The sequence below is a fragment of the Panthera tigris genome, chromosome D4 (genome assembly GCF_018350195.1).
Source record: "Panthera tigris isolate Pti1 chromosome D4, P.tigris_Pti1_mat1.1, whole genome shotgun sequence".
Taxonomy (NCBI): domain Eukaryota; kingdom Metazoa; phylum Chordata; class Mammalia; order Carnivora; family Felidae; genus Panthera; species Panthera tigris.
This window is the reverse complement of record NC_056672.1, coordinates 470659-968550: the sequence shown is the minus strand read 5'-3', so window position 1 is coordinate 968550 and position 497892 is coordinate 470659. Positions and strand designations below refer to the sequence as shown.

The window sequence follows — 497892 nt, the reverse complement described above, 5'->3', positions numbered from 1 at the left end:
TCTGTTCCTTTCTCTACTGAAATGTATGGTTCACCCATGGCTCTTTTAATTTTTTTCTAGGATCAATTATTTTTTCTATATAGATTTTAATATTTGTTTATTTATTTATTTATTTTAAATTTTTTTAACGTTTATTTATTTTTGAGACAGAGAGAGACAGAGCATGAACGGGGGAGGGGCAGAGAGAGAGGGAGACAGAATCGAAAGCAGGCTCCAGGCTCTGAGCCATCAACCCAGAGCCCGATGCGGGGCTCGAACCCACGGACCGTGAGATTGTGACCTGAGCCGAAGTCGGACGCTTAACCGACTGAGCCACCCAGGCGCCCCTATTTATTTATTTTTGAGAAAAGAAAGGAGGCAGCAGAGGGAGAGAGAGAGAGAGAGAAAGAATCCTGAGCAGGTTCCACACTGCCAGCGCAGAGCCCCACATGGGGCTCAAACTCACAAACCATGAGATCATGACCTGAGCCGAAACCAAGAGTTGGATGCTTAACCGACTGAACCACCATATTTTTTTCTATATATTTGGAGGAGAGTTTCCTTACTTGATGTCTCACCGACTAGAGTATCACAGTATCATCACACGTACCCATAGCACACACACACGCGCGCACACACACACACACGCACAACTCATACAGTGCCCAAATACATACACACAGTATGTGAAGCAGTCTGCATATATGTAGCGATGCAGGTAAATGGGGGAAAAATTCAAGAATGCCAAGTGCCGCAAAGAGAATTCCATTTTTATTAGTAGCATTTGGCTTGCTTGAAATGGTCTTTTGATTTTGTTTATAGGATGTTTACCGAGTACTTTTTCACTTTAATGTAGCCAAAGGTATCAAGCCTTTCTGTTCAGAGTTGCTAGGCTTTGTGCCATCCTAGAAAAGTTGTGTCCACTCCAAGTCCCAGCAAGTAAGTCCCAATAAGCTTTATGAATTTTTTTCATTTAAATCTCAGATTCATTTGAATGTATCCTCTATGTATGGCATGATACATGGATTCACTTTTTTTCTTGAAAACGGATAATTTTCCAAGCAGCATATGTATTTGAATTGCAACCTTTATCATATTCTAAATTCTGTGCATATCTGGGACTGTTTTCCGACTTTCCATTCTGTGCCATTTGGCTGTCTATTCATAGATCAGTTCCACACTGTTTTCAGGGCTCAGGATTATGCTCTGTTTTAATATCTCAAGTCCCCATTTGTTTTTCTATTTATTTATCTATCTATTTATTTATATGTTTATTTATTTTTGAGAGACAGAGAAAGACAGAGTGCGAGTGGAGGAGGGGCAGAGAGAGAGAGGGAGACACAGAATCTGAAGCTGGCTCCAGGCCTGAACTGTCAGCACAGAGCCCGACACGGGGCTCAAACCCACAAACCACGAGATCATGACCTGAGCCACCCAGGCACCCCTATTTTTCTTTTTAAAAAATATCCTGGTTATCCTTGCTTTCCCTCTCCCACCCCTGATTTGGATTTTGAAATCATCTTTGCTGGTTTAAAATAACAACAACGACAACAAAATTCCTAATGGCATTTTTACTAGAGTTGAGTTAACTAGGAAAGAGCTCAGTGGGGCTTGGCAGTTTTATTATTTTGAGTCTTCCTACCCAAGAACTTGGTAGTTTTTCCACTTGTTCATTTTTTTCATGTCTACTTAAAAAATTTTTATTGGACTTTGTGTTACGGGTCCCTGTGACCACATTCAGGTTCAGTGATTCATGAGGACAACTCACAGGGCCCAGAAACACAAGTTATGCACTGGTTAATGTTTCTTATAGCTGAAGCACACAGATTAGCATCAGCAAAGGGGCACAAAATAAGTCTTAGTAAATTTTTCTTAATGTTTATTTATTTTTGAGAGAGAGAGAGACAGACAGAACATGAAGGGGGGAGGGGCTGAGAGAGAAGGAGACACAGAAACCAAAGCAGGCTCCAGGCTGCAAGCTGTCAGCACAAAGCTGGATGCAGGGCTTGACCTCACAAACCGCTGAGTTCATGACCTGAGCCGAAGTCAGATACTTAACCAATTGAGCCACCCAGGCGCCCGCCCCGGGTCCTGGTAAATTTTTAAAGATTAAAATCATACAGGGGCGCCTGGGTGGCGCAGTCGGTTAAGCGTACGACTTCAGCTCAGGTCACGATCTCGCGGTCCGTGAGTTCGAGCCCCGCGTCGGGCTCTGGGCTGATGGCTCGGAGCCTGGAGCCTGTTTCCGATTCTGTGTCTCCCTCTCTCTCTGCCCCTCCCCCGTTCATGCTCTGTCTCTCTCTGTCCCAAAAATAAATTAAAAAACGTTGAAAAAAAAATTAAAAAAAAAAGATTAAAATCATACAAAGTATCTTTTTCATTCAAATTGGAATGAAATTTAAAATCGGTAACATAAGCTATGACCCTCAAAACCATCTGGAAATTCAATGCCTTCCTTTTAAACAACCAGTGGCTCAAAGAATAAATCACAAGGGAAATCGGAAAATATCGTGAGGCAAATGAAAACAAAAACACAGCACACAAATACTTATGGATGCAGCACAAGCACAGCTACAGGGAAATGTACAGCTGTAAACGCACACGTTAAAAAACAAGAATCTAAAAAATCAGTAAATAAACTGTATGTCTTAAGGAACTAGCAAAAGAAGAATTAACTGAGCCCAAAGCAGAAGGAAGGAAATAATAAAGACTATAGTGGAGATCAACAAAATAGAGAGTGGAAAAATAGGAAAGAAAATCAAAAGTTGGTTCTTTTTTTTTAAGTTTATTTATTAATTCTGAGAGAGAGAGACCAAGAGAGAGAATCCCAAGCAGGCTCCACGCTGTCAGCACAGAGCCCGACATGGGACTTGATCCCATGAACCTTGAGATCATGACCTGAGCCGAGATCAAGAGTTGGACACTCATCCAACCGAGTCACCCAGGTATCCCATTAAATATTTTATTTTTAAGTCATCTCAACACGCAGCGCGGAGCTCAAACTCACCAGCTGACATCAAGCATCATATGCTCCACTGTCTGAGCCAGCCACGTGCCCCCGAAAGTTGGTTCTGTAAAAGGTCAACAAAATTGACAAGCTTTCAGCTAGAAGGACTAAGAAAAAAATAAGGAAGACCTCAAACTACTAAAACCTGAAATGAAAGTGGGGATATGTTTGTACAGAAATCGAAATGACGAAGTCTGCACAGAAACTGGGAGGGCTAATTAGTAAGTACAGCGTGACTGCGGGATACAAAGGTGAGGGCCCGCCAGGGCCGTTGCTGTGGGGTGAGCAGGGCATCCGAAGCCCCCTGAATTAACCCTTTACTGCACAGGCCACCCCCCGACACTCAGCCTAGACTCTCGTACAGCAGAACGATCCTATTTGTCCAAACATCTCCATTTAGTGTAGCATTTATGAGACAGCAGAAATCTCAGTGGAAATATGCCCAACACTTGGTGGAGACCTGTGGGGTAGTCATAGATCGAAAGAAGCAACATTTTCAAATTTCTGTATTAATCTAATGACTTGCCCCCCCCCCATCCACTGCTATTTGTACCTTATGATAATCTAACAAGGCAGCATGACACCGTGTCGCAGGACGGCCATGGTTCTTCGTTAAAGAACAAATCCAAGCCATCGACCGTGCCTTCTCAACAGAACAGACCCATGCCCATGTGCCAGATACTATCACGGGCAAGTGTCAGTACAACTAGCCATGACTCGGTTATTTCTGGATTCCAAGTCAGCGGGCGATGAAGCTACTCACCCTTGCCCAGTTTATGGGCTTGTGCTGAGACTGGTTTCCACCGTGTGCCGTTCTCCAGCAGGGGCCCGGCTGGTGTTCAGACTGGTCCCTTTCCTTGATAACGGTACAGCAGGATGTGTCTCACTCTGATCTTTCTGGGGTCAAGGGCAGTCACAGGGCACAGGTGTAAGTTACAAGGGCCCCGGGGGCTCTACAGGTTTGAGGGTCCAGATGATTCTGACACTGTCTGGAATAAAATAGTCAAGAGGCCCTGCTGGGTCAGGGTGCAAGCACTTCCCCAAAGCCGGGTGCTAGCCTTGCCCAGCACTATTTGTCGACCCTGCCCGGCCCACACCACAGACACCTTATCGCCTTTCTGGGCTGAATCCCAGCCCTTACCTTTCTCCCTGTTCTGTCTGTGGGCCAGTGGTAGTTAATCCACCGGAAACACTGCTGCCGTTGCACACAAACAGCCTGAGTGCAACTGGTACACGTTCTGTACCAAAAATGTTACTCGAAAATGATACCCGGGAATGTCGGGTCCCTGTCATAGTGTCAGATGAGCAGTGACCACGTTGAGATGTTATTTATTTATTTATTTATTTATTTAAAGTTTATTGAGAGAGAGAGAGAGAGCACGTGCACAAGAGTGGGAGAAGGGCAGAGAGAGAGGAGAGAGAGAATCCCAAGCAGGCTCTGTGCTGTCAGAGCAGAGCCCGACTCAGGGCTCCGTCCCACGAACCATGAGATCGTGACCTACTCAGTCCGAGTAGGCCACAAGGCCTCCTGCTGCTTTCCTTGTTCAGGGTGGACTACGCCCCTCCAGGGGATCGGAGGAGCCCCCACGTGATCCCCATTGTTTCAATGCCATCAGGAACCCACTGGTTTTCCTATTCTGTCTAGCAGCCACCCGTCCCCAGGAAACGGGTGACACAGGCCTATACGCATGTGTCACAACAGGTGTGCCACTGATGTTCCCTGTCCATGACTGCTAGGAACCTCTGTAAGTAGCTGGTCCCCAAGGTTTGTGGTCACACACAATCATCTGCCAGGAGCTGGAGGTCACACGGCGGTGGTGGGGAGAGGCTCCCACACACGCCTTTGCCAACGCCTCCGCCGTAAATGTAACCTAAAAAGAGGAGTCAAGAAGCCGGCGTATCCCTGGGGTTCCGCTGGGACAGGAGTCGGTCCTGCTCACATCACGTCATGTGACCAGAGAGAGGTCACCAGGCTGCAGGCTGCGGTCTGAGCTGGTCAGGTGTCTAGAACCCACGTGTGAGTTCACCCTCCCGGGCGTCTGGTACTTCCTCACACCCCGACGTCGCTTGGATTCCCCTCTTGGTGTAAGTCATTTGTTCACTCCTTTGCCCTCAGTCACGTTTTCTCCTTCTCTCCGTCTGTCGCGGATTTTAAGCCAAGTGTTCCCAACATTGAGAGGCGTCCTTGGTGCAGCCACTGCGCTGGCCCGGGGCTCAGTGCAACACGTCCCTCCCCCTCGGTGCACCCGCCTTCCCAGAGGGGCTGTGGGCCACACTGTGGCACTCTCTGTCACCCTCAGCACGGCCACCTCAGGCCCTCAGAGATTCCAGCTTGCGGGTTGGAAGACACAGCGACAGCTCCTTCCTGCTCCCTGCACGTGCCGTGGCACTTCTGGTCCCAGGACCCCCGCGTCCAGCAGAAGAGAAAGTTGAAGTGATGGGGAACAATTACCCGGCATCCCCCGCGGCTCTGCACCGGCCCCTCCCTCAGGCCCCTCGTGCTGAGCGTGAGCACACACTCGGGAGGCGTGTAAGCCAGCCCTCCATGCCTTGTGTCTCCCCCGCGAGACAGGAAACATTTGCGCTGCCCACTTGAATCCTCTGTCAGACTGCGGCTCTGAGGCCGGTATGCGGCGCGCCACGGCCATGGGATGAGCCGCGCTCTGCCATACATGCACTAGAGAGTGTGCGCCTTGACCTGGAGAAATGTGACTGTGCAGTCACCGTGCCAGGTGCACTACCGTGTGAGCATTTGTGTCTACACCATCAGGTGGGCAAACTCCAGTCCAGACCCAGTGTTTGTTACCGGCGGGACCCATTACGGCCCCCAGGGTTACCGGTCGTGGTCCCAGGACTCGCCAGCTGCCGGTAGGTCTCCCCCCGTCGGGGGAATCTGCAGCCTGTCTCTCGCACTGGCAGTGGGGACAGTTCTTACTTGCATTTTGTGGCTCTGAAGGTGCAAGAGGAATATGTAGATGGTCCGCACGTCTCTGCATCCACGTTCATTCATTTCAACAGACCCAAGTGGTCGTCTCGTGTGAGCTCACCAGCACACCTGCTTGCCGGTTCTAATCACCTGCCAGTCCTGAGATAGGGTTCTTCAGATGGGGTTCTTCAACATGTCCTATTTAATGTGATTTCATAGGCCACGCCCGACACGGACATCTCTTTAGTCGTCCCGTTCTCCATGGCCCATTGGCCTGACCATATGGCTGAACCACTGGCCGTTGCCCACGAGCCAGTAAAAACTCACACGGAGGGACTCATTGCTCATTGTTCCGTTCTTCCATCACAACGAAGGAAACCGCAGGCATTTCAGCACACAGAGATGATTTGCCCTTCCACTGGAGTGTTTCCAACAGTCGATTGAGGTGCACTGACCTTCCAACTAGGGTGATGCTGGGAAGCTTGACCTTGGAGTTGCCATCTATAAAACAAACTGCTGTTTGTTGGTAACGGAGAGCTGCAGACCCACAGCTCCTGGAGGCGGTTCCAAAGTTGGCCCTAGCCAGAAAAAGGCCACCTGCAGATGAACAGGAGCACCTCCCTGCACCCCCAGCAGCATGCTCCTGTGTAAGCAACTTCTGTATTATTATGGAACTCCTCAGGTCACTGCCTTCATTATTGAAGTGTGCCTCTGACATCCATCCTACATATTATGCATATTTCAGTGTCCAAGGTTATTTACATCTGCAGTCATTGGGGCAGTTTCAATTGATGTCGGATGGCAAGCTGGTAACCGTCTCAGCTTGTATTTGGAAATGTTCTGGTCCGGAATCCCAGTGGCCACCACTGGGTGGCACTCACGTACTTTTGTCATAAGCTCCAGCCTGGGCTCAGCTCTGAGAGCCATCCTCCTTCTCCAAGGGCCACACAGTGCTATCGTGCAGAGAACTTGTGGTGCCCTCAATCCAGCTTCTAACGTGTCATTAATTAAAGTGACCATCTCTTTTGTCCCCAGGTGTGCAATATGGTTTTAAATTAACAAACTGCATGGGCTCAAGCAATTCTATAGTTTCCATTAGCATGTACAGTTACTAGTCTGGTTTTCAATACTAGGTGGAAAAAGTGGCTCCTAGTCAGACATAATATCCATCAATTCACACGTCCAGGTAGAGGAAATATTTCACATAAAGTCCATTCAGACATTCCAGTTTTCCTCTAAACTGTCACCTTAACCCCATCAACCTGTCAACCATGGCATCCTCATATCCTTCCAATGTAACCGTAGGCCCATCAGGACCTCACCACCAGGTTTGGGAATCAGGGTGCACTGGGGTCCCACGTCAAGGTGTCTCCAGTACCTGATTATCCTACCCACACATATGCAGGTGGCTCGGCGCCGTAGCTGGAGATTGGGTCAAAAGACCCTGACTCTTTCAATAATCCTGATCACAATTGATTTGCTGGACCATCACCCCCAGTGATTCAAGCTTAGATTTCTCATCATCATCTGCCTTCTGGCGTTTCCAATTCCTTCAAACTAAGGTAAATGGAGCAGATTTTTTTAAAAAGAGATTTTCACTGTGGGGGGACTGGCAGCAACCTCCACCAGTGCTGCGTTAAGACATTTGTTTCAGCTTTATTCGTCCCATTCCTTAATAACTGTTTAAATACATCTATGCTGCTGGGGAAAGTCCCTTGACTCTCCTTTGTTATCCCCCATCCTCTTGTGGGTTATTCTAATTGTCTTAGCACCTGTGAAACCCAAGAGGGGAAGCTGAGGACATAATGGAACAACTCCATCACATCATATGCTGCAGTTTCAATAATTTCTTAATTTTGTCCCCCTGCCACCTGGACTGCCCTCTTGGTGGCCAGAATTCCTTAGAAGTGTTTGTTATCTGTTGTTCCAACATAATTTTCCCCCTTCGGTAGCATTCTAGAAGCTAGCAGCTGTGGCTCAGATCAGCGGAAATACAAGCTTGGCACAGGGTGAGGTTCCCCACTGAACACTCTCTTTCACTTTATCTCCACCCTTCTTCTTCTTCTTCTTCTTCTTCTTCTTCTTCTTCGAAAAGTCTGTGCCTTTATTGGCCAAACAGGCTACTTGAGAAGGATGTAGCTTGAGGAGTGAGTGGCCTCTGTGCCAGGGCTGCCATGCTTCATAGGCTTGTAGGTGATGGAGAACTCACCCAGGTAGTGGCCAATCATCTCGGGCTTGATTTCAACCTGGTTGAAGATCTTGCCATTGTAGACACCCACCGTCTCAGGCAGGATGACTATGTCCCGCAGGTGTGTCCTTAACCACCTTGGGCTTCTCATGAAGGGAGCCTCCTTCTTGGCCTTGGACAGCAGCAGTGAGTGATGCTTCCCCCACAGACTCCAGTTCAGCCTCTGCCACCGTAGGTGCTGTACAGCTGCATCAACGGCTCAGGGACACACCTAGCAGCTGGCCAAGGTCATGCCATGGTAGGTGAACTTACGCAAAGCACACTGCTCCTTCTGCTCCACTTCAGCCATCTTGTCAGAGCTTGCGGAAGGACAGCCCCCTCTCTTTGCAGACAACGACCACCAAAGAATTGTGTATTTAGTTTGTTTCTCACTGTTTTGCATTTCCTTATGTATCCAGTGAGGCAAATTCTCAGGAGTTGGGTCTGTCAATACTAAATTCCATCAATAATTTTTATGGCTAGTAAATGATCACAGCACCGCTATTGTTTCATATCACAGGTGACTCAGGAGCCACTCAAATACCAAAGATTAATCAACCGCACCCAGTCACCTTTCCTTTTCCCAAAGAGCACTTTCACCATGGTTCAGTAAGTCAGGATCAGTACAGCCAATCCCATTTAGGACACCAACTGTGTCAGGGATCCCCAAGGTCGCCCTCAGGTTTGATGATTTGCTAAAAGGACTTATGGGACACAGAAAAACTGTTAAATCACAGTTACAAATTATGACAGCTAGTGAATACAGATTAAAATCGGCAAAGGAAAAAATCACATAGGTGGAGTCCAGGAAAAACCAGATGCAGGCTTCCAGTTGTTTTCTCTCAGAGGAGTCACACAGACAGCGTTTAATTCTCCCAGTGACGATAGGTGACAACATGTGCCAGTCAGGGAAGCCCACGTGAGCCTTAGTGCCCGGGAAGTTTGCTGGAGGTCTATCATGTAGGCGTGGAGCACCTTAGCCACTCTATCTTCAGCCTCCCCAGAGATCAGATTGACACAGCATGGCCCAGAGCCCAAGCAAACAAAAACAGGCAGTCACCACAGATCACACAGTGAGCATACACAAGACCCCAGGTAAAGGCATCCTTATCAGACAGGATGTTCCTAAGGCTTAGAGTTTTTCTGCCAGGAGCCAGTCAAGGGCCGTTGTTTTCTCTGGAGTGTGTCAGGTTTGAACACCCCAAGCCCACAGAGTTAACTCTTCACTACACAGTCTTGCACATTTTTGTTAGGTTTCCTATTAGGTATTATCTTTTTAGTCATGCTTGTAAATTGAATGTTTTCTTTATTACGTCTGTTATTTATATTATGAAAGCTCTCGGTGCCTCTATGTTCATGTTGTGCCACATTACCTTCCTAAACTCCTCTGCTGACTATTAAACTTGGTTCTCATGGATTTTCCAGACCCACATTCCTGTCACTTACAAATAATCCCGGTTCCGGTTTTCTGATTGCTGCTGTGATGTCTAAACTAAACAACCCAGCAGGTATAGTTCCTGATTTTTATCAGAATATTATCTTGTAATCGTTGTTATCGGATCAGTTTTGAGGAGACCAGGTAGTGCCCGCATCCATTGGAAACACAGGCTTTGAGATCAACACAGTTCGTGAGCATTCACTACCTTTAGCTCATGTTTGAACAGCCCTTTGGTTGCTTTTGAGGTCAGCCAGAGTCTGTATACTTAATGTTAAAGTGGATGAAAATAGACCTTTAGGAAGGTTACCGTGAAAGTAATAAGATCTAAACTCATGGAAGAATATTCTAAATTCGCGGACATTTGAACATTCCGTCCACACCCTGTCCCCTTGCCCCTTTCCAGGGAGCCAAACTATAACCTTAGCTGACTTCTACTTCTCTGGGCCTTTACATCTGAATCAAACTCCCGTACACTGTATCCTATATGCACTGCCAGAGTTTCATTCTAAAACACATCTGACCCTACTTCAAGGTCTTCTATTTCCTGTGTGAAGTTTAAATCTCACGGCGCAGAATCTTTACAAACTGACACTCGTTTTGTTGCAGCTCTATCTACTTAGTGCCCCTTCTTGCCACACAGGCCTTCTCACTGTTCCCCAAACGTTTCATGCATGTTGCTACGGACTGACTTGTGCCCCTATATTCACATTTTGGTGCCCTAACCCCCACTGCGATAGTATTTGGAGATGAGGCCGTTTGTGGGATAATTAGGTTTAGATGAGGTCATGAGTGTGACCCTCGTGATGGGATCGGTGCCTTTGGAAGAAGAGACATCAGAGCTCTCTCTGTCTCTCTCTCTTCCTGCCCATGTGACAACGCAGTGAAAAGATGGCCATCTACAAGTCCGGAAGAGAGTTCTTACAAGATACCAACAATGCTGGCACCTTGACCCAGGAACCTCCAACCCTTGGAACTCTGAGGAAATACAGTTCTCTTGTTTAAGCCACCTAGTCTGTGGGATTTTGTTATGGCAGCCCGGCGGCCTTGGGTCAGTTCCCCTGCTGTGTTGGGGGAGGTTTGCCATGCAACACCAGCCGGGTGTCCTACAATTCAACTCAGTTCTGACACCATCCATGCAGAGATAGCATCGGACCCCACAGGTTAGGGGCTCAGTCGCACAAAACGGTCCCCCCTTCTGAGTCAGTCACTCATGCAGGCTGTCACCCGGGCTTCAGACCACTGGCTGTTAATCAGAGGTTCCCATGCTCCCCTCCTTGGGGTTGATTACTTTGCTAGAGCAGGGTCACAGAACTCAAGAAACCATTGACTCACTAGATTGCCAGTTTATTACAAAGGATCTTAAAAGATATTAATCAACAGCCAGATGAAGAGATAGGAGTGGGGTGAGGTCCCAAGCAAAGGAGCTGCCGTCCGTGTGGAGAGTGTGGGGCCGGCCACAGGGGCACATAGACGCATTCTGGTTCACCAACCTGGAAGTTCTCAAATCCCCTCCTTTGGGGATTTTTTTTTTTTTAATTTTTTTTAACGTTTATTTATTTTTGAGACAGAGAGAGACAAAGCATGAACGGGGGAGGGGCAGAGAGAGAGGGAGACACAGAATCGGAAGCAGGCTCCAGGCTCTGAGCCATCAGCCCAGAGCCTGACTCGGGGCTCGAACTCACGGACCGCGAGATCGTGACCTGAGCCGAAGTCGGACGCTCAACCGACTGAGCCACCCAGGTGCCCCTTCTTTGGGGATTTTAATGGAGGCTTCACCACCTAGGCACAATTGATAAACTCACTGGCCATTGGTGACCCGTTCAACCTCCACCCTCTCCCCTCCCCAGAAAGTAAGGGGCGGGACTGAAAGCTCCAACTCCCTGATCACCCCGGTTGGTTTCCTTGGCAACCAGCCCCCTCCTTACATACTCTCCAACAGCCATCTCGTGAACAGAAACCCAGTTGGGGTGGAAAGGGGCTCGTTATGGAGAAAAAGACAACCATTGCACCTTTACGGCTGGGAAGCGACTTTAGGAACTGAGGACAAGAGACCACACATTATAACAAAGATTGCTCTTATTGCCCAGGAAATCCCAAGATTTGGGAGCTGTGGGTCAGGAACCGTGGATAAGGAGCAAATATGTGTATCTTCTGAATCATCACACCGTGCAGCCCGAGCAGACAACCACGCGTGTTTATAAGCCCAGGTGGGGACTTTTGCTTTTCCTTCTGCTCATTTAGGACAGGCTGCTCTGCCTGGAGACCCCTACTGATTTTCAAGACCCAGGTCAAACGTTCCTTCCTTTAGGCAGCCCTGCACTCTTCATTCCTCCTGCCCCGCACACGGGGCCTGCTGCCTCATCGCAGGCCCACGCAGTGCAAAAGGCGTGCCTCTCGCCAGCAAGCAGCGAAATGTATACGGAGGCACTGATGCCGAACGTTTCCTTTCTTCCTTTTTCTCCTTTGTTTTTATTTGCTATTTAGTGTCAGTCCAGGCACCGAAAATTAAAAAAAAATAATAACGTTTACTTATTTTCGGGGGGGGGAGGGGCAGACAGAGAGGGAGTTAGAGGATCTGAGGTGGGGCTGACAGCACAGAGCCTGACGCGAGGCTCAAACTCACAAACCGTGAGATCATGACCTGAGCCAAAGTCAGCCCCTTAGCTGAGTCACCCAGGCGCCCCAGAAAATTTTAAATTACAGCACGAATCCCACCCTTCATCTTCATGATGCCGGTTTGAGATACGAATATGAGAAATCTCCTTCCCACGGAACCACACTCAGCGTGTCAGCGTCCAGCCACCAGAGCTGTAAACTGGATTTCCATTTATATTTGGGCGTCTGTTGGCAAGATGTGTCCTAATGTGTCAGAAAAAGGCGTAGGAGGGTTGCTCTTTGGGTCTGGGACATTTTCAGAAGTTCCGTAGGGACCCTCTGCTTCCAGACAGCAGGAGACCTGTGCTCCTATTCTCTGTCTTCACTTACCTCCTTCCTCCAGAACAGGGGCTGGCGCAGCCCAGCCCCGGGGCCAGAGCCGGCCTGCCACCTCTTCTGTGACTGCCCGCAGGCCTGCAGGCTAAAGTGGTTCTTCCGTTTAAAAGTGGTTCAGGGGCACCTGGGTGGCAAGTCAGTTGAGTGTCCGACTCTTGATTTTGGCTCAGGTCACGATTCCAGGATTGCGGGGTCGAGCCCCACGTCTGGCTCTGCGCTGACAAGCACAGAGCCTGCTTGGGATTCTGTCCCTCTCCCCGGCTTGCACTCTCTCTCAAATTTAAAAAAAAAAAAAAAAAAAAGGTTGAAAAAAAATTAAAAGAAGACTATCCCATGGCACATCCATGTGAAATTGTATGAAATTCAGATTTCAGTGTCTATGAATACTTTTATTGGAACGTGGCCACAGCCATCCATGAGTGGGTTGTCTACACCGCTTTGCACTGAAAGGACGACTTGACTAGTTGTGACAGAGACCATATGGTCCTCGAAGCCTAAATATCTACTTGGTCCTTCACAAAGAGTTTGTCAATGCTCAGAAGGCAAATAAATCTTTGCTCCTCACTTAGTGACGGCCCCAGACGAACACGGGGTAAGGACAGATTGGTGCAGAGGACGGTGTGAGTGAAGGTATTGTTGAAGGGAAAACCACAAGCCCCAGATGGAGTCCCCTGTGCTTGGCCACATCACCAAATCAGGGCTTAATATCTACCCTAATTGTAGTTTCAACCTCCCCGTGGAATGCAGGCTTAACCAGTCAGTCTGGAATTTCCCGATCAGCACGGTGAGGTAATCTACCTAATAAGACCCTTTCGTCCTGTAAAGGGAGGTGACCTTGCCTGAAATAATCTCTCTTACTTGTTTGTTTATGACTTCCTTGTGCTGCCTTTAAAAACCTTTCCTTTTCTGAGGACTCTGAATCTCCTTTCTGTTTGCTAGATGGGATGCACCCCGATTCATGAATTTTTGGGTGAAGTCGATCGTATCCTCAAATTTACTCTGTTGAATTTTGTGTTTTAACAGTATGCAGACAGGGACAAGGTCAGGCCTACCCTGTGCAAGAGGACCCTGTGGAAGAGGGGCCCGTCTTGTCGGGAAGGGCAGAGAAGAGCACCTACAATCTGAGCCACGGGCTCCCAGGCGAGAGCGGAGGCTTCGGGATGCGGTTGCCACACTCCGGTGAGATGTGAGGTCCTAAAGGGACGGATGAGAGCTGTGTCCCAAAGTGGAAGCAATAAGGCTTGGCAACTGACTGGACCAGGGGAAACACAAAGAATGGAGTCAGACCTGACAGCTTCCGGCTGGGTTTCAGCTGGGAAGGGATGGGCAGAGAGAAAGTTAATCTGGCTCAGACACGACTCGGCGAGAAGACAGTGGGGCGTACAGTCACGGTCCGTGGGAGGCAGACACAAGCTGGAGTCGGGACAAGAACCTGGGTAGAATGCGAGGCTCATCCACTCAGAAAGGATCGCGGGGCCCAGAACAAGCCCTGGTTTCTGTTAGGAGGTCGGAGAGGAGAAGCCACAGAAGGGAGGAGAGGAGACCAGAGGACCTGGATATTGTCACATCACAGAGACCCTTGCGAGAGAAGAGCACCCCAGAGGAGACGTGGGTTGACCCCCGTGGTGCGTGTGGGCCGGAGGCTGCAGGAGTCCAGGGAGGGGAGGCCACTGTGACACACGGAGGAATGTGAGGGGCCGATCACCAACATGAGTGCGCATTCGAGAAGACTAAGGTTCATTTACTGACATAGAAGTTAAAATTTTAGTCTGACGGCTCGTAGCAGAGGAGAAAAACAAAACACGGGTTAGGGTTTTTGGGTTCTAGCAACAAAAACAAAGTCACACTACAACAATCTTAGACTCGCGTAAGAAAATATTGGATGGAGATGAAGCTTGGGTTGAATATTACATAATTGAGTCCAATTCACTAGACCTGAAATGAATGAACAAAACATATGCCAAATTTGGTATCCTTGTCCTCTTGACTCTTCAAACTGAACAGGGTGATCTTACATTCCACTGAGCTGAAGGATTTAGGCTCAAAAGTTGGAGGAGAAAGTAGGAGGTGATGGGGTCAGAGCGGGGTCAAAGAGCGAGTGGGGATGCCTGCGGAGGGAAGAGAAGGATCGCTCTCACAGAGGGGAGGAGGGTTTGCATGAAGCCTGGGCGGCCCTCCACACACACCTCCTGCGTTTGGACCGCTCACGATGTATGAAGTGACGAGCTCTTGTTCTTCCTTCCCTGGATGTGCTGCCTCAAAGGCCGTATTTACAATACAGGACCTGCTTTCTTAGTGACTCTGAGAAATAACTGTAATAAACAGATTTAATTTATAACCATTCAACCTGGCTTTTTGGTGATTCCATAAGACCAGCTTCTACTGGCTGGAGCTAAGGTGAAGAAAAAGCCAGGTCCAGTATAAAACTTAAACTCCAAAATGGCTCTCAACTCTCAGCAGAGTATGAGAGACAACCCTCGCTGCTGCTTAGAGCAGCTGAACTCCTCACGTTCTCACGTCTGAATCTGCGGAGGCGGAGGCCTGACGGGGAGAGCCCTCCAGTCTCACTTATGACACCTGGTTGCTCAGAAGGTACCGACATGACTAGTCAAGCTACCAACCTAGAGACTGTTTTTCTTTTTTTCTTTTTAATTCTTTTTTTTTTTAATGTTTATTTATTTTTGACAGAGAGAGAGAGAGAGAGACAGAGCATGAGCGAGGAGGGGCAGAGAGAGGGAGACACAGAATCCGAAACTGGCTCCAGGCTCTGAGCTGTCAGCACAGAGCCCGACGTGGGGCTCGAACTCACAGACCGCGACATCATGACCTGAGCCGAAGTCGGACGCTCAACCGACTGAGCCACCCAGGCGCCCCGTAGAGACTGTTTTTCTAGACCGTTCTGGCAATGGCTCTTTGGAACAAAATATCCAACCAGCATCTGAATTAATTTTCTTTGAGCCCATGGGGTTCATTATCATTGCTATCAATATTCTGGAGAGTTCCTTCCCAATGAAGAGTTTCACACTTCTCTCTGCTTCCCAAAATCTAGACAGAAAAGGTAACTGGGAAAACGTAGAAGCTAAGTAATTGGGGCACAGAGCTCACTCGCTCGCATACTACCTGCCACCCTAAAATAGTCTGGCAAAGACCGTTCCTTTGATTTATTTTTGTTTCCCTATTATGTCTGTGGTCTTCAAAAATGAATCATACTTCAGCTGCACATATTAACCCCCACACAAAAACTCTACATTTTATTTTAGCTTAAAAGTAAACGTGTGGCTTGGAGTTTTAAAGTGATACAGAACCCAGTCTTACTTTGAGATGCACTTCAGAGCCGTGTGTGACTCGCCTGCACTATGTGAGGCCAGCCAATTAGCGCATCATGTGGAACAAGTTCAGTCACGGGCTCGTGGGGGAAGGAAGGCAGCTAACCGCGTGCATCTCAGCAGGAAGGTGTGCATTGCTGCAGAATTCACTTAGAGTTCTTTTACGGAGATTGGACGTTGAGAATGGGATATATTCATCTGTTCAACCTGCAAATAGTCACAATTGATTCCCTATACGAAGGTCTGCCAAAACCTCATCAGACGTACTCTCGCTGTTTTTAGGCAGTTAAACAAAAATATGAAAGCTGTCAGATTTTAAAAACTGTATACAATTTTCAAATTGTGCTTAGAAGCTAGATTTCTCGGGGCGCCTGGGTGGCTCAGTCGGTTGGGCGGCCGACTTCAGCTCAGGTCGTGATCTCGAGGTCTGTGCGTTCGAGCCCCGCGTTGGGCTCTGTGCTGACAGCTCAGAGCCTGGAGCCTGTTTCGGATGCTGTGTCTCCCTCTCTCTGACCCTCCCCCATTCATGCTCTGTCTCTCTCTGTCTCAAAAATAAATAAACGTTAAAAAAATTAAAAAAAAAAAAGAAGCTAGATTTCTCTACATAAACACTTTTAAAAGTGGAAATAGAAAACAGTTTTTAAGAGTCATGTACAAATTAAAGTTAAATGTTTAAAGAATGATTCCTGCTTTCAAGATGGAGTAGCACGAAAACAGCTGAAGTACATGAAATGGTCGCTTTGTGCCTCTCAAGTGAAGGACAGTGACCACGGCTCACAGGGGAGACATTCGGGGTGCTGCCAGGGAGGCAGAGGGTCCTCCTGAGTCAAGGGCGGCCATGGCCCTGGGGTTCAAGGGTAGAGGGCAGGAAGGGTCACCTTGAGTGCTGAGCTCTGAGCAGTGTGGGAGCAGAGGAGTCACCGAACAGGAGCAGGGGACCGTTGCGGAGGTCTGCGGGGCCGGGAGCAGTCCCTGCCCCACCGGACGAGAAGAAGACGTGCTTTCGGTCGTGGGGCACGGTGCTGGGAGGGCGTTCCTCGGCGGTGTGGTGGAATCAGCCCTAGCAGAAAAGCGCACTGGTCCCACAAAACATCGCTTAAGAACAAGCCTCGAAAGTTCAGACTGCTTGCATGTGACTTAGCTGTGTCCCTGAAGAAGGCTCACTAATGTTCACAGGAGTTCAAAAATAGCCCACGCCCCACGAGGTGAGCCTTACAGCGTTTGGCATGGAAAGAGGGAAATACGACCCACTGCGAGAAGAAAAGGGTCAACTAATTACAAATGTAAAAATTAAAAATAGAAATGACACAGGTATAAGAATTTGCAGATAAGGACATTGAAAGAATGATCATAATTGTATTCTTTATGTTCAAGAAGGAGCAAACATGTTAGGAGGGAGAGGAAAAATATAAAAAAGATCCAAACTGAGCTATTCGAGATGTTAATACCCTGCCTGGGATAAAAAATACACCGGATGAGATTCATGCAAGATGGGGCGATACAGAAGAAAAGATAGGTGAACTTGAAGTAAGAGAAGTAGAAACCATCCAAAATGAAACACGAAGTAAAAAGCCTGAAAACCATCAACTCAGCATCAGTGAGCTGTGGGGCCGACTCAGTCAGACTCAAGGCGTGTGGTTGGAGTCCCTGCAGGAGAGCGGAGAGGAGGGAGCATCATGACAAAAATAACGCCCCACATTTTCCAAATCTGATAAAAACTCTCCGCCAGTGGTTTCAACAGAGGGTGATTTTACCCTTGGGGACATCCTGCAATGTCTGGAGTCGTTTTGGTCATCACAACTAGAGAGTAGTCCCCAGTGGGCAGAGACCGCTGCAGCCCCGCAAGGTGCAGACGCCCTCAGGCCCCACGGTGAAGGCACTAGACCCAGAGGAGGTCTGAGAAGCTCAATCAGCCCTGAGTAAGAAAAGAAAGAGAAGAGCATAAGGCATGCCGTAATCAGATTGCTCAAATCTACTGACAAAGAGAAGTCATAAAAGCATTCAGAAGGAAAAACGTGTTAAGTACACAACCACACTGGTGAAAATGACAGGGTACTTCTCCCAGAAACAACGCAAGCCAGAGGCCGTGCGGCAAGTCCTTCAAGTACTGCGGGCTAAGCCTGGGGCTGTCAGCACACATTTCTACAACCAGCAAAAGTACTTGGAGAACTAAGTCAAAGCAAACACTCTTTTGGACGCAGTGAAACTGAAAGAATTCATCCCCAGCAGACCTGTAGCATAGGACATACTGTTGAACGTTGGTCAGGTAAAAGGAAGTCAAACCACATCAAAATCTGCAAGAATCGAGAAATCATGCTAGCAATCAGAAGTTTCAGGATCCCTGTCCCAACAACCGAGACAACGGGAAGACAGAAAATCAGGAAGGGCCCAGAAGGCTTCAACAGTGTTACCTACCAGTGTGCCTCGTGGACATGTATGAGCTTCTCCCCCAGCAACAGCACAACTGTGCTCTTCTCCAGTGCATAGGGAACAGTTACCAAGAGAGACCATATTCTGGGCTATAAAGCAAGTCTCAACGAATTCAAAATAACCCAAATCATGCAAAGTACGTTCTCTGATCACAATAGAATTGCACTACAGATAAATAGTAGAAAGATATCTAGAAAATCACCAAAAGACTTGCAAACTAAGTAACGCGTTTCTGAAAACAATCTGTGGTTCAAGGAAGAAATAAAAAAAGGAAAGTATACAATTTTCTGAACTAAGTGGGGAAAAACACAGGATACTCAAATGTTAGGAATACACTTTTCAAAAATCCTCATAGAAGAATTTATAGTATTAAACTCCTGTAAGAGAAAAATAGAAGGGACTCAAGCTTTTGCCTTAAAAAATATAAATAGAGGAAGAGCAAATTCAGCGCAAATTAAGCAGAAGAGAGGGCATAATGAAAAGCAGAAATTGATAAAACATAAAACAATAGAAAATAATAAATGAAACCAAAATTGGTTTTCAGAGAATAAAATTGAAAACACTCTGGCCACGCTGGTTGCGGGGGAAAGGAGGAAAAGATAAATTATCAATCAAGAACGAGAGAGGTGGTATCTTTACAGATTCAACAACTATTTAAAAACAAGAGAATGGTATAAAACAGTCATGTCAATACGTCTGACATGAACACATCTGACATACAACTCACATGAAATAAAGCTACCAAAGATGACTCAGGAAGAAAGAGGTAATTGGAATAACCCAGTAGGTATTAAATAAATCGAATTTTAGTTAAAAGCATTCTCATAACAAGAGCTGCGAGTCCGAATGGCTTCACTGGGGAATACAACCAAATATTTAAGGCAGAAACAACACCAATTCTGCATGAGGTCTTTCAGACATGTAAACAAACATATTCCACGAGGCCAGCATTACTCTGACCTCAAAAGCATATTAAAACATTAGACAAAAGCTACAGACCAACGTGCAAAGATTTGTAACAAAATTTTAGAGAATCAAATAATATGTAAAAAAGATAATACTTCGTGACCAAGTAGGATTTCTTCCAAGAATGCACAGTTAGTTAAGTGTTCAAAAATCAATTTAATTTACCCCATTAACATACTAGGAAAGAAAAACTATGTGATCATCTCAACAGGTGCAGAAAAAGCATTTGGAAAACTCCAACTGTGAAAATTAAAAATTCTCAGCAAACTAGGAATGAAAGGAAACTTCCTCAACCTTGGAAAGGACGTTGGCAAAAAAGTATAGCTAACATATTTAATGGTGAAACGCTGAATACTTTCTGCCCGCGATCAGAAACAATATGAGAATGTCTACTCTCGCCACTTGTGTTCCCATATACGACATACATAGTGGAAAGGAAGAAGTGAAACTATCTTTATTTGCAGTCACCATGATTGACTGTATAGAAAATCCTACATAATCTACAAAAAAAAAAAAAAAATACTGGAACTAAGTGAATTTAGCATGGTAGTAAGATACAAGACCAATATACACAGACCAATTGTTTATTTATATAACAGCAACCAAAGAATGGAAAATTCAAAAATTTAAAACACTATTTACAATAACATAAAAATATGAAACATGTGGGGATAAATTTGACAAAAGATGAGCATGACTTGTATACTGAAAACTACAAAACACTGCTCAGAAAAATTAAAGACCTAAATAATGAATAGATACACTCTGTTCACGGGTCTTAAGACTTAATTCTTCCCCAAACTGACGTCTATTTCAACCCAATCCTATAAAAATCCCAACAGAGGTTTTTGTAGAAATTCACAAGATGATTCTAAAACTCAAGAGAGTACAAAGGACCTAGAATAACCAAAACAACTTTGAAAAATAACACACAGGGAAGACATACACCTGATTCTGAGACTTACTTTGAAGTTGTAAATAATCAAGATACTCTGGTATTGGGGTCTTGGGACAGAATCAAGAACCCAGACATAGATCCATCCATACATCATCAATTGGTTTTCCACAAAGATGCCAAGGCAATTTACTAGGGGAAAGGTAGTCTTTTCAGCCAATGGTTCTCTGAGATAAATGCCCAGAAATGTGATTGCGGAGTACTCTCGTAAGTATATATTTAAAGTTGGAGGGTTTTGGGTTTTTTTAAGAAACTGTTTAACTGGGGCACCTGAGTGACTCAGTTGGTTCAGCGTCTGACTCTTGATTTTGGCTCAAGGCGTGATTTCATAGTTCATAAGTTTGAGCCCCATGTGGGGCTCTGTGCTGGCAGAGCAGAGTGCTTGGGATTCTCTCTCTCTCTCTCTCTCTCTCTCTCTCTGTCCCTACCTGACACGTGCTCTCTCTCAAAATAAACAAACATTAAAAAAAACAACAAACTGCTTAACTATTTTTCAGAGTGGTTGTATAACTTCAAATTCGTTCCAAAAATGGATGAGGGGGTGCCTGGGTGGTTCAGTCAGTTGAGCATGAAGCTTTGGCTCAGGTCATGATCTCACGGTTTGTGAGTTCGAGCCCCGCTTTGGGCTCGCGGCTGTCAGTGCAGAGGCCGCTTCAGATCCCCTGTCCCCACCTCTCTCTGCCCCTCCCCCACTTGTGCTCTCTCAAGAATAAAACATTTTTGAAAAATGGATGAGGGATTCAGTTTCTCTGAAACTTGTCAGTATTTGGTACTCTCGCTGGTTTTTATCTTAGCTGTCACTTGGTGCATGCTGGTATCTCACCGTACATAGTCTCAGTTTGTGTTTTCCTAATGACGAATGAGGTTGAGCATCTTTTCATGTGCTTGTCTGCCGCCTGTCTGTTCACACCAGTGAGGTGTCTCCTCAGGTCTTTGGTCCACCTTCTAAATGTTTTTTTGTTTTTGTTTTTGTTTTTTTAATTTTTGAGTTTGGGGACCTTTTTTTATACATTCTAAGTATGAGTCCTTGATGAGAGATGTGTTCTGTGAATATTTTCTTTCAGTTTTTAGTCTGTTTTTTCTTCCTCCTTCATGTTAACAGTCTCTCACAGAACATACTTTTATTTATTTTTTTAAATATTTCTTTATTGGATACAAATTTTAAAAAATAAAATTAAAAAAGTTTATTTATTTTGAGATAGAGAGATAGAGCACGAGCAGGGGAGGGGCAGAGAGAGCAAGAGAAAGAGAGAGAGGAGAGAATTTCTTTCTTTTTAAAAAAAATTTTTTTTAATGTTTATTTATTTTTGAGACAGAGGGAAACAGAGCATGAACGGGTGAGGGTCAAAGAGAGGGAGACACAGAATCTGAAACTGGCTCCAGGCTCTGAGCTGTCAGCACAGAGCCCGACGCGGGGCTCGAACTCACGGACGCGAGATCATGACCTGAGCTGAAGTCAGACGCTCAACCGACTGAGCCACCCAGGCGCCCCAAGAGAGAGGAGAGAATTTCAAGCAGGCTCCATGCCATCAAGAGCAGAGCCCGACGAGGGGCTCCAACTCATGACCCGTGAGATCACGACCTGAGCCAAAATCAGGAGTCGGATGCTTAACTGACTGAGTCACCCAGGTGCATCTCACAGAACATATTTTTAAATTTTGCAGAAGACCAGTTTATCAATTTTTTTCTTTTATGGATCATGCTTGTGATGTCATGTCTAAGAACTCTTAACCAATTCCTAGGTCCCAAAGACTTTCTCTTTTGTTTTACTCTAAAATTTGTATAGTTTTACATTTAAATCTGTGATTTTTTGTGCTAGTTTCTGTCTAATGTGTCGGTTCAAGTCGAAGTTCCCTCTCCCATACGATGCCTGGTTGTTCCAGCACCATTTGCTGGAAAGACTACCTTCCTTCACTGAATCGCCTTTGCACTTCTGTCGAGAGTCAGCTGTCCACCCTTGGGGGCTATATTCCGAGGATCTCCTCTGTCCCACCAATCCATGTGTCTATTCCTGCACCACTTTTCATTACCCCAGCTTTGTCAAAGGCTTTAATATTGCTTCCCGGTTTATTCTTCTGTTTTAAAATTTTATTAGCTATTCCAGTTCGTTTGCTTTTCCATATAAATTTAGAATGCTCTTGTCTATATCTACAAAAAAAAAATCTTTCTGGGATTCTAATAGAAATTGCACTAAATCTGTATATCACTTTCGAGACAATTTACATGTTTATTACACTGAGCCTTTCAAACATGAACACAGTATGTTTTCATCCATCCATTCATTCATTCATTCATTCATTTATATTGAATAGGCTCCACACCCAACGCGGGGCTTGAACTCACGACCCTGAGATCAAGAGTCACATGCCCTACCAAGTTGGCCAGCCCGGTGCCCCTGTTTCTGTTTATCAAGATCATTTGATTTCTTTCTCCAGAATTGGTAGTTTTGAGCATTGACATTCTCTGTATGTTTTCTTAGATTTATATGTAAATATTTCATCTCATTTTGAGCTATTGTATTATTTTTTAATTTTTGATTTACATATGTTAATTGATTATATACAGATATAAAATTGATTTTCGTGTGTCAATTTCGTCCTGAAATCTTGCTGAACTCATGTATCTGTTCTAAGATTTTCTTTTTTTGTAGATTTCTGTGTCGACCGTCATGTCATATGCAAATAAGGATAGTTTTGTTTTTTCTCTCTGATATGAATGCCTTCACTTTCTTGTCTAATTTTGTTGCATGGAACCTCCAGTCTTATGTTGATCTGCAGTGGTGAAATAAACTTTCCTGCTTTGTTCCCTCATCAGGAGGAGGGCATTTAGTCTTGTAGGGCCCTTCTGCTCCTGTCCTGCGTCACTGACACTTTTTCTCATGCATGTGTGCTGGATTTCCCAGGTTTCCTTTTTTGCATGAATTGAGATGAACATATGATCGTATCTTACTGTATTACCTTAATTGATTTTCAGATATTAAAATCACTTTAGAATAAACCTCACGTGGGTATGGTGTATGATCTTTTTACCATATTGCTGAATTTGGACTGAGAATATTTTGTTAAGAAATTTTGTGACTGGGGCACCTGGGTGCGTTAAGCGTTCAACTTTGGCTCAGGTCATGATCTCGCCGTTTGTAGGTTCAAGCCCCGCGTGAGGCTCTGTGTTGACAACTCGGAGCGTGGAGCCTGCTTTGGATTCTGTGTCTCCCTCTCTCTCTGCCCATCCCCTGCTCACTCTCTGCCTCTCCCTCTCTCTTTCTCAAAAATAAATAAACGTTAAAAAACATTGTGACTATAATCAGACTGGATATTATTCTAAAAAATTATTTTCTTGTGATGTCTTTGTCTGGCTTTGGTATCAGGGTAATAATGTCCTCTTTGAAGAAGTGAGGAGTCTCCCTTCTCCTCAATTTTCTAAAATATTTTTGATGCATTAATATTTCTTCTTTAAATATTTGACACAATTGACTTGTGATGTCATCTGGGCCATGATTTTTTTGTGTGTGGAATATTTGTAAATTTAATTTAATTTAATTTAATTAATTAAACTACTTTTCTCATTATAAGTTTATTCAGATATTCTACTTCTTCTTGAGTCAATCTTGGTAAGTTCTGTTTTTCAAGGAATTTGTCTGCTTTAACCAAGTTGTCTAATTTATTGCTATAAGTAGTTCAGGATACTCTCTCATAGTCGTGTTGATTTCTGTAAGGTCAGCTTTGAAATCCACTTTTCCATTTCTGGTTTTGGTAATTTGTGCCTTAGCTTTTATTTTCTCAGTTAATATAGCTAAGGGTTTGTCAGTTTTGTTAGTTTTTCCCTATAATCAACTTGAGGTTACATTGATTATACTGATTTGCTTTTTCGTTGATTTCTGCTTGTAATCTTTATTATTTCTTTCCTTCTGTTTGCTTTATAATTAATTTGTTCTCTTTTTCTAGCTTCTTAAGGGGAATGCTTGAGTTGTTGGGTTCAGATCCCTTTTTCTTTTTTGAAATAGGTATTTAAGACAGTAAATTCTCCTCTGTACAATGCTTTCCCTGAATTTTAGTTTAGTTTAGTTTAGTTTATTGTTATTTTCTTTTAGAGAGACAGAGTGTGCAAGTGAGGGAGATCGGCAGAGGGAGGGAGAGAGAGAGAGAGAGAGAGAGAGAGAGAGAGAGAGAGAGAGAGAGAGAATCTCAAGCAGTGTGGAGAATCTCCACTCATTGTGGAGCCCAGCACAGGGCTCGATCTCAGGACCCTGGGACCCTGACCTGAGCTGAAATCAGGAGTCGGACACTCAACCAACTGAGCCACCCACATGCTCAATTAAAACAAAAACACAACAAATTAAAATATGAATCCCTTATATTTTAATTTGTTGTGTTTTTGTTTTAATTGAATTAAATCTTTAAATTTTTAATCTTTTTATATCTTGTTTGGTCCATTCAGAAGTTTGTAGTTTAATTTCCCAATACTTGAGGTTTTCCCAGTTTCTTTCAGTTATTGGTTTCTATTTTAATGCCATTGTAATCAGAGAACATACTTTGCATAATTTCTATCTCTTTAAACTTAGAGAGACTTGTTTTGTGTCTAACATATGATCTATACTGGAGAATGTTCCAGGAGTTCTTGAAAAGAATGTGTAGTCTGCAGTCACTTGTGTGTGTTCCGTGAACGTTACTTCCGTCAAATTGGTTGATAATGTTGTTCAAATCTTCTTTGTTCTTTCTGATTTGCTGCCTGCATGTTCTTTCAATTACTGAGAGTAGTGTACTAATATTTCCAACTATTATTTTTGAATGGTGTATTTCTCCTTTCAATTCTGTCAGGTTTTGCTTCGTGTGATTGGGGATTCTGTTCCTAGGTGCGTATTTTTTTTTTAAACAATTTGATTTAATGTTTTATTTGTTTTTGAGACAGAGAGAGACAAAGCATGAGCAGGGGAGGGTCAGAGAGAGAGGGAGACACAGAATCAGGAGCAGGCTCCAGGCTCTGAGCTGTCAGCACAGAGCCCGATGAGGGGCTCGAATCCACGAACTGCGAGATCATGACCTGAGCCGAAGTCGGACGCTTAACCGACTGAGCCACCCCGGTGCCCCTTAGGTGCGTATTTTTAAATTTTTATATTTTCCTTGTGTATTGATTCTTATATGATAACGAAACGCCTTTCTTTAGCTTTAGTAACATTTGTTTCCTTAAAGCCTATTTTGTCTGATTTCAGGACAAAGTTGAATACGGCCCTCCTAGCTTTTTGATGGTTATCGTTTGCCTGGTATGTTTTTCCGCACCTATTTTTTTGAATCTGAGATGTGTCTCTTGTAGAGAGCAAAATTAGGTCTTGACTTTTCATCTAGTCTTACAATCTGTGCCTTTGTTTAGTACATCCACATTGATTTGCATCTATTGTATCTATTGGATTTGCATCTATTTCTGTTCTTTGTGGTCTTTTGTTCTAAATATTTTTAGAGAGCACTGTTAATTCCTCTATTGATTTTTGTACTATATTTTTCAAGTTATTTTATTAACGATTGCTTTAGAGATTTCAATATGTATCTTACCTTATCACAACTTACTTTAGAATAATACTAACTGAAGTATGACAAAATAGAGAATATTTGCTCATATTTATTATCATTTTCTTCCCTGGCCTTTACACTATTATTGTTATATATGTTACATCCATCTTTCTCTCTCTCTCATAAATCCAATAATACGGTGTTATAATTAATGCTTCATAAATGTTGTGTATTTTAATTAAAAGAAGAAATGGAATAAAATCATACCTATAGAGTCTTTGGTATTTATTTTTGTATTCCTTCATTTCTTCCTGTGTATTCAAATTACTATCTGGTGTCATTGTTTTTCAGCCTGAAGGATTTCTTCTAATGTTTCTTGATAGGCAAATATGATAGCATCTCTTGATCTCTATTTCTCTGGGAAAAGCTTTACTTTATCTTCACTTTTAAAGGATAGTTTTGCTGGATATAGAATTCTTGTTTGGTAATCTTTTCCTTCATCACTTTATGTATTTTTAAAAATTTTTTCAATGTTTATTTTTGGGAGAGAAAGAGAGACAGAGCATGAGCGGGGGAAGGGCAGAGAGAGAGAGGGAGGCACAGAATCCGAAGCAGGCTCCAGGCTCCGAGCTGTCAGCACAGAGCCCAATGTGGGGTTTGAATCCATGAACCATGAGATCATGACCTGAGCCGAAGTCAGACGCTTAACCGACTGAGCCACCCAGATGCCCCCAAAATGCTTTCAAATATTGTTAAAGATCCCTGTCTGAGATTCTGAATGAGCAGAGTTTTTTTAGAATGCTGCCTTGACATTTTTATCTTTTAATTTTTTTTTTCTGCTTTCACACTTTTTAATGTTTATTTCTGCTTGAGAGAGAGAGAGACAGAGCATGAGCAGGGCAGGGGCAGAGAGAGAGGGAGACCCAGAATCCGAAGCAGGCTCCAGGCTCGGAGCTGTCAGCACAGAGCCCAACGCGGGGCTTGAACTCACCATCTGTGAGATCATGACTTGAGCAGAAGTCAGTTCTTTCAGTTCTTTCCACGATTTTACAAGCAAGTAATTCTCTATATTAAACCCCTTTCTGTTTGGTACATCTAGAGTGATTTCTGTTCCCTGCACTACAACTACATCTATACAATTATATGTAGGGGATTTTTGGAGTAATTAAACTCTTTTTTTTTTTTTAAGCCAATGGCCGCTGTCCATTGAGGAGCTATCTCCAGGTATTACTGTCAAGATCACAAACCACCCAGTCTAGTTCTTGGACTGGAATGTGGCAAATGGATGAGAGTCGGGGTGTAAGGCAGGGTTGATATGTACTGTGTGTAAGTGCAGGTGTTACTTAAAAGTGTGTATATTAGGAAGCGGTGGTGGGAACAGCTGTTTGTTACTGAATCTCAGACATTTCAGCTCAGAAGCTCAGACCCCAGCTGTGTGGATCCTGGAGATGAGGACCCGACCCATCTTTAGGCTTTGGTACTAGGAGATCAGCTTATCTTCCATAAACTCACACTTTGGTAATTCTTCCAACATGGGAAAGAGTTCCAATCCTGGTGGCCTGGGAATACCACAGATCTTCACAGCATCAGTTTGGGTGAGAGCCTGGAAAAATAGGGATCCCATACAGGGTGAGCCGTGTTTAACAGGGCCTTGGAAATCCAGTCAGAAACGTCATGTTGGCTGGGGATCCAGGAGGACCTGGGGGTGGGATAAGACATGAAGGCCAACTTAGGTGGCAGCAGGGTGATGGTAAGTGGGACAGCACACTCCCCCTCCCCCTTCTCTCATTCAGGGGTCCAAGCCCATGGCCATCACATTCTAACTGTGTCCTTCAGTTTCCTCATCTGAAAACTGGGGTTAATAGCTACTCCATGGGCTTTTGTAAGGATTAAATAAAATAAATACTAGTAGTTGAAGATAACTTAGAATAAAGTAGGAGCTCAACCAATGATATCTAATTATTACGAAAACAGTAATAGTAATAAGGGGTCGGTGCGCATGGAGTCACTGCACGCTGACCACACTGGCTGCGGGAGGCCGCTATTCAGAGTGAAGGAAGTCTGGGGTCTGTTGTTAAAATCAGCCTCCATTAAATGTTCAATTATATCCACTTACAACCTAACAGGTTATAGTAAAAGCACACTAAATTCACAAGACTCATCAGTTTCTAATTACTTTGCTGCATTTTACTATTACTGTGCTCTTGAGGTTATTTATGTGTATTTATCTGTGGGGAAACACTGTGTATCTGTGTATCTTGTGTGTATCTGTGTGGGGAAACATTGTTGCCACCACTCATCACTTTCCAAGGCTGCTTCTATAGTTGCCATCATAGCGAGACATTGGCCATAGGGGCAGTATTTAGAGTGCAGAAATAACAAAATACTACAACTCAGAGCTTTATTTTTTAACAGGTTGTTAAAGCTGGTTGTTAAAAATCTACCAGCATAACATACCTGATAACATAATGATATCTATTATTCTTGCTGTCACGGACCTTATTGTTTACCCCTAAAACTCACGTGTTGAAATCCTAGTCCCCTGTGTGGCAGTAGAGATAGGGCCTAGAAGAAGTGGTAAAGGTTAAATCAGCTTACTAGGGTGGAGCCCTAATCCAATAGGATTAGTGCCTTTATAAAAAGGAGAAGGGACACCCGAGCTCACTCTCTCTGCAGCATGAGGACACAGGGAGAAGCTGGCCACCTATAAGCCAGGAAGAGGCCTCACCAGAACCCAAGCATGGTGGCATCCTGATCTGGCACAGCCTCTCAGATGGTCGGAAATACAAGTCTGTTGTGTAAGCCACCCAGTTCGTGTCATTTTGGTGGCCAAAGCTGGCTTGAACATGGGTGGTGTTGGTGGCTTATTAAAGTGCAGTGCTCCCGCAGGAAGATTTCTCCTCCTTCCCCGCCCCTCTCCCTCCCGAACCCACCTCCTCTGTCCTTCTGCCCCTTCTATTCCTGCTCCCTGAAAACCCTACCCCAGTCTTGTCCAGGGAGGGCGCTAGGCCCAGAGCCGCATGCGGCCAGGAGGGGGCGCCTGCCGCCAGCATCCAAGAGCTGGATTTCCAAGTCCACCTGCCCTCAGTTTTGCATGTCAGACCTTGTAATTTGAAACACTTTCTCCCCTCCGTTCTTAATATTGTCTTCTGGACCACAGATTTCAAATTTGGTGGAGTCCACTTTATTTTTCTTTTCTTTTTCCTGTGTGCTTGAGCTTGTGGTGTTACATCCAAGAAACCAAAGTCACAAAGATTTATACTTACGTTGTCTTCTAAGAGTATCGTAGCTTTGATCTTCCATTTGGGTATTTGCCTCATTTAATTTCACATCTGGTGTGAGGCGGGGTTCCAACTTCATTCTTTCGTGTGTGGACTATCTTGTTGACTCAAAAGGATTTGTTGAAAATCAACGCACCATAAAAGTGTGGGTCATTTTATGTACTCTCAATTTTATTCCATTAATCAATTTCTGGGGGGGGGGGAAAGGAAAGAAAGAAAGGAAGAAAGAAAGAAAGAAAGAAAGAAAGAAAGAAAGAAAGAAAGAAAAAAGCCAGCTGGATGTTTGCTAGGGATTTTGTGAAATCTATAGATCAACTTGGGGAGTATGTCAGAACTTCACAGGGCAAGGGGCTGCGGAGAGGCAGAAGTCCTTGCAGACAAGCTCGACTGGGGGATGACAATCTCAAATGGATGGCTCCGCCAGAGCTCTCCCCTCAAGCAGGAGGATGCCCCGCACTGTGCACTTGGGCACAGAGGTGAGGTCCTGGGAGAAAGCCCAGGTGTCCACTCATCAGTCAGAAGCCGGACTGGGAAAGCCTCCCAAAGCAGCCCCCATTCCAGCAGCCGTATCACTGAACAGCCGTGGCAGTCCCAACTCAGCCACTTTTACCTGCTGTACCACTCTCCTTCTAGGAACGAGAGAGTCGTGCAGGCCCAAAAGGTGATGAGTGAGGACATTTATTGCTACACTGGTGTTTTTGTAAAAGACCAGAAACAACCTAAGCGTCCATCGGTGGAGTGGAAGTATGGAACACCCGTATCACGGAGTAAGTAGTCGGCCGTAAAAGTCTATGCTGATAGGTAACAGTGAGTTTCACACACTGTCATTTTTTTTTTTTTGTTTAATGAGAAGAAATATATGCTTGTGTATCTCCTTGAGGGGGGTTTACTTTCCTCTGTGTATTTTTTCATTTATACAAATATGTATAATTTTATTATTAGTTTCTTTTATCTCTGACAGAAATGAACACTTTCGGTTAAGACCTTTCTCATCAAATAGAAGCCATACCATATTTTCTCAGTTTATATTTCTCAGTTATGTTTCTTGTAACTGTAGTACAGGTGCAACAACACAAACAGGAGGCTGGGCTTGGTACAAGCCACCCATCTAATTCAGATCTCACTAGGTTTACATGTACTGACTTGTGCGTTCTGTGCAATTTTACCACGTGTGTACATTTCTGTTATGCATCGCGGCAAGATACAGAACATTTACATGATCACAAGGGTCCCTCAAACTGCCCTTTTATTCCCTCACACACCCTCCCAACCCCACCCCCTGGCAACCACTAATGTGTTCCTTAATTTTGTCATTTCAAGAGTGTCATATAAATGGAATCGTACATTGTGCATCCTTTGGGGATTGGCTTTTTTCACTCAGTGTATTTCTCTGGATATTCACCCATGTTGTTGTGTATAACCATAGCTCATTCCTTTTATTACTGAGTAGTATTTCACGGTATGGATGTATCACAGTTTTGTTTTTTTTTAACCACTAACCCAAAGAAAGATATTTTGGGTTGTTTCCAGTTTGGGATTTTTACAAAGAAAGCTGCTGTGAACATTTGTGTACACATTTTTGTGTGAACGCAAGTTCTTATCTCTTTGAGATAAATTCCCAGGAATGCAATTATTGAATCCTAGGGCAACAGCATAGGCATTTCGTTTTATAAGAAAAGGCCAAACCACTTTCCCAAAAGCAATGTATGAGTGATTATTTCTCTACATCTTTGCCAGCATTTGTTGCTGCCACTTTTTTTCTTCTATTTTAGCCATTCTGATAGGTGTGTATTTGTATACTCTTTTAAACTGAACTTCTAAACACGTGCATATTACCTAAAAACCGTAACAACATTAAAAAAATAAATTTTGTAGGCAGGCACATGAAAGCAGCTGATAAATTATGGTTACCAATAGATCGATTTAAAATAAGAAGTAGGTTGAAGCATGAGGTCAGAATTCACATCCACTGGTCATGCATCTATCCCTAGCATCGGTAGCCACTAGAAGTCAAGTGACAGATGGCAGGCTGACACATCGGAGCAGAGACAGGAAATGATTTTTAATTTTTTTAATGTTTATTTCTGAGAGAGAGAGAGAGAGAGAGTGGGGGAGAGGCAGAGAGAGAGGGGGAGACACAGAATCCGAAACAGGCTCCAGGCTCTGGGCTGTCAGCACAGAGCCTGATGCGGGACTTGAACTCACGAGCAGTGAGATCATGACCTGAGCCAAAGTCGGATGCTTAACCGACCGAGCCACCAGGGAAATGACTTTTTTAATGAAGATAATGTCATTTTAACATTAAAACATTTGAAAATTTAGGGGCGCCTGGGTGGCGCAGTCGGTTAAGCGTCCGACTTCAGCCAGGTCACGATCTCGCGGTCTGTGAGTTCGAGCCCCGCGTCAGGCTCTGGGCTGATGGCTCAGAGCCTGGAGCCTGTTTCCGATTCTGTGTCTCCCTCTCTCTCTGCCCCTCCCCCGTTCATGCTCTGTCTCTCTCTGTCCCAAAAAAAAAAAAAAAAAAACGTTGAAAAAAAAAACATTTGAAAATTTTTATTAAAAGATTTCAAAATAGATGCAGAAGTCTAGAGCATAATGAGCAGCGTGTGCACGCACTGCACCCCAGCTGCCACCAACAACCGCTTCGTTCATCGACCCATTGTCCCTTCTTCTGGGTTAAAACAAACTCAAAGCATCCTGTGCTCTGCCTGTAAATACTTTGGATGCATTTATAGCCCAAAGGGCATCTTCCTATGTAGTAATCACACCTAAAATTAACAATAATTCCTTTTTAAAAATGTTCAAAGAAAAGTAATTCCCCACACCATTCAAACCACAGTGATTCCACCTCTCTTCCAGTTCTGTGGGCAGTGTGCAAGGCCCAGTTCCAGCATTGGGAGCACAGGGACCCTCTCTTCTGTTTCTTCCCCCCACTTTACACCGGATCACGTTTAGTTCTACTTAGCCCCATCTTCCTAACCAGGGTTAGGTAATTTTCATATACCTTTTAAAATACCTTCCTTACAACCATTTGTTTCTTATGAATTTTAATGCAAAAATCCTTAACAAATTTTCATATACCTTTTAAAATACCTTCCTTACAACCATTTGTTTCTTATGAATATTAATGCAAAAATCCTTAACAAAATACTTGTCAACCAAATTCTCCTACATATTAAAAGATTATACACCATGACCAATAGGGATTTATTCACACGATGCAAGGATGGTTCAACATATGAAAATCAACCAGTGCAAAACACATTAACAGAATGAAGGGAAAAAAACCCACATGATCATCTCAATTGATGCAGAAAACCGTGTGACAAAGTCTGACACCCTTTTATGATAAAAACACTCAACAGACAAGGAATAGAAGGGAGCGAGCTCAGTATGTTAAAAGCCATATATGAAAAACCCACATGAACATCATACTTAACAGTGAAAGACTGAAAGCTTTCTTCCTAGGGTCAGGAAGAAGACAAAGATGCCTGCTGTCTGCACTTGTATTCAATATAGTACTGGGAGTCCCAGCCACAACAATTAGACAAGAAAAAGAAATAAAAGGCATCTAAATTGGACAGGAAAAAGTAAAATTGTCTTTGTCCACAGATGACATGATCTTCTATGGAGAAAACCCTAGGTTCCACACCAACACCTAAAGAAACTATTTGACCTAATAAATTCAGGATAGGATACCAAATCAACACACCAAAACTCAGGTGCATTTCTATACAGTAACGATGAACAAGCAGATAAGGAAATTAACAAAACGATGCCATTTACAACATCAGAAAATAGTACTTAGAGACTAAACCAAGGAGGCAAAGGTTTGTAGGCTGAAAATTAGGAAACACTGCTGAAAGAAATGAAAGAGGGCATAAACGTGGGAAGACATTCAATATCTCCCTACCACCGAGGGCGGGGAGCCAATCTCCACCGGCAAGTAGGCGGGACAGCGGCGCCGTGCACCGGCTCGGGCGCGGACGAGGGCGGAACTACAACTCCCACAATACCCCTGGCGGCCGCGGCGGAAGTGACGGCGCTGGGAGGCCTGACGAGCTAGGCCAGGGCCAATCACGGCGGTGTGGCGGTGCGGGGCACGACGGGTCTTGTAGTGGGCGCGGGGGCGAGACGACGGCCCCCTCCCCCAACAATACCCAGGGAGTTGGAGACGGAGGCAGCGGCGCTGGAAGGAGCCCGGTCCAGCGCAGGCCGCAAGCCAATCACGCCCCAGCCCGTCAACGCGGGGCACGAGGGGCCTTGTAGTGGGCGCGGGCGGGACTACGGCCCCCACAGTGCCCCGCGCGGCGAGGGGCGCACTGCGGCTGCGCGGCGGCGGGCCGGGCGCCGTCGGGCTGGGCGGCGGCAGCGACGGCAGCGGCGGACAGGAGCCCGGCCTGACCCTCGCTGGGAGCAGCGTGAGCCGGCCGCGGGCCACCATGTCGGCGCCGTCGGAGGAGGAGGAGTACGCGCGGCTGGTGATGGAGGCGCAGCCCGAGTGGCTGCGCGCTGAGGTGAAGCGGCTGTCGCACGAGCTGGCCGAGACCACGCGCGAGAAGATCCAGGCGGCCGAGTACGGGCTGGCGGTGCTGGAGGAGAAGCACCAGCTCAAGCTGCAGTTCGAGGAGCTCGAGGTGGATTACGAGGCCATCCGCGGCGAGATGGAGCAGCTCAAGGAGGTGAGGAGAGAGGGCGGCCACCCCGACCCCCCCAGTCAGGCCGGCTGGACCCCCTTCCTCCGAACGGATCTCTGACCCCCGCCGGGCCGGCCCCCCAGCAGAGTCCAGACCCCGGGAAGGGCAGGGCCCCGGCAGGTACCCGGGCGCCCAGGGTCGTCGTGCGCGGCCCGCCAGGAGGGGCTGCGGAGACCCCTGGAGTGGTGGACCGTGCGCGTGCGGGGGTCCTGGCCTCCGCGGGCAGGGGCTGCGGGTCGGGCCGTGTCGCCAGCCTGTTTGCTTCTGATTGCGGGCCTCGGGCACGGTGGGGTGGTGTCCTCTGCGCTGTTTGGTTTTCCGGGTGGGGGGATGGGGACGTGGGATGGATGCAGGTAACCCGGCTGGGAAAGGCCGGGCCTGGGCCTCCATCATCTCCAGGCAGAGCGCGGGTCTCTGGGTGTTTCCGCGTCTTGGGTGAGCGCCCTGAGGCCGGGAGGGGGCCCTGACCGGGGCTCCCCTTGAATGTGGTTATCTGCGATAACTGGAGTCCTCCTTGTCCCTCCTAGACTCAGCTCCGTGACGTCCCCCCGCCCCATTAGTTCTCTGGGATGCAGTGCATTTCCCGCCTACTTCCTGTCTTGGCTGCCTTGGCTACCGTCCCAGGGTCGGGTGACAGGTCTATGGGTGTCTGTCACCGAAGGAGCCGTGTGTCTCCTCTGATTTTCGCTCTGGGATGAGATGGGACCCGCACCCCCACCCCCGCCAGGCTACCTGCGAGCTTCACGGGAGAGTTGGGCAGGCCTTGGGTGAAGTAGTTCTGGGTGACTTAAACCAGCTTCTCTCCCACTTCTCCCTGACTTCTCAGCCCTGTTTGGGGGGGGGGGGGAAGGGGCAGGGAGAAGTTGCTTTCTGAGTGGAACAGCCGGGTTTGGATCCAGGCCCTGCTCGTTGCTGGTGTTGTGATTGCGGGCAGGAGCCTTAGCTCCTTTTTCTGCAGCCTTGCTCACCCAGAAAAGACTGGTTGTGAATTGTATGTTCGCAAAGGCCAGACATGGTCAGGTGTGTGGCCTGTTGGTTTCTCCCACAGCGTGTTCCTTCCCCACCTGACTCTTCCCCTTGGCCCTTGGTCTTGGGATCCACCATGCTGGTTGCCTTCCTGACTGCCCATCTCCTGGCATCTCTGCCTCCTGTGGCCGTGGATGGGTGCCTGTATGGTTCAGAGCCTCCCTGCCTGGCTGGCGAGAACAGTAGGGTCCCCTTCTGATGGTGAGGAGGAGGGAATGAATTAGTTCACGCATGTACTTAGATCCGTGCTAGGCAGAGCAGGTGTTTGGTTAGTAAACTGACTGATGCGGGGGGCGGGGGGGGGGGCAGGGGGCAGCACATGGGACCTGTGGCCCTGTCATCTGTTAGCAGGTACTGGTGCCTTCTCCCAGCCAGGTTGGGCTGCACTGCATCTGCAGGAGGGGTGGCCCCTGGCCCCTGCTGCAAGGACCCCTTCTTGGTGTGTGGGGCGAGGGGGTGCACCTGCGTTGATGGAGGGAGGCGGGGTGGAGGGGCTGAGAGAGTATGGGGCAGGAGCACCATTGGCCCCATTCTGGTCTCTGGGCCCTCCCCTCCCCCAGCTTGGTGAGCACCTCCCCCCCTCGCAGCAAGTGCAGTCCCTTTCTGTGTTCAGGAGCTCACAGTCATGCCCACTTTAAGAACAGACCAGAACAGACTGTAGCAGAAAGAACTAGTCCCCACTTAGGGGCCTTTCAGTTGTCAGCTCCTTACTGTCACAGGCACAAATGTTTTGATCAGCACAGGAATTTTGGCTGTGTTTTGTGGGGTGTGTCCGGAGGGTGGATCCCGGGGGAATCAGGAGGGTGGTGTGCCCGTCTCCACACGTGTTCTTCAAGTGCTTGCTTGCTTAGTTTGATGTCACCCCCCAGCTCCTGCACGGACTGGCCCCTTGGCCTTGGACACATGGCTTCACTGTCCTGAACTTGAGTTTCCCCCATTGTAGGTGAGGGAAGAACAGTTCAGCTGGAAGTCCTGGCAGAGGCCAGAAAAAGGAGCGTCAGAGTGTCAGGGGTGCTGTCAGGAAGCTTGCACCAGGCACTCACACCCATGCCAGCCCACACTCTCATCAGCTTATTTAATTTTAGCCAGGGTCTTATTTGGATACGTTAACTCTTATTTAAAAAAAAAAATCAAGATTTGAGAAGACAATATTTGTTGGGCCTTTTTTTTGTCCTGTAGGGAGGTGAACATTTTCTTTCTCTTTTTTTTTTTTTTTTTTAATCTTTATTCACTTTTTGAGAGAGAGAGCATGAGCAGGGGAGGAGCAGAGAGAGAGGGAGACACAGAATCCGAAGCAGGCTCCAGGCCCTGAGCTGGCAGCACAGAGCCCGATGCGGGGCTCGAACTCACGAATCGTGAGGTTATGACCTGAGCCGAAGTCTGATGCTCAACTGACTGAGCCACCCAGGCGCCCCCCATTTTTGTTCTTTTGAAACTTAATTTCTAGGGGTGCCTGGGTGGCTCGGTCGGTTAAGCGTCTGACTTCGGCTCAGGTCATGATCTCACGGTCCGTGAGTTCGAGCCCCACGTCGGGCTCTGTGCTGACTGTTCAGAGCCTGGAGCTTGTTTCAGATTCTGTGTCTCCCTCTCTCTCTGCTCCTCCCCTGCTCACGCTCTGTCTCTCTCTGTCTCAAAAATAAACGTTAAAAAAAAAAAATTAAAAAAAAAAAAAAAAGAAACTTAATTTCTAGGGGCACCTGGGTGGCTCAGTTGGTTGAGCGTCAGACTTCAGCTCAGGTCATAATCTCATGGTTTGTGAGTTCGAGCCCCGCGTCGGGCTCTGTGCTGCTAGAACCTGGAGCCTGCTTCGGATTCTGTCTCTCCCTCTCTCTCTACTCCTCCCCTGCTCAGGCTCTCAAAAGTGAATAAATGTTAAAAAAAAAAAAAAAAATTAAAATTTCTTGAGCTAAAGTTGTTTCAGTTACTGACAGATTCTATTTCAAGCAGAGGCGTTTGCACTCCTGCCCAGCCTTTGTAGGTGGTCCTGTCTTTGAGGAAGGGAATCTGGCTGGCTGGTCACAGGTGAGTGTCCTGAAGCCAGTCACTGGGTTAGTGTGAGTGTGTATCTCACCGTGGTGAGTGTGCATGTGTGTGGGGGGTACTTGCTGGCCCTTTTTGACTAGGCATTTGGTAGTCATTGAACCTGGCTTCACAAGGTCCCACTCCATCCCAAGAGCCACTGTATCCCCTCCCCACTCTGGTGGGGCAGACACTCCGATGGCCATGGCCTCACCTCACTTCGTGTCCCCTGCTGCAGTTTCAGGGGGGCAGGTGTGCTAGGGCAGCAGCTCCTGCCTGTGGGGCTCAGGGATGTGAGGGCTGGGGGGCAGGGGTCCCTGTGTAGTCTCAGGAAGGAAGGTGTAGCAGGAAGGTGGGTCTGGGTCCCCTCTCTGCTGTGTGTGCCATGTCAGGATCTAGTACGTGCAGTCAGTGTGCTTAGGTCCCAGGAAGCAGCAGGTGGAATTTGGTGAGTTGTAGGGTGTCAGGGGATGGGCACGGTGCCCGGCACACAGTAGGTGTTTGCTTAGTGTTTGCCAGTTCATGTTGTCAGCTCCTTCCGTCTGCCTCACTCAGGCCTGGCTCCCTCCCTGCCATCCCTTGGTCCTGGGCGTCAGAGCCTGCTGCCTGGGGCCATGGCCCCAGCTCACCCAGCACATGCTGCTTCCCTCCTTTGTCCTGGCTGCCTTCACTGCTCTCACCACCCCTGCCTCTCCCAGCTCCTGGAAGGCCGGCCCGCCTGCCCTTCGAGGCCTGGGCGCTTCTTGGAGCCGCCTCCACCTCACCTCTGGACTTGCCCCAGCCCGGCTCCCAAAACCAGCTTCCAGCACCTGAGTCCCTCCCGTCCTGCAGACTCAGCGGCTGAGCTGAGTGGCAGCATCTGCTCTGTGTTCTAGACTGACTCCCTCCTTCCCTTCCTCCTTCCCTCTCATAATCTCCCCTCCCAGTGATCGGGGAAACTGAGGATGCTCAGGATGGGGTTCTCAGGCACTAGGTCCCATGAAGGTCTTTGCACAGAAGGTACAGCTGTGAGTCAGTTTAGCCATGAAGGAGGTGCTGTGAGAGCCTCCTATGCCCCACTGACTGCTGCAGACCCCACACCAGCCTTGGGGTCGCCCCCTTGTTGTGTCCACTATACAGCTGGGAGAACCGAGGCACAGGGAGGCTGAGTTTTGCTCAAGGCTGTGAGCCTGGGTGGCCTGTCCCTGAGAGGGCAGGTTCTCGAGGAGGAGGGAAGGGCAATCGGAGGCCTCCTCAGGTGTTTGCTTGGGGCAGGAAGAGCCCTGACTTGGCTAAGGCCTGTGGGGATTCTCCTGGAGGATGGAGTGGCATCCTTGGGGCTAGAGGGCTCTGGGGGACCCGTTTGTGCGGCCGCCCGCCGTGGGCATGCGGGGGCCAGACTTGGGCCTGAAGGTGGGGTCTGGAGGGTCCTGGAGGCGCTGAGGTGGCCCTGCCCACGAGGTCTGGCCGTGGGGAGAGGTAGGTGTGGGCGTCCAAAGACGAGGAGCACGCAGCCCTCCAGGGCTGCGCTCCTGGGCGCTCCCTGCTCTGCTGCCTGTGAAATGTGTTGGGCAGGGGTCGTGAAGCAAACGTGAGGGCTCTCCCACTCTGTAAAGTGCCAGAGTCTCCTGCACTGCCTCTGGCGGGTAAGGAGGTGCTGCGTGTGCTGTGCAGGGCCGTGGCCTCCACTCTGGCTCCAGGGGACAGAGTGGACCCTGCCTGGCCCTCAGGAGCTGTGTGGCCCCGGACTGACAGCTCAGGTCACCAAGGGCCGGAGCACCTGCAGCGCACGGGCAGCCGGTGGCCAGAGAGCTGCGGCCAGGTGGACGTGCCTCCTGCTGGGCTTCCCCCGTCAGCTGTGGGAGCCTGGCCCCTTGCTGGGAAGGAGGAGATGAGTCTCCCCTGTCAGTGAGGACAGCCGCCCCTCGGTCACACTTGCTTCGCTGTGTCGGTGCGCCAGGGGTGAAGAAAGACTGCGAGGCGAAGGTCGGCAGCAGGCAGGGGCTGGCCAGGACCCTGCTGGCGCTGATGGGCACCGCCCTCCCGGCCCCGGGCCCAGCATTGTCCAGCGTGGCGGGCAGGAGCGGGCCCAGTGTGGCTGCCCGGCAGCGTCCGGGCCCCGCGCTGCCCGGGGAGGGGGACCCAGAGGTGGGGTTGCGGGTGTGCAGGGTGCAGAGGCCGTCGGGGCCCGGGCAGGCGATGGTGTCTGGGAGGACTGGGGTCTGGCTTCCTTTTTAGAGCTTGATCTTTTAAAAATTGTACCTTTGTTTCAGGAGCGCGAGAGACTAGAAGTGAGCAGTGTCTTTGTGGGAATTCTGGAGATCGTTGATGGCGAGCATGGGCAAGGGCGGGCCGTTTCTCCTCCCAGGTCTTTTCCTCCGTGCGTGTCGGGGAGTGCCGCCGGACGCCACAGAATGGGGGGAGAACGTCCGGAGTGGTTTGTGAAGAGCCCCGGTTTAGCGTTACTCTCTGAGGTGCAGGAGCGCCCGTCTCCTTCAAGCGGATGGGCTCAGTGTCCGCGGGTCCGAAGTTGTTTCCGGTCTGTTGCCATGTCACGTGAGAGAACCGTGCGGTTTGTGTTGTTCGGGTTTGCTTTCTCAAAGGCAAGTTGCGTGCATCGCGCCCCTGCCGGACGGCTTCCCCCTTGTGTGGGGAAGTTTTGAGCGGAACCCAAGTGGGGGGAATGTGTGGCTGGCACGTCAGTGGCTGCAGCTCCGGCCGCGTCTCCGTGAGCTCGGCTGTGTGCGGTGCTGGGAAACCGCACGGAAACACAAGTTGAATGTTCCGTTGCACTCAGGGGTGAATTGTCACCTCTGACAGAGGCAACGGTTCCACGACGTTGTCACAACCGGTGAGCGCTGGGGTTTCCCGTGTGGCTCAGAGATGTTGCTCAGGAGCCAAAGGGGCGCTTGGAGGGCCTGGCCGCACAGACAGGGCTGCGGGTGCCCGTCCCTGAGGCTGCCGTCCGCCTCCCGCTGGGAGCCTGGAGCTGCTCTCCCTCCTGCCTCCTGCAGGCCCCCGGCACCCCACTCTTAGATCTGTTTGTGTTTTCCCTTTTTAAAAAGCTGGTGGGAGTGCTTTCTTCACCTGATTTGTATACTGTCTCCTCATGGCTGGGTGGTTGTCGCCCATCCGGCGCGTTTGTTAGACCAGCCCTCCTGTACCTCCTCTGCCCGCCGGGGCTCACGGTCCCCTGTCGGGTGTATCCTGACTGATGCAGACAGATGCCAGCTCCCCGTGACCCAGGAGGGAGGGGCCGTCCTTGTCCCTGTTCCACCGGTGGGGACCTGGGTCCATGGGGGCTCGCGGCTCACGCTGTATGCTAGCAAGGCTTGACGTGACCCCTAGAGGTCCCCTCCCTGTGCCTTGGTTTCCTTGTTTTAGGCCAGTGCATCCCTGAAGCCCCAGCAGTGATGGAGTGAGTGTGGGCCAGGGACCCGTTCTCTGTCAATTGCTGCCCGGGGCCCCCCTGGGCTGTCTTCTCCCTCCTTCCCCTTTGTGGCCCGTCTCGGCCAGAGGAATTCCCTGGGTGGTCAGAGGGAATGTTGGCCCTGGGATGGGGGCAGGGGAGAGCCAGGCGGGGTGTCTGGTGTCGTGAGCCTGCAGCTACACCTGCTGTCACAGATGCCACACCCGGTCGGTGAGGGCAGGCTCCCACAGCAGCCTGTGGGCCAGTCACCGCCGGCACCTGATGTCCCCCAATGTTGTCAGCGTGGCCAGTGTGATGAGGCAGTCCCTTCTGCTATAACACCTGTTTCGAAAATGTGAATTTGTTCCAGAAATGGGTGATGTTTGAGGAATAGTGGGAGCTGGTGGGAGCTCAGCCTTTGCTCACGTGTGGCCTTGCCCCTAGAAAACAGCAGCTGTCCTTTTTCTGCCCCTGGACGCCATGTGGGATCCCACAAGGCAGACTTCACGTGTCTTGTGGACCTTGGGCTCTTCCCGGTAATGACCGTTTCTCCAGCTTTTCCTGTTTGTGGTGACCTTGACGGTTTTGAGGAGTGCTGGGCAGGTGTTTTGCTGACTGTCCCTCAGTTGGGATTTGTTTCCTGTGTTTCTCATGGATGGGGTGGGGTGAGATGTTTCGGGGAGGAGGGTCACAGAGGTGAAGCACCCTTCTCACCACGTCCCATGGAGAGTCTGTGGCTGATCCCCATGATGTTGGCCTCCATCCCTGTCTGGGTGTTTGTCAGGGTCTCCACTTTCAAGGCGCCCCTTCCCCCTTTCCAAACCTCTCCTGGACAGGAGCGTCTGTGTACGTGGTTTGGAATTTTTCTGCATGGGAGACCTGACTCTGTGCCCTTTATTTAATTATCCACCCACTGGCTTGTATTGCTGTTGACTTGCAGGTACTTTTTAGGTTTGGGTTGTGAGCCAGCACTGCTGTATTTTGTTGTTCCGCCTGTTCCAGCTTTGCCCTGGCGGCTCTCCCGTTTGGCTCCTGTGCCCCTTCAACACTCATTGTCTTGATTATTCCACCCCTCCTCCCTCCCGTGTTCTCCCCCCTTCCTCCCCCTCCCCCTTCTTCCTCCTCTCCCCTCCCTCCTCTTTCCTTCTTTCCTCCCTCCCCTCCTCCATTCTTCCTCTCCTTCCCCCCTCCTTCCTCCTTCCCCCTCCCTCCTTCCTCTCCTTCTTCCTCTTCCCTCCCTCCCTCCTTCCTTCCCCCTCCCCTATCCTTCCTCCTCCTTCTTCCTTCCCTTCCTCCTCCTTTCTTCCTTTCCTCCCTCCTTCCATCATCCTTCCTCCCCTCTTCCTCCTTCCTCCTTTCCTCCTTTCCTCCTTTCCTCCTTTCCTCCTTTCCTCCTTTCCTCCTTTCCTCCTCCCCTCTGTCCCTCCCTCCTCCCCTCTACCTCCTTCCTCCCTCCTCCTTTCCTCCTCCGTCCCCCTTCCCTCATTCTTTCTCCTTCCTCCTCTCCCTCTTTCCTCTTTCCTTCTTCCTTTCCTCTTCCTCTTTTCCTCCTTCCTTCTCTCCTTCCTTCTTCCCTCCCTCCCTCTTTCCTTCCTTCTCTCCTTCCTTCCTTCCCTTCTTCCTTCCTTCCTCTTCCCTCTCTCCTTCCCTTCTCCCTTTTTCCCCTCCCTCCTGATGGCTTGCCTGCCTGCCTTCCTTCCTTCCTTCCTGCCTTCCTTCCTTCCTTCCTTCCTTCCTTCCTGCCTTCCTTCCTTCCTTTCTTAGCAACTCCTTCCTGGTGCTATAGGTGCTCCCAGCTCATCGTGAATGCTCCGTGTCCCAGTCCTGCAATCAGTCATTTCTTCAAGGAGCCTGGTTTCTTTTACCGGAGAATGGTGTTTGAGGCCAAGATCTGGCTGTTTGCTGCTGTTGGACACTCACTGCTTCTCCGCGCTCCCGGCCGACAGAGCCAGGAGACAGGTGTTGCACCCCGGCCCGCGTGCACACACACGTCTAGAAACATGTCTGCCCGGCGCCAGCTGTGTGTGAGCAGCCCGAACGTGAGCTCATGCTGAGGTCTCCGCCCTGGCCCCTCGCTGCGTGTGTCGTTCCCACTGCCTCCCCTTGCTTGTCTGTAACTTCCGTCCAGCAGCGGGACATCTGGCTCCCCCATCAGCCACACAGGAGTGCACGGGAGCGTCAGAACTGCTGGCCTGTGCCTGTGTCAGTGGAACCTGATGCTTATATGCCAGTGGTCTTCTGTGCTCCACTTATTTCCAAATAAGTTAATTGAGCGAGCACTGTGTTCCCCATCCCTTCAGTGAGGTGGCTTCATCCATTTGAAATATGGTCAGATTGTTCTGCCACGTTATGCGTTCCTTCCTAGAATTCGCCGAACTTCCTTGATTTTACGTTTGTGTGCATTTTCCTGCTTGTTTATCCACTCAAGCTGGGCATCTTGCTTGCTTCCAGTTTTGCACGATTATGAATAAAGCTGCGGTAAACGTCTGTGCAAGTGTCTGTGTAGACATCGGTTTTCAACTCATTTGGGTCAGTCAGTTCCTGGGAGTGCTGTTGCTGGATTGAACAGGAAGAGTACGGTTAGTTTCGTAAGAAACCGCTAACCTGTTCCGCGCTCCCTGCAGCTTGACCGGCCTCCTGCTGCTGTGTGACCTCGCGGCATGCCGTGCTGTGCTGCCTGCGCACTGGAATTTGGCCACTCTGCTCAGCTCAGCGCGAGTGACGAGTGACGTCTTGGTGCTGTTTTGATTTGCGTTTCTCCTATGACGATGACGGATGCAGAGCGGCTGGTCACGTGCTTGTTTGCTGTCTGTGTGTCTTTGGTGAAGTGTCTGCTCTCCTCTGCCCATTTTAAATTCGAGTGCTTTCTTATTATTGGGTTGCAGGAGTCTCTTCATCGAGAACTGTTCTTTCTCTGTTTCGGTGCAAGTCCTAGTTGGCAGGTAACGTCTCTCAGTCTGCAGCTGCTCTTCTCACACCCGTAGCAGGGTCTCTCACAGAGCGTTTTTCATTTTAGGCCACTTGTGCGGGTTGTGCTTTAGGTGCTGAGATCTCGGTCACCAAACCCAAGATCACAGCGATTTTCTGCCGTGTTTTCTTCTGGAAGTTCTGCAAGTCTGTGTCGTATTTTGGGTCCAGCCTTGGTTTTGAGTCACTTTGGGAAGGACGGAGGCATGCCCACACTCACTTGTTTGCGGGGTGAGGGGGTGCAGTGGGGTGCCGTCATTACCATGCTGTTTGTTCGAGAGACTGGACGACCTCTGCTCCGCTGCTGGTCCGTTAGTTGTCCTTGGGCCTCTGCAGGCACCGTTCTGTCCCACTGGTCTGCGTGGATGCCCCACTGTCCTGATGGTGCAGTACTGCTTTTATGAGGTTTCCATCTTTTCACGTGTTCCCTAAGCCCTGTGGTTTTTGTTGTGTGACTCTGCATCCCTGACTGGGGTCTGTCTCTCCAGGTCTTCAGCCCCCGGGCTGGCAAAGTGGGTCGTGGTCACTGACAATCCGCGGTAGTCATTTTATCTCGTCTCGTCTCGTCTCGTCTCGTCTCATCTCATCATCTCATGTCATGTCATGTCATGTCATCTCATCTATCTTGAGAAAAAGTAACGGGATGCACGTGGTTAAAAAGAAAAATAACCAGTGGTTGGTTACCTTCATGTATGTTTCCTTCCCTTTGGGCTCAGCTCAGTCAGGGTTGACTTTATTCCTGATAAACCAGCCCAGTGAGCTGCTTAGCTTACTGGCCTTTGCATTTGACCAGCTGGCAGTTAGGGAAGGGGTGTGGAGTCAGCCAGTGGTCAGACCTGGGATCCGGTCCCCCTTGGGTGTTCCCCATGGGTGGGGCCTGGCTGCTCTGTCACTCCAGAAGTGTGACGGACACACCCCGTTTGGTGCCTCCGCTGTCCTTTGAGGTGCCCACCACCTTCTGGGAAGCTCTTTCCAGCCTGCAGGGGGCCCCCAGGTCTGGCCCCTCATTGGGTGCTGGTGCTGGGCTCCACCCCAAAGATGCCTGCCTGGCCTCTCCCTGCTCCTGTCCCTCCTCTTGGCCTGCGTTGGGACAGGTCTGCAGAACCCACTGGATTTATGGGGCAGCCCAGGTGTGACTCCCACACGCTCTTGCTGCCGGGCACACCTCTTCCTCTGGCCTCTCAGTGCTCACCTCCCCTGGGGGTGCCCTCCTGTGCCTGCACCAGCTGCCATCTGGAATGCCGCCCTGTTGTTAGGGCCTAGATGTGGCCGTGAAGCTTGGGACGGAGAGCGGCTAGGCCGGAGGCTTGCGGGGGCAGCGTCTGCAGCATACAGGGTGGCTGCTGCACATGAAGCAGGGCTGGCACTGTCGTGATGGGCCGGGAGTGGGCCCTGGGTGTCTCTCTGGGGTGGCATCCTGGAGCGGTGACAGTGGGCCATGCGCACATCACAGACAGCATGGGAGGGTCCTGCCGGCCTCACCCCTCTGGCGAACCTCAAGGTGTGCGTGGTGGAGGGGCGAGGCTGGGGGACCAGACACCTGGCTGTGGCACAGGGAGGGTCTCACCTCTTTTGACAGACGGAGCCATGTCTTCTCTGCTCTGGAAGCCCCTCATGGCAGGTGATCCTGCATCAGTTCCTTGGGGCACTGGGGGCCATCCCTGCCTGGGTGACCATGACAGAATGCCGGATGTGGGGCATACTTGCCCCTGAGACCCCATTCTCTTGCCCTGGCCACAGCTGTAGACATGGGGTCCCAAAGTTGCAGAATTCTGGGTTCTGAGGTAGTTTCCAGCCACTCACTGACTGTGTGGCTTGCTGGGTGTCCCTTCCTACCTGAGGCTGCTAATGGAGAAAATGTACGGAGATTAGAGATGGAGCGAGCCTGGTGTTTCCAGCCCAGGCCATCCTGGACAGCTGCCCCTCCTGCTGCCGAATGAGGTTTGTGCGGGCAGCCAGCTGCTGTGGGGACACCGGGGCCTTGTCTCCTGGCCCTGGGACTGCCCTCTGGGTCCCTGGGTGGCAGAGCCAGGGTCCCAGGGGACCGCTGCCAGCATTGGGGCTCAGCTGGCCGGAAGCCTGCCTGCTGACACTGAGGCAATTAGGGTGTAATCTTCTCTAAATGCACCCGATTCTGGCTAAATCCCTACCGTCCAAGAGTGGATTCCCAGTTTTCTAAAAGCAGCTTAATGTTTGGACGCTGCCCAGAGCAGCTGGGGTGCATGGTTGGCGATGGGACAAACGTGGGCGGACAGGACAGACTTGGGCGGGGGGCGCAGGGCGGGGGGGTGCAGGGGAGTGACAGCCGTCCATAGGCAGCCACATTCTGTTTCCATACAGGTGTCAGTCCTCAGCTCTGGTTCTTCTGATCCCCACAGCCAATGTGCTGGTGCCTGAGGGGAAACAGACCAGAAGCCACATAGTGGGAAGGGTGGGTTGAGGGAGGACAGATGTCGCTCGTGGATCTCCTGAGCCTAGCACAGGGCTGGTCTGATGGATGAGGGTCGTCAGCCAGGCAGAGTTTGTGTGAGTGTGCCTGTAGCTTCCATCTGCCCCGTTCCCAGGGGGAGGCCTACTCTCCAGCTCCCCCAGAATCCACAGTACCCCCAGCCTTCCCTGCAGACCACCTAGCACCTATCTATTCCCTGGACCTGTCGTGTGCCCAACCACCTACTTCTGGTGTGGAGCCCTGCCCCCTCCCCCACAGTGTCCCCCATGTCCTCCCTGTCCTCCTGACTACCTGTCACTTGCCAGATATGGGCTCACCCAACCCCACTGAGGAGGTGCACACTTGGTGCCAGACCTGGGGTGCCCTGGGCCCAGGTGCTTGTGTGCCCATGGGCCAGGCCTGCTCCCCTCACTGCCTTGGCCCACACTGTGTATCTGGGGGTTCAGGTCCTTCTTCCCCCAGCTCTACTCCCTCTGTGAACCAGCCTTAGGGTGGTGTGGGACCGAGGGGTTCACAGAAAGATGGAAGGTCCAGGGTGGGTCCTGCCCTCACCCCGCCAGGCCATTTGGATCCCTGGTGACACCCTGGCTCTGAGAGGTGGCCCAGGGCTGCATCCAACCCTCCAGGTTCTGTGCTTGTGTGGGAGCTTGTCCCTTCCTTCTGTGGCTTCTCTCCCTGGAGGCTTCTGGGAATCTGCTCCTGCTGGCTGTCTGGTCTTGCCCCCTTGTTTTGGGATTCAGTGAGGTGGGGCTCAGCCCCTCTTCCGGTGGTGGGCTATATTAATTAGGGTGGCCTCTGATCTCAAGGGACAGAAGATTCCAGAGTGACTCTGGCTGCTGCCCAGATGATCCTGTCTTGTAAGCTGCCCTCAGTTTTGAAATTGGTGCACAATCACCTGTAAGGAGACCGAGAACTAACTGTTGTGGTCTCCTGTGCTGCCCCAGCGGGCGCCTTCCCCCCTGCCCAGTCCTCGAAGCCTGCTGGTCTGCTGCAGTGATTAGGTTCTCTTCTAGACTTTTCTCTCAGGAGTGTGCCAGGTTAGTACCCGAGTCATCAACACCTCCCCTTGGGAATGTTGGGGTCGCCAGTGTGCGAGGCTCTGTGTGCACCTGCACTCTCGCCTTTCCTGGTGATTCCCACGGGTGGCACCCGTGTGCCCTTGTCCAGGACAGCCATGCTGGTCCCCTGGCAGAAGGGCCAGACCCTCCTTGGGCTCTGCTTCAGTTCCCCAGCTCCTGTGAGTGTAGGGCCTTATGCCCTGAGGGAGATAATCTCCACAAGTCGTGTGAAGTGGGGCTGATCTGGGGATTAACAGGCGCGGCCCCAGTAAACAGCAGCCTTCCGGATTCCAGGGCCGAGACTCCGAGACTGGGAAGGGCCGGCTGGCAGGTGTGCCCGCACCTGTGAACAGATGTTTCTGGCTCCCCAGGTGATTCTGAGGCAAGGGCAGCTAAACAGAGCCAAGTATTGGTTCTGCCTTCTCTGGCAGTCCCTCCTGGAAAGTGATGGGGAGGCCTTGCTCTCAGGGTACAGTTTCTCACCTGTGCAAGATCTTTCCCCTGAGAGAGAAGCTGATGGGCTCCTGTTGGCACAGGCTGTGAAGTGTGCAGGGCCCCGGTTACTGCCTGCCCTCCGGGGCCTCTCCCATGTGTGACATCCCCTGACCCTGTCAGAGCTGTAGGGGGGCAGAGGCCTGGCGAGGGGCCCTGGGGGTGTGGGAGCAGAGCCAGCCCACTGAGCAGGACTGCATGCTGGCCCTTGGAGCCGCTCTGCTCCGGGTGCCTTCCTCAGGGATGTCTGTCCCGGACACCTCCCTTAGTTGCTGGCTCCAGCCTTTCCTGGACCCTCCTGTTCCCAGTCCTGTGTTGACCGGCCATTTGCAGACACTCCTTTGTGAAAGTCTGTTCCGGACCATCACCAGATTGTCTGTGGGGCATCTGCCTTTTTCTCACTGACATGTTGGGAGTTGTGTGTATAGTCTGGGTGCGGGTCCTCCCGCCATCAGGCAGCGGGAGGACCAGCTGAGGGGTTGGGGTGGCCTGGAACCCTGATCTTCCGGGCCGGCTGAGGAACGTGAATCATCCTGAGAACTTAGAGACCGGTGTTAAGTGGAACGGTACGACACGGCGCTAGCGAGAGCGGAAGCTGGTACTGTTAGTCGTTCCTGAACAGAGGGGACCGCATGCCCCGCCCCGGGATGGACCATCAGAGACGGGTGGTAGCGAGTGCTGATGAGGACGTGGAGAAATCCAAGCCCACACCTGGCTGCGGAAAGTGGGGTGGTGGGACTGCTGTGGCGGCTCCAAGGCCTTGGATGTTACCATGTGCCCTAGCGGTTCGCGCCTGTGTGTGACCTCATGTGTAACCCAAGGACGCTGAAAACAGCATGCATACAGAAAGTAAAGTGTTGGCGGCTGCATTGTTCTCAGCGGCCCCGGAGTGAAGCACCAGGCTCGCTGCGCGTGGACAATCTTGGAAAGCGACGCTCGGTGACAGTAGCCAGTCACGGGGATCACCGAGTGTGTGGTTCCCTTTATAGGAAATGTCCTGGTTGGACAGATCCGCAGAGACTGGGGGAGCGGAGCTGGTGAGCGACCACTAAAGAGGTGAGGTCTTCTTTTCGGGATCCAGATGAGAATGTGGAAGTAGTGGCGATGGTCGCACAGCCCTGTGAATACACTAAGATCCCCCAAATTGTGCACGTTAAAAGGGTGAATGTTATGGTATGTGAATTGTACCTTTAACGTTTTTCAGGGGTTGGGGGTTTCAGTCTTTCTGCTTGCTGGTGGTCGGAACGAATGTCACCGTTCCTCTGGAGTGACCCCAGAGGATCTGCGGCCGCTTCCTCCCGCTCTGTGCGGCACTGCGCATGCTCCTCACGATGGTGGCGGTGCCTCTGCGGCACCGCGCATGCTCCTCGTGGTGGTGGCGCCTCTGCGGCACCGCGCATGCTCTTCGTGAACTCCTGGTGCTCACCCTCCTGCCCGGGACGGGTTCTTTTCTTCGGCCGAGTCTTGTGTTTCTAGTTAAGATAGTGTTCAAGAGTTATGTTTTTTTGGTGTTGGGATTATAAATAGTTTTTATTATGTATTCTTAAGCTTAACAACTTCATTTGGGGGAATTGTAGGTCTCTAAGTGACCTTTATGGAGGTGTTACTTAGTGCATTTTATAGGTGACATCATCGCCTTTCCTCCTGTTTCTTCTAGCCTCTGGAAAGTGTGGTGAGAGCGTCCTTTGTCCTTTTAAGCGGCAAGACCACTGGGCTTGTCCATTTTTAGTAATTTGCTCTGCGTTTGGTTAACGTTAGCTCTCATTTTAGATCTGTCTGGGTGCGTTTACTGTGGCTGCAGTTGCTCTTTTGGTGACGTTAAGAAGGAAAGCTAGCATGTCCGTTTTTGTAGAGCTTTGGTTGAGAGGCAAGGCCAGGTCCTAGTGGAAGCATCTTTGTGCAGGCGGCTTCCTTCCTTCCCACACAGTCGTCTGTGGCAGGAACGTCTGTAGATCACCTTTCGACACGCTGTTTGGCCAGCTCACTGGATGTGCTTGCTTATGCTGATCCCTGGCAGATGCCCAGTCAGTAGTTTTAAACCTGAATGGAGTTGGTGCCCCTGGTTTTGTGCTCCTGGGGCGAGTGGATGCTCCTCATGGTGAAGTGCAGCTCTTTCCAAAGGTCTTCTGAGTTTGTGCATGCATGTCAGCCCCCATGAAGGAGTTTTGGTAGGGACAGAGGGGCTCTGGGGTCCAGCCCTGACCCCTACCCACAGGGAGCATACCGTCCCCGGGGTGTGCAGGGGCACCGGCCTGTGCCCTCCTGGCATGGAGACCGGTGCCCCACGCAAACCGCTGGCCTGGATGAAACCATCACCAGGTGGAGAAAATACACGAGCTTGGTTGCTTTTGCTTTCTTATTTTGCTGTTGGGATTTTGCTGTACCACTTTCCCATTCTGAGACTTTTGCCTGTTTCCTTTGTTGAGTCTCTGAGTTTCTTATTATCACTAAAGTGTATTTTTAGTGCATCCCTACCCCAGCATAGTGCAGCTTTGGCAGCGATCCCCATGCCCTGATCGGAGGTATTTCTGACTATTGTTGACTTGGTTTCCTGGTGTTTGTTCTGTGTGCTCTCTTTGGTGTAGATATTATTGAGGAGATCAATTTTCATGTGTTTGGGTGTATGCTAACATACCTTTAAATAGATTTTTTGGGAACAGTTTTAGATTTACAGAGAACTTGAGAAATGTGTGTTTTTATTTTGCTCTGCCATGGTGTACAACATGTGTGTGGAACTCCTTCCCTGTTCAGGTCACTGTGAGGTCAGCCCATCCTGCCGTGACGCCATCTCCTTAGGGAAAAGCTCTGCTTGGAAAGGACATCGTGCCCTTCGTCCTGCTGGTGCGTCTTCTCTTCGTTGCCGCGATTCTGATTCCCTTGCGTACCGCTGAGTGCCCCCAGTCTCTACACGTTGGTCTGGTTGACACGCTCTTGCAGTGTTCAGTATTTAGTGCCAGGCAGTTTGGGGCAGTGATTTCAGTGTTGATAGGTTTGGTCAGTCTGAGATGGAGACTTTCCTTCCTCCCTTAATGCTGTAAAACCTTTATCCCATGATAAAGTCATTGAGCTTGAATCTGTATCCAGTTCCCAGGCCTGAGCCCTGTCTTGAACTTAATGAGGCTCTCATGGGAGCTGGGTTTTGTGGGGCTGACAGGCTTCTGCAGGGGAGCCGGCCACGCCGAATGGCTGTGTCACAGTCTCACCCCCGTGTCGGCAGACCCCCTGAGACTTGCCCGAGTGCTGGAGCCTGCCTGTACCAGTTTGGACTGGGAATCTATCGGTCCGTCAACATCTGTTGAGCACATACTGCAGCAGGCTGGCTTGCACTTGAGGTGCTGTTTCTTCCGTGTGGCTCCCAAGGGCGCGGACCCTCCACACGCAGGGTGCCACTGGGAGGGCTGGTGGCGCACACTTGCTCTGAGAAGCCACTCTGCAGGACACCATTTTGAACCAGAAAAGAGGTGAGAGACGCCTTAGGGGCTCCCCATTCTGCTGGAGACCACTGGTGAACCGAGGAAGTGATTCTGGCCTTTCTGAGTCCCCAAGCTGGAGCACAGCTGGCTGTGGGGGCCCCGAAAGCTATGCCGGAAGGGGGTCTTGGGGGTGAGACAGGCAGGACCTGGGAACTCCTGGGATGTTCCTGTCCTGGTGCACGCTGGCAGCCCTTCGGGGGAAGGTGGGTAAGGCTGGGTCAGTCCGGGAATCCAACACCGCATCCCAGCTTCGCTGAGGAAACTGCTTCCTGGGCCAGGGCCTTAGCTCATCTGGTTTCCTTGGGCTTGGTGTGTGTTGTGCCTGCTGCCTTGACGGCGGAACTGGTCTGGGAAGGAAGCTCCTCCAGAGCAGCCCCACCCGGCGGCCTGCTTCCCGCTACCGCCCCTGCCCTGCTGCTGCGGGCCTTCCCCAGGGGTCCGGGCCCTGCCAGTCTCCGCACTTGGATCTGCTTCGGGGCCCCGTGCACATGTGTCAGGAACTAAGGGTCAGCATCTGCGAGCCAGGGTGGACGACCAGCTGACGATGCTTCTATCTCTGGGGCAGACAGGGAGGCCATCACAGAACAGACGTACTGCCCTCTGGGGGCCACAGGGACTGGCCAACCGCATGGGCAGGGGCAGTCACCTGAGGGTTGCTCTGCTAGTCCTGGCCCCGTTTCTCCTGGGCCTGGTCCTGCCAGCTGCCCAGCCCCAGGCGAGGCATGTCACGCACAGCCCAGTGTGCGGTGGGCTCAGTGAGGTGGGGCACTCGCCCAGACTCAGGACGGGGCCTTGGCGGTGGGCGCCGCCATGCTCATCCCTGCTGTCCTACTGGTTGGGTGCCAGGGTCTGCCATGGCCAGGGAGGAGGGGTCTTCTTGTCCAGGGCTCCTCCTCCCCCACCTGGAGCACCCTCATCCTTCCAGGCCTGACCCGATGCATGTCCCTGCTCTGCATGCAGTCCTTTGACTCCAGGACGAGCCCGTCCGGCGCACGCTTGCAGTTTTTCCGTAACGAGCCACAGAAAGTGGATGCTGGATGGCGAGGAGGTGTTGACCTCAGACCAGCGGTCAGCAGACTGCTGCTCAAGGGCCACCTCGGGCAGTCAGTCTGGCCTTGTAAATAGCGTTTTGCTCCTTTGTTGTTTATGGCCTCCTTCGCCCCACGGGACAGAGCTGAGAGCCACTGGCACAGACCCCACGCCTGTGTGATGGTTCATTTCATGTGTCACTTTGGCTGGACTACAGACGGGTGTGTCTCTGGGAAGGACTAGCACTCATTCCGTGTGGGCGGGCCAGTCCCTCTGGTGCATTGGGACAGAAGTGGGAAGGGTGAATTCTCTCCCTCTTCCCGAGCGGGGACGTCTGTCTGTCTTCTGTCCTTGTGTGTGGGTGCCCCGGTGTTCGGGCCTTCAGACACCAGTGGCTTTCCTGCTTCTCCCGCTCACAGACAGCAGATGGTGGGATGTCTTGGCTTCTGGAATAAATCTCTTACATACGTGTCTACACGTTCTGTGGGGAAGGAGCCCTGACTGATACCGATTTGGTCCCAAGAACACCAGTGGAGCTGCCTGGGGTCTCTTCCTTTTGCCCCCCTGTCCCACCCTCCCGTTTTTGTCCCTGCAGTGGACGGCTTACCCAGAGGGGTGGAACCAGGTCTAGGGCCGGGGCCTCTGCAGGGCCCTGGTCTCCTCTAGGGGCCTGTGTCCTGAGCTGGATGGGTTAGGGAGAGGCTGACAGGGAGCGGCTGATGGAGCCTTTTGCCTGGAAAGGCACACTCCGTGTGGGCACCAGGCTCTCCGTCCCTGCCGGGTTGCTGACCCATGTGTGGACCTGGGACCCAGGGAGCCTCTCTGAGCTCTAGTTACTATGCCTGTGGACTCAAGGCAGTGGCCCCAGCCTCGTCCTACTGGACTGCGTCAGCTTTCCAGTTGAGGTGGGTGTGTCCCAGGACAACTTTACCTGCAACAGGCTTGGGCAGGTGTGGCTGGCCAGGCTGCAGTGCACTACCCCCGGGGAGGGGCGGGGGGGAGGAGGGGGAAGGGACCTCTCAGGTGGTCAGCAGAACTTCTTGTCCCTCATTGTCTTAGCTTCTCTGTCTGGCTTAGCCTCATGGGGGTGGTGGGGACCCGGTGGGGGCTGGGTATCTGGGACCTCGCGCATGCGAGTGGGCACTGTTGGGGGGTCCCAGCGTGTTAACACTGGTCAGAAATGTTGGTTCCTGTTGAGGAGGGAGGGGTGCCGCCTGCCCAGTGCCGGGTCCCAGCCCCTGGGGAAGCACACCCTGCCAAGACCCCACCCCTGCATGTGGTCTGTGGTCGGCTCTCCCGTCTCCAGCCCAGCACACCCCTGCCGCTGGTTCCGGCCCTCACTCCATCCTCTCTGTGTCCTGCTCAGCAGGCGCCCACGTCCTGGCCATGCCACTCCTAGCACCTTGTCCAGGCTGCGGCCACCCTCCTGGGCCCTCAGGGGTGCTCGCCTCCCTCTCCTGCTCCCCACTGTGTCTCTGCTCTGCTGACACGGTGGGGCAGCGTCTCCTGCCGTGGCTCATTGTGCCCTCGCCTGGATTGGGGCTTGCTTGGCCTGGGCCTCTTGCCCAGACCTCCCAGACCCCACCCCCGCCTGGGGCACTGGATTCTCAGATCTAGTCAAACCTGCCTTCTCCAGGGATAGGCTGGCACCCCAACAAACACTAGTCACCCCTAGTGCTTGGGGGAGGGGTGGGTAAGGCTCCTGGGAGAGACCAAGGCCAGGTCGGAGGGGCTGGAGTAGGAAGGCTGCCACACCCAGGGTATGACAGAGACCAAGGGTGTGTGTGTGTGTGTGTGTGTGTGTGTGTGTGTGTGTGTGTTTGTGTGCGCGCGCGCGCGTGCAAGAGTGTGTGGATCGTGTGATTGAGAGTGTGTGTGATCGAGGGTGTATATGTGAGGGTGTGTGGCCATGTGTAATTTAGGGTTTGTGTGTATGTGTGTGTGAGGTGTGTGTGTGTGACTGTGTAATTTGGGTGTGAGGGTAAGGGTGTATGAGGTGTGTGTGTGTGTGTGTTACCGTGTGCAATTTAGGGTGTGAGTGTGTGAGCATGTGTAACAGAGGTGTGTGTGTGAGGTGTGTGTGTATGTGACCGTGTGTAATTGAGGGTGTGTGTGACGGTGTGTGTGTGTGATGGCGTGTAACTTAGGGTGTGTGTGACGGGGTGTGTGTGTGTGTGTGTGTGGCCGTGTGTAATTTAGAGTGTTGTGAGTGTGAGTGTGCACCGAATTACACACGCCACACCGTCTGTTCACATCCAGGTTGGGGGAGGCTGCGGGGCCCTGGGGGTGGTGTGATCACGGGCCTGGCGAGGGAGGAAGGTCTGAGCAGAACCGGAGCCTCGTGACAGGGATCTGCCCTGTCCCCCACCCTGTCCCCTTGGTCCCTTCAGGGAGACACGAGAGTGGGGGAGACCCCGCAGGCACGCTGGTCCCAGGTCTTCCCCATTACCCTGGACTGTCACCACCCAGCAGCCCCCCAGGGGAAGCCCTGGGCCTGACCCCCACCCCCCCCTTCCCGGCAGCGCTCTCCTCCCAGGGGTCCCCCCTGCCGCGAGCCCTTGCACCAGGCCTGGGACCCAGTCCCGCCCAGCCTGTGCTCACGCCCGCTGCTCCTCAGCTGCGGCCCCTCTGCCCCAGCCCTGTGACTCCCTTTCCTGGCCTGGAGCTTGCCCTGGGGGCTCCCTTCCCATTCGGCAGACCCAATCTTCCCCTCCCCCCCCCCCCCAAGTCTGGCCCGGACTGCAGGTATTTGTGCGGTGTCCACGTGGGCGGGGTGAACCTAGAGTAAGGCTGGCCTTGCCTGGACTTGCCGGGCCATGTTGGGGCTCACCAGGCCTGGGCGGCTGTAGAGGAGTGGGCGGGCCAGCCCCTGGGGGGACATCACAACAGCACTGTGGCCACTACCTTGAAGCCCTGACGAGCGTCCCAGGGTCCGGGAGGGCGTCCTCTTCCTTCCTCCAAGCAGCCAGAGAAGCTTGGGGGCCCCCGGTGGACACTGGCCTGGCAGGTGCGTGGTAGAGCAGCCAAGGTCTCGGGGACAAGCGTGCCCACAGCTGGGCACCACCGTCAGGTGGCGGACGCTGCTGCTCTGCATGCTTCTAGGGACGGGGAGGCAGGCTTAGAGGGGGCGCCGGGTGGGGGTGGGGTGCTTTGGTCAGAAGAAATTCCAGTGGGTGGGCTCAGTGGCGTCTCAGACCCTCAGCCTCTCAGCCTGTGAGCTGGACAGTGAGCACCGCGACGGGGTCTCCTGGGTTCCGGTGCTCCAGGCTGGGGTAGATGCTTGTAGACAGCTTTCTGGTCTTTGAGGGAACGGTTCGGATTCAAAGCGTGGTGGGGCCCGGGAGCTCCCCCTGCCGGCCTTCCCACGCCATTTCCCCGAGGTTTCCCGAGGTGTCCCCTTAGGATTTTCGCGGCTGTTACAGATACTCCTGCAGGAGTGAGTCTGGGAGGAATACCTAGGAGTGCATGGCCCTGCCTCATTTCGAGTGAATGTGTGACTCCAGGAATCTGCCAGATTACTTCCAGAGCCGCTGCGCCGTTTTCCGTTCCCTGCCAGCAGGCAGGAGTTTCCACGCTGAGCATTTTTTCGTGTGATTCTTTCCCACACACGTGTCTTCTCGGGGGAAGTATCTGCTCAGTTCTTTTGCCCATGTTTTATGAGGTTGTGTCTCTTTCTGAGTTTAGAGAGCTCTTCTATTTTATTTTGGCTGTAAGTCCTTTGTCAGATTGTGATTTGTGTAGATTTTCTTTCAGTCTATGCCTTGTCTTTTTATTGTCTTTTTTTTTTTTTTAATGAAGAGAGTTCTGGAGATTTGTTACACAACAGTGTGAATGTAGCTAACACTACTGAACTATACACTTAAAAACAGTGAAGATGGTAAATTTTGTGTTGTGTGTATTTCACTACAATTTTAAAAAGTTTCCTGGTTTAAAAACTTTTTTCGGTGAATTACTCATTTTATCATTATTTTTTGACTCTATTCCTGGCATTGCTTTTTGTCTGGGAGTCTCATTTTATCTGCCATTAATGTGGGTATGCCAGCTTTTTTATTAGTATTTTTTGTGTGTCTTATATATGTGTCATCGGTAGAACGTAGCTGGATTTTGTCTGGGTATCGTTTCTCGTATCCAGTTTGAGAATGTGTTTTTTTGTTTGTTTTTAATCTGATCACTATAACGTGGATTCCTAGTGTCTTCAAAAATCACGTGTACTTTATGTTTCTCACCAAAGTATGTGAAAATAGAGTTTAGATTGCCATGCTATTATTCACTTTCTAAATAAAGAACTTAAGAAAAATTCAATAGCATTACCTTTCTTTTAATTTCCTTTTTTTTTTTTTTTAACCCCCTTTGACATATTTCCAATCTTTTGCGTCGGGCAACCACTAATCTGTTCTCTATATCTGTGAGCATGGCTTTTGGTTTTTCTTAGATTCCACATATAAGAGAGATCGTGCAGTATTTCTGTCTGATTGACCTCACTTTGCCTGCTGCCCTCGAGGTCCACCCTGCTCTTGTCTTTCAAACAGCAGAAGTTCTTAGTTTTGAAGTCCAAATTACCAGTTTGTTTTTATAGATCATGTCCAAGGTCACAAACACTTTCTCTTATTTTCCCCTGGAAAGTTTATACCTTCTTTCTTTAAAAAAAAATTCAAAAAAACTTATTTTTAGTTTCGAGAGACAGCATGCCACATGAGAGGGGGACAGAGAGAGACCATCTCTTTTTTTTTTTAATGTTTATTCATTTTTTTTTTTCTGGGGCGCCTGGGTGGCTCAGTCGGTTAAGCGGCCGACTTCGGCTCAGGTCATGATCTCGTGGTCCGTGAGTTCGAGCCCCGCGTCGGGCTCTGTGCTGACAGCTTAGAGCCTGGAGCCTGTTTCAGATTCTGTATCTCCCTCTCTCTGACCCTCCCCCGTTCATGCTTTGTCTCTCTCTGTCTCAAAAATAAAATAAACGTTAAAAAAAAATTAAAAAAAAAATAAATGTTTGTTCATTTTTGAGGGAGAGACAGAGCACAAGCTAGGCAGGGGCAGAGAGAGAGGGACAGGACCCTAAGCAGGCTCCGGTTGGACAGCAGAGAGTCCAACGTGGGGCTCAAACTCACTGTGGCCTGAGCTGAAGTCAGATGCTTAACCGAATGAGCCACCCAGGCACCCCAAAGCTTATTATCCATATTAAATTAATTTTCATAATGCCGCAAGGCATATAGATATTCATTAATTCCAGCACCGTTTGTTACAAGATTGCCCCTTTGCCACTGAGTTGCCTTTCTAAGTACTGAGATCAGGTCTTTCTACTTTGTTTTTCTTTTTCAAAGTCATTCTGGTTATTCTAGGTCCTTTGAATTTCTATAGGAATTTTAGAATCCACTGGTCACTTTCTACCAGAAATGTTGGGATTTAGATTGGCATTGTGATGAATTGAAAGAATTTGTGGAGGAATGACATCTTAACAATGGTAAGAGTGTTGTTAACATTAACAATATTGAGTCTTCTGGCTGATGAATGTTTGTTTATTTAATTCTCTCAGCAGTATCTTGTGGCTGTTAGTGTATGTCTTGTGCATCTTCTGTCAGATTTAAGCATTTCATATTTTTGTTGCTATTGTAAGTAACATTTTTAAAATGTTTGCTTTCTGATTGTTCATTCCTCCTATGTAGAAGTGTTTGATTTCGGTACATTGATCTTGTGTCTTGCAACCTGGCTAAACTCACTTACTCTCACTAGAGAACTCTTTGTAGATTCTTTTGGACTTTCAGTGTAGACTGTCATGTGATATGCGAATAAAGATAGTTTTACTTCCTCCTTTCCAGTCTGAGTGCTTTTGATCTTTCTTGCTTTATTGCATCGTAGGATGGCAACCCCAGTACAATGTTGAACAGAAGTGGGGAGACCCATTTCTCACCATTAAATGTCAGCTGTAAGGTGTTTGAACGATGCCCTTTATCAGGCTGAGAAAGGTCCCTTCTGTTTGATAAGTGTTTTATCAGGGATGGATGTTGAATTTTGTCACATCATTTTCCTACATCTTTTCAGTACTGTCTTTGGTTTTGGTTACAGGGTGATGCTGGTCTCATAAAATAAGTTAGAAAGTATTCCCTCCTTTTCAGTTTTCTGGAATAGTTTGTGTACAGTAGGATCTATTTCTCCCTTAAATGTGCAGTAAGAGTTTATCAGGGAAACCATCTGGGCAGTGAATATTCTCTGTTGGGTTTTTAAATGTACATTCAGTGGCTTCGATACAGGTCTATCCAGATTATCTATTTCTTCTTGAGTGGGCTTTGGTGGTTTGTCTTTCAAGGAATTTGTCAATTTCAACTAAGTTGTCAGATTTATTGGTGTAAAGCTGTTAATGATATCCCCTGTTATTATTTTTAGTATTTGTAGTGCTGTCACTGTCCACTCGTGATACTGGTAATTCTTGTCTGTTGTCCTTCCCCCCCCCCCCACCCCCATTAGTCTGGCTAGAGGTTTATCAGTTTGACCTTTTCAAAGAACTTGCTTTTGATTTAATCGATTTTTCTTTATATTTTCTTATTTCATTAATTTCTACTCTGATCATTATTATTTTCTTTGGGTTTCATTTGCTCTTATTCTAGTTTTTGTTTTTTCTACTGAGGGGAAATGACACCCACATAAAAAACATCCAGATCAAGAATCGGAACACGGCCAGCACCACAGGCCTTCCTGGAGGACCCATCCCAACCAGAGGCCCCCTCAGCCCTGACTGCTCCCAGCATAGGTTCATGTTCCTTATTCTTGGAGCTGTGTGTGTCGATGGAATCACACAGCATATAGTCTCTCGTGTTTGACTGCTTCCAGCGTTCTGTGAGATTCATCTCTCTGGTCTGTGTAACGGTGGGGTACTCGTCATTGCTGTGTGGTATTCCATCAGGTGCCGGACTGGATCACAGCTTTTCCTTCTGTTGATAGACCTCTGGGAACTGTCTGGTTTGGGGCTTTTGTAAATTATGCTCCTATAAACGTATCTTTTCATACACACAAGTATTTCTCTCCAGTACGAGTGGGAATTGAGGGTCCAGGAATGGGCATGTACTTAGTGTTAGCACCTACTGTTTTCCTGAGTAGTTGGTTGTTCGAATCACACCCACCCCCTACAAAGATTTTAGGCAGGGTGTGACTCAGTCCCCTACCCATGCTGTGTCCAGTGTTTGTTGAAGGTCTGAATAAATACACAAGCCCTGTCTGAGAAGGGAGACCACGTGACTGGCTGAACTCTCATCAGAGGCACAGGGCCCAAACACCCACCATACACGAGAACGAGAACAGCCCTCTCCTAAGGCGCGCACAGCCTGTATGGAGGGTGCAAAGCCACGCTCCACGGGGTTTATGGGGCCTGTCTTCAGTCCAAGGGAACCAGAACTACTAGGGCATGGAGGTAGGACCGGGGCAGCCATCAGGCAGGACTCAAAAGCCTTCATCCCTCGGCCTGGAGGAGGCCCTGGGACCATTTGGGCAAGCCTTGGAGGGAAGCCAGCGTGGTAAGCTGGTTTGAGCACCGGGCTCCTACCAGCTTAACACTACAGGGCTGTGAGCTACGCCTTCAGCTTCACATGCAGCACCTGGTCTCATTTTTGAGACGGAAGCTAAGGTTGCTGATCGGATTGTTCTTTTTTTTCTAAGTGGTCATTTAGTGCTATAAATATCCTCGTAAGTACTTGCTTTCGTGGCATCCCACAAATTCTCATGTTGGTGTCACTTTTATTCAGCTAGAAAAATACTTAGAAAGTATTTCCTTTCTGATTTCATCTTTGACCCACGCATTATTTAGAAGTGTGTTATTTCGTTGCCAAATATTTAGAGATTTTCTAAACCTATCTTTCTGTTACTGACTTCTCATGTAAGTCCCTGTGGGCAGAGCCTTTTCTTTGTGTGGCCCAGAATATGGTCTGTCTGGCTACGTGTCCCTTCCACGTGTCCCTGAAAAGAACGTGTGCGCTGCCGCTTTGGGGGGGGGCCCCACACACGTCCGTTGGGTCAGGTTAGTCCGTAGTGTTGTCTGTGTCTTCTGTGTCCATGCCGATGCTCCGTCTTCTGAGTGTGTGAATCGCTGAGAGACAGCCTTGGAGTCTTCCAGCTACAAAGTAGGATTTGTTTTTTCTTGTAGTTCTATCAGTTTTTGCTTCATATATTTTGAGGCTCTGTTATTAGGTGTATATATTTGGAATTATGGTTTCTTTGAAAAGTAACCTCATTATTGTGAAACGACCCTCTGTTCCTGGTAATATTCTTTGCAGTGAAATCTAGTTTATCTAATATTAATGGAGCATTCCAGCTTTCTTTTGATGACTATTAGCATAGTTTATCTTTTTCTAGCCTCTAACTTTTGTAAACAAGTTTATTTTAACAGCTTTATTTATTTGTATAATTCACATACCATGAAATTAACTCATTTAAATTGTACAGTTCAGGGACTCTGGGCTGGTTCAGTCAGTGGACCTTGTCACTCTTGATCTCAGGGTTGTGGATTTGAGCCCCATGCTGGGTGTAGAGGTTACTTAAAAATGTACAGTTCAGTGGCTTCTAGTGTTTTCATAGACTTGTGCATCTACATAAAACCAATTTTAGAACATATTCACTAGCCCAAAAAGGTACCAGGAACCTTAGCCATCACCCCTCTGGCCTCCCAGCCCCACCCCCAGCCCTGGGTGACCGCCCGTCCGCTTGCAGTCTTCTATAGATTTGCCCGTTGAGACATCTCATGTAAAGGGAATCCTACAATATGTGGTCCTTTGTGACTGGCTTTTTTCATGAAGCAGAATTTTTCAAGGTCCATGTGTATTATACCACATGTCAGTAATTCATTTTTTTTATTACCAAGTAACACTTCATTGTGTAGGTAGACCACATTTTATTTATCCATTTATCAATTGGTGGACATTTGGGTTGTTTCCACTTTCTGGCTATTACAAAAATTAGTGTTCAAGTTGTGGTATGGATGTATTTTTCATTTTTCTTGGGTCTGTACCCAGGAGTGGAATTGCAGGACCATATGGTACTCCATGTTTAACTTTTCAAGGATCTGCCAGGCTGTTTTCCACAGCCGCACCATTTTATATTCCCTCCAGCAATGCATGAGGGGTCCGATGTTTTCATATTTTTGCTAACACTTGTTCCCCCCATCCCCTTGTTTTTATTATTACAGATATCCTAGTGGGTGTGAGGTGCTATCTCCTTGTGGTTTTGACTCCATTTCCCTCATGTCTACTGACGTGGAGCATCTTCTCGTGAACTTGCTGGTTGCTTGTTTATTTTCTTTGGAGAAATGTCTGTTCAGATCCTTTGTCCATTTTTAAATTGGGTTGTTTGTCTTCTTATTGTTGAGTTACAGGAGTTCTTTATACATTCTAGACATTACAGCCTATCAGATAAAAGATTTGAAAGTATTTTCTCCTGTCATGTAGGTCGTCTTTTCACTTGATGGCGTTCTTTGATACACAAATGTTTTAATTTTTACGAAGTCCAATTTATCTGGTTTTTGTTGTTTTTGCTCATGCTTATGGTGTCACAGGTTAAGAACCTGTTGCCAACAAGGTCATGAAGATTTATCCCTGTTTTTTCTTCTGAGAGTTGTAGTTTGAGTTCTTACATTTAGGTCTCTGATCCATGTTGAGTTAATTGTGTATATGATGTGAGGTGGGCGTTCAGCTTCATTCTTTGCATGTGGATGTCCATTTGTCCCAGCGCCATTTTGTTGGAAAACGATTCTTTCATCACTGAATTATCTCTGTACATTTGTCAAAAATCAATTGACCACATATGCGAGGGTTTATTTCTGGACTCTTCTGTTCCATTGGTCTGTGTTGTCTATCTTATGCCAGTACCACGCTCTCTTGATCACTGTAGCATTATATTAAGTTTTGAAATAGGGAATTTGAGTCTTCCTGCTTTGTTTTCAGTATTGTTTTAGCTATTCTGGGCCCCTTGCAATCTCATATGAATTTCCATTTCTGCAAAAAAGGCCATTGGAATCTTGATAGGGGTTGCATTGAGTCTCCAGTTAATTGTCTCTTAAAGGGACTTAAATAATAAGACAAACCTTTTGTATTTATTCCATACTTATCATTTCTGGCACTTGCACTTCCTTCTCCTAAATCTAGATTTCCATCTGGTATTGTTTTTCTTCTGCCTGAAGGGTTTAATTTAACGTCTTTGTAATGCAAGTCTGCTGGTGATAAATTCAGCACTTGTCTGTCTGAAGTCTCATTTCACCTCTGTTTGTGAAGTTTCCACTGGGTGTAGCTCTTTGTTAATAGGTTTGTTTTGTTTTGTTGTGTCGAGACGTTCCTCCATCTCCCAGCTTGTCAGAGAAATCTGTTGTCATCTTGTGTGCTTCTTTATGAGCTGAAGCGTGTCTTCTCCCTCCAGGTGATTTTAGTGTTTTCTCTGCACCACTAGCTTTGAAGAGTTTTGTGATGTGCTTCGGTGTAGCTTTTTTCATTTCACTTGTGCTCAGGGGCAGTGGGCTGCTACTGTCTGTAGATTTGTAGTTTCTATCAGATTTGGGAATTTTTCAGCCATTATTTTGTTTCAGGTACTTTTATCCTCACCCCTTTCGGTCCCCTGGGGACTCTAGTTGCCCGTGTGTGAAGCTCCTTGAAGTTGTCCCCCCGCTCACTCATGTGCTCTTTATTGTTTTAGTTTTTCTTTTTCTGTGTGTGTCACTGCTGTTTCTTCAAGTTTCCTAATCTTATCTTCTGCTGGTGATCCCATCCAGTGCCCCCTTAATGTCACGCTTTGTAATTCCATCCTCTGCGTCTTCTGAGTCCCTGCTCCACAGCGTTTGGTCTGCTTCCTGAGCCTGTAGAAATCAGTCTGCCAGGCGACAGCCTGACTCTCATCGCCACGGACCAGTTTCCCTTCCCTCTCGCTGCCAGTTTCTCAGAGCTGGGAGATGGTGCTGTTGTTCCTGCGTGTCCCATGCCTCGTTGTTCAGGCCCAGAAAGCACTCCCCAGCTCCACTGGTCCCTGTAGGTGCTCCCCCTGCTTGCCCCGGTGGCTTAGGGCTCCCCTGTGGTTGCTGGAAGCGTGCTGCTTTCAGCCTGGGGGAGCAGTGGGATTGTTCCATCTGTCCCTCTGCATGGCCCACCTGGTGGCTGTTTCACAGCTGTGCACTGATTGTCCCCTCTGTCCGCAGGTCTGCCACCTTGCTGCCTTGTCCGTTGTCCTGTAGCACCACCTGACTCCAGGTTGTCTGGCCCATCTGCCACTGTCTCTCTGCACCATGGTCAGGGTTCCCCTGGTGGGGGGGGGGGGGAAGGGGGGCTGTCATGGAGACCACCTGTGTCTCACTGCCTGATGTCCAGTGACTTGAAAATTATTGCTTAGTCACATAAAGGTCTCAGTTATTGTAGCTTTTGCACATGGGAGCCAGACCCAGTCCTGTTACTGTCTTACTAGCTCAGCAGGAGGTGTAAGCCTCCAGCCCTGTTGTCTCTGAAAAGCCACCTCTGTGCTTGTGGGCAGGGTGAGGGCTAGACAGAGGCGAACATCTGGGCCAAGGCCGGCAGGCCTGGACGTGAGTGTGCTCACGCCTGCATGTGTCATAGCATGTAGCCGTCTTGCCTCGGGACGGCCTCTGAGGTCGCTTCAACGCCTGGTGAGATGTCCACGCTCCAGCTTGAGGGTCACGAGTGTTCTGCCCAGGTCACCCCCTTAGGCTTGTTTGGAAGTTGGAGAGACCCCTCAGCTCTTTCCAGGGCTTTCCAGGTGCTTTCCAGGGCACCTGCCCTGTGAGAAGCCTGGCAGGTTCTGGCACACCCAGGACGGCTGTGCGGCTGGGGGTTGGGACTGCCACCCAGGATGGGCCATGTCCTGTCCACCCGGGATGGACAAGAATCTGTGATTTGTCTCCTCTTTCCCTGGGACTGGACTGCAGGAGGACAGCATCAGAAAGGACAGAGCAGAGCTGATTTGGTTTGAAAAGACACGCCTCTTGCCAGAGCAGGCTGTGTTGGCGGCTGGGGACAGATGAGCAAGACCCCGTCCTCTGGAAGGAGAGCAGTTCTCCCAACCAGTCCCCACCTCGTCTAGCCCATCCCCTGCCAGCTCTTACATTTTCAGTTTTTAGATCAGAACCGGTCTTGCTCACTAACACCCTTTTCCTTATACATATTTCCCCAATTGTTTTCTTGGACAGAATTCCTACACCTCATATAGAATAGCAAATAAGTGAAAATGCCCCCGTTTCTCTCAAGAAACAGAGACATCAACTTCCTTCTTCCTCAGCAGCCCTCCATGGATTTTGTTTTTCTTCCTCGAGCCAGGAGCCCTGCAAAGATTCTGCATGGGGTGGCCAGTGGGAAAGGGGCCACCAGAGAGGACACGCAGGGATCGCGTCCTGGCAGCTGTGGCCACGGCAGGTTGCGCTCACCCATGGGGGCTCCTCCCTGAGCCTGGGCGCAGAGCCTCCTTGCCTAGGTCTGGGGGTCGAGATGGCAGTGTTCTCTCCCCTCTGGTACTTCGAGCTAGCTTTCCACCCAGGCTCTGGGCGGGCAGGTGGGGTCTCCCAACTGGGGCACACGTACTGGTCTGTCCACCGGTTCTGAATATCCTGGTTCACGCTCCTGTCCCACCACTCGGCCTGGGCTCCACCCTCCCAGGATGGGTGAACAGAGGGGTCAGAGTGGGGCAGAGCAGCGCTGCGGGGACCTCAGACCTGCCTAGAGCAGGATCTCTCTGCTTGGCCCCTGGGTCAGCAGCCTGACTTCTGAGGGAGACTGCTGCACAGAGTGGGGCTGGGTTCCCGCCCCCACCTCGTCTCACTGAGCCCCCAGCCAGTCCCCCGACTGGGCCCGGGTCCTTCCCTAGTCTGGCCCCACTTGGCCATCAGCCCCCACCTAGCTCCTCCCTGGCCCCGTCTCCACCTGACCAGTAGCCCCGCAGCCCCGTGTAGCCCTTAGGTGTCCAGCAGCCGCTGTCCAGCTTCCACTGTGTCTGATCGTGTCCTTCCCCGATGTCCGGCGTGTGCACACCGGGGTGTCTGGCTGCAGGGCTAGCTGGCATTGGCCTCCCTTTTATGAGCACCTGGTCTCTGTGCAGGCGTTTGGACAGGCGCACACGAACCACAAGAAGGTAGCCGCGGACGGCGAGAGCCGGGAGGAGAGTCTGATCCAGGAGTCGGCCTCCAAGGAGCAGTACTATGTGCGCAAGGTGCTGGAGCTGCAGACGGAGCTGAAGCAGCTGCGGAACGTGCTCACCAACACTCAGTCGGAGAGCGAGCGCCTGGCGTCCGTGGCGCAGGAGCTGAAGGAGGTAACCAGCAAGCCCGGCAGAGGCGGGAGGGCAGGGAGGTAGAGGGCTGTGCTGCTGTCCTCCAGACTGGGACCTCTGGGTTCTCATCGGGAGGGGAAGGGGCCTTGCTCGCTCTGGGCCACAGGGAGACCTACTCTCTGCCCTCTGTTTACCGGAGCGGGGAGGCGGCGGGCGAGGGGGGGGCGGGTGGCAGTGACAGGTGACTAGATGGACAGACGGTTCTGAGTGGTGGCCGGTGCAGAGTTCCACAGTCGAGGGTACGGGGCAGTCGGGATCCCACAGGACTTGGAGGGGACTCTGCCGAGATTTGGGACAGAGCTCAGGGCCTGGCAGCAGTGGGGAGCAGTCACCCGCCCTGGTTTGGGGTCAGAGGTCATAGAGGCCTGTGGGCCTGGGGAGGGGGGGTGCTGGCTTGGATCAGGGAGGCGGGCCATCCTCGGCTGTGTGGAGCCAGAGTGCATGATTTCATTTCCTCCCACCGGATTATCCTGCTTGGGATGGGAGGAGGGGCCGCTGGGGGTGTGGATTTGACCTCCGAGGTGTCTCGGCCTCACTGCTGGCCAGGCCCCCTGGCCCAGAACAGCCAGTGCAGGCACTTACCCAGCCAGCCTGGTGCTGCTCTTTTCCTCTTCCAGAAGGGCCTGCGTGGGCTGTCAGGAGAGCCCTGGTGACCTGCTGACTCCTGGCTTTGGGCGTCAGGAAATGAGCTCAGCCAGGCCCACACAAGAGCAGGTTTGGTGGGGCCTCGGGAGGAAGCCTGCCCGTCCCCACCCCCACACACTCGCAGCTGCCTCTTTCTCTCCGGGCCCTGCCTGTTGCCCCACAGGTCCCCACTGCCCCCAGGCAGCATCCCTGCCACCGCCAGCCCCTTCTGTACCCTGCTTCCATCACTCTTCTGCTGGTCCTGGCCTTGTGGCCTTTGCCAGGCTGCTGTGCCAAGCTCCTTCCTGGACTAGGAGAACACGGCGCCAGGCGTCCCTGATAAGTGCCGCCCTGCACCTGCCTGGGTGTGATGTGGCTGTGTGGGTCGTGCAGGGTCCCCCGGCAGACACCCCGCCACGAGAATAGCTGGGCCTTCCTGTGCCCAGTCCTGCTGCCATCCCGGTGCAGTGATGTGCCAGCTGCACGGTGCCCTCTGACCAAACCCCCCCTGTGACAGTCAGCCTAGGTGTCCACCTAGGCTTGCCAGCTTCCCAGGCGGGTCCAGGGGCCACTATCGTGTGACCTGTATAACAGACATACTCTGCACATGGGATGGTTCCAGCTGCCCCAGAACTCATTCTCTCAGTGACTCTGTGGGCATCCAGATACTTCCCTCATCTCACAGGTGGGGAAAGCAAGGAGCAGGGTCACCAGGCTGGCAGCTTTAGGGTGCTGACCTCTGACCTCTGCACAGTGTGTGGACAGGCCCAACCAGCTTCTGTCCTGGGACATGATCTTGAGCCCCATCTTACAGATGGAGAGGCAGAGTCCCAGGGAGCCGGGCGTGGCCACAGTTGGTTGGAGGCAGAGTCAGGTTGTGTGCCCACTGAGGCCTTCCAGAGATTTGCCCTGGGGAGGGGGTGGGGGCTGCCCTTGAGAAGCAGGACTGGGTCGGAGAGGAGTCAGCATCATCTACTCAGGTGGTCTTTTTGTCCTGGTGGGCCCTGTCCTTGCTGCCTTGGTGGACCCTGTGTGTCTGGGCCCAGGAGTAAATGACAGAGATGTCCCAGCAGAATTCTGTGCCCGCCCCCCCTGCCACCCAGGGTGGGAGCCAAAAGGGCTTGATTGCTGTGGTGGCGTCCAGGCTGCCAGGAGCCTGCTGGAAGGAGGCCAGGCATTGGTCATGAGCTGAGATGGGCGGTGGGTCAAGAGCAGCCTCACCAGGTGCCGGGTGGACTCTTCAGCATGGGGTGGAGGTGGGGGGTGCTGGGGTGGGAGGACACCTGGTCCAAACCAGGGGATGGAAGACAGCCTGGAGGCGGAGGAGGGGACGTGGGCATGTGGAGGAGGCAGCAGGGGTGGAGCCTCACACGGGATGAGGGACTGGACTCCAGGGGAAGTGCACATTCCTCCTGGGCAGCAGGGCTGGACCCGACTGGCCCCTGGGGTGGCGCCCTTCCCCCCCCCCCCCCCCGCCACACACACACACACACACACACACACACACACACACACACACACGGTGAACACTCCTCCCCTGGCCTCTGCAGTCTCACAGGAAAACCCTTACCTGCCCAGGCACTTTGGGGATCCCTGCACAGCCAGGAGAAGGTGCCTCCTGGGCCCAGGCAGGCGCACCTGCCGTGCCCCGTCCTGCCTCCCCAGGGCCAGCTCTTCTGGTGGCTGCAGCTGTGGGCACGGCTTACTAGGAACCCAGTTCTAGTGTATTATATACAGTTAGTTCCACTAAAGTATCTAGTCCCGTGGGTCTCTCAACTGCCACGTGTACAACAGAGCTTTGGAACCAGCCCCATCCCTGCAGAAGCCACATTGCTTGGCCCATCCCAGGACTCTGGTCAGACCAGCTTCAGTGCCTGCCTTGAGACGGTGGGTCCAGCTGGGTCATCTCTCAGCACCTCCCTAGGAACCCCTGGGAGAAGGGCAGTGGGAGGTACAGTGGAGGGCCAGGAGGAGAGAGCCTCCACCCGTGGGACTACTTTGTGTCCCTCTGTCTGGCTGTCATAAGCACCCAAGTGAGGCTGGTCCCTGGGGTCCCTCTCCTGATGCTCCTTCCTGTCTCTGTCTCCTTGCTCCTCCCCCTCCCCCATCACCCAGACCTAGAGTGTCACCCCTGGTCTAGAACCTTCCAGGCACGTCTGTCCCCCCACCCCCGCCCCACACACATCCACCTGGGGAGCCTCCCTCCCTCCCTCTTGGGGTGGACAGGGAGGGTGGGCAGAGGCCTGGCTGGAAGGACGAAGGTGCTTCTCTGTCCGCATGAGGACTGCCATCTCGCTGGAGTGAGTCCCACGTGCCTGCCCTCCATGGGCCCTTGCGCACTTTCCTCACTGAAGGGCAGTGTCTGCTCCCACACTCTCCTCAGGGCAGCTGGGGGCTGAGGTGTGAGCATGTTGGGTAGATGGGCTGGGGGCTCAGAGGCCAGCCCCGTTGTCACACCTGTTTTGCCGACGAGGATGCTGAGGTCTGGGGGGGTCCTCGTGTGCCCCACCTTGTCCACTTGGGCTGCACCCTGTTGGGGCCATGTGTCTACACCTTGTGCCCGTCATCAGGGCTGCTGTTGACAGGCTCCTTGGGAGAAGATGCTGACTTTGGGGAAAACCACACTGTGTGGTGGCCAGTTGGAGCTTGTTTGAGCCTTGGAGTCGGGTGTGGGCCAGGCGGAGGTGCCCTGTCTGTGTGGGAACCAGAGTGAGGTGTTGGGTTCCTGCAGCATCAGCACGCGGCGCCCTCACCTGCCACCTGGCGTCTGGGCCAGCTTGTGGGCTGCGTGCGCCTTACCTGGCTGCCCACGGGGCCCGTGTGCTCTTCGTCGGCCCCGGTGCTTATGAGTGGAGGCTGTATCATAGTTCCTGGCGACAGAGCAGGGTGGGACGTGACTCCTGGGCACCCAGGTGGGGCGCACCACAGACGCGTCACTCTGGGTTGGGAAGGCCGAGTTGGCCCTGGCCGTGGGGGGCCATGCCCCTTGCTTCTGTTTCTGCAATCTGGTCGGCCTTCTAGCCTGTTGGTCTTGCCGTACAAACCTGCGGGTAGCTGGCCGGTTTCAGGCCGGGGCTTCCACCCCAGGTGGCTGTGCCAGGCCGTGCCACACATATTAGAGCAACACCTGCACCCAAACAAAGTGACTTAGGACAGAGAGCGAGGCGCTTCCGGTGGACGGATGAGCAAGCACTTCTTGTCCTTCACGGAAAGTGAGGAAGTGCTCTGGGTCTGGGTAACCGTGAGCAGGGAGCAAACTAAAGCCGCTGAGGTGTGCACTTTCCAAGGGTGGTCTTACAGGATGAGAGTTAACTTTCAATCAAGGACAAAGGCCGTGTGCAGCTTCACCTCGGTAGTGCCGCCTGGTGCTCAGGTTCTGGGGCGCGGAGGGCCTGGGGGGCCCTGGCAGGCAGCACCTCCTCTTTCTGTCCCTCTCGGGGCCAACCCCCCATTTCCCCTCCTGTGTCCTCTGTGCAGAGTGGACCGGTGCTCCCTGCAGGTGCATCGGGCCAGGGTGGGCCGAGTCGCGGTTGGGAGGCACCAGCCTGCTGTGGCCGCGCGGCAGTGGTGAGCACACAGTCCCAGTTCTTACAGATCCGTCATCGTGTTGGTGGTGAGGACTGTCCAGAGCAATAGACCCAGAGACACTCTGTGTGTGAGTGAGAGAGTTAGTGTCGGGAATCGGCTCTTGTGATTGTGGGGGCGCGTGGGTCCAGAATCTGCAGGGCGGGCCAAAGGCTGGAGACCTGGGGAACAGCTGGAGTCTGAAGGGATCTGGAGGCAGAATTCCTCCTTCCTGAGAATTCTTATGCTCTGTTCTGGCTAATTGGATGAGGCCCACTGCATGATGGAGGGTGCTCTGCTAAGTCACATGTCAGTCTCACCCGTGCAGTCAGCATGGTGGCAGCTAGACTAGCACTGGGCCCGATGCTGCACCAAGTTGGCTCTGACACTGACCGTGGCAGGAAGCGGCCCGCACTGAGGACCGAGCGCAGTGTCGTTAGGCGTTTCCAGCTGCCCCTCCGGATAAATGGGAGTAACTGTGTTTCGTCTTGTCACCACTCCTCCTGTGTTATTTTACTTATTTTTTCCTGTTTAACAGGAGTTTTGCTTTCTGGGTGGGCCTTGATTTTACTCCAGTCTGTAACTCGGTGTCTGTTTCTTCTGGTGTCAGCGTTTGGCCACCTTCTTGGGTCACTTTGCTGGAGACTCTGGTAGTGACATCGTCAGGAGTGCTTGTGTAGAACAACTCCCTCCTCCTGTTGCTCTCATGTTTTTCTTCCTGGTCCTATTTCATTTTCCCAGTGCAGCATTATTGTACTGGTTTTCCCTGCACGGAATCTTGGAATCTTGTCTGCAAAGCATGGATGTGATCACGAGAAGGCCTAGCACCAGTGGAGAGGCCGTGTGTCAGGGGAGAGGGCAGAAGAAGGGGGTCTGGGAGGCGACGGCGTTTCCACCTGAGGACCCTGGTGGGCTGGCCTGGCCTGGGGGCACCAGATGCCACCTGGGGTGTGGAAACAGGGCGGGTGGGAGACAGTTTGTTGTAGGGTCAGCCCTACCCCGAGGGGGGTGCTGGCTGTGTCTGCAACAGTCTCAGTTGCCTCAGGGCGGGATGGAGCTGTCTCCAGCGGGCAGGGGGCTGCTGAACTTCCTGTAACACCCAGGGCGGCCGGAATGTCGGAAGGACTGAGGTCGAGGGGCCCAGCGCCTGGTGGTGGCAGGTTGGGAAATCCTGAGTCTCGGTCGCGCAGTGCGCACAGGTCTGTGTCAGCCACTTTCTCCGCGCGATACCTGCACCCTCAAGGATGTGTGACATAATCCACATCCCTGACGGCTCACCCGCTCAGTGTGCACACAGATTCATGCACCGTCCCATATCCATCCCTGAATTTTCCATCACTCCAGAGGGAAGCCCCTCCAGGTACTCCCTACCCCTCCCACCCCACTTCCCGCCTTCTCTCTCTCTGTGGATTAGCCTGCTCTGCCCATGTCCCGTGTGTGGGATCACACAGTGGGAACACCACCTCGTGGTGGTTCAGGGTTCACTGCAGCCCGTGTTATAGCTGAATGACATCCCCTTGTGTGATTGGACCACATATTGTTTATTTGCTCATCGGTTGGTGAGCTTTTGGGATGTTTCCATGTTTGGTTGCTGTGAATAATGCCGCCTGAACACTTGGGCACAAGTTTTTGTGTGGACCTGTTTTTGTTTCTCTGGGATCAGGGTGCTGAGGAGGCATCGCTGGGCCAGGTGTGCTGAGCTGTTTAAGTAGCTGCAGCCTGTGAGGGAAGGAACTGCTTTTAGCCATTTTACAGATGAGGACACCAGGGGTCAGATCAGGCTGAGACCCATTACTGTGCACCCCAGAGCACACTGCCCGTGGTCGGCTGCCCACACCCCACTTCTTCTCGGCAGATCAACCAGAACGTGGAGACCCAGCGTGGCCGCCTGCGGGATGATATCAAGGAGTACAAGTTCCGAGAGGCCCGTCTGCTGCAGGACTACTCGGAGCTGGAGGAGGAGAACATCAGCCTGCAGAAGCAGGTGTCCGTGCTCAGGCAGAACCAGGCAAGTGTCCGTGCTCCCAGGGTGCTGCCCTGCCTCCTTCCCCACAGCCGAGCCCAGGGCTGCACAGCACACTGCCGGGGATGGAGGTGCGGCCAGGGCCCGGCCTCTCCTAGACCAGAGAACTCAGCTCTGCCTGTAGGGCTGGTTGCCCCCGAGACGCAGGGCGCCTGTACCTGTGACCTGAGATACGATTAGGAGTGATGGTCATGGCACACATGTAGGTATGTGTTTTATATTTCTTAAAATATTTAATGTTAATTAAGTAGCTGTGTAGAATTTATTTACCTTTGATTTTTTATTTTGAGAGAGAACCTTACGCAGGCTCTGGACTTGGCACAGAGCCAGTGTGGGGCTTGATCCCCACAACCTGGGGATCATGACCTGAGCTGAAGTCAAGAGTCAGAAGCCCAACCTACTGAGCTGCCCAGGCACCCCCAGTTTCATAAGATTTAAAGCCAGTGTATACCTGGTAGCATTTTAAGTAAGCGGACACATTTGCAGCAGGGATGTGTGTCTTCTGATTTCCGTAGTGTCTCCGGCCGAGTGAGCAGCGCACTTTGCACGTGCACAAGTGTCCTGGGTATGGCCTGATGTTCCTGTGCACCTCGTGCCCAGACCACCTCCCTCCCCAGCACCCCGTCCCCTGCCGCGGAGCCCCCGTCGCTCAGGCACAGGAGAGTGCTGCTCTTTTCCAGGTGGAGTTTGAGGGCCTCAAGCACGAGATCAAGCGTCTGGAGGAGGAGACCGAGGACCTCAACAGCCAGCTGGAGGACGCCATCAGGCTCAAGGAGATCTCGGAGCGGCAGCTGGAGGAGGCGCTGGAGACGCTGAAGACAGAGCGCGAGCAGAAGCTCAGTCTGCGCAAGGAGCTGTCCCACTACATGAGCATCAACGACTCCCTCTACACCAGCCACCTGCACGTCTCCCTGGACGGCCTCAAGCTTGGCGACGACGCCGAGGCTCTGGCCAACGGCTTCGAGCACGGCAGCCTGGCCAAGCTGCCGCTCGACAACAGAACCTCCACGCCCTCCAAGGACGGTCTCGCCCCGCCCTCCCCCAGCCTGGTGTCCGACCTCCTCAGCGAGCTCAACATCTCCGAGATCCAGAAGCTGAAGCAGCAGCTGGTGCAGGTGCGGGTGCGGCCCTCAGGGTCTCACTGCTCGGGGCCCTGGGGCCACGCGTGCCGTCCCCACCTCCAGTCCTGCCCACCTCCAGTCCTGCCCCCGTCCTCTCATTTGCGTTTCCTGTAAAGTCTGTGTTGTTGCCGCAAGTGGGTCTGCGGTGCTGCGGGGGAGGTGCTGGAGCAGTAGGCCCCTGGTCACCAGTTTTCCTCGCGCCCCCTCGTGGTGCCCCGCGTGGGCTCCCGCACCGTGTCCTGTGGATGAGTCACGTCAGGGTTTCCTGCTCTTCACGGAACAGAATCCCCCCCCCCCCCCCCCGCACCCCACCTGTCCCCTTGTCCTCGCATCTCCATGGAGGGGCCCCCCAGCCTCTGGGCAGCCTCTGTGGACGTGACACGCCCAATGCACGTGTTAACAGACCTGCAGGGTGACAACGGTGGCGCGGGCGGGGTCCTGCGAGCGTGTGGCCCCTGCGGGCTGGTGACGGGCCTCCTGTGCTTTTGCAGCTGGAGCGGGAGAAGATGGGCCTGCTGACGACGCTGCAGGACACACAGAAGCAGCTGGAGCAGGCGCGGGGCGCCCTGTCGGAGCAACACGAGGAGGTGAGCCGCCTCACGGAGAACCTCAGTGCCCTGCGGCGCCTGCAGGCCGGCAAGGAGCGGCGGACGGCCCTGGACAGCGAGAAGGAGCGGGACAGCCATGAGGATGGTGACTACTACGAGGTGGACATCAACGGCCCCGAGATCCTGGCTTGCAAGTACCGCGCGGCCCTGGCAGAGGCCAGTGAGCTCCGAGAGCAGCTGAAAGCCCTGCGCAGCGCACACGAGGCCGGCGAGGCCCGGCACGCGGAGGAGAAGGGCCAGCATGAGGCCGAGAGCCAGGCGCTCGCCGAGAAGGTCTCCCTGCTGGAGAAGGCCGGCCGCCAGGACCGCGAGCTGCTGGCCCGGCTGCAGGCGGAGCTGAAGAAGGTGAGTGACGTTGCGGGTGAGACGCAGGGCAGCCTGAGCGTGGCCCAGGACGAGCTGGTGACCTTCAGCGAGGAGCTGGCCAACCTCTACCACCACGTGTGCATGTGCAACAACGAGACACCCACCCGCGTCGTGCTGGACTACTACCGAGAGGGCGCAGCTGGCGCCGGCCACGGCAGCCCTGAGGCCCGCGAGCGCCGCTCGCCCGTCCTGCCCAAAGGACCGCCGGCCGCGGAGGCTGGGGCCGGGGACAGCAGCCCTTCGCCCAGCCCTTCCCTGCCCTCGCCTCTGAGTGACCCGCGCCGGGAGCCCATGAACATCTACAACCTGATCGCCATCATCCGCGACCAGATCAGGCACCTGCAGGCAGCCGTGGACCGCACCACGGAGCTGTCGCGGCAGCGCCTGGCCTCCCAGGAGCTGGGCCCTGCCTCGGATAAGGACCGGGAGGCACTCATGGAGGAGATCCTCAAGTTGAAGTCTCTGCTGAGCACCAAGCGGGAGCAGATCACCACGCTGCGCACGGTCCTCAAGGCCAACAAGCAGGTGCGGGGCCAGTGGGCAGGGCGGGCGGGGCTCCTCCCTCCTGGGACCCCCAGCGTGACTCCCCGAGGCAGGCGGACCCCTGCCCGCGTTCCTCAACTGTGTGCCCTTTGTGTGTGATCCGCAGACGGCCGAGGTGGCCCTGGCCAACCTGAAGAGCAAGTACGAGAATGAGAAGGCCATGGTGACCGAGACCATGATGAAGCTGCGTAACGAGCTGAAGGCCCTCAAGGAGGACGCGGCCACCTTCTCCTCGCTGCGAGCCATGTTTGCCACCAGGTAACGCCCGCTGCTCCCGTGGCTGCAGGGCCAGTGTTGTCCTTGGTTTACATGCAAGACGAGGAGGCCAAGAGGCCAGGTCCCCAGTGGGCAGGCTGGAGGCGCGAGGTGTGAAGGGGGCACGGGCTCACAGACAAGGAGTTAGCCCCCCGACTCCCTGAAAAGTGTGTGGATTCACAGGGACGGCTCCCTGCAAGGCGGGGGGGCAGGGTCCCGGGGTGCCCCATCTGACCTGCCGGTCGGGGATTGGGCTGGGAAGGGCAGCCAGCTGTGGACGCCTGTGCCCAGATGCCTCCGCCTGGAAGTCGTTGCTGGGGGCTTCTTGGGGGCCTGGGTTTGGGGGTTTCTACCACCCAGGGGGCACGATGCCATCTGCTGGCTGGTGTTGGGCAGACACCCAGGGCAGGGCCTTCTTGAGGCTGGGGAGGCTGAGGCTGTGGGTTAGATGGGGTTAGAAACTGAATCAGGGCTCCTGCTCCTCCGTGTAGGAGGAGAGGGGCAAAGACCAGGAGAGAAGTCTCTAGGCTTCGCTAGGGGCTCCCTTTCCTCCTGGGTAGAGCTTGGGAAAGACCTCACCACCAGTTTCTCTGCACGTGGGTGTCTGGAAACCCCACTTCTGCAGCCTGTTTTGTTTAAGAACTTGGCTGGATTCTCCAATGCAGCCGAGGTCACAAACTCACTCCCTGGAGCGGGAGGACCATGGCGGATGGGAGCGAGGGGCAGGTGTGCCCAGCGCTGCCTCCCTCAGGGACAGACCTGGAGTGGGTGTTTCTCTCTCCCAGCTCCATGAGGAGAGGGGCACATGTCCCAGTGAAGCAGAGGACGCGCGGGGGTGCGTCCATACGTGCCTCTCGCAGACTCTGGTTGCCATCAGGTGATTTACTGAGCACCTGCTGTGTGCATGCCCTGATCTGGGAACATGCCAAGTCCTGCCCGTGAGGGCTGGATGCCCTGGCCACCTCCCTTAGAGAAAACCAGCTTGGGAGCCCTTCCCAGAGAAAGCGGAATCGCTGAGGGCACAGTCTGTTCCTGCCCGCCCCGCCAGGCCCTCCGTGCAGGTCCGCAGCCACGCTCTTGCCTCTGGCGCCCCCACAGGTGTGACGAGTACATCACGCAGCTGGATGAGATGCAGCGGCAGCTGGCAGCCGCCGAGGACGAGAAGAAGACGCTCAACTCTCTGCTGCGCATGGCCATCCAGCAGAAGCTGGCGCTGACCCAGCGGCTGGAGCTGCTCGAGCTGGACCACGAGCAGACCCGGCGGGGCCGCGCCAAGGCCGCCTCCAAGGCCAAGCCGGGCACCCCGAGCGTAAGTCACACCTGCGCCTGCGCCAGCGACAGGGCCGAGGGTGCCGGGCTCGCCACTCAGGTGCTCTGCGGCGAGAAGTATAACATTTACTGCGATTAGGGCCACGGGGCCGCAGCTGCCGCTACCCTGCCGCACGCCACCCGTCCGCTTCTCCTCCACTAACCCAGCAGCAGCGGGACTGCGGTGCTAGGCTGGTCTTAACCGTGACTAATGCGCAGAGGGAAGGATTTGGCCGAGGCGGCGTGCTCTTCCACCCGGACCCTGTGAGCTTGGTGTCTGTTCTCGCCCCTCGGGACCGCCCTTCACAGCAGCTACTCTCTCGGTGGGGGGAGGGGGGTGTCCTTGCAAAAACGTGGCTTCCCAGGGCCTGTGCGCCGTCGGCTCCTGCAGGGGGAGGGGGACAGAGCCGGAGTTGAAACTTGCATGTTCCCCGCACGTGTCTAATGCGCGGCGACGCCGGGACCGGCAGCAGTGCGAGGTTCTGGCCCGAGTGCGAGGCACGGCCTCAGCCGATGCGCGTGGCTTGGCACAGTTTACAGAGACAACTCCTTCGTAGTTTGTGCGGCATCTCACTGCACGTCGGATTTGGGTCACGAGAACAGAATTCCCTCCCGCAGCCCCGCGTCCTGCAGCCCCTCGTCCTCCAGCCCAGGCGCCTGTGGGCGGGGGCCCCGCTCGTGCTCACGTGGCTCAGACACGCCCGCCACACCTGACACCAGGGCTCAGCAGGCTCAGCCTCTCTGAGATCTGCACGCCTGTCTGGTGGCCTGTGAGGTGACACATCGGCAGGTCCCAGGCCTGGGGTTTGTCTTTTTTTTCCAAGAGAAAAACTTCTTAAGTGCCTGGCCAGACTCTGTCCTCACAGGGAGCCCGTCCTTTTATACTTAGGGGTTCCCCAGCCTCCGGGGTGGGTTTTCCACTCTCTGCGATCCACGCGATCAGATCCCCATCACAGGGCTCTAAAATGAGGGGCTCCCACATCTGTACCCAGAGCCCAGCCCCGTGTGGGAAGGGCACCCCGCCTGGGCCCAGGCCCGTTTGGGACCCCGCAGCGGGTGCGTGGCCTGCCCCAGCCGTGCGGCCGCGCAGGTAGTGACAGGTGAGCAGCTGCAGGGCTCTCTGCTCCCGGCGTTTGGCATCATGCCACGCGAGTTCCCACATTTGGGAGCAGGACTTCTCAGTATTTACCCCTGTCGCCCGGTGGGGGCTGCGTGACGCGAGGCTGCAGCAGTCTTCTCCCCGAAGGGCTTCTTGCCTCTCTCTCCATGGCCCCGGGGAGCATCTGCGCTGCCCTCACACAGCTCCCGCCCCTCCCCCCATCCCCAGCAGACTCCAGGTGCTGCGTGGACCACCTTGGGTTTGGCCAACGGCCGGAGCAGGAAGACAGGGGTCGGGCTGCTCTGCTGACGGGATGTTGGGTCTCGAGGCCCCCTCCCGCCCGAGGAGGGGTCTTCCAGGGGCCTGGCTGCCCGCTGGCCCCGCACGTCGCTTCTTCCCTCTGCCGAGCCTGGCACGCGGCTTCTTGTCCATACAAGGCACGGCCCCCCTAACCCACGCAGGTTTTCTCCGCGTCTGCTGCCGACTAACGCACCACGTCCTCGCCCGGCCAGAGCTTCGGTGGTCGGGCCGGTGCCGGTTCTAACGCTGTCTTGTTTTCTCCCGTTTTCAGCTGTAGAGTAGCTGCCGGGAGGACTCGGCCGCGGCCCTGTCACACTGCAGCCCCTCCCCCTCCCGCGGGCCCACGCAGAGGAAGGAAGGGCAGCCTAAAAGTCCACTTAGAAACCTGTTTGGATATGCCACTGCAGTTCTTTCCAAGTTAGCATTCCCTGAGTGTTTAATGGCAGAGGACATAAAGCTTTAATGTTGAGAATGCCGCCAGCTGCTTGCCTGTACGGTGCTGAAGAACCTGCTCGGACAGCGGCCATCAGGCTCGCTTAGAACCCGCTAGAAACGCTCAACACCGGGGTCTCCCTGTTACAGATGCCCTTTTATATCCCATCAACCTGTGCACTTTTGATATTTTGATATTATTATATTTGCTTCCTTGATCCCTCCCATAGAGACGGTCTCAGATGCCGTGGTCTGTCTCGTGGTCCTGTAGCGCTCCGTCTTAGCTCCCGCCGTGTTGATCTGGTGTCAGCACGTGGCACGGACGTGTTTCCCCAGCGTGTAGCTCTAGACTGTTTAGGTGAAGGCCTCGACCCGGCAAGGAGCTCGGCCAGTCGTAGCCACGCTGTGGTTCAGCAGCCTTTTAGGTTATGCGGCATTATGGTTCATGTTTGAAATTACAGATTTTAAATGCCATGTTCATTAAGAAATCCAGGGTATTCCAATTCTGGGGTTTTTCATATTGTATTATTATTATTCTTAGGAATAGTTCAATGTAACAAGAAGAAAACTTGACCTTTGCTCTGGTTAAACAGTAATAGGCACTTGAAAACAAAAAGATAAATTATTGAATGAGTAGTATTACCTACAAATTCCAGAATCTTCTGGGTTTTAGGACATTGTGAAGCATGACTGATTAACAGAATTTTATACAACTGTACCAGTGAAATTCCAAATTGGAATTGTTTTGTTACTCTGGTTGTTGTGCCAGATTGTGGCACACTTAGAAAATCCTACAGCCGTCGGTTTCTAGGGTGTTCTGTCTCAACGCCTTTTTGTTAGTAATCATTGCCAGTAGTGCCTTCATCAGTTAAGGGAGGTGTCCCAGCGCAGTTCGTGCTCTAAAATGGACAGTGAGGAGCTAGTTGGGAATGTTGAAGGCCAGTGTGGACCAGTAGGTGTGAACGGGTGCACACCTTCATACCTGAACCTGGGCATCTTCATCGAGGGAAAGAAAACAGCGATTGTGCAAAATTCTGTTAGTCAGTGATTCTTTACTGTGCAGATCCTTGCAGATTCAGGGGCTGAGAAAAGGAAAGTGAACACACACCTCGAGTGTGCTTTGGGAACCAAATGGACTTGAGGGACAAGCTAAGCCAGCGGTGTGGACGACACGCCATGTTTGTGAAGAGCGGGCGGCAGGGGCGCCGGCTGTCGGCCTCGTGCAGGGGTGAGGGCTAGCCGTAGTATTCTTTGCAAATGTGAGGAAGAGACGTTCTGTATTCTCTTGCTTGGTGTAACTAATCGCTGTTAATTTCAGGAAACAGAACTCGGTGAAGCCCCTCAGCAGTCCAGGGCTGTGTCCCGTCGGGTTTGCTGAGTGAGGCTGTGCATACGGTAAAATTGGTACTCACAGAAGAAGAAAGTGTCTTCTCTTCTCCAAAATAAAGGACAAATTATAATAATATATAAGTAGCAAGGGTCAAAGAATTCTGTTTCCTGGAATAAGCATTTCTTCTTCCTAGTTGTAGGGACCCCTATTTTTACCTTCTATTACAGTGTCGGTCCATAAGAAATAATGTTACATTTACAATAACTTCACCTGTATGGGGTATTTATTTGCAATGATGTCTGAGTACTGTATTTTTTCTGTGCATTACCTTAGTGTCAGAATGTTGTCTTTATTTTAAGATCATATGCATGTTCTCCTGCCAAGGAACCTTTACACAGACCCAAACAAACAAACAAACAAACAAACAAAAATGCATTCTAATTCTGAGAAAGTGAGGCAGAGCCTGGAAAAGGAGTAGGAAGGAACGGTCAATCTCGACTTGGGACACGGGCGTCTGGTGCAAATGTCTGCAAAGCCAGTGCACATAGGAACATGGGCCTGGTAAGGGTCACGTGGTAGGACCAATAAATAAAGAATAATAAAAAGCACAAGACTTGTTCCGTGTGGCTGCTCTGCCCCCTCCTTCAGATGAATGCGGGTCCAGCAATGCATCGTAATTCCAGGGCCTGAAATGAGACCAGCCGGTCAGTAACCCTAGCGGTAGGAACTGGAGGCAGCCTGGGACCTGTTTCAGGAGGCGTGGGGAGGTGGGGAGGCACGGGGTGCCTCTGGCAGTGAGCAACTGTCATGAGTACCCAGCGGCATGGCAGGGAGAGCACATGGCCGTCGTGCCGTCCTCCCCAAGAGGCAGAGGTTTGGATCGTGTGGGGTCCTTCTGCCCTGACTCTTGCTCCGTGAACTTAGGGATGAGTAGATGCAACGAGAGTGACCTGTTTGTCAGTGCAAAGCCACGTGCACCTGCAGGAATGTCTGAGGCGTGCTGGGCCCGTCCTGGTGTGAGCAGAGGGGCAAATCCTGGCTGAGGGAGCGGGAAGCCCTGGGCACACTCTGGCGCTGTCCTTCTGACAGCCTCAGTCGGACCCAAGGAGCTGCCCAGACCTCAGGGCAGCTGTCTGAGGCCAGGGTCTCCCTCCCCCTGGGGTCTCCCCTGGCCCTGTGGCTGCTGCAAGGCCGCTTCCTCTCATGATCCGTGGCTGGCATGAGTAGCGGCTGCCTGAACCCGTGTCCAATTTGAAACCTCTTTCAAAAGAGCCCTGTTTTTCTGAGTCGGTAGCTAGAAGAAATCCACCTCCCCTGCTGGCTCATGCTGCCCCACCAGGCTCCGGGAGCAGGGGGGAAAGACAGCCCCCGACAGACCTGGAGGAGGGCGTGTGCTGGCGGTGGGCTGGGCAGGGCAGGCGTCACCCAGCCCTAGGCTGCTACCATGTGCGAGGCGTGCTGTGGCCCTGGCCCAGTCCTGTCCACTGGGGTATTTGACTCACAGGCACAGATGCTGAGGCTTTCTCCCCCCACCCCCCACCGCTCCCCCTATGTGCTCTGGATTCTTTCAGGGGTGGAGTGGCAGCCTCCTGAGGGCGAGTGGGGGGTCAGTTGGCCCTGAAAGGCCTCCCGCTCAGCCTTCCCTTCCAAGGGGGAATGTCCCTTATTCCCACCACCTTGTCTGTTTCCCTGCAGTGGTTTTTACCCCAACATCTGGCAGGTTACCAGAGCTGGAAACGACAGTGCCAGCTTAAAGACAGACCTTTGGCTGAATTGCCCCCCCTCAGTGGCTCACTTACCCTGACTGACTTCTCTCTGAGCCTCAGTTTCCCCACTGTAGGATAAGGATGATAGTTCTTGGCTCAGAGGTTGTTGTGAAATTTCATCAAGCCCTAGGTAACTGGCATACAGAAGGTGCCCGGCAGATGACGTGGTAAACAGTTCTTGCTGACTGTCATTATCACCAAGGTCTGGGATGCCGGGCCATGGGGCTCGTCCTTTGTCCGGTAGGAGTGTGAGTTTAAGTCAGCTTTTAACTAAAGTGTAATTTGCATTTAGGAAAGCGTATTCATCCTAACTTTCACTCCGGATGTGCACACAGTGAACACAGATGTGTAACCAGCAACTACAAAGTTCCCTGGCTACCCTCCCCGCCAGGGCTGCCTTTTGAAGCAGATCATAATGGGGGGACTGCTGTCTGCCAGCATGGGAGCCTGCTGGGACAACAGAGGTACCTGCACTCTGATGTCACCTGGCATGGGATCTCGGCAGGGATGGGCTGCCATCAGATTTTCCTGAGAACGTGCTCACTTTTCAGCCGTGTCCAAACAGCGGAGCTGGAAGGGCTCTGTGTTACCATTTTGGCAAACTTCTTGTGGCCAAGCACGCTGGCTCTTGTGAGTTCACCTCATTCATCCCTGAGCCTGCTTTTGTAAACCCAGGTCCCTAAGGTGGGGACCATGCACATGGAGCTTCTCCTAAGCAGGACAAGGCAGTGCTGCAGTACCTCACCCACAGAAAAGGTCTGCGTGGATACCATGACCACACCTTGTCCTGGGCCTCCTGGGAGGAGAGAGCAATAATAGAATCTCTGTCTCTCTGTCTCTCTGTCTCTCTCTCTCTCTCTCTCTCTGTCTCTCTCTGTGTCTCGCGTGCACACACACACACACACACACACACACACACACACATTCCTTTTGTTCATCTCCCTCTCAAGTAGGGAATTAAGATTTGTTTTATTTACCCAAAAGTGTTAAGGATAGCACACCATATAGGAGACCGCACACAAGTGTCCGCTGACTGGAGTTCTGCACACTGCACGCCTACACCCACCACCCTCACGAGAAGTGGATGAGGGCAGTCCTGCAGGGCGTTCGTGCACTCTGCTCCCGCTCTTCCTCCCAGGGTAACCCCGACTCTGTACAGGCTGCTTGTATTTCTGTACTTTACAAAATGGAAGCATACACTAGACAGCCAGAGCTGGGATAAATTTACTTACCAAACCGCGTTGATTTCCCACACCGTGATTGAGCTGTGCATTCATAAGTGACTTGCTTTAGATTCAAAGGCATATATATCAGTTGAATGTAAAAGAATGGAAAAAAATATTCCATAAAAACAGCCACAAGAGAACAGGAATGGCTGTTCTAGTATCAGACAGAATAGACTTTAAGACAAAAATTGTTATGAGGGACAGTGAAGGAAGGACATATAATGATAAAAGAGTTAATTCACCAAGAAGATAGAACAATTAAGTGTGCACCGAACGAAGGAGCCCCAAAATAGACCGAGTAAAAGCTGCCAGAATTGAAGGGAGAAAGAGTTCAATAAGAACTGGAGACTTTAACACCTCGCTTTCAAGAGTAGAACCAGACAGTATCCAAAAGGAAGTAGAATAATACCAGGTCCATAAGCCAGCTAGACCTAACACATCCAAGGCAGACGCCAAACAGCAACAGGATACACGTTCGTAGGAAGCATATATGACACGGAACATTCTCCAGGCAGGATAAGCCGTCTGTTAAGCCACAAAACAATAAATTAGAGATTGAAATCGTGCAAACCATATTGTCCCATGATAATAGAATAAAATTAGGAATAATAATGAAATGTGGGAAATTCACAAATATGTGTAAGTGAAACTACTCTTCATCACTGTGTCAAGGAGGATATCAAGAAATAAGGAAGATCTCGAATCAATAACCTCTCACCTTAAGAAAGCAGAAGAAAAGAACAAACAGCCCAAAGCAACCAGAGGGAAGGAGATGGCAAATACTAGAGTGGAGATAATAAACCAGGCAATAGGGGGAAATGGAGAAAATCACCAAAAATCAAAAGTTGTTTCTTTGAAAAGATCAGCAAAATGACAGGCCTCTAGACCATGAATAAAGACTCTACTAAAAATTAGAAATGAAAATGGAGAAATTACTTCTGATTTTACAGAAATATAAAAGATTACAAGAAAGTACTATGAACAGTTGTGCACCAAGGAATGAGATCACCTAAACCCCCAAATGTGGCAGAGAAAAGGAAATAGTAAATAGAGCAGGGACGAATGAACTAGAAGAATCAGTACAAAAAAATCAACAAAACCAAAAGTTATTTCCTAGAAAAGGTTGACAAATTGTCAAACCTTTGGCCAGACTGAAAAACAGAGATGACTCAAGTTAGATCAGTGACGAGAGTCGGGATATTAATAGCAACTTGACATGAATAAAAAGGATTGTAAGATGATACAACAATGCTAACAAATTAGATAACCTTGATAAATTGGCAGGTCACTAGAATCACACCAACTATGAAAACTGGCTCCAGAAGAGATAATCTTAAAGACATCGAATGAGAAATTGAATCACTACTCAAACCTCTTCCAGCAGAACCTCCAGTTTCTGGTCCAACATGTAAAGATCTTACAAGTCATCACTTTGCCCTAACAAGTGAAAAACTGAACAAACTGAAAAACCAACAGCCCTTCGTGCATCTGTCAGAGAAGTGAGGTCACTGGGCACAGCCCTGTCCCCCAAATTATAGAAACAGCTAGGTACAGAGAATTACAACTTACCAAAGCAGTTATCACCTGGACAGGAAAGCAAACTGTAATTGGCAGGTTGCTTGAAGCTTATGAGGGAAGCCCAGTCCTAAGGGACCCTTACACTTCTGTGAGTTTTACCTCCATCAGCTCTGCTGTGTTCTCACTGAGATCAGAGAAAAGTCCTCTTGGGTTTCCCTCCAGCAGCAGAAGGAGGCAGGGAGCCATTTTGAAATATCCTAGGGCATTCTGCTCTTAACCATGCCTCCTCTCAGGACAAACTATTTTACCATAGCCTGAGCAACCTAGGGGAAGGGAAGTACCCAACTCCACTCCCTTCGGGCCATACTTTACTACCTGAAGGTGTGAAAGGAAGAAAAAATCTGTGAAGCACCTGTGGAGTTGAGAGCCCGCGGCACAGGTGCTGGAATCACAGGCCTTGCCGTAGGCTTCTGGAATGCTTCCTCTTCCCTGCACCTTACCAGTCTTTTACTAATGCCTATTTACCATGGTTCTCTTTCCCCAGTACATCACGATCTGGCTTTCAACAAAAACTTAAGCATAATGAAGTGAAAGAGAAAAAAAAAAAAAAAAGGCAAAACAAAACACCAAACAGAGCCAGTATCAGAACCAGACTCAGATATAGCAGAAATGTTGGAAGTATCAGACCAGAAATTTAAAATAACTCTAATATTGAGGACAGTAATGGAAGAAGTGGACACCATGTAGGAACAGATGGGTAATATAAGCAGAGAGATGGAATGATCTAAGAATTTTAAAAACACTGGAAGTAAGAAAACACTGTGATAGTAATAAAGCCTTTGATGAACTCATTGGTAGAATGGACACAGCTGAGGGACCTCTGAGCTTGAGGCTATATCAGTAGAAACTTCCAAAACGGAAAAGCAAAGAGAAAAAAGATTGAAAAAAAAAAAAAAGGAAAAGAATATCGCTGTGGGACAGCTACAAAAGCTGTATCACATGCACAAGGAGAATGCTGGCAGGGAGAGAGAGAAAGGAAGAGAGCCGTGCTTGAACTGACAATTTCTCCCAAGTTGTCCAACACCAAAACACAGATCCAAGCTCAGAGAGCATTAAGGAGGACAAATAGCAAAATAAAATTACACCCAGGCATATGATATTTAAACTGCAGAAAGTCAAATGTAAAGAACCTTAAAAGAAGCCAGAGAGGTTGAGGCGTGGGAGAGTTTTATCTGTAGTGAGGGAAAGATAAGAATTACATCTGGCTTCTCAGAAACCATGCAAGCAAGAAGAGAGTGGAGTGAAATATTTAAACTGGTGAAGAGAGGGAAAAAAAGAAAAAGACCAACCTATAATGCCGTATCCTGTGAAATTATTTTTGAAAAGTAAAGAAGAAATAAAGACTTGCTCAAACATTGAGGAACTTTGTTGCCTGTACACTTTCCTAGAAATGAATGTTAAAGTTTTTCAGAGAGAAGGAACATTCTGTAGGTCAGAAACTCAGATCTATATAAAGGAAAATTGTTAAAGGGATAAATAAAGGTAAAGTAAAAGCCTCCTTAGACTTCTTATTGTTAATCGATCTAATAGATAACGGTTTGTTCAAAACAATAATAGCAACAATGTTTTTGATGATTACAGCTTATGTGTAAATGAGATGAAAGGCATCAATGATACAGGAACAGGAGGTAAGAATTAGGAATATTTTGTTATTATAAAGTACTTGCACCAACTGAGAAGTGGTATGGTGCTATTTGAACATGAACTTGCATTAATTGTAAGTGTATTTTGCAAACTCTTGGGCAACCACTTAAAAAGGTTAAAAAAGGATAATTGATATGCTAAGAAAGGTAGAAGACAAAAATTGGAATAAAGAACAAGGGCAATGATCATTTTAAGAGTCAGTGGTCTAAATACACCATTTAAAAGACAGACTGTCAGAGTGGGTCAATAAACAAGACCCTACTCTATGTTGTCTGCAAGAACCCCATTTTAAATACGAAGACACATATAAATTAAAAGTAAAGGGATGGAGGAAGATACACCATCCTAACACTAATCCAAAGAAAGCGGGTGTTGCTGTATTAATTTCAGATGGCAAATTTCAGAGCATGGAAAGTTATCAGGGTAAAGATGGGTCTTTTATAATGACAAAGGCATCAATTCACCAAGAATATAACAATCCTTAACATGTAGTCCCCTAACAACAGGGGGCCCGCCTGTGTAGGCAGAAGCTGGTAGAACTGCAGGGAGAACTTGAGGAATCCACTATTACAGTTGGAGATTGGAACACCCCTTTCTCAGACATGGGCAGACACAGCAGGCAGAAAATCAGTAAGGACATCGTTGAACTCAACAGCACCTTCAGTCTACTGCATATACTTGGCAACTGTAGACGACTTCATCCACCAACATCAGAATATACATCTCTCTGAAGCTCACACAGAACATTTACCAAGATAGACCATATTCTGGTCCCCAGAACACATTAACACATTTAAAAAAATAGAAATCATACAATGTATGCTCTCAGAACGCAATGAAATTTAACTAGATTCAATAATAAAAGATGGAAAATTCCCAAATACATGGGGGATTTGCAATACACTGAATGCTTTTGTGCTCCGAAATTCATATGTTGGAACTTAATCCTGAACACGACAGTATTGGGAGTCGGGGCCTTTGAGAAGTGAGAAGTCATGAGGGTAGGATCCTGATGAATTGGATTAGTGCTTTATAAAAGAAGGCCTAGAGTGCTCCCTTTTTGCTGACAACACAGCAAAAAGTGGGCTCTCACCAGAGACACTGGATCTCCTGGCACTTCCCAGACTTGAATTTCCCAGCCTCCAGAACTATGAGAAATAAATTTCTCCATAAATTTATGCCATAAATTTCTATTGTTATAAGGCACACAATTCTATGCCATTTTTTTTAAATAAGGAAATCTCTCCAAGAGTACTATACTCTCAAAAAAATAACCAACCAAATGAAATTCCTTCATACTTGCATATTTATGCATACTTGCATTCCTTAAAACTTGCATATTTTTATTATAGCAGCATAAATTGAATAAGACAAGATTTATAAGCAAACTTCTAGATAATACAGAAGCCAAAGAAAAATCTCAAATTTTAAAAATATTTTGAATGAAATGAAAATAAAACATTGAAATTTATGAGGTGCAGTGAAATCAGTGCTTAGATGGACATTAATAGCATTGAATGCATAGATTAGAAAAAAGATCTAAGTAATCTAAATAATCTAAAACCTAAGTGTAATATCTCAAGTTGTAAAATTTGTAGGAGAAACCACAGGGAGAAACTCCTTGACATTGATCTTGGAAACAAATTTTTTGATATGACATTTTACAAACAATAAAGAACACAAACAAGCAGTACTACATAAACTAAGAAGCTCCACTACATAAGAAACAATTAACAAAATGAAAAGGTAACCTGTGAAATGGGAGAAAATATTTACAAACTATATATCTAATAGGAGATTAGTATCCAAAATACATAAGGAATTCCTACAACTCAATAGAAAAAACAAATAATCCAATTTAGAAGATGGTCAAAGAACCTGACAACATTTTTTCCAAAGAATATTTTAAAATAGGTACATGAAAAGGTTCTCAACGTCACTAATCATCAGAGAAATGCAAATTAAAACCATGATGAAATTTCAGCTCACATGTGTTAAAGTGGCTGTTATCAAAAAGACAAAAGATAACAAGTGTTGGTGAGGATGTAGAGAAAAAGGAACCTTTGTCACTTTGTAGGAATGTGGACTGGTGCAGCCACTGTGGAAAACAATATGAAAGTTCCTTTAAAAAATAAAAACAGAGGGGCGTCTGGGTGGCTCAGCCGGGTTGAGCATCTGACTTCAGCTCAGATCCTGATCACAAAGTGTGTGAGACTGAGCCCAAGTGGGGCTCTGCTTGAGATTCTCTCTCCCTCTCTACCTGCCCTTCTCCCACTCACACACTCTCTCTCTCAAAGTAAATTAAAAAAAAAAAAAATTATGTCCTGACAAATTGGATAAACCTAAAAGAAATGAATAAATTCTTAGAAGCATATAATCTTCCAAAAAGCTGAATCAGGAAGAAATACAAAATATGAACAGATCAGTTGCTAGTAATGAAGTAGAATCGGTAATCAAAAAACTCCCAATGAACGAAAGTCCAAGACCAGCTGGATTCACAGGTGAATTCTACCAAACATTTAAAAGAAGAGTTAGTTCTCCTCAAACTATTTCAAAAACCACAAGAGGAAGGAATGCCTCCAAATACATTCTACAAGGCCAACATTACCCGGATACCAACACCAGTCAAAGACACTACAGACCAATGTCCCTGATAAACACAGACACAAAAATTTCCAACAAAATATTCACAAATTGCATTCAGCACTACATTAAAAGAATCATACACCATGATCAAGTGGGATTTATTTTGAGGATGCAAGGATGGCTCAATATTCACAAATCAATATGATATGTCAAGTTAACAAAACAATAAAAGTCCTGATCATCCCGGGGTGCCTGGGTGGCTCATTCGGTTAAGCAGTCCGAAGTTAAGCAGTCTGACTTCGGCTCAGGTCGTGATCTCACTGTTTGTGGGTTCAAGCCCTGTGTTGGTCTCTGTGCTGACAGCACGGAGCCTGGAGCCTGCTTCAGATTCTGTGTTTATGTCTCTCTCTATCCACCCACCCCGCTCATGGTCTGTGTGTCTCTCAAAAATAAATAAACATAAAAAAATTTTCTTAATAAAAAACATCATGATCATCTCAATCGTTGCAGAAAAAGCATTTGACAAAATCCAACCTCCGTTCATGATAAAAAATCTCAACAAATGGGTTTAGAATATACCTCAAGATAACAAAGGCCATATATGAGAAACCTACAACAAAATCATGGTGAACAGATAAAAGCTTCTCTAAGATCAGGAACAAGACAAGGATGTCCACCCTCCCCACTTTTATTTCACCTAATATTGGAAGTCCTAGCCACAGCAATCAGACAAAAAAAAAAAAAAAAAAAGAAATACAAGGCATCCAAATTGGTAAGAAGTAAAAATTTTTCTATTTGCAGATGACATGATAGTATATATAGATTTACTGTCATATCATATATAGATCTATATACTATATACAATATACTATATATACATGATAGTATATATGTATCATATCATACTATATATAGAGTATATACATGATATATATCATACTATATATATAATATAGTATATACTATATATAGCATATATAATATATAATATATAATATATAATATATAATATATAATATATGATATATAATATATAATATATATACACACACGCGCACACACACACACACACACACACACATATATATCCTGCCTAGCTCAGTCAGTAAAGCATGTGACTCTTGATCCCAGGGTCATGAGTTCAAGCCCAACGTTGGGCATGGAGCCTAGTTAAAGGAAAATCAAACAAAAACCCCTACAGACTCCGCTAAAAAACTATTAGAAGTAATGAATTATAGGAATGATCCCTGAAAAACTATTAAAAGTAATAAAGGAATTCATAAGGTTGCAAGATACAAAATTAATATAGAGAAATTGGTTGTATTTTTATACACTAATAACAGTAGCAGAAAGAGAAATTAAGACAACAATTCATTTGCAGGTGTGCTAAAAAGAATCAAATACCCAGGAGTAAACTTAACCAAGGAGGTGAAAGACCTGTACTCTGAATATTATAAAACACTTATGAAAAAAAGAAGATGACACAAATATATGGAGAGATATTCCCTGCTGATGGATTGAAAGAATGAATATTATCAAAATGTCCATGCTACCCAAAACAATCTATAGATTCAGTGCAGTCTGTACCAAACACCAACAGCATTTTTCAGAGAACTAGATCAAATAATCCTAAAATTTATATGAATCCACAGAAGACACTAAATACCCAAAGCAATCTTGTGAAAGACGAACAAAGCTGGAGGTATCACAATCCCAGACTTTGAGACATAATACAAATCCATAGTAATGAAAGCAGGATTGTACTGGCACAAAAATGGCTGATAGATCAATGGAACAGGATAGAGACCCCAAAAATAAACCCATGATTATATGGTCAATTAATCTGCAACAGAGGATACAAGAATATACAATGGGGAAAGACATTCTCTTCAACAAATGGTGTTGGGAAAACTGGTCAGCTACTTGCAAAAGAATGAAACTGGACCATTTTTTTTTTTTTAATAAAAATTTTTTTTCAATGTTTAGTTTTGAGAGAGAGAGAGAGTGCAAGTGGGGAGGGGCAGAGAGAGAGAGGGAGACACAGAATGTGAAGCAGGCTCCAGGCTTCGAGCTGTCAGCACAGATCCTGACGGGGGGGCTCGAACTCATGAACTGTGAGATCGTGACCTGAGCTGAAGTCGGGCGCTTAACCGACTGAGCCACTAGGTGCCCCCCACCTTTTTAAATTTTTTTTTTTAACGTTTATTTATTTTTGAGACAGAGAGAGACAGAGCATGAACGGGGGAGGGTCAGAGAGAGAGAGGGAGACACAGAATCCGAAACAGGCTCCAGGCTCTGAGCTGTCAGCACAGAGCCTGACGTGGGGCTTGAACTCACAAACTGCGAGATCATGATCTGAGCTGAAGTCGACGCCTAACCAACTGAGCCACCCAGGCGCCCCGGTGCCCCCCTTTTTAAAAAAATTTTTAATGTTTATTTTTGAGAGAGAGAGAGATGAGAGTGTGTGAGCAGGGGAGGGGCAGAGAGAGAGGGAGACACAGAATCCAAAGTAGTCTCCAGGCTCTGAGCTGTCAGCACAGAGCCTCATGTGGGGCTCGAACCCATGAACCATGAGATCATGGCCTAAGCTAAAGTCAGAAGCTTAATTGATTGAGCCACAGAGGCGCCCCAAAACTGGACCACTTTCTTACACCGTATACAAAAATAATCTCAAAATGGATTAAAGACCTACATGTCAGATCTGAAACCATAAAACTCCTACATGAAAACACAGGCAGTAATTTCTCTTACATTGGCCTTAACAACATTCCTCTAGCTATGTCTCTTCAGGCAAGGGAAACAAAAGCAAAAGTAAATGATTGGGACTACACAAAAATAAAAAGCTTTTGCACAGCAAAGAAAACCATCAACCAAACAAAAAGGCAACCTACTTGGTAAGAGAAGGAATTTACAAATGATATAACCAATAAGAGGTTCATATCTAATATATATGAAGAACTTATACAACCCTATCCCCCCCAAAAGCCCCAAGAAATCCTATTAAAAATCGGCAGAGGACCAGAAGAGACTTGTTTCCAAAGAATACGTGCAAATGGCCAACAGACACATGAAAAGATGCTCAACATCACTAATCATCAGGGAAATGCAAATCAAAACCACAATGAGATGTCACCTCACACCTGCCAGAATGGCTAGAATAAAAAAATACAAGAAATAATATGTGTTGGTGATGAAAAACAAGATCTTGCCATTTGTTTTTTTTTTTTTTTAATTTTTTTTTTCAACGTTTTTTATTTATTTTTGGGACAGAGAGAGACAGAGCATGAACGGGGGAGGGTCAGAGAGAGAGGGAGGCACAGAATCAGAAGCAGGCTCCAGGCTCTGAGCCATCAGCCCAGAGCCCGACGCGGGGCTCGAACTCACGGACCGCGAGATCGCGACCTGGCTGAAGTCGGACGCTTAACTGACTGCGCCACCCAGGCGCCCCAAGATCTTGCCATTTGTGACAACATGGATGGACCTAGAGGGCATTATGTTAGTAAGTGAGATAAATCAGGCTGAGAAAGACAAATATGATTTCACATATGATTTCACTTATGTGTAGAATTTAAAAAACATTAACAAAAACAAACAAAAAGAAACAGACCCATAAATACACAGAACAAACAGTTGCCAGAGGGCATAGGGGGTGGGAGGTTGGGTGAAATGGGTGGAGGAAGGTGGGAAATACAGGTTTTTAGTTATGAAATGAATAAGTCATGGGGATGAAAGGCATAGCATAGGGGAAGTAGTCAATGCTGTTGTAATAATGATATGTAGTGACAGATTGTGGTGAACACAGCATAACATATAGAGTTGTTGAATCCCGATGTTGTACACCTGAAACTAATGTGACATTGGTCAGCTGGGTCAACTATACTCCAAAAAGAAAAAAAGAAAAAAGGAAAACAAATGACCCAATTAAAAAATGGGTATAGTATATGAACAGACACTTCACCAAAAAAGATATATACAGATGGCTAATAAGCTATGAAAAGATGCTCAACATCATATGTCCTTAGGAAATTGCAAACTTAAAACAACAATAAGATACACTGTACACACCAGTAGATTTTGGATGGCCAAAATCTGGAACACTGACAACACCAAATGCTGGTGAGGGTATGGAGTAGCAAGAACCCTCAGTCTGGTGGGAATGCAAAATGGTGCAGCCACTTTGGAAGAATTTGGCGATTTCTTACAAAGTTAAACATACTCTTACCATAAGATCCAGCAATCATGTTCCATGGTCTGTACCCAAGTGAGTTGAAAACATGTCCACACAAAAACCTGAACATGGATGTTTATAGCAGCTTTATTCCATAATGCCCAAACTTGGAGACAACCAAGATACCCTTCAGCAGATGAAGGGATAAATAAACTGTGGTTTGTCAAGACAATGGAATATTATTCAATGCTAAAGTGAAATGAGCTATCAAGCCATGAGGAGACATGGAGGAACCTTAAATGCACATTACTAGTGAAAGAAACCAATCTGAAAAGTCTACTACTGTATGAGTCCAACTATATAACATTCTGAAAAAGACAAAACTGTGAAGACAGTAAAAAACCAGGGGTTGCCAGGGGTTAGGGTGGAGGGAGGGATGAATAGAGCACGGAGGACTGTGGAGGCAGGGAAACCACCCTGTATGGTCATAATAGTGGATACATGTCATACATTTGTCCAGACCCATAGAATGTACACCACCAAGAGTGAACCCCACTGTAGCCTATGGGCTTGGGTGATTGTCACATGTCCGTGCAGGTTTGTTAATTGCAACAAGTGAACCACTTTGGTGGGGATGTTGGTAATGGGGGAGGCCGTTGATGTGCAGAATAATCTGCCGCATTGATAAACCCAGAACTGGGTATACAGAGACTATGGGTGGGGTGGGATTAGCCGGTACGTAGGGGGCTCGGCAGCATTTGCGATGCTTCACTTCTCAAATATGAAGAGGGTCTGGAACAAAAATGGCCAAAGATAAGATCTGGTAGCACTAGACACAGGATGGAAAACAGACAAAGACTACAGGCAGTTTCCAGGAAGGACAGAAATGTTCTGCTCTCCACCCTCCTGTGTGCTTCAGTTGCAATGAAAACTGCTGTTGGGAGTTTTCCCTCCCTGCCCAGGGGTGAGTGCCCTTACCCAGAGCGTCCTTTGAGCAGGGCCTGGGTTGGGAAGAAGTGTTCCCCGCAGCAGGCACCACGTGGTTGAGGCAGGACTGGCTCCAGACAGACAGGAGCTGGCTGTCTGGTGTGGACGGTGGTGGGTGCTGTCCAAAGGGTAAGTAAGACCTCCTTAGGTCAGGGTGGGCCACCTCAGCAGCCTGCTTAGTCTTACCTCAGTGCCAAAGGTGCATGTGGGTGTGGCCTCATCACGCTAAGGTCTGGGGTAGGAGGCAAGGGTTTAGTTGATACTGACCCACGTTTCTCATGGATAGTCCCCCAAACCAGGATGTGTTCACACCGCCTGCTGAGCGAACTCAGGTCCCAACTGCTTCCATGAAAGAGGGCCTGTGCCCCTGACCCAGTGCTCCCCCCTTGCTCAGGTGACACCAGGCTGCACAGGGTCACAGATACGTACTTCAGCATGAAATATCATCACCCAGATGCCACAAGACAGGAAGGAAAGCTGTACCTGAATGTCTCCTCTCCAGACGGTCTGGCTGAAGAATTCTGAAGGCTTGGGGCCTTGACCTCCCTGCCCCAGGTGGGCACCCCCCTCCACCCTGTTCTCACCACTGCAATAGCAAGACTTTCTTCTCTGCCATGACCCTGTCCTTTCCTCATTGTACACCCACTGGAGGGTAACTTCCAATGACCGCACGGCCTCTGGTGCCTGCCATGCACAGCTCCCAGTAAGCGCTCAGTATGTGCCTGTCCAGTGAATGGAGCAATGAGTGAATGAAACCAAACTCTGGGTTTGGCCGTGGGCGTGCATGCATACGCCCAACTTTGCCACACCAAGTGTGCACAGTGTTTCCAGGGTTAACTCCACCACAGGCTGTAAGTGATGAGGAGTGATGGGCAGGAAGAGTGAACATAGCCAACCATCGCAAGAGAATGGAATAATCAGGCCTGGTCTGTTCTGGGGGACTTTGAGAGGCAGAGACAGAGGCCATGCTTGGGAGGATGGGTAGCCTGCAGGCTGGGGTGGGGGTGTTGTGCACTTACCTGCCTCAGTGGGAGCGGAGGAGGAGAGGGCTGTGTGCATCCAGCTAGGTACCTGGGCCTTCATGTTCTCACCAGTGCATGCAGCAGGTGGGTGAGTCTGAAGCCCAGAGAAGGGTCAGCAAACATTGCAGCCTGTCTGGGGTTCAGGCAATTGGAACTGGCCTTCATCTGGGCCACAGGGAGACTTAGACCAAGCCAGAAAGATATTCCATGCAGATAGTAACCAGAAGAAAGGAGTGACTATATACTAATCTCAGACAAAATAGTCTTTAAATGCAAAAAGCTTAGAAGAGACAAGGAAGGACATGATATATTAACAAAAGGTTCGGTACAGCATGAAGATACAACCATTATAAGCATTTATGCACTGAATGACAGATCATCAAAATCTACAAAGCAAGAGCAGACTTAAATACAGAGAACAAACTCTTTGGTGGTTGCCAAAGAGGAGGTGGGTGGGGGGAATGGGTAAAATAGATAAAGGAGATTAAGAGTACACTTATGATAATGAACACTAAAAAATGTATAGAATTGTCGAACTATTATATCGTATACCTGAAACCAGTATAACACTGTGTGTTAATTACACTTCAATAAGAAATAAGGTTCAAATATACATATATATGTATATGTGTGTGTGTATATATGTATATATATGTATATATATATATATATATATATATATACATATATGTACACATTAAAAACAGAAAAGAAAAAAAACAAGTGTTGTGAGAATGTAAAATGGTACAGCCACTGTGAAAAACAGTGATAGTTTTTCAAAAAATTAGAAGTAGCATTACAATATGACCCAGCAATTTCATTTCTAGATACAGACCCAAAAGATGTGAAAGCAGATTCTCAGGATACTTGAACACGCCTGTCCATATCATTATGCACAACAGGTAAAACATGGAAGCAACCCAAGTGTCCACCGGTGGGTATCTTCTGGCCTCCAAAGCTTTGGATAAGAAAATCCTTACATGTGACAAATAACGTCTCCCTTGCTGTTTTAAGATTTTCTGTCTTTTGAAAATTTGATTATAATATGTTTTGGTGTGGGTCTCTTTGAGTTCATCTTAGTTGGAGTTACCTGAGCTTTCTGGGTGTTTATATTCATATCTTTCATCAAATTTGGGAAATTTTCAGCCATTATTTCTTCAAATATTCTCTCTGCCCCATTCTCTCTCCTCTCCTTCTGGGACTCCCACAATGCATATGTAGGTTCAATTGATGCTGTTCCACAGGTCCCTTAGGCTCTGTTCACCTTTCTTGACTCTTTTTTCCTTCTGTTCCTCAGCCTCAGTGATTTCCACTTTCCTACCTTCAAGTCCTCAGATTGTTTTTTATTTTGCTGCTTTCAAAAGTATCTTTGTCTTAAAAATTATTCAGCCATTATATCTTTAAATAAGCTTTCTACACATTTCTCTCTTTCACTTTCTGAGGTTCTCATAATGCATACAGTTGACCCTTGAACATGGGGGTTAGTGGTGCTGACCTGCTACACAGTTAAAAATCCACATATAACTTCTGACCCCTCAAAAACTTAACTAAGAGTTGACCAGAAGCCTTACCAATAACATAGTCAGTTAACACATATTTCATACATTATATGTATTATATACTATATATTACAGTATATATATATATTACAGTAAAGTATGCTAGAGGAAAAAATGTTCACAAAATCGTAAGGAGGAGAAAATACTTTTACAGTACTCTACTGTATTGAGAAAAAAAAATCCACACGTAAGTGGACCCAAGCAGTTCAGACCCTCGTTATTCAAGGGTCAGCGATACAGGGTTTCACTTGATTGTGTTCTATAATTCATGTAGGATGTCTTCATTCTTTTTAATTCTTTTTTCCACCTCCTCTGACTGGATAATTTCAAATGACTTTTCTTCCAAGTTTTCTTTCTTCTGCTCAATCAAGTCTCATATTGATGTTCTCTATTGAACTTTTCATTTATTTTCTTTAGCTCTAGAAGTTTTGTTTGGTTCTTTTTAATGACTTTTGTCTCTCTTTTGAACCTCTTTTCATTTTGTTCGTGTCTTGTCTTCCTGATGTTGTTGCATTGTCTCTTTGTGCTCTCTTGTAGCTCTCTGAGATTCCTTACAACAATTATTCTGAATTCACAGTCAGTTCACAGATCTCCATTTATTTTGAGGCTGGTTACTAGAACATTATATATTCCTTTGGTGGTATCATGTTTCCTTGACTTTTCATGTCCTGTGAAGCCTTGCTGTGTGGTCTTTGCATTCGGAGAAGCAGTCACATGCTCCCACTGTTCTGACAAGTTTCAGTAGGGAGGTACCTTTCCCAGGCAGCCTGTAGGGATTCTGAGGCTTTCCAGACCTTTTCTATGAAAGGGTCCACTCAGTGCTTCTTGTTTTCTCTTGGAGGGAATGGCTTAAGATCACATGCCTTCTCTCCATCCTGCAAAGTAGGGCTGGCTTTATGAATGTGTGTACTGGCCAACAGCAAGGGAGCACCCAGGGCACTGTCCACAGGGGGTGGGATAGGTGAGGACCATGGAGAGTTGTGGGTGCTTGCAGGCCAGTTGGGGGATCCACAGGTGAGGTGTCTCCCGTGGCTCATTGGCATCCTTCCTGATGGAGTCTCCAAAGCAGTTTTTAGGATCTGTGACACTTTAATGAGTTCTAAACCCTGGTTGCTATGCTCCCAGCCTCTCCCAGTCCCTCAGCTGTGCATATCACAGTTTTGTGGGTGGGATGAGAAAAAAGTGGGTCTCTTGGGCAGGGACCTGCACGTGGGGAAACCAGGTGCCAACCCATTTGCTCTCACTTTCCTCTGTGGGGAGAAATTGTAGGTCAAGGGATTCCCTCTTGGCCTCGAGCTGTGCACCTTAAGAGAGGGAATGAAGCAGGTAGAGTGAAAAGTTCTTTTTGCCCTCTTCGGTGCATCTATTTTCAGAGGTTGTTTTTGTTTTTCTCCAATAATTGTTCTGGAACTTTCCCACTTGACTTCTGGACCCCCACAAAACTAAACTGATCTGTTAATGATTATCAAAATCACTGTTCTGTGGGGTGGGTGATGATAGAAATGCCTGTTCTGCCATATTGCTGGCGTCACTCCCCTTTTCAGTTGATGTCATATTTCATCTTTGTACATCATGTATCCAAAAACATAAACCAACAATTAAAAAGAATTTTTAGTGTTTATTTATTTTTGAGAGAGAGGGAGACAGAGCATGAGTGTGGTAGGGCAGAGAGAGAGGGAGACACGGAATTTGAAGCAGGCTCCAGGTTCTGAGCTGTCAGCACAGAGCCCGATGCGGGGCCCAAACCCATGAACCGTGAGATCATGACCTGAGCCTAAGTCAGATGCTCAACCGACTGAGCCACCCAGGCGCCCCCCACCTTTAAAAAAATTTTTTTAATGTTTATTTTTGAGAGAGAAACCAGTTTTTAAAGGTGTTAGTCTCTTAAATTATGTAGAAAATAATGAGTGGTTACAAACAAAGTTACGATAACAACAGATCTTAAACTGCCCGGGTATCTCTACCTTTACTGAGACCTCTATTTCCCATTATGGCTTCAAGTTACTGTGTAATTACCATGTCGTGTGCTTTCATTTCATCCTGCAGGACTCCGTTCTGTTTCTTGCAGGGCAGGTAGTGGTCACAAGGTCCCACAGCTTTTGTTAGTCTGAAAATGTCATGATTTCTCCTTCACTTTGGACCAGATACAGGATCTTACTGGTCAGCCACTGCTTTCTGGCTTCCAAAAGTTCTGATGGGAAATCTGCTGATGATCTCATTGAGGACCCCTTGTGTGTGATGAGTCACTTCTCCCTGGATGCTTTCAAACTACTCTTGTCTTTCTACAGTTTGGCTGTAATGTGTCTTAGTGTGGATCCCTAAGTCCATCATACTTGGAGTTTATATTCATGTTTTTCATTAAATTTGGGAAGTTTTTGGCCACTATTTCCTCAAACATTTTCTCTGCTCCTTTCTCTCTCTCCTTCTGGGACCTCCACCCCCAGTGTACATGTTGGTCTGTTTGATGGTGTGCCCCAGGCCCCTTGGGCTCTGTTCACTTTTCTTCCGTCTTTTCTTTTTCTTTCTCAGTTTCAATCATTTCAATTTCCTGTATTCTTTTTTTTAATATTAATTTTTAAGGCTTTAAATTTTTTATTTTAGAGAGAGAGAGAGCATGAGCAGGGGAGAAGGGCAGAGAAAGAGAATCTTAAGAAGGCTCCACACTCAGCATGGCTCCTCACTCAATCCCATGACCCTGGGATCATGACCTGAGCTGAAATCAAGAGTCAGATGCTCTATTGATTAAGCCACTCAGGCACCCCTTAATTGTACCGTTTTCAAGTTCACCAGTATTTGCTTCTGCATACCCACAGTTGCCTTTGAATCTATCTCTACTTGAATTTCCCATTTCATTTTTTGCTCCAAAATTTCTTTTGGGTTTCTTCTTAATTTTATTCTTAGACTCTTGAAATTTGCATCTTTCTCACATCCAGAGTACATCCAGTCTCTTCCTAACACCTCCAAAGTCTTAATTCACCCCTGTATCAGTTCTGAGTCCCAAACCTCATGTAAACATCATTAAATGTAGTGATTCCGCCTGAGGGAATATTCACCCCCCACTGTGATCCTGTGAAACCCAACAAGTTATCTGCTTCCAAAATACAATGGTGGGACAGACATAGGCAAGCATTCTCCCAAAAGGATAAATCAGAAAGAAAGGGGTTATGGGTCCCAAGTAAGTCCAATAAGGCCCAAGTAAGGAAAAAAAATCCTATTAGATTTTAGGCTTGAGAATAATTCCTTTTGGCTTGATTCTCCGTCCTTCAGGCCCACCGTGGTGGTAACTGCATTCTGAGCTCACTAGGGTGGCAGGACCACTCCCTGGTTTGTTGAAACCAACCAGGGGGACTTGCTCTTTGAATTGAGTTGCTGAATTGTAATAGTTCTTCATATATTCTGGGTATTAAATTTTCCCAGATACATGGTTTTCAAATATATCCCCCTATTTTGTGGGTTGCCTGTTTGCATTAGTGATAGTGGCCTTTTGTGCACAAAGGTTGTTATTTTGATGGAGTCAAATTTGTTTTTTTCTTTTTCTTGTATTTTTTTCTTGTATTTTTTTCTTTTATTGCTTGTCTTCTGGTATCATACCTAAGAAACCATGGCTTGATCCAAAGTCATGAAGATTTAAATCTATCTTTCTTTCTAAGAGTTTTATGTTTTAGCTTTTACACTTAGGTGTCTCATCCACTTTTGACTTTTGTCTGTGGTGTGAGGTAGGGATCCAATCTCATTCTAGCATGTTGATGTCCAGTTATTCCAGCATCATTGTTGAAGATACTGCTCTTTGCCCACTGAACAGTCTTGGCACTCTTGTTGAAAATCAGTTGGATGGGGCACCTGGGTGGCTCAGTTGGTTAAGCATCTGACTTTGGCTCAGGTCATAATCTCTCAGTTTGTGAGTTTGAGCCCTGTGTCGGGCTGTGTGCTGACAGCTCTGGATCCTCTGTCTCCCTCTCTCTCTGCTCCTCTCCTGCTTTCTCTCTCTCAAAAATAAATGAACATTTTAAAAATATTACCATTTTAGTCATTTTTAAGTGAGTACTTCACTGGCATTAAGTACATTTTAAACTGTTGTGGAACAACCATGACTATTTATCTCCAACTTGTTCATCATCCCAAACAGAAGACTCTGTGCTTATCAAACAATAACTCCCCAATCTCTTTTCCCCTCGTGCCTGGCAACTACTTTCTGTCTCTATGAACTTGACTATTCTATATATTTCACATAAATGAAATCATAAAATAAGTGGCCTTTTTTGCCGAGATTATTTGTTAACATAATGTATTCAAGGTTTATCTATGTTTTAGCCGGTGTCATAATTCCATTCCTTCTAAAAGCTAAATAATATTTCATTTATGTGTATATTACATTTTGTTCATCCATTCATCTGTTGGTAGACAACTGATTGTTTCTGCCATTGTATTACTGCTATTAACATTAATATACAAATGTCTGTTCTAGTCTCTATTTCAATTCTTTTAGGTAGATACCCCAAGTGGTATTGCAGGTCATATGGTAATTTTTAACTTTCTAAAAAAATTTTTTTAAAGTTTATTTATTTTGAGAGAGACAGAGCACAGAGAAGGGGCAGAGAGAGAGGAGAGAGAGAATTCCAAGCAGGCTCCGCACTGTCAGTGCAATGCAGAGCCCGAACCCATGAACCACGAGATCATGACCTGAGCTGAAACCAAGAGTTGGGCGTTTAACCAACTGAGCCACCGAGGTGCCCTGCTAATTTTTAATTTTTTGAGGAAGGAACCACTATACAATTTTCAAAAGCAGCTACACCATTTTACATTCCTACTATCCTAGGAGCAATGCACAGTTATTCCAATTTGTCCACATACTTGCCAACACTTGCTTTTTGATGTTTTAAAAAAAAATAATAGCCATTCTAATAGGTGTGAAGTGTTATCTCATTATGGTTTTGGCTTGCATTTCCCTAATATTAGTGATGCTGATCATCTTTTCAGGTGCTTATTGACCATTTATATCTTTTGTGAAGAAATCTCTTTGCCCATTTTTAAATTGGGTTATTTGTTGTTGTATTTTTTTGTATATTTTAAATGTTAATCTCTCATCAGATATATGATTTGCAAATATTTTCTCCTATTCTTTGGGCTGTATTTTCACTCTTATGATTGATTAAAGTTTTAAGTTTTGATGAAGTCTAATTTATCTCTTTTCTTTTGTTGCCTGTGCTTTTATGTCATGTTTAAGAATCATTGCTAAATCCACTATTATGAAGCGTTTTCCCTTTATTTCTGAGTTTTATAGTGTTAGCTTTTACTTTTATTTTTTTAAGTTTTCATTTAAATTCCAGTTAGTTAGCATACAGTATAATATTAGTTTCAGGTGTACAATTTAGTGATTCAACACTTCTATACATCACCCTGTGCTCATTAAGACAAATGCCCTTCGGGGAGCCTGGGTGGCTCAGTCGGTTAAGCGTCCGACTTCGGCTCAGGTCATGATCTCACGGTCTGTGAGTTCAAGCCCCGCGTCAGGCTCTGTGCTGACTGCTCAGAGCCTGGAGCCTGTTTCAGATTCTGTGTCTTGTCTTCCTCTCTCTCTGACCCTCCCCCATTCATGCTCTGTCTCTCTCTGTCTCAAAAATAAATAAACGTTAAAAAAAAAATCTTAAAAAAAAAAAGACAAATGCCCTCCTTAATCTCCATCATCATTTTCTACCATTCCCATTTCCCACCCACCTCCCCTCTGGTAACCATCAATGTGTTCTCTGTAGTTAAGTCCGTTTCTTGGTTTTCCTCTTTCTTTTTTTCCCCTATGATATTACTTAACCATAAAAAAGAATGAAATATTGCCATTTGCAATGACTTGGATGGAGCTAGCATGTATTATGCTAAGTGGAATAAGTCAGAGAAAGACAAATACTATATGATTTCACTCACATGTGGGATTTAAGAAAGAAAAACTTTTACTTTTAGTTATTTGACCCACTTTGAGTTAACTTTTGTATACGGGGTAAGATGAGGGCCTGACTTCACTCTTTTGCATGTAGATATACACTTTTCCAGCATCATTTGTTGAAAAGACTGTTCTTTTCTCATTTAATGCCACCATTGTCAAAAATCATTTGACCATATATGCAAGGGTTTATTTCTGGGATATTACATTCTGTTATTCCATATGTGTTTTTATGCTATTACTACACTGTTTATTATAAATTTGTAGTGGGTTTTAAAATGTTCCTAAGTATTAATACTCTTGATATAATTATATATGAAATTGTTTCCATTTCATTTTCATATTTGTTACTGATCTAGTTTATGGAAATGAAACTGATTTTTGTATTCTTTCCCTACTACTTTGTTGAAGTCACTTACTAATATTGTGTGTGTGTGTGTGTGTGTGTGTGTGTGTACCTTAGGATTTCTATATATAAGCTCATGTTCTCTGTGAATATAGTTTTACTTCTTTCTTTCCAACAGAATGCCTTTTATTTCATTTTCTTGCCTAAATGTCCTGGATATAATTTCCAGAACCATGTTGAATAGAAGTGGCGAGAGGGAACATCGTTAGCTTTCGATCTTGAACTATTTTGCAATATTTTAGCTGAGTTTGTATAGATGACCTTTATCAGCCTGAGAAAATTCCCTTCTATTTCTAAGTTGTTGAGTATTTTCGTTCATTGAACGTTGGAATTTTTCAAATGAATTCTGCATGCATTGAGATGGTCATGAGGCTTTTTTCCCTTTTGTTCTATTAATGACATATTACATTATTTTCATATGCTAAACCACTTTTGCATTCCTGGAATCAATCCCCACTGGTTGTGGTGTATAATCGCTTTAATATGCTGCTGGATGTGGTGTGGTAGTCTATTGCTGACACTGCACTTATATTCGCAAGGGATACTGGTCTTTAGTTTTCCTTTCTTGTTAGGTCTTTGTTGGGCTTTTGTATGAGCATGATACTGGCCTCCTAAGATGAGTTGGGAAGTGTTCCTCTTCCTGTTTCTTGGAAGTCTTTGAGAAGGATTGAGGTTAATTTCTCTTAATGTTTTTGCAGAATTCCTCATGAAGCCATCTGGTTCTCAGCTTTCGTTTATTAGAATACTGTTAAAAAATAGACTATTTCATTATCACGTTAAGTCCATGGTTTACATAAGGGTTCACTCTTGGTGTATATTCTGTTGATTGTGAAACATATCCACCCTTAATTGTAGAAAAAAGAATAGTTTCATGACTCTAAAAATCCTCTGTGTTCTGCCTATTTGTCACTGTCTGCCCCTAACCCTGGGCAACCACTGATCTTTTTACTGTTTCCAAAGTTTTGTTTTTACAGAATGTAATATAGGTGGAATCGTACAGTATTGAGCCTTCTCATATTGGCTTCTTTCACTTAGTAAAATGCATTTAAGTTTCCTACAAATATTTCATGGCTTGATAGCTAATTTCTTGTTTAGTGCTAAGTAATATTCAACTGTTTGGATATACCAGAGTTTATTTACTCGCCTACTGAAGGACATCCTGGTTACTTCCAAGTTTTGTAATTTTGAATAAAGTTGCGTGCTTTTTGTGTATATATAGATTTTCAACTCACCTGGATAAATAACAAGGAGCATGATTGCTGGATTATATGGTAAAGTTTAGTTTTGTTTGAAACTGCCCAACTGTTTTCAAAAGTGGCTGCACCATTTTGCATTCCCACACGCTATGATGGAGAGTTCTTCTTGCTTCACATCCTTACTGGCATTTGTTGTTGTCAGTCTTGTCTTATGTTGTCTTTTCTTTTCCTTTTTTTTCTTTTTTCTTTTCCTTTTTCCTCTTCCCTTCTCTTTTAGTTGTTTATTTATATTGAGAGAGCGAGAGAGAGAGAGAGAGTGAGAATGAGTGGGGGAAGGGCAGAGAGAGAGGGAGAGAGAGAACCCAAAGCAGACTCTATGCTGTCAGCTCAGAGCCCAACATGGGGCCGATCTTATAAACTGTGAGATCATAAACTGTGAGCAGAAATCAAGAGTGTGTGCATAACTGACTGAGCCTCCCGGGAGCCCCTGTTTTCAATTTTTGCCCTTCTAGCAGGTATGTAGTGGTCTCTTGTTTTGATTTCCATTTCTATGATGACATATGTGGAGCATCTTTTCATATGTTTGCCATCTGTATCTCTGCTCTGGTGAGGTAACTGTTCAGATCTTTTGCTTATTTTGTAAATAGGCTTTAGCTTTCTCATTGAGTTTTCAGAGTTCTTGGTATATTTTGGATAAGTCTTTTTAGCAGACATATTTTTACAAGTGTTTTCTCCCAGTTTTTCTGTCTTCTCATTCTCTTGGTAGTGTCTTCTGCAGAGCAGAAGTTTTTAATTGTAATGAAGTCCAGCTTATCAGTTATTTCTCTCATGGACCCTGCCTTTGGTGTTGTGTCTAAAAAGTCATTGCAAACCCAAACTTGTCTAGGGTTTCTATATTATCTTCCAGTAGTTTTATAGTTTTGGGTCTTAAATGTAGACCTATAATCCAATTTGAGTTAATTTTTGTGAAGGGTGTGAGGTCAGCGTGCAGATTCATCTCTTTGCATGTGGGTGAGTTGTTCCAGCACCACTGTCTTCTCTGTCCCACTGATCTTTTGCCAGCACCACACTGTCTTAACTACTGTAGCTTTACAGTAAATCCTGAATTCTGTATTTCCTCTGCTTCTATCTTCTGAAAGGGACTGTAGAGATTTGGTGTAATTTCTTCCTTAAATGTTTGGCAGAATTCAGCAAACCCATCAGCAACCCCCTGGACAGAATCCAGTGCTTTCTATTTTGGAAGATCACTAATTATTCATTTGAATTCTTTATTAGACACAGGCCTATTCAGATGGTCTATTTCTCCTTGTGTGAATTTTGGTAGATTGTGTCTTTCTAAGAATTGGTCTGATTCATCTAGGTTATCAAATTTGTTGGCATATAATTATTCACAATATTACTCTATTGTCCCTTGATGTCCACAGGATCTGTAGTGATGTCCCTTCTCTCATTTCCTATTTTAGTAATTCTTTTTATCCTAGCCTGATTAGAGGCTTATAAATTTTATTGATATTTTCAAAGAACCTTCTTGGTTCTTTGAAACCAAGCTTTATGGTTTTGTTGATTTTCTCTATTGATTGGTTTCCAATTAATTTCATTGGTTCTGATCTAATTTTTATTACTTCATTTCTCCTTATTTTGGATTTAATTTGCTCTTTAAAAAAACAGTTTTGTAAAGTGGAACCTTAGGTTATTGGTTTTAGATCTTTCTTTTTTTGTTAATATGCATTCAGTACTGTAAATTTCCCTCTAATTACTGCTTTAATGCATCCCACTAATTTTGATAAATTGTATTTAAATTTTTATTTAGTTCAAATTATTTTTAAATATCTGTTGAAGTTTCTTTTTTTTTTTTAACGTTTTATTTATTTTTGAGACAGGGAGAGATAGAGCATGAACAGGGGAGGGTCAGAGAGAGGGAGACACAGAATCTGAAACAGGCTCCAGGCTCTGAGCTGTCAGCACAGAGCCCGATGTGGGGCTCGAACTCACGGACCGTGAGATCATGACCTGAGCCGAAGTCGGCCGCTTAACCGACTGAGCCACCCAGGCGCCCCTGAAGTTTCTTCTTTGACTCATGTGCTATTTAGAAATGTGTTGTTTAATCTCTATTTTGGGATTTTCTATATTTTTTTCTTATTATTGAATCTAGTTAAATTTCATTGTGTTCTGAGAGCATACATTGTATGATTTCTATTCTTTTAAATGTGTTAATGTGGGGGCGCCTGGGTGGCTCAGTCAGTTAAGTGTACAACTTCAGCTTAGGTCATGATCTCACCATTCATAAGTTCGAGCCCCCATCCAGCTCTGAGCCTGGAGCCTGCTTCAGATTCTGTGTCTCCCTCTCTCTCCTCCCCTCCTCTGCTCACGCTCTCTCAAAAATAAATAAACATTAAATGAATGAATGAATGAATGAATGAACGAACGTGTTCTGGGGACCAGAATGTAGTCTATCTTGGTAAATTTCTGTGTGAGCTTCAGAAGGATGTATATTCTGATGTTGGTGGATGAAGTCATCTACAGTTGCCAGGTGTATGTAGTTGACTGATGGTGCTGTTGAGTTCAACTGTGTCCTTACTGATTGTCTGCCTGCTGGGTCTGTCCATGTCTGAGAAAGGGGTGTTCCAATCTCCAACTGTAATAGTGGATTCCTCAAGTTCTCCCTGCAGTTCTATCAGCTTTTGCCTCACATAGTTGGACCCCCTGTTGTTAGGGGACAACATGTTAAGGATTGTCATATTTTGGGGGAGTTGATCAGTTAAGCATCTAATTCTTGATTTCAGCTCAGGTCATGATCTCACAGTTGTGGAATAGCGTCCCACCTTGAGCTCCATGTTGAATGTGGAGCCTGCTTAAGATTCTCTCTCTCTCCCTCAGCCCCACCCTCACTCGTGCATGTGTTCTCTTTTTCTCTTAAAAATAAATAAATAAAGAAAGAAAGAATAAGGGCGCCCGGGTGGCTCAGTCAGTTAAGCGTCATGATCTCATGGTTCAGGTCTTAATCTCACGGTTCATGAGTTCAAGCCTCTGTATTGGGCTCACTGCTGTCAGCACAGAACCCACTTCAGATCCTCTGTTCCTTTCTCTTTCTGCCCCTCCACTGCTTGTGCTCTTTCTCAAAAATAAACATTAAAAAAATAATAAGAACAATACAATTTTTTAACCTGTACTTATTCTTTTTGTAATGCTCTTCTTTCTTTATATAGATTTGCAGTTCTCATTTATATCATTTCTCTTTGAAAAACTTTTAACATTTCAAACTGGGCGGGTCTACTGGCAACAAATTCCTTCAATTTTGTTTGTGTGAGAGAGTCTTCATTTATCCTTTACTTTTTTGCTTTTAAATTTTTTATTGTGACAAAATACATATTATACAAAATTTACCATTTGAACCATTGTTAAGTGTATAGATTGGTGGTATGAAGTATGTTCATATTGTTGTTTGTCCTCAGCACTTGTCTCCAGAATTTTTTTTTTTTTTTAATGTTTATTTTTTGAGAGAGAGAGAGAGAGAGACAGTACGAGTGGAGGAGGGGCAGTGAGGTGGGGGACAGAATCCCAAGCAGGCTCCAGGCTCTGAGCTGTCAGCACAGAGCCTGATGCGGGGCTCGAACCCATGAACTGCAAGATCATGACTTGAGCTGAAGTCGGATGCTCAAGCAGCTGAGCCACCCAGGCGCCCATCCAGAACTGTTTTTGTCTTGCAGAACTGGTCTCTGTCCCCAGTCAGCAGGAACCCCTGCCCCCTACCTGCTAATCCTAGACACCCTCTTTCTACTTTCTGTCTTTATCATTTTGTCCACACTGGCTGTCTTATATAAGGGATTTTTGTATTCTTTTCTTCCTTCCTTCCTTTTAAAGATTTTTTTTTAAGTTTATTTACTTATTATTGAGAGAGAGAGAGAGAGCGAGCGAGCGCACAAGCTGGAGAGGGGCAGAGAGAGAGAGAGTGAGCTGTCAGTGCAGAGCACAATGCAGGGCTTGAATTCACCAACTGTGAGATCATGACCTGAGCTGAAGTCAGATGCTTAACCGACTGAGCCACCCAGGTGCCCCGTTGTTTTAAAAGCGAAAAGTTTTAATTCCCTTTTTAAAAATGTTCATTCGATTACTATTTCCTTTGCAGTTACCATGGAGATTACACTTTAACATCCTGAAGTTATAACATTATAATTTGAGTTTATAACTAGATAACTTCAAACGTATAAAAATTCTGCTCATTTACAGATCCGTCCCCACCTCTTTCAGTCATTGATGTTATAAAATTACATCTTTGTATATTGTGTGTATAAAAAAATAAACTATTTTCATGCATCATTTTCCTAAATCTAGAAAACAAAAAATACAGTTACAAGCAATTGTTATAGTAATACTAGATTTTATAGTTGTCCATGCACTTACCTTTATTGAGACCTTTATTTCTTCATGTGGCTTTTTGTTGTGTTTCAGCCTATAGGACACGCGTCAGCATTCCTTGTGGGACAGGTCTTATGGTCCCAAACTCCCTTTTCATATATCTTGGAATGTCCTGATTTCTCCCTCACTTTTGAAGGACAATTTTGACAGACACAGGACTCTTGGTTGACAATTTTTTCTTTTTATCACTTTAATATGTTGGCCCACTGTTTTCTGGCCTCCAGTTTCTTAGGGGAAACCTCTGATGTTTTACTGAGGATGCTTGTATGAGATGAGTCTTCTTTCTTGCTGCTTTCAAGATTTGCTCTGTTTGTCTTTTGACAGTTTGATTATGTGTCCTGATGTGGGTTTCTGAGTTCATCATGCTTGGAATTTGTTGAACATCTTAGATACTTCTACTCATGTCGTTCACCAAATTTGGAACAGTTTTAGCCATGATTTCTTCAAGTATTCTTTCCTCCCCTTTCTCTCTTGTCCTTTTGGGATACCCTCAGTGTGGACATTGGTCTCACTGATGGCACCCTACAGGTTCCTCAGGCTCTGTTCACTTTTCAACCTGTTTTCTCTCTGATCCTAAAATTTCAAATTTCAGCATTTCTATTCTTGAGCACTGAGAATAGAGAGTCATATCTGCCTTTGAATCCCTTGAGTGACTTTTTCATTGAATTTATTGTAATTTCTAGTTCTGGAATTTCTTTTGGTTTTAGTGTTTAAAGTCTCTTAATTTTTCTTCCCAATTTGTTCATACACCACATTCTTGACCTTCTCCACATCCTCCTTTAGTTCTTTGAGCATCTTTAAGACAGTTGTTTTAAATTCTTTGTCTAAATGTCATCTGGTTTTTCTCCAGGACAGTTTCTGTTGGCTTATTTTTTTCATTTGAATAGGCCATATTTCCTTCTGTCTCTTTACATGTCTTGTGACTTTTTCTCAAACACTGGACATTTGAATCTAAGATGTGGCAACTCTGGAAGTCAGTTCTCCTCTCTACCGAGTGCTTGGTTACTGTTTTCTAGGCTGTTGTAGGTGGGCTTTTGCTGAGGGTCAGCCGGAGGTGTAAACTTAAGGTTGTCTCAGGTTATGTCTTTCCCTGGGTTTACTGGTCTAATTTCCCTCCATATGTGCAATTGCTTTTGCATGTCCTAGTCTCTGATGTCTAGTTCCCAGAAGGGGGAAAGGGGAAAAGCAGTGGCAGGGGAGAGGGCACCAGCCTTTTAACCCTCTAGTGGTCCCTTCAGCAGAAGGGGGAGGTGTGTTCAGCATCACCATATCTTTGTGTGGGAAGGGGCTATGTGCTCTTGAAGGCCCCCTGACTCATTCCAGTTAACGCATTTTGGAGTTGGTGGGACCAGCTCAGGATAGCAAGATCTTGCCCATGGTGTGTTCAAGTGACCTAAATATCTTAAGGTCCATTCTCCGTAACAGCTGCCCAGTTCCCTGTAGCTGAGTATTCCAAGGCCACCACATGCAGGACTTCCCAGTGACTTCCCCTGCATGCGGTGTAAAGACTCACGTCTTTCATGCAGAATTCAAATGTTACAGAAAAACGTAATGTATTTCATCATGGCCTGATCCCCAGAGAAAACAGTGCACGATAAGACACATTTTTTTTCTACTCAAACATTTATCCCTGTATTTAACAACATATGTGGCCATCCTTCACGTGCATGCACAGTGACAGGCCTACCTCAGTTAAAAAAAAATAAGTATCAACAGTTTATTCATTTAAATTTTTATCATGGAAGTGTTTTGTGAATACATCCTCTGAACCAACAATATGAGGAAAGTGACATGGCTCCCCTGGCTTCTCCCTCTCCCCCCGCCCCCCCCCCCCAGATAGAATAATTTCTGTCCCCTTTTCTTTGCATTTACACGCTCACACACAGGTTTGTTTCACAACCGCATATGCACAGAGCTCATGTCGGTACAAGTGTAACTGGTTTTCTTATTTGGTGGAGTGACTTCTGAGTATGCCATAATTTGGTGGTGGAGAGTCACCTGGGAAACTTGTTGGAACACAGGTGGCAGAGCCTCCCCCCAGGTCTTGTGCTTGGGTGGGTGGGTGCAGCCCAAGGCTGTCCGAGGTGCCCATGCTGGGAACCAAGACTCGTCCAGCACTGCTGCCTGTTTGAGGGTTTTGTAGGGCAATCTGTAGGCATGGAAAAGTTGGGTCCAAGAGGATTCGCTGCAGCTATTTTTACTGATGTGACCAAATTTAGCTCTGTCAGTGCATGTGTCCTGTCTGTCCCTTCCCCATCACCCAAGGCAACTGCTGTGAAGACTGCTTTTACTTTGCCAACTTGATTTACATTTTAAAATACATAATTATATAATCCTGAAAGAAGCTGAAAAATGAATTCTTTTGGATTTACACAAACATTGTGAGATTTTACTGACTTCCCACATGCACCCCCCGCTTAACACACTTAACTATGGTTTGTTTCCCAGGAGGAAGGAATTAATATTCGTTCATTACTACTAACTGAATTCCAAATATTTTCCCACCAGCATCCTTTTTGGATCTCACATCGCATTTAGGGGTGTCATCTCCTTAGGCTCCTCTGGTGTGTCTGTCTCCCATGTCTCAGATGGCTTGAGGAATCCTGGTCTGATACTCTGTGGGATGTCCCTCAGTTAGAGTCTGGTGTTTTTCTTTCTCCTTAAATTTATCATTTTAAAATGTTTTTTATTTCTTTAAAAAATTTTTTTTAATGTTTATTTTTTAAGAGAGACATGGCACGAGTGGGGGAGGGGCAGAGAGAGAGAGAGGGAAACACAGAATCCGGAGCAGGCTCCAGGCTCTGAGCTGTCAGCACAGAACCCGATGCGGGGCTCCACCTCCCAAACCACGATATGATCTGAGCTAAAACCAAGAGTCAGACGCTTAACCGACCGAGCCACCCAGGTGCCCCATCTCTTTTCCTTTTTAAACACAAAAGGAGAAGGCACGGACTGACATGGTGGGAGTACAGCTGGGACCAAATGGAGTAGGAAGCTCCTAGTCACGCTGTCCTCATGCAGGAATCCCTGCTAACAATGGCCCTTTGGGCTCTGCTTCACTTCGACACTGCCTGAGGTGACTGGTCCATCCCAGTGCTCCCTCTTATTAGCTTGAGCTCTTCAGGTTATGAGTGAAAGGAGCACAACTCAAATTATTTTAGCAAAAGATGGAGTTCACTACTCAGAAACTTCAGAGCAACCAAGAAGCACACGACCCTTCGGCTCACCAGGTGTTTCCATCCTCGCTACTGCCCAGCCGTTTCCTTTTGCTGTCATCAGAGGTGCCTGGATCGCTGCTGACAGCACATGCTGACCTCCTGGCCTCTTTGCCACCCAGCTGAGGGTGACTCTCCCCACGATCACTTCCACACAAGCCACATGAGTGAGCTTCATTGCATGAACCTGGATCGTCTCTGCATCCCCTGAACCAATCCCTGGGTTGATGTGATTCCTTGAGAAGATAGTTCTTGATTGTGCACAGGCTGAGGTCACTAGAAGGCCTCGAGATTAGGGATTGTGTTAATTTAAGTCAGACCGAATGAGGAGCGTCTGGGTGGCTCAGTAGGTTAAGCGACCGACTTCACCTCAGGCCATGATCTCACAGTCTGTAAACTGGAGCCCCGTGTCGGGCTCTGTGCTGACAGCTCAGAGCCTAGAGCCTGCTTCAGATTCTGTGTTTCCTCCAGCCACCTCCTCTCCCCGCCCCTCCCCCACTTGTGTGCGCTGACGCTTGGCCTCTCAACGGTAAAAAAAAAAAAGTCAGACCACATGGGCTGAATAGAGGAAGAGGTACTTCTCCCAATGCTAGTGTCTTTTCTAGCCTTTTCTTCTTTTCCTCCAACCACTGCAGATGGGTCCACTCTTCTCCACGTTGTTACTCCACCGTCATTCTTTCAAAGCACCTCTCTCTTTCCCTGTAGCCAGTGGTGTACCAAGTTGGGGTTGGGGTGGGCATGGTCCACCAGTGCATCTGTGGAGAATTTAAAAACAATCATGAGGGGCGCCTGGGTGGCGCAGTCGGTTAAGCGTCCGACTTCGGCCAGGTCACGATCTCGCGGTCCGTGAGTTCGAGCCCCGCGTCGGGCTCTGGGCTGACGGCTCGGAGCCTGGAGCCTGTTTCCGATTCTGTGTCTCCCTCTCTCTCTGCCCCTCCCCCGTTCATGCTCTGTCTCTCTCTGTCCCAAAAATAAATAAAAAAACGTTGGGAAAAAAAAAATTAAAAAAAAAAAAATCATGAAACCAAAGTTTAATCTTTTCATCATCACCATATGCTAGTAACTCTAAACACTGTGAGAAAATGCTCCCTGAAAAAAAAATACCACCAAGATACAGAACATTTTCAGCACCACAGAGGTTTCCTTAAAGCAATGTTTTAATACTTAATATGATCCTAATACTTTGGTCACAGATGTTGAGAAAATCTCAAACATGTTTAGGGTCCCCTGACCTTATGAGGGTGTGGGAAGGCCTTCTGTGAGTGGGCATCCCCTCCCCGCTGGGGACTACTTACCCCTGATGAGTGGACTATTTCTACCCCCTTTTTCAGCCATCCCTGGGGAGGGTTCGGAGCTGCTTTCCACCTGGGCCAGTCCTCAAAGCCATCAGCTTGTTTTCCTGACTCACCGGCTTCATTTCATCAGTTTCCAAGGCCTTGCCAGGTGTCTGGTGGTGCTCTAAGCTGTTCGGAGGTTGGTTTGTAGCTCTTTCCTTGTTGGACCATGTATCTGAGGCTGGATTTTCCTCATATACTTCAAAGCGGTATATTGCAACAGTGCATGCAGAAGCAGATGTGAGAATCCAGCTATGTTCTATGAGTCTTTAAAACTTTAAGGAGATTTAAAAAAATGTAAAACAATTCCCACTCTTCTCTGTACTTTTGGGAGATACAGGTTTTTAAGAATATAATGTTTATTTTTAAGACGAAAAGTATTCTTCTAAATTTCACATTTATAATACGGTGAACATTGATAGATATAACCCACACTAGCAAACTTTTTGAGGCTCTCTTTTTTTTAATTTTTTTCAACTTTTTTTTTTTTTTTTTTTTTTAAATTTATTTTTGGGACAGAGAGAGACAGAGCATGAACGCGGGAGGGGCAGAGAGAGAGGGAGACACAGAATCGGAAGCAGGCTCCAGGCTCTGAGCCATCAGCCCAGAGCTCGACGCGGGGCTCGAACTCACGGACCGCGAGATCGTGACCCGAGCTGAAGTCGGACGCTTAACCGACTGAGCCACTCAGGCGCCCCGAGGCTCTCATTTTTTTTTTTTTCAACGTTTTTTATTTATTTTTGGGACAGAGAGAGAGACAGAGCACGAACGGGGGAGGGGCAGAGAGAGAGGGAGACACAGAATCGGAAACAGGCTCCAGGCTCCGAGCCCTCAGCCCAGAGCCTGACGCGGGGCTCGAACTCACGGACCGCGAGATCGTGACCTGGCTGAAGTCGGACGCTCAACCGACTGCGCCACCCAGGCGCCCCAAGGCTCTCATTTTTAAAGAGAATAAGGTGGTCTTGAGACTAAGAGTTTGGGAACCGCTGATCAAATTTAACCGTGACTGCAGCTCTAGAAGATGGTATCGTTAGTGTCACTTCCCTAATGGAAACACCAAGGCCGGGAGCGACCTGCCCTTCGCCTCGCCATCGTTACGTGGCAGGGGCAGATTTCAAACCCCAACCTCGAGCTCAAGGTCCACGAAACCCACTCCTCTGGCAAAAGCACCACTTGGGAGTCCACTCGCCTCTCGGAGCCACGCTTCCTCGTTTGTACAGTGTACAGAGCGCTACCTCGTGGGACTGCGGGTGATTCTGCGTCGGGTAACGAGCAAACGGTGATATTAATAACTCGTGTGAGATGAGTCACATCCCACTTTACAGAAAAGGAAGCGGGGGCTCGGAGCCGCCGAGTGCCTTACTGGGGCTTCCACATCTCGGTGGTCCAAGGCCCACGGACCACGCACTCCCCCGACCGCCATAGCCCCCGGCCTGTGTGGACGCCCCCGTCCCACTTGCCAGCTCGCCCGCACACCCCGCTGCCCGCCGGCTGGGCCGCGTCATCCCTGTCTCCCAGGCCGCCGAACCTCTACTCTCGGCCAGGCCGGTCCCGGGCGCCGAGGAGCCGCCGGCTCCTCCCGCTTGCCTCACTTCCGGCGCCCGGGGCGGAAACCTCCTTTCCTGTTCTAAAATCCGCGCTCCGGAAGTGAGTCATGTGCCAGCATCCAAGATGGCCTCCTGCCTATCCACCGTAGTGGTCAATGGAGGGGAAGCGGGCGTAAACCCGGAAGTTGCCCGGCTTGGCCATGGCAGCCACCGTGGGCGTGGCTTCCGGCGACTATGAGCCTGGAAGTCGGGGCCGCGGGGTCGAGGGGAGGCCGTGGCTGACAGGCGCTCCTCCCCCCGACGGCGGCGGCTGCTGCCCAGGCGGACCGGCGGTTTCCAGCTCGCGGCCGCGTGAGGCGCCAGGGCCGCACCGGGGGATGGACGAGGGGAAGATGGACGAGAATGAATGGGGGTACCACGGGGAAGGCAACAAGAGCCTGGTGGTGGCCCACGCGCAGGTGAGCGGCGGAAGGTCGGCGCGGTCCCGGGCCATCGCGCCGCCCTGGGGTAGTTCCGCATCTCCCCAGCAGCAATCCCCTACCCAGGGTCGGGTCCACGACCCTCTGGCACCCCCTCCCCCGCCCCGGGTAATTCCGCGTCCCCCTAGCAACACTCCCCCTCCCCCCGTCGGATCCGGATCCTTGACACCCCCCCACCCCCACCCCAGGGTCGGGCCCAAGATCCCCTAGTACCCCCTACCCCTCCCTGGGTAGTTCTGCATCTCTTCAGCAACACTCCCCACCCCCAGGGTCGGGTCCACGACCCCCCTGGCGCCCCCTTCGTTGCCCCGGGTAGTTCCGCGTACCCCCAGCAACACTCCCCACTCCCCCAGGGTTCGGGTCCACGACCCCCTGGGGCCCCCTCCTCCGCCCTGGGTAGTTCCGCGTCCCCCCAGCAACACTGCAACCCCCGTCCTGCTCGGTGCGTTTCTCGCCCCCAGCGCTCCCCTCCCCCTTCCCCCCCCCCCCCCAGGTCAGTGCCACGTCCTCGTAGCACCTCTCGCCCCAGCCCCAGGCGGTGCCACCTCCGACTGCCCAGCCGCGGGGGTAGCGGGAGCCGGGATGGGAGTCCCCGCAGCTCTAGAGGTTGAAGAAGGCAAGTGCCCGGGATGGTGCTCTCCCCCAGCACGGAGGGAGTTTATCCTTCAAGACGCAGGGAATTGCCCCGCCGCTGCTGCCGCCAATAATAATGGAGTATTGCCCACAGGTTCTTCTCCAAAATCTTCTAGGATTTAAAGGGGTTGTTTTTCTTAATTCGGTGAGGGCTTTCAGAAAGTCCAATAAGGACTCCCAAGAAGGTGAATCCAGGAAGAGAAGCTTGTGGATTTGTGTGAAGCCCCAGATCTCCCTGACGTTCTGCTGATACAACCAGGCTGGAATGTGGTGGGCAGGGGAGGGGCCCTAGGTGTTGCGCCGGGCGCCAGGCGCCAGGCGGGGGCGGGGGCCGGGCCCGGGCTGGTGGGTGGGGGAGGTGTTAAGAGCTTGGGAATTGGAGTCACGCAGAGCTGGGCACAGTCCCAGTTCTACCGCTGCCTGGCCCAGACTGCCTTTCTGCATTTGGAGAGCGGAACTAGTAACAAAACCCCTGTCGTGGGGTTGGTACAGGATGAGGTGAGCAGGAGCTGGGCGAGTCATGCCTGGCAAGTGAAAACTGTCATTCCCTTTGGACTGGGGGTAGAGCCCTGACCCAGTCCAGCAGCTCCTACAGGCTGGTGCGGGCTTTGGGGGTTGCCTGCTCAGTTGTTTCTGCGCTGGGTGTGCTGGGTCAGCTGTAGGGCAAGCTGTGGCCACGCAGGTGGCCCCTGTTCTGCCTTTGCATTTTGTCACCCCTGGCACAGCGAGGGGAGCAGAAGAACCGAGACTGCAGGCTTTGCTCAAGATCTTCGATGAATGGGGGTGAGGCCTAACCCAAAGCTGTTCTTTGTGGGGTCCGCTGGGCCCCTGGTGGTTCCTGGGTGGGTGAAGCCTGGATATTCCCACACAAGTCTCTTTTGTTGTCAGGTTATTGTAGTGACCCCTGAATCATTTCACAGAACAAACACCCGTCTTCCAATTCCTTAGTGGGACGAGTCGTGTATCTTCATGTTATGTAAGGCTAAGGCTTCGTTTAGAGTGGGGCTAAGGGACCGAGTTTCAGAAGGTGTGTCAGGTGAAGGAGCAAGTTCTGGATCTGGAGTAAAAGTACATCAGGCCGGGAGATCGCTGGCCTCCGAGGACTACCCTGCAGGGTAGCTGGGCCCCTCCCTCACCGCATAGCTCTGGCTCTTAGGGCTTGTGTTTCTGTTTCCTTTCCCTTTTCAACTCAGTCACCAGGCTACCCTGGACCTGTGCTTTTCACGCTTTATCTATTTTTTTATTTTAAAGTTTATTTATTTTGAGAGTGAGTGCGCCTGGGGAGGGGTGGGGGGAGGTGGCCGGCAGGATAAGGGAGAGAGTCCCAAGCCGGCTCGCTGTCAGTGCAGAGCCAGTCTTGGGGCTCGAACTCATAAACTTCATGGTCATGACCTAAGCTGAAACCAAGAGTTGGATGCTTAACTGACAGAGCTGCCCAGGAGCCCCCCCCCCCCCCCCCCCCCGCCTGCTTTATTTTAAATCTAAATTTGTTCTGTGCTCATTTCTGCTCGCTTGGTGTTCCTCAGTTATCACCACAAGTGGTCTTGTGGGAGAACGTCGTTTCGGCCAAGTGAGGGTTCTGACTGCCTCTTGGATGTGGGGAGGCCTTTGTGCTTGGCCTGGGAAGGAGGACAGAGCCCTGCTGTGCCCTAGGAGAGGGTGCATGTGCTGTGAGGGTGAACATGTGTTCCTGCTCCCCAGACTCCACCTTGTTCATCCCAAGGGAGAGGGCGGCCTTGCTGGGGCTCTCCCAGGTGGGGAGAGCCTTCTCTCCCTCCTTCTCTGGAGAGCGTCGTCGACGTGCAGAGCTGTAAGTCCTCAGCAAGTGGCAAGGCCGTCTTCCCTCTGCAGCATCAGGACACATGGCGCCTTCAGGTGGCCAGTTCCAAGGCCCGTGGGGTGACAGCCTACCAGGCTGGGAGGGCTGGGGGAGTGTGGCACTCGTAGACTGTGGCCTGGGCGTGGAGGAGGAGTGTGGGCCGCCGGGGGGCGGTGGCACCGGGACACGCTTGGGCTGGGCCGCAGGAGACCTGAGGGTAGGCCAGCTCCAGACAGGGCGCCCTCAGCTTCCCCATCACTCCTCCCACGCCACAGCGGGCCAGGTGCCCGCTGTCTGCCCCCTCCGCCTGGTGCTCAGCGCCCCCGGGTCCAGCTGTGCGGTGGCCACCCGGGCGTGGAAACCCCCCCACCGCCAGCCGCTCCAAGGGTGCGGACTGCCCGGTGGGACTCCAGGCACCCACCCTACGGGCGGGGTGCTGGGCAAGGGCGGCTCCCCGGTGGGCGTGCACTTTACTGCTGTAGCCCAGGGACGCCGTCATTGTCCCAGTGGCTGCGCTTCTGCTCGCGGGGAGCTGTGGTGAAGCCTGTAGCTGCTTTCCTGCGTGCTGCCGGGATTTCTGTCCGCACTCACTGTCCTGACCTCGTCAGGGGCTTTGGCTCTGCGCTGTCCCGGGTGGGTCGCTGAGAGTCTGGTTCGTCACTCCTCTCTGGAGTGTCTCCGGTGGTGGGAGTGAGCTGCCCTCCAGGTCCCTCGCCTTGGGGTCATCACACTCAGCTGTGGGAATGTGTTCCTCCGTGGACAGAGGTGATGCCAGAGACCTGCCAGCGAGGGTCTCCTACGGAAGTACGAGGGAAGCGCTCGTTTCTGCCTCCTGAGGTGTCCCGGCCTTTCTGAGACCAGACGGTGGTGGATCCTCTGTCTCTGTGATAGTTTTGAGGTCCTGGGCGTCTGTCCGGGTCCATCCGGGTCCTGAGGATGTGAGGTCCCAGCAGTCAGGGCATCTGATTGTCTTCTCGCCTCATGTTCAGGGTTTCTGGTTTGTGTGTCACCCTTCCTAATGGGGAGTGTGCAGGCAGGTGAGAGTTGTTCTGGTTTTCTGTCTTTCTCTCTTCCTCTTTCTCTCTCTCTCTCTCTCTTTTGAATGGGACACATTCCCAAGTCCCGGGCCACTCCCCTGTCATTTTCTGCTGAATCCAGTTCAAAGAGTCTGAAGTTTTTGCCTCTAGTATTTTTTTTTTTTAACAAGTAACATTATTTGGAATTTTAATGGTATCTGTTCAGGTTGACGTTCGGCCAGGTGAGGCCTCGTCAGAGAGCCCTGCGTGGGGCCTTGTCTGTGGTTATTCCCAAGGTCACCTGCAGTCAGATGGTTAGGATTTGTCATTTCCAAATGGTATTCCCTTTGGTGGTTGCCAGCCCCGACCTTGGTGAGCTGCGCTCTGCCTGGGGGGCACGGGTGTGTGTGGTCTAGGCCTGGTCTCCCCCCGGGGGCCTGGTGGCTTCCCGCCCATGCCTGTGCCCGCTTCCTCCTCCTAGTCAGGACAGCAGCTGCCCTGCTGAGCAGGAAGGTTTCTGTGTCACCTGCAGAAGGGTCAGTCTGTAGTACGGGGTCATGCTGGCTGTGTGTGTTTGCACACCTGCTCCGTGCTCATGTGGCCTTGGAGGGTCCGGGGCCTTGAAGGCCACCCACGGACTTGCTAGCGCTTCTGTGTGACACCCTCACTGTGTGTCCCGTGCAGCTGGGGTTTGCCTTACCAGTCCTCCGCTTCTCTTCGGGCTGTCGGCCTTTGCATCTTCACAGAGGTCACCTGAGCACCCCTTCCATCGCAGCCCCCCAGGTGTGCCCCCAGGTGTCAGCTGGGCTCACACCTCCGCCACCACATCAGTGCTGTGGCATCTGTGGGTCCAGAAGAGGCAGCCCAAGCCTGGCAGGGAAAGCGTCCTGCCCGGTGCAGGCCCCTTCTGTCCCCGTGTGTCCTTCCCGTCTGGCCTCCCCGTGGCATCCTGGTTCCCCTCGGTGACGTGTCTCGGTGCCATCCACTCTGCGAGGCTGTCAGCCCAGCACCTGTCCTGGCTCTCATCCCCTCGGCACCCTGGGGGCTGGGGATGTCACCAGCAGCGGCAGCTGGGGCGGCCCCCCGAAGGGCAAGTCTTCCCGTTGTGGTGTTTCTTGCTCCTTCCCTTAGAAGTTGTCTGCTCTTCTTGGCCTGTCCTGGGCCACCTCCTCTCCCCGGTGGAAGACCCGGCCTGGGCCCGTCCTTGGTGTCACCTGCCTTGATCCCACCTGCAGCCTCCCTCCCTCGGGCCTCACGAGGGCAGCTGTCCCTCGTGGTGCGTTGTTTTTTGTGGTCTTTGATTCTTATCCGATACCAGTTACTGCCCCATAAAATACAGAATACCGGAGGGAAGAAGGTGAAAAACATCCAGAATTTTCCCACTCAGAAAATAATTTTTGTTAACCACTTTGGTGTACTTCCTTCCATGATGTGCTTTTACCGGTTGAAGAGTCCTTTGTGTCTGTCTCGTTTCCTGCTTTCTCACTCAACTTTACGGCACAAATACGTGGAAAACCTTCACCCTGCGCTCGAGGCTGTAGGCCCCTTGGGCAGCCAGAGTCCCCGCACCTGTGCTGGGCTGGCCGTCCAGCGTTGGGATGGCCGAGATGGGTTCTCAGGGCCCCAGGCGTGTCTCCCAGGCCGTTTGCTCCGCCCCACCTGGGGCCTTCGAAGCAGCCAGTATTTGTCCTCCGTTTGTGACAAGTGGTGGCCTTCACTTTGGGCTTTGAGGTGGTTGAGTGTGCGTGTGTCACTCCTCTGTTTGTTGGCTTGATTTTCAGCTTGCGAAGATCCTGGACTCTCAACGTGGTGTCCTCAAGGATGTGAATGGTGTGGCCCTCGGCTCCGCAGCCCGTCCCTTTCTCTCCTTTTTCCCGGTGCTTGGTCCTTGACGTTAAGACATTGTCCACTTGTTGCTCCCTGGAGACACTGTCACCAGTGTTGAGTCCTTCTGGACTTTTTCATACAAGCTGAGTGTGCATATACTTTGTTTAAAAACTTTTATTTTGTGGGGCTCCTGGGTGGCTCAGTTGGTTAAGTGTCCGACTCCTGATCTCGGCCCAGGTCATGATCCCAGGGTTGTGGGATTGAGTCCCGTGTCGGACTCCTTCCAGAGCTTGGAACCCGCTTGGGATTCTTTCTCTCCCTCCCTCTGGCCTTCCCCCGCAGGTGCATGTGCGTGCCTTGTCTCTTTCTCTCTCAAAGAATAAGTAAATCATAATAAAATATTTTATAAACTTTCAAAAATGAAGGGTAGCAATCCTCTAGAAAAGTGCTTCAGTCGTCGGTGTGTATGTAGCTACATATCACAAAGCACATGGACCCGTAATCCCATGACCAGCCCCTACTGGAATGTTTTTCAGGAACAGTCCCACCCGCCTGAGGCACGTTCACCAGATCTTGGTCTTACTCGCTTCTGAACTTGACACGGGTGGAACGGTACCCATACATCCCCTCTTACCCGTGTTTGTTTACACAGACGTGTACGAACATGTTTATAAAACTGGGTTCCTTTATAAGGCCTGTCCTGTAACCTTTCCCGTTTCCGAGTGGGTGGTGGCCGCACGTGTGTCTGTGAGCAGGGACCTCCGTCTCCCATAGACTGCAGCACCTCGTCCCACCGTCTGGAAGGCCTCCTGCTGTGTTTAGCCTCGTCACTGTTGTTGGCCGGGTGGGTCGTTTCCCTTTTATTTGGAACTATACGTCATCCTTTCGCACGCAGTAGCTAGAATCTTCTCTGCACCCTAGTTACTTTTATAAGATTAATTCCTGGGGGTGAGCTGGCTGGCCCGGGGGAGCCAGGTTTTCTTGCCTGCCCTGTGACCCAGTGCCGGCTCCCTTCCTGCCTCCCCGGGGGCACGGGGCCTCCAGCCCCTTCCCCACAGCCATCCCCCGACCCCAGGCTTCGGGTGGGCACTGACCAAACTTTGTTTTATTTCCGATAGCGTTGTGTGGTGCTGCGTTTCCTGAAGTTTCCTCCAAACAGGAAGAAGGTAAGATTGGTGGGTTTGCCACCCAGTCGTTAAAACAGTTCATTAAGAAAACACTGAATTTTTTTTCTGACGTGGAAGTATTAGTGCTAACTGTAGAAATCTAAATGTGACACAGGCTCTCGGTGCAGAAAGTGGGGGTGTCCCCAGTTCCCTCACGGCCAGCGTCTTGACCTGCCCGGGTCACCATGGGTGCCCTGGGAGGGCCCTGGGTGCTGAGCTGGGACACCCAGGGCCAGGGCTCGGCTTTGCCACTCCGCTGGCTGCATCTCCCCATCTTTGGGAGTGTAGCCACGAAAGCGGAGTTGGTGATGCCCGCAGGCAGCGTGACAAGTCACGACAGGCCATTCAGGTGGAGCGCCAGGTTTCCGTTCGCCGAGTCATCTGGGCCGAGGGAAGCTGGTGCTGCTCTGTCGCCTGCCCGCCGCCCCCAGTAGCAGCGAGTGTCCCCCTCCAGCGGGGGAGCAGCTGTGCCTGTCGGGGGATCCCGTCCACGCGGGTGGCGGGGGGAGCGGGAGCGCAGAGTCCGTGCTCGTCTGGGGCAGGAAGAGTCCGGGGAGGTGGGGTGGACGGCTGTGGAAGTGAGGTTGGCCTCGCAGAAGAGAAGGGGACCGAGGGGGAGAGCCGGGGCTGCCCGGGGCCTAGGGACGGCGTGGTCTGTGTGGAGGAAGGCGGCCCCAGGCAGGAGGGCGTTTTCCTGCCTCCGCTGCTGCAAGCAGAACACATGGTGGTCTGTTCCTGTGGGATCCAAGCAGATCTGAGTGGAAGCTAGAACGTTCTCCAGGCAGCCTCCTCCCCCGCCCGCCACCCCTGAGGCGCCCGAAGCTTGTGGAAAGGCCAGCATTCTCTGGATGCCTCCCTCCGCTTTCCCCGCTCAGACTCACCGAGGCAGCGTCTCTGAAGGCAACAGTTTGCCTTTATTTTCTGAGCGGTACGACGTGGCACCAGTCACGTTAGGGTGGAGAGCTGTGCGTGACAGTCCTGACAAGAAGAGCTTTCTGTCGGGAGCTCTGTGGCTGCAGCTGTAGGGTGCCACCCCGAGGGCCCGCGGCTCTTTGTCGCGTGTGGTCCGCTGCAGGCCGTGGCAGCTCCGTCCAGAAGCTTCCCAGAGCCCCGGCCGCCTCCCGGCCCCCTGCCAGGACCCTGCCGTCCACCTCGGACTTGCTGCCTTGGGTCGGAAACCTGTTCTCCCCCAAACCTCACAGCCTGCGGGCGCGTCACGAGCCTCTGGCTGGGGAGGACGTACTTACTCTATCTACATTTAGATGCCGAGGACCGAAATGTAAACACCCGGTGATTTTTGGCCGTGACAGATTTTCAAAGTTGTGTTCCTCAGAGGGCGCACCTGGGCCGCTGGTGGGATCCACAGGGGTCCCGGGTGGGAGGAGGGCGAGGGACAGACGTGGTTCTTGGGTGGATGGTGTGGAGTCTGTGGGGCTGTGGGACGGGAGCTCTGGGGGGTCCGGTGGTCACCGGCGAGGCTCGCCTTCCTCCTGAGCCAGGGCGCCTGGCGTGTGCGTGGTGCTGTTTGCTCCCTCGGAGGCCCCGGTCATTGAGGCTCCCCTGTGCTTGTCCATTACAGGCCTCAGAAGAGATATTTCAGCACCTACAGAACATAGTGGACTTCAGCAAAAATGTCATGAAAGAGTTTTTGGGGGAGAACTACGTCCACTGTGGGGTAAGTGACTTTCACGTACACGGTCACGAAGTCTGCGTTCACACGCTCTGTGTCCGTAACACCAGCTTCTCAAGTGTAGTCTGGACCTTTGTGCTTCCGGACAGCCCTGTGGTCTGCTTTCCCAGTGCTTTTCTTCTGTGCTGTGTGTGAGCACAGAGCAGGTAGTGTTCCCATCTTCTAGACGACCAGCCTGAGGTTCAGAGAGACCGCGTGAGGTCCCCATTTGCTGGGACCCCTGGTCCCTGCCACCCTGCTGTCACGGGGGGCTCCAGCTTGGTGAGGGTCTCGAGAGAGATCCAGAAGCATCGCTGAGCCCTCTGCTGCTGGTGGTCCCTCAAGTGAGTTGGGGAGGAGTGGGGCCCCCACGCTGGGGATGTGTGTGACCTGCCTCTTGGGAAAGCCTGGCTGAGGCCCGTGTGGCATGATGGCCTCCCACTGCCCTTGGGTGGTCTGTGTTGCTGGCTCTTGCTGCTGCTTCTTGCCAAGGGGTGCCTGTTACAGACGAAGTCATGTTGGGACACGCAGGAGGGGGCACTGAGGCAGCCACGGCGGCCCTGCGTCCTGGCGGCCCTCAGCAGGTGGCGTCCGTCCCCTGCCTGGGGGCGGCCATCCTCACGTATCACGGGCTTCTCGGAGAGCAGGGCCCTGAACCGACAGGAGCCCTGTGGTTCGGAGCTGAGAGTGCGGCCTCTGTTTGCAAATACTGTGGCTTGAGCTCATCCTGAGAAGCCGGCACCGAGGAGGTAGAGGGGAAGCTGAAGTGTAAGGGTTGCCTGACCGAGTAGACTTAAGGCACAACGTCCTCTAAGTGGGTCCCCTGACAGCTTGGGACGTGTTGTCGGTGCTGCTGGGGGTCCGTCAGGGCTGTGGACCCCCTTCCAGGCTGACGCCACCGCGGAGCCGGCTGCTGGCTGGGGGCCTCAGCACCTCCTGATGTGGGCTCACTGAAGGGCTCTGAGTGTTGCTCTGACCTGGCCCTGGCTTCCCAGGCTCATGATCTGAGAGATGACCTGTCCTTTTCACAGCTTCCTGCTGGCCTCCAGGGGCGTCCCCGGGCAGCGTGGGGCCACAAAGGGGCAAGAGGTCCCGGGGCTGGGACCGCCCCTGCTGAGGTCCCCGGCTGTCCAGTTGAATTGTGAAAGCCTGAAGCCCGTGGCTGTGAGAGCCCTGCGTCTGTGAGCGGCCTGGACGGTCTCTGAGTGAACGTGGGTGTGCTGACTGCCAGCTTTCTTCTTGAGGACGGGGCATTTCTCTGTCCTGCAGCTCTTGGGGGAGCTCTGGACGTTTTCTCCCAGGCAGGGTCAGCAGTGAGGGCGGTGGCAGCTCAGGGTCCCAGCCGACAGCGGCCTGGTAGGTAGGAACAGCATCGGGGCTCACGCGGTGCTCTGTCTCCCCGTTTGCTTCTGTCTGCACACAGTGGACGGGCCTTTGGGAGAGTGTGAGCCCACAGGGTCACATCCTGGGAGCATCCATCCCGCTTGCATACCTCCTCTGCCTGGAGACCCTGCCAGAGTGAGACACAGCCTGCTTTTTCTCCCTTGGAGCTGGGGTCCGCACAGGACGGGCTGCATGAGGCCACCGTCAGGCGACACCAGCGTGTGTGTAGATAGGCCCACTGACACCGGTCTCCGGTGTGTGTGTGTGTGTGTGGGCGGGACCACTGACACCAGTCACTGGCGTGGGTACGTGGGACTGCTGACTCCGGTCATCAGCCTGCGTGTGGACAGGGGCTGGTCTGGGGACTGGTCTGGGCCTGTCTCCACAGGAGCTGGAGGTTGGGAAACAGGGACGAGGCTGTTCCCCTTGTGCCTTCAGGGGTTTGCGTCCTCGGTACCATGGATGGTTGAGATGCTGATGGAATTTAAAGTGTTGTCTTGCTTTTGTGGGCCTGGTCTTCCCAAAGTGAGTGCCACTAGGGCGGCCTCAACTTGCATTTGAACGTGATGTGATGGAAGCATTGGCCACATGGTTAGTGAGGGGATGCTGTTCTCCTGGGGAAGCTTCTGGAAGACTGGACAAGTTGCTTCTCTGCCAGCCGCCTTCCCCACCCTGCCTCTTCCTCTTTGTCCATCCCTGCAGCCGTCCCTGCATTCCTTCGAGGGCAGAAGCCCATCAACGGGGAACCTGGCGTGGCCACGTCTTCCAACTTAGACTTCCGGGAGAGGAATTGTGTGGTCTTAACCGCAGTTCTTCTTAAGTTAGTGCTTTGTGCAGGTGCTGGCCACCTGCCATCCATCTGTCCGTCCGTCAGGCAGGATGACGTGGTTCACGCTGATCCAGGAGTTTGAATCAAGGGTTGGTAAAATGTAGCCAAGAGTTCAGGGTGCCCAAGATAGAGTTCGTTATAAAATTGGGGCTTCAAAGTTGTGTAAAGAAATGTAGTTCCACGTGGGGGCCTGGACTGCTACATCTGCTGTTCCCCGCGCTCCCCTGGCTGTTCCCCGAGCTCCCGGGGGCTCCGATGGCTTCTCCCAGCGGGTGAGCACACCCCCCTCGGTTCCCGGTCACGGTGGCCGGGGTGGCTCGCCCACTGTGGAAGCTAGTGCTCTGAGGCTGGCCTGTCGCGTCTCTTTCATCTGGTCGTGTCCTTTAAATAATAGAGCAGCTTTTATTCCTGAATCTGCATACTGAATGGTTTTTCAATGTGATAAAGTGTTCGTAGCATGAGATGTGCCATTTTAACTGTTTTTGAGCGTGTGCGGTTCTGCGGCACTAGGTCCATTCCCACTGTCGTGCGGTGCACTGAGTATGTTGTATTTGTTCTCACAGGAGGTGGTTCAGCTGCCTTTAGATTTCGTGAAACAGCTTTGTTTAAAGATACAGTCTGAAAGACCAGGTAAGCGTTCCGGCTTCTACATTTTGTTGGTAACTTAAATATTCCATTTGAGAAGAGTTTGACCTGTGACTTGTGTCGGGTAGATGTTGTTTTCAGCAGCTCTGTTGCCAGAAACGCCACCCTCGGGTAGGAGTCCTACGAGCTCATGAAGACGATTCTGGGCACCAGACGCTCGGTGGTCGCAGACAGTGTGCGACCCGGGAAGCGCACCTGGGAGAAGAGGAGCGGGAGGAAGAGGAGGGACTCCAGGCAGGGAGGGTGGCTGCAGGGCCCGTGGGAGGGCCTGCTCCCGGCCGCTAGAATCCACGTGCCCGCTTATTCCCTGCGGGAAGCGCACAGACGTGCGTCTCCGTGGGCGACGGCCTCTCCCCGCGGCCTCCCGCGCCTTCCCGCGCCTTCCCGCTCTTGCTCGCGGTGGTGGCGACAGTAGCCCCGTCAGAGCTCTTCCTTCCAGGCAGAGACCAGGGGTGACGTCCCCGGTGTTGAGGCCGGTCCTGCCCCCTCCTGGAACAAGCGGTTCAGGTGTGCCGGAGGCCCGCCTCCCATCCTGGGGTTAGGAAAGAGAAAGCAGACGCGGAGGTTGTGCGCGGGAGCCCCTGCTTTGGGGCGCTGTGAAGAGCAGGACCCCAGTGTGGAAAGGGCTGCCGAGGGGAAGCCGCCCCAGAGCCAGGACTGGGTTTTGGCTGCTCTCCTTTATTTTTTTATTCTCTTACTTTTTTTGAGAGAGAGAGAGAGAGAGAGACGGCGCAAGTGAGTGGGGGGGGGGGGGGGGGGGGGAGAGAAGTGGGGCTCCACCAGGGCTCGTGTTCACCTGATGCAGGGCTCGAACTCATGAACCGTGAGTTCATGCCTGAGCCGAAGTCAGGTGCTTAACGACTGAGTCGCGCAGGCGCCCTCGGCTGCTCTCCTTTAGGCAAGGGTGGTCTGACGCTTGCCCTAAGGCTCTACGTCATCATTTTAATTACCAATTAAACTGGTCCTACCAGACAGTCCTAAGTACTGGTCCTCGTCGTAAGGGCGACTTGAAACTGGCCTCCTGATGTGAACAGAGGAAAGCTGACGCCCCCTGGGGTCCGGAGGCGTGTGGTGCGGTTGGCGCTGAGGAAGTGGGGGTGTTGGAGGGCCCCGAAGGACTGGTCGTGCAAGGAAGGGGGAGTCGCAGAGATGGGGTGGTCCCCAAGACCACCCCTACCTCTGAGGATGCTTGCACCTTCGGGGTCCCCAGGACAACCCCGGGTCCGATGATTCGCCAGAAGGACCTGGAGCTCCCTGTTGTCCTCATGGCTACGGCTTCACGCACTGAGGGACTCGTCACACCCAGACGGCCATCTGAGAGACCCAGAGCGAACTCCCAGGCGTCCTGCTTGTGCGACTTGGGTGCACAGTGCCCGTTTCTCCTGGCAACAAGGTGTGACCACGCACCGGAGGAGTGGCACCAGCCTAGAGGTGGAGTCCCAGATAAGCACGGGCACTCCTCAGGCAGGATGGCATGAAGCTTCGAGGGCCTCCCAGGAGTCCGAGGCCAAGGCCTCTCTCGGGCAGGGCCGGCCCCTCCTCCCAGGAGTCCACCGAGTCGCTATGGGCTGTCTCCTCTATTCTGTGCCGATCCTCCGGTCTTTTCCCGGCTCTGTCTTTCAGAATCCCGCTGTGACAAGGACCTGGACACCCTCAGTGGCTACGCGTTGTGCCTTCCCAATTTAGCCCGACTTCAGACTTACCGTTTTGTTGAGCACCGGCCGATTCTGTGTGTAGAGATCAAGGTGAACTTTTATCCAGGGGAGCTGGTCGGGGAGGGGAGGGAACAGGGGTCCAGGTTGTAAATGTGCGGGCCGCCTGCCTGGGGCGTGCTTTGCGACAGAAGCTCCTGAGGTCACCCCCCCCGGGCCTCGTGGCCTCTTCCCAACCCCCAACTCCGTGCATTCGGCTTGCGTCCCGCTCCTGACGTCTGTCACCTGTGCCTTGCTGCTCCGGTTCTCCCCGCTGGCCAGGCCTTCAGATGTGGGCCCGTGCCTGCTGCTGGGACATGGAGGCAGCCGGGGGCAGGCCCTGGCCGGTGGCCACCAGAAGGAAGAGGCGCAGAAGCCTGCGTGACTTTCAGAGCCCTGGTCTGTGCGCCCAGCAGAGGGCCGTGACCCCTGGAGAAGGGCCAGGCCCTGGCTTCATCTCTGCTGCCCAGTGTGCCCACGTGTCCCTAGGGAAGCCTCCCGGGTGTCCCAGGCCATCGTTTTATCTCCTTCCTCTGAACCTCTGTGGCGGGGCCTTTGGGCTCACCCTGGCTGCTCTGCTTGTCCCTTCAGAGGGTGAGCATCCCGGGGTCTCAGATGACAGCCAGCCTTCTGAGCCCCGACACTGAGTCCTGACAGTCCTGCCCTGGAACTGTGGTTTTGAAAGGCAGCCAGTGTTGCAGCAGATGTCCTGGGAGCTTCCCAGTTGTCCGAGGGGCTTCCCGTTCGCTCCGTCTTGTCCGAGGGAGCAAGGGTTCCGCTGTTAGGAGCTGGGTGGGAGCTGGGGCGGAGGGAGCGAGGGTTCTGCTGGGTGGGAGCCGGGGCAGACCCGTTCCTCCAGGCATTGCTGTCACCTCGTGTCACGGTGTGTTATACTTTGTCCGTCTGGTCAGCGATTGAGGCACCTCTGGCCTCCCCAGTGAGGGTTCTGGCCTCGGATTCTGTGGCGGCAGAGCTGTTGATGTGATGAGGGAGGTGTCTGCTCCCCACGGGGCCGTGGACAATAGCGACTCTGGGGGATGTGATACCTGATTCTCCCGGGCATCACCCTCCATTATCTTGTCCCCTGAAAGGTATGTGATTTGTCCCTAAACAGTTTTTTCTTCCTTACTTGTTTATTTTGCAGCCAAAATGTGGGTTTATTCCTTTCTCCGGTGACGTTACGCACGAGGTGAAGCACAAAGTGTGCCGTTACTGCATGCACCAGCACCTCAAGGTGAGAAGCGCGGCCGGCCCACGGCCTCTGTGCACAGAGCCTCGGGTGGGGGCGCTGGCCCCATGGTGGGACCCCCCCGGAGTCACCCGATGAGTGAAAAAACAGATACTTCTGATCTGATTTACTTTTTCTTTTGCAAGTAGTTCATGTTCGCTTTGTTTCAAATCGAGGTATAGCTCACATATCTTCAGTTCACCCACGTGAAGTGTATAGTTCGGTGGGTTTTAGTAAGTTCGCATGATGGTGCTGCCGTCATTATTCGAATTCCAGAATAATTTCATGAGCTCACAGAGAATCGTGTCCCCGTTAGCAGTGACTCCCTAAGGCCCCTGTCCCGCCATCCCCCGGCCAACACCTGCCCTTGTGGACGTGCCCTGGACATTTCCTGTAGATGGAATCCCATACCCGGTGGCCTCCCGTGACTGGCTTCTTCCCCTGAGTGTCACGGTTTTGAGGTTCGTCCACATTGTGGCGCGGTTGAACGCTGTTCCGCTGTCTGGGGATGCCTCGTTTATCATTCGTCTCCTGATGGTCATGTGGGTTGTTTCTGCCCTTCGGCTGCTGTGAACGTGCGTGTGCATGTCCGTGTTTGAGTCACGGCTTTCAGTTCTTCTGGGTTGAATTGCTGGGTCTGAGAGAAATTTCTGGAGCAAACGTTTCGAGCATACGTCGAGCTATTTCCCATGGCTCTCACACTATTTTGTATTCCCACCAGCAACATCTGAAGGTTCCAGTTTCTCCACATCCTCAGCACATCTTCAGTGCTTGCTTGTGATTGTAGGAAGTCCTCGGGGTACGAAGCGGTGCCTCACTGTGGTTTCCCCTGCGTCTCCCTAATGGCTAGTGATGTTGCACATCTTTTACGTGCTTGTTGGCCATTTGTATGTCTTCTTTTGAGATCCGTTGGTTCAAGTCCTTTGCCCATTTTTGAATCAGGTTAATTTTTGTTGTTGAGTTTTAGGGGTTCTGCATATATTTTGGATATTAATTTTTTTATCAGATATGTGATCAGCAAGTATCTTTTCCCATTCTGTCGGTTGTCTTTACACTCTGTTGATAACATCCTCTGATGTACAAAAATTTTTGATTTCACTAAAGTATATGTTGTTTTCTCTTTGTTGCCTGTGCTTTTGGTGTCATAGTCAAATCATTGTCTAATTCCAGGTCGCGAAGCTTTTGCTCTAAGGTTTTGATCGATTTTATGTTAATTTTTATACATGGAGTGAGGTAAGCGTCCAGTTTTCTTTTGCATTTAATTCCAGTTTTCCCAGCACCATTTGTTGAAAGGACTGCCCTTTTTCCACTGAATGGTCTTGGCTTCCTTATTGAAGATCTTTTGGCTGTAAATGTGGTGGTTTAGTTCTGGGCTCTCTGTTTTGTTCCAGTGGCTTATATGTCTGTCCTTCTGCCACTATCACACTTTTTTTTTTCTCTAGCTTTGTAGTCAGTTTTCTTAAGTTCTTTTTCTTTTAAGTGCCGCTAAAGATTTTATTTTTGTTTTTAGTTTTTATTTTTTATATATAATTTATTGTCAAATTGGTTTCCATACAACAACCAGTGCTCATCCCAAGAGGTGCCCTCCTCAATGCCCATCACCCACTTTCCTCTCTCCCCCACCCCTCATCAACCCTCAGTTTGTTCTCAGTATTTAAGAGTCTGTTACGGTTTGCCTCCTTCCCTCTCTGTAACTTTTTCTCCCCTTCCCCTCCCCCCCGGTCTTCTGTTAAGTTTCTCAGGATCCACATATGAGTGAAAACATATGGTATCTGTCTTTCTCTGCCTGACTTATTTCACGTAGCATAACACTCTCCAGTTCCATCCACATTGCTACAAAAGGCCAGATTTCATTCTTTCTCATTGCCAAGTAGTATTCCGTTGTGTATATAAACCACGATTTCTTTATCCGTTCATCCGTTGATGGACATTTCGGCTCTTTCCATAATTTGGCTATTGTTGAAAGTGCTGCTATAAACATTGGGGTACAAGTGCCCCTGTGCATCAGCACTTCTGTATCCTTTGGGTAAATTCCTAGCAGTGCTATTGCTGGGTCATAGGGTAGATCTATTTTTAATTTTTTGAGGAAACTCCAACTGTTTTCCAGAGTGGCTGCACCAGTTTGCATTCCCACCAACAGTGCAAGAGGGTTCCCGTTTCTCCACTGTAGTCAGTTTTAAAATCAGGAAGTCCAAGGCCTCCAGCTTTGTTCTTCTCTTTCAAGATTTTTGGCTTTTTGGGACTCCTTAGAGTCGCATCTGAATTTGAGGATTGGATTTTTCATTTCTGCAAAAAAAGACTATTGGAATTTTGACAGAAATTGCAGGAACCTGTAGATCACTTGGGGCAGTGCAACATTCAGACTTACAGTCCGCAAACACAGGTTGTCTTTCCACTTACTTAGGTCTTTCAGAATTTCTTCCAGCAATGTTTTGTAGCTTTCAGCGTGCAAGTCTTTTACCACTTTGGTTAAATTTACTTCTAGATATTCTTTTAGGATGTTGTTAAGTACGGTCGTAAATGGAATTGCTTCTTTAATTTCATTTTCAGATTGTCTATTGCTGGTGTATAGAAGCACAACTAATCTTTGTATGTTGATCTTGTACCCAGCAACTTTGCTGAGTGTCTTTCTTACAGATTCTTTAGAATTTTCTATGTATAGGATCTTGCCATCTGTGAAGAGAGGGTTTTTTTTCTCCAATTTAGATGCCTTTAGCTTCTTACTTTCCTCAAATAAACCAGCTGGGAGTTTCTGTAGGGATTCTATTGAATTGCAGATCAATTTGGGAGGTATCGCCACCTTGATTTAACAGTATTAATGTTCTATGAACACGGGATGTTTTTCCATTTGGTTAGGTCTTTAATTTCGTGCAGTGATACTTCATAGTTTTCAGCGTGTAAGCCTTATACTTGTTTTGTTAAATTTATTCCTAAGTGTTTTATTATTTTGGATGCTGTTGTAAATGTTTTTTTTTTTTTAAATTTCATTTTCAGGTTGTTTATTGCATAGAAATATAATTGGTTTTTTAAATATATATATATTTTGAATTGTAGTAGGATACACATAAAATTTACCATCTTAATCATTAAGGTACGTTGTTGTGCGACCGTCACCACCGTCGTCTCCAGAACTTTTTCATCTTCCCAAACTGAAACTCTGTCCTCATTAAATCACTCACACTTCTTCCTTTCCTCAGCTCCCAGTAGCTGTCGTCCTAGTTTCTGTCTCTGAATTTCACTGCTGTGGCTACTTCGTGAAAGTGGAATCATATACAGTATTTGTTCTTTCGTGACTGACTCATTTCACTTAGGTCCTCAAGGTTCATCCATGTTGTGAAATATGTCGGAATTTCCTTCCCTTTTAAGGCTGAATAATAGTCCCTTGAATGTATATGGCACATCTTTAATCTATTCCTCTAGTGACACACACTGGGTTGCTTCTGCCTTTTGGCTCTTGTGAACAGTGCTCCTGTGAACGTGGGTGTGCAAATCTCTCTTGGAGATTCTGCTTTCAATTCTTTTGAGGGTGTATCCAGAAGTAGAATTTTTGGTCATGTGGTGGTTCCGGTTGTAATTACACGGAACCACCACGCTGCTGTCTACAGCGGCTGTGCAATTTTCCATTCCTACCACGGTACCTAAGAGTTCCACTTTCCCCGCACACTCACTAACACTTTTTGTCTGTGTTTCATAGTAGCCATTCTAATGGGCGTGAGGGGAGAAATGCAGTTGTTTTTTTGTATATTGATACCTTATCCTGTCACCCTTGATGAACTTGTTTATTTGCTCTGGTTTTTTGTTTTTTGTTTTTTTTTTGGTGGTAGTGGTGGTGGTTTCTCAGGGTTTTCTGTATGTGTGATTAGATCATCTGCAAATAAGGATAGTTTTACTTCATTCTTTGCAATCTGGGTGCTCTTTGATTTTCTTCCCTAATTGCTCAGGTTAGAATTTGCAGTACAATTTTATGTAGAAACAAGAGTGGACATCCTTATCTTGTTCCTGATCTTAGGCAGAAGCTTTCAGTTTTTCACTACTGAGTGTGATGTTCTCTGTGCGTTGGCCATAGGTGATCTTTTTGAGTTTTTTTGCCCCCCCTTTTTTTTGTGAATCATGAAAGAATGTTAGATTTTGCCCTGTGTCAACTGAGAAGACCAGAAAGTGTGCTATTCTTTCTGTTAATGTGGTCTCTTATGGTTGCGTATGCTGAACCGTCCTTGTATTTCTGGGATAAATCTCACTTCATTATAGGTGTATGATTCCTTTAATATGCTGCTAAATTAGGTTAGTTTTTGTTGAGGATTTTTTCTTAAGAGATAATTGGCCTGAAGTATTCTTTTCTGGTGATGTTTTGTCTGGTTTTGGTAGGGTGATAACTGGCTTCATAGAATGAGTTAGGAAGTGTTTCCTTCTCTTTACTCTTTAGTTTTTGGTAAGAGTTTCAGTATTGGTGTTGATTCTTTAATCATTTGGTTAGAATTCACTAGTGAAGCCATCTGGTTCTGGGTTTTCCTTTGTCAGAAGATTTTTGGTTGCTGATTTAGTGCCACTCTTACTATTCTGTTTAGATTCTCTTTCTTCCTGACTCAATTTTGGTGTGGTGTGTTTCTAAGAATTTGTGCATTTCATCTGATTTGTTCATAGTATTCTTCTAAAATTCTTTTTTTATTTCTGCAAGGTTAAGTAACATCCTTTCTTTTATTTCTGTTTGTAGTCATTTTTCTTGATCCGGCGAAAGGATTATAGTAATTGTTGATCTTTTCAGAGAAACAACTTTTGGTTTTGTTCACTTTCTTCATTTTTCTCCCTGTTCTCCATTTCATCTGTCTCTGCTCTCATCTTTACTATTTCCTTCCTTCTGTCTGCATTGGATTTAGGTTGGCCTTATTTTTCTAGTTTGCGTAGAAAATTAGGTTATTGATTTGGGATTTTTCTTCTTTTTCATATAGGTGTTTACAAGTATAAATTTCCACGTAAGCACTGCTCTCTGCCTCCCATAAATTTTGGTATGTTGCATTTTCATTCTATCTCAATTTTCTGGTTTTCCTGTTGATTTCTTCTTTGACTGATTGATGATTAGGAATGTGTTTAGATTTCTTGTATTTGTGAATTTCTCAATTTTTTTTTTTTTTTTTTGCTATTGATTTCTAATTTTATTCCACCAAGTCTGGAGAACATTTGCATGACTTCATGTCTCCCTGGGAATGTTCCATGTTTGCTTGATGAGAATGTGTATTCTGCTGTCGTTGGGTAGAGTGTCCTATAGATGTTTGTGAGGTCTAGTTGGTTTATAGTGTGGTTCAAGTCTTCTGTTTTGTTGTTAATTTTCTGTCTTGTCACTCGTTACTTGAACACCTTAAGCTGAACAGTCTAGCTCAGTTAATACCAGTTAATCTCACTGGTGTACGAAGGCTCTGCTCCTCCTGGCTTTGTTGGCTTCCCCCTTACAAGTTAGTCTTTGTACATAGCGTGCTTGTTACTGCAGATTCCTGACGATTGCCTCCTACCGATTGCCTCCTACCGTGTGGCGGACATTCTTTCAAGGAGATGGGATAAAAAAGTTACAAACAAATTCATGGTCTTCTCTGTTTACCTGCCTGTGTAGTTCCTTTACTGGTGCTCTTTATTTCTTCATGTGGATTCAAGTTACTGTTTAGTGCCCTTTCATTTCAGCCTGAAGGGTTCCCTTTAGTATTTCTCGTAGGGCAGGTTAGCTAACAACAATTTTTTTTTTTCAGTTCTTGTTTGCCTGGCAGTGTCGGAATTGCTCCTTCATTCCAAAGGATAGTTTAATAGATGAAGAGCTCTTGGTTGACGGTCTTTCGGCACTAAGATTTTCTTGAATGCCTGCAACCAAGCAGTCTTTGCCGAGGGGCTCCGCACGCACGCAGGGACCGCCATCACCACTCAGCATGGCAGTTGCAGCTGTACTCAGCCTTCAGTTCCTCAGAGCCTTAGATCAACAGAAAGCGAGGGCCTTTGAAGGTCTTTCTAGAGCCTGCGCATGGCCTTCTAGAGCCCTGTGTACATCTCACTATTCAGCTTTTCCATTTTAGCATTAGGCTAAGCCTGATTGTTTGCCATGACTGTTACCACTCTCTCAGGTAGCTGTGCAGTGAAACCGTGCTTCACAAATGCCCCTGGGAGGACGCCCCTTCTGCACCTGCTCGGCTCTGAGGTAATGAAGATGGGAGTCCCAGAGATGGGTCATATAACGACCATTCTTTGGGCATGAGGCTTTGGAGAAACTCCTGCCCCGTTCAGCTCCCCTGGTGGCTGCCAGACTTCCTTTTCACCAGGATTGGGGTTGTTGGTTTTTAGGGTTTCCTTGGAGCTGGAGAGAGGGTTGGGAATAGAGCACTAAAAATGCCACAAAGCTGGGGCGCCTAGGTGGCTCAGTCGGTTAGGTGCCGACTTCGGCTCAGGTCATGATCTCACAGTCTGTGAGTTCGAGCCCCGCGTCAGGCTCTGTGCTGACAGCTCAGAGCCTGGAGCCTGCTTTGGATTCTGTGTCTCCCTCTCTGTCTGCTCCTCCCCCACTCGCACTCTGTCTCTGTCTGTCAAAAATAAACATTGAAAAAAAAGTTAAAAAAAATGCCACAAAGCTCAGTGTTCTTAGATTTGGCCATTTTTTCTTGAATAAACGCTCCCTAGATTGTTGCAAGCCTTTGGTTAATTTTCATAGTTCTGAAAGTTTTGATTCTGACAGTTTTTGCCAGTTTTCTCATTGCCCTTATGGAGGAGAGAATTTCCAGAGGTCTTCACCACCACCATTTTTGCTGACTCACCCCATCTTTTCTTTGTGTTGTTACAACTTTCTAGTCTCTTAGGGAAAAGAAGGTATGTGAGCCACTCCCTTTGGGAGATGGTGTTCATTGTCACCGTTCATTTTTAAGAGCTATTTTTTTCTTTGTTCATTTAACTGATACGGTAGGAACTGTAGTAATTAGGTCACCCGATTTCCCGGAGGTAACCCACGTTGTTAGTTTGCACATCCTTCCACACTTGTGCCAACACCAATGTACGTACTATCCTGGGGGCCTGAGATGATGCCTTCCCCACCCGTGTTCTAGCATGTGCTCACTCACATGTGTACGTGTGTACTTCATAAAGCAAATATGGGGTCTCAGCACATGCAGTCGCTCTGCCTTTTTCTCTTCATCCTGGAGATTTATTTGTTGTGTATCCTTCAAGGCTTTTCCAGTGCGTGTCTGGATATTACCTGTGGATGCACTTCTTTTTCTTTTCTTTTTTTCTTTTTAAGTAAAGTAACATCACTTCCACTCACCTGAATTGCTTTTTTCCTTGAATAAATGTTGGTGATTTTTACCTTTACCTCTTCTGTTAGCTGGATGTCATTTACTCATTCCTTCACGTATCAAGTGGCTTTCTGTGTGCTGGCCCGTGAGAGCGGATGCACTGCAAAGTTGTTTCCAGACCTCGCTGTTACAGTTAGGCTGCACTGAACGTCCCCGACCTGGTGACATTCATAGGTTTGCCAAAGTCCGGGGATACCCACATTTAAAATTTGACGGAAACCAGCGACTTGACTTTCAAAAGGTTGTGCCGATTTGTCCTTTCCCCAACAACGTGAAGTTGCTTGTTAGCCATACCCTCCTCTTCCTGAATATTACAAGTTTAAAGATTTGTTCATCCGATGGCCAGAATTGAGCCCGACCGTTTTGTGAGACTGGTTTGTCGTTTTGGAAAGGTGCTTGCTGCCAGCTGCCCTGCTCCCACGGAGGGCTGGGGTTTCCTGGGGTTGGAGCCAGGCCCCGCCCCCACTAGTGCCGGCGGGCACCTGGAGGTGGTGACCTTCAGCACCCTTGTGCTCACCTCAGCTCTCCCGTCAGTCGCTGACACCGCTTGGCGCTTTCTTAACAGGTGGCAACCGGGAAGTGGAAGCAGATAAGTAAATACTGCCCCCTCGATCTCTACTCAGGGTAAGAGAACACTTCTCCTTTGTCCCTATGTCACCTTCCATGGGGGTGGTGGTGGGGTGTGTTCTGTGAGGGGTGGGGTGGGGTGGGCAGGGGGGGGGCGTTCTCTGCGGCGGTGGGGGCGGGGGGCTGGGCAGGGCTCCCGGTTCTTGTCCGGGGTCAGAGTTGCCTCCTCGAGGGGGTGACCTTTGGGAGGAGATGGCTGGGGAGATGTTGCCACCAGGAAGGGCTAGAGAGTGGGGTGGGCACGGGGGGCAGTGATGGGGAGCCTCCCTGAGGAAGGCTGGGGGAATGTGGCTCCTGGACCCACAGAGCCTGAGGCTTCTGGCAGCCGCTCCCAGGCCCATGCCCCAAGTCAGGGCCCCTGAGCCACAGGCGGCTTGCAGTCCTGTCAGTAGTGTCTTCTCGTCGTAGGAATAAACAGAGAATGCACTTTGCTTTGAAGAGCTTGTTACAGGAAGCTCAGAACAACTTAAAGATATTTAAGGTAAGAGTAGCTTCTGTTTCCAGGCACTTGAGCACTGGGGCCAGTGGGAGTCCAAACTGGGTTGAGTGAACCCGTGGCGCATCGCCTCTGTGACCTTGCAGGTGAGGGTGTCTGGGCTGGGGCTGCCGTGGCAAAGTCCTGCGGTCCTTTTTCCGAGCCTCGTTCCACAGGTGTGGCATCCTGTGACCCCTGGAGTGTGAGACATTAGCTCCTCGAGCACTGGGCGGCCTTGGGCCCAATTCTGGTTCCTGGATGAGGATGGCCCTGACTCCGTTGGGCTGTGTCCCTGGGGTACCTCTGTGCATCTCTGATGGGGTGGCCACACCTGTGCTTTTGCTCGTGGATCATTCAGGGAACTTCTAATTCCCAGATCTTGTCAGTCGGTGAGTTCTCAAAGTCCTGTGGCTCATCACCCCGCATCCTGGCTGGGTGGGGGAAGGTTTCTGCACACGGAGCCCTCGCCATCAGCACGGGCACGGCCATTTGCAGGCTCCCTGAGGCCCCAGGGTCGCCTGCTGGCGGGAGTCGGGGCCTCCGTGGAGGGGGTGGGAGCAGGACTGGCCCAGATCTGGAGGAGAGCTCAGTGTGGCCTGTGTTGGAAATGTGCCCCCTCGGGTCCTCCTTGTCATCTCCCTTCCTCCTCATCCTGCCCCCAGCCCTGGGGATGTCCTCATTGGTGGTATGCGTGTGCGAGAGTCCAGGGGGGTCCAGGCTCGCGAGCACTGGATGTGTGTGGAGAAGCAGGGCTGTCGTATGTGGGCGGCCTTGTGCCCTCTGTGTCCCGCTCCACGTGGATGGTGCTGCTCTGTGCACTGGATGCCCCTCAGCGGGCTTGGGCGGGCGGGGAGCCTGTGTGACGAGCTTTCTCCCATCTGGCTCAGAAATGTGGTCCCAGTGAACTGCGTTCACCCCGTCTGCCTCCACCTTCCTGAATCCAGAAAAAGAGGACAGATTTCACAATCAGTTCTTTTTTGTTTGTTTAAAATTTATTTATTTAAATTTGAGTTAGCTAACATACAGTGTAGCATTGGTTTCAGTAGATCCCAGTGATTCATCACTCACATATGACACCCAGTGCTCATCACAAGTGCCCTCCTCAATGCCGGTCACCCACCCGGCCCATCCTCCACCCACCTCCCCTCCAGCAACCCTGTTTGCTCTCTGTATTTAAGAGTTTCTCTCTTTTTGTAATGTTTATTTATTTTTGAGAGACAGAGGGAGACAGAAGACCCAAAGCAGGCTCTGAGCTGACAGCAGAGAGCCTGATGTGGGGCTTCAGTTCATGAACTGTGAGATCATGACCTGAGCCGAAGTCTGACGCTTAACCACCTGAGCCACTCAGGCGCCCCTTAAGAGTCTTATGGTGTGTTTCCCTCTGTTTTTATTTTTTCTTCCCTTCCCCTATGTTCATCTGCTATGTTCCTTAAATTCCACGAGTGAAATCATAAGATATTTGTCATTTTCTGCCTGACTTACTTTGCTTAACATAACACTTTCGAGCTCCATCTGCCTCATTGGAAATGGCAAGATTTCATTGTTTTTGATCACCAAATAGTATTCCACTGTGTGTATGTATGTATATATCCATTCATCAGTTGATGGACATTTGGGCCCTGCATAATACGAATTTAGTGCCATCGTGTTATCTGTAGATTTGGTGTTTCTGGTGATAGTCTCTGGTCGTTTGTAGCCTTTGCTGCTTTGGTCTTTTTTTTTTTTTCTTTCTTTTTCTCCACTGAGAGAGTTCCCCTTAAAATTTCCTGCAGGGCTGGTGGAGTGGTCATGAACTCCTTCAGTTTTTGTTTGTCTGGGAAAGCCTTGATCTCTCCTTCTGTTCCTAATGACAGCCTTGCTGGATAAAGGGTTCTTGGCTGCATATTTTTCCTATTCAGCACATTGACTATTTCCTGCCAGTCCCTTCTGGCCTGCCAAGTTTCAGTGGACAGGTCTGCTGCTACCCTTATGTGTCTACCCTTGTAGGTTAAGGCCCATTTGCCCCAGCTGCTTTCAGAATTCTTTATCTTTGTATTTTGCCAGTTTCACTATGATATATCTTGGTGTTGAACCGTTTCTGTTGATTTTGAAGGGAGTTCTCTGTGCCTCTTGGACTTGGATGCCTGTTTCCACCCCCAGATTAGGGAAGTTCTCGGGTATAATTTATTCAGATAAACTTTCTGCCCCTTTTTCTTGTCTCTTCTTGTGGGACTCCTGTGATATGGATATTGTTTCACTTCATTGAATCACTTAGTTCTTTCATTCTCCCCTTGTGATTTAGTAATTTCCTTTTGTCACCTGCATCATTTTCCATGATTTTATTTTTATTTTCTATTTCACCTGGTCTCTCCCCTGCTTCTTCTAGCCTCACTGTCAATGTATCTAGTTTGTTTTACATCTCAGTTATGGCATTTTTTTATTTCATCCGGAATAGGTCTTAGGCCTTTGATTTCTGCAGCAAGAGTTTCTCTGGTGTCTTCTTTGCTTCTTTCAAGCCCAGCTTGTAGTCTTATGACTGTTGTTCTGAATTCTTGTTCAGATATGTTGCTTATATCCGTTTTGAGTAAGTCCCTGGTTGTGATTTCTTCTTGACCTTTCTTTAGGGGAGAATTCCTCCGTCTTCTCATTTGGCTAAGTTTCTGTTTTTGCGTGTTTTAAAAGCTTGCTGTGTTTCCTGCACCTGAGAGTACCGCTATATTAAAGGGGTCATACACTGTCCAGGGCTTTGCAGTTCAGGAGTGTGTGCTGTATACATTGTGCTCTTGTGCTTTGGCTGCTCTTTCCCACTGGTCAGTGCTCTGCAGAGCTCCCCCTTGCTTGCAGTGGAGGAGTGTTTGGACCTTTAAATAGGTGTGCTTTGATTCGTTTGTTGAAGTAAGCTAGGAAAAAAGGAGAAAAAAATAAAACCCTGATCCCAAAAAAAGAAAAGGAAAGGGAGTAAAAAACCAGAAAACTATAAAGCTGATTCCAAAGAAAAAGAAAGGAGGGACGTCCGGGTGGCTCAGTCGGTTAAGCTCCAACTTCAGCTCAGGTCATGATCTTGCAGTTTGTGAGTTCAAGTCCCACATCAGGTTCTGTGCTGACATCTCACAGGCCTGGTGCCTACTTAAGGATTCTGTCTCCTTCTCTCTGCTCCTCCCTGCTTGTGTTCTGTCTGTCTGTCTGTCTCTCTCTCTCAAAAATAAACAAACATTAAAAAAGAAAAAAGAAAGAAAAAGAATTAAAAAGACTGATCCACAAAATAAATAGAAGGAAATGATAAAAAAAACAAAAACAAACCCCAGAAACTATGAGGCTGATTCCAATAGGAAAAACAAAAAACAAAAACTGCAGGTATCATTTAAATTAAAAAAATTTTTTTTTAATGTTTTTATTTATTTTTGAAGGAGAGAGAGAGCATGAACGGGGGAGGGGCAGAGAAAGAGGGAGACACAGAATTTGAAGCAGGCTCCAGGCTCTAAGCTGTCAGCACAGAGCCCGACGCGGGGCTCGAACTCACAAACTGTGAGATCATGACCTGAGCCCAAGTCGGACGCTTAACCGACTGAGCCACCCAGGCGCCCCTGCAGGTGTCATTTTAAAGCACTCGATTTTCAGTACACTTGGTGCATCAGGGGGCTGGCTGTGCTGATCTGGAGGAGAGGCCCACTGTGCTGGCTCGGAGTCTTGCCCCAGTAGGTAAGCAGTTGACCAGTTGACGGGGACAGCGGACCGTGTCTGGTGTGAGCAGGTCCCGCCTCCACTGGGGGCCTCTCCGTGGCTCTCTGAAGTCCTGCCGTGTTGTTGAAGGGAAAGTGGCACCATCCCAATCTCTCATCCCCAGACGGATTCTCATATTCCCCACCGTTCAGGCAGCCGTCACAGAGTAGGGAAGGCAGTCAGCTCACTGTGCGCCACAGCTCTCCCGTGTTGCTTCTTTGATGTGCTTTGGGGATTCAAAGCCCGAAATGTTAGAGGACTTGGCACCACGTGGATCCTCGCCCCTCCTCCAGAGTAGAGCCTCTGTGTTGTGTCTGAAGCCCTTTGTCCCCGAAGAAAGACCCACGCCTGCACAACGTGCTGAATTTGTGGTGTGGCACTGCAAAAGCATCAAGGCTCACATTGCCTCTGGGTGTGCCTCTGTCTCCTGCTGGTAAAAGGTCTTTGGCCGGTGCCTGCAGGGTCTTTTGCCCTTAGGGAGGCAATATACCCTGTTCCAAAAGGACTCTAGGAAGGGGACTGTCCCCGCACCTCACACCTGCTAAGCTGTCTCCTCCAACTGTGGGGATCGTTCTGCCATTCTGCAGATGGATTTTCCTGGGTTTTCCAAGTGACCTGGCCTCAATATGGTTGTGTTTGAGGGACGAGGAAAGCCCAGGGTCCCCCTACTTCTCCTCTGCCATCTTAACTCGTCCTCAGTTCTTATTTTTAATTCTTACAAAGACTGAAGGAATTTCATATTTAAAGCCTAAAGATAAATTCTCCTTCATCTGCGGATTGATTTGGAACAATCTGGAACCTTCAGTGAGGCTAGTATTTTTCCCGGTGGACCCTTTTCTGACTGTGCTTGCCTGCTGGGCCCGCAGCGAGGGGAGTGGCTTGGCCCCTGCTGTGGGGCGGGGCCTGGAGGGCTTGCTTTTGCTAAAATCAGACTGGAAACAACACAGAGGTTGCGATAATAGTTCCAAAAGAGTGAGATTAAGAGAAGGGACACAGAATGGCTTTTTTTTTTTTTTTTAAACGTTTACTTATTTATTTTGAGACAAAGAGCACAAGCAGGGGATGGATAGAGAGAGACAGAGACAGAATCCCAAGCAGGCTCCAGGCTGTCAGCACAGAGCCCGATGTGGGGCTTGATCCCACGAACCAGGAGATCATGACTCGAGCTAAAACCAAGAGTTGGATGCTGAACCAACTGAGCCCCCGAGGTGCCCCCAGAATGGCTTTTTAAGATAATACCAGGAGCAGTGAAGCCCATCACTGCAAGTGCCATCGCTGCTTGTGAGTCAGGCTTTGGTTCTCAAGTTCAGGTGTGCCCCATTGCCTGCTGTGGGAGCCGCCTCCCCGTTGGCCCGACTCCACAGCTGTGGCTGTATCCACCCCCACACTGGACGCTTGGGAGACGTGGGGGACATGCAGCTTTGTCGTGGAGCCCAGGGCAGCGGCGCTCCAGGGAAGGTCACATGATGTCCCTGAGTGGCTGTACTTGTATAGATTTTAGACACTGGGGAGAAGAGGCTTCCCACTGTCCAGCAGTCACTCAGCTGCTCACAGGCCTGGAGAAGGGCAGCTGTGCGGGGGCTGAGGTGGCTCTTGTCCTAGACGGTGGGCCGAGCCCTGGGCCCACCTCTTGGCTGCAGTCCCCAGGGCCTGGTTTTGCTTAGCACTTCATTGTGGTCCCCTCCCCCCAGGGACTCCTGCGTACCCTCTGCCTTCTTCCCGCAGCGGGGCCCATGTCCAGGGTCAGTTGTCTCATGAGGGTTCCCCTGGCCCCATGGCCAGCAGGGGCCTCAGCTGTGTGCCTCTTTCTCAGATGTCCATACCTCTGAGCTTGAATGTGTGACAGGGCACCCAGTGGAGGCACTGTGCGCCACTGAACCCCCGAGCTTGATGAGGGAGGAATGCCGTGTCCACACCTCCTGGGCTGAAGTGATCCTCCTCTGCCACCTGAGGACAGAGCTGTGACTACCCTGCTTTGTATTCTCCACTGCCTAACAGTCACATACCGTCTCTCATGGTTTCTGGGGCCTGGAATCGAGCAGCACAGCCGGCTCTGGCTCGGCCCTCTGGGGGCTGTGTCCCGTCTGATGGCTTGGCCCTTCGATATCTCGGCCTTCTGGGGGCTGTGTCCCCTCTGATGGCTCGGCCCTCTGGAGGCTGTGTCCTCTGATGGCTTGGCCAGGGCCCAAGACTGTGCTTCTAGGATGACACCTTGGTTTCTGGCCGCGGGGGCGCGAGGGGCTGCTCAGCGTGGCTGTGTGGTTTGAGGGGAGGCATGGGAGGGAAGCCACAGCGTCTTTCACACCTTAGTCTTGTAGGGGATGTGCGGCTACTTTGCCTTTGCAGTGGGGAGAGGGCTGCAGGGTGTATCAAGGGGCCACTGGGGACCGTGTGGAGGCTGCTGACCGCCCCGTCTCTCCTATGTGGGAACCAGGGGCAAGGAGTCGGTCACTCCCCTGGGTTAGCTGTGGCTCACGGGTCCCAGGGTCAGCCTGCTGGGCATCCCTGCTCACAGCCCTGGGAGTGTGGTGCCATGGGGGATTCTTTGCTAGACTTGGTTTTAAAAGGCTGGATGGCCTTGAAGATGAAACTCTCCACACTAATGACACTGGCAGCCTCACCTGCCCTGCAGAGGACAGGACTGACATCCACACTGGCTGAGAAGTCTGTGTGTCCCCCAGTAGCATGGGCATCACGTGGCTTCTCGAGCGACAGGCTGGGGTCTTTGGGAGTTTGGGCCTAGGGCTGAGGTTGCCTGAGGCCCCGTGTAGTGCTCGTTCTCCTGAGGCTTTGTGTCTCAGGCCAGGCCGGTCCTCACTTTTTGAGAATGTTTTCTTTTTCATGTTCTAATGGGGTTTGACTCTTGGTCAGTGACATGGTGTGTGAAGGTGGATCTGGGAAACCCAGACAGAGACAGGTAGGAGGTCAAGTCCCTTTACCTGCTCAGTGGGCAGGGACAGAGGTATTTCGCCCCAGCCTCTGGAGTTGACACCGTCCTGTCTCTCTCTCCGCCTAAAGAATGGTGAGCTGATTTATGGCTGCAAAGATGCCCGCAGCCCCGTGGCCGACTGGAGCGAGCTTGCACACCACCTGAAGCCGTTCTTCTTCCCGTCCAACGGCCTGGCTGGCGGGCCCCACTGCACGGGTGCCGTGATCCGGGAGCTGGTGCGTGTTATCACACGGGTGCTGCTGAGCGACTCTGAAAAGGGCCGGGCCGGCGCCCTGAGGCTGGGGCCAGGCCCGCAGGGCCCTCGTGTCTGCGAAGCCAGCCCTTTCGGCAGGAGCCTGCGCCACCAAGGTAGGCCACGCTGGGTGTAGGGGCGGGCAGAGCGTGTGGTGCATCCTGCCAGGGTCCTGCCTGGCCTCACGGAGCACTTGTGGGAGCAGCCTGGGCCCCGTCGGGGCCCCCCAAAGTCCCCCAGCCCCCGTGGGGAGACCTCCCCGTCGTCTCATCTTTTATCTGGGTTTTTAAGTTGCGGTACACGTTTGGGCTGTAGGGTTTTCCCTGAAAACATCGCCCCCTGTGTCTGTGCGTCCTCTGGTTTGTCAAGGGCTTTCCTACAGTCTCCCGTCTCGTGGTTGCCACCCTGGAAGGGTAGGTTTTCTGTGGCCGGTGGAGAACTGGGGCTCAGAGGGTCAGGGTCCCACAGCTCAAGGCCCTTGCGGGTGGGGCGGGGGGCCCAACTGTGACTCAGTGGGTGTCCCAGCTTTGAGGCCGCCCCGTGGGTGGTTTGGGCTTTTGCTGTGAATGTTCATGGGATCCTCGTTTGTCCCTTTGCCGCCTGCTGGTGGGCTCCATACGTCAGGCCTGCGGCGTGTGGGAGAGCCACAGCCAGGAGCCGGGAGGTCAGGGTGTCAGTACTGCACACGGCTGCAGCTCCCCCTGCAAGGACTCAGACCCATCCTGGTGTTTGTTCCTGGGACACGGCTGCTCCTTAGAAGGCCGAGAGATGGGCCGGGACCCCGACTTCCCGGGCCTCACGGCACCTGCTGCACGGCAGGGACCCAAGAACGCTCGCTTGTGGGATGGACCTCGCGTCCACACCGACCACGATGACCGCTCCCTGCTGCGGGTGTCAGTGGCAGCTTTGACCGCCATCCTCTGTGGCCACCCGCCCATCAGCCTGGGTTGTGGTCCGGGGCCCCGCAGACACGGTTGTGCAGATGTGATGACGGGGTGGTCACTTTAAATTTTGTGCTTGGCTCATCTAGCTTGAGGGCCGTCTCTGCACGGAGACCTGGGCTGGGGTGTGGACTTGGAGGCCCTGGACAGGGAGAAGCAGGAGACACGGGGCCCCTGCCGGTCTGTGGTGCCCGGCCCCGCGCCCCGGCCGTTCTGTGAGGCAGGGTGTGGCCCGTCCCCAGGCTGTGTTCCATCCTTGACGGTAAACCTCTTGTTCTCCCCGATGTTCTTGGTAGGAAAAAGCGCCCCGGAGTGCTCGGGGTTACCGAAGGGCTGTCTTCTGTACAAAACCCTCCAGGTGCAGATGTTGGACCTGCTGGACATCGAAGGCCTCTACCCTCTGTACCGGCGGGTTGAGCGGTACCTGGAGGAGTTTCCCGAGGAGAGGTGAGGCCCAGGCCCCCGGCACCCCTGTGCTGCCTAGGCCGAGTGGGCCCGAGCTTTCCTGAGGGGAAGACGGGGCTGGGGGAAGGGGGTCGTCCTAATGGGAGGACCGCCCGCCCAGCCTGGGGTTCGGTTCCCGTGGCAGGAGCAGGGCTGGCCGGCAGTCCTGTGCTGAGTCGGCGGAGCCTGCAGGGGGCAGTGCTGCTCCACCGCCGCCCGGCCGCTCCTGCCACCTGGCCGCCCTCCCTCCCGGGGGGGGGGGGGGGGGGGGGGGGGAGGGTCTCCCGGGTCGGCGCCACAGGCTTGTGGCTGGGCTGCGGTATTCCCGCATCTGGACCCCCTGTCTCCCCAGCCGCCACCCCTCACTAGCGTCTCTGACCGGATGCCATTTGTCACAGCAGGACACAGCCTGGGCTTCCTGGTTCTGGTCTTGCACGTTCTGTTTAAAACTAACGCTTCAGAATGATGTTTAGTGTCAGGAAGAGGTGGGTCTTTAAAGGCAGACGTGTGACTGTTAGATCGTTAGCAGTTTCAGAAACCGTTTCCGGGCAGCTTTGCCATCCTGTTTTTTGCGCTTTCTCCTTCAGAAAAACATTGCAAATAGATGGGCCTTATGACGAAGCGTTTTACCAGAAGTTGCTTGATCTTTCCACCGAGGACGACGGGACAGTGGCCTTTGCACTGACGAAGGTGGGCGGACCCTTCTGGAAACGCCGTGTGCTCCTTAGGTTCTTCACACTGGCTTGGGGCTTTCCTAAGTAAGACGTGTGGTTTTCCATGACCTGTCCCTGGCGGTTAAAGCAGAAAAACTGGGAGTAAAAAAAAAGGGGGCCGAGTTTCCCCCAGGTGGCCTGGGGAAGGTGATACCTCAGCTTTCAGGGAGGATTTCCGTTCTTCCTGTTGGCTCCAGGCCACCCAGCCCCAGCCCCGTGGCCGTGTGTGGGTGGCATCCCTCCCCAGGACCCGGGCCAAGGGCAGCCTGGGAGGACGTCCCCAGGAGGAGGCCTGGTCCTGCCCGAGGGACTTTGAGGCTCACTGAACCTGCATAGGAGAAAGCGTCTTTACTTTCAGTGCCCTCTGACTGGAATGCTGCATTTCCTCCATTATGAATGTGGCAACAACCACTGTCGGGTCATCAGGACCCCCGACTTTGCCACCGAGAGAAACCAGACCTTCTTGTTTCACACGATAGTTGCCGTAGGTACCCTGCGGTACCTGAGCTTTTGTGGCGCAGGACTATGTCGTACGTTGTTTTAAACAGTATTCTGGCATTTGATAGAGTCATCCTGCTGTTTATGTTCCGCATTTAAAGATGTTATTCTGAGAGGGACCCATAGGCCTCACTGTGCTGTCACGGGTTTTGCTAAACGCTACTGCGGCTGGTTGCGAGTGAGGGACACGAGGGAGGTGTAGGGCACATGACCCCCTCCAGGTACACGCGGGCAGCTGCCCGGGAGCCTTGGCTCACCTGCGTGGGGCCCCACGCGGCTCCGGCTGCCCCTCTCCTGCAGCGCTCGTGGTGTCGAGGAAGACGACGGAGGCGGCCCCTCCCGAGTGCAGGGCCATGGTGGGGAGTTCTCGGAGGTGCTCGGGGCAGAGCTGTGCTCGGGGCGGGGAGACAGCCAAATGTGGAGCCTCTGCACCAGACTAAAGCGACAGTCTGCCCTAGGTTGTCTGCAACTTGGGGGCGCATTGCTTCTCTCTCCAAAGAAGCTGTACGAAAGACTTCTTTTTTGTACGTTTCTATATTTTTCAGAGTCGTTACCAGACAAATATGTAAACGTGTGTGTGTAACCATAATTTTGTGGTGAGAGACCCAGGCAGTCGTTACTCCGCTGCCAGAATGGCTGAAACCAGTGCCACCCCGGGCTGGTGCAGGGCGTTGCCGCGGAGAAACCGGTCACTTGACCGTGCCAGGGGTGGGTAGGAAACCGTGTGGGGAAACATGAAAGCTTCTCACAAACTAAACCTGCACGAACCCTGCCACCTGGCCTCTCTCTCCGGGGCATGCGTCACAGAGAAGGGAATGCTTCTTCTCACAGGCCCTGAGCACTGGACACAACCCAGGGGTCCACCAGCAGGTGACCTACGGCAGGTGACACGCTGGCAGTGCTAAGCAACCAGTGACCTGGCCACATCACCAGGGTGCCATGCGGGGTGACGGAACTGGTCCCAGAAGGTTACACACTAGGATTGTTTCTATGACATTCTTTTTTAGAGGTTTTATTTTCAAGTAATCGCTATGCTCAACATGGGACTTGAACTCACAACCCTGAGATCAAGGGTTGTGGGCTCTACCGACCGAGCCAGCCAGACGCCCCTCCCTGACATTCTTGGAATGACAAAGACGAGTGGCGGCCGTGGTGTGGGGAGGTGGAAGGAAGGTGGGTGTGGCTATAAAGGTCAACTCAAGGCATCCTTGTGACGGGTCTGCCGTGTATCTTACCGTGGTGGTGGCTGAGCACGTGTGGCCACACTACACGCGCGCACCCTGGCACGAAACCGCAGAGTGTACCAGTGTCCCTGTCTTTGCCGGATGCCATCCTGTGTGAGGTTTGCGAGACGTCATCATTGAGGGAGGCTCGGTGAAAGGTGCTCAGGTCTCTGCGTTATTTCTTACACCAGCACGTCAAGCTAGAATTACCTCCAGAACAACCTAACGAAAACGATTCAAGCAGTGAGGAGACTGTGTACTTGTGACCGTGCTCCTGCCCTTCTGTCTCTCAGTTTGGGAGACCGCCCACGTTACGTGCATCGGTTGCCAGCACGCATTTAGCAGACCGTCGCTTGACGTCTCTTTGTGGGGATGTAAGGGTCTGCCTGCTTTTGTTTCGGGGAGTTAGGTTCTGGTAGGCGCGAACCTGAAGAGGGCTGGCTGTGGAGGCAAGTGGTGGAGCACGTGGAGGTCATCCTGACGCTACAGACGAAATTCCTTCAAGAACTCACTGAGCCTCCGACCTCTGATGAGCTGAGGGACTATTCCCTTTATTTTGAGGGTCCGGAAACTGTAGCCCGAAGAGACCCTTGGTGTACCGTGCAGAATTCCACAGGGGGGTCAGCACGCTTGTGGAAAGAGCCGACAGGTGCTTGAGACGGCTCAGAGCCTCTGGCCTCCTACACGTGCTCAACGTGCCGTGTAGTTCAGAGGTAGCCACAGATCAGCCCGAACCAGTGCCGCTGCGTTCCAGTCAGACTTCATGTACAAAACAGGCGGTGAGCTGGGTCTGGCCCCTGGCCCGTGGCTCGCTGACCTCGGTTTACTTTGCATGTCGGTTTTTATGCTCCGTTTTTCATTCCATCGGTTTGGAAGTTGCACATTCTGTTCCTATCCTTGAAGTGGTTACTTGTCCGGTCTAATGTTAGTGACTTCGCCCACCCACCCTGCCCCACCACGCACGCTCAGAACACGAGGAACTGGGTCCACTCCCCTTCTCACTCCCACCTTTCAGGCAGCTGCTTGTCTGGGGTTCTTTTTGTTCTTTTCTAAAGTCGCAGTTTACAGTACTGTTTACCCCTGTCTTTGCCCATCGTTCTTACATCTTACTTAGAACTTCCCTTTGTTACCTTTTTTTTTCGATAATGGGTTTACTGAGATATAACTTACATGTCATACAACTTACCTGTTTAAAGTGACTCCGTGGTTTCCACTACATGTGCACCTGTCCCCAGTCAATTTTAGAACATTTTCATCACCTCAGAAAGAAATCTTCTCCACCGCCCGCCCCTCCCCCCCAGCTCTAAGCACCCACCAAGACTTTCTGTCTCTGCGGATGTGCCTGGTGCAGTCACTGCGTATACACGGAGTCCTTCGATCCTTGGTCCGTTATGACTGGCTTCCTTCACTTGGCATGTTTCCCAGGTTCATCTGCATTGTAGCGTCCATCAATACTGTCTGCCTTTTATAGCTGAAAAGTACTCCATTCTACGGGCACGTCCCATTTTATGCATTTATTACTGGTGGACATTGAGTTGTTTCCACTTTTTGGCTATTACGAATAATGCTGCTATAAATGTTTTGTGTACAAATTGTTGTGCGGACATGTTTTTATTTTTCTCAGCTATACACATAGGAGTGGAATTGGTGGGTCAAATGATAACATACGTTTAATTCTGTTGGGATCTGCCAGACTGTTTTCTAGAGTGGCTGTCCCATTTGACATTCCCACTTAACTTAAAAAAATTTTTTTAATGTTTATTTTTGAGAGAGAGAGAGAGCGAGGGAAGGAAGGAGAGAGAGAGAAAATGAACGGGGGAGGGTCAGAGAGAGAGAGGGAGACACAGAATCTGAAGCAGGTTCCAGGCTCTCAGCGCTCAGCACAGAGCCTGACATGGGGCTTGAACTCACGAATGGGGGGAGATCACGACCCGAGCGGAAGTCACATGCTTAATGACTGAGCCACCCAGGCGCCTTTCCGATTTGGATGCCTTTTATGTCTTTTCCTTGCATAGCTGCCCTAGATAGAATTTTTAGTACATTGTGAAACAGATGTTGCAAGAAGAGACATCCCTGATTTGTTCCTGGTTTTGTTGGGATAGCATTCAGTCTTTCATCATTATGTACATGTTAGCTGTGGGCTTTTCATAGATAATCCTTTATCAGGTTGAAGAACGTCCCTTCTTTTCCTAATTTGTTGAGTGTTTTTGTCAAGAAAGGATGTTGGAGTTTATCAAAGATCTTTTCTGTAGCAATTGAGATTATCATTGTTTTTCTTTTTTAAAAAAATTCTGTAGATAAGGCATATTACACTAATTTGTTTTTGGATGTTAAAACCAACCTCACATTCCTGGGATAAATCACACGAGGTCATGGCATATGATCGTTCGTATATGTTGCTAGATTCAATTTGCTATTATATTGTTGAGGATAATAGTATCCACATTTATAAGACATACTGGTCTGCAATTTGCATTTCTTATGATGTCTGTTTTGGTTTTGGTTATCAGGTAATACTGGTCTTGTCAAGTCAGTTGGGAAGAATTCCAGCTTCTTACTTTTTGGAGGGGTTTGAGAAGGATTGATGTTAAGTATTCTTTAAGTATTTGATAGAATTCAAATACTTGAATACTTGAATACTTGAAGCCACTTGAAGCCACCTGGGCCTGAACTTTTCTTTGTAGTTAGTGTTTTGATGCCCAGTTCAGTCTTTTTTGTAGGACTGATGATACTGTTTCTTTGAGTCAGTTTTGAGTTTGTGGCTTTTTAGGAGTGTGTCCATTTCATGAAAGTTGTTATTGGCCTACAATTGCTTATAGTTTTTTTCTTCAAGTAAACCCTTTATTTTATTATTAATATTTTTGTAGTGTGTTTATTTTGAGGGGGGGGGGAGGGGTAGAGCAAGGGAGACTGAGTGTCCCAAGCAGGCTCCATGCTGTCAGCTCCTAGCCTGACATGGGGCTCAGTCCCGTGAACTGTGAGATGATGACCTGAGTTGAAATCAAGGGTCAGACATCCACCACCAGGTTCCACTCAAGTAAACCCTTTAGAAATTACATCAGTGATAGCACAGAGCCTGCTTGAGATTCTCCTCTCTTTGTGCCTCCCCTGTTCACTCTCTCCCAAAATAAATAAATAGTAAAAGTCTTTTGGAAACTTCTGCATCCTCTTTGTTGGGATATGTTTATATTTCTCCACAGTATTGAAGGGTAACTTTTTCTAAGCATGAAGAAAGGGCTGACTTTTTCTCTTGGCATTAAACCATTCTGTGTAACATCATCTGTGTATATGGCTGCTGAGAGGTCTTCTGTCAGTCTGCCTTTTTTCAGGAGCGGAGTTTTCTTCTTTGCCTGCTTTTAAGAGCTTGTCTTTCTCTCTTTTTTTTTCCCCTTCCCCTCCTCCATGGGTTTCTGTTAAGTTTCTCAGGATCTGCATAAGAGTGAAAACATATGGTATCTGTCTTTCTCTTGTATGGCTTATTTCACTTAGCATCACACTCTCCAATTTGACAATAAATTTCATATATTTAAAAAAAAAAAAGAGCCCGTCTTTCTCATTACTTGATATTTTAGTGCACTGTGATTAGGTGTGGCATTCTTTGTGTGTATTTATCTATCTTTATCTATGTATGTTGTGCTTCTATTTGTGGATTTATATCTTCTATTCTAGAAAATTCACAGCCATTTTCTTGTCACATATTTTCTGTTCTCCATTATCCTATTCTCTTTTTCTGGGACTCTATTTAGAGACAGGTGAAACCTCATTTTGTATCTTCCACATGTCATAACTGCTTTCCTATTTTTCATCTCTTTGTCTCTGTACTCCATTCTAGGTATTTCTTCAGTTTTGCCTTCCCATTCATGGATTCTTTCTTCACCTGTGTCTAATCTGCTAGTTTATTCTATGAGTTTTCTGTTTCAGTAGTTATATTTTTAATTTCTTAAAGTTCTGTTTGGTCCATTTATACATCTGCTTGGTAATTTTGGTAGTTCCTTATTGCTTGTCCATTTTTAAGTCCCCATCTTTTAGTTCTTCAAACGATTTATGAATAGTTGTTATTCTGTATGTGATATCAGATACATAATAAAACCTTAGAGGTAAAAGTTCTGTTATTTTGGCTGCTTCATCCATGCTTTGTTGTCTGCTTGGGTTTTTAATGGTCCATGATTGGGGGTTCGTGTGTTTGATCTTAATCTGTGGGAATCCTGGACCTAAACAGAGAGTGCTTTCCTTCAGAGAAGATACAGATTCTTGGCTTGAGGGAGAAATCTCAGTTTGGACCCTGTACTCTGCGGCTTATTCCTAGAAACACTGCTTCCATTGACATCTGCCTCCAGGGTGGCTCAGCCTTCCTATTTGCTCCTTGCTCAAAACTGTAGTTTTGGCTCTTCTGGGGATGAGTGGTGAGAAGAAGGGATTGAGCAGGGATTTCCCTTACCTTCTGCAAGCCCAGCAGTGCACTGACAGGTATGTTAACAAGGACTTAGTTGTTTTGTAAGAGGGCCCTTGGAAGTCCTCTATATCCCCTGAAAGTATCAGTTGCTTTAGTATGGCCAAATCATTGTCATTTACTTGGTTTTAATTTGTTACTGTTAAAAATAATGTTGACATTCCTGCTTTTGACAAACTGTAAGACAGATTATTGGGAGTAAAACTGCTAGACTGATTTTTGATAGATCCTGTCAATATTGTCTTGCCAAAAAGATTTTGCCAGTTTATGTTCTTCCCTGCAACAATCGAGGGCCCTTTTCCTCCATGCCCCCCGCCCCCCAAACACTATATGTTACCAGTATTGAGAATTTTATTTATTTTTTATTTTTTATTTTTTTTTAATTTTTTTTTTAACGTTTATTTTTGAGACAGAGAGAGACAGAGCATGAACGGGGGAGGGGCAGAGAGAGAGGGAGACACAGAATCGGAAGCAGGCTCCAGGCTCTGAGCCATCAGCCCAGAGCCCGACGCGGGGCTCGAACTCACAGACCGTGAGATTGTGACCTGAGCCGAAGTCAGCCACTCAACCGACTGAGCCACCCAGGCGCCCCGAGAATTTTATTTTTAAAGTTTATTTATTTTGAGAGAGAGAGAGCAAATGAGTGAGCACAAGTGGGGGAGGGGCAGAGAAAGGGGGAGAGAGAGAGAGAGAGAGAGAGAGAGAAATCTGAGAATCTGAGAATCTGAACCAGGCTCTGGACTGTCAGCACAGAGCCCAGTGCAGGGCTCAAACTCAATGAACCGTGAGATCGTGACCTGAGCCAAAATCAAGAGTCAGATGCTTAACTGACTGAGCCACCCAGGCGCCCCTAGAATTTTATTTTTTAATTTTATAAGATTTTATTCTCAACCATTTGTATTGTGAAATATAGCACACACAGAAAAGTACAGAGAAAAAACATAGAGTCTAATGATTTATCACAAAGCAAACTCGTGGGATTGCCAGTTAGGTCTGGATGTCGAACACTGGCAACCAAGCAGAATCCCTGTTGGTGTCCTGTCAGTTATGCCTCTTTCTCTTCTCCTCAGAATTAACTATTATATTGACTGATACCCCTCTAGTTTAGTTTGTTTCACTTTTGAACCTTATACATGGAGTCCCATCTTTTTTGAAAAACCCTTTATACCATTTGTAAGATTCACTCATGTTACTGCATGCGTTTCCATAACTGAATTGCCTCATAGCAGTGCACGGAACAGGTGCACCAGTGTATCTGCTCTGTTGATGGACATTTGGCTCGTTCTCTGTTTTTGGCTGTTGCGAATAAAGCCACTGTAAACGTCCTCATTCAGATCCCTCAGGGTACGTGTCACACATTTCCTTGGATATATTCCCAGGAGTGGAATTTCTGGGCCGGAGAGATGAGCATATCAGCTGGAGGGGATTGTGCAAAACAGGTGGTTCATTTACAGTCTCTACAACTGGCCAGAGTAGTTCCCATTATCCTCTCTACCGCTTGGCTGTGTGTCTTTCTAACCTTAGCCATTCTGGTGACTGTAGTGGTGGCTTGTTGTGGTAATGAGATCAGGCACTTTGTAATATGTTTATTGGCCATCTGTGGGGTTTTCTTTTTGTGAAGCCTCTTGCCCAGTTTTTGTAACATTGTCCGTCTTTTTCTTACCGACCTGAGGAGTTCTTTGTGTATTATGGATAGAAGCCCTGTGAGATAGATGTGCTACTGATACCTTCTTTCAAATTCCATATCTTGCTACTTTACTCCCTTAATGGAGGACTTTTAAGAAAAGAAGTTCATAATTTTAAGGTAGTTTAATTTTTGTCTTTTTCCTTTTTAAGAAGTTTTTATCTTTCCTCTACTTTAGGGCCCTACCGGTATTTAAAAAACCATATTGTTTTGCTTATCACATTTGGGGGGTATGGCATGAGGTAGGATTTGATTTTATTTTCACATGGAAGGGTCCCAGAACCACAGGGATTATCCTGATCATTAGAGAGTCAGAACCAGCCCTCAAGAATATCTTTTCCTTCAATAAATGCCTGGCTCTTCTCGACCTCTGCTTGTGCACATGAATCTTAGAATCCACTTGTTCAGTTCTACAAGGAAAAGCAACAACAAAAATGTTGGGATTTTGATTGGTTTGGCATTAAAATGATAATTGACATCTATATAAAACAGTCTTCCAACATGCGCATGTTCTGTTTTTTTTAGGTGTTACTTAAAATCTAATAAAAACATTTTAGGATTTTTTTTTTTAGAGAGGTCTTATATTTTATTAGATTTATTCCCAGATATTTGATGGTTTTATTATTTATTAAAAATTTTTTAAATGTTTGCGTATTGTTGAGAGAAACAGAGCATGAGTGGGGGAGGGGCAGAGAGCGAGGGAGTCACAGAGTCTGAAGCAGGCTCCAGGCTCCGAGCTGTCAGAGCCCGATGTGGGGCTCAAACTCATGGACTGCAAGATGACGACCTGAGCCAAAGTCAGACGCTTAACCGACTGAGCCACCCAGGTGCCTCAATTCCCAGGTATTTGATGGTTTTAGATATAAATGGTATCTTACAAGACATTTCATTTTAAGTTGTTTATTGTGGATAGACAGGAATGCAGTTGGTTTTTGTATTTGACCTCTCATCTGTCAACCTTGCTAAAGTCACTGATTCTGTTTATTTACAGCTTTTGGATTTTCGTTTATTATGTAATCATATTGTCTATGAATTTGATTTTGTTTTGCTTCCCAATCCTTATACCTTTTACTTATTTCATTTTGCTTAATTGAATATAGTTAATTTGTGACCGTGGGAATTCTAGTCTCATTCCCATTCTCAAAGAGAAACCATTTTACCACTAAGTTAAGTTGTTTGTTGTAGGTTGTTGGGGGGCTTTGTTTTATTTATTTTTTAAATAAAATAACTTAGCAAATTAAGGAAGTTCCATTTTATTCCTAATTTGTATTTATTATCAGGAGGGGCACCTGGGTGTCTCAGTCAGTTAAGTGTCTGACTTCAATTCAGGTCATGATCTCACGGTTGGTGGCTTCAAGCCCCGCAATGGGCTCTGTGCTGTCAGCACAGAGCCTGCTTTGGATTCTGTCTCCCTCCCTCTCTACCCCTCTACCACTCAGGCTCTTTCACTCTCTCTCAAAAATAATAAGCATTAAAAAAAAAAAAAGTTTTTAATCAGGAGTGGATGTTGACTTTATCATTGTTTTTTCTGTTTCTATTGAGATGATCATAGGACTTTTCTATTGTCTGTTAATGTGGTTAACTGTATAATTTATGGTGATTTATTATTTTTATATGATATTTGGTTGGCCAGTATTTTATTTAGGGTTTTTTAGTGAATTTTGCAATGTCTTTGTTAGGCCTTGGTATCAAGGGTATGCCTGCTTCAAAAAACATTTGAGGACTGCTCATTTTCGGGTTCTCTGGAAGAGGTGAACTAAGACTTGCATTATTTTTTCCTTAAATATTTTTTAGAACCACAGATGAAACCATCTGGGCCCACAATTGTCTTTGCAGACAAACTTTAAATTATGATCTCGATTTCATATTATCTTCTTCTTTGGTCAGGTTTGGTAACTTGTATTTTTCTAGAAATTTGTTTCATCTAAAATTTTCAAATTTTGGGGCACCTGGGTGGCTCAATCGCTTAAGCATCTGACTCTTGGTTTTGGCTCAGGTCATGATCCGACGGTTTGTGAGTTTGGGCCCTGCATCCAGCTTCACGTTGACAGTGTAGAGTCTGCTTGGGATTCTCTCTCTCCCTCTCTCTGTCCCTCCTGTGCTTGTGTGCACATACACTCTCTCTCTCAAAATAAAGCAGCTTTTTAAAAAAAAATTTTAAATTTCAGGTTTTTAAAATAATATTCTTTTATCTTTTAAAGAATGCTCTTTTATTCCTGATGTGTGGTGTCTGTTTTCTCAGTCCATCCCATGAAGAGTGTCATTTTTGTTTTATACAAATTAACTCATCCGTTAGTGTCCTGTGTGATTGTTTCTTATTTCAATCATTTCTGCTTTAACTTCCTTTCTTCTTTCTTTGGATAATTTGTTCTTTTTATAACTTCTGATATGAATGCTTACCTAATTAAGTCTTAGATTTTTTTCCTAAAATATGTATTCAACACTGTATATTTTCTTGTAAACATGGCTTTAGCTACATTCCACAAGCTGTATTTTCAATACCATTCAACTAAAATATATGCTTATTACTATTAAGATTTCTCCTTTCACCCATGGAAGTATTTAGAAGGGAATTAATTACCAAACACACAGATTCTCATTATCTTTTTTGTGTTGATTACTAGCAACATTGCATTATGGTCAGAGAACATAGTCTATATGGTCCTTTGAAACTTGTTGAGATTGGCTTTTGATCCTTTTCAGTGTATTGTGATATGCTTTATAGATCAATTTATTTGAAAAATGGTTCTGTGCATATGTGAAAAAAGTGTCTTTTCAAATTGCCGGGTTCAGTGTTTTATATCTTCTTATTAGGTCAGATTAATTGCGTCATTCAGATCTTTCATAACCTTACTTTACTATCTGCTTCTTCCATAAGAAGGATGTTTCGAAATTTTACAAAATAACTATGGGTTTTTCTGTTATTTATGTCTTTGTATTTAATGTATGGTCTGGTTTTTTATCCTTACGTTTTGTGGACTTACACTTGGATTTAAAACTGTTAATTTTTACCACCTGTCTTAGGTTTCTTTTTCTTTCCTCTCTTACAATCTTTTGGGTTATTTATTTTATTTTATTTTTTTGTCATTCCATTTCCTCACTCTGTTAAAAGTTACAGAGTCTTTTGCTTTTGTCTTGTGGCTATCTTAACCTTTGCAGCAAGCAATTGACTTAGGAAAGACTAGCGTCTAGTACCTTCAACTCTCTTTCTGGACAGCACAAAATTCTTAGAGTACATTTTCCTCTCTTCCTGACTTACTTCTTACTGCTGTGTATTCTGCTGTTTTAAACTCCAGGAGACATTATTACCGTTTTATACAGTCAGCGTCCTTTTACCCACAGGTGTCTCTCTTATTCTCCATTCTGCCCTGCATCCCAGAGCTTGTGTTGGGGGTGATTTTGTTGTTGTCTGAAGAACACCATGTAACGTTTCCTTTATGTTGGTCTGCCTGGTGATTCATTCTTAGTGTTTGGTGATGTGTGTATCTGATTTTGTTCTTTTGGGAGTCATTCTTGAGTTTGTGGCTTGATGTCTTTCCCCAGTTTTGGAAAATATTTGGCCTCAATGTCTACAAATTTGATTTGTACCCATTTCTTTGTTATTTTCCAGTTGTTCTACTTTTTCCATGCGTCATTCTGGATATTTTTGGGGACATCTTCTAGTTTAGCAAGTCTCTTGAGTTTCTTCTCATCTGTTAAAATTATCTGTTGAACTTTTAGTATTGATTTTTCTATTTTTTCAGTTCTAGAATTTACATACGGTTTACGTTTGTAGTCTCCAGCTCTCAAATTCTTGACTTTGTCTTTTATTTTTTGAGCAGAGTAGCACGTCTATCTGATTCCTGCAGTAGCCGGGAGTCCGCGTGCATCTCTGCTGGCCTGGGGTTTTTTTGCAGGTTTTCACTTACGTTATCGTGAGTTGTGCCTAGATATTTTAACTTGTGTGTCGGTAACTGTATTTGACAATCATTTAGAAATAATGCAAGGCCTAAGATGGTGTTTTCTTCCAGGAAGGATCTTGGGTTTGCTTCTGCTGGGAGCCAGGGAAGCCCTAGCAAGTTGGGGTCGCCTGGCCCTAGTTTTGGTGACAGAGGTCTTTGAAGCAGGGCTGCGGGTCCCGGAGGGCTGCCAACCCGTGGCTTCCTTGGCCTGAAGGTGTGGCATTGGGTGCTAACAGAAGACGGGGTTTGTCATGGTCCCTGTCCTCAGAGCCCTGCGGGTTGATGAAAGTACCTCTTGGCCGACCCTCCGGAATTGTCAACCCTGTGTCAGGGCGAAAAGGACCCAGATGTCTATCTTTTGCTGGTGCAGCTACTCTCCCTGATTCCATTCACGCTGCCTTTCAGCGGATGCTTTCAGTGTTTTTTCCAGCTTCCTCTGGCTGACCTCCGTGGTCGGGCTGGCCCTGTATTCCACAGTCTGGCGTTGTTCGAAGTGAGAGTCTGGCCCTTCCATTTTGTGTCTGATTATATGTGTTTTGTGCATCTGATGTATAAAGAATGTTTACTATAATTTGCATTTCCTTGATTAGTAGTGAGGTTGGGCATCTTTTCATGTATTTATTGACTATTTTCTTTCTTTTCTCGGTTTATTGGATCCACATCTTTGGGAAGTTTCCTTTTCTATATGAATCTAGCACTTTATACTTTGGTGTTGATCATCCGTGACCATGGCTGGTCTCTTTCACATTGGTGTTAGGACGGTGTCCTATGGACGCTTTTCATCTTTGGGTATTCAAATCTACCAATCTTTTGTGGCTTGTCTTATGATGAAGACGCAGATATTTTATACATTAAAAAAAATGTTTATCCCTTTAATTCTTTTGGATTGAATCTTTTGTGTATTTTGTGAGATGCCTGATTTCTTAGCCAAATGAGCCGAGTGTAGAAGAGGTTTTGCAAGCCCAGAAGGAGCTGCCAGCAGGCCTGAGGTGTGCCGCTAGGTCGCGCACAGGGAAGGTGGGAACCCGATGTCTTCCAGGGCGGTCCTCCTAGTGTGGGATGCAGAGGGAAGGGCTACAGGGGAGGCGAGCCTGTCCTCTGTCAGCGCGTGATGTTGAGGCCTGTGACAACCTGGAAGGACCACTTCCTTTTCTGTAACTAGTTTACTTTTGTAAAAGTGAGAGAAATTCACATGGTAACATGAAACTTCAAAGAAAGTGGGAAAACGCCCAGAGTCTACACGGACCCAGTTCAGAGCCTCCCCGTGTGTCTGACATGCACTTGGGCTGACACAGGGGCTCACGCGTCAGGTCCCGCACGGCACGCCGTGTGGAGCTGGCAGGTCCGGTGGACGAGATCGCGGGCTGCTGGGGGCACGTGTTCAAGCCTGATGTTTAGAGCCACGATGCCATCGTGGGGGAGTTTCCTCATCCGCAGGCTGGGACAGTGGCATGCCCGCTGTGGGTCACTCGCAGCCCGGCGGCCCTCCGTCCCCAGTGTCATTCGCGGGGGACGTCTCCTCAGCGTCATCAGTGTGGTCCACGCTTGTGCTTCCGTGGCGGGTCCGCGTGCCACCTGCAGAGCGGTGCCGGTGGGCAGGGCTGGCCGAGGATCCTCCCGGGCCTGGAGCTCACCTCTCCGTCCCCACAGGTGCAGCAGTACCGGGTGGCCATGACCGCAAAGGACTGCTCCGTCATGATCGCGCTTTCCCCCTGTCTGCAGGATGCCAGGTGAGCCGCCTGCTGCGCGTCCTGTGTGCGCGGGGTCCTGGCAGGGCCACGTTGGCCGACACAGTCCTGTCCCCTAGTTGACACCTTAGTGACTCACCACGGCTTGCTGGCTCCTGCCTGTGCTCTAAGAGCTTGGGGCACAGCTGGAAAGACACTTAGAAAAACTTAAAAAGACCGTCTTATTAAAGATTGTCATGAGTTTCTAAGGATACACTCCAAGGATTTAGAAGCAGCTTGGACCGTGGTACACATTCCTTTCTCTCAAAGCCCCAAGTGCCCACTGAGGTCCCCCTAGGTCTCGTTCCTCGCCCTGGCCAGCTCTTGATGTGCTGGCCTTCTCGGCCCTTCCCGAGCCTGTAAGAACAGCGTGTCCCTGGACGTGACTGTCCGGCACCCTCCCTTGCCGTTTTATTTTTTTTTTTTGAATTCAGGATGAACCTGATAATCTTCTCTTGCTAATTAGATGGCATCTTCAGCATTGATCCTCCGATGCCAAACCCCACGTGGACACGGCGTTTGTGGAATGGCCCCACGTCCTTCTGACACGTGTTCCTGGGTCAAGATGACCTTATCGTTGGCCGCCAGCCACTCATTTTTCTGGCGCTGTTGAACTAAACATTCCCAGGGCTGCTGCTCCCTGGCAGGCACAGAACTGATAGGAAACACCGCGGGATGTCTGTCAGGCATAACTGAAAAACAACAAGGCTGTTCTGTTTAGTCGAGCACCCCTGTGACCCCTGGAGGAACTGCAGTGCCCATTCACTGGATGGAGCTGGTGGTGGTAGAGGACAGAACCATGTGGCTGTCACCCACTGCCCTTCCTGACCGTGCAGGAGTGTGCAGGGTGGGCCGGCCGGCCTGGGCCCTGGCGCACTTCACCAGCTGCCTGACGGACACAGATGGGGCACAGTGCACGTCCTGGGAGCCCTGTGGAGCCGCGCAGAAGCGTTTCGGCTTTGGGGCTGTGCCCGGTGCTCCTGGGAGTGTGCGGTGGGCACACAGTCAGACTTTGTGCAGGAGCTGCCTCTGGCTGTGCGCCCACCACCCCGTGCACGGAGAGATGCCCGTCTTCGCGTGCATCACCTTGTCTGTCGGGTGCCGTGAGTGACCTGCCGGAGGCTGGAGATGCGCTGTCCCAGCCCTGCTGCCTAGAACTCAGGCCTCGGAAGCAAGACTTTGACTGCCCTTTGGGAGGGGGTAGCTGAGACCCCGGTAGCTGAGCCAGGGGGTCGATTTCCCTGGAAGAGTGTTTCGGTACAGGAGTTAAGTGGGAGTCTTGCCTTGATTAGTTTCATCCGATCGGGAGTGTGTCCATCGGTCTTCCCCTCTTGGGCAGGACCTTCTGAAATTTGTGTTATGTTTGGGATGATTTCAAATCTAGAAGAGTGGTTAAGCATCAGAGAAACTAGGACTCGTGAGTAGTTTTATAGGGCTAAACTGAGCTCATAGAATACATTTAACCAGTCATTTGGAGGCAAGACAATACCAAGCACTCAGAGCTGAGTGGGATGGGCACACAGCAATCTTAGTACAAAGTTCAGAATTAGCCTCAAAGTGTTTTTTGTTTGTTTTTTTTTTTAAGTTTATTTTGAGACAAAGTGTGTGCGAGCAGGGCAGGGGCAGAGAGAGAGGGAGACAGAATCTGAAGCAGGGTCCGCGCCGTTAGCGCAGAGCATGACATGGGGCTCTAACCCGTGAACCGCGAGTTCGGGACCTGAGACGAATGAAGGGAAGTCTGCTGTCAGCGTCTTCTCTGTCTGGTTGAGGAAAGGTCCGGTCTCCTTGGCGCTTTCCTTCAGGTTGGGAACGCGTGGCTCCTTGTTAACCTTCCCTTTCCGGCATCGGCTCCAGCACCGGGGCTTGGGAACACCCATCCGCGGGCACACACGGAGGGCGTGGGGACGCCCAGAGCGGGGTGCGCGCTGCGAACAGCGTGAGGATTCGGGGTTCGTGGGCCCTCAAGCTCCTCTTTCACTTCCAGCTCTGAGCAGAGGCCCGTCGTCGCTTCATCGAGATCCAGGTTTGCCTTCTCTGTGTCTGTGCTGGACCTCGACCTCAAGCCCTATGAGAGCATTCCACACCAGTATAAACTGGACGGGAAGATCGTCAACTACTACTCAAAGACTGTACACGCCAAAGACGCGGCCGTGAGGTCAGCCAGGTTCAAGGAAAGTGAGGACTGCACGTTAGTTCTGCACCAGGTCTAACCACCTCCTGTGGTGTCCCTGAAACTTGAACACAGAATGTGAAGGTCAAATGGTAGAGCTACTTTTTGTCGTGTTGGGTGACTTTTGGCTGTGAATGTTTTCGCTTTTTAACCCCCGTCCAGGTGGGGACTGCGTCTGGGTGACCCGGAATGCACGATCACCACCCACGCCGTCCAGGACGAGATGTGTCGGACGTGTGCCCCATTGCGTGCTGTGGCCCCACACCTTCCACCCGGGGTCCGCGTCTAACCTCCGGCACGAGAGCCTCAAGACCCGAGGTTTGGATCTCCTACCACCAGACTCTAACGTAGAAAACTTGAATTGTCGCGTACGTCTTACAGTTTGGACTTGAAAGAAAACATGGATACTACTGGAACTTTCCCAGCTGAGTTACGTGGTCCCTTCTTCCGTGCGAGCCACCAGGTAGCGCAGGCTTAGCGGGCTCCCTGCTGCAGAGTGGGGGTGGCTGGCATGGATGTGGGCCCTGGGCTGTGTGGACTCGGGGTCTCTGTGGAGGGGCCACGCACCCTGCTCTGCACAGGGTCAGCGGGGAGCACAGGACTCAGGTCAGGGGGTGGATACCACTCAAACGAGCGCTGGCCGTTTTTAGCCAAACGATCTGATCTGAACCGTAGGGGACACCGGGCACTCCTTCCTGCGGGCAGGTGCTGCTGTGGTGCTGGGAGAGAGCTGCTGCCCGGGGCGGGTGTCCAGGCGGCCGTGCGCCGCGCATGCCGGGTGTTCGGGGCCCTTGCTCCCGTGAGACGAGCCCCTCCTGGCTGGCACCAAGAGGTTCTCATCAGGGTCGCCCCCTGCAGGTGTGCCCGGCTGCTATGAAAACTGTCAGGAATCTTGGCTTCAGTTTTTTATTCTCTGGTAGGTTGTACAGATTATTTATATCGCTGTTTTGAGGGACTAATGAAGGCTTATTGTAACATAAGATTATAATAGCAAAACCATGGAATTGTATGAAAATGCTACGTGGAAAATAAGAATATTTTGCTGATTGTAAACTTTCGTGGGGAATTTTGTGATAACTTGAGAATTACAGTTGTTTGAATCAAGCAAGCTCTTCTAGAATTTACTCAGCTTTGTCCGAACACTGACTTCCTCCACCCTCGGAGGTTGAAAAAAGATGCTCAAGGAGCATGTGTCTCACCCTCATGAGCATGTTGGGGGGCGAGGGTTGTGTGGAGGGAAGCATCTGTGGTGGTGGTCTGGCCCGAGGTCTCATCACGGTGTGCAGAGGACCCTGGCTCTGCGAGGAGTGGGCCGGGCAGCCTCTGGGGCCAGTCCTGGCCCAAAGGGCCGGCATCCGCCCAGGGAAAGAGACCGATGAGGCCCTGCCAGGCGGTGTCCACCTCACCGTCCGGTGCGGCCCCTCCCCTGACTTGGCTTCAAGCAGGGTCTCCACCGATTCGAACATCGTCAATGGCCCCCAAGGCCAGTGCCGCCCTGAGGCGACGGGGGTGGGGGTGGGGGTGGGGGTCCTGTGTGGAGCCTCGTGTGAAAACACAGGATGAGATGAAAAGACACTTTGGAGGCTGACCACTTTGTACGTGTGAGTGCTGCTCTCCAGGCGGGAAGGGGAGGAGGGCGGTGCGTCACCCTGGGTGTCAGGTGGGGCCCTCGGGACTGCAGGGGCTGGGCTGACCTCCAGGACGCCTCCACCCTCAGCCTTGGCGAGAGCAGGACCAGATGCTCTCTGAATCCAAAGAGGGACACGCACTCCTGCACGGTCTCAAAGGTTAAGCTTATTTTTTCAAGTACACTCTACGTGCTGGATCTTCTATTCAAATAGCCGTGTTTATTTTTCCCCGTCCCGACAGCGTGTTTACGATGGGCGTAACTGCACAGACCATGTGTCCTAAAGGCGTGGCTTCTGTGTGGGAAACGGCAACTGTTTACGTCGAATAAAATCACACACCTGCATGTTTGCCAGGAACTAGTGGTTTTCCCCCACGCAGAGCGACTTAATCAGGCTCTCTAGAGTGGCTTCAATGCCCAGCGCGCCCAGCAGGGCCCGGAAGCCGAGGGGAGCAGTTTCCAGGACTCGGTTCTTGTCCAGCTCCAGGGCTGCGAAGAGAATGGGCCGGCTGAGCAGCTTCATCCAGACGCACCCGCCTTCCCGACCGGGGGCACCGAACGGGGCGATGAGGGTCGTGACTGTGCACGAGGCACCGACCTGCGTGGCACAGGTGGGGACAGAACAGAGGGCCTTGGGGGAACAGTGCCCCCTCACGTGTGCTTTTCGAGTGATTACCGCTGAAAACATTTTTTTAACTGATACAAAAAACTTGATTCTGGCCATGTAAAGCCAGAGGACGTAAGCAGGAGACTGTTGGGCACAGTAAGTCACCAGAACACCACCTGGGCCCTACCTTGCTGTGGCACTTTGGTGAGAAGATCCAGCTTTGGCAAAACCTTCCCTTCGTCATCTATTTGGATCCTCCAAATGATTACGAGCTCAAACCTGAAAGAGGTTAAGATCTGTCGCCAAGCGGTTCCCGAAACCTGGTGGGAAGCGTGAACTGCACGCGGCACCTGCCACCCTCCCCGAGGATGTGACCCCGGACACGTCTGCCCGTGGCACACATCAGGTCTGGCCGGGGAGACGTGTCCGACATGCTTAGCGAAGAGGAACGTGTGCCCCAGACCCAGCAAGGTGCTGTTGTGTACCCACGACGTGCTGGTGGTGTGGCCACGTGAGGGACCCACAGGCATCCCACAGGAACTAAAAACCCACCTGCGCAGAACACAAACAGATAAAGTACTTTGAAACGTGTCAGCAGGGACGGAAAGCTGACTCTACCCTAAGACCCGGGCATTTCGCTTCCAGGTACAGAAGCCTGTGTAGTCGGGTGTCTGGGGACACGAAAGGAGCGTCAGACATAGTAGAAAAGGACGGGTCACCCAAATGCGCACAACCCAAAGAAGGCAGAAAGACAGCGTTCGCCTAATGGAACAGAACCACCGAAAAGGAATGAACTGCCTGCAGCTACACGCATCACCAGAAGCCAATTTTGGAAAGGTCGAGAGGCAAGTCTGAGAAACCTACGTAATTAGGACATCGTTTTAAGCTTGAAAACAAAACCCCTCGGGGCGCTCCTACACAGGCCGTGAAGGCACGTGGCGTGCAGGGGGCTCCCCGCATGCACACACAGGGCCCAGAGGAGTCCTCCCTCACCCAGCACCCGTGGCCTCCCGGCCTCCCCTCCTGGTCCGCCGCCCCTGGCTGCACACCCAACATGACCCCACAGACATAGTGAGAGGTCTGTTACGCAGTTCACACTTGTTTCCTCTTACTTGTAATCCTCGCGTTTCACAGGAAGCAAGTGGCTGGGTACTGGGGAGGCTGGGCCTGGAGGGCGTCTGCACTTACCCGGGCTGGCGGGGGCTCTGGACCACCATGCAGCTGGAGGCGGCCCCCTCCGGGAGGCGCACAGCTTCTGAGTACTTCTCCTGCAGGACGGCAAGTGGTTAGAGAAGTCAGGTGACTGAACAGGAGCGAGGAGCCCGAGTAAAAGTCTTTAGAGTTGCAGGTGCACCATGACCAATCCAGCACGTGGCCTCGCGATGCTATGGCCTAGAGACCAGGGGGCCGAAGGAGTCCACAAAAACCTGCAGCCCTGCTTTACACGTGTCAGGGTGCAGATGGTTATGTCCTCCTCGTGCGGAACAGGAGCCCGTGACTGCTCTGGAACAGAGCACACGTGAGGAAGGACCAGGGGAGAATGACCAGACGGAGCCGTCACGTGCGTGACCTGCCAAGCTGGACACCTTAACGCCAAGGACCCTGGGTTCCTCATCGTTGTTCTAACCGGTTCCTGGCTGCCTGAGGGGACACGTGCACCAGACCCTGAACCAAGACGAGACGAGACTTCCTCCTTTCCTTTTTGTGTCTCCCACGTGCTCTGACTGTATGTATCTGCTCTGCTCTCGTCTCCTGCTGGCTGAAGTTTGAGTTCTGTCCACGTGCAGTCGGGAACCCTCTTGGCTGGTCCTCCGAGACCCCCTCTGGGTCCTCAGACCTGGCCTGTGGCATCATGGCCACCGTACTCCTGCCTTCTCTGCTCACTGGCGCCTATTCTAGATCTTTCCATTGCCACGAGGCCCCCATGTGCCTACACCATCAACCCCTCAGTGTTAGCAGGATGGTGAACAGCTTCATCCCAGTTTCACGAGTCTGCCTGCTCTGGCTATGCTGCCTCCCTAGGCCCTCTGCTCAGGGGTGGCCCCTCCAACTGTCCTGTTCTCTCGAACAGGGTAGCTTGAAAAGGCCAGCCAGCCATGCTCTGGGGTGTCCCTCACAACTCAGCAAGGTGACGCCTGCCCTGACGATCCGTGTTGTGCCCTACAGCTTTAGTGTCTGGCCCTAAAAGCCCATCAGATGGAGGCCCCTGCCATGGTGGATGCTCCTACTCCGTCCATCGTCAAGCTCACTGTTCAGTGCTCTTGCACATCCGCGTGCCCGGAGCCATGGGCAGACGGCTCCTGCATAGCACGGAGCCCTGGGCTTTCCCAGCCAGTTCGGTGTCGGTCTCCCCCGGGACCTGTGTCTGGCTGCTCTGGGTTCTGAACTCTGAGAGGTCAGAAGGGAGCCCTGCCATGTCCCACACACCAAGCCACCATGGCTAGCCCTGAGCCTCATGGGACACTTGGGGGCAGGGCTGGTGGTGTGGGTGGCAGAACCCGGGATTTCAGAGGACAGGACTCTGCCAAGTCAGCTCCACAGAAGGAGGTCTTGTAGGGACAAAGACGTGGTACAGCTTCTCAAGGACCAGCCCCAATACCAGCGAGCCTGTTGCCAGTGAGTGAGGCCACTGCTCCCAGACCCGTGTGGGAAAGATGCCGACAGAGCAAGAACACGTCCAAACACCAAGCTGTTCTGACCAAATGCTGGGCTGGGCCTGGTTTAAGCTTACAGACAGTTTCTAATTTCAGTGAAACTGTGTTGCTGAGAAAGTGTATACCAAAGTGTTTTAAATGGAAAGTGCTGGTTGCTTTTTAAACCTCAAGCTCTTCTGAATTAATAACAGCTGTAGGAGGGGTGCTGAGGGGCACGTGAGCACGAGGCCGGGCCTGCTCCAGCATGGGGCCCCCGGGGTGGCTGACCTCCCAACCTGGCCAGGCCTTCTCAAAAGCAAAAAGTTGACATGCTGACATTAGGAAGAGGCCAGGTGTTCAGATTCCTGGAGAGCTTCTGCTGGTTGTGAGGAGAGTTTCCTTGTACAAGAGGGAATAACGTGGCCCGTTTATCAGCTTCTTGCACTTGCCTGGTGACCTGAGACACTCTGGGCACGAGCACACGCAGGAGAGGAGACAGGGCGGGGGGGCCCGGAGCGCAGAGCCTGCATGCCTCCGCTGGTGCCCAGAGACCCGGGGGGGCGGGCCGTGTCGCCGACAGGGGTGAAGACAGACAAGTCATGAAATGTGCCGAGCTCTAGATGTGAGTCGGCACATTTCAACAGTGTCTCGTGTCTGACGAGGTTTGTGCTTTCACGGTGTCTGGGAAGGCCGGGAACAGCTCTGCACATGTGGGGCCTGTCGGCCTTCACAAGCTCGTCCCAGGAGGGGGTTCAAAATGGTGTTTACTCAGCTGCTTGCCACATGCCTGGGGTTTGTGGTACAGAAACAGTGGCCAGGGGCGTGCTGGCAATTTGGTTCAGACCCTGTCACACCTGAGACTCGCTTTGCTGTTGAAAAGGCTGCTGGTCCAAAGGGAACAGAATTTTTCACAGAGCTTCAGAGAAAACCAGCCTCTCATTACATGTCTGTGATGCCAGCCCAGCGCGGAAGGGGAATGACCAAGGCGCCCCTGCCTGCCTCCCAGTTACACGAATGGAAAACCTTGAGTTCTGAGTTTAAGTATACCTGAGGGTCCACGAGTATGTTAGTTCTTCTTGACTTTAATATTTCCCCAAAGATCGTCTAGCTGATTCAGTTTTTTTTTAATTGGTAACAAATTCACATAACATCTACTCCTTTAAAGTGTATATAATTCAGGGGCTTTTAGTATTTTACCAAGGTTTTACAACATCACCGCTAACTTCAGAACGTCTTCGTTACCCCGTAAAGACACTCTGTACCTTTAGCTACCACCCCTGCATCCCCTCAGTAGTCCCTGTGCAGCGGTAAGCCAACACTGTCTCCAGATATCTCGTACAAATGGGGTCCCTCAAGATGTGGTCTTTTGTCACTGGCGTCTTTCAGGGAGGATGTTTCCAAGGCCCGCCCACGTGGCACTCATCACTCCTTTACACTGCAGAACAACCCCCGCCGTACGGACGGACCGATTGTCGTCATCCATTCATCTGCCAATGAGCACGTGGGTACTTTTTACTTTTTGGCTACTGGAAATAATGCTGCTGTGAACGCCGGTGTGTGGTTTTTGTGGCACATGTTTTTGTTCCTCTTGGCTAGGTGTCTAGGAGTGGAGCTGCCCAACTGTTCTCCACAGGGGCTGCACCGTTTTTAGGGTCCCACCTGCGGTGTCTGAGGGTCCCGATTTCTCCATCTCCTTGCTGACAACACTTGTTACCACCCGCCCTCCCTTGAGAAACCATTCTCACCCTCCTGGTGGGTGTGAGGTGGTAGGTCACTGGTTTTGATTTGCATTTCCTCATGGCCAAGGACAGTGATCATTGATCATCCATCATTTGCATACCTTCTTTGGAGAAAGGTCTGTTCAGATCCTTTGCCTATTTTTTAAACTAGGGTGTTTTTCTTATTATTGAGTTATAATAGCTCTTTATGTAGTCTAGGTACAAATCACTTATCAGATACGTGGATTTTTTCCCATTCTGTGGATTGTCTTTTTACTTCCGTAACGGTGTCAACCTGCATGAAGTTTTTAATTCTGATAAAGTCCAATTTATTTATTTTTGTTCTTTTTTTGCTTGTGCTCTGGTGTTATAGCTAAGAAATCATTGTTTAGCCCAAGGTTACAGAGATTTACACCTACGTTTATTTCTAAGAGTTTTAGATTTTTAGTTTTGAAAATTAGGCCTTTGATCCATTTGAGTTAATGTTTGTATGTGGTGTGAGACAGGGGTCCAACTTCACTGTTTTGCCTGTGAATATCCAGTTGTCCCCGCATCATTGTTGAAAAGACTGTTCCTTCTCCATTTAACGGTCTTGGATCTAGTCACATTTTAATAACATCTTGTATTTTGAAGACAGCCTGGACCAGTGAGGTTTCACTGAGGGACAAAACGCATCCCAGAGTTTTTAAGAGATGGTGCCAGGACAACTGAACGTACACAAGTAGAAAAATGAGCCCCCATGCTTATGTCTTACACAAAAGTAGACCAGAGATCTAAATGCAATAGCTAAAACTATAAAACTTATGAAAAACAGAAAATCTTTTTTTGTTGTTGTTTGAGAGAGAGTACGCAAACATAAGCAAGGGAGGAGCGGAGAGAAGGGGAGACAGAGGATCAGAAGCAGGCTCTGCACTGACGGCACAGAGCCTGAGATCACGACCTGAGCCAAAGTTGGACACTTAACCAGAATGAGCCACCCAGGCACCCCAAATAGAAGATATCTGTAGTCCTTGGCTAGCCAAAGATTTCTCAGATACAAAAGAAAAAGGATCTGTAAAAGAAGAATAAATTGGGTAAATGATAAGTTGGCTTTGTCAGAATTAGAAATTATCGCTCTTAAAAAGGCCAGCCTCAGACTATATGTAAAGAACACCTACAACTCATTAACGAGAAGACAAACAACCTAATTTATAGAACGGTGAAAGGATTTAAAGATACTTAACCAAAAAAGAGACGTGGAAGGCGAAAGGTACCGTCACTAGTCATTAGGAAAATGCAAATTAAAGCCACAGTGAGACAACACCTCGCACCCGCCAGAACAGTTAATTTAAAAAGACTAACCACAAGTTTTGGTGGAGATGTGTAGCAAGTAGAATATCACCCACTGCTGGTGGGGAGCAAAGTCTGGAGACGTCCTAAGGAGTTAGACACACATGTACCATGTGATCCAGCTGTCCCACTCCTCTAAGTATTTACCCACGAGAAACGAAAACATGTCCAGAGAATCAGAGCCCCAGACTGGAAACAGCGAGTGATCCTTTCACCGCATAAATGAGGCCTGTTTCCCCCGTAGCGGAGGCCGAAACCACCCGCGCAGTCTGTACAACGGAACAACGCTCAGCAGCAGTGCTATCCACACACGAGCACGGACAAACCTCAGAAGCAATATGCTGAGTTAAAGAAGGCAGACACAGAAGGCCATATTTATGAGTCTAGAAAAGGAGAGAACAGAGCAGGAGTCGCGGGGTGGGCCTGGGGAGGGGGGACGGTCTGCAGAGGCACCCATCAGAACTCAGCCAAGTCTACGGCTAGAACGGTGCCAGCTTCTTTCTGCAAGGGTCATTCTTCTACTCTCGGGACCTGGCAGCTTTGCCCCCTCAGGTGAAGGGTATTGTCTGTAAAGGCCTACTCGGTGCCACACAGTGTTCCAGAAGTGGGGGTCCAGGGGTGAGCCCCGTGGAGAGATGCGGGTGGTCGCGGGGGACTGGCAGGCGGTCAGGGGGCCTCCTAAAGCCGGTGACACTTGGGTTCACACCTGAATGATGGGAAGATGGGGGGTAGCACAGGGCCCGTCCACACAGGATCGAGCTGGCTTGTCCAGGCCCCAAAAAGCAGCAGCGGTCACGTGGAGAAGGGTGCAGGTGTAGCTGGGAGGTGGGCAGGGCCAGGAGACAGTCGGGGTGGCTGGGGCAGTGGGCCCTGTGTCAGATTCTGGTGGGTGAAGAAGAGTCCAAGCGGGGGGCGGGGAGGGGGGGTAAGTGAGACAAAGGCAAAGGCACAGGCAGGCCCTTCCAGAGGCCTCGGTGCCAGGAGAAGCAGGGTATGGGCAGGAGAGGGCAGTGAGGGGGTGTGTGGACTTAAAACCCGGAGGCTGGCCCCCGGCACAGATCCACACCTTCATCAGGTCACACGCTTGGCAACATCTCACCCCAGCCCCGATCCTCCAGCTCCGCTCCCGGAGCTCATCCTGTCCTGGAGAACAGCCCCCCACCTGGTCTCGGTGTGGCCTCTTGCATTCTGCAAAAGTCTCCTTCAGGGCGAGAGCTCCCCCTGCGTGTGAGGCCCCGGACTCCCCCAGTCCACGGACTGTTTCCCTTCCGTGGGGAAGCATTTTTGTCCTCTGACACAGCACGCAAACTCAAGGAGCTGGGAGGAGAGCCCACCCGCTGCCGCTCTAGGTGGGGGCGTGGGTGGGGGCTCTGTGACAGCTGATCTCCTGGGTCCTGGGAGGGACTTGTGTGGCTCAGAGGGCCGCTGGCGGGAACCACACCGGGTATCTGTGGCACAGCTTGCACGCAGACTTTCGGAGGCAAGTGTCCCAATTGTTCTGAACGTCAGAAGGCTCAGAAACGCCTACGACATCTGCACGTGGAACAGTCGGCTCTCGTGTGAAAGGGACCCTGACAAATACCAGGTCCTAAGGGCCTGACGTGGGTGCAGGTGCCGTACACGTTTTGTCTGTGATTACAGATGTCACACAGGCTTGGTTCTGGGGGCTCCGGGACCCTCTGTCACCCCCGCAAGCTCAGCCACAACCATGACACCTGCTGTCCCTCGTGCTTCTACAGTGACACTTGGCATTTCTCCACGTGGGGCCACTCTCCCACGTTACCGACTAGCAGATGCGTGTCAGGTGTCCTGGCTCCCACTGCGTGCGGGCAGTTTGTAGTGCGTGGGCCTCTTGGGCTGTGGACCGGCCCTGGGCAGGGCTGGTGCCTCCTCATGATGCCACGTTGGGAGCAGGGTGGACACTCTGTTGTCTTCCCAGGAGACACCAGGCCCCTGTCCAGCTCCTTGTGGGACGTCTGCTCACCAGCCTGGGCCCCGAGGCTGCGGAGGGGCTGAGTCAGCCACATGAGGACTGCCAACGACCATCTCCATATCTTTCCACGTTCATTAGTGGCTTTCCACCAGAGGAACGGGTTCTCCCTCCTCCCTTATTCGTTCTGTCTCAGCAGGAAGTCTCAATGGGAACCAGCATTTCCCTATGCTTTGGAGCCTCCAGTGTGAAGACCTCAGGATGGCAGGCTGCAGTGGTGTGCACAGACATGGCCCCTTGAATCCTCCTGCACAAACACACCAGAAACAAACTAGCGAGGGATCTCCTCAGTGCTCCCCCAGGGTCCTCCCTTTCCCCTCCTCGCGGTGATCACACTGGCCTCTTCACGACCTCAGTGCCTTTCCCGCATCAGCACATCTCACAGCAGTGCCTGCTGCCCCTACTCTGAGGGCACAAGGCGCCTCGCTGGAGAGGGAAGGCACGGGCAGGAATCGCATTATTTTTCAGTAATCTAACAGTGCATCATTCATTCACTCGCTGAGGGTTTTCCGGGCCACGTGCTGGCCAGGGGCTCTGTCCTCTGGGTCGGACGGTGATCTTGGAGGAGAGAGGGCTGCTCTAGGACAGCTGTGGAGGAGAGATCGGTCCCCGTCTGGAGTAACAGGACCCACTGTGGACTGGAGGTGCCATTAGGAGACTTTCCGCTCAGCTCAGCCACCAGAAGAGACGGCAGACTCTCTCTGCAAGCGCTCATGACACCATCGGCTGACCCCTGATGAAGCCCCCAGGCTACAAGGCTGGATAAAAAGGAGCCCCACTCTACTGTCCTGATTGCAGAGGGGAAGGAAAGACTACTTCCACGTCTGACGACACCGACTTTACTCCAAGCAGGTTTTCTAGACTGTTGTTTATGTTGCTGGAGTGAAAGCCATGAGGGGAGACGAACTGTTACTGGATCCTCTCTTGTAAACAGCACTGCCCAGCTCTCCTGGGTGTGGCTCTGGACACGAGACAAAACGGCCACCCAGCTCCTTGCACGTCCACACCCAGGATGTGGGGGGTGAAATTCAGGGAGCGCAGCAGCTCGCTGGGGTGGGGAGCAGAGACCAGACCCGTGGGTGGGTTAACGCAGGCTCCTGGGGCCCCACACCAAAAACCACCCAAGAAAATAACTGGGAAATGCTGAGTGTATCTCTGTCTGGAGCTGGAGGGCAGAAAAAATGTGTCCTAAATGCTGCTTTAGTCAAAAACCCAGAAACCCTGTATTCCCAGCCTGCAGAGGCTCCCAAACCTGAGAAAGCCAGACCATCGTGGCAGCACTGACCGCGGACGCACAGTTAAGTGGCAGGGCCTGGGTGTGCCTGCGGGTGTTTTCTGGTCCCGAGTCCCCACTGCCCCCGCCTGCTCCCCAGCCCTTGTCTTGATATGTGAGCCCCGGGAAGCACCGGGGATCTCAGGGACCCACCATGTTGGAAACACATCCCGAAAGATTTTGAAGACGAAGTCTCGAGGTGCACGTGGAGGGTCCTGAGCTGCCCGGGAGCGGGAGCAGCGGGCCCGGTGGCGTAGACTGCAGCTGCTGCAGGTTCCACAGCCTGAGTCTGCACAGCGGTCGAAATGGTTTTCACGTTTGGAAATGGTCAGGAAAGTATCAAAAGCTTGTGCCATGTGAAAACTGTATGAAATTGAAACCTCAGTGCATACAACGTCTGGCCGGAACGCAGTCGCCCTGACCCGGGGCCCCCAGAGAAGCAAAAACCAGAAGGGCAGCCAGGGCAGAGTCTGGACGGAACCACACACGCTTCCAATGGTGGTTTTCTTGGGAAGCGACCCTGGGAGACCCGTAGAACAGACAATATAAAAAGCACCCAAGTCCTACCTGGATGGCTCGTGACTGTTTCAGAAGGGCCCTTGGGGGCCTTTTCCACCCCACAGGACATACCCCCACGTGCCTTCCATCTCACCTGGGGCATGTCCTCCTGAGCCCCAAGCCCGAATGTGCTTTGTTCTCTTCCTTTTGACTCTGTTCTCCCCGAACATGTCCTTGTCCCAAGGCCTCCCTCACAACTCGTGAATGTCATTTCTGTGCTGCTGTGTAAGTTACCTAATGGGTCTCAGACCCTGAAGGAAGAAATTTCCAACTGAGAAATTTCAAATTCCCATAACCGTGTTTCTTTCTACTTTCTCATAGTTTTTGCAACATTTTTTCATATTTCATTTTAATTGTATTAAGCTAAAAAACTCTTCAAGAAACTCCTCAGTTACCTACTTTATAATTACACATTTAAATTTTACTTCACACTTGTATAATCTTAGGTCCTGGGCAGTGGCTTCTGTCCTGGGAGACACCAAGTTCTGAGTCAGCCTGTGACACAGGGGCCCCGTCCTGACTTCATCCCAACAGAACCTGTTCACTTGCTCATGGGTGAGACCAACAGTGTGGCTCCCCTGTGACACATCATGTCCCCTCCACACAACCACTCCCCTCTCCACTGCCCATGAGCGCTTCTCCCCAGATGGTCCCACCCCTGCTGCAGGGATTCCAAGATCAGCTTCGAGGGGCTGGGGACAGACCATCCACCTTCACCCCTGCTCCACAGCAAGCAGCACTTTCAGGAACAAGCAGAGGCTGGAGGCGAGGTGACAGCATGAAATGTGGCCATAAACACCTTGTCTAAAAAACGGAATTGAAGGGAGGAGTAGAGGGATGTGGGAGACCCAATTCTCCTGTGCCCCCCACCCCCCCCCCCGCCCCGGGTGAGGACGGAAAGTCATCGTAAACACAGCCAACAAACACGCGCCCATTGTCTGCCTGCAGGAAGCGTGACCCGGTTATGAGACAGCGTCCGTGCGGCGGGAGAGGGGCTGCATCTTGAGCTCAAACCATATGCTCTGAGATGCATTTCTGTTCCCTCCTCAGCTAATAATTACAGAGGTGAGTCAAACTGGCTTCTTATAAGATTGTCAGAAATGGTCATTAAGAAGCTGAATACATGACACAAAAACAGACACTCAGATCAATGGAACAGAATAGAGAACCCAGAAATGGACGCACAAACGTATGGCCAACTAATCTTTGACAAAGCAGGAAAGAATATCCAATGGAATAAAGACAGTCTCTTCAGCAAGTGGTGCTGGGAAAACTGGACAGTGACATGCAAAAGAAGGAACCTGGACCACTTTCTTACATCATACAGAAAAATAAACTCAAAATGGATGAAAGACCTAAATGTAAGACAGGAAGCCATCAAAATCCTCGAACCTCTTTGATCTTGGCTGCAGCAACTTCTTACTCAACACGTGTCCAGAGGCAAGGGAAACAAAAGCAAAATGAACTATTGGGACTTCATCAAAATAAAAAGCTTCTGCACAGCGAAGGAAACAATCAGCAAAACTAAAAGGCAACCGACAGAATGGGAGAAGATATTTGCAAACGACATACCAGATAAAGGGTTAGTATCCAAAATCTATAAAGAACTTATCAAACTCAACACTCAAAAAACAATACTCCAGTGAAACGATAATCCAGTGAAGAAATGGCAAAAGACATGAATAAACACTTCTCCAAGGAACATACAGATGGCCAACCAACACATGAAAAAATGCTTAACATCACTCATCATCAGGGAAATACAAATCAAGACCACAATGAGATACCACCTCACACCTGTCAGAAAGGCTCACATTAACAACTCAGGCAACAACAGATGTTGGCGATGATGTGGAGAAACGGGAACCCTCTTGCACTGTTGGTGGGAATGCAAACTGGTGCAGCCACTCTGGAAAATAGTATGGAGGTTCCTCAAAAAACTAAAAAATAGAACTACCCTACGACCCAGCAATTGCACTACTAGGCATTTATCCACGGGATACAGGTGTGCTGTATCAAAGGGACACACGCACCTCCATGTTTATAGCAGCACTATCGACAATAGCCAAAGTATGGCAAGAGCCCAAATGTCCATTGAGGGATGAATGGATAAAGAAAATGTGGTATATATATATATATATACATACAATGCAGTATTACTCGGCAATCAAAAAGAATGAAATCTTGCCATTTGCAAGTATGTGGATGGAACTGGAGGGTATTATGCTAAGTGAAATTAGTCAGAGAAAGACAAATAACATATGACTTCACTTATATGAGGACCTTAAGACATAGAACAGATGAACATAAGGGAAGGGAAGCAAAAATAATATAAAAACAGGGAGGGAGACAAAAAATGAGACTCTTAAATATGGAGGAGAAACAGAGGGTTACTGGAGGGGTTAAGGGAGGGGGGATGGGCTAAATGCGTCAGGGGCATTAAGGAATCTACTCCTGAAACGACTGTTGCACTATATGCTAATTTGGATATAAATTTAAAAAATTAAGATAAACATTTACAAATTTAAAAAAAGAAGCTGAATACACACCTATAAATAGAATAATGCTAGAAACTCTTCAGAGGTAACTTTGCAACTTCCTCTTCATGTATGTATTAATATGTAATTATGTGAGCAAAATCATGAACTACAAGCAGATAATGAGGTGATCTTCCAGTCACCGACAATTTTATCATTACTAAGGTTTAAACTCAATGTCTCATAAATGTCCAAGTAATACTGTCCAAAACACTGAAACTGGTTTTAATTTAAAGTTATTATGGTCTCATTTATTTATTTATTTTAAAAATTTTTTTTTTTAAACATTTATTTATTTTTGAGACAGAGAGAGACACAGCATGAACAGGGGAGGGTCAGAGAGAGGGAGACACAGAATCCGAAACAGGCTCCAGGCTCTGAGCTGTCAGCACAGAGCCCGACGCGGGGCTCGAACTCACAGCCCTCACGGACCGCGAGATCATGACCTGAGCTGAAGTCGGCCGCTTAACCGACTGAGCCACCCAGGCGCCCCTATTATGGTCTCATTTAAACTATCACAGACTTCGAGTGTTTAAGGTCTTAAGTTTATCTTAAGATAAACACCTCGCAGACCCTCCCCTCTGCAGGCCCCACCCCCTCCCTCTACAAGTGTGAGCTCACGCCTCCCTCACGCCAGCGATCCACCATCACGGTAGAACACGCACGGAAAGGAAAAGGAAATGGGCAGTGGTCTAAAGATCACACTCGCTCAAACCAACAAACTATATAACGGAGTCAAACTGTGGGAGGGTCCCTTCCCTAAGGAAAGAAAAAAAACCCTCAAGGCAACCTGACTACATGCGTAGGTGACAACAACCCTCACGGCCTTGTAATGTGAGACCACTTAATCGGACTGCACGTTTGCGTGTTACCATATATGGGAGACAAAGAAGTAAAAAATATATAAAAAACTATGCCACATGGCGTTCGGGGCTCAGTTCTTTGGGTTCGAACCCAACTGAGCGTTGCCAGCACGAGTGAAGTTGCTTCCTGGAAAGAAACGCCACGGTGTCACGACTGTGTGTGAGGAACCTGCTACAAAACCTCAGGGGCTCAGATTCCAGGACCTGAGCTTGTGAACTTTGTATCCTGCAGTACTTCTAAGTTCAAATACGGCTGCCAAACACAGGAAAGCGTCACTGTAATCTGCGTGTCACGCGATCCATGCTGGCAACGTCTTTGATGGCAGCTACAAAAACGTCTCCCGGGAACACGTGCCCCTAGTCCGTCCATACATTCCACGACGCGCGCCACACGAGAATAAGGCTTGATCTGAGTCCCCAGCCGTCAAGGGTCCCAATCTTGTTGCTCTTGCTTCTTTCTCTCCAGGCCCCTCTGGCAGTTCCTGTCTGTCTCAGGCCCCTGCCAGGGTGAGGACAAAGGACGCAGGACAAAGGCTCAGCTGCCTCCGTGGCGTGAGCCTCCACTTCCGGTTTTCATGGGACCCCACAGTTCCATTCACTTCCATGGCACTCGTGCGTCCTCTCTGCGGCCACTCCACAGGGGCCGGGCAGGTGCCCGGTAAAGGCTGTGGTTTTTAATCTTCCAAACACTACTTTCAATTTTCCCCTAAATGTGACCGATAGTTTGGATATATATAGAATTTAAGGGTGACATATTTATTTATTAAAAAAATTTTTTTAATGTCTCTTTTTGAGAGAGAGAGAGACAGAGTGTGAACAGGGGAGGGGTGGAGTGAGTGGAAGACACAGAATCCGAAGCAGCTCCCGGCTCTGAGCTGTCAGCACACAGTCCAACAGGGGGCTCGAACTCACGGATCGTGAGATCATGCTCTGAGCAGAAGTTAGACGCTTCTGACTGAGCCACCCAGGGTGACATATTTAAATTACATTTTACATATAAAGCTATTGATAAATGTCCAACGTTGTACTTGAGTGCTATGTTAAATGGTTTCTGTTTTATAGATCCTTAGTAACAGAAGAGCCCCCTATCTCGGGGACAGAATAGAGCATGAATAACTTATGTAAATGAAGTTTTACATGGTTGAAATTTTGTATTACATCAAGAGCTAATGGTCAGGGAAAAAGAAAACAAAATAAATACTGGGCAAGACAAACCAGCAGAAGAAAACAAGCCCCAGTGAAAACAGTCCTAGTTTTACCTCATCTGTATGTGCTGAATCACAGGACACCTTTATGAGGCAGGGTTTAAAATGATGCTCATTTGAAAAATAAGAAAAACATGGCTCAGAGATATGAAAGGCTGCTCCAATGACTTAGAGCCCAAAGGAAAGCAGCCAAGCGGAGCTGGCCTCCTGACCCTAGTACCTTTTTCAAAGGTGATTTCAGGTGACCTTTGGTCCAGCTCAGTGCTGACCAGAGGGGAGGCAGGGCAGCACGGATGCACGTGGAAACCAGAGCAGCTTATGCTGCAGGGACCCTTCCTGGGGGGCTCTTTCCAAGGCCCTCTCCCCAATTTTATTATTACATTTTTAAATGTGTATTTATTTTTGAGAGAGAGAGAGCACGAGTGAGTGCACAAGCAGGGGAGGGGCAGAAGAGAGGGAGACACAAGATCCCAAGCAGGCTCCAGGCTCTGAGCTGTCAGCATAGAGCCCAACATGGGGCTCGAACCCATGAACTGTGAGATCATGACCTGAGCCTAAGGTTTAACCAACTGAGCCACCCAGGCGCCCCTACATTTATTTATTTTTGAGAGACAGAGAGAGACAGAGGGAGACACAGAATCCGAAGCAGCCTCCAGGCTCTGAGCTGTCAGCGCAGAGCCCAACGTGGGGCTTGAACCTATGAATAGCAAGATCATGACCTGAGCTGAAGTTGGACGCTCCACTGACGAGTCTGTCTCCCAATTTTAAGTGTTTTTTTGTTTGTTTGAGAGAGAGAGACTGAGCAGGGGAGGGGCAGAGAGAGAGGAGAGAGAGAAAATCCCAAGCAGGCTCCTGTCAGTGCAGAACCCAACATGGGGTTCGAACTCACGAACCGTGATATCATGACCCGAGCTGAAGTCAAGAGTCGGACGCGCGACTGACTGAGTCACCCAGATGTCCCCGTCCCAAATTAAAAAAAAACAACAACAAAAGAAACCAAAAAAACCTTATACTTTAGAACACTTTTAGATTGACAGAAAAACTGGGAAGATGATCCACAGTTCCCACTGTTAATATCTAACACTGATGTGGTATATTTGTCAAAATTCATGAACTAATATCAGTGCATCACTTTTATAACCAACATCTAAATTTTATTCAGTTTTCCTGAGTTTTAACTTATTGTCCTTTTTCTGTTTCAGGCCTTAATCCCACATGACATTTGAGATTAGGGAGAAGTGGGATGTCCTTGTACAGATTTAAGTATTATGCTGAGTTTAATAAGGGGCTCCCATTTTTCACTGAGAGAATCGTAAGGGAGAATGCACACCTGTCACTTGGGTCCTAGAGTAACACACACCTTGTTGTCCGGCCACAAGCCACATTGCCAACCCACCAGCACCCCTGCTGCTGGCCTGGGCTTGATGTAAGACCCGAAAGAGGTAAAAACACTCAAAACACTTCCCCGCAGTCACTGCTCTTCTGACCACCCATAAACTGGCAAAATGGATTTCATGAGGACTCATATTTTCATGCAGTACCTCGAGTCGGGGGAAATGAGGGCAGAGGAGTTTCTTTGGGGTCCTGAAATTGCTCTATTTTCTGCGAGGAGCCCTTAGCAAAAGCACTTCACGTTCGTCCTCTCCTACGCGACGAACCTGGTCTGACGCACTCACGGTGGCTGTGGAGGGTCTGTTGCGTGGCGCAGTTGTGGACCGCCAGACCTGGTGAGCGCTCTTTGGGCAACAGATCCGCCTCATTCACAAGGTCGGCTCAAGTCACCATAGACCATCAGCCCCTCACAAATGGCCCATGGCTGCCCCTGGACCAACAGACAGGTGGACAGAGCCTTTTCCTACAGGAGAGACCAGAGGGCTGCGGGCAGCCTCTTCCGGGCTGTGTGTGAGGTGGTGTTCTGTTCTGGCAGAGGCCTAACCCTTTCCTGGACTGTCTGAGCTATTCCAGCCTCTACAAATACTGCCCCCCCCCTCCCCCCCCCCGCCGTCCCCGCTTTCCTTTTTGGCTGAGCCAATGTGAGTTGGGTTTCTGTCCCATCCTCTGTCACCTGTGTTCAAAGACTCCTAATTGAAACTCTAGCCACTCTGTTAAGTGCTGGGTGTATCCCGATGAGCACAGTAAGACTGAGCCATCACGGAAATGCAACAGAAACCATGATGCGACATCACAACATACACATCCAAACGGCTGCAAACACATGGCAAACCCGTGTTGAACACACTGTGTGACTGCGGCCCCCACATGCTGCTGGTGAGTGCAAAGTAGGCACAGTTATTTTGGCAAACGCTTTGGCAACACCCCCTAACACTGAACACATGTCTACCCCCCGACGGGCAGTTCCACCTGACTTCAACAGGTACACGTGTCACCAAAAGATGTGCACAGCAGCACTGCTTACAATCGCCAGAACCTGGAGAGGCCCAAGAACAGAGTCCCAGATGAATACTCTGTGGCTCATCCACATGACAGAGGGACCGCAAGACAGACCTGCCACGCTCTGTGGTGGGCGGGGGCCTGGGGGTGGCTCATGTCCTGCTTCCTCATCCGGCTGGTGGCCCTATAAGTTGGTGGAAAATTATCCAGTTGTATATTTACAGTGTCTGCCCTTGTCTGTATGTACATATTTCAACCAGGAATTAAAAAATGGAAGAGAGCATCCCTGAGCCCACGAAGCATACGATCTAGCAGAGAAGATGGACAGAGAAGCCTTGGCTCTGCTGTTGTCAACCAGGGTAGAGAATGCTTTGTTCCTTTTCATCTGGACGCCCCTGTCGCCGTCCTGATCACTGCTGTCTCTCCGCATCTCCCCCAGGCTGTCCTATCTGTGCTGAAGAGCAATGACCATAAGTGCAAGAAATAATGTGTACAGATCAGGATTCGGTACCAAGAACATAAAATCTATTTTGTTTTCCCTGATCTTCCTGGAGCAAAATGACAAGCGGGGAGCCCTTCTTGATGCGGAAGTATCTGAAATACTGTTTTGGGGAACTATCGGTAAGCCTCTTCTTGGGTCATGACTGATAGACAAGGGCACATCTTTCAACAGGTACTTTTTTCCCTGAAAGTCTTAGGCACCGTAGTTTTTATTACTTTTCTGTGTGTTCTGAATGTTTTTATTACATTCCCACTCTCCTGGTATTTCAATGTGTGTGGAAAGGCTTAAAGTCTGAAAACATGGAGATTTTACTCTTGACTCCCTCTTGGCTCATTTACACAAAAGCTCAATTGCCTAATACTCTATACTCTGAAAACATGGTCCACATGATTTTGTTCAACCAGAACTAGTTGGATCGTGTCTGAAATAAAAGGGCCAAAAGCTGTAGCTTAGGAATCTTTGCTACATGAAATTCTAGTTGTCAAGATATGTGTTTGTATGTTTGTAAGCTTTTTGTATGTATTAACTTATCTTTAATAATATTCTTCTATTAAGAATTCAGCTAATCTGTAAGTTTAAATAATATTTGAAGAAACACACTAATTTCCAGAGGCTTAGGCTGCCCAAAGAAACGGGAGAGGCCTGCACAGTTTTTAGCTTTACTTGGAACAGAGAGACGCCACGCAGTACGGCTGGGGGCCCCAGGACCCCAGAGGCCTGCACCGCTCTCCAACGTGGACAGCACAGCCCAGCAAAAGCAGGCGATGGAAATGGGGTGGGCCAACAGAGTCGAGCTGTCCATTTTTTTTTTTTTAAAGACAAAACAGCCAAAGGGCAGATTCCAATTTCCTAAAAGTCATACTTCAGCCTTGGAATACAAATTCCATGCTGTTTTTTTATTTTTATTTTTATTTTATTTATTTTTTTTTTTTTTTAATTTTTTTTTTCAACGTTTTTTATTTTTATTTTTGGGACAGAGAGAGACAGAGCATGAACGGGGGAGGGGCAGAGAGAGAGGGAGACACAGAATCGGAAACAGGCTCCAGGCTCCGAGCCATCAGCCCAGAGCCTGACGCGGGGCTCGAACTCACGGACCGCGAGATCGTGACCTGGCTGAAGTCGGACGCTTAACCGACTGCGCCACCCAGGCGCCCCTCCATGCTGTTTTTAAAGTCAAATAGCTCTGGGGGAGCCTAGCCTGGGTGGCTCAGCTGGTTAATTGACCGGCTCCTGATTTTGGCTCAGGTCATGATCCCAGGGTTGTGGGCTCAAGCCCCATGTCCGATTCTGTGCTGACCGTGCGGAGCCTGCTCGGGATTCTCTCTTTCTGCCCCTCCCTGTCTTGTGTACATGTGCGCGCGCACTCTCTCAAAATAAACAAATAAATTTTAAAAAAGTCAAGTAGCTGTAAATGCAGCATTAACCCATCTGTAACAGAGGGAGGGCCTTTCTCCAACAAGCACCATGAGCACTGACCAGATGGGTTTTACTGCCCTTACGAAGAAAGAAGATGCACAGAAAAGACACCAGAGTTTGAGTTTGAAAAAAAACTTAGAACAAGTAGTTAGCAATTTCTTACACTAACACAACTAGAGGAGCAGAAAGCCCTTTGCAGCAGTGTGCCCCCACTGACACACCAGGAGTGATCTTGCTCAACCAGACCCCCCCACCCACCGCCCAGCCCTTCCAAGGGCACACGTGCAAATGTCTGTGCCTCTTCTGTGAGCACCTCTGTATGTGAAGGTGGTGATGTTCTCATCAAGGGGTCATGAATGTCTAGTCTGAAGACCCTGCCTCATGTGCACACGGTTAGGGACGAGGGAAACCACTGAATGATGACCCCAAACATGCTTCTGAATAACTATACTTTTAAATTCTTGAGGTGGAAAAACAGCTTTTTTTTGGGGGGGGGGGGATGGATAGTGCTGGTGATCATGTGCAGTTTGTGTTCATCAAATACACTATTTTAAACACATCATAATCGGGGTGCCTGGGTGGCTCAGTCAGTTGATGTCCAACTTCGACTCAGGTCATGATCTCACAGCTTATGAGTTGGAGCCCCGCATCAGGCTCTGTGCTGACAGCTCAGAGCCTGGAGCCTGCTTTGGATTCTGTGTTTCTCTCTTTCTCTGCCCTTCCCCCACTCATGCTGTCTCTCTCAAAAATAAACATTAAAAAAAATTTTTTTTTAAACACATCATAATCAAAGACTGAATCAAAACTTACAGAGTCAGGATATGTGAACATATGGTTCTCAATGTAAATTACAAGTAGATTTTGTAAGATGAGGGAGTTTAGAAAGGCATTCAACAATAACATCAACTATCATAAATAGCTTGAGATAATGCCGTTCCCTGAAAAAATACCCTTCCAGCATGTGTAGTGCAAAGCCTCCCTTCAAAGCACACTTCACACATCCACTAGAGCAGCTATGAAAGAAACAAGTGGTCTTATTTGGCAGGAATGTGAAATGGAACAGCCACTGGTCAAACAGCCTGGCAGCTGTTCTCCCTACAATCCTGAGCGACACATTTGTGTGCCAGTGTGGCTGTAACTGCTGTTAGTAACACAGGTGTTGTGTTTACTCATGAGCCTGGGCCGGAGGCGGCCACTGTCCCTGCTGCCCACACGTCCTGCCGCTCGACTCCGGGACCACATGGGGCCCCCGACGAGGAGGTTCCTGGACCAGAGGAAACGTTCTCTTCACCTCTGGCGGGTCTTTCATCACCCCCCACCCCCCGCCCCCCAGGCCTTCCATGCTTCTTTACCGAACTCCCATTTTCCATCGAATTCTCTCTCTGTGCTTTCAGATGATTTCTTCAATACTTCTTCGAATAAATATTCTGATTTTCTCTGGAGCAATGTTTAGCCTGTTGTTTGATTTATCCAGTGGCTTTAAAGTTTTTAAAATTCTAATGACATTCTTAAAAAGTATCCATGTCAATTTGTCTCTTTTTTGAACAGGCTTTTGTAAAAAACTGCCTCTGTAGTTTAGATTAGGTTTCTATTTGTTCAGTTATCATGTTGATAACCTTAAGCTTTTACTTCTAGTTTTCTTCCAGACTGCTTGAGAATTATCACTTAAAGGAGGCTTGTTTTTTCGATTAATATACAGCTTGTAACGTGCACTGGCTTCATTCAGCCTGGTCATTTTCTTCTGAGTTAGCACTGTGGGAAAGGCTGTGAAAAGGTTCCAGGATCACAATTTACCCTCCTTCTGGGTCTGGGCTCCCCTGGACCACACGTAGGGCTCTGGAGAGGCAGGTTGTCCGCCCACCTCACTCCCTGCAGCCCTCGGGCTGGCTGGGTTTCTCAGAAGTCCCTGCCCTAGTCCCCACCTGATGTGGCCCAGACCATCCTCTCCTGTGTGGGCAGAAACAAGCTTTTTCTCTCATTTACTGCTCTTAGGACATTTCTACTTATTTCTTTTGAGCTTGACAATGTACTTAAAGTATGTTAAACTTAATCCAGAATTTCTGTGTGTTTTTGATTGTGGGGGAGGACGGGTGTGTTATCTCCCCTGGCACATTTCCAGAAAAGCTCTACCCTCCTTGTTGGTGAGAATACGACATTGCCCTTTCTCTTACATTACGTAGGTAATTAACACCAAGTTCTAGCTGCAGCACTTAAGCGGTCAGATCTACAGACCCCACTCCCTTCCTGGGTGAGTGTCTGACAGATCTCCTCCCGCCTGTAGACCTCTCTGAACCCGCAGCAAGTAGGTGGAATTGTGGAGCCCACGTACGCTGCTGGTGGGAACGCACAATGGCGCAGTTGCGTTGGAAAACTGGCAGTTTCTTGTGCAGGCAAACATGCAGTCGCCATGCGGCTGGCAGACCCGCTCCCACGTATTTATGCAAGTCCAGGAAAACGTGTGTTCAGAAGGGGTCAAAAGGCACACACTGCCAGGGATGTAATGCACAGCACAGTGACTGGTTAACAATACTGGGCTATAAATTTGAAAGTTGCCCAAAGATCTTAAAAGTTCACATCACAAGAACAAACAATCTGTAACTCTTGATGGACGTTAACCAGACTTCCCGTGGTGATCAGTCTGCAATGTGTGCAAACATCAAACCACTACCCTGCACCTGGAGCTAACGGAACGTTATGGGCCACTCACAACCTCAAAGCACAAACACTAATGTTCACACAAAAATACGAAAATGTTTATAGCGGCTTTATTGTTAGTCACCCAAATGTCCTTCAACTGGTGAGGTCCATCCGCACGACGGGCCCAACTACCAACACGTGCACTACTCCAGTGAAGGCCTCAGGCTGGAAAGCCCACACACCGTGAGTCTGGAAATGGTGGGTGGCTGCCAGGGGCTGCAGGCGAGCACAGAGGGTGACCACCAAGGGTCATGAGGGAGTTTGTCATGACGGTGGGAGTGGCCACATGACAGTGTGCGCTTGTCAAGCTGCTGAAAACTCACAGGTGTATGAAGATGATACCTCGACTAAAAATACCTTGATGAAATAAAATCACACTACAGCCACATTGTTTTCTCTCGCTGTTCTTCACTCAACAATGTGCACCGCACGGTAGCCAAGACAGAGTAGCTGCGCTCTTCCAAGGGCTGCGTACTATTCCACCGTGTGTACCGATCAAGGGTACGTCGGCCCACAGGGAGAAGTCCCCAGAGGAAGGGGAGGGCGGAGGAGAAGGGCAGCTGTGGGGCACCGAACACCAGCACCACGTCCCGCTGGGCGCTCTGCTGGGGGGCGAGGCCACCCCACAGGGCACCAGGACTCCCCCACAAAGCTCGCTGTGGTGTCAGACTGATGGTGGCGCCACACGACCCAAGAGGGTGTGACAGAGTTATCACTCACACAGTGAGGATCCCGGGTAGAGAAGACAGCTCCCAAGCTCCTTGACAGCAGGTGGGCTACTGGCTCCAGCTCTCACCGTGGTTGGGGTGAACGTGCCAGCACCAAGTAGGGGGCACATGGGCTTTCTTACCAGCTTGAGAGATGTGGAGGGGAAGGAGGAGAAGGCTGACAGCTGTCAGCAGTCAAGTACCAAAAGTGGGGTCCAGCTCTTTGTTACATATTATTGCTGACTTCTTTTAAAGTTTAGTTTGAGAGAGAGAGAGAGAGAGAGAGAGAGCACCAGCATGCATATGAGCAGGGGAGGGGCAGAAAGATCGAGACGGAGAATTCCAAGCAGTATCTATACTGTCAGTGCAGAGCCCGACTTGGGGTTCGATTCCTTGCACGGTGAGATGGTGACCTGAGCCAAAACCAGGAGTTGGATGCTTAACGGACTGAGCCACCCAGGCATCCTTAAGCTCTTTGTTACATATTATCACTAATTTGTTGATTTTCTAAATATTACTCACACCTTTCCAAAATTATCCTCCTAAAACACAAACGTTTTCAGGTCTCACTATCTTCCCTCAAGAATGTATAGTGATTTTGCAGAGCTGAGAATAAAGGCTGAATCTCTCAAATGTGTATTTCAAGGCCCTCCGTGAAATCCCACACCTGGCCTGTGAGCTCTTGCTAATGCTTTGCCCCACTCACAGATGTACCCAACCTGCAAATGAAAAAGTTAAAGGAAATAAAAGGGACTTGGTGAAACAGGAAGTCTGGGAGAATGAGAATCGAAGTTTTCTTTTTTTCTTTTTTTTTTTAAATTTTTTAACGTTTATTTATTTTTGAGACAGAGAGAGACAGAGCATGAACGGGGGAGGGTCAGAGAGAGGGAGACACAGAATCTGAAACAGGCTCCAGGCTCTGAGCTGTCAGCACAGAGCCTGACGCGGGGCTTGAACTCACGGACCGCGAGATCATGACCTGAGCCGAAGTCAGACGCTTAATCGACTGAGCCACCCAGGCGCCTCGAGAATTGAAGTTTTAAACAAGAAAGTGGAAACGGGGAAGATTTTAGATAGATGGCTTAGCACAAAATCTCCGGGACTTTAGGAGAGATACTTGGCTCATGACAGCAGCGACTACTGCGCGTCCTGGCACACACGTACAGAACAAACGATAGGACTCGTCGGCTACAACAAGCAGAAGCAAACACAGAAAGCACTGAGTGCCTACTCTGTGCCCAAAGCACGTGACACACATGCTTGCGAGAGGCCTCCTCCGATCTGGGGAGTGCAGAGCAGCTGGAACCAGGCAGACACGCGCCAGGAATTGCTTCCGGCTGTGGACGTGGCCGTGCGGTGGAACCGTGAGGACGGCCCCCAAGAAAGTGCGAGCGAGCGCCACCGTCACAGCAGTCTGGTTCAGGACGTGAGCCCAGGAGAGCCAGGGCGCCGAGGACAGAAGGCTCGGTCAGTGCTGAGCGCTCCACAGTTGCTCATCCTCCCTCCAGACGTAAATACGACATTTTCACCACGAAAACATTGACAGTTTACTTTTGCCGTTCTGAACTACAGACACCCAATGGCACACTGTCCACCAGATGAGGGCACAGCTTCTGCTATTGTGCTGGTGATTTCAGACTGAAAATATTATTTGTTTCACCAAAGCCTGCTTGAAATTAGTCTGTTTAAAAGCAAAACAAACCTCATCCACTGAGGAGTTTGCTCTTGGTATGTTACAACTTTAATGGTTTTTAACCACCCTCCAGAAAAGAAAAAAATACCTCTCAGCAATTTAAGAATACATCCAGAAAAATGCCAAGAATGAAATGAAGCATCTAGTCTTTGAGTCCTCAATATAATTACAGGACAATTTTCCCGAGATAGAGCTACAAGTTGTACAAGATTTCCATAATCACTTATAAACACTGTTGTAAATGAATCAAACTAAAAGGAAATAATGAAATCAATAAACAGCTTAATGGTACAAAGTCAGCAGGAGGTTATACAACAGAGCACTCACTCCAACAACATAAAGATGTTTTCTTCAGGAAGTAAAGATAAACACCTGTTGGTTGAAAGAAAGTCATATTAAACAGTAACTTCTCTTTTTGTTACAAAAACTTTACCTGGGACAGTCTGAAAGTTCTTTTGTGGGACATACACACTACCGTGTGTCACCACCAGGCAGCTGAAGCCATGTGTGGAAGACCTGCAATTGACCTTGATTCCAGGGATGTGAGTTGACAGGACCAGGGGTAGGCGTGACTCAAGATGGCCCAGTCAGGTTCTCAGGAGAACAGTGAAATTTAGGGCCAGACCATCCATCCGGGAGGTTGCCCAAACTGAGGGTATTCAGGCTTGGGCTCCCTGCGATGGGCTGTTGGCCGCATGCCTGTTAATATAGTAGGAGCCGGTCTACAGAAAGCCAGACACTCCCCGAAAGCAAGATAGGTGGCCCGTGGGATACCATGGACCATAAGGGGGACCCCATTCCTGGTCCCAGGCCCTTGGGAGTCCCTGCTGCCCTCTGTACGTGGGTTCACGTGAAGTGGGTTTCTAGGGCCTGCAACCAAAACGTCTTCACAAACGTAATGGTCCTTTCAGTGCCCTTAGTGACAATGAGGAGTCTGGGGTGAACACGGGAGGTGAACTGTCCCGGGCATCAAGAGTAAGTGGGGAGATCAGAGGAGAGGCCCGAGTCAATTTCCGATTTATTCATTCTTTGCCTTTGGTCAATCTTAAGAGCCATGAAACAGTTCTTCTTCTTCTTTTTTAAAACAAAATTTCCGGGTTTACACTTATTTTGTGGAGTGACCTCTTCATTCTGTCACAGTTGAAAGTCTCACCACAAGTGACTTTTGTGATTTTTTTTTCCTCTTTGCCTTCTTTTTGATTAGCTTTTTAAACATTCGCTTCCCCCCATATCAGTTGGGAAGTTACGGGCTCTATTTCTGCTTGTCACACGGCTGCCACAGACACTTTACCAGACACTGTTCGGCTATGTCCACATGAAGGCATGTCTCAGTCTTCCTCAGGGACACTCACTCCCGTACTGCTGTGAATTTTTAAATTCTAGTTTTAAACAGGACCTCCCCTGACATGGTTATGATTTTATTGTGCAGTGGGTCACTGTTTGATGCATTTCCCATGGTCTTTACTCTTTATTGCTCCTTGCATCTCAAAGCCTTCCTTCTGGGATCATTTTCCCCCTGCCTGAAGAATATCTTCCATTCTAACCTGAGCGTCAGACATAAACATCCAGTTTCTGCACATAGGACATCACCTTTGTTTCCCTTTCCTGTTTTCCAAGTTGTATTCAGGTGTAACTGACGTACATGCTGGTAGTTCCAGGTGTACCGCAGAGTGAGCCGATGCTTGTACATTCTGGAAATGTCGACCACACCAAGTCTCTTCAGCATCCAACACCACACGCAGTTACAATTGGTTTCTTGCGATGACAACTCTGAGGACTGGCTCTCTCACCAACTTTCAAATTACAATGCAGTCCTGTGAGCTGCAGGTGCCATGCTACACACACACCGCCAGGACGGACGCGCCAACTGCAAGTCTGTGGCCTCCACCCACGTCCCCAGCTCCCTGTCTCTGGTGGCACCAATCTGCTCTCTGTATCGATGAGTGGTTTTTTTTTTGTTGCCTTGGATTCCGCATGAGATCATACGGTATTGGTCTTTCTCTGACTTATCTCACTTAGCATCATGCCCTCAAGGTCCATCCATGTCATTATCACCAGTGGCAGGATTTCATTCTCTTCAGGGCTGAACAACATCCCATTGTGTGTACCACGTTTCCTTTATCCATTCATCTGTCAAAGGACACTTGGTGGTTTCCATCTTGGCTGGCTATTGTGAATAATGTCACAGTGAACACAGGGGGGTGGGTGGATATTCACGTTCGTTTTTGAAAGGGGATTCTTGCGGAGTTTAGCAGATGAGATCACATTTTCTCTGCATACTGAACTTATCAATATACAGCTGCTGTTGCTACTTTCAAGGTGCTCCCATTCACTCTCCCTCTGGCTGGTCTATAGATCTTCTTCTTGTCTTAGGTATGTACAGGTTCATTAGGATGTATTCAGGTGTGAATTTCCTTATTTAAAAATGTCCTTTTCCTGCTTGGATCTGATTTGGTTTCTTAAGACTGGATTTTAAAAAGTGCATGAATGTGTATTAAGAACAAGAATGCATGAGTGTGATGTACCCCAGGAGCCACGGGCACCACTGTGCCCAATCACACACCCTCGCCTTCCTCTGAAGGTGACAACTACCTTGACTTCCATGAAGATAACTTCCTTGTATTTCTTTACAATTTTCCACTTCCGCGTGCAACCCTACACACCACACTTTAGCCTCACCCATTTTTTAAACCCTCTGTGGACGGAATCATAGAAGTACTGCTTCTCGTGTGGCTTCTGTTGCCCAGGATTTTCTTTCTGAGCTTCCTCCATTATTTTGTGTGCAACTCCAAGTTTGTTCTGTTCAGTTCTCAATGGTATTTCATGATGTGAATATGTCACAATTTATCACTTCTTCCATTCTACTGTTAAAAGAACATTTGGGCTATTCCCAATAATGCTGCTGCGATGCTCTTGTCTGTGTGTGTTTCTGGATACACGTGTACATGTGTTCCTTTTAGATTTATACCTAGCGGTGTGTGCCTCTTCAGCTTTTACAGACGCTGTCAAAGTGTTTGTACCAGTTTACGGTGAAGCAGCAACTGACCTCACACCTCACACCTCAGCAGCTGACCGTCAGCACTGTAACTGTTGCTCACTCAGGTAGGTATGCAGTGGTATATCACGGTGATTTAAGATACATTCCTCCCTTATTTTACCAGTGAAGTTGAACACTTTGAATCTTTATTTCTGTGAACAGTTTGTTCAAATTGCCTGCCTATTATTTTACTGGGTGTTCTTCTCTACTGACTTCTGGAGTTCTTTTACGTATATTGCCTGGGATATATCAAATGCTCAATAAAATGTACGTGCCATTCAATGTACCCATACCTACTTCATGACTCTTAAGGCAGTAAGGTAGCCATTGTATAGATGTACAGTATATCCTAATGTAACCAATCTTCCATGGATAATCTTTTGGGTTATTTGTAGTTTTTCATTATTTTATACACTACAATGAATATCTTTGTAAGATATTTTTGTACATTTGTGCAGAATTTTTTGTTAGAATCTGAGAAGAATGGCTTAACATTTAGAAAAGATGGATGAAATGATCTATATAAAGAATTTACCAATTTAAATTTCTACCAACACTGTGTGAAATTGATTATCCTGGAGAGAATTTAAAATTTTTCTTCTGGGAGCACTTGGCTGGCTTGGAAGAGTGTGTGACTTTTGATCTCCAGGTTGTAGGTTCAAGCCCCACGTTGGGTATAGAGATCACTTAAGAAATAGCATCTTTTTAAAAGGTGTATTTGTTTATTTTTGAGAGAGAGAGAGAGGGAGAGAAAGACAGAGAAACAGAGCGTGAGCCAGGAAGGGGCAGAGAGAGAGGGAGACACAGAATCTAAAGCAGGCTCCACGCTGCCAGCGCAGAGCCCTATGTGGGGCTCGAACTCATGAACCACGAGATCATGACCTGAGTGAAATTCATGACACTTAACCGGCTGAGCCACCCAGGGGCCCCCAAAATAAAATCTCCTTGCTGTACTTCTTGTCAACCTTGCCCAGGGGAAGGCCTGGCTGCATGTCACGGTCTGCGGCCTCCTTCAGTGCCATCCATCCATGAGCCAAAGGGTCTCTCTGTTGATCTGCAGACCGATTACCTTATCTTTCTCCACAGCCTGTGTTTTACCCCAGGAAATGGCCCTCCCGGTACACAGCTATTCACACTGGAAACCTGGGCTTCATATATTTGATTCCTCCTCCTCCTCCCCTTCCCCTCCACCCAACTAAATCTTCAGTCTTGTTGATTCTACCCAATTATCTAATTATCTCTTGAGTCTCCTGCCTCTCCCTCGAATCCCTGCAATGTTTCTGTCTCTAGACGAGGGCCTTCCCTTCACTTCAGAAGCCACGCTGTGCAGTTCTCTTCGTGAAACGCACAACTGGTTCTGCTCCTGCCTTTGGGAAGAGCCCCAAACCATCAACGTTTCTTCCGAAATCTGTGGGGATGCGGCTGCTTCTCGCCTGCACTCAAGCCTGCAGATCTCACAACCACCTTCGCTTCCCACGCTGTGCTCTCTGCCGAGAATATTCTCACCTCACCTCTCTGTATCCAAACACTTAAGTATCCTTTGAGGTTTGGTTTACACGTGACCACAGCCATATTTTTTTTTTTTTTTTAATTTTTTTTTTTCAACGTTTTTTATTTATTTTTGGGACAGAGAGAGACAGAGCATGAACGGGGGAGGGGCAGAGAGAGAGGGAGACACAGAATCGGAAACAGGCTCCAGGCTCCGAGCCATCAGCCCAGAGCCTGACGCGGGGCTCGAACTCACGGACCGCGAGATCGTGACCTGGCTGAAGTCGGACGCTTAACTGACTGCGCCACCCAGGCGCCCCACCACAGCCATATTTAATACTTGCATCTGTTAGGTCTGAGACGACTCCCAGACCTTCAAATAGACATGTCAAGAAAGCAGCTGGAAATTACCAGCATCCAGGTGGCACACAGATGATCGAATTCACCTGGAGAGAAATTATAGCTATAGAAGAGGGTCCGGGTCCAGGCCTGAAGTCAGACAGAGGAGGAGGAGGAGGAGGAGGAAGATTACAGGAGGCATCGAAGGGGCTGGGAAGACCAACAGGACTAAGGGTTGGAAGGAGGGGGACCACGTGTCCTCTGCTGACCTGCTGGGAAAACTCCACACAGGTATCTCCTGCTCGTTTCTGTAACGTGCCACAGCCCCCACAGCAATGGTCACACTGTGTACCACGGAGGCAGCCATTTGATCCCTCAGCAGAGAGGACGCCCTTTACCGCTAGAGATTACAGCAACCAGCTGAAGACACACACAGTAAAAACTTGTTCAATGACTCATCTGCCTATACACCCATGTGCAAATCCTCAAGGATGTCACATACCACGTGGGGAAAATGTATGGAAACTGCTAATCATAATACGAAGCAGGGACAAATGTATGTCCGGAGAGAGTGCCTGGAAAAGCGGGTGCCTCAGTGAGGGCGCGGGAAGAGCAGGCACCAGAAAGCGGAGGCTTGAGCTTGTCAAACAGTGGCTGTCGGGCTCTTGTTTGGGTTTACTGTGAATTTCCCCCAGGTGGCAACACCCCAAGTCTTCGGTGCGGCAGAAAGACGCCGGGTGATGACGAGCACCGTGTCCAATACTGTCATGTGTGTATTGCTTGTCTCAGCAGTTGGTGTGGATGATTTCAGTCCTTACGTTCTGTAGCAATACCTAAATTTTCTATTCTGCCGGGATTCTGGGGGGCGACCAGTTTCGTTCTTTTTTCTTTTTAATGTTTATTTCTTTTTGAGAGAGAGAGTGCGAGCAGGGGAGGGGGACACAGAAGCTGAAGAGGCTCCAGGCTCTGGGCTGTCAGCAGAGAGACTGACACAGGGCTTGAACCCACAAACCGTGAGATCATGACCTGAGCCGAAGTTGGATGCTTAACTGACTGAGGCACCCAGGCGACCCAGTTTTGTTCTTTTTAAAATCAGAGTTTCATTTGGGCAAACTAAGAAAAGAACTTAAGGAGCCTGCTTCAGATTCTGTCTTCTTTTCTTTCTCTCTGCCCCTCCCCTACTCGTGCTCTTTCTCTCTCTCTCTCTCTGTCTCTCAAGAATAAACATTAAAAAAAAGAATAGATTGACACTTAGAAGAACAAATTCTTTAAAAAAAAAGAACTTAATTCAAACACAATATCCCTGCGCATGTACAAAAAAGCCAGTATGTCCAGAACACTCGTCTTATAAAAACCACACAAATCCTTGACAACAGTCTGAAGACTGTATTCATGTATCTGGCAGAAATAAAATTAAGCTTTCTCTTTAAGCATGGAAATACAGCATAATAAATGAGGTTAACGTGGATTTTTTCCTACCGCTGGACACTCAAAGATTCAAGTGGAAAGGAACAGATGACATCACCTACCAGTAATGAGGAAAAACTGAGGCTGTGGACAAACACACTAAGTTCTGATTTATTAAACCTCAAGCAGGCTTCACTTTATCCCCCATGAATGATGGTTTACACTGGTTGCCAAAGTCTTCATTTTTACTAAATATCTTTGTAAACACTGTGGTCGCTCTGGTCCAAAGCCATCTCCTTCAGACAGTGTATCAGTGGAAAAGAATCCCCATTCCCAGCAAATGTTAAAGCTGCCATATGTGTGATCTTCTCGCAAACCTCACGCTAAGCATGGGTTGCAGGGTCTGCAGAAAATTACAGGAAGGGCCAGTTCTGGAGGCTGGGGCAGGAATGCCACGTCCGGAGCGCCAGAGAGAAACACGTGCGGGTGGACGGTGGCCTCCCCTAACGACAAGAACCTGCTTCCGAGGGTGGGGCCCACCAAGCGGTGCTGGGGGTAGCTCCCCAGATTAGCTGGACCCTGACGTCTGCGGCCACTGTTGCCCCATCTGCCCTCTGGTTCTCATCCCCAGGCATCTGCCTCCTGTGGCTGCATGGGCATGTGGAGCCACAATGGAGAGGATGGCTCTCCTGCCTATGTGTCTGCGGGGCATGGTGTGACCCCGGGGTGTGCGGGGCGGGGGCCCGCGGACCAGGGGCTCCAGCCTGACAGTGGTGGGGCCACCGCCCTCTCCCCCATGTCTCAGCAAGTCAGGCCGACGAGTGACCCCCATGAAGCGCTGGTTTCCTCTCTTCACCTCGGTAATGCCGCGGAGGATAGAACGTGTGTCACCGGGCTGAAGGCGGCCTCGAGATCACATGTATAGCGTGCCCAGAGAGAACCGGGGGCAGACTGGAACATCTTAATGCTGGTCCCTTTGCTTCCCTCCCGTCCCGTCGCACACAGGGTTTGCAGGGACAGGTGAAGACCCGTTCTGCCAACGCGCACACCAGAAATGTCTCGACAAGACTATTTAAGTGCTGAGTGATATGCATTACACTTTCAGCAGTGAATGTACGCTCTTATGGCAAAAAAATCACCTAACTGTAGTTTTTAAGAATGGAAATTAACTGTAAATACCAAATGTGGGGTTTTTTTTGGTACAAAATTTCTTCTGTAACCTTTTCCTTGAACTCTGGTCAGAATATCACAAGTGTTAAAATGGGCTGGTTTGGATCTAAGCAAAACAACATACTGGCTTTGGGGACAGGATACACACGAAAATCGCCAAACAAGCCTAAACTTTAATAAACAGCTGTGAAAAGCAGAAACTGAACTACGTTTGAAAATTCCTCCGAGCAGGACGGCAGTGTCTGTGCACTACTGTGAACTGTCTACAGTAAAGCACACAGGAGGGATCACAAGTTTTGCGGGTAGAGAGGGCATGCTGTTCCTCCGAACGTGCTGACGCGGTGCTGGGAGAGGCCCACGCCAAGCTGACCAAAGGCAAGCTGGCAATTTGAAGAGAAAGCTCAGGAAACACTTGAGAACTTAGCACAGATCTGTGGCTCACGGGCATGTGTCAGAGCAACGTGATTAGTGCCGGGTCGTGTCTGCCCAGTGAAGGGACAAGACCATGGAGGAGAGCAGGATGGGTCGACGGGGCCAGGAAAAAGACGATGAGAAAGAAAAGCAGAAAGGCAGAGGGAAGAGTGGACGGACTTCCAAGGACCGGGCAATCAGTAAGAAAATGAAGAGTCGGGAGAAGGCTGATTGGGTGGCCGTGGGGCCGCCGGGACGTTGGTAAGGGCACTTCCACGGGGCCACAGGAACCACGCAGCACGCGGAACAAGTGGGAGGGCAGCAGGGGAGGCGTTTCCTGTACTTTTCCGGAGCTTGAGGAAAAAGCGGGACGAAGGAATGGACGGCAGTCTGAAGGCTGCCAGACGGGACACAGAATGTTCTCTCTGGCTGACAGAAGCTTGTGTGTTTCGGTGGGCGAAGAGCAAGTGGCCATGCTCCTGTTCAAGGGCCCCGTGTGCGGGCTCCACCGTGACCCCACTGAGACGCAGTCCCTGCTACGTCCAATACCCTCTTAAGATGGCTGAGTCACTCAGATTTAGGCTGAGTCCAACAAGATGGCCGCATGGGAGGTGTGAGTTCAGGACAAGAGCACAGTGGCCCAGTCGAGTTCACGAAGAGGCTCTGCAATCCCGCACGAGGGGCCGCTTGCTTCTCCTGTCTGCCGGGTGTTCTGTCCCCCAAGCCCCATAACCTCGGACAGTGTCCCGGGTGTCACACTCTCAGTAGCACTACCCTGATCTCGAGAGCAAAGTACATTGGGAAACATATGGCACCTCGGGGCACCTGGGTGGCTCAGTCAGGCAACCATCCGACTTGACTTCGGCTCAGGTCATGATCCCAGGGTTGTAGGATTGAGCTTCTGCATCGGGTTCTGTGCTGACAGCATGGAGCCTGCTTGGGATTCTCTCTCTCTCCCCCCTTCTCTCTCTCTGCCCCTCCCCCACGCACACATGCTCTCTCTCTCTCAAAATAAATAAACATTAAAAAAAAAACAAACATGGCATCACAGAAGACATCATTTTGGGGAACTGCATCACAATGAAACCACCACACCAAGTCCTTACCATATTCCTACAGATCTCTACCCAGAATATTTTCTTCCTTGAGAATTATGGTGTCCACTCATGGTCGGCTTCCCATCTTAGTCCCATACTTAGACTGGGCATGAGGGGCTCCCTGAACTGGGTCCTCCTCTGGCCATGCCCTCCTCACTAGGCAAGGTGCTTCCTCCTCGAGATCATGTGTAGGGCTCAGACACCAGAGCTCCCGCCCAAATGGCTTTGTTTCCAGGTCCACGTAAGCCCCTTCCCTGGCTCACTCACCGTGAGGACATACTGCAACGCTGTGTGAGCAACCCTGGCCTAAAGGGTTTGCCTATACAGGCTGGGTATTCCCACAAGGAGGCGACAGCACACGACACAGGGTGGGAGGTGTGGCAGACCAGCACCCACTCCTTCCTAAGCCACCATGTTACCGTGTTGTAGAGGCGAATTCTGAGTTCAGGATTCTAACTCTGAGCCCGGCTCTCTGGGCCATTATAAAGGATATTTGAGACGGGAGGAGAATGCCCCCGGCATCCTCGAGTAGACCGATGTTTGCTGGTTTGTCTCCACACCCGGATGTAATGCAGGGGAAGGCGCCCGTGTGTTCCCACCTGACACGTTCAGCATGGAGATTCAGGCACTGCCCCATAGGCCTGGGACTTCTGGGGGAGGCTGCAGACCGAGTGGAGGGCAGGGCTGACAGACAGAGATCCGGTGGTCCCAGTGGGCCATTCATTCTACTAGGCTTGCACCTGAGCACTATCTCGGGGAGTGGGGGGAGTCCCTAAGAAGGCAGACCTCCTGGGGCCCGTGACGTGCCACACCACCCCGAAGATCACGGAACCTCATCAATGTCTCAGAGGCCCCTGTGCAGCATTCCCAACTGAAGGACTTTCCAGTCATGCGGACTCGTAACCTCGCCAGGCAGTTCAGGCAACAGGACTGGTCATGAGGCCTGTCTGCCTGTCCACTGCACAGAGCCCAAGCCAGCCTGTCCGTGTTTGTCCACAGACCCTGGCTCTGGTCTCTGGAGGGCAACGGGACAGTGTGGTTTCCTCTCTGCAGTGTCTCGGTCCCTGTCAACAGCCATGCTGGCGGAACCACTTCTCTCCCACGTCCAGGAGCCGAATTCGAGTCCCACTGCAAGTTGTGGGCAATCCACCCTAATTACTGCAGCTCCTCATGATAAGAGCTGATGTGTGGGACAGAAAGCCTGTTGCCTATTCTGCTTCAAGACTGGCCTGGCTTTTCTTAGATCCCTGTATTTCCATACACATTTTAGAATTCGACAAGTTCCACCAAAAAAAAAAAAAAAAAGTGGGGGAGGTAATATGTTAGGATTTTGATGAAGTTGCATCACATCCAATCAGCATAAGTAGAAATGGTATCTTTGCGATCCTGAACGTTCCATCCCCGGGGGTGGTACCTCCCCTCCCCAAACTGTCATCTGTAATTGTCTTCCAACATTTTCTCCGAAAAGATCTTGCTCATCATTGCTTTAATTTATTCGTAAACACTTGTAATATTCTTGAATATATCTGATATTTAAAACACATCTTTCCCTTTCTCTTGTCCTCTAACGATAGGAAGAAACAACTGATTTTTATACATTGTGCACCTGCAAAACACTTTATATGATTTAATGATTTATCTCAAAGTTATGTTTTAATTTCATATGTAGAAGCATATCATCTGGGACTGGTAAAAATTTTTCCTTCCATTACCTATTTTTTTTGTCGTATCTCTTTTTTCCTTATTTTTCTTGCTTTACTGCACTGGCCATGACCTTCAGTGGGCCTGTCTTTATCCCAGAAAGGGAAACATTTCAGTATTTCACCATTGAGTATTTTTTAAATAACAACTTTGTGGAGATATAATTTACAAACCATAAAAGTCACCTTTTTAAAGTATACAATTCAGTGGTTTTTAGTACATTCCTAGTGGGGAGCCATCCCACTGCCTACTTTTGATACATTGTAGTCACCCCATAAACATACTCCGTTCCCCCCGAACACTCTCACCCACTCCCTCCCTTCATGGATGGGCTTCTCCTAGACATTTCATGTGAATGGAATCATACAGTTTGTGTCCTCTCACAAGTGTCTTTTGCACGGAGCAGTGTGTTTTTGAGGTTCCTCTACACAGCAGGTATCAACGCTTTATTCCTTTTTACTACCAAGTAATATTCCACTGGGTGGATGGACATTTTATTCATGCATTCATCAGCTGATGGACATTTGGGTTGTTTTCACATGTTGGCTGTTATGAACAGTGTAGCAATGAAATTAGAAATTCACGTGTAAGTTTTCATGTAGATATATATTCCTACTTCTCTTGGGTACGTAGCTAAAAGTGGAAGTGTGTGGTTTGTAGACACTCTGTCAGACTAAGGAATTTCTTCCATTTCTAGTATGCAAAAGCCTTATTTCACTCTCCTTTAAACATTAACATGACGGGGTGTGTGGGTGGCTCAGTGAGTTAAGTGTCTGATTCTTGACTTCAGCTCAGGTCATGACCTCACTGTCATGAGATCGAGCCCTGCCTCGGGCCCCTTGCTGGGTGTAGGGCCTGAGATCCTCTCTCCCCTGCCTCTCCCCCATGCACACACATGCTCTCTCTCAAGAAAACAAAACAAAACACATAAACATGATCATATAATGTCTTTTTTTGCTGTTGTTATTTTTTGCTTGTTTTTTGTTTGTTCGGGTTTTATTCTTAAATCAACCAGGTATTTCTTGAATAAGCCCAATGTAGTCATGATGTATTATCCTATTTATATATTGCTGGATTTTACTTTTGTGAATCTATGTTCAGTAGTGAGCCTGGTCTACAATTTTCCTTTTCTTTACTACCCTTGTTGGGTTGTTGTATGGTTATGCCTTAAAACACTATTCAGGGGGCACCTGAGTGGCTCAGTCAGTTAAGCGTCCGACTTCGGCTCAGGTCATGATCTCGTGGTCCTGTGAGTTCGAGCTCTACATCGGGCTCTGTGCTGACAGCTCAGAGCCTGGAGCCTGCTTCGGATTCTGTGTCTCCCTCTCTCTCTCTGCCCCTCCCCTGCTCACGATCTGTCCCTCTTTCTCTCAAAAATATATAAACATTAAAAAAAATTAAAAAAACTACTGCTCAATAACATTTGTTGATGAATAATATAGGCCTGTGGTATTCTTTGTGGGAAGGTTTGAAATTATGAATTTGACTCCCTTAATAGTTACAGACAATTCAGATTTTCTGTTTCTTCTTATGGCAGTTTCATAATTGTATTTTCTAGGAATTGTCATATCATCTAAATTTGCTGACATAATGTCGATAATATGCTCTTGTGTTCTTATTTATTTATATCTTTTTAGAGACAGAGAGTGAGTGCACAAGCAGGGGAGAGGGGCAGAGGGAGCGAGTGAGAATCCCAAGCAGATTCCACGCTCAGTGTGCAGCCTGATGCCGGGCCCGAACCCACAACCCTGGTCTCATGACCTGAGCCAAGATCAAGAGATGGACGCTCAACTGACTGAGCCCCGCAGGGGGTCCTCCTCTTATGTTCGTTTAACTGCTCTCAGAATCTATACTGACAGCATTTTCAAGTCCTCACACTGGTAACCTACACTCTTCCTCTTTGTTCCTGAATCTGACTTGCTACCGACTTTAGTAGGTTTATTTAAAAAAAAATCCAGCTTTTGGCATTGTGGATCTTGTCTGCTGTATGAGTGTTTTCTATTTCATTGACAGTTTTGCTTCTTGGCATTTCTGGTGGTCTCCCCAAGGGCATAAAGCTACCCAGGACCTCTGAGGTCTGCTGTGCTCAGGGTCTCTCTTTTTTTTTTTTTTTTTAACTGCATTGCCAGGGGCAACCGGATGGCTCAGTCAGTTGAGTGTCCAACTTCAGCTCAGGTCATGATCTTGTGGTTCATGAGTTTGAGCCCCGCATCGGGCTCTGTGCTGTCAGCATAGAGCTTGGAGCTGCTTCGGATCCTCTGACCCCTCTCTCTGCCCCTCCCCTGCTTGTGTGTGTGTGTGTGTGTGTGTGTGTGTGTGTGTGTGTGTGCGCGCGCGCGCACGTGCACGGAAGCGTGCTCTCTCTCTCTCAAATATAAATAGAAAAACATTAAAAAAAAACAAACCACCTACAATGCTGATTTCAAAATGTTTTTATAGTGATCAAACTTTTCCGGTCTTTGATGGTAAGGTTCAGAGAGTCACCCACCTGCCAATATTTGATACAGAAAACGGATTTACAACTTTGTTGCAAAAATTCATGGCACTTGCATGTATTTGCATTACCTATTCTGGAGCATGAAAATCATTTTAAAAATAAAGTGACAGAGAAGGGCGCCTGGGTGGCTCAGTCAGTTAAGCATCCAACTTCAGCTCAGGTCACGATCTCATACTCCGTGAGTTTGAGCCCCGCGTTGGGCTCTGTGCTGACAGCTCGAGGCCTGGAGCCTGCTTCAGATTCTGTGTCTCCCTCTCTCTGACCCTCCCCCATTCATGCTCTCTGTCTCAAAAATAAATAAACATTAAAAATAAAGTGACAGAGAAATGGGCATTCTGTGTATTTATGGTGGGAGTACACACATTACAGGACCTTTGTAGAAGCACGCACCAAAACTCGAAGGAGAAACTGTCCAAACACCCGTTGACCACATCACAGCACATTCCCACATCAGCACTGCACGTAAATGTACCCCTTCCAGGGGGCAAGTCGGTGACAGCAGATGGAACAACCATCACGCCCCGTGGTGTGAAGTGGCTGAAGGCACTTGTGGCACGGGGCGGGCGTCACAACAGCCTGAGGAGGCAACACCCATTTCTGAGAAGAGCCTCTTTAAACCTGTCAACAAGTAGCTTTATCTTTGAAGTTGTTGCATGGGAAGCAACCACACCCATATAAGAAAAACTAACTCATCGGTATCCCACAGCCCCAGGGGTAAAAACACTGAAAAGGTGACCTTACTCAAACATGTGTTCTGGAGGCTGAACCCACAGCAGCCACGCTTGTGGCCCAGGCGCTGGGGGACCCGCTCACACCTGCGTGGTGACAGACACCAAGCTGCAGAGCAGCTGTCAGGGCCAAGTCTCAGGACACAGTTACGGCTGCAGTAATACAGGGGAGGAGACCTCGAATACCAGGATTTTCCATGTACTATGTGGTTAAAATAGTTTCTGCGGAAGGATTCACATAACAGTCCATGAAGCCACAAAGTCGGAGCGGGGACCTCAGAAACCAGAGTCCTGGTCTCTGCGATGCTGTCAGACTTGGCGTCCGTAACTCCTGTCTTTACACTGCTACTTTAAGTTACTTCTCATTGTTTAAATTCTTTTTAATAGTTACTTTTTCCCCCCTGATCTGGTTATAAAAGGCTAAAAATGTTATAAAAGGACAGATTACATAGTAAAACCCCTGCATAATTCCATCACTCAGAGATAACCATTATCAACAGTCTGTTATTTATTCCTTGTTTATTCCTTCCTGTCTGTTCTCCAGGAAGGTGCTATACATTATTAGAAGGTAAGATAATACAGCACGTGTACTGTTTTGACATTTCTTTTTTCTTCTTGGTATATTGTGGACAACTTTGCTAACCGGTGTAACAGTTACTTGTCTCTCTACCAGCTTAGGGCAGTCCACTGCTCCCTGTCAATATACTAGTGGGTTAATTCCTTCCCTTTTATGTTACAATGTTTCCAAGTACTTTCCTGGATGCACAGATGTACAGCTAAAGATGTTTCTATAATGGATCCGAAGGAGTCAAATGCTGGGACAACAAACCGCTACAAAGAGTGTAAAGGCTTCTGTTTGTCTTAAACACTGTCCAACACTGAGTTCATCAACATTTTTTTCCCTCCCCAAACAGTGTATTTCAACAAATCAGGTGCCCCCCCCTTTTTTTTTTTTTTTTTTTTTTAAAGAGAAGCTTCAGATTGACAGCAAAACAGAGAGGGAGGTACAGAGAGGTTTTCCATACATTCCCCATCCACCCCTTATATGTGACCTCATCTATTACCAATACCCCCCACTAGCGTGGTACATTTGTTGCTACTGATAAGCCTGTACTGACATATACTAATCACCCAAGCCCATAGGCTACCCTGAGGTTCACTCTTGGTGGTGCACATTCTATGGGTCTGGATAAATGTATGACGACATGTATCCACTATTATGATCATACAGGGTAGTTTCCCTGCCTTCACAGTTCTCCGTGCTCTATTCATCCCTCCCTCTGGCCTAATCCCTGGCAACCACTGATGTTTTACTGTTTCCACAGTTTTGTCTTTTCCAGAATGTCATATAGTTGGAATTGTATAGTATGCAACCTTTCAGACTAACTTCTTTCACTAGTAATGTACATTTAAGGTTCCTTCATGGTTTTTCATGGCTTGATAAGAGTATTTCCTCTTAGCATTGAAAAATATTCCATTGTCTGGATGGAACACAGTTAATTTACTCGTTCACCTACTGAAGGGCATCTTGGATGCTTCCAAGTGTTGGCACTATGAATAAAGCTGATGTAAACATCTGTGTGCAGGTTTTGGTGTGGACATAAGTTTTCAACTCATTTGGGTAAATACCAAGGAGCAGGACTGCTGGGTCACAGATTAAGAGTATGTTTAGTTTTCTAAGAAACATCACACTGTCTTCCCACATGGCCGCGCCATTTTGGATTCCTACCAGCAAGGAATGAGAGTTCCTATTGCTCCACATCCTTGCTCGCATATGGTGTTGTCGGTGTTTTGGATTTTTGCCATTCTAGTAAGTGTGTAGTGGTATCACACTGTTGTTTAATCTCCGAAGCCCTTTTCTTTTCTGATTGTGTGTAAGCGTTTTTGGGAAGGAAGGTGGGGTCCTATCTCTAATAGTAGAATCTTCCCAAATGTTTTGTAATCCTGAGCTATCTGCTCACGACTGACAGTATAGGGTTAAAATGCTGACCAAAACATATCAGTGGGGATGATCAATTTTGTCTTTATAGTGGGTTGTGCCAGTGGTGAGCTTAGATTCTGAACATGGGGGTTCCCTGCTCCACCAGCCACCCAAGCCCAGTGGATGAGAACACAGGTTCAGTTTAGGGGCAGATGCCTAATACTCACAACAAATGATGGAGACATCCGGAGGACTGGGGTCATCTAACCTGCTATTCTTAAGTGCAGTCTCTAACAAACTTCACCATTCCCAGCATTTGGAATTTCTAAACCTGTGGGGAACACCCACAGAGCTATCCTGTCCCACACACTTGGGCTGCAGTGTTATCTGTCAGAGTCTCTGTGCCTTTAATCTTTAAGGAATTTCTCAACATTTCTTCTAATAGTACTAATTATTTTGCATATATATATATATACATATATATGTAGTTTATTTTAAGGCATTTGGATGGCCCACGTGTGTAGTCAATTACCTTGATTTGATCTACCCAGGTCATTTTAAGATTTTGGAAAAACAAAAATGTAGCTCTTCTCTGTCAGAAAATTTAGACACTTGAAGTAGAATAGTAAGAATTTAAAAATAGCCATTAAATAATTCCCTAGTCTGTGACAGGCACTTCACATAGGGTATTCATTGCATTGGCAGGGTAGGTATCATCATCCCAGTTGTACAGAAGGATAAAGTTTAATCAGAAACAACAGTAACTCATCCAAGGTCCCCATAAGCAGCAGTGTGAGCCTGGAACCCTGACCGCTCTCTGACCTGCTCATTTGTAGATAGAAAAAACCGAGGCCAAAGTAGACAACCAATTCGCCAGAGTAACCATCATCAGAAGGCTCAAAGCTCCTTTGCACATTTTCTCCTTATTGCTTCAAGGCTGGAAGTTACATAATTTCAGTGACATTAATATGTAACAGCTCTGTGCTTTGTTAACAAGGCTGCCTGCAGACTGGGGGCGCAGGCAGAGGACAGCGAGTTAACCCCACTAAAGGCATCCCAGGAACGCGCGGTCCTCCACGTGGCAACAATGGCGTCTCTGTAGTCTGGTAAAGCTCAAGGGGTACCGTGGAGGCTGGTGTGAACTTGGAGGGACACCACATACTCCGGTTTCTCTCCCCCTGCCTCCGCTTTCTGCTTCTGCTGTGATTGAGAACAAATATTTCCCTTGGTAACCGTCTTCCCTGGTTACTCTCTTGGCGGCTCTGCACAAAGATCCGAAAGGCATTTGTTCCCAAGGGAAGCAGTGATTTTCGATTTTACTAAGAAGTCAGCTAGCATTTCTCAACATTCCTCTCTTTCCTTGTTTTAAAGAAAGCTCTGGTTTTGTTTCATTTTCAGCCGGAGACTTTAATGACACCAAGCAGAACCTACTTAGTTTAGAGTTTCAGGTAAAAGCTTAAAATTTTAAGTTTCTACTAAGGCATGTGGAATGGTTTTAATATTTGGGTGTTTTATGTTGCAAATGTGTTTAACACTTGAGGAAATTAGCTCTTACTAATAGATTTTAGAAGTTTAAAGTGTACATTATGCTGCTTACTTGTTTTTTTTTTTCAGGATGAATACTTCCCAAGTATTTTGAACTTTTACGGAATTAGGATTAAAGATACTTTTGTAAGTTTAAATATAATTTACATGCTCAACAGAAGTAGAAGTTGGTTTGACAATTACATTCTCAATTTTTAAAACCTAAAAGAACATAAAGTATTAATTAAAAATGTTTTTCATTTTAAGCCTGTTGAGTGACGTTAAAAGGGACAACAGACATTTCATGGCTTTGTGTAGAAGTTTAAAATTCTCAATGTTATTTTAAAAACTTACTTAAGACAGTGGATGAAAAACTTTAAATGGAGATAAACAATAAGTTAACCAAGATTTACGGACAGTATTTAATGTTGGGATAAAACAAGAAGGGCTGGAAAGAAAAATGTACTTGATCAAAATAATACCTACTGTGATTTAGAGTACCATAAAATTTTAACTCTAGCAACATATTTACTCAATTGCAAAGTTGCTTGTTAAAGTAAATATTAAACGCAATGCAAAATTTTATAAATCACTGAAAATAACAAAGGCCTAGGTATCAATTATAAATTTAAAAAAAATGTTTATTGATTTTGAGAGAGAGACAAAGAGAGAGAGTGAGAGCGAGGGAGAGGCAGAGAGAGAGGGAGATACAGAATCCAAAGCAGGCCCCAGGCTCTAAGCTGTCATCACAGAGCCTGACGCAGAGCTTGAACCCACCAACTGTGAGATCATGACCTGAGCTGAAAGGGGGACGCTTAATTGACTGAGCCACCCAGGCACCCTGACATTGATTATAAAATTAGCAATGAAAGGCCATTTCATAAAACATTTAAAATTTTAATGAGACTATTTAGATCCTGATTTTGTTAAAATTAAGATAGCTCTGAAAATTTATTTCTGTACATGTGTATTTAGGTTTCTGGATGAAAGTGAGCCAATTCTGGGGGGTAAGGAGAAAGACTCCGGGAGGTAAGTCCAGGTGGGGGCCCTAGGGTGAGCAAGCCCAGGCCTGGTCCTGTCAAGCGAGTGTTTCCGGGAGGACAAGGGGCTGGAGACCCTCTTGGGCGTCCTCCTAAACCCCGTCCAGGGCCGGACTAAACTTGCACCTGGTTCAAGACAGGGCGTCCGCACAGACGACTGTTAATGCAGGACAATGTCCATGAATTCTCACGCAGAGCGCAGTGCCCACGCTCTCCACCAGAGCCACGTCCCTGGCCCCTCCTGCTGCCCCCATCCTGGCTCTTGGCCCAGCCCACATACTGCCTCCTCCGTTCCCTGCTCTCTGAAACGACTCCTCCAGGGTCCTTTGCCCATTGGCGAAGGGATTTGCTCCTTTCATGACTTTTCATGTTAGTTCTACTAAAACCAAAGCGGATCACAAAAACTGGTTCCAATGTAGCTCCACTTCAATGATGTCCAGTAGAGGTTCTGAAGAGGCTGCAGTAATTAGTGGACATACATACTGAACGCAAGTCTGCATGCTGAGGCTGGCGGACAGGACAAGCTTGGCGGCGGCCATGTGCGGGGCCATCAGCCCAAGGAGGAGAACCCCTTCCTTCAGGCCTCAGGCAGAGGAAGAGCAGGAGAATGAGGCTGCACTGGGGGAAGAGGACAAAGAGGAAGGCAGAGGCACAGTAAAGGAGAGCTTGTGTGCAAAAGATAGATGGCCTTAGGCTAAAAGATCCCAAGAAGGATAAACAAACAAAAAACAACCCTACGCATTATAGTAAAACTTCTGAGTATTAAAGAGGAGTTGAAATATGAAAAAAAACTTCCATAGAGAGAGAGAGAAAAAAAAAAAGATTTCTCACAAAGAGATAAGACCCAGATTTGGGTTAGATTCTCATCAGTAACAGCAGATATAAGAAGTAAATAGAGGGGTGCCTGGGTGGCTCAGTCGGTTAAGTGTCCGACTTTGGCTCAGGTCATAATCTCAGGGTTCCTGGGTTCAAGCCCCATGTTGGGCTCTGTGCTGACAGCTCAGAGCCTGGAGCCTACTTCGGATTCTGTCTCCCTCCCTCTCTGCTCCTCACCTGCTTGCAATCTCTCTCTCTCTCTCAAGAATAAACAAACATTAAAAAAAAAAAAAAAAAAAGTGAAAATGGACAACAGCTATAAAGTTTTGGAAGAAAAGGATTGAAATCATTATTCTATTTCCAATTAACCAATGATATTTTCTGACACAAGATTTCAAAATTTTTAAAACCCAAAACATTCTTTTAGAGAAAGAGGATCACTTTAACAGAAAATAAAAGTAATCTGAGGGAACTCCTGGTTCTGATAATAGCAGACTAAGGAATTCAGAACAAAAGCTGTTGAGAATAATTAGAATAGAGAGGGAAAAAGCAGGACTAATATTTGGGATAGAACTGAAACCAAATAGGTTTTGAACAACTTTTCTTCTGAAGGCATCTAGAAGGAGGGTCCAGAAGAGGCAGCAGAGAATTAAATGTAGCTTAATTTTTGTGTTTAAAAAAAATTTTAATGTTTATTTTTGAGAGAAAGAGAGCACGTGCGGGCGAGTGAATGGGGGAGGGGCAGAGAGAGAGGGAGACACAGAATCGGAAGCAAGCTCCAGGCTCCTAGCTGTCAGCACAGAGCCTGACGTGGGGCTTGAACTCACGGCACCATGAGATCATGACCTTAGCCAAAGTTGGACGCTTAACTGAGTCACCCAGCCACCCCAAGAATTGAGTATAGCTTTAAAACAGCCTCAGCAGGCAAGACAGAAATAAAGCCCTAGGAACGGGGCTACGCCGGCAGCAGGATGACAGGGAGGGCGATGCCAGTGAGGTCCCCCGCTCTGGTTTGGGACCCAGTGTGATCCATAAGCAGACATAGCAAGGCTCAGCTTCAGAACATGCCGTCTATAACTGGTAGTGCCCTCACCCTAATGCCTGAAGCAGATGTAAATCCTTCTGGGATAAGAATTTATCATTAAGGCTTCCAAGTATTTCCCTAATTTTTCATTATACAATATCTGGTGCTCAATCAAAAGCCATGAGGCATAGGAAGAAATAGCACAATGCGGCTATAATCCCGGGGAAATAAGACAACAGAAACAGATACATCAAGTGTTCAGAAAGTGGGAGTGTTCAGACATAGACTTTAGGAAGAATGTGATTAACATGTTCAAAAAGTAAAAGACAAGACTGAAAATTTCAGTGGAGAATCAGAAACCATGAGAAGAACTCACTGAAAACTCAAAACCAAAAATCCCACAGTAACAGAAACAAGGAAGTCAATGGACAGATTTAATAGCGGAAGAGAGAATTCATGAACTGCAACACAGGTTAAAAGGATAACCAGGACAATTCACAGGCAGACAGGGATAGAGACAAGAGAGGGTAGACGCAGTGAAGACACCATGAGGAGGCCATCATGTCTACCAATGTGGCCCTAAACACACTCAGGACAGAAGTAGGAAAGTACTGGGTGGAGAGAAGGGCTGATGAGTCTCCAGGCCATAGATTCAAGAAGTGCTATAAATCCCAAAGGCGACAAAAACAAGAAAATCCTATCTATGTACCATACAGCAAAAAAGCTGAGCACCAAAGCCAAAGAGAAAATCTTAGATAAAGCAGCCAGCAGAAAAAGTTATTTAAAGGAGAAATAGGGGTGCCTGGGTGGCTCAGTCGGTTAAGCGTCCGACTTTGGCTCAGGTCATGATCTCGTGGTTTGTGGGTTTGAGCCCTGTCTCGGGCTCTGGGCTGAAAGCGTCAAGCCTGCTTTGGATCCTCTGTCCCTCTTTGTGCCCCTTCCCTGCTCACGCAGGCTCTCTCTCTCTCAAAAATAAACATTTTTCTTTTTTTTAAAAAGGAGAAATAATCAGGTGGGCAGATGAATGTTCAATCAAAATTAAGGAAACAAGAAGATGTTGGAATGAGATCTTCAAAATGCTGAAACAAAAAACTTGTCAACCTACAATTCCATGTCCAGCAAATGCATTCTTCCAGAATGACATAAAACATAAGTATTTTCAGATACACACACAAAAAGAAGTGGTCACCAGTAGTCCTGCATTAAAGGAATTACTAAAAAGTGTTCTTAAATCAGAAAGAATGGAACCCTGACAGAAGCCTGAAACCATGGGACAGAATGGGCAGAAAGAAAACAGTAAATGTTCAGGTGACTGTAACACAGGAGGTCCCGGCTGGGGCAGGAGGATTCCCTCCATCGCCCAGCACATAAGGCGTGAAGACATTTCTGCTCGCCATGAGTGAAGGGAAGGTGCTGGCTGCATCTACTGGGCAGAGGCCAGGGATGCTACTGAATATACAAATACAAATTCTCCAACCCAAATGTTAGTGGTGCCAAGGCTGGGAGAGCCTGATCTAAATGACAATCACCATCATCTTCTGAGGACGTCACATGTATCTAGAATTAATGTGACAAGAGTGGCACGGTGCTGGGCTGAGGGACAAAAGGAGGCTGTCCTGGCCTCACATTGTCCAGGAGGACAGAAAGGCTCTGGTTTATACCAGACGTGACAGGCTGAGATGTATGTGGTAATCCCTACAAAGAGCAGAATAGTAAAAAGTGTAAATTACTAACAGAACAAGAAAAACTCAGTCATCAATTTAAAAAAGCAAGCAAGCAAGAAAAACAAAACAAAACAAGCAGGCAGAACGAATAGAAAGCTAATAGTCAGAAAACAGATTTAAACTCAAACATGTCAAGTGTTAACGTTAAATATAGACTAAATGTTCCAATTAATAGACAAAGATTGTCACACTGCATTAAAAAAATTCCATGATATGCAAATAGAAAGTATATTGAAAATATAAGACTATCAGCTATAATATCTCACAAAGTAGATCTTATGACAAAAAGCACTATTAGCAATATAAAAAGTACCTAATGATAAAAGCACTGGAAAGATCTAACAATTTTGGATTTGAATATACCTATAACACAGTCTCAAAATATACTAATAAACATGACCAAAGTGACTTATAAATATTAAACTACGTTCAAAAATAAACCCAAGGGATAACATAGTTCAAAACCAAAGGAGACTCTATTATTATATTTGTAAACTGAAAATTAAAATTAAGAATACAAAAATACATCCAAAAGATACATCCATAATATCTATAATCACAAAAAATTGGCAAAGAATTTAAATGTCCATCACCAAACTGTTTAGAGGGGTCATGAAAGACCCAGTAAACTAGAGGGTGGGAAGCTAGGGCCCATTCGCCAAATTCTGTTTTTTAAACAAAACACCATAGTTACATAGTCTTGCCTGTCTGTTCACCTAGTGTCTATAGCTACTTTGGGCTATTGCAGCAAAGTGGAGAAGTTTCAACAGACTGTTGGACCTCAGAGCCTAAAATATTTATCTTCTCAACTTTGGAGAAACAGTGTGCCTACCCCTTGTACTGAACAATGAATTACGATCAAGGCAATGTGTCTTTTCTGCCTTATAAACATATGCACCATTTTGAGTTTTTAAAACATATACGCTACTTTTACAAATTTGACTATTAAAAAAATTTTAATATTTATTTATTTTTGAGAGGGAGAGAGAGAGAGAGACAGAGCACAAGCGGGAGAGGGGCAGAGAGAGAGGGAGAAACAGAATCTGAAGCAGGCTCCAGGCTAAGCTGTCAGCACAGAGCCAGATGCGGGGCTTGAACCCACCAATGGTGAGATCATGACCTGGAGCCGAAGTCGGATGCTTAACGACTGAGCCACCCAGGCGCCCCTCAAATTTAAACATTTTAAGAACAAATGATAAAAAAAGATTATGAACTCTGGAGAGAGAAAACTATGTGAACGCCGCCTGTATCTTTATCGTTTAAAAGTTTATTTATTTAAGTAATCTCTACCCCAATGTGGGGCTCAAACCATGACCCTGAGACCAAGAGTTGCATGCTTTTCCCACTGAGCCAGCCAGACACCCCCACGGCTTGTATCTTTACATTTCTTTGGGCTTTCCTATGGACAACAGACTGGAGCTCAACCTAAGAAGACCCTGTTGACAGAGCTGTCTGAGCCCAGAAGATGACGAATCCCCCAGAGCTGGAAACGGAGGAGAGCTTCAAGGACTCACTGAAAGTCTGAGCTGCACACAGCAGAGTGCCACTGTTATAAACAGCCAAGGTTACGAGGACAAAGCTTCACCTGAGCACAACAGAATACAGAATGGAAGTGGGATCATTCCTCAAGGAACATGCAATTCTGGCCACATGAGCGAGCATACACGTGTGAGACTTGGAAACTGAGCAAAAGGAAACAGCACCTCAGAGTCAGAGTAAACCTCGGGAGGGAGATCATCGTGTGCAAGGGGTCTGTTTAATTTTAGAAGACCACTAGAAGACCCCATCTAGTTAGAATTCATTAGATGTGCCTGTAAACCGCCTGCCTCTGTCTGGATTAAAAACCTCTGTATGAGTTCCTCTCAACAGGGGCTTCTCCATCTAGACACTTCCGACGTGCTGGGCCCTTCGGTTCCTCTGTTGTGGTGGGTGGTCCTGGGCTCTGTAAGACCTCCAGCAGCACCCGGGCCCTCCCACACACAGGGAGTTGGGAGAGCCCCTCCTAACAGTGACTCTGAAGAGAGTCCAGATGCTGCCAAATGGGACCCATGGACAAAACTCTCTGGCTGAGAAGCACTGCTTTCAGTGGTGGGCTGCAACCTTGTGCTGCAAAGTACTTAAATTTTGCAGGCCAAATAAATGTTAGCATCTACTGAAACTACCCAATGACGCTCTTTAGCGGAGAAGTCCCCAAAAGTAATACACAAATAAACGAGCATGGCTGCTCCAATACAACTTTATGTATGGATAATGAAATTTCAATTTATGTGATCTGTCATGAATTATTACTCTTCTTTTAAATCTTAAAACCTTTAAATTTAAAAACACAAAAGCCATCTTAAGCTTGTAGGCTGTATACAAACAAGCAGCAGACTCAGTTTGGCCCCTACTCTAATTTCCTGACTTCTGATCTAACCTGTCAAGCCCAGAGCCTGGTCTCCAAGGACCCCATGATACAACTCCACCTCTGTCTGAGGAAAGTGTGAGATCCTACAACAATGCTAAGAAGTTCACACAACTGGGGATTTTGCGCATTATGTGACAGAGATATGTGATTCCAAATAGCCACCTTCGGACTCCCAACATCAAGGTGGTAGCCCAACCCAACTACAGTGGTGAGGAGAGTTGAAAATTAAAGTGCACATATGTAAAGTGCACCTGTAAAACCATAACACAATCAAGAAAATGAATATATCCATCATCCACAAAAGATCCCCATGACTCCTGGTAATCTACATGCCCCTGCCTCGAGGCAGACATGGGTATGCTTTCCTACAGAAGGGTTTGCGTTTTCTACAACGGAACTGTGTATATGTCCTTCTGTATGAGACTTCTTTTATTCAACATATTTATTTTGAGATTTACTTATCACTGTTGCTAAGTAGTATTCCATGGTATGGATACATTACAAGCTGTTTATCCACTAACACATTGATAGACATTTGGATGTCTTCCACTTTTTGTCCAGCACAAAGAAAGCTGCCATGAACATTCACATATAAATATGTGTGGACATATGTTTTCATTTCTCTTGGGTAAACAGCAGCAGAATGGCTGGGTAAATGGCAGACGCACATGTAACTTTAAAAAAAACTGCCAAACTGTTTTCCGAAAATGTTTACGCTGTTTTACATTTCCAACAGCACTGAACGAGAATTCTAGTTATTCTGCCTACTTGTCAACATTTGCTGTGGCTTATCCTTTTAATTTTAGTCATTCTGACGGATGCGTGCTGGTATCTGATTGAGGCTTTAACTTGCATTTTCCCAATGACTAAGGATTTTGAGCATCTTCTCATGTGCTTATATGCCTTGCGTGTCTCTTTGGTAAAGTGTGTTCAAAGCTTTGGGCTTTTAAAAGTTGGGTTTTCTTTTCATGTCAGAACTGTGATACTTCTTTATTCTTTTTTTTTTTTTTATGTTTTAATTTATTTTTTGAAGGAGAGAGAGACAGAGCATGAGCAGGGGAGGAACAGAGAGAGAGGGAGACACAGAATTTGAGGCAGGCTCCGGGCTCTAAGCTGTCAGCACAGAGCCCTGATGCAGGGCTCAAACTCACGAACTGTGAGATCATGACCTGAGCTGAAGTTGGACGCTTAACCTCCTGAGCCACCCAGGCGCCCCCTTCTTTGTTCTTGATACAAGTACTTTGTTGAATACATGTTTTGCAAATATTTTTTCCAGTATGTGGCATTTTCCTACTATTAACAGTATCTTTTGAAGACAAAAAGCCTTTAATTTTGATGAAGTCTAATTAAAAAATAAATATCATGCTCTCTATTGCTGTACTTAAGAAATCTGTGCTAAATCCAAGGTCACCAAAATTTCTTTCTATGTGTTCTTCTACAAGTTTATACTTTTTGCTGTTATATTTATGGTCGATTCTTTGTATGATACATGACTGTGCACCTCTTGCTGACCATGTAGGCTTGGTCTCTTTCTGAACACTCTCTTCTGTCCCACTGATTACTTGTCTGTCTTCACATCAGTATCACACTATCTTTATTTCCCCATATTTGTAATAAGTATCGAAAATCAGGTAGTGGTAGTCCTCCAAATTTATTCTTCTCTTTTCCAAAGTTGCTTTTGCTATTGTAGGCTCTTTACATTCCCACAGCAATTTTAGAATCATCTTGCCATTAAAAAAATAAACAAAATAGCCTGCTAGAATTTTGACTGGCTTTGTGACAAACTATCGATTATAGAATTGAGAATTTAAACCTGAGTCATCTGACCTATACACACAGCACACATACCCTATGCAGTTCTTCCATTTCCTGCAGCAATCCTTCATGGTTTTCAGGGCTGCAATCCTGGACATCTTTTGTCAGAAGTATCTTTAAGTACTTCACATTTTTATGCCTTTATAAATGGTGTTGTATTTTTTTTTTAATGTTTATTTATTTTTGAGACAGAGCGAGACAGAGCATGAATGGGGGAGGGTCAGAGAGAGGGAGACACAGAATCTGAAACAGGCTCCAGGCTCTGAGCTGTCAGCACAGAGCCCGACGTGCAGCTCAAACTCACGGACCGCGAGATCATGACCTGAGCCGAAGTCAGCCGCCTAGCCAACTGAGCCACCCAGGCGCCCCTATAAATGGTATTGTATTTTTAACTTTGGGGTTTTTTTTAAATGTTTATTTTTGAGAGAGAGACAGAGCATGAGCAGGGGAGGGGCAGAGAGAGAGGGAGACACAGAATCTGAAGCAGGCTCCAGGCTCCGAGTTGTCAACACAGAGCCTGACGTGGGGCTCAAAACCACAGACTGCAAGATCATGACCTGAGCCAAAGTCAGTCGTTTACCCGACTGAGTCACCCAGGCACCCCTTTAGCTTTGTTTTCTTTACTGTTTTTAGCATGTAGAAATAATCCTGACTTCTGTATATTGATCTTATATCCTGAAACCCTGCTAAAATCGGTTGTAGCTTTTTATGTAGGCACCATGGGATTATCTATATACACGAACAAGACATTTGTGAACAGTTTCTTTTCTAGTCTGGATGCATTTTGTTTCTTGGTCTTACATTACTATACGGGCTAGAATATTCAATAAAATGTTGACTAAAAGTGGTGAGACCAGACATCTTTTCTTTTTCCTGATCTTAAGCGGTAAACGTATTTCAAAATCAAGCACGGTATTAGCACTAACTTTTTGATATACGACGATGATCAGATTTAGGTTCACAACTGACAAATGACATTGATACACCGTTATCACCAAGTCCAGAATTTACATTAGAGCTCACGCTTGGTGGTGTACGTTCTATGGATTTGGACACGTGTGTAATGGTAGTATCCATTATTACAGTATTATACAGAATATTCTCAGTGCCCTAAAAGTCCTCTGTGCTCCATCGATTCGTTCCCTGCCCCTTCCCCCCACCCCCCGCACCAACTCCTGGCAGCAACTCTCTTTACTGTCTCCACAATTTTGCCTTTTCCAGAATGTCACAGAGTTGGAATATTACAGTAGCCTTTTCAGACTGGCTTCTTTCATTTAGTGATGTGTGTTTATTTCTTCCCTGTCTTTTCATGGTCCAACAGCCATTTCTTTTTAGTGGTGAATAATATTCCCTGTGTGGATGGACTACTGTTTATCCTCCCACCTACTGAAGGACGTCTTGGTTGCTTCCTAGTTTGCTGTAAACATCTGTGTGCAGGCTTTTGTGTAGGCATGTGTTTCCAACTCTCTTGGGTAAATACTAAGAAGCATGACTGCTGGATTACATGGTAAGAGTGTGTTTCTGAGAAACTGCCCAAGTGTCTTCCAAAGGGGCTATACCCATCTGTATTCCCTCCAGCCATGAATGTGAGTTTCTGCTGCTCCACATCTTTACTGGCATTTGGTGTTGATTCTGGCCATTCTAATAGATGGGTAGTTGTATCTCATTGTGGGGGCATAGTGGCTTGGGGAAGGCCTGCCTCACCTCCCGAACGTGGTTTTCCATTCAGTTGTCCTCTGGGATCCCCACAACTTACCCACAGGTTGTGAAGCTGACCTGTACTATAGTAGCATCTGATGCTAACAGAGGACTTCATTTCATGCAGAAAGGTTGAATCCAGTGCTTAGAGGGTCTCTTGTCTATTTCCCAAGGTGCCAATAAGATTACCGGGTCAACAGTCTATGGCCACTTTTTGGCCCTATGAGCCTTCAAAACCCCTCCTTAGCAGCTTGGAAATTTAGTCTGTACATAACATCACCTTAATGCTCACCATTTCTGCCAGGGTGATGGTTTCTGAAGTTAACAGTTTTGTTCTGACTGACAGAGGTGACCAAGGCAGGCTGGTGAGGAGTGGGGTAAATCCTATCCCCAAGCAAGGCTGCTCCTTTACTAACGATCCTGGGTCCCTGGCATCGTTGAGGGTTCAGACTCTCCTCCATACACCCTGGCTCCATCTTGGGGTACTGACAGCAAGAGGACCTGAATGAAGAGCAGAGGGGAGAGCTGATAGGCAGGGGTGAGGGTAGAGAAACTGACTCTAAGCTCAGAGGCCATGGGTGCTGCAGACCTTCCCTGTAGGACTAACCATGGGCCCAAGTGTGTGGCCGGGTGAGTCCGTCAACCGGCCCCACAATCAATCACCTTGTAGAGGGTTACTCTTCACTTTCTCTGCTACCTGACTTCACATGCCCGCACCAATGTGTGTGAGCACAGGGCTACAACCACACTGAGTCCACAGCACCAGGAGTAGAGTATTCATGTCTCCAGTGTGTTTTCAACTTCACCTCACGCAGAACCCTGCACTACCCTTGAGACAGGCTCATTAAGAGTTCTTCTTTGTCCGTCTTACGTCTTTACGACTGATTCTAGTTTCCTGTTAGTTTTATAGGGTGTAGCCGTACCCCCTCATCCCAATAAAGAAAATCATAAAGCGAGAGGATAAGAGAACAAAAAAAAGCACTGGGGGAAAGGACTGTGGGTGGCGCTGGTCAGAGGATGACCTGGCACACAGGTACAGCGACCCTGGATAACCTCTGAGGACCCACAACACAGTGATCCAGAGAGGACTCAGGAAACCACAGCCTGGAGGCCATGTCCAACCCACTGTTGTGTACATGGGAGTGTTGCTGGCACAGCCATTGCGTACCGTTGTCTGTTTTCACATGATAACGTTCAAGACGAATAGCCTGTAAAGTCCAAAATATTTAATATCTGGTTCTTTATACAAGTTTGCTCATGCTTGGTATGAAGGTAAAGATATTAAAAGTTCTTTGATTTTTATTGGGCAAATAGCCCACAGATGATGTGTGTCATTTCTCAAAGATGCTGCTGAGGCATACATATGAGCAATAAGCCCAGTTGTCAAAGGTGAAAATTAGGTACCACTAAATCCGAAATTCTGCTTCCTTCTCATTCTAGAAATTGGATGGTGGAAAAGCCAGCATGAAGTTTGCAGGTTTGGTTTGTTTCCTTCTGCTTATCATCTGTCAAACTGACTTTGGACAAAATGAAGAAGCACCTAGGAAGCAGCGGAGGAAAATGCACCACAGAAGACTGAGGGGCAGCTCCTCGCCTGCCCGCAGGTCCAGCAGGCAGTTGGGGGACCAGCGGACAATGGTCACACCTGGAGCAACACGTCCCCTGCTGAACCTGGACTACAGCACAGAGGAAAAGTTTGACTCTTTTCTAGGTTTTCTTGGAGTAGAATCAAGTTATAACGTGTTACCAGGTAAGAGCCCAGTGAGAGAAACAGAACCTCCAGGAGGACAATTTTCCAAAAAAAAGTTTTTTTTCATATTACTGTATTATCTTTTGGTTTAATCTAATGATAAAGTTTGAAATAATTTAAAATTTCATTTATAGAATGTAATTGTAATATAAAATTATTGGAAAAGAAAACAGTTATCCCACAACTATGTTTATAAAACCCAGTTACTATTTTCATTTATTAATTTCTAGTCTGTTTACTGTGCCATGTATTTTACATAGTTATATTCATAATATAGACAATATACATAAAAAGTTGTAAGCTGCTTTTTCATTTACAGTGATAGATCATATAGGATATAGAAATAAATTATTCGGATGACTCTATGAACACAGGGCTGTCAACCAGGGCCTGAGTTAGGCGAGCACAGTGGCGGGGGGGAGAGGGCAGATCGAACGTGAGAGCCCCCCGAGGGTGGGAGTTGGGCATGGTAGCTCATCCCACAAAGGAGAGGTACCAGAAATGATACTGGGTCGGAAGGACAGCATCTCCCCTAACATTCAAATCAAAGCAGGCTGTCTGAGGGCCTTCTTGGTTGACACACTTCCCCACGTGTGTGCCACGCTGTGCACTGGAAATGGAGGCACTGGAGACCACTGCACTGTGCATGGTACAAGGATGCATATGGTGGCATGGGAGCTCTCCTTCCGTAGAACAGCCGTTCTCAAAGAAGGGACAGGTGCAATGTCTCCTTGGGAACCAGTGTCAGAGGCCCTGCAGAGGCAGGCTCCGTGGCCTGGCTGTCCTGTCTGCACACCGGCAGGTCTGGGGCGTGGGCTCACCACCGGGGCTGTCCCTGCCCTGCTCTCTGGCACCGGATGGAGCTGCACTGCCGAGTCTCTTCTGAAATTAGGTACGGCCATCTCATTTGCTGTGGTCCACATAATGAGACACTTTTGGGGCTTGTCTGGGATTTGCAAACTCCCATTCTCTCTGCTTTGGCCATCAGGGCAGCCTGCTTGCAGATGAAGCCCGCTGATTATTCCTGGGTGGCCATCCTGTGCAGAGGCCGTGTGCCCACACTGGACACACGGCATGGATAAGGAATCCCTGATACCTGGGGTGGTGGATGCTGTTGTATAACTTAGTCACCCCGACAGGTACAGTGTGGAGGCGCAGTTCAGAGTCAGGCTACCAGGCTGGTCACTCTCAGAGCCTGAGTGAGAGGCTGAGAGAGCAGGCGGACGCCCCGCTGGGGGTTACATCTCTGGATCTACGTACTTGGTGTGCAAACACACGCAGGAACTTACTGTGTCCCTGCTTCTCTTTCAGGAAAGAAGGGACACTGTCTGGTAAACGGGATGACCATGTACAACAAAGCTGTGTGGTCTCCTGAGCCATGCACGACCTGCCTCTGCTCCAATGGAAGGGTGCTTTGCGATGAAACCGTGTGCCCCCCTCTGACATGCCCCCAAACGATCACACCGGAAGGAGAGTGCTGTCCAGTCTGCGTGGATACCGGTATAAGTATTTAGCTGAAACAAAATATCACATGTGATGGAGTCTTCAACTTACATTTGATTTTGTTTTGTCACTGCCTTAAGTTTTAAATTAAATTATGGTAAACTAGTCATCAAGGTACTGAAGATACTGGCACAGTGATGACAAACATAGACGTTATTTGGGAAAATGCATGGTAGGAGACGGAACTAAACGATCTAGGCTTTATAGTCCCAGCTCTGTCAGAATGAGTAAACTTGGACCAGACCACACTGCACACAGACTCTCAGCTTCAGAGAAGCAGTGACAAAGCTAACATAGCCCACAGTTCCCACATTACACGCGGGGTCTCCCTTAATCTGACTCAGGGTGGGTACGTTTAGACCACCAACAAAGATGAAGAACTCTTGGGGAACAGAGGGAGAGGCGGTTTGCATCTGGAGAGAAAAGAGCCCAATGCGTCCAGCCTGTTCGCTCTCGCTACTGCTCGGGTCATCTGGGGACATGCGCGAGCATGGCCCTGAAGCAGGGCCCGCATCTTGGCCACGTGCCCTGGTGCATGTCTGCTGTCCCCTACGCTCATGGGGCTCATATCTGAGTTACAGACGACTCTCAAGAGGGAGGCGCAGGTCCCCAGGAAGAGCCTAGTTAGTGATTGATGAAATAAACAAACGTGGTAAATAATCTGATGGGAAAGAACAGAGACATCTTTTCCGGTCTATAGTTGAGGTAGATGGACGGTCACAGGGTGGGTGTCTACAGAGGCTGTCTACCAAGAAGAACTTTAGAATATTTAGGAATTGCATTTTGGTTTACACTTATTTTACTAAGGTATTATGCCTTTAAAAAATGTTACCAAATATACAGGCAAGATTTAGAAATTATCAGACATTTTTCAAAGGACTTGGAATAATCTTGAAATGCTGTGGCTATTTTGGAAAAATAAACTTGGATATACAGGAAGGATTTTAAATGTTTCAATATGATAGCTTTAGTTTCCTTTCCTTAATTTTTTCCTGTTTTCCTTTTGCATGCCGTGCCAGAGATGTGAAAAAATAACTCACTGACTTTATAATATATACTGGGCCAAAATCTCAAGTAATTCCTTCAGATAGTTACATTTTCTGAGTTCCTTTCCCAGGTGATTTATGTCTAGATGACTCAGTAAGGGTCCACGCACTGGAGCTCACTTCTCCCTGAGCTCCGGTGACTGTCGGGCCGGCCCCGTTTGCTGCTCAGTGTGAACGCAGGCGAGCGTGTGCCGCTGACCATTCTGTCCCCATCATCACAGAAAAGTGGGGAGCACCCCTGTGCACACTTACAACAGCATCATCTGAGTCCAGGAGGACTTCCAGAAGGTCACAGAGTGAAAATCAGACTAGAGAGTCCGGGAGGGAGAAAGAGAAAAACTCTCTGTAATTCTAAATTTCAGAAGATGCTTTTGGGCCCGTGGGGCTGAAAGGAAACCAGACAAAAATAATAATAAATCTACAAACAAAAGCCAGTTTCACTACCACAAGCAAGCAAAATACACATTTCACTTTTTTATGTTCGGCGGTACAGACGCTTACACTGTTAATAACCCCAATTAACTGAGCAGTATCTATGATAAAGGTCGCACCTCATCACGTCGCAACCTCACACAGGACTGCTTATCACTGTGCATCATGTAACAACATTATTCCCTCTTTATTACCAGGTAGCCAGGCATTTTAGTAAAAATAAATATTAAGGCCACAGGCAAAACAAAAATTGCCTAAAACAAGTCTTAGAAATAAAATTTCAAAAGGTGTCTCATGTGTATATCGCACTCAAGTACCTGGAGAGAGTATTTACTAACCTCATTTTCACTATGATTTTTCCTTTTGCTAACGTCACAACCCAACCCTGTTGTGTCCCCATGGTTGGTAGCTTCTCCCCAGCCACTCACTGGTACAGCCGTAAGCGATACAAGTGAATTTTCTGGTGATTCTTCAGAACAAAGAGAAGCAACCAACTTACCCTGTAAGCAACTGACACCTTGTCCGCTGGAAATGAACCCAGTGTTGCAAAAAGAGGAACTTCGGTTTGAGGAGGATGAAGAAGAAATTAAAGAAGATAAAGATAAGGAGCAGAAGAAACAGACCGCTGACCCCGGAGAGCAGGGGAGACCCCTCAGTGAAGGGCGGAGCAGAGAAGGGGGAGAGCAGAGACCCCACGAGGAGGGGAGGCAGGCCCATCAAAGAGGACACCCAGCAAGGGAGGAGGAGGAGGAGAAAGAGGAGGGAGAGGGGGAGGACAATGACGAGGAGGAGGAGGACGGCGATGACGAAGAGGAGCACGATGACACCATCAGAGGAGACGTGTTCAGGATGCCCTCAAGACCCCGGGTCCCCCCCCCTCCCAGACGCATGCCACCTCTGCCCAGCGGGTGCTCTCTGTCCTACAGGACCATCAGCTGCATGAGCGCGGGCCTCACGGAGATGCCACCACTCACGGCACCAGAGATGACAAGCCTGGAGCTTGCTGGTAAGAGACGTGGACGCATGTTGTTCTGTCCTTGCCCTGTGAGAGTCCTACTTTAACTTCATAATATAAACTGATCCTAAACACTCTTCGATCATAGAAATAAACTTTGTGGAAGAAACAGCATAGTTACGTGTAAGCAAATTTCTCCAAATCAAATCATGATTTCCCACTGACTCTCCCTCAAGTAGGCTTTACTGAGGTGTGGTAACTTATGGGACGTGTGCAGTTGTGTAACTACCCTACATTCAGGGTGCAGAAAACTCCCATCCCCTCCCCACACTCGCTTGCACCCCTCCCCCCCCCCCCCGCCCCCGCCCCTGGTCTCTGCTGAGGTGACGCGCCTCCAGGGTTTGGCCATCCATGGCCATCACCCAAGTGGGGTCACATGGCACGCAGTCTTCCTGGCTGGGCCTCTTTCACTTGGTGTCTGGATGCTGCTCCTCAGGAGCCTGTGCGGCGCGCAGAGACCACAGGTGCCAGCTGGAGGGTACGGGGTCAGGGCCAGTGTGGGGCGACCGTACGGACAGTTCCACAAACATCCACACACAGAGGCCCGTGTGGACCTGGTTTTCCTCTCGTTAATGCTGACTGACAGAGTAAATGCGTGTTTGACTTTACAGGAAACCACCCACGGTTCCCAAAGCTGGCTGCGGCCTTGCTGCCAGAGATGCCCAGCACCCCCCACCGGCCTCTCCCTCATGTTAGCCGTTCAGGCGGGTATGGTGGGGTCTGGTCCTCCTCCCTGTTCATATGAGGTCACCAGAAGGGCTCTGAGCACACGAATGGCAGGACCAGGTGTGTGTCTGTCTGCCCTGAACACAAAGGGTAAGAGAATCTGAATGGGGTTTCGGATGCGCCTCAGGGGAAACCACAGACGTAAACTACCAGAGAAATAACAACTGACCTTGTAAACACACACACACACACTCAACAGACAACGTCGGACACTGTGGTTCAGGACGGCCAGTCTGTGACAGGACACCACACTCGAAGGATCCCTGGGGAACCCCCTCAGGCCCAGCAGCATCCACCCCCGCTCGAGGCTGGCACATCAGGTGCGCTCTGCCATAAGAAAACCCAATCTGTGCATGAAAAAGGAATGACCTGTGCCCAGTCATACTATCTTGGTTTTACAAGAAGGTCACCACCTGGTTTTTGTAGTACTCCCTGTTTCTGGGAAGCTCATTTTCTAGGTGTAAAGTCATTGACTACTGCACTTAACTAAATGTCAAAACAAAATCCCATAAAATTAAAGCATGTAGAACAAACTTCTACAGATCGAGGCCACACAATTGTAACATTAGATCTGGAGGCCATCTGAGCTCCTCGTTCAGAGAAGGAGATTTCAGAAAGGTAAATGATGTGTCAGGATTTCATGGATAACAGTCTCGGATTTCTGGCCCAGGGTCTAGGACACATCAAAGGGAAAGTATGCTTAGATAGATGGTGTCCTTGTCTCCCCAGGGTAGAGCTCTCTCGCTATCTATGCACGTGCATGAGTACACGTATGTGTACGTGCACGTCTGTGTGCACACGTGAGCCTAAGTTACAGCTGCTGTTTTCCAGGCAATGCCATCACCTCCATTCCTGATGAAGCATTTAATGGGCTGCCGAATTTGAAAAGGCTCGATCTGAGCAAAAATAATATCACGTCCCCGGGCATAGGGCCCAAAGCATTCAAGGTAAGTATACACACTCTGCCTGGTGAGTGATGACCCCCTCGGGCAGCTTTGTCCTGGCAGCAGGGAAGGGAAGGAGACTGAAGTGTTTTCACTGTAGCCTTTTCCTGAGAAAGTCTCCCCGTGATGTCCCTAAACCACTCAAGTTTTATCTTGATCAAGGTCTGTGGGTTTCCATGCTTCACCCATAGAGCACCAACAACGGCAAAATGACAAAACTAGTATTTTGAACTTATGGAGCAGCCTCTCCTCAAACAGCTGAAAGTATGTTTAAATATGGTCTTTTAGTACATGAGCAGAGCTTATCTGGAAACTTTATTTACATGTTCAGGCTAGAAAGACACAGCTTTGTGATTTTGTGCTGAGGGCAAGACCTGATGAACTTGTGAGCAGCACAGGGTTCTGGAGACACAAACGGGCTCAGATGAAAATCAGCACGGGACAGTGGGGGGAAAGACAAGGGCGAGAGGACAGGAAACAACAGAGAGTAAACCTCTGGAAGGCTTGCGTTTGACTAAAACATTTCCTAAAATGGGAGCAAAGGAAAGAGGCCCAAGGAGTGTCAGGGAAGCAAAGGTGCAAACAAGAAAGAAGGGGTCTGTGTATGTAAACAAATACACACGTGTGCTGTAAGAAGCCCAATGAAACACACTGCAACCCCCTTTATGACCTTTGTACAAATTGCTGGGCACGAGTGTGCTCAGTTCCTGGCTCCCACGCAGTTTCTGGGCTGGGACAGGACAGGGCTCCAGGCACCTGTCCTGCTGCGTCAGCTGAGACTCACGCATCTGCTGCGTTTGATCAGAAAGACAGACACATAGGAGAGCATCTCCTTTTCTTGTTTTGGGGTCCTCTGTCCCCTTCCCAAACTGCTCAAGTTTGACTACGTGCTGCTGAGTCACCAGTGAGGCGTCAGAGCTCTACAAGCACACAACCCCAAACACAGGCATGTGCCTCCCAACAGAACTGTGTGGGCACCACGAAGGAGCAGCCTGTGGTATTTGTAGCCACTGTGAAGAAGGTCCACAACACTTAGTGCTATTTTATGACTGTTCCCACTTAGTGTAACTAGAAAATTGAGGTGTGCAGATATATTGTAAGAACTCAAACTGCTATCTTTTGTTTTAATTTTTTTAAATGTTTGTTTTTGAGAGAGAGAGAGAGCACAAGGAGGGGAGGGGCGGAGAGAGGAGACACAGAATCCGAAGCAGGCTCCAGGCTCCGAGCTGTCAGCACAGAGCCCGACGTGGGGCTCGAACCCACGAGCCGTGAGATCACGACCTGAGCTGAAGTTGGACGCTTAACCAACTGAGCCACCCAGGTGCCCCTCAAACTGCTGTCTTAATTGCTAGCATCCATGACAGATTCAGAGCACCACATAATCTAATTAACTTGTGTCTACTGCCGAGAAGGTGGAAACCTAAGATGTAGCCCAATGTGACTGGTCCAGTGGTGACAGGAGCTCTCTCTTGCTCACTAAAGCCACAATAGGAGAAACAGGTGAGTGGGACACAAAATCATCAGACACAGGTTGCTGACAATGCTTCCCGCAGGCACGAGAAAGGGCAGGCGGGTCCGTGAGGCTAAGCAGGGCTGCGCTCTGGGCACTCAGTGCCATGCGTGACCGCACATCTATACCAGATGAAAAGGTAACTCGAGATTCACTTTTTAAGCTTCTGAAGAAGTTACTGCGCCTGAATATGGACGGGAACAATCTGGTAGAGATTCCTCCTGACTTACCATCTGCATTAGAAGAACTTAAGATCAATGACAACAGTCTGCAGGCTATCAGTGAAGAGAGCTTATCCGGTATGTAACGTTTGGTTGATGTATGTCCTTACAGCCTTTTCCTCTGTGGTCGCGTGGAAACTTTATGTACAGTATTGCCAGATGCACTAGTGAGTTTTTTAGGCCACATCACCATTTACCTTGATAAAATTTATTTACTCCTCTCATGGTTGATTCTGGACCAAACTGAACAACTGAAGTTGTCACACTGTGAGCTCGGCATAAAAGAGGCAGCACCACGCAAGCTGTTCACAAATGCTGGCTGGTGTCTCTGCTGAGGCCAAGTGCTGTGTCCAGACAAAGACGCCTAACTCTTCCTTCCATCCTCCCAACAGTCCGGCACAGCTCGTGAAGTACAGTGCTCACCACTTCCTACTTATCTGATTTGAAATATTTTAAGCCTAAAAAGAGTAAGCCAGTTTCGCGATTTCTTTTTACTCCCAAAAAACCTCACGAGGAACAAAGCCCTTCCAGTGATGGGAAGAAAACCAGGAATCCTAAGAAATGCCAAGCCTGAAAAGTACAGAGTTCTGGAAATACTCTATTTCCAGATGGGACTGCAGGGCGCACATGAAACACATCAATACACACAAACTGTGATAGGCTTTGTCATATGGAAAAGACACCAGAAAGTGCAATTTCCAACTGCTAGGCGAAGCAGAGGCCGAAGGAACACTGAATTTAGGCCAGCGCGCTGATGGGTGTCTGCTAACTGCACGTGAGGTCACCTTTCTAGCTCCATTTTCTTTTTTTTTTTTTAATTTTTTTTTTAACCTTTATTTATTTTTGAGACAGAGACAGAGCATGAACGGGGGAGGGGCAGAGAGAGAGGGAGACACAGAATCGGAAGCAGGCTCCAGGCTCCGAGCCATCAGCTCAGAGCCCGACGCGGGGCCCGAACCCACGGACCACGAAATCGTGACCTGAGCTGAAGTCGGACGCTTAACCGACTGCGCCACCCAGGCGCCCCTCTAGCTCCATCTTCTAGACCACGTGTTATAAGGCAGAAGCCCCTACCGGGAGCTGTGCTCACATAGTCCTGGCAGCGGCTTCCCCACATGCTCCCTCCCTCACACACGTCTCCCCAGTCCAAGCACCATAGAGGCCTCGGCCATGAGGAAGGCCTCAGGTGACGGTGCCCAGAGAGCCTCTACATTCTGCGCTGAGCCCTCTGCCGTGGACCGTCAGCCAGCTGGCAGCAAGCAGGGGGCCCCTGAGCGCAGGCTTCCACCGCTGCCAGATGCTGCTCTTTCTGCAGGGAGGGAGGCCCCTGGTGTGGCCGCCGGCGGCCTGCTGCTCTCCACGTGCTCCTGTGGCAGGTCTTCACTCGCGACCCTTCACGGTGCAGACAGTTCCAGAGCAGTGGGCAGGAGGGGTGGTGCAGGGAGAGCAACAGCACGTGCAAAGGTGCACAGAAACAAAAGGGACCGGATGCTTCCGGGAGAGCACGCAGCCCCCCAGCAGTGCTTGTGCGTGGCCACCACTCGCATTCTCCCGTGTCCGTGACCTGCCAGGTTGGCCCCCACCCCACAACGGGAGGGACTTCTACCAACTTCCTGCTTACAAACCCTCTTGCACTGCATCTACCCCACAGGAAGCTTCTCTAGTCCCAGCGTGTTGCCTGTCACATACAACATACACGTAAGCCAGGGTAACTGTAAACTCACGTGTAACATCATGAATTCACACTGGGTGCTACGTTTCTCTCTCTCTCGTGAGGTCACATACCAGCTACTGGTCTACTTTTATTGTCTGTTTTCCGTGGGAAAACTTCCATTATGTTCCCAAACTTCAACTATGTTCTAGATAAATGGGCTAGATTCTCAGTACCCCTAGTTTCAGAAATTAGAGAGAACATGAGGAAATATAACCACTTATCAGTTTACTGGTTGGGCCTCCTACTTCCTCTCAGCCCTTCAAGTGACGCCACACGGGCTCGCAGACTAGCGTCCTCTCCTGCCGCCGCCGCCGCCCAGAGGCTCCTCACTGCCTGGTGCACAAGGGGCCTGTGCCAACGCTGTGAGCACAGCCACCCAGTTCGAAACGGCCTGTATTCACCTGGCTGCCTCAGCCTCCCATTTCCCTCTGCGTCGTCCTGTGCTTGGGAGTCCAGCCTCACCACTCGTGTGGTCTGCGCCCCTGATGGCGCTGCCCCTTGCTCTTGCTTGGACAACGTCTTGCCTCTCTAATATGCCTAAGAGAGGGAACTGAGATGTACAGAGCACTCAGTGCAATGCCCGTGACTTGAGCTGAATATGAAAACATCCCTATTCTGGAAATCTTGGCCACCGAACCAACCCCAAAGTTACACCCTGAATGTCTGACTCAGATGCCTCTGGGTATCATCACTGCTGAGCCGTCCACTCTCCTTCAGGATTCCAGCTGATGTGGATCATGCCACTCCTGAGGCCAGTGGAAATGATGTAGGGAAACTTACTTGTATAAAGGCCTTTCTTGGTAGCTCAGTCTGAATGCGTGGAGAATTCTTGATCATTCTCCTCTCCAAACATGCATTTGGCTGCACTCTCTGCCAGGAAGTGAACAACTGTGATGAGAATTCACTGCTGTAACTCCCTTGTTCAGAGACTGACATTTGCCAGGCAGAGCACTCCCCTGTCCTCCGTCCATCCCTAATTATGCTGCTGTTTCATCTGGGCGTCCACGTCTTCGCCAATGCTTTAATGACCTCCACAACCTTCTACTGCTCACTTGGGCTCGCTGCCTCTGTGGGATGCCCTCACTCGATAGGCCTGTCTCTGCACTGGATCGCGCACCCAGCATCTTGCCAAGCTGGGCACCTAGGGTGCACAGAGCACTTGGGAAACAGCTCTGCAAGGGGTAGGCCAAAGAAGCGACATCTGCCCTCCAAATAAACTGAACATTTCACATGACATTTTGAAAGATACAGGAACTACATGGTTTTTTGATTTTCTTCATATTCTGACAATTGTATTTTATTTTTTGTAGACCTAAATCAGCTGGTCACCTTAGAACTGGAAGGAAACAATCTCAGCGAATCCAACGTCAACCCTTTGGCTTTCAAATCTTTGAAGAGCTTATCCTACCTGCGTCTGGGAAGAAATAAATTCAGAATTATACCACAGGGGCTTCCGGCTTCTATTGAGGTACCACTATCTTTCTTTCAATGTTTTATGTTTTAAATACAGTCTACCTGAATTTAAAAAAAACCACTATTTTAAAACATTATTGTGCGGCAGATTAAATCCCATTTTGGTGCTATATACAGAATTTACTATAATTTCAACATTGTGTTTCCTCAAGCAATACACAATTTTAATTACTAGTAGAGACCCTTGATAAAGTGAAAATTGGTCTTCCTGACAGCTCTTGGGGGGAGAATGGGGAAGATGAATGAGAACTTAAACAAAAACTACAACTTGCAAGAAAGCGTCCCAGTTCCGCCCAGCGCCCATCACTGCCTTCCCACCCTGTGCCCAGGCTGGAGCCTCACTGCCAAGTTCACACCCAACCTCTAACGCTGACAGCAGAGGTCTGGAAGACCCAGCGGGGCCCTGGCTGACTGCTCTGAGCTCTGTTTCTGCCCTCCCTGCCAGCTGTGGGCTCACTGCCCACGGAGCCACTGGCCCGGGTCTGCCACGGCTGCCACGGGGCCACCCTTCTTCATCCTCCTACTGGCAGATTAAGAGAGAAATTTAGAATTTGTCAAAATTGTAAAGATTGAGGTTCCAACACTGGGCTTTTATTTCAGAAAGACGTATAGACCCCTTATCCTATCCCAGACGTCCTCAGTCAGGTTCTTTTGAGGGTGGGGTAATTTATAATTTTTTAAGTTAAGGTTTTAATACATAATGCACACAAGTAAAACACACGCAATTTGAATAATATGGAGGAGCAAAGGGTCTCCAAATGTGCCTGAACTCCTGTCCCACGTTCTTCTTTCCAGAGGGCCCCTCTCGCTGGTAGGGGAGGTGATGTCCACACAGGTGTGTGTGCTCTGACCCTTCCAGGGCCCTGCTTCCCAGACAGAGTCTAGTGTCTGGATGAGTGTGCTCTGAGTGGGGTACACCTAGGTTGGAATTTACACTTTAAAAGGCTCATGACTGATTCTAATATGCAACCAAGTTTGGGAACCACTGATTTGGTTCACCCCTAAATATGTATTAAGGTAAAAGCAAAAAGCTAAAGATTGCTTTACCTCTTCCTTTAAAAAAAAAAAAAAAAAAAACACTTTTATTTTTTTTTAAAGTTTATTTTTATTTATTTTGAGAGGGAGGTAGAGAGCAAGTGGAGGAGGGGCAGAAAGACAGAGGGAAAGAGAGAATCCCAAGCAGGCTGTGCACTGTCAGCACAGAGGCCAATGAACCCACGAACCGTGAGATCGTGACCTGAACTGAATCCAAGATTTGGACATTTAACCAACTGAGCTAGCCAGGAGCTCCTGCTTTACCCATTCCTAACAAGTAAGAAAATTAAACGAAAAGGGGAGGAAACTAGTACAATAGGAATAGAAAGTTAAACTGAAGATGTATACCAATGTCTGGTTCTAATTTCCAATAAGATTTTTGAGGGAAAACTCCCTCTAGGACCAAGGGAATTAAGGCAGCTGGCTGTTGAAAACAATAGCTCTAGCAAACTACCCCGATGTTAAATCAAGGTTCTTAATTAACTTTTCATTAAATTAATCTTAATACAAGCCAATCTAAAACCCTGACAGGCAGCACAGACTGGTGGGACACTGCCTGCCCCAGAGCTGGGACCTGGTGGGGACGCGTGTCTCTTGCACATCAGGAGTGGGACCACGTGCCTTGTCATCTCTCCAGGCTGGACCATTTCCACTACTGAAGGGGGAATGATCATTTCTACCTATTTTCCAGGGTTGTGAAGCCCAAATGAGATAATGTACATTAATAGGTTTTATAAACTAGAGAGCTTTATACAATTATTATGGTATGCTGTATTTTGCAACACTTTATGGTTAAAAACTTCATTTAATCCCATGACCGTGAAAGATGACACATTTTATTTCACTAATTAGTTAGAAAAGGACAACTTACAATAACAAACTCACTTGGAAAAGCAGTAGACTCTTCAGACAGTACTAAGGAGATCAGTCTACAACACCATCTTTCTCTCTCAAACTCAACCAACCAGCACGAAGAAAAATAGTCTGTTTTCTTAATTATAGGAATTATACCTGGAAAATAACCAAATTGAAGAAATAACCGAGATTTGTTTCAATCACACCAGGAAGATCAATGTCATTGTGCTACGATATAATAAAATTGAAGAAAACAGGATTGCTCCTTTAGCCTGGATAAACCAAGAGTGAGTATCCGCTGCTGTCTGACTGTCTTAGACAGTTTCTTCCCGCTGTCATTACTGCACGGGCTATGAATGAGCGACACCCTTTCATAGTGAACCCTCCCCCAAACGTGGCTATCTGATCGGAGCTTGTGGTATGGCTGGTGTTGAGGTGACCACAGTCTCTGTTACTTGGACACCCCACCCCAAGCCCAAGCGCTGAGTGACCCAAGGTCTGTCCACCTCACAGGTGGTCATGAAGTTGAAGCGAGGCCAGCCCTGCCCCTGCTGAGAAAGGAAGATGCCCCCTTACCCTTGTGGGACCTCACGGTCTCACGCCTCCGAACCCTTTCTCTGTCTCAAGTCTTATACAACAGGCGGAAAGGTGTGTGGCTGGAGAGGGAAGGCAGGAAGCAGGGTCTATGGCTGGCGTGGGGGTCTTGCCTGTCAGGAGGGCAAGACAGGCCATGGTGGGGCGGCGGGGGGAGCTGGGGAGAAGCCAGATTGGGCCGTGTGGGGAGGGCATGAGGGATCTGAGTGGCACAGTGGGAACAGGCATCTTTCAGGGGCAGGACAGAGGGATGAGACAGCCTCAGGTCCAGCTGAGCCCAGCAGGACATGGTGGTGGCAGGGTGACTCAGAAGCCACAGGGGAAGCTCCTGAAACAACCAGGCAGCCCCCTTTTCTCGACCCCTGTGTCACCACAAGCCCTATGTGCCAGGCTGTCAGATCAGGTGTGGAGCAGAGGTGGTTTCAGGGATAGGCAGCTGGACGTCTGACCCCAGAGACAGTGGTGAGTCCTGAGTTCACTACTGCCCCAGGAACGAACTTTCTTCCTGATCCCGGCGCTCTTTGCCCTGGAGCTGGAACAGCTGTGTGGTGACCAGGTAAGAGCGGGAGCCTCGCGGCCACCCTCACACAAAAGTCACTACTGCACACCCAGTGGTGGCAGGAAAATGGCTGAGTATCCCTATGGTCCCTGCCCCACGCTCCACTCTGCTCACCCTTCTTTGCTGCAGAAATCTCGAGTCGGTCGACCTGTCCTACAACAAGCTCTACCACGTCCCCTCCTACTTGCCCAAGTCACTGCTGCACCTCGTGCTCCTCGGGAACCAAATCGAGCGCATCCCTGGCTACGTATTTGGCCACATGGAGCCAGGCCTGGAGTATCTGTACCTGTCATTCAACAGACTCTCAGATGACGGCGTGGACAGAGTCTCCTTCTACGGGGCATACCATTCTCTGAGAGAGCTGTTTCTGGATCACAATGACTTAAAATCTATACCACCTGGGGTACAAGAAATGAAAGCACTCCATTTTCTGAGGTTGAACAACAACAAGATACGGTAAATTTTGGCTTTTTCAAGTATCGATTTAAACTGCTGTGGTTGACAGAGTATACGATTAAACAGCCATGACATGATGTCTGGGATTTACTTCTAAGGGGAAAAAAAGGACAAGAGGTCACATTGAACAAGATAGGCAGATGTTCATAATTACTGAAGGGGGTGATAGGCACTCAAGGATTCATCACAGCTTTTTTCTACTTTTGTATATGTTTGCAAACTTCCATGGTAAAAACCTTTAGAATGGAACATTATTACCTAATACTGAGAACCTAAGGGGTGGGTTGAAGTGAGGCTTCAAGATGGGATATTACAGTGCTGCTCCTACCCCCATATGAAATTTAAAACATTCTAATCTGATTAGAATCTAAACTGATTCTATCTAGATTCTTCCTGAAGGAAAAATTCTGAAAAAAATTACTGAGTGGCAGCCTCTCTCACTTCTGGGGACACAATTTCCTATCTGCCTGGAAAGCATGAAGGTCTCAAGGATTCATCTGGAATGCTGCGGTAGTGCAGCCAAAGGCTGATCCTTGACATGGGGTCTTGTCCCTGAAGATTCTACCCCTTCCTCTTTTCTCTGTCTCTAAAATTCCAAACACAAACTCCCAAAAACAAAAGAGGGAAAGAGTCAAGGGTGTATAACAGTACTGGAGAGAGAGGTGGGAGTGGGGAAGGCTTTATAAGATTCAGTTAAAAACGGTTTGGCTAGAGTACTTCATAGCTGTGCTCTGTGCTTTCTATTTGCGTCAGAAAGCACATGTCTGTCCCCCTTCCAGCCTGACATCTTGATTAATACCTTTCTCCTCCACCTCTGAACCATTGGTTTCATTCACAGATGATTGTTGCTTGAACCTCTTATTTCTTTAAGGGTAACAAACTGCTGAGCCCCATGTTTGTTATCCTTCCCACATTTGTCAGCTGGAACTCTTATCAACCAGGGCCACTTTGTTACTCAGAGGGGTAAGATGAATGCTCCGTTCTTCCCCTGAAATGTCCAATCAGAGCAAGAGGCTGGCTAAAAATTTCTAACCATGTGAGCTGACAGATGTTACCTAAACTTAACATGCAATCATTCTGCAGTATCTACAAATGCCAAATCATGTCTTATACCTTAAACTATCATGTTGTATGTTAATTCTATTTTTACAGAACTGGAAAAAAACGATACATGTATTAAATATGAATGGAAAGGACTATAAAACATATTAAAATATATTTCCAGCTGTCTCAGGAAAAAAAAGAAGTCGGTGCCTAAGTGTTTGTGTTTTTTTGTTTTTGGCTTTCTCTCTTTCTCTGGAGAACCAATATGAACTCATGGTTTTATATATTCAGAATGCTTTCATCAACTGTAATTATTGTTCTTAAACTCCACTCCTTGGCCAGAGGTAGCGCTCAGAGCTGGCTCTGTGTCCTTGGAGAGGCCTCTGCTGACCCGGGCAGCACTCTCCTCCCCCTGCCACGCACCGGTGACAGCCTTCTCCCAGAGAGGTCCAAGCCCCCTCAATGGGAGCAGCATCCACATGCCCCAGGCTGGGGACCAGGCACTGTCTTTTCTAAAGTGTTGTTACTGTTTTAAGGCTTGCAGTAAACTGCCAGGAAATATGTATTTTGTAAAGAAAAAGAACAGGAGTTTATACTGGTGTTCCCAATTCAAATTTAACCATATAGAGTATTCCTTTTGTTTTAAATTTGTTTATCTTATACTGAGAACCTAGGTTCTCAACAATGTTAACTAAGTCATTATCTTACAATATACAAACAATAGTTTCAAAATAAAAATACCATTACTACAAGCACAAAAATACTGAGTTAAGTATACAGTGTTTTGGGGAGCTCTATTTGCTTTTAGAATATGTTCCACAAAGGATGTGTAGCTGAAATATTGTGGCCTACTTTGTAACAATATGTCAACAACTTAATATTCAGATAAGGTCTTTGGTTTGTTTTTGGTTTCAGGGAATTACTATTTTATATTTGATTAATGATTTTTACTATGTTAAACATTTATATAATTCCAAAGTCAAAACTGTATAACAAGGTATGTTAAGAGAAGTCCTTCTATGCCTGTACCTTATGCTGCATTCCATCATTCTGCTTAATTTTTTTAAATTAATTTGTGGTTTTTCCTTTCAGTATTTTTTTGCAAATATAAGTATACATACATACACATATTCCCTACCCTCCCATAATTACTATACAAATCATTACCAGAAAGATTTTTCTTTTTTCTCTTTTAATTTTGTTTAAACGCTTTTATCCATTTGTGAGAGAAGAAGAGAGACAGAGCATGAGTGGGGGAGGGGCAGAGAGAGAGGGAGACACAGAATCCGAAGCAGGCTCCAGGCTCCGAGCTGTCAGCACAGAGCCTGACACGGGGCTCGAACCCACGAACTGTGAGATCACGACCTGAGCCGAAGTCAGGCGCCTAACCGACTGAGCCACTCAGGTGCCTTGACAGTGAGTGGTACTTTCTTTTTTTAATGTCTTATTTTTGAGAGAGAGAGAGAAGACAGACAGAGCACAGAGTGGGGAAGGGCAGAGAGAGAGAGAATCCCAAACAGGCTCCAGGCTCTGAGTTGTCAGCACAGAGCCCGATGCGGGGCTCAAATTCATGAACCACAAAATCATGACCTGAGCTGAAGTCGGACACTTAACTGAGTGAGCCACCCAGGCGTCCCTCGAGTGGTACTTTTTATAATTATCAGTATAGCCTTACTATGACTCTTCATCAATATATGGAGAATTTCCTCATTCTTTTTACAATAGAATACAGACCAGTATTCTATTATGTGGAAATTTTATTTAACCAGTTCCTTATTGATAGACATCTAATTGTTTCCATTCTTTTATTACTACAAAGAATGCCATAATACGTAACTTTGGACAGCCTTTTGTATTTTTCCAGACTAACTCTGGGATAGGCTCCTAGAAGGGAGACTGCTGAGTGACCGGGCAAAATGCACGTGACCCTGCTAGGTACTGCCAATCCCCGCCCCCCGCCACGGGGGCTGTCCTGCTCTGAATTCCCTCCAGTACTGTGTAATCCTGCACAGCCCCATTATCAGACCATGTTGATGAGCTTCTGAATTTTTTTTTTTTTATGTGAGGCAAATCTGGTAAGTGACAGTGTTGTGCCAGATACTTTCAACGTGCATTTCTCTTGTCATGAATGAAACTAAGCATCTCTTCATGTTTATGACATTTCATTTTTTCTCTGGTGGGCTGGTTACCAGAGCATTTCCCTCACTTCTCCTTTTTCTGCAGGGGTTTTTAGGAGGTCTCTGTCCACTGGCCCTATATCTGTGATATAAGTTGCAAAAGCTTTCTCCTAGTTTGCCATTTGTCTTTTAACTTTGCATTTTTAAAACACCTGTAGTCGCTTTATTAATCTTTTCTTTTAGTGCTTCTGATTTTTGAGTCACAAGGGGATTTTTTTTTTCCCCTGCTCCTAGGGTATACTAGTTCTTCAGTTTTCACATTTAGATCTTTGATGTATTTAAAATTTTTTCTAGCATATAAGAAAAAGACCCAATTTTACTTTATTTTTTAAAAATTGGGGAGCCTCAGTGGCTCAGTAGGTTGTACGTCCGACTTCGGCTGTCAGATGTGCTAACAGCTCAGAGCCTGGAGCCTGCTTCAGATTCTGTGTCTCCCTCTCTCTCTGCCCCTCCCCTGCTTGTACTGTCTCTTTCTCTCTCAAAAATAAGTAAATATTAAAAAAAATTTTTAAAGAAAAACAATTAAGCAAATGTAATTTGGAAATCATTTAATTAGACTGCACATTACTTCCCTAAAAATTTTAAGAATTGTTGTTCTTCAAAATGATTAAGAACTCCTTATAAAAACTATGCCATTTTTTTGCTGTATACCCAGCATTAGTCATTGGAACCACTGGCACATAGACAAAAGCATAACCTGGGTAGTGAAAATGGATTTGTGATAAACACCCCAGAATTATCAAATAGCCCCTGGGGTCCTGGCTGAGCCCAACAATACAACAATGTGAAACTAACTCTTTAATACCAGAATTGATCTCCTAACTTCCAGCTTAATTTTTGCCAAGTTATCAAAGACAACAACCAACTCATCTGCCAAACCTAGCGATAATGAGTGACCCTTGAGCAACACAAAGTTCTTCTCACAGAAGTGAGATGATTCTTCACAAGATGATTTCCCTCAAATAATTCTATCAACTAAGTTAACGTCTTTTCTAAGGCTCATTTTCCTTTCTGACAGACATCCTGAAGGAATGTCCTCAAATTTCAAAGCTATCATTTAAGAGAGGCTCTAACAGCATTTGTCATTTTGTGTGCATTCCTTTGTACCTTCATGAAACGAAACACTTGTCCACAGAATAGGGGTCACTGTTAGTACTGACACGAAGAAAACCAGGCTGAAATAAAGGGCAGAATTTCAACAAGTGTGTAAGTAGTTCATATAAACAGTTGGCCTGACTTCCACATACCACTGACATTTCTTTTTGTTGAACACTCAGTATCTTTTCAACAAGAGCACCAGCAAGTTTGAGATAAAAAATGCAAGGATAGCTTTGATCATAAAGGTCCATCCACTAGATACGACAGTCAAGGCCAAGACTCATATTAATAGATTCATTATGTCTTTAAATGTGGCCACAAAGACTAAAGTTGTGGGCTGAGTTATGAAACACGAGACCGCAAGTACCATGAACACTCGTGATAATAAATGGAAACTCATTTGACCCTCAAATTCAATATTTTTACACCAGCTCTTTTTGACATACAGAACTCAAATTCTGGAAACGAATGAATTTGCCTTTTTGTTTCCTTAAAACAATTTTTTAGGAAAATAAAAGTATTTTAGGAAATTCTCTCACCTGTCCCCCTGATGTTCCTTTACACTTTTTGCTAAAATTCACTTATGTTCTATCTTCAACCATGTTATATACTCTCTGGTACTTGAAAAGGAAGAGCACCAAAACTTTTTTAAAAATGTGAAATTTAACTAAGTTACATAAAGCTCAATACTACTTGGACCATTTATGGCTTGTACATCTATTTTTCCTCAGGAACATTCTTCCAGAACAAATCTGCAATGCTGAAGAAGATGGCGATTCAACCCTGGAACACCTTCATCTTGAAAACAATTATATTAAAACAAGAGAAATATCATCCTATGCATTTTCATGCATAAGATCATATTCAAGTATAGTTCTTAAACCACAAAATGTCACATAATTCCAAGTTTTTGTTCATCACTTACAAACCATACTCCTGTATTTGTTGTAGTAGCATCTGTCATCAATAAGTGAGACCCAGCCCACAGAGAAACAACCAAAACACACCCTGAGTTTAGTTTTCCAGCAGTCTTAGTGGAAGTGCAGCTTCACACTCTAGAAAAAAGCCCCCTCCTGCAACTTTCCTCAAGAGAACAGGATCTTACTCGCTGCTGAGTTAGACTGGGAAAATCTGGAGCAAAATAAGAATGTCCTTTACAACTGACCTGAAAATTGCTTTAGGCTAGGCTCTAAGTCCCTTTAAAAAATACATGTGTTATGGTTCGAGACCAAGAAGTGCATGGTAGGAAAAAAAAATAGGTGGAACTTACAAATTAATGTTCTGTTTATTATTCTACTGTCAAAATAATTTAGTATTTTCTATAAGATCCTATGCTACAATTATTGGTATAAATATACTTAGTGATTGGGTTTGCTTAGTTCCTTTTTTAATCACATGTGTAAAATTAAAACACTCCTGTCATGTTAATTTCCTGGTTTTGAGGACTGGAGTATTGTTATATACTGCTTATTAACATTAGAGGAAGCTGGGAGAAGGGCATATGTGAGTTCTACACTATTTTTGAAACTTTACTACAAAACCTAAAATTTCTGTGTCAGTTTAAAAAATTAAACAATATTTTAAGATCACCCTCATTATTCTTTATTCAAGATCAAAAGATCTTATGGAAAGTAGTGGACTTTGCTTAAAATATGTTCATTGTCCTTGACTACACCTTGTAAATATAAACCCTAAGGCATGCATTTTTGAAAATTTTTGCTCCAATGGTTACTGTTAGCAACTACCTTCTTTCAATGTGCTCAAAAGTATACTTTTATTCAGTTCAATTTAACATAAAGCTATTAGTATTTACTATGTACTAGAACCTGCCAAAACCATATGGTATTAAAATTTTTATTATGTAATGATCTTTTGTCTGTTATTTCTGGAACAATTTATAAAGGACACATACAGAAACTGTGCTGACTTCTTTTGCTGCTCTCAGCTTTGTGTCTAGGAACTCATATTCAGGTTACTCTAACTTTTCAAACTTTAGTGACCTAATCTTTCAATAGTGGTTTTGCTACCTGGGGGAGCTTCTGGTCCCACTTAGAGGGCTGTCATGAGAACCAGAGAGGAATGAAAAATATCCAGGAAATGTGGTACACAGGTGAGTGTACTTACTACCTACCTTTTATATAAAATTGACAGCCACCAGCATATTCACCAAAGCTATTTCCTAACTTTCTCGGATATGAGTTTGATATATCCTATTCAAGCCAATTTTATTTCCTTCTTAAAAAAAATTATTAAGTAATCTTCACAACCAATGTGGGGCTCGAACTTACAACCCCGAGACCAAGAGTCACAGGCTCCACCCACTGCCAGCCAGGCATCCCAAGCTAATTTTATTTCTGAGCCCTTCTTTCTAGGTACCCTCTCATAGTAGCTAGGATTTTGAGATTATAACATGAACAAGAATAATAGTATGATGAAGACTGTTAGAACCAAGGGCAGAGGCTTAAGCCAGGTGGCTAAGAGCAGAAGTAGAATCTTAGGGAACAAAAAGTTGGGACTTATAACAGTTTAGGAAAGTAGGAGCATTACTAATTTAAACTGGCCAAGTTGAATGGAGGAGACAGGTAAAAATAAGAATATACAGTTATTCACTCCTTTAACAAGAACCTTTAATACTTCTTGCTGCGTGAACATGAATGCACTGACAGAACCTGTTGAAGGCAGTCTAGGGAGCAAAGTTTAAGGTGAGTCAGCAGAACGTGCACCCTGGAGCAACGCAGATGGACACTGAGCCTTCCTGCACTTATTTCTCACTCTGACTTTACTCTGTGTTCCAGACGCTGTTCTAGAGAACCAGGAATAAACAGAATGGACAGGTCTCTACTCTCTGGGAACACACGGTGTGGTTGGGGAGATAAGGTGCGATGAGGTCAGCAGAAAAGGTGGGGCGGTGGTGAAGCATGCTAGGGTCCTCAGCTCCCTCTGCCTGGGCCCAGGAGTGTGCGGGTCCCATGAGTCACGGTGGGATGCTGCTCCTCCTCCCCCCCCCCCCCCCCCCCCGGCCAGCCCTGGAGTGCCACGAGGCCCAGGCACACAGTAAGAGCCCACTGTGCAACTGGAACACCTCGACAGAACAGATTCTCTAGGAAGGCTGAAAATCAGACTGACTGATGGAAGCTTTACTTTTAAGTTGGAAGTCACTTTTATTTTTGATTTTACAACTTAAAATATAAAATACGTCTAGCAATGAACATGTTCAGCCTTGAAATTTCATCATGTCCTGGATAGGAAATTTTAATTCCATTAAAAAAAAAGTGATAAATGTCCTTCACGATATAATGTTAAAAACAAACAGATGTTCTGCTTGGCTTCAGAAATATGCTGTAATTACTAACACATATGTACACTGAAAAAGTCCTGGAGTAGCTATGATCTAAAAATATTAAAGGTGTGTGCACATACATACAAGGAATGCTAACTATATTATTAATTTTGGGATTTGGCTTAAAATTATTACAAAAAGAACTAAAGATATGACATGGTGAAAGACACATATAGCCCGGGATTATAAGGAAATAACTACACCAGGAATCAGGACACATGGGTGCCCACCTTGATCTCCAATGATTCAACTGTACACTCACTTCACTTGTCTGGGATCGCTTGATTCAATTATGACATAATGTGTCTGGAACAGATGAGTGGATTTCAAGCATGGCTCATCAGGGGTTCATGGCACCCTGGGGTGGAAATGTCCCTGAAGAAGTGCACAGACTCTCCTTCAGACAAGCAGTTTTGCTAACTTCGGAGAGATTGGCTGCTTCCCCTCCACACCCCGCTTTTCTTAGAACCAATGGACAGGCACCATCTGAATCACAAACCAAGTTTTAAGATTCACAAAGAACATGCATCAAAGTCCCTGGTCCTTCCCTAACCCTCTGCCCAGCTCCCCTACACTCTGAGAACACATGGCTGGAGAGCCTTGGCCTGAGGAAAGGTTTCTCAGGTGCCTGGATGCAGCCAAGCTCCCCGTGTGCTGGGCAAGGAGATCTAGCTGGCACAGCTGTTCCTCCACAGCTCCAGCGCACTGGGGCAGTGTGGTACCGAGCAGCTCTGCAACAACCAAAGGCTGCTGACCTCTGACCTGAAACACCCCGGAGGGCAGCCAGCTGAGCACGTATTCTGGAGGGAGCACAGACAGGCCCACATCCTCTGTCCCCACCACAACCTGTGACTCCCTGGGCAGCAGGCAGGTCAGGATACTGCGACAAGGGTGGGTGGGTGCCACTAGGAAGCACAGCGGGTACGTGGCTGAGCCTGGACTTACTCTGCATCTTCCAACCGAAGTCCAACGAGTGGGAAGTCTGGACACCGGAGTGGGCGCTGGGCACTGGGCACCTGGCGTGGCAGGTGCTGCCAGCAGGGGTGAGCAAGATCCAACCATCTCTCTGCAGGCTTGCAATGCCAGATGACTCCACACATCACTGTAGGAGTCAGCCTCATGGAACATCCTTCCATTTGTTTGTGTTGACTTCAGTTTCTCTCATTAGTGTTTTATAGTTTTTGGAGTACGGGTTTTTTTACCTTCTTGGTTAAACTTATTCCTAGATATTTTATTTTTGGCACAATTGTAAATGGGATTGTTTTCTTAATTTCTCTTTCTACTGCTTCATTATTAATGTTTAAGAATGCAACCAGTTTCTGTATATTAATTTTGTATGCTGTGACTTTACTGAAGTTGTTTATCAGTTATAGTAGTTTTGTGGTGGAGTCATCATGACTGCTTTCACTAACATGCAAAAAAAAGAAGAACATTTTTTTGTGTGTGTTGTCTTTATCTGGTTTTGGTATCAGGGTATTACTGGCCTCCTAGAATGTATGTGGAAGCTTTCCTTCCTCTTTTATGTATTTTTTTGGAGGAGGAATAGTTTGAGAAGAATAGGTATTATCTCTTCTTTAAATGTTGGGGCACCTGGGTGGCTCAGTCAGTTAAGTGTCTGACTTGATTTTGGCTCAGGTCATGATCTTGCAGTTCGTGAGTTTAAGCCCTGTGTTGGGCTCTGTGCTGATGGTGTGGAGCCTGCTTGGGATTCTTTCTCTCCTTCTCTCCCTGCCCCTCCCCAGCTCTCTCTCTCAAAATAAACAAACATTAAAAAAAAATTAAAAATAAATGTTTGGTGAATTCCCCCGTGAAGCTATCTGGTCCTGGACTTTTATTTATAGCTGGGAGTTCACTGATTACCGATTCAATTCCATTGCTAGTAACTCGTGTGTTCAAATTTTCTATTTCTTCCTGATTGAGTTTTGGGAGGTTATATGGCTTTTATCCACTTCTTCTGGGTTGTCCAATTTTTTGGCATATAATTTTTTATAATATTCTCTTATAATCCTTTGTGTTTCTGTGGTGTTGGTTGTTATTTCTCCTCCTTCATTTCTGATTTTGAGTCCTACCTCCTTTTTTCTTGATGAGTCTGCCAAAAGATTTATTAATTTTGTTTGCCTTTTCAAAGAACCAACTTCTGGTTTCATTGATCTATTCTATTGCTTTTTAGTTTCTATATCATTTATTTCTGCTCTGATCTTTATTATTTCCTTCCTTCTGCTGGCTTTGGATTTTCTTTGTTGTTCTTTTTCTAGCTCCTTACACTTCAGTGTAAGGTTAGGTTGTTTGAGATTTTTCTTGCTTCTTGAGGTAGGCTTGTATTTAGAACAGCTTTTGCCACATCCCAAAGATTTTGGACCTTTGTGTTTTCATTTTCATTTGTCTCCATGTATTTTTTAACTTCCTCTTTGATTTCTTGCTTGACCTGTTTGTTGGTTAGCAGCATGTTATTTAGCTTCCACGTATTTGTGCTCTTTCCAGATTTTTTCTTGTGATTCGTCTATTCTGGAGAATGTTCCATGTGCACTTGAAAACAATGTGTATTCTACTGGTTTTGGATGGACTGTTCTGAATATATCTGTTAGATCCATCTGGTCCAATGTGTCATTCAAAGCAACTGTTTCTTTGCTGATTTTTGGTCTGGATGATCTGTCCATTGATGTAAGTGGGGTGTTAAAATTCCCTACTGTTATTAGGAAATTATATACTGAGAGATTAAAAAAAATCCTCAAAATATTAGCAAAGTAAATCCAACAATACACTAAAAAAAATAATTCATCATAATCAAGTGGGATTTAATCCAGGGATGCAAGGGTGGTTCAACATTTCAAAGCAATCAATATGATATGTCACGTAAAGAAGAGAAAGGATAAGAACCCTATGATCCTCTCAACAGATGCAGAAAAAGCATTTGACAAAGTACAACATTTATTCATGATAAAACCCCTCAACAAATCAGGTTTAGAAAGAACATACCTCAATATAATAAAGGCCTTATATGAAAAACCCACAGCCAATATCACACTCAATAGGGAAAAACTGAAAGCCTTCCCTCTAAGGTTGGGAATAAGACAAGGATGTTCACTGTCACTACTTTTATTCAACATAGTATTGGAAGTCCTTGCCACAGCAATCAGACAAGAAAAAGGAATAAAAGGCATCTAAATTAGTAAGGAAGAAGTAAAAATTTCACTATTTTTAGATGTCATGTAACTATATATAGAAAACCCTAAAGACTCCACCACAAAACTACTATAACTGATAAATAACTTCAGTAAAGTCACAGCATACAAAATTAATATACAGAAACTGGTTGCATTCTTAAACATTAATAATGAAGCAGTAGAAAGAGAAATTAAGAAAACAATCCCATTTACAATTGTACCAAAAATAAAATATCTAGGAATAAATTTAACCAAGAAGGTAAAAAAACCCGTACTCCAAAAACTATAAAACACTAATGAGAGAAACTGAAGTCAACACAAACAAATGGAAGGATATTCCATGTCAATGGCTTGGAAGAACTAATACTGTCAAAGCAGTCTACAGATTCAATGTAATCTCTATCAAAACATCAATAACATTTTTTCATAGAACTAGAATAATCCTAAAATTTGTATGGAACCACAAAAGATCCTGAATAGTCAAAGTAATCTTGAGAAAGAACAAAGCTGGTGGTATTACAATTCCAGATTTGAAGATCTACAACAAAGCTCTAGTACTCCAAACAGTAAGGTACTGGCACAAAAAGAGACATATTCATCAAAAGAACAGAATATAGAGCCCAGAAATAAATCCAACCTTATATGATCAATTAATAAACAACAAAAGAGACAATATACAACAACAGGGAAATGAGAATCTCTTCAACAAATGGTGTTGAGAAAACTGAACAGCCACATAAAAAAGAATGAAACTGGACTACTTTCTTATATCTAATACACAAAATAAACACAAAATAGATTAAAAACCTAAATGTGAGACCTGAAACCATAAAACTCCTAGAAGAAAACATAGGCAGTAATTTCTTTGACATCAATTGTAGAAACATTTTTCTAGATATGTCTCCTTTAGCAAGGGAAACAAAGGCAAAATCAAACTATTGGGACTATGTCAAAATGAAAGCTTTTGCACAGTGTAGGAAACCATCAACAAAGCAAAAGGGCAAACCACTGAATGGCAGAAAACATTTGCAAATGATATATGTGATAAGGGATTGATATCCAAAATATATAAAAGACACAATGCAATACCAAAAAAATAAATAATCTGATTATAATGGGCAGAGGATCTGAATAGATTATCTTTTCAAAGAAGACATACAGATGGCCAACAGATACATGAAAAGGTGCTCAACATCACTAATTATCAGGGAAATACAAATCAAAACCACAAAAAGATATCACCTCATACCTGTCAGAATGGTTAGAATCAAGAAAGACAAGAAATAACAAGTGTTGGGTGAGAATGTGGAGAAAAAGGAGCCCCCAAGCACTATTGGTGGGAATGCACATTGGTGCAGCCACTGGTGGAAAACAATGTAATACAGAGGTACCCAAAACAAAACAAAAACAAAAACCAAAAAAACCTGAGAAATACCATATGATCCAGTAATTCCACTACTAGGTATTTACCCAAAGAAAATGAGAACACTAATTTGAAAAGATATATGCATCCCTATCTTTACTGCAGCATTATTTACAATAGCCACAAGATGGAAGCAGCCCAGGTGTCCATCAACTGATGAATGGATGAAGAAGATGTGGTGTGTATATATATTCAATGGAGTATTACTCAGCCAAAGAAAGAATGAAATCCTGCCATTTGCAACAACACGGACAGACCTACAGGGTGTAATGCTAGGTGAAACAGGTCAGAAAAATATCGTACAATTCCATATGTGGAATTTAAGAAACAGACAAAGAAAGAAAAAAAGAGACAAAAAAACAGACTCTTAAATACAGAGAACAAAGTGGTGGTTGCCAGAGGGGGGAGGTACGGGGAGGATGGGTGAAATAGGCAAAGGGGATTAAGAATACATTGATCGTGATGAGCAATGAATAATGTATTGAATGTTGAACCATGACATTGCACATTTGAAACCAATATAATACTGCATGCTAATTATACTTCAATTTAAAAAAACATGAAAAAAAACTACCCACAGTGCTAGCTGAAATCTGCCTTTGCACAGTGCCCTCTGGTCCACCTGGACACCTCCAAGAGAAGTGAGGTCAGGGTGATTAGCCCGCTCGCACATAAAAATGTGATTATTCCAATAACTGTTCAGTAGTATGTAGCATAAACCTTTAAATTCATTGAGAAGTGTTAATAAATCATAATGCTTGTTTAAGATAACTTTAGATTTGGTAAGTATGTGAAGATTTAAGCCACAGATGACTGGGTATATAGCTAAAGGATAAAACCCCAAAGATTTACTGGTGGCATATACTGCATTCAGTGTAGTATTGTGTGCTGCTGTAGGCAAATATGATTTGCCTGAATTGGCAAATTTATTTTACTTTTTAAAAAAATGTTTATTTTTGGGGGTGGGGGGACAGAGAAAGACAGACAGACAGAGAGACAGAGAGAATGAGAGACAGAATCCCAAGCAGGCTCTATGCTGTCAGCATGGAGCTCGATGTGGGGCTCAATCCCATGACCCTGGGATTGTGACTTGAGCTGAAATTAAGAGTTGGATGCTCGACCAACTGAGCCACTCAGGTGCCCCTGAACTGACAAATTTCAATTTAGATCAGGGGTAACAAAGAAAGCCTGTGGTAGAATATGGGTGGTAAATGGTACCAAATTCAGAGGAGGAAAGAGCATTAGGCTTGAGGGGCCCTGATACAGGATGTGAGTCAGCCAAGCAGAGGGGAGGAGTACAGGTCGGAAAAGCTCAGCGGGAGACCAGACTTACATGAGGAGCAGTGAGGTGTCGGAAAGGGATGTGAGCCAGCACCGCAGGGGCTGTTGCAGCCAGTACAGGTGACAGGAGGAAAACTGTGACAAAGCCTCGTCCAGGACACAATGAGAAGGGAGCCAAAGAGAACTGCTTATGCCTCAGGAATGCTGCTGACAGGCTGACAAAGAAGGGACAGTTTGGGCAAGAATATGCTGAATTTGGGGGTCATGAAAGATTTCGGGCAGGAGGATGGGGGGAGTGGGAAGGCAAAGAGTCCATAGGCAAGGACAATTTTGAGGGGTATGAGAGGAAGAGGGCAGGGGAGCTGAACCCTAGTGAGTGCAGCTCCCAATGTCGAGGGAGCAAAGGAGCCAAGTCCATGGCCAGTCTCCATCCAAGCTGAGCCGTGTGGTCTGGCCACACAGAGCTTCTGGGGCACAAGACAAGATGCACCCAGGAGCCTGGCTCTGTGCAAAGTGCCCCCCTCACCTGGCCCTCAGGATACATGGCACCACCCTGGTGACAGATGTGGTACTGTGACTTAGGTGTGCACTGATTATTTATTGCATATGAGGTGCTACACCGCTGATGGACAGAGGGCATATCGTGTTTCTCTAATAAGACTGTAAAACCAGAAGAACAGAGAGACAGGTCATTTCTTAGATCCTTGCATCCTGTGCAGAAAGTTGGTGCTCAACTGACCGCAGACCCCAGGTCTACACCGATCAGCTCATGAGCTCTCCAAAGTTGCTACTGATACTACTCCTAAACAAAACAGAAAGGAATCTGCAAAACTTAAGGACTTCTTTTTTTTTTTTTTTTTAAATAGGCTTCACGCTGAACGTGGAGCACAACAAAGGGCTTGAACTCATGACCCAGAGAGCAAGACTTGAGCTGAGGTCAAGAGCCAGAAACTTAATCAACTGAGCCACCCAGGTGCGCCCAAATTTAAGGATTTTTGAAGGAAAAATGAGAAACTGAAATGAAAAAAAATTTATATAGGGTCCTAAAATTAATAAGGAATAATTTATATCGTTAACATTTTCTGACACGACATGAGAAAACAGAGTATTTTATAAACAACCCAGTCATGCTTTGACAACTGGTAATACTTAGTAACCAACTGATTGTTCTGCATAATAACAACATTGACTATGTTTTCTAAAGCCATCATTTAAACATACCATGAATTACTAGGTTCATGGACGCCGACGTACAACGAGGAGCTACTCAAATTCTGCTGTTTCAGTGAAACCTCAAAGGGCGGTTAAAACCCTTTATGACATCTATTCCGCCTCCTCCTTTATTTAGAAAACAGAAAGTTTCCTCATAGGAGATGTACTTACAGACTGAAGATGACTGAACTATTCTTCTGTCCACAGTTGAAAGTAATTCAGATCCTCAGTCAACTTAAAATTCAAAAATATTAAAAGTACCCATGAAAACAGAAGTTTCTGGCCAGCTCTAAACTATACAAGATGACTCCAGGGCGTGCAAACCCAGAAGTCTACTCTACCATGAGGTCTGTTCCTTGTAGTTGAAAATCCAGAACAAGTACTGTGGTTCTGACCTGGAGTCCTTATGAGCTGTGGACTAGATCCTGTTACTCAGACTCTGATTTCCAGTCTCCTCACCCGTGAAATTGCGGGGAACAACATCTACTTCCTAAAGCTGCTGGGAAGGCTAAATGAGGTGCCATCCATTGCCATGCTAGGCGCAGGTTAGACATCAGAGAAGCTGAGCATCCATTCCTTCACTGGTAGGTGTCATGAGACCAGCAGGCACAGAGGTTCAGTGACTTGCTCAAGGCTGCCTGGCCTCTTAATATAGCAGACATTAATTATTCAAGGTAACCGATTCCTTAGATTGTGAAATATAGTGGGAAAAGGAGTGGGCATCTTACTCTGGGCAAGGGGTCAGCAAATGCTCTGTTGAGGGCTAGGCTCCAAAGGGACGCTGGGAGCCTCTGCTCACACCCATCGTACAGAACAGCATCATACAGACACCAGCATAGGGTGTGCTCAGCTGGAGTCTCCATAAACACACAGCGAGTGTTGGACTCTGCACAGAGTCCAAACTACTTCTCCTCACAGATGGAGTAATTTAGAAAATGACTTGAAAAAAATCCTGATTATAAGAAAGAAGAGTTAAGTCTGACTTATAAATGTAACTCACTGTGATTACTTATAACACCTGAAATGAGGAAAAACCTATTTAAAATAGCCAGCCAAACTGTAAGAGTATGTGATCAATAAACCTGTCCAGCAGTTAAGATTCTGACCTCAGAGATGACCCAGGAGTGGGTCTGTAAGGACAGAGTAAGAGTCTGCCTGCAAGCCTTGGCCTTCCCGTCCCTCAGCTGGGTGCAGAGGCCCTGGGCAGATGGTTCTTCTGGGGAGTGAATTTCATGACTGTCCCTGTGAATAACAGCCCCGACTGAACCTGGTCCAACAGACCCTCTGTAGAGGATCTTCAGAGGAACTGGGGTCTAGAGTCAACAGGGCAGGCGTGTGTGAGCACACACGTGAGCTCACATGCCTGAATGCTTCAGCACATTCTTACATGTTACTCACATGTCTCTGCCTTGACATGTCAAACAGCAAGAGTGGAGGCTGTAAACCACGGTGGAATCTGGTTCTGTCACACACTGTTTTTTGCAAAGAAGTGAATGTTTCTGACTCTGTCAATAGGCCTTAGTGATTACACAACTGAAAAATAAAGGCATGAGTATTTCTTCTTTGAAGTCGCATTTTCTCTCTCTACATGAAAATGGATACAATCAAAACTTTGAGTTGAGCATATTTTTTCCTTTACACAAAATGTGAAGAATGTGAATCCACACAAGGGAAAGCAGACTGTATTAAAAATAACATGTGATTGCACTGAACACGTATTAGTTTGGAACACAAAAGGAATGCATCATGCTATTGAAATGTCATGGTGTGTTTCTAAGTAACAGAGTCTCTGTGGTCAAATAAACTTACATTAAACTATCAACTGATAGAAGCAAATCTTTTCAGAAGTTGGAATGTGCTAAAGGTTGATTTGTTTTCCATAAGTTGAGAATTATGTTCACAATTACCAAGTTTATAATGTCTGAAATACTAATTCTAGGGAAATAGTTCTTAATTATTTGAAGGATGGACCCCTGAGAGGATACGATGGGCCTCTGTGTAGAAAAACACTCATCTACTAACACTTTACATGTATCAAGAGATTCATACAGCCTTCCCCACTCCTCCAGGGATTCACAACCCCTGGTTAAGAAACCCTAGGGTAACAGCTTAATTAACTTAAAGCTTTGCATGTAAAAATTTCAGTAGAGGTAAGGACAAATCAGTTAAAATTAAGACAAAACATGTTCCCCTCCCCCCCCCCCAATTATTTAGCAATATTTTTAAAAGCCACAGAAAAGTTGAAAGTATACAGTGAAGATCTCCACATGCTTCACCTACATTCACCAATTGTCATTTTGTCTGTTCATCTCTTCCCCCCTCCTGTGTCCACATTTGTCCAGCTGGACCATCCATGTGCAGGCTGCAAGTGTCACAGCACTGTCACCGGGACTTGAGGAGGGGACTCCTGAGAACATGGACAGGCCTGATGAGCCTGTGGCACGACAATCACATGTGCTCACATCACCAAACCCAGGAAATGGAACTGACTCAGTACTGTCTCCCATACAGCCCATATTCGGGTTTCCCCATGTTCACGCATTTTGGCATGTCCCGACAATGCCCTAAGAGGCAGTGTGTGTGAATTAGAGTTTACACGCGCACTCCTTCAGTCTCAGAAGGTTTATTTAAAACTGTTACTTGTAACCATTCCTCAAAGCAAACTGACTTCTGAGGCATTTAAAAATATGTGACACCCACACAATATTATAAACTTACTGCCATAAGTCTTTCAGTTTTCATGAATTCATATCAATTAATTTTAAATGACAGTCTATGTCTCCCGTGAGACCTTAGGAGAGTCTCAACCTTCATTGTTCAGAAGGGCCCCAGACAGCTATCTTGCAAAACGTCCCCTAATTTGCATTTGTCTGATTAGATTTGGTAAAACATGCCTGGCAAGAATCCCATGTAGGTGATGTCACATACTTCCTTTTGCAACGTATCAGGAAGCACAAAATGGTGGCTAGCCTATTACTGGTGATGCTGAGACGTTTGGTTCAGGTGGTACATTCTTCCTCTGGTAACTAGCAATCATCTCTAAGGTAAGCTTTTGGGTCTCTGAATATTTTGCCATTCAGTGACCCTCTACTTAGTGGTCTGAGCTTCCACTGACTACCTTTGCCTCAATCAGCACACCGGAAGTATCCGTAGATGGTAACTCTCCAGCTCTGGTCCCTTCTGGACGGCTCAGCTGGCATCCTTCTACAGGAAAAGCCCTGTCCCTTTTGATTCTCTTTCCTCTGTTATCACAAAAAGGATTTTGCATTTGACACGCTATACTCCACTGCCACCCTTGTTCTTTGTAAGGTGCTCACATTGTATCCTCACACTGGCTGCCGCATTCCGTCCACATCCATGGTGACTTCTGCGCACTCTGGTGCTGACTGGTATGAGAGGTTTCTGGCACATCTCGCGCCTCCTCTGGCCCCAACCTGTTACTCGTCAGTTCCCCCAGGAGCGTTGGTCCTTCTAGTGGGAAATGGTTCTTAGAAACACAGATCTGGAAGTCAGATTGTGAGCCTTCAGGTGTTCTCAGTGGAAAGAGCTAGAAAGTTTATTTAAAACAAAACTATTACTTGTACCCATCCTCAAAACTAACTTTTGAGGCATTATTTAAAAATACATGACACCCACACAATACTATAAACTTACTGTCCTAAGTCTTTCAGTCTTGATAAATTCATGTCAATTCATTTTAAATGACAATTTGTGTCATTAACTCATTTTTGGAGCGAACCCTCCACTGGGCTGAGGGCAGAAGCTCACCAGCACTGCGGGCAGAGCAGGGAGGGCAGCCTGGAACCAGGGACCGGGAGCCCATGGGAAGGAGGCTGCTGCCACCAGCTCAGCCCTTCGCTGCAACCGCACGGGACGCCAGGGCCAGCTTTGTCAGGCTGACTTCTTGGGATATGCTATAAATTTGGACTTCGACATAAAATTTCCTGTTTTTTAAAAATACCATATGCTCCAAACAAAACACATCTGCAGGATGAATACTGTCCACGGGTCATGACCTGCAGTGCAAGTAGTTAGTCACAAACCACAGAGCCCAGTCTGCCCTGAGTGCCTCCCCTACATGACCTCCAGGTTATGCAGGAAGAGCATGCACTGTTTACACTACCGAGTCTGACAGCCCAGAACTTTCCCACAACCGTCCTTGCCAGGCAAGCCCCTCACATGCCTTGGGGCTTCCCCACAACTCCCTCCCGCGCTTCTTCACAGCACGTACACCATCCGGTGGAAGGAGCGATGGGCCACGCGAGGGGCTCCACGATCCTCTCGATGGCACTCAGCAGGCACGGAGCGCCAAATGCCCTGGGACGGACATTGCACAGCCCGACCGCCTAGTGATTGCTGAGCTTGGGAAGGCGTCTTATGAGGCCACAGACACTCTCTTCCCACCCGCTTCATCCCTAATTTGCAGGAGGTGATTCCCAAGGCCCTTCTGGTTCTTCTGTGTTTGGACAGTGACCCCTGCTCTCCACTTCCACACTAGGACGAGGCTAGGGGAAGGGGTCTTATAAATCAGATGCAAGTGTGGCTTAAGCAATCCATTTTTATTTTCACCATGGTTGGAATATATTGGGCTATGCAAGAAATGTATGAAGTTTTTTTTGTGTAAATCAGTCTTTCTGTTCATAAAATGCCAGAACCGAGAGGCGCCTGGGTGGCTCAGCCAGTTAAGCTCCAACTTCGGCTCAGGTCACGATCTCTCCATTTGCAAGTTCGACCCCTGCATCAGGCTCTGTGTTGACAGCTCAGTCTGGAGCCTGCTTCAGAGTCTGTGTCTCCCTCTCTCTGCCCCTCTCCCGCTCACATTGCCTTTCTCTCTCAAAAATAAATACACGTTAAATTTTTTTTTAAAGATAACCAACGAAAGTGCAGAAAAACAGGAGGTCCCCTGCATAGGACCCTACAGGACCCCAAGCGGCGGGCTCCCTCCTCACGACGCCGTGGGCCCGAGGAGGCCCACTGCTGTATCTGGAGCGACGGCCGGCAAGGCCGCGGAGAGGCTCCGCAGCTCCTTCCCACACGGTGTCTGCGGGCCTCCTTCCAGGTGGGGGCAGCGTCTGCAGGACCAGGGACATTGGTCCCCGGCACCACTCCCGGGCCCTTGGACGGAAGATGAAAGTGAGGTGCTGGAGGAAGAAAGGGCCCGGCCCGCGGTGGGGACAAGAGGGAGAGGCGCTGCTGCACCGTTAGACGAGCGGCGCTGCAGGGAGCGCTCCGCTCTCTCGAGAGGAGGCAGGGCCGGGGCCCACGTGTGGACACGGGCGGAGGAAACCTCGCGAGTGCGAGCACAGCAGTTCCACGCAAAACATGTACACACGGGCTTCGCACGACAGATTTCGGCCACTCCACGTTCTTCGGTGCGCCGCCCTTGAACGTCCCGGGACCTGCGGCGGGTGGCACGTTCACACGTCGACCGCCGCACGATCCGGAACTACGGCGAGCCGGCTGGACCTCGAAAACCCCGCGCGAGGGGAGGAAAGCCGGGCCCGAGAGTGAGCGGCGTCCTCTGAGGAGGCCTCGGGGCTCCACGTGTGCGACGGGACCGACGCGAGTGTCCAGTCCCCCACCCGTTGCAGCTGCAGAACGACACAAGACAGCGCGCGGGACCCACCGCCGTGCCCAGGGGCTTCCCGCGGGGAGCCGCTGCTCCGGACTCGGGAGAACAAACGCCGTCGTCGGTCCCCCCCCCCCCGGGTCCCTGTGCGGCCGCGCGCTTGAGCCACACGCGGCAGACGCCCGCACGTGGGGCCCGCTGCTCACAGACCCCGCGCGCCGGCACGGCCCGGCTGCCTCCCGGTCCCAGGAGCCACCTCCCCGGGGGGCGGCGTGGGGGAGCCGGCCCTGCGTGCCCGCGGGGAGCCCTGTGCGCGTCCACGTGTCGGGACGCTCCCCGCAGCCGGCCAGCGCCCGGCCCGGTGGCTCTTTCCCGCAGACAGAGACGCGTCCTCCCCGGAAGGAAGAGGCCCTAGCCGCCGTGGGAGCCGGACGCGGTCGCAGCGGGGAGAGGTAGCGGTGTGCCAACGATGCCGTTCTTCTCAGGGGAGGCTGCCCTCCTGCTGCCGCGTGTCCCGGAAGCCGCGTGGTGACGGCTGGTGGGTCCGTGGGTCGGTCTGCGCCGCAGCGCGCCGGGGCCTGGGCCGCGTCGCCCCGTGTCCCCGTGGCAGGGCCGGAAGCTTCCGAGGGAAACCCTGACCGGTAACCCTGATGCGAGGGCGTCGGCCACCAGCAGAGCACAGCAGCCCGGCTGCTTCCTCAGGTATACCTGGACTTGGGGCTGACCCTTCAGTCACGTGGGTACTTTTTTACCCAAGCCGGGAACGATCGTGCTAGTCTATATAGGGTGAGCGATTTTTAAATTTGGGTCAGTATTCGTTCATTTAAGAATTTCAAAAAGTGTATTTTCAGAGCAGGTATTTCTTGAATGACTTTGACTGCACTTTGAATGGCCAGCAGCCATGCATTATTCAACTCTCTTTTTTTTCTTCTTCAGAATCTTCCAGTAGACGTCTAGGGTTTAGCTAGAAGTCTTGGCTCCGGTACAAACAGTGATGGAAAACACATGAGCAGTAACAAGTTTTAATCTCGCCCCTCAGTCCTAACATGGGCTAATGTGTGGAGGCAGCTTACTCCAGTGTCACCCAGGGTGCCGCCACATCAGGCTCCAGCGAGGGCGTCTTTCTTTTGAACGTAACACCTTCTCATCTCTTCTCCTCAAACAGCACCTGAGAGCAGGGGCATTCGGGAGAAGCAGTACACGGTGGGAACTTCTCTCAAGAGGCTGACTCTCTGTTTACGAGGTATGTTTCCAAGTCTTTCTTTCATGGACAGGGTACTATTATTTTGTAGTTGATATAAAGGGTGCCTTAGTGTTATTAGCATAAATGCTTGTACATTAAATGATAAAGTGTATCTGCATACTTCCTTAAAAATCAGCACTTAAATACATACCCTAAAATTACTCTCGCCTTTAAGTTTCATATAGAATGGATTTACTCTCAGGGAATTGTGACTTTTACAGTTAAATGAAAACCTGTTATTATGCTTTACCATATGTTTAACATAGCTGATTTTAAATATCATTTAAAGAACTTAGGAAAATAACATTACCTTAAAATAATTAATGATATGAAGTCTGGGGATATCCCAAATACATTAAATGAAACAGTAAATATTAAAACTGTTATTTTCTAAGTGTTTTCAAAATGTATGAATTATTCAAATGTCACACATTTGAATTATTCATATTTTTCCTTGATGAATGTCTTCCTTATTCTTATGTAATGAGATGGCACTGGACAGTTAACATGGAAATCCATAATAATTCCAAGAAAGAATATTTATCAGCAATACTTCAACTAGGTCTATATCCAATATGAGAGATCAGTTTTCTTTTCACAAAACTCCAATCAGAATTTAAAATAAAGATTTCCTTTGTCCCCTCCCAAAGTAAATTTTTAACTGAATCTTAGATTTAAAAAGATTAAACAGAGTACTTGATACTCTGCTTCCTCCTAATCTCAGCAGCACAGCTTCCTCCTTGTTCATGTGCTCAGAGGTGTGGCAGCGACAGCAGTGGACACATGGTGTAGGATTAAGTCACAAAGAAACCCGAGGGGTCTAGATCTCTCTAAAAACAAAGTGCTGTTCTTTTCAATCCCACTAAGAATCACTGAGTTGTTTAAAAAGAAAAAAAAAGGAAATACAAAGAAATCATAAGCCCACACACATGTGAAAGCATGTTGATGTTTTTGTTTTTGGTATTTCGCAATACAGTGTGGTGGAAAGGAGTCTTCCGTTACCACTAGCTACTACACTAAAAAAGAAAATCTGGGTACCTGACCTGAGGTTCGAGACAAAATTGATTAACTTTACAAGCACAAGTCTTTAGGCACCGTAAGAGGCAGTAGAAAATAAAGAGGCAGGAGTTCTTAGTTTCTTAAGATGCCCTGAAAAACTGGTGAAGGACAAAAACTGGTATGAAAGGAAAAGAGGCCAGCAACTTCTTTATCAGATGTGATTTATACTTCTACAGTAAAGCCTATTTCTTTAAGGGCAGTGTGGTCTTTAAAAGCATCAGTTTCCTTCCCAAAAGGTATTGTGGGTAAGTTTCCAAATGCATGTTTGGACGTTCACTTTCAGGGCTGAGCTTTGACTGTACCTGGATTTAGCTTGGATGCCTTCTGTGGACACACGGAGCACGTCCTGTCACATTTACACACTGAAAACTACTACCAGCATTTGTGAGCGGATAGGGACATGTCAGCCAAGGGGGACGGCTGCCAAGCAGACCTTTAAGCATGGGATTTAAAAGCATAGTGGCTTATTTTCCTAATAATAGTGTCAGAGGAAATACCATTTCACTTAGACAAATTTTCCGTTCTAAGTTTGTGGAACATTTAAGTGGAAAATAGGAGTTTATGCAAATTCAGAAAGACACTTCTTAGCTCCATTTCCAGTCCTGAGAACTTGGCCAAACCGCCTGCCCCGTCCTCTCCAAGGAGAGTCTGGTTACTGTCTGGAAGTCACTGTGGGATTCAGGCCTGTGTGGAGGGGCCGAGCAGTGGGAGCAAAGAAAGCCTCCCAGGCCTCTCCTGGCTCCAACGTGCCGTGGTTTATTAATAACAGCAGTAGCACTGAAGTAGTATTCCAGATATTATTCTGATTAGAAGAAACTTGAAACCAAAGTCCAAAGCTTTCCATGAGTAAGAAACTCTGGCAAAACTGGTCTAAACTGGGGAAATACTGAGTCTTCCTAAGAACAAGACACAAACATCTTAAAAAGTTTTAAAAATAGCACAATCTAATCATTGCCCACACTAATCAAATAAGAGCTTAAGCCTAAATATGAATAAACTCCAGATTTTTAAAATAAGGCAAAGTGACATTATTTTAAATAAGAAATAGTATTCTCTATATTCTTTCTGAATAATAGGGAAAAACACTGCTTGCTATACAGAGTCTGTGGGTAAGAAACTGGTCGGCTAGAATGGGGCAAGGTTTGGGGTCTATAATCACTTGTACTTTACCGTGGCTTTATCACCTCAGATAAAGGAATCACAGAACCAAGGCTTGCCTGACTTCTCTTTCTAAAGAAGGAAGCAGGATAAAAGAATGCAAAAAGATCACATTAGTTTTACATGGCTAACAGAAGTCAGAAGTAGCAGAGAGAGAAGAATATGCCAGAAGGCACTTTTGGTCTCAATACAGAGAATGTCCTACGAAGCACAGATGGACAGCAGTGGAGCCGATGCCTCTCGAGGAGTACGTTTCCTGAGTCGTCTCCCTGGAGTCATGCAAGCAGAGAGTGGACACGCTGACCGACCCAGAATGTTCTGGGGAAGCTCCAACACAGGGAGGTGGTCCACCCAGATGACATTCCTTGCCTCCACAAGTCTCTTCCCTCACTTGCAGGAGAAGGACCCCAAGGAGGCAGGTACAAGGGGGTGCTGCTCCATCAGCCAGCAGCCAGAGGGCCCACCTCCTCCGAGACAAGGAGAGAGGAAGGGGGAATACTGGCTGATGTGCCTCCTGACCCCCAGGTGGGCTGGTCTGCAGCCCTGATGCCTGGTGTCCTCTTCCCCTTCGCTTGTGCGTGGCCCTCTAAGTCCTCCCAGCTCTGCTCCTCACAGTGCTGTCCCTTAACACCAGTCACACCTGGTCCCTGCCTCCACCTGGCTCCTGGGCTCACCTAGGTCAGGGGGCAGCAGGACTGCAGCAGGAAGCAGCAGGAGTGAAGGGGAGTTGGCCTCAGGAAACCATGGCCCCAAAAGATTTCCCATGTGGACACTGCTGTTTGACTTTTGCTACAGAAGTGGTGGGAAAAGGCAAAAGTATATGGAGGACCAGAGCCTGATATTTAAATAACTTAAAAATTACACCCCCAGAGAGAGTAAAACAATCCTTCACTCAATAGCCCACTCTTTCTCTTACTAGTTTTGCGTATTCTATTTTAATCTTTTTTCCACATGTGCATATTTTACAGATGGTTTTATATTTATTGGTCTCAAACAGTAAACTAAGGATATGAGGAGTAAACAGACTTCTGGTGAAGAATTTTCCTTTACGAATCTGGGGACCACACACCTGGAGATCTCTCCAGAGTGCCGGCCATGGTGCACACAGTTGGCGCTGCCTATTTGCGGTTCAGTTCTGTTTACTGACAGGCATTTATGGTTCAGTGTTTCTATGAATGCCCCTGACATTCTGGCATTGGCTTTTATAACACGCCCATGCTTGGTTGAGAGCAGCAGATTGGGGGCCATGGTTTTATTTTTTAAGGAGGGAAACGAGGGACAGAAGAGCCTCTACTTCACAGATTCTGCATCCTAATACTGTGCCTGGTACACAACACGTCCCTGATAAAATGCCCACTGAAAAACTGCAGCAACCTCAAACGAAGGCAGAAGATAGGATTGCAAATGGCATTTAACTCAAGAGGGGCAGCTATGGACACAGAAGGCAAAGCTACAATGCAGAACAATGTTAAAGAGTAAATTGGTACCAGGGACAAGCTTTGGTTTGGCTAAGGACCCACCCAGGGCTGAATGAGCTAGGGAAAGGGAGCTTCAGAAGGTCAACACGAAGCTGGGAACCAAGTATTCAGGAGCCAGGAGCCCCACAGAAGGATAGGGAATCAAAGTTGGGCAGGCAGCTGGAAAGCAGAAATAATGTGCCAGAGACAAAGTGATACTGGAAATGAAGCCCAGTTGACCTTATCAGGCACCCACGCCAGGATTCCTGGGTGACTGGACACAGAATGGGAACCTGCCTGTCCCTGAGCCAGCTGACAGACGCTGCTGGGCCTCATGCTGCCAGCACAGGGTCCCTGCCCATATGAATCTGACCACACGACCACCCCCTCCCATGCCCCCTCAGTCCAGGCTGTGTGTGTACCCCTTCCTGTGCAGATGTATGTCAGCAGCAATGTGTAGACTGGCTGGAGAAGAGGAGATGACAGTGTGCCTGTAAGGCCACCAGAATGCAGGATGAAAGAGCGTGTTCCCTCATGGGCTGCAGCAGAAAATGCAGACAATAGGCTGGGACATGTGAGCTGTAACTTGGGCCTAATTCTTTCGAAGGCCACAGACGCTCTCTGTGCCTCCCACCCCTCTTAGTTAAGGTGAAGGACGTGTCTAGAGTAAACTGAATTGACCACTTTGTAAGGCAGGGAGGAGGTGGGAGGCCAGGGCTGGCTCTGAAGTGAATTATTAAAATTAAAAATGTGTATATCCTATCCTTAACGTAATCCAGTGTGGGTTATCACAGAGAAATCTCATGTATCTGGTTAGTGATGTCCAGCTACCCCGTGGACAAGATGTTCATGTTGCCATTTAAATTTCTAAGATTTAAATAATGTTAATTATCAGGTTAATAACTGATGATGGATTTTTTTTTTTCACCTTCCTTTGGTGATTAAGAGACATACCACATATAAATGAATATTTTCATTAAGATAATTAATTCATTTCTGATGCCTAAGTCCAAAAGAGCAAGGCCACACAGAGAGGTTAAAGCTGATTTCTGGGTTCTGAGAAACTGGAAGCAGCTGGTGTGACTCAAGGATTTGGGGGACTGGGTCCTCCTGAGGCTGGACCACCTGTGACAGACTCTGGGAGTCCTGTGCAGCTATCACAGGCTGGCTGCACTCCTGGGGACTGGGCTGAGGGATATCCTGGGATGGCCAACACAGCCTCACCAACTGTATGCAGCCAACCGCACACCCCAAGGGAAGACTGCCATTAGTCTGTTTTAGATAATTTCATAATGCTTTCCATTTTTGAAAATTACAAAGAATGGATGCTTCACAAGGATCACACAGTTAAGAAACCATGATAGGTAACATGTATGTACATATATGGTATGTAAACATGCCTGTGTGAAAATCTGCCGTAAGAGGACAACAAATCTATTCTCAGAAGGTTCTTATTCATTCCAGTTTTGTGTGGGCTTTAAAAATTACAACTGAAAACAAACAGAACTCCGTGGAAAGATGAGAAAGAGTAAGAAAGTCTGGCCCTCAGATGCTCTGGATCAGGTATTGGACAATGGAACAGATTAGAAGGAAGAAATCCAAGTGACACTGTGGAAACAGTGACCAAGTCTAAGAGTGAGGCTGGCGGCGGGTGGGGATCAGTTACAGAAGACTTCCAGATGTGATGCCAAGGGGGCACGCGGGCTTTGCTTTGAAAGGGACACAGATATTAAGGCAATGGAAGGATTTGGGGAATAGGGAGTCGGGCATGATGTTTTTGTTTTTAAAAGCATTTATTAGTTTCCTAAGTATAACAGTAGTACTTATTGGCAATTATAAAATTAAAAAAAAAAAAGACACATCAGTCATAGTTCCACCACCCAGGATTATCATCAGTTAGCTATATTTGTGCTAGGTTTTTGTTTGAGTGTTTGTAAGTATACTTTATGCACTGATTTTTTATATTTGCTTTTTTTTGTAATTTCAAAATTACAATTTTCCATATTTTTAAACTTCTTTGCAAATATTTTGTGGGCTCCAAAGTATTTCAGGGAAAACATGTACCCTATTTTGATTATTTCCCTCTAACCATTCATATGGTCTTTAACGTTTTTACTATTATATGTAATTTTGTGATGGACATCTTTATGCACATTATTTCCTGAGGGGTGCCTGGAGGACTCAGTTGGTTAAGTAATGGGGTCTTGGTTTCAGCTCAGGTCATGATCTCATGGTTTGTAAGTGGAGCCCTGCGTTGGGCTCTGTGCTGACAGTGCTGAGCCTGCTTGGGATTCTCTCTCTCCCCCTCTCTTTCTCTGTCCCTCCCTTGCTTGTTCCCTTTTTTTCTCTCTCCCTCAAAATAAATAAATACTTACTTAAAAAAAAAAAAAAAAGAATTATTTCCCAAGACTAGATTACAAAAAGTAGAATTAGTAGACAAGAAAAATATTTTTAAAACTTCCAATGCATATTGCCAAACTGCTTTCCAAACACTTTATAAATTCACTGTCACCCTTGCAACGGGTCTGAGTGCCATTCTGTTGTGTTCTTACTGCTCTGAGAAATGCATGGACACAGGAACCGATTCTGGTTAAACTTTAACTTAGTCTCACTGTCTCCTTAGTCCAAGGCTGACCCCTCACCAGGCGACATGAAGGGGTGTGTGCTCCTAGTGCTCTTGGCTTTGTGCTCCGCCAAGCCCTTATTTCACCCTTCATATGTGACACTGAAGAACATGATGCTGAAGGACATGGAAGACGAAGGGGACAGTGACCTTGATGCGGACAACTCTCTTTTTCCAACAAGAGAGCCAATTAACCCCTTCTTCCCGTTCGATCTGTTCCCAACGTGTCCATTTGGATGCCAGTGCTACTCGAGAGTTGTACACTGCTCTGATCTAGGTAAGAACACACATCAACTTGTTTTCGAGAAAATGTCATTCTGGCAAAATTTAAAGGATAGGGAGAGTTCTCACTGAAATTTCAAAAATTAGCTCACTAATTATAAAGCAATTTTTCATTTAAGATTTTTGAAAATATAACAAACTCAAAGTATATCCACACTTATTTTAAAAATCCAGAAAACCAGAGAAAAGCAATGGGAATTTCATATATAGAACACTTCCTTCTCTTCTCAAATTTGAAACAAATGCTTCCTTTTAATTCCCTTCAGAGAGAATGGATGTCACTGTGGTTTCATTTCAGGATGTCAGCAGATTGATACTGTGCTTTCTAGTAACATTCTACAATGACAAAAAATAAACGGCCTGTCTAGAACAGGTTATAGAGTTTGTGAAATCTCTAATCTAGACATTTTAAAGTCAGTGCTCTATTCTGTTTTGAATGATTTGGGTTTAGAATGGTCTAGAAAAATGGTTGAACCAAATCACTTTCCAAAGTCTTAAAAATGTGTAATTCTCGGAGTACTTTATTTTTTTAATACTTCCAATGAAGATGCTTTCAAATAGAGGCCTGCACTCAGAGCCTGCTCAGGGGGAGGGTGTGATGGGGAATACACATCAGGGGTTACTGTGCTGGGCTATTTCCAGGATGAGGGAAGACTCAGACCTGCCCCATTGCAGGAAGCTAAGGTGTGGCACACGCCTGTCATTCTGGGCCTAGAGGCCCAAGAGGGCCACTTCCAGGGTGTACGTGGGCAGCTGGTGCCTCTGAGTGCTTTAGACTCACTTCCCTCTGCCACGGCACTTTTACAATCCACTGCAGAGACTTCAATAAAGTACGCATTTGCGGGACAACGTAAGAGAGGGGAACAAAAAGCATTCACAAAAGAGGAGCTTATGATGGGCTAGCATCACTGGGAAGGTCTTGATGGAATATGCAGGCTAGGAAAAATGGGTTTTAAGTTTATCTCTGGCATTCTGGTGAGGAAGAGATGACTACCTGTAAGCAGGGCCTGAGAACGGCCGACTGGAAGCACACCGGGGAGGGAAGGGCAGCGGGAAGGGAAACAGAAGCCAGGGCAGATGGGGCAAAGAAAGGTCGGGGTTAGGGAACAACAGAATGTGCTGCCATTATTTCTAAACTGCTGTTATTTATAAACTGCGTCCCAGGCAGGACAGGCTCATGTAAGTGGGGCTGGCTCTGGGTTAAGAGTGACCAAGGAGGCACTCACCTTCAGCACAGACAGTCCTCTGGGGCGGCCTCCACACTCGCTCCAGAACAATGTTACCTGCTTCCACGTGAAGACCTGGGAGGAGACGTCACCCAGCTCCGTCCCAGGACAGTGACTGCCATCAAAAAGCTGAGAAAACCCAGTGACCTTCAGACAGCCAGCTGGTGCAAACAGTGTTTTCCTTGCACAGCCTCCTATATATTTAGCTTTGAAAAACCCTACTAGACAAAATTTACCCAAGAATAACCTGTAATAGTCCGACACAGGTGGTACACACTTCACTCTCCCACGTGACCACGACGATGAAGAGGGTCTTTCTCCCTCAGAAAATCAGTTTCTGTTTAGAGCTCCCAGTTTCACCAGGGGTGGGCTGAGCGAGGCCATCCCAGTCCACATTACCTGGTGCTTTCGGCAGAGCCACCACCGCTTTCCTCCAAGACTTTCTACTTCATTTCCTTACACCCAAATCATCTCCTAACAAAACTGCTACCTCGCTAACCTACCAAGTTACCCCCTTTGCCTCTTCCTGTCTATGGTCAAACTGAGTGTGAGTCATCACTGTCAACCATGGAGGGGAAAGTACTGAGGGCTACAGGGGGCAGTGCTGACACTCTCAGTGTTTGGATACTGAGCCCTTGCTCTTCAGGAGCAAGGATGGCTCCCCCAAAAGCATACTGACAGCTGTAACTCCCTGTAAGATGCATAAAAAAGATGACCTGATGGATGAACAGCAAGTGTAGTAAAATGTTGATGGTAGAGAGAGAATATGGGTTTTCACTGTAAAATTCTTGCAACTTATCTGTATGTTTGAACATTTTGACGGTAAATGCTGGGGAAAACCAAGAAGGCCCCATGTTCATCAAGCATAACTGCCATATGGCCTGTCTGACAACAAGCAGGGGTGGGCAGGTTCAGCCATCCAGGGAAAGCAAGAAAAGAAAGGAAGAAATGCATTGCGTCAGCTCTTATAATTTCCTGCTCTTCTTTGTTTTTTAATTCAAGAGGGGGAAAAAACACTGAAGTCTTTTACTGAGTACCTACACAAGGAGACAGTGCAGCTGTGCCTTATCTGAGAGGACAGAAAGAAAGCTATTGTCACACCCGCTGAGAAGCGCAGGCTGACAGGCACCCAGGGAGCCTCTGGCCAGAGCAATAGCTGGGAGAGACCCAGTGCTGAGGGGGAGAGTTTCCGGAAAGGTCTATCACACACCCAGACATCAACAGTGAGATACAGATGAGAAAGTCTGTGTAAATCAAATAATTTACAACTAAGTAGAGGAGTTCATTATTAAAGGAAATACATGTAACATTTTTATAATGCCCATGAAAATAATATAATTTATTTTCTAAGCACAACTTTCCACATGTTGAGGCTTCTTAAAATGATGAAAACCCACAGGTTACAATTCTGCACCACAAGAGCCTGAGAACTGGCACAGAGTGTGAATACTTCTCAGCCAAGTGCCTGGGCAGGAGCTGCCCCTCAGTGGTGGTCACCCCTTGCAGTCATGGGGGCACACCCTCATGTGCCTCCACTTCACGTCTCCTTGTGCAGATGAGCAGAGGCAGCTAGACCCAGCTAGAAACCTTGCAAAAATAAGTAAGTGACTTGAAAAGATCTTCAGGACTTTTCAAAGAGCAGTGTTCTTGCTATCTGTTTCTTACTGGTAGTCATGGATTTTAACCCGCATTGGTGTCAAATTAGAAAACTCCTCTTTAGCATACAGTATGTGTGTAACATGTTTGTTTATTTCTCAGGTTTGTCCTCCGTCCCAAGCAACATTCCATTTGATACTCAGATGGTTGACCTTCAAAACAATAAAATTAAGGAAATCAAAGAAAATGATTTTAAAGGACTCACCTCACTTTATGTAAGAACATATATTCATATTTAAGCGAAAATCTATTGCTGCTAGAAGGATGACTTGTATTTTGTTTTGTGTCAACAAGTCTTACTTTTCTGTGTGTGAAGAATGACAGAATCCCTGTTACTCAGCAGTGTCTCGTGAGAAATTATAGATTTAGTTAATAATTCAATTCAAGTGAAGCTAACTGAAGCAGCGGCCCGGGGAAAGGTGATGAGGTAAGACTACAAATAAATGGTCCTACAGGGCTCATGATCTATTCAGGTAATCACAGTCACTGTGCATGAAAATGAGTAAGAAGATGATGATGATGACGATTTACAGGAACGCAATTAGCCTACAGTATGAGGAAATGCGTCCCTAAACTGCTGACTTACTGGAAGACACCATAAGTCTGAGAGCAGCACATGCAATATATCTAATAGCTAACTGATTAATACATATTTGTATGGCTTTTCTTCTAGAACTTTAAAAATGAAAACTAATTTTTCCTTACAATATTTGTTACTATTTTAATTTTCTAAGATTTCAAGGATTCTTATTTTTGTGTTTAATACTTAGAGCCTTTAGATTGTAGCAAGTAAAATTTCTAATCTAATTTGGAATTTGGTGTGGGAAGAGCCTGATTCCACACTGTCACAGCCATGGGGGTGTCCTCTCTTCTCCTCAGCACGGAGTTAGGGTGGGGGCCCCTTTTCCGCACCAGGCTGTGGGGGCAAGCCAATATGAACTAGTGCTGCCTTCAAGGCCACGTGTGTACATTCTCATGCTGTGCTAGAGGAAAGAAATGCAAGGCCTGTCACCTGTAGGGCAGTATCCCACTAAAAGGGGAAGGTAGAGATACCACGGCCACATCATTCTCTTGCGGCCACCCACGTAGGCCTATTCTCCTCCTGTCCTCTTGGAGGCCACCCTGCCTTCTCGTCACACTTGGGTCAGTGCATGGACCCTGATGACCCGTCCTAGTAGGCAGTGGAAGGGGACCAGCTGAGTCCCAGCACAGTTGCTGTCAGCTGGATGAGTGAGGACATGGAAGCCGGCCATGTTCTAGGCACCACGAGGAACATTCCTCCTTCCTTAGGCTCTCTCTCAATCCTCAAGCCACGCCTGCCTGGCGAGGAGGGGCACCCTGAGGGGGGCCAGGCCAGCCTCCCGGCAAAGACACGCCTCTCCGTGCTGCCAGGTGTGGGCTCTCGGGGCCGTGACTGCTCCCCTCCCTTCCAAGGGTGCTGTGCAGACAGCTTAGATTCAGCTCCGTATATAATAAAGTTTTCATAAAAAAAAAAAAGAATGATTGGAAGAGCATGTATTTATCTTATAACTGAGGCCTCACTAAAATATGAGAACAGCCCCACCAAGAATCTGTCTAGTCTACCCCACCACCTTCTGACCACAGGAACTCATGGAGAATGGCAAGGCCATTACTAACTCTCAGAAGTTGGAAATACAGCCTATGAATGCTTCTACCCCTTCTTCAACTTTATATTGAGCTACACAACCACAAGAATAATTAATGTCCTATTTTTTCAACTTTATTTATTGAGAGAGAGAGAGAGAGATTGAGAGAGAGAATGCAAGCAAGGTAGGGGCAGAGAGAAAGAGAGAGAGAGAGAAAATCCCAAGAAGGCTCTGCACTGTCAGCATAAAGCCTGAGGCGGGGCTTCATCCCATGAACCACGAAATCATGACCTGAGCCAAAGTCGGATGCTCAACTGACTAAGCGAGCCACCCAGGTGTCCCAATGTCCTATTTAATACCAAAATCATAAACAGTTTAAATTTAATTTGTCATAGAACTTTGTGGCATTTTAGGAGTATCCCAGGGACTCAGCCCACTTGTACTCCCATTATTCACTGGGAAAGGAGAGTCTGAAAGGTGTCAGGAGCTGTGTTAGGCCTCAATTTCTGTCTGGTCAGTTTTACGTGGCACTGTGTCTGGAGTCAGGCAGGCCTGGGCTCAAACGTTGGCCCCAGCAGAAGAAGCAGGCACTGGGACAGTGGCTCGCCTGGCTAAGCATGGCCTTCCTGTGCTGTGAAAGGGCTGTAATAATGATATGGAAGTCAGAGAGGCTATTTAGAGGGATGAATGCATGTCAGGTGCTCAGCACACAGCTACTAACTGGGCTGCCAACAGCCCAGTGCTTCCAGACTGGCTCAATGTAAAAGCACTTCTTAGGACACACACTTTATACCTGTATTATAGGCATGCTGCATATTTTAAGACATTTAATTATAATATCAACTCATATGGTACCTACCCTTAAAGAGAACCAAAATGCTTTCTCAGATATTCTGCAAATTCTGTGTGTTTTAGCTGCCTGCTTGGCTTTCTGGTTCTTACCCAAGGCCAGTCCAGCAGCAGAAAGAGGGTGAGATCATTGCATGCATGTCCAGCCCTCTGCCAGCTAGCTATTACAGCCTCATTTACCATGAGGACTCACTGTCCAGCTTCTCAAAGGCTCTCCTTTTCTTGTCTCCTGTCCTTACATATAACCATACTACGTGGGGCTCTGGGACCTTCGTGTGTAAGCCAGCACTGAAGGCACAGTGTAGCTGGAGACACTCTGCCAGTCCGCCCTGCTGGGGTGGCCTCTGTGGCCCCAGGTAAACACCCACTCCGCTCTGCACCCCTCACTCCTCCTTCCTGGTGGCTCTGAAGATGCATGTCCCAGCGGGAGGCTGCCCTCAAGCCCACACACGCTCCCGCTGGGACCCCTGGCAGTGGGGGCCTACGGCAAGTGCCCACCGGAGCAGACAGTACTCACCAGGTCGCTGCCCCGCCCTGCCCTACACCCTAGTGTAACCAAAGGAAGGAGAGAGAACAAACTTAACTGGCGGCACACAGGAAAACATACGTGTTACCACGTGGTAACAAAATGCAATTTCTTCTCCTCCCAGGGTTAATCTAACTTCTGGTGAGGTTTGTAACAGATGGTGTATCTGAAAGAAGGGTAAGGAAAGGACCTACAGGAAACAACAATAAAGGGAGTTTAGCTGCCAAAGTCTTTGTATTTCTGCTATGGAAGGAGCACAACATAAGTAACACCAGGAAGGCATATTAAGTCAGTGTAGAAACACCAGGAAGGTGGGTGTGGACTGGGCTTGGTTACAGCAGTCGTCAGCACAACCACCCTACAGCTGCCCTCTGAAGGAAGCAGGGGGATGGAAGGTCACAGGGAACAGAGCCCCAGCCACTGCCATGCCCCTGGGAATGGCGAGTAGTTCCCGCACCCAGCACCCCTGGGGCAGCAGCCAGGCGCCCTCCACACTCAAGAGGGGGCTCTGTCGCTCCCTGGGCTTGCAGCCTCTGAGGCACAGAGAAGGGCTGAAGCATCTCTCAGGACACATTAGGGTCTCCCCAGTATCTGAGATATGCCAAATGCTGGGGACATTCTGCAGGACTTTGCTCCTACAGGTCTCCAGTCTGGGAAAAATGGTTAACGTCAGAAAACGTAAAAGAAATAAGGTTTTAAAAGTAGATAAAATCATACAAAAATGCATTTGGTGTGACAGAATAGAATTTTAGATACAATACCATCGATCACTTCCATGCAGGGAAATGGTGGGAGGCGGGCTAACTGTATTAACACATCACCTGCTGAAAGACAAACTAAAGCCTCAAAATCACTCTGTTCTAACACAGTAGTAAATATTTTCTTTAGCTTAGATTGGGCTGGGGGAATTGTTTACATAGTTAATAAAGTATATGAATGATATAATTCATATCGGTTTCCATGAACGCACTAATCACTGCAGAATTGGTAAATCAAATCCACTTCACAATATGGTGTAACTCTTTATGCTTTACCTAGGCTTTGATTCTGAACAACAATAAGCTAACAAAGATCCACCCAAAAGCCTTTCTAACTACAAAGAAGTTGAGAAGGCTGTACCTGTCCCACAATCAACTAAGCGAAATACCATTTAATCTTCCCAAATCGCTAGCAGAACTCAGAATTCATGATAATAAAGTTAAGAAAATACAAAAGGAGACATTCAAAGGAATGAATACTTTACATGTTCTGGGTAAGTTTATGCAAATGAATGGGACATTTTGGAATTATAAGCAATATGCAAATGTAGAGATCTTTACCATTATCAATAATTTTAAGACTGGTAATTTCTGAAATCAATTTTTTAAAATCTGATAATCTTTATCTAGATAAGCCATTTACAAATCAAAGTATAACACACAATTCATATCATGTAAAGAAACCTGCCTTTTGTAACACATGCTCTCAGGAATCCCCTTTGAAGCACCTAGTATGGTTTCAGTTTTCTGACTGCACCCTAACTGGTAAAAATCTATTCCTCAAATTTAACTTAAAGGTAGTATTTTAAAAAAATAAGAAAGTTACTCCTACACCAAAAAAAGGTAGTATTTTTAATGTATTGTATAAACTACTCAAATGCAATGCACAAAACTAATTCGGTGATTATTTGGAATGTACATCTAATTTATATCATCTGCTTTAAGACTGCTAAGCTAAGGGCTTTTTTGTTGTACATCATAAGCTCCACCCTATCCTACCTCTAACACCCACGGTCTAACCCCACCACCACCCTCCACAATATTCATTCAGAGTTCACAATCAATATTCTCATTTATTCACATATTCAGTTCAGTCAGATGGCTGGCACTTACCAAATAGCCCCACTTACTGGCATCTCCTCAAAATTATATTTGTTTATCAAGTAACAATTTCTAATTGACTTATAATTTTAAAAGCTTAGGTGACAAATGCATACTGGAAAACACAAATGTTTTAAATTATATGAAGGATTTTTTTTTTTTCTAATGTAATATTAACAAAATATGCTCGTGGTGAGAACAGAGTGATAACAAGTCACGGACTTAGTAATTCAAAGCAAAATTCTATTATATACTAAATCTATCTTAGTATTAATCTACTATAATATAAGCATATTGCTATTTCAGGCTATATAATACAAAGCAGTCTTTCTCTGAGAGGAACAGAAAGGGAACAGACAGACACAGAAACAAACACCTTGAGTGAGGCAGGGTAAAGGATGAAGTTCACACTTCTCAGAATGTTCTTGGGATGTCTGTCTCTGCACTGTGCTCTCCTTCATACGCAATGAATGCACGCTAAATTATGTCATTTGCCCCCACAGAAATGAGTGCAAACCCTCTCGATAATAATGGGATTGAACCGGGGGCATTTGAAGGAGTGACAGTATTCCATATCAGAATCGCAGAAGCAAAACTGACCTCAATTCCTAAAGGTTTGTATTTATTTAAGATAAAGTACTTTTAAAACACTGTCATTTCTAAATGGCCATCAAAGGTACTGATATAAGCTGTATGCAACGTCAAAACCACACTGCAGTCAGAACCCTCGTTACCTGCGTATTTGGTCAGGGTAGGATGGAATTTACTGTTTTCTCACACACACAAAGAGCCATATGTGCTTCCCCCTGCCCCCCACCCCCAACCAGTGTAAAACCAGAATCTTTTGTTTCCCCAGTGAGAACAAACATGAAGAAGTAATGAACTTTTCATTTTCCTTCTCGTCCCTGACATTTACTCATCTATACCTGTCATTCTGTGAAGTACCTGCTAGGGGTGGGCATTCTCTAGAGAAGAAGGTTGGGGAAGATGCTTGGGGCCGGAGACCCTTCCCAGCCATGCAGCAGTAATATGGGGTGCAGCCTTCAGGCCAGATTGGGGCAGATGCTGGCTCTGGCAGGGGTATGTATGCACCCTGTACCCCATTCCTCACTAGGGTGCTGTGCAGATTAACGGGCCAGTGAACAGAGAGGTCAGAGGGGGTGTGAGGCACCGGGCGAATGCCCTGTCCTGACATAACCCTTTCGCCAGAACGGGCACCTTGTTCTTTACCACGTGGCCTGAAGCCAGCGCCTCAAAGTGAGATGCATCTAGAGCCTGCTAGTGCTTCCCTGCAAGCTCCCAGTCTGGCAGTAACCTGGACAAGTTCGCCTTTCTCAGGACTCCTGCTCAGAGTCCATTCCTTGTCTCTGACAAGGGTGCCCGCTCTCACTTATGATGACTGCCTGAATCAGAAAGATCAGTACCTAAGATCAACACTACAGTTTCCTTTCAAACAGCTCTGTCCTTCAGTGTCCACAGTAAAAGCAGCCACTTCATAACCTGTTTCTACTGCACACCTGACTCAGAAGATTAACAAAACGAACATCAACTGTTAAGTTAAAAACACAGCAAAGCTGTTTTTATGAATCAAGTGGTGATCTTTCACAAAGGAGAAAAATCATAAAGTAAAAGTGGAAAGACAATTTTTTTATATAGGAAAAATCAGTTTAATTCAGAACGACACAATTTAAAAAACCACCTTAGCTGGCTTTCGATAAGGTGGCTGTTTTTCAACATGAAACCTAAAATGTTTTATTTACCTTCTCATCTTTAAAACACCAACAAAAATACATGCCACTTGACAAGTTAAATACAGAAATGCCTTGTACGTGCTAAAAGCAGACACAGTCGAGGGGCAGGTGGAGAGCAGGACAGGAGGGCCGCGGAGGAGAGAGAAGGCTGCTGCCCCCCAGAGCTGCGCTCCCCAGAAGCTTCTCCTAGGCTGCAGTATCTGGACAGCAATTCTCTTCAGATGTTGGTGTATCTTAAAAATGAAGGTTTAACTTCTCACAGTGCTTTCAAGATTCTTCCAAAGCCTTAAGGAACATATTACATCTCTAGAAATTTAAACTGGAATTAAATCTCTCATCTTATATAACTACTCTTTCAAGATATCTATGACATTCAAAAACCAGATAAATTTTTTGTTTTCATAATTTATTTGCTAACGTTTGTTAAGGCTGACTGCTGAAATGTAATTCAATCATAACTACCCACCCCTGCCCACCCCGCCCTGTGGCAGGATGAAGTTAGGCAGAGGTCCAAAGGGTCCTTACCAGACCTGACAAATTGACATAAGGAGAGTGAAACATATTCTCCTCTCAGTTCACTTGGAAAATTCTGCTACATAATACCACTGCATGGAAGGGGAAGATAGCTGTTTGCACACCGGGTAGGAATTGCAGTATACCTGCACAAAAGCATGCCAGTGCTGTGCACAGTCACTGAGCTACACCCCCAAATTCATACATCGCTCATTTACCCAGTAGAGGCTATACTGTTCTCTTTGGTTATCCACTTTCTCCATGCTCTAGGAAAGGGAATAGTCCCCTCAAGTTCTACAAACCCTGTTCCAGAAAGTTTCCCTGACTGCTCAACATGAACAGATTTCTCTCTTTGACTTGCTACCGCATATTCTAGAATAGGCCGGAACACTCTATAGTACCTTTTTAGTGATTTCTATTATGTATGATGGATTTGCTCAGTAAGTACATAAAATCTCTGAAGACAGAACCTCCCCCCTCTTTTTTTTTTTTTTTAACATATTGGAGTAGTCATTCCATGAATATAATTAAGCTCAACTAATTAGAATTCAAGAAATTAGAACCCTCTTCAGTTTAGAATTGTTTTCCTGCCCTCTAGTTTTGTTAATTTTAAAAACCAAAATAGACTCTGGAATCAACATAAATTCAGCCAGGAAAAATACTGATATTTATAAGGATATTTCAATTACCGTCAACAGTCTACCACTAATAAAGGAAGGAAATGTTTCAGTAAGAGTTGAAAAAAAGAACGTCTTCCTTAGCTAGCTAAGTAGAGCCTATGGTTAACAAATAATACTTTATATATAGAAGCCTAATACAATGAAGTGTGATTTAATTTTCTGGCTATCTTTTTCCCTCCAGTCTCTGTTAATCTGGGGAGGGCTGGGGTCCGAACACGCAGGGGTGAGAAGAGAAGGTGCCCACATTCATTCACAGAGTACCTGGCATGTGCCAGGTTACACTGGAGATGTTCCTCCTAATTTATGCAGAAACTACTACTAATAGAAGAGAATAAATACTTCAATGGATCTAAATCCATGTGTTCATAAAGATACGAAGAAAAATTTCACTGGTCACCACTGGGCATCACACCAATTTATTACTTAAAAGAAGAAAGCATTTATGCTGTCTTTTCTGTAAAAACTGTATTACAAAGTGACTAATTGACGAAGGAAAATTCTTTAGAGAAGAATCCTACCTAATAAATGCATTAAGCATGACAAAATCAGAAAATCACCATTTTCCCATTCTTAATGAAATAATGGACCTTGTAGAAAGGGCTGATCTACTGATTCTAATCGGTCTCTAGATTAACCACCAGCTCATGAGAAATAGGGGCTAAACGACTAAGACAAATGCTATGTGGAAGCCATCAGTCTAATACACAAGTGAGCATCTCAAACAAATCATTATCTGAAAGAAATCCATGCAGGATGGGGAAAAAGGAGGAAGTATGTACTTAATATTAGAAGAAATTTTAAGAGATGGGAGAAACAAATGCATTCTGTAAACTTACATTTGGATCCTGACTTGAACAAATCAACTGTGAAACACCGTATATGAGATCATTCGGGAAAGCAACATTCAGTGATTGTAAAGAGCCGCTCTAATTCTGTCAGCTGTGACACGGATGAGACAGCCATGTGGAAACAAGAGGACCTTGTCAGTTAGAGACATCTGGTGAAATGTCACCTTACAGGTGAAATGACATTATATATGGAATTTGATTTTAAATACTCCAGCTAAAAAGATGTGCCTGGGTGGCTCAGTCAGCTAAGTGTCCAACTTCGGCTCAGGTCATGATCTCATGGTTTGTGAGTTTGAGCCTTGTGTCGGGCTCTGTGCCGACAGCTCAGAGCCTGGAGACCTTCAGCTTTTGTATCTGTCTCTCTCTGTCCTTCCCCTGCTCATGCTCTTTCTCTCTCAAAAATAAACATTAAAAAAATTTTTTTAAATCTTAAATACTCTAGCAAAAAAACAAGTAAATGAAGAAAAACAAATCAATAAAGGCAGCCAATGACAAATAGCTAATGTGGTAGATGAAAATATCTTGGAAAAATGGAGATAATTGTTCATGTTGGACAGCAGTGTGTTGGCTCCTAAAACTAGCTTCTATTTTTGTGTATACTTGAAATTCTCCATAATAAATAGTTAAAAAAAAAAAAAAAAAAAGCAGATCTCTAAAAGACTGCCAAAGTCTACAATGTGAAACTTAACAAGTAAATAAATAATAAATGGGGCTTGGTTTTGCCTGACCTAACATGCCTATTACTTTTCTTATCTCTAGAACTTCCATCAACTTTACTGGAGCTTCATTTAGACTATAATAAAATTTCAACCGTGGAACTTGAGGATTTTAAACGATACAAAGACCTACAAAGGTAAAAGCCCTCTAAACCCCAACTCAGAAGTGGTAGTGATATGATGGAGATACTAGCGAGACCCCTTGGAGACCCCTTGAAGGGCCCTAATCAAGTCTGTCATTGTCGTGAAGGGAAAACCAAGAGGGACACCAAGTGGAAGGAGAAGAATACTTCTCAAATGTCCCTGTTGTTAATGCAGGTTAGATAAAGACTTCAGTGACAGTGGAAAACACAGACAGCTGTTACACCCTGAAACGGGTTATTAAATGAAACCAGGAAGTACCTTTCTCTGAACACACATGCAAATAGGTCAGGTGTATGCTTTCCACTCAGTTGTGGTGTGTTCAGCTGTCACAAGATCTGCTTAAGAGTTGATACAGTTGGGGCGCCCAGGTGGCTCGGTCGGTTAAGCATCCGACTTCAGCTCAGGTCATGATCTCACGGTTCATGGGTTCCGGCCCCATGTCGGGCTCTGTGCTGACAGCTCAGAGCCTGGAGCCTGCTTCAGATTCTCTCTCCCTCTCTCTCTCTCTCTGCACCTTACCCACTCACGCTGTCTCTCTCTCTCTCTCTCTTTCTCTCTCTCAAAAATAAATACTTGTTTAAAAAAATAAAAGAGTTGATGCACTTTATGCCATTTTTAGGCTGGGCCTAGGAAACAACAGAATCACTGACATTGAAAACGGAAGTCTTGCTAACATACCACGAGTGAGAGAAATACACTTGGAAAACAACAAACTAAAAAAAATCCCTTCAGGATTACAGGAGTTGAAATATCTCCAGGTAAAACGTTCCACTGCTGTTTTGTAGATACTAGTACTTTCCTTTGTTTCTGCGAAACATGTGAGGACCTGAGGCAAAGACAAAACCAGAAGTAAGGGTAGCGCACATGCAAAGACTGTCCAGTTGCCTGAGGTATCCTAAGACAGGGCTTCTAAGGAGATGTTAGCTAAAATATCGTCAGGTGCCATTTCCACCTGCAGTCTCTCCTGCCTCTGAAGCCACCATGGTGAAGTTACTGGCCTGGCTACTTTCAGGTCTCAGGGGCGGCAGGGGATGCTTATGTAAAGGCAGGACTGGTCACCAGGAATCCAAGGAGGATCACATATCTTTTCATTCTGGAAACATTTCACAAAGAGCATAGAGACAAGGTCCCAGGTATTTTCATTTATCAAGTGTTAGATTAGCAATGTGTATGATTAAAAAAATTCAGGCCACAATACATAATCAAAAGTCAGTATCTGGAGCGTCATGGGTTCACATTTCTTCTTCTTCATTGTTAGAAACTTTTTTGTTCTAATCTGACAAGTCTTGACTAGGTGGGAGGGGGCCCAAGAATCCTTGGAGTATCTGATAAAATTTTAGATCATTCCAAGAACAAAAAATGAAGACAATATTTTGTACATGCTTTTAGGAGTTTCACAGATCCCCCTGATTCTCATCTACGGTCTTCCCATCAAGAATCCCTACTTAATCCCTTCTGACCTCAGTCCACTTTTCTCGTGTGCCTTCCTCGATACACAACATCCTCATCTTCCAAGAAGCAAAACACATTGAGAAAAAAATGGGCCTTGAGTCACTGCTGCTTCTAGATTTCTTCCCGATTTATCTTTAAAGAAGTTTTGTTCACTACACTCCATTGAGATAAAAGCCATCAAAATGGATGTGGTTAGAGACAGGTGTTCATCTCAAGGTTGACTTTTACTCTGAATTTTTCAAATGCTGTATTTAAATGTCTAACCAGTGAGTACAACCTGAGTCTTTTCCTTTCTCAAGTTATCCCCAATTTGCGTTCTTTATTCCACCAGAATTTACTCTGATTCCAGCTTCTGTCTGCTTTTAAACCTACCTATACTCTTGCTAGCATTTTTTTTTTTTAATGAATAGAATTAGAACACAAAAAACAGAATTATAAAGAAGAACACAAGTCAGAAGGGTACAATTCAGCCAACGTTCACAAAGCAAACACGTCCATTTCCAGCACTGTTTCTCATTCCCAGTGAGGTCAATGCTGCAGAAATCTGTACCTTGCACTGACCCTGAGCTGCTGGGAAACATGCATGAACCACACAAAGCACCTGTCACAACATCCCAAGACAGACAGAGGGCACAGGGGGCTCCAACACCAAACTTAAAGCTTTTAACAATGTCTCAAGTGCTCATGACTGGCTCAGATCAGTCTCACCAAAATGTAAAGGCAAATGTAACGACAGCCAGAACCACTACCTTAGCTGTGGCTAAAAAGGCTTCTACTTTTTCATATGCCAACATACTGTCAGTAGAATGCTTTTACTTCTCAGAAATCTCAGCTCCCAAAAATACCAAGGAAGAATTTAAAGGGCTATTAAAGGGAATGCAGAGAAGTTCCTATACTGTCCCTTCTTTCTGAATAATAATTTAAAGATTCAAATGTTGATGCTGTATACAGATATGTATACGAGCTGTCGACAGACATTATTTTTCTATAAAACAACTTACAAAAAGAGCAGCTCTACACTTCTCTGCCTTGATCACAGAGAATGCTAGCTAACAATTCATATTCCCATTGCAGGCCTAACCGTAGGAGAATTCTATTCTTCTGCTCATCTAATACTTTTTATGCAAACCCAGAGTTGTAAATATGGCACTGCAGCGCACATGCACCGCTATGTGCCGAAGGGCGGGGGTGGGGGTGGGGCGCTTGTGCTCTGGGCCACGGCAGGCAGCCTCCAAACTGTGTTGATACAATAAGTATTTAACAGGCATAAACAGACAAGTACATGTATTTTAATGAAATACAGTCAAATCAGTATAAAATAAATGGACAAATAAAGCCATGAACAAATGTGGACTATAAAAAGAACATTTTCTTTTTACATTTATTGTGTACTTTTAATCCATTCTTTCTCCTACTGCCACAGATCATCTTTCTTCACTCTAATTCAATTACAAAAGTGGGAGTGAATGACTTCTGCCCAACAGTCCCGAAGATGAAGAAATCTTTATACAGCGCGATAAGTCTGTTCAACAACCCGGTGAGGTACTGGGAAGTGCAGCCCGCGGCTTTTCGCTGTGTTGCAGGCAGAATGAGCGTGCAGCTCGGGAACTTCAGAAAGTAGTAATGAGTAATAGCCATTTAATATAAAATTTAGAAATTAATACATTTGGAATACTTGAACTCTGTTAAAAATGGTGGTATTATGCAAATCAGCAAAAATCTATTCCTACGTGGTAAGTCCCCTGACTTACTTTCTGACAAAAAATTTCAACAGAATTTTGCAAAACTCTTGCTCCATGAGGATCAAGAAAAACAAGCACGTACTGCAGTTTCCTTCTGTACACAAATGATTCTGCATAAATCTCATGCTCGAACATTCTTTTCTCAGTAACAAAAAAATAATGCAATCAGTATTTAACACTTTGTTACCAAGTGCATTTTAAAAAGAACCGTACTGTAAATGGAATGCTTGACTTAGCAAAATCTGTGCTCTTTCATTTGCTGTTAGCAAACCAAAATTGACAAGAATGGCTTCATGGAGAGCACATTATACTATTCTTAAACTTTCTTTAATAACTTGGGTGGTACTGTAATGTTTCTATTAATGCTGAAGTATGGTTTTATATAATCTTATTCAAATTCCCGTATTTTAGAGGCTTACTGTCTATATGTTTAAACTAACTCCTTATAATAAAGCCTTCAGTGTTTATTATCAACCTGACAGATGCTATTCATAACATCTGGTTTCAGACTACAGCACATGCTTTTTAAAATTAATGATTATTACCGCATTATAAAACCTCTACGAAAAAGCAAAGTGTTTACATAAATCTGTAATTCACATTGTTTATTATCTCAGTTATTATAAGCTTTCAACAATATGTCAATTGTTGCGTTATAGGACAATGTCACCTTGTATGTAAGGAGTACTTTCAAGATGTCCCTTCTAAGACCTCAGTTGGAAGAGCCTAGATGGGTACTGTCCATTCTATAAAAACTGTCTACTCAAATATGACAAACTGAACAACTCTGAAAACCCAGCTGGTATAAATGAACAGGCAGAATAGTAAACAAAACACAAAGGAACTAAAAGCTCTGCATAAAAGAATCCTTTATCTATTTTTTATTCACATTCAACATAGGCAAAACTAGAAAATAAAAAAAATTAAAATATTGGCTTGAAGTAAAATATTTGTGCTTTGGTTTAATTTTTCTCCTCCTGCCCAGTAACATAAACTATTTTTCAGAAAACTCTAATTTATATATGACACTTTTGGCACAGTATTAATGCTTTTTCATAGTAACATTACTGAAATACTCCAAATTATGCCTGTTATGAAAGGTAATGCTTTATCTTAAATCACCCCCAAAACTAGATTTTAAGTAATTTTGAGGGTAGCAGAAAAATATTACATGTATGTAAGATGGGGTGGAGGGTTTGAAAATCCAGGTCAGGAATGGGTAAATAGGTCTTGTTTTTCCTAGTGAGGGTCTCCAACTTTGGCACTGCTGGCATCCTGGGCTGGACTGTACTGGTAGGGGGTGGGGGGTGTGGAAAGTCTCTACCCAGGAGACGCCAGTGTCAAACTGCAGCTGGTTGAGAATAATGCTTTATAGGAAATTTACTTAATTTCTAAACTCTGACCCAAGTTTGGAAACCTAAAGCAAACAGTTAGTTTTGTTTATAAAGCTGTAGGGATAAGATCCAAGTGTGATTAAGATAATAAAAGTTAACCACCAGTAGTGACATAACAGGATGAGCCCAGGAATACAGAGTTTGAGTTGGAAGAACAAACCCAGAAATCCAGCTCCATTTATAGCTCTGGCAAGTCAATATCTCTTTGAGCCAGTCTCCTCATCTGCAAAGGGCAGTGGTGACAATACTGATCAGTTATGTTGCCATGAGACTGAATGACAAAATGTATGTGAATTTTCAAGGAATGAGAAAAAATAATACTAAAATTTGTATGGAACCACAGAAGACCATGAATAGCCAAAGTAATCTTGAGAAAGAAAAAAGCTGCAGGTACCACAACACCAGATTTCAAGGTAAACTACACAAAGCTGTAGTGATCAAAATAGTATGGTTCTAGCACAAAACTCATAGATCAATAGAACAGAATAGAGAGCTCAGAAATAAACCCATATTTATATGTCAATCAGTCTACTACAAAGGAGGCAAGAATATACAATGGGGAAAAGACAGTCTCTTCGATAAATGGTACCGGTACCGGGAAAACTGAACAGCAACGTGCAAAAGAAAGAATCTGGACCAGTTTGTTACACCATACACAAAAGTAAACTCAAAATAGATTAAAGACCTAAATGTCAGACCCAAAACCATAAAACTAAAAGAAAACATAGACAAATAATCTCTTGAACATTGGCCATAGCAACATATTTATGGATATGTCTCCCCAGGCCATGGAAACAAGAACAAAAATAAACTACTGGGACTACACCAAAATAAAAAGCATTTGAAAAGCGAAGGAAAGCATTAACAAAACTAAAAGACAACCTATTGAACAGGAGGAGAGATGTGCAAATGACATATCCGATAAAGGGTTAGTATCCAAAATATATAAGGAACTTATACAACTCAACACGAAAAAAGCAAACGTCTGATTTAAAAAAGGGCAAGAGTCTGAAGAGACATTTTTCCAAAGAGGACATTCAGATGCCAACAGACACATAAAAAGATGCTCAACATCACTCATCATCAGGGAAATACAAATCAAAACCACAATGAGGTATCACTTCCCACTTGCCCAAATGGCTAAGATGAAGAGGACAAGAAATAATAAGTGTGGAGGAGGATGTGGAGAAAAAGGAGCCTTCATGCACTGTTGGAGGGGATGTAAATTCATGGAGCCAGTGTGGAGAACAGTATAAAGGTCCCTCAAAATTAAAAACAGAAATACCGTATGAACCAGTTAACTCCACTACTGGTTGTTTACCCAAAGAAGATGAAAACGCTAATTTGTAAAGATAGATGCACCCATACATTTACTGCAGCATTATTTACAATAACCACGATACAGAAGCAGTCCAAGTGTCCATCCATAGATGAACAGCTAAAGAAGATGTGGTGTATACATCTTTTTTATGGCTGAATACTACTCAGATGAATACTACTAAGCCATAAAAAAGAATGAAAACGTGCAATTAGTGACAATATGAATATACCCTGAAGGTATGATGCTAAGTGAAATGAGTTAGAGAAAGGTAAATACTACATGACTACTTATATGTGGAATTTAAGAAACAAAACAACAAACAAAAGAACAAACAGACTTAAATACAAAGAACAAACTAGTGGTTGCCAGAGGAGATGTGGGTGGGGGGATTAAGGGTGCAAACTTCCAGTTATAACATAAGTAAGTCACAGGGAATATAGTCAATGATACTGCAGTAACGTGTGATGACAGATGACGAGTATGTTTACCACACTGAACACTGAGTGCTGTAAAGACTTGTCCAATCAGCAGAAACTAATATAACAGTGTATGTCGACTATACATCAGTTACAAAAACAAAGTATGTGAAAATGATTTGTAAACCATAAAGTTTCATAAAATATGAGTAACTGTTATACTGGACAATTACTGACTGATGAGAAAAATTAAAGACTGTGATGTCCTTAAAGAGATTGTATTACATTGATAATCATATTAAAATTAAAATATTCTAAAGTTCCAATGATTTCAATAACCCATTTTACTACAATGTATCATAAAAATAAAACTGTGATATCATGTCACTTACAAGAACATAAGAAAAGTCAAAGTTCACTGAAATTGTAAAAATCCAGGTCTTGAAATTAATAATCAAATTCATAAGGTTAGAATTACCTAAACAGCACTTCGGTGGCTCAGTGGGTTGAGTGTCCGACTTCAGCTCAGGTCTTGATCTCACGGTCCATGAGTTTGAACCCTGCATCGGGCTCTGTGCTGGCAGCTCAGAGCCTGGAGCCTGCTTCGGATTGTGTCTCCCTCTCTCTCTGCCCCTCCCCTGCTCATGTGCACATATGCACATGCACACACTTTCTCAAAAATGAATAAACATTAAAAAATTAAAAACAAAAAAAAACAAAAAGAAATTACCTAAACAAACAAATCAGTCTATTATCTCAGTAGCAGAATTTAAAGTAGCTAAATTAACCTTTTTCTTTTTTTTCCTTTTTTTAACGTTTATTTATTTTTGAGACAGAGAGACAGAGCATGAACGGGGGAGGGTCAGAGAGAGAGGGAGACACAGAATCCGAAGCAGGCTCCAGGCTCTGAGCTGTCAGCACACAGCCCGACGCGGAGCTCGAACCCACGAACCGTGAGATCATGACCTGAGCCGAAGTCGGCCGCCCAACCGACTGAGCCACCCAGGCGCCCCTAAGTTAACCTTTTTCTAAAAAAGAACAAAAAATTTCAAACTGCTGGAAATGATTCCTGAAATCACTGCAATAACTTTCCTGTTGTTAATGTTTGTTCTTCATCCCACAGCTGTTAACCATTTTTGGTTATAAGTTTACAAATAAACAAATCACTAATAACAATTATAAACAACCAAAGTTTTTTGCCACAAACCCATTTTATGGTGAATATAAAATATTACTCACTTGAAATCCATTAAAGTTTGGAAACAGATGAATCATGACAACTTACTGGGTTTATTAAGGACTTCAAGATAGAAAAAAAATCTCAAGGGGTAGCTGGGTGGTTCAGTCGGTTAAGTGTCTGACTTCAGCTAGGGTCATGATCTCACGGTTCACGAGTTCAAGCCCCACATCAGGTTCTCTGCTGTTAGTGCAGAGCCCGCTTCAGATCCTTTGTCTCCTTCTCTCTGCCCTTCCCTCACTTCTACTCCTTCAAAAATAAACATTAAAAGATATTAAATTTTGATTTTAATTAAATTTATTTCGTTTTTTGTGCTTTTAGTGTCACAGCTGAGAAACCGCTGTGTAATCCAAGGTCATAAAAACTGATCCCCATGTTTTCTCCTAATATTCAGCAGTTTTAGCTCTTACACTTCGGTCTGTGTTCCATTTTGAGTTCATTTCTGCATGTGGTATGATGTGGCTATCCAGCTGTCTTAGCACCTTTTGTTGGAAGCAGATCAGGATGCAAACTATGTTCGTCACCCCAGAGGCTCGTCCAAGCCCTTCCCAAGCCACACTTCCACCTCCCCCTCCTCCCTCCCCACCCCAGCAGACATCCAGTCATTAACTCCTTCCTCCAATCAGAACTTGGCCACCAGCAGCACAGCTCACTTCTTAAAAGTTTCTTTTTATAAATTTGCTGAATAACTGCTAACCTGAGAAACATAAGGGCAGTTCTGCTTCCTGGGTCTGTAAATCCCCCTCTCACCCATATGCCTAATCATTTCAACACCTTGAAGAAACCAAAGTGTTCCTCTCACCTAAAGGGTACTTGCAGCAATACTATATGATTCCACAGAAAACACAGAGGATGTTGGACTAAGTCTCCAAGGTGACTCTTAAGAATTCGAAGATGGGACTGAAGGAAAGGGTTGGCTATAAAACGGTAACCCCCAAGAAACAGAAGGACAAAGATGGAGTGGCACCCGGAGCAAAGGGACCAAGAGAACTTTGCAACTAGAAACAGCCTCACTCAAGGTCCTCAGATGAGCAAACTGTTTCCCCAGAGAGAACAGGACACTTAAGACCCGTGACTTACGACAAGCTGTACGGACTAGCCTCTGGGGCTGGTTAGTCACTGTGACCCTACAGCTATGGGGAGTCTACTGTCTCTGCCCATTTTGAGACCACAGAATAGCCTATCTCTAATTCACATACCTTAAAAAAGATACATATTTCTAAATTTTCCCCCCCAAAACGAGCCCATTGGGGCACCTGGGTGGCTCAGTTGGTTGAGTGTCCGACTTCAGCTTAGGTCATGATCTCACAGCCCGTGAGTTCGAGTCCCACATCGGGCTCTGTGCTGACAGCTCAGAGCCTGGAGCCTGCTTCCAATTGTGTCCCCACCTCTCTCTGCCCCTAACCCACTCGCATTCTATCTCTGTCTCTCTCAAAAATAAATAAACATTAAAAAAAATTAAAAAAAAAAAAGAGCCCCTTAAATTTATTAGACAATTACCGAATTTTCACCATGGGAGGGCAGTCTTATTCTAATATACTGTGCAAGCCTGAAAATACAGACAATAGACATTAAAAAAAATAATCTTAAACACTACTTTCATATTTTAAAAAGTTAAACACATGATGGGGGCACCCGGCTGGCTCAGTTGTTAGAGCATGTGACTCTTGGTCTTGGGGGTTATAAGTTGAAGCCCACATTGGGTACAGATCACTTCAAAATAAATCTTTTAAAAAAAGGTGAACAAGGGCATCTACCTAGAAGCAGTCACACATGGTCTAATAAAAAATAGGAAATTCCTAATTTCCTAATAGGAATTAGGAAAACAAAGGAATGGAATATCTGAAAAATGGACAAGCAGAATTATGCTTTATATACTTATAGAATATCTAAGTATCCTCACAAGACTATACAATCTTGCAAGCAAGGGGCGCCTGGGTGGCTTAGTCAGTTAAGCATCCAACTTCAGCTCAGGTCATGATTTCAAAGGTTTGTGGGTTCGAGGCCCACATCGGGCTCTGTGATGACAGCTCAGAGCCTGGACCCTGCTTTGGATTCTGTGTCTCCCTCTCTGCCCCTCCCCTGCTCGCACTCTGCCTCTCTCTCTCTCTCTCTCAAAAATAAATAAACATTTAAAAAAATTTTTTTAAATCTTACAAGAAAAGAACAGTAGCTAGCATTTACTGAGCCCATACCATATGGCAACAATAAACTAAGCATTTAAATGCAATGTTCAAATACCAAGCACTCAACCATCATGTTACCTTATGACAGCACACGCACGCACACACACCAGTTCCCCAAATCACAGAGAAACACAAAAAAGCTTGCAACAATGAAAACAATTTAGAAAAAAAACAAAGTTGGAGGATGTATACTACCTAATGGCAAAATGTAATTTAAAGCTGTTGTAACCAGTAAGGCTACAATAGAACAGAACTGAGAATCTAGAAACAAACCTGTACATTCATGGTTAACTGATTTTTGGTGAAGATATCAAGGTAATTCAATGGGGAAATAATCATCTTTTCAACATATTGTCCTGGAAGAGTTGGAATATTCACGTGCCAATTCACATGCAAAAAAAAAAAAAAGTGAACTAATTAGACCCTAACCTCACAATGCATTCAAAAACTAACTCAAGGGGCGCCTGGGTGGCGCAGTCGGTTAAGCGTCAGACTTCAGCCAGGTCACGATCTCGCGGTCCGTGAGTTCGAGCCCCGCGTCAGGCTCTGGGCTGATGGCTCGGAGCCTGGAGCCTGTTTCCAATTCTGTGTCTCCCTCTCTCCCTGCCCCTCCCCCGTTCATGCTCTGTCTCTCTCTGTCCCAAAAATAAATTAAAAAAAAACGTTGAAAAAAAAAAAAAAACTAACTCAAAATAAAGGGCACCTGTGTGGCTCAGTCAGTTGAGCGTCCAACTTTGGCTCAGGTCACGATCTCACAGCTTGTGAGTTCGAGCCCCGCATCGGGCTCTGTACTGACAGCTCAGAGCCTGGAGCCTGCTTCGGATTCTGCGTCTCCCCCTCTCTCTGCCCCTCCCTTGCTCACGCTCTGTTTCTCTCTCTCAAAATAAGTAAACATTAAAAAAAAACAACAAACACCTAACTCAGATCATAGCCCCAAATTTAAGAGATAAAACTACAAACTTCTGTAAGAAGATAGGAAGAAATCTTTAACCAGTTAGTCAGGCAATTAATTCTTAGACTTGACACCAAAAGGCATGAAAAAACTATAAAAGAAAAAAAAATAATTTGGGCTTTACAAAATTAATGTATGTGTACCAAAAGACGCTATTAAGAAAATGAAAAACTTGTGCCATGGACTGGAAGAAAAAAGATTGTAAGCCATATATCTGATAAAAGGACTTGTATTCAGAATATGTAAAGAACCCTTCACTCATAATAAGACAAACAACCTAATTAAAACAGGCAAGGGGCGCCTGGCTGGCTCAGTCAGTAGAGCATGTGACTCTTGATCTGAGGGTTGTAAATTCAAGCCCCATATTGGGCTCTGAGATTAATTAAAAATAAAACCTTTAGGGGCGCCTGGGTGGCTCAGTCAGTTATGCATCCAATTTAGGCTCAGGTCATAATCTCACGGTTTGTGGATTCAAGCCCCACATCAGGCTCCGTGCTGGTGGTGTGGAGCCTGCTTGGGATTCTTGCTTTCTTCTCTCTCTCTGGCCCTCCCCCATTCATGCTTTCTCTCTCTCTCTCTCAAAATAAATAAACTTTAAAAAAATAAATAAATAAAATAAACCTTTAAAGAAACAGGCAAAATTTGCTATACATTTTTATTGTAATTCCTACCAAAATTCCACCAAGATTTTTTGTAGATAGAGATGATGTTACTCCAAAACTTATGTGGAAAGGCAAAGGAACCAGAATAGGCACAATAATTCTGGAAGAAAGGGAAGACTCGTTCCATCTGATTTCAAGGTAACACCAAATGCTGAGGATGTATAGACAGTGGATCTCTCATACTTGGCCAGTGGGAATTTAAAACGGCAAACAGTTCATAAGATGTTTTAAAACTAAGCATGGGCTTACCATGTGACCTAGCAGTTACAGTCCTCAGCATCTACCCCAGAGAGATGGAGATGGATGTTCACATAAATATCTGTATAGGAGTGTTTACAGTATGTTTATTAGTAATAGCCCCAGACCAGAGCAACCCACAGTCTTCAGCAGATGAACAGTTAAACCACTCATAAATACATCCTTTTTAAGGAACAGTAGTAACGAAACAGAATAAATTGATATACAACCTGATCAACAACCTGTATGAATCTTCAGACTGATGCTGAGTAAACTGTCAATTCCAAAAGGTTATGTATTATATTATTCCATTTATATAATACTCTTTTTTTATTTAAAAAAAATTTTTTTAACGTTTATTTATTTTTGAGACAGAGAGAGACAGAGCATGAACGGGGGAGGGCCAGAGAGAGCGGGAGACACAGAATCGGAAGCAGGCTCCAGGTGGGGCTCGAACTCACGGACCGCGAAATCGTGACCTGAGCTGAAGTCGGACGCTTAACCGACTGAGCCACCCAGGCACCCCTATATAATATTCTTAAAATAACAAAATTGGAACAACAGAATAGATTACCTGTCAGGAGCTAGGGAAGGGAGGGAGACAAACAAGACATTTCTGTGGCTATAAAAGGGTAACATCCTTTATTTGATGGCCGCACCCTCAATATCCTGGTTGTGGTAACTAACATACTATACAGTTTTGCAAGTTTTGATAACTATGTTATCATTAGGGGAAATAGGCTATAGCACACATAAGATCTCTCTGTGTTATTTCTTACGATGTGTAAGTGTCTGCAATTATCTCAAAGTAACATCTTTAATTTAAAAAATCAATTAAGAAGTACTGATTACAGTAGAATGTAAGGTATCAGATAAATCAACACCAGGGGCCACGTTAAGGATGGTTTTATAAAATAACCATATAGCTGGCAGACAGTTCAAGAGGAAAGGGTGGAATGTCCAGGAAAAACTCATTCTGCTGTGGGAACAGCGGCCTTTCACATTGAACAGGGGAAAGCGGTTGTTCAAGGGACACCACTGGGACATGGGGAGAGCGTCCGCCAAACATTCAGGTGGATGACACCGTACAGGAACTATAAATTCTAACAAATCAGAGGTTTAAGTGCAAAAACGAAAAACAATGAAAGAAACCAAGGAACTATAAATTCTAACAAATCAGAGGTTTAAGTGCAAAAACGAAAAACAATGAAAGAAACCAAGGAACTATAAATTCTAACAAATCAGAGGTTTAAGTGCAAAAACGAAAAACAATGAAAGAAACCATAGCGGTCCTAGAAGAAACCGTGGGAGAATTTTTCTGATAATGGGGAAGTGGGGAAGGTGGTTCTGACTCTGACACAAAAAGCCATAGAGCCTTAAGTATAAACGAAGAAACTCAACAATGTCAAGTCTTTGTGGCAAAACGGTCACGAGCAGAGTCAAAGGACAAATGACAAACTGGAAAATAACAGTTTTAAGTCACAGCACATAGGCCTAACTTCCCTTATAAAGAAATCCCAAAACTTAATCAGAAAAAGACCTACAACACAATAGAAAAAAAAGTAAAAAAGACACGGACTGCTCCAGAAAAAGCCGCAGACACAGATGTAAAATGTCAGAGATATTCCAACAGACTCACAGTAAGAAAAGTGGATGCTCCAAGCACGGCACCACTTTCACCCACCAGATCACCCTGATCAAGCAAGCACAGCAAGGGGGATTCGACACGTGCCCTTGATGCTCTCCGTGGAGAGCGTGCCCCCGTCTGCAGATTTATCCCTCAAGTGTAGCTGCACACACATGCAATGATGTATAAAAAGTTGTTAATTGCATCAGTGCTTGTATTAGGAAAAGATTAAAAACATCAAAAATTTGGGGGTGCCTGGGTGGCTCAGTGGGCTGAGCGTCTGACTTCGGCTCAGGTCATGATCTCACAGTCCATGAGTTCGAGCCCCACATCGGGCTCTGTGCTGACAGCTCAGAGCCTGGAACCTGCTTCAGATTCTGTCTCCCTCTCTCTCTGCCCCTCCCCTGCTCATGCTCTGTCTCTCTCTGTCTCAAAAATAAATAAAAACATTAAAAAAAATTTTTAAAAATCAAAAATTTCATGCAAGAATTCTTTCTAAAAATAATAATTTTTAAATATATATATATATTTGCTTCTAGGTGCATAAAATAAGTCTAGAAAGATTCACAAGAAAATAACCACACTATTCTACTGAAGGTCTCAAGGGCCGTGACAGTGTCCCTGGAATCCTACAATGTATCGGTCCTTAGCAGTGGCTACTGGGACGGGAAGCAGGGGGTTGGGAATAGAAGCTGCAGGGAGTTTTCGTGGTATACCTTGTAACATAGAAATATGTATTTGGTGTCGGCCCCCAGTTCCTGACATACAGCTCCTAAGTCCTTGGAATTTCCTGGGTGGTAATGGTATCTTTTGTTCTAAGGAGGTGACTCTGGGTGGGTTCCTTGATGGCTGATGGTCATAAGAAAGACCTGCCATGATTAGAAGCTTGGAACTTTCAGCCCCATCCCCCATCCTCTGAGGAAGAAGAGGAGCTCAAGATTGGGTTAACCATCCATCACACCTACATGCAGAAGCCTCCACAAAAACCCTTCAAGTACAGGGTTCAGAGAGATCTTTGGCTGGTGGGCATGTCCAAGAACCGAGAGCAGAGTATACCTCAATTCCAAGGAGACAGAAGCTCCTAGACTTAGGGTCTCCCCAGACCTCACATTACGTATCCCTTCATCTGGCTTTATGCCTGCAGCCTTTACCATATGCTTTATTAAATAATAATTCAATAAATATAAGCATTTGAGTTCTGTGAGCCATTACAGCAAATTATAAAACCTGAAGAGGGGCTGTGGGAACCTGCAGCCCAGCGGCACAGAGGTGGTGGGTAAGCTGCAAACCCACTAGCTGTGCTGTGCCTGGCATCCAAGGTGGGGACAGTCTTGGGGGAGTGAGCCCTTAACCTGTGGGATGTGATGCCAACTCTGTAGAGACAGTGTCAGAAATGAGTTGAATTGTTAGGGTACCCAGCTGGTGTCTGAAGGAAGAGGAAGGAGCAGGCAGCTAGAGGCCAGAAAGACAAGTCACCCGGTCCAAGAATGGGCAAGAGGTAGGTGTCAGAATTCTTTAAACGAGAAGGTCATGTTTGGAATGTATTTTTACTTATTTATATATATTTTTTAATTTCTCCTCCCCCCCTTCTTGGTATATACCAAGAAGGTATAAAACCCTTCATGGTTTTATACCAAACATGTTCACATGTTCTACTAACTGAGCCAGCCAGGTGCCCCTATCTTTGGAATTTATTTTAAAATATGAGGCAACACTGGAGGATTCTAAGCAGAAGCACTGTACAGTTAGATTTACTTTTATATAGAATAAATTGAAAGATGGGTTAGAGAGGGAGATGTGTGAACACAGGGAGACAAGTCAAGGCACTACTGCAACATCTCAGGGAGAGTTGCTGGTCACTGGAAAAAAGATGGCGGCAGGAAGACCAAGAGACACAGACACAACAAAAAGATACTCCTGTGCTAGACCACAAAGGGCTCAAGTAGCAGACCCAATCTGACAGTGAGGCCAGCGGTTCTCAAGTTTTCATGGCACCCGCAACACATGCTAACAGTGTAAGTTCCTGGGGCTGCGTCTAGAGCTTCTGACTCTGCAGGTCCAAGGCACAGAGATGCTGCCACCTGAACTTTAAATCAGCAGCCCCTGCAAATTCAGACACGGATGGCTCTTGCGCCACACTCTGGGATGCACTATTTAGAGAACTCCCAGACTTCTGGCTTCCGTCAGACAGTGGGTGCAGTGGCATGGGGCCACCATTTATGGGAAAAGAATGGAAGCCAGTAAGCGTGGGCAGATGCACAAAGATGGACTCTGTCTGCCGGGCACATGTGACGTCTAGCGTTCAGACTACTGAAGGGCTCCCTGAATGGTCGCTCTGATGGAGGCAGTTCATCGGCGAAGGGTCATATGTGCCTCCCAAACTGATCTGACGTGGGATGCTGTGAGGCTGAGGCTTCCAAGCGTGTCAGACCTAGATGCTGGTCCTGGCTGCCTCTCTGAGGATACCCTCCCTGCCCAGATCACTCATCCCCGGCCATACTGTCTTCTCCATTCTGATACCAACTTGGCCTGCTCCTTCACTATATTCAGGTCTTTGCAAAACCATCTAAAATAGTAGCTGCCTTTCTTAAAACTTTTATTAACAGACTTTTACTTTTTGGAGCGATTTTAAGTTCACACCAAAACTGAGAAGGTACAGAGGTTTCCTATACCTCTTGCTTCCTGCCGCTATAGGTGCTCCCAGCTCATCGTGAATGCTCCGTGTCCCAGTCCTGCAATCAGTCATTTCTTCAAGGAGCCTGGTTTCTTTTACCGGAGAATGGTGTTTGAGGCCAAGATCTGGCTGTTTGCTGCTGTTGGACACTCACTGCTTCTCCGCGCTCCCGGCCGACAGAGCCAGGAGACAGGTGTTGCACCCCGGCCCGCGCGCACACACACGTCTAGAAACATGTCTGCCTGGCGCCAGCTGTGTGTGAGCAGCCCGAACGTGAGCTCATGCTGAGGTCTCCGCCCTGGCCCCTCGCTGCGTGTGTCGTTCCCACTGCCTCCCCTTGCTTGTCTGTAACTTCCGTCCAGCAGCGGGACATCTGGCTCCCCCATCAGCCACACAGGAGTGCACGGGAGCGTCAGAACTGCTGGCCTGTGCCCGTGTCATTCCTGTTTAATCCCCCATCTTGCTTTATTCTCCTCCACTGCACTTGGTACCAGTTCATCTATTTTCTATCTTCCTTTTCCTGACAACAGGGACTTGCTGCTGAGTACCTAACACTTAAAACTGCCTTGAACAAAGCATGTGCTCAATAAGTATTAGCTGAATGAATGTAATGAAAACAGTCCTTAATTACCACAATTCAGCAGGTGTCAGTCTGACCTTTCTCTGCCAGCACTATTCAGCTATGAAGATACTATATCTACTCAATTAAATTAAAATCATAGATTATAACTTAGACTTTTCATCGATTCAGTGGACTTCTCTCTCCAAACGGCTGCAATTATAACCACCAGCCTGAAACCGTGAACTATGACCATCACTTACAGCTTCTGCTTTGTCCTCTAAGGCCTGACTGAGCCAGCACTCCCCGGATCCCCCTGCCCCCAACCCATGCCTCCTGGACACCGTCCACCTCTTTCAAATCTCCTAGACACATGTGATTTTCTGTGCTCTAGCTACTGACTGATACACATTCTTTTCACATTTGTTAGGAACATGAACAACACAATTACTCAGAAATTCAAATCACAGTGTGTTAAACGAAGAATTATAGAACAATTAAATTTTCAATTTAAAGTTTATCTTCCAAAAGAACTGTGAGGGTACATAAAATGACTTTTGGAAAAATTACACAGATTTGCTCTCTCTTCCTTAGTGTGGAAGCCTTAAGAACAAAGACTAATAGGAAACATATGGACAAGATCAGTAACAAGATGAAATCTTGGCCCAGATACGGTCTGCCATGTCTTACATACCAGTGTCTCAAATAATAGATGAGATTTTTACAATACTGCCAAGCATCACTTGAAACACAGCATGCTTTAAAAAAACCTGAAGTACAAGAAAATAAATCTGCTGATTTCTTTGTAAAAATCTAATGGTAAACACTACTTGAGGACACAAAAACAAATTCCAGGATTCATTTTACCTTATTACTTTGTACAAACTTTAAAAGAGCCTTCCAAACAATGAGCTCCAAGTTCACTGCCAAGAAATACAAATTAACTCTCTGCTGAAAATATGAAAACACTAGTATAAAAATGTAGCATTTAAGCAGTTAACTGCTACTCTACCACTACTCTTCAGGACAGACAACTCACTGAAATGAGATTTTCTACATCTACAAAATAAAAGCAACAGTAGTTGGTCAACAGAAGCTTCTATTTCCATCTCAGTCGATACTGTAAAATTATTTTTTGTGCTACTGTAAACAGGCAAATCAGAGTTCTACCTTCTGAGTATAAGACACTAAATTCTGTCGCCAGATTAATTTTTGTTTCAAAGGTTATCGGCAGGCATTCCAGTGCAGGAAGGTGAGAATGGGGATAGCAAACAGGAAAGAAGATAAAATTCTCTGTGTAGAAAAGTCCTATCTTTAATCTGTCACTAATGACAAACTCCTTCATTTAAAAAGATAACTAGACATTACTCTATAGAGGAATGTTTATGTTCCTAATCTTGGTTCCCTGTCTTCATAAAGGGAAGCAGCAGTGTGAACATAACGGTTCAGACAAGCGCCATTTCAAGACAGCTCTGAGTTCCACCTTAAACTGCTGAGAAGCTGAGCTCCATGTCACAGGGGACCTTAATTTGGAGAATTCCTTGGCATGAAAATGAAAATAAAAACAGTAATCAGTACATGCTGTTTCATTTAGTTCTGTTTGCCTTTCATATTAGAGGAAATTCTTGCCACACCTCAAACCAAAATTAAGGGGAAAAGAGGGGGAAGTAAGCCACATAAATCTGACCCACAGCACAAGCATCTCAATTTGAATCCACAAAGTTTTGGATAATGAAAAGAAATACATAATTTTAATTCAAGCCAAGTGTTTTCCAAGCAGATTATATTTGCTTAAATTGCTACAGTAATTCAAGGACAGCCCTGTCTGGACACACAGTCACTGTGGATTTTTAAGAGACTCAGTTAAAGAATTTAGGAATATCTGATTCAATTTACAGGATTTGCAAATTCATCAACCCCTGAAAACTAAAGCAAACTCAACAGGTATGACGATAAAATAATTTTCAATTTTTTAAGAAAGTATTCCTACTGTTAAAATTTTTTTAAGTAGATTTGATTTGTTTAACATTAAAATAGCCGGCAGCCATCATGAAAGCACAGTATCTGAGAAAAGCTACATTAAAACTCTGATTAGCACAAATATTCAGAGAAAGAAGTGATACAGTGATTTTAATTTTCTAACTTAATATTTACCCAATAAATAATCTTTGTTTAGATTTTCTTGTTTGTTATTCAGAATGAAAGATTTCTCAGGTTAATGGAATAATTTTCTCTCCTCCTCTCTCAACTTTAAATGACAGAAACTAGCAAATGTCTGTGAGCCATACACCCGAGCAGGGTGACAGGGAAGAAGGATATGTGTACAAATTTCCAAGACATTTTCTTAAAATTTCTCTGTTGACCAGATCCTTGACAGTAACATGGTTTTGCTTTCATTTGTCTCTGCCTGAAAGGGAAGATGTGAGTGCTCTATCTAGCATAAAGGAAATAGTTTTTTGGGTTTCAGTTAATTAAGATTTAAATGTATTCTGGCTAAAAAAATTTTGAAATGTTCATATTTCTAATAGCAAAAGACTCTCACTTCCTTAGGCCTTGGGTGTTAACAGGGATGTATACTGCTTCACTTTTATAGAGTTAAATTTAAAACTGCTTCGGAAAGAAATCTGAGTCATATACTAACACTTTGGTTTCTTAGACCCTAGTTTGTATGGCATACCAATGACGTAATTGAGTCTTTAAAATGATAAAATGCAGTGAGCCTTTCCAATTACTTTACACTTTCCAGAGCAAAGTTTGATCTCATTTTAATTAAAAATTTCTTATGAAAACACAAGTGCTTTTTCCCAATTAAGAGAAATGTTACAACATAGAAACATTTGTAGCCATAATACAAAAAATTCGCGTTAGTGGATATTTAAAAAAAAACCGGTTAACATATGCTTTCCTTTGCTTTAAAGTTTCCCGTTCACATCTGTTATTTTTCTACTACTCTATGTAATGGGAATAGCATGCTGTGATGGAGACGCCACTCGGAGACAACAGCCATGTTCTCTCTGACTGTGTCCATTTAAAGAAAACACTGTGGCAAAATAACACCTAGAAATAATCAGCATTAGTAGGGACCAGCATCGCTAACAAGATGTAATCAGCAATTTACTAATCCAATCCTCCATTCAACAAACCTTTCAGCGCTTATACACCTGTGCATGGAACTAGATTCTGCCAGAAGTTAGGTCAGGAAATGGGAGAACTGACAGTGAATGTGCTGGTTTGCTATGAGCTGCCCCATAGGGAACAAGGCATAAACCGTACCACATGAAAAGGCAGAAGTAATAAAAACATGGTTAGCAAATGGCTGGGAAGAGATCAGTTGAGTGGAAAATTTGGATAAAAAGAAGTAGAGGCAATTTTAACAGGCAAACTAACCAGGGATGAAGCTGAAGATTAAGATGAACAGAAAATATGGGGCCTATGCATGGAGACAGGATTGATCTCAGACCAAAAAACTGGACTTGGTCAAAAGGAAGTGGGACCAGGCTACACTTGGCTACACAGCCAAGGTCCTCAGGGGATGACCAAGAAGGCAACCTGTCCTTAGGGAAAGCCTGTCTTCACAGGTGGCCAAGACCAAAATCTGGCAACACGAAAGAACCTTTATTTTCAAAGACACCCCCATCATAAGGTCTTGATTTGAAATCGAAGGTATGCAGTTAAGTGCAGGATCAAAAGTATCATCCAGGTTTCCTTTCTCCCCAATGATTTCTCATAATTGTTGAATACAGCCATGACTTTAATTCTCAAATGTAAGGTTACTAATTGATTATTGCTAATGTTTTTTGTTTTGTTTTGTTTCTTGCTAATGTTCTTAATACAAGGATGAACTTCAGAGCTCTGATGAGCAATGCTCACTTCAAAGTTTATCTGTGAAATAGTCAGCTTCCAACCCCTGCCCCCCACCTGCACATCTCTGTCCCTTGGCCTCTACCTTGTGAGACACAGCAACCTAACAGCAAAACCCCTAGTGCAGTGAGACTGAAGTGAAGTATGACACGGACTTTAAAAAGTTAATATGGTCGACTATAATGAGTACAATAAAATATACAAATTTAACACATAAAATATTATCAACTAGTGAGTAAAATGTATAGGATGCTCTATACCCATTCTTGCTAAACTCCCAACATTTGACCAAATGATGCTACCAAGACTTCCTTGTCTGTCCCAAGCAGGGTTAAGCTGCTGTGCCCATGGCCAGTGCGGTCTCTGCTGTGAGCCTTATTGCCCTCTGAGAATAGGTTCGCTGTGTTGTGTCTCCCCATAAGCTCTTTGCTCTTTCCGTGTGTTTCCCCCACCAAGCACAATGCCTCACCCCCAGACGTTAATTCCAGACAACCATTAACTGAAGTTAACTCAACCAAGCTAACTAACTAACTAACTACTCATATTTGTAATGTGGATTACTAACCGTGTTCACACACATCTAGCACAGGTACTAACGGCGGCAGGCTACAGGGCGCTCCCAAGCTTCCCAGCACCATGTGACTGCCCTCTGGGATGAGACCACACTCCCCCCAGGACTCTTTCCCACTTCAGTGTGAGAACCAGGCTTGACTACATGAATAAATTAAATTAGGTGCTCATTCCCTGAGTGCAGATTCCACAGCTCAGAATTCAGGCCCTCTAAATTCTGGTCCAGACTGGCTGCAACAGTCTTATATTGCTCCTTCAACAGCTAGCCACTATTTCCCAGATGCCCTACTCTGTGTTGTTTACATATTTTGCTCATCTCTTCTATCTGGAAATCTTTCTCCCTGCTTTCCTCTATGGGAACCTTAATATTCCTTCAGACTCCAGTTCAAATGCCTCATCTTCCATGAATCCCATGGATAAAAAGCAACAATGCATGGAGTCTATTTAGATTTGTAAAAGAAAACTGACTTTCAAAATCACAGATTGTTTTAAAAGATCAAACCACTGGGGCGCCTGGGTGGCTCAGTGGGTTGAGCATCTCTTGATTTCAGCTCAGGTCATGATCTCAGAGTTTGTGGGTTTGAGCCCTGCATTGGTCTCCATACTGACAGCACAGAGCCTGCTTGGGATTCCCTCTCTCTTTGGCCCTCCCATGCATAGGTGCTCTCTCTCTCTCTCCCTCTCAAAATAAATAAATAAATAAACATTAAAAAAAAAAAAAAGATCAAACCATTGCTATTTTGGCATACTGTGTAGGTAGGGATAACAAACTATACATGAATAAACAATTGTTTCATCCTATCTTCTTAGTTTAAAAAAAAAAAAAAAAAGGCAGCAACAGCAAGGTCATCATCCAAAACCAGTGGGGAATGAGGCTTTAGAGGCTTGTCTAGAAGGAGATGTCATTGAGCAGCATCGAGTGCCCTTGAACTTAAAGTGAGACCAGCCGGCGTGGTCTGTTTTCCCTCCACGGACTCTGCTGCATGAGTCAGGCTGTGGGTAGATGGATAACTGAAGGCACCAGGGTTGGAGTTCCCGGGACGAGGATGAGGATGAAAGGGCCAGAGGGCCTAGGGCATTTGCAGACGGGGGCAACAGTGCTGTGGGTCCAGGCTGCTAAGAGGACCTGAGCACACTGGAAGGCATGAGCGAAGGGCAGGGAGAACACGGTGGGATCCATGTATTTAGGTGCCACTGAAACTGTGGAATTACTGCAGTTGGAATCAACACGTGAGTGAATTATGAAGACAAGTCCGGTGTAAAGGAGCTGCACACCGGAAGTGACAAGGCCCACGGCGTGTGGGTGCACGGCAGGAAATAACACTGAGGGGAACAAAAGATCAAGGGTCCCTAACTCTACTTAACTAACGCCTTCAAGTCCCACATAAACACATGATTACATTCTACACATTTTTAGTTTCTGACAGGAACATAAACAAGAAACTAGATGCTAGGGTCTGGGAGAGACTTTCTCAAATAGGGTCTGTTAGAGACCATGATTTAAGAAACGACTTTTTCAATTATCCCAATGATGAAAAATGGCTAGTACTGTTCTGGGGGAATCAGAGATAAGTCATATCATGACACACAGTAACCTTTTGACATTAATTCTCATGAAACCCTGAATAAGAATGGTACAGAAAAATAGCCTCAGAACAAAAGAGAGAGGTTTTTGTTTTTGTTTTTGTTTTGCTTTAACCTTTACCTAAATAACAAATTTATTCCATCTGGATCACTTTCTAATTTGCAAAGCACTTTTACACACATTCCTCACGTGACTGTAACAACCAGTTGATATAAGCAGACAAGCAATTACAATTCTCATTTTATTGATGAGGCAAGAGGCAGCTATGTTACGTGACCATCACAAGTGACAGCCTGAAATAATGGTCTTCAGGTTCCTTGTCCAGTACGCCATCCACCACTTGCCACAACTTGAAGTTAACAGGGTTTCTCGAGCTGAGAGCTCCCTCCTTTAAATCTTACTCCACATACCCTCCTACTCCCTGTACTGCCCATCTCTGATTCTCCACCACACCTCAACTCCTGGGAGACCGGCTTGTTGTCAATACTGTTTATCTAGAACTTAACATAAAAACATTAGTGGAAAGAAAGAAACGTGTATAGAATAACCTATTAGAGGCTAAAACATTGCAGACTGTAAATGTTGTATTTAGGATTTGAAGCAATTATTCAAGTAGAGTCAAAGGCAAAATAATTGGGTCCTGGAAATGGTTTCGTGGAGGAAAATTTGAAATCACGGTTAGGTTTGGACAGAAAACACTAAGAGGAAACATGATAGCTATTTTTAATATCTCAAGCTCTTACATAAAGTGGAATGTTTCATATTCTTCTAAGGGCAGAAAAGAGCATCAGGAAACAGAAAAGAGAAGTGGGAAAGTGTTGGTTAATATTAAGTAAGACATAGAGTCTCTCCTCTCATAGGCAGTGACCACCACTGAAGGGACCAAATGGATACGGAACACCCAGCATTTTTAGTGGAGGGGTACCCAGCTGTGGGGTTGAGAGAGATCATGTTATTATTGTAAATCTACAGCAAGCAAGACAAACTTGGATTCTCTTAAAAGATGGTTATGTAGTCTGATACAATGCAAAGTGTGACCTTTTTTTTTTTTTTTTTTTTAAGGTGTATTCATTTTGAGAGAAAAAGAGAGAGAGAGAGAGAATGAGCGGGGGAGGTATAGAGAGAGAATTCCAAGCAGGCTCCACACTCCACCCTACGTGGGACTTGATCTCATCATAGTGAGATCATGCATGATCTGGGCCAAAATCAAGAGTAGGATGCTTAACGGACTAAGCCACCCAGGTGCCCCATCACTTTTTTGATACCACCTTACTGTACTTAAACATTAATTTTGGTTTCAGCATTGCCTGTTCATTCTGGATATTCTTTTATTTCAGTACAGATACAGATATTATGCATTTTATGTAACTGTCAATTTATATAAGAATTATTCTAAGTTTTAGTCACTTTTCCCACAATATATTTCCTTTCTCCTTGTAATAGGACAAAAAAAAAAAAAAAAGAACATGGGCTTTTTAAGTCCAGCATGTGTCCTTTTCTGCTTTTTTGGAGTCAAAGTATACTGCCAATATGAAAATTATCAATGGGATGAAGATTATGATCAAGAGCCAGATGATGTCTACCAACCAGAATTTCAATTTCATCAGAATGAGGACTATCAAGTTCCTTTTCATCGGTACATGTTAGGCTGTGCCACTGAATGCTTCTGCCCACCCAACTTTCCATCATCAATGTACTGTGACAATCGCAAACTCAAGACTATCCCGCGTGTCCCAGCTCACATACAGCAAGTCTATCTTCAGTTCAACGAAATTGAGGCTGTGACTGCAGATTCATTCATCAATGCAACTTATCTTAAAGAAATCAATCTCAGCCACAACAAGATTACATCTCAAAAGATTGATTATGGTGTGTTTGCTAAGTTGTCAAATCTACTACAACTTCATCTACAGCATAACAACTTAGAAGAATTTCCATTTCCTCTTCCCAAGTCTTTGGAAAGACTTCTTCTTGGCTACAATGAGATCTCCAGATTGCAGACAAATGCCATGGACGGGCTAGTAAACTTGACAATGCTTGATCTCTGTTATAATCATCTTGAAGATTCCATGTTACAAGAAAACATACTTGCTAAAATGAAAAAATTAATGCAGCTCAACTTATGTAATAACAGATTAGAATCCATGCCTCCTGGTCTGCCTTCTTCACTTATGTACCTGTCTTTAGAAAATAACTCAATTTCTTCCATACCAGAAAATTACTTCAGTGAACTTCCAAAACTTAATGCTCTACGAATGTCACACAACAAACTACAAGACATCCCATATAATATTTTTAATCTTTCCAACCTTATAGAGCTCAATGTTGGACACAACAAACTGAAACAAGCATTCTATATTCCAAGGAATTTACAACACCTATACCTAGAAAATAACGAAATTGAAAGTATGTAAAATTTCATTATTTTTTAAAGACAAACAATAGTATTCTGACCTTTTAAAGAACAAATCTTCAAAAACTCTATGCTTTACACATTGCTGAAAATGGTTGATTTGAAGTAGCTAGGGAAATGGCAGAAGGTGGCCTCAGAAAGGTGTGCTATAAAGTTTATACTCTTTTATATTAAATTTCATCACTTGAAGCATTGAGAAGTAGTACTGTAGAGTACATGAAAAAATGGGAGTATCCTGAGTAGTGGGACTCCAGGTGATTTTCACTTTTTTCTTTTTGAGGTTGTTTTTTTTTTGTTTTTTTTTTTTTTTAATTTAAAAAAAATTTTTTTAACGTTTATTTATTTTTGAAAGGCAGAGAGACAGAGCACAAGCAGGGAGGGGGCAGAGAGAGAGGGAGACACAGAGACAGAAGCAGGCTCCAGGCTCTGAGCTGTCAGCACAGAGCCCAACGCGAGGCTCAAACTCATGAACTGTGAGATCATGACTTGAGCCGAAGTCAGATGCCCAACCAACTGAGCCACCCAGGCGCCTCTGAGATTCTTTCTATTAATAACTATCACTTAAATGTTTGTTAAATAATTAAATAGCCAACGAAGCCATCATTTTCTTAAAAATTTAAATTACGGTATAGTCAATATACAGTGCTATATTAGTTTCAGTTGTACAACAATTCTATACATTATTCTGTGCTCATTAAGATAAGTATACTCTTAAAGCCATCATTGGTTTTGATAATATAGAATTCATTTGTCATTTCATTTTCTTTATTATTTGATTACTATAAAAACTAATTAAACACAATCCCACCTATAAGTATTTTAAGTAATAAAACTATATCTCATATTTTAACAAAATCCAATGTAGGATTCTAGATGTAATGCAGCAAGATTAATTTTTAATTTGTATTTTTCAGATATCAATGTTACAGTGATGTGTCCATCTATTGATCCACTACATTACCACCATTTAACATACATTCGTATGGACCAAAATAAACTAAAAGAGCCAATAAGCTCATACATTTCCCTCTGCTTCCCTCTTCTACACACTATTTATTATGGTGAGCAAAGAAGCACTGATGGTCAAACAATACAGCTGAAGACCCAAGTTTTCAGGAGATTTCAAGGTGATGAAGACAGTGAAGAACGTGATGATCAACAAGAAGGTCCAGAACAAGAAGAAACAGAAGAAAACATTGACCCTCACTATTATGGAAGTTAAGAATGACAAGAAACTATAAGTATACATTTATGATTTTATACATTATTCAATATAAACTTAACTAAACATGGACAGCTTACAATAATACCTAGAATCATGTATTAGTATAAGATCAGACCGAATTTAAGTTCTTGGGAACATCTGCATCATTACGTAAGGTTCAAACCTACTTAAAATGATACAAGTCTTCAGAAATATAAATCAGAATGACAAGTGGGAATAAAAACTCAACTTGAGGGGTGCCAGGGTGGCTCAGTAGGTTGAGCGTCCAACTCTTGATTTTGGCTCAGGTCATGATCTCATGGTTCATGGTTCCTGACACTGAGCCCTGCCTGCACCGGGCTCTGCACTGACAGCCTGGAGCCTGCTTGGGATTGATATTCATTCATTCATTCTCTCTCTCTCTCTCTCTCTCTCTCTCTCTCTCTCTCTCTCTCCCCTTCCAGTGCTTGCGCACACAATCTCTCTCCTCAAAATACATAAAATAAAATGTAAAAAAAACCCTTAACTTTCAACATAACAGTATTATCAAGCTGAGAACAAATGCCATCTCAAGTAAAAGTAACTGTTCTAAGAGTGATGAAAACAATAGCATTAGAAGCTGAGAACTACAGGCCCTCTGCTTTGAATCACTAGGAGGACAGTGTTGAGACTCCCCAAGTGACATTCATGTAACGGGCAGTCATTCCTTTAGGAGTCAGTTGGTTTCTTCAACCTGGCCTCCAGAAAAACCTTCACACTTGTGTGTGAAATCTTACCACCACGATACCCATCTCTTTGGCCCTACCATTTAGAGCAACAGAGGATACTTTTGGTTTTCAAAAGAAGCCATTCTACTAAGGATCTAAGACATGTAGTTTCATGGAATCAACTGGTCTTTGTTTTCTCTCAGAGCACCAAGGCAACGAAATCTGCATTTGGATAACTAAAAACCACCAAATTATCTCATCACAGTCCATATTTTAGCAGATTTCAGCAACTGTCCAAAACAATGTCTTCCATTTTAACTGGGATCAATTTTTTTTTTAACGTTTATTATTTTTGAGAGAGAGACAGAGAGTCAGAGTGAGAGAGGGAGAGAGCGAGCGAGAGAGAGGGAGAGAATGAGTAGGGGAGGGGCAGAGAGAGAGGGAGACACAGAATCTGAAGCAGACTCCAGGCTCTGAGCTGTCAGCACAGAGCCTGACGTGGGGCTCGAACCCACCAACTGCGAGATCATGACCTGAGCCGAAGTCGGACACTGAATCCAATGAACCACCCAGGTGCCCCAAGATAAATGGTTTTATAGTAAACTCACTACAGAAAGTCTTTTTGTGTTGTAGTTACATAAAGAATTGCTAATAAATAACTGCTTTGCTCAAAAGGTTAATTTAGCACACAACAATATGCCAGCATTATTAAAACACATCTTCCTAGCATGATATATTAGAGATATATATGTGTATCAGCCAACATTTACTTAATTAGCGCTAAATTTGAATAGAGTTCCTTTAAAATTTGGACAGGTTTGATGTCTTCTTTAAAACCTTAGAAGCATCTATTATATATTCTTTTATTTTGAAGTATCTTAAGTATGCCTTATAATGAAGATGATGGAGCTTCTGTGATGACCTTTCTCGATTTACCAGGCTAACATTTCACAGAGTTCCTCAGATGAAGAATAAATACAGAAGGGAGCTACCTATGCAGGGACCCCAAAGAATAAACGGTAACAATATGGACAACAGGCAAGCATCAGACAAAACTATTTTAGGAGTTTTCAAGTGGTGAGTCTTGGAGATAAAGTGTAAAATGAAGCCCCTAATGCTCTTTATTTCTTTGGGTAGGTTATCAGCATTTAGCAGAAACAGAACACCCACCTGTCCCTAAGGACAAGCTCAACAATTCAGAATGAACACAAACAACAGTCCAAAGAACATTCATGAGGTCATTTGGTTCATAGAGTTTGCAATGAAGGCACAACACAGAAAGCACATGTGCATCTGTGACACCACAAGATACATGTATGAGGGTAACAGAGCAAAATGCTAATAATATGGACAAAGCACACTTTCAACAGAGGTAAAAAAAAAAAAAAATTTAGGGACCACCTCCCCCTTTATTGAAACTTTAAAAAATAGGCTCATAAATTTAAATGTTTATTATGAGCGAATATTGGAAAGTACTATGGGTGTTTCAGGAGATAAAAATGATATAAATATTTCTAACCTAAAACAATTTAAAATTTGATGAGAAGCCATCGAGGAAATGAAAACGAAAACTACAATGAGAGACCCTTTCACATTCCCTGGGATGGCTAGAATCAAAAAGACAAACAAATAGCAGATGGTATTAGCAAGGAGGCAGGGAAAGTAGCCTTTCCCACACTGCTGGTGGCGATGTCAAATGGTACGGCTGCTCAGGGAAGCAGTCTGGCCATTCTTCAAAAAATTAGACTCACTTATGTAGCAATTCCACTCCAAGATATAGATTCAAGAGAAATGAACACATATGTTGGCACAGAACACAGAAACATTTGGAAACAAATGTTGGTAGCAGCACTATCCATTAATAGTGAAAAAGTGGAAAGCACCCAAATGTCCATCAGATGATGAATGGATAAATAAAATGTGGTCCATCCATACGGTGGAATATCATTCAGCCAAGAGAAGAAGTACTGATACATCGTGCTGTGACATATATGAACCACGAAAATGCCATGCTAAGTGAAAACTCAGTCACATAAGACTGTATACTGCCTGATCCCATTTGTATGAAGTATCCAGAGGGGCAAATCTATAGACACAGAAAGACCACAGAGTGCCTGGGGCTGGGGCGAGGGCAAGAGTGGGAAAGTGGGGAGTAACTGTTAATGAGCAGAGGGTATGTTTCTGGGGTGATGAAAATGTTCTAAAATTGACTGTGGTGATGGTTGTACAAGTCTAAAGATACTAAAAATTACTGAATCACAGATTTTAAAAGGGTGAACTGTATGGGATGTGAATTGCCTCAATAAAGCTGTTAAAAAATATAACAAAGAAAGATCAACTCATTCCAACACAAGGAAGGAAGAAAGAAAATGCTAACGTGGCAGTAACAAATAAAGATGATGTGAGCACAGATGTCCCAACTATTTCTGGCCAGGACTTGGAGAAGTAGCTCAAATTTCAAGAAGAGGTGGGACTGTGATGTGCGAGCAGGAACTTATGGCCGGAGTGGGAGGAACAAGCTCCTGAGGTGAGATGAATATAAGTATGTGGCAGTTACTTCCTTCACCTCTTGCACTGCTTAAAAACAAAACGAAATAAAACATTCCAGTTTTCAGAATTCTGGAGCTTCTGTTTATATCCTCCTAAACTGATTTTTTTCTAAGTTGATTTCTTAAAAATCCTCAGACAGCAGCCTTTGTGAAGAAGAGAATTGCACAATTTAGCAATCCCAAACAAGGAATGTGAAATTTGATAAGCTCTGGCAGAAGCCAGACCCGGTCGTCCAAGCCAGGCGCCTGTGAGTCAGGTACAGAGGGCGCTCAAGCCTCCCTTTCCACATTCCTACAAGAAAGCTGGTTCTCATAGGGCTACTGAAAGCATAAAGAGAAACGATATATACAGCAAAGCATTTAATGAAGTGCATGCCAGTTCTAGGTACCAGACAAGCAGCAACCAGTACTTCAGCACAGCCAGCCTAGCAGGCTGCTCTATCTGTGTGCCCCCTGATGTCGGACCTGGGTGCTTTCTCAGAGACCCCAGAAAGCAGCCAGCACCTCTGGGGGTTCCTTCCTTGATTCTATCTGTACAAAAGATTAGTGAACAAGAAAGATTTGGCTAAGGGTTTTCTTAGGGAGAGAAAAGAGGGTACTTGAATCATATGCCCCAAACAAACATATTCCAGGTCACTATCTGCCAGTTCAGCAGTCCACAGCATCTCTGGACAGCCTGCCAGGGCAGAACCGAGTTCCCTCAACCCCCTCGCTGGGCCCTCTGCCACCTGGCTCCTCTGGCTACAGTAAGGTCACACTCTTCCAGCCTAATTGGAAGAAGAGGTCAACTCTGCTCAGCCTCCTCCCTCCAAAGGGGTGCCTGTGTGAACGGGTCATCCAGATGCAGGGCCCAATGAGGAGGCAGGTTAACAACCATTTTTTGCTACTCAAAAATGGCCTTGAGGAACTCATACCCACCGTAAGAATTTCTCATTAAAAAACAAAACAAAATCCAATGCTTTCCCTAGGAGAAACTGAAGAATCACGTAAGTACTTCTCTAGCACAAGATTGCACAATTATCTATCACAGCTACAAACAAAACCAGTTGATTTGATATTTACAACGGGGGGGGGGGGGGAGTATGGGTTAGCTACTAGGCTGAAGAGCATTTGTGACCACTAACTAATAAATCCGAATCACTCCATGAACCCAGGGTTAGTTACGAATCATAGTCTACATTTAGCTTTTATTTTTTATTTATTTAAAAAAAAAATTTTTAAGCTTTATTTATTTTTGACAGAGAGAGAGAGAGAGAGAGAGAGAGAGAGAGAGAGAGAGAGACAGAGTGTGAGTGACAGAGAGAGGGAGACACAGAATCCGAAGCAGGCTCCAGGCTCCAAGCTGTCAGCACAGAGCCCAACGCGGGGCTCAAACTCACGAACCGCCAGATCATGACCTGAGCCGAAGTTGGATGCCCAACTGACTGAGCCACCCAGGCGCCCCTACATTTAGCTTTTAGAAAAGACATAAAAATAAAGGATATTTCATAAATTTGTTCACAATAAAACTGGCTGGGAGTGTCTAGCTTGTGCCTGCACATTACCTGCACATTTTCCCTTTATTCCCAGGGTTGGGACAACTAAACTAAAGCACAGATGTGTGCATCTCATGTAACACACTTACCCAGCTCCAAGGGGAAAACAGGAGGAATAAACCTTGTCTCTCCTGTATACTTTGTTGCAAAGAATTCATAGGACCCCAAGGACGGCTAGAACTAAAACCCCCTGGTTTCCTGATTCCAAATCCATTTTTTTCTAAATCTTGGAAATAAAATATTAACAGCATCTGGATACAAAATCAAACCGTAACAGCTCAAAAAGCTAAAGTTTCTTGTATGTTCCAATTTCCTAAATAAATGTAACTATGCCTAGCACGTAAATGTCACAGTGTCATGGAGATTACTGTACACGCTGGGGCTGTGAATTCACTACGTGGGGATTTGTGTCCCGTTGGAAACATTAAACTCGTGAGTACAAGTATACGTGTCTAATGTTCACCACTCCTCACACCAAGTCGTAACTTCCCCTTCCTCAGTCTCCTAAATACTTTATCTTCTTGGACCACATGACTAGGCTTCAGGCTTAAGAGGAGATGGGAATTGGAGACAGATACCTAGTAAGTCCGGGATTCTCAGTGGGGGCAATGCTGCCCTCCAGGGTACGACACTGTGGTTTATAAGAAATACTTACCGGGTCTTGATGCAGTTCCTGGCTCATAGCTCCCCAAACCCCTGGGATTTCCTAAATACACACAGTGATTAAGGTGTTTTCTGTTATGTTAATGAGCTCAAAGGCAGGGGCTGCTGCCGGGCGGACCCAGAGATCCTTAGTCCCCCTCAAACCCTTACCTTCACCAGAGACCTTATGGAGGTTGACTCAGCCAATGACTTAGTCAGTGATGACTATGTGATGAGCCTCCATAAACAGCCAAAAGGACAGGGTCAGGAGAGCTCTGGGTAGACCACAAGGAGATGTCAGGAGAGTGCCCCACCTGAAGCTCCGTGCTTTCCCCAGACCTCACCCTGCACACTTCTTCCACTGGCTGTTGATTTGAATCCTTTGCGACAGCCTTTAATAGATGGGTAAACCTAAGGGCTTCCCAGAGTTGTGTGAGCCTCTCTGGCCAACCATCCGGATGAATGCACCGTAAGGAACAATTCTCGGTGTAGTGGCCTTCTGTGCGGCCTCTGATGGGGCCTAGGTGGGAACGGGTGAGCATGCCTGGTGCTCACTGTGGGAACTCTGCACAAGAGTGTTTCCCTTTGAAGGGTATTTACAACTGTGCTGTTGTGAGTCATTAACTGAAGCTACCCCTAAGACTGAAAGACAGAAAATGGTCTTGAACCCTGAAATGCCATGTCTAGGATGATGCTGGAGAAGCCCCCTCCTGGGGGTGGCAGTTCCTGGGGAGCAAGGGAGGACGTTCTAGGAGCAGGAGATCTCTTTCCCACCCCCCACAGGACTGACTCCGGGACTGCCTGAGAAGCTGCTGGACCCACTATCAAGTGGATGGAGCCCTATCAGCAGCTCTCTACACAACAACAGGACAGCAGTTCCACAGCGAATGGACAACATCCTGTTTGTAAGGCCACCACTGACAGAAGAATATAAAAACCGACCAGCTCGGTGTGAACGGCATGCTGTCTTCCTAACAGTGACGGAAGTACTGAACAATGTTAAGAAACCCTGTGTGGGGGTTTTTACTGACTCATGGGCAGTGGCCAATATCCAACCATATGGTCAGGCAGGAGGGTAACGGAATCCTGGTCTATTAAAGGAATGCCCATATAGGGCACAGCCCTATGGAAATAATTATGGGTATTCATTTTGAGAGAGAGAGAGAGAGAGAGAGAGAGCGAGTGAGCACATGTGGGGTAGGGGCAGAGAGAGATTGGGAGAGAGAGAATGCCAAGCAGGCCCCATGCTGTCAGCGCAGAGCCTGACGCCAGGCTTGATTCCATGAACCATGAGATCATGACCTGAGCCCAAATTGAGAGTTGGATGCTTGACCAACTGAGCCACCGACATGCCCCCATAATTATGAATTTTAGAAGTGTATTAATGTTGGACATGTCGATACCTATCAGAAGACATGCCCCCCTGGTTTGGAAGATGAGCAGATTCAACATGCAGCTACCTCCATGTGCTCCTTAGAGATGGCCACTTGGGCCCACAAGATGAGTGCATATAGGGGTACTGCAGCAGTGCAGAGATGGGCTGAATCTAGAATCTCTTGCACCCTCTGAGGCACAAAATGTCAATATCAACTGTCCTGCCTGTCAACAAGAGAGACACAGACCACAGGCGGCCATATGGCAGAGCCCCTGATGGGAAGGGCCTGAACATGGCTGGGAACTGACTCATGTGGTAGCCCTGGGGATACAAATGGGTCCTGACAGGAAGAGATACTGACGCTGGACTGGACTTTGCTGGCCTGGTGGTAGATGCAAACACTCAGAGTGATACAGAAAACCACAACAGAAGATATTACACAGCCAACTGTCATTTCTTCAGACCGGGAAATTCACTGCAGAGCTGATAATGTCCAACAACAGGCAGAGAGAAATAGCTTAGGAAAATACTTTTTCTTAATGTTTGTTTTGAAAGAGAGAGCACGCATAAGCAGGGGAGGGACACAGCAAGAGGGAGAGAATCCCAAGCTCCACACTGTCAGTGCAGAGCTTGATGTGGGGCTCGATCTCACGACGCTAGGATCATGACCCTGAGCTGAAATCAAGAGCCGGACACTTAGCCAACTGAGCCACCCGGATGCTCCTTAGAGAACTACTTTTATAGAGAACCGGAATGGGCAATGAAAACACTGGCCATCTAAATCAGCAGGGGCGGGGGGGGGGGGGTGGACCATGCAGAAATACGAAGGGCTGGCTTCCTCTGAAGAGGAAGGTGCTTGTCTTTTCTTCCCCAAGTCGCCTCTGCTTTATCCCCCCCATCACGAGACCAGGGCTGCAACTACAAGGTCTGGAAGCAGGGATGATTCCTAACTGAGAAACTGTAACCCTGTGTTTAACCTTTATGTCAGAATTCTTAGGGGCCTGATGGGGCAGGATATGCTTCACCCCATCTGCAAAATCAGGGCTAAGGGTGAATGCAGCCTATTGCCTGGTGATAAAGATAAACTGCTAGTTCTGCATCCTTTTGACCTGACCTTATCTGAACAGAAGGGGACTGAGGGGGACAAGCTTGTTAGACCAGTACTGCAGCCTGTGATCCGGATCAGCGCAGTGGCTGAACCTAATATCCCTTCCAAAGGTGGAAAAGTTTGGGTGTAAGAGCAAAAAAGAAAAGGCAGTAAGGAAACGAATAAATGGGTCCTATAATGAGGGAAATCCAATATTACACTGATACCTTGAGAGAGGCTCAGAGCAAGAGAAATGGTCTGAGCTCGATTACACCAGAAGGGGTGAAGCCTGACATTGCTGAGGTCACTCCTGCTTTTGGAACCTGACCAGATCACACAGAAGCCTGCAAACCTGACTGGCCTTGCCCTGGGAGACAGCTGCATACGATGTAAGGATAGAATGAACAGCTATCAATGACTGTAGAGATTTCAGTAGTTCAGCATCTTTTAACTGTTAGCGGTCTTGTGAGGAGGGGGATCCACGTTCAAGGACCACAGGATGGACTACCGTACTGTGATATATAAGAAATAGATACTTGGTCATTCAAAGGGACAACGTCTTGAGACAACACTGGTTGTCATGACTGACGGGGGTGGGGCTGGAGGGATGTTACTCTAGCGGGCAGAGGGCAGGGATGCTGCAAAATGCCCCACAATGCAAAGGACAGCTCGCAACACAAAGAACTATCTAGTCCAAGATTTCTGTTTTTTTAAAAAATTTATTTGAAAGGCAGAAAGAGAGAGTGCCCAGGCGCACACTCCACTAGGGGAGGAGCAGAGAGAGAGAATTCCAAGAAGGCCTGATCCTGTGAACCTTGATATCATGACCTAAGCTGAAATCAAGAGTCAGATGCTTAACCGACTGAGCCACCCAGACACCCCTACTCCAAGATTTCAACAGTGCTGAGGCCAAAAAACTCTGTGGAAACTAGATTCTAGTCCAAGAGATAAAGAAACTGAGGCCCAAAGAAGTTAACTCCTTCAAGATCAGTGCCAACAGGGGAGATCCTTCTTGGGAGAACTGGACTCTCATGGGTCTGAGTGCACCTGTGTACTTCTGGTAGAAAAGTGGTGCTCAGCACGCTCACTCAATGGATGGGTGCCAAAGGAATTGCCACCAGTGCTAACTTTCCAAGGAGAGAGGCCGTAATTCACAAAACACAAATATCACGCTGTGTATGTCACTAGTAAAATACCCAGTCTCTAAGGTTCTCTAAATCTGACATTTAATATCTATCTTGTTCACTTTTCAACAAACTTACCACACAATGCAAAAACAGATCAATATTTGCTGTTTCATTATCAGATATTTGCAAAGGCTCCAAAATTGTTACAGTATCCTTAAAGCCATAAAATTGATCATTTGTATCAACCGAAACCAGAGAAGATCACAACTAAATGTAAAGTAATTCACATTCAAATAAAATCATGAGCATTCAAGTCTTAGTTTGTCCAAGCTTCAATCTGAAAGACTCTAAAGGCAATTTTGAATAAAAAAGAGAACAAATTGGTATTCTTTTATTTTCTATTTTTAATAAAATATTTATCCATATCCACATTTATTGAATTTGTTGTTTACTTTTTTAATGTTTATTTATTTTTGAGAGGGGAGAGGGGCAGAGAGAGAGGGGGACAGAGGATCTGAAGCGGGCTCCGGGCTGACAGAAGAAAGCCTGATGTGGAGCTCAAACCCATGAACTGTGAGATCATGACCTGAGCCAAAGTGGGACACTTAACCGACTGAGACACCCAGATGCCCCAAATTTATACTTTAGAGGAGAAAGAAGTGTTAGCTTGATTGCTAAAAGCACCAGAAAGTGATAAAAATGAAAGTGAATCTTTAAAGATGTTCATACAATTATCTAAAATACCATTTGGACTTTTAAAAATCAAATTTATTATTAAGACCACTTTTACAGTTTCCTAAATTTAGCAAACAAAAGTATCTTTTACCACCAAACTCCAAATTACAAATCAAATTTATTTTTTAAAAACTCTCACACTTGGATTTGTGTTATATGGAATTTGTGTTATATGGATGATTAAACTTGAAGATAATTTATGCTAAAACTAATTTTTGCATTGGAAATTTCTTGGCTGTGTCCTAACTGTGATACTAGAACAGTATTTTTACCCCTCACAAAATTAAGAGCACAGACTTTAGTTTGGTGTTTTATTTCACTGAAAACGCAGATGTTTTATCTCCTCGAAAAGCATTAAAATAAAAAGCATGACTTTCAAACTATGTCCTCGTCATAAACGATATTCAGGAAACCTCAGCGTTTCTCACATGAGGTAATGTAGAAGCAGACGGCGCTGCAGACCCATGAGCACAGCTGGGGAGCCCTCACGCTGCATGGCCCGGGGAGGGTCTCCATGCAGACGAACTGCACTCAGAGCGGCCGGTCACGAAACTGTGCAGCAGTCTGAAACTGATCCACCACCTTCCTCCTTGGGGCTAATACACAGGCATGAGCTTCCACTGACGAAAACCACAAAAACCTTCAAAAAAGCTACAACGGTAGGCTCTTCTTTCATGTATCATTGTAAATATCGTTTAAGATGTGATTCTCAGTCTTCATAAATGCAAAGGCCACCTCTGATTTTTTATTTTTCAGTTACCTCGAACAACTGTTATCACTGCGTCACTTTGACATCCTGCAGGTGCTGCGAAGTCACAAAACCAGGCTGTTTGGCCACTGATTTTTGACAAACTGGCATCCACAATGCAGCACCAGCAATTCTGGGGGATTCTGTCTGAAATGCGCATCACTGACGAACCTAAGAGATTCCTCCCCATCTCCTTCCCCCAAATCCTTGATTACAGTTCTCTATTTCTTCTAGTCTGCAATACTATTTTTGTGTTTTTCGTAGTTTAAATTTAAAAACAATGTTATTAAATAAAAAGAGTATCTATGAAAACTGCAAAACTAAAAAAACCAAAAACATTTTCATATATCCTTTATCACCTAAAAGTGTTAATAACTACTTTTCATGTTAAACTTAAAGTTTAAGTTCCAAAACTCTTGGAACTTATAGAAACTCATACCATTACAAATCAAGAGTTCTTATAAAATAGCAAAGTTGAAATATGATATTTTTAACTCACATGAGGCAGGATCATGAGTCTTAACTATTTATACTACAGGTATCCTAAGATTTCCGCTGCTTACAAGGACCTTGTTTACAGCATCTAACTATTAAGAAACTGAAATTACCAACATTACTTGGGTTTTGACAGAAAAAGAAATAAAACCACTTTCTGAGACTATTTTTAAGAATGTCACTGATACATAGAAACTTTCAGCATCTAATTAAAGATCACTAAGGGTTAAATACTTGTTCTCTGGCCCCTACTGCGTACACCCTGCCAAAAAGTCCTCTAAGCTTTTAAATATTGCTTCGAAGGTCTGCGTTTTTACTTCCAGGGAAAAAGAGAGCATTGTCCCGCAGTCAGCAGGCCACCAGCTCATGAACTCCAGGCACCTGGACTTCTGCTAGCATGACGATGCTGCAGTCTGTGCTTCTCCTGCTCCTGTCCGTGCCTCTGATAAAGCTGGCACCACCAGCTCAGCAGGACCCACGCATCACCTATCACTATGGGACAGATCATTCTGAAGAAACCTTGTTTAGTCAAGATTCTGAGGATAAATATCTGGACAGAAAAAATATTAAGGTACTTTATTTCTACTCTAAATTTAACTTCTGAAACAGTCACCCATTTAGATGCATGTTTTTGTTTTTGTTTTTTTTTTTAATGTGTCTGAAAAGGGGAAAGAAAAAGCACTTGTAATGACTGAAAGTAATTCAAAAAACTGTCTCCAGGATTATACTTTGGGGAGGTATGCATGCCTCCCAAATTAATAAAAAAGAATCTATGGTAACCAAACAGTATCTATAGCAACCAAAACAAAATTTAAGGAAAACTAAACTTTAAGATGATCTCTTACTGGTTGAGGATTTCTAAGTAATGTTATAAAACGCCCTATATGTGCATATTATATTGCCTCCAAATAAAATAGGAGAAATTGTGTATTAGGAAAAGCAATCTTGGATTACCAGCTTAAGATTTATTAATTTAGGAAGAAGTGGTTCATGGAATTACATACTTATTTTGGGGTCTATAGCATTTCACTTACATATGCCAACTATGTAAGTTACCAAAAAATGAAAAACTCCTTACGGTGGGGCTTAATTTTTAATCAGTTTCAACGACTCAGACTCTTATCAATTTGTATCAAGTGACTGTAAATTGTCCTTGAGTTAATTTAATACAGGGATGACTTCATATCACATCTTTCGTACTCCACTTGCACAGGCTGAGTGATTACTCGCGGTTTTCTTGGCACGCAGAAATGAACGCTGGGTAAGGAAAAAGTTAATGCAGCACATAAGTATCTGGTCCTGCCTACGGTGTGTGCGTGTGCGTGTATGTGTCTCACATACACAGACAGAATGGAAAATGAAAAATGCAGCCAAATATATAACAATGTTGACTGCTTTTCTTCAGTGCACAATGACTAAATGTTAACACTGTAATTTCTTTCAACGGAGTTGGTTAATATGCTAAGTATTATTTTTGCCCAACATTAAGAGAAAAAAGATAGATATCACTAGTCATAGCTCCAGATTTTAAAAAAAGGCCTATCGTACCAATAAGCTATTGGCTCACATGGATGATTAGAATCTATCAATCAGTTAAAAAAAACCTTCAAAATTCCATGGTCCCTAAAAAGTAGCTAGTAAGTTCTTTGCTTCTTCTCTCTACATTGCTTTAGAGGTCTATGCTCTTAATACAAATATAGGGACTAAGGTAATTGTGGAGCAGAGTAGAATTCAACAGTACTTAAGTGAAGGGGCTGTTCCAACAGAACCCACTTGGGAGAATAAAGGAGTCAAGATGGACATGAAGGGTAACATGATTCTGGAGGGCACAGACTGGGGCCCCATGCAACCTATGTTAGTCTAATGGCAGAAAATGTTCTCTCCCAAGATAGGAAAGAGTGATACAGACCCCCAGAGCAAACAGTCTGGACTGGGGGTCCAAATGGGGTAGGCAGAGGAGAATAAAAGGGCTCCAAGTGCCAGGGTGTTGTTCAGGCACGAGGTAATGAAGGGTCACTTGCAGAAGAGGCCAAAAGCTTACTCTATGTCCAACACATGCGACGTGACTAGTGCCTCAATCCTGTTGAACATGGTAGAATCTGGTATCAGGAACTCAATTAAGACAAGACCACACATGATCCCAGTGTCGTGGGATCCAGCCTTGCGTTGGGCTTCATGCTGAGCGTGGAGCCTGCTTAAGATTCTCTCCCTCTCTCCCTTTGCCCTTCTCTCCAGTTCTCTCTCTCTCAAATTAAAAAAAAAAAAAAAAAAAGAAAGAAAGAAAGAAAGGAAGGAAGAAAAAGACAAGACCATAAAGAATAATTAAGAGACCTACCCTACATGAAGATGGTCTCATTTCAGGCTGCAACTCAGAAAAACTTTCATTCTGTGCTGGAGAGTTCCCTCCAGCTCCCATTTGGAATTTCAATATATTCAACATTTAGAAGGCAAAGGCACTGAGTTAGGGTTTTGGAGATTAAAAAAAAAAAATTAAAAAGACCTGGTTCTTTTACTCAAGGAGTTGACAGTCTGGAGTACAAACAAGGTGAACAAATATTTACCTTATAAGTTTAATGAACAATACACAAAATCTTACTGTAGCACAAAAGAAATGCCACTATGACCATGAGAAGGCAGGTGTTGCCTATGACTCTCAGTTTTATAGTCAAAATCAGACTTTATCACACCTGATAACAAATTTTTATTTTTCAAATAGGAAAAAGAAACTGTGATATTACCCGATGAAAAAAGTGTTCAGTTACAAAAAGATGAGAGTGTAACACCACCATCCCCCAAAAAAGAAAGTGACGGTAAGTATGCATACCATGTCATCTCGTGTCTCACAAAGAACAGTCATAAATAGGTTATTATGGAACTTTATTCCTTAGAGTAGTAAAAAATGGCCTTAGGATACAGTAAATTCAAACAGCGGAGTTTTATCTCCAGTGATAACGTCAGCTGGTATGTTGGGAGTGCACATCATTTGCCATCCCACATTTTGTTTTTTTTGTTTTGTTTTTTTTTTCAACATATGAAATTTATTGTCAAATTGGTTTCCGTACAACACCCGGTGCTCATCCCAAAAGGTGCCTTCCTCAATACCCATCACCCACCCTCCCCTCCTTCCCACCCCCCATCAACCCTCAGTTTGTTCTCAGTTTTTAAGAGTCTCCTATGCTTTGGCTCTCTCCCACTCTAACCTCTTTTTTTTTTTTTTCCTTCCCCTCCCCCATGGGTTTCTGTTAAGTTTCTCAGGATCCACATAAGAGTAAAACCATATGGTATCTATCTTTCTCTGTATGGCTTATTTCACTTAGCATCACACTCTCCAGTTCCATCCACGTTGCTACAAAGGGCCATATTTCATTCTTTCTCATTGCCACGTAGTACTCCATTGTGTATATAAACCACAATTTCCTTATCCATTCATCAGTTGATGGACATTTAGGCTCTTTCCATAATTTGGCTATTGTTGAGAGTGCTGCTATAAACATTGGGGTACAAGTGCCCCTATGCATCAGTACTCCTGTATCCCTTGGCCATCCCACATTTTGAATGACAAACATGGAACAGGAACATTCAAGAATAACCAAAGTACAAGTTTAGCCTCTACAGAGTGTGCTTCTGTCTATATAAAATCCCTTCAAGGAACAGTTATTTAACATCAACTATTTACAAATACTATGTACAGCCTGGGGGTAAGGGAAATAAAATATAATTCTTAACTTCAAGAAACTCACAGAAGACATAAAGATGGCTTATACATGAATAATTGTAATATACCTTTTAATTAAAACAACAGAAAATGTACAAAACAACACAGTCCTCCTCAATAACTCCTATCTATTCGGTTTACTTTTGTTCTATCATGGAACAGCATTTCACAGGACAACATGAAATAAAATCACACACTAATTAGTAAGACATCCCTTGCCCTTGGATAGGATGACTCAGCATCGTAAAGATGTCAGCTCTTCCTAAATTTGTAACAATAAACTGCTTTAAAGAGCTGGTAAGGAGGATTCTCAAGTTCATGTAGAAAAATCAAACCTGCATGGAATCAGGTTTCAGGGAATCACTGAAAAATGGCAGGTATCTGCAGAAACCAGACATACTACATTAGAATATACTTCAACGTCTCTACACTTAAATACGTGTGATACTGGTATGTGAATAGCATACAAAATTCAGAAAAACAGAAACACATGTAGAAACTTAATATATAATAAATAAGGCATCTTAAATCACTTCTGAAGCAAAGATGGTATTTTTAAAGATTTTATTTTTAATCTCTACCCATCATGGGGCTCAAACTTACAACCCTGAGAACAAGAGTCACACGTTCCACCGACTGAGCCAGCCGGGAGCCCTACAGATGGTATTTTTTAAAAATGGTGTTGAACCCTGAACGTAATATCACACTGTATGTTAACTGACTGGAATTTAAATAAAAACTTAAAAAAACTTTAAAAAGAAATAAAATACGCTGTTGGACAACTGAATAGTCAATGGAAAAGGGATACTGTTAGATCCACACTTTTCACAGAAAAATAAACCCCTCCAAATAAATTAGGGTCAAAACGTAAAAAGTGAAATGATGTAAATACTAGAAGATAAACTGTGTGTGTGATGTCTCATAATCCAGAGAAAATAATAGAAAAGATCAATAAATTTGATCCCATGAAATGAAACTTTTCCATGGGAAACAGCATCATAAATGAAGTCAAGCACAACTGAAAAATGAGAAAAATAGAAAAAAAAGTTAATATCTCTAATTTATAAAGAACATATAAAAAGCCAGGAAAAAGAAAATGGCAAAAAATCCATTGGTAAAACCAGAAGATGAATAGGCAACTCACAAAGTGATATAAAAATGGCCCTTAAACATATAAGACGTTCAATCTCACACATACAGAAATGTAAGTTTAAATTATATTGAGACACAAAGATTTTTAACCTATCTGATGGACAAAAATTAAAACTGTGACATTAAACCAATATAATCCATTGGCAAGGCCTTGGGGTATCAGAGACCCTCATACACTGCTGGCAGAAATACAAGTAAGTACCATGCTTTTGGACAGGAATTTGGCAATATCTAACAAGGCCGGTATGCACTTACTTTGTGACGTAGCAATCAACTTCTAGGAATTCACCCTAAAGATACACCTCCATGAGGGAGAAAATACATATGCAAACATCACTGGAACACTGCTTGCAAACACAAAACTCTGGCAACAATCTAACTGCCCAAACACTGAAGGGAGGTTGAATAATGTACGGCAAGTCCACGCAAGGGCATACTATGCAGTTGTAAAAATAAACAAGGAAGATCTCTATGAACTAACATGAAGTGATTTCCAGAATATATTATACGAGAAAACCCAAAGTGCAAAGGAGTAGCTACAGTATGCTGCCTTTCATCCAAGAAAGAAAGAGACACAAGAAAATATACATGCATCAGCTCACTTGTGTGAAACGACATTCAAGAAAGGTAATTTAATCGTGGCAACTAGTTACCCACAGGTTACACACGGGACCAGGGGTGGCAAGGAGGGAGAGATGGACGTTGGTGGGGTGGGGGAACGGGAGTGTGGAACTTCTTTAAGTATACACTTTCTCTGTAGATTTGGTTTTGTTTTTTTTTTTGGTAAGATTTTATTTATTTACTTAAGTTTATTTGTGTGTGTGTGTGTGTGTGTGTGTGTGAGAGAGAGAGAGAGCGCACAAGTGGGAGAGGGACAGAGAGAGAGACAGAGGGAGACACAGAATCCAAAGCAGGCTCCAGGTTCTGACCTATCAGCACAGAACCTGATGCGGGGCTCAAAACCACAGACTGTGAGATCATGACCTGAGCCAGAGTCAGACGCTCAACCAACTGAGCCACCCAGGCGCCCCTGTAGATTTGGCTTTGAACAAGGTTATCGTTCACATAGGTAAACAATTATATTTATAAATAAAATATACAAGGATAAGATAAAAAAAAAAACTGGCACACAAATAGAAACAATTTCAGGGGCGCCTGGGTGGCTCAGTCGGTTAAGCGGCCGACTTCGGCTCAGGTCATGATCTCGCGGTCTGTGAGTTCGAGCCCCGTGTCGGGCTCTGTGCTGACAGCTCAGAGCCTGGAGCCTGTTTCAGATTCTGTGTCTCCCTCTCTCTGACCCTGCCCCGTTCATGCTCTGTCTCTCTCTGTCTCAAAAATAAATAAACGTTAAAAAAAAAATGTTTAAAAAAACGAATAGAAACAATTTCATTTCAAATGAGTAACACACTAAAGTGAAAAGAAAAATTAACCCAAGTAACCCTTAAACACACTGTTTTGACTATGAAACTCCAGGCTATAGACAAAACAGAATGGATAAACATTGACATTCCAGCAAGCAGGTTTCTTTTCCACGGCGATGCAGGTGCACAGCGATGAAACCCCTTAATGTGAGGCCTAGCACTGAGTGAGGTATATACACTGGATAACGAGAGCCAGGTTTCTCGGTCAGAGAAGGTGCTACAGACGTGGTGGGGGAAGCCCAGAGTGAACACTGTGGAGCTGGACTGGAAGCAAGAGATCGGCACCAACTCGTGGTCTGAATGCAGATACAGAAATAGGTACAGGCACGCCTTGTTCTGCTGCGCCTCGCTTCATTGCGCTCCACAGACGCTGCATTTTTCACAAATGGAAGGTTTACGGCAACCGTGTGTGGAACAAGTCTTTTGGCACCATTTTTCCAAACTTGTTCATCATTATTATATTTGTTTCGGTGATCTGTGATCTTTGATGTCACCATGCTAAGCTGAGGCACCGCGAGCCAAGCCATATAAGATGGTGAACTTAACTGATAAACTTAAACTGATAACTGATAAACTGTTGTGTTCTGGCTGCTCACCTGTCCCCCCCTGCATCTCTGTCCCCCTCCTCAAGCCTCCCCATTCCCTGAGACACAACAGTACTGACATTAGGCCCACTCAGAACCCCACAATGGCCCCCAAGCGCTCAAGCGAAAGGAGGAGTCACGCGTCTCTCGCGTTCAATCACAAGCTAGAAAAGATTAAGCTTCGTAAGGAAGACAGGGCGAAACCCACGACAGGCTGAAATCTAGGCCACTTGTGCCAAACAGGTAGCCAAGTTGTGAAGGCAAAGGAAGAGTCCTTGAAGGACACTGCACGCATGCGCCGCTCCAGTGGACACACGGGTGATAAGCAGGGGAAACAGCCTGACTGCTGATATGGAAGAAGTCTGGCTGGTCTGGATGGGAGATCAAAGCGGCCACGACGTTCCCTTCAGCCAAGGCCTCGCCCAGAGCAAGGCCCAGACTCTTCGATCCGGCGAAGGCTGAGGAGGTAAGGAAGGAGCAGAAGAGGTAGGAGCTAGCAGAGGTTGGTTCAGGAGGTTTGGGGAAAGAAGCTCTCTCTGTGACGCCCAAGTGCAAGGTGAGGCAGCACGTGCTGACGCAGAAGCTGCCGGAATTATCCAGAAGATCTGGCCGAGAGGACTCAGGAAGGTGCTCACACTACACAGCAGACTCTCCATGCAGATGAAAGAGGCTTCTGCTGGAAGAAGATGCCACCTAGGATTTTCATGGCTGGAGAGGAGAAGTCAGTGCCTGGCTTCAAAGCCTCCAGGGACAGGCGGACTCTGCTCAGGAGCGGATGCAGCTGGTGACTTGAGGTGGAAGCCAGGTGGAAGCTCACTGGCCATTCTGAAAATCCTAAGCCCGTCGCAATCGCGCAAAATCTCCTCCGCCCGTGCTCTTTACTTGGAACAACAAAGCCTGGAGGACAGCAGATCTGTCCACAACACGGTTGACCGACTGGTTCAAGCCCACTGTTGAGACCTGCTGCTCAGGAGAAAAGATTCCTTCCAAGAGATTACTGCTCAAAGACATTGCACCTGGTCACCCAAGAGCTCTGACGGAGACGAGCAATGAGATTACTGTTGCTTTCATGCCTGCTGCAACACCACCACCATTCTGCAGCCCATGGATCGAGGGGTAATTCTGACCTCCAAGTCTCATTAGTTAAGAGACACCTTTCGTGAGCTCATAGCTGCCACACACACTGATTGCTCTGATGGATCTGGGCAGAGTAAACTGAAAACATCCTGGGAAGGAGTCACCATCCTAGATGCCATGAAGAACACTGGGGATTCATGGGAAGAGGTCACGATTCAACATGAACAGGAGTTGGGAAGAAGCTGGTTCCAGCCCCAGGGAGGACTTTGAGGGGTTCAGGACTCCAGGGGAGGAAGTCATTGCAGACGTGTGGAAACAGGAGAACCGGAAGCAGAAGGGGGGCCTGAAGACGGCAGGGAGCTGGGCCAAGCTCCCTGGGAGCTGGATAAAACTCCAACGGATGGGGACTTGCTTCCCGTGGATGAACAAAGAAAGTGGTTTCCTGAGACGGAGTGTGCTCCTGGTGACGATGCTGTGAAGAGTGTCAAAATGACAACACAGAATTGAGAATATCACACGAACTTAGCTGACAGAGCAGCAGACAGGGTGTGACAGGATAGACTCTGGTTTTGAAAGAAGTTCTGTGTGTAAAATGCTACCAAACAGCATCACGTGCTACAGAGAAATTGTTCTTGAGAGAAGAGGCAGTCAACGTGGGAAACGTCACAGTTGTCTTATTTTCAGAAATGGCCACAGCTGCCACCACCCTGTAGGGTCAGCAGCCATCAACATCAAGCAAGACCCTCCACCAGCAAAAAAATCGTGGCTCGCTGAAAGCTGAGATGATGGTTAGCATTTCTTAACAGTAGAGTGTTTTTTTTTTAATGTTTATTTATTTTTTGAGAGAGGAGAGAGCGAGCAGGGGAGGGGCAGAGAGAGGGGGACAGACGATCCAAAGTGGGCTCTGTGCTTGACAGCAGACAGGCCGATGCAGAACTCGAACTCACAAACCAGGAGATCATGACCTGAGCCGAAGTCAGACGCTTAACTGACTGAGACACCCAGGCTCCCCAACAATAGAGCATCTCTAATTAAGGTATGAACACTGTGTCGTTAGATATACTACTACTGCACCCTTCACAGACCACAGTATGGTGTAAACACAACGTTTATAGGCACCAGGAAACCAAAAGTTCATCTGACTTGTTTATTGCAATATTCACTTTACTGCAGTGGAACCAAATGTACAATCTCTCTGAGGTTTGCCTGTATACACGTTTGTCTCTATGTGAGAGTATATGCGTATATATGCACATGAGGTGTGTGTGTGTATGTGTGTATTTATCTATGTCCATATGTAAGAATGTACGTATATGTCTATGCCACATATCCCACATATACCTGTGTATATATGTATATTAAATACGGAGAAACAGACAAATACACATACATGTATTTCCCATCCCTCCTTGTGGAAAGAGCCTAGAAGCAATGAGATGCTAGCAGCAATGAGCACATCAACATTCAAATCTTGGTTTCTAAATATCAGTCTCCACAAAAAGAAACCAATACTCCTTGAAGAAATAACTGATATCAGGCTTGGGGCAGGGAAAAGGCAAGACTGCTCTGAGACATCTTATTATGCCAAAAAATAAGAGAGTTCTTAAAGAGTAATGGGGATATTTAACATTTTAATCAATCAAAATTATTTTTCAAAATGTAGGTATAAATTTGTAAGCGACATACAAGACCTGCACACTGAAATCGAGACAACTATGCTGAGAGAAATTAAAGACAACCTAAAAATATGGATATATTATGTTCAAGGACCAGAAAACTCAGTATCATTAAGATGTCAATTTTTCACAAATTTATTGATAGGATTTAACTCAATCCCAATTAAATTTTTACCAGTCTTTTTGAAATTAAGAGGCTGACTCTGAAATTTATGTGGAAATGCAAAGAGCTTAGAATAGTCATAACAATGTTGAAGAATACAGTTGGAGGATTTACACCACCTGATATGAAAACTTACTATAATGCTCCAGGAAGCAAGTCATTGTGGCATTAGCATAACAATAAGCAAGTAAACAAGCTAAGTTGGTTGAGCTTCAGACCCTTGATTTCCAGCGGTCAGATCATTCCAGAGGTCATGCTCTCTGGCTCCATGCTCAGCGTGGAGTCTGCTTAAGATTCTCTTTCTCTCCCTCTCTCTCTCTCTCCCCCTCCCTCCCTCCCCTCCCCCCTCCTCGTGTGTGCTCTCTTTCTCTAAAGATAAACATACATATATGGACAAAAATGAAAACAAAAACAAAAAACAAGTAAATCAGCAAAACAGAATACAGTCCAGGAATACATTTACACAATAGGGTCAACTTTTGTTTGTTTGTTTGTTTTTTACAATGGTGTCAATGAAATTCAATGGGGAAAGGATATCATTTCAAAAAATGGTACTGAAAAACTTGAGAGCTGTAAGTTAAAAAGATGAATTTTCCTGACACCATATATAAAAATTAACTCAAAATGGACCTCAAACCTAAACATCAAGAGCTAAGACTATACAACCTTCAAAAGAAAACCTAGGATAAGATAGTGGTTGGCAAAGATTTCTTAAATATAGGACAAATAGCACAAACCATAAAGGAATCAACTATTCTTCATGAAAATAAAAAATATTTGCTATTCAAAAGACAATGATAAGAAAACAAAAAGACAAGCCACATAAAGGAAAACATTTGCTAAACATAAATCTGAGAAACAACTTGTATTTACAATATAAACTCTTATAATTCAGTGACAATAATACAAAATCACCATTTAAAAATAGGTAAATGAGTGGCTCAGTTGTTTGAGCATCCAACTTTGGCTCAGGCTCATGGGTTCGAGCCCCACATCTGGCTCTCTACTGTCAGGTCAGAGCCTGGAGCGTGCTTCAGATCCTCTATGCTCCTCTCTGCCCCTCCCCAACTCATGTGCTCTCTGTCTCAAAAATAATAAATATTAAAAAAAAAAAAAAAAGGGAGCAAATGGGGGGGGCTCCTGGTTGGCTCAGTCGGTTAAGCAACTGACTTTGGCTCGGGTCATGGTCTCGTGGTTCATGGGTCTAAGCCCTGCATCAGGTTCTGTGCTGACAGCTCAGAGCCTGGAGCCCGTTTCAGATTCTGTGTCTCCCTCTCTCTGCCCCTCCCTGCTCATGCTCTGTCGCTCTCAAAAATAGATGAACATTGAAAAAAATTTAAAATAGGCAAATGATATGAACATTCTACCACAAAAATATGTGGATGGTAAATAAGTTTATAAAAAATTGCTCAGCACATCAGTCATTAGGAAAATATAAATTAAAACACAAGATACCACAACATGCCTTACGTGAAAAGTCTAATAGTACCGAACGCGCACGAGGATGTGGAGTAACTAGAATCCTTCTGCGCTGAAGGGACTATAAAATGGCATAACCTTTAAGGAAAACAGTGTGGGACCTTCTTCAAAAGCTACACACCTATAAGATGGCCCAGCCATTCTGCTGTTAGGTATTTACTAAAGAGAAACGCAAGTATCACAACCACAAAAATTCTACATAAATGTTCACAGCAGCTTTCTAAGAAATAGTCAAAAACTAAAAACCCAAATGCCCATAAGGAAGGACTATATAAGCTGCATATATTAATACAATGAAATACTATTCGGTAATAAAGAGGAATGAATTGCTGATATGCAGAGAGGAAGAAGCTCGATGAGAGGATATACTGCTTCGTTCTCTTGGAAATGCCAACTGCTGTGAATGGACAGAAAGCAGACCAGAGTGGTTGCTGGGAGGGACGGATTACAAAGAGCATGACAACACTCTGGGGTGATGACTACGTCAATTACTTCAATTGCAATAATGGTTTCGTGGGTATATACATAATGCTGAAAACATAAATTACACAAGTGAAATATGTGTAATTTATTAAGTGTCATTTAAATAGAACACAGGTGCGACAGAAAAAAAAAGCTTAAAAGAGTTCACACTGGCTGATCTGTGACGATTTGATGATCAAAATAAATATGATGGTAACTTATTATGACCCATGGGATAAGGAATTCATAAGTTCATACTCAACTGATAAAACTAAATAAATATGAAGGGAATGTTCCATGCTGCACCGGCTGTCAACTAACGTAGAAAGAATGAAGGAATTAGAAAATCATAATTTGAAACTATCCTAGTAACAAACAATTCAGGTAAGAACCATCAATAGATAAAATTACTGGGTGGCAGTTTGGTGACAGACCAGATGTTTAGCAGCTCCAAGTATTTTCTCAGAAGATACTCCCGAATGGCAGACCAAACAGAGCATCATCAAGGAATGGGACAAGCAGACAGCACATGCATCCCAATGCCCAGCACGGCAGAGCCAACACCATTTCCATCGTATTCCTATCAAAAATTAGGAACCTCAGACAAACCCTAATTGAAAGACATTCTACAAAATAAATGCCCCCCAAAATAAAATGTTTTTAAAATTCAAAAATTTTAAAGTTATGAACAACAAAGACTAAGGCATTGTTCCAGGCTGAAGAAGATAAGGAGGTATGATGAGGATATACAGTGGGGTCCCTGCTGTTTCCGTGACACTCTCATGTCCAAGTGCATAGTCTGCTTACTTACCTGGTAGTTTATAAGCTCCTTAGCTACGGTCATCCATCTGCAATGTGTCTGTGCCAAACCAAGTGATGAATCAAGCTTATGTTTGTTTACCTTATATTCTGCTTTATGAACATTAAGTACTCAAATCAGAAAATGTAAATCAATTCAGCAATTAAATGTTCAGTGCTAAAATGATAGAGAATAAAAAACATATGGGGTTACAGGATCTAAAATAAGATCCTGGTCAGTTATCAGGTACAATACAGGTCACTGGCTAACACAACCATGATACCTTCCTGCTATCACCTTTAATTCTGTAAAATATTTTTTCAGATTAGTGAGAAAACTCATGATAGCAATAATTTTACCACTAGAGGACAAATGTTTTTAAATTACAGTTTATATTTTTGTGATTTTGTTTCCCGACTTAGAAATGCCCACGTGCCTGTTGTGTGTGTGTTTAAGCGGCTCTGTGTACTGTGAGGAGGTTGACATTGATGCCGTACCACCCTTGCCGAAGGAGTCAGCCTATCTTTACGCACGATTCAACAAGATCAAAAAGTTGACGGCAAAAGATTTTGCAGATATCCGTAAGTTAACTTTACATAAAATAACTCACGCTAACTCATGTTAGTGCTAGCCTCATAAAACACAAGCGTCTCGGCACCTGTGGCTGTCACATCTAGGGTAGTCACCGCTGGAGTGTTTAAGTATCCACCACACTTTACAAACAGCCACAGGCTTGTTGGTGACTCCTCTCCACTCCATTCAAAGGTCCCCATCACCTTTCTTTACTGGTGCCTTTCATGTCGATGTTGACAGCCCATCAAACATATAGGCGACGACGCCTTCTTAGCCGTAGGACTCAGATCCGTTTGCCTCGGTCCATCAGGAGCACCAGTATGACCAATGTGCTTCTCCAACCTGAATGCCTTCTTCACAATGCTGCCACCACAATAAAAGCAGAAAGTCTCCTTTTCCTTGCTTTAACTCAAGGTTCTTAAACCTGGCTGAATACTAAACCCATGTGGGGAAATATTGTAAAAAACAATGGTACTAGGCCCTAGTCTTCAGAGACTTCAACTGAGGTCTGGGGAGAGGCCCAGGTGTCATCATGAAATACCACCCAACATCTCAGATGGTTCTCATGTGGAACTAATGCATTTCACTCCTTCCCAGGATGCTTCTGGCATCCCGTCAAACCGCACAACAGCTTGCCTCCAGGGCACTGCTATGAGCACAGCACAACCCTCCACTTCTCTGGTGCCAAGTCCCTGAAGAAGATCCCACCAAACATGCACACTGGCCCCACTACACATTTATGAGATTAACCGGAACAGCATTCATGCTGCAGCTGGTGGCTCCCAAATGACCCTAGTACAGTTGTTCCTCATCACTGCTGGACTCCACACCTACACACTCACCTATGCGGTCACATGCATTTGTGACCCCAAAATCAGTACATGAAACACTCCCACAGTCATTTGCAGACACGTACACAGTGGCAGAACACTGGTTACCTAGCCGCAGCTGAACAGGGTGACCTCTGCCATTTTGTTTCAGCTCTTACACTGTGAGGTGTCCTGTTCAGTCTACTTAGGGCCACATTTTCTACATTTTTGTGCTTTTTGCTATTTAAAATGCTCCCCAAGTGCAGTGCCTAAGAGCCGTCCCAGTGTTCCCAAGTTGCCTCACAGGAAAAACACTGCGTAGGTAATCTTCAAGTGTGACCCACAGAACTGAGGCTGTGAGTTCAATGTTAATATATCAGCAATACACACTAACTGCAATGCTCTTAAAAAGAAACACACAGGGGGCACCTGGGTGGCTCAGTTGGCTAAGCATCCAACTTCAGCTCAGGTCATGATCTCGTGGTTCATGAGTTCGGGCCCCATGTCGGGCTCTGTGCTGACAGCTCAGAGACTGAATCCTGCCTCAGATTCTGTGTCTCCCTCTCTCTCTGCCCCTCTCATACTCATACTCTCTCTCTCTCTCTCTAAAATAAATGAAAAAAACATTAAAAAAAAAAGAAACATAAAATTTTGTACTAATCGGTTGACAGAAATGTGTGACCAGAGGCTCAAAGGAGCCTAACCCTTTATAGTCCCTGGGAGCAAGGGTCCATATTCACTAATTCAGTGTCTGCAGTGACTACCTCAAATATGGAATGAGAAGCAAGGTTTCCTCAGCATCCCAGACAAATAAAAGTCACACACACACACACACACACACACACACACACACACACACACACACACACACACACGCATTGAATTTCTCTCTCAGTCTGCATCACTTTAACAAATTCGGGAACACTTCTGTTTGTTGTTGTTAAGCAATAAGGCATAGAGAGATTAAGAATATATCTACAATCACAATGCGACATTCTGCGGAAAAGTCCAAAACAATACCTACAATGATTCTACTCAATCAAATGTAATGCTTCTGGCGCCTGTGCGGCTCAGTTGTTGAGCATCTGACTACGGCTGAGGTCATGATCTCATGGTTCGTGAGCTCAAGCCCCGCACCGGGTGAGCCCCGCTCTTCTCTCCCTCCCTCTTTCTCTCTGCCTCTTGTGGGATATTCTTTCTCTCTCTCTCTCTCTCTCTCTCTCTCTCTCTCTCTCTGCCCCTCACTCAATTGCGCCCTCTCTCTCTCAAAAAAAAAAAAAAAAAAAAAAAAAAGTCATGCTTAGTTCCCATGATTTGCAACCACAGTTTGTTTCGAACCACCTCAGCATTCTGGGGATTCAAACACTGACGGATGGAAGGACTCCATTAACTGTAAGTTCCCTTCCAACCCTGAGACTCCAGGGCTCAAGAGAGAAAGGCCATCGGTGTCAAGCACAGACGGATGCTCACTATTCATTCAACAAAATTTACTGACCTACTCGTTACAGACACTATTAGATACTAAAAATAAAAGGTGTTTGAATGACCTGATACACCAGTGCTTCTTCTTCAGTCCACATAAATGAGACTTTAACTTTATATTTTTTGTATATTTTCTGTATATTTTTCCTTCAAGCTAACTTAAGAAGACTTGATTTCACGGGAAATTTGATTGAAGATATAGAAGACGGTACTTTTTCAAAACTTTCTCTGTTAGAAGAACTTACGCTAGCTGAAAATCAACTACTGAAACTTCCAGTTCTTCCTCCCAAGCTTACTTTATTTAATGCAAAATACAACAAAATCAAGAGTAGAGGAATCAAAGCAAATACATTCAAAGTAAGTTTTGTATACTGTGACCACACACAGTATCAGTTTTATACAACCAATGGTAATATGATAGAGAAACTCTGGTCTAAAATTTTGTTTTATATTTTAAAACTGTTTTTACAAGTGCCAGAAAATACAGTTCCAAAAGTAAATGCTCAATTTTACTTCTACCACTTAAAAGTATTAGCCCATAAAATTCTGTAGGTAGCCCTTCTTTTGAATTCCACAACGGCACCTAGTACAAAATTCTATATACAGTACAAATTAAATACACTTCTTCATTTAGTAACTCAAGAAAACCTATGTACAGGAAAAAGGGAAGGTGATCTACTCTGATTTACATAGCCAGGTTGTGTCCAAATGCACAGTCTACGGCGAAATTACCGCCTCAGCTGAGACCTGCACAGGTGATATACTCATTCCCAGTCCTGGAAGAAGCCCCAGATAAACAGATGATTGGGCTGCTACTGGCAGTAGACCTCATTCATAAGTAAAGTTTGTGGCTTCTAATGATAACATCTAATAGAAACACTATGAAATATTATCAAGTTTATAACAATCACACAAAGGTACAATTAGTCCACACGTACAATCTGTCAGAAAATGTAAAAATATTCCATTTTCCTTTTCTTCCTGTTTACACTTAAGGAATCCCTTTTCAGTTGTAAGGGACACTGTGAAGGCACATCACAGTTCCTCAGAAGTTAAGGGATTATTAGGAGACTTTTCAAAACAGGACTCACTTTAAAAATAAAAAACCTTTACAATTTGAAGATACAGTAATTTCAGCTGGTAAGCCTTTGACTGACATATTAAAGACCTACAGGAGCTGATCAACGCTTCACAGACGGAGTGTTTGAGTGCTCTGAACTTTACACATGCTTTCCATCTTGAAGCCCTATTATAAAATGATACACAGTAATGGTCTACTGATCATGAAGAGTAACTCAATACAGACCAGTAGGGGAAAGTCATACGTTGCTAAATATTTAATAAATTGCCCTGGAAACATCTCACTACCAAGCGCGTCTCTTAGGAGCACAGGGACAAAGCATTCTATTGTGCACCATTTTACTGCATTTCACAGACACTGCACTCTTTATGAACTGAAGGTTTGGGCTGACTCCGCAGTGAGCAAGTCCAGTGGTGCCCCTTTGCTAACAGAGTTTGCTCACTGTGTCTCCAGGTCACATTTTGCTAATTCTTGCAATATTTTAAACTTTTTCATTATTATTACATTTGTCACGGTGATCTGTCATTAGGGATTACAACTCCCTGAAACGTCAGATGATGGCTAGCCTTTTTAGCAATAAATTATTTTTAACTAAGGTATGCACATTGATTTTTAGACATAACCTACTATATCATAGTGTAAACATAACTTCATATGCGATGGGAAACCAAGAAATACACTGGGCTCACTTCATTGCAATATTCGCTTTATTGTGGTGGTTCCTCCGGAACCGAACCCACGTTATGCCCAAGATATGCCTATATCCATTTTGCTAGAAACTGGTGGAGGTGAAATGAGAAGTTCTAAAGGTTCAAGAGAGGTTATGGCAACACCAGGATCCAAGCTCAATCCTGCATAGGAAATGACCTTACTAGCTGTTCACGAGACAAGTCAAATGGCCCCAGCAGCCAGCATGAGGTCTGAGGCTGGGAGCGGCTGGGTACTCAGTGGTTAGATGAGTGGAGAGAAATGTGGGGGTGCAGCAGGACTTTATCACCCTTCATAAAGGCCCAAAATACACTACTTGGGAAACAAAACAAACCCTTAAAACCAAATAACTACCAAAGCAGCAATTGATAGTACTGATTACCAGGACCTATGTACACATGTGTACACATATGTGTATATGCACGCACACGTGCACACATGTAGACGCATGTGCATATATCATAGTTTGAATCCTGTGAAAATGTACTGACCTCAGTGATGATCAAGCAGAAGTAACTTCTCCTTACAGAAACTGAACAACCTCTCCTTCCTGTACTTGGACCACAACGCCCTGGAATCTGTGCCTCTTAATTTACCAGAAAGTCTACGTGTAATTCATCTTCAGGTAGGACTGCTCCTTTCATAATATCTGATGATGTGAATGTAAATTACTATTAGTCAATGTTATGACTCATTAGGAAGCTCATTTATCCACATGTAAATTATGCCCATCAAATATTACTACCTCGGTGGCCTGAGAGCCCCACCCCACCCCGCCCAGAGAGGCCCAGAGCCCCCGAGCCCCCAGAGGACCCGAAACCGAGGTGTGAGGTCTGCCCTTAGAGTGGGCTCTGTTGCCAGGCGTGCACGTGGCATCTCCTAGTTAATGTGACACATGGATCCGAGGCATCCGCGGGTGGGGGGGCGCTACGACCTCTGCTTGGTGTCTCTTTGTCCAACAGCAGTGGACACTGTCCAGTTGATCTCATGTTGAGGTAACAGAAGAGTGAAGAGGAACTGAGAGGAACTAAAACTGGTCTTCCAGCATCACAGCATTTCCCATTTGTCCTGTTTCTTTCTGTAAAGGGACATTTAAGGACACGGTGCCCATTCCGAATTGACACTCAAAAGCAGGAGAGTCTTTCCAGCCAGTATAATCTTATTTATGCTTAGAGCTTTCTGCTACATGGATGTTACCGTAAGAGCAAGCAATCTGTCTTCCAAAGCAACACTGCAGACTTAAACTGCGGGGGTGAGGGGACTCAGATTGCACAGAGGGTTTTATTACCCTGAGGATACACAGGATGTACAGTATTTTAAAAACCACTTTTTAGATAGAATATTCTGTAAGATCCCATCACATAGAATACAAAAGGTAGATTTCAAATTTCTGAACAATTTTTCCCTTTTATTTTCTAGTTTAACAACATAACTTCAATCACAGATGATACATTCTGCAAGGCTAACGACACCCGTTACATTCGGGACCGCATTGAAGAGATACGCCTGGAGGGAAACCCCATCATCCTGGGAAAGCATCCCAACAGTTTTATCTGCTTGAAAAGATTGCCTGTAGGGTCATACTTTTAACCATTATCAATGCAGCATATAAGCTAAAGTACACACATGCATATAATCTGTCTCAACAGTGCCTAAAGCATAAATATTTAATATTAACTTTGTGTCCCATGATGAAGGAATTTTATGTTTTAAACAAAGATGTTCACAAATCTTACATACAACAAGCAAAATGTAAAACTGAATCCTGAAGTTCAAAACAAAGTCATGTGAAAATATTTAAGCAGCATTACAAAATCCTCATAGTTTATACCATGGTGCCATTTAAAAGGTATGTTTTTATATAAACACCCCAATTTAAGAAGCACTATTTCCATTACTAATGACATGAAAGGGTAAGTCCAAAAAACTTCCAACTGCTGATCTTTTCGGACCTTTACTTGATCCCTAAAGCACTTAAGGATGATGTTCCAAAAACTTTGAAAGCTAAGTGTTTCCAGGGATCTCCCGTTTTTCTGTTATGATTCACACATTTTTCATTACGAAGCAGGAACTTGTTTTCTTTCTATTAAGGCAGTTATTATATGTTTACTTAGCCTGAGAAATAGTGAACAGTCTCATACCTAGGCAAAACTTTCCAAATAAAGCGTAATTTCACTCTCCGATAAAGACCTAACAGAGTAATGTCCAAAGTTATTCTGCTTTGTGGTCACACAGTTAAAGGCTTTAGCAAAACAGCACACATTTTTCCTTTCTCTAAATATTAAAATTCTAAGTCTACCATAAAACATTTTAAGGAGTCAAGCAGAACAAAATCAAGTATGCTCATAAAAAACCTGAACGTTCATCCCATATCTCAGAAAGTTCTCCATTGTAAAGACTTTCAAATACGATAAATATGGAAAAATATTTTCTTTTTACCACCATAGGGATGAGAATCTCATCAATAAATCTGTCCAAATGTAAGACATGAAAACAGTCAATTTAGTGGTGTTACTGAACACTACCTCTCCCCCACCCCCCAACCCATACGCATCATACTCATGCCAACTGCCTATCCATTCACAGGAAAGCTTCTGAGCAACATTTCCTACAGACCCATGATTAACTGGTCATTGAACAGTGTAAGTCCACCTTCGATCTAATAGTGATAACTTATGAGGAAACAATGCTGCCAGATTAAAGATCCTAAAATAACCTTCCTCTTGCCCAAAACCCACTCAGAAGTCTTAGCCTCCTTATCACATTGGGGTTACATCCAAAATTATCAGTGCTTTAGACACACGAGTCCGAACTGTGCATATGAAAATTTCCAATATTGTTTCCAACATAAATAATACATTAGAATCAAGTTGGTCTCTGTACACCAATCCCAGAACAGTTATTCATATTTTAAAGCATTTGCTTCTGTTTTTCCCTACACAGAATGAGCTCCAGTTTTTCCATTTTTCCCCCATTTGTCAAGGTTGACCCCAAGATAAGCTTTTCTCATTGAAACATCTATGATCTCTCAAGGCCACAATTAGTCCTATACCACTTACTAACTCATTTGCTGATTTCATTTTGATAATTGGTAATCATAACTATATACTGCTTTCTCATTATTTTGTGTGCATGCCTCATTTCTCTGTGACTGAAAGCTCACAGAATACATCCAATATTCCCTTTATACCTTGAAGTGCTTACTATAATATTGAGCACATCTGGATTGAATATACAATGAAAAGTACAAAATAAAATTCATTTAAACAGAGAGCTCTCTTTCATTTGGAAAAATAGAATCTTAAACTATCACAGTCTTGAATAAATCAATGGAAATAAATTATAACTTTATCTGGATAAAAATAAACTGGATAAAGGACAGCTGAGTGTTGGGGATACCAGGAAAAGCCATCAGAGGAGACTTCTCTCATGTTTCCAGACGTAGCCCTATATTCTTTACCTAACTAAACTCACAGAGGAAAAAACACCTTAACTCAAATTTTAGAGAATTCAAGAATTCTGTGGTGTCCACAAAATAATTAGGAAAGAGCACTAGTAACAGGTCTAAATTACAGAATTATCTTTAATTTTTTTTTTAATGTTTATTTTTGACAGAGAGACACAGTGTGAGCAGGGGAGGAGCAGAGAGAGAGGAAGACACAGAATCTGAAGCAGGGTCTAGGCTCTGAGCTGTCAGCAGAAAGCTCGACGCTGGGCTTGAACTCCAGAGCCGTGAGATCATGACCTGAGCCAAAGTTGGACATTCAACCAACTAAGCCACCCAGAAGCCCCAGAATTATCTTTAAAGGACAATTTCAGTGCCACCTTGCTGGCTCAGTCGATTAAGCATCCGACTCTTGATTTTGGCCCAGTTCGTGATCTCACAGTTCATAAGACTGAGCCCCACATTGGGCTCTGCACTGACAGCATGAAGCCTGCTTGGTTGGGATTCTCTCCTTGCCTCTCCCCGGCTCTCTCTCTCTCTCCCTCTCTCTCTCAATATAAATAAATAAACTTAAAAAAAGTTAAAAATATTTTACCCTTACAAACACTCCTGAAAGAACTAAGAAGACATCCATTAGTGGAGAGACATTCTGTGTCCATGGACTAGAAGACTGAACAGTTACTACACCAGCACCACCCAAAGAAATCCAGACTCAGTGCAGTCCCTATTGAAGTCCCAATTCTATTTTTTGAAGACACAGAAAAAAACATTCTAAAATTCACATGGAACCTCAAGGGACTCCAAATAGGCAAAAGAAATTAGAAAAGAAGACTAAAATTGGAGAACTCACACTTCTTCATTTTCAAAGTTAATTACAAAGCTATAGTAATCGAAAGTATGGTACTGGAATGGACAGGAACATATAGAACGATGCAAGAGAACAGAGAGCCCAGAAAAATATGGTCAAACGATTTTCAATAAAGGTGCCAAGACCACTCAATAAGGAAAGGACTGTCTCTTCAATAAACAGTGCCGAGAAAATCAGATATCCACTTGCAAAAGGATGTAGCTGTACCCTTAGCTTACAATGTATACAAAAGTTAACTCAAGTTGGATCTAACATCTTAAGAGCTAAACTACAAAACTCTTAGGGAAAAAAAAGAGGAAAATCTTTATGACAATGAATTTGGCAATGAGTTCTTGGATTTAACATCAAAAGCATAGGCAACAAAAAAATAAACTGGATGTCAGCAAAGTTAAAAACTTCTCTGCATCAAAGGACATTATCAGGGCGCCTGGGTGGCTCAGCTGGTTGGGCATCTGACTTTGGCTCAGGTCATGTTCTCACGGTTCGTGGTTCCAGTCCTGCATCAGCACAGTCTGAGCTGTCAGCACAGAGCCTGGAGCCTGCTTCGGATTCTGTCTCCCTCTCTCTGCCCCTGCCCCGCTCACGCTCTGTCTCACTCTCTCTCTCACTCTCTCTCTTAAAAATAAATAAACATTAAAAAAAAAAAAAGGACACTATCAAGTGAATGAAAAGACAATCCAAAGAATGACAGAAAATATCTACCAACTATACACTCGATAAAGGATTAATGTCTAGAATACATTAAAAAAAAAAACAACACTCCTACAGGGACACCTGGGTGGCTCAGTTGGTTGAGCATCCAACTCTTGGTTTCAGCTCAGCTCATGACCTCACAGTTCATGGGTTCGAGCTCCGCATCTGGGTCTGTGGTGTCGGTGTGGAGCCTGCTTGGGATTCTCTCTCCCTCTCTCTCTGCCCTTCCCCTGCTTGTGCTCACTTTCTCTCAAAATAAGTAACCTTAAAGGAAAAAAAAAACAAAACAACAACTACAACTCAACAAGAAAAAAGCACCCAATTTAAAAATGGGCAAAGGATGTGAATAGACATTTCTCCAAAAGAAGATATACAAATGGCCAATATGCACATGAAACAATGGTCAACATCACTAATCATTAGGTAAATGCAAATCAAAACCACAATAAAAATTCTACTTCACACCCATTAGGTTGGCTATGAGCCCCCCCCAAAAAAAGGAAAATCCCAAAACACGTTGGCAAATGTGTAGCGAAATTGGAAGCTTTGTGCACTACTGTTGGGAATGCAAAATGGTGCAGCCGCTATGGAAGAGAACATGCAGTGTTTCACAAAATTAAACAGAATTTCCATATGACCCAGCAATTCCATTTACAGGTATATTTGTAATAGAACTGAAAGCAGGGACTTGAACAGGTATTTGTACACCAATGTTCACAGAAGCATTATTCACAATAGTTAAAAGATGGAAACAATGCAAGTATCCATCAAGATGAATGGATAAACAAAATGTGGGGCATCCATACAATAGAAGATTATTCAGCCTTAAAAAGTAAGGAAATCCTTCAATCTGATGCAAAATGGATGAACCTTGAGAATATTATGCTAAGTGAGATAAGCCAAACAAAAAGTATAAATTTTATGATTCTGCTTAAATGAAGTACTTAGAAATTCACAAAAATAGAAAAAAGAATGGTGATTCTCAGGAACTGGGGTAGGAAGCAATGACAAATTAGTGTTTAATGGGAACAGAGTTTCAGTTTGAGATGATAAAAAAGTTCTCGAGATAAATATTGGTGGTGGCTGCACAACAATGTGACTGTTTCTTTCCGTCCTTTCCATTTCTTTCCTTATCACCCAGGAAAGTCGGCCCACAGAAGCACTGTGTCCTCTACAGGATAAACACACCAATTATACTTCTATGCCTCTTTGAAAGCACCTAGAGTCAAATCAGCTTTGGAAATGGGACTAACACTCACATTTCCCACAACCCATGTTAGGTGATTCGTCACCACAACTGCCAGCATACTCTCAGTCATTACTATATTTACCAATTATGAAGCAAAGCTATTTAACTGTTTGGGTGCAAGAGCACCTGTAAGTAAACAACAGTGAGAGAACTCAAGGGACCACAGTACAGGTACAACCATGTTTCACTCTAAGGAAAATTCTATGCCTGACAGATTTTATTACCTCGACCCAACAGAATGCAAGTAATAGCAGTAGTAGTGGTAACAGTGATAATAATAATAATAAAAAAGAACGCAAATATACAAGAGTTAGTACCAATCATAAAAACAATAGTCACAGCCTGGGTAGGCTTTTGAGATATTATTATATTGACTCTTTCAGAACCGGATTTTGTACGGACTACAGCTGTCAATATTGCTACTATCCATCTAAGTACAACCTGAGGCATTATAATGCAGCCAAATATAATTCTGGTTATGACAGAAAACGGGATAAAAAGAAGTCCTTAAATGTATCTATTGTCAGACTTAAGAAGCATTACTTTACTGAAATCAGGCTTAAATACTTAAACTTGAAATACACAATGATTAAGAAGCTCAAAACAGAGTATGACTCAGAAAGTAAGGACTGTGCTAGGTGATAAGCCTGCTATAATTACATTCATTTTAGCATTTGTATTTTGTTTCAAGTACTCTTGACAGATTAATTTTTCAAAATGTGTAGGGGGTAAGTAAGAATATAACTATACTTCTTCCAAGATATCCCATAATACAAATGACTCACTGGTTTGTACAGAAGCATTCCTCTTCATTTACCCCAAATAACTGCAAATTCCAGAAGCCAATGAAAATATTTTGTATTCTTTGAAAACTTTAAGGAAAGAATGCTATGTTAAATCCCCAAATTAATACCAGCTTCACTTTTAGGTTATGTTTAAATTTAAACCAGCTTCACTCTTCACATACATTTAAATCTAAAAACTTTAGACCCTACCTTGAAGTGTTCAAATGTGCACTTACGATATTCACACCACTCCACAAAAAAGTGTAGGCTTCGGAAAAACATCAATAGATCTCTTCTATCTTCTGCTCTGTAGGAATAAAAGATTTTATGATTAATAAATACTAAAAATGAGAGCCCCATTCTGGCATTTTTTAAGCTTATTATTTTTTAATTATTTTAATGTTTATTTATTTTTAAGAGAGAGAGAGAGAGAGAGAGAGAGAGAGAGAGAGAGAGAGAGAGAGAGGCAGAGAGAAAAGGAGACATAGAATCCAAAGCAGGCTCCAGGCTCTGAGCTATCAGCACAGAGTCCGACACAGGGCTGAAACTCATGTACCATGAGATCATGACCTGAGCTGAAGTCAGATGCTTAACCAACTGAGCGACCCAGGCACCCCTTATTGTTTTTTATATATACTACACTAAAGCTAAAAACAGACCTTGATACATTTCTATATTTTAAACTCTGATTATGTGCCCCTGTGTGATTGCTAATGCTAATTTTTTTTTTTTAATCAAATTTTAGTTAACATACCGTGTAGTACTGGCTTCAGGAGACTTCAGTGATTCATCACTTACATTCAACACCCATTGCTCATCACAAGTGCCCTCCTTAGTACCCATCCTCCATCTAGCCCACCTCCCCTCTATCAACCCTCAGTTTATTCTCTATCCTTAAGAGTCTTTTGTGGTTTGTTTCCTTCTCGCCTCTATTCCTTCTCCTTTCCATATGTTCATCTGTTTTGTTTCTTAAATTCCACATAAGTGAAATTATATGATACTGATCTTTCTCTGATTGACTTATTTCACTTAGCAGAATACATTCTAGCTCCATCCATGTCACTGTACATGCAAGACTTTCTTTCCTTCTTTTTTTTTTTTTTTTTTTGATGGCTGAGCAGTATTCCATTGTGTATACATACCACACCCTTATCCATTCGTCAGTGGATGGACATTTGGCTATTGTTGATAGCACTGCTATAAACATTCGGGTGCACGTACCTCTTCGAATCTGTATTTTTGTGTCCTTTGGATAAATACCTAGTAGTGCAATTACTAGATCATAGGGTAGTTCTATATTTATTTTCTTGAGGAACCTCCATGCTATTCTCCAGAGCCGCTACACCAGTTTGTGTTCCCACCAAACGTGCAAGAGGGTTCCCCTTCCTTCTCATCCTCAAAACACCTGTTGTTTCTTGTGTTAATGTTAGCCATTCTGACAGGTGTGAGTGCTATCTCATTGTGGTTTTGACTGGACTTGTATTTCCCTGATGATGAGTGATGTTGGGCATTTTTTCATGTGTCTATTACCCATCTCGATGTCTTCTTTGGAGAAATGTCTATTTATATCTTCTGCCCATTTCTTAACTGGATTATTTGGATTTTGGGTATTGAATTTTATGTTATTTATATATTTTTGGATACTAACCCTTTACCAGAAATGTCATTTGCAAATACCTTCTCCCATTGTTTTGCTGATTGTTTCCTTTGCTATGCAGAACCCTTTTATGTTGATGAGGTCCCAGTTCAGATTTGCTTTGTTTCTCTTGTCTTTGGCGATGTGTCTAGTAAGAAGTTGCTCCCAGAAAATTCAAAGAGGTTGCTGCCAGTCTTTTCCTCCAAGATTTTGATGGCTTCCTGTCTCACATTTAGGTCTTTCATCCATTTGAAATTCATTTTTGTGTAAGGTGTAAGAAAGTGGGCCAGTTTTCCCAACGTCATTTGTTGAAGGGACTGCTAATCTCTCAGCCTGAAATTCCCTTTTCCCCAACTTAAAATGTTTAAATCCTACTCATCTTTCAAGATATTATTCAAATTCCACATTCTCCTTGATTTCGAATTTGATGACCCTGGTAAATAAGAAAGACTACATCTGGACTTTGTCCCCAGTTTCCAGCACAGAGCTTTGAAAAAAGTTAGAATTCCTGATTGACAAGAGTGCCTTTCTTATGCTAATGAGGTGGCCCCTACAAAGCCTTAAGATGGGGGTTGGTCACCAGAAAGCCTAACCACATTTTGAAAGGGTTGAACTCTGAGCCAACCAGACCTCCAGGGAGGAAAGGGGAGCTGGAGGATTTTAATCATATGGCCAATCATCCCACCAACTATGCCTCTGCAATGTGAAACCCCAAACAAAACTCTGGACAACGGAGTCCAGGGGAGCTTCCTGATTGGTGAACATGTTGATTTACAGGAGGCTGATGTGCTCAGAGTTCACAGGGAAAGGTTTTCCTCCTCCACCCCACTCCAGAACCCAGACATGCATTGCTTCCATTTGCCTACTTCTGGAAATAGCTTTTATAATAAAACTACAATGTTTAGTGTAACACTTTCAGTGAGTTTTCTCTTTCTAGCAAACTGTCAAATCTAAGTGGGTTGTGGGAACCCCCAAATTTATAGTCAGTAGGTTGGAAGTACAGATGACCCCTGACACTTAGGGACGGCACTGAAGTGGGCCAGTCATGTTCAGGACTTTGCTTTTAATCTGCAGGTCTGCACTAAATCTGGGTAGTGTCAGGACTGAATTGAATTATAGGGCATTCTACTTGGTGTCACAGATTATTGTGGGAACAATGACCTCACCACCACACTACATGTCCTATTCCAAAATAGCTACAAAAAATTTAATTTCTATGCCTGTGAGCTCCCATGCAATTTACCTTAATGGTCTTAATACTATACTTACTGTTATACTGACACCCAAAAATGAGCACCTTGTAGACAAGAAGAATGTATTCATTTAACCATTCATCCCATAAATGATTATAGGAGTCAAGTCCTCATTCTAATCATGATGGAGTAAGCTCCACCTAAACACTCCAATTACTATTCAGAACCATAGATATAACACACAAAGCAGATAGCAGAAGACTGTGAAATGCGGACAAAAGAAGGCAGAATGGTAGGAACCTCCAAGAATTAAGGGAGGACTGGGTGAGGAGTTCCTTAGGATTTATTTTTACCTCCTGCATATCCCAATCTGGATGTTACAGCAGACTCCGACTCAGATCTGCCGTAAGTTGGAGGAAAAAAGAAAAAAAAGATAAAAAGGTTCCTAAGAAAGCAGGGGTTGTATAAAATGAGAAGGGGGAGTACACTGCTCTCGATGATGAATTTTTGGATTTAACACCAAAAGCTAAGGCAACAAAACCAAAAATGAACAAGGGATCACATCAATGTAAAAAGATTCTGCACAGCAAAGGAAACCATCCACAAAATGAAAAGGCAACCCACTAAATGGGAAAAAAATATTTGCCAACCATGTATCTGATAAGGTAGGTAACCAAAACACACAAAGAATTCATAAAACTCAGTAGCAAAAGAACACGACCAGACTGAAAAATGGGCAGAGGATCTGAACAGACACTTTTCCAGAGACGATATACAAATGGGCAGAAGACACAGGAAAAGAGGCTCAACATCATAGTGCAGAAGTGCAAATCAAAACTACAATGAGAGATCACCTTGTACCTGTTAGAATGGCTAGTAGCAAAAAGACAAGAAGCCACAAGCGTTGGCAAAATGTGGAGAAAAGGAATCCTTGTGCACTGCTGGTAGGAATATAAATTGGTGCAGTCACTATGGAAAACACTACGGAGGTTCCTAAAAAAATTAAAAACAGAACTACCATATGATCCAGCAATTCCAATTCTGGGTATCTAATCAAAAGAAATGAAAACTCAAAAAGATATCTGCACCTCCATGTTCACTGGAGCATTACTTACAATAGCCAAGATATGGAAACAACATGACTGCCCATCAATGAATGGACAGATAAATTCATTCTGGTACATCAACACAATGGAATATTATTCAGTCATAAATAAGAAGGCAATCCTGTCATTTGCAACATGATGGGACCTTAAGGACATTATGCTAAGTGAAATAAATCACACAGAAAAGGTAAAACACCATAAGACCTCACTTCTATGTGGGATCCCAAAGAAAAAAAACAATAACAACAAACTCACAGATACAGAGGACAGATTGGTGATTGTCAGAGGCAGGGGCAGGGAGTGGGCAAAATGACTGCGGGTGGCCAAAGGTACAACCTCCAATTATAAAATAAATGAGTCATGGGGATTTAATGAACGCACAGCATGGTGACTAGTTAATGTTACCGTATTATAAATCTGAAAGTTGCCAGAAGTGCAAATGTTAAAAGTTCTTATTGGAAAAAAAACTGTAAATACACATGGTGATAGATGTTAATCAGACTTACTGTAATGATCATTTCATGATTTATATGTATACTGAATCATCATGCTGTACATCTAAAATGAATATAGTGTTATATGTCAACTAAATCGCAATTTTAAAAAATCCAATGTTTGAAATCATGCAACTTAATCCACTGAAAATAGTGTTTATAAATTTTCCTTTGTGGTTTATTACATAGCAGCAAAAGCTTTCAAAAATTAGGTAATAAAATTTTTGAAATGGTTAGAGAGAGAGAGAGAGGCCATGCAAAACAACCCCAATGTCCAAGAGGAGCTGTGCCCTCTTTCTCCCAATCAGGCAACTGATGCTGCAGGCAATAACCAAAGCCAGCGGAGAAGCAATGCTCCCACTTCCTGATGGAAGGCTGCTGCTGCTGGTGAGGCTGTGGGAGGAGGCTTTGTCAATCAGCCCCATCTGACCCCAAGCAACACTGAGCCTAGGGGAGATGCCACTCCCACTCTCCACCAAAGGGATCCTGCAAACACAGGAAGATGCTTTGTCAACATTCCCCACCCTACACTAAGGGTTCCCAAACCCAGAATGGGGACAAATCAGGGAGAAGGAACTGAGAGAAAGGCATCCTTCACCTCCATATATGAAGTCCTGAGATCATTCCAAGTGGCCTTCACACAAATCTGACCAGAAACAACAAAGCAAAGGTATCAAGAACAAAATCAGAGTACAATACCGCCCAGAATTCAGGGTGGCCTCTGGGCAGCACATGAGAGGAGCAAACCGAAACAGGAGATTTAAACCATCGCCCATAAAAGTGAGCCAGGATGTGCTTTTGCATCAAAGCGCGTTGACAAGGACAACTGCAAACATGGCAAGTAGGGACTATGGGAACGTCCTTCCTCAGAAACACCAAAACCACCACATACTGTCAGTCACACCCATTGGAAACTGGCAAGACAGGAAAACGTTTACAGTAGCCCAGCAAACACGTAACCAGGAGAAGGGCCACCGAGCAGAGGACAGCACTGCAGTGTTTCTGCTGATGCAGCCACGTCCCCATCTGAGCTTGGTGGTTCTTGAAGATGACATCCTGCTTTCTCGGTGGAACCTCAGCCTGACCACAGCAGACGGATCTTGTTCCGAAAGAATTGTGTTTCTTTTGTGTTCCCAAATGAGCTCTGTTTGTTTTGATCTATCTGTGGGGTCCTGAGGACTAATGAAAGGGGCCTGATTATGTTCCACTTAACTCAGAACTTCCTGAACACATGACAATGCAGAGGACGTTTCTCAAAGATACTGAGAGTCAAATGAATAAACTGGTGCCAACAAGTGCAAAATCAACAGAGAAACAACAGACATGCTGAAAACCAAGGGAGGAAAAGGTATAGAGTGAGAATCTTTAGAAAACAACAAGTTTGAAAAGAATCTATGGAAGAAGGAACTGGAAAACCACGTACAGGGCAGGGAATTTGCTCAGAAAAGACCTGAGAAGACCATATACTTTCAACTCTGGCTGATCTTTAGTCTAAGGGTAAGCAGGGAATAAAGGCAATGGCAGAGTGTTGAAAGACCTCCCTAAGTGCAGAAGGAATGTCCCAACACAGAGCCAAAATGCAGACACCGGAGATCAAGTATTTTTGCTTTATTACTTGTGTTTCCTTTTTGTGCATAATATCCAAAACGTCCATATTCAAAAACAACCACAAAAAATTAAGCAAGCAGGGGTGCCTGGATCGCTCAGTTGGTTAAGCGTCTGACTTCAGCTCAGGTCATGATGTTGTGGTTTGTAAGTTGGGGCCACGCATCAGATTCTGTGCTGACGGTGTGGAACCTGCTTAGTGTTCTCTCCCCCTCACCTCCACTTGCATGTGCGCTCTCTCTCTCAAAATAAACAATCTTAAAAAAAATGAAGCATGCCAAGAAAATATATAAAATGACCCAGCTACAAGGAAAAAAGTTCTCAGAAACTGTCCTCAAGGAAACACAATGGAACTACACAAGGAACTTCATCGACATGTCTTAAGCATGTTCGTTCAAAGAACTCAAGGGAACCAAGAGAACCATATGTATGACAAGGAATATTAGAGAAGAAATTATAAAAAGGAAATGTAGAAATTTTAGAACCAAAAACTTTTAAAAATGAAGTGAAAAATTCAGTAAAGGGATTTAAGCAGAATATCTGCAAAAACGAATGCAGGCAGAGTGAAACTATCCACTCTAAAAAACAGGAAGAAGGGGCGCCTGGGTGGCTCAGTCGGTTAGACGTCCGACTTCGGCCCAGGTCACGATCTCACGGTCCGTGAGTTTGAGCCCCGCGTCGGGCTCTGGGCTGATGGCTCAGAGCCTAGAGCCTGGAGCCTGCTTCTGATTCTGTGTCTCCCTCTCTCTCTGCCCCTCCCCCGTTCATGCTTTGTCTCTCTCTGTCTCAAAAATAAATAAACGTTAAAAAAAATTTAAAAAACAAAAAAAAAAAACAAAAAAAAAAAAACAGGAAGAAAAAGAATAAAGAAACATATATGAAGCCTAAAAAACTGTGAGATTCCATCAAGTATATCAACATATACACATATAACAACACTTAGTGGAGTCACAGGAGAGCTGAGAAAGAAACTGAAAGTATACCTCAAGAAATAATAGCCCAATCCTCTCCAAACTGGATGAAAGCTTTAGACATATCTGAGACGTTCATAGACTGTACAAAGAATGAACTCAAAGAGATCCACACCAAGACACGTTATACTCAACCTGTCAAACACCAAAGACAGAATCTTCAGATTGACAAGAAAGAAGCCACTCATCATATAAGGAACCATGAGTAAAACCAACCACTGACTTATCATCAACAACCATGGAGGCCAGAAGGGACTGGGATGACATTCAATGTGCTAAAAGAGAGTCAACCAGAAATTCTATATCTGGCAAAATTATCTTTCAAGAATGAAGGAGAAATCAAGACATTCTCTGATATTAAAAAGCTGAGGGAGTTCGTGGCTAACACACCTGACCTACAAGAAATTCTAAGGGAATCCTTCAGGCTGAAATGAAAGAATACTGTACAGTAACTCAAAGTCTTGATGGAGAAATAAAAAACACTGATTACACAGGCAAGTAACAAAGACAGTATTGTTGTATTTTTGATTTATAACCCCTCTTTTTTTCCTGTATGATTTAAAAATGAATATAGAGAGCGTAAGGTGAAATCTGTTCATGAGTATACTATGTATAAAAATGCAACCTGTTATAAATTATAACAACATAAAACAGGAGGGAAAGAAAGAAGGGAACACAGTTTTTGCATACCTTTGAAAATAAGTAGGCATTATACGGTTCTTATAAGTCGAAGACGTTAATTGTAATCCTCAAGGTAATCATTAAGACAATAACTAAAAACTACACAAATAAGGAAAAGAGAATCAAAATGGAACCCTATGAAAATCCATTCAACATAGAAGAAGTTAGTAATGGAGCAGCAAAAACGATGTGGCACACAGACAATAAACAGCAAAATGACAGAAGCAAATACTTCCTTGCCAGTAATTACTTTTCAATGTAAATGGATTAAACTCTCCAACTAAAAGTCCAACTGGCAGAATGAATTTTTAAAAATCTGATCCATCTGTATGCTGTCCGTAAGAAACTCACTTCAGAGGCATATACACAAAGAGGCCAAAAAAAAATAAAAGGCTTGAAAAAGATAACTCCACACAAATAATAACCAAAAGAGAGCTGGGGTGGCTATATTATCATGAGACAAAACAGAATTTAAGTCAGAAACTGTTATAGAGGCAAAGAATTACATAATACACAGATACAGGTATCAACTCATCAAGAAGATACAATATATCTTATAAACACATATGTGCATCCAACAAAGGATCCCAAAATACATGAAGCATAATTTGACAGAATTAAGGGAGAAATACAGTTCAACAACAGCTGGACATTTCAAAGCCCCACTTTTAATAACAGATACAACTAGTCACAACATCAATAAGAAAATAAAGGATCTGAACAACAGTATAAACCAACAGACCCAACAGACATATAAAAACCACACCACCCACCAACAGCACAATACTTATTGTTCTCAAGCGCACATAAAACATTCTCCAGGACAGACTGCACGTTTGGTCACAAAACAAATCTAGATACATTTTTAGAAGACAATCTTTGCCAAAGGCATAAAAGCAGGAGTTGATAAGGAAAAATGAAAAATTCAGAAATATATGGAAATTAGATAACAGACTCTTAACCAATGGGTCAAAGAGTAACAGGAAATTAGAAAATTATTTGACAAAAATGAAAATGAAAATGCAGTATACCAAACCTTATACAAGAGCAAAAGCAGTGCAAAGAGAAAAATTAATAACTGTGAATACCAACACTAAAAAAAGAATAAAAATCTCATCAATAACTTTACTTTATACCTTAGGGAATTAGAAAAAAAGAAGAGCAACCTGAACATAAAGCTGGTGAAGGAAAGAAATAATTAAGGTTAAAATACATATAATAGAAAACAGAAAAATAAAATGAAAATTTGGTCCTTTGAAAAAATTAACAAAAGTGGCCCCCTTTTTAGTTAAGTGGACTAAGAAAAAAGACAATTCAAATTACTAAAATCAAATGAAAGTGGGGATATTATTACTGACCTTACAGAAATAAAAAAGAGTATAGGAAAATGCTATAAACTAATGTATGGCAACAAATTAGATAATCTGGATGAAATGTGCAAATTCTTAACAATATACAAACTACCAAAACTGACTCAAGAAGAAATAGAAGGGGCACCTGGGTGGCTCAGTCGGTTGAGCATCTGACTTCGGCTCAGGTCATGATCTCATAGCTCGTGAGTTCGAGCCCTGTGTCAGGATCTGTGCTGACAGCTCGGAGCCTGGAGCCTGCTTCAGCTTCTGTGCCTCCCTCTCTCTCTGCCCCAACCCACTCGCATTCTATCTCTTTCTCAAAAATAAATTAACATCAAAAAAAATTTTTTTTAAAAAGAAGAAGAAATAGAAAATCTGAATAAACTTGTAACAAGTAAAGAGACTGAATCAATAATTGAAGTTTCCCAACAAAGAAATGTCCAACACCAGATGGCTTCACTGGTGAGTTCTCTCAAATTCTTATGGAAGAATTAACATCAATCATTCTCAAACTCAGGAAGAAAGGTAAAGAAAGAAAAAAACACCTCCTAACTGATTCTATCAGACCACCATTACCCTGATATAAAAGCCACACTAAGACATCACAAAAGAAGAAAACTACAAACCAGTGCCCCTTATAAATACAGGTTAATGTAATCACATTTCTATGCACTAGTGATGAACCATGTGAAAATAAAATAAAACAACTCCATTTATAATACCATCCAAAAGAATAAAACATGTAGGAACAAATCTACCCAAAGAAGTCCAAACCTGTACACTACAAACATTACCGAAAAATATTAAAGTAAGTCTAAATTAATGGGAAAACGTTTGTGTTCATGGTCAGTAGACTTAACACTACTAAGATGGAAATACACTACAAAGTTCTTTATAGACACAATGCAATCCCTATCAGAATCCCAATGACATTTTTGCACAAATGTAAAGGCCAACACTAAATTCACATGAAACTGAAAGGGGACACCAAACACCCAAAACAATCTTGAGAAAGCAGAAAAAAACTGGAGGACTCATATTTTCCTGTTTCAAAATATACTACAAATCAACAGTAATACAGACAGTATGGAAGGAGCAAAGGCATCAACATAGGGATAACTGTAATAAAATTAAATCCAGAAATAAAATCGAGATCTATGTTCAATTCATTTGACAAGACCGCCAAGACCATTCGATGGGGTAAGAAAAGTCCTTTCAAACATGTGCAGGGACAAGTGGATATCCAACTGGAAAAGAATGAAGTGACACCCTGACTTTTCACCATATGCAAAAATTAACTCGAAATGGATCAAAGGACTAAATACAGGACTAAACCATAAAGCTCTCAAAAGAATGCACAGAAGCAAATATCTGACCTTGAGTATGACTATAATTTCTTAAATATGACAGTAAAACAGTGATCAAAATAAAAAATAATGCAGATTTTATAAAAACAAAACTGTGCATCCAACTTTTGTACATCAAAAGATATTATCAAGGTAGTAAAAAGACAAACTCCATGGTGGATTTGAAAAACGTGTATCCAATAAGTGGTTCCCAGAATATATAAAAACTCTTAAAATCCAACATAATCATAAAAATGCCGCAACAAGCTATCATGAACATTGCTGAAAGAAATGCAAAAATAGAAAGTATCAACAAAGAAATAAAAGCTTTAAAAAAAAGAATCAAATGGGGGCGCCTGGGTGGCTCAGTCGGTTAAGCACCCAACTCTTGATTTCAGCTCAGGTCATGATCTCACAGTTTGTGGGTTTGAGCCCCAAGTCTGCTTCAGATTCTGTGTCTCCCTCTCTCCCTGCCCCTCCACCACCCACGCACGCGTGCTCGCTCTCTCTCTCTCTCTCAAAAATAAACTATAAAAAAAAAATAAAAAGAAGGTGGGAATGCAAGCTGGTGCAGCCACTCTGGAAAACAGTATGGAGGTTCCTCAAAACACTAAAAATAGAACTACCCTACAACCCAGCAATTGCACTACTCGGCATTTCCACGGGATACAGGTGTGCTGTTTCAAAGGGACACGTGCACCCCCATGTTTATAGCAGCACTACCGATAATAGCCAAAGTATGGAAAGAGCCCAAATGTCCATCGATGGATGAATGGATAAAGAAATGTGGTATATATACATATATATATACACACACAATGCAGTATTACTTGGCAATCAAAAAGAATGAAATCTTGCCATTTGCAACTGCGTGGATGGAACTGGAGGGTATTATGCTAAGTGAAATTAGTCAGAGAAAGACAAAAACCATATGACTTCACTCATATGAGGACTTTAAGAGACAAAACAGATGAACAGAAGGGAAACAAAAATAATACAAAAACAGGGAGGGGGACAAAACAGAAGAGACTCATAAATATGGACAACAAACTGAGGGTTACTGGAGGGGTTGTGGGAGGGGGGATGGGCTAAATGGGTCAGGGGCACTAAGGAATCTACCCCTGAAATCATTGTTGCACTATATGCTAACTAACTTGGATGTAAATTTTAAAAAATAAAAAATAAAATTAAAAAAAAAAAAAGGAATGAGTAATTCCCAAATGTGACCCCCCCCCCCAAAAAAAACCCACCTATGCCTATAGATTCATACAGACGTCTAAGCCCAGACAAAGGACAACCAAATGTCTGAAAATTAAAAAACAAAGCAAAAAAATAAAGACTGTGTATTTCTCACCAAGAACCACGGAGGCCAAAAGCAAGTGGCACTACATTTTTCATAAGCTGAAAGGTCTGACCCAACTAAAATTCTGTATCTAGAGAAAATCTTCTTCCAGAATGAAAGTTAAGATTCTCATATAAAGAAAATTAATTTGCTACCAGAGACCTCACTGGCATAGTTCCCTCCAACTCTTTGAGCATATTTAAAATAGCTGATTTACAGCCTTTGTCCAGTAGGTCCAATGTCTGGGCTTCCTCAGGGATGGTTTTTATTGATGAGTTGCTCTTTTCCTCTGTGTATGGGCCATATTTTCTTGCTTTTTGTTTTGCATGTCTCATAATTTTTGTTGAAAAATGAATATTTTATTTTTTATTTTAATTTTTTTAACGTTTTATTTAGTTTTGAGAGACAGAAACAGAGCATAAGTGGCGGAGAGGCAGAGAGAGAGGGAGACACAGAACCCCAAGCAGCTCCAGGCTTAGAGCTGTCAGTACAGAACCCAATGAGGGGCTCAAACCCACGAACTGTGAGATCATGACCTGAGCCGAAGTGTCACCTTAACCGACTGAGTCACCCAGGCACCCCAAAAACTGAATATTTCAAGCAATATAGTGTGACAATTCTGAAATCAGATTCCACCCCTCTCCAAGGTTTGTTGTGCTTTTTGTTCTTTTTGTTTAGTGACTTTTCTGAACAAATCTGTGAAGTCTATACTCTGCTGTGTGGCTCCTCGAGTCTCTGCTCAGTTAGCTAGCATCTGACAGAGATTCACGGTCTTTGCCAAGGGGCTCTTCGTGTGTGTCAGGACACGTCTCCAATACTCAGCCAGGCAAAGGAAAATACCACCTCAGCCTTCACCTGCTCCCTCTTGCAGAACCTCACAATACAATCAGCCAGAGTGAGAACGGTAGTCAGGGCATCTCAGGTCTCTCCCGAGCATGAAGACACAGCCCAACACATGGACCTTCCAGAGTCTGAGGAATACACCAGAAGTTTCCCAAGTCCTTACGGCGATCCCATCCTCCAGCTTTTCTGTTGAGGGTTTTAGTTAACCTATTAGTTCCCAAGTGTTGGGCACCACCTCAGGCAGCGATGAAGTTTAAAAATTGCTTCCAAGTATCTTCAACAGATACTCCCAGAGAAAAGGCTTTCACACTTGATGAGCTCTACATCAGATCCAATAAATACAGCCTTGCAAGTGAGTTCTTTGAGGGAACTAAAAACAGGTCAAATGAGAACAATTCACAGGGAATGCATCTCTGAAGGACTCTCAACTATTCTGTCCCCTCTGGTGGCTGCCAGGCTTTCTGGTTGTCACCATGACTGCAGGCTTGTAGTCATCAAGGTGACCACAGAGCTCCTAAGGGAGAACTGGAAACAGGGCATTTAAGAAGCTACTTACTAAGATTCTGCTGTTTTTCCTAAATAAATGCTCCCTAGATTGCTTCAAGACTTCCTCAGTTCGTTTGTAAATATGATTCCCACACTTTTGGTCAGTTTTCTTGCTGCTTTTATGGAGGATAAAACCGTCGAAGGTACTTACTTACTCTGCTAGTTTCACTGACATCTATGCATTGGATTTTAAAAGGACTCAAAGAGGGCTTTCTGTATGGACCCTCTGGTTTCTGTATTCTGATGCTTTAACATCTGGGGCCTTGCTGATGCTGGAGGAACTGTCCCTCTCAAGTTAGCAAATTCCTAAAGACAGTAAACAATTTGCTCGTGAGCATGCTTTTCAAACACGATCCAACCAGTCCAAGGCCCACACCCCATCAACTTCCTTTATCAAGCTCTCAAAACTTTGGCTGCTATCCACCTGCTCTAATTACCCAGGATCAGGTATCCCACAACTGGGGACAACCCCTATGCTCCAGAGCCTCCTGAAGTTATTCAAACTAGTCAAGCCTAAGCCTACTCATTCTGCCTCACCTGTTCCTTCCCTTAAAAACTGCTATACTCCCACTCTCCCTCTGCCCCTTTAGTGCTTCCCTCTGTGGCCCCCAGTGACATGGTGTGCCCCTCTTGTTGTGAACTATAACAAACTATCTTTTCAGTGGTGACCGTCTCCCAATTTGTTGGCCTTACAATACTCAAATAATAGTAAAACCTATTAAAACAGGTTCTAATGCATTTATTCGTAACTTCTAGATATTAACCATACAGTACACATAAGCATAGATGTATATATCAAATGTAAGCTGTTTCCTATACATGGCAAAAGGACTACCCCAGAATATATAAGCAGCAGTGGTGATGTTCATTTTCTCCCTTCTTGGTCATTCAGGCAAATGGTCCTGTAGAAAGTGATGAACTCATTGGCACTGCTTCTCAGAGAGACCTCACCAAATTGGTCTTCATGGCAGCTGGAGTTGTATTACAGTGCTATTTCTATGAAGGTGGCCAGTGTAGGACAGCTCATGATCATTGGGCAAATGGCACTCTGAAGCTACTTTGAAGCTAGTCTTAGTAAGTTTATTAGAAGTTGTAATGATAACTCCATGAGGGCTTCTGTGTAAGTCAGTACAGGGATTAACTGAATAGGGATTCTTGGGAAATGCTCTCAGAGATGTGAAAAATGAGCGTGTGTGTACTGTTCATTCAAGGTGCCTGTCCAAATCCTTTCCAGTTATGGCCTTTTATGATTTTCTGTGCTTTTTTAAATTTTCTCCAAAAGGAGTGCTTTGCAAAAAAAAAAAAAAAAAAGGCAAGCCGGCCTCACACACAGAATTCATTCTTGGGGAATCCTTGTAACTAGATCAATAGAGTCTATTGTAAATAGTGGTGGGCACAAATACTTACCAAAGGAGTTTAGGAATCTGTGCCCCAAGTAATACCAGACAACAAGCAATCTGTAAGATGAAGTAATTCCATGGAAAGTGGGTGGCCCCGGGGAACAGTGTTTTGTAGATCTGGTTTTGCTGACAGGCATTCCCCAAACAGTGGCAATCACTCCATGTTGTAAAGGAAACCTAAGTCACAAATGTTCTTCTCATAGCTCTCTCATTCCTATTCCTATTCCAGTAAGTTCCACCATTTCTCAGAAATATTTTTATTCTTTGATTCATAAACATATAAACTTTGAGAATGGGGCAAAGCCTTGCAAATAAGTTTATCCAGTTCCTTCATTTTGAAGATACATAAAAAGCTCCACAGACACGAAACGTCTTTCCTAATTCAGTGGCGTTAGTCATTAGTTTAAGAAAAACCCAATGAAATATGTTATACCAACATATATTGTCCTTATCATGTTTATAATTTACCCTGCCTCTGAGTGATTATACCACAAGACGAAATGCAGTACATTTGTAGAGCACCTGCAGCTGGTAACAATTGGACACCATGAGGTGAGGCCCCGACCTACTCGCGTCTCACCCCGTCACTGAGACCCTCCTGAACACGCTCTGTACCTTAGATACCATTCCCTCACCCTGCACATTCCCGATCTCCCATCCTAATGGACCACTTCTCTCTCTCTGGTGTATTACTTACTTTTCATGTCAGTTTTGTTTACTATCTGTGGGCAGAGGGGTTTTGTCTGCACGCTGCTACGTATCCAGCACACGGAGCAGTCTTGCCACATAGCAGATGTGCACTGTTGTGCACTGTTGGTCCCACAGCACTTACAACAACACTTACCAGCCAGTATGTTTTCCATATGAGCCTGGAAAATCTTTTTAGGCCAGAATAGAAGGAAGTGCTCGAAAATATAATGAGGGAATATCACATGGATTCAGGAACCGGCCTGAAGCTGTTCCCACTGGTCCAGTGTAAGACAATTTGCACACCAAAGTAGAGTAAGGAATTATAAATATTGAACATAACGAAGAATGAAACCATACCATAGTAAATAGATAGGTACACACAGACACACATATAGAGAGAAGAAAGGAAATCTATTTCTTTTTTCTTAAGTTTATTTATTTATTTTGAGAAGGACAGAGAGAGAGCATGAGTAGGGGAAGGACAGAGAGAGAAGGAGAGAAAGAATCCCAAGCAGGCTCCACGCTGTCAGCACAGAGCCCAATATGGGGCTCAATCACACGAACTGTGAGTTCATGACCTGAGCCAAAATCGAGTCGGACGCTGAACCGACTGAGCCCTAGGTGCCCCCAGGAGATCTATTTCTTCAGCATAAGGCCTAATATCTACTGACATAAGTGGAGGAAGAGCCAGAGTTGAAACATCATCATTCTGCAACCATCACAACAAAGAGTGATCACACAAGAGTCACCAGGGGATGCTAAATCTAAGCAGAAAATTTAATGATGAGTACTATCTGTATGGTCATAGTGTCCCCTCACAGACATTAACATCTGCGTGGTCACAGCGTCCCCTCACAGACTAGTATCTGCGTGGTCCTAGTGTCTCCTCACAGACTGCCTATTATTCCAAGAGAAAGCAAAAAAACCAAAAACACAAATCACGGACCATCCAGTGGACAGTAAGGCGACAGTATGACTGAATCAAAATTACTGCCACCTACACGGGCAGAGAACTGAGAAGGACAACATATCACCGGTACGGTATTTTGCTTCAGAACAGCAACGGATCTTGAATAAAGATTGAAGACAAAATGAGGAACATTCTACTAGGGGGTAGGAAAGATAGAACACCTGTATTTTGTCAAGCTGGCAAAGTAATAAATGGCAAAGAAAGATTCTAGAATTGTTCAAATTAAAGGGAATCTAAAAGGTCATGACAATTACATGCGATACTTGACACTAGACTGGATCAGGTAATGCACCGGAAAAGTAAATGCAGAGAAGGTCATCATTAGATGAACTAACCAATGGAAATACAGGTGGCAAATTAGATAAAAGTTTTATATCAATGTCAGCTCATGAAGTCGATTACTGTGTTATGAATATACAAGGGACTATCACTATCCTCAGAAATGTATACCAGAGCCATAATACATGCAATGTGTTCTAAAAAGGTTCCACCAGGAGGAGCAGCAGAAATGGTAGAAATGTGGGTAAATACAACCAAAGTGTTCGTCTTCTCTTAAGTTCTTCAAATTATGTATGGTGGTCAAAGGTAAAAAATCTTAACACTGGTTGATGGGGGTCTTCAGTGTATACACATGAACATAATTCCTGTGAAAACCACAATACAGAGCATAGAAGAAAGGAACGTATATGGTTACAAGCCTTCCAGGTTGCACTTGCAGTGGCAAAGTATTAAATCTAACTAGAGCGTTGAAAGTTAGATTATGAATGCTGCAAGCCCTGTAGCAGCCAGTAATTAAATAACAAAAATAACAAAAACCCAGATATAGCCAAAAAGTCAGTAGATAAAATTAAAATGGAATAGTAAGAAAATAAATAGTCCAAAAGAAATCAGAAAATGGGAACTCAGGAACAAAAAAACAGAGACACAGAAAATGAAAATAAAAGAACAGATGCATTAACACACAGTTACATAAGCATCTATTTTACAGGGAACACTGAAGATTGTTAATCTTACTCTGGTATCCGTTACTAATACCTTTTTAATGTCTGAGAGAACAAATTACACTATGAAGAATACCGGCCTATAAAGAGCGGCAGTTCCTTCATTAGAGTCTACACAGGCCAAAGTGACATATTTTAATCTCCATCAAACAAGGGAGCAAAACTAAGCTCTTAATCATGTGATGAGGAAGGGAGCCAAGAAAAAAAAATCTTAAAAATGCAACAGCCCAGGTTTAAGCACACACAGACTACAGACACTAGACACTCAAGAGACAGAGGGAGAGAAGAGAGCCTGACCTGTGACATTAATTTAACACAGAACTGTATGGAAAAGTGGACTAAATCACAACTCTTCACCCCCATTCACGTCTCCACAAAGGACACTCCATTACACACTCTTCCATTACAGAAAGAACAACATTGTGCACTGTTGGCTCTACAAGTTGTAAGAGTGACTGTAATTTATCTATTTTTCCCAGGCACAGTCCAAACTTCACTAAACGTTAAACAGATGTTATGGATTTCTTTCACAAAATGTTGGCAGTGACACATTTCAATCTGAACTAGAATAGTCAGAAAAGTAAAATAACTCGAAGTGTCTTTTTCTTAAGGACAAAGCAAAACATAAAGAGAAATGGAGGATAAAAATTCTAAAGTTTTATTAGGTCTAAAGTCAGATGGACATCAGAAGTTAATTATTCACTAAAATATTATCAGTCACTCTCACATATTGCTGGTATACAACATGGTATGGTCACCTTGGAAAACACTGTGCCAGTTTATTATAAATTTAAACATGTTGTAATCATATGACCCAGCAACTCCTTTCTAGTTATCTACCCTGGAGAAAAAACTTACATCACACAAAAACCTCGAATCAATGTTTACAGCAGCTCTATTCATAATCACCAAAACCTGGAAATCACCCAAATGTCCTCCGATGGGTAAAAGGGTAAACACACTACTACCAGTATACAGAATACTACTCAAGAAATGAAAAAACGGGTGAATCTCAGTTCATTTACTTTAGCTAAGTAAAGAGGCCAGTCTCTATGGAATTTCATTTATTTCACATTTTATAAGAGGCAAAACCCTAGTGATCAGAGCAGGTTTTGCTAGGGGTTGAAGGGTGGGGGAAAGGTGTGACTATAAAGGAAGAATATGCAGGATTTCTGTGGTGAAGGAGCTGTTCAATATCATCGTGGTGGCAAGCACACAGAAACCATTCAATCTGAATAACACAGAAGGAAAAACTGCAAAAGATTACAGAGCCTCATGGACATATGAGACAATGCCAAAAGCTTTTACATTCATATAATTGGAAGTCCAGAAGCAAAGGAGAAATACATATATTTATGTAATATATAATAAACATAGCAAAAAATGAAATTACAATGGAATATTTTTTAAAGTATTCAAATAGGGTTGCCTGACTGGTTCAGTTAATAGATCATGTGACCCTTGATCTCAGGGTCATGAGTTCAAGCCCCAAATTGGGGATAGAGTTTACTTAATTAAAAAAATTTAAAACATTCAAATCATCCAGAAAATGCATGAAAAGCAAACAGAAGAACAATGAAACAGAAAAATAACTAAATGGGTAGACCTCAATCAAAAAATATCAATGATTACATGGGGCGCCTGGGTGGCGCAGTCGGTTAAGCGTCCGACTTCAGCCAGGTCACGATCTTGCGGTCCGTGAGTTCGAGCCCCGCGTCAGGCTCTGGGCTGATGGCTCAGAGCCTGGAGCCTGTTTCCGATTCTGTGCCTCCCTCTCTCTCTGCCCCTTCCCCTGTTCATGCTCTGTCTCTCTCTGTCCCAAAAATAAATTAAAAACGTTGAAAAAAAAACTAAAAAAAAAAAAAAAAAAAAAATATCAATGATTACATTAAATGTAAATGATTCATAGATCTAAACATAAAAGGTAAAAGTATAAATTTTTTTTTAATTTTGGTGAAAATCTTCATGACCTGAGGTTAAACAAAAGTCACAGACATCATATCAAAAACATATAAAAGAAAAAAAAGATTGTCTTCTTAAAATAAAAAAATTTTGCTCTTTGAAAGATACAGTTATGAAAAAGGAAAAGACAAGGGGTGCCTGGCTGGCTCAGAAGAGCATGTGACTCTTGATCCCAGGGGTTGTGAGTTTAAGCCCCACGTTGGGTGTAGGGATCACTTAAAAATAAATTCTTAAATAAGAAAAAAAAAGGGGGGGGGGAAAGAAAATGAAAAGACAAGTTACAGAATGGGAGAAAATATTTGAAAATTGCATATATGACAAAGGACTTGTACAGAGAATACATAAAGAACTCTCAAAACAACAGTAAGGAAACAACCCAATGAAGCCATGAGTGGAAGACATGAACATAAACTTCACCAAAGAGGATGAACAGACAGCAATAAAGCACATGTAAAGACACTCACAGTATCAACCATCAGGAAAATGAGATGCACTATACTCCCACTAGAATGGCTAAAATCAAATATACACAAACAGCACAGGATGGAGAGCATGTAGAGAAACCAGAACTCTCATACATTGCTGGTGTGAATGTAAAATAGCACAAACCTCTGGGAAAACATCTTGGCTGTTTGCTTTTTTTTTAATTTTTAATGTTTGTTTACTTATTTTGGGTATAAAAGAGAGGGAGAGAGGGAAGGATACAGAGACAGGGAGAGAGAGAAGCCCAAGCAGGTTCCACACCCAGCACATAGGGCCCAACATGGGGACTGATCCCATGACAGTGAGATCATGACCTGAGCCCAAAGCCAAGAGTAGAATGCTCAACCGACTGAGCCACCCAGGCACCCCTAGGCCAATTCATATAAGCTAAAATGTAGGGGTGCCTGGGTGGCTTAGTCAGTTAAGAATCTGACTTTGGGGGCGCCTGGGTGGCTCAGTCGGTTAAGCGACCGACTTCGGCTCAGGTTGTGATCTCACGGTCCGTTGAGTTCGAGCCCCGCGTCAGGATCTGTGCTGACAGCTCAGAGCCTGGAGCCTGTTTCAGATTCTGTGTCTCCCTCTCTCTGACCCTTCCCCGTTCATGCTCTGTCTCTCTCTGTCTCAAAAATAAATAAACATTAAAAAAAAATTAAAACAAAAAAAGAATCCGACTTTGGTTCAGGTCATGTTCTCACCATTCGTGAGTTCTAGCCCCACACTGGGCTTTGCACTAACCGTGCAGAGCCTGCTTGGGATTCTCTATCTTGCTCTCTCTCTGCCCCTCCCCTACTCGCACTTTCTCTCTCAAAATAAATACTTTAAATATATATACAAATGTATATAATGCATATGGTATATGTTTATTATATAAATTTAAGAATATGTTTACATATAAATATACATTTATAACATATTTATATTTATTATAAATATATAAGTATGTTTTAAATATATATATAATTTTAATAAATATATATTTATATTATATATACATGAAGAAAGCATGTGTGCACACACCAACATGAGCAGGGGAGAGGCAGACAGAGAGAATCCCAAGCAGACTCCACACTGTCAGCACAAAGCCCAATGCAGGGCTTGAACTCAAGAACCATGAGATCATGACCTGAGCCAAAACCAAGAGTGAGACCCATAACCAACTGAGCTACCCAGGTGCTCCTAAAGTCTTTATTTTTAAAAAGACAGGAAAATGTAAAAAGACACAGAACTTTCACAAATGACAAGTACTGTCCATGAAATTGCAAATTTAGTAGAGGGGGGTTTAAAAGATTAGTCAGAAAATGAAGAAATAATTGCTGAACTGAAATACAGATCTGAGGAATAATCAGGAATAAGCACAAAGATACAAAGAAATAGAAAGTACAGAGAAAGGGTAAAACAGATACAGAAGGTGAACAGAGAGCATGTCCCAAACTCTGGAATGAGAATCAGAGAAAATAATGGAAAGAGCTCTGATTCTACTAAGGATGTAAACAGCTGCAGAGAAGACCATCCACACATATCATCAAACAAATCTGGATCTATAAAATCATAACATTTCTTGAGTCTATTAGAGACCCAAAGCCACAAGGCAACCAATAAATTTTTCTTCCTCAAAGCAAAGACATGACACAAACTGTTCGCTCTTGGGTCAACTTAGGAGAGGAAAGCAGTCCCTATTCAAGTGGGTAACAAGAAATCAGCTAAAATTTCATAAGTTCTTTTTTTGTTGTTAAGTTTTTTCCTGTTTTTTTTTTCTTTTCTGTTTTTTTTTTTTTTTTTTTTTTTTTTTTTGATATAGAAAAAGAGAGGGAGAGAGGGAGAGAGAGAGAGAGCGCGCGCGCGCGCATGTGCATGCCGGGGAAGGGCAGAGAGAGAGAATCCGAAGCAGGCTCTACGCCATTGGCATAGAGCCCCATGTGGGGCTTGAAATCACGAACTGTGAGATTATGACCTGAGCCGAAATCAAGAGTTGGATGCTCAACCAACTGAGACAACCAGGTGCCCCAAATTTTGACAAATTCTTAACAACAAATACGGGATAGAGTGTCATTTTGGAACAGGTTGGAACCCCAGACACAAAGGGACACCACCAGAAAAACCAGGGTCATGTCAGAGAGAGCTCCCTGCCTCTGGCACAGGCACTGCCAGGAACAAAGTGAAGCCAGAACTCTTCTTTGATGGAAACCAAAAACCCTGAAATGCTGAAAAAAGGGCAACAAAGCAATGGAAGAAAAAATCTCTTGCTTCCAAGGGAGGAGCACAAGTCAAACTCATCTAACGTTGGGAGATGGACAGAAAACACTCCTGTTACCAAGACAAAGATCCACTGCTTCAGGAAGAGGGCAAAAACCCCATTCCATGGGAGGGGCAGGAAACCCACTGGGCCCAGGATCCTACACCAACACCAAGCATTCATCTGATAACCCTGCAAGAGGAACATGGAAGTCTCTCCTGGCCAAGACCAACCCCAGATCCAGGCGGGCTTTGGCTCTACTGGGGAGGAGGAGCAGGAACACCAGGGAGCCCAACCCCTGAGGTGCAGGTACAGAGGACTGCCCAATACTGAGGATGGACCCTGAAAACAGAGAACTCCCGTTGTTCCCACCACAAGCCTGGCACCAAGTAATAAGCATCAACAACTACTACTGGGGAGCGTCAAGCACATGGAGAAAGGTTCCCCTTAGAAAGGCAGAAAGCTGAGTGGATCTGGAACACAGAGAAGAACCCTCCAGCTCCCAAAACCACATTCTAAGCATAAGGAAAAACAGACCTTGAATTTGAGTTCACAGATGGAAGAATCTGAAACCTATGGTGAGGTGGTGATTTGAAGCCTACTGATGACGGAAACAGTAAAAATCCCAAACCAGCTCAACTCCTGACCACTTTGAATTGACGCCACACTAGTAGCATGATAAACGTACCCATTTCTGAGCATAAATACTATTTGCTTCAGTCTCTGTTTTTCCACAACGTATCATTAAAAAAAAAAAAAAAAAAAAAAAAAGATGACATACAAAAATTTATGAAAAAAGACCCCAGAAGTAGCAGAATCAGGCTCCAAGATGATACAGATGTTCGCACTATGAGACAGGGACATTAAAATAACCATGATTAAAAGTCACAGAGACAGGCGCCTGGGTGGCTCAGTCAGTTAAGCGTCCAACTTTGGCTCAGGTCACGATCTCACAGTCCATGAGTTCGAGCCCCGCGTCGGGCTCTGGGCTGATGGCTCAGAGCCTGGAGCCTGCTTCCGATTCTGTGTCTCCCTCTCTCTCTGCCCCTCCCCCGTTCATGCTGTGTCTCTCTCTGTCTCAAAAATAAATAAAAAACAATAAAAAAAAATTTAAAAAAAAAAAGTCACAGAGACAGAAATACAAATGGAGGGGAAGATGGGAAGCTACTGTTTAATGCACAAAGAGTTTTAGTTTTAAAACATGAAAAGTGTCATGACATAGATGGTGGTGGGGCACCTGGGGGTAGGTAGGTTGAGCTTCCGACTCTTGATTTCGGCTCAGGTCACAATCTCGCAGTTTGTGAGTTCGAGTCCCGTGCTGGGCTCTGAGTGGACTCTGTACTGACAGCTTGGAGCCTGGAGCCTGCTTTGGATTCTATGTCTTCCTCTCTCTGTCCCTCCCCCACTTGCACTCTGTCTCTCTCTCCCTCTCAAAAGTAAACATCAAAAAAAAAAAAAAATTAAAAAAAAAAGATAGATGGCGGTGCACCTAAGTTAAATACATCATGTATGTATTTAATACTATAACTGAACCCTTAAAAAGGATTAAGAAGGTAAGTTTTATGGTATACGTATTTTATCACAATAAAAAAATGAGGGAAAAAAGAGCTAGTACAAAGATATATGAAAGAGTCTTGAATCTTGAAGGTAGTGGTTTCATGAAGCTACAGAGGTGATAAAATTGCATAGAACAAACAAGTGATTGTAAAACCGATAAAATCTGAAAAAGCTCTGTGAATTTTACTAATGTCAATTTTCTGGATGTGAAGAGTATACTCTGTAACATGTTATCATTGTCAGAGGCTGAATGAAGGGTATGTAGAATCTCCTTGGATACTGGTTTTGTTTTGTTTTTTACAATTTTCTGTGAATTATTTCAAAATTAAAACTTTAAAAATATGTGTAACAGATGAAATAAGATTAGCAAAATATCAATAATTGTTGATGCCTAATGTGTAGCTGCAGGTTAATTATTCTATTATTTTTACATATATATGAAAACTTCCAAAGTAAAACACTAAAGAGAAAAATAGCCATAATTAATAAATTAAAAGATCTAATGGAAAAAGTTGTACAAATGCATTAACAAATGGGGACTTTCAGTAGACAGAAAAATTAAGGGTCAAATTGAAAATGCCAGAGGTAAAAAAACATGACATTAGAAGTGAAGAATTCCTTCAAAGGGCTCACTGGTAGGTGGGACTTCAGCTGAGGAAAGAATCTGTGAACTTGAAGATAGGATAACAGAAATTACCCAAACTAAAATGCAAAGAAACAACAAAGAGTAAAAGACATAGAAGCACCCAATCCCTGAGGTGATATACCAAATGGCTTAATATATGTGCAGTTAGCACTGCAAGAGAAGCACAGAAAACAGAAGATTTGAAAAGATGTGGATGGGAATTTTCACACTAACACACCTTAGAAATAATACTGTCAAACTGGGGAAAAACAAAATTAAGAGAAAGGTTTGAAGGCAGCCCCAGCCCCCAAATTAACCCTTACAGCAGACTTCTTGTCAGGACCCACGTGATCCAGAAGAGACTAAAGAACATCTTCAATGATGTCGGAGAAGAGCGGCCACCCAGTTGTCAGTGGTCAACAATATATTCCTGGTCTCCCTCCCACACAGTTGTTCCCCGTCCAATCTCTGTCTAGGACCCTCTCCCCACCACAAGGTCCACTTCTAGTCCCTCCTCCAATCTCCTGAAGTTCAAGGCTTTAACTTCTACCCACTGGCAGAAAACTCTGGGGCTCCATCTCCTGCCTCCAACCCTGCTGAGCTGCCTACTTCCTATTTTTACTGCTGTGCTTCACAGATACTCAACATGTCCAACCTGAAGTCACAACCTCACCTACCATGATTCTCTTTCAACTTTCTCTATCTCAACAAATGCAATCACCATCAAGGACTCCTGATCCCTCCCATTCGGCCAATAATTGTGCTTCCTAAATATTCCCCAAATCCAAACCCATCCAGCACTCTACCTCAGCTACCATTATGCTAGTCCAACCTACAAATGTCTTCGGCATTTTCATAGGCTAATCACTGACCAAGCTGTACCTGCTACTATCCGCCGTCAATCCCTTCTCCCTGTGGCATCCACAATAGTTCTTTCTAGGATGTCACACACTCTCCAGGCTCTGCTTTAGTAGCTTTATGCCGGTCTCCGGACGATGATCAAAGTCCTCGTACCAAACTCCGTGCAGTGTGGACCTTACGGACTTGACAGCCTCACCTCAGAACACACTCTCCGGCTCACACCCTGCTCCTGTCAGTTGCGCACAGACGGCATGCTTCCTCTTTGCATAGTGCCTATGTACAACTACTCTGTCGAGGACCTCTTTGTTAGGTTACACCTACACATTATTCAGAGGTCAGCTCAATCTTCAGGAAATGAGTCCATGTTCTTCTTAAAAGTCAAATTCCTGATGTGTGCTTCAACAGGCATTACGTAACTCTCCTCTGTAGCAGGGAGCGCAACCACAATTTTAGATTTATTTCCATAATTAACTTATGAGTTCACCAATAGGCTATAACCTCCATGAGTATCAAAGATTGTATCTGTTCTTCCTCACATTTTAAAGCCTAGCACATAGTTAAAAAAAAGGGGGGGGGAGTAAACTTAAAACTGTAGAGTGAAAACAACCCCTAAAAAAATAAAAATTTGTAATATCTTACCTAGACACAAATTCACTTAATTCTGAATATTCGGTGGGCTCCATTATTATGTTGAGGTCAGTAATAACAGAAGATAAACTCTCCTTATTCTAAAATTTAAAAAAAGTTTATACATCAGATCACAGTAAACACTTAAATAAAATAAAGAGACAAAAATTATTTTAAAAAATACAAAATGAAATACCACCAAGCAATAGGAAAAGGTAATTTTAAAAAGCCACAACAGGAAAAAAAAGCAAATATAATCACACAAAACACTTGATATTTTTTAAACTTTATTTCTGAGAGAGAGAGAGAGAGAGAGAGAAAGCGAGCACATGGATGGGGGAGAGGCAGAAAGAGAGAGAGGGAGAGAATCCTAAGTGGGCTCCACAGGGGGCTCGATCACATGACTGTGAGATCATGACCTGAGCCGAACTCAAAGAGGCGAACTCAGACGCTCAACCAAGCCACCCAGGCATGCCAGAAACTCAAAATATTTATATTAAAAAATGACTTTATAACTAAAAGTGAAAGAATAACCTGACAAAAAATTTTTACCATAAACATGACAAGGAGAAATGAAAACTGAAAAGAAAAATGTGAAAGACATGAATTAAAAACTGAGATGTATTAGACAATTAACATGGAAAAAAGTATTCACTCTCACTAGTAAAAAGACAAATGTAAATTAAACCAATGAGGTAACACTTTTACCTATGAAATCATTTTGACAATACATACTTTAAAATACACATATTCTCAGGGCACCTGGGTGGCTCAGTCAGTTGGGTGACTAACTTCAGCTCAGGTCATGATCTCATGGTCTGTGAGTTCGAGCCCTGCATCGGGCTCTGTGCTAACAGCTCAGGACCTGGAGCCTGCTTCAGATTCTTTGTCTCCCTCTCTCTCTGCCCCTCCCCCACTCACACACTGTCTCTCAAAAATGAATAAATGTTCAAAAAAAATTTTTTTCAATACACGTATTCTCTATACCAGCAGTATGACTTCAAGAATCTATCCTAAAACAGTAAGAAATGAAGACAAAGACTTATGGCTACCTATTACAAAAACATATTTTGATCTGTAAACTCGGGTTTTCTCCTTTACTCTAGTAAATTTTGCTCTATTATATAGTTGCCTATCATTTGTCTTTCACTTGTTTTTGCAAAAAGCATATATTGACCATTTGTGGTCTTCCAGATTGTTCTTTTCACTTGCTCTTACAGGTGATTTTCCTGGAGAGTGCCCTCCATATTCACCTCCTGGTTACTTCAAATATAGTTCTCAGCACTATAATTGCTTTCTTTTTTCTTTCTTTCTCTCAGTTCTCTTTCCTCTTACTCAATTTTCTATAAATGCTTCATTTGATAGAGCAGGTTTTATATAGTGTGTTCTTGTATTTATTTCCTGGACTAATTCTTTCAAAGTGAACTTATCCCCATTTTCTTATTAATTCACCTCATGACAGTACGTTTGTGTATGTCCTAAATGAAGATAATAAAACATGGCACCATATTTGTGCTCTATTCTGGGACTACTACGTGTTCACAGGAGTAGATCTAACAATTTCTAATATTTCCTAAGAAGACAGTGAGTGGTTACTTCTTGACACTTCCCCATTTATCTAGGCACTATCTGATGTGTCTCTGTATTTTGAGCTGCTGGAGAAATGGATATTGACGGCTTATAATCTCTGTTTAGTTTTTTAGCTGCCTGAGGATACAGTGGGAATTGTTAGGAGCAAAGGATCTCAACAGATATTTCTTCAAAAACATACAAATGGGCAGAAAGCACATGAAATAATGGCCAGCATCATTAGTCATCACCTGGTCATTCCATTTGACCCAACAATTCTATTGTTAGACATACACCTAAGAAAAATGAAAACATATGCCTACTTATAAGCTTACACACGAATGTTTACAGTAACATTAACAGTAGTAAAAAGGTGAAAATAGCCCAAATGCCCATCACCTAATAAATGAGTAACTAAATTTGATATATTCATACAATGGAATATATTCAATCAAAAAAAGGAAATGCTATATGCACAAACCTTGAAAATACTATCTTGAGCGAAAGGAGCCAGTCAAAAAGATCACATATTACATGATTCCATTTCAACAAACTGTCCAAAATACACAAACCCATAAAGATAGAAAACAGATTAGCTGTTGTGTAGGTCTGGGCAGAAGAAGAGGGACTGAGGGATGATAAAAAGGGGTTTCCTTTTGAGGTGATAAAAATGTTCTAAAATGATGTGGTGATGGTTGTACAACTCTGAATATACTAAAATTTACTGTATATTTTAAATGGATGAATTATTTGATATGTGAATTATTATCTCATTTGACCAGTTTTAAATTTTTTAAAAAACCTCAGAGGCACATCTTGTCTTTTGCTTGAATATGTGCGGGTGTGTGTTGGATTTTGGCCTTTCACCCATTAGGAAAGGCAAATAAACCTTACCTCACTATAAAGCCTATGATTTACAGGCCCCTCCTTATTTATTTATATCAAGATTTATATCAAGAGTTGTATGCTTAACAGACTGAGCCACCCAGGCACCCCAGATGTCTTTTTTAGTGTTTTTGTTTCCTTCAGATAAATACCCAGAAGTGGAATTGCTGGATCATGTGGTAATTCTGTTTTTAATTTTTGAAGGAATTCCATACTCTTTTCTATAATGACTGTACAAATTTACATTTCTACCAATAGTCAATAATACACAAGAGTTCCCCTTCCTCCACATCCTGGCCAATACTTATTTCTTGTCTTTTTTATAATAGCCATCCTAACAGGGGTTAGGTGATATTTCATTGTGGTTTTGATTTCTATTCTCTGATTTTTTTCATATACCTGTTTGGCAATCTGTATGTCTTTTTGAAAAAATGTCCATTCAGATCCTCTGCCCATTTTTAAACCAAATTGTTTGGTTATTTTGCAATTGAGTTATAGCAGGTCTTTATATATACTGGAGATGAACCCCATCAGATATAGGATTTGGAAATATCTTCTCCTATTCCAAGGGTTAACTTTTCATTCTGCTGATGGTTTCCTTTGCTATAGGGAAATATTTTAGTTTTATGTAGTCACACTTCTTGATTTTTGCTTTTGTTGTTTTTGCTTTTTGGTATCAAAAAAAAATCAACACTGGGACATGTCAAGGAGTTTACTGCCTATGTTTTCTTCTAGGATACTTATGGTTTCTGGTCTTACATTCAAGCATTTAGTCCATTTTGGGTTAATTTTTTGTGTATGGTGTAAGACAGAGGTTCAGTTTCATTCTTTTCCATGTGGCTCTCCACATTTCTGAACACCATTTAGTGAACAGACAGTCCTTTCCCCATTGTATATTCTTGACTATCATAAATTAATTTACCACATATGTGTGGGTTTAGTTCCAGGTTCTTAATTCAGTTCCATTAATCTTTATATGCCAATACCATATTGTTTTAATTACTATAGCTTTTGTAATACAACTTGAAGTCAGGAATCATGATGCCTCCAGGTTTCTTCCTTTCGTAAGAGTCAACTGTCTATTAGGGATCTTCGGCGGTTCCATACACATTTTAGAATTCTATTTTCTATTTCTGTGAAACCTGCCATAGGACTTTTGATAGGGGTTGTAGTTGAATCTGTAGATTCCTTTCAGTACTGTGGACATTTAAAAAATATTAACTCTTCTAATCCATGAGCACAGAATATCTATCCATGTATTTGTGCCTTCAATTTCTCTTGTCAATGTCTTATTGTTTACAATGACCAGGTTTTTGACCTCCTGTAGGTATTTCAATCTTTTTGAGGTAATTAAATAATTTCTCTTATAGTGCATTATTAGTGTACAGAAAAAGAACAGATTTTTGTATATTGATTTTGTATCTTGCAGCTTTACTGAATTCATTTATAAGTTCTAATAACTTCTTGGTGGATTCTTTAGGGTTATCTAGATTTATTTTTAAGTTCATTCTCTCTTGCTTGCTTGCAATAATCTCCACATGGGTCTTGAACTCATGTCCCTGAGATCAAGAGTTGCACATTCCTCTGACTGAGGCAGCCAGGCACCCCTGTTTAGGGTTTTCTATATAGAATATCATGTCATCTGCAAATAGTGATAGTTTTACTTCTTCCTTTCCAATGTGAATGCCTTTTATTTCTTCTTTTTCCCTAATTGCTCTGGGTAGGACTTCCAATACTACGCTAAATAAAAGTGGCAAGGGTAAAAACCCTGTTCCTCATCTTAGAGGAAATTCTTTCACCTCTTCACCATTGAGTATAATGTGGGATGGTCATAAATTGCCTTTATTAGGTTGAAGTATGCTCCCTCTATACCTATTTCTTGGGCATTAATATAAAAAAAGGGATGTTGAGGGGCGCCTGGGTGGCTTAGTTGGTTGGGCATCTGACTTCAGTTCAGGTCATGATCTCACAGGTCGTGACTCTGAGCCCCGCGTCAGGCTCTGTGCTGACAGCTCAGAGCCTGGAGCTGCTTCGAAATCTGTGACTCCCTCTCTCTCTGACCCTCCCCCACTCATGCTCTGTCTCTCTCTGTCAAAAAATAAACATTAAAAAGAAAAAAGGGGATGCTGAATTTTCTCATATACTTTTCCTGCATCTATTGAGATGATCATATGATTTTTATCCTTCATTTTGTTAATGTGATATATCACAGTAATTGCTGCAAATGTTAAACCACTCCTGCACTCCTGGATTTAATCCCACTTGATCAAGGTGTATAATCCTCTTACCGTATTGTTGAATTTAGTTTGTTAATATTTTGTTGAGGGTTTTTGCATCTATGTTCATTGGCAATATTGGCATGTAATTTTCTTTTCTTGTGGTGTCCTCGTCTGGTTTTGGTATCAGGGTAACACAGGCCTCTAAAGTGAATGTATGGGTCTTCTTTCTTCTTCTATATTTTTGTATTAGAGAAGGATTGGTATTAAGTCTTCTTTGAATGTTGGGTAGAATTCTCTAGTGAAGCTATTTGGTCCTAGATTTTTGTTTGCTGGAGGGTTTTCAATTACTGATTTAATCTTACTAGTAAGCAGTCTCTTCAGATTTCTTCTTGGGTCAGTCTTGGAAGGCTGTATAAGTCTCTAGGAATTGATTCATGTCTTTTAGGTTGTCCAATATGTTAGCATACAATTGTATTCTTATTATCTTTCCTAGCTTTGTGATATCAACTGTAATGTCTCTTTCACTTCTGATTTTGAGTTCCTTCTCTTTTTTCTTGGTGAGTCTAGCTAAAGGTTTGCCTATAATTGTTTATCTTTCAAAGAAAACAGCTCTTGGTTTCACTGGTCTTTTCTACTGCCTTTTCAGATTCTATTTCACTTATTTCTGCTCTGAGCTTTGTTATTTCCTTCCGACTTCGGGCTCTATTGTTTTTGTTTTCTAGTTCACTGAGGTGTTAAGACAGGTTTTTTGAAGTTTTTCTTGTTTCTTGAGGTATAAATTTATAGCTATGAACTTCCCTTTTAGAACTGCTCTTGCTGCGTCCCAGAACTTCAGTATGTTATATTTTTATTTTCCTTTGTCATGAGGTATTTCATTATTTCTCATTTAATTTCTTCATTAACCTGTCAATATTTTAGTAGCATGTTATTTAATCTCCACATGTTTGTGCATTTTCCAGTTTTCTTCTTGCAACTGTCGTCAGAAAAGATGCTTGATATTAATCTTCTTAAACTGTCAAGACTTGTCTTGTGGCCAAACACATGATCTATCCTGGAGAATGGTACATGTGCACTTGAGAAGACTGTATTTTCTTGTTTGTGAATGGAATGCTCTGTATGTATATGTTAAGTGCATCTGGTCTAACCTGTCATTTAAAGCCCATGTTTCCTTATTGATTTTCTGCCTGGATGACCTATCCATTGATGTGGGGTATTAAGGTCTACTACCATTACTGTACTGCTGTCCATTTCTCCCATTAGGTCTTTTAGTATTTGTTGTATATTTAGGTGCTCCTATTTTTGGGTGCACAGATATTTATAAATGTTATATTCTCACGTTGTATCAACCAACCCCTTTGTTGTTACATAACGCTCTGCTTTGTCTCTAATGATAGTCTTTGTTTAAAAGTCTATTTTGTCTAGGGGTGTCTGGGTGGCTCAGTTGGTTAAGCACTTCAGCTCAGGTCATGATCTCATGGTCTGTGAGTTTGAGACCTACCTCAGATTCTGTGTCTCCTCCCTCCCTCTCTCTCTCTCTCTCTCTCTCTCTCTCTCTCTCTCTCTCTCTCTGTCTGCCCCTCCCCCCTCACATTCTTTCTCTCTCAAAAATAAATATTTAAAAAAAAATTTTTAAGTCTATTTTGTCTAACCGAAGTATAGCTACCCCAGCTTTCTTTTGGTTTCCATTTACATGGAGTATCTTTTCCCATCCATCCCTCCACTTTCAGTGTCTGTTTGTCCTTATGTTTGAAGTGAGTCTCTTGTAGGCAATGTATAGATGGGTCTTGGTTTTTTTTTTTTAAATCCATTCAGCCACTCTATGGTTTCGATTAGAGGATTTAGTTACTTTACATTTAAAGTATTAATTTTGTATGTGCTTATTGTCATTTGTTATTTTCTGGCTGTTTCATATTTCCTCTGTTCTTCTGCTACTCTTTTTTTGTGGCTTATTGACTTTCTTTAATGGTACACTTAGATCCCTTTCCCATTATCTTCTGTGTATCTACTGTAAGTTTTGGTTTGTAGTTACCATGACACTTTCATATAACTTGTATTCGTAACAGTCTACTTTAGGGGCACCTGGGTGGCTCAGTTGGTTGGGCGTCCAACTTCAACTCAGGTCATGATCTCGCAGTTTGTGAATTTGGGCCCGCATCGGACTCTGTGCTGACAGCTCAAAGCTTTGAGCCTGCTTTGGATTCTGTGTCTCCCTCTTTCTCTGCCCCTCCCCCACTCATGCTCTGGCTCTGTCTCTCTCTCAAAAATAAATAAACATGAAAAATAAATTTTTAATTTCCCTACTATGGAATCATTTTGTTCATTACATCGGGTTTCAGGAAAAGCAGTCACAAAAACCTACTTAGCCATTTTTCCTACAAACTGACACCCATCTGATTTATTATGCTTTATGGAGTATGAATATGGACACATGTTAATTCTGATGTTCTTATGACACCAGACAGAAACTCTGGAGAATGGAACTGCATATTCCAATCACTGCTGACAATAACAGCTGTGCCAACATGGGTAATCATTCAAACTCCCTTGAGGTATTTCCCTATAAAATAAGGGCATTGAGCTTAATAATCATAGTGACCTTATAAGGTCACTTATGGTTCTTAGCTTCTATTACTATGATTTTATTATAACAATACTAAGTACAGTAGTTTTATTATTTAGGTTACTTTTCAATTTTCTGATGGTTAAATATCTCCCTCTAGTGGAAATTTTGTTTAAAAAATGTTTAAGAATTCAGAAGACTGCTGTGTCTTCATCATTTTCTTCCCTACAAGTCTCAACTATAAAAATCTGAACACATAAAATGGTAAAACCATTTTAGAAGGCAATGTGGTACCATCAATCAGAATTTACATGTACGTCTCCTATGAGAGCAGGTCTACTACTCTAAAGGCATATTTACACAAGTAGGCCTAGAATATATGAGGATTTACCATTAAGTAATAAAAAGTTTTTCTAAAAATTCTCATCAGCTCATTACATTAGAATTTTAACAAAGAAATATAGTCTGTTGTTCCCTACTTCTCCTACATACGACTCATTCCTAAAATCTTCCTTTTTCGGGAGTTGTTTGAGACTACTTGCAACATCTTACTTAGTAGTCTGGTCCTCAAGAAAAATCATAAAATTGGTAAGGCAGAGAGAGAAACCAAGTGTTGGTAACATAACCAGGGAGAGTCTGTAGCAAATTAAGTAAAATTGAGCAGTTCAAAAATTCCTGCTATTTTGGAGCGCCTGGGTGGCTCAGCCAGTTAAGCATCCAACTTCAGCTCAGGTCATGACCTCACGGTTCGTGAGCTCGAGCCCCACATTGGGCTCTGTGCTGACAGTGCGGAGCCTGCTTGGGATTCTCTTTCTCTCTCCTTCTTTCTCTTCCCCTCCCCCACCTGCACACACACATGCTCTCTCTCAAAATAAACTTAAAAAAAAATCCCTACTATTCTGAAATGTAAACAATGACAACTTGTATCTCTTTAGAGATTCAGCAGTTCCTGTGTATCTTTGTCTACCAAATGTCAACTGTCCTCTCCTTAGATGTTTCCTCCCAGCATCCCCTAAAGCATATGGGACAGAAACTACTGGTAGTTCCCAAAACCTGTACTTCTTTCTAATACCAATATTTCACTGGTCTCACAGCCATGCATAACAAAGACTGAATTTCCAGTCTCTCCTGCAGTAGGTTACTGGCCAACAGAATGTAGGTAATAATGATGTATGTTACTTCTAGAAAGTATCTTTCAACAGAAAAGGTAAGCCCTTGTTTGCCCATTCCCCATCCCAACACCTGAAGTGCTCAAATCATCACCATACCATGATTTGGAAGCCACAAGGCTAATGGCAGAGCCTGATACTCATAAGGCCACCATGTGGCTCTTGAAAGCTTACCTTACAATTTTGTTTAAGCAACAGAGAAACTTCTAGTACTTGTAGTACTTTGATCCACCTTTATTAAGTTTTCTGTCATATGTAGCTCAACTAATTCCAATTTACTCAGCATGTGAGCTAACAGTACACATTTAAGTCATTAGTAAATGCTTACAAAATTTTCAATCATGCTTTGGTACTATGGGATGATCATAATATGAAGCTAAAAGTACTGCTGAGCTTAATATTAAGACATATTACGTTAATAATGACAAAGCTCAATGCCATTATTGACATTATGTATGGGCTGGTGCCACCACAGCCTAGTAGAAGGCAGGAACATGGCCACTGCAGCAGGGCCCACATGGCTCCAATCTTGTCTATACTGCCTCATACAGCCACCCAGGACCAGCAAGCCAAACAACTAAGGGAGTTACCCAGTGCTGGTTCATGCCGAGAATGCCTCTGGTCAGGCAGCAGCCATTCTTCAGAAGCACATCATGGTCTAAAAAAATATCTCCAAACTGTGATGTCATCTTGATCTGACTCATAATGGGATCAAACTACCATCGGTATTATCTCTTAAGCCACAGCCCCATTAATGAACAGGCCAGTCTTTGGGGACAAGCCATTCTGGAATGTACAGCTCCACTCAGCAGCTGGTTCACCTCGAATTCTAAGGAGGAAACTTCTCTTTTCAGTTGGACTTATGGACAAGCTCCCAGGATGAGCCTAATTTTGCCAACAATCTTGCTACTCTCCATACAAACAATAACAGAAATAGCCTGAATGACCCCAAAGCTACTAGGATACTCCTGGGCAGTGTATACACTGCTATTACAGATTTCTTAGACACAGAGATGGACCTGGGGCCTGACTCCACCAACCTGACATGGACTGTAGGCCTGGTCCATTAATGGAGGCCAGGATGCAAGTGAGTATGTGGAATACCACTACTCTGAATTTAGGATCACATTAGCTCCAAAGAGAAAAAATTCAGGGGCCCCTGGATGGCTCAGTCAGCTGAGCACCCAACTCTTGATTTTGGCTCAGGTCATGATCTCACAGTTCATGAGATTGAGCCCTGAACTGGGCTCTGTGCTGACAGTGGGGAGCCTACTTGGGATTCTCTCCCTCCCTCTCTGCCCCTACCCAACTCGTGTTCATGTTCTCTTTCTCAAAAATAAATTTAAAAACTTACTTAAAAAAAGAGAGAGAGAGAATTCAGTTGGCATGACTGTACAACCTTTTGCAATGGGATAACACCCAGGTGTTCCTGGGCACCCAAAAGAGAAGGAAGCATGGGGTCCTGGCACAGGCTTTCCATCCCAAGTGAGACCAATCCATTTGTATCCACATTCTGTTTTAGTCTTTGGCAGATAATCTTTGAGGTTATGCAACACAAAAATATCATCTCGGTGACCCTGTACGTTCCTAAGGCCTGGTGACAACCTGGAAAAGTTTACCTCCCCTAAGGCCACTCATCACCCATGCCCTGACTGTGTCATATCCTGCTCAACCAGCCCTGGCAATGACATACCGTGAATGTCCTTAGTTACCTCAGCAGTGTTGCAGGGGGAATACTCTGAAGTGGGAGTGAGGTGGGAGCTCGGTCATCAGATGAGGGGCCCAGACATGCTTCAGCCTTTTCTCCGCCTGGTGGGACCAGAGGCAGCAGCCAGGGATATGGACTGCAAAGACTTCTCGAGAAGCAAAACCTCTCACCCAGACAACTGGAGCAGGCACTCCTGAGTAGTTGGAGGTCACTATCTGACACTTTAAGGAAGCAGGGTCCTGATTAGCTGACATCAGTCCTTGTTCTATACGAAAGGGGAAAACTTGGGCTGTTTTTGTGCTTGAGGACAATGATCAGGAGTCTTGGTAGATAACCATGAATATAAGCAGCAACTTGTCCATGTGACTTGGGTTGTGATACCTGGGCTGCACCTGCTTTACCAATGAGTTGAGCCAAGACAGCCTGTCCACCCTTCCCCATTCACCTCCTTTACACATACTCCACGTAGGCCCAGTTCACAAAACCAACTAGTTGAACTGTTTTCTGCTATCAAAGTTTGTGCCCAGGCCTGGTCAATTCTTGAAATTACGCCTGGATCCCACTCTTCTTGGACCCATACTTTGAAGGTATCTGAACCTTGTTCTGCCCAACCCTGGCCATATGCTGCATACTATCATTCTGTCTACTTCCTGATTTTATGTGAAAGTCTTAGCCAAAAGTATCTTCCTCTTGTGTCGTGTCTTGGCAGTCCAATATAACTTGCTGGCATAACCACAAAACACCTTGGAGTCTAATTCTCCAGCCCTGAGCTTTCAGATGGCCGTGGTTCCAAATGATTACAACCTCAGGAGAGGTCCTGAACAAGGACACCCCAATCAGCTGCTCCCAAATCCCTGATCCACAGAAAATGGGTGAGGTAAACAGTTTTTGGTTGTTTCAAGCCATTAAATTTGGGGGATATTTGTTAAGCAACAGCAGATAACTAATAAGTAATAGATGGCTGGTATATCAGCCGACTAACGAAGGCATCCAGAACTATTCCCCTGACCTTGGGGCTTGCTCTGAGGGATGAGGAGGATCTTGCTATCTGCCTTCCAATAAAGCCCATATACCCTCAGCAACAACCCTCTCATATGCAGTTGTCAGGGTGTTTATACTGTAAAAATTTTTCTGACATGGTATCACTTTGCACAAATGTACTACAAGAGGGCCCTGGTTCATGAATTCCTCCTTAGTTCAGCCATTGCTGAAGGCTGTGGTATGAGAATTACTTAATCACAGCAGCAGAATCTCTGTTATCACAACATACTCCTTCATTTACCTGGATCTCCAGAATCTGAAATTCAAGTTGAAATGTAATCATGTGGCAATTTCCTGATAACCTGTGTCTCTGCAGAACTTTCTTTATACCTGTAAATCAGAAAAAAAAAAAAAAAAATTTTATTTGCAAATAAGTTTCCTCCAAATACCTCTTAATTTTTGTGAACATTTATAACATGTGGATATACATGTGAGGTTGTATGTTAGCATTGACATTGCAAAATCTAGAAAGATATGCATCAAACTGATTTACCTTTGCAAAGATGAACTAAAGATAACTTGTACTTTCTACATCTCAATTATACCAAAGATTATGGTAAGAAATAAAACATGCTAGTATAACTCTACACAAGTTTGAATCATAACTGATAGGGTTTTCCCCCAACATTATATGACTCTAATTAAAAAGAGTACATGGAATCTACCTATTTGGTTGTGTTACCTTACAAAACTTTATACTTAAATGTGTAAAGTGCATTTTGCTAAGTATACAACTCAATATTTTTTTAACATGAGTTTCCCATCTAACTTCCACTGAGATCAAGATACAGAAATGTTAAAATATGCCATAAAGTTCCCTTATGCCCTTCCCCAGGCTACTTGTCCCCCAAGAGATAACCACTATTTTCACTTTAACATCATCTAATCTTGCTAACAAAGGTATTTTTAGAAGAGCACAACTCCACAATGATAAAGAAGAAAAAGGAGAGTAACCTAATTTTGGAAGCTGGAAATCAGATGGATGAGCTAGATATCACACAGAACAGTTGAACTAAGCTGGCAGATCCAAGAAAATTAAAACCTAAGCCAGCAATGGGGGAAGCACTGTATTAAGCCCATTCAAAAGCCTTCTGAATAGGCTGCACCAAGTACCTCTACAACGAGGTCAACATAGGAAGACACAAAATGGGAAGACTAAGATTTCTGCACTAGCAAGACTTATACCTGGCCTAACCTCTTGTTTTCCATCTCTTCCTTTCAAATACCTCAAGTACTTAGATTCTATCACCCATTTCTTATGTATTTCAGACTTCTGCTGAGGTGTGCTACCCAAGACCCTCTGAGGACCAACTCAATGTCTTCCTTGTCATGAGGCTTATTTCAGTGGAAAGTCAGAAAGCATTTCCAAAAGTGATTCTTCCTTTAAAGGATGATACTCTTGCCCAAAGTTCCCCACATCCAATGCACAGCTGAATTAACATCCCTTTATAAGTGAGTGCATCACAGACCCTTGACAATAGAACTCAATCACCTGGACCAGAAACCCTCCTCTGGAAAATGGTCCAGCTCCTGAAACATTTACCTTGGCCACAGGCCAAGGAGTAGAGCACTTTAGATGAGGCAGCTCTCATGCCAGCAGTGAATAACTCTGAAGATTTGCAAATTAATCATGCTATTGTTCTTTCACTTACTTGACTATTAAAATACTTAATGACAAAGCCTGTGTCTTCTTTAACACCTACCTAAGGCAGCTTTAAAAGAGTATTATGCACACTGTGATGTTCAAAAGACACCTGACAAAACAAGTTTACCACACCACATAGTCAAATAGTTACCTCATAGGATCTTAACTCAATGACATGACAACCAATCTCTTACGTGTAATGAGGTAAACTTCAACATCACTTCCAAATTAAAATGCTTACTCTTTTCTGTATTCTCAGTGCTTGTTAGATCCTCCGTTTTCATGGAGTAATTTATTATATTGATGCCAGTAAGTGTGCTTAGAAAAAGAAGTTCTGATTCTAAATGTCCAAGATGACCTCTCAGATCTTTTGAAGCGGCCCATTCTCCAGAATCTGATTGATGTACTTCTTGAAGGGATTTTCTAAAAAGCAAATATAACAAATAATTACTCCACTGAAGAAACCACTAACAAGTGCTTTATCTCATAACCACAAATTTCTTCAAACCATTTCTATTTTGTCTTTCTTACTTTCTTCTCACTAAAACTACCTAAGATTTTTCTCAAAATCAGTATGGCTACTAACACTGTAATCTTTAATCTCAAATTAAAACAAAGCTAATTAAATTATACTACCATATTTCTACTTATTATAAACAATTGTAAAATAAACTATAACAAGAGTACTTTGCAACATGAAAGTGTCTGTTTATAATGGAATGTTTAAAATACTCCAAAGTAAATACCTGATATCCCAAGACATCTCAAATTATTTTTGTAAATGTCATTAAGTAACAAAGTAATGTTGGCTGGCTAGCTTTAACTTCTAAAACAAGCAAAGTAGGGGCACCTGGGTGGCTCAGTCCGTTGAGTGGCCAACTTCAACTCAGGTCAGGATCTCACAGCTCATGAGTTCAAGCCCCGTGCTGGGCTCTGTGCTGACAGCTCAGGGCCTGGAACCTGCCACCGATTCTGTGTCTCCCTCTCTCTCTGCCCCTAACCCAGTCACATTCTGTCTCTGTCTCTCTCAAAAGTAAATAAACATTAAAAAAAATTTTTTTTTAAAAACAAGTAAAGTATCACAGAGCATTTTATAGAGTAAGAAAGAGAGTCTCAGGAAATCTAAGAATGGGGGGGGGGGGGGGGAATTCCAAAGGAATAATAGCATAATCACCTTAAACAATACTGTAATCATTCTTCATTGAGAACACAAAACTCTATTTTCCTTGAAAAAGAGTAAAATTTCGGCTAATGATCACACTGAATGTTATTTTACTTTCTGTCATCCTTTACTGCCCTCGTGTTCTGCTACGTTTCTACACTGCTGACTTCTGCCATCGTAAGACATCCTTCCTTAGATGGTGGAGCATGATTATCATGATTCTCATCTGACATGTTGGGCACTCCACTGTTCCTGCTGCTTGCCTCCAACTACAGAAGAAGCCCTACCACTCCTGCTCTTGCTGATCTAAATACCGTTCTCTCATTCTAGAGAAAAACTCAGTGATCAATCTCAACTCTTCTACATCAGTAATTCCTAAATCATACCTCCAATCATACATTTCTTCTTCTTGCACAGTAGACTTAGCTTGTTGACCCAATAAATGTTTTTGTATTAAATTAGTTTGTCTGCCGTATTTCCCTACTTCTGTGACTGATAAAATCTGTCTCTTGATATCTCAGGCTCTCTATCTTTGGAGTTATCCTTGGCTCTGTTAATCCTTCACACTGGATTTACTGCCATACTTTCTGCTCCATCGCATAGCTATCCCTCCTTGTCTATTCCTGATTCTACTACATTAACCTGCACTCTTATGACCTTATGCCAGGTCTATAGGAAATAACCTAACTCTGTATTCTTTACACTGGAGATCTAATGCTTGTAGAAAGGATGAAAATATCTTTTAAATTTTTGTCTTAACGTTAATTGAAAATATTTAAGTATATTCTCTATCACCTGAGAGACTACCACAAGCTCTTTTGTATTGGCTATAATTAAGTGATAAAAAAACTAAACTGAGAACGCTAATGAAAGCAAGAAGGAATCTTCATATATAAATGATAAATTCCTGTTATGCAAATACCAAATATCACAGAAAACTATGAATGAAAACTTTATGGTGTTTCCAACAGAGCAAACTGATAAAAGAACTAAATCATCACATTGAAAACTAGATATGCAGAATTTGGGGCGCCTGGGTGGCGCAGTCGGTTAAGCGTCCGACTTCAGCCAGGTCACGATCTCGCGGTCCGTGAGTTCGAGCCCCGCGTCAGGCTCTGGGCTGATGGCTCGGAGCCTGGAGCCTGTTTCCGATTCTGTGTCTCCCTCTCTCTCTGCCCCTCCCCCGTTCATGCTCTGTCTCTCTCTGTCCCAAAAATAAATAAAAAACGTTCAAAAAAAAAAAAAAAGAAAGAAAGAAAACTAGATATGCAGAATTCAAAAAAGAACCTGTGGCTGAGAAAGGAGAGAATGGGAAGTTATTGCTTAATGGGTACAGAGTACCACTTTGGGGTGAGGAAAAAGTGGTGATGACGGCATGACAACGTAAAAGCACTTAATCCAATTGAACTACATACTTAAAAAAGGCTAAAATGGTTAAATCCTATGTATATTTTACCATACACCTAAAAGAGAAAACCTGCATATTCTCATTCATAGCAGTGATTTACTTTGAGCAAAATATCATTAGTCTATTTCAATTACCGACATGAGTTTCAATGATTTGGGATGATACATTTTTACTGGCTTTGCACTATATTACTTGTTACTTTGTCTTAGGAGCGTAATTTATCTTGGTCAAAATTAGAGTTCCACAAGAAGCTTCTTTATTTACTTAAAGTTTATTTATTTTGAGAGAGAAGAGAGATACCGCGAGTGAGCAGGGGAGGGGCAGAGAGAGGAGAGAGAGAATCCAAAGCAGGCTCTGCACTGTCAGCGTGAAGCCAGACATGGGGCTTGAACTCACAGACCATGAGATCATGACCTGAGCTGAAACCAAGAGTCAGATGCTTAACCCACTGAGCCACCCAGGCACCCCAAGAAACTTCTTTGTCTTAAAACAAACCTATAAGAGGGGTGCCTGGGTAGCGCAGTGGGTTACGCATTTGACTCTTGATCTTGGCTCAGGTCATGATCTCAAGGTTTGTGGGATCAAGCGCTGCGCTGGTCTCTGCACTGTCAGTGTGACCCTGCTCGGGATTCTCTCTCTCTGCCCCTCCCCTACACAAACACATCTGCGAGCTCTCTCTCAAAATGAACTTTAAAAAATAAAACGGATCTACAAGAGACCTGATTTCAAAAGTCAATGATCTAGGATTCTGGGAAGCTGGTGGAGTAGGAAGCAGCCACCTACACAATAACCGCATTGGCAGAATCTGATGAAACTTTGTTAAAACTGTGAATTCTGCTGAAGGCTTACAACTTCCAGGGGAAGGCTTGGAGTTAACTGTGGTCAGTTTGGGGCAATTTCAGGTCTCAGCACAGTAATAGCTATGTATCCCCCACTCCAACAATAGGCAGGCAGCTGTGTACACGTTCCTAAAGCAGACTGCACACACTTCAGAAAAGTAAGAGTAGGCAAAAAAAAGACCGTCCACAAACGCTGAGTGGCTGTGCTGATTGCTGCTTCTGACAAAAGAGGTGCAAAGAGACAGACAGCCAGTGTTGCACCAGCTCCCAGTATTACAAGCCCTGCTCCTCTGGCTGAAGGGAGCTCCAGGAGATTTAAAGAGCCACGACTCTTTTCTTCCCCATTATTTTTGGCTTATCTCATTTAAAGAGCCTCACCTTAAAGATTAAGACATTCAAAATCAACTGAACGTATGGGAAAAACTGGAAAGTGAATACAGTGCCCAAGGAAAGGCTCAGAAAAGACATAAGAAGACAGAAAGTTTGCACCTCAGGCTTATCTTCAACACACAGCCTACAAAATAATAAAACTAAACAAAATAAACAAGGGCACCTGGGTGGCTCAGTCGGTGAAGTGTCCAACTCTTGACCTCAGTCAGTGAGATCCAGCCCCATGTTGGGCTCTGCACTGACAGCATGGAGCCTGCCTAGAATTCTCTCTCCCTCTCTCTGCCCCTCTCCCACCTGCATAGATGCACACGCTCCCTCAAAATAAACATTTTAAAAAAGAGAGAGAAATGAAAATCCTAAAATAATAAACAAAAAAGGGGGGCAGCCTGGGTGGCTCAGTTGGTTAAGCATCCACCTTCTTGGTTTGGCTCAGATCATGATCTCACAGCCTTGTGAGTCGAAGCTCCACGTTGGGTTCTGCACTGGCAGCACAGAGCTTGCTTGGGATTCTCTGTCTCCTCTCTCTCTGCCCCTCCTCTACTCACACTATCTCTCTCTCTCAAAAATAAATGAATAAACATTAAAAAAAAAAAAAAAAAAAAAAGAAACCAAAAAGGAATTCTGGAGCTCAAAGATACAATAACTGAAATGAAAAATTCACTAGAGGGATTCAAAGGCAGATTTGAGCAGGCAGAATGATCAGTGAACCTGAAGATAAGACAATGGACATTACTGAGGCTGAGGCGCAGAAAGAAAAAAGACTGAAAAAAGGAACAAAGCATAAAGGATTTGTGGGACACCCTCAAAAGGACCAACATACGCGTCATGAGAGCCCGAGGAGAAAGAGGCAGACAGGATATCTGAAGAAACAATGACTAAAAACTCCACAAATTTCATGAAAGACATGAATATGAAAATACAAGATACTCAGCAAACTCAGAGAGACTCCCACCAAGATATAATCAAATTTATAAAACCCAAGCATAAAGATGAACCTTGAAAGCAACAAAAGAGAAGCAAACCACCACATGCAAGGGTTTCTCAATAAAATATGAGATTTCTCATTAGAAATTTTGGACACCAGAAGACAGGGGGCCTATACAGTCCAGGTGCTAAAAGAAAAAACTGAACCAACAATCCTATGTATACCGCATCTTATTGTGCTTTGTTTTACTGTGCTTCCCAAATATTGCAAGTTTTACTGAAGGTTTGTGGCAACCCTGTGTTGAGCAAGTCTATTAGTGCCATCTTTTCCAAGAGTATTGGCTCACTTTGTGTCTCTGAATCATATTTTGGAAATTCTCACAATATCTCAAACTTTTTCAGTATTATTACATTTGTTATGGTGATCTGTGATCAGGGAATATGATTCACTGAAAGCCCAGATGATGGTGAGCATTTTTAGCAAAGAAGTACTTTTTAATTAAGGTATAAAACATTTTCTTCAGACATAATGACATTGCACACTTAACAGACTACAGTGGAGTATAAACCTAACTTTTGTATTTACTGGACAACCAAAAAGTTCACTTGACTAGTTTTATTGTGATGCTCACTTTATTGTGGTGGTCTGGTACTGAACCCACAATATTTCCAAGGAATATCTGTATCCGGCAAAACTGCCCTTTAAAAGTGAGGAAGAAATTAAGACATTTCCAAAGAAATAAAAGGCAAAGGCAAAGGATTTTGTTACCATTAGACCTACCCTACAAGAAATGTTCAAGAGAGACCTGAAAGATAAAAGTACACTAGACAGGGACACCTGGATGGCTCATTCAGTTAAATGTCTGACTCTGGATTTCAGCTCAGGTAAAACCCCGTGGTTTGGGGGTTAGAGCCTTGTGTTGGGCTCTGCACTGACAGTGAAGAACCTGCTTGGAATTCTCTCTCTCTCTCTGCCCCTCCTGGCTCACACTCACTCTACCTCTCTCACGATAAATAAACTTAAAAAAAAGTACACCAGATAGTAACCTGATACCATATAAAGAAATAAAGACCTCAATAAAAGAAATACGTGGACAATTTCCTAGAAGAAAGCAGAGGTGGTAAGCTCTCTATATTGGTCTTGGTACCGACTTTTTGGATTTGATACCAAAAGCAAATCCAACAAAAGGAAAAAAAATCAACAAGCAGGACTACATCAACTAAAAAATTTCTCTACAGCAAAAGAAATTAGTAAAATTAAAAAGCTAACTATGCAATGGTAGAAAATATTTGCAAATCATGTACTACCAAGGAGTTAACATCCAAAATATATAAAGAACTCATTAACTCAATGACAAAAGAAAAAAAAAGTCTGATTAAAAAATGGGAAGAGAATCTGAATAGAAATTTTTCCAAAGAAGATATATAGCTGGCCAACAAGTACACAGAAAAGGTGCCCAATATTACTAATCATCAGGGAAATGCGAGTCAAAACCACAACAAGGTATCACCTCACACCTGTCAGAATGACTATTACCATAAACAAAATAACACGAGTTGGCAAGAATATATTGTTGGTAGTAATGTATATTGGTGCAGCCAGTACAGAAAACAGTATGAAGGTTCCTCAAAAAATTAAAAATAGAATTACCATGTAAATCAGCAATTCCATTTCTGTGTATTTATTTGAGTGAAACAAAAACACAAAGATACATGCATCCTCATGTTCACTACAGCATTATTTACAATAGCCAAAACAAGGAAACAACTTGTCAACAAATAATGAACAAAGATGTGGTGTCTACTATACAACTAAATGTCATTCAGCCACATAAAAAGAAGAATATCCTGCCATTTGTGACAATATGGATGAACCTTGAAGGCATTATGTTATGTGAAACAAGTCAGACCAGATGGACAGGTTATTGTATGATCTCACTTACATGTAGAATCTAAAAAACCCCGAACTCATAGAAAGAGAGTAGATTGATGGCTGCCAGGGGCAAGGGTGAGGGGGTTTGGGAAAATGGGTAAAAGGTGGTCAAAGTATACAAACTTCCAGCAATACAATTAAAAAGTCCTAGGAATATAATGTACAGCATAGTGACTATAATTAATAATACTGTATTACACATTTGTAGGTTGATAAAAGAGTAAATCTTAAAAGTTCACCCTACTAAAGAATGAATGGGTGAACCAGGCAATTAAAGAAGATACTAAAAAATATAAGGACACAAATGAAAATGAAAACACAACAGTCCAAACCCTTTGGGATGCAGCAAAGGCATTCCTAAGAGGAAAATAAATACATTGCAATCCAGGCCTAACTCAAGAAACAAGAAAAATCCCAAGTACAAAATCTAACAGCACACCTAAAGGAACTAGAAGCAGAACAACAATGAAACCCCAAATCCAGCAGAAGAAGAGAAATAAAAAAGATCAGAGCATAAATAAACAATATAGAATCCCCCCCCAAAAAAAAACCAGTAGAACAGATCAATGAAACTAAGAGCTGTTTTTTTTAAAAAAGAAACAAAATTGATAAACCCCTAGCCAGAAGATCTAAATAAATAAAATCACAAATGAAAATGGATTTATCACAACCAATCCCTCAGAAATACAAGCAGTTATCAGAGAATACTATGAAAAATTATATGCCGACAAACTGGACAACCTGGAAGAAACGGACAAATTCCTAAGCACCCACAGACTTCCAAAACTCAAACGGAAGAAATAGAAAATTTGAACAGACCCAAAACTAGTGAAGAAATTGAATCAGTTATCAAAAATCTCCCAACAAAGAAGAGTCCCAGGACAGATGGCTTCCCAGGGGAAGTCTACCAGACATTTAAAGCAGAGTTAATACCTATCCTTCTCAAGCTGTTCCTGAAAATAGAAACAGAAAGAAAGCTTCCAGACTCATCCTATGAAGCCAGCATTACCTTGGTTCCCAAACTACACAGAGACCCCACAGAAAAGGAGAATTACAGGCCAATATCCCTAATGAACATGGATGCAAAAATTCTCAACAAGATACTAGCAAATTGAATTCAACAGTATATAAAAAGAATTATTCACCATGATCAAGTGGGATTCATTCCTGTGCTGTAGGGCTGGTTCAATATGCACATGTGATACATCACAATAAAAGAAAAGAACCATATGATCCTATCAATAGATGAAGAAAAAGCATTTGACAAAATACAGCATTGTTTCTTAACAAAAACCCTCAAGAAAGTTGGGATAGAAGGAACATAGCTAATCATAAAAGCCATATATGAAAAGCCCACAGCAAGTATCATCCATAATGGGGAAAAACTGAGAGCTTTCTCCCTGAGATCAGGAACACAACAGGAATGTCCACTCTCACCACTGTTGTTTAACAGTGCTGGAAGTCCTTGCTTCAGCCATCAGACAACAAAATGAAATAAAAGGCATCAAAATTGGCAAAGAACTCCAAAGTTTCACTTCTCGCAGACAACATGATACTCTAAATGGAAACCCAAAAGACTCCACCAAAAGCCTGCTAGAACTGATACATGAATTCAGCAAAGTCACAGCGTACAAAATCAATGAACAGAAATCAGTTGCATTTCTATACACCAATAATGAAGCAACAGAAAAAGAAATAAAAAAATGGATCCCATTTACAATTGTACCCAGAACCATAAAATACCTAAGAATAAACCTAACCAAGGATGTAAAAGATCCATATGCTGAAAACTATAGAAAACTTACAAAGGAAATTGAAGAAGACACAAAGAAATGGAAAAACATTCCATGCTCACGGACTGAAAGAATAAATACTGTTAAAATGTCAATACTACCCAAAGCAATCTATACATTCAATGCAATCCCAATCAAAATCGTACCGGCAGTCTCCTCAAAACTAGAACAACCAATCCTAAAATTTTTATGGAACCACAAAAGACCCAGAATAGCCAATTTTTCTTGAATTTTTCTTGAATAGCCTTCTTTCTTGAAGAAGAAAACCAAAGTGGGAAGCATCACAATCCCAGACTTCAGCCTTTACTGCAAAGCTGCAATCACCAAGACAGTATGGTATTGGCACAAAAACAGACACAGAGATCAGTGGAATAGAATAGAGAACCCAGAATTGGACCCACAAATGTATGGCCAACTCATCTTTGACAAAGCAGGAAAGAGTATCCAATGGAAAAAAGTCTCTTTAGCAAATGGTGCTAGGAGAACTGGACAGCAACATGTAGAAGAACGAAACTAGGCCACTTTCTTACACCATACACAAAAATAAACTCGAAGTGGATGAAACACCTAAATGTGAGACAGGAAACCATCAAAACCCTAGAGGAGAAAGCAGGCAACAACTTCTTTGACCTTAGCCGCAGCAATTTCTTGCTCAACACATCTGCAAAGGCAAGGGAATTAAAAGCAAAAATTAACTATTGGGACCTCATCAAGACAAAAAGCTTCTGCACAGCAAAAGAAACAATTAAGAAAACTAAAAGGCAACTGATGGAATGGGAGATATTTGCAAATGACATAACAGATAAAGGGTTAGTATCCAAAATCTATAAAGAACTTACCAAACTCCACACCCGAAAAACAAATAATCCAGTAAAGAAATGGGCAGAAGACATGAATAGACACTTTTCCAAAGAAGATATCCAGATGGCCAAGAGACACATGAAAAGATGCTCAAGGGGCCCCTGGGTGGCTCAGTCAGTTAAGCATCCGACTTCGGCTCAGGTCATGGTCTCACAGTCCGTGAGTTCGAGCCCCGCGTCGGGCTCTGTGTTGACAGCTCGGAGCCTGGAGCCTGCTTCACTGTGTCTTCCTCTCTCTGACCCTCCCCCATTTATGCTCTGTCTCTCTCTGTCTCAAAAATAAATAAACATTAAAAAAGTTTTTTTTAAAAAGAAAAGATGCTCAGTATCACTCATCATCAGGGAGATACAAATTAAAACCACACTGAGATACCACCTTATACCGACTGGTCAGAATGGCTAAAATGAACAAATCAGGAAACAACAGATGCTGGTGAGGATGTGGAGAAACAGGAACTCTCTTGGACTGTTGGTGGGAATGCAAACTGGTGCAGCCGCTCTGGAAAACAGTGTGGAGGTTCCTCAAAAAATTAAAAACAGAACTACCCTACGACCCAGCAATAGCACTACTAAGAATTTATCCAAAGGATACAGGAGAGCTGATTCATGGGGGCACATTTACCCCAATGTTTATAGCAGTGCTTTCAACAATAAGCAAATTATGGAAAGAGCCTAAATGTCCATCAACTGAATGGATAAATAAGATGTGGTTTATATATACAATAGAATACTACTTGGTAATGAGAAAGAATGAAATCCTGCCATTTGCAGCAACGTGGATGGAAACTGGAAGGTATTATGCTGAGTGAAATAAGTCAGTCAAAGACAGATATATCATATGTTTTCACTCATATGTGGATCTTGAGAAACTTAACAGAAGACCATGGGGGAAGAGAAGGGGGAAAAAATAGTTACAGAGAGGGAAGGAGGCAAACCATAAAAGACTCTTAAATACAGAGAACAAACTGAGGGTTGACGGAGGGGTGGGAGAGAGGGGAAAATGGGTGATGGGTATTGAGGAGGGCACTTGTTGGGATGAGCACTGGGTGTTATATGTAAGTGATGAACCACGGGAATCTACCCCAAAAACCAAGAGCACTCTTTACACACTATATGTTAGCCAATTTGACAATAAATTATATTTAAAAAAAAGTTTTACATACTATTAAAAAAATAAAATTTACATACTATTAAAAAAATACATATGTCTCCATGGCATAAATGTAAACAGTATATTGACATACACCGGATGACATTCCATTACATACACTGTTATCAGTTATTAAAATAATCTCACATTAAAAAAAAGAAGAAAAGAAAAAAGTTCATATCACAAGGAAAAAAACTTGTAACTGTGTATGGATGTTAACTAGATTTAGCGTGGTGATCATTTTGCAATATGTACAAATATCAAATTATATTGTACACGTGAAATTAACATAATGTTATATACAATTACACCTTAAAAGAAACTAAAATAGCAGTTGGAGACTTCAATACCCCAACTTACAATAATGGGTAGAACTAGACAAAGGATAGGTAAGGAAACAGAGTAGTGAAAACAACACAATAAACCAGTTAGATCTAATAGACATATACAGAACCTTCTACCCAACAACAGACAGACCTAACAGACATATATAAATTCTCAAATGCACATGGGCCATTTTCCAAGATATTGGACAACAAATTAAGTCTCAATGTATTTTTTTTTTTTTTTTATTTTAGAGAGAGCAAGTGAGCATGGGAGAAGAGCAGAGGGAGAAAAGAAGACAGGGATAGAGAGAGAGAAATTCTTAAGCAGGCTCCATGCCACAGAGAGGAGCCCAATGAGGGGTTCGATCCCACAACCCTGGGATCATGACCTGTGCCAAAATCAAGAGTCAAATGCTCAACGGACTGAGCCACCAAGGCATTCCAAGTCTCTATGTATTTTAAAACATACTTATCATATAAAGTATCTTCTCCAACCATAAAGGGATGAAATTAGATATCAGTAACAGAAGGAAAACAGAAAAGGTCACAAAATTGTGGAAATTAACACACTTTTAAACAATCAATAGATTTCAGAAGAAACCACAGGGAAATGAGAATATACTTAAAGACAAAATGAAAATACAATATACCAGAATTTAAGGGACATATCAAAAGCTGTGCTAAGGGGGACATTTACAGCTATAAATGCTTAAATTAAAAAATAAGATCTCAAATAAACAACCTAATGTTACAACTCAAGGAAATAGAAAAAGAATGAACTAAACCAAAGATAGCAAAAAGAGGAAATAATAAAGATTAGAGCAGAGAGAAATGAAATAGACAAGAGAAAATAGATGAAACCAAAAGTTGGCTCTTTGAGAGGATCAATAAAATTAACAAAACTTTAGCTAGATGGACTAAAAAACAGAATGAAAAGGGGCACCTGGCTGGCTTAAGCAGTAGAGCATGGGATTCTTGATTTTTGGAGTCATGTGTTTGAGCCTCACACCAGGCACAGAGTTTACTTAAAAACAAAACAAAACAAAAACAAAGACTCAAATTACTAAAATCAGAAATTAAAACAGGGACATTACCAATTCTACAAAAATAAAAAGTTTATGATACTATTATGAACAACTGTATGCCAATACATTGGATACTCTACCTGACATGGCTCAAATCCTAGAAACACAAACCCTACCAAGATTAAATCCCCCAAAAATAAGAAATCTGAATAGACCAATAACTAGTGTGGTTGAATCTGTAATCAAAAAATCTCCAACAAATAAAAGCCCTGGACCCGATAACTACAAGAGTGAATTCTACCAAACATTTAACTAAAAACCAACCAATCCTTTTCAAACTTTTCCAAAAAGTTGGAGAACACTTTGTAACTTATTCTATTAGGCCAGCACAACTCTGACACCAAAGCCAGATAAAGATATTCCAAGAAAACTACAGACCAATATTACTTACGAACAATAATGTAAAAATCCTCAACAAATTAGTAGTTAATGAAATTAAGCAGCATATTAAGGGGATTACACATCATGACCACATAGGATTTATTTCTGGAATACAAGGATGGTTCAACATACAAAATTGATCAATGTAATATATCACCATTAACACAAAGAAGGGAAAAAAAGACTTGGTTATCTCACTTAATGTAGAAAAAGCATTTAATGGGGCACCCAGGAGACTCAGTTGGTTAAGCATCTGACTTCGGCTCAGGTCAAGATCTTGTGGTTCATGAGTTTTGAGCCCTTCATCAGGCTCGCTGCCGTCAGCACAGAGGTCGCTTCAGATCCTCTGTCTCCCTCGCTCTCTACCCCTCCCCCACTCATGCTCTCTCACACTCTCTCAAAATAAACTTTAAAAAAAATAGCATTTGACAAAATTCAACACACTTTAATGATAAAACAGTCAAAACCCTAGGAGTAGAAGGAAATTATCTTAACATAATAAAAGCCACATATGAAGAAAGTAAGGATGTCCACTTTCACCACTTAAACATGGTTCTGGAAACTCGAGGTTGAGCAAGTGAGCAAGAAACAGAAATAAAAGGCATCCAAATTGGAAAGGAATTAAAATTATCTTTGTTTACAGATGGTATAATCTTGTATGTACAAAACCCTCAAGATTCCACAACAAAAGCATTAGAATAAATGAATTTAGCAAAGTATCAGGATACAAAATCACCATACAAAAATCAGATGCATTTCTATAACCCAACAATCTGAAAAATGTAAATTACAAAAACAATTCCATTTACAACAGCATCAAAAAGAATATTTAGGAACTAACCTTAGGAAGGAATTTGCCTTAGGAAGGTAAGACTTGTACAATGAAAACCACAAAAACATTGCTGAAAAAAAACTGATATGAATAGAAACACATCTCATGTTAATGGATTGGAAAACTTAGTATTATTAAAATGTCAATATTACCCCTCAGCAATCTACAGATTCGATGCAATCCCTATCAAAGTCCCAATGAGGTTTTTTTACAGAAATAAAAAAACCCATCCTAAAATTCATGTGGAATCTCAAGGGATCCCAGATAGCCAAAATAATCTTGATAAAGAACAAAACTGGAGGACTCACACTTCCTGATTTCAAAACTTAACGGAGGGGTGCCTGGGTGGCTGAGTCAGTTAAACACCTGACTTCAGCTCAGGTCAAGATCTTGTGGTGTGTGGGTTAGAATCCTGTGTCAGGCTCTGTGCTGACAGCTCAAGGCCTGGAGCTTGCTTGGGGTTCTTTGTCTCCAGCTCTCTGCCCCTCCCCCGCTCACGCTCTGTGTCTCTCTCAAAAATGAATAAACGTTTCAGGGCACCTGGGTGGTTCAGTAGGTTGAGCGTCCAAATTCAGCCCAGGTCATGATCTCACAGTTTGTGGGTTTGAGCCCCACATCGGGCTCTGTGCTGACTGCTTGCTCAGAGCCTGGAGCCTGCTTCAGATTCTGTGTCTCCTTCTCTCTCTGCCCCCCCCCCCGCTCACGCTTTGTCTCACTGTTGCTCAAAAATAAATAAATGCAAAAAAAATTTTTTTTAATGAATAAACGTTTAAAAAAAAAGTAAAAAAAACTTAACTGAAAGGTACAGTAATCAAAACAGTGTAGTATTGGCATAAAGACAAACAGATTGATGACTGTAATAGAATCAGAGAACCCAGAAATGAACCTTTACATATATGATCAAATCATTTTTGACAAGCTTGCCAGTAACATTCAAATAGTGCTGGAAAAACTGAACGTCCACAAAAGAATGAATTTGGACCCTTCCCTAACATATTCAAAAATTAACTCAAACACGGGGTGCCTGGGTGGCTCAGTCAGTTAAGCGGCCAACTTCGGCTCAGGTCATGATCTCGCGGTCCGTGAGTTCGGGCCCCGCGTCGGGCTCTGTGCTGACAGCTCAGAGCCTGGAGCCCGTTTCAGATTCTGTGTCTCCCTCTCTCTGACCCTCCCCCATTCATGCTCTGTCTCTCTGTCTCAAAAATAAATAAACATTAAAAAAAAAAATTAAAAAAAAATTAACTCAAACATCTAAATGTAAGACCTAAAACAAAACTCTTGGAAGAAAACATAGGACAAAAGCTTCATAAATCGGCTAGGGCAAGGATTTCTTGGATATAACAGCAAAGGCACAGGTAACAAAAGAAAAAATAGACAAACTGGACCTCATGAACATTTTTAAAAATTGTACAACATAAGACACTATCAAGACAGTAAAAAGGCAACCCACAGAATGAGAAAAGATATTTGTTAATCACATTATCTGATAAGGGTTTAATTTCCAAAATATATAAAGTACTCCTAAAGCAACAACAAAAACCAACCTGTTCAATAATGGGCACGGAAACTGGATGGACATTTCTCCAAAGAGGACATAATAATAGCTTAAGACCCAACAGTTGGCTTTTCTTATTCTAATGCAGGTGCTGAATGTGAGCTTTGACTGCAGAGGCATCTGCTGCATCCCCTTCAATGAAGGTGACCTCCAACAGACAGACACATTGGCAAACCACAGGATGGAACAGCCAGACTGCCTTCCCTTTGTTTTAGAGATCTTAGTTCATTTCAAAACCTGACCACTTGGGTCACTTGTTTTTTCTCTTCCTGTACTTTATATTCCTACTCTTATGTTTTAAGTTCACCAATTGAGAGTGAGTCCTTGAAACCCTATTGAAACCCTAGACCCCCACCCTCAACCCAAATAAAAGCAGAACCCCAGTCCTGTTCTCTCATTCTCTGTCTCTGTCTCCCTCTCTGCATCAATGACCCGGTTATGTGGCTCCTGTGGCATTGCTTATGCACTCTAGAGCTTGTAAATAATATTTTTTTTTCCTTCAAAGTTTCCTAAAGGTTATTGAGGAAGGGCATCTTACAATCACAAGAACCACAAAGTTTGATCCATTCGTAACATAGGTGTGGAATGGGGAAAGTTCCCTGGGAACACTGGCTCCAGGCATTTCTATTGAATAGCATTACTACAGATGGGCTGAGACTGGCACAAAGGCACATGGCCAATAAGCACATAAAAAGATGCTCAATATCGCTAATCATTAGGGAACTGACCCCACACCTATTAGGATGGCTACTATAAAACAAAACAAAAACAACAAGAAAAAAACCCAAAACCAGGGGGAAAAAGACAATATTGGTGAGGATGTAGACAATCTGGAAACACTGTAGACTGTTGGTGGGAACGTAAAATGATGAGGGTGCGTGGGGCAAGCTGAGGCCAAAGTGCAGGCTAACAGCACCACCACCCCCAAACCAGGTGGGATCTGTGTGATACTCCTCAGACACTCCTGGCTACCCAAGAACAAAGGAAAGGGGTTTAAGTGCTTGCCATGGTGATGTGGGAAACTAAGGCAAATAAAAAATTAAATTCCCCTACTGCCTACATCCCATTTACAAGTCCTTGAAATCGGCAGAGTGAACCTCCCTCTAGGAGCTCAGCTGCCTCCATGATGACTCTTTGCTGGGGGCAAAAGAGAATCTTAGCTTAACATTATCCCAACCCCCAGGATCCTGTAAGTCTCCTTTAACATATAAAAATTCCTTTGGAAACTTCCTTCATGTCAACTGCCCCAAGATATATGCTAGCAATCATACTCCAGGCTTATGGCCACAGATATATATATGAAGGGTCCCGTGACTGAGGTTTTACTAAACGGTAATAAATGGCGTTTCCCTAGCAACAGCTAACCTCTCAAGGTCCTGGGAAATCTTGCTTCCAAAATTACTTCGGGAGACTTACTCTATCCCTGATACCCTCCCAAACCGCGAGTATATAATGAGTTATCTGTCACAACCCCAGTGCAGCTCTTCTGCCATGGGTCCTGTCCCCGTGCTTTAAATAAAACCACCTTTTTGCACGAAAGACGTCTTCAAGAATTCTTTTTTTGGCCATTGGCTCTGGACCACCTCACCATCACCCCAAAACTCACCATAAAATGGTACAACCACAGTGGAAACCAGTATGGGGGAGGTCCTCAAAAAATTAAAAATAGAATTACCAAAGGATCCAGCAATTCCACTTCTTGGGACATATCTGTAGGGGTTAAGGACAGACCTCCCCCCAAGACTGTGGCAATGTGGCATATGGATCATTTTGTGCTGAAGGCACTTAAGACCCTGGAGGCTCCAGAAAAATGTTTGCCCTCCTTTAACCACACAGAAAAACTTAAATTGGGGGTCTTTCCCAGAGTAAATGTTATTAACAGAGATAAATTTTACCTGATGACCCACCTATATAGTAGGGCAAACATCTAACAACCAAACATCTGCTCTTCTTATTGCCCTGTGAAGTGTATTCCTTTGCTCTGAAGTCCCAGACCCCTAGCCCCTTCTCCTTAGTTCAGAATGACTTACAGACCTCATATTCCCTGGCTCTGGAATTTCCAGGTCTATGTGGAATCCTTGTACATATGCCTTTTAAATTTGATTTTCTCCTGTTAATCTGTCTAGGGTCAATTCGACTTAGTCCAGCTAGAAGGACCTTTGAAGGAAAAGGAAGTCTCCCCTCCCTCCCCGCCCCCACATATTCAAAAGAATTAAAAGCAGGGTTTCAAAGAGATATTTGTACATATGTGTTGACAGCAGCATTATTCACAATAGCTAAACTGTGGAAGTAACCCAAACGTCCATTGACAGATAAGAGGATAAGAAAATGTGGTATATACATACAGGAGAACGCTAGTCAGCCTGAAGAAAGAAGGAAATTCTGCATTTTGCTACAATGTGAACGAACCTTGAGGATATTGTGCTAAGTGAAATAAACCAGTCCCAAAAAGACAAATATATATGAATTCACTTGTATGAAGTACCTAGAAATGTCAAATCCATAGAGACAAGAAGAACAATGGTTGCCAAGGACTAAGGGGAGTGGGGAATGGGAAAGTTACTGCTTAATGGTTATAGTTTCAGTTCTACAAGATGAAAAGAGGGAGACAGAAGATGGTCATAGTAGCACGTTATCAACGTATGTAATACCACTGATCTGTACACTTAAAAAGCATCAAGATGGCAAATTTGGTTACATTTTAACACACACACACACAGCTTGGTACGCAGGTCCCCATCTTCCTTTTCCACCACAGTAAAAAGAAACGTCACACCCTGGACTAATACGTAATGTTTTCCACCATCTGGACTCTTCCTAGTTTCCCAACCTTTGAGAAGGCACAGATGACATCCATAGTCTACATACTGTCCTGAGCTAATAACGACACCTTGTGGCCAGTAAAGAAATCACTCTTCCCGACAGTATGACAAGGTGCTTCTCAAACTTTTAAATATACATAAAATAGCTGGGGTGGGGTGCTTGTTAAAATGCAGATTGGCTCAGCCGGTGGGGGTAGGCCCAAAATCTCTATTTCTTTTTTTTTTATATTCATTTTTTGAGAAACAGAGAGAGACAGAGCGTGAGTGGGGGAGGGGCAGAGACAGAGGGAAACACAGAATCCAAAGTAGGCTCCAGGCTCTGAGCTGTCAGCACAGAGCCCGACGTGGGGCTCGAACCCACGAACCGAGAGATCATGACCACCTGAGCTTTACTCTTCCTGAGACATCCAAGCACCCTTTTTTTTTTAAACATCTATTTATTTATTTAGAAAAAGTGAGCGCGAGAAGAAAGCAGAGAGGAGAGAGAATCCCCAACAGGGCTCTAACCCGTGACCTTAACCAACTGACCACCCAGGTGTCCCCCAAATCTGCATTTCTATGCAACTCCCAAGTACTGCTACTGCCTCCAATGCATGGAGCACCCCTGGAGCAGCAAGGGGCTTCAACACATTTACAACTTCACGTGTGGAGGAACGTGTTTGCTCCCTGGTCACCTGCCTCGCTCCACAGCTTCCTTTACTTTCAGGATCCCATCCGCCACGCCTGTGAACATTCCCTTTCGCGTTGCTCTTCCTTTCCATTTTCTACCAACCCCTGTCCAATGATCTCGGGAAAATCTCTCGGCACCTATGCCAAACCAGTCTCCAGTGAGAAAATGAAGATACTTGCTACTTTCCAGCCGCTGGTGACTTTGAGACCATAGATACGTACATAACTAACCCTTTCTCTCTTCCTTCCTTAAGCAAAGCACCTGAGCTTTGACATGACATTTCTGGGCTCCAGCCCAGCTCTTACCTCACCTCTTCCCAGCCTCAGCTTCCCTGACTTTAAAATAGGGTTGACAGAAGCACCTTCTTCGGATTGTCCCAGGCGCACACGGGGTTGTCATGGACGCACACCGGGTTGCCACAGGCGCACACCCCTCGCCCGGGACGTCGCGCCCAGCGCCGCGGTGCAGTCCGCCCTGCCCGCGGGACGCAGGGGTCCAAACGCCCCGGGGCCGCCCCCGCCCCCCTCCCGGCGGTGCTTCCCGGCCTGCGGGCACCTGACCGCCGCCCCGAGGCTACGTTCGCTCGTTTCCTTTCCGCCAACGTACTTTGCAGCCCCGTCGTTCGTCAGAGGAGCCGCCACACGACCAGGGCGAATGAAAACCTGCGGCACAGCCGTCCCAGAGGGGCCGAGGCGGGGGGCGCCGGGAAAGCACAGGGCGTGGCGCCGCCCGGGGGAGCCCCAAGACACAGGCGCGGGGACCCCCCGCTCTCGTCCGCCAGAGAACAGGGCCTCAAGGAAGGCAGCTTCCCCGCGCCGACGCTGCCCTGAGAGCGGCCTCGGCGCGGACGCCTCACCCCCCCGCCCCGCCGCGGCGGAGCCCCCGGGGTCGGGAAACGCCGCGGAGGAGACCGTCCGCCCCACGGGGCCCGCGAGGGCACGTACCGCGCTCGCGAGGTGTCTTCCCCCGGCGCCCGCGGCTCCTCGCACGCGCGCCGCAGGGCCGCGATCTCGGCTTCCAAAGCGCGGACCTCCGCTCGCCGAGCGTCCATGGCGCGGCGCCGACGGGAAGCCGCCCGAGGGACTGCGCGCCCGGTCGGGCGCTTCAAGCCTCGCGCGCTGCCGGCGCAGACCACCGCGGAGCCCGGCGGGGGAGGCGGGGGAGCGGGGCCCCGGGCCTGCCACCCGCGCGCGGGCGCGCGCAGGTTCCCGGGCTCGTGGCCGTCGCGGCGCTCCCCGCCCCCAGCTGACCCCCCGCAGTCCCGGGGCTCCGAGAGGGCGGGCGGCCTCCGGACCGAAGCCCCAGGGCGCAGCAGTCCACCCCAAGCTGGCGGACCTTGGAACAACCCGGCCGATACGTCACGGCAGAGGCGGTGCCAGGGCCACGTGACAGGGAGCCTCCCTAAGTGCAACCCCCCCCCTCCCCCCCCCCCGGTGTCTCTTCCGCCGTCCTAGGCAGAGAGTCGAAGAACCGAGGGCGTGGATTCTTTAAAGTACGAATTAGAGAATTTCGGTTTGGGGTCCTTTGCGGACATTGAGGGCAGAGTGGCGAGGCGCCGCAGTACTCCAGAGGACCGCAAAGGAAACAAGGAGCGCCCTGGAACTGAGTGTGGTAACGGAACCTTAGGCGCCTGGATTGGAACTCGAGTAGGAAGGACTACAGAACGTGTCTGTTGGGACACGTGACTGGAAGTTAGGGGCATGGGCGCCGCTGGCTGCGGAAGACAGCGTGGTGAGGAGGGATTTGGGGCGTTGGAAGTGACCGGGTTGTGTGGCACCCTTTCCCTTTCCGTTTTTGGGTCTCCGGGAGGGAGAAGACTGGGGTGGGCAGGCTGGGGACGGGGGAGGCTACCAAATAGATGTAGGCTGACGCCCGGAACACGAGCCATGCTTTGGGCTTCTGGGCGCAGTTTTGGGGTCGCGCGTGGGAGGTGTCACTTATCCAGGAGGGCAGGGTCGGAGCTGAGATGAGCGGGATGAACGATCTCAGGATGGGCCTTAAATCGCAGCAATTCTGGAATAGATCTTCCGAGTCTCTTCTAATCCAATAAATTCCCTAGTATGCGTTAAGAATTACAGGTTCTGAAATTAGATCTGGTTTATTACTGAGGCTTCGCCGCTATTTGTCCTAATGGGAGAATGACTTCACCTGTCCTGCTCATCTAAACCACTTTGTACAACGCTGGCACGCAGTGTTAAAAACAGCAACAACAACCCTGTATTCTCTGTGGTATCGGTTGCTCTCATTGTGACTGAACAGCACTTTGCAGATGCTTGTGTTGTGACGTAACGTTGTAGTTTTGCCATTTGTGTACATCTCCTATGACCGGGAAGCTCCAGGATGGAGAGCTTTTTATCCTGTAGCATATTAACCTGCCCCATCCCATTTTTGTCAGCTTTTGTTACAGTGAATGTGTGGATGAATAAAAGAAAAACACCTGGAATATGCATTAGTGAAAGGGGCTAGAGTATAATATCATGGTCATTTAGAGGGAAAGAATTTTCCTGTACCTGTGTCTGTATGAGTGTGAGGTGTTGTTCCAAAGTGTGTTCGTGGAAAATGTGGATGTAGGACGTGAGCAGAGTCTCCAGTGATGAAATTTGGAAGACAACAGAAAGTGAAACACAGGTCCAGGCGACCAAGTTGAAGTAGAAGTTGCAGGGAAAGTAGTTCGGTTTGGTTTGTTTCATTTTGTTGTTTTTTGTTTGTTTTTTTAGATTTGAGAAGAACTAAGGGAAAGAATTCTCCTGCACAGATAGAGAATCATTTTTCTTATTAGAACACACTAAGTGTATGCCCAGCATTCATGAAAGCCAACAGAGAAGTGAAGCGCCTTTTTGTGGGCGGCCTTGGCCAGAACATTTCCAGGGCAGACCTACAAAATCAGTTCAGCAGATTTGGAGAAGTTTCTGATGTGGAGATCATCACACGAAAAGATGACAAAGGTAAATTTATACTCCTTCATGGGTTGTTAAAGGCAGATACGATTCATATCAATATCACAAAATAAAGGAACCCTGCAGGTGAATGTTAGCCTTGAAACTGAAAGTATTTCATTACAAGATACTGTTGTGTGTATGCCATCCCTCTGCCCTTTGCCTTGAAGGTGTTATGTAAAATGTGGAACTTGCTCAGAATTACATTTCTGGGATCAAAAAGCATTCTAAATTCCAAAACATCTGCTTTCTGAAACATGCAACTTTCAATTTTCAGAGCTAAAATTCTAATATTTCCAAGGTGTCCTGTTAAATAGAATATCACTAACATACAACAAGCAAAATGTTTAACTGACTGCTTAACATTTATTTTCTTAATTCTTTTGGAATATGTTGAAAATCGTGCTTAGAAAAATGCAATCTTTGTATCCAATGAAAAATAAAGATTTTTCTTTGAAAGAGTAAAGTTCCAAGAGTCATTTTTTAAATTTAGAAACTTAATCATTTTTACATTGTTTTCTGGGTAGCAGTTTAAGGTTTGGTTTTTGTTTTGTTCTGTTCTTTGTTTTTGTTTTTTTTTAGGAAATCCACAGAAAGCCTTTGCGTATATCAACATCAGAGTAACAGAAGCAGACCTGAACAAGTGTAAGATTGTTACTATGCTTTGTATTCTATTTGCCGTTTCATGTCATTGTGTAACTCGACAGCTACTTTTAAGACATCCAGAGGAGGGGCGCCTGGGTGGCTCAGTCGGTTAAGCCGCTGACTTCGGCTCAGGTCATGATCTCGCGGTCCGTGAGTTCAAGCCCCGCGTCAGGCTCTGTGCTGACAGCTCAGAGCCTGGAGCCTGTTTCAGATTCTGTGTCTCCCTCTCTCTGACCCTTCCCCGTTCATGCTCTGTCTCTCTCTGTCTCAAAAGTAAATAATAAAAAAAAAAAAAAAAAAAAAAAAAGACATCCAGAGGAATAGCCATGGTCAAGGGAATTCTAGTATCCTACCATTCAGGATGTGTTTAGGTCCATCCCATCTGGTGTCAGCAGACATATAGCAGCACATTGCTAGTGGGTTTGCTCAAAAATGGTATTCTCAAATATTTGGGGCAAGAGACACGCTTTCATAGGAACTGCCTGTGACATATATGCCCTTGGGTATATGCCATACTCCCTTCCTCGATGTGTTCATTTTTAGGCAGCTAATTCTTGTCATTAAGCACTGTTAGGAGAGGACTTTAGATGAAATCTCTACCAGTAAGTTGAGTAAAGCTGAAGGTAAACTGTGGCCTTCAATGAAGTAGGAAGGAGAGATAATTGGTACTGCCACTGATGTAGTAACGTAAGCTCGTTACTCAAGCTCGCTTGAGTCTAAAAAGTCAAAAGACACTGAAAAGAGAACATGCTAATAAAGAAAGAGGGCCATCAGCCTTCTGTGTTATTATTTGCAAAAAAAAAAAAAATTTTTTTTTTTATTTATTCTCTTGTACAGTGAGAAATAAGTGGTGGTAAAGAACTCATCAGTTCTGCTGTGCGACCTGTGACAAGTTGTTTCAACTAGAAGCCCCAGTTTATCTGATGTATATCACTGCAGAAATTAAACCGAGTAATACATTACTACATACTACATGTGGTAGTACCTACCACTTGGAAACTTCTGTCAGTGGTTCTTATTAAAGAAGCTGGTAGCAGGTATTGAGAAAAATCAATTACTAGGGCATACATAGCATTTGAAACACAGTGTAGTCACTTGTGGCTAATTTATTTGCAAGTTACATAGTGATAATTTGAGAGGTGATAAGTAAAAGCTGTACAGGATTTCAGTGTCCTCTGATTCACCTTAGAAAATTATACTCATGTTTTTTAGTTTTAGCATGGGAGATAACAATAAAATGGTAAATAAATGTCAATCATCTACCAGATGCCATCTTCCTGGCATCACTTTGTGAAGGAGTGACAAATTTTGCTATATTTTACACATTTGCCTCATTCTGTTCTTCCAGGAACAGAAGGGAACACTGGGCAATAGGGAGCATAAGGACTCTTGGGGTGAGTGGCTCAACTGAGACCACAGCCTAGGCCTTTTCTCCCAGGCTTTGTTTTCTTTATTTCTGCTGTGTCTTTTTGTGATCGATAAGTGTACTTTTCTTAGTACTAACTGTAAAAATGACTTGCTGCAATATATTTTTGCACTGGCATGTGTTTGTATAACGATTCTTTACTTTATAGGTATGTCTGTTTTAAATAAAACAAAATGGAAAGGTGGAACACTACAAATTCAGCTAGCAAAAGAAAGTTTTTTGCACAGGTAAGATTTGCTTGGCATGGATTTAAACCGTATTTTGTTATATTGTAAATGGTTTTATACGTTCACTTAATTGATTTGAAACTGTCAAGTACTATGTTATTATAGTCCTAGCAAATTTAGGCGTTACAAGTAGAGCTAAAGTCCCTTTGAACTGTGACTCCCCATGACCCCAGACCCACCGAAAAAAAGATAATGCAATGCATTTACGTATGTTTTAATTCATATAAATATATACCTATTTTATTTTTTTACACACAATTTTCTGTGATGATGTAGATCTTCCCCCTTTTTTGTAGTGACTGTTTAACTGTTTCAGAAAATGGCTATACCACAGGTACTAGTTATCCCCCACTCATGATGAACATTTAGACTATTTCTACCTGTCATAAGAGATGACCTCGGAGGATGGCAGCTGCACGGTGCGCGGGTTCCTTGGGTTCCTGTCAGAAGGGGAGTAGTTGTATGATAGGGTTATATACATTTAAAATTTTAATAGACACTATTAAGTGTTTATGTTGATTTTGCTTCTTAAAGCGAGTGCCATACAAAGACACAAAGAAAATAGGAAGTTCCTGTATGAGAGGCATAGATTTAATTCTGCAAGTGATTTAAGAACAAGACAGTATAATAATCATTAGAGCATTTTAAGATTCTAAAGATATTATTCTCGGGGAGAAAAGAGTACAGTTTGGGAGCTTTCCAAATAGGAAACGTTTTAGGGATGTACAGCTGCCGTAACCAAGAGAGTTGACTAGATTGTTCTAGGCCAGGGAAATGGCAGGGTCTAAAACAGGTTTCAAGCAGCATGCTGAAGGCATATTTTGAAGGACTGGTCTAGTGACAGAGGTGAGAATTTGACTTTGTTCTTCAGCTCAGGGCCTCTGTGAACAGGGTAGGGATGGAACTTGATCTACGGGCAATTCAGTGTCTACTCTGTGCTAGAACTGGAGCCCTGGTCCTGGGCAGGGTGAGCGTGGAGTGTCTGGGCAGGCATGCCTGAGGAGCATGAATCTGACAGTCGTGGAAGGAAGAACATAAAGGAAACAGACCAGGGGCAAGAGGCTGGTGAGGACTGGTCAGTGCAGCTGCCCAGGCCTGAGTAAGGTAGGGGAGTTTGAATTGGAAGGTTGAGATGGCATTCTGTATTCTCTTCATTAAGAGCGTGGAAATAGAGCACCTGGGTGGCTCAGTCATTAAGCATCTGACTTTGGCTCAGGTCATGATCTCACAGTTCGTGAATTCGAGTCCCACATTGAGTGAGCTCGAGCCCCACTTTTCTCTCTCTCTCTCTCTCTCTCTCTCTCTCTCTCTCCCTCTCTCCCTCTCTCCCTCTCTCCCTCTCTCCCTCTCTCCCTCTCTCCCTCTCTCCCCGTCTCTCTCTGTCTCTCTCTCTCCAAGTGTAGAAATAATCAAGACTTGGCAGACTGGGCTCTGAAAGACACCCCTTCCTCCTGAAGAAGAGTGAAGGGGTTGAGGGTGAATAAGATGCCAATAGTGAGTAAGGCGAAAGGGAAAAGCAAGAGATCCTAAATGATTACATAAAGTCAGACAACTTTACAGTAGTAAAATAAAACACTGTCAATACATGGTTGGTTGTTTTAACGCTTATTTGTATCTTCTTTGATTCAGATTGGCCCAAGAGAGAGAAGAAGCAAAAGCAAAGAAAGAAAAATCAACGATAGGCAACACCAACTTCTTGGAGAAGATGGGTGTGGTGGATTTCCATGTGAAGGCTGTGCCAGGGACCGAAGTGCCAGGACACAAAGTGAGTGTCCACTGGCAACCCCAAGTTGCCCAGACACCAAGTCCTGAGACCATGTGACTGCGACTGTCGTGTCTCGAATGGCTGCTTTTTCCCTTGATTTGAGGCACCTAATATAGGCAGTGCTTAGGGTTTTCAGTGTGCATTTACAACTCTCGGATAAGCACAGTTCTCCCTCATTTTACAGAAAGAAATCAAAAGTGGAGGTGGGTCTCCCAAGGGACATACATAGGTGGTGAGGCGTACAGGCAGGTCCCAACTTTGCCTTCTTAATGCGTACTGTTAGCTGTTGGCATCCCACGTGGTGTGTATGGGACCGATGGCTGTCCTGCTTCTCCTTCTTTCTTTCCCCAAACATTTTTTTTGAGAACTCCAGTTTCATTATCAAAAACGAAACCCAACAGTAATCATGGCCCACTGTGAGTTTGATTTTTTTTATAGTGTTTATGCAATATGGTTAATCTTTTCTGTTTGTGATATGTACAGTAAATGTATTCCTTTTTCTTTTTCTTTTAGAATTGGGTTGTGAGTAAATTTGGAAGAGTATTACCAGTCCTTCACCTAAAGAATCAACATAAACGTAAGATATCCTTTGCAAACAGCCTTTCAAAGTGATTAGTATTTACCTCAGCAACGGATACTTGCAAAAGTTCACTTCATCACATTAGGGTTTCACTGCCTCTGTCAGTAAATCTTAGATTCTTTTTTTACAATTTTTATGTTCTCAATTTCTAGGCAAGGTAAGACCTACCCACTTGCATGTTTGAAACAATGAGAGGTTTTATATTGGTGAATGACACTCAAAGAAGCGCTTTTATGGATTAACTTTCATATCCTCCTTGTCTGATATGGATTCAAAGCCATTGCCAAAGGCGCTAAAGAAGGCAGGGTGGGGGGGGTGGAGGCTCGGGCCATTGTTAAAGAAGGTTTCGGAGGAAGTGAGGTATGGTTTGCATTAATAGAAAGCGGTAGGAAGACCAGTAGTTAGGAGCGTGTGGACAGGCTGGAGACTGGTGTGTGCCGACGTAGTGTGGATCCTGGATGAGTGAACGCGGATGCCTGTTCCCTTGAGGAAACGCAGTCAGGTTGTGCAGGACCTTGAATTCCTAGCATCCTGGACTTCTGGACAGAGGGTGCCACCTGTGTGTTCTTTAGCAGTAACCCGCGTGCCGGTCGGTCTGGGAAACAGAAGCCGCTCCGGGTATTTCAGAGCAGATGCGGTGCGTACACTGGTTTCAAAAAGTGCCAGAGGAGCAAGCAGCTGGCAGGCAGAGTGTCCGAGGGTGATAACCGCAGTACAGCTCCCCCACCCCGGGGCTAGAGAAGTGCAGGTGTGTCCTCGTTGCTCACAGCTGCTGTGCCACTGTGGCCCCCGGACAACTGGCCACAGCCGCTTCTGCTCTCCCTGCTGCTGGCCCTAACGTCAGGGAAAGCAGACTTCCTCTCAGCCTTCCACCAGTGGCAGCAGCTGACAGCAAAGAGGAGGGTATTGAAGGACAGACGGTGTGGAGCTGGAGACAGCAGACGCTGCCCGGCACACCTCGCATATTTGGCGGGCGTTCAGTAGTTCCTAAATGCTGAAAGCAACTTACATTTGCCTGTTCACAGGTTTTAGTTAATCAGCATGTGCTAGCTGTCATCACAGCACTTTGACACTAGCTAGAATCTAGCTAGACTGTGTTAGCAACAAAACAGGCCTGGAAAGAATTACTATCTCTTTAAAAATTTTTTTTAATTTTGTATTTTTTTACATTTATTTGTTTTGAGAGATAGCACAAGCAGGGAAAGGGCAGAGAGAAAGGGAGACACAGAATCTGAAGCAGGCTCCAGCCTCTGAGCTGTCAGCGCAGAGCCCGATGTGGGGCCTGAACTCACAAACTGTGAGATCATGACCTGAGCCGAAGTCGGACAGTCAACCGACTGAGCCACCCAGGCGCCCCTTGTTTTTGTTTTTAATAATCTTTCCCACCAACATGGGGCTTGAACTCAATACCCCGAGATCAAGAGTGGCATGCTGTACCGACTGAGCCACCCAGGTGCCCCACTAGCTTTCTGATAAAGATCTGCGGGATGCCCTGCAGAGTGAGTGGGATGTGGGATAGATGCTCCTGAGCTGAGAAGATCAGAGCTGGGATGAGCCAGTACTGAGAAGGCAGGAATGGTCGAGAGGAGTGGAGAGTAAAGGCTTTGCAGCAGCTGGCCATGCCCCACTGGGTACCCCTCTCTACTCGGCTGTACGGTATCAGCTCAGTGGATGGGTTTCTCAGATTCACAGAAAACAGTGTGTGGCCTCTATGCCTGCTATGTAACCTGGATGGGTTTGCCGTTTCTGCTGCCTAACAGTGGTGGCACTCGGATTTAACTCTGGACGTGCTGTGGAAAGCTCAGTTCCCAGACCCTGAGGTCACTGAGTGAAGGGCTCGTTCTTTTGGATGGGAAAAAGAGGATTGGCTCTGAGTAAGTGACCCGCCTTAAGATTGCACAGTACTCTGTATGCTTCACCAGATTCTTAAGTTTTCCCAAAACCTAGTGCCTCTGTTTTATTCCTTGACTTTTGGTGACATCATGAAGTATGACCCATCAAAATACTGTCACAACTTAAAGAAGATTGGGGACGATGTCACAGATGTCACCCCTGTGTCCCACCTCACTTGGGAACTGGAAGGAGGGGATGATCCCATGAGTAAGAAGCGACGAGGGGAGTTCTTTGCCGCTCACAGCCCCCCCAGGAAGAGGATCAAAGTGCAGAAGGACGAGGCATGTGCTGCGTTTCCAGCTGTAAAAGCAAGACCCAGCAGGGTTCCGGGGAGTCTGCAGCCCCTACAGCAAGAAGTGGCACAGGAAACACCCTGTGATCCTGTTACTCCTCCGTTACTGCGTGTACCTGCTTCTCATAGCCAGAAACTTAAAAATGTATTTGTTCAGGCTTCTGGCATGGGAACTACCAGGAACAGAAATCACATGTCTGATGATGATACACATTCCGAAGAAGAAATAAGACTACTGATTGCAAGAGAGGAAAGCCTGGAGAAAACTATGCGGTCGTCAATAGATGAATCTGCAAACGAGCCCTTCGAAGTTGTAAGGGGTGATTTCAAACCAGATGTTCGCAAACTGCGCTCTTTACCAGGGTTAGGTGATGCCTCTTGCCTGGCTGGTGAAGACCATGTCATAGGAAGCGATTGCAACTATGATTCAGGAGACACAGATGAGATCATTGCAACAAGGAAAAAGCCCAGTGAGGTCAAAAGCAGTACAGAATTTTCACAAATGGAAACGTCTATACACAAGAAAGCTTTGAAAAATAGAAAAAACTGTGAGCTTTCTGATCACTCTGTTGAAGCCCAAAACAGAAAAACCAACGCGGAACTAGCCGTCAGTCCCGGGGCTACATCCCGCTCCAACAGCTGTGAAGATGTGGGCTCTGTGTCAGAATGCAGTGGGTCTGAGGAAGATGAGGAGTACAACACTCTGATAAGAAACTGCCGTCGTGTGAGTCTCACTTTAACTGATCTGGAACAGCTGGCTGGCAGTGACCTGCAGGCTCCAGGACATGACCCTGAGAGCGGTGACCAGGAAACCCCCGCCAAGTGTGACAAGGCCTCCAAGAGCCACAGGACTCGGGGTGGCCTCCACAGACGCCAGCAGTGTATCCATCCTGCAGAGATAGTGGCCGCCCTCCTAGAAGGAGAAGAAAACACCCACGGAAAACAGAAACCAAAGGAAAACAGCCTAAAGCCGAAATTCCAGGCTTTCAAGGGGGTACGCTGTCTCTATGGAAAGGAATCAGTAAAAAAAAACCCCGAAAGACAGAGTGGCCTCTGACGATACAAATAAAGATCAGCATTCCTTGAAACGTGATCCCAGTGGCCTGTCCACAGGAAAGGGGTCCCCATGTGCTAATGACTCACCAAGCGAACTAACTCCTCTCCAACATGCAAAGAAGGCAAGTGACCCAAACCAAATGCAGCCTGAAAAGAGACAATCCACTTTTGAGAGCAAGGATCGCAAGATGGTGTCCCCAAGCAATTCGGAGAGGGGAAGTAGAAGTCCTACTTCTAGTCTGTTGCCGTTAAAAGATGAGAAATCTTTAAGTCTTGGTATAAAGACCCCCAGGATGGGCTTTGATAAAGACGGTTATCACGGGACCAGAAAGACAAGAGAGGGCTCTGGAAGGAGCAGCCACATGGCCCCTGGGAAAGCACTGGAGGGCTCTTCCAGGAGAGCCGCTCAGGGCAGCAGCACGGACTCCCCACTTCCTGTAACCGCTTGGTCAGGCTTGCCCGCTGAGGGTAAGCCTACTGACGATAACGAGAAACGTTTGGCAGCCTTGGAGGAAAGGCGGAAGGCAAAAGAAGTGCGGAAGCAGCTGGTTCATAACGCCCTGGCAGATTTGGTGAGTGCGTGCCCAGTCTGGACACCACGAGGCTACCCTTCCTTCCTGTGAAGATCCTCGTGCCCCTCAGAGCCTCTGTCCCAGCACCGACCTGTTCCATGCTGTGTCCCTTGTGTTAGAAGATTTGGTCACCTTGTTTTTAGCATAGACCAGAGAAATTGAGATTAAACTATTTACTGAAAACATTCTTAATTTGTTTTAATCTAAAGTTTTCCTCCTGATTTCTTTTCTTTTAAAAGCTTTAACTACTATAGGTCAGTGATGTGTCCTAACATGTCTGACTTCACATGTAAGTCACTTGCCAGTGGTTTATGTCTCACTAAAATTCACTCTAATGAGACTATGCATTTTTTGCACAACTGTGTGCGTCTGCGAAGTCCCAGCCTTCACAGTAAGTGCTAGACTTAGGGAATGAGGGTCTTGGTCCCTGCCTCTGGTGGTCGTTGTCTCATCCCGTTTCAGTGCCCCAGGACCCAGAGAGAAGAGTGCCCGTGCACCCTCAGTACAAGGAGGTGCAGCACGTCAGCCAGGGGGAAGGGTGGGGGCTCCCTCAGCCTGAATGGACTCTGAGGTAGAAGGATCAGTGAGAACTGGTTGGGCAGAAGTAGGAGGGTGGGGAGGGAGAGGGAAGGGGTTCCGTGGGAGGGGAGCAGTTTGTACAAAAGTGAGCGTTGGCAGCCACTATAGCCGAATGGACAGAGGACAAGGGTGCTCGAGAGAAGCAGGGCAAGTTGTGAAAGGCTGTGGAGGTTGGACTTTATTCTGTGGCTGGAAAGGAAGAGAGTGAAGATTAGTTGTGTATATATCAGAACAGGAATCAGCAAACCATGGCTCGCAGGCCATCCATCCCGTTTTGGTACAGTCTCCAAGCTGAGAATGGTTTTCACATTTAAAAGGGTTCAAAAAAGGGGCGCCTGGGTGGCTCAGTCGGTTGAGCATCCGACTTCAGCTCAGGTCATGATCTCACTGTCCGTGAGTTTGAGCCCCACATCAGACTCTGTGCTGACAGCTCACATCCTGGAGCCTGTTTCAGATTCTGTGTCTCCCTCTCTCTCTGCCCCTCCCCTACTCATGCTCTCTCTCTCTCTCTGTCAAAAATAAATAAACATTAAAAAAAATTTTTTTTAAAGTTCAAAAAGGAAGAATACAGGACCAAGATCATATGTGGCCTGCAAAGCCTGAAATATTTACTCTCTGGTTCTTTAGAGAAAATATTTGCTGGCCTCTATCTGGGTAAGATTGTTCAGGCTATGACAAACAAGTGAAATGGGACAAATCTGGAGCTGGAGAATCTTTGGGAGGTCATGAGCCAGAACCAGGGCAGTGACAGTGGGAATAGATTTAAAAGATACCAAGAAGGTCCACTGGACCAACTGGACACAGGAAGAAGTTTTAAGTTTGCTTGTTGGGAAACAAGTGGGATGAGAAGGGGCCTTGTCCGGGGAAGGAAAGAGGGCTATCTGCCGGTGTAAAGCTCTTGTTGACTTCTCTAGGATGGTCATCCAGAGGACAAGCCAACACACATCATCTTTGGTTCTGACAGCGACACAGAGGAGACACCAACTCGGGAGCAAAGCCACCCAGGAGAGGAGCCAGTAAAAGTAAGTATCTCAGGAAGTCCACATGGGCATTCACCACTCTCGCAGATCCGCTTCTGCCTACTGCAGACCAAGACCTCCCCACAACTGCCAGGTTCAGTGTAAAATCCTCCAGAGCCACAGTAGCCCCAGGGCTCCCCAGGCTACCACACACACAGACACCAGGGACCGTACAGATTTTCCCCCACAGGAACCTGCCTTCCACATTGTCTGCCAGGTAACATCAGTCCTAGTGACACCCTGTAGAGTGTGTCCTGTATGACATCCACACCCCCATGCTCAATCCAGACTGCACTGGGAGCCTCGACATTAGTGACCCAAGCAAGAGGCCAAGTCAATGTCACGGAGTCAGGACTTTGCATTCTGACTGTCCAGCCTTTCCTGGGAGAGGCATCTGGGTTACTGGTTCTTAAGTATGGGCTTAAGATTACGTAAAGAAGGAATTGCAGGGGTGCCTGGGTGGCTCAGTCAGTTAGGCATCCGACTTCAGCTCAGGTCATGATCTCATGGTCGGTGAGTTCGAGCCCCACGTCGGGCTCTGTGCTGCCAGCTCAGAGCCTGGAGCCTGCTTTGGATTCTGTGTCTCCCTCTCTCTCTGCCCTTCCCCCGCTCATGATCTGTCTCCTTCTGTCTCAAAAATAAACATTTAAAAAAAAATTTTTTTTTTTAAAAGAAGGAATTGCAGATTGTCTTGGTTGTTAATAAACTCTGTCTACATCTGTTCCAGGAGTCTGTGAGTAGAGCATCTGGGAAGCTGTTTGACAGTGAGGATGAGGAATCCGACTCCGAAGATGACAGCCACAGGTTCAGAATTAAACCTCAGTTTGAGGGCAGAGCTGGGCGGAAGGTTAGTAAAGGCTGAAAATACACCTGTAACACGCCCATGTTTTTGACACAGTTGTTAAATCTGCGTAAGTGCAGGCTGACCCAGATCTGCTCCCCGGTGTTCGGTGTTCATTTTGATGGGTTCGTGGGTGGTGAGATTATGCAAACACTAACGTGAATTTGAGGGTGAGGGGAGGGAGGGGAAGCACTGTCTTGGATCATGGCTATCGATTATCTGTGTGTCTGTGTAGCTCATGGACTTACAGTCTCACTTCGGCACCGATGACAGATTCCGCATGGACTCACGATTTCTGGAAAGTGACAGTGAGGAGGAACGGGAAGGTAAACACCTACTGTCCGAACCGTCCTGTGTCAGAGCTGGGGCTCCCTGGGGAGTCGTCTGGTCTGGCCCCTTTGCTCGCCATGTGGGGAGCCTGTACCCCAAGACTTACGGGTGTGAGGCCCATGACCCACTGTTGCTTACTCAGTACTCCTTGAACTTGTTGGTATATATTAAGCTGCCAGAAAGGACAGGAAAGACCCCGTCTTCCTCTGCCCTGTCCCTGGCACAGGGGAGAAGGATGGGCCCTACCTGACAGTAGTTTGGTAGGTCCTGGCAAGGTTGGGGAAGATGGTTAAGTCCCACGTGGCTTTCTAGAAACAAAAATATTGGTCTTCCACCCAGCGTGCATGCTGGGTGCAGGTCCTTCAGAAGCAGTACCCCACCAAGTGCCAGTCTGCTTGCATTCGTCCCAGTGTGGGCACACTGGCAGCAGTGACGATCTCTGACTTCCTTCTCAGCAGTGGCTCCAGACTTTCTCTACAAGACCTTCTGTGCTTAAGTTTCCATCTTATCCTTCGAGAAAACCCTCCCCTCCCACCTGGCCTGGAGGAGGGTCACTTCAAGTGAGGCCCCCACTTCCCTCCTGGGTCTCTGTACCTCTCTGTCCTCACAGCACATTTCTGTCCTTCCTGAGTTAATCTTGGGCCTCACCATTCATACTTGCTGTCCCTCCTTTTCAGGGGTGTGCTCCTGCTGACTAGGCCATTCCTTCCACCTTACCAGCTTCTGAGTCGCCACACCCACCTTTTTCATTCTAAATTGCATCTGAATCAGAAGCGGTTGGCTTTTTATCGTATCGTAGACTCTAACAAAGTTCTCTTTTGGTCAGCAGAAGAGTGGACGCAGGATTAAAGCGAGAGATGGCTAATGTCGGGGAAAAGACAAGAGCCCCAAGTAAGGGTCCTTGCCCCATTTTTATTAGGATCAGGAGGCTTACAAACATGGCGATGGATGTGCACAAAGGGACAATGAATCTGTGAACATTAACTTGGTGGCCATGAGAGAAAGGGGTCTTGAAGATATTCGTGGATAGGGGTTTGGGTTAATACAAACCAAATCCTGGCGCCGGGCAGTCAAGTTGAAGGTTGTTTACAGCAGACCTGAGGCAGCACCTCTGTTTATCTTAGCTAGCCTAGGGGATGAGATAGATAGGGGGAATAACTTCAGGGTTGACAAGACACTTTTTCTTTTGTTAACCATCTCCACTCCGGGCTGCTTTGCCTGCATCGCAGTGGTCCAAAGTCCAATTCACCAATGTACCTAACCTGGCCCTATTCTCCTGTGAAAACAGCTTTCTGCTATAGTACTAAATTTGGGGTGCTTTCACCCTGAATATCTAATCTTGTTGTTCCTATGTGTTGGGCACCTTTGCGCTGTTTCTATTTCAGGTCTTTGCCTCTCTCTATATATTTTGGGGGCTCAGCACCCCCTCCCTATTTTGAGGTGCCTTTGCACCTCCCTATTCCTGGCACCTTTGTGCCTCCCTATTCTCGGGGTGTTTGCACCCCCTTATTCTTGGGGTGCCAATCTGATTTACCCATACTCGGGTGTGAGCATTTTATGACTTTGTATTTCTTTATGCCTTGTCAACCCATTGTTGTAAGCCCCGGGGGATTCCTAAGCTTATCCCCCACAGCTTTTTATTGAAAATGCACTCTTTGCTTTGACCCTCTCTTTTTTGAGGTGATTGTCCTGTGCAAGAAACGCTTCTGGAAACCAGGGTTTGGAGAGCAGGTTCTGCAGGGTCCACATCAGCGTGCCCGTCAGAGCCGCTCGAGCACTTCCCTGAGGAGGCGGGAGCAGGCAGAGCAAATTGGCCTGCATTTAGCGCTGCATGTGGAGGTCGCTTTCGGAACCTCTGCCTCTTGGGTCTGTGTCCACACGACACTCTTCTGACTTGTGGACCCTCCTAGCAGTGAGCAACCCCACTCAGTGCAGTGGTGTTTCCTCGGCTTCGGCCTCGCCGGCCTGCCCATGGTGTCTGTCCCTGTCGACCACCCGCCTTGAGATGTCCTCTCTTTGCTCCCTTTGTACCAAAATTCCCTTGTTTTCTCCCAATTCTTGTTCCTGGTTCCCGAGGTTCTGTAGGTAGGTCCCTGTGGCTTTAGCCTTCTCTTGTATGTGGGCATTTCCCAAATGTGGGTCATCTTTGCTCCTGACTGTTCTTTTCTCAGTGCCATCTTTCACTACCTTCTGTTTTTAGATTTATGTGTAATTTAAATAACATTTTTAGAATGTTAAAAAAAAAGTTTAATTACTTTAGTTTTGTAATTAATATCTTGCTCTTACATTTTCAATATTTACCTTAAAATTTTTGAGTTGCCACTGAAAGCCATTAAATGCAATTATGTTTTCATAATTACAAACAAGAATGGGACTTTTCATTTGTTGGTCATGAGACTTCTGGATTCCCTGTGGCACTGAGGGGCGTGGGGACAGGAAGGCTAGGAAGATGGGGTTTGGCCCTTCTTTCGCCTGTCTGAATGTGCTTTGCCCGTGTTTAGGTACTTGTAAATGTTTGATGGTTGAGACTGCTCAGGTAATGTTTGCCAAGAGATTGTTAATTACCCTTTTACCTTAGAGGAAAACGACAGCAGAACTGCCGAGGAAGAAGAGCTTGCTGCCGAGAAGCTCAAAACTCTGGATGTTGTGCAGAGTGTTTTGCAAACCACCCTCAGCGATTCTACACACAAAGGATCAGTAGCTGCTAAGAAATTTAAGTATGGTTTATGTTCCATCCCATTCCATCCTATTTTCCTTTGACATAAATGCCTTATTGAACTCTGTATAAAAGTAGACCATTGTAAATGTTCTGGGGAGTGTGGTTGGCAGTATGTATCATCCCTTAAAAATATACTTCTCTTTGATCCAGGTTCACCCCAGGAAACTAATCTTAAATTTTTTCTCTGTTTATGTACTTAGATGTCATAACAGCATTGCTTCCATTAGTGAAGCAGCTGGACAGTGATTTAAATATTAACTGTAGGGGCACTTGCATGGCTCAGTTAAGTGTCCAACTTTTTTTTTTTTTTACATTTATTTATTTTTGAGAAAATGTGGGAGGGGCTGAGAGACAGAGAAAATCCCAAGCAGGCTCCACACTGACAGGACAGAGCCTGATGCGGGGCTCGAACTCAAACCAAGAGATTGTGACCTGAGCTGAAGTCAGACACTCAACTCACTGAGCCACCCAGGTGCCCCAAGTATCCAACTCTTGATCTCACCTCATGTCTTGATCTCAGGATCGCGAGTTCAAGCCTCGTGTTGGGCTCTGTGCTAGGGGTGAAGCCTGCTTTAAAAAATAAATATTGGGGCGCCTGGGTGGCTCAGTCAGTTGAGTGTCCGGCTTCGGCTTGGGTCATGGTCTCACGGCTCATGGGTTTGAATCCCGTGTCAGGCTCTGGTGCTGACAGCTCAGGGCCTGGAGCCTGCTTCAGATTCTGTGTCTCCCTCTCTCTCTGCCCCTAACCCACTCACATTCTGTCTCTGTCTCTCTCAAAAATAAATAAACATTTATAAATAAATAAATAAAATAATAAATAAATAAATACTGTGAAACTTTATAAATGTAGCAGTTTATACTACAGAAAATTTTAAACACATAATTTGGAAAGACTGGTGTTCCTTATACACCAGCTTCTACAATCACTACCATGTGACCAGTTTTCTTTTCTTTTTTCTGTTTTAATTTTTTTTTTTAATATTTTTATTTATTTTTGAGACAAAGGGAAAGCATGAGCTGGGGAGGGACAGAGACAGAGGGAGACAGGAACCGAAATGGGCTCCATGCTGACAGCAGAGAGCCTGATGCAGGGCTCAAACTCATGAGCTGCGAGATCATGAGCTGAGCTGAAGTTGGATGCCTAGCTGACTGAGCCAACCAGGTGCCCCTTGTTTTGTTTTGTTTTAATGTAAACTCTACACCCAAAGTGGGGCTTGAACTCAGGACCCTAAGATCAAGAGTCACATGCTCGGGGCGCCTGGGTGGCGCAGTCGGTTAAGCGTCCGACTTCAGCCAGGTCACGATCTCGCGGTCCGTGAGTTCGAGCCCCGCGTCAGGCTCTGGGCTGATGGCTCGGAGCCTGGAGCCTGTTTCCGATTCTGTGTCTCCCTCTCTCTCTGACCCTCCCCCGTTCATGCTCTGTCTCTCTCTGTCCCAAAAATAAATTAAAAAAAAAAAAAAAAAAAAAAGTTGAAAAAAAAAAAAAAAGAGTCACATGCTCTACTGACTGAGCCAGCTGGGCATCCCCAGGTTTCCTTTCTATACCTTTACTCACCTCCCCAACCTTTCCCCCCTAAAATATTTTATGCAAATCCAGTTTTATCCATATTTTAGTAAGTGTAAAATAGTTTTTAATGTTAAAAAAAGATCCAGGGAAACTCAAAACTGGGTAATTTAAAATATGACTGTCTCTAACAAGATTCTGACACTCTTCTTTGGCTGTGTGGTTTTGTCTTGCTCAAAAATTGGAATAGCTCCAATGTCGACTTACGATTTACTATTAAGTTTTTGCATTATGTTCTGATTTCTCTCTCCCAATTTATTCCTGTCTGTCGTTTACATAGGGATGTCATACGTTATGATCCAACAAGGCATGACCATGCCACTTATGAAAGGAAGACTGATGATAAGCCAAAAGAAAGGTAAGTCAGCTACTTCTCTCTGGAGGAGGATCATAGAAATTAATCTCATTTCAGACAATAGTAGTAGATAGTAGCCAATATCTATCCATTGGTCCACATTGCATTTAATTTAAGACCAGGGAGGGAAAAGTTAGAGTAGAATTATTGATGTGGCAGAGAAAGTCTTACCTTTTAACAAAGAAGTCTCATGCAAGTAAATGGCATGTGCTCCTGGGCTGCTCTGGTGCCTCCTACTTGTATTAGTTTCTTGTGGCTGTTGTAACAAATTACCACAAACTTAACTGCCTTAAAACCACAAAAGTTACTGGGAGTCTGAAGTCAAGGTTATTGGAAGAACTACGTTCTCTTGCGTTCAGGGGAAACATCTGTTCCCACCTCTCTCCTGGCCTCAGGTGCCTGCCAGCAGCCCGTGGTGGTCCTCGCCTGGCTGTGTTCCTCCATCACTGGAGTCTCTATATCTGTCTTCATGTGGCCTCCTCTTCTCTGCATCTTTCATCTCTGTGTCTGTTATCAGCACACTTGTGATTACATTTAGAGCCTGTCTGGCTAATCCTGGAAGATCTCTTCTTTGCAAGGTACTTAAAAACTCTGCAAAAACCCTTTTTCCAAATCAGGTAATGTTCACAGGTTTTAGAAAGTAGGGCCTGGACATCTCTTTTTGAGGGCAGCGATTCAGTCCACTCACTCCTTCAGTGTGGTAGGAACTTGTGTTTCCCATACATGCCCTATCAGTTTGACAAATACGGCACATGTGTGGAGCAACCACCAAGTCTGCCTCGTTTAATTCCTTCATTTTCCGGCTGTGAAAATCACTAAAGGCATGTGGTATTCTGAATTAGATCCTGGAAGAAAAAAGATATCTGTGGAGAAACTGGGGAAACGAGAATAAGGTTTGAGTTTAGTTAATAGCGATGACCCTATGTTAATCTATTAGTTTTGACCATTGTACCAGAGTTACGGAAGATGCTACCATGTGGGGAAACTAAGTGAAGGCTATTTGGGAATGATGTACTGTCTTTGTAACCTTTCTGTAAATCTAAAATTTTTCCAAGATTAAAGGTTTCTTTTAAAAAGAATCAGATCAGACCAAAGTAGAAGTAATATAAACATTTCCTGCAACGTAGAATTTTTGTATGTTATTCCAAATAACCCACATTGAACGTGGCATTTGAGTAGGGTATATTTTGTATATTTATTTTTATATGTAGGATGTATTATCTATTGCTGCATTAAAAATTATCTGAAACTTAGCACCTTAAAACCACAAAGACTTAGTACCTCAAACTTTCTGTGAGCAGCCTCTGTAGGTGGTTCTGGCCAGGGTCTTTCAAGAGGTTGTGGTCAGAATGTTGCCCTGGGCTTCAGTCTCCGCAGGCTCGACTGAGGCTGGTTGGCCTGCCTCCAAGATGGCTCCTTCTCATGGCTGTGGGCCAGTCCCTCACCTTGTTGGCCTCTCCATTAGGCCGCTTAAGTGCCCTCATAACAGGGCAGCTGTCTTCCCTCAGAGCCAGTGACCCAAAAGAGAAGGAGGAGGCACGGTGTGTTTTATGACCTAGCCTTGAGCCACACACTGACAATCGGCCCTGTTTGGTTTTCTTGAAACAAGTCTCTAAGTCCAACCCATAGTTTGATTGGGGGGATGGGGGTGGCTTGTAAACACCACCTCTCAAAGGGAGAAGTGACGAGGAATTTGTGAACACATTTAAAACCACCGTTATGCACCTCCTGGCACAGATTGTTTATATTCCTGCCACATGGAAAATATGCTCACCCCCTCCCTGGCTTCCCCAGGACCCTCACTTCTACAATATCCATTCAGAATCTGGGATGCTGTCATCCAAATCCCGTCTAGGGGCAAATGAGGCTGAATGTTGTAATTCCTAGAGTACGACACCTTGAGTGCAGGTCTTGTAATTAGAGACGGGAGAGAACTGTGAACCAGAGAGACTGGTTACTGCCCGTTCTCGAACACAGTGGTGGGACAGGTACAGGATGGCCACCGTGAGCTCTGCTGTCCAGAGAGGATACAGGAGGCACAGGGGGCACCAGTCCGGAAGAGCTTTGACAAACATTTTGACAAAAAAGCTTTGGACAAACATTGGGAGTTCTTAGATTAGAACTGTGGGCCTGGTAATAATTCTCCACGGTCTTGATTCCGCCTTTTGGATCATCCTTCCTTTTTCATGAACGGTCGCATGGGGTTGTGGCTAAGTAATTTTCTCAGCCTTCTTTTTCCTAGTAGAAATGTGGGAATCCAAAAGCCTTTTCCTTATAGAATATCATGGTACCTATCAATCCAGGCTAGTGTTTCTCTTAACCTATTTCTCTTAAAATATTTGTGTGAATCTCCTGTGAATCTCCTATGGGTTCACTCCCATTAGACAGGAGCCACACCCACAGATCATTTGGAGACCAGCTTATTTTCCTGTGGACTTCTGCTGAGACACCACCTTTAAATTCTTCAGGAGCCTCGTTTGAACAGTTGAAGTTTCTGGGCTATGGCTACGGTCTTAACAAAGGATTTTGTTTTATATTTAGACTGGGGTCTACACATTTCTCTGTTAAAAGATCAGATAGTAAATATATTAGGCTTTGCAGGCCACAAGGTCTCTGTTGCAGTACTCCAGTCTGCCTTTGTAATAGGAAAGCAGTCACAGGCAATATGTGAGTGAGGGAGGCTGGGTTCCAATAAAATTACCAGTAAGACACTAACATTTGCATTTCATGTAATCTTCCATGTCACAAAGTCATTTTCTCTTTATTTTTTCCAACCATTTCAGACTGTAAAAGATTGCATTGTAGCTTGCATCCCACACATAAATAGGCAACAACCCGGCTTTGGTCCTTGGGCTCTGGTTTGCTAACGCCTGCTTTAGACTATGTTTTCTGAGTCTTAGATTTGCTCTTTGCTTAGAAGCCAATTCTTAAATTTCATGTCACTCGTGTTCTAGAAATTAGGAGTCTTCAAGACCATGAGGTCCTAGCTTCTTATAAGAAATATCTTCCTTCAATGAAACTATCTGCTCGCGTTGTACTACAAGCAGCAAGAAGAAACCAGCAAATACCCTCAGACCTTCCCAGACACCTTCCTAGCTAGCTTCTTGTTCATAGGCATGTCCCAGGGCCCACTTTAACAGAGATGATGCAGTGCTGCTGAACTTCCTGCCATGGCATAGCAAGGATCCCTTTCCCCCAGGTTTCCAGTAGCGTTTACCTCAATTTCCCACAGCCCTACCTGCAGCCTCCTCAGTGGCTATGTAGTTTCTACTGGCAGTTTCTGCAAGGCTCTTCAGGCTCTTGCCTACACCCTCATTGCTGCCTCCTGACCTGCCCATTACCTGGACTGTGCAGCCCCTCCTCTGGTTTAGATTTGTTAGAGCAGCACTTCACACCTCGGTACCAAAATCTGCATCAATCGTGAATCTCTGTGTAAAAAACTTCCCCAAGACTGAATAGCTTGACCTTAAAAATTTATTAGGTCCCAATTTCTGTGGGTCAGGAATTTGGGAGTGGTTTACTGGGTAGTTAAGGGGCTCTCAGAAAGCCGCATTCTCCGAGGGCTCAAGACTGCCTGCAAGATGGCTCACCTAGTCTGTTGGCAGGAGGCCTCCATTCTTGCCTCTTGTTTGGCTGTTTGAGTGCCCTCAGGGCATGGCAGCTGGCTTCCCCCAGAGACGGTGGTGTGGGCGGGGAGAGAGCAAGGAGAACCTTGTGACCCTCATCTCCATAATCACACACCGTCACATCAGCCTTACTCCACTCCTCAAGAGGTCATTAAGTCCAGCCCACACTCAAGGGATGGGAAATTAACTCCCACATCATAAAAATGGATCAAAGGATCTTTAGACCACTTTTAAAACTGCCATATGGGATGAGCACTGGGTGTTGTATGGAAGCCAATCTGACAATAAATTATATTACTAAAAATAAAAATGCCATAAGATGGTTCAGTGATAATCATGTGGAACTGTCTGAAGTACACCGTTTCTCAGAGTTCAGTCTCATAGAAGGCATATCTGTCCTTAAATCCTGGCCAGGTTGGTTTTCTAAATGAAGTATTAAAAGTATCTCTCCGGGCGCCTGGGTGGCTCAGTCGGTTAAGCGTCCGACTTCGGCTCAGGTCATGATCTCACGGTTCGTGAGTTCGAGCCCCGCGTCGGGCTCTGTGCTGACAGCTCAGAGCCTGGAGCCTGCTTCAGATTCTGTGTCTCCCTCTCTCTCTGACCGTCCCCCGTTCATGCTCTGTCTCTCTCTGTCTCAAAAATAAATAAACATTAAAAAAAAAATTAAAGGGGCGCCTGGGTGGCGCAGTCGGTTAGGCGTCCGACTTCAGCCAGGTCACGATCTCGCGGTCTGTGAGTTCGAGCCCCGCGTCAGGCTCTGGGCTGATGGCTCGGAGCCTGGAGCCTGTTTCCAATTCTGTGTGTCTCCCTCTCTCTCTGCCCCTCCCCCGTTCATGCTCTGTCTCTCTCTGTCCCAAAAATAAATAAAAAACGTTGAAAAAAAAAAATTTAAAAAAAAAAAAAAAATTAAAAAAAAAAAGTATCTCTCTGTGACAGTCTCCCTCAAGAAGGCATTCATTTAGGACATCTTGTTCACTTAGTATTTTAGAATAGGTAATACAGTTAGAATTTTGGCCCAATACTACTCATGATATATGGAGTGGACTCTAATAGGAAGAATGATTTTAGTCTTGTAATAGTTAAAAACCCAGTATTGGAAATAATCATGGAACTTTTTATCCCAACTTCAAAGACAAAAATAAATGCAGAGCAGGTTTAAAATGACATCAACATTCCATATCAAAACAGAGTAGACTTAGCACATTTATAATTCATTTCTAAAACCAATGTTGTAAAAGCCACAGAATTTTACTTTTTAAATGTTTATTTTTATTTTGAGAGAGAGAGACAATACGAGCAGGGGAGGAGCAGAGAGAGAATCCCAAGCTGGCTCTGCACTGTCTGCATGGAGCCCGATGTGGGGCTCCATCACACGAACCGTGAGATCATGACCTGAACCGAAATCGAGTCAGAAGCTCCACCGACTTAGCCACCCAGGCGCCCCAAAATTCACAGAACTTTAGAACTTGTAAAGATCTTAAAAGTTATCTGGTTTAGCATGTTCATTTTGCAGGTGAGGAAACTGAGGCCTTTTGTGGTTAAGTGATTTTCTTAAAACTAATATCTTAGGTGTGATTTATGGAATGTAACTCAGGATAGGAGGGAGATATGATTCTTGTGTAATGTTTGGAGCTGTTTGACATGGTTTTCTGTATTAAAAGCTTATTGGTCAAGATTCTGCTTTTATGAGTAGAGTTTCATATGTGGATCCTCTGGGTTGTTGAAAGAATGGGTTGGTTTTCCAAGGTGTTCTAATTTCTGGCAGCTGATGGTCTCTTTGTGACATGCGTGTCTGTATGTGTCCCTGCAGTAAAGCAAAACGGAGGAAGAAAAGGGAGGAGGCTGAGAAGCTGCCTGAGGTGTCTAAAGAGATGTATTATAACATTGCTGCGGACTTAAAAGAAATATTTCAAACTACAAAAGTTACCAGTGAAACAGCAGACGACACGCCCTCTACTGAGAATCGTGACGGCGAGAAGGTCGAAGTCCATGAGCCCGCGCCTCTGACAGCTGGGGCCTGGCAGCCTGGCGGGTTCACATTCTCCTTTTTTGATTCAGATGCTAAAGATGTAAAGGAAGGTACTTTCTAAATTGTCTTAACTTTTTTACTTCAGGCAGCTTGAACGTAATAGATTGAGTCTACATTAAATGTAATAATGTAACATTAGTTGAAAAGAGAATTATTCTCTCCCACCTCAATGAACAATAGCAGATTCAGTATTATATGGCCAAAACGACGTGCCTGGAGCTGTGTTCACACAGCAAGAAGTGTTTTTGCACTTAAAGGAGCAGACGTCTGGCTGCCACTTGAAGGGGAGCATGTACTGTGCAGCATTCCTTCTCCTGGATGGAAATAATCATAAGAAATCTAGGGAGTCATTTATTTAAGTAGCTTCTGTCTTACATGCAGTTGGAAAAACCGGGACCTGTAGCAAGCCGGTGCCATCTGGTAGGGAAAGTGGAAATAGGCGACCTTGGCTTTATACAGATGCACTGTCATCGACTTGCTGGTTGCTTCCCACTTAATCCTGGGAAATGTGCCAGAGCCTGGAGAAAAGCAAACTCCAGCACGCACAGTTCTGCGTTCCGTTTCAGGAGGTTCATGTCTGGAGGCCAGCGTGACCCAGAAGTTAACAGCAGCTGTTAGTTAGGCTGCTCTCCCTTAGTGTTTAAGATGGAAGTGGAGCTCACCGAGAAGCCGGCTGTGCCCACGCAAGAGAGTGCCGCACACCCACCTTCAGTGAGATACCATGCTTAAAGTAGCATCCGTGCGCGCGGCAGATAAGTACTTAGTGTCATTTCTCTGGTCCTCTGGCCGGAGGGCAGTGATCCAGCTTTTCAAAATGTGTTCTTAAGTAAGATACAATACATCATGTGCTCTGCTTACGTTATTCTCTCGCATGTGATGTCCCTCTGAGTAGCAAGGTCAGTCCTAAACTGCCGAGCAGACCTGGTGTGATGTGGATATTGACTGTAACTCTTCTGAAAGCCAGGCGTGAGAAAATTCACTTTGAAATGAGTGCTGAGACGCCTCGGGTGTGATTTCCGTGCTCCAGGAATCAGGGGCACTGTCCACATCTTATAGCAGTGGCTTGTTCAGCGGTTCCAGAAAGACCATTTGGAAACTGAAAACGTAAAGACAGAGGTTTCCTTTCCTCACTGATGAGTAAACGGGGAAACGTGGTTTCACTGCAACATGTTCTATTTTGGGCTTCTCTTGCTAGCACTTTTGTTCTTTTATGTTACACATTTATAAACCTTTAGTTTTTATATCTTTTTATAGTATTACTATATTTCTTGTCAGATCACCTTGGTAATGCCAAAAAAAATGACACTTTGTCTCCATTAATATTGAAAATCCAAAAAGATACTACTGATTTTAAATTAATGATTAAGCTACTGGACCCTTAGAGCTATGTGTGTATGGTCAAAGTGGTCACATGAGTGTGATCAGGTACAGTCCTGTCCCCTTTCGTTGCCATGATGATACAGATGCCTATAGAGTTGAGACAGTGAGAACTGGGAAGGTTGTCTGGCAGGGAGCCCCTCGTTTCCAAGACAGCAGTTCTGAAGAGGAGGAGGTTACAGAAGAAACAGACGACAGGAAGCCCAGCCCCAGGTAAGCAGTCTCTTTCTGTGCAGGTCTGTTTCATAATTTGTAGAACCTGAGTTAGACATGCTGATAGAACTATCCAAATTTATCTTCACAAGACAATTTTCTTTTCAGCTTCTTTAGAGTTCTCTAGCCTTTCTGTAACAGGGATCACGTCTCTTCCTTAAAACTGGATAGCACCCTGTGAGGGGTATGAAGTCCTGGGTCTGGCAGGAGGACCCTGGAATGTCCCATGGGAAACACTGGCAGATGGGGTAGCAACACTGGGGTGAGACGGTCAGCCACCACCATGGGACATAAGTCTTCATTACCAAAGCTTCAGGTAGAAGAGAGGATGCTGAATACAGGGTGGAGTCACTTTAAATCAGGGCAAAATGAGCAAAACATAAAGCAGATATATTTAAGGAATAGTTCATTTATATTTTCAGAACATTTCATCTGAAATGTTGAAATTAACTAACCAGTGTCTCTCTCTCTCTCTCCCCTCCCTCTCTTGTTTCAGAGAAGTACCAGTACCTGAGAAAGAGACTACAAGATTTTTCTTTTTTTCTAAGAATGATGAAAGACTTCATAGTGAGTCCATTTCTGGATTAAATGATATAGAACAGGAAATGGTACAGCTCTCACACTGTGTACTCCAATACAGAAACACGCATCCAAGAAAGTATTTGGCAAAAATTTTGATCCTTTGCAATGTCATGTGGTTCAGCTGTCTCTGTTTTTGGACTCACACAGGTAGACTGGTTAAGCTCTGGAAGATGAGAGCTCCCACTCCCCACCTCCCTCCCTCATTCATCATCATCATCATCAACAAGGGCTTCTTTGTTGTGGGGACTTGCTTAGATGCTAGATGGGCAAAACTCCTATTTTTCATACCTTGAACGTTCATGTGAAAACTGAGGCTCTTGGTGAACTCATTTTTTTTTCAACCACCTAAGTTTATCTTTTTAAATATAATTTATTGTCAAATTGGCTTACATACAACAACCAGTGCTCATTCCAACAGGTAACCTCCTCAATGCCCATCACCCATTTTCCATCCCCCCGCCCATTCACCCTGTTTGTTCTTTGTGTTTAAGTCTTTTGTGGTTTGCCTCCCTCCCTCTGTTTGTGACTATTTTTCCCCTTCCCCTCCCCCATGTTCTTCTGTTAAGTCTCTCTAGATCCACATATGAGTGAAAACATTGGATATCTGTCCTTTTCTGACTTATTTCACTCAGCATAATACCCTCCACTTCCATCCACACTGCTGCAAATGGCATGATTTCATTCTTTCTCATTGCCAAGGAGTATTCCATTGTGGTGAACTCATTTCTTAAAGCCTAGCACAAACAGAAAGCAAGATACATAATAGTAAATGATACATAAATGGTAAAAATTCTAGCGGCTCTATATTTTCATTTTGTAAAAACAAAATATTTTTTAAAATCGCATAAATTGTAGGGGCGCCTGGTGGCTCAGTTGGTTAAGCGTCGGACTCTTGGTCACGGCTCAGGAAGTGATTTCGCGGTCATGGGATCGAGCCCAGTGTCAGGCTCTGCACTGAGAGCATGGAGCCTGTTTGGGATTCTTTCTCTCAAAATAAATAAACATTTTCTAAAAATAAATAAAATGAAATTAGCATAAATTGGGGAAAAAACGGTGTTAACTAGAATTGAAGACCTTGATAATGCCAGCACTAGCATATCATCCATTTTAAAGGCATTAATCTTCTGCCTTGTCTTTTGATTTTCCCTTATGAGGTTCTCATTTATTCTGGAGAGGAGTGGGAAGTAATATCAGCAGGAATTCTTGGGAGGCCAGAACAAACACCTTGCGTATGGTGAGTAACAGTATCCCCATATTGTCTCCTCAGATGGATGCACTGTTATGTCTGTGTGTTAGTATTTGTCTGGTGTAAGAAATCGGTAGTAAGGAATAACATGTAAGACACAAATGGTGACACCTGAGGCCATGATTTAACCTCTCAAGAGTCACCATGGAGGAAGGGACTCTGTTTGGGTCATGCCATATCTGGTGCAGGTGAGGAACCTAAGAGCAGCCGCCTGTGTGAGCAAGTTCCCGCCATGCTTGTTAAGTAACAGTAAGTCCTGAGTTTGGGGAACACTAAAATATGGTTTCCATATTTAAAAAGTTCGAATATTCCTTGTTCATTCCAAGTGAGCACTCCCATAATGCTTTCCATAATCCTGACACTGAATAACCTAAATTTTACTTTATAGTTACTCAACACTTGAAAATGATTCACATTTATTTTTAACAAAGGCTTGATTTACGTTTTTCTAGGACTGTCGGAAGAAACATAAAGATGCCAAAAGGAGAGTGAAACCAAAATAATATTAAATGTCAGCATTGGTTTTGATACTGAATATGAGCAAGGCTTACCTATGGAAATCGGGTGATGCAGAAAATAATTTTAAGTGAGAAAGAATTCAGATTGAAGGGATTCAAAATCTGCCTGATTGATATCACTCTGTTTGCTATCTTTTTCTGTGGATTTGCTTGTATCTCTTTGTAAGTAATTCTGCAAAAAATTAACATGAACTTTTTTTTTTAAACAAAGCACAAGACAACCCCTCAAAATACTTTTTATATATAATCTCTGTGCTATCTTCAGTAACTAATGTGTATCTTCTAATTTAGAGTTTACATAAAGTCTTTTTAAATGTATGGGTAAGAGCACTTGTGTTTTCCAAGTTAGGCTTTGTGTGAATTATAGGCTACATGAAATATGTATTTTTGATTGTATATTGTCATTTTTTTAAAAGATGAATACAAATCAGCCTGAGTTCTGTACTTGTGTCCTGATAAACAACTAACTGAAATGCAAGACATTTCAGATAAGCACCATAGGAGAGAGTTCTCTGAGGACCAGGAAAGGGTGCCAAATAGAGTTTTCCTGTCCTTGGCCTCTGAAAATTAATAGAGGCAACACATCAATCCCAAAACTCTGGTTTGACCAGAGTCTCATGAAAAATCCAAGTTAGCCATCAGGACTCTCAAGTCCAGATAGGGAAGCAGATTTAATATCTCATTAAATCAACCTGGTTATGATTCAAGCCTCCTATCAAACTGGGCTCTGTTCAAAACTGTTATATAGATCATCCCCAGGGATTGTCCTTGAGCCACAACGTGTATCTGAAATTAAGTATTTATTAATTTACATCTTGACCAAATATAAACTCTAGAGGGCTGGGATGCCATCTGGTTTATTGACCATTATATCCCCACTGCCTAGAACTGTGTGTAGCATTCGGTGGGTGCTTAGTACATGTATTTCTGAATAAACAGGGTCCAAAGAACTAAGCAGCTGAAGAGTCATTTGGGATTCCTGTGTTTCTGACACTTCAGACCTGATGGAGAGTAGAAAAACCACCACGCAGCAGGATAAATAACCTCAATGTCACCTTCTCTTGATGCAGATTACATTTATACTTTCTCACTGCTACATAACAAGCCATCCCAGTAAAATTTATTTTGCTCACAAATTAGCAATTTGGTCAGGGCTCTGTGGGGACTGCGCATCTCTCCTCCATGTAGTGTCATGGGATGGCTCAGCTGGGACCAGAGGATCCACTTCCAAGATGGCCCCACTCACTCAGTGCCTGTCCCTGGGCCTCCTCACAGCATGGCATCGAGATTTCAGAAGCAGATGCTGCCAGGCTCTTACAGCATAGTCCAGAAACTGGATCAGTCATTTCCACTATATTCTACAGGTCAAACACACACAGAGCCCAGATAGAACCAAAGAGAGGGGATGTAGACCACCAGCCCTCAGTGGAAGAAGTGGCAAAGAATTTGGCCATACTTAAATGTGTCACACCCGCCATCTTCAAAGCAGACAAATAAGTGACATCAAGTAGCCTTACCTACCCCTAATTCCTGCTCCCAAGATACAAACACCGTCAACAATTTCACGTGTCCTGATACTTCCCTCCATGTCTCCAACGTGCTGATGCTATTATTTCTTGATTTTCAGTGTTAGACACTATGCATTGACTTCTGCTCTAACAAGTGAGGATTCAACTCTGATCCAAGTAGCGTAATTTGTTTTTCTACAATCTTTTTTTCTACTTGTTCAACTTCTTTGTAGTTGAACTAGGAAGACTAAGACTTTCAGTCTTATACCTTCCAACAGTACCATAAGATGTTTTCTCAATCCAACATTTAAATAATCAAACCTGTCACCCCACCTTTTTTCCTGGACACATTTATCTGGAAGCCTTCTTTCTGGCTCTAATCTGGACACACAAGGTAGCAAACTTGGCACATGCAAAACACAGGTTCCAAATACTTGTAGTTGATACGCTGAGGAAACACCTTACTGGAGTAGTTACTGGAGTAACCGGAGTTCCTGACTGGAGTTAACCCTTTCAGCAAGGAAATTAAACCCCCTTACTCTAGTCCATGACACTTTTAGATAAGTAGACTACTAAACAAATGTTTACACAAACTATCAAAATGTTCTTAAATTTACCATGCTTTCTATACAGTCTCAGCCAGATCTTTTTTTTTTTTTTTTCCTTTTGTTCTTCTAATGGATACAATAAGCAGTTACATACAGAATTAGTCTGACTTTGTAAGGCCTAAAATTCCCTTCACAGCCTCTGGTGCCAAAGCCTGCTGTCTGCTGCCCTTTGCACGGCTCCACACTCCCTTTGGTTTTTAACCAGCGGATCCAGAACGTGCCAGGCAGACCCACAGAAGTGAAAATACATTGTAAGTGAGCAGATGACAAAGCAAGTAAGCTTTGTTTTCATTACAGGAAACGTTAACACAGTACTAACTTTAAAGCGGGTTACCAGGCATTTCCACCCTTGTTTTGCGACCTGTTTCCCTGTGCCCGTTTAGCAGAACTTCTGCACTGAAACCGGAACTCTGGAAAAGGCGCGCGCAGGGGCGGGCTCCTTGAGGCCCCCCTGACCGCCGACACCTCAGCCGCTCCCAGATACGACCTGGGCAGGCAGGAATCCGGGTACCCGGAGGCGTCAGCGTCCGGCCCAGGGTAAATGCACACTGCGGGCCCCGCATCCAGTGTACGTGTCAGCGAGCCTGGCGTGGGGCCCGGGACTGCAGTCTCGCCAACCCCGGGGTGACCTGGCGCGGGTGTCCAAGACACGGACTCCTGCGGCGGTCACCCTCCACGACACTGGCTCCCGCGGGGGTCCCCAGCGACAAGGCCCCAAGGCGGAATTCCCGAGGCCGCCGTCACCGCGCCCGAGTTGCGAGTGGGGAAATGCACAGGCGTCCCGCGCACAGCCAGCTGAACCCTGACAAGCGGGTACACCTGTGTAAGACGCGCGGTCACCAGGCACAACATCAGTCCCCCCTCGCTGCCCCCTGTCCCCACCCCGGGCCCCACCATCAGGGTGCGATCACCACAGCGGCCCAACTGGCTGGAGGCTTCCATGGTGCGGGGTCGCGCAGCCGCCTTCCCAACGCGCGTGCCGCGCACGCCCGAGTGGGCGTGGTCGGGGCCCGCGCGGCCAATCGGCGTCCTACTTGTTAGTGGGTGTCGGGCGGCGCGCGCTAATTGGCCGGTGTAGACCGGCGCTGTCAGAGCGTTGCATCACCTCTGGACGCCGGGCTGCGGCGTGGACGCGGCTCCTTCCGTGGCGCGCCTGCTCGCGGGCCCTTCAGGTACCCCCGCCCTGCCCGCAGGGTCGCCCCAGGTTACCCCGCCCTACCTGCGGGTTTGCCCAGGGTACCGTCGTCCTGCCCGCGGGGTCGCTCCACGTACCCCGCTCTGCCCGTGGGATCGACACTGGTTACCTTCCCATCGCACCCCTCCCCCGCCCATCCTGCTTGTGGGGTCGCCCCAGGTATCCCCGTCTTACCCACGGGGTCGCCCCGAGTACCCTCGCTCTACCTTGCGGGGTCGCCCCAGGTACCCCTGTCCTGCTTGCGGGGTCGCCTCAGGGTACTCGCCCCCCGCCGTCATCGCCCTCGGGGTCACCCCGGATTATTCGTCTCTCTCCCCTACCCACCGGCCTGCCCGCGGGGTCGCCCGGGTGCCCCCGCCTAGCCTGCTGGCCCCGTGGGGTGGTTGCGAGAATTTGGTGTGGCAGTCGGCTAGGGAAATTCGGGGGGTGGGCGAGACGACTTGAGGAGCCGGGCGTTCGGAGGCACCGATCTAGTCGTAGGCCGGCGGGGAGGAGAGTCTGCTGCCAGGGCCCTGGGGCTCGAGGGGAGTAAGCACGGCGTCCCGCAGTCGGGTAGTGGCCGGTGCCCCTGGGAGCGGGGAGAGGAAGGCCGTTTTCCGCGGGGTCTGTAGCTGCGAGAAGGGGAGCGTGAGGAGCTGCGGTGGGTTTGCAGCCCTGAGGGTGAGCAGGAGCCGGAGGGGAGCGAGTCCGGAGTGTACGGTACAGTCCGAAAGCGCGTGCTCCTTCAGGGGGTGGGTCCCTGCGGTTCCCGCGTGAGGGACAGGTGCGAGGGGACCGGGTCTGAGGAGTTCGTGGTTCGCTTCTCGAAGGAAGCGGTGCTGGAACCGAGTCCGGAGGGAACTGGGTTTTTGTTAGGGGATGGGGGTGAGGGCTGGTTTTAGGCTTCAGGTTTTGCAGGAGGATGAGGAGGGATGAAACCGGAGGCAAAGTAATTTCTAGTAGCGTCTTAAGTTTTGCAAGGTACCGGTAAAATGGCGGACAGCATGTTCTCTGTGTAAGTGATTGAAGAGTGGAGCACAGGGAAGCGAAGGGAGCAGATAGAGTGTCGCCGACCGGCAGGGACGGTGGGATGGGATTTGCGGGCAGGAAGTCCTAGTAGCTCCCAAAGCGGACACGTGATACCCAGTATTCCAGCTGGTGTTAAGTTAGCGTTGTGCGGTTTGTGACCTGTACTTTACAGGCGACACGCTGGAGGTGTGAGGTCGAGTCCCTTTTCTCAAAGCTCACATACCCAGCGGTGGCGCCACGACTGTCGTCGCGTGCCGGAGGGCCGACTGAAAAGGCAGGTGGGAGGAGGGTCGTGGGTGGAGACTGAGGATGCGGACCGCGTGCTTGCTTCAGACGGGCGGGTTGGAGCGCGTCCCACGTGCGAGGTCACGGGAACAAGGTCGGGGAGATGGGTCTGCAGGTGGCACGGGGGTGTGACCAGGGACTGGGAGACGTGTCTACAGGCGGCACATGCGTGGGAACAGGTGCGGGGGTGGGGGGGTCAGTGAGCGCCTTCGAGAGGAAAGCACTTACTTAGTAAGCGGTGCTGGAGGCTGCGGACGGAGTAGCAGGAAAGCCGTGCCCGGGAGGCTCTGTGTAAAAGGGAAAGTCAGGAGGAGAGGTGGCATTTCGGGGGGAAGGTGGCCTGCACTGCCCCCTTGAAAAGTCTGCACGGAATATGGGGGGGGGGGGAGTCATTGGATTTAAGGTTAATACGAAAGTGGTATTTTCAGAGCTTCTTCCTTAGGAAGGTGGTATGTCAGGTACAGTGTTTATTTTTCTCTTTATTTTCAACGTTTTTGTGATAAAGTTAATACATACCAAAAAAGCGGGAGGAAGTAATAAATAGAAATGTGTTCTTTCATGCCTTCCTCCTCCTAACCCTACTCGATGGTGGCTGTAGGTTAGTTTGGTGGCAGCCTTCTAAGTTCAAATACAGAATTGCTTCCACGTAGACTTTATTTACATGTGTGTATTTTTAAGTCTCTTGAAAATGCGGATGCACATAGTATAAATTACTAGAATGGTGATTTGCTTTGCTCTTTCTCAACATTTGGCAGTATTTGGTGTGTTATGATTACTTTTTTAAATGTTTATTTTTGAGAGAGAGTGAGAGGAGGAGGGGTGGAGAGAGGGGGAACAGAGGATCTGAAGCAGCGAGCCTGATGGGGGACCCGAACTCAAAAACTGTGACATCCTGACTTGAGCCAAAGTCAGATGCTCAAGTGACTGAGACACGGGGGTGCCCCAAAATATGATCATTTTTAATGCCTGCTTGGTAGTGATGTACCATAATTTAGTCACTTAATTACTCATGGGTATTTAAATTGTTTTCAGGGATTTATGGGAACAGTGCTTCAGTTAATATTTTTGTACATATTTTGTACATTTGTGTAAGTATATCTGGGGTATACGTTAATAGGATATGACCAAACTGAGAAAGGGCCAGAGTTAGACACACGTCTGGGATTAAATTTGACTTTAGTAACATACTGTGAAGACCTGGGAGGACAGAAAAAAGAACAGAAATAGACTTAGAGGTCTGATTCACAGAACTTTGGTGGCCAGTTGGATGTGGAGATTATCTGGTCCTATCAAGTGGGGGACTTAGAAATTTCAGGTAGTGATGGGAATGCACGCTGGTGCAGCCACTCTGGAAAACAGTATGGAGGGTCCTCAAAAAACTAAAAATAGAACTGCCCTATGACCCAGCAATTGCACTACTGGGCATTTATCCACAGGATACAGGTGTGCTGTTTCGAAGGGACACGTGCGCCCCTATGATTATGGCAGCACTGTCAACAATAGCCAAAGGATGGAAGGAGCCCAAATGTCCGTTGATGGATGAATGGGTAAAGAAGATGTGCCACCCACCCACACACACACACACACACACACACACACACACACACACACACACTGGAGTATTACTCGGCAGTGAAAAAGAATGAAATCTTGCCATTTGCAAATACATGGATGGAACTGCAGGGTATTATGCTAAGTGAAATTAGTCAGAGAAAGACAAAAACCGTATGACTTCACTCATGAGGATTTTAAGAGTGAAAACAGATGAACATAAGGGAACGGAAACAAAAGTAATATAAAAACAGGGAGGGGAACAAAACAGGAGAGACTCATAAATATGGACAACAAACTGAGGGTTGCTGGAGGGGTTGTGGGAGGGGGATGGGCTAAATGGGTCAGGGGCACTAAGGAATCTACTCCTGAAATCATCGTTGCACTATATGCTAACTAATTTGGATGTAAATTTTAAAGAATAAAAAATAAAATTAAAAAATATTCAGGTAGTGGGAGGGAACAGTGGGACTACTCGTGCATTCGAATTAAAGACTGGAGCAGGCGTGGCAAGGAAGAGCATGATGTTTATTTTAAACAAAAATATTTTTGTGTGCATTTCTAAGGTCTATTGAAGTAAACATCCGTAAAGGTCAAGGAGGGTATATAGACGTTTCTGAACAGGAAGTTGCCACTAAAGAGGTCTGAGGGAGTCTGGAATCCAGAAGATTGGAGGGCAAGGGTTATGGTCAGAGAGAGGAAGAGGATATTCCTTCCCTTAGCATGACCTGGTGATGAATCTCCCCTCCTCTTTCTGCTCCCCACACCCCAGGCCCTGTGGTTACTGGATGCTGTTTGCAGGTACAGCTCTCCAGTGGATGTGAGGGGCCACAGCAATCCTGTGATTTATGCATGGGGGCTGTTTCTCCTCAGCAGCCACCATAGCCCGGTCACTGATACATGGCTCTTCGTGGCTAACCAGTGCCATTACCTTGAGTCGAAGCTCCCAAGAAAGTTTTATAGAAGTTAGGAGCATTTTCACAGGAAGCTTAAATATTATTTTCTCAAGAAAATAAAATAAAAAACTTCAGGTAGATATTCCTGAATAATGGTTAAAACAGTTCAAGAGTAGTGACTCAGACTTTGATGTGCAGGTCAATCCCCTGGGATCTTGTTAAAATGCAAGTTCCGACTCCTCCCACCAAGGTGGGGCTGGCAAGTCTGCGTATTCAGCTCCCATAGATGCTGGTGATTATAGAAGCAGCCTTGAGGAGCATTAGAAGTGACAGAAATTAATGTGTTGGCTAGACATCTGTTAATCTTCAAATGTAACCCCTTAAGTTTCAGTTGGCCTCTAATAAGGTAGTCCTGAACCAGCAGGACCCCTAATAAATCAAGAAGTGCACAAACACACTTTCTATCCATGAAAGGCCAGACATTGTAACAAGATCCAGAGATCCAAGCTGCCATCCAACATCGATTTAATACCATTTAATGTCACACCTCGTCAGAAATGGATGCTTGGATTCATTAAATGGCCCACCTGTTCTTTCCTTATTTTTTTCCTATATAAAACTCAAACACAGCATTGCATCTCAAAAATAAATGAGGGACACCTGGGTGGCACAGTCACTTAAGCGTCCCACTCTTGATTTTGGCTCAGGTCATGATGTGATGGTCCCTGAGCCCCGCATCTGTCTCTAATGGTTGGGATCCTGTCCCTCCCCCACATGCGCTCACTCTCAAAATAAATAAATATTTTTTAAAAATAAATGGGGGCACCTGGGTGGCTCAGTTGGTTAAGTGTCTGACTCTTGATCTCGGCTCAGGTCAGCATCTCATGGTTTGAGTTCAAGCCCCGAGTAGTGCAGAGCCTGCTTGGGATTCTCTGTCTCCCTTTCTCTCTGCCCTCCTCTCTCTCTCTCTCTCTCTCTCTCTCTCACTCTCACTCACTCACTCTCTCTCTCACTCACACACACACACAGTAAATAACATTTTTAAACATTTTAAAACTGTTTGTGCTTTAGCAACTAACATGAAGAATATAAAAAGACAACCCCCAGGATAAAGAAAATATTTGCAGATTCTATAACTAATAAGGGACTTGTATCTAAAATATATAAAGAACTCTTAGAGCTCAACAATTAAAAAGACAACTCATCTTAAATATTGGACAAAGGATGAATGGAAATTTCTCCAGATAAGATACAAATATTGCCTAAGCACATGAAAATGTGCTCAACTAATCATTAGGGAAATGTAAATCAAACCCATAATGAGATACTACTTCATATCCATTAGGATTTCCTATAATCCAAAACTGGACAATAAGGAGTGAGGATGTAGAAAACCTGGAATACTTATTCACTCCTGGGAGAACATAAAATGAGGCAGCAGCTTTAGAAAACTTTTTGGTAGTTTCCCAGAAGTTAAACACAGTTACTATATGATCCAGCAATTCTACTACTGGATATATTTACCCAAGAGAACTGAAAACATATGCCCACATGATAACTTACAGATGAATGTTCATAGCAGGATTGCTCATATTAGCCAAAAATTGGAAACATCCCTAATGTCCATGAACTAATGAATGGATAAGCTGTGACGTATCGATACAATGAAATATTTACTTGGCCATCAAAAGTAATGAAGTTTGAAGATGTGTTACAGCATGGATGAACTTTGAAAACAATTCTCAGGGGGTGCCTGGGTGGCTCAGTTGGTTAAGCGTCCGACTTCGGCTCAGGTCATGATCTCGCGGTCCGTGGGTTTGAGCCCTGTGTCAGGCTCTGTGCTGACAGTTCAGAGCCTGGAGCCTGTGTTTTGGATGCTGTGTCTCCCTCTCTCTCTGACCCTCCTCCGTTCATGCTCTGCCTCTGTCTCAAAAATAAATAAACATTAAACACACACATACACACACACACAATTATCAGAAGCCAGACACGTGATTCCATTTATATGAAATGTCCTGAATTGGAAAACTCATAGGACAGGAAGCAGGTTAATGGTTGCCAAGGGGCTGAGAAGGAGGGAATGGAGCGTGACTACTAACGTCTATAGGTTTTTGCAAGGGGTGGGTGGTAATGAAGTTGTTCTGGAATTAGACATGCTGATGGTTGCACAACCTGTGAATATGCTACAGACCACTGAATTGTATACCTTAAAAGGGTGAACTTTAATTTTAGAAAGCTATAATGTTTTTTTAAGTGTCATGTAGTGTGATGATAGTAATATGTATACACATTTTAATATATGCTACTCTGTTATTCCTAGAATTCTCTGTTGAGAAAAAAATTTTAATTTCTCTTGCAGCAACAAAATGGTTCAGCAAGTTCCAGAAAACATCAATTTTCCTGCTGAAGAAGAAAAAATCTTGCAGTTCTGGTCCGAATTTAATTGTTTTCAGGAATGCTTAAAGCAGTCAAAACACAAGCCAAAGTATGTGAATTTCTTTGGTAGAGTCTTTAAGAGTAGTCATTTTTTTAGACTGAGTTCCATGAAAGCAGAAACTCTTCATTCATCTTTGTGTTCCAGTCCCCTAGCTCTGTATATAGTGGGTGCTTTCAGCAGTAGGTACACGGTGAATGGATGAGTTTTTAAATATCAGGGTGGATTCCGTTTCTTTAAGAGGTTTTCTAAATAGAGTTTATGTGTCACCCTCTTCCTTTCCACTTTTCTCATTATTACCACCTTCATTTAAACACTTAGTCTTAGCTTCCTGTTGGAGTATTTCCTGCCTCTAGTCCCCATTCACCTGAAAACCAGTCCTTTCTTTACTGTTTTCATCGTCTATCTCCTGTATTCAAAAACTTTATGCGATAGATGTTGCCCTGTTTTACTGATGAGGTAAATCAGAATCGGGATGAATGACTTGCCTTAGTCATGGCTAATAAACGAAGTGTGGATAGTCTGATGGAGGTCACTCAGCTCCACTGTAACTAGTTTTTATGAAGGCAGGACTTGCAGTAAATCTCTACCCATATATGTCTGTGAATTTTCTGGTCTCGCTGCTTTTCTTCTCCCTGAGGATTCTATTGTGATAGGACCTATCTATACAAAAATGTCCTAAATTTTTGCTGTCTTAAAGTAACAACACATTTTTATTACCTCTGTTAGATTTACGTTCTATGATGGGCCTCCTTTTGCAACTGGACTGCCTCACTATGGACATATACTTGCAGGGACAATTAAAGACATAGTTACCAGATACGCTCACCAGAGTGGGTTTCACGTTGACAGAAGGTTTGGATGGGATTGTCACGGCTTACCTGTGGTATGTTTGAGTCACCAGCCTTATAATGTTCTGATTTTTTAATAAGCATTGGATTTCATCATATAATATGTTCAAGTATGATGAATTTTTCCTATAATGTACTTTGTTTCTATAGTGCCATTTGTAGTTCATCTTCTCTGTAGATTTTTGAGACTTAGTATTTTTTAAAACTGTTTTATGTTCTACAGTTGCTGACTTGAATCTGTTTCATAGGCAAGGATGTTAATAATCTTGTCACAAATTTTCAGGAATATGAAATTGATAAGACACTGGGGATCAGAGGACCAGAGGATGTAGCCAAAATGGGGATTGTAGAGTATAACAATCAGTGCCGAGCAATTGTGATGAGATATTCCACTGAGTGGAAGGTATGTTGGGTTGTTTTCAGTAGAATGAACAAAAACTTTAATTTTTAAATGGGAGTTAATATGGTTTATGCTCCTTTTGTGCTTTTTATGAGATGCGTCCAAAAGTATGGCTATCTGTGTGAGGTTGTGACATAAGAAGGTTGATCGTTCTCTCCAAAAAAGTATTTAGCTTCCACGTACAAGCCTATTAAGCTGTCAGCCTAAACGGAGCCCTCTTTTTCTGGTTTCTGGGTGCTCGATTGGTCTTCCATATTTAATCTCCTACCTGCTCACTGTGTATGACAGGAATTGGGCTGTCCTAGTGCATAGGTTAACTTGAATGTTGCAGTAAAAAAAATTCAGATGTTAAAAACAATGCAAATTTGGAGTCATTGTTATATTAATTTGACTCCCATCCTACCATTGCTTCTGTTAGTAAGTCCTGTGAAGGGCTAGCAGAGTTCCTGTCTCTCTCATTCTCAAGGGCTGAGGAGCAGAGGTCCTCAGCTCCCCCTCCTCCCTGGCTCTCCAGCTAGTGGTCTGTGTAACTTAAAAATATGTCTGACTTGTATTTTTTCCATCTCACCGTCTTACCACTTTGACTTCTCAAACTGGCTCTTGTTCCGAATTCCCTATTCCATATCAATCTTCCGAGCTTCACACATGATGCTCGTGAGCAAATCAGATGCCAAACCTTGTCAAGTTTTTCTTGCTCAGTGTCTCTTGTCTGGTCATTTCATTCCTACAGCCCCTCTCTGGTCTCCCTCCCACCCTCCCCTTCATTTCTGTAACCATCTCCTAATTGGTCTATTGTGCCCTTCCGTGCTCAGCATTTTGAGTAGCTTCTCTTGATTGGTGAATAAAATCTGATTTCATCACCCTGAAAATTAAAGCTCCTCCGTTTTCTCCTACCCTAACTTTTTTACTTTCTAATTAAAAGTTTTTTTTAATGTGTATTTGTTTTTGAGAGAGAGACAGAGCTTGAGGGAGGGAGGAGCAAGAGAGAGAGGGAGACACAGAATCCAAAGTAGGCTCCAGGCTTTGAGGTGTCAGCACAGAGCCTAACACAGGGCTTGAACCCATGAACCGTGAGGTCATGACCTGAGCTGAGTCGGACGCTTAACCGAATTAGCTGCCCAGGCACCCCTGTTTTTTAATTTTGTAATTTTTTTTTAATTAAAAATCATTTTTTTAACCTAACTTTATTCAGTCAAACTTTCTTGCTTCGTTGCCAGAAGGGAAAAATCTAATGAGTATAATATGCATGTAACTTTCTTTACCTTAAAAAAAATTTTTTTAACATTTCATTTTTGAGTAATTCACACCAAAAAATTGCAAAAACAGTTATGAAGAATTCATACTCTTCTCTACTTCTCAAATTCTAACACTTTCAATAATCATAATGTAATTATCGAAAGCAAGAAATTAACACTGATAAAATATAATAGACCTTTTTCAAATTTAACTAGTTGTTCTATTAATTATTACTGATCCAGGATCCTGTCTAGGAATACACATTGCTTTTAGTTGTCATACCTCCTTATTCTCCTTAAGCTGGAAGATTCCCTCAGTCTTTCTTTCTCTTTCATGACCTGTCAGTTTTTTAAAAAAAACTTTTTAAAAGTTTATTTATGTATTTAATCTCTGTACCCACTGTGGGGGTGCAACTCATGACCCCAACATCAAGAGTTGCATGCTCTACCGACTAAGCCAGACAAGCACCCCAGCTTTGTCATTTTTAAAGAGTATAGACCGATTATTTTGCAGAAAGTCCCCCAAAGTCTGATGTTTTCTCATGATTAAGTTTAGGTTATGTATGCATTTTTGACAAGAATGCTCAGAAGTGACATCATGCCCTTCTCTCTCATTGTCAGGAGGCCTATGATGCTGATATGATGTCTCATTGGTGACATTAATTTTGTTCACTAAAGTAATACAGGTCAGGTTTCTCTGTTATTAATTTGTAACTTTTCCTTTATAATTAAGTATGCTGTGGGGAGATCTTGCAAATATCCTGTTTCTTATACTTTTGCTTAGGAATTTTAGCGTCCATTGATGATTCTTGCCAGCAGCAATTACACCTGAGGTATTTGCCGAATGGTAGTTTGGGTAGACTTGTATAAAGAAATATTAATATTTATAAATAACATCATCTGCAGATAGGACGAATGTCAAGAAAACTGGTTCTTTTTTTCTTTAATTTTTTTTTTTTAACGTTTATTTATTTTTGAGACAGAGAGACAGAGCATGAATGGGGGAGGGTCGGAGAGAGATGTGGAGACACAGAATCTGAAACAGGCTCCAGGCTCTGAGCTGTCAGCACAGAGCCCGACGCGGGGCTTGAACTCACGAACCGCGAGATCATGACCTGAGCCGAAGTCAGACGCTTAACCGACTGAGCCACCCAGGCGCCCCAAGAAAACTGGTTCTTAACCTTACATAGATTTACTTGAAACATTGGTTGTTCTATTTTTCCAAAATCACTGGGCGTGGTGATAATAGAAATATAACATTGAAGTGCAGTGAAAAATATCATTGTCTAATAACTCTAATGTTCGTATTTTTAGTCTACTGTTACCAGACTTGGCCGATGGATTGACTTTGACAATGACTACAAAACTCTGTACCCACAATTCATGGAATCTGTCTGGTAGGTTTATTTGAAATTGTAAATATAATGAATATTCTGTTTATTGCTTAGTGGAGAGATTATGTACCATGAATCAGTTTTTCAGATTCATAATTATTTATCTAAAATCTTTGGGATGGATTTGTTTTTGTTTTTGTTTTTAAAGCTTTATTATTTTATTTTACTTTTTTAGAGCACTTTTAGGTTCACAGCAAAATTGAGAGGAAAGCACAAAGATTTCCTGAATTCCCTGTGCCCCCACACATGCACAGCCTCCCCATTATCAACGTCCCCGCCAGAGGTGATAACATTTGTTACCTCTAATGAACATACACTGACACATCATAATCATCATAATCACCCAGAGTTGGTAGTTTAGGGTTTACTCTTGGTGGACATTGTAGCCATTAATCATACAGAGGATTTTCACTGCCCTAAAAATCCTGTGCACCAACTGTTTATCTCTCTCACCCCAGATTGTTTTTAAATTCAGTAAATTTTGGATTCTACTAAAGTAATAGGATATGCATATATTCTGTGGTATATAGTGGTTCCAGCAATTTGAACAGCGATCTGTAAGCAAATACGTTAGTATTTTTCATCAGAACACATAATTGTTCATGCTAATCAGGTAAAGAATATAAATGGCCTAATGTCAGTTAAAGGTTTTTGCCAAATTAGTACCAAATTTAAGGAAAATTTCAGAAGTGTTTTTTTGTCTTTGTTTTCTAAATAATGAAGTTTAAGAGATTATGTATTTTGAATTTTATACTGAGACAAGTTGTATAGTGCAGTCACTTGTATAGCTGTTTCAAAATGAATGCTTTTTTTTTTTTTCATTACTGTTACAAAACAACTGTTGTGATGCCAAAGTCTTACTAGGTGAACCTCAGGATAGATAGTACAAGAATCATTGCATACCGTTAACGGGCAAAGAAGCATCATTATTATGATTGCAGAGTGCTCTATGTACATACTTCAGGCCTTGAGAAAGTCTTAACTTTTGTTAAATTATACAGAATGACAGTGAGTTGCAAAGCTGTTTTGTACAGTGCACTTTCTTTGTGCTGTGTTGTAGGCGCACGTGGCTCTTACTGCCTTCCTGTCTACTTGCTTGCATTTCTCTTAGACAAGATCTGTTGTACATGCTTGGCCCAAGTCCTTTGCCTTTGAGGAGCTAGATGCTTTGGGGCAGTTTTCAGACCCTCTGACTCTGATAAGCCCCTGTGGACACATCCCCAGGCCTGTATACCCAAAGTTGGAAGCTTACAAGTTTTCTCTGACAGGCTGGAGACTTTGGAGAGGGGCCTTCCTGGTCACCGAGCATCTAGAATTCTCATGATTAGAGAAGCATCTAAGAACCAGGATTTGTGTTAAACACCTGAAAAAAAAAGGTACTATTAATGCTCTGGATTAGGGTTGTTGAGCACTTAAATGTGGCTAATAATAAGGAGCCAAGAATACACAGTGGAGAACGGACAGTCTCTTCAATAAATGGTGCTGGGAAAGCTGGACAGCCAGATGCAAAAGAATGTTTCTAGTCTGGTGTCTTACATCATACACAAAAATTAAATCAAATGGAATAAAGATTTGAATGTAAGACCTGAAACCATAAAATTCCTAGAGGAAAACAGGCAGTAAGCTCCTTGACATCTGTCTTAGCAATGATCTTTTTTTTTTAGATATGACCCGAAAAGAATGGTAGCAAAAGCAAAAATCAACAAATGGGGTTACATAAAACTAAAGAGTTTCTGCACAGCAAAAGAAGCTATCAACAATCAGGGCGCCTGGGTGTCTCAGTCAGTTTGCCTCAGTCAAAGCGTCTGACTTTGGCTCAGGTCGTGATCTCACAGTTTGTGGGTTCAAGCCCCACATCAGGCTCTGTGCTGACAGCTCAGAGCCTGGAGCCTGCTTTGAATTCTGTCTCCATCTCTGCCCTTCCCTAGCTCACGCTCTCTCTCTCTCAAAAATAAGTAAACATTAAAAAAAAAAAGCCATCAACAAAGTGAAATGGCAACCTATCGAATGGGAGAAAATATTTGTAAATTGTGTATCTGGTAAAGAGATTAATATCCAAAATATGTAAAGAACTCCTACAACTCAGGAGCAAAAGAAAATCTGATTTAAAAATGTGCAGGGGCACCTGGGTGGCTCAGTCAGTTGAGCATCTGACTGGCTCAGGTCATGATCTTGCAGTTTGTGGGTTCGCGCCCCGCATCAGGCTCTGTGCTGACAGCTCGGAGCCTGGAGCCTGTTCCGGATTCTGTGTCTTCCTCTCTCTCTGCCCCTCCCCCATTCGCACTCTGTCTCCCTCTGTCTCAAAAATAAACATTAAAAAAAAAAAAAAGGAAAAAAATGTGCAGAAGATCTGAAGACACATTTTTTTTCCCAAAGAAGACATGCACATGCCAGCAGACCTGAAAAGATACTCAGCATCCCTCATCATCTGGAAAATACAAATCAGAGCCACAATGAGATACGACCTTATCCCTGTCAGAATGGCTAGTATCCAGAAGACAAGACATAACAAATGTCAGCAAAAATATGGAGAAAAGGGAATCTTCGTGCGTTGTTTGTGGAAATGTAGATTGGTATGGATAGTATGGAAAACAGTATGGAGTGTCCTCAAAAAATTAAGAATAGAATACCACATGTTGCAGCTTCTGAGTATCCAAAAAAAAAAAAAAGAAAATGTTAATTCTAAAGAGATATGTGTCCTTATGTTCATCACATTATTTACAGTAGCCAAGGTATGGAGTTAACCTACATGTCCATTGATTAATAAGAGATAAAAAAGATGCGAGGTGTGTGTGTGTAAAAAATAGAATATTACCCAACCATAAAAAAGAGTAAATCTTGCTATTTGTGACAACATGGAAGGACCTTGAGGGTATTATGCTAAGTGACATAAGTCAGAAAGACAAATACCATATGATTTCACTTAGATGTAGAATCTAGAAAAACAAAACTCACAGACACAGAGAACAAAATGGTGGTTGCCAGAGGGAAGAGGGGTTGCAAGGTGTGTAAAGTGGGTCAAGAGGTACAAACTTCCAGTTATAAAATAAATAAATCATGGAGATGTAACATACAGCATGATGATTGTCAGTGATATTGTAGTGCATATTTAAAAGTTGCCCAGATGATAAATACTAAAAGTTCTTATCATAAGAAAAATAAAATTGTTGCAACCTTAGTGGTGGACAGTAACTGGATTTACTGTGATTTTGCAGTGTGTATAAATATCAAGTCTGAATATAATATTACATGTAAATTATGGGTCAATAAAAAAGATTAATAAGCTTGGGAAATTTGATATAAAACATCACTTTTTAATTTTTATTTAAAGCCAAGCAGTACCATGAAAAATATGCAGTTTTTCATAAAAGTGTACTTCAGCAAATGACAAAGAGTTTAACTCATTTATTATACCAAACACATAGGAATTGGACTATAGAAACTATACCTAAAGGCAGTATTAAGGGTTCCCACCAGTGCATCCTGACATCCAAGTGGGACAGGTGAGTAGTTGCCACAGGAGACCCTGGAATAACTGTTACCAATGACATTTCAGCATTTTGGTGCATTTGGCTTAAAACAACATGGTTAAGTGTTTAATAAAAGTTTTTGCCCAACTGTAGGAGAGATATCCTAATCCCAATGGTTTATTCTTTTTAAATTGCTTTGTAAAACTACCCGTGATAGTACAATTTAAGCAATGTACCAGAAAACTATTAAAAGCAAATACTCTGAAATCCCAAGCATGGTTAATATTGGTGAATGTCTGCTTTTTCAGCATCTGAAAAATGTAGGTGTGTATATGGATATGTATAGTTTTCCACAACTAGTACCTCATTGTACAATATGGAATCACTTTTCCCACTCAAGTCATGAACATCTTTTCATGTAAACAGATACTAGCACTTTTAATGGCTGCGTAATGTCTCAGACTACTCTTGTAATTTACCAGCTAGTCCCCAGTTGAGAAACGTGATATTTCGACTGGCTGATAGAAACTCTGTAGACAGACTGGTGTAAATGTTTGAGTTTGGGGAGACAGAATTTTGGTTGGGTAATTATTGTAAAACTGTTTACTTTCTAGGTGGGTCTTCAAACAGCTCTATGATAAGGGCCTTGTGTACAGAGGTGTGAAAGTCATGCCCTTCTCCACCGCATGCAACACTCCACTCTCCAACTTCGAGTCTCACCAGAACTACAAGGTGAGTGTGATGTCATTGGGCATTAACTTATGCACACAGAGGTTAACCATCGTGATCACGGTAACCAGTCCCCGCATGGAATGTTAGCGTAGGGAGTCCGTCAGTTTGACCATTTCTTACTGAGTGCTGGGAATGTTACCAGTTGCTAAACTGAGGCTCTATTAAGATTAAAAATGAGGGATTTTTCCCCATGAGATTTGTGAATGGTGTGTCTTCATGTGATAGCTTCTTGTTTTGACCATATTTTTGGGCCTCTTGGGTTAACCAGTGCAGCTCTCCCTCTTTCCCTTCAGTCACTGATTTTGGAAGAGTTATTGGTTGGCATGATGATGCCTCGTCTGGGACCTTGTAGCATTTGTTCATTTGTTAAAAGTATTTGGAACCAAATCTGATTTGTGATTGGTTGACAGTATTATGATTTTATTTCTGATGAACAGAATAACAGCTGTCACTGCTGCTAAGGGAGAGTTTAGATGAGTGTGATGTCACCAGAGTACACTCCGTGCTTTACCTTGTCTAGACAGACCGTAAAGGCAGGCAGTCTTCTGAAACGTGAAGTATCAGTTCTCATGTATGTATTCAAGAGGTGTTTTCTTTTCTGAGGCTTTAACCCTCTTTGCTTTTAAAGGACATTAATTTGTTTGAAAATTATGTCATTAAAGCTTTATTTCAAAGGCACTTTTTATCTTACAGAATGCTTTCACACATCTCATTTGATCTTTGCAAATCCTTGTGAGGTGGCCATGATGAGTCCTGTCGTCTCCTAAATACCCTTCTATGATAGTGCTCACGTTGTGTCATATTTTTTAGATAAAATACTTTAAGCACATAAAAATGTAGAGAATAATATACTAAGCACTTGGGTATCAAAGGCATAACTTTGTCAAACCTTAACATATTGCTGTGTTTGCTTACTTTTGAAAGATACTTTAGCTTGGAGAATTTCCAGCACACACAAAAGTAGACCAAATAATGAAATTAACTCCCATGTGCCTGTCACACATCCCCAGTACCTGTTAGCTGTGGCCAGTCCTGCCCCAGCAGCACACACTCCACTCACTTCTCCCAGGCCCTATTTCCAAGCAGATTTCAGACACATCATTTTACCAATAAACAATCCATTATGTATCTTTAAGACATAAGAAATGGTTATTATTTTAACATTACCATAATAACGTTATCACATTTTCAAAAGTAATCAGTCATCCTGAATATGAAATATTCTAATGATCTAATACCTGGATATCATCAGTGTTTATATTTCTGTTTGTCTCTCAAATACCATGCCTTTTTTTTTCTCTGTTCCTTTTTGTTTTGTTTTGAATCAGGACCTAAGGAAGGTTTGTACATGGTGGTAGTTGTGTTCTAGATCTGCTTTCATCTGCAGCTCTTCATTTCGCTTTTCCCTTTTTTTCCCCCCCTTGCAAATTATTGTTTAGGAAATAGGTTTTATCTTGTAGAGTTTCATACAATGAGTTTTGCTGATTATGTCTTCATGGTCTAATTTAGACCACATCCTCTCTATTTTGTAGAAATTGGTACTTCATCTTGTGTTTATGTCCTTCAGCATGTATGTCATTGAGAGGTGTCACTGGTTTTTTTTATGATGGTATTCATTTGTATCTGGTTTTTCTCACTCAATATTGTGTTTATAACAGTCCTTCATGTTTGTAGTTGTGGATCTTTTGTTGTAGTTTCTGTGCAAATAAATGGTCCACAATTTATGTATTTACATCACCTTTCTCTTTTCCATTTCCTTCTTACAACCTGATAGGTAACCACTGTGCTGAATTCGATGTTTCTTTCCATACATATTTTAATACTTTTGCTATCTCCCTAAATATTCGTAAACAGTACATAGCATTCTTATGCTTACCTTTTTTATTTTTCAGATTTTTAAGTTTATTTATTTATTGAGACAGAATGCAAGCAGAGTAGAAAGAGAGAGGGAGAGAGAAAGAATCCTAAGCAGGCTCCACACTGTTAGTGCAGAGCCCAGTGCGGGGCTCGAACCCACAAAGTGCGAGATCATGACCTGAGCTGAGACCAAGAGTCTGTCACCTAACCGACTGAGCCACCCAGGCGACCCTTATGCTTATCTCTAATCTCATACACTGTACTTACCCTGCACCTTGACTTTCTTTGGAAACATTAAGTTTTAAAGATTCATCTTGATACATGTAGCTTTAAGTTAATTTGTAACTGCTGTATAGTGTTTCATGTAACAAATAGATTGCAAGATATTAATCCTTTTGATAGACATCTGAGTTGTTTTGAAGGGTATAGCCCTTTTTCTTTAATGTTTATTTATTTTGAGATACAGCGAGTGTGAGTGGGGGAGGGGCAGAGAGCGAGAATCCCAAGTAGGTTCCTCACTGTCAGCACAGTGCCTGATGTGGGGGTTGATCCCACGAACTGTGAGATCGTAACCTGAGCCAAGATCAAGAGTGAGACGTTTAACTGACTGAGCCACCCAAGCTCCCCAGCCCTTTTTTTTTTTTTAATGGCAGCAAACAATGTTGCTGAGAACATTTTCTAATATAAATCCTTGTGTACTTACGCTGGAGTTTTCTTTGGCTTCTAGATTTCTACATATTAGATCCCCATAATAGCTTGTGAGCTCCTAGAGCTTTTAGAGGGTGTATTCTTCTGTAAGTAAACAAGTACATTCTCTTGGGATGAGCAGATTGTGCTGAAGTAAGCTGAATTACAGGAGAGTGTACTTCCACCTGTTCCAAAAGGTAAACCGTTGTGGTGTAGAAAAATATTTGTTTTTTTTATCTTTAAAGTTTTAGACACTGTACTATATATGAATGAATTGTGCACTACAATCTCTTTGTGTCTGGCCTCTCTTGTTCAAGATTATGTTTGTGAGAAGACATCTATGTTGTGTGTAGTAGATCATTATTTAATTTACCCATTGTACCACTGGTGAGCATTTAGGTAATGTCCCGTTTGGGGCTGTTACAGTAGTGCTACTGTGAACATTCCGGAGGTTGTCTTTGGGGAGCATGTACACACGCATCTCTTCTGTTGATTACATACCCGGGAGTGGAATTGCTGAATCGTAGGCTGTACCTACTATATTCAGCTCTAGTATGGGCGTTGGCAAACTGTGAGGTGCCAGGTAGTGTTTTAGGCCTTGTGGGCTGGATGGCCTCTCACACAAGTGCTCAGCTCTGTCAAAACCATTCGTAGCCCTTGGGTTGTAAGAGGTGACAGGCAGGCTTGGCCTGTGCCCTGTGGTTGGCCGCCTCCTACTCTAAGAGGCACCAGCGACTCCTCTCTTGCCAGCACTCAGCACGTTCTGTCTTTTGCCTTGGCCATTCTGTGGTCTTTTTTGTTTTTAACGTTTGACATAATTTTTGGACTTACTGGAAAGGTCACGAGTTCTCATTTCTCTTTCAGTGGTGGTCACCCTGTCACCATGTTTACATCATCTTTCTCTTCCTAGGGTGAGGGGCAAGACGGGGACCCTCTGAGAGTAGGTGGCAGGCATGATGTCCCTTTTCCTCCAAAGACTTCAGTACATATTTCTGAAAATCCATACTGTTCTCTTAGGTAATTGAAATTAGGGAATTGATCTTGATAAAATACCATCTAATCTGTTGGTTGATTGTGTTAATGCTTCCCTTAATGTCCTTTTTAGCAAAAGAGAATCATAGGTTATGTGTTTTGTTCGGTCGCTGTGCCTCCAGCCTTCCCGGAACAGTTGTTCCTTGGTCTCTTTTTGATGACGCTGACATTTCGGGAGTTCGGGCTGGTACTTTTTTCAGGTTTGTCTAGTGGTTAGTATGTGAATAAGGTGAAATTTGTAGAGCTCCTTTTTCTCAGGGCACTTTATTTAGAATGCAGTTGGTTTGGGTCAGGAAATGAGCTCTTCTGCTTTCTGGCTGTTTATTAATTTTTTTTCTTTTACTGAGTGCGTGCGCAGGTAGGGGAGGGGCAGAGAAAGCGGGATTGAGAATGCCAAGCAGGCTCCACACTGTCCACGTAGAGCCTGATGCGAGACTCAAACTCACAAACTGTAACCCTCCCCCACATGTGTGCATGCCCGCTCTCCCTCTCTCTCTCTCAAAATGAATTTTTTAAAAATCACACTCATGTCTTTAAAAAATGATTCATTTTTGTATTTTGGAATAAAGGATAACTCTATTTTTTAAAACAGTTATTTTGTTGACCTAACTTTTTATAGATTTGTTATACAATAGGCCATTCTAATAGTGAAATCTCTATTATATATTCCTGTTTATGTACTTAAAATGTTGTTTTTGTGACTAAAGTAACTGTTAAAACACTTTTGAAGAATATAAAAAATGTATTTGGAATTGTTTGCTTTATATTTTCTTTTTATAAATATGGCAGCAGGTTTTTATTCTGGAAGTCTGTTCTTTAGAATCAATTCCCTTTTCCTCTGTGTTATTATTACAAATTTTGTAAAAGGGTACTTTATCTCATTTTATCTCAGGATGTACAAGACCCTTCAGTGTTTGTAACTTTCCCTCTGGAGGAAGATGAAAATGTGTCTTTGGTGGCTTGGACAACCACTCCCTGGACTCTCCCGAGTAACCTTGCCCTGTGTGTTAATCCAGACATGCAGTACGTGAAGATTAAAGGTAAGCGTGGGCCGGGTTACTTACGACTGATACGGAAAAGATCGATTTAACTTATTTTGGGAAAGAAGGAAAACTTACGTTTCTTTTTGGAGTAAAAATAGAAGTTTTTGAAAAAGTGTTAGAACTTGAATGTCAAAATAACCTCTAAAAGTTTTTTTTTTTTCATTTTTGGTTGAAAAAGTAAATGCACATAAAAATTAAAATAGAGATATAAAAAAAAGATTCCTTACAGTTTTCAGATTGTAATACCCTTTTACACATCGTGCCCACGTTACAGATGAGGAAGGAGCTGGAGATTCAGAGAGGTGGTATCTCATCGTTACTAGGAACGTGATGTGTGTTTTCAACACCACCGAGCAGTTAACCTAATTTAGACACTAGCTACCTGGAGACAGCGTCAGGCGTCAGATCCCACAGGTTAAGGGCTCAGTCCTACAGAACCACCTGTACCACCACACCCTCAACTGCAGATGTCATTTTCAAGTCCTGTGCTTCCGACAGACCGTGACCCCCCTCCTTAGGTTGGATTAATGTGCTAGAGCGGCCCACAACTCAATGGTTTGTCGTGAAAGGATATTATAAAGGATGCACATAAACAATCAGATGAAGTACATAGGGGGAGGTGTGGAAGGGTCCTGAGCCCAGGAGCTTCTGTCTCCTACCTAACTGGGATGAGTTGCCCTCACAGCATGTAGATACTTTCACTAACCTGGACGTACTCCACACCCCATCCTGTTGAGGTTTTATGGAGGCTTTGTGGCTCTTGGTGTTTGAACTCAATCTCAGGCCCCTCTCCCCATCCCATGGGTGGGGGTTGGGGGGGGGGTGAAAGTTCCAATCCTAAAGTGACTTGGGGGCTTTCCTAACATCTGTTCATTAACATAACAAAAGACACCTTTATGACTCTTAGCACTTAGGACTTTTCGAGGGTTTTAGGAGCTCTGCCAGGAATGGGGACTAAGACTGAAATATGTGTTTCTCAGAATTGATACCAGAACTTGAGAACTTTGTGCCTTTCAGATATTCCCTTGTAGAGAGCCAAAATCTTGATGAAGCCCTTTCCATGGAGACTTCTATGAAAAAATAAGATTGTTCCTTTAGGTTTGGGTAGTTTATGGAGGGAGGGGGAAGCCATGGAAAGGAAACCATAGCCAGAAGAGTAAGCACCTTATAAGACAGGTGACTTGATTCATAGCTGCTTGTGAGGCAGAGGAAAGATTCAAGAAAGGAATGGGAGGTGCGTGGGTCAGAAGACAGGTGTTTTCATTACTGCTTAGCTGGGCCTTGGGAACAGATGGGAGCAGTTCCTCCTGCTGGTGGCTGTGGGTGGAGAGCCTCTCTAGGCAGGACCAGGCCTCTGTGTCTCCCTGGGGACAGTGCTGCTCTCTAGTGAGTCTGACGGCCTCAGGGGCCATTGGGCAGATACTTCAGTCCTGACCTTTGTCTGCCCGCATGTGACCCACATACCTGGTGGGCCATGTGTCCTGAGTTTTATCCAGAAAATGTAGACTCCACTGACCATGAAGCTCCAACGCAGCCAGAACTAGTGGGTGGCAGCGTTCGTTATTTTTAACAGCTTTTCAGCAGTTGCAGAGGTCTTCACAATGATCCATAGATTCTCGTGTTTCTAATGGTGAACTGCATATATGTCATAGGCTCCAGTAAATCTTAGGATATATCTTACTTTACAAGTGGGAGTTTAAATTAGTCTGTTTTTATAAGGTGATTTGCCATTTGCTGTTAAATTTTAAGTGTTTGTACATTTATTCTAGCCTTGCTATTCCTAGGAAAGTTTCCTCCAGAAACACTCTAATAATGATACAAAGATACGTGCAAGAGCATTCATTACCCCAGTGTTCCTAGTACTAACAATCTGAAAACAACTTAAATCCTAGTTTTAGTTGATGGGCTAAAATGACTTGCACTTCCACAGAAGGGAGTACTGGGTAGCTGTTTAGTCGAATAGAAAAAGGCAGTATGTGCTAATATATGGAAAGATGTTCACAATATAGTGTGTGAAGGCAAACTGAAAAACTGTATTGAGTTCTATCCCATAATTAGTAAAAAAAAAAAAAAAAAGTACACATTCACATAAGATGTATGTGAGTATACACGTAGAAATAGACACTCAAGAGGCACCTGGGTGGCTCAGTCAGTTTAGCATCCAATTCTTGGTTTTGGCTCAGGTCATGGTCTCAGGGTCAGTGAGATCAAGCCCCATGTTGGGCTCTGTGCTCATAGTGTAGAGCCTGCTTGGAATTCTCTCTCCCTTTTCTTCTGCCCCTCCCCCACTCACACACACTCTGTCTCATAAATAAATAAACATTAAAAAAAAAAAAAAGAAATAGACACTCAAATGATAGTGTCTTGCATGGGGATAAGGTTATGGAGGACTTTTACTCAGTGAGTTTCTTGGTTTGTTAATGGGGCTCAAATTCACAAACTAAGATCATGACCTGACCCAAAGTCGGACACCTAACCGACCGAACCCACCCAGGCGCCCCTGTTAATGTTACGATTTTTAATTTTTTTTTTTTCAACGTTTGTTTAATCTGGAAAGATAAAGACAGAGAGAGAGTGGGGGAGGACAGAAAGAGAGGGAGACACAGAACCCAAAGCAGGCTCCAGGCTCCAAGCTGTCAGCATAGAGCCCATTGCAGGGTTTGAACCCGCAAACCATGAGATTATAACCTGAGTCAAAGTCGGACGCTTAACCGACTGAGCCACTCAGGTGCCCCAATGTTAAGATTTTTAAACATTTACGTATATGACTTTTGCTCAGAGAAAATAAAGATTAATATACTTAAAATGAGTAGAAGCTCAGTAAGCACACCTGCTGTTTCCGTCGTCTTTGGGTCTGGAAACCAGTGTGTGTTGGTGTCCTTGCCGCATTTCTCTGAGTGCTGAGCACAAGAGGTACAGGTGATACAGGACCCCAGGAGGGAGGAGTGTGCTAGTGTGCTTCTAGACTCCGCCGAAGTCTGAATGTCACTCAAGTCCACTTTTCCCCTTGTTCTCATAGATGTCATCAGAGGAAAATTGCTCATTTTAATGGAAGCCAGATTACCAGCCCTGTATAAACTGGAAACTGACTATGAAGTCCTTGAAAGGTAAGTATACAAATTACTGATTTGTATGTGTGGATATGTGTATGTCTTTCTTTAACCTTGAGAGGTGAGACATCTACTGCCCAAAAGGTTTCTTATTCAAGTTCGGTTTTAATATTCCTGCTGTGTATGTTCAGACCACATATTCCAGCATTAATGACTGTGAAACAACTAAACCAGCAGGCAGTCATGACTTGATGTGGCTGCAGTTTTGTTTCTTGGAGGGTTTTAGTCTAATTGTGAGTTTGCCTTTCTCCTTTTTCTAGATTTCCTGGTTCCTGTCTCAAAGGCAAGAAGTACAGGCCCCTGTTTGACTATTTTGTGCAGGTGAGTTCAGGGACCTGCCCGATGTGGGTCCTGCATAGCTGGGCACTGGGTCCCTGGAGTGTTCTGATGCACCCGCAGTGGGAGTCACTGCGTTGCTGTCCTGTGGGTTGTGTGGGTTTCCCGTGGCTTGTGTAGGTATCTGTCGCCTGTATGGGTGTCCGTGGCTTGTGTGGGTATCCCTTGGTTTGTGTGGGTATCCTGTGGCTTGTGTGGGTGTTGGGATCCAAAGTCTCTCGGTAGTAATAAAGTTAAATTATATGTGTATTCCCTTCTTGTTTTAATAATTAAAATTGTATAGGAATTTTTTTAATACTTTTCTTAAGTTATGAAAGGAAACAGTTAAGTTTGAGAAGATTTATATGTGTATATTTTTATTGCTTATAAATTTTATTGCTTATAGATTTTCATCCTGGAAATCTATTGGTTTGGAGGTGTTTTGGTTTTGTTTGTTTCACGAATTTAAGATAGTGCTCAGAATAAAACCTTGTGTCTAACAATCAACAGAGTTCATGTCAAGGAAACTGATGAGGTGGGGGTTTTAAATCTAGGCATCAAGGCAAAGTTCATACATTTGGTAACCTAGTTTTCTTAAGAGTCACGAAGCAGTTTTATGTAGTTTTCGTTTTCTGCCAACAGAGAATCCATGGCTATCGTTGCCATGGAAACTCTACCACCACCAATAAAAGAACAGGGTCAGCAGGAAGTTCCTGTTGATCTCTATCTATATGTGTTGGAGGGAAATGGTGAACAACACCCTCAGACCAGGCTTTATGCCTTATGTGAAAATTATATTCAGCTGTACATAGTATTAGTTGGCAGAACCTTATACCACAGCCCAGGATAAAACATTTGCTTACCTCTGTTCTGGTTCAGGAACAGAGTTTGATTCATGCAGGTGATCTCTGCCATTTGGGCTCTGTCCACAGTGTCGCTCACATCTGTCTTCATTTTTGTGTGTGTTGAGTGTTTTCCCGTGTTTCTCATGTCCCAGTTACATTTGACCCTCAAACAACATAGGGGTCAGTAGCGCCAATCTGGGTACAGTGACTTTTGACTCCCCCCAAAATGTAGCTGTTAATAGCCTACTGTTGACCAGAAGCCTTACCAATAACACAAATAGTTAACACGTATTTTGGATTTTATATGTGTTATATACTGTATTCTTAAAGTAAGCAAGAGTAAAGAAAATATTATTAAAATCATAAGGGGGCCCCTGAGTGCCTCAGTCCGTTAAGCATCCGGTTTCAACTCAGGTTTGTGAGTTCGAGTGGTTCGTGAGTTCCACTTGAGTTCTTGCGGTTCGTGAGTTCGAGCCCCATATTGGGCTGTGTGCTAACAGCTCAGAGCCTGGAGCCAGCTTCAGATTCTATGTCTCTCTGTCTCTCTCTCTCTGCCCCTCCCCAGCTCACACACTCTCTCAAAAATCAATAAACATTAAAAAAGAAGAAAATTGTAAAGAAAACATATAGTGGTTTTTCCAGTAGTGTATTCATTGAAAAAATTTTTTGGTGGTTTAAACAATTCTGAATACTTTGTTTTCCCAAACATTAAGTATATATAAAAAGTTTTTCTCCACAAAAAGACACAAAGTACAAAGTCCTAGCACATCTTTTTGAAAAACCATTGCTGCTATTTATACTGTCCTAGAATAGAGAAAGCCAACTTTATTATCAGGTTAGCAGAATCATAATACATAAACCTGACAAAGCATTTGTGGAAAAAATACCAGCTAACTTATAAATACAGATGTGGCGTTTCCAGGAACAATTGCTGAATTGATAATTGCACATACTAGGGCTGCAGCATGACATGGGCACATACGAATTTTTACAGAATCATACTTGTTCAGTGTCTTACAGACTAAAGAAGAAAACGGCATCTCAGCTTATACTGAAAAGCCTGTTTATGAAACTCAGCTTCCCCGTGTTTAATTCTCTTAGAGAATGAGGAATAAAGAAAATGTCTTCACTAAAAAAGAAAAAAATCTAAAATTGACCAGCCACCACAAAGGTGATGTCCTGCATCCTGGTGGCCTTGGCCCCACAGTTGTAGCAGCAGGACAGCTGCCCCATCACCCTGGAGGTATGCCACTGGTCCGAGGCCATTGCAGCTGTGACCACACATGGGCTGAGGTGGCCTTCAGGGAGGAGTCTGCACCCGGCCAAGAAGGGCTCCGGGCTATGGCTGCCCTGGTGCAGCTCCAGAGCCTAGTTCCCAGAGGACTCAGGAAGCAGGGGTGACAGGGACACAGGTCTCCCTGCACGAGGCTGTCCCTGCCCTGTGGTCCCAGCCTGTTCTGCAGCCCAGCCCCCCGCCTGCCAGCCCTCAGTGCTGGACCCCACCACACTGTCACCATACAACCTTCAACACTGCCTGTCCCCAGGGCTCCGGAGGCTGCTGACACCCTCAGCAGGCCTCTGGGAACTCAGGGCAGCAGGTATGACCTCTGCGCCAGTCGCCTTTGATTCAGTTCCCTGGAGACTGGTGAATAATTGTCAATAAGTGTCTTGTGGCTTTTGCCGTTCACTCTTAGGGAGAAAAGTGTGCTTAACTAGACCCGCAGTTCCAGCCTGTGTTATTCCAGGGTCAACCGTAATGACCTTCTTCCTCATTCCAGGTTGCTGCTGGTGGATTTCCCTGTGCTCCCTGTGAGCCCGCAGCTGTCGGCCAGCTCATTCCTCTCAAGTGGTCTCCATTTGGCCCATGTGCTTCCTAGCCACATCCTCTAATATTGCTTTTTTTTTTTTAATGTTTATTTAATTTTGGGAGAGAGTGCGTATGCCCATGAGTGGTGGGGGCGGGGGGTGTAGAGAGAGGGGAACAGAGGATCTGAAGCTGTCTTGGTGATGACAGCAGAGCCTGATGTGGGGCTCAAAGTCACAAATCACAAGATCGTGACCTGAGCTGAAGTCAGACGCTCAACCAACTGAGCCACCCAGGCACCCCATAATGTTGCTTTAAACATATCCTTTGCTTCTGTCAGACTGGCCCTTTCTTTCCCTCCTTTCCTGCCTTTGTTTTCAGTAGGTTTTCCTCCTATTTATGAAATCCTTCGTCGTCTTTAAGCTGCTCAAGTACAATCCACACTTCAAGGCTGAACTCAGACACCATCTGAAAAACGTCTTTTGAAATGCCTCTGGTTTCTCCTTCTGACAAATGTCATTACTACATTCTTCTCTTATAGATCTTAACATATTCTGTTTTATGTCGGATTTTTTAAACACCTATTTATTTTTGAGAGAGAGAGAGAGAAAGCGTGTGCGCGCAAGTGGGGGAGGGACAGAGAATGGGAGACACAGAATCTAAAGCAGGCTCCAGGCTCCAAGCTGTCAACACAGAGCCTGACATGGGGCTTGAACCCACGAACCACGAGATCATGACCTCAGCCAAAGTCAGACGCTTAACTGACTGAGCCACCCAGGCATCCCTTGTCAGATTTGTTTTGTCTTGAAACTCTCTCACTAAATCAGTTACTCTTACCCTTTCTGACCCAGAACCTATTTGAGAGCTCAGTGCTCAGCAGATGGGCCCAAACACACCAGAGGGGAAGTCTGGGTTCAGTCAGAGGTCTTTCTGGAATGTGCACTTGGTCCATATTCCACTCAGCTTCTGAATTTCTGGGACCTTCACTGAGTTTTAGGCAGGTACTAGAAATTCTTTGACTTGGGGCAAAATCATCTGATGTATCCCTAAGATACACATGTTCTAAAATATTAAGTGGGAGCTATGGGGGCAGGTGCTACCTGTGGGGGCTGTGCTACAGCTCTGGTGACCACTGACCACCCATCCCTGGCAATTCAGGGTCCAGAACTGGACCAAGAGACAGGACCCCGTGGGGTTCCGCTGTCTGCTGCTAAAACAGCTCCCACTCGAACGTCAGGCTAAGGGCACACGTGTTCCCACTCCACATTTAAACTATTGAAGACACACCTATCAGCCTCTGTCCTCCCACACCAAAAATATTTCCAGGTGGTGTAGGTTACAGCAATGAGAAATTCCTGGCTGTTTTTCAAGTTTGGTTTTAGGCAAGTGCCAAGGAATCAAAGAGCTGTGATGCAGTTGAAGATAGCATCGTTTTTGGAGCCAGAAGACCTTGAGTCAGGTTGTGTTCATCACTGTTGTGTATTTGGACAAACTATTTCATCTTTGTTCTGAGTTAGTTCATCAATGAAATGAAAATAGAATCAATATATTTGAAACACAGAAATACTGTGTGCCTTTTTCACAAGATCATTGGATTAAATGCGATTAAGTGTGAAAATCTATTCTGAAAGTAGTCTTCACGAAGACAGAAAGACCAGCAGAGGATCGGTTTGGCTGAGACGGTGTATTGGAAACACATAGGGAGAGGTGAAGGTGGAAGGAGGAGGTCTGTAGTATCACAGGTAGTAACCTGGCTTTGCGACAGTGCGTGCCTCCGTGTCACAGTGCGCACAGCGCCGTTAACCAGAGCTTGTCACTCCAGGCGCCCGTTCTGGCTCCTTGAGGGTTTGCCCTGGTGGCAGGGCTGACAGAAAGGTGACTGGGAGCACCCCAGAGGTGTGGCAGGTTAGGGGACATTTTCTGAGGCTGCACAAAACTCTGCACACCAGGTGCTGGCATGGCTGGGAGGTCAGCAGGACTCACAGAAAGCCCCATTTTGTGACTGGGGAAGTTCGAACATTTTCTCTGCATTTCTTCAGATAATTCTTCACGTAATTATTTCATTTCAGATAATTATTTCATTTCTAAGTGATAAATTACAGAAAAGATGTATTGAGTTAGCATGTTTCTTCCCAGTCTGAATTATTCTGTCCTATCTCTGAAAATAATTTTGCGTGTTAGGAGTTTTTTCAGGCTCTTCGCAAATACCGTTATGAAATTAATCCTAAAATGTGTTCCATTCACCACACCTGCTGACCTTTCTGTTGCAGTGCAAGGAGAACGGCGCTTTCACGGTGCTCACCGACAGCTACGTGCGGGAGGAGGAGGGCACTGGAGTGGTGCACCAGGCTCCGTACTTTGGTGCTGTGAGTAGTAGAGCTCTCATAAGTGGGTCTCGTGTGTGCCATGAGCGTGTGTGTGCACGAGTGTGCCCACGTGTGTGCGTGTGCGAGCGCACCTCATGCTTGCCCACGTCATAGGGCCCAACACTTTGCAGGCTCACTGCCCCCAAAAGATGGCTTATCAAACTTACATCTGCAATTTTTTTCACCCTGAGCTCATCTCTGAAAGTGGTGAGCTAAATCCTGGGCATCCCCAGCCGTTTGGTCTTTCTGAATGAAAAGCATTCTTTGTTTTCATTCATTCGTAATGTACTCACCGTGCCCTCTACTCTCTACCGTGTGCAGTTCTGTGCGGTCACCGTGACAGTCAGAGTGCTGAGAGGTGGTATCACCTCCACTGTGCTCGTCTGAACACTGTGATGAGAGGACAGAATTTGACCTCTTCAAAGCAGGATGGTGTGGTTAATTTTACATGTTGCCCAGAGTAATTTTTCCAAAAATGCAATTCTTTTTATGTAACTTGTGTATGAATAAAACACCCACTGGGGACCTACCTACATACTCTTCTCAGCTTGATTGTTTTGTCAGTGAGAGTGAAGCTAGTCTGTCTCCATTCATCATTTGCTTTCATACTTAACCTTGGCAGAGATTTTTATTATGGAAATCTTCAAACATACCCGGAAGTAAAGAGATGTTATAATAAATCCTTATGTTCACATCACCCACCTGCATTGATCCGTTTTATCTTCTTCCTTCTCCTCTTCGCCCACACCTTCTCTACTTAGGCCTGAGGGTTTTGAAACAAATCCTCAGCATCGTGGTCTTCATCCGTACACATCTGTGACTGATCAGAACTTTCATTTTTAATATACTACCATGCCACTGTTGCACCCAGTAAAGTTAATGCTTCCTGAATATCACAAAATTGAATATGACGGAAGCATTCTTAATAATACTCTTTACTAGGTTTTAAGAACTAGTCAGATTTTAGTTACTCATAATAGTTTTCAAGTCAATTAGTATTACTTCTTCACTGATAATAAATTTTAAAAAAAACTTGGTTTTAAAATGTGCTTTAGTTTTTCCTTTAAAATTGTATTTGTCACATACTGGGTATGTTTGGATTTTTATTTTTTAGGTTCCACGTAGGAGTGAATTCATATGTTGTCTTTTTCTGTCTGATTTATTTCACTTAGCATAATACCCTCTGAGTCCATCCATGTTGTCAGGAATGGCAAGATCCCATTCTTTTTTATGGCTTAAAAATACTCCATTGTATATTTACTACATATTCTTTGCCCATTCATCTGTTGGACACTTGGGTTGTTTCCATATCATTGCTTTGTAAATAATGCTGCAGTAAACATAGGGATGCATATATATTTTTGAATTACTATTTTCTTCAGGTAAATAGCCAGGACTGGATTTCCTAGACCATATGATATTTCTATTTTTAATCTTTTGAGGAACCTCCATTCTGTTTTTCCCAACACCATTTATTAAAGAGACTGTCTTTTCCCCATTGTATATTCTTGCTTCCTTTGTCATAGATTAATAGACCATATAAACATGGCTTTATTTCTGGGCCCTCTGTTCTTTTCTGTTGATCTATGTGTCCATTTTTGTGCCAGTGCCATACTGCTTTGATCATGACAGCGTTGCAGTGTGCCTTGACATCTGGGAGTGCAGCACCTCTAGCTTTACTCTTTCTCAAGGTTCCTTTGACCATTTGGAATCTTTTGTGGTTCAAGCAAATTTCAGTAGTATTTGTTCTAGTTCTGTGAAAAATGCTATTGGTGTTTTGATAGGGATTACATGTGTCCTGTAGATTGCTTTGAGTACTATAGTCATTTTAACAATATTTGTTCTTTCAGTCCATGAGCATAGAATTTCTTTCCATTTGTTTGTGTCATTTTCAATTTCTTTTATCAATGTTTTATATTTTCAGAGTACAGAGAGGTTTTTCACCTCCTTGGTTAAGTTTATTCCTAGGTATTTTATTATTTTAGTGTAATTGTAAATGGAATCATTTTCTTAATTTATCTTTTCTGCTGCTTCATTATTAGTGTATACAAACACATCAGATTTCTGTGTATTAATTTTGCATCCTGCAACTTTACTGAGTTCATTTATTCTAATAGTTTTTTGGTGGAGTCTTTAGAGTTTTTTGTATATGGTCATCATGTCATCTGCTAAGTGGCAGTTGAACTTCTTTCTTACCAATATGGGTGTCTCTTTTTTTTTTTTTTTGTCTAATTGCTGTTGCTAGGACTTCTAGTACTGTGTTGATGAAAAATGGTGAGAGTGGACATCCTTGTTCCTCATCTTGAAGGAAAAGCTGTCAGTTTTTCACCATCTAGTATGATACTAGCTGTGGGTTTTCCATAGATGGCCACTATTAAGTTCCCTCTAAACCCACTTTGTTGAGGGTTTTTTACATGAATGGATGTTGAATTTTGTCAAGTGCTTCTTCTGCATCTTTTGAGATGATCATATGGTTTTTACCCTTCATTTTGTTAATGTGGTATATCACATTGATTTATTTGTGGATATTGAACCACCCTTGCATCCCCAGAGTTAATCCCACCTGATCGTGGTGAATGATTCTTTTACTATAGTGTTGAGTGCAGTTTGTGAATGTTGAGTATTTGTGCAAGTATGTTCACCAGGGGTACATGTGTGTCCTCTTCCTTCTCACTTAGTGGATGCTCTGCTGTATATAGGGGTCTGTGAAGTAATGGCTGGAAAGATGATGTAGTCCCTGTCCAACTGTAAAGGGGTATCTGAATGGTCCTGAATTAACTTCAGGTGAGAGGATAATTAAAGTCAATTAAGTCGTATGTCAGAAGACAGAGCATTCTCTTGTGAATCAGTCACTTCCCACGCTCCTGTCTCGAACACACTTAACCTGTTTCATTCTCCCCAGGATGACTATCGGGTCTGTATGGACTTCAGCATCATTCAGAAAGACTCTCCTCCTATTTGCCCTGTGGATGCTTCAGGCTGTTTCACAGCAGAAGTGACAGATTTCACAGGACAGTATGTGAAGGTCTGTGTCTGTAGAACAGAGAAAGGTGTGGATTTCATCATATTTCTTTGTTTAATCAGCTTCTTATTAAGTAGCTTCATATCTGGATTTTTTTCTTTTCCAGGAAATTGGGTTTTTTTTATTTGGTTTGGTTTCAGCACATAAAACCATAAAGATAGGTATTATCGGCCACATTGTAAGCGTCTAGTATCTTGAGAGGAAGTATGTTATAGTTTCAAAGGCAGGAAACTAGGCTCTGATTGGTAACTCCCAAAGCAGCTTTGTGGCCTCGGGGCAGCCATTGCTGGTGGAAGACTTCACTATCTTATGTGGTGTAGAAGTGCTTAATAAGTACCTAAAGGTAGACTGTGCCCAAAATGTGGGCTGGGTATTTTTATAATACATGTGTCATTTTTGCCTTTTATTCATAGTAAACATATCAAAATATCAGATTGTAGTAATGTACATAATTATATTGTGTTACCAAGTATTGTAGGATATTTTAATGACTGTGCATTTATTTTTCTAACAGGATGCTGACAAAAACATCATCAGGACCCTGAAGGAAGAAGGCCGACTTCTTGTTGCTAGCACCTTCACTCACAGCTACCCTTTCTGCTGGAGGTGAGAAAAAGGAAAGACTTATAGCTCAAGCTTCTAGTCTGTGGGGACATGTAGTGTGTGCACCCGCTTTTGTCAATCTGGGGTTCCCCTCATTTGTGTCCTTTAGGGTTCATGTTTGGAAACTGCCCTCTTGAATTCCATGAATATGTGTAGTTATTGTTTTCCTCAGCAGTTGTCTGAGAAGTATCAGGGTAGACAAATATTTGGTGTCAGGGCCACATTTCTTTAAGTGAGACTGATCTCTACCATTTCCTGGTGGAATTTAGTGAGAGATATAACATGATACAAGTTTGAATACAAGATCATACTATGAAGAGGTGGGTGAAAATGGAATGTTTGGAGACATCAAGTTCTGTTCCCACATTTCCTTTTTGCTGAAGTTGACATCATTTCTTAGATAGCTATCACACACCAGCAGAACTATATTTTCCTTCTTGTTCAATTTTGTTTTTAAATGTCTATTTTTGAGAGAGAGAGAGAGAGAGAGAGAGAGACAGCATGATCAAGAGAGGGGCAGAGAAGGAGGGAGACACAGAATCCAAAATAGGCTCCAGGCCCTGAGTTGATAGCACAGAGCCCAACGTGGGGCTTGAATTCTCGTGAACCGCGAGATCACAACCTATGTCAAAGTAGGATGCTTAACCGACTGAGCCACCCAGGCACCCCTTCGTGTTCTTTTTTTTTTTTTTTTAATGTTTATTTAAGAGAGTGTGAGTGGGGGAGGGTCAGAGAGAGAGAGAGGGCGAGAATCACAAGCAGGCTCTGTGGTGACATAGGGCTTGAACTTAGGAACCATGAGATCATGACCTGACCTGAAATCAAGAGTTGGACACTTAACCGACTGAGTCACCCAGCCGCCCCTATTTTTCTTTTTAATCTTTTATTAACTTTTGCCTTCTTGGTGTTGTGGAGATGACCGGTACCAAGGACATAGGCATTAGTATTTGCAATAAAAACAAGTATTAGCAGAAGGCCAAATAGGTGGTGGTGACGTCAGTAAGAAACTAAAAGTTGGCCTTACCCTGGGTGCCTGCACACCTCAGTCTGACCAGCACATCCTGCATTGTTGCTTCCCCAGGTCAGACACCCCCCTCATTTACAAAGCGGTGCCTAGCTGGTTCGTACGGGTGGAGCACATGGTGGACCAGCTGTTGAAGAACAATGACCTGTGTTACTGGTGAGCAGTGAGATGTGTGTCTTCACAATGTCCTGTGTCATTGGTTGGGGAGCATTGGCTTATCATTGTCCCCAAATATAGTAGTTCTAAGGGTCATCTTTTATTAAACACTGTAATAGTAGCTATTTTTTATTCTATATTTTCAACACCGTGAAATAATCTAAATAATATTATATAAGAGAAGTAGCATCCTTTCTGTGATAAGGCATATGGAGGGAGCATTTTTCTTTTCTGTGAGCCTTAAATAACAGTCATTTTAAGGATATGTGTTTATATTTTAATGTACCTACAGAAGCCATTTGTGCTTACTGCTCTGACACACGCTGAGCTCCTAGACCATGCTCTCATCTGTTTATTGCAGGGTCCCAGAGTTTGTGCGAGAAAAGCGATTTGGAAATTGGCTAAAAGATGCACGTGACTGGGCAATTTCCAGAAACAGATACTGGGGCACCCCTATCCCCCTGTGGGTCAGTGATGACTTCGAGGAGGTGAGGCCATGCGTTCTGTTGATTTTTGCTAAAGCACCTCATTTGTGTGTCTGATACTATTTCTTTTCTCTTTGCTCCTTTCTTATTTCATCTGTTTCTCTTTATTCTTCCTAGAATTATATAAATAAGAATTTGGGGGGAGGGACAGTTAACTTAATTTTACTTCTGTTAAATATTTTTAAATTGTATTTATCACTCTGTGTTGCTCACCCCCTTTTCTCTCCTTGTGAGTAACTGATAATCGGAATGGAGACTCCACACCTGCACTGTGCCATAGCATGTGAATCTACCCTTACGTAGCAGTGTGAAGGGAAGGCTTAAAAAACATTACCAGGGATGCCTGGGTAGCCCAGCCAGTTAAGCATCCAACTGTCGGTTTCCGCTCAGGTCATGATCTCACGGTTTCATGAGTTCAAGACCCACGTCACACTCTGCGCTGACAGTGCAGAGCCTGCTTGGGATTCTCTCTCTCCCACTATCTGCCCCTCTCCTGCTCACACCATCTCTGTCTCTCTCAAAATAAATAAAGTTTTAAAAATTTAAAAATTACCAAAGCATTGCCAACCTTATGTTTTATAAAGCCAAGTGATTATGTGTGTAAATACGCATACATGTCTATAGATATACCCCCATGGCGGCCTTTGGCATGAAGACTACAAGACATGAAAAAACAGCAGTTAGGTAGCCAAGTCTGAGGGCTAAGGAAAGGGCTGTGTGTGCGTGCTCCCTAGGAGCAGACACCCCCAGTGAGACCCGCAGCAGTTCCTGCTTGGGCGGCCCAGCTGGAGGCAATCCTGAGTGAGGTGTTGTGATCTTATTAGTTTGATCCGGTCCATGCACAATAATTTACTTCTAGCTTTGACTTGGAAAGATTCCAGATTAAAGAGCCAAATTCAAGTGCTGAGAAGAAACTAAGATGCCTCAGAATAATAGTCGAGGCATTTCATTTATGCTGGTTGCTAGTAAACCCTCAAAAGTACGTGTTGAGTGGATGCTGTTAGGTCCTCTCCATGTAGGGACTCCTGATATAGTGGAGCCCTCTCATTTCCTCAGTGACCTGCAGCCTTTGATGACGTAAGCCACGTTACTGACAGCCATCCTGAAAGTCAGAGATTTCCAAAACTAAGTGTGAATGCTGCATAAAGTAAAGCTGTGTGGTCTTTGGCTCTGAGATTCTTCTGCCTTTTGACTTTGCTTTGACAGGTAGTATGCATTGGATCAATGGCAGAGCTTGAAGAACTGTCAGGAGCGAAGGTCTCTGATCTCCACAGAGAGAGGTCAGTCTCTGAACGTCCGCTTTTCTTTGTTCCGTCATTTAGAGAGCACCCGGCTAGGTGCTGGGGAGGCGTCTGTAGAACAGATCTCAGAGCTACGTGTCGGAATCAAGTACTGGTTTGCTGAGTTACTCTGTTGGTGACTCAGGTCATGTTCACGAAGGGTGGCCTCTGTCCTGGAGTTGGATGTCTGGTGACTATGGTATGAACCCCCAGATTGAGCATCACAGTGCCCTCTGACAGCCTGTGATGACTACCACTGTTTCTGTTTGCAGATGAAAGCTTGATAGGTATCGTGTTTCCTCTTGGTAATTAGACTGCAAGTTGTTTTGTAGTTAAAACTAATAGAAGTGGCTTTGCTTTGTTTCTTAGCATTGACCATCTGACCATTCCTTCCCGTTGTGGGAAGGGGGTGTTGCGTCGTATCTCTGAGGTGTTTGACTGTTGGTTCGAGAGCGGCAGCATGCCCTATGCTCAAGTTCATTATCCATTTGAAAACAAGAGGGAGTTTGATGATGCATTTCCTGCAGACTTCATTGCCGAAGGCATTGACCAAACCAGAGGATGGTATGTTCTTTGTTCTTTCAAGAATTTTACTGATTTGATTTTATTGGATTTCAAGGTATTTAACTGAGCACCTAACATCGATTAGCTGGGTGCTGGAGGGATTGTGTCAAACAAGACAGGCTCTGTTCTTGCCCTCTGCCCCTCACCACCCAACATATTATTACAATGTCTTTTGAGGGACTCCTGGATGGCTAAGTCAGTTAAGTGTCTGACTTTGACTCAGGTCATGATCTTGTGGTTTGTGAGTTCAAGCCTCACATCAGGCTCTCTGCTATCTACACAAAGCCTTCTTTAGATCTGTCTCCTTGTCTCTGCCCTCATATGCTCTCGTGATCTCTCTCTCTCTCTCTGTTTGAAAAATAAACATAAAAATAAGTAAATAATAAAGTTTCTTTTGTGTAGAGATCTCTCACTGCAGTAAAGCTGTTTTAGAGTTTGAATTACTTCATTGACATTTTGGAATAGATTTGTTATACTTGAAGATTAAGTGATATAAAACAAAATGTATGTCCTTATCTTATTCATTTTAAACAAGCTACTCAAATGTTTAATGAGTACTTACATGTAAGATAATGATTTGGGTGCTACAGATTTAAAGAATACTTGGAAGAGTACTCAGATGTTAAAGCTAGCTTCATAAAATCAACATTCTAAAAAATCCAGACTTGGGGGGAAAAAAGCAAGGAGGGGAAGGCTTTTGGCATTGTTTTTATCTGGTGCCTGTTTAAAGCAGTACCCTTGTCTTGTGGGTTAGAAAAAGGTGAGTTCCCTTCTCGTGGATGAGAAATTTGGCTGGCCCAGGTTCTCATTCCACTTTGATTAGTAATGTTTTTACAGCAGTGTTTCAGGAACATTAGTGTCATTTTCTACTTTTACATCTTGCAATAGACATCACAAATTGAATTCCAGTCTTAATGTTCCAGAAAGTGCCATTTTCAGCCTCCAATCCATTTATCTTTAGGAACAGGTCCAAAGCCCTTCTTAGGGAAGGCCAGATGCCTCACCAGCAGGTTATGTCCCTGGGGGGGTGGCGATGTCTGCCAGCCCTTGACAGTCCTGTGGGTCTCTCAGTGCACGTCTCTCCCCGCCTGCCTCAGGCTCAGGCTGCCTGTCCTGGCAGCCAGGACCTCTTGACCCACCTTCAGAGGAAGGCTGTCTGGTCCACCCTCAACCGTCCATGTCCTGTCATGTCTTGGGGTGCAAAACCAGGCTGGAAGTGACACTGGAGCATCACTCACTAGGGTGGCTGCAGGGATGTGGTGGAGTTTAGGGAACAAGCGAGCTAGCAAGGCAGCAGTGTGCGTGGCATCTGGCAGAGCAAAGATGTCATCTGCATTCCTAGTCTCTGCTGTCTGACTTTTGGGGGAGAGTGTCTTCTGCATCTTCTGTCCTCAGACTGTCTCACGTGACATTATGCTAAGGCCACACACACCTGGATTTTCAGCCTGGCATGTCTAGGGGTCCCGAGAGGCTGCCAGCTGGCCCCTGAGGAGGGCGGCAGTTCTGTCCTCAGCTGCTGGGGTACTTTATTAGCTTTCAGTCACATTTTCTGTTTTCTGACCTGATTTGTGTGCAGTGGGGTCCTGTGTGGTTTTTCAGCACACCCCCAAATGTTTCCAGTGTCACCAGCCAAGAACCTTTGTCATAAACAATTAATAAGGGTAACTGATCCAAAATAGAAATTTAGTACTATAAATAAACATAGTCTTTTTTCCTTTGCTCAGATTCCTTTTCTGTTGTTGCTGATCTGTTTATGGGTTTTTTCCAGGTTTTACACCCTGCTGGTGCTGGCCACGGCTCTCTTCGGACAGCCGCCTTTCAGGAACGTGATTGTGAACGGGCTCGTCCTGGCCAGGCAGGTGCTTGTCCCTGGCCCTTTGCTCTAGCAGCCATGGTCCGGGCGGGTCTAGCCATTTCTTGTTGCTGCTCTTCCCTTCTCTTCCCTTACCTTCCCTCCCCTCCTGCCCACTTCTCTCCAAGTGTCAGTCCCTCCCAGGGAGAAGGGCAGACTGGAGAGTGAGGCCTGAGGGGGGTGGGGGCATGCATCCTGTGATAAAGTACATTCACTGTTGGTACTTATTTAATCTGTACCCTGGTCCTTTAATAAAGATTTTTTTTGTCTTTTTAACATGAGGGAACTATGGGTTCTAGAGATTTTCGAAGTCATAGAGGATTCTTATTTTTTCTTCTATTACCCGTAGTCATTAAAAGTCAAGCGCAAATTACTAAAAATAAGAAGTAAACATTTACATAGATACCTTGCCTTGTGTTTTCCGAGGCAAGACATTGTGCAGGCCCTGCTGTGAGTGTTTCGTTTTCTCTCATCAGAGCCCCAGAACTGACGTGGGTCCTTTTCTTATCCCATTTGGACATTTGAGGAGTTTGAGATACAGAATAAGCAACTCGTTCAAAGTAACACAGCCAACGATGATAAAGTCACCTTGTGCACACAGCGAGTCTGGCTCTACTGTCTGTGCATCTTTGGAGTTTTTTTAATTGAAAACATTATCGAATCGTAGATTTGCGTACAGTTGTGCAGCAGTAACAGAGAGCCCTGGTGTGCTTTGCCAGGTCACACTTTTCAGACCCAGCGTCATCACCGCCCCATCCTGTTCAGCCCTGTCTCACATGTACCCATTTGCTTGTGTGCTTAGTTGCACACAGTTACCACACATGTAGGTAGGTCCCTGTGCCCACCAGCACGGTCAAGGTACTAGACTGTTTTGGCATCCCAGGACTCCCCCGGCCCCCCACCTTTGCCCCTGGCCCCCCAGCAACCACTAGTCTGCTCCTCATCTCTGATTCCATCACTTCAAGTTCTGTTATGTGAATGGAATCCTACCCTCTATGACTTAGGGCCTGGCTTTGCCATTCAGTGAAATGCCCTGGAGATTCCTCGGGAGAGTTGTGTCCTCGGTGGAGCAGTGCTCCGGGTGCGGTTGACAGCAGCTTGACCATAGCCTGCCGGAGGACACCGGGTTGTCCCCAGTGGTTGCTGACTATGAACTGCTGTTACAGGCTTTTGCACCAATTCAGGTTTTCATTTCTCTGGGATAAATGCTGAGCCTGTGTTTTGAACTTCTCCACTGACTCACCACTGTGTTCGTAAAGACTACCTATTGTGCCATTATGCCACTTACATTTATGTATTCCAGTGTGCAAGTGACCTATAACCATATGTAAAGGGTAAACCGCGACAGTGACGCATTTGATTGGCATCTCCTTTTTGTTTTTTCAAGTGATGGCCAAAAAATGAGCAAGCGAAAAAAGAATTATCCGGATCCACTTTCAATCATCCATAAATATGGTGCTGACGCCCTCAGGTACAAGCCACTGCCCTGTCCTGTGTATAATGTCGTTTTATGTAAGCTCCCTTTATTGATCGTGGTTCTTAATTTGGTTTATAATTAGCTTTTGCAAAGTGTGTGTGGTAACGTGGTCAGTTACGTTGGTGTGGTGTTGGCTCCAAACCCACAAGGTGGTTTTCTAAATAACAGGAGTGTGTGCAAACCCAGAGGAATTGTGGGGAACTGGGCCTGTGTTGCTCTCGGGCTGGCTGCTGGGCTTTCTGCCTCCCTCCCTCCCCTGACTCCCATCTCCTTGGCCATTTAGTCCTTTTTTACACTTGCTCCTCAGAAGGGCCATCTGTGGTATATTTATGCTAGAGCACATAAAAACTAATATCGAAAGGCTTGTAGAGAAATGTGAGCCACCACTTGAAATAGGAGTCCTAGTCATGGACATGAAGTGTTTGGGTGGCAGGGGAACCACAGACGTCTCGTCCCGCCTCCTCCTGCCACAGACACGGAGACACATCCAGGGGCTGTGCCCAAGCACGTTGGCAGTTGCTGTGTGGCCCAGGGGCAGTGAATGGGGTGTCCTCCCCCACCCCCCGGTTATCTGTTAGACTTCCCGTTGGGCCTGCTGACAACCTGAGAACCACATCAGTCATTAAAGTGAGGACTGTCCCATCTGGTGTTTAGCAGCACCCCTGGCCTCTGTCCTCTGGAGCCCTCTGCTCCTTCTGTGAATCCCTGCAGGTGCCCCTGGGTTGGCCGAGTGCCACATCCTGGTAGGGGTTACGTCTCCCCTTCGTTATTCACTAGTTTTCCTACACAGAGTAAGAGCTTTGTCACTTTTAAATTGACCATTAGAAGAGTATTGGTGATTCTCCCCCTTTATGTAAAAATGCTAATTTTCTTGTTTGTCTTGTCAACATGCCCAATAATAATACTTGTTTTAATTTCTATGTTCTTTTTCTGTGTGATTTTTCTCCTCATCCAGATTGTATCTGATCAACTCCCCTGTGGTGAGAGCAGAAAACCTCCGCTTTAAGGAGGAGGGTGTGCGTGATGTCTTGAAGGACGTGCTGCTCCCATGGTACAACGCCTATCGCTTCTTCATCCAGAACGTGCTGAGGCTGCAGAAGGTGTGAGCTTGGGTTTGTGTAGGAAAGAGCTCCATGGACAACACCACAGAGAGGTCCCTGTGGATGGGGCTCAGAGCTGTTGGGGGGCCACCAGTGAAAGTGCACAGAGTCTGGGGTCTGCACTGGGTGGGCTCCAGCTGGCCTCTGCGGCATGCTGGGCCCCTGCAGAGGAGTCCCCTTGGAGGTTTATTGATCCCCCACTTGCCCTCCCTCCTGGACCCCAGGCTGACAGGTGGGGTGGAGGTGAGTCGGCCGCCTGCAGTGAGGAACCGCTGAGGAGAGGCTGCTACACACGGTGCTCAGTGGTGCATCCAGGTCCAGGCTCTGAAAGTGAGAGACGTCCCACTGGGTTGTTAGGAGGGAAAACCAGGATTGTGGTGTGTGTGGAAGTGCCTTGGGGAGGTTCTCTGCCCCGTCTGAGAAGCCACCTCCCCTGAGGCTCCATTGCACGGGGGTGCCTGTCTGTGCTCTCAGGGCTCCGTTTGGAGTCAGACCCCGATACCACGCATCTTCTATGTCCAGCGCCTTACTGTGTACAATACCATTGACTAATCACGCAACATTAATCCTTTCCGGAAATTGGTTGGAGGCCACACTCTGGTGGGCTGGCTGTTCACCGTTGGCTGCCTCTGGCTCATCTCCTGACGTGGCCTCTCCCTGTGAGTCATGGAGGGTAGGCAGGTCCCTGCAGGCCTCTAGCTGTTGCGGGACTCGGGAGCACCATGGGGCTCTCCTGGGCTTGGCAGCCGGGCACGAGCTCCACCATCAGGCCCTCAGATCAGGGCCACCATTAGCATGGCCATTGCTCTGCCAGCCTGGGGTTGCTACAGTGTGGAGGGCATGGATGAAATGGGCCTACAGCTTGAGGAGGGTTTTGCAAGGGAAAAGGAGGGGCGAGTCAAAGCATTCAGTACAGTGGACAGTAAAGCAGAGACATAAATTTCTACTGTACGTGTTCGGTTTATACACCTTCATCCAGTCCTGGCTAGCTGTACTAGCTTTTGCTATGCAGCTTTAAGTAACTAAATCCTACACTTACAAGACTTTGGAATATTTTTTAATTCATAAACTTTTTGGTGCGAAGGGATATTTTTCCTCTAGATTTTCTTTACTTCACTCAAAAATGTAATTCATTGAGGACGTAATATCCCAAGTGTAGAGCTTATTTGGAAAATATTGCGACAGAAATTTAAATTGCCCATTGGGTTCTGGGGTTTTGTGGATTGTTGTGAGCTACTTTCAGGTGGAGTGATTCAAAGCATTCATTTCTGTGTGGTAATTTCCCCTAAGCACACAGAACGTTTCAGTGACTGTCACTCCCCAGGAGGAAGAAATGGAGTTCCTGTACAATGAGAACACGGTTAAAGAAAGTGCCAACGTGACAGACCGCTGGGTCCTATCCTGCATGCAGTCGCTGGTTGGGTTCTTTGAGACCGAAATGGCAGGTAAGACTCTAGGGCCGGATATAAGGGCTCTTTTCTTTCTGATTGCCCTTTTGATGCTTAACTGTGTTTCTCTATAAATATAGAGAAAGTTTTATAGGCAATTTGAGAGATACAGAACAGGAGACAAGTAATTGTTTCTTTTAATCTCTCAGGTATGGTTTTGTTAAGGCTTATTGTAGAAATGTGCTCAGCCTCACCCTGCCCGCCCCAGGTACCATTGCGGACCCGTGGCCTTCTGTGGCTTCAGTGGTTCAGAACCCACCCCCACCACCTTTTCCGGTGGTAGGTGCTGCCTAAAGTCCTCAAGCTGCAGTTTCTTTCTGTGGAAAGTGCGTAGAGGCGTCGTTATGAAGCTCAAACCAAGATCGTGTGCATAGAGTAGCCGGAAGATAGTAGATGTTCAGGTAGTATTTGTTAACACGCATTTTTACTTATTTTTAGTCTGCATTAATCATTAAATAAGTAGTCCCTGTTTGGTCTAGAAAAACTAGGAAATACAGAAAAATAATAATGAAGCAGATATTTCCCCATATTTCTGTTACCTAACGAATTGGGTCTTAGACACAGGTGGGGAGAGTAGCTTATGTTGGTTTCCTGGAGGTAGGGGACAGAATAGCTACAAGTCTGAGAGAGAAATTCCGGAAACTACTAAAGTAGGATACCTGACATGGGTCTGACAAAGTCGGTGGGCAGAGGAGGAGAGACGGCTCTGCTGCGCATGCCCTGGCAAGTTTAACCTGCCCCCCCAATGCCCTGCCGTTCGTGCAGGCATATGGCCTCCTTGGTGCCCCAGCACCTGGCACAGAAGGATTCCGCCCCATCCCTTGAGGCCTGCGCCCACCCACTGAACATGTATCATTAAGGATCAGGTGACTATCAAGCTGTTGGACAAATTGATGTAGGTGAAGATGGAAATGAATGTGTAAGGCAGAGCTCAGTGCACACCCCAGGACACCTGCTCGCAGCCATGTCCACCCGTCCCTCCCGACTGATAGGAAACAAGCCTGGGGACTGTCTTTGGGCAGCACCTGAGCTCGGGCCTGTCTCCTGGGAAGCACATATGGCTGAGCGCAGGAGATGAACAGCAGCCAACTCTTTACCTTCACCCCCTCACAGACAGGGTTCTGAGGACCAGAGGGTCTGCGGTTCCCGTCAGGGACCCCACAGCGCATGGTACTGCTGTGCTGTGATGGTTCTGTGTGCCCTCCAAGGGTTGGCACCTAGGCACAGGGAACTCTAGCCTCTGAGAAGGCGAGGGGTGTAGTGAACCCTAGAAATCACTGACTCCTCTTCCCTTCAGACTAGGCCTCCACTTGCCATGTCGCCTCTCCGGGAGTGAGTGGCCACTGGCACCTCAGCCCTGGTCTTTGTGAGCCGCGCTCTGCCCTTGGCAGCTTCTCATTGTGGTTACCAGTTTTTTATTTGGGGGTGGGGGAAGGGCAGAGACGGGGAGAGAGAGAATCCCAAGCCGGTTCCAGAGCCCCACACAGACCTTGAACTTACAAACCGCAAGATCATGACCTGAGCAGAAATCAAGAGTCAGATGCTTAACCGGCTGAGCCACCGAGGCGCCCCGTGGTTACCAGTTTAGACCAGAGGCCTCGTTAACATTTACTGAACACTTTCATTGATACAAGTTGTATTTACTTATAATTGTTGGTCTTATTCTTGCTTTTGGTGTGTATTTTTGTACAGTGGAGAGTATCCATTAAGGGGAGGTGAACAGGAAAATACTAACTATAGGCCCATGCCTCAAACATGGCTGGCTGAGCACCCTCACCATTCCATTTGCCCTTGGAATTCCTCGGGAGCTCTCCTATCTTTCTCCTTTTACCGCCTCCTCTGCGGTCTTTCCTGGACGTTTGTGGCCTCTAGGAAGCCTGTTCCACTGGGGATTTGGGCCAGGCATCCTCTGTAGGGGGCTGGCTCTGCACTGTAGGACGGTGAGCAGCTTCCCCGGGGCCCACCTGCCCAGCTGTGACCGCCAGAGTGTCTCCAGACCTCGGAGCAGAGCGTTCCTGGTGGGAAAGCACTGGCCTGGTGCTGTGCCTCAGCCCCTGACTAGAGCCCTCGGTGCATCTAGCACGACCTAGTGGACGCTCAGGGTAGCACAGTGCAAGGAAGTTGAGCTTTCGTGGTGCCGCCCCACACACAGCACCAGGGAAACAGGCCTCATGGAGCCGTGTGGTGTGCACCTGTGGCCTCCACCGCGGGTCTGGGGGCTCTGTTTCTCTCACTGACAGCGGGAGCTTGTCCTCAGCTCACACAGGGTGGTTCATGTGCCCCTGGACACCCTGACGGCCGTGTGGTGCATCCTTGGTGCATGCCATCAGGGCTGTCCCTTTGCTTCTTCCTGACCCCTTAGCAGTCGTGGCAGCCCGGGGGTGGCAGGGCAGCCAGCCCTGTCTTGTGTCTGGCCCTTGCCGTACCCCAGATGCTCACCTGTTCTTAACTGCCTGATCGCCTGCTTTCAGCTTACAGGCTCTATACTGTAGTGCCTCGCCTGGTCAAGTTCGTGGATGTCCTAACCAACTGGTACGTCCGGATGAACCGCAGAAGGTTGAAGGTGAGTGCACGCAGGCTGCTGCTCACAGATGGATATGAGGGCAGCAACAGTAGAGACACCTGGGCGTAGCCAGAAGAGAAAGGAATGTTTTCAGATGCTCTTGGTTTTTGAAGCTCTTTCTCTTTCTCCTTTTTACATTGCAAGTTAACTATATTTATCACCATTTGATGGATGGGAATCTGTAAGTTCTAAAAGTCACCACATATTTTCAAAACACAGCTAATGACACGTCATGTTGGACAGTCTCAGGGCCATATGAGACTAAGCTGAGCAGAATCTCTTAAAATACAGAAGAAATTCATACAGATACTTGCCAGTGTTTCTGGTATGGCTGTGATCCCAAGAGGGGCCCCTCCTTGGTTCTTCCTCTAGAAGGTCCATTATTTGTTGACAGGACTCTTCCCTGAGCCCGTGGGGGACTTGGCCTCGGTGATGCCTGCATCCTGTCCCAGGCTCTAAGGCCACACATAGACCATGAGGGCACCTGTGCCTCATCCCGTCAGTCTATCTTCAGGTGTGTGAATGATGAAGGCCTGTAACAGGACAGTAATTTCATTTTTGTTCAATAGACCACATACCTATACACACACATCTCGAGGGGCTTAAACTAAACTTTTCACCGTGGTTACTTCTGCATAACTTCATTATGGTTGACTTCTTTTTTTATAACCTTTGTGTTTTTCCTACAATGATAGTGTAATTATTTCTTAAATATACAGTGTGTATGTTTTTTAAAATACACAGTGTATACATTTTTTAAAAATGAGAATCTTACCTAAAATTACTTTAAGTTTTCTCTACATGTTTCCGTACGTGGCACCCGATGCCTGCAGGTCCTTCCGTCCACCTGGGCCTCTGAGGTGGAAAATAGCAGGGCCCATGCTGGCCTCCTGTCCCAGGCCCTCTGTCGTGTCCGCGTGCTCTGTGCTCTGCAGGTCGCCTCCCAGTCTGATGCGTGTTCCTTTCTTGTTGACTAGGGCGAAAACGGGGTGGAGGACTGTGTCATGGCCCTGGAGACCTTGTTCAGTGTTCTGCTGTCTCTGTGCAGACTTATGGTGAGATACTGGACCCAGTTCTGAAACGCCAGCCCCATTGCTGCTGTGTCCTCTGTCTGTGTCTAGTCTGTACCTATCCCCCCAGAAATAGGAATAGAAGCTTTAAAACAACTTGAATCTGTACTTCCTTTTCCAGAATCTTACTAGCTTGTCTGTGTCAGGAGGGGATAAGACACATTCACTTCCTGTTCACACTGGCAGCACATTTCAGGGAGAGTGCTGGCCTCCAGATAGAAAAGCCACTGCTCCCTGTGAGCACACACCCATCTTTACCTGGATTTCTATAAAAACATGATCCTATCAATTAAAATATTCAGTGATACACAAGTGAAAATTCCAGCTTAGGTTCCCAATATCCTATTACCACTTTTCTAGTGTGATGTTACAAGTCTTCTGTTCACTTTCTGAACATTCATGAACAGGAACCTGTCTAGTACCCGTGCCTGAAGTCCGACTCACTCACCGTCACCCTAGGGAACATGTCCCCAGTTTACAGATGAGGTTTCTGAGGTGTAGGGACATTCAGTCGTGTGCATATTAATGTGGCCAGGGCTCCTGTTTTATTGCACACCTTCCTCCGGGATGTTTCGGGGCCTCCGGCTACAACCCTGCTACTGTGCTGCACGGCATCCATCATGCCAAGTTCAGAAGGAGGCCGTTTCTTTCACACGGTGTGTTCAGTAATCTCATGCCCACTTCTGTGCATGTCCCTGTGTTGTTCTCTAAAGTGTGGAGCTGCTGTTTCCACTCTAACTGAAATCAGTTACTGATGACTGTGTGTCAGTGATGTGATATCCGATGTCCTCACGCAGGCCCCCTATACACCTTTTCTTACCGAATTGATGTACCAGAATCTAAAGCTGCTGATTGACCCCGGTTCTGTCCAGGACAAGGACACACTCAGCATCCACTACCTCATGCTGCCCCACGTTCGGTAAGAATCAAACACACGTAAGCCTCTCCTGGGTCCAGGAAGGCTCGCATGGCGGCCCTGCTCTGGCCCCTCCATGCCCTTTGCCCGCCTGCTAGCCCGCCCGCTCCTCAGGCTGCGGAGGGGCTGGAGGGATGTTCAGTGTGGAGGCTCCTGGGGCCGCCCCTTCCTCACTGTGCATGCCTGTCATTTGGGACTGTCTTCTCATGGGGTCCCTCTCACCCCCACCTCTGCCACCAGGGAGGAGCTGATTGACAAGAACACGGAGAGCGCGGTCTCTCGGATGCAGTCTGTGATTGAGCTTGGGCGAGTGATTCGAGACCGCAAAACCATTCCGATAAAGGTTTGACGCTTTGTTTGTATTTTACGTGCACAGGCCTAAATCATTATGCCTTTGGAGCATTTTCTTAGAGAGCTTCCAGCAATGGTGTTTTTTTTTTCTTTTCTGCAACAGGGGTGTGGATGATTTAGTGCCAGATGAGCCTGATCAGTCTGGAACTTGAGATTCAGATTTTAACATTTCATTTTCCTGCAGTTTCAAGGGCTGGCTGCTTGGTAAACTTTCCATTCCTTTCCTCCTAGTATCCTCTGAAAGAAATTGTGGTTATTCACCAGGATCCAGAAGCTCTCAATGAGATCAAATCTCTGGAGAAGTATATCATTGAGGTAAGACCTCTGGCTTGTCTGTTTGGGTCCGAACAGAATTCCTTCTTTGAGAAGATTATTGTGACTAGTTCTCTCCAGTGAGGTTCACTTTGAATGTATCATTTATCCTTTCCTTTCGTGTGTCAGTACATTCATATGCCAAACCATCCACGGAATGTGACGCTTTGCTTATAATCAGCATGCATTTTTGCATTTTTTACAGTGTAATTGTAATTCTTTAAAAGCAGTTCCAAGATCAGTGGATTTCGTTACCTTAGTGGTAATACACTCACTATCTTCATCCACTTACTTTCTCCAGAGTGTTTTGTTAATTAACCCAAAAACCGTTCCATCAAATCATTAAGTAACAGGTGAGCACGCGTTGGTCATGAGCAGCTCAGACTCTAGCAACAAGTATGGGGTGAGTCCCTTCCTGTCCAACGGCTTCTGGGGATGTTCACCAGGGCATCCCCGCCAGGTTGTCGGAGCACTGTGTGCACACACATGTACACACCATTGACTTTGTGCTAGAGAGGACCACATGTGTGTAGTCTTCAACTTGGTTTTCTCACTTGACAGTTTTTCTTAAAGGACTCCCAAGGTCAGAACCTAGAGACCTCCTTTATTCTTTTAACAACTGGAGAGTGTTTGCTCTCCGCTACGTCTTTGTTTAAATCACTTTCCCATTGTTGAAAACTCAGGTTTCTGACTACAAAGAAAAGGTATGTGTCTTTGTGCATATGTTAGCGTGTGGATGTGGGTAGGTCCCAGGGAGTGCATTTGGAGTCAGCGTAAACTGTGATGTCAGTTGTCTCCCAGAAAGCTATATTCCACGATGTTTTAAAAATAAATATATTTTTAATTTCAATTTTATGTTTTTACAGGTAATATTTAAATATATTACTATAGAAAATATTAATTTCTAGATTTGGTTTTGAATTGCTTGAGGATTCTAGACATATATTAGGGACTAAAGAGTTAGATTATAAATTCTATAACTAATGCTTGCAGATAGGGTTAAAAATAGAGTATATTTAAATAGATTGTCTTATTCACTATGATCAGGTCAAGTAATCCAGTCAGGTATAATGACCTGCCACCTCCATTTCCTGCTGCATTGGTAACCCATAACTAGCACAGTCGAGGCAAGACATGTTACAGTCACCTGATTCTTCAGAAAATTGGTAGTTAACCTTCTAGAGCTTTGAGATTGCTCGAGTAAACGTTACTCCTGAGAGGTGAAGTTCATATTTCTAATTCTAGAATCTTATTTAGTTGAGTTTTGCTCAACTGTCTTGAATGATCTGGACAAGAAGGATTTGTAAGTATTATTTATAGAGTTGTTCAGCCATTATAATTTTATAACGTTTTCATCACCCCAAAGAGACACCCAGTATCCATTAGCATTCACACACCATTCTGCCCTTAGGACCCCACTGTGCCCTGGCAACCACAGGTGTAAGTTTTCGGTCCCTGGGTGTGCTTGCTCGGGATGTTTCCTGTAAGTGGAACCGGACAGTACATGGTCTTTTGAGTCTGCCTTCTTTCACTTGGCACCAAGGGTCATTCATGGTATAGGCTGTGGCTGTGATTCGTTCCTTTATTTTGCTAATAATAGTCCGTTGTGTGAATAGACCACATTTTGTTTCCCCGTCACAGGTGAGGGTCTCTAGGGTGGTTCCACTTTTTGGCAGTTGTGACTTAGGTTACTATGAATATCAAGTTTTTGTGGACACACGTTTTCATCTCCCATGTTTCTGTTTCATCTTGGCTACCAACTATAGGAGTTGAATGTTCGCAAAGTTACACTGTCTACAGATAAAAACAAGTATGGCATTCGCCTAAGGGCAGAACCTGACCACATGGTCCTGGGCAAGCGGCTGAAGGGAGCCTTCAGGGCGGTGATGACGGCCATCAAGCAGCTAAGCAGCGAGGAGCTAGAGCGTTTCCAGGAGACTGGTGGGTGTCTACCCCTGCCGACCCTGTCCATGGCCCTCGCGTGATGCGGTCTCTCACCTGGGCTCCTGTTTGATCTGCACTGTTCCAGCCTCTGCTGGTCATAAACATGTTTATTACAAATACTGATAATTTTGGAAAAGAAGAGACTAAAAATGCCCCCTAACCCATCACCCATCCGTTTAATGCAGATTGAGTGCCTACTCTCTGCCCCTGCTGGAGCAGTATGAAAATTCTGATTGATTTCCTTCTTGTTACACAGATAGTCACGTAACTGGAGCCTTACAAAATGGAGATGACGCTATAATTTTAAATGTGTTTTTCACTTATATACTTTATGTTTTATTCACTTTTTTATTTTGCACTTCTTACTTTAAGTGTGTTATTAGTCTTTAAAATGTTATTTCAATAATTGCTATAATAATTTTCTTTCATAGGGACATCTGATGTTTTTAACCAGTCTTATTTTTGATTCTTTAGATTGTTTCCCTTCTTTTACTATTCTCAATAATATTGCAGTGAGTATTCTCACATGGAAATATTCCATAGAATTGATTCTGCTGAGCTAGATTTCCAGGTAGAACTTACTGAACCAGATGGGTGGAACCTTCATTACCAGTGAATTCTGCAGATGCTAACATGAGCCCAGAAACTACCCTAGTGAGAGCTGAACCCCCTGGTATCAAGTGTCATCGGTACTGTCATTGCTTTTGGAGAAAAAGCATGTAGGTTTTTGGAGGTATCCAAATGAAGACTAGAATATATTCGAAAGAAAGGATTAAAGTCTATTTTGAGAAAGGGATTTAGCACTGAGGTTTGGAGCTGCTTGTGAGGGACAACTGGGTGAGAACTTCCCATGATTTCTCTAAGATCTCTAGAATTCATGGTTTGGTCTCAGATTTTGGCAAGATTGGAGTTGGATTCATTCAACAAATACTTTCTAAAGCTTTTCCATTTGGTTGGCCCTGGGAACCCAGAATTGAGTAAGACAGACGGTGTCCTTATCCTCATGTGCTGGCCGACATTGAAAATTTGTGGAAATCGTAGTTTTGACAAGTGCTCTGAAGGAAAAGCCTAGGATAATACGAGGAGGTTAGGAAAGGGGACTCAGCCCCTCTCTCCTCTCCTCTGGGGGACCTTCCAGGTGCCCGGGAATTCTCAGCTCTGCCTTGATTAGAATCCTGTGGTCTTACTGTCTGCTCAATGTGCTGCAGCCACCTGAGGGCACAAGGTGTTTGATGGCGAGGGCTCCCTCTGAAGCTGAAAATCGTAAGTGCAGAGGTGTCACAAGAGGAGATTTAAGGACTCAAATCAGATGAGTGGTCATGGAATTCGGGAGAAGTGTCCCTAAAAGTCCCCACATTTTTAGATAAAATTTATAAAGCATAGGAAGCTAGCAAATAAAAGTTGAGTCATTACCAACTTGCTTGATTTGTTAAATTAACAATCTTTGATTAAACTTCAAATCACAAATCTAAGTTGTGTCAACAGATGGCCAAAATATTTTAAAATTCCTGAAATAAGATTTACTTGATACTAAAGATCTACAGGTTCCTTTTAAACTACTTTTCAAATGGATTTCTGCACTAATGGGAAGCAAAATGGTTTTCAGAACAGAGTGACGTAAAGTCAGTGCTGACCAAGACCGTTGTAGGTGACCACAGCAGGCTTCACCGCAGATGGGCGTTACCGACAGCCGCTGTTCATGCGTCCTGGCTGCCAGGGGAGGGTGGTGCCCAGCACTTCCCCCTGCTCACTGTTGGCTTCACGTCACCCTTGCCCTCCTATCCTCAGCAGGTAGTGGAACACCAGGGTCCTGCAGCCAGTGGGTGGGGGCCTGGGTCCGACTGGACTCTGCAGCCTGTTCTCTTCCATCATGCTGCTGTGTGTTTATGGTGGGGACATGTCACCTTCTGGCATAGGCCTTTGGATCTAGGGGCTTATATACACGGGTAGACGTTGGCGGTGATATAACTGTCCTCAAGGCAGCCTGGGCAAGTGTAAAGGAAGTCTCTCGCATCCTTGACTGCAACAATGGCATGAGTCAGGAAGACATGATGATCTCTTGAAGTCTCTGCAGCTTGATGCATCGGGGGGCACCTGGGTGGCTTAGTCAGTTAAGCGTCCGACTCTTGATTTTGGCTCAGGTCGTAATCTCACAGTTCGTGAGATTGAGCCCTCTTGGCATTCTCTCTCTCTCTCTCTCTCTCTCTCTCTCTCTCTCTCTCTGCCCTCCCCCTTCAAAATAAATAAACTTAAAAAAAATGGCATAATATATTGGTAGCTGGGTGGTGTGAGGAGGAGGCAGGGGGCTGATTAACAGTGGCAGCTGCTTCTCCGATAGGGACCATTGTTGTCGAAGGTCACGAGCTGCATGAAGAGGACATCCGCCTCATGTACACCTTTGACCAGACAGCAGGAGGGACAACGCAGTACGAAGCGCACTCGGATGCCCAGGTACTTCTCTTCCCTAGAACATTGCTTTTCCAGAAGATAGCATAAGAGGAGAAAGTATTTACCACCCTGTCCTGACAGCTCTGGCAGCCCATCCTGGGGTAAGATCGACCAGGCATTCACCTGAGATTTCTCTAGTAAACTCCTCTGTAGTCTCCTCTTAACATGGCATTTCTTTGACGTATATGTGAATAGAAATTTTGTGACCTCTGCTGGCAATCGTCGTGAGTGTCAGGTCGTACAAAAATGAGCAAGATGTAACCCCACCCTTCAAGGATCAAGTCAGTCACGGAGACAGAAAAAGAACTCAGTTCTTACTCTTCTGCATGATGAGTTACCTGGTAGAAATGGGCACAGGGATGCCTGGTGGCTCAGTTGGTTAAGCATCCGACTTTGCCTCAGGTCATAATCTCACGGTTCGTGAGTTCCAGCCCTGCATCGGGCTCTGTGCTGCCAGCTCAGGGCCTGGAGCCTGCTTCAGATTCTGTGTCTCCCTCTCTCTCTGCCCCTCCCCTGCTCACGCCTCTCTCTCTCTCTTTCTCTCTCTCTCTCTCTTTCTCTCTCTCTCTCTCTCAAAAGTAAGTATTAAAAAATTATTTTAAAAAAAAAAAAAAAAGAAAGAAAAGAAATGAGCACAGAGAAGGCCTCTTGCCCAGAGTCTAGCGTGGGGGTGGGTTGGTGTGGGACCTCCTGGAGGGGGCTTGCAGCAGTTTTAGATTTTGGGGTCAGAGCTTCTCTCTTTGCTTCCAACCAGACTTCTCTGGGCAGATGGGTCATAAGATATCCAGGGTGGGAGTGGGGGGCTCACGGGAGGCCCCCTGTGCGTAACATGCCCCGTGTAGTGGGGCGGCAAGTACCACGTGAGGAAGGCCAGCCTCCAGCTCCCCATGGGCGGATGGCATGAGGAGCCATCGGGGAAGAAGCTGAGACGAGGGTGGGAGAGTGTGAACACCCTGATGGCGGCCAGCCTGAGGAAGTCACTCAAGGAGGTGGCCTTGTCCTCTGGGATTCTTGACACAGGTTATGTGTTGTGAACCAGGGTGGCCCTGCCCTGACTCCTCCTCATCCATCTCCAGTTCTGCCCTCTAGTAAAGCAAGTTTGTTCACTGATTGAGTTTCCTCAGAAATGTCTTTGGGGCTGGTGCTTGATTTACGAGCGTGCCCCCCTCTGTGCTGGCGACAACATTACATTACTCACATCGTCTTCAACAGCCTCCATGACAGATGGCGTAGGAAGTAGACAAAGTCAGTAAGCAGATGGCAGTTTCTATCCCATCAAGCGTATTGCAGTCCCCTGTAGAAATCACGTCTCGAATCCCCCGATCCAAAGGACAGCAGGGTTCCTGGCTGAAGAAACGGGGCAGCTCTGGGGCCCTCACCAGCTCGTCCACGGTGTGAGAAGCCATGCGGTCATGTGGGCCGTGACTGTTGACCCCACTCCCTGCAAGGGCGGTCACACAGACAAACAGCAGTTACACAGAGACTCAAGGTTCTCATGTGTCCTGGGAGCAGCACCTGCAGAACAGGAGACGCCAGCCTCTCCTGGCGAGAGGAATGGCTTCTCACAAAGAAGCACCTGAGCCATCCAGATGCTAGTGTAACTTTATCTCTTTTGCTCACTGGGGTGAATAGTGCTGTGTTACAGACTCCTTAGAATTTAATTTACATACAGTTGTGCTGGGTTTGAGAGCCATTCCTCCTTACATGCTGTGCACCATCCATTCCTACAGGCTTTGGTTCTCTTAGACGTCACCCCCGAACAGTCCATGGTGGATGAAGGAGTGGCTCGGGAGGTCATCAATCGCATCCAGAAACTTCGCAAAAAGGTCAGTTTGTCACATTAAGTACAAGCAAACTGGGAGTTTTGCATGGTTGGTTTGTTTGTGTTGTTGGGGAGGACAGGAGAGGCAGCTAATGTAAACAGGTAATTGTAATTGAGTAATGAGAATTAGTCCCAGATCTGCAATGTGTACATTGTACCCTGCAGGAAACGTGGGCCCTTCCCCTCCCTACTCAGTCACCCCAAACTGCACGTGGCTCTTTTGTTTCTCTGACTAGGAGCATTCAGCCAACCCACCCTTTGTCCACTGCTTCCAGTTCTCCAGGGTTTCCACAAAATCCTCTTCTGGATCGGTCGCCCTCCTGACTGGCACCAGACATGACAGCCGGTGTCCGAGGAAGGGCTCCTCGCTCAGGGAGGCACTGTTGTATCTGGACTGAGGGGGTCGTTCTCCTCACTAGGGAGCTGGGAGCCAGGACGGGTGCACCGTGCCCATCGCTGGCCCGGTGAGGCAGCCAGGAGCTCCCACCCCACACCCTAACCCTGAGGAGGGGTCTCCTCCACACCCCACCCCTGGCAGAGGCTCCCCCACCCTGACCGGAGCAGGGGGCCTCCACCAGCCCTTAGGCCAGGTGTCTGAGACCTGTGGTCTGGAGTCCAGACCTCAGGAGTCCAGCAGGTAACAGGGTGCTTGTGAGTTCTGCCTCAGTTCAGAGCTCTGTGAGCACGTTTGCACTCGGTCACTCCTTTGTTTCAGAGGAGGGTTGGGCAGGAGCCTGTGCCCTTCTGTAATGATCCAACATGGGACTGTCAGCCGTGCTCAGCAGCACTGTCCGTTTTGATTAACAAATGCACTTTCTTGTAAATTTTCTGTATGTGCCTTCAGTGCAATCTGGTTCCGACTGATGAAATAACAGTTTACTATAAAGCTAAGTCTGAAGGAAAGTATCTGAATAATGTTATCGAAAGCCACACGGAGTTTATATTTGCCACCATAAAGGCTCCCTTGAAACCATACCCAGTTCCATTATCAGATAACGTCCTTATTCAAGAAAAAACACAGGTGAGTTCTGGGTTCTGCTGAACTGTCAAAAGATACAAGGTTAGGTTTTATGTTAAGTTTATGTTGTTATCTGTTGATATTGTGCCCCCAGTAGCAATTGGCACAGTCCTCAGTCCTGATACACTGGATCAGGTCTGGGAGGGGGCGTCCAGAGAGGGAGGGAGGGACTGTTCTCACAGCAGTTCCCTGGGGAAGGTAGCCAGTAGGCGCATGAGGGTTGCCGGGAAATCAGTGGCTGCGTGGGACTGCTTTATCTAAAACTAGAGAAGTTAATATTGTGGATTCTTTGACTGACTGTTAAAAGCAAACAACAGTTGACTTGTAAAGCAGTTAACTTTGACAGTAGTAGATTGTACATAAAATTATAACTACTTCATTTCCTGTTGGCACATTTTAGATGTAACTATGAAAATGTGAAACCAAGACATGGAAGATATGGGCCATAATTAAGAAATAGATCATTAATAGAAGAGGAAGGAGTTCCTTTTTGTGTCAGTTATGTATTCAGTCATTTGTCCTTTGTCTCATTCCTCCTTTATAGGGGACAGGCTGGGCTGGATGTCACTGTTGTTTCAGTGGATCAAGTTACAAGATAGTTTCATTTCTGTTTTGTATATTTTTAAGAGAACAAGGTGAAAAGAGAGAAACATGAAGGGAAAAGCGGTAGCTTTTGACTATCTTAGTGGTGGGGTTGAGTATGCTCTCAGAATTGTGCAGAGCTCTTGACGTGAGGAGCAGTTGCTGTGTTAGTTGGTGACACTGTGGTCGGTGCTGCAGTTACTCAGTCTCATACTCTCATGTGCTCAGTTAAAGGGATCTGACCTGGAAATTACACTCACCAGAGGATCATCCCCGCCTGGGCCTGCTTGTGCATATGTCAATCTTAACATTTGTACAAATGGCAGCGAGCAAGGTAAGAATAAATGAATCCTGTGGTTTGTACTTTATTTTTTAGCTAATCCTATGAATGTTGTTTTTTTTTTTTTTTAAATATTTATTTGTGAGAGTTCCGGGGAGGGGCAGGGAGAGAGGGAGACACAGAATCCGAAGCTCCAGGCTCTGAGCTGTCAGCACAGAACCTGACGTGGGGCTCAAACTCACGGACCGTGAGATCATGACCTGAGCCAAAGTTGGACGCTTAACCGACCAAGCCACCCAGGTACCCCTAAACCTATGAATGTCTTTAAAGCTGTTATAAGAGAACTAGGAACATCATATAACTTTCTCTTTCTAATTGCCGTCAAAATGAATCCACAGAGGTAAACGGTCAGACTTGTACTTCCAGGAAGTAGAGTAGGCATACTTTTCCCTATTCTTCCCACAAAGTACCACCGAATACCCTGGGTGTGATATGTCAGAAGATGCAGACCAATGAGGGACCTTGAGGCCAACAGACTATGGAGAGTTCCCTGGTGTTTCTTTTTGCCTCACGTATCCCAGACTTGGAGCTGAAGAAGTTGGCAACTGGAAATGCCAAGTGCAGACAAAACATCCCAACAAATTCTGCTTTTTGTAGACAGAGGACCAGGAGGGGTGTAGCCTAGCAAGACAGAAAACTTCTAGACTTCTTCTCTACTGCAGCCAAACACAACAGAAAAAACTATGGCCCCACTAACACTCAATAGCAGCAAAGGCCAAGTGAGGAGCCTAGACCTTTGTCAGGCTGAGGATCCTCAAGGTCCTGTCGCCACCATGGTGTCAGAAGCCCAAACACTGAGCTGAGACTTTTTCATCCTCCCTGGGCAGCAATAAGCCCCTCTGCCCGGTGCTATCACTGAGACCACTGGGCAGTACCAAGGCGTCCATTCCCTCACTACCACCCAGGGCTAATGAGGCTATGTACTCCCACCATCCTGCAAGGGGGTCCGTGAAGCCTGTACGGGGAGCAGTGAGGAAGCACTCATACTCTTAAAGGCCAAGAAGGTCTCTTCAGGTGGGAACTCTCTCCTCGTGCTCTCCACCCCTGTAGTACTGAGGAGTCCTGACCTTTGTGGCATTGGAGGCTGAACTAGGAGCCTAGCTTCTCCTCCCACCAGGCAGGAGCAAAGCAGTGCCCCTTTTCCTGCCAGTGTGATGTCAGACAAAGCAAGCTAAAATAGAAGATTTAAATAAGAACCAGTCTTAATACCTTACACATCCAAGTTTTCATTGAAAATTAGTCATCATGTCAATAACCAGGAAGATCTTAAGCTGAATGAAAAAAGACACATGTGAACACCAAGATGACAGAAATGGTAAAAATTATCTGACAAAGTGTAAAGCAGCCCTGAACACTGTAGGAACAAGTGAAAAATTTAAAACTGATAAATACAAGACTAAAATACAAAACACGGTGGATGGGTTCAATGACAGAATAGAAGGGACGGGAAAGAATCTGTGAACTGGAAGATAGAACAACAGACATTGCCCATTCTGAACAAAAGAAAGGTTTTTTTAATCTGAAAAAAAGTGAATAGTCTGAAAGATCTATGGGATATTAACAGAAGTTTAATATTCTCCCCCTGAATTCCGGGAGAGTGAGAAGGAAGGACAGCAGTGGAAAAGTATTCAAAGAAATAATGGCCGAAAACTTCTTAAATTTGGCACAACATGTGCACCTACAGATTCAAGAAACTGAGAGAAACCTGAATTCTGGGTCAGGCAAAATATCTTTCAAGGTGAAGGGAAAATCAAAACATTCCCAAGTGAAGGGAAGCTAAAAGAATTTGTTGCTAGCATGATCTATCCTAAAAGAGTAAGTAGAGGAAATTCTTAAAACAGAAAGAAAATGACAAGAAATGTAGGGACATCAGGAGAGAAGAAAGAACAATAGAAAGAGTCAAAATATAGATAAATGCAACAAACTTTCCTCCTTGATTTTTCTAAATTATTTGATGGCTATAACAAAACTGACCTCTCAGTGTATACACGAGAATATTTAAGAGAATTAAAAGTAGGGAAGAGCAGACTGATAGGGAGGTCAGATTCCTGTGTTTCCCTCAAGCTGGTCATACACTGACACTGGTGGTCCAGCATTTGTGTGTACATGAGATACTGCCTGGTGCAACCACTGAAAAAGCCTATTCCTAGAGACACATACAAAAACACGACAGAAATAAAAATGGAATTCTAGAATGTGTTCATATAACCCACAGGAAGCTTAGGGAAAAAAAGAACAAGTGGAAAGCAGAAAATTGAAACGAAGGGCTTAAGCTAACATCAATAATTACACTAAATGGAGGGGGTGGGAAGTGACAGGGCACTGGCTGGCTTAGTCGATGAAGCATGTGACTCTCAATCTCCAGGTCGTGAGTTCAAGCCCTGCATTGGGCATAGAGTTTACTTTGAAAAATAATAAAGGGTCACCTGGGTGTCTTAGTTGGTTAAGTATCTGACTTCAGCTCAGGTCATGATCTCAGAGTTTGTAAGATCGAGCCTCACTCCAGGCTCTGCGCTGACAGCACAGAGCCTGCTTGGGTTTCTCTCTCTCTTTCCCTCACTCTCTCTGCCCTTCCCCCACACACTGTCTCAAAGAAATAAACTTTAAAAATAATAATAATAATTACACTAAATGTAAATAGTCCTAAATAGACCAGTTAATAGAAATTGGCAGACTTATAAAAAACTACCAGCTATATGCTGTATATAAGGAATTCAAATATAACAATATAAGTATATTCAAATATAACAATATAAGTAAGTTGAAAGTAAAAGGATAAAAAAAGATCTGCCACACAGACGTTAATCAAAGAAAGCAAAAACGTCAGTGTTCATTTCAACAAAGTTGACTTCATAGCAAAGAAAGTCACCGGTGACATGAATAATGATACAGATGTCAATCCACAGGGAAAACATAATGATCCCAAATGTGGACGCACCCAGTAGAGCTGCACATCACAAGAAAGAAAACTGATAGGCCTTAAAGGAGGGAGAAAATTCATAGTTACAGTTTGAAAATTGAATATATACCTCTTTCAACAAATGATAGAACTGCTAGACAGAAAACCAGAATCTAATCAGCATTAATGGAACAGCTCACCCAACAGCAGTGGAATGCATGTCCTGCTCAGACTCCTACAGGACATTTACTATGGGATGGACCATGGTGTGGGCCAGAAAACAGACCTCAACACATTTCAGGATTGAAATTGTATAGAGTATGTTCTCTGACCATGGGCAATCAAACTGTAAATCAGTAACAGGAAGGTGAAAGCAAAATCTCCACACACTGAAAACTAAACAACATTTTTTTAAATAATCCGTAATTTGGAAAAAATATGTCAAGGGAAAAAAACACATAAAACTGAGTGAAAGGGAAAATACAACATATCAAAATATGTGACTGCAGGTAATTTGTATCTCTAAAGACTCACATCAAAAAAAATGTTTCAGGGACCTGGGTGGCTAAGTCAGTTAATTATCCGACTTCAGCTCAGGTCATGATCTCACAGTTCACAAGTTCAAGCCCCCGCATGGGGCTCTGTGCTGCCAGCTCAGAGCCTGGAGCCTTCTTCAGATTCTGAGGCTCCCTCTCTCTCTACCCCTCCCCCACTCACATTGTGTGTGTGTGTGTGTGTGTGTGTGTGTGTGTGTGTGTGTGTGTGTGTGTGTGTACGTGTGCGTGTGTGTCTCCTCTCTGAAAAATAAAACATTTAAAAAAAAATTTTTTTAACTCTCAAGAAAGTTTGATTGTCTAGTTGAGTCTAAGAGCATCACTGAGAGTGTTTGGACCATGCAGATGTACATCAGAAAGTGGAATACTATATACCAATTAAAAGTAATGAAATATATCTATAAACTTTTCTATTATCCCAAAAATATATTTTTTAAATTTTTTTAACATTTATTTTTGAAAGACAGAGACAAGTGTGAGTGGGGGAGGGGCAGAGAGAGAGGGAGACACAGACTCAGAAGCAGGCTCCAGGCTCTGAGCTGTCAGCACAGAGCCCGACACAGGGCTTGAACTCATGAACGGTGAGATCATGACCTGAGCAGAAGTCAGTAGCTTAACTGACTGAGCCACCCAGGCACCCCCCAAAAAATATTTTTAATGAAATAAGCAAGTTTCACAGTTATACAATGGGGTAGCATTCTGTATGAATTTACTTATATGTTAAATGTAAAAACAACAACAAAAAAGAAAGCAACCAAGCCAATAAAGTAGAACAGAAACAGACTCACAGCTGCCAGAAGCATTCTTGGTTACCATTAAGAGGGGTTAGGGGACAGGTGGAGTCGTTGAAGGGGGTTAGGAGATACAGACTTGCAGTTGTTAAGATCCCTGAGTCCCAAGGATTTGAGGTACAGTTGGTAATGTTGTGATAACTGTGTAGGGATCATTTCATAACATAAAAATATCACATCTCAGGGCACCTGGCTAGCTTAGTCATTAGGGCATGCAACTCTTTCTCAGGGTTGTGAGTTTGAGCCCCACATTGAGTGTAGAGATTACTTAAAAAATACATCAATCAATCTACACATTGTTAAAAAAGAAAAAATAATTCTCTGTGATGTGTACCTGAAGCTAAGAATATCGCATGTCAACTATACATCACTACTCATTGTTTATAGGTAAAAGTGGGCTTGAGAAACAAAGTTCATAGTAAGTTTGTCTTAGAAAAGGGAGGTAGGGTGTCTGAGGAGAAAAAAAGAAATTTTCTTTTAAAAAAAAGAAATCAGACCCAAATGCTTTTTCCAGAGAATTCAACCAGACTTGAAAAAACTAACACCAATTCTATGGATTCTTCCAGAAAATAAAAGAAGAAACACCAACTCACTTTATTAAAGTAGTATTGACACTAAGACCAGATATAGACACACCAAAAAAAAACAAAAAAACTGTAGACTGATACTTCTCATGAATATAAAGTTCTTTCGGAAAAAAAAAAAAAAAACTGTAAGAAAAATAGGGAGAACTCCATCAACTTGGTAATGGGCATGTATGAATAAACCTGCAGGTAACATTATAGTTAAAGGGAAGAGACTGAATGTTTTCTACCCAAGATCAGGATACCCGTTCTCACTGCTCTTACTCAGCATTGCACAGGAAGTTGGCAAGAAAAGGCTACAGATCAGAAGGGAAGAAATAAAACCGACCTGAGATGAAGAGAACATGACTGTCTACATAGAAAATCCCAAGCAGTCTACAGATTGATATGTGTCCTGGTTCGCCCATCAGCACCATCACCAGCTAGTGCCAGGATGGCCGTGTGTACTTTTGGGCCTGTGATGATGGCCCCCAAACTGCTATTCAAGTTCTGTGATGTATGGCACGTAGCTGGTCCATTGCTGCCGACATTCTGGCTCACTCAATGGAGACCGTCTGTGATCCTGTGGAAGGAGGTGGTCAGACAGGCAGCAGATGTGCATTGTGATGTCAACAAGGCCAGGGTTCTGTGTTGCTTTCAGTCCCAGGGAGCAATGGAATGAGCAGTGACCAGACATATGGGGCCACTCCCAGTGCTGCCCCTTTTTGGGCCGAGTGGCTGAACAAGTGAGAAGAAAAGCTCCCAACTCCAGCAAAAGTGTTTTTTCCCGGCACCGTTACCACCACCTGCCTTCACATGATGTGCTATGGTGTGTCCTTTACTCTCTGGCTGAAAGCACTCACATTGCAAGAAAAAAACTACAAGTGATCTTTAAATTTATTATTTTAAAGTATTTTTGGTGTTGTATATGCCTTTTGGGTTTGTATATATTAATTGGTGCATTTTGTTTCTGGGTAATTGAATAAAATTATATTGCTTATAAAAAATAAAATTCATCACATTCACAAGATATGACAAACATAACAAAAATCAATTTAATCTTTGTACACTAACAATGAACACATGGAGAATGAATTTTAAAGTGTAGTACCATTTACAGTCTCTCAAAAAAGAGAGACTTAACTGGAAATCTAATAAAACACGTACAGGACTTATATGCCCAAGCTACAAATTACTGATGAAAACAGAGAGATGTGTCATGTTCGCAGACTGGAACATTCGATATGGTAAACCCATCAGTTCTCCCCAAATTAATACACATGCTTAACTGCATTCCTGTCAAACCTCAGCAGTGTTTTTTGGTAGACAAAATTATAAAACCTACCTAGAAAGAGAAAGGAAATAAATAGCTAATACAATTTTACAGACTGAATAGCATAAAAGGAATCACTCTACCCCATTTCAAGACTTACCTGAAGACCATGTGGTGAGAGCATAGCGGAGACGCTGATCCATGTCCCAGGTGGGAGACCAGAAGTACACCCACACATGGGGCCAGAGGATTTTTGAGAAAGCAGCAAAAGCAGTTCATTGAGGCATCTTTTCTACATGTGGCACCAAGGCAGACGGAGGCCTGGACCTGCGCCCACAGCGCATACAGACCAACTGAGAATGGAGCATGGGCGTAAATGTAAAAACCAGTAGGAGAAAATCTTGAGAATTCAGGACAAGGTAAAGAGTTCATAGATGTGCCACCAAAAGTCCAGTCCATAAAAGGAAAAGTTGAGAAATTGAGCTTCCTCAGAATTCAGAATTCTGCTTTGTGAGAGATCCTGTGAGAAGGCAGCAAACCTGAGCTACAGCAGTGGACCCTTGCAGACCACCTCCACCTGCAGTGTGCCCAGAGGGGAAGCAGTCCTCTCATGGTTTAAAGAGATCCAGCTGGAAGATGGGAAAACACACGAGCAGACGTTCACTGGAAATGATCTACAGATGACGTGTTTTCCTGGACTTTTCATTCAAATTTAACTATTCTTTTCCTTCAGTTTTACTTGTATTTGTGGTTCTTTAGGTGGAGTATTGCTTCTGGAAAATCCAAAAGGCGACAACAGGCTGGACCTTTTAAAGCTGAAGAGTGTCATTACTAGCATTTTTGGTATAAAAAATACAGAGCTGGCTGTCCTCCATGGTGAAACAGGTATGTGGAAACTCCTCTGACCCGAGGTGGGTGTTTGGTATCGGTTCTGCTCCACAGCCGTGCCTTCCCCCCGAGTCTGAGTCGACCAAGGGCCCCTCAGCAGACGGAACCTCCCATCCTGCCTGCTCCCCATTGGCCACAGGCTGGGGTCTGGGCTTCAGAGGTCTGTGCTGTACATGGACTTTATTAAGTGTGGTGCCTGTGTCTTGCTAGACCCAGATTCTCAATAATACAAACCTAAAAGGAGACGTGTTGAAGTTCTTACTCTGCATGCCCCAAACGTGACCTTTGGAAATAGGGTTGTTGCCAGTGTGCTTAGATACTAGCAGTGTCCCCATGAGAGGGCGTGTGAGCCCCGGGAGCACACGGGACAGAGCGAGGGAAGACGCAGGCAGAGCTGGACTTGGAGAACTGCAAGCCAAGAAACAGCACAGCTCAGCTGGCTGAGAGCCTCCAGGAGCTGGGCGAGGGTGGGGAGACACCCGCAAGCTTCAGAGGGAGCAGGGCCCTCGGGACACCTTGGCATCTCAGCTCTAGGACCGGAGACAGAGGCTTCTGTTGGGATTCGCAGCAGCAACCACCGGAGACTCTGTAACAGAGTCTGGATGCTCTTTCTCAGGACTTGTTAATGGCCTAAAAGAGGAGATCTCGATGGCCAACTGAGGGGACTGGCAGGCCTCATCAGTTGGGACCTCAGCGAGGTCCTGCTGTGCGTGCGCCACCAGCTTGGCAGGGACCGGGGCAGGTTCACAATATCAGATGCCCTCATCCTCTGTCCCCGGTCCCAGGGAGTCATGGGAGCCACAAGTGTGGGTCTAGAGTGGAGGCCATGCAGACTGCAGGTGGGGCTGGACATGTCCATCGAGGACTTGCCCCCGCCGCTTTCCCACACACCATGTTCACCCATCACCAGTCATGGCCTCCAGCACCGTCCAGCTGTGTTTCCAGCCCTAAACACTGTTTAATTTTAGGTGAAATCTCTGTGTTCTGTGTGTCTTGCTATTTTTCACATATGTTCATGAGTCAAATACTTTTTCTTCTGACTATAATTAGCATTTTTAATATAAGGCTTCTTTTCACAGTGAAGTTTAGGATTCTAATGTAGAACATTTTAAGAAGAGCTGTAACAAAAAATACCAAAAGGGAAAAAAACGATTTTGCCTTATATTTTTAAGTTATTACTATATGCCGTTTAATTAGCAACGTTAAGATTTCTTACTGTTTGCATGTCATTTACACCTGATTTTATAGAGAAGGCAAGGTCCTTTGATAAAGCAAAGTTAAGTGGAAACATCACTGCAAAGATATAGGATAGTTGAATAATTAAGTCGGAAAAGGTGAATGACTTCAGCTCTGAACTGTGTACCCCTGAAAGAATAACTTGTCTCTATTTTTGTTATTTTTAGAAATACGAAACCAAACTGACTTACTGAGTCTTAGTGGAAAAACACTCCGCGTGGCAGCAGGCTCTGCTCCCGCCGTGGTGGACGGCCCTGGCTCCGCCCTCTGCCGCTACATCAACCTGCAGCTCCTGAACTCAGGCCCGCAAGGTAAGCCTCCCCAGCCGCGAACCCCTGGGGAGGCGGGTCGGGGGGCGCTGGGCGGCAGGGTTCCTTCCACTTGCCGTATCTCACGTGGTGCTGTGTAGCGTGCACCCCGTGCTGCTCCGGGGACACACTCAGGCTTGTGTCTCTGTGTTATGTGGAAACACCTACAGCCAGCTTGGTCAGCAGATAAGGTAAACTGGTAGGTCAACATCACAGCTACATGAAGCAGAATTAAGTACTAAGGCTCTTAAATTTTTTCTTTTCCTGGGAAGTGTTCTGAAAACTGTTGTTCATGCATTGGTCAGCAGACTGGATGGATGCTTATTTTTCCTTGATATTTTGGGGCCCCCATTGTGCACATTTGTTTCCAGAGTGTCCCTTCCCCAACTACGGATTTTTATGTCCAAGGGCATTTCCTTTCCCTCTGGGAGGCGGTGTGGGCTGTCTACACACTGGATGCCTCCCCCCAGGACACCGCTGGCTCTTGGAGCCCCTGCTCTGTACAGGGTTCAGCAGCCGGGGGGAGGGGGAGGGGGGGGTTGGTTCTCAGGAACTAACCCAGTACTCGTTTCTTCCATAGAGTGTGTGAAGGGAACCGTGGGCACGCTCCTGCTGGAAAACCCCCCTGGGCAGAACGGACTCACCCACCAGGGCCTCCTGTATGAAGCAGCCAAGGTGTTTGGCCTTCGCAGCAGGAAGCTCAAGCTGTTTCTGAATGAGACTCAGACAGATGGTGAGGACACGTGTACACAGATGGGGCAGCACTGGCTACACTTCCTTCACTTCTATTCGTCTTCTGTTGAGAGTGGTGTTTTTTAATGTTTGTTTTTGAGAGAGAGCGCACACAAGTGGGGGAGGGGCGGAGAGAGAGAATCCCAAGCAGGCTCTGCACCATCAGCACAGAGCCCGATGCAGGGCTCAAGCCCACCACCCGTGAGATCATGACTTGAGCTGAAACCAAGAGTCGCACGCCCAACTGGCTGAGCCCCCAGGCTGCTCCTCCATTTTTGAAGCCACTTCCCAGCACAGCCAGGCCACTCACTGTTCTGCCCCAGCCTTCACTCCCTCGTCAGCCAGATTTGAGCAGAAAAGCTTTTCTTTCTTTAAGAATTGAAAGCTTGGGGTGTTTTCGGGACTTATCTGTGCATGCATCCCGGCCTGGGCATGCATGCGGCTGGCTAAGTTACGCAGTACTCGTTGTCCAAGGACATGCTGTCCTCGACTCTCCTTCCCGGTGTTGAGCCCTCTGTTGTGTCCTGTTGCCACAGTTTTGGGCCCCCGGCAGCTGTGGGGATTTTGTTTGCCTGAGTGTTTAAAAGCGATGCTTATGCTTTTCCACCCTGGGTGAGCTCCAGGTCAGACAAACCAGAGACAGGCACCTTCTGGGAGCCCTGGAGGTGCCTCCTAATCAGGTTCAGACAAACACCTGCTCTGTTCCTCCTGGGACTATGGGACCTTGGGCTGCTGTGTTCAAGTGCACCGCCAGCCAGTGGGGGCAGGGCGCCAAGCACAAGTGTGACAGCACGGGTCTGCCTATGCTTGCAGGTTGCCTTTTTCTTGATCCAGCATTCATGTGGTTGTAGTCAACGTTTGGTTGTTTCTAGAGTTCTGACAACGTTGGTTCTCTGTGATGTTTCTGAGGAAGTTCCGTGTAAAGAAGCGTTTCTCTAGATCTTAGGGGACGCTGTCAGCCCAGGCCCATCTAAACTCCATTACTTGGGGCCCCAGTCGTGCATGAGGGCCAGAGTCTCATGGGAACGTGCTGTGTCCGTCCCCACCCTCCTGAAGTCGGGATGTCCGCAGCGCTGCGTCTCAGGAGGCTCCATGGGACAGTCTGGTCTTTGCCTCCCCAGCTTCTGCTGGTTTCAGGTGTCCTTGATTGTGACCCCATCATTCTGACCTCTGTCTCTGTGGCCAGGGTGCCTCCTACTCTTGTATGTTCCACAATTTCCAGGAACTGGAACATGGGCATATCTTTTGGAAGGCCCGTTTTTAAACCCACTACATTCTCTTAACCGTCTTCTGGGTGGTGAAGGATCTGCTGCCGTGGGTTCCTGATTCTGGCCACAGGTTTTGGAGGGGCCTGGGGTTCTTGAACTTCCTAGTCTGTGCACACCCCAGGCTTTTTTTGTTTCACTTCGGTAGCCATTTAGTGCCGAAAGCTATAGGTCACCAGGACCTCCAGGAAACCTTAATGTTCAGGTACCTCTTGGGAGCCATGATTTTTGGCCTCTGGATTTCCCTCATGTTCTTCCCTTGCTTGGCTACTTTTTTTTTAATTAATGTTTTATGTTACACTTTCAAATTTTCTGCTACATCGTTAGAAATTAAAGCCTCTTTTGCAGCTGCTCCTGTCTAACCAGGCACAGCCATGCCCCTCACATCAGTGCCTCAGCCTGTTCGTCTCCCCTGGTGGGGTCTCCTCCCACGACGATGTCCACATTCAGAGCCCCCACGGTGACATTCACAGGCTGCCCAGCCATCAGCAGCTCCTTTCACGGCTCTCATATGTGGTTTGGTGGGAAAGGCCAGCTTCCTGGTCTGTTCAGCATGGGTGAAACTTCCTCGTCCCCACATCTGCAGGCCCCCAAGTGCAGCTGAGCCATAGACGTGACAAGGTGTCATTGTCTCTGGTTCGGTGCAGGTGCAGGCACCTGGCCCACGCAACCGGGGCAGAAGCACATTTGTGTGAATCAGGCCCTGACATTACTACCTCTGACAGGGTGGGCCTCGCCTGTGCCCCCACTGCCTCCTCCCTGTGCCATGAGGCCGGTGGCCACACCAAGCTCAAGAGACCTTGAAGGCTGAGTGACCCAAGACCACTGAGAAGCCTGGGGCTCTTTCCAGCCCAGTGTCTCTGCCCATCCTGTATCCCCAGCCACATTTCATTGTGCTGTTCCTCTCGAAATCATTTTTCATAAAGTAGTAATAATTCAGTAAATTAGAAGGATCATGGGATGCCTTACAGTTTTAGAAACTCACGGATGGCTTCCTACTTGTTCCACTAGGTGCTCACTGTCCTCTCCAGGTCCTGTCATGATCTGTCTATAAAGGAGGCAGCTCCGAGGGTAATTTCCAGAATCCCTGCTTGTCCTGGCAGAGAAAGGTGGTCCTACCCTTTGAATCCAGATCTGCTGGAAGCAAAATGCACCCCAGGGGGCAAAGAGCGTTTCTAGTGTTTCTTTACTCTCTCTCTCTCTCTCTCTCTCTCTCTCTCTCTCTCTCTCTGGGCTTTTATCTATTCAGTGTGTTTTTATCAGTTACATTTGTTTTATACTTTTAGATACTCAGAGTTTTTCTCTTTGGCTATATTGGCTCCTATATTCTTTGACATCACCCTTCAGTCTCTGGTAACTGTGTTCTGGCTTCGAAAGATGTTAGGGGCTTATCGCACCCTTATACTTCCCCAGACCTGGACACAGCAATTCCCCCTCTGTTAATATTTAGAGACCATGAATCTGGGTCCAGCTAGGCATGGCTTCTAAGCCTTCTCTGTGGAGAAGGCTTATACTTCCCCAGACCTGGACACAGCAATTCCCCCTCTGTTAATATTTAGAGACCATGAATCTGGGTCCAGCTAGGCATGGCTTCTAAGCCTTCTCTGTGGTCGTAGGAAATACCTGTTTGGGGCAGGGTGTGCACACGTCTGGGCTGGTGTGCCAGGCTGGTTAGGTTGAGGGAGTCCCCCAGAAGGTCCACCCAAGACTTCTCACCCCAGCTGTGGGGAGTCTGGGGCCTTCGACAAACTCTGGAAAAGACCACACGAGACCACTGTCACTTCTGCCACCAATTGTAAGTTCAGAGGATTTCCCAAAATCACCCTTGGCCTTGATAATTTGCTAGCAGGACTCACAGAACTCACTGGCACCTATTGCACTTAGAACCACATTTGATGTAGGAAGAGAATAAAAGCTAGAACCAGGCAAAGGAAGAAGTACAGAGTGCCTAATCTGGGAGGTTTCCAGACACGGGGCTTCTGGTTGCCCTCTCCCAAGGGGTCGTGAGCAGTGTGACCTCCTCCAAGCCCCAATGCGTGACAGTGGATTACCACCAGGGAAGCTCCCCAAACCTGGGGCCAGATTTATAGTGAGGCTTCATTACATGGGCCTCACGGGTTTATTGCCCACGTGGCTGCTCTGTCTCAGGTGATACCACGTGACCTAAATCGTGTGTCTGGTCTTTCTGGTACGGCTGGCTCCGCCCTGAGTCACCTTATTAGCAGAAACTATCAGGTGTGTTCAGGGCCCCCCAGAATTAACAAAATACTCCTGTCGCTCAGGAAGTTCCAAGGGCTCAGAGGTTCCCTCAGGAGCTGGGACAGAGGTCAGACCTCTGAGGGTGAGGCCAGATTTCTTCACACAAGCAGTCAGCATTTTTAAAATATTCATACAGAATAGGTAGAAAACTTATTTTATTTAAATCTTCTTTCCATTCTAGAAATTACAGAAGAAATCCCCATGAAGACTTTGAACATGAAGACTGTGTATGTTTCTGTGTTACCGACAACGGCAGACATCTGACCTTCCTTATCGATGTGGCTGAGTCGGCCTCCCCCCACCACATGGCTGTCCCCTGTGCACACACACTGAGCGTATCCCTCCAGGTGCACACATCATGTGCTGCGTCTGGTCTGAAACTGAACTGGGGTCGATCCATCAGGTGACTTGGAACGTCCGGTAATGCTCACACTTGGCCCTGGGCACCTTCACAGTCATGCTGGCGGAGGTGTCACCTCCACACCACAGAGCTCACTTCTGCGCTTACAGAAGGGGTCTATTGGCGTAGTCTATACATATCATTCTGTGGCCTTTCAGAACTTGTTTGAGACCTCCGGAAGGAACGTGTTAAGTATTTCTGCTACCTGGATTTTCCTGGGTAATTTGATGGTATATTTTAAGTTTCAGTAAATCAGAACAATAAACAAATTTTCTCTCAGATAATAAATGTTTTAGAAGTAATTCATTCTCCCATAGTTGAATAAAACTTCAAATTTGTAATCTTTAAGGAACACAAAAACTTAATAGCAACCTCTTTCTTAAGACGGCAGGCACCTGGGTGGCTCAGTCAGTTAAGCGCCCGACTTCAGCTCAGGTCAAGATCTCACAGTTTGGGAGTTCGAGCCCTGCATCAGGCTGTCTGCGGTCAGTACAGAGCCTGCTTCGGATCCTTTGTCCTTGTCTCTCTCTCTGCCCCACCTTCACTCACACTGTCTCTCTGTCTCAAAAGTAAATGTTAAAAAAAAAAAAAAAGACACTGGGCTAGGACACCTGGGTGGCTCAGTCAGTTAAGCTCAGTCATGATCTCACAATTCGTGAGTTCAAGTCCCACTTTGGGTGAGCCCTGCTTCTCTCTACCTCTCTCTCTGTCCTTCACTTGTGCCCTCGTGCCCTCCTCTCTCTGTCTCCAAAAAAAAAAAAAAAAAACTACACATCTAATTTCACTTCTTCCCAAGATCCCATGTGTCCAAGGAGCAGATGCCAAGACGAAATCAGCTTCAGGAGTCTACTGGGAGGAACAGACGGAGGATAAAGGGAGGGCCAGGCAATGGCGAATGAACATGCATGTGGGTCTGGCACCTGTGGACACAGAAGAGGAAGGACAGAAGGTTGATTAGAAAAAGCCCAGACTGCAGGGCAACCCTGGGAAAGTCCTGGTCAGGCCAGGATTCCTTGTAGAAAAAGTCCTGAGTGGGGCAGACCTGGCTCTGTGGCCAGAGTAGCAAGGGACAGCATAGCCTCTGCACCAATGCTCCTGCATCAGGGTCTCTTGCACAGGAGCTGGTTGGTGCGTCTCTGGCCACTACAATAAATTCTTTCAAGTTCACAAAGTTGAAGGGGAAAAAAAACAGAAAAGAACAAGTGTTGGCCGGGATCAGAAAATTGGAACCCTATGCACTGTTGGTGAGAGTGTGAAATGCTGTGGTCGCAGCGGAGAACGAATTAAAGATGATCCAGCAATCTGGATCTATACCCCAACGAATTGAAAGCCAGATCTGGAAGAGGTATGCAGCACAGCCAGGTTCACCGCAAAATTACTGTTTATTTGGTGTGTGCCCAGAGTGGAGTATCACTCAGTCTTTGAGAGGAAGGATGAGCTCTGGGGACATTCTGCTGAGTGAAAGACAAGCACTCCAGGATTCCAAGATGGTGAGGTCCCTGGAGGAATCGGACCCTGAAACAGTGTACAACTGAGCTGCCAGGCCACAGGGCAGGGAGGGGTGTCCAGTGGGAAGAGGAAGAAGCCCTGGAGGTCTTTTCCTAATGGTGAGTATAGTTAACACCTGCTAAACGGTACCCATCAAATGGTTACGTCGGTAAATTTTAGCAGTTTGTTACCATGATTTTAAAATATTTTTAATGTCAAAGGGACAGAAGCCAACCTGAATGTGGACAAAAAAATAACTTAGTGTTGGATGAAAATTGAAAGTATAAATTAAATTTCCAAAGTCCATGCAGATATAAGTGGTGGACCACATGAGGGAGAAGTGACAGCTGCCTTTGTAGACAGCCCCTCAGTGTGGTGCACCCTGACTCCCCCTACCTCAGGAGTGGGCTGCACGTAATGACTTACCTCCCACGGGTGGAGATGGAAAGCCAGCAGAAAATAACTGCCCAGTTCAGAAACCGGCAAACACTACATCAGACAGGTGACAGTAGTTACTGTCAGCCACGACAGCATACGCTGCTGTTGTGATGAGAATGGCTCTTCACCTATGCGGCCACTGGAGAACCTGTCACCCAGTCTAACCATGAGGAAGACGTCAGACAAACCTGGAGTGAGAGACGTTCCACACAGTACCTGACTCAGCTGTCAAGGTCGTCAAAAACAAGGACTGTTTGAGGAACTCAGACCAGAGTGCACAAAGCGGACATAAAAGCTAGATACGATGTGGCATCTTGGATGTGATCCAGGAGCAGAGAAAGATCTTTAGGGACAAAATGGAATCCCAATAAAGTATGGAGTTGAGTTAATGATGTATCGTTGGTTCAGCAGCTGTGCAGAATGAACCTTAATGATGTAAGATGTTAGCAATGGGGTAAAGTGAGTGTGGGGTACTTTTCTAGGAGTCAAACTTCTAAAAATAAGTTGTATCTTTAGTAAGCGGAAGAAAATGAAGTTAAAATCTATGTATAATGGTATCTAAAAATATGAAATGCTCGGGTAAATTTGGCAGAAGAGCGCAGTACCCGTAACCTGAAAATTATAAAATACTGTTTCAACATCATGAAGAAAACCTATATAAGTGAAAGATCATGTCACATGGTATCAGTGGGCTAGGGCTGCCATAAGGAAACCCCACAGACGAGCAGCGTAAACAACTGCTTTTGGAGGCTGGACATCCAAAATCAAACACATCCGTGAGTCTGGTTTCTCCTGAGGGCTTCCCTCAGCTTCCCTGTGTCCACTCCAGGCCACCACCTCTTGTCAAGACAGTCCTGTTGGGTTAGCGCCCCGGCCTTATGACCACTACCTTCCTAAAGGCTTCATTCTCAAATACAGACTCATGCGGGTTAGGGCTCCAACATGAATACTGAAGGAACAATTCAGTTCATGATGATGGTCATGGATCCACAGACTCAATATTGACCGTTCTTCCCAATTGATCTATAGATTCAGTGTAATCCCAATCAAAATCCTTGCAGAGTATTGTGCTAAGCAAAAGAGAAAAATTAAAATACCATATGGTTTCAGTCATATGTTGAATGTAAGAAACAAAACAATTGAGCAAATGGAAAAAAAAGGGGGGGGGGGAAGCAAACCAAGAAAGAGACTCTTAAGTACAGAGAACAGACTGCAAGTCAACGGGTGGGGGCTGGGGGAACAGGTGTGCGGATGAAGGAGGGCACCTGTGAGGAGCACCAGGTGACGTATGGAAGTGCTGAATTGCAATACTGTGCACCTGAAACTAATGTTACACTGTGTGTTAACTATACTTGAATTAAAATTAAACTTTTTATAAGTCCCAGCAGGGTTTTTTCATAGACATTAACAGGCTAATTTTAGAATTATATGGAAATGCAAAGGATTTAAAAGCCAAATAAACTTTCAAAGAGAAATAAAGGTTGGAGGGCTTAAATAATCTGATGGCAAGACTTAGAAAACAATAAATAAGGCTATGGAGGGGCGCCTGGGTGGCTCAGTCAGTTGAGCGTCCAACTTCAGCTCAGGTCATGATCTCACAGCTCGTGAGTTCAAGCCCCTCATCGGGGTCTGTGCTGACAGCTCGGAGCCTGGAGCCTGCTTCGGATACTGTGTCTCCCTCTCTGCCCCTAATCCACTCGCATTCTGTCCCTCTCTCAAAAATAAACATTAAAAAAAAAAACCTTTTTAAGGGAAAAATAAGACTATGGAATTGGCATAAAGATAATAAATAGATCATTAGGGCAGAGAAGAGAATCAAGAAACAGACCTACGTATATATTTTCAATTGATTTTTTTTAATGATGCCAAAGACATCAATGAGAAAAGGATAATCTTGTACCGCAGCAGTACTGGAACGAGCAATTGTCGTAGACCTGCACACACACAGAACCTCAACCTATACCTGTCCATTTGCAAAAGTGAACTCAAAATACCTGAAAATATAAACATAAGTATAACAAAGATACAATGCATATATTTTTATCACAATAAAAATGTTAACAGAGAACTAACTGTAAGAGCTCAAATTGATCCATTTTCTATAAGAAAACAGGAAAAAAATCTCAGTGGCCTGGTGGGTAGGTAGAATAGCCCCCCAAAGGTACCTACATCTGAATCCCTGGTGCCTGCAAATATAGTAGATGCTAAAGAAACATCGCAGATGTGATTAAGGGTATAGACTTGAAGATTAAAGAGATTATCCTGATATATGTGGGTGGGCCCAAGCCAACCACAGGAGACCGGGCCAAGCTCCCTCACGAACATGCTTAGTATTGAGATCCGTTTGAAAAACTCATGTGGGCATTTCCAAAAGCTGGACCAAAGGATGCAAGTCTCTGGTCTATAACTCAGGGAAATACCTAAAACTGAGCAAGAAGATGAGTTTGCCCACTGAAAGAATGGGACAAAGAAAAATGGTCTGAGCAGCCCTACCACCTTGTTTTAGAAGAAGCAATTAGTGAAGGTTTTGGAAATGGAAGGAGAGTTTCAGAAAGAACCCGAGTGATCTCCTAAAACAAGTACTGGAGGAAGTCACCTGTGTTGGGCAACTGCAGACCCCATCATTGGTGGGAACGAAGGTGCAGTGCTGTGGCGGGTCAAAACGGACAGTGGCGCGTGGCAGCTGAGAAGGTGGAGAGGGTCTCTGTACGGCTCTTCCCTTGGAGGGAAGAGATATGGGGTGCAGTCTGGAAGTGCATATTTCTTGGTGAAAACTTCACCTGTGGATAAAACTAAAGACAGGGAGCTGTCTTGCATCTCCGTCTTCCTCGCCCAGATCTCTGTTTCTCACAACTGCCACCCCTAAACCTTCAAACCACATCACCCTGAGGTGTGTCCCATAGGACTGGTCTCACCTCTGTGCTCCCACATTCTTCCCCACCAGCAACCTTGACCCTTGTAAGCTGGGTTTCGGCGAGTGACACATGTATAGATCGTTGCATAAGAAGCCCTCTCCCCCTCCCCACAGAGCATCACCTTTGTCTAGAAACAAACAGTGGGGTTCTTTGTGCACCACCTAAGGGACACACTGCACAGTCTCCTGGGTGTCTTCCCACAGAACTGTATTCCAAGCCTTAGCAACAGGTAGCCTAACGCACTATCCACGCCCATAGCGTTACCATGTTGATTCCGTGGCCGCTTGCTGAGAAACGTTGAAGCCCCGTGATGGTGAACACAGAGGCCATCTCTCACCACTTGGTGAACAGCGGTGAACAGCAGCAAAGCCCCCAAAGTCAGACGGCATCGACTGCCCCTTAGCAGGTCATGGGGGATCCGTGTCAAGACCCCACTTTTCCCAGCAAACCAGGGGCTCCTGCTCAGTCATCATGAAATCGGTGCTTTACCACAAAATGCACTTGGGAGAGAGACAGGACAAGGGACAGAAACCAGGGAACTTTACCCATATTCAGCCAGCGGAGAGCAGAGGGAGCCTCCTCCCCAGGCTGGGAGTCACAAACAGATCTCTTAGAGAAACTGAGGCCTCTGCTTCTCTTCCCTACGTGATCGAGGGCACCTGGCAAACTGGTGAGTCCTCAGTGGATACGAATGCAGTGAGTCTCCTGCTTTTGCTGTGACTCAGTCATGACAGTCTGTGAACTCCGCCTCCTGGATGTGTGGGCTTACATCTCACATCAGTGCACTAGCCGTGGGCCCGTCCGCTTCCCATTACAGCTTTTTACCAAAGAAAACCAATGACCAAAAGGAACCCTGCTTGCAAATCTGTCTGCCCTTCTCTCTCCTGCTATGTCCTATGTCTCTGTCTCTGTCTCTCTCTCTCTCAACCTCCCTTATCTTCCTCATCAGAAGCAAAGCAGCCCCTCCTGACAACTTGTGGCTGATTGCTCCTAGCTGCTGACAGGCTCTGAGTCCCCCAGCAGGAGCCCCAACGGGGCAGCAGCCTCCACAGCCCACCCAGGAGTCAGGAGGAGTGCTGCTTTGCCTCAGCCAGCCTCCAGAGCAGCAGGAGAGAGAACACATTTCTGACGCCAAAAGCTCCTACTCACAACTGTAATTTCATCCATTCCCACGACCCAGGACCATTGCCTCTGAGCCACTTGAGACTGTGAGGCCCTTCCAGCTCTCCATGAAGGCTGCCCACCCAGTGTAGACACCCCCCAGGGTCCTGTCCTACCTGTACATGAGCAGAGCCTGGGCTGTTTCACCGGCTGGGCCCTCCACCCTGGGTTCTGCCAGTTACTGGTGTTGAAGCAAATGAACCAACCTTTTAGAATTTCTAAAAGGAAGAAGAAGAAGGAGAAGAAGAAGAAGAAGGGAAAAAAGAAAGAAAGAAAGAAAGAAAGAAAGAAAGAAAGAAAGAAAGAAAGAAAGAAAGAAGAAAGAAAGAAGAAAGAAAGAAAGAAAGAGAGAAAGAAAGAAAGAAAGAAAGAGAGAAAAAGAAAAAGAACGGAAGGAAGGAAGGAAAGAAGGAAGGAAGAAAGAAGAAAGGAGTTTGAAAATTTTATTCAAACCCAGGTGAGGCCAGCTGCCTGGGATGTACAATCTTCACAAAGAAGCAAGAGCTCCGGAGAAGGAATGTGTAATATGTGATATATGTGTTCTTTGTCACATCAAGAGTCACAAGGCATCGGGGCGCCTGGGGAGGCTCAGTTGGTTTCAGCTCAGGTCATGATCTCACAGTTCGTGGATTCAAGCCTCGTGTTGGGCTCTGTGCTGACAGAGCAGAGCCAGACTAAGATTCTCTCTCCCCCTCTCTCTACCTCTCCCCTGCTCATGCTCTCTGTTTCAAAATAAATAAACTAAAGTAAACTAAACTAAACTAAAATAAAATAAAATAAAACAAAACAAAATAAAATAGTTACAAATCATTGTGATGAAGGACATTTCAGAAAATTACAGACTTTATCTTATGCTTCTAGTACGTGCAAGGTTGCAGGCCTCAGAGGTGTGGCAGCGGGACTCAAGAAGATTTTTAGTCTCATCCTTAGTTTGAAATGTTTCTTTTAGGTTATTTTCCAAAGAAGTGGATGTGCAGTGTGTGCTCAGAGCAGAAACAGCCCTGATCTGAGGGTTTGCAGAAGTTGTTCTGACCCTGGGAGAAGTGTAGCCTCCCTGAGACCCACCAGCAGGAAAGGTTGAAAGTTTCCTGTATCACCGGACCGAACTGGTTCCGACCTCAGGCTCGGGTGCTCTCCGCCAGAAAATCAACACTTGAGAGACGAGTGATGGTGGGAAAAGAGAGGTCGCTTTACTCAGGAAGCCAGCAACCTGGGAAGAAGGTGGACTAATGTCTCGAAGGCCATCTTCCCCTTCCAGACGAAGTGGGAGGGTTTTCGAGGGGAAGGTGTGGGGAATGGGAGGGGGCTGCGTGCAGGAGAAGCAGTGCCCAGGAACAGCATCTTCCTTGGAAGCGTCCAGATTCAGCCGGGAATCAGGCATCCAGGTGTCTCTTGTCAAGGTCACCGCAGTCAGTGCAGGCTCTGAGTGTGGTCAGGCCTCATCTTGCAGAAATCTTGGTCCTTCGCTTCCTCAGGGCCAGCGGTCTGCGGGACCCCAAGGGAAGTAGGTTAGTTCTGTCTGCAGGTGAGGAGGGCATGGGCTTGAAGCAGGTGTGTGTTAAACGTGTGGTTGGAGCGTGTTACAAATCCCAGGTAATCCTTCCTCCGTCTGTACAGAATGTGGGTGGAGGTCCATCTTCCAAAACTGCTTCAAGCTGTGTTGGGGTGCAGAGGGGGCTTTGCAGTGGACACAGCTGATGAGGCACAGGACATGACTTCTGGCCCATTGTTCTGAGGCAGAGGGCACTAGATATGATCTTTTACAGATTGGGCACCACGAGACATGATTGCCCTTACGCCGAGTATTTTCAGGGAACAGTAACAGTGTAGACAAGCCCAGAGCATGGTCGCCAACGCATCCGAGCTGGTCTGTGAAAAGGAACCTCCAAGCAGCACAGTTTAAATAAGACCCAAGAACTGCAACAAGAAACTAAAGAGAATCCTGCTGCTTGGAGAGGAGCAGTTTTCCCCCTTGTTATTAGTTTTATTTTCAGCTTCTGGCAGAGGCAGAACAGGGAGTACATGGGGCACTGATCTGGTGTCCGTCCTTGGGAGGTAGATTTAGGAATTCCAGTGTCTGCCTGTCTTCTTCCCCCTCTTCTCCATTATTCTATCAGGGAGGGAGTCCGGTGTCTTAAATTTTTATTTATCCTTCTCTGTCTGGACCATCAGGTGGGTCCCTTCCCATGAGGTGTCTGTATCATAAGACATATTTACATAAGGCCATCAATCTAATCAACAGTGCCAGTGTGGGGTAGATATAACCCTGAAAAAGGCGCTGACCTGTTGCCAGTGTTCCATTCAGCCACTAACCATTGGTGCAGCTCGTCATCGCGTGGAAGGTCCAATGCGTCTCCCGGATGCCACCCAGCCCTACAGGATTCCATCTGACCTCATCAGGTGCCAAGTGGCAGCTGTCCTGGCCTTGTTTCTACCTTTCACCTCTGCTGCATTGCTGCCACAAATGTTCACATACAGATTTCCTCCTGGACTTGTGGTTCCATTTCTTTTAGGTACTTGCCCAGGAGTGGAATTGCTGGGCCATATGATAACTCTCTGCTTAACTTTTTGAGAAACGTCTACAACTGTTTTCCCGAGGAGCTGTGCCATTTTTCATTCCCTAGCATTGTATAAGGATTCCATCTTCTCTACATTTTTGTTAGCACTCCCTGTTATCTGTCTTTGGACTACAGCTGTCCTAGTAGGGTGAAGTGATACCTCATCGTGATCTTGGTTTCAGTATCCTGATAACTAATGATATTGAGCACATTTTCATGTATTTATTGGCCATTTTTATATCTTTTTTGGAGAACTGTCTATTCATCTTTTGCTTATTTTAAATTGGGTTATTTGTCTTTTAACCGTTGAGTTGTACCAGTACTTTATATACTCTGGATACAAGCCTCTTATAAGATATATGACTTATAAATTTTTCTCCCACTCTGTTGTGTGATATTGTTTTTATAATAAGAAGTATACATTTGGGACAGAGGAGCCAAGATGGCAGAGAAGCATGGAAGTTTTTTGTGTGTCTCACATCCATGAAATACAGCCAGACCAACACTAAACCATCATGCACACCTAGAAAATAGATCTGAGGATTAACACAACAATCTGCACAACCTGAACCACAGAATTCAGTAGGTACGTGGCGTGGAGAGGTTAACTTGGGGAATGAGAAGCCGCGGGAAGGGAGTTGCTTTTGTGGGCAGAGGATGGAGATGGGGTGTGGGGGAAGAATACGGGAAAAGCACCCCTCCCCAAAAGCAGCTGGAGAGAAAGTGGAAAATTGGAAACAGCCACAGGGACTAAACTAAAAAGGGAGAAAGGAGAAAAGGGAAAGAAGAGGGTTTACATTCCATTAAGACTGTAAACAAGGGGTATGCAAAGGCTGAACTCCGTAGCTCAGTACCTGGTGGTGCTCTGGTGGGAAGGGCAAATCCCCAGGAACAGAGTGGGGTCCGGGAGGTTCTCGGGCCTCACAGGGAAAAGCGGTTCCACTGATGGAAGGACATTTGGTAGAGACTGTTGAAGCCACCTGGTCCCAGAAGACCCCAGAGAATGGCCACATTCACTGGTGCTGGAACAAGGTTGTTAAGGGCGAAGCCTGGTGCCAGATGTGTGTTGTGATTTTTCCATAATCCCTGAAAAGCTGCTCCTACACTATCTCGCAAACTTTTTCTGGGGCAAGCTGGCACCTGGCTGCAGTCTTGGGGCACTGGCAGCAGCAGGATCCAGCAAGCATTCTTCGGTGCAGCTGACGTTGGGCCATTGCTCATTCGGCCATTGCTTGGTGAGACCCACCCCCACAGAGGGGTGGAACAGGTCAAAGCCACAGTGCTTCAGAAATAAGGCGCCGGGAAAACAGCTGCATCTGAGACAAAACTCAGGAGAGAGGTACCACCTGGGGCTTGGTCACGGACAGTGAAAAAGTGGGGAGTGGACAAAAGCTGAAGACAGAGGATGGGTGTGCGATGGCTGTTTGGGGAGAACAGAGTTCGGATACTACAGACTGGGTAGCTGGGTGACGGCCATTTTCACTGCTCTCGCACATGTGCATACGCACCTATGAACCCCACAACACTCCACCCCAGTAGGCTAGCAGCGCCATCTAGTGGAGAGCGGAGCCATTACACTGAGCTCCACCCAACTGGGCCAACATCACTCTTCAAGAACACAAGTCTTACCGCCTACTTAGTTTATGGGCTATAAACTATAAACTATAAAGCGCTTCATAGTCTGACTTCTACGGGAAAACAAAGTAATTTCAGTCCTATTTCAATCTATTAGCAGGTCTATCTATTTAATTTTTTTTTTCACTTTTCTTTTTTTTGAATACAGAAAGAAAAAATTAAGTTTTATTTTCAATTTTCATTAAAAATTTTTTCTTTAATTTTTTTACTATATTTTTTACTTTCGTGTAAATTTTCTCAAATTCTGTTTTACTTCCATCATTTTATTCTGGTCTACTTCAGTGTATTCACTTTTTCAAATTTTCAAACGGTTTTCTTTTTCTTTTTCTTTTCCTCTTTTATCTTTTTCATTTCTTTTCTTTTTCTTGAATACAGAAAGAGAAAAACTTCATTTTACTTTCAATTTCTATTAAAAATATTTTTTTAATTTTTTACTATATTTTTGCTTTTATGTAAATTTTTTCAAATTCTATTTTACTCTCATCATCTCATTTTAGTCTACTTCAGTGTATTCATTTTTTCAAACTCTCCAACTATTTCCTTCCCACCCCTTTTTTCCTCTAATCTGTCAAACCACTTTCAACATCCAGACCAAAACACACCTAGGATCTAGCTTCATTTATTCAATTTTGTGTGTGTGTGTGTGTGTGTGTGTGTGTTTAATTTTTTAATTTTAATATTTTTTAATTTTAATTTTTCTACCTCATTAATTCCTTTTCTCCCTTCAAAATGATAAAATGAAGGAATTCACCACAAAAGAAAGAGCACAAAGAAATGACAGCCAGGGATTTAACCAACACCGATACAAGCAAGATGTCTGAACCATAATTTAGAATCACGATAATAAGAATACTAGCTGGAGTCAAAAATAGACTTCTGCAGAGATAAAAGAAGTAA

At 45.4% G+C, this 497892-nt stretch overlaps 10 protein-coding genes and 1 non-coding gene across 35 annotated transcripts; 9 read left to right on the top strand and 2 right to left on the bottom strand.

Moving 5' to 3' along the window:
- Positions 1–8032: 8032 nt before the first annotated feature.
- LOC122233252 (40S ribosomal protein S15-like) lies at positions 8033–8449 on the bottom strand. The gene is given in 1 exon segment (XM_042965069.1): positions 8033–8449. A coding segment is annotated over 1 exon segment (417 nt).
- A 24909-nt stretch (positions 8450–33358) lies between these two features.
- On the top strand, positions 33359–79099 carry BICD2 (BICD cargo adaptor 2). Of its 2 annotated transcripts, XM_042963926.1 has the most exons (8): positions 33359–33709; positions 64688–64900; positions 70962–71114; positions 71810–72244; positions 72742–73749; positions 73874–74025; positions 75121–75331; positions 77001–79099. In XM_042963926.1, exons 1-8 carry the CDS (start codon positions 33470–33472, stop codon positions 77004–77006), a joined length of 2418 nt encoding a protein of 805 aa, XP_042819860.1. In that variant the 5' UTR covers positions 33359–33469; the 3' UTR covers positions 77007–79099. The 2 variants fall into 2 exon arrangements, with proteins under 2 accessions (XP_042819860.1, XP_042819859.1); XM_042963925.1 differs by having other exon boundaries at positions 75121–79099.
- A 34220-nt stretch (positions 79100–113319) lies between these two features.
- Positions 113320–161715, top strand: IPPK (inositol-pentakisphosphate 2-kinase). Its single transcript, XM_042963592.1, has 13 exons — positions 113320–113531; positions 119966–120013; positions 121593–121688; positions 124458–124524; positions 126163–126284; positions 127375–127464; positions 135340–135398; positions 135810–135882; positions 142594–142873; positions 143995–144145; positions 144730–144832; positions 158302–158381; positions 160363–161715. The coding sequence occupies exons 1-13, from the start codon at positions 113451–113453 to the stop codon at positions 160586–160588; spliced, it is 1476 nt and encodes a 491-aa protein (XP_042819526.1). The 5' UTR covers positions 113320–113450; the 3' UTR covers positions 160589–161715.
- On the bottom strand, positions 144825–389358 carry LOC102954804 (centromere protein P). Of its 12 annotated transcripts, none has more exons than XM_042963598.1 (9): positions 389184–389347; positions 370351–370532; positions 368706–368794; positions 357326–357414; positions 332000–332096; positions 163971–164050; positions 162970–163061; positions 162516–162664; positions 144825–144930 (listed from the first exon to the last, which is right to left on the bottom strand). In XM_042963598.1, exons 1-8 carry the CDS (start codon positions 389288–389290, stop codon positions 162534–162536), a joined length of 867 nt encoding a protein of 288 aa, XP_042819532.1. In that variant the 5' UTR covers positions 389291–389347; the 3' UTR covers positions 144825–144930; positions 162516–162533. The 12 variants fall into 12 exon arrangements, with proteins under 12 accessions (XP_042819532.1, XP_042819530.1, XP_042819538.1 ...); XM_042963596.1 differs by lacking the exon at positions 144825–144930 and adding an exon at positions 160000–160612; XM_042963604.1 differs by lacking the exons at positions 144825–144930; positions 389184–389347 and adding exons at positions 160000–160612; positions 388846–389151.
- ECM2 (extracellular matrix protein 2) lies at positions 203057–236155 on the top strand. Of its 6 annotated transcripts, none has more exons than XM_042963586.1 (12): positions 203057–203196; positions 203489–203538; positions 203705–203761; positions 215579–215888; positions 217200–217388; positions 219279–219875; positions 221442–221557; positions 223228–223363; positions 226310–226467; positions 228510–228649; positions 229645–229971; positions 235022–236155. In XM_042963586.1, the coding sequence occupies exons 4-12, from the start codon at positions 215603–215605 to the stop codon at positions 235188–235190; spliced, it is 2118 nt and encodes a 705-aa protein (XP_042819520.1). In that variant the 5' UTR covers positions 203057–203196; positions 203489–203538; positions 203705–203761; positions 215579–215602; the 3' UTR covers positions 235191–236155. The 6 variants fall into 6 exon arrangements, with proteins under 6 accessions (XP_042819520.1, XP_042819524.1, XP_042819519.1 ...); XM_042963587.1 differs by lacking the exon at positions 203057–203196 and adding an exon at positions 203303–203318; XM_042963590.1 differs by lacking the exon at positions 203489–203538.
- ASPN (asporin) lies at positions 250488–275656 on the top strand. 3 transcript variants are annotated; one of them, XM_007097335.3, is made up of 10 exons: positions 250489–250981; positions 251216–251522; positions 257820–258096; positions 261086–261198; positions 265004–265217; positions 266328–266438; positions 270376–270469; positions 271096–271234; positions 273352–273465; positions 274330–275656. In XM_007097335.3, exons 3-10 carry the CDS (start codon positions 257847–257849, stop codon positions 274420–274422), a joined length of 1128 nt encoding a protein of 375 aa, XP_007097397.2. In that variant the 5' UTR covers positions 250489–250981; positions 251216–251522; positions 257820–257846; the 3' UTR covers positions 274423–275656. The 3 variants fall into 3 exon arrangements, with proteins under 3 accessions (XP_042819529.1, XP_007097397.2, XP_042819528.1); XM_042963594.1 differs by lacking the exon at positions 250489–250981 and adding an exon at positions 250987–251065 and having other exon boundaries at positions 251445–251522; XM_042963595.1 differs by lacking the exon at positions 257820–258096 and having other exon boundaries at positions 250488–250981; positions 251445–251522.
- OMD (osteomodulin) lies at positions 288596–296888 on the top strand. Its single transcript, XM_007097334.3, has 3 exons — positions 288596–288879; positions 294395–295357; positions 296279–296888. Exons 2-3 carry the CDS (start codon positions 294418–294420, stop codon positions 296584–296586), a joined length of 1248 nt encoding a protein of 415 aa, XP_007097396.1. The 5' UTR covers positions 288596–288879; positions 294395–294417; the 3' UTR covers positions 296587–296888.
- Positions 306769–328020, top strand: OGN (osteoglycin). The gene is made up of 7 exons (XM_007097333.3): positions 306769–306984; positions 307892–308139; positions 310285–310378; positions 320519–320677; positions 323115–323317; positions 325279–325374; positions 326169–328020. Exons 2-7 carry the CDS (start codon positions 307966–307968, stop codon positions 326337–326339), a joined length of 897 nt encoding a protein of 298 aa, XP_007097395.1. The 5' UTR covers positions 306769–306984; positions 307892–307965; the 3' UTR covers positions 326340–328020.
- A 331-nt stretch (positions 389359–389689) lies between the features above and the next one.
- On the top strand, positions 389690–416829 carry NOL8 (nucleolar protein 8). Its single transcript, XM_042965272.1, is given in 18 exon segments — positions 389690–389850; positions 390957–391184; positions 391758–391820; positions 393395–393473; positions 395103–395238; positions 395752–395820; positions 397798–399027; positions 399029–399631; positions 401125–401232; positions 401957–402076; positions 402306–402396; positions 404979–405117; positions 406964–407041; positions 412475–412743; positions 414157–414283; positions 414780–414850; positions 416020–416099; positions 416564–416829. Coding segments are annotated over 17 exon segments (3453 nt in total). The 5' UTR covers positions 389690–389850; positions 390957–391045; the 3' UTR covers positions 416615–416829.
- Positions 416830–419832: 3003 nt separating this feature from the next.
- IARS1 (isoleucyl-tRNA synthetase 1) lies at positions 419833–487106 on the top strand. Of its 6 annotated transcripts, XM_042965271.1 has the most exons (34): positions 419833–419917; positions 426040–426165; positions 426844–427000; positions 427249–427368; positions 429915–429997; positions 434079–434196; positions 438665–438812; positions 441835–441922; positions 442186–442246; positions 447160–447255; positions 450158–450280; positions 450792–450883; positions 451962–452060; positions 452422–452548; positions 453752–453825; positions 454195–454389; positions 456158–456244; positions 457629–457712; positions 458674–458818; positions 460143–460263; positions 462738–462829; positions 463807–463884; positions 464697–464818; positions 465056–465158; positions 465398–465481; positions 467245–467419; positions 469761–469873; positions 471601–471696; positions 472537–472713; positions 473521–473626; positions 480472–480597; positions 482004–482147; positions 482725–482877; positions 486582–487103. In XM_042965271.1, the coding sequence occupies exons 2-34, from the start codon at positions 426047–426049 to the stop codon at positions 486662–486664; spliced, it is 3789 nt and encodes a 1262-aa protein (XP_042821205.1). In that variant the 5' UTR covers positions 419833–419917; positions 426040–426046; the 3' UTR covers positions 486665–487103. The 6 variants fall into 6 exon arrangements, with proteins under 6 accessions (XP_042821205.1, XP_042821200.1, XP_042821201.1 ...); XM_042965266.1 differs by lacking the exon at positions 472537–472713 and having other exon boundaries at positions 419836–419917; XM_042965267.1 differs by lacking the exon at positions 419833–419917 and having other exon boundaries at positions 426078–426165; positions 426909–427000; positions 486582–487106.
- On the top strand, positions 423557–423688 carry LOC122233344. The gene has a single exon (XR_006210903.1). It is a non-coding gene; the product is annotated as a small nucleolar RNA SNORA84 (small nucleolar RNA).
- Positions 487107–497892: the final 10786 nt, after the last annotated feature.

Coding starts and splice junctions, on each gene's coding strand:
- BICD2 (XM_042963925.1), top strand. CDS start 33,470: ATGTCGGCGCCGTCGGAGGAGGAGGAGTACGCGCGGCTGGTGATGGAG. Junction 73,750..73,873: donor TCCTCAAGGCCAACAAGCAG/GTGCGGGGCCAG, acceptor TGTGATCCGCAG/ACGGCCGAGGTGGCCCTGGC. Junction 74,026..75,120: donor CGAGCCATGTTTGCCACCAG/GTAACGCCCGCT, acceptor GCGCCCCCACAG/GTGTGACGAGTACATCACGC.
- IPPK (XM_042963592.1), top strand. CDS start 113,451: ATGGACGAGGGGAAGATGGACGAGAATGAATGGGGGTACCACGGGGAA. Junction 120,014..121,592: donor TTCCTCCAAACAGGAAGAAG/GTAAGATTGGTG, acceptor TGTCCATTACAG/GCCTCAGAAGAGATATTTCA. Junction 144,146..144,729: donor GAGGAGTTTCCCGAGGAGAG/GTGAGGCCCAGG, acceptor TTTCTCCTTCAG/AAAAACATTGCAAATAGATG.
- ECM2 (XM_042963589.1), top strand. CDS start 215,603: ATGAAGTTTGCAGGTTTGGTTTGTTTCCTTCTGCTTATCATCTGTCAA. Junction 215,889..217,199: donor AAGTTATAACGTGTTACCAG/GTAAGAGCCCAG, acceptor CTTCTCTTTCAG/GAAAGAAGGGACACTGTCTG. Junction 221,558..223,227: donor TAGGGCCCAAAGCATTCAAG/GTAAGTATACAC, acceptor TCACTTTTTAAG/CTTCTGAAGAAGTTACTGCG.
- ASPN (XM_007097335.3), top strand. CDS start 257,847: ATGAAGGGGTGTGTGCTCCTAGTGCTCTTGGCTTTGTGCTCCGCCAAG. Junction 261,199..265,003: donor AAGGACTCACCTCACTTTAT/GTAAGAACATAT, acceptor TGCTTTACCTAG/GCTTTGATTCTGAACAACAA. Junction 273,466..274,329: donor TAAGTCTGTTCAACAACCCG/GTGAGGTACTGG, acceptor GTTGCGTTATAG/GACAATGTCACCTTGTATGT.
- OMD (XM_007097334.3), top strand. CDS start 294,418: ATGGGCTTTTTAAGTCCAGCATGTGTCCTTTTCTGCTTTTTTGGAGTC. Junction 295,358..296,278: donor AGAAAATAACGAAATTGAAA/GTATGTAAAATT, acceptor TGTATTTTTCAG/ATATCAATGTTACAGTGATG.
- OGN (XM_007097333.3), top strand. CDS start 307,966: ATGACGATGCTGCAGTCTGTGCTTCTCCTGCTCCTGTCCGTGCCTCTG. Junction 308,140..310,284: donor TGGACAGAAAAAATATTAAG/GTACTTTATTTC, acceptor TTTTTCAAATAG/GAAAAAGAAACTGTGATATT. Junction 320,678..323,114: donor AAAAGATTTTGCAGATATCC/GTAAGTTAACTT, acceptor TTTTCCTTCAAG/CTAACTTAAGAAGACTTGAT.
- LOC102954804 (XM_042963598.1), bottom strand. CDS start 389,290: ATGGACGCTCGGCGAGCGGAGGTCCGCGCTTTGGAAGCCGAGATCGCG. Junction 370,533..389,183: donor GAAGACACCTCGCGAGCGCG/GTACGTGCCCTC, acceptor TTTGCTTTTTAG/AAAATCCCTTCAAGAAGTAC. Junction 357,415..368,705: donor TTCAGATTCTGGAGATCCAG/GTAAATGAAGGA, acceptor TTTAAATTTTAG/AATAAGGAGAGTTTATCTTC.
- IARS1 (XM_042965271.1), top strand. CDS start 426,047: ATGGTTCAGCAAGTTCCAGAAAACATCAATTTTCCTGCTGAAGAAGAA. Junction 458,819..460,142: donor ACGTGCTGAGGCTGCAGAAG/GTGTGAGCTTGG, acceptor GTCACTCCCCAG/GAGGAAGAAATGGAGTTCCT. Junction 460,264..462,737: donor CTTTGAGACCGAAATGGCAG/GTAAGACTCTAG, acceptor GCCTGCTTTCAG/CTTACAGGCTCTATACTGTA.